General features: G+C 48.3%; 2 protein-coding genes across 5 annotated transcripts; one reads left to right on the plus strand and one right to left on the minus strand.

Moving 5' to 3' along the window:
• Positions 1 to 15,623: 15,623 nt before the first annotated feature.
• On the plus strand, positions 15,624 to 194,898 carry CHRNA2 (cholinergic receptor nicotinic alpha 2 subunit). Of its 2 annotated transcripts, XM_063915030.1 has the most exons (7): positions 15,624 to 16,017; positions 17,756 to 18,307; positions 103,063 to 103,214; positions 129,506 to 129,550; positions 132,599 to 132,708; positions 154,090 to 155,128; positions 194,557 to 194,898. In XM_063915030.1, the coding sequence occupies exons 2-7, from the start codon at positions 18,238 to 18,240 to the stop codon at positions 194,680 to 194,682; spliced, it is 1,542 nt and encodes a 513-aa protein (XP_063771100.1). In that variant the 5' UTR covers positions 15,624 to 16,017; positions 17,756 to 18,237; the 3' UTR covers positions 194,683 to 194,898. The 2 variants fall into 2 exon arrangements, with proteins under 2 accessions (XP_063771100.1, XP_063771103.1); XM_063915033.1 differs by lacking the exons at positions 15,624 to 16,017; positions 17,756 to 18,307; positions 103,063 to 103,214 and adding an exon at positions 127,001 to 127,227.
• A 2,876-nt stretch (positions 194,899 to 197,774) lies between these two features.
• On the minus strand, positions 197,775 to 450,161 carry PTK2B (protein tyrosine kinase 2 beta). 3 transcript variants are annotated; one of them, XM_063915027.1, is made up of 31 exons: positions 449,897 to 450,160; positions 352,739 to 352,978; positions 331,237 to 331,415; positions 329,121 to 329,208; positions 326,661 to 326,740; positions 280,664 to 280,726; positions 277,241 to 277,295; positions 276,927 to 277,067; positions 276,055 to 276,129; positions 275,632 to 275,733; positions 274,665 to 274,782; positions 268,039 to 268,078; positions 252,751 to 252,797; positions 252,618 to 252,668; positions 243,875 to 243,972; positions 241,123 to 241,207; positions 240,774 to 240,874; positions 239,621 to 239,736; positions 236,890 to 236,990; positions 233,094 to 233,183; positions 230,412 to 230,616; positions 225,918 to 226,017; positions 223,428 to 223,490; positions 212,788 to 212,913; positions 212,501 to 212,662; positions 208,296 to 208,334; positions 207,265 to 207,292; positions 205,778 to 205,824; positions 205,159 to 205,302; positions 204,237 to 204,317; positions 197,775 to 203,045 (listed from the first exon to the last, which is right to left on the minus strand). In XM_063915027.1, exons 2-31 carry the CDS (start codon positions 352,928 to 352,930, stop codon positions 202,830 to 202,832), a joined length of 3,033 nt encoding a protein of 1,010 aa, XP_063771097.1. In that variant the 5' UTR covers positions 352,931 to 352,978; positions 449,897 to 450,160; the 3' UTR covers positions 197,775 to 202,829. The 3 variants fall into 3 exon arrangements, with proteins under 3 accessions (XP_063771097.1, XP_063771098.1, XP_063771099.1); XM_063915028.1 differs by lacking the exon at positions 212,788 to 212,913 and having other exon boundaries at positions 449,897 to 450,161; XM_063915029.1 differs by lacking the exon at positions 352,739 to 352,978.
• Positions 450,162 to 506,731: the final 56,570 nt, after the last annotated feature.

Below are 506,731 nucleotides of genomic sequence, written 5' to 3' on the forward strand. Positions count from 1 at the left end.
ACTTTTCAATTATACACTGTGGTACAGTGACCATATTCATATCAGCTTTCTTTCATAAACTGCTATTAATATCCGTTATAAATCAACAACAGGACTGTCTAATTTATTCTTCATATACGCACTCCATTAATTTGGAACGCACGGACATAAGCATTGCCTAATATTGTTACAAAGACACACGATTACCATCTGCCTGAGCATAATAGTAACAAAATATCTGAGGATAAGAAGAGGATCCTCGGGCTAATATATTATGTGCATTGTTATAAACTTAGATATAGTATAAATTAGAGTCATCATACTCACAATATGCAGATGAAAAGTTATGTCTAGAATATTATTAATTTTATTGTAATATTTTATTATTTTTCTTGTGTATTGCCGGCCGGCACTGAATACATTTAATGTGCTTTTAGTAAAAATTGAAATGAATGAAAAATAAAATCCACATCAGATGTGATTAGCGCTTTCTCATTTTTTGATCTTCTTGTTCTACTTCAGGGGTGAAATACCAATTACCCCTGAGAGAGCTGCTTACACACCTGTATAATCATAGCGCCAGGATTTTTTCTTTTGCTTTTCTTTTTATTGGTTATCCCGGCAGCTTTGATTTATTGTGGTTTTTTTATTTTTCATTTTATATATATATATACATTTTTATATATATTTTTTATATATATATATATATACAAAAAATCTTTGATTAATACAATAAAGGGTTTTGAATTTTAAATTATTGTATAGAAAAAAGACACATTTGTGTATAAATTTGTTTAGCCAATATGACGCAATTAATGTGTATTACTAATAGACTTGAGAGGAGAGATTTATATTTAAAGGGTAATAATATTGTTAATACGGAAAAAAGCACCGGGGCGGTGGCTGAGATGCATGGTTGGTTCAATAAATTGGAGAACCTATGCATCTCTGAAACCAAGCACTGGTGGGACCAAGTATCGTTACAAAAATATTTAGATGGGGGGCTCATCCCTAGGGGTCTCAGAATCCTGAAGGAATCCACCTTCAAGGAGGATAAGACCTTTACTGATGAGTGGAACACCTCATTGGACAATTGTTCCAGGCATCTTATGCAGCTACTTATTAGATATAGAGAACAAAAAGTTAAAGAACTCCAAATAGAAATAGAAAAGGTACATTCGTCCCTAAAAGATTATGAAAAATTAGAAGAATTTAAAGAGAGAGATTTTAAAGTAAATAAAAAACTCTTAGAATTTGAACAATCATTAGTGGACAGAAAGGATCATAAAATGGAAAGGGATGTCATAGATTATGAGAAAGGTATATCCCGTGATTACAGAAAGGCATATTCATCTAATTATAATTCCTATCAAGCCACACCCAATACAGGGTATAAGAAAAGACAACCTTATAGAGGACAAAATACACCACGACAATGGGTTAATCAACATGAGACTAGGGGGAGGAACCCACGCATGCAAATGCAAAATCGGAGAGTAGATTTCACACACAGAAATAGATACCAGGTGTTGGATGAGGATAGAAATTATAGATCAGAAAATAGAACCATAAGACCCTCTGAAACTGAGGATGAACAGGAATCCACACCGGTCAATCATAATAATTTTTTAGACAAGCGCAGGGGATTCAACACGTGGCACACAAACAAATATCACATGAAGAGAGGAAGAAACAAAGAAGTAGAGGATGCAGAGGAGGAGGGAGACGGAAACAGATTAAAAACGCCCCGCAGAAAATAAAGCACAAAGAAACAGGGAAAGGTATATTTAATCTTTCCAAGAGAGTTTTAACAGAGGAAGAGAAGAATTTACTTGAAAAGGGATTAAATTATGCTCCTGTGGCCAAACCTAACCTGTTCCAGCTTTTTGTTGATCTAAATCGGTACATCCGTACATTAAGTAGGAAAAGGTATTTTGCCCTCAAAGCTTTAAAAAATAGCAAAAATGATGAAATGCCCATAATATTGGATGAGGATGATTCTAATGCGTTGGAGATCCTCGAATATCTGGAGCAGGAAGGAGCCACAGAGAGACCCATAATAGAAAGTAAGATTCCTATCTATGATGTAAAGAATCATTTATTTAAAAAGAAAACAGATTTTTACCCTTTAGCTTACAAGGGGCCATATGTGGATAGCTTTTATAAAGCCACACTGGCCAACTTTAGGGACATCTGTGAAAAATCGGAGGAGTGCAAATATTGGGATAACTTGACCCCTGGGGAACGAAAAGCCCTAAAAACATTACAAGGGGACACATCAATTATAATAAAATCTGCAGATAAGGGCGGTGGGGTTGTAATCATAAACACGGAGGATTACACCTCAGAGTGTTATAGACAGCTACGAGATGGGCATTTCTATCAGAGCATAGATTCAAACCCCACCGTCCTATTCCAAAAACAACTTAATGAATTATTAGACTTTGCATATGAGGAGGGCTCTATATCAAGAGAAACTCAAAACTTTTTATTTTGTGCACACCCCATCACACCCACTTTTTATGTGTTACCTAAAATTCATAAGTCACTTATTAATCCACCGGGTCGACCTATAATTTCGGGGGTGGGATCACTCACTAATAATTTGTCCTTTTTTGTTGATCACTATTTGCAGGGACACGTGGAGGGTCTTAGATCACACATAAAAGACACACAACATTTTTTGAATGTTATTAACACGATTGTGTGGAAAAACAATTATTATTTACTAACTTGTGATGTCGAGGCATTATACTCGAACATACCACACGACAAAGGAATATCTGCGGTTGAGTATTATTTAAAACAAAGTGATCTTGTGGACTCTCTACGTGTCTTTATTTTAAAAGCAATTAAATTTATTTTATCACATAATTATTTTATGTTTGACACTCATTATTATTTGCAGACACGGGGTGCGGCCATGGGGGCCAGATTCGCTCCGAGTCTCGCAAACCTATACATGGGTAAGTTTGAGGAGGAACATGTGTGGGGTAGTGGACTCGGGGCGGATCTGATCTACTATGGCCGGTATATAGATGATTTGTTTATTGTTTGGGGTGGCACATTAGATTCACTACAATTGTTCACAAATAGTTTAAATAACAATGAGTATGGATTAAAATTCACGTTTAATTTTAGTAAAAGCAACATTAGTTTTCTTGATATAGAGCTGACAATTGAGCAGGAAAAACTGGTTACAAAAACATTTAATAAAGAAGTAGATCATAATAAATATCTTAATTACCAAAGTTCCCATAAACAGTGTTGGAAGGACAATATCCCCAGGGGTCAATTTGTACGTCTAAGACGCAATTGCACCTCCATTACTACCTATAGAATGCAAGCTACTACACTTATGGAATCATTTTCTAAACAAGGTTACCCTCAAGATTTATTAGAAAAAGCATTTTTAGAAGCCGAAAAAATGCAAAGAGAACAATTACTTGTACTTAAGAACAAGAAAGAAAAAGGTCATGCAATAGGTAATAAGAATGATAGAAGCATGGCATTCATTACACAATATAACAGTTGTGCACACAAAATCAGTCAAGTAATAAGGAAAAATACTTCGTTGTTACTCTTGGATGATGTATTGAAGCCACTTATAAATCCGAAAGGATCTATGATCTTTAGGAAGGCTGACAATTTGCGTAAAAAATTAGTACCCAGCCATTTTGTTAAGGAAAGGACATCTACTTCCAAAATACAGAATACATGGCTCCCCGTACGACCAATAGGATATCATAAGTGCGGCAAAGCTAACTGTCAGTCCTGTGTTAATATACCTAAAAAAAGTGTTAATTATAAATCCCATACAACAGGGGAAATATATCCCATTAAAGATTTCATTAATTGTACCTCTACATTTGTTATATATTTAATTTCCTGTCAATGTGGAAAACAATATGTGGGGCGGACTACAAGAACCCTGCATATAAGATTTATGGAGCATAGGAGGAATATCATCAGAGGAGCCAAACATCCCCTGTCAGATCATGTGATACAGTGTCAAAAGGCAAGATGGGAGAACATGACCATGATAGGTATTGAACACATTAAAACTACAAGTAGAGGAGGTGATCGTTTTAACAGGCTCCGTAGGCGTGAGGCCTACTGGATTTTTCTTTTGGACACCATGGTTCCCCTAGGCCTGAATGACACGGCTGAACTAAATGGAGTATAGAGAGGACAAGGAATCTGTCCACTAATAAATGCACACACATGTGTTTATATGTTCACTTATGCACATGTGTGTGTATATATACAAACTAAGGAATATGTACATGTGGGACTCCTAGGATACATTAGAACTAGAAGACCTAGTATAATATTTATTGAATAAGTATAGACCTAAATAAATAAATAAACAATGGTGGAGAGATATATATTGTTTATGAGATTTTGATAATTGATAGGAATTCTTTATAAATACTAACAAAATCAGTGGAGTTTTTTAAATGAAGAAACAAATGCATTATTATTTTTTCATGCTAACTAAATAATAATAATTAAAATCATTTATTTATATAAATACAAAAGGAAAGAAATGAAAAAATATAAATGCAAAAGAATGTAATTATTATAGCTGTGTAGCAATACATGTGATATTGGCAATACAAAATAGTGTATTCTAAAAAATCGTTTTTATATGTGTCTTTTTAAATATTTGAATTGCATATTATGCTTTTATATATGTATATATAAAGTGCTTCCCAGGTAATATGGAAAGGAATATTTAATGAAATTAAGATAGGACATGTGTCTGGGGAGAAAAGGAATAATCAACTAATTGAATGCACATGGACATACCAATGTAATGGGTATTTAATGAGGAGAAGTTAGTGGAGAAAGTTTATGACACTGAGGAAGCCGCCGATATTCACTAATAGGCGGAGAAACGCGTCTGTCAGCATCTCCGGTCACAGCACACTGCAGACCGAGTTCATCAGCCGGCCAGCTGAACACAGTCCCTGTGGAGGTGAGAAAAATCCCTCCATCAACCGCACACGGACTCCGGATAAGGCCGAGGGTGGTGCACACCGGCCGGGAGGAAAAAGCAAACACACCGTGGATACGAGCGGACACCTGTTCAACTCCAATTAAAGGCATACATTCAGCCAGGAGAAGCATCTCTACCATTGCGTCTGAACAGAGGTTTCAATACGGTACTTTTCAATTATACACTGTGGTACAGTGACCATATTCATATCAGCTTTCTTTCATAAACTGCTATTAATATCCGTTATAAATCAACAACAGGACTGTCTAATTTATTCTTCATATACGCACTCCATTAATTTGGAACGCACGGACATAAGCATTGCCTAATATTGTTACAAAGACACACGATTACCATCTGCCTGAGCATAATAGTAACAAAATATCTGAGGATAAGAAGAGGATCCTCGGGCTAATATATTATGTGCATTGTTATAAACTTAGATATAGTATAAATTAGAGTCATCATACTCACAATATGCAGATGAAAAGTTATGTCTAGAATATTATTAATTTTATTGTAATATTTTATTATTTTTCTTGTGTATTGCCGGCCGGCACTGAATACATTTAATGTGCTTTTAGTAAAAATTGAAATGAATGAAAAATAAAATCCACATCAGATGTGATTAGCGCTTTCTCATTTTTTGATCTTCTAACTGCAGCCTAAGCCTAACCACAGGCTAATCCTAACCACAGCCTAAACCTAACCACAGCCTAATCCTAACCACAGCCTAAGCGCAGCCTAAACCTAACCACAGGCTAATCCTAACCACAGGCTAATCCTAGCCACAGCCTAACCGCAGCCTAATCCTAACCCCAGCCTAATCCTAACCACAGCCTAATCCTAACCACAGCCTAACCGCAGCCTAATCCTAACCACAGCCTAAACTTAACCACAGCCTAACTGCAGTCTAATCCTAACCTCAGCCTAATACTAACTGCAGCCTAAACCTAACCACAGGCTAATCCTAACCAGAGCCTAAACCTAACCACAGCCTACTCCTAACCACAGCCTAACTCTAACCACAGCCTAATCCTAACCACAGCCTAATCCTAATCACATCCTAATCCTAACCACAGCCTAAACCTAACCACAGCCTATTCCTAACCACAGCCTAACTGCAGCCTAATCCTAACCCCAGCCTAATCCTAACTGCAGCCTAATCCTAGCCACAGTCTAACCACAGCCTAATCCTAACCACAGCCTAAACCTAACCGCAGTTTAAACCTAACCACCGCCTAGTCCTAACCACAGCCTAAACCTAACCACAGCCTATTCCTAACCACAGCCTAATCCTAACTGCAGCCTAATCCTAGCCACAGTCTAACTGCAGCCTAATCCTAACCACAGCCTAAACCTAACCGCAGTTTATACCTAACCACATCTTAATCTTAACCACAGCCTAACTGCAGCCTAATCCTAATCACAGTCTAACCACAGGCTATTCCTAACCACAGCCTAACTTCAGCCTAATCCTAACCCCAGCCTAATCCTAACTGCAGCCTAATCCTAGCCACAGTCTAACCGCAGCCTAATCCTAACCACAGCCTAAACCTAACCGCAGTTTAAACCTAACCACAGCCTAATCCTAACCACAGTCTAAACCTAACCACAGCCTAATCCTAACCACAGTTTAATCTTAACCACAGCCTAACTGCAGCCTAATCCTAACCACAGTCTAACCGCAGCCTAGTCCTAACCCCAGCCTAATACTAACCGCAGCCTAAACCTAACCACAGCCTAATCCTAACCACAGTTTAATCTTAACCACAGCCTAATCCTAACCACAGTCTAACCGCAGCCTAATCCTAACCCCAGTGTAATCCTAACCACAGCCTACTGTAACTGCAACCTAATCCTTACTGAGTCCTAACCCTAACCCTAACCACAGTGTAACCCTAACCACAGCCTAACCCTAAGCACAGCATACATACAGATTAAGCATAATGTCAATGTCAACATTATGAACATGTCAACAATGCTGCTGATATACAGAATGTCCACAATATGGGATGCAGTTAGTATAGCGCCGGGTGGCATCCCAGCGGTCAAAATACAGACTCCGGAATCCCGAACAATGCAATAAACCCGGCATCTAAATCCCGACGGAGCTTGGATGCCGGTTTCAAAATACCGACGACTGGAATCCCGATCGTTCTTCCAGCGGGATGCGCTCACGTCCAGCCCATGGGATGGGGGAGGTTAGGTTTAGGCACTAAAAGGGGGGTTAGGGTTAGGGAACAGGGACAGGAAGGTTATATTAGCTACCAGGGAGGGAAGGGGGGGTTAGGCACTTAGAAGGGAGGTTAGGGTTAGGCACCAAGCAGGGAGTGTTAGGTTTAGGGAGCAGGAAAGGGAGGGTTAGGGTTAGGCACCACCGGGGAGGGTTAGGGTTAGGCACCACTGGGGAGGGTTAGGGTTAGGCACCACTGGAGAGGGTTAGGGTTAGGCACCACTGGGGAGGGTTAGGGAGCAGGGACGGGAAGGTTATGTTAGTTACCAGGGGGGGGGGGGGGGGTTAGGCACTTAGAAGGGGAGGTTAGGGTTAGGCACCAAACGGGGAGGGTTAGGGTTAGGCACCACTGGGGAGGGCTAGGGTTAGGGAGCAGGGACAGGAAGGTTATGTTAGTTACCAGGGAGGGGGGGTTAGGCACTTAGATGGGGAGGTTTGGGTTAGGCACCAAGCAGGGAGGGTTAGGTTTAGGCAGCGGGAAAGGGAGGGTTAGGGTTATGCATCACCGGGGAGGGTTAGGGTTAGGGAGCAGGGACGGAAAGGTTATGTTAGGTACCAGAGAGGGAAGGTTAGGGTTTGGAACTTAGAAGGGGAGGTTAGGGTTAGGCACCACTGGGGAGGGTTAGGATTAGGCACCACTGGGGAGGGTTAGGGTTAGGCACCACTGGGGAGGGTTAGGATTAGGCACCACTGAGGAGGGTTAGGGAGAGGCACCACTGGGGATGGTTAGAGTTAGGCACCACTGAGGAGGGTTAGGGTTAGGCACTATGGGGAGGGTTAGGGTTAGGCACCACTGGGGAGGGTTACGATTAGGCACCACTGGGGAGGGTTAGGCACCACTGGGGATGGTTAGGGTTAGGCACCACTGGGGAGGGTTAGGGTTATGCACCACTGGGGTGGGTTAGGGTTAGGCACCACTGGGGTGGGTTAGAGTTAGGCACCACTGGGGAGGGTTAGGGTTAGGCACCACTGGGGAAGGTTAGGGTTAGGCACCACTGGGGAAGATTAGTTTAGGGGACAGGTGAAGACTACGGTACTTACTAGGGGGCTGTCGGGATTCTGATGGTAGGGATGCCGCTGTTGGTATTCTGACCTCCGGCATCCCGTCCATCGGGATATCATACTTAATCCCACAATATGACTACCTACAGTACATTCTAGCATTGTCCATTTTCTCCTTTATCCCAAATCCCCAGACTGTATAAAGTGTGTTATGTAAGGGCTTTTACCAAAGTAAAATAGGTTAGAAAAACAAAACTACTTTAAGTAATGCCAGGCGCTGATATTACTTAGCAACCTTAAACATGAGCAAAAGCTAAGCAGATCTCTGATGTTGATTTAATAACCATCTCTGCTGCACATACTTTTTACAGTAAGTAGTGTCAGTGCATTTCTTGATGAATCAGTTCCCTTCCCTGCTTCCTGAGTTTGCACTGACTCTTTATCTGCTGTCAAATTCTACGTTTCTAAGGTCAAGGGATGCAAATTTGGCACCCCATATTACCTTGTGACTAGCATTCTGGAGTGCTAAATGCCATAACTGTACTTCTCTGAGCCACTATGTTGCCAGTCCCATTCAGTTGCCAGAGCTCTGCAATTACGGTGGACAGAGGTGTGATTATCAGCCACCAAACAGTTACTTCCGTGCAGCTATTGGTCAACTATTGTTGGAGTGAGGAGAAACAGCAGAAGGTGGATTCATGAGAAGGTGGAATCAATACCACCTACAGGTCATGTTTTGTGGATTTCTTTAATCATGCACAGGTGAGTTAATCTATTTTGCTGGGTCTGTAATCATCCCACATGATTCTACAGACAAAAATCCCCAAAACACGACCTGTTAAGAAAACTTGGTGGTTGAGGGTTTAGAGCAGTGATTCCAAAACTCAGTCCTCAAGAACCCCCAACTGTTCATGTTTTCCAGGTCACCTGTGGATTTTTAAAATGTGACAGTTGGTCATACACAGTGCAGCTGCCGGTTGACCTGGAAAACATGAACTGTTGAGTGTCTTTGAGGACTGAGTTTGGGAACCTCTGGTTTAGAGGGATGTCAGAACCTTCTTAGGGTTGTCCAGCGATTGGTTAACCATTATTACTTCCTTTTGATGGTTGGAATCAATTGACGGAAAACCATTGATGGTTCAAAGGAGAAGGAGGGTGTGGCTTTGTAATGAGTAATGGATGTGTTGCTAAGTGCTGTGTGACTTACAGAATTGCAGAGTCATTATAGGATCTCTACCGTCAATGGTGGAGATACAGGGCCTAATTTGATCGTTCGCTAGGGTGTTTTAGCACTGCTGCGAACAGATAGTCGCTGCCCATAGGGGAGAGTATTTTCACTTTGCAAGTGTGCGAACACATGTGTAGCCGAGCGCTACAAGAAAACTTTGTGCAGTTTCTGAGTTGCCCAGAACTTACTCAGCCGCTGCGATCACTTCAGCCTGTCTGGGACCAGAATTGACATCAGGAACCCTCCATGCAAACACATGGACACGCCTGCGTTTTTCCAAACACTCCCAGAAAATGGTCAGTTGACACCCACAAACGCCTTCTTCCTGTCAATCTCCTTGCGATCGGCTGTGCGAATGGATTCTTTCGTAAAAGCCATTGCACAGCAATGATCCACTTTGTACCCGTGCGACGTGCCTGCGCATTGCTGTGCGTAAGCATGCGCAGTTCTGACCTGATCGCAACGCTGCAAAAAATGCTAGCGAGCGATCAAGTCTGAATTACCTCCACAGTACAGTACATCAGACCTCCTCCATCATTGGTAAGACTATTGATGTTTGCCAACCATCAATGGTCGATGAACAACCATAAATCTTCTTATAATTGTCCATTACACGTACAGTAAGACTTATTGTTCAGATGTGTGAGAATAAGCAAATCTGGAAATACACACTTCTTGGACTAAGCATCTATTTGGGCATAAAATACTAACACATTTATAAGAAAACTCTTGTGCTTCCATACATATAAAGATTCAGTCGCACAATACAATTACTGTATGACTCCTTGCACTTAGTGAGGCAGAATAATGGAGGCATAGGCTCTCATTCCGAGTTGATCGCTCGCTAGCTGTTTTTAGCAGCCGTGCAAACGCATAGTCACCGCCGTGTATTTTCGCTTTGCAGGAGTGCGAACGCCTGTGCAGCCGAGCGCCTGCAAACACATTTTGCGCAGAACTAGACCTGCCCTGCAGTTACTTATTCTGTGCGATGATTGCTACGATGAGTGACACGGTAATGACGTCAGACACCCGCCCAGCAAATGCCCGGACACGCCTGCGTTTTTCCAAACACTCCCAGAAAACGGTCAGTTGCCACCCAGAAACTCCCACTTCCTGTCAATCTCCTTGCATCTGCCAGTGCGACTGAAAGCGTCGCTAGAACCTGTGCAAAACCACGATGCTCTTTGTAACCGTACGCCGCGCGTGCTCATTACCGTGCATACGCATGCGCAGTTTTGCTGTTTTTTTAGATGATCGCTACGCAGCGAACAACGGCAGCTAGCGATCAACTTGAAATGAGGGCCATAGTACAGTAAGCATCCCTCCCAGTATTTAGACATATCTAATGGGAGTAAAATAGGCACTGATCCACCAAACCCACTCCAACCTACACAAAGCAAGGCCCAATCCATCCAAACTCCACCACTATCCATACAGAAAATGTCCCTTCTTGGTCCTTGATTTGGTAAAACTGGTACAATTGCTACAGTAGGTATCCACAGCAGAGACGCATACTGTATGTGCCTGTCAGGAGATATCCTGTAGGTCTTATGAGTGCTCCACCCCTGCTGCAGAATGCACACTGATATGTGATAATGATGATTGGCAGACGCTTCTGATTGGTTGAGCGTAGTGATCTATTCACATTATTTAAGTGACATTTGCAATCAGTCCAGGGCATGAAAGCAGATACTCAATTGTTTGTTTTTTTAAAGGGAAAGACACCAGATGTTTATGTTTAATTAAACGAAATCTGTAGTTTTATTTTGCATTTGTGTCTGAATATAAAGATATATGATATGGTAAATGTGACTTCAGTATTTATTAATAACACTGTCCAGGAACAGGCAGACAATTATCTTATATGTACAGTATAATGCTTCCTATATACCAGTGGTTCTCAAACTCGGTCCTCAGAACCCCACACGGTGCATGTTTTGCAGGTAACCCAGCAGGTGCACAGGTGTATTAATTACTCACTGACACATTGTAAAAGGTTCACAGGCGGAGTTAATTATTTCACTTGTGATTCTGTGAGGAGACCTGCAAAACAAGCGCTGTGTGGGGTCCTGAGGACCGAGTATGAGAACCTGTGCTCTTTACTATGTAAAGTTTGGCTACTGAAACTTAACACTATCATGCCCCATCTCCAGGCACATATAGAACTGGTTTATCCTGGCATCTACCGGGCACATACAGTATTCTAATATTTTCTCCTGGTGTCTACCTGGCACATATAGGGGCTGTCCCAGAGATGGACGCAGCCGCGTGTCCATACGCAGTGGCCGCCTCCATCTGTTCTGCGCACATGAAGCAGTGCACGTGCGCGACCCTTCTCCTTGCGGCCGCATCCTGGAAGATGAATGACAGAGGCGAGCTTTCAGGAGGTGCGGACACAGTGTTTTGCGGACATGGTGGGCCGAACAGGGGTGGGCCAGGAGCATTTTCAAGGTGGCTGTGTGAAATCACACGAAGCCGCTCCAATTAAAAAAAATGGCAGCGAACCGCCTGACAGCACATCCAGGAGTCAACCTTTATTCTATGCATCCGCAGCCCCTAGCATGTGAGGAGATGGACACAGATCTTGCTGCATAATGCAGCGATCTACTGTACGTCAATCTCTGAATCAGATCCATAGTACTTTTTATCCTGGCATCTATCTGTCGTATATGCTATTCTTGCAGAGTCTGATGTATCTTGATGTTTGGCCATCTACACAAGCTGCACTATGGGGGTAATTCAGAGTTGATCGCAGAAGCAAATTTGTTAGCAGTTGGAAAAAACCATGGGGGTCATTCCGAGTTGTTCGCTCGCAAGCGGATTTTAGCAGATTTGCTCATGCTAAGCCGCCGCCTACAGGGAGTGAATCTTAGCATCTTAAAATAGCGAACGATGTATTCGCAATATTGCGATTACACACCTCGTAGCAGTTTCTGAGTAGCTCCAGACTTACTCGGCATCTGCGATCAGTTCAGTGCTTGTCGTTCCTGGTTTGACGTCACAAACACACCCAGCGTTCGCCCAGACACTCCCCCGTTTCTCCGGACACTCCTGCGTTTTATCCGGAAACGGTAGCGTTTTTTCCCACACGCCCATAAAACGGCCTGTTTCCGCCCAGTAACACCCATTTCCTGTCAATCACATTACGATCGCCAGAACGATGAAAAAGCCGTGAGTAAAATTCCTAAGTGCATAGCAAATTTACTTGGCGCAGTCGCAGTGCAGACATTGCGCATGCGCATTAAGCGGAAAATCGCTTCAATGCGAAGCTTTATACCGAGCGAACAACTCGGAATGACCCCCCATGTGCACTGCAGGTGGGGCAGAAGTAACATGTGCAGAGAGTTAGATTTGGGTGGGTTATTTTGTTTCTGTGCAGGGTAAATACTGGCTGCTTTATTTTTACACTGCAATTTAGATTTCAGTTTGAACACACCCCACCCAAATCTAACTCTCTCTGCACATGTTATATCTGCCCCACCTGCAGTGCATCATAGTTTTGCCCAACTGCTAAAAAATTTGCTGCTGCGATCAACTCTGAATTACCTCCTAAATGTGTCCAGAAGACTGCATAACGAGGATTTCTAGGAGAGGGTGAGTAAGGATTGTTGTAGGGAAAGCCTCCAATCGGGCCTAGTGTAGGGCACAAAGTCATGGCTTGGGATGAGAAGAAATATAGGCCCTCATTCCGAGTTGTTCGCTCGGTATTTTTCATCGCATCGCAGTGAAAATCCGCTTAGTACGCATGCGCAATGTTCGCACTGCGACTGCGCCAAGTAACTTTACTATGAAGAAAGTATTTTTACTCACGGCTTTTTCTTCGCTCCGGCGAACGTAATGTGATTGACAGGAAATGGGTGTTACTGGGCGGAAACACGGCGTTTCAGGGGCGTGTGGCTGAAAACGCTACCGTTTCCGGAAAAAACGCAGGAGTGGCCGGAGAAACGGTGGGAGTGCCTGGGCGAACGCTGGGTGTGTTTGTGACATCAACCAGGAACGACAAGCACTGAAATGATCGCACAGGCAGAGTAAGTCTGGAGCTACTCTGAAACTGCTAAGTAGTTAGTAATCGCATTATTGCGAATACATCGGTCGCAATTTTAAGAAGCTAAGATTCACTCCCAGTAGGCGGCGGCTTAGCGTGTGTAACTCTGCTAAATTCGCCTTGCGACCGATCAACTCGGAATGAGGGCCATAGATCAGGACATTTCTGTCTGTGTTTATAACTACTCTGAGAGATTACTGCAGCATTTCAGATATTCATTACTCTTATATTGTTATAATGTAATAATCCACATTATACATATAAGGGGCAACAGTATCAGTGTAAGAAATGTTCAGAAAATATAATTATTTTTTTGTAGTAGATTTACTAGAAAATGTACAATGTAAGCAAATATCTGACCACGATATGTAGTAGCTGTAAAATCTCTTCGAGCGAGGATATTTCTGCTCTTCCAGCCAACAAGGACACCGCAAACCACATCATTCTCCAGCCATCACCAGGGTTCAGCGTCTCAGCAGAAATATCTTCCCAGGCTTAGACAGTTTCCTGGCAGTTTCATCTGAGCAACATTTTACGCTGCACAATGTGTCTCGTCCATGGAAAATTTTATGTGTTTGAGCATTAACAGCTACAGTACCATGAGGTAGCTGTAACTATTCTCTGAGAAGAGCCAAGTGTGTCTTTAAGTAGCATTGGTAATTTTATTTATTTATTATCAGTTTTTTATATAGCACTGAAAATTCCATTGCGCTTTACAAATGGAAAAATGCTACGAGTTAGGATGATATGTGAATATATATTATGAGGTTCTACTAAGCATAGATATATAAATATATATATATATATATATATATAAATGTAATAAATATTGATATAGATATATTAAAACATACCTATAATATATTAAATTGTATAAATGTGATGGGAACATAGGATCTACAGTAATTCAGACCTGATCGCTGGGCTGTGATTTTTGCTGTCCTGTAATCAGATAGTCGCTGCCTACAGTGGGAGGGTTTTTGTACTGTGCAAGTGTGTGAACGCATGTGTAGCAGAGCTGCACAAACAGATGTTGTGCAGTCTCTGCGCAGCCCAGGACTTACTCAGCCGCTGCGATCACATCAGCCTGTCCGGGATCAGAATTGACGTCAGACACCCGCCCTGCAAACGCTTGGACACGCCTGTGTTTTTCCAGACACTCCCAGAAAACGGTCAGTTGTCACCCACAAACACCCTCTTCCTGTCAATCTCCTTGCGAACGCCCAGGCGATGGCTTTTTTTGCACTATCCCGGTGCAGTCGTCCGACGCGCCCGCGCGTTGCGGTGCATACGCATACGCAGTTCGGACCTGATCGCAGGCTGTGAGAAAATGCACCCTAGCGATCAAGTCCGAATTACTCCCATAGATAGTGGTTTGTACTTCACTAAGCATGGAGTTAAATATTTGAAAAGTGGAAGATTTCATTAAATGAAGGCTCTAAAAAGAATAAGATGAAAATCAGTAAGTACCGTAGAAGAAAAAACTGAAAATATTCTTTCAACAAAGACTTCATTTCCATATACTGTATGACCCAGCTCATTATAAAGAGATCAAAAGGGTCACCATAGTATATATACAAGCGATTCTCTCTGCAGAAACAAATTTATTTAATTGCCTAGCCTGGAAAAAAAATACTTCAGCTGTAAATCATTCCCATAGACTTCTGATAAACTGATTGATTGCATTTTACACATCGCTGTGTCAAGATCGTAAATTGCAACAAAAGCTTTTACAACTTCAAGGATTGAACGGTAGATCACACAGATATGCAGACGTGTCCAAGGCTTGTCTCTGGCGCCCTCTAGTGACCACAGGGAGATCATGTTAGTACAAAGCTGAGAATTAGGCATCGCTTGTCCTGTGGAAGCTCCGGATGATCGTGTCACCTGTGATCTTGTCACTTGCATTAGGAAACACTGCGGATACCTGGAGCATCTGCTCTTTCAGCCATTAATAGTCAGGCTGTCTTGCACTAATTTGGGGGGAAGCTGCTGCTATTCATAATTATACAGCATCAGCTGCAATGTAGACAGACTTTGATGTGACAGATCTGCAGCTGACAGTCCCCAGGAGGAGGGTGTAAATGGACCTGGCACGTGACCAAGAGGGGGTCTTCTCCCAGTCCACAGCCCCCTCCTTATAGTGCAGCTTCTGACAGGTTGGCTCACCCCTGGGCTTGCTCCTCCTCCACATCCAACCATGGACAGGTCTAAGAGCTGCTTCTTCCAAGATCAGCCAACAACTCTCTTCAGTTGCCTGGAAGACTAGAGCCAAGCAGAGTCCCATAGAGGACACAGATGCACCAGGTGCCAAGTTTGCTTTAAAGCCTCTCTCCCAGTAACTTTTAAGCTTTCAGAGATGGGAACTGGGACCTACATGCAGCTGCCCTAACGCACACTCACCGGGGACCTCTATCTTCAGCAGTTTTCGGATCATCTCGGTGTCAGCTGGACCCCTTCATTAACCAAAATGGACTTGGCTCCTGAGCAAAACTGGATTGTATTGCTTGTAAGCAACCATTAAGGTGAGAATTGCAACTAGTACACAGGTCTCAGTAGTGTCATCATAGCTATCATCCTCTTCTCTTCTCCCGGTCATTGCGTACATTCCTAGCAGATGGCTTTCGTTGGGGTTTCTTTTCATTTGGTATGTACAGCAACTTCTAGGACTGCTCATTATTTTATTCGTGGGGAACCAAAAAAGTCAGTGTATCATTATCCACAAAAAGGGTTGAGATTACATAAAGGATAAAAAAAAAAGGGGGCAGACTAGATGGGCCAAGTGGTTCTTATCTGCCGTCACATTCTATGTTTCTATGTCACCTATGGAAGCGATTGGAGAAGCAGTGGCTGGATGTGAATTTCGATAAATGTTTTTTTTCATATAGTTTAAGTCTTTATGATATAGATTTATACATAAATTGAAGGATGGAATACAAGTGTGTGGCGTTGGAGAAAACGCTGGGTAGTAGTGTTTGTGGTACATTGTTGCTGCAGATTATGACTCTTCATTATCTTGTACCCAATTTACTGTAGGGAATCTTCCAATGCCATCCTGTTCTCCTGCAGAGAGTTGCCTCTGGCTAAACTCTGCGACAGATGTGACCCGTTTCTCTTATACTGTAGGCTGAATATAGTACATTTTTGGGAGTTCCTGTGAGTACAAGTAGTTTTAGTAATCTCTGCAGCTTTCCAGGAACGCTGCAATTTGAGATCCACCCTCCTGTGTACTTGCAATTGTTTCATAAGTCTCCCTCCCCCTACCTCCCCCCCCCCCACTGCCCACTCCCCCCCCCCTACATTGTCTTGAAAGGAAGTGTTCCCACTGTGAGTGTGGCATGCAGATTAAACACTTGTTAAACCGGGCATACACTATACAATTATCTGTCAGATAATCTGCCAGATCTGGCTGGTTGGAATGGAAATCTGGTAATGGATGAGAGCAAATGACAATCGACCATTTGCTGCCAAACACTGAAAAATGGTAAAAACCTGTCTGTGCTGTAACCAATTTGTATGAAGGACAGTTTTTGTCCGATTTCCGGTGTTTGGGAGCAAATAGTTGATTGTCATTTGCTCTCATCCATGACCAGATTTTCATTTCAACCAACCAGATCTGGCAGATGATCTGCCAGATAATTGTATAGTGTATGCCCAGCTTTACATTTGACTGGAACAAGCATTGCACTGTCTAATCACATTACTTGCCACAAGTGAAAACATATTGGATGGCAAAAATATGGTCATACAGTATCTCATCATCACCAAGATATAGCACTAGAAACATATGACGTCTGCCAATCTCGAATTATGGATGGATGAATGAATGATCGGATGGATGGATAGATGAATGATCCGATGGATTGAGTGATGTTACACATAACAGTATCAGTCCAGAAAGTGAGAATAGACTGTGCGATGACAGGGAAACGTGTCATGTGTTATTGCTGGAGTAACTACACCCGAAAAAGTATGGTAGTAGACATTTTTTTGGGGCTAGAATCAACATTGACACTATTCTATCACCGTGCTTCAGTTTACTCACCAGCAATATTGTAGCCAATCCCTACATTTAACTGCCATACTTTTATTTATGTTACTTTTACCCTATTTAGTCTACTTTTGTTTTAGTTTATTTGTGGCAGATGAAGCGTTTACTGACCTCTCTGGCCCTTCTCCATAGCTGCATGTAACACTTCGCACCTTTGCAGTGGGTTCATCTGCCATCACCTATTGAAATGTGAACAATGTTATTCCTTCCAGTGCACCCTCCGTGGCATGAGCAGAACGTGAAGGGCTACCTGAGGACATCAGCCAGCGCCTATGACAGCGCATTGACTACAGCAGCGAGTTCAGCACCTAGGACAGCGCATCGGCTACAGCAGCGAGTTCAGCACCTAGGACAGCGCATTGACTACAGCAGCGAGTTCAGCACCGCGGACAGCGCACTGGCTACGAATTGAGGAGAACTGGGAGTTCAGCACCGCGGACAGCGCTCAGGCTGCGTATTGAATTCAGCCGGGAGTTCAGCACTGCGGACAGCGCACTGTCTGCTTATTAGCAGCTTTTTGCACTAACACCTACCTGCAACCCAGCAGCCCTATAATAATATAATGCGGGCAGGTACGCCCCTGGATGTTTGCTCAGGTTAAAATCCCGGGAGGTTGCTAGATTTATCTGTCTATAAGGAACAATCTTGGAACAGAAGCTCTTGGAAGCTCAACCTCTCAGCACCCAACAACATCATGTGTTATTGTGTGGGGGAGATGCTGCGCGTCACATGTCTTATCTGTTATATAATGGCTTGCACAACAGGTAAGGAAATGAGGGCTTCTGTGTTTTCATCTTGTGCATAACACTGGAGCGGGCATTATAGATGCTGTGAATGAGTGTGTGAAGGGTGGGGGTGGGGCAGTGAATAAATGTACCTTACTGTTTAGTATACACCAGGGGTGGGGAACCTTTGGACCTCCAGCTGTTGTTGAACTATACATACCAGCATGCCCTGCGACAGTTTTGCTATTTGGCAATGCTAAAATGGTTGCAGGGCATGCTGGGATGTGTAGTTCAGCAACAGCTGGAGGGCCGCAGGTTCCCCACCCCTGGTATACACTATAGTGACTGTATCTTTCCTTAAAAGAGAACTCAACAAATTGTGTTTTTATTTAATATTCCCTCTACTTCCCAACTAGCAAAAGTGGAGTCGCTCAGGGGAAGTCACACTACCAGCTGTGTAACGCTCCTTGTCCTAGCCCTGGCAACTTGGGGACATTTTATATCTAAGATGTTCTGTTTCTGTCTGATTTGTGGTAGATGAGAAAGAAAACAGAACAAAAATGCTTGCATTCGAAACTACTTCCTTCTCTCCTCCAGATGCTGTAGTTGACAGTGGGGTGGAACCCCCACAATTCTGTTAGTGGAGTGGGGTATTACTGTAGTTTAAGGCATGTCTTTGGGTGAAATTAGCCTTTAGGTACAAATAAACACTTGTTGACCTCATGTGGTTTTGAATATTTTATTAATAAGATAATAGGCTGCATATGACAATAAATAATAATAATAATAATAATAATAACAATAATAATATACACATATCTAAACACAAACATATCTAAACCCTATCAGCAAAACTGTATCTGTGTTTGTTACATGGCGTACTGCATGCTAGTGTACTCTGTTATTAGTCATTCCAGCCTTGGGTGGGATTCAATTGAATGCTCACATATGTTAGGGCCAGCATCGCAAGTTGCCAGCGGGGGAGAGATGTGCAGCTCCATGACAGTATATTGGGGTCTATTTACTAAGCCTTGGATTGAGATAAAGTAGATGGAGATAAAGTACCAGACAATCAGCACCCAACTGTCATGTCAAAGGCTGGGTTTGAAAAGTGATAGTTAGGAGCTGGTCCACTTTATCTCCATCCAAGGCTTAGTAAAGAGACTACATTGGGGGATATTCAATTATTTGAAAAGTCAGTTGGGTGTCTGTTTTTTCCTATCTAATAGACAGGATAAACAGACACCCAACCGACTTTTCAAACATTTGAATTCCCCCATTGTGTCCAATACTCTTAATTGAATTCCACCTTAGGAATGGCTCTCTTTACTGTGATTCTATAGGCTTAAGGGGCTCATACATCAGGCATCTATTGGGGCAATACCCTGTTCTGTCAATGCCTGTGTAGGTTGCTCGGCAAAATCCAACATGCTGGACAGTCTTGATTCACTGATTGTGACCCAAAGATTATTGTATTTTTAACATGCTGGATTTTTCTGATCATTGGAGTCTTACGATCATTGGATTGGTTAGGTATCAGGGCATCTCCCCTTGGATGTATGGCCAGCATTACATAGAAGAAGTAAGATTTCACCCCTCTCTTAAATATTGATATTCTGGATATGTTCCTCTATCATGTAATGCTGAGGTTCCCAATCGCGGTCCTCAAGGCTCCCTAATTTTCTAGGTTTTAAGAATATCTATGCTTGAGATCAGATGACTTTAGTTTAATTAGTACCTCAGTCAATTTGAGGGTCATCCATGGATAGCCTTAAAACTTGGACTGTCAGGGTGTCGCGTGGGTCGAGTTTGGGAAACATTTATTCCATGTACTTGTGAAATACTGTAAGTACTACATCAGGGGTGGGGAACCTCCGGCCCGCGGGCCGTATACGGCCCGCGAAGCCGTTTGGTCCGCCCACCAGCTTGTGTCAGTGAGACACGCTGCCGCTCAGTCTGGCGGCAGCGTGTCTCAGCTGTCAGAACAGGGAGACGGAGGAGAGCGCGGCTGTCGGGTGGCAGCGGCGGCGTGTAGTACTTCAAACCAGCCGCCGACCGTGAGCCAATCAGAGCTCGCGGACCGGCAGCCAATCAGGAGCCGCGGCTGCCGGTCCGCGAGCTCTGATTGGCTCTCGAACCGGCGGCTGATTTGAAGTACTACACGCCGCCGCTTTCACCCGACAGCCGCGCTCTCCTCCGTCCACGGTAAGCAGCACGGAGGGGAGAGGGGAGAGGGGAGGGGGGAGGGCATTTGTATACCTGTCACTGTGGGGGAATCTGTATACCTGTCACTGTGGGGGCATTTGTATACCTGGCACTGTGGGGGCATTTGTATACCTGGCACTGTGGGGACATCTGTATACCTGGCACTGTGGGGGCATCTGTATACCTGGCACTGTGGGGACATATGTATACCTGGCACTGTGGGGACATCTGTATACCTGGCACTGTGGGGGCATCTGTATACCTGGCACTGTGGGGGCATCTGTATACCTGTCACTGTGAGGGGCATTTGTATACCTGGCACTGTGGGCGCATCTGTATACCTGGCACTGTGGGGACATCTGTATACCTGGCACTGTGGGGGGCATTTGTATACCTGGCACTGTGGGGGCATTTGTATACCTGGCACTGTGGGGGCAATTGTGGATCTGGCACCGCACTATTGGGGGCATATGTGTATCACGTCCCATTTTAACTGGCCACACCCATTTTTCTGGTGCGTGCGCGCCTCCGGCGCGCACACAAAGTACCTCTAAGGGGCAGACCTACTGGGGGGCAGGGTAATTTTTTAAGTTGAAAATTTTTGTGTGGCCCCCGAAGGATTTTATAAATATCCAAATGGCCCTCGGTAGAAAAAAGGTTCCCCACCCCTGTACTACATTATGAAATACTGTATACTGTAGCAGCTTGCACTTTGGGTTCACTAGTCAGAAGCAGTCGATGGTTACAATATTTTATGCTGATGTAACCAGGAATTAGTAACAGTCTTTGCAAACAGTGTTTTGTGAAGCATTGCATATGCTCGCTGGATGGGAAACATCTGGTACATTGGGGATTGCTGCACCTGGGTTAAATGTCTTGAAAAATAAGTGGCTGTGTTATTGCAGCTATGTTTAAGATGGATTTTAGTACTTCCAGGAATTCATGTTTGACTAATAAGAAAATCTATGGCTGATTGTTTCCTAGCAAGTATTAGAAATTTTAAGTTGCTACAGCTGCTTTGCATAAGTTGAGCCATTTAGAAACGACGGTGTTAAAAATTAAACTCATTCTGAAAAAAAGCCACAATGCAGGGTTGCACCAAACAGCAGGTTCTTAATGAAATGTTTTAAGGTTGAATTCTAATTAAATAAAGCTTTTCACTGCAATATTGCAATACCATAAATCTTTCAGATATACAAGTATTTTTAAATATAGATACATGTATAAAATTTATTAGTTCTGTATAATATAATAATTTGACTGCTAATTTACAGTATATATAACCTAATAGTACCAATACCTACATCTACTCTTCCATTAAGAGTTTATTATGTTGTTGTTATCTAAATTGTAAACCTGTTATGCACACCAGTGCTAACAGGAGTATACCGGTGTATGAACAGAGAGGGATGCGAAGAAAACGAACTCACAGACAGTATAACACAACATACACAGGAGGTGATGGAATAACTAATAAACACAAAGTGAACAGAGAAGCCCAAAGGCTCAGGAACTGGGTGTCTCCCTAGTGTCAGGAATGCTCAGATGGAATAGAGCGGACAATGAAGCGAGATGTAGTGATTTAACATGTGGAGCACCCAAAATGATGTTGCTAAGAGCAACAGGAAAAAAAACCCAAAGGGTTACCAACGGGTATGGGAATAAACTCCTTGGTCAGAGATAGTAATATAGACACAAGGAGAGTATCCACAATCCTAACCTCCACTTGCAGGGCACAGGTTCAGCTTACTGCCACTAAACTGACACCTGGACGCCCTGCACAGTGAGAGAGGATTAAGCAAGCAGGTCTGAGAGTACAGCCGCAAACCTGCTGGGTTCACAGAATAGCAAAAGAACCCCAGCAGGTTAAACAACTGACTCCAGTCTTACTGCTAGGTCCGGATTGGCAGAATGAAGTACCAAATCCCAAGGCCTATTTGCAGTAAGCAACAAGTAAATACAAAGTCACACAGTACTAGCTAACTCTCTGGAACTGACTAACAAACAAAGATTCAGCAGCATTTGCCTAGCCTGAGAGGATGGTTTATATAGCAGGTGCTGTCCACGCCCCACTCAGACCTCACAGACTGTGAGCACAAAACCAGCGCCGGATTCCCTGCCGTGCACAGAGCCTGTAACCACTGCACAGTAAAAACCCGGACCGGAGTATAAGCTGCGCTCAGGTTACTTCGCTAACACTTGCCTCCCGGTTGCCATGGCGACGTGGCAGCACAGAGCAGGAGATCCTAACAGTACCTCCCCTCTGACGAGGGGTCAAAGAACCCCTACCACCGGGTTTATCGGGGAACTGCGAGAAGAAAGAGCGTATCAGTCTGGGGGCATGAAGATCACAACTGCGCACCCACGACCGCTCCTCCGGGCCATACCCCTTCCAGTGCACCAAAAATGACAGCCGACCCCGAACCATCTTGGAGTCAAGAACCCTTTCAACCACAAACTCCCTCTGACCCCGTATCAGAAAAGGAGAAGGTCTTCCACTGGAAGAAGGATTACTAACCGCCAGTTTTAAAAGGGAACAATTAAATGTTTTATTGATACCCAATGAACGGGGCAGATCTAACTGAAATGCCACCGGATTGATAACCCTGGTGATCTTATAAGGGCCGATGAACCGGGGGCCTAACTTATGAGATGGCTGTCTCAACTTCAAATTCTTGGTAGACAACCAGACAAAGTCTCCTAATTTGAAGCTGCAGGGTCTTCTCCGCTTATCAAAAACCCTTTTGGTCACTAATGACACAGACACAAGGGCTTTCTTCACTTTCCTCCAAATACCCCTAAGGGCCGAAACCACAGAGGAACCACCAGGCGTGGAATCCAGTGGGTCAAAAGAATTGGCCTTAGGATGATGCCCATACACAACATGCTGCATAAATAACTCAGACAGGCGTCTGGCCGATGGCAACCCAACCAGTGGAACGAAATGCGCCATCTTCGAAAACCTGTCAACGACAACCCAAATGGCTGTCATCCCCAAGGATTTGGGCAAATCCACCACAAAATCCATGGAAATGTGGGTCCATGGCTTAGATGTAATAGAGAGTGGATTTAATGGGCCGACAGGAACCCCTCTAGGAGTTTTATTTCGGGCACAAACGTCACATGCCCGAACCCACTGATCCACATCCCTAGCCACCGAGGGCCACCACACCGCCCTAGACAGCAACTCCCGAGTTCTGGCAATACCCGGATGCCCTGCCGACCTCTTGGCATGGAATTCCAGGAACACTCGCTGTCTTAACCTAGGAGGCACAAACAAGAGACCTACCGGAAGGTCTGGAGGAGCCTGCTCCTGTGCTCTAAGGACTAATGACAAGAGGTCCTGGGTAATACCCACTTTAATACATGATGGGGACACAATGGGCAATGGCTCCTCGGTGGTCTCTTGGACTGGAGAAAAACTCTGCGAGAGCGCATCAGCCTTGATGTTTTTTGACCCAGGGCGATGTGTTATCAAAAAATTAAAGCGAGCAAAAAACAAAGCCCATCGTGCCTGCCTGGCATTGAGCCGCTTCGCTGACTCTAAATATGCCAGATTCTTATGGTCGGTGAGAATTGAGACCGCAAACTTAGCCCCCTCAAGCCAGTGTCTCCACTCCCCGAGTGCATCTTTTATAGCCAACAATTCCCGGTTACCCACATCATAATTCATCTCGGCAGACGAAAATTTACGGGAAAAGTAAGCACAGGGATGAAGGCGATTATCAGACACCCCCATCTGAGAGAGCACTGCCCCAATACCTATCTCAGAGGCATCCACTTCTACCACAAAAGGACGCTCTGGATCTGGGTGTCGCAGCACCTTGGCCGAGACAAATGCCCTTTTGAGACGGGCAAAGGCCGCTTTGGCCTCACAAGACCAGTGAGCAACATCCACCCCTTTCTTAGTGAGTGCCACCAAAGGGGCCACTATAGACGAAAATCCAGCGATAAATCGTCTATAAAAATTCGCAAAGCCCAGAAAACGCTGAAGCGCCTTCAAACTAGTGGGCTGCACCCAATCCAGGACTGCCTGTACCTTAGAACCCTCCATTTGGAAACCTTCTGAGGAGATAATATACCCTAGAAATGCGATTTGCTGGACTTCAAATTCGCACTTCTCCAGCTTCGCCCCAAGCTGGTGGTCTCTGAGTTTCTGGAGGACTAAGCGTACATGCTTCCAATGTTCCTCCAGGGAATGGGAGAAGATTAGGATGTCATCTAGATAAACAACTAAGAATCTATCCAAATATTCCCTGAGCACATCGTTCATGAATTCCTGGAAGACTGCCGGGGCATTAGAGAGCCCAAAAGGCATCACCAAATATTCATAATGCCCTGAGTGGGTATTAAAAGCAGTCTTCCATTCATCCCCCTCTCTTATTCGGATTAGATTGTAAGCACCGCGTAGGTCAATCTTAGAAAAAATGGTGGCAGTACGAAGCTGGTCAAACAAAACCGAAATGAGAGGCAGTGGGTAAGAGTTTTTAATCGTGATACGGTTCAATTCCCTGAAGTCGATGCAGGGTCGCAACGAACCGTCCTTTTTACCCACGAAGAAGAACCCCGACCCAACTGGGGACTGTGAGGGTCTGATAAATCCCTTAGCCAAGTTCTCCTGAATGTACTCTACCATAGCCTGAGTCTCAGGACGTGACAGGGAGTACAACCTGCTCTTGGGAAGTTTAGCATCCGGCAACAAATCAATGGCACAGTCATAGGGGCGATGGGGAGGTAGTACCTCCGCAACTTTTTTGGAGAACACATCCGCAAAATCTGCATAACATCCTGGCAATCCTGGCAAACTTAGCTGCGAGAGCCTGACTGGAAGGCTCAAGCAACTCCTGAAACAATCACTACCCCAACTAAGAATCTCCCCAGAGACCCAGTCAAGTTGAGGGTTATGGGCCCTTAATCAGGGTAACCCCAAAACCAATGGGGCAAAAGAACAGACAGTCACATAGAAAGACAATTTTTCAGAGTGTGTGGCTCCAATAAACAAAGGAATTTGGCTGGTGCAGGAGGTAATTTTACCCTGGGACAATGGTTCCCCGTTTAACCCACAGATCTCAATCTCTGATGCCAAAGGTACTGAGGGAACAGAGTGTTCCAGGGCGAATTGACGGTCCATGAAAACCCCATCGGCCCCACTGTCAACAAAGGCCTCAATCTTGACAGTTTGGCCGAGGATCTCCAAAGTCACCGGAATGAGAAAAGTATTTTTGGGAAATTCTGACTTCTGGCCTAACAAGATATTTCCCATCACCCTCAGGCCCTGAAGTTTTCCGGCTTTTCTGGGCATGATACTACAACATGACCTTTATTCCCACAGTACAAACACAAACCCTGCTGTCTCCTCCGTGTCTTCTCACGCGAGGAGAGGCGGGTAGCCCCAATCTGCATAGGCTCCTCGGAATATTCCTCAGAGTCTGAGGTTCCCTTGGGAAAAAAGGAAACTGCGGTCTCCCTTTCAAGCCAATGCTCTCTCAGCCATCTATCCACCCGGATGGATAACTGCATGAGCTGATCTAAGCTATCAGGCGAGGGATATTGTACCAGTTGGTCCTTTATCTGGTCAGAAAGGCCCCTTCGGTACTGGTTTCTCAGGGCCTGGTCATTCCACTGGGTATCATGAGCCAACCTCCGAAACTCCATACTATAAACCTCAGCTGGCCGTCGCCCTTGCTTAAGGACCATAATCTGAGCCTCGGCTGAAGCCATCTTGTCAGGGTCATTATACAAAATGCCCAGTGCCGTAAAAAAAGCATCAACACTTTTAAGCGACGGACAGTCAGGCTGCAACCCATATGCCCAGACCTGTGGGTCTCCTTGTAGCAAGGAAATCACCATGCCCACCCGCTGAATCTCCGACCCAGAAGACTGGGGCCTAAGCCTGAAATATAGCTTACAGCTCTCCTTGAAACAAAAGAACTGCGAGCGATCTCCAGAAAAACGATCCGGGAGATTTACTTTCGGCTCCTTAACCCCTGAACTTGCCGCTGCTGCTGCGGGAGCTCCGCTAGCGGCCTGCGGGGTGTTCATTTTAATGGACATCTCATTAAATTGTCGAGTCAGGACTTGCACCTGATCGACCACCTGTTGCAAAGTATTTTGAGGGGTATGCTCCATATTCCCACAAAATTTCAACAGGAGGAGGGCTGCTGAATATGTTATGCACACCAGTGCTAACAGGAGTATACCGTTGTATGAACAGAGAGGGATGCGAAGAAAACGAACTCACAGACAGTATAACATAACATACACAGGAGGTGATGGAATAACTAATAAACACAAAGTGAACGGAGAAGCCCAAAGGCTCAGGAACTGGGTGTCTCCCTAGTGTCAGGAATGCTCAGATGGAATAGAGCGGACAATGAAGCGAGATGTAGTGATTTAACATGTGGAGCACCCGAAATGATGTTGCTAAGAGTAACAGGAAAAAACCCCAAAGGGTTACCAACGGGTATGGGAATAAACTCCTTGGTCAGAGATAGTAATATAGACACAAGGAGAGTATCCACAATCCTAACCTCCACTTGCAGGGCACAGGTTCAGCTTACTGCCACTAAACTGACACCTGGACGCCCTGCACAGTGAGAGAGGATTAAGCAAGCAGGTCTGAGAGTACAGCCGCAAACCTGCTGGGTTCACAGAATAGCAAAAGAACCCCAGCAGGTTAAACAACTGACTCCAGTCTTACTGCTAGGTCCGGATTGGCAGAATGAAGTACCAAATCCCAAGGCCTATTTGCAGTAAGCAACAAGTAAATACAAAGTCACACAGTACTAGCTAACTCTCTGGAACTGACTAACAAACAAAGATTCAGCAGCATTTGCCTAGCCTGAGAGGATGGTTTATATAGCAGGTGCTGTCCACGCCCCACTCAGACCTCACAGACTGTGAGCACAAAACCAGCGCCGCATTCCCTGCCGTGCACAGAGCCTGTAACCACTGCACAGTAAAAACCCGGACCGGAGTATAAGCTGCGCTCAGGTTACTTCGCTAACACTTGCCTCCCGGTTGCCATGGCGACGTGGCAGCACAGAGCAGGAGATCCTAACAAAACCACCTGTACGGCTGCTGCCTGCGCTCTCACTGCATCCCGCCGCCTTCTCCAGACACTACAGCGCTGCCCTGCACACACGGGGGTTTTCTGATCTTTCTTTTATGTAAAGAAGCTGGAGCCGCTGTTTAAGCCCCGCCCCTTCAGAAATTGGCTCTGCCCCTTCTAAGACCCGTGAATCACGGGTTGTGCACTTGTGCTGTGTGCTGGTAGCTGCTGTAACCTCCGACTGTCACAGTCTCTCCACTGGCTGCTGCATCCTAGTAATACAGCCCATTGCCTGGTCCTCTACCTGGAGGCACTTGTAAGTGATATTATTCCAAAAATACTTATATCTGCCATAATGTGTAAATATGGGACTCTGCTGCCATAATGTGTAAAAAGGGGGATTATGCTGCCGTAATATGTAAAAGGGGGACTCTACTGCCGTAATGAGTAAAAAGGGGGCTCTACCTGCCTAATGTGTAAAAATGGGGACTCTGCTGCCATAAGGTGTAAAAAGGGGACTCTACTGCTGTAATGTGCAAAAAGGGGGACTCTGCTGCCGTAATGTGTAAAAAGGGTGACTCTGCTGATGTAATGTGTAAAAAGGGGATTCTGCCGGCATAATGTGTGAAAAGGGGACTCTGCTGCTGTAATTTATAAAAAGGGGGACTCTGCTGCCGTAATGTGTAAAAGAGAGACTCTGCCTGCCGTAATGTGTAAAAAGGGGGCTCTACCTGCCTAATGTGTAAAAGGGGGACTCTGCTTCTGTAATGTGTAAAAAGTGTAAAAAGGGGGAGTCTGCTGCCGTAATGTGTAAAAAGGGGGACTTTACCTACTGTAATGTGTAAAAGGGAGCTCTGCCTGCCGTAATGTGTAAAAGGGGGACTCTGCATGCCGTAATGTGTAAAATAGGGCTCTACCTGGCGTAATGTGTGATGGGCTCTACCTGGTGGCGCTACTGTGCGGTGTAATTTGAATAATGGAAACTACTGTGCAGCGTAAAATGAATTGGTATTATTTTGTGCCCATGCCCCTTCCCCATGAAGCCACGCCCTATCTTTTTGACGCGGAGGCAGGGGAGCTGATGCTGTTTCTTGCACACAGCGCTAAAATGTCTGGTTATGGCACTACTTGCAAGGGTGCCCTGGATGGTGGTCCAGGACTAAATCAAATTATTTACGGTGAATATAATAGGCAAAACCAGTGCTGGTGGCTGTCAATCATAAAATATGTGGACAAATAGAAGCAAATCCTGTCCCTCACCACATAACTGAACCTAAGTATGACATAGAAACACAATTTACTTAATTTCATATTTTTTTCTGAATTTCTTAATAAGAAACTTTTGGCCTAGGGGTGCCAGGAAAAGAATACTGATACTCTAGGGCGCCATGACACCAAAAAGTTTGGGAACCACTGTGCTAGAGACTTTGGGGGTAATTCAGAGTTGATCGCAGCAGCAAATTTGTTAGCAGTTGGGCGAAACCATTTGCACTGCAGGGGGGGCATATGTAACATGTGCAGAGAGAGTTAGATTTGGGTGGGTTATTTTGTTTCTGTGCAGAGTAAATACTGGCTGCTTTATTTTTACACTGCAATTTAGATTTCAGTTTGAACACACCCCACCCAAATCTAACTCTCTCTGCACATGTTACATCTGCCCCCCCTGCAGTGCACATGGTTTTGCCCAACTGCTAACAAATTTGCTGCTGCGATCAACTCTGAATTAGGCCCTTTGAACACTAAAAAAAAGTTTCATGTCACACCACTAAAAATAAATGAAATTCTGGCAGCTCATTAATAATCTGAAATATTTTCGTAACTTTTTAGAAGAAACCATTTGTCTTACTTAAAAGAGCATCTCTCATTTATACACAGCGTCAGCAGCTAATTTTGTGAGGTACAATAGAGCATATGTCAAAGTACCCCTAGTGAGGTCAGTGTTTCTTACTGATCTGATAGGCTGCCTCCTCTGTGATGTCACTGGTTCCGTGTGAATGGATGGGCTGCATTGCCATGAATGTTTGATCAGCCTATAAAATGGCTGCGACCATTGTGTGTGTGCTCTCTGAACCAACTTCTGAATTTACATGGTAGATACCTTACACATTGGTCATAATAAAAACAAATACAACAAATAACATTATTTTACCCCTATCAACACTGGCTTCTTAGCTGTAACCCTTCCCTAAGCTGCGCGCTGTATCCAGGATTGTCATTATCCAGTCTGATCTCCGTAAAACTCCTTTGATGTTTGTTAAGTTAGAAGTCGCTTTGTGTTTCTTTAGCGAGAAAAGAGCATTGTGCTTCTCTGCAAAAGAATCCAGTCACCCGGTGCCCTACATTGATTGGTATATCTGGGATACATGACACATGTTTATTCACTTTCCACTGTGCCCGGGGGAACCCATCCATTACTGTATGCCGCTGCAGTCTTTAATCTGCCGATTCAGAAGCATGACTCACCTTACGGTATAACTTTGAGATGAACTCTTAGACGGTCTTAAGCTGTAATTGTAAGCGATTGTCTCCTCTTTCTGGAGGTGTCACAGTAGCACTTTGGTGGCATGAAATGCCCCATAAGTCAAGATTTCAATTTACCTGAGATAAAGCCAGAACAATTGAGGGATTATTGAAAGGTGCTACAAGAGGAGACATTTAATGTGTCTTAATGCTTCTCAAAAGCGGAGTAAGAAAAATTATTTTTAAAAAGTAAAAAAAATACAAGGAAACATCAGAGTTCCCCCCAAAAATCTGACTTTACCTTTTCATAGTTAATTGTACAATAAATCCCCCGGAGGCTGTAAACGTTTACAGTATATTAGTTTACAAATACAATGTGCAACATTAATACTGTCAATGGGGCCTAGAAACTGGGTTGTATAAAGAGAATCTCCCCTCATTTATAATTGATATTCCCAACTGATAATAGTATAAACTACACAGAAGTAGCGCATCTCGCATGCATGAAGTGAAAGGTTATTTTTCCGATCTCTCCTATCCCACTCCCTTCCGTATGTACAGCAGATCTTCATCTCCGGGCTCACATACTGGTGCTCATAGGCGAATGCAGGTGGGGTTTCCGGTTACCCAGAAACCCCCCTCCACTTGGTAAGTGGCTCAAATCATGACAACAATAGCAATGTGAGAGCCGCTGCCACAACATGCAGTGTAAGAGACAGAGCAGAGCTGATGCACATGCCCAGTGGTAACAGCTTCTTCTACCAAGTTTGCTGTGTGTGTGGATCCTCAGTCATTGCACTTGACCAGAGAGTAGCTTCCAGGAAGAAGCGACAGGAGCCTTATCATGAGGTGGGAGAATGTGTGCTTAAAAAGTGCAGTACTGGTTCTATTATATTTGCGTATTTATTTATTATGGTATGTTTAACCTTTTCCTGACCACTTATTTATATTATTTCAATATGTCTGATACACCCTACACTATAGACCATCTATAGTGCTATATATTAATATTGTATTCCATATAGTATCCAGTGTATAAAAAGACCAATGTGTACATTAATGTCCAGGGTCGTTACTAGGTTCTTCTGCCGCTTCCCCAGACTCCTGCACTGGCGCTAATGTTCCACAGAGTGGGAGATTGTGGACGGCATTTGGAAACCCCCCCTCTAGAAGTCCTGCATTTGCGGCTGCTGCTGATCCTGAGTTGGCCCTATATGACAATGTGGGTGCTTTGAGCGGACTTCAGCTTACCGAGTGCGCGCCAAATCAGACTGAAGCACGCGGACGGAGTTCGCTTGTGTATACGGATTGATCCATCTGTTGCGATCCACACTGTGCGTGGAATGGATTTCTGGGCAGTAACTGGGCAGCAACCAACCATTCGCATAGAATCAATCCATGCCATGGGTGTGTCGCCAAACGCCAGTGCTCATTCACAGTGTGCAGAAAGATCTTTTGTACCCGGCTGGTGAAAGTCCAGATGCTGCTGACAGCTGCGCACATAAGAGCAGCGGGCGGGACGGGCTTCCACATGTAGACGCACAGATGTTTTGTATAAACAGACAGGCCGCCGTGGACAGAAGGATACGCTGCCATGCATGAGTCTGATGCTGAATCAGCCCCATTATATCAATGACTTTGACAAACAGATACCTCTCAGTGCTGCAGTAAGGCATTGTTCTCACAACAAGACAGAACAATACATTCTTTTAGTGTAGACATCTGATTATTATTTTTTGCGATGGTCTGCTTCAGAGCTGGACGCAAGCCTGTTTTCACACTGCCCATGCTCCGTACCCATCTCAACCGCACCTCCTCTTATGGATGAATGGGTGCAACAGGGTGGCAGCTGGGATGCATTTAGGAATAGGACTGGCACAGAGAGTGGACAGAGAGTGGGGTAGTAAATCCCCAGGCATGCTCCTCTGTATGGATCCAGAGGCGCAGGGGTGGCAGAGCCAAGCCCCGCAGTGATGCTGCAACCATTGTTGACAATGTGTCAGTGTGCACAGTGTGGCCCCGGTCCCTATACATGTGACATTATGGCGTCACACCTAGTAATCACGCCTCTGGTAAGTAGAGCAGTGCCCAGTGCATCCTGAGGACAGCTCCCCAGTCTGCAAGGTCCCTGCACAGAATGTTCCTTGGATTCTCCGGGCAGTGTTGCAGTAGCGCTACTGGCTGCGGGGGCAATTCTAGGCATCCTGCAAGCCACATGGGCGATGGGCACAGCGATGGGCACAGCTCGTATACCCATTAGAATGTGCACCAGGATGGTGCATAGCAGCACGGCCTCCAGTGGACACGTTCCCCAGTACCCATGACCGTCTACTGTTGGCAGCCTGTATATGGGCGGTGCAGCTACATGGACACTGCCAACTCTGATTACAAGTGTAGCTTCACATTAATTTCCAAGCATGCACTGCAGCTCCTGGGTATGCAACTCTGAATTAGCCCATGTGACATTATCTATTCTGTAATCAACACTGTGAACCAAATGTCACATGTCTGATGTTAGCGGAGTGCAATAAAATCAATTGAAGCTCGTTCATAACATACATAGGAATATAGTGGCTAGGACACGGCAGGCTGATGCCAAGCTGCGGTGCAAAACCTTGACACATGTAATTGTGTTCTATGCATTCACCTTTAAACTGTTTTATAAACTTACATAAGAAAATCGTCATGGAGACTTGACGGGTGTGAATTAGAGTTGGGGACAAGTCTATTTGTGTCATGTAAATATATGCAGCTCTGGTTATAATGGAGCGTATCTGAGTCTTGCAGCCCCTTGGACAGGCTTCGTTAGCCGATGTCCATTTGCAATCTGAGTACAGCGCCGGCACGCAGATGTAAGTCAGTCGCACCCCTCAGATCTGAGGCCCTCATTCCGAGTTGATCGCTCGCTAGCTACTTTTAGCAGCCGTGCAAACGCATAGTCGCCGCCCACATGGGAGTGTATTTTCGCTTTGCAAGTGTGCGAACGCCTGTGCAGCCGAGCGCCTGCAAAATCATTTTGTGCAGTTTCTGAGTAGCTCTGGACTTACTCAGCCGCTGCCATCACTTCAGTCTTTTTGGTCCCGGAATTGACGTCAGACACCCGCCCTGCAAACGCTTGGACACGCCTGCGTTTTTCCAAAAACTCCCAGAAAACGGTCAGTTGACACCCACAAACGCCCTCTTCCTGTCAATCTCCTTGCGATCGGCTGTGCGAATGGATTCTTCGTTAAATCCATCGCTGAGCAACGATCCGCTTTGTACCCGTACGACGCGCATGCGCATTGCGGTGCATACGCATGCGCAGTAGACACCTGATCGCTGCGCTACGAAAAACGGCAGCGTGCGATCAACTCGGAATGACCCCCTGAGTCCGAGTTATAGGGTGTGTTTAACAGCAATGTCAATGTGATTTCTTTATCAACGTTAAATTACAAATTGCATATCCTAAGGTACGTGCAACGCAGCAACTCAGTATACAAACATACAACCAGAATTCTTCAGCTGTATTTTGTGTGAGCCCTTGATTTGCATTTTTACAAATAACTCTAAACTTGGTCTTATTTATCTTATAATTAGAGTAAACCTATGATCTATGGGGGGTGATTCCGAGTTGTTCGCTCGCTAGCTGCTTTTAGCAGCATTGCACACGCTAAGCCGCCGCCTACTGGGAGTGTATCGTAGCTTAGCAGAATTGCGAACGAAAGATTAGCAGAATTGCGAATAGAAATTTCTTGGCAGTTTCTGAGTAGCTCGAGACTTACTCTGCCATTGCGACCAGCTCAGTGCTTTTCGTTCCTGGTTTGACGTCACAAACACACCCAGCGTTCGCCCAGCCACTCCCCCATTTCTCCAGACACTCCCGCGTTTTTCCCTGAAACGCCTGCGTTTTTCTGCACACTCCCAGAAAACGGTCAGTTTCCGCCCAGAAACACCCACTTCCTGTCAATCACACTACGATCAGCAGAACGATGAAAAAACTTTGTTACGCCGTGAGTAACATACCAAACTTTTTAGCTAATTTACTTGGCTCAGGCGCACTGCGAACATTGCGCATGTGCAGTTTGCGACTAATCGCTCCGTAGCGGAAAAATATAACGAGCGAACAACTCGGAATGACCCCCATAATTCAGATTAGAAGATGTACAAACTCTACCCCAACAAACAAAACAAAACTAGAAACCAGTCTGTGTATATTCCTATTATTATAGCAGGGCCTGCTAACGGGAGCACAAGGCAACTGGCGACCGCAGTAAGTACTGTGGGTTCTATATTTAGAGATTACTAATAAATTGATAGATATGATGGCTTGCTGGCAGTGGGGCAAAGGGCTCCATGTACTGTAGATGATTACGCTCAGTTTCCCACCTCCTGTTCCATAGGAAAACCTACAAAAGGGTCATTTATTAGAACTGGGCTGCTCAAAGGGCTGAAGAAAGAAAAGCACCTGATGACAATGGTGCAAACCATTTAGCATTGAATCTAGGGGTTGGGTATGACATCCCGGCAGTCTGGATGCCGACAGTTAGAATGCCGACTGTGGCATCTCAATGGTCTGAATCCCGATGGATCAGGGTAAGTATTTTAACCCTACCCCTAATGCTAACCGTAACCCACACCTCCCGCAGTCTAACCCTAACCACATTGAGCAGACGGGGCCTCATCCATATGCGGTTGCTACTGAGCGATTATCAGTAGACCGCGCATGCATCGTGGCCGCAGTTCACACTCGCCAAGGTACCTTTGCGATGCTGCTCGCAGTGTGGATCAGTCGCAGAATGCCTCCTGCCGGCGCAACTTAGCTGCGCCCACAGGTGGACCGCCGCAATCGCGGCAGCTGCGTATGACCTAACGCAGCTGCCGTGATCACGCCCCCGCCACACCCCTGTTTGCATTTGCCCGCTTCCGCCCCCCACAACGCTCTGTCTCCACCCTGGAAACGCAGCGTTGACACCCTTGCCCCGCAGCTGCCGCTGCCTGATTGACAGAGGCGATCGCATTTTCTGCGCCCCCCCCTGCATAAAATGCAGGCGCATGCGTAGGACGGGTGCTGCGTACGCGCGCGCGTCTTTTTCTCAGTTTTTGCGGTTGGATCACACCCTGCGATCCAACCTGATTCAGCCCCGTGGAACATATTCGGAGCTTGACTGCAGTGTAAATACTAACACCACCTTCCCACTGAGCCTCGCTCCTTCCTATAAGTTGGAGAACAGATTCTGTAGATGGATTCTTGTGGATCAATCTGTCTGTACGTGCCCTAAAATCATGCACAAAATCATTGCCGGGAGAAACCTAGCAGAATAAACTTTGGGCCCGATTTAGACGTGGTCGCTGCTGTGTGTTTTCGCATAGCGGGCGATTATCGAACTACTGCACATGCGTATGCACCGCAATGCGCACGCACATCACCAAACAGCAACAGGATGGTGCGAAAATTTAGATTGCACGGCTGCGCACAAGGTGATTGACAGGAAGAGGACGTTTGTGGGTGGTAACTGGACATTTTCTGTGAGTGTCTGGAAAATGCAGGCGTGCCCAAGCGTTTTCAGGGCGGGTGTGTGACGTCAGCTCTGGCCCCGATCAGCCTGATTCCTTCGCACTGAAGTAGTAAGTCCTGGGCTACGCACAGACTGCACGGAATGGGAAAACATTCAATGGTGAGTGTGATGCGAGCGGTTTTGCAGCTGTCCGCTGAGGGGACATTTCGCACAGCGTACACATGCGATCACACACTTGCCCAGGGCAAATTTTCACTCCCCCTGGGCGGCGACTATCTGATCGCAGGACAGCGTAATTTGCAGCACAGCGATCAGGTCTGAATTAGGGGTGTGGTATGAGTTGCCGGTGGCCGGGTTCCCGGTGCCCAGCATACCGGCGCCAGGATCCCGACCGCTGGAATGCCGGCAGAGTTGCAAGCGCAAATGAGCCCCTTGCGGACTCGCTATGCTCGCCACGCTCATTATTCTCCCTCCAGGGGGGTCGTGGACCCCCAAGAGTGAGAATAGGTGTCGGTATCCCAGGTGTCGGGATTCCGGCGCCGGTATACTGTGCGCCAGGATCCCAACAGCCGGCATACTGAATACCACACATGAATTAGGCCCTTTAAGTAGCGCCTTCTTATGCATTAATGAACAGGCCCCTAAATCTGTTATTATAACATGGCCTCTCCAGAAATAGTCTCCTTGCCCAAATTGCTGCTATTTGCCGCAAAAATGTCGATTTTATGCTAAAAATACTTCTATAGGTCAAACTTTTGAGGCAGAAACATTTTCCTTACCGGTTACAGGTTACATAATAAATGTAAATTTCTGCTCTTTTCATAACACAAGACTCTGATTCCTGAGCCATGAAGCTTCCATGTAACACGATGAGGAACGGGGCAAGTCACTGCTGTGCTGTGCTGGAGTACGTCTGTCTCTTCATACACAACGAAAGGTCATGAAATAATAAGATTTTACTTACCGGTAAATCTATTTCTCGTAGTCCGTAGAGGATGCTGGGACTCCGAAAGGACCATGGGGAATAGACGGGCTCAGCAGGAGATAGGGCACTTTAAGAAAGCTTTGGATTCTGGGTGTGCACTGGCTCCTCCCTCTATGACCCTCCTCCAGACCTCAGTTAGGGAAACTGTGCCCAGAGAAGATGGACAGTACGAGGAAGGATTTTTGTAAATCTAAGGGCGAGATCCATACCAGCCACACCAAGCACACCGTATAACTTAAGATAAACTTACCCAGTTAACAGTATGAACAACAACATAGCCTCGGGTCAACCGATAAACTATAACATAACCCTTATGTAAGCAACAACTATATACAAGTCATGCAGAAGAAGTCCGCACTTGGGACGGGCGCCCAGCATCCTCTACGGACTACGAGAAATAGAATTACCGGTGAGTAAATTCTTATTTTCTCTAACGTCCTAGAGGATGCTGGGGACTCCGTAAGGACCATGGTGATTATACCAAAGCTCCCAAACGGGCGGGAGAGTGCGGATGACTCTGCAGCACCGAATTGAGCAAACAGGAGGTCCTCCTCAGCCAGGGTATCAAACTAACAGAACTTTGCAAAGGTATTTGACCCCGACCAAGTAGCAGCTCGGCACAGCTGTAGTGCCGAAACCCCTCGGGCAGCCGCCCAAAAAGAGCCCACCTTCCTAGTGGAAAGGGCCTAAACCGATTTAGGTAACGGCAATCCTGCCGTAGAATGCGCCAGCTGAATCGTGTTACAGATCCAGCGAGCAATAGTCTGCTTTGAAGCAGGGCCGCCAATCTTGTTGGCTGTATACAGGACAAACAGTGCTTCTGTTTTGCAGATCCTAGCCGTTCTGGCCACGTAAATTTTCAAAGCCCTGACCACATCAAGGGACTCGGAATCCTCCAAGTCACGCGTAGCCACAGGCACGACAATACGACAATAGGTTGGTTCATATGAAAGGATGAGACCACCTTTGGCAGGAATTGAGGACGGGTCCGCAATTTTGCTCTATCCATATGGACAATCAGATAGGGGCTTTTAGTGAGAAAAGCCTCCAATTCCGAAACTCGCCTAGCCGAAGCCAAGGCTAACAACATGACCACCTTCCAGGTGAAATATTTCAACACCACTGACTTAAGTGGTTCAAACCAATGTGACTTAAGGAACCGTAACACCACGTTAAGGTCCCAAGGCGCCAGCGGCGGTACAAAAGGAGGCTAAAAATGCAGTACTCCCTACACAAACGTTTGTACTTCAGGATGAGAAGCCAATTCTTTTTGGAAGAAAATGGGTAAGGCCGAAATTTTAACCTTAATCGATCCTAATTTCAGGCCCAAGTTCGCTCCAGTTTGAAGGAAGTGAAGCAGACGGCCCAAAAGGAATGCCTCCGTAGGAGCATTCCTGGCCTCACATCAGGAAACATATTTTCGCCATATTCAGTGATAATGTTTCAATGTCACTTCCTTCCTAGCCTTAATTAGGGTAGGAATGACCTCCTCCGGAATACCCATTACCACTAGGATCCTGCGTTGAACCGCCATGCCGTCAAACGCAGCCGCGGTAAGTCTGGGAACAGACAGGGCCCCTGCTGCAGCAGGTCCTGTCTTAGAGGAAGAGGCCACGGATTCTCTGTGAGCATTTCCTGCAGATCTGGATACCAGGTCCTCCGTGTCCAATCTGGAACAATGAGAATTGGTCTCACTACTCTTTTTCTTATTATCCTCAACACCATGGGTATGAGAGGAAGAGGAGTAAACACAGAGACCGACCGGAACACCCACGGTGTCACTAGGGCGTCCACAGCTTACTGCCTGAGGGTCTCCTGACCTGGCGCAATAACTCTGCGGCTTTGTGTTGAGGCGGGACGCCATCATGTCTATCAGTGGCAGTCTCCACCAAATTTCAATCTGTGATAAGACTTCCTGATGAAGTCCCCACTCTCCAGGACGTAGGTCGTGTCCGCTGAGGAAGTCTGCTTCCCAGTCGTCCACTCCCGGAATGAACACTGCTGACAGTGCGCTTACATGATTCTCCGCCCAGCGAAGAATTCTGGTGTCTTCCGCCATCGCCACTCTGCTCCTTGTGCCGCCTTGGCGGTTTACATAAGCTACTGCGGGGACGTTGTCTGACTGGATCAGAACCGGTTGGTCGCGAAGTAGGGTCTCCGCCTGACGTAGGGCGTTGTATATGGCCCTTAGTTCCAAGAAGTCTCTTGACTTGACCAAAGACCTTGGACATTTTATTTTTCCCTGTGTGACTGCTCCCCAACCTCGGAGGCTCGCGTCCGTGGTCACCAGGATCCAGTCCTGAATGCCGAACCTGCGGCCCTATAGAAGGTGAGCACCCTGCAGCCACCACAGGAGAGATACCCTGGCCCTGGGGGAGAGGGTGATCAACTGATGAATCTGTAGATGTGACCCGGACCACTTGTCCAGTAGGTCTCATTTGAAAGACCTCGCATGGAACCTGCCGAAGGGAATGATTTTCCCCGGACTCGGGTGCAGCGATGCCGACACCTGTCTTGGTTTCAATAAGTACTGACCAGAGTCATGAGTTCCTGGGCCTTCTCTATCTGAAGGTAAACCCCTTTCTGGTCCGTATCCAGAATCATTCCCAAGAAGGGCAGACTAGTCATAGGAACCAACTGTGACTTTGGGATATTGAGAAACTAGCCGTGTTGCTGTGACACCTTCAGCGAAAGTGACACGCTGTTCAACAACTGCTCTTTTGATCTCGCCTTATAGGAGATCGTCCAAGTATGGGATAACTGTGACTCCTAGCTTGCGTAGGAGCACCATCATTTCCGCCCATTACCCTGAAATTGGTAATGACAATACTGTACCGCAATTCTCAGGTACGCCTGATGGGGTGGATAAATGGGAACATGAAGGTATGCAGCCTTTATGTTTAGATACACCATCAAATCCCCCCTTTCCAGGCTGGCCATGATCGCTCTGAGCGATTCCACCTTAAATTTGAACCTTTTCCAGTATAGGTTCAGAGGTTTTAATTTTAAATAGGTCTGACCGAACCGTACGTATTCGGGACTACAGCCAAGGTTGAGTAATAGCCCCTTCCTTGTTGCAGGAGGAGAACCTTGAGCACCACCTGTTGGAGATACAATGTGTGAATTGTATTTAATATAACTCCCCTGCTGGGGGAGAAGCCGGTAGGTCCGATAAGGAAAACCGGCGAGGAGGCACCTTTCGAATTCCTTTGTAACCCTGAGAACAATTTTTATTGCCCCGGGATCCACCTGTGAGTGAACTCAGATGTGGCTGAAGAGTCGAAGACGTGCTCCCCCTGGGACGGACTCCCTTAGCGGAGCTCCCGCATCCTGCGGTGGATGTAGTAGAGGCCGGGGAGGACTTCTGTTCCTGGGAACTAGCTGTGCCCCGTGCCCTTACCTCTGGTAAGAAAGGACGCTCCTCATACTTTCTTGATATTCTGCGACCGAAAGGACTGCATTTGATAATGTCGTGCCTTCTTAGTCTGTGAGGGAATATAAGGAAAAAGATCAGAATTACCAGCTATAGCTGTGGAGACCAGGTCCGGGAGCCCTTCTCCATATGCCTCTTTTAGTCGGCATCACCTGTCCATTGCATGTTCCACAGGACAAGTCTAGCAGAAATCGACATAGCGTTGACTCTAGAACCCAGTAGACTAACGTCTCTTTGGGCATGTCTTATATATATATATATATATATATAAGACAACATCTTTTACATATAAATAAATATATATATATATATATATATCTATATACTAGGGACAATAACATGGCATCCTTATCTAGGGGTTAAACCACCGCTGATAAGGTATCTGACTACGCTGCTACAGCGCTATAAACCCATGCCGACATAATCGCCGGTCTGAGTAGTGTACCAGAATGTGTGTAAATGGACTTCAAAGTACTTTTACTGCATGCTATTTGTAGGATCCCTGAGGATAGCTGTTAAGTCAGCGCTACCTTTTTGGGTAAACGTGTCAATGCCTTGTACACCCTAGGGGAAGATTCCCATCTTATCCTGGCCCCATTAGGGAAAGGATATTCCCTGAGAATTCTTGTTGGGAAGCTGCAGCTTCTTGTCTGGAGATTCCCGCTCTTTTCCTTCATGAGAGGAGGGAAATTTACCTTAGCTTTCTTCCCCTTAAACATGTGCACCCTCGTGTCAGGGACAGATGAGGCATCAGTGCTATGCAAAACAACTTTTATTACAATAATCATATATTGAATACTTTTCTGCCAGTCTTGGCTGTACTTTGCATTATCGTAGTCGACACTGGAGTCAGACTCCGTGTCGATATCAGTGTCTATTATTTTGGATAGTGAGCGTTGTGAGACTCTGAAGGTCTCTGTGACATAAGGACAGACATGGGTAGATTCCCTGTCTGTTCTCTAATCTTTTGTGTAATGAATTCATCTTAGCACTTAATTTCACATATCCAATCAGGTGTCGGCGTTGTCGACGGAGACACCACACACACACACACACACACACACACACACACACAGATTTGCTCCATCTCTTCCTTCGGGGAGCCTTTTACCGCAGACATGTCGACACACACGTACCGACACACTCCACACACACAGGGAATCTCTTATCTGAAGACAGGTTCCCCCCTAGGCCCTTTGGAGAGACAGAGAGAGAGTATGCCAGCACACACCCTAGCGCTATATGACCCAGGAAAAACACAGTAACTTAATGTTTACCCAGTAGCGCTGCTGTAATGTATAATCGCCAAATATGTGCCCCCCTCTACTTTAAAACCCTCTTCACCGTGTGTCAAGCAGGGGAGAGTCCGGGGAGCTTCCTCTCAGCGGTGCTGTGGAGAGAAAATGGCGCTGGTGAGTGCTGAGGAAGAAGCCCCGCCCCCTCGGTGGCGGGCTTCTGTCCTGCTCAAACTTACTAAAATATGGCGGGGGCTCTTTTATATACATGTACAGTGCCCACCTGTACATGTATATATACTGTTTGCCATAAGAGAGGTGTTATATTGCTGCCCAGGGTGCCCCCCCTGCGCCCTGCACCCTTACAGTTACCGGAGTATGTGAGGTGTATGGGAGCAATGACGCACAGCTGCCGTGCTGTGCGATACCTCCGTGAAGCTGAAGGCTTCTGCCGCCTGACGTCTTCTGACTTCGGTTCTTCTGGCTCTGTGAGGAGAACGGCGGCGCGGCTCTGGGGGTGGACGCCCAGTAAGAACCTGTGTTCACCCCCTCTGGAGCTAATGGTGTCCAGTAGCCGAGGAAGCAGAGCCTATCTTAGACAAGAAGGTCTGCTCCTCTCTCCTCAGTCCCTCGATGCAGGGAGCCTGTTGCCAGCAGTGCTCCCTGTGAAAAAGTAGAAAAAATCCAAACAAAAATGCTTCTAGGCAGAGAACTCAGGAGAGCTCCCTGCAGTGCACCCATCTCGCTCTGGGCACAGTGTAAAACTGAGGTCTGGAGGAGGGGCATAGAGGGAGGAGCCAGTGCACACCCAGAATCCAAAGCTTTCTTAAAGTGCCCTATCTCCTGCGGAGCCCGTCTATTCCCCATGGTCCTTACAGAGTCCCAGCATCCTCAAGGACGTTAGAGAAAAAGAGATATCTGCTACAATGGTCCCGGGGTGCTGGCTGGGAGCGGCAGAGAGGCAGACTGTCACTAGGGTTATCATGATCCCGGTACAAGGGTCTGAGCTTCGAGTGGCAGAACAGCAGGGGAGGCAGAGTACCCATTGTGCCCTCATGTTCCTACTACAAGGGCCTGGGCCTCAGGAGCTAAAACAGCAGGAGAGGCAGATTGCCACTAATATCAGCGTTCTCCTCATGCCCTTTATCATGGACACTCCAACAAGCATTTTTATTATACCGCCCAGGTTTGTGGTTCTTTCCCTCTGTCTCCTGCGTGTCTCTCCCTTTGTCGCCTATCACTGAGTCCCTGTCACTGAGTCTCCTGCGTGTCTCTCCCTCTGTCACCTGTCACTGAGTCTCCTGCGTGTCTCTCCCTCTGTCGCCTGTCACTGAGTCTCCTGCGTGTCTCTCCCACTGCCTCCTGTCACTGAGTCTCCTGCGTGTCTCTCCCACTGCCGCCTGTCACTGAGTCTCCTGCGTGTCTCTCCCTCTGTCGCCTATCACTGAGTCTCCTGCGAGTCTCTCCCTCTGTCGCCTGTCACTGAGTCTCCTGGAATGTCTCTCCCACTGCCTCCTGCCACTGAGTCTCCTGCGTGTCTCTCCCTCTGTCGCCTATCACTGAGTCTCCTGCGAGTCTCTCCCTCTGTCGCCTGTCACTGAGTCTCCTGCGTGTCTCTCCCACTGCCTCCAGTCACTGAGTCTCCTGCGTGTCTCTCCCACTGCCGCCTGTCACTGAGTCTCCTGCGTGTCTCTCCCTCTGTCGCCTATCACTGAGTCTCCTGCGAGTCTCTCCCTCTGTCACCTGTCACTGAGTCTCCTGCGTGTCTCTCCCTCTGTCGCCTGTCACTGAGTCTCCTGCATGTCTCCCCCATTGTCCCTGTCACTGAGTCTCCTGCGTGTCTCTCCCTCTGTCACCTGTCACTGAGTCTCCTGCATGTCTCTCCCTCTGTCGCCTATCACTGAGTCTCCTGTGTGTCTCTCCCTCTGTCACCTGTCACTGAGTCTCCTGCGTGTCTCTCCCTCTGTCGCCTATCACTGAGTCTCCTGCATGTCTCTCCCTCTGTCACCTCTCACTGAGTCTCCTGTGTGTCTCTCCCTCTGTCGCCTATCACTGAGTCTCCTGTGTGTCTCTCCCTCTGTCACCTGTCACTGAGTCTCCTGCGTGTCTCTCCCTCTGTCGCCTATCACTGAGTCTCCTGTGTGTCTCTCCCTCTGTCGCCTGTCACTGAGTCTCCTGCGTGTCTCTCCCTCTGTCGCCTGTCACTGAGTCTCCTGCATGTCTCTCCCTCTGTCACCTGTCACTGAGTCTCCTGCATGTCTCCCCCATTGTCCCTGTCACTGAGTCTCCTGCATGTCTCCCCCATTGTCCCTGTCACTGAGTCTCCTGCGTGTCTCTCCCTCTGTCACCTGTCACTGAGTCTCCTGCGTGTCTCTCCCTCTGTCACCTATCACTGAGTCTCCTGTGTGTCTCTCCCTCTGTCGCCTCTCACTGAGTCTCCTGCATGTCTCTCCCTCTGTCGCCTGTCACTGAGTCTCCTGCGTGTCTCTCCCTCTGTCACCTGTCACTGAGTCTCCTGCGTGTCTCTCCCTCTGTCACCTATCACTGAGTCTCCTGTGTGTCTCTCCCTCTGTCGCCTGTCACTGAGTCTCCTGCATGTCTCTCCCTCTGTCGCCTGTCACTGAGTCTCCTGCGTGTCTCTCCCACTGCCTCCTGTCACTGAGTCTCCTGCATGTCTCTCCCACTGCCGCCTGTCACTGAGTCTCCTGCATGTCTCTCCCACTGCCTCCTGTCACTCAGTCTCCTGCGTGTCTCTCCCTCTGTCGCCTATCACTGAGTCTCCTGCGTGTCTCCCCCACTGCCTCCTGTCACTGAGTCTCCTGCGTGTCTCTCCCACTGCCTCCTGTCACTGAGTCTCCTGCGTGTCTCTCCCACTGCCTCCTGTCACTCAGTCTCCTGCGTGTCTCTCCCACTGCCTCCTGTCACTCAGTCTCCTGCGTGTCTCTCCCACTGCCTCCTGTCACTCAGTCTCCTGCATGTCTCTCCCACTGCCTCCTGTCACTCAGTCTCCTGCGTGTCTCTCCCTCTGTCGCCTGCCACTGAGTCTCCTGCGTGTCTCTCCCACTGCCTCCTGTCACTCAGTCTCCTGCGTGTCTCTCCCACTGCCTCCTGTCACTCAGTCTCCTGCGTGTCTCTCCCACTGCCTCCTGTCACTCAGTCTCCTGCATGTCTCTCCCACTGCCTCCTGTCACTCAGTCTCCTGCGAGTCTCTCCCACTGCCTCCTGTCACTCAGTCTCCTGCGTGTCTCCCCCACTGCCTCCTGTCACTGAGTCTCCTGCGTGTCTCTCCCACTGCCTCCTGTCACTCAGTCTCCTGCATGTCTCTCCCACTGCCTCCTGTCACTGAGTCTCCTGCGTGTCTCTCCCACTGCCTCCTGTCACTGAGTCTCCTGCGTGTCTCTCCCACTGCCTCCTGTCACTGAGTCTCCTGCGTGTCTCTCCCACTGCCTCCTGTCACTGAGTCTCCTGCGTGTCTCTCCCACTGCCTCCTGTCACTGAGTCTCCTGCATGTCTCTCCCACTGCCTCCTGTCACTGAGTCTCCTGCGTGTCTCTCCCACTGCCTCCTGTCACTGAGTCTCCTGCATGTCTCACCCACTGCCTCCTGTCACTGAGTCTCCTGCGTGTCTCTCCCTCTGCCTCCTGTCACTGCGTCTCCTGCGTGTCTCTATCTCTGCCTCCTGTCACTGAGTCTCCTGCGTGTCTCTCCCACTGCCTCCTGTCACTGAGTCTCCTGCGTGTCTCTCCCTCTGTCGCCTGTCACTGAGTCTCCTGCGTGTCTCTCCCTCTGTCGCCTGTCACTGAGTCTCCTGCGTGTCTCTCCCTCTGTCGCCTGTCACTGAGTCTCCTGCGTGTCTCTCCCTCTGTCGCCTGTCACTGAGTCTCCTGCGTGTCTCTCCCTCTGTCGCCTGTCACTGAGTCTCCTGCGTGTCTCTCCCTTTGTCGCCTGTCACTGAGACTCCTGCGTGTCTCTCCCTCTGTCGCCTGTCACTGAGTCTCCTGCATGTCTCCCCCATTGTCGCCTGTCACTGAGTCTCCTGCGTGTCTCTCCCTTTGTCGCCTGTCACTGAGTCTCCTGCATGTCTCTCCCTCTGTCGCCTGTCACTGAGTCTCCTGCGTGTCTCTCCCACTGCCTCCTGTCACTGAGTCTCCTGCGTGTCTCTCCCTCTGTCGCCTGTCACTGAGTCTCCTGCGTGTCTCTCCCTCTGTCGCCTGTCACTGAGTCTCCTGCGTGTCTCTCCCTCTGTCGCCTGTCACTGAGTCTCCTGCGTGTCTCTCCCACTGCCTCCTGTCACTGAGTCTCCTGCGTGTCTCTCCCACTGCCTCCTGTCACTGAGTCTCCTGCGTGTCTCTCCCACTGCCTCCTGTCACTGAGTCTCCTGCATGTCTCTCCCACTGCCTCCTGTCACTCAGTCTCCTGCATGTCTCTCCCTCTGTCGCCTGTCACTGAGTCTCCTGCGTGTCTCTCCCTGTGTCGCCTGTCACTGAGTCTCCTGCGTGTCTCTCCCTTTGTCGCCTGTCACTGAGTCTCCTGCGTGTCTCTCCCTCTGCCTCCTGTCACTGAGTCTCCTGCATGTCTCCCCCATTGTCGCCTGTAATTGAGTCTCCTGCGTGTCTCTCCCTCTGTCGCCTGTCACTGAGTCTCCTGCATGTCTCCCCCATTGTCGCCTGTAATTGAGTCTCCTGCATGTCTCTCCCTCTGTCGCCTGTCACTGAGTCTCCTGCGTGTCTCTCCCTCTGTCGCCTGTCACTGAGTCTCCTGCGTGTCTCTCCCTCTGTCGCCTGTCACTGAGTCTCCTGCGTGTCTCTCCCTCTGTCGCCTGTCACTGAGTCTCCTGCGTGTCTCTCCCTTTGTCGCCTGTCACTGAGTCTCCTGCGTGTCTCTCCCTCTGTCGCCTGTCACTGAGTCTCCTGCATGTCTCTCCCTCTGTCGCCTGTCACTGAGTCTCCTGCGTGTCTCTCCCTTTGTCGCCTGTCACTGAGACTCCTGCATGTCTCTCCCTCTGTCGCCTATCACTGAGTCTCCTGCATGTCTCTCCCTCTGTCGCCTGTCACTGAGTCTCCTGCGTGTCTCTCCCTTTGTCGCCTGTCACTGAGTCTCCTGCATGTCTCTCCCTTTGTCGCCTGTCACTGAGACTCCTGCATGTCTCTCCCTCTGTCGCCTATCGCTGAGTCTCCTGCATGTCTCTCCTTCTGTCGCCTGTCACTGAGTCTCCTGCGTGTCTCTCCCTTTGTCGCCTGTCACTGAGTCTCCTGCGTGTCTCTCCCTTTGTCGCCTATCACTGAGTCTCCTGCGTGTCTCCCCCATTGTCGCCTGTCACTGAGTCTCCTGCGTGTCTCTCCCTTTGTCGCCTGTCACTGAGTCTCCTGCATGTCTCTCCCTTTGTCGCCTGTCACTGAGACTCCTGCATGTCTCTCCCTCTGTCGCCTATCACTGAGTCTCCTGCGTGTCTCTCCCTCTGTCGCCTGTCACTGAGTCTCCTGCGTGTCTCTCCCTCTGTCGCCTGTCACTGAGTCTCCTGCGTGTCTCTCCCTTTGTCGCCTGTCACTGAGACTCCTGCATGTCTCTCCCACTGCCTCCTGTCACTGAGTCTCCTGCATGTCTCTCCCTCTGTCGCCTATCACTGAGTCTCCTGCATGTCTCCCCCATTGTCGCCTGTCACTGAGTCTCCTGCGTGTCTCTACTACTGCCTCCTGTCACTGAGTCTCCTGCATGTCTCCCCCATTGTCGCCTGTCACTGAGTCTCCTGCATGTCTCTCCCTCTGCCTCCTGTCACTGAGTCTCCTGCGTGTCTCTCCCTTTGCCGCCTGTCACTGAGTCTCCTGCATGTTTCTCCCTCTGTCGCCTATCACTGAGTCTCCTGCATGTCTCTCCCTCTGTTGCCTGTCACTGAGTCTCCTGCATGTCTCTCCCTCTGTCGCCTGTCACTGAGTCTCCTGGAATGTCTCTCCCTCTGTCGCCTATCACTGAGTCTCCTGTGTGTCTCTCCCTCTGTCGCCTGTCACTGAGTCTCCTGCGTGTCTCTCCCTCTGTCGCCTGTCACTGAGTCTCCTGGAATGTCTCTCCCTCTGTCTCCTATCACTGAGTCTCCTGCGTGTCTCTCCCACTGCCACCTGTCACTGAGTCTCCTGCGTGTCTCTCCTATGGTCCCTGTCACTGAGTCTCCTGCGTGTCTCCCCCATTGTCGCCTGTCACTGAGTCTCCTGCGTGTCTCTCCCTCTGTCGCCTGTCACTGAGTCTCCTGCATGTCTCCCCCATTGTCGCCTGTCACTAAGTCTCCTGCATGTCTCTCCCTCTGTCGCCTGTCACTGAGTCTCCTGCGTGTCTCTCCCTCTGTCGCCTGTCACTGAGTCTCCTGCGTGTCTCTCCCTCTGTCGCCTGTCACTGAGTCTCCTGCGTGTCTCTCCCTCTGTCGCCTGTCACTGAGTCTCCTGCATGTCTCTCCCTCTGTCGCCTGTCACTGAGTCTCCTGCGTGTCTCTCCCTCTGTCGCCTGTCACTGAGTCTCCTGCGTGTCTCTCCCTTTGTCGCCTGTCACTGAGTCTCCTGCATGTCTCTCCCTCTGTCGCCTGTCACTGAGTCTCCTGCGTGTCTCTCCCACTGCCTCCTGTCACTGAGTCTCCTGCATGTCTCTCCCACTGCCTCCTGTCACTCAGTCTCCTGCGTGTCTCTCCCTCTGTCGCCTGTCACTGAGTCTCCTGCGTGTCTCTCCCTCTGTCGCCTGTCACTGAGTCTCCTGCATGTCTCTCCCTCTGTCGCCTGTCACTGAGTCTCCTGCGTGTCTCTCCCTCTGTCGCCTGTCACTGAGTCTCCTGCGTGTCTCTCCCTTTGTCGCCTGTCACTGAGTCTCCTGCATGTCTCTCCCTCTGTCGCCTGTCACTGAGTCTCCTGCGTGTCTCTCCCTCTGTCGCCTGTCACTGAGTCTCCTGCGTGTCTCTCCCTTTGTCGCCTGTCACTGAGTCTCCTGCATGTCTCTCCCTTTGTCGCCTGTCACTGAGACTCCTGCATGTCTTTCCCTCTGTCGCCTATCACTGAGTCTCCTGCATGTCTCCCCCATTGTCGCCTGTCACTGAGTCTCCTGTGTGTCTCTCCCTCTGTCGCCTGTCACTGAGTCTCCTGCGTGTCTCCCCCATTGTCGCCTGTCACTGAGTCTCCTGCATGTCTCTCCCTCTGTCGCCTGTCACTGAGTCTCCTGTGTGTCTCTCCCTCTGCCGCCTGTCACTGAGTCTCCTGCGTGTCTCTCCTATGGTCCCTGTCACTGAGTCTCCAGCATGTCTCTCCTATTGTCCCTGTCCCTGAGTCTCCTGCGTGTCTCTCCCTCTGTCGCCTGTCACTGAGTCTCCTGCATGTCTCTCCCTCTGTCGCCTGTCACTGAGTCTCCTGCATGTCTCTCCCTCTGTCGCCTGTCACTGAGTCTCCTGGAATGTCTCTCCCTCTGTCGCCTGTCACTGAGTCTACTGCATGTCTCTCCTATTGTCCCTGTCACTGAGTCTCCTGCGTGTCTCTCCCTCTGTCGCCTGTCACTGAGTCTCCTGCGTGTCTCTCCCTCTGTCGCCTGTCACTGAGTCTCCTGCGTGTCTCTCCCACTGCCTCCTGTCACTGAGTCTCCTGCGTGTCTCTCCCACTGCCTCCTGTCACTGAGTCTCCTGCATGTCTCTCCCACTGCCGCCTGTCACTGAGTCTCCTGCGTGTCTCTCCCACTGCCTCCTGTCACTGAGTCTCCTGCATGTCTCTCCCACTGCCGCCTGTCACTGAGTCTCCTGCGTGTCTCTCCCACTGCCTCCTGTCACTGAGTCTCCTGCATGTCTCTCCCACTGCCGCCTGTCACTGAGTCTCCTGCATGTCTCTCCCACTGCCTCCTGTCACTGAGTCTCCTGCATGCCTCTCCCACTGCCGCCTGTCACTGAGTCTCCTGCATGTCTCTCCCAATGTCGCCTGTCACTGAGTCTCCTGTGTGTCTCTCCCTCTGTCGCCTGTCACTGAGTCTCCTGCGTGTCTCTCCCTCTGTCGCCTGTCACTAAATCTCCTGCGTGTCTCTCTGGGATCAGTACGAAATCCCGCTGGACGGGATCCCGGTGGTCGAAATACCGACACCGGAATCCCGACCAGCAGAATCCCGACAGGGGTGGCGAGCGGAACGCAGCCCCTTGCGGGCTCGCTACGCTCGCCACGCAGCGGGCACGGTGCCTCGCTACGCTCGGCACACTATTTTATTCTCCCTCTATGGGTGTCGTGGACACCCACGGAGGGAGAATATGTCAGGATTGTGCCGGTCGGGATTCCGGTGTCAGTATTTCAACCGCCGGGATTCCGTCCGGCGGGATCTTGACCACATCCCGTCTCTCTCTGCTGTCTGTTACTGAGTCTCCTGCGTGTCTCTCTCACTGCCTCCTGTCACTGAGTCTCCTGCGTGTCTCTCACACTGCCTCCTGTCACTGAGTCTCCTGCATGTCTCTCCCACTGCCTCCTGTCACTGAGTCTCCTGCATGTCTCTCCTGTCACAACTGAGGGCCTGAGCTGACGGGAGGCAGCCTCAGTTGTAGGGGCTGAGATGTAACGGAACCTGGGAGGTTCTATCAGACCCCTAGACATGTAAGTAACATGTAGAAGAAATGCCCGAAGGCGTGAACACGACAACCAGGGTAAAAGTCAATGATGTTTATTTATGACAAACTCCGTAACACAGCAGCAGTAAAAGAAAACATAAAAATCAGCAGAGGATAAATACAGTTCCTGGGTTCTACAGGGTGGCAAGGGCCACAGGGCTCTGGTAGTGTGAGATAGTTCTTATAATCTTCTAGTTGGAAAGTCCTTACCAGGCCCGACTGTAGCAATGGAGATAGCCCAGGATCGTACCAGCTGGTGTTCCAGGAAAAGCTGGGCTGCTGTGGATAAAACGGCTGCTGTGGGTACTGGCTGGAACCAGACTGATGTTGGCACGGAGTGGATACTGGCTGGAACCAGTTAAATGATAAATGTAGCTTGAGAGCGATGAAATATGAAGTGATGTTTGGAGCTTGAGAGCGGTGAAATAATAATGCCGGTGATAAATGATAATCTGTAGAAAAGGGTACCGGCACTTTAAGAAGAGCTGATCTCTGCTGGAAGCTGATTGCTGTAAGCAGGTGGATCCGTAGCTGGAAGCAGATGAATCCAAATGGATAGGAGAGTCAGGCTACACCGCAGGTGGAATGCTGGTGCGGGTCTCTTTAGTGGAGGTTTGGAGATAGGAACTGGAACCTGGAAAACAACCACAGGAGAGAGACAAACTGGAACAAGGTTTGACAACCAAAGCACTGACGCCTTCCTTGCTCAGGCACAGAATACTTATACCTGCAGCAAGGAAGGGATTGGCTAGGCAATTATGCAGATTAACATTGCAAACAGTAGATTGGTGGAAATGAACAGATGACAGAATCCAAGATGGCTGCGCCCATGCAGACACTTGGAGGGAAGTTTGGTTTGTAATCCATGTGGGAATTAAAACAGTAATGGCGGCGCCGGCCACAGGAGACGCCAGACTGATAAGTGCACATTTAACCACGCGGGCACAGCGGAGGCCGCGGCTGACGTAATCACCACTCTGACACTCTGCATGCAGAAACTCAGGAACAGCGGCGGAGGCCGCGGGAGACGCCATTCCGGATGTTACAGGCATTGCGGTGACCGCGTCTCAGAGTGACAGGAGAGGAGGCAGGAATGTGGACATCAGTATGACAGATGGGATCTGGTCCTGGAACGCTGAGCCAGCCTTAGAAGGCATCTGAAGGGTAAGTAATGGCGTCCAGATACCCGGATCGTGACAGCACCCCCCCCTTTAGGAGTGTCCCCAGGACACTTCTTTGGCTTTTGAGGAAACTTGGAATGGAATCTCCGGACCAAGGCAGGAGCATGGACATCAGAAGCATTGGTCCATGAGCGTTCCTCAGGGCCGTAACCCTTCCAGTCAATAAGATACTGTAGTTGACCGTAACGGTGACGTGAGTCCAGGATCTTGGCCACTTCATACTCAACGCCTCGTTGAGTTTGGACTTTCGGAGTTGGAGGAAGTGAGGAATGAAACCGATTCAGGATCAGCGGTTTCAACAGGGAAACATGGAATGTCCTGGGTATTTTTAAGAAGGGAGGTAACTGAAGTCTGTAAGCAACAGGATTGATGACTTGCTCAATTTTGAAAGGACCAATGTAGCGAGGTGCAAACTTCATACTGGGAACTCTTAACCTCAAATTCTTCGTGGATAACCATACCCGATCACCCACCTTGAGAGCAGGAACCGCTCTACGCTTCTTGTCCGCAAACTTCTTATACCTGAACGATGCCTTGAGCAGAGCTGCTCGTACACTCTTCCAGTTGTTTGCAAACTGATGCAAGGTGATATCCACTGCTGGAACAGAAGTTGCTGGGAGCGGTTGGAATTCAGGGACTTTAGGGTGGAATCCAAAGTTGGTGAAGAATGGTGTTGAAGAAGATGAGGAATGATACTGATTGTTATGACAGAACTCGGCCCAGGGAAGTAATTGAACCCAGTCATCTTGAGAGGAAGACACATAGATGCGGAGGAAGGCCTCCAAGTCCTGATTCACCCTCTCAGTTTGACCATTGGTCTGAGGATGGTAAGCCGTGGAAAACTTTAGTTTGACTTGGAGGACTTGACATAAACTTCGCCAGAATTTGGCTGTGAATTGAACTCCTCGATCTGAGATAATTTCTTCAGGCAGACCGTGGAGTCGGAAGATCTCTTGTATGAACACTTGAGCCAACTTGGAAGCTGACGGAAGACCGGTGAGAGGAATGAAGTGTGCCATCTTGGTGAACCGGTCAACTACCACCCAGATGGTATTGAACTTGTTGCACATGGGTAAGTCTGTAATGAAATCCATCGACAAATGGGTCCATGGTCGACGGGGAACGGATAGTGGAACCAGTTGCCCCGCAGGCGACTGGCGGGATACTTTATGTTGGGCACACTTTGGGAAAGATGCAATAAACTCCATGACGTCCTTTCTCAGAGTTGGCCACCAATAGGACCTAGAGATAAACTCCAGGGTTTTTTGGATACCTGTATGTCCGGCAAAACGGGAAGCATGGGCCCAATGCATGAGCTTCTTCCTCAGTACCGGCTTCACAAAACTTTTCCCTAGTGGGGGCGTAGAGTCCATCCCTACCGTGGAGAATGCCAACGGATTGATAATAGGATGCTTGTCTGAAGACTCTGACTCATTTTCTTGCTCCCATGAGCGGGAAAGGGCATCGGCCTTGCGATTCTGAGATCCCGGACAGAACTGGAGTTTAAAGTCGAACCTGGAAAAGAAAAGTGCCCATCTGGCCTGACGAGGGTTGAGACATTGTGCGCCTTTCAGATATAAAAGGTTCTTGTGGTCTGTAAGTATGGTGATTGAATGAGAAGCTCCCTCCAACAGATATCTCCACTCCTCTAGAGCGAGCTTGATGGCTAGCAACTCCTGGTCGCCAATGGCATAGTTGCGCTCCGCTGGGGAGAACTTCCGGGAGAAGAAACTGCAAGGATGTAAATGGCCATCTTTAGCCCTCTGAGATAACACCGCTCCTACTCCAACGGAGGAGGCATCCACCTCTAAGATGAAAGGAGAGTCGATGTCGGGCTGTTTCAGAACTGGTGCAGAGATGAACCGTTGTTTTAAGAGATGAAAAGCTTGCGTAGCTTCTTCAGACCACTTGGACGGGTTAGCACCCTTCTTAGTTAAAGCAGTAATAGGCGCCACAATGGTGGAAAAGTCTCGTATAAACTTTCTGTAATAATTGGCGAACCCTAAGAACCTCTGGACCCCTTTGAGGGTTAAGGATATCGGCCAATTCTGGATTGCTTGTAGTTTCTCAGGATCCATCTCTAGTCCGGAACCGGACACAATGTAACCTAGAAACGGAATGGACTTGACTTCAAAGACGCATTTCTCTAATTTGCAATAGAGATGATTGACACGGAGACGGGACAGAACCTCTTTTACCCAAAAACGATGTTCCTCTAAATTGTTGGCAAAAATGAGGATATCATCTAGATAGACCACGACATGACGGTATAAAATGTCTCTGAAGATCTCATTGACAAAATGCTGGAAGACAGCTGGAGCATTGCTCAATCCGAAGGGCATGACGAGGTACTCATAATGTCCGTCACGGGTGTTAAAGGCGGTCTTCCACTCGTCACCCTCACGGATCCGGATGAGTTTGTATGCACCTCTCAAGTCCAGCTTTGTGAAGATGGTAGCTCCGCTAACTCTATCAAAGAGCTCAGTAATCAGGGGTAGTGGATAGCGGTTCTTGATGGTAATGTCGTTCAGACCTCTGTAGTCAATGCACGGCCGCAGACCACCATCTTTTTTCTTTACGAAAAAGAAGCCTGCGCCGGCTGGAGAAGAGGAAGGTCGAATGAACCCTTTTGCTAGGTTCTCTTTAATGTATTCCTCCATAGAATGCGTCTCAGGCAGAGACAACGGGTAAGTTCGGCCTCGAGGTGGAACCTTCCCTGGAACGAGATCAATCGGGCAGTCCCATTCTCTATGAGGAGGAAGGATATCAGCAGAAGCCTTACTGAACACATCCGTGAAATCTTGACATGGAGGAGGTGGAACATCAGACGACCTGGAGGAGGAAGAACAGACAGGCAATACTTTAAACAAACATGTCTCAGCACAGGAGGGACCCCATGTCAGAATCTGCGTAGTCGTCCAATCAATAGATGGATTGTGAAGACGGAGCCATGGAAGACCCAGGACCACAGGATGTGTGGCCCTTGGAATCACTAAAAAAGAAATAAATTCGGAATGAAGAACTCCCACTCTCAGACGAACTGGTAGAGTCCTTAGGGAAATAACTGCATCAAAAATCTTGCTGCCATCCACGGCAGTTAAGGAGATGGATGAAGGAAGTCTCTCGGTGGGTAGGGACCACCGTTTAACATAGGCTTCGGTAATAAAGTTCCCAGCTGCTCCGGAATCAAGGAGGGCAATGACGTTCCGATAACGTTGAGCAATTTGGAGCGACACTGGGAGATTACAATCATGAGGAGATGGAGAGGAGATCATTACTCCTAGCCGGCCCTCTCCTGGGCGAGCTAGGGTTTGGAGTTTTCCCGGACGTTCGGGACAGGCATTGATGGTGTGAGACGGAGCTGCACAATAAAGACAAAGAGACTCAGAGAGACGTCTTCGGCGCTCAGCAGGAGTTAAACGGGAACGGCCAATTTGCATGGGCTCGTCTTTAGATGGTGACAGTTGGCGAGGAGGAGGAGCAGAAGATTTTGGAGCAGATGATCTTCCACGCTCAGTTGCTCTCTCTCTGAAACGTAAATCAACTTTCGTGCATAGTGAGATTAGCTCATCTAACTTGGAAGGTAAGTCTCTGGTAGCTAACTCATCTTTAATACGCTCAGATAAGCCATGCCAGAATGCAGCATACAGGGCCTCGTCGTTCCATGCCAGTTCGGATGCCAGGATCTGGAACTGTATAAGATATTGTCCTACAGTACGTGATCCCTGGCGTAAACGGAGAATCTCAGATGAAGCTGAAGTTACCCGGCCTGGCTCGTCGAAGATACGCCTGAATGTTGACACGAATGCAGTGTAGGAGGATAGCAGGGTGTCGGACCTCTCCCATAACGGTGATGCCCAATCAAGGGCTGAGCCACTGAGAAGAGAGATAATGTAGGCAATTTTTGTACGGTCACTGGGAAAATTGCCAGGTTGTAGCTCAAACTGAATCTCACACTGGTTGAGAAATCCCCTGCAGAATCTTGGAGATCCGTCAAATTTTGCTGGCGTTGGAAGATGAAGATGTGGAGCAGAAATGGGTAAGGTGGGTGGGGTTATAGCTGGAGTCACTGTGGTTGACGCACCGGACGCGTCTGATCCACGGAGGGTTGTCTGAATCCCATCCAGCATAGTAGAGAGATCCTGGAGACAGCGGATGATGTGGCCCTGTGCAGCCTCCTGATGTTCAAGTCGGGCTGCCAGTTCTTGCATCGGCCTGGCCGCTTGATCCTGGTCTCCGGCTGGATTCATATGGTCAGTGCTTACTGTCACAACTGAGGGCCTGAGCTGACGGGAGGCAGCCTCAGTTGTAGGGGCTGAGATGTAACGGAACCTGGGAGGTTGTATCAGACCCCTAGACATGTAAGTAACATGTAGAAGAAATGCCCGAAGGCGTGAACACGACAACCAGGGTAAAAGTCAATGATGTTTATTTATGACAAACTCCGTAACACAGCAGCAGTAAAAGAAAACATAAAAATCAGCAGAGGATAAATACAGTTCCTGGGTTCTACAGGGTGGCAAGGGCCACAGGGCTCTGGTAGTGTGAGATAGTTCTTATAATCTTCTAGTTGGAAAGTCCTTACCAGGCCCGACTGTAGCAATGGAGATAGCCCAGGATCGTACCAGCTGGTGTTCCAGGAAAAGCTGGGCTGCTGTGGATAAAACGGCTGCTGTGGGTACTGGCTGGAACCAGACTGATGTTGGCACGGAGTGGATACTGGCTGGAACCAGTTAAATGATAAATGTAGCTTGAGAGCGATGAAATATGAAGTGATGTTTGGAGCTTGAGAGCGGTGAAATAATAATGCCGGTGATAAATGATAATCTGTAGAAAAGGGTACCGGCACTTTAAGAAGAGCTGATCTCTGCTGGAAGCTGATTGCTGTAAGCAGGTGGATCCGTAGCTGGAAGCAGATGAATCCAAATGGATAGGAGAGTCAGGCTACACCGCAGGTGGAATGCTGGTGCGGGTCTCTTTAGTGGAGGTTTGGAGATAGGAACTGGAACCTGGAAAACAACCACAGGAGAGAGACAAACTGGAACAAGGTTTGACAACCAAAGCACTGACGCCTTCCTTGCTCAGGCACAGAATACTTATACCTGCAGCAAGGAAGGGATTGGCTAGGCAATTATGCAGATTAACATTGCAAACAGTAGATTGGTGGAAATGAACAGATGACAGAATCCAAGATGGCTGCGCCCATGCAGACACTTGGAGGGAAGTTTGGTTTGTAATCCATGTGGGAATTAAAACAGTAATGGCGGCGCCGGCCACAGGAGACAGGAGACGCCAGACTGATAAGTGCACATTTAACCACGCGGGCACAGCGGAGGCCGCGGCTGACGTAATCACCACTCTGACACTCTGCATGCAGAAACTCAGGAACAGCGGCGGAGGCCGCGGGAGACGCCATTCCGGATGTTACAGGCGTTGCGGTGACCGCGTCTCAGAGTGACAGGAGAGGAGGCAAGAATGTGGACATCAGTATAACAGATGGGATCCGGTCCTGGAACGCTGAGCCAGCCTTAGGAGGCATCTGAAGGGTAAGTAATGGCGTCCAGATACCCGGATCGTGACATCTCCCATTGTCCCTGCCACTGAGTCTCCTGTGTGTCTCTCACACTGTCACCTGTCACTGAGTTTCCTGCATGTCTCTCCCTCTGTCGCCTGTCACTGAGTCTCCCGCGTGTCTCTCTCACTGCCTCCTGTCACTGAGTCTCCTGCGTGTCTCTCTCACTGCCTCCTGCCACTGAGTCTCCTGCTTGTCTCTCCCACTGCCTCCTGTCACTGAGACTCCTGCATGTCTCTCCCTCTGCTGTCTGTCACTGAGTCTCCTGCGTGTCTCTCTCACTGCCTCCTGTCACTGAGTCTCCTGCGTGTCTCTCTCACTGCCTCCTGCCACTGAGTCTCCTGCATGTCTCTCCCTCTGCCTCCTGTCACTGAGTCTCCTGCATGTCTCTCCCTCTGCTGTCTGTCACTGAGTCTCCTGCGTGTCTCCCCCATTGTCCTTGTCACTCATACCCCTTTCACACCGCACAAATAACCCGGTATCGACCCGGCATATTGCCGGGTCGACACGGGTCGGCGTGCGGTGTGAAAGGGGCCTTGCCGAAATCGCGGGTCACTTGACCCAGCAATTCAACCCGGGTATAAAGTAGTGATGTCTCTCCCACTGCCTCCTGTCACTGAGTCTCCTGCGTGTCTCTCCCACTGCCTCCTGTCACTGAGTCTCCTGCGTGTCTCTCCCTCTGTCGCCTGTCACTGAGTCTCCTGCATGTCTCTCCCACTGCCTCCTGTCACTCAGTCTCCTGCGTGTCTCTCCCACTGCCTCCTGTCACTGAGTCTCCTGCGTGTCTCTCCCACTGCCTCCTGTCACTGAGTCTCCTGCGTGTCTCTCCCACTGCCTCTTGTCACTGAGTCTCCTGCGTGTCTCTCCCATTGTCCCTGTCACTGAGTCTCCTGCGTGTCTCTCCCATTGTCCCTGTCACTCAGTCTCCTGCGTGTCTCTCCCACTGCCTCCTGTCACTGAGTCTCCTGCGTGTCTCTCCCTCTGTCGCCTGTCACTGAGTCTCCTGCATGTCTCTCCCAATGTCGCCTGTCACTGAGTCTCCTGCGTGTCTCTCCCTCTGTCACCTCTCACTGAGTCTCCTGCGTGTCTCTCCCAATGTCGCCTGTCACTGAGTCTCCTGGAATGTCTCTCCCTCTGTCACCTCTCACTGAGTCTCCTGCGTGTCTCTCCCTCTGTCGCCTGTCACTAAATCTCCTGCATGTCTCTCCCTCTGTCGCCTGTCACTAAATCTCCTGCGTGTCTCTCTGGGATCAGTACAAAATCCCGCTGGACGGGATCCCGGTGGTCGAAATACCGACACCGGAATCCCGACCAGCAGAATCCCGACAGGGGTGGCGAGCGGAACGCAGCCCCTTGCGGGCTCGCTACGCTCGCCACGCAGCGGGCACGGTGCCTCGCTACGCTCGGCACACTATTTTATTCTCCCTCTATGGGTGTCGTGGACACCCACGGAGGGAGAATATGTCAGGATTGTGCCGGTCGGGATTCCGGTGTCAGTATTTCAACTGCCGGGATTCCGTCCGGCGGGATCTTGACCGCATCCCGTCTCTCTCTGCTGTCTGTTACTGAGTCTCCTGCGTGTCTCTCTCACTGCCTCCTGTCACTGAGTCTCCTGCGTGTCTCTCTCACTGCCTCCTGTCACTGAGTCTCCTGCATGTCTCTCCCACTGCCTCCTGTCACTGAGTCTCCTGCATGTCTCTCCCATTGTCCCTGCCACTGAGTCTCCTGTGTGTCTCTCACACTGTCACCTGTCACTGAGTCTCCTGCATGTCTCTCCCTCTGCCTCCTGTCACTGAGTCTCCTGCGTGTCTCTCCCACTGCCTCCTGTCACTGAGTCTCCTGCGTGTCTCTCTCACTGCCTCCTGTCACTGAGTCTCCTGCATGTCTCTCCCACTGCCTCCTGTCACTGAGTCTCCTGCATGTCTCTCCCATTGTCCCTGTCACTGAGTCTCCTGCGTGTCTCTCCCACTGCCTCCTGTCACTGAGTCTTCTGCGTGTCTCTCTCACTGCCTCCTGTCACTGAGTCTCCTGCATGTCTCTCCCACTGCCTCCTGTCACTGAGTCTCCTGCATGTCTCTCCCATTGTCCCTGCCACTGAGTCTCCTGTGTGTCTCTCACACTGTCACCTGTCACTGAGTCTCCTGCATGTCTCTCCCTCTGTCGCCTGTCACTGAGTCTCCTGCGTGTCTCTCCCTCTGCTGTCTGTCACTGAGTCTCCTGCGTGTCTCTCTCACTGCCTCCTGTCACTGAGTCTCCTGCGTGTCTCTCCCACTGCCTCCTGTCACTGAGTCTCCTGCTTGTCTCTCCCTCTGCCTCCTGTCACTGAGTCTCCTGCATGTCTCTCCCTCTGCTGTCTGTCACTGAGTCTCCTGCGTGTCTCTCTCACTGCCTCCTGTCACTGAGTCTCCTGCGTGTCTCTCCCACTGCCTCCTGTCACTGAGTCTCCTGCTTGTCTCTCCCTCTGCCTCCTGTCACTGAGTCTCCTGCATGTCTCTCCCTCTGCTGTCTGTCACTGAGTCTCCTGCTTGTCTCTCCCTCTGCCTCCTGTCACTGAGTCTCCTGCATGTCTCTCCCTCTGCTGTCTGTCACTGAGTCTCCTGCGTGTCTCCCCCATTGTCCTCGTCACTCATACCCCTTTCACACCGCACAAATAACCCGGTATCGACCCGGCATATTGCCGGGTCGACACGGGTCGGCGTGCGGTGTGAAAGGGGCCTTGCCGAAATCGCGGGTCACTTGACCCAGCAATTCAACCCGGGTATAAAGTAGTGATGAGCGGGTTCGGTTCCTCGGAAACCGAACCCCCCCGAACTTCACCCATTTTACACGGGTCCGAGGCATACTCGGATTCTCCCATATGGCTCGGTTAACCCGAGCGCGCCCGAACATCATCATCCCGCGGTCGGAGTCTCGCGAGATTCGTATTCTATATAAGGAGCCGCGCGTCGCCGCCATTTTCACTCGTGCATTGGAAATGTTAGGGAGAGGACGTGGCTGGCGTCCTCTCCGTTTATTAATGTTGCTGCAAATATTTGTGCTTATTGCTTAATTGTGGGGACTGGGGAGCAGCTGTATTATATAGGAGGAGTACAGTGCAGAGTTTTGCTGATCAGTGACCACCAGTTTTATCCGTTCTCTGCCTGAAAAACGCTCCATATCTGTGCTCAGTGTGCTGCATATATCTGTGCTCACACTGCTTTATTGTGGGGACTGGGGACCAGCAGTATTATATAGGAGGAGTACAGTGCAAAGTTTTGCTGACAGTGACCACCAGTATACGTTGTCTGCCTGAAAAACGCTCCATATCTGTGCTCAGTGTGCTGCATATATCTGTGCTCACACTGCTTTATTGTGGGGACTGGGGACCAGCAGTATTATATAGGAGGAGTACAGTGCAGAGTTTTGCTGACAGTGACCACCAGTATATATAGCAGTACGGTACGGAAGGCCACTGCTCTACCTACCTCTGTGTCGTCAAGTATACTATCCATCTAGATTCTATACCTGTGGTGCATTTTAGTTTTGCAGTTTGCTGACAGTGACCACCAGTATATATAGCAATACGGTACGGAAGGCCACTGCTCTACCTACCTCTGTGTCGTCAAGTATACTATCCATCCATACCTGTGGTGCATTTCAGTTGTGCGCAGTATATATAGTAGTAGGCCATTGCTATTGATACTGGCATATAATTCCACACATTAAAAAATGGAGAACAAAAATGTGGAGGTTAAAATAGGGAAATATCAAGATCCACTTCCACCTCGTGCTGAAGCTGCTGCCACTAGTCATGGCCGAGACAATGAAATGCCATCAACGTCGTCTGCCAAGGCCGATGCCCAATGTCATAGTAGAGAGCATGTAAAATCCAAAAAACAAAAGTTCAGTAAAATGACCCAAAAATCAAAATTGAAAGCATCTGATGAGAAGCGTAAATATGCCATTTACAACACGGAGTGGCAAGGAACGGCTGAGGCCCTGGCCTATGTTCATGGCTAGTGGTTCAGATTCACATGAGGATGGAAGCACTCATCCTCTCGCTAGAAAAATGAAAAGACTTAAGCTGGCAAAAGCACAGCAAAGAACTGTGCGTTCTTCTAAATCACAAATCCCCAAGGAGAGTCCAATTGTGTCGGTTGCGATGCCTGACATTCCCAACACTGGATGGGAAGAGCTTGCGCCTTCCACCATTTGCACGCCCCCTGCAAGTGCTGGAAGGAGCACCCGAAGTCCAGTTCCTGATAGTCAAATTGAAGATGTCACTGTTGAAGTACACCAGGATGAGGATATGGGTGTTGCTGGCGCTGGGGAGGAAATTGACAAGGAGGATTCTGATGGTGAGGTGGTTTGTTTAAGTCAGGCACCCGGGGAGACACCTGTTGTCCGTGGGACGAATATGGCCATTGACATGCCTGGTCAAAATACAAAAAAAATCACCTCTTCGGTGTGGAATTATTTCAACACAAATGCGGACAACAGGTGTCAAGCCGTGTGTTGCCTTTGTCAAGCTGTAATAAGTAGGGGTAAGGACGTTAACCACCTAGGAACATCCTCCCTTATACATCACCTGGACCGCATTCATCAGAAGTCAGTGACAAGTTCAAAAACTTTGGATGACAGCGGAAGCAGTCCACTGACCACTAAATCCCTTCCTCTTGTAACCAAGCTCCTGCAATCCACACCACCAACTCCCTCAGTGTCAATTTCCACCTTACACAGGAAAGCCAGTAGTCCTGCAGGCCATGTCACTGGCAAGTCTGACGAGTCCTCTCCTGCCTGGGATTCCTCCGATGCATCCTTGAGTGTAACGCCTACTGCTGCTGGCGCTGCTGTTGTTGCTGCTGGGAGTCGATCGTCATCCCAGAGGGGAAGTCAGAAGACCACTTGTACTACTTCCAGTAAGCAATTGACTGTCCAACAGTCCTTTGCGAGGAAGATGAAATATCACAGCAGTCATCCTGCTGCAAAGCGGATAACTCAGGTCTTGTCAGCCTGGTGGTGAGAAACGTGTGTCCGGTATCCACCGTTAATTCACAGGCAACTAGAGACTTGCTTGAGGTACTGTGTCCCCGGTACCAAATACCATCTAGGTTCCATTTCTCTAGGCAGGCGATACCGAAAATGTACACAGACGTCAGAAAAAGAGTCACCAGTGTCCTAAAAAATGTAGTTGTACCCAATGTCCACTTAACCACGGACATGTGGACAAGTGGAGCAGGGCAGACTCAGGACTATATGACTGTGACAGCCCACTGGGTAGATGTATTGCCTCCCGCAGCAAGAACAGCAGCGGCGGCACCAGTAGCAGCATCTCGCAAACGCCAACTCATTCCTAGGCAGGCTACGCTTTGTATCAACGCTTTCCATAAGAGACACACAGCTGACAAGCTCTTACGGAAACTGAGGAACATCATCGCAGAATGGCTTACCCCAATTGGACTCTCCTGGGGATTTGTGACATCGGACAACGCCACCAATATTGTGCGTGCATTACATGTGGGCAAATTCCAGCACGTCCCATGTTTTGCACATACATTGAATTTGGTGGTGCAGAATTATTTAAAAAACGACAGGGGCGTGCAAGAGATGCTGTCGGTGGCCCGAAGAATTGCGGGCCACTTTCGGCATTCAGCCGCCGCGTGCCGAAGACTGGAGCACCAGCAAACAGTCCTGAACCTGCCCTACCATCATCTGAAGCAAGAGGTGGTAACGAGGTGGAATTCAACCCTCTATATGCTTCAGAGGATGGAGGAGCAGCAAAAGGCCATTCAAGCCTATACATCTGCCCACGATAAAGGCAAAGGAGGGGGAATGCACCTGACTCAAGCTCAGTGGAGAATAATTTCAACGTTGTGCAAGGTTCTGCAACCCTTTGAACTTGCCACACGTGAAGTCAGTTCAGACACTGCCAGCCTGTGTCAGGTCATTCCCCTCATCAGGCTTTTGCAGAAGAAGCTGGAGACATTGAAGGAGGAGCTAAAACAGAGCGATTCCGCTAGGCATGTGGGACTTGTGGATGGAGCCCTTAATTCGCTTAACCAGGATTCACGGGTGGTCAATCTGTTGAAATCAGAACACTACATTTTGGCCACCGTGCTCGATCCTAGATTTAAAACCTATGTTGTATCTCTCTTTCCAGCAGACACAAGTCTGCAGAGGTTCAAAGACCTGCTGGTGAGAAAATTGTCAAGTCAAGCGGAACGTGACCCGTCAACAGCTCCTCCTTCACATTCTCCCGCAACTGGGGGTGCGAGGAAAAGGCTAAGAATTCCTAGCCCACCCACTGGCGGTGATGCAGAGCAGTCTGGAGCGAGTGCTGACATCTGGTCCGGACTAAAGGACCTGCCAACGATTACTGACATGTCGTCTACTGTCACTGCATATGATTCTCTCACCATTGAAAGAATGGTGGAGGATTATATGAGTGACCGCATCCAAGTAGGCACGTCAGACAGTCCGTACGTATACTGGCAGGAAAAAGAGGCAATTTGGAGGCCCTTGCACAAACTGGTTTTATTCTACCTAAGTTGCCCTCCCTCCAGTGTGTACTCCGAAAGAGTGTTTAGTGCAGCCGCTCACCTTGTCAGCAATCGGCGTACGAGGTTACTTCCAGAAAATGTGGAGAAGATGATGTTCATCAAAATGAATTATAATCAATTCCTCCGTGGAGACATTCACCAGCAATTGCCTCCAGAAAGTACACAGGGATCTGAGATGGTGGATTCCAGTGGGGACGAATTAATAATCTGTGAGGAGGGGGATGTACACAGTGAAAGGGGTGAGGAATCGGAGGCTGATGATGAGGTGGACATCTTGCCTCTGTAGAGCCAGTTTGTGCAAGGAGAGATCGATTGCTTCTTTTTTGGTGGGGGCCCAAACCAACCAGTCATTTCAGTCACAGTCGTGTGGCAGACCCTGTCGCTGAAATGATGGGTTCGTTAAAGTGTGCATGTCCTTTTTATACAACATAAGGGTGGGTGGGAGGGCCCAAGGACAATTCCATCTTGCACCTCTTTTTTCTTTCATTTTTCTTTGCATCATGTGCTGTTTGGGGACTATTTTTTTAAGTGCCATCCTGTATGACACTGCAGTGCCACTCCTAGATGGGCCAGGTGTTTGTGTCGGCCACGTGTCTCGCTTAGATTAGTCACACAGCGACCTTGGTGCGCCTCTTATTTTCTTTGCATCATGTGCTGTTTGGGGACAATTTTTTTGAAGTGCCATCCTGTCTGACACTGCAGTGCCACTCCTAGATGGGCCAGGTGTTTGTGTCGGCCACTTGTGTCGCTTAGCTTAGTCACACAGCGACCTTGGTGCGCCTCTTTTTTTCTTTGCATCATGTGCTGTTTGGGGACAATTTTTTTGAAGTGCCATCCTGTCTGACACTGCAGTGCCACTCCTAGATGGGCCAGGTGTTTGTGTCGGCCACTTGTGTCGCTTAGCTTAGTCACACAGCGACCTTGGTGCGCCTCTTTTTTTCTTTGCATCATGTGCTGTTTGGGGACAATTTTTTTGAAGTGCCATCCTGTCTGACACTGCAGTGCCACTCCTAGATGGGCCAGGTGTTTGTGTCGGCCACTTGTGTTGCTTAGCTTAGTCACACAGCGACCTTGGTGCGCCTCTTTTTTTCTTTGCATCATGTGCTGTTTGGGGACAATTTTTTTGAAGTGCCATCCTGTCTGACACTGCAGTGCCACTCCTAGATGGGCCAGGTGTTTGTGTCGGCCACTTGTGTCGCTTAGATTAGTCACACAGCGACCTTGGTGCGCCTCTTTTTTTCTTTGCATCATGTGCTGTTTGGGGACAATTTTTTTGAAGTGCCATCCTGTCTGACACTGCAGTGCCACTCCTAGATGGGCCAGGTGTTTGTGTCGGCCACTTGTGTCGCTTAGCTTAGTCACACAGCGACCTTGGTGCGCCTCTTTTTTTCTTTGCATCATGTGCTGTTTGGGGACAATTTTTTTGAAGTGCCATCCTGTCTGACACTGCAGTGCCACTCCTAGATGGGCCAGGTGTTTGTGTCGGCCACTTGTGTCGCTTAGCTTAGTCACACAGCGACCTTGGTGTGCCTCTTTTTTTCTTTGCATCATGTGCTGTTTGGGGACAATTTTTTTGAAGTGCCATCCTGTCTGACACTGCAGTGCCACTCCTAGATGGGCCAGGTGTTTGTGTCGGCCACTTGTGTTGCTTAGCTTAGCCATCCAGCGACCTCGGTGCAAATTTTAGGACTAAAAATAATATTGTGAGGCGTGAGGTGTTCAGAATAGACTGAAAATGAGTGTAAATTATGGTTATTGAGGTTAATAATACTATGGGATCAAAATGACCCCCAAATTCTATGATTTAAGCTGTTTTTGAGGGTTTTTTGTAAAAAAACACCCGAATCCAAAACACACCCGAATCCGCCAAAAAAATTTCAGGGAGGTTTTGGCAAAACGCGGCCGAATCCAAAACACGGCCGCGGAACCGAATCCAAAACCAAAACACAAAACCCGAAAAATTTCCGGTGCACATCTCTATTATAAAGCAGTGTTATACCCGGGTTGAATACCGGGTCATTGGCTGCATAAACGGGCCTGACCCGGGACCCGTTTACTAGATAGGGAGAGGCGGCGCGGAGATGAGCTCATCTCCCAGCGCCACCTCCGCCCCCGCCGCCGGCTCCGCCCCGCGCTGCTATGGCAACCCGCCCGGCTTATTGCCGGGTCGGGAAAGCCTGCAGCAGCTGCCAATGCCTATCCCACCCGGGAAGGACCCGCTTCCAATTCCCGGGTGGGATCCGGCATTGGCAGTGTGAAAGGGGTATCAGTCTCCTGCGTGTCTCCCCATTGTCCCTGTCACTGAGTCTCCAACATGTCTCTCCCTCTGTCGCCTGTCACTGAGTCTCCTGCGTGTCTCTCCCACTGCCTCCTGTCACTGAGTCTCCTGCGTGTCTCTCCCACTGCCTCCTGTCACTGAGTCTCCTGCGTGTCTCTTCCACTGCCTCCTGTCACTGAGTCTCCTGCGTGTCTCTCCCACTGCCTCCTGTCACTGAGTCTCCTGCGTGTCTCTCCCACTGCCTCCTGTCACTGAGTCTCCTGCGTGTCTCTCCCACTGCCTCCTGTCACTGAGTCTCCTGCGTGTCTCTCCCACTGCCTCCTGTCACTGAGTCTCCTGCGTGTCTCTCCCACTGCCTCCTACCACTGAGTCTCCTGCATGTCTCTCCCACTGCCTCCTGTCACCGAGTCTCCTGCGTGTCTCTCCCACTGCCTCCTGTCACTGAGTCTCCTGCGTGTCTCTCCCTCTGCCTCCTGTCACTGAGTCTCCTGCGTGTCTCTCCCACTGCCTCCTGTCACTCAATCTCCTGCGTGTCTCTCCCACTGCCTCCTGTCACTCAATCTCCTGCATGTCTCTCCCACTGCCTCCTGTCACTGAGTCTCCTGCGTGTCTCTCCCACTGCCTCCTGTCACTCAGTCTCCTGCGTGTCTCTCCCACTGCCTCCTGTCACTGAGTCTCCTGCGTGTTTCTCCCACTGCCTCCTGTCACTGAGTCTCCTGCGTGTCTCTCCCACTGCCTCCTGTCACTCAGTCTCCTGCGTGTCTCTCCCACTGCCTCCTGTCACTCAGTCTCCTGCGTGTCTCTCCCACTGCCTCCTGTCACTGAATCCCCTGCGTGTCTCTCCCATTGTCCCTGTCACTGAGTCTCCTGCGTGTCTTTCCCTCTGCTGCCTGTCGCTGAGTCTCCTGCATGTCTCTCCCTCTGCCTCCTGTCACTGAGTCTCCTGCGTGTCTCTCCCACTGCCTCCTGTCACTCAATCTCCTGCGTGTCTCTCCCACTGCCTCCTGTCACTCAATCTCCTGCATGTCTCTCCCACTGCCTCCTGTCACTGAGTCTCCTGCGTGTCTCTCCCACTGCCTCCTGTCACTCAGTCTCCTGCGTGTCTCTCCCTCTGCCTCCTGTCACTGAGTCTCCTGCGTGTCTCTCCCACTGCCTCCTGTCACTGAGTCTCCTGCGTGTCTCTCCCACTGCCTCCTGTCACTCAATCTCCTGAGTGTCTCTCCCACTGCCTCCTGTCACTCAATCTCCTGCATGTCTCTCCCACTGCCTCCTGTCACTGAGTCTCCTGCGTGTCTCTCCCACTGCCTCCTGTCACTCAGTCTCCTGCGTGTCTCTCCCACTGCCTCCTGTCACTCAGTCTCCTGCGTGTCTCTCCCTCTGCCTCCTGTCACTGAGTCTCCTGCGTGTCTCTCCCACTGCCTCCTGTCACTGAGTCTCCTGCGTGTCTCTCCCACTGCCTCCTGTCACTCAGTCTCCTGCGTGTCTCTCCCACTGCCTCCTGTCACTGAGTCTCCTGCGTGTTTCTCCCACTGCCTCCTGTCACTGAGTCTCCTGCGTGTCTCTCCCACTGCCTCCTGTCACTCAGTCTCCTGCGTGTCTCTCCCACTGCCTCCTGTCACTGAGTCTCCTGCGTGTCTCTCCCTCTGCCTCCTGTCACTCAGTCTCCTGCGTGTCTCTCCCACTGCCTCCTGTCACTCAGTCTCCTGCGTGTCTCTCCCACTGCCTCCTGTCACTCAGTCTCCTGCGTGTCTCTCCCACTGCCTCCTGTCGCTGAGTCTCCTGCGTGTCTCTCCCACTGCCTCCTGTCACTGAGTCTCCTGCGTGTCTCTCCCACTGCCTCCTGTCACTCAGTCTCCTGCGTGTCTCTCCCACTGCCTCCTGTCACTCAGTCTCCTGCGTGTCTCTCCCACTGCCTCCTGTCACTGAGTCTCCTGCGTGTCTCTCCCACTGCCTCCTGTCACTGAGTCTCCTGCGTGTCTCTCCCACTGCCTCCTGTCACTGAGTCTCCTGCGTGTCTCTCCCACTGCCTCCTGTCACTGAGTCTCCTGCGTGTCTCTCCCACTGCCTCCTGTCACTGAATCCCCTGCGTGTCTCTCCCATTGTCCCTGTCACTGAGTCTCCTGCGTGTCTTTCCCTCTGCCTCCTGTCACTGAGTCTCCTGCGTGTCTCTCCCACTGCCTCCTGTCACTCAGTCTCCTGCGTGTCTCCCCCACTGCCTCCTGTCACTGAGTCTCCTGCGTGTCTCTCCAACTGCCTCCTGTCACTCAGTCTCCTGCGTGTCTCTCCCACTGCCTCCTGTCACTGAGTCTCCTGTGTGTCTCTCCCTCTGCCTCCTGTCACTCAGTCTCCTGCGTGTCTCTCCCTCTGCCTCCTGTCACTGAGTCTCCTGCGTGTCTCTCCCACTGCCTCCTGTCACTCAGTCTCCTGCGTGTCTCTCCCACTGCCGCCTGTCACTGAGTCTCCTGCGTGACTCTCCCACTGCCTCCTGTCACTCAGTCTCCTGCGTGTCTCTCCCACTGCCTCCTGTCACTCAATCTCCTGCGTGTCTCTCCCACTGCCTCCTGTCACTCAGTCTCCTGCGTGTCTCTCCCACTGCCTCCTGTCACTGAGTCTCCTGCGTGTCTCTCCCACTGCCTCCTGTCACTGAGTCTCCTGCGTGTCTCTCCCGCTGCCTCCTGTCACTCAGTCTCCTGCGTGTCTCTCCCACTGCCTCCTGTCACTGAGTCTCCTGCGTGTCTCTCCCACTGCCTCCTGTCACTGAGTCTCCTGCGTGTCTCTCCCACTGCCTCCTGTCACTGAGTCTCCTGCGTGTCTCTCCCACTGCCTCCTGTCACTCAGTCTCCTGCGTGTCTCTCCCACTGCCTCCTGTCACTCAATCTCCTGCGTGTCTCTCCCACTGCCTCCTGTCACTCAATCTCCTGCGTGTCTCTCCCACTGCCTCCTGTCACTGAGTCTCCTGCGTGTCTCTCCCTCTGCCTCCTGTCACTGAGTCTCCTGCGTGTCTCTCCCACTGCCTCCTGTCACTCAATCTCCTGCGTGTCTCTTCCACTGCCTCCTGTCACTCAATCTCCTGCATGTCTCTCCCACTGCCTCCTGTCACTGAGTCTCCTGCGTGTCTCTCCCACTGCCTCCTGTCACTCAGTCTCCTGCGTGTCTCTCCCACTGCCTCCTGTCACTCAGTCTCCTGCGTGTTTCTCCCACTGCCTCCTGTCACTGAGTCTCCTGCGTGTCTCTCCCACTGCCTCCTGTCACTCAGTCTCCTGCGTGTCTCTCCCACTGCCTCCTGTCACTCAGTCTCCTGCGTGTCTCTCCCACTGCCTCCTGTCACTCAGTCTCCTGCGTGTCTCTCCCACTGCCTCCTGTCACTGAGTCTCCTGCGTGTTTCTCCCACTGCCTCCTGTCACTCAGTCTCCTGCATGTCTCTCCCACTGCCTCCTGTCACTGAGTCTCCTGCGTGTCTCTCCCACTGCCTCCTGTCACTGAGTCTCCTGCGTGTTTCTCCCACTGCCTCCTGTCACTGAATCCCCTGCGTGTCTCTCCCATTGTCCCTGTCACTGAGTCTCCTGCGTGTCTTTCCCTCTGCTGCCTGTCGCTGAGTCTCCTGCATGTCTCTCCCTCTGCCTCCTGTCACTGAGTCTCCTGCGTGTCTCTCCCACTGCCTCCTGTCACTCAATCTCCTGCGTGTCTCTCCCACTGCCTCCTGTCACTCAATCTCCTGCATGTCTCTCCCACTGCCTCCTGTCACTGAGTCTCCTGCGTGTCTCTCCCACTGCCTCCTGTCACTCAGTCTCCTGCGTGTCTCTCCCTCTGCCTCCTGTCACTGAGTCTCCTGCGTGTCTCTCCCACTGCCTCCTGTCACTGAGTCTCCTGCGTGTCTCTCCCACTGCCTCCTGTCACTCAATCTCCTGCGTGTCTCTCCCACTGCCTCCTGTCACTCAATCTCCTGCATGTCTCTCCCACTGCCTCCTGTCACTGAGTCTCCTGCGTGTCTCTCCCACTGCCTCCTGTCACTCAGTCTCCTGCGTGTCTCTCCCACTGCCTCCTGTCACTCAGTCTCCTGCGTGTCTCTCCCTCTGCCTCCTGTCACTGAGTCTCCTGCGTGTCTCTCCCACTGCCTCCTGTCACTGAGTCTCCTGCGTGTCTCTCCCACTGCCTCCTGTCACTCAGTCTCCTGCGTGTCTCTCCCACTGCCTCCTGTCACTGAGTCTCCTGCGTGTTTCTCCCACTGCCTCCTGTCACTGAGTCTCCTGCGTGTCTCTCCCACTGCCTCCTGTCACTGAGTCTCCTGCGTGTCTCTCCCTCTGCCTCCTGTCACTCAGTCTCCTGCATGTCTCTCCCTCTGCCTCCTGTCACTGAGTCTCCTGCGTGTCTCTCCCACTGCCTCCTGTCACTGAGTCTCCTGCGTGTCTCTCCCACTGCCTCCTGTCACTGAGTCTCCTGCGTGTTTCTCCCACTGCCTCCTGTCACTGAGTCTCCTGCGTGTCTCTCCCACTGCCTCCTGTCACTGAGTCTCCTGCGTGTCTCTCCCTCTGCCTCCTGTCACTCAGTCTCCTGCATGTCTCTCCCTCTGCCTCCTGTCACTGAGTCTCCTGCGTGTCTCTCCCACTGCCTCCTGTCACTCAGTCTCCTGCGTGTCTCTCCCACTGCCTCCTGTCACTGAGTCTCCTGCGTGTCTCTCCCACTGCCTCCTGTCACTGAGTCTCCTGCGTGTCTCTCCCTCTGCCTCCTGTCACTGAGTCTCCTGCGTGTCTCTCCCACTGCCTCCTGTCACTCAATCTCCTGCGTGTCTCTCCCACTGCCTCCTGTCACTCAATCTCCTGCATGTCTCTCCCACTGCCTCCTGTCACTGAGTCTCCTGCGTGTCTCTCCCACTGCCTCCTGTCACTCAGTCTCCTGCGTGTCTCTCCCACTGCCTCCTGTCACTGAGTCTCCTGCGTGTTTCTCCCACTGCCTCCTGTCACTGAGTCTCCTGCGTGTCTCTCCCACTGCCTCCTGTCACTCAGTCTCCTGCGTGTCTCTCCCACTGCCTCCTGTCACTCAGTCTCCTGCGTGTCTCTCCCACTGCCTCCTGTCACTGAATCCCCTGCGTGTCTCTCCCATTGTCCCTGTCACTGAGTCTCCTGCGTGTCTTTCCCTCTGCTGCCTGTCGCTGAGTCTCCTGCATGTCTCTCCCTCTGCCTCCTGTCACTGAGTCTCCTGCGTGTCTCTCCCACTGCCTCCTGTCACTCAATCTCCTGCGTGTCTCTCCCACTGCCTCCTGTCACTCAATCTCCTGCATGTCTCTCCCACTGCCTCCTGTCACTGAGTCTCCTGCGTGTCTCTCCCACTGCCTCCTGTCACTCAGTCTCCTGCGTGTCTCTCCCTCTGCCTCCTGTCACTGAGTCTCCTGCGTGTCTCTCCCACTGCCTCCTGTCACTGAGTCTCCTGCGTGTCTCTCCCACTGCCTCCTGTCACTCAATCTCCTGAGTGTCTCTCCCACTGCCTCCTGTCACTCAATCTCCTGCATGTCTCTCCCACTGCCTCCTGTCACTGAGTCTCCTGCGTGTCTCTCCCACTGCCTCCTGTCACTCAGTCTCCTGCGTGTCTCTCCCACTGCCTCCTGTCACTCAGTCTCCTGCGTGTCTCTCCCTCTGCCTCCTGTCACTGAGTCTCCTGCGTGTCTCTCCCACTGCCTCCTGTCACTGAGTCTCCTGCGTGTCTCTCCCACTGCCTCCTGTCACTCAGTCTCCTGCGTGTCTCTCCCACTGCCTCCTGTCACTGAGTCTCCTGCGTGTTTCTCCCACTGCCTCCTGTCACTGAGTCTCCTGCGTGTCTCTCCCACTGCCTCCTGTCACTCAGTCTCCTGCGTGTCTCTCCCACTGCCTCCTGTCACTGAGTCTCCTGCGTGTCTCTCCCTCTGCCTCCTGTCACTCAGTCTCCTGCGTGTCTCTCCCACTGCCTCCTGTCACTCAGTCTCCTGCGTGTCTCTCCCACTGCCTCCTGTCACTCAGTCTCCTGCGTGTCTCTCCCACTGCCTCCTGTCGCTGAGTCTCCTGCGTGTCTCTCCCACTGCCTCCTGTCACTGAGTCTCCTGCGTGTCTCTCCCACTGCCTCCTGTCACTCAGTCTCCTGCGTGTCTCTCCCACTGCCTCCTGTCACTCAGTCTCCTGCGTGTCTCTCCCACTGCCTCCTGTCACTGAGTCTCCTGCGTGTCTCTCCCACTGCCTCCTGTCACTGAGTCTCCTGCGTGTCTCTCCCACTGCCTCCTGTCACTGAGTCTCCTGCGTGTCTCTCCCACTGCCTCCTGTCACTGAGTCTCCTGCGTGTCTCTCCCACTGCCTCCTGTCACTGAATCCCCTGCGTGTCTCTCCCATTGTCCCTGTCACTGAGTCTCCTGCGTGTCTTTCCCTCTGCCTCCTGTCACTGAGTCTCCTGCGTGTCTCTCCCACTGCCTCCTGTCACTCAGTCTCCTGCGTGTCTCCCCCACTGCCTCCTGTCACTGAGTCTCCTGCGTGTCTCTCCAACTGCCTCCTGTCACTCAGTCTCCTGCGTGTCTCTCCCACTGCCTCCTGTCACTGAGTCTCCTGTGTGTCTCTCCCTCTGCCTCCTGTCACTCAGTCTCCTGCGTGTCTCTCCCTCTGCCTCCTGTCACTGAGTCTCCTGCGTGTCTCTCCCACTGCCTCCTGTCACTCAGTCTCCTGCGTGTCTCTCCCACTGCCGCCTGTCACTGAGTCTCCTGCGTGACTCTCCCACTGCCTCCTGTCACTCAGTCTCCTGCGTGTCTCTCCCACTGCCTCCTGTCACTCAATCTCCTGCGTGTCTCTCCCACTGCCTCCTGTCACTCAGTCTCCTGCGTGTCTCTCCCACTGCCTCCTGTCACTGAGTCTCCTGCGTGTCTCTCCCACTGCCTCCTGTCACTGAGTCTCCTGCGTGTCTCTCCCGCTGCCTCCTGTCACTCAGTCTCCTGCGTGTCTCTCCCACTGCCTCCTGTCACTGAGTCTCCTGCGTGTCTCTCCCACTGCCTCCTGTCACTGAGTCTCCTGCGTGTCTCTCCCACTGCCTCCTGTCACTGAGTCTCCTGCGTGTCTCTCCCACTGCCTCCTGTCACTCAGTCTCCTGCGTGTCTCTCCCACTGCCTCCTGTCACTCAATCTCCTGCGTGTCTCTCCCACTGCCTCCTGTCACTCAATCTCCTGCGTGTCTCTCCCACTGCCTCCTGTCACTGAGTCTCCTGCGTGTCTCTCCCTCTGCCTCCTGTCACTGAGTCTCCTGCGTGTCTCTCCCACTGCCTCCTGTCACTCAATCTCCTGCGTGTCTCTTCCACTGCCTCCTGTCACTCAATCTCCTGCATGTCTCTCCCACTGCCTCCTGTCACTGAGTCTCCTGCGTGTCTCTCCCACTGCCTCCTGTCACTCAGTCTCCTGCGTGTCTCTCCCACTGCCTCCTGTCACTCAGTCTCCTGCGTGTTTCTCCCACTGCCTCCTGTCACTGAGTCTCCTGCGTGTCTCTCCCACTGCCTCCTGTCACTCAGTCTCCTGCGTGTCTCTCCCACTGCCTCCTGTCACTCAGTCTCCTGCGTGTCTCTCCCACTGCCTCCTGTCACTCAGTCTCCTGCGTGTCTCTCCCACTGCCTCCTGTCACTGAGTCTCCTGCGTGTTTCTCCCACTGCCTCCTGTCACTCAGTCTCCTGCATGTCTCTCCCACTGCCTCCTGTCACTGAGTCTCCTGCGTGTCTCTCCCACTGCCTCCTGTCACTGAGTCTCCTGCGTGTTTCTCCCACTGCCTCCTGTCACTGAATCCCCTGCGTGTCTCTCCCATTGTCCCTGTCACTGAGTCTCCTGCGTGTCTTTCCCTCTGCTGCCTGTCGCTGAGTCTCCTGCATGTCTCTCCCTCTGCCTCCTGTCACTGAGTCTCCTGCGTGTCTCTCCCACTGCCTCCTGTCACTCAATCTCCTGCGTGTCTCTCCCACTGCCTCCTGTCACTCAATCTCCTGCATGTCTCTCCCACTGCCTCCTGTCACTGAGTCTCCTGCGTGTCTCTCCCACTGCCTCCTGTCACTCAGTCTCCTGCGTGTCTCTCCCTCTGCCTCCTGTCACTGAGTCTCCTGCGTGTCTCTCCCACTGCCTCCTGTCACTGAGTCTCCTGCGTGTCTCTCCCACTGCCTCCTGTCACTCAATCTCCTGCGTGTCTCTCCCACTGCCTCCTGTCACTCAATCTCCTGCATGTCTCTCCCACTGCCTCCTGTCACTGAGTCTCCTGCGTGTCTCTCCCACTGCCTCCTGTCACTCAGTCTCCTGCGTGTCTCTCCCACTGCCTCCTGTCACTCAGTCTCCTGCGTGTCTCTCCCTCTGCCTCCTGTCACTGAGTCTCCTGCGTGTCTCTCCCACTGCCTCCTGTCACTGAGTCTCCTGCGTGTCTCTCCCACTGCCTCCTGTCACTCAGTCTCCTGCGTGTCTCTCCCACTGCCTCCTGTCACTGAGTCTCCTGCGTGTTTCTCCCACTGCCTCCTGTCACTGAGTCTCCTGCGTGTCTCTCCCACTGCCTCCTGTCACTGAGTCTCCTGCGTGTCTCTCCCTCTGCCTCCTGTCACTCAGTCTCCTGCATGTCTCTCCCTCTGCCTCCTGTCACTGAGTCTCCTGCGTGTCTCTCCCACTGCCTCCTGTCACTGAGTCTCCTGCGTGTCTCTCCCACTGCCTCCTGTCACTGAGTCTCCTGCGTGTTTCTCCCACTGCCTCCTGTCACTGAGTCTCCTGCGTGTCTCTCCCACTGCCTCCTGTCACTGAGTCTCCTGCGTGTCTCTCCCTCTGCCTCCTGTCACTCAGTCTCCTGCATGTCTCTCCCTCTGCCTCCTGTCACTGAGTCTCCTGCGTGTCTCTCCCACTGCCTCCTGTCACTCAGTCTCCTGCGTGTCTCTCCCACTGCCTCCTGTCACTCAGTCTCCTGCGTGTCTCTCCCACTGCCTCCTGTCACTGAGTCTCCTGCGTGTCTCTCCCACTGCCTCCTGTCACTGAGTCTCCTGCGTGTCTCTCCCACTGCCTCCTGTCACTGAGTCTCCTGCGTGTCTCTCCCACTGCCTCCTGTCACTGAATCCCCTGCGTGTCTCTCCCATTGTCCCTGTCACTGAGTCTCCTGCGTGTCTTTCCCTCTGCCTCCTGTCACTGAGTCTCCTGCGTGTCTCTCCCACTGCCTCCTGTCACTCAGTCTCCTGCGTGTCTCCCCCACTGCCTCCTGTCACTGAGTCTCCTGCGTGTCTCTCCCACTGCCTCCTGTCACTCAGTCTCCTGCGTGTCTCTCCCACTGCCTCCTGTCACTGAGTCTCCTGTGTGTCTCTCCCTCTGCCTCCTGTCACCCAGTCTCCTGCGTGTCTCTCCCTCTGCCTCCTGTCACTGAGTCTCCTGCGTGTCTCTCCCACTGCCTCCTGTCACTCAGTCTCCTGCGTGTCTCTCCCACTGCCTCCTGTCACTCAGTCTCCTGCATGTCTCTCCCACTGCCTCCTGTCACTGAGTCTCCTGCGTGTCTCTCCCACTGCCTCCTGTCACTCAGTCTCCTGCGTGTCTCTCCCACTGCCTCCTGTCACTCAGTCTCCTGCATGTCTCTCCCACTGCCTCCTGTCACTGAGTCTCCTGCGTGTCTCTCCCTCTGCCTCCTGTCACTCAGTCTCCTGCGTGTCTCTCCCTCTGCCTCCTGTCACTGAGTCTCCTGCGTGTCTCTCCCACTGCCTCCTGTCACTCAGTCTCCTGCGTGTCTCTCCCACTGCCTCCTGTCACTCAGTCTCCTGCATGTCTCTCCCACTGCCGCCTGTCACTGAGTCTCCTGCGTGTCTCTCCCACTGCCTCCTGTCACTCAGTCTCCTGCGTGTCTCTCCCACTGCCTCCTGTCACTCAATCTCCTGCGTGTCTCTCCCACTGCCTCCTGTCACTGAGTCTCCTGCGTGTCTCTCCCACTGCCTCCTGTCACTGAGTCTCCTGCGTGTCTCTCCCACTGCCTCCTGTCACTGAGTCTCCTGCGTGTCTCTCCCGCTGCCTCCTGTCACTCAGTCTCCTGCGTGTCTCTCCCACTGCCTCCTGTCACTCAGTCTCCTGCGTGTCTCTCCCACTGCCTCCTGTCACTGAGTCTCCTGCGTGTCTCTCCCACTGCCTCCTGTCACTGAGTCTCCTGCGTGTCTCTCCCACTGCCTCCTGTCACTCAGTCTCCTGCGTGTCTCTCCCACTGCCTCCTGTCACTGAGTCTCCTGCGTGTCTCTCCTACTGCCTCCTGTCACTCAGTCTCCTGCGTGTCTCTCCCACTGCCTCCTGTCACTCAGTCTCCTGCGTGTCTCTCCCACTGCCTCCTGTCACTCAGTCTCCTGCGTGTCTCTCCCACTGCCTCCTGTCACTCAGTCTCCTGCGTTTCTCCCCCATTGTCCCTGGGGAAGACTGTCATTTGTCTACTCACCTCACCAGTAGAAGGACCTGGGCCTAGGGTGATAGGACAGTACTGCGCACAAACTGACGCTTGTATATAGAAGCTCTACCTGATCATTTGCAATTGAATATATTGCTACAAAAGTACCGTACCCTGTACCTGAAGACAAAATTGTGCGTGGGGGGGAGGGGGCTTTGTTACCATTACTCCATATACCCCCTAACTTACTCTGTGCGTTAATTATCAGAAATCATTTCTTGGACTAAAATTCTTACCCAAGCCCCCAGTACCCCGTTATCTACCCCAGTGACTACAGATAAGGCAGGTCTGACTGTGTTGCCCTTGTTACAATACTGAGCACTCGGCCACTTGTGTTTCCTAGTGTTCCTTTCAGCAGAGAATGGAAATGTTCTCCTGGAATACAGGATGTTGGGGAGCGTGGGCCGTATTACACCTGCGGCGGGGCTATGTGGAGTGTGAATATGGAGATAAAGATGAAAAGGACTCTGATTCCTGAGTGACTGACACCGTGAGACTCGTATAACGTGCCAGCACTTCTCAAAGTGTTATCAATGTTTCATTGGGGCGCTGGGATGCTGAAACACAATGAAGGGAGACTGGTGTGGAGGGAAGAAGATGAGATATAAATGATAATAGACTTAGAAAAGACTGAGGCGTGAAGAGGAAGAGGTGCATGCCGCTGTTGGAGAGATATTGAGGTTGCTGCACCAAGTGAATTGGTTCCTAAGAAACAGACCTTGCAGATTTATATGAGCTGCGCGGCGTGACCCTGGTAAGTAGCGATATCGCATATATTCATGGTGCCTGCATTTTATGTAGTGATTAAATGTCAGCAATTCATAAGTAAATGTAAAGGAGGACACGAGTCCTTCCTGCTTTATTATATCTTCATTCAGCAGTGACGTTTGGATGCGGAACGCTATAGGGGATGTATAGATTTACATTCTATCTCCAGCTGGCTGTGAGCACTCACATTACATATAATGATCTGCTTTATCTGCTCCGCCAGGACAGGGGACCCAGATAGCAGAGGTCCCAAGAGCTCACAGGTGTTCCAGAAAGATGACAGAGTCCTTTTTTTTTATAGAGGAACAATTTCTCTTTCAGATAAATTCAAAATATCAGCTTAATAACATACATAAATCACATACAAGAAATACTAGTCTCAGCCTTTTATTCTAAATTAAAATCTTTATATTGCACTAACAAGTAATACATCTGAATCTAATAATGTATTAATCCTGACTGTGTGACTGCACTCACCCTGTGACATCACCACCCAGTCACACACTAACCTGCTACATTCACTGTGTGACTGCACTGCACTCACTCTGTGACATCACCACCCAGTCACACACTAACCTGCTACATACACTGTGTGTCTGCACTGCGCTCACTCTGTGACATCATCATCCAATCACACAATAACCTGCTACATACACTGTGTGTCTGCGCTGCCCTCACTCTGTGACATCACCACCCAGTCACACACTACCCTGCTACATACACTGTGTGTCTGCACTGCGCTCACTCTGTGACATCACCACCCAGTCACACACTAACCTGCTACATACACTGTGTGACTGCACTGTACTCACTCTGTGACATCACCACCCAGTCACACACTAACCTGCTACATACACTGTGTGTCTACACTGCCCTCACTCTGTGACATCACCACCCAGTCACACACTAACCTGCTACATAAACTGTGTGTCTGCACTGCGCTCACTCTGTGACATCATCATCCAATCACACAATAACCTGCTACATACACTGTGTGTCTGCACTGCGCTCACTCTGTGACATCATCATCCAATCACACAATAACCTGCTACATACACTGTGTGTCTGCACTGCCCTCACTCTGTGACATCACCACCCAGTCACACACTAACCTGCTACATACACTGTGTGTGTCTGCACTGCCCTCACTCTGTGACATCACCACCCAGTCACACACTAACCTGCTACCTACACTGTGTGTCTGCACTGCACTCACTCTGTGACATCACCACCCAGTCACACACTAACCTGCTACATACACTGTGTGTCTGCACTGCACTGCACTCACTCTGTGACATCATCATCCAATCACACAATAACCTGCTACATACACTGTGTGTCTGCACTGCCCTCACTCTGTGACATCACCACCCACTCACACACTAACCTGCTACATACACTGTGTGTCTGCACTGCCCTCACTCTGTGACATCAGGTTGCGGTCGTTAGGTCGACATGCACTAGGTCGACAAGCATTGGGTCGACCACTAAAGGTTGACATGCACTAGGTCGACAGGGTGTCTATGTCGACAGGGAGGATACAAGCAGTAGTGTGTGTGTGGTGGGGATGGAGTGTCCAGACAGTAGTGTCTGGGGGAGGGAGGATACAGGCAGTAGAGTGTGTGTGTGTGTGTGTGTGTGTGTGTGTGTGTGTGTGTGTGTGTGTGTGTGTGTGTGTGTGTGTGTGGGGGGGGAAGGGGTACAGGCAGTAGTGTGTGGGGGAGGGAGGATACAGGCAGTAGTGTGTGTGTGTGTGTGTGTGTGTGTGTGTGTGTGTGTGTGGGGGGGGGGGGGGGGTACAGGCAGTAGAGTGTGGGGGAGGGAGGATACAGGCAGTAGTGTGTGTGTGGGGGGGTGGAGTGTACAGGCAGTAGTGTGTGGGGGAGGGAGGATACAAGCAGTAGTGTGTGTGGGGGGGATTGAGTATACAGGCAGTAGTGTGTGGGGGAGGGAGGATACAGGCAGTAGTGTGTGTGGGGGGGATGGAGTGTACAGGCGGTAGGGTGTGGGGGAGGGAGGGTACAGACAGTAGTGTGTGTGTGGGGGAGGGGGGTACAGGCAGTAGTGTGGGGGGGAGGTAGGGTACAGACAGTAGTGTGTGTGGGGGGATGGAGGGTACAGGCAGCAGTGTGTGTGGGGGGGGGTACAGGCAGTAGGGGGTAGGGAGTAGTGTGTGAGGGGGAGGGAGGATACAGGCAGTAGTGTGTGGGGGGGATGGAGTGTACAGGCGGTAGGGTGTGGGGGAGGGAGGGTACAGACAGTAGTGTGTGTGTGTGGGGGAGGGGGGTACAGGCAGTAGTGTGGGGGGGAGGTAGGGTACAGACAGTAGTGTGTGTGGGGGGATGGAGGGTACAGGCAGCAGTGTGTGTGTGTGGGGGAGGGAGGGTACAGGCAGTAGTGTGTAGGGGGGGATGGAGGGTACAGGCAGTAGTGTGTGTGGAGGGAGGGTGGAGGCAGTAGTGTGTAGGGGGGATGGAGGGTACAGGCAGTATTGTGTAGGGGGGATGGAGGGTACAGGCAGCAGTGTGTGTGGAGGGAGGGTACAGGCAGTAGTGTGTGTGGAGTGAGGATGCAGGCAGTAGTGTGTAGGGGGAGATAGAGGGTAGAGGCAGTAGTGTGTGTGGAAGGATGGTACAGGCAGTAGTGTGTGTGGGGGGAGGGATGGTACAGACAGTACTGTGTGCATCGGGTGGATGGTACAGGAAGTAGTGTGAGTGGGGGGGGGAGTACAGGCAGTAGTGTGAGGGGGGGGAGTGTACAGGCAGTAGTGTGAGGGGGAAGGGAGGGTACAGGCAGTAGTGTGAAGGGGGGATGGAGGGTACAGACAGTAGTGTTAGGGGGGGAGGGAGAATACAGGCAGTAGTGTGAGGGGGGGATGGAGAGTACAGGCAGTAGTGTGAGGGGGGAGGGAGAGTACAGGCAGTAGTGTGAGGGGGGGATGGACGGTACAGGCAGTAGTGTGAGGAGGGGGGATGGAGGGTACAGGCAGTAGTGTTAGGGGGGGAGGGAGAATACAGGCAGTAGTGTGAGGGGGGGATGGAGAGTACAGGCAGTAGTGTGAGGGGGAAGGGAGGGTACAGGCAGTAGTGTGAGGGGGGAGGGAGAGTACAGGCAGTAGTGTGAGGGGGGGGTGGGTGGAGGGTACAGGCAGTAGTGTGAGGAGGGGGGATGGAGGGTACAGGCAGTAGTGTGTGGGGGGAGGGAGGGTACAGGCAGTAGTGTGAGGTTGGGATGGAGAGTACAGGCAGTAGTGTGAGGGGGGGGGGTACAGGCAGTAGTGTGAGGGGGGATGGAGGGTACAGGCAGTAGTGTGAGAGGGGGGATGGAGAATACAGGCAGTAGTGTATGGGGGGAGGGAGGTTACAGGCAGTAGTGTGTGGGGGGAGGGAGAGTACACGCAGTAGTGTGAGGGGGGGGTGGAGGGTACAGGCAGTAGTGTGTGCATGGGGGGAGGGAGAATACAGGCAGTACTGTGAGGGGGAATGAAGGGTACAGGCAGTAGTGTGTGCATGGGGGAGGGAGAGTACAGACAGTAGTGTGTGCATGGGGGGAGGGAGAGTACAGGCAGTAGTGTGAGGAGGGAGGGTGGAGGGTACAGGCAGTAGTGTGTGCATGGGGGGAGGGAGTGTACAGGCAGTAGTGTGAACGGGGGATGGAGGGTACAGACAGTAGTGTGAGGGGGGATGGAGGGTACAGGCAGTAGTGTGTGCATGGGGGGAGGGAGAGTACAGGCAGTAGTGTGTGCATGGGGGGAGGGAGAGTACAGGCAGTAGTGTGAGGAGGGGGGGATGGAGGGTACAGGCAGTAATGTGTGCATGGGGGGAGGGAGGGTACAGGCAGTAGTGTGAAGGGGGGATGGAGGGTACAGGCAGTAGTGTGAGGGGGGGAGGGGAGAGTACAGGCAGTAGTGTAAGGGGGGGATGGAGGGTACAGGCAGTAGTGTGAGGGGGGTGTGTGTGAGGGGGGATGGAGGGTACAGGCAGTAGTGTGAGGGGGGATGGAGGGTACAGGCAGTAGTGTGAGGGGGGGATGGAGGGTACAGGTAGTAGTGTGGGGGGGAGGGAGAGTACAGGCAGTAGTGTGAGGAGGGGGGTGGAGGGTACAGGCAGTAGTGTGAGGGAGGGATGGAGGGTACAGGTAGCAGTGTGAGGGTGGGATGAAGGGTACAGGCAGTAGTGTGTGCATGGGGGGGAGGGAGAGTACAGGCAGTAGTGTGTGCATGGGGGGAGAGAGAGTACAGGCAGTAGTGTGAGGAGGGGGGATGGAGGGTACAGGCAGTAGTATGTGCATGGGAGGAGGGAGGGTGAAGGCAGTAGTGTGAAGGGGGGATGGAGGGTACAGGCAGTAGTGTGAGGGGGGGATGGAGGGTACAGGCAGTAGTGTGAGGAGGGAGATTATGGAGAGCACAGGCAGTAGTGTGTGCATGGGGGGAGGGAGAGTACAGGCAGTAGTGTGAGGGGCGGGAGAGTACAGGCAGTAGTGTGAGGGGGGGATGGAGGGTACAGGCAGTAGTGTGAGGGGGGATGGAGAGTACAGGCAGTAGTGTGGGGGGGAAGGAGAGTACAGACAGTAGTGTGATGGGGAGATGGAGGGTACAGGCAGTAGTGTGGGGGGGGGGGGTGGAGGGTACAGGCAGCAGTGTGGGGGGGGGGGTGGAGGGGGGAGGAAGAGTACAGGCAGTAGTGTGAGGTGGGGAGGGAGGGAGGGGTGGATGGTACAGGCAGTAGTGTGAGAGGGGAGGGAGGGTACAGGCAGTAGTGTGGGGGGGATGGAGGGTACAGGAAGTAGTGTGAGGGGGGGATGGAGGATACAGGCAGTAGTGTGAGGAGGTGGGGGATGGAGAGTACAGGCAGTAGTGTGAGGGGGGGGGGAGTGTACAGGCAGTAGTGTGAGGTGGGGAGGGAGGGAGGGGTGGAGGGTACAGGCGGTAGTGTGAGGGGGATGGAGGGTACAGGCAGAAGTGTGAGGGGGGAGGGAGGGAGGGAGGGGTGGAGGGTACAGGCAGTAGTGTGAGGGGGGAGGGAGGGTACAGGCAGTAGTGTGGGGGGGATGGAGGGTACAGGAAGTAGTGTGAGGGGGGGATGGAGGGTACAGGCAGTAGTGTGAGGAGGTGGGAGATGGAGAGTACAGGCAGTAGTGTGAGGGGGGGGGAGTGTACAGGCAGTAGTGTGAGGTGGGGAGGGAGGGAGGGGTGGAGGGTACAGGCGGTAGTGTGAGGGGGGGGAGGGTACAGGCAGTAGAGTGGGGGGATGGAGGGTACAGGCAGTAGTGTGAGGGGGGAGGGAGAGTACAGGCAGTAGTGTGAGGTGGGGAGGGAGGGAGGGGTGGAGAGTACAGGCAGTAGTGTGAGGGGGGGATGGAGGGTACAGGCAGCAGTGTGAGGGGGGTACAGGTAGTAGTGTGAGGGGGGGGTGGAGAGTACAGGCAGTAGTGTGTGGGGGGAGGGAGAGTACAGGCAGTAGTGTGAAGGGGTGAGAGAGAGTACATGCAGTAGTGTGAGGGGGGGAGGGAGAGTACAGGCAGTAGTGTGGGGGGGATGGAGGGTACAGGCAGTAGTGTGTGCATGGGGGGAGGGAGAGTACAGGCAGTAGTGTGAGGGAGGGAGGGGGGGTACAGGTAGTAGTGTGAGGGGGAGATGGAGGGTACAGGCAGTAGTGTGAGGACGGGGGGTGGAGGGTACAGGCAGTAGTGTGAGGGGGGATGGAGGGTACAGGCAGTAGTGTGAGGGGGGGATGGAGGGTACAGGTAGTAGTGTGGGGGGGAGGGAGAGTACAGGCAGTAGTGTGAGGAGGGGGGTGGAGGGTACAGGTAGCAGTGTGAGGGTGGGATGGAGGGTACAGGTAGTAGTGTGAGGGGGGAGGGAGAGTGCAGGCAGTAGTGTGAGGGGGTGAGAGAGAGTACATGCAGTAGTGTGAGGGGGGAGGGAGAGTGCAGGCAGTAGTGTGAGGGGGTGAGAGAGAGTACATGCAGTAGTGTGAGGGGGGGAGAGTGCAGGCAGAAGTGTGAGGGGGGAGGGGGGGTACAGGCAGTAGTGTGAGGAGGTGGGGGATGGAGAGTACAGGCAGTGGTGTGAGGGGGGAGGGAGAGTGCAGGCAGTAGTGTGAGGGGGGGAGGGAGAGTGCAGGCAGTAATGTGAGGGGGTGAGAGAGAGTACATGCAGTAGTGTGAGGGGGTGAGAGAGAGTACATGCAGTAGTGTGAGGGGGCGAGAGAGAGTACATGCAGTAGTGTGAGGGGGGGAGGGAGAGTGCAGGCAGTAGTGTGAGGGGGTGAGAGAGAGTACATGCAGTAGTGTGAGGGGGGGGGGAGTGCAGGCAGTAGAGTGAGGGGGTGAGAGAGAGTACATGCAGTAGTGTGAGGGGGGGGGAGAGTACAGGCAGTAGTGTGAGGGGGTGAGAGAGAGTACATGCAGTAGTGTGAGGGGGGGGGGAGAGTGCAGGCAGTAATGTGAGGGGGTGAGAGAGAGAGTACATGCAGTAGTATGAGGGGGGGGGGAGAGTGCAGGCAGTAGAGTGAGGGGGTGAGAGAGAGTACATGCAGTAGTGTGAGGGGGGGGGGGAGAGTACAGGCAGTAGTGTGAGGGGGTGAGAGAGAGTACATGCAGTAGTGTGAGGGGGGGGGAGAGTGCAGGCAGTAATGTGAGGGGGTGAGAGAGAGAGAGTACATGCAGTAGTATGAGGGGGGGAGAGTGCAGGCAATAGTGTGAGGGGGTGAGAGAGAGAGTACAGGCAGTAGTATGAGGGGGGGAGAGTGCAGGCAGTAGTGTGAGGGGGTGAGAGAGAGTACATGCAGTAGTGTGAGGGGGGGGGAGAGTGCAGGCAGTAGAGTGAGGGGGTGAGAGAGAGTACATGCAGTAGTGTGAGGGGGGGGAGAGTACAGGCAGTAGTGTGAGGGGGTGAGAGAGAGTACATGCAGTAGTGTGAGGGGGAGGGGAGAGTGCAGGCAGTAATGTGAGGGGGTGAGAGAGAGAGTACATGCAGTAGTATGAGGGGGGGGAGAGTGCAGGCAGTAGTGTGAGGGGGTGAGAGAGAGAGTACAGGCAGTAGTATGAGGGGGGGAGAGTGCAGGCAGTAGTGTGAGGGGGTGAGAGAGAGAGTACAGGCAGTAGTCTGAGGGGGGGGGGAGGGTACAGGCAGTAGTGTGAGGGGGGGATGGAGGGTACAGGTAGCAGTGTGAGGGGGGATGGAGGGTACAGATAGTAGTGTGAGGGGGGAGGGAGAGTGCAGGCAGTAGTATGAGGGGGGGAGAGTGCAGGCAGTAGTGTGAGGGGGTGAGAGAGAGAGTTCAGGCAGTAGTCTGAGGGGGGGGAGGGTACAGGCAGTAGTGTGAGGGGGGGATGGAGGGTACAGGTAGCAGTGTGAGGGGGGGGGGAGTGCAGGCAGTAGTGTGAGGGGGTGAGAGAGAGTACATGCAGTAGTGTGAGGGGGGGGAGAGTGCAGGCAGTAGTGTGAGGGGGTGAGAGAGAGAGTACAGGCAGTAGTCTGAGGGGGGGGAGGGTACAGGCAGTAGTGTGAGGGGGGGATGGAGGGTACAGGTAGCAGTGTGAGGGGGGGGATGGAGGGTACAGGTAGTAGTGTGAGGGGGGGAGGGAGAGTGCAGGCAGTAGTGTGAGGGGGGGGGGGGGGAGAGGACAGGCAGTAGCACCAGTCACATGAGGTTACAGACTAGTGAGGAGCAGTGCCGTAACTAGCCATTTTAGCGCTGTGTGCAAGAAACGACAGTGGCGCCCCCCCCCCATGTAAGACAGGGGCAGTATTTATAGGGGCGTGGCTTCACGGCGAAGGGGCGTGGCCACAAAATAATAGCAATTCATACTACGGTGCACAGTAGTCTACATTATTCAAATTACGCTGCACAGTAGCGCCACACCAGGTAGAGCCCCTTTTTACACATTACGGCAGCCAGGGCGTCCCCCTTTTTTACACATTACGGCAGCCAGGGCGTCCCCCTTTTTTCCACATTACGGCAGCCAGGGCGTCCCCCTTTTTTACACATTGTGGCAGCCAGGGCGTCCCCCTATTTTACACATTGCGGCAGCCAGGGCGTCCCCCTTTTTTACACATTGTGGCAGCCAGGGCGTCCCCCTATTTTACACATTGCGGCAGCCAGGGCGTCCCCCTATTTTACACATTGCGGCAGCCAGGGCGTCCCCCTATTTTACACATTGCGGCAGCCAGGTCGTCCCCCTATTTTACACATTGCGGCAGCCAGGGCGTCCCCCTATTTTACACATTGCGGCAGCCAGGGCGTCCCCCTATCTTACACATTGCGGCAGCCAGGGCGTCCCCCTATTTTACACATTGCGGCAGCCAGGACCCCCCTATTTTAGAGAGAGAGAGAGAGAGAGAGATACTTACCTTCTCCCGCTGACAGGCTCCTCGTGCTGGCAGGCATCTCCCTCTCTGTGCAGTGTGGCGTGTGCAGGCAGTTGAGAAGAAGGAGGAGGGAGGGGGATTGGAGCCGCAGCAGCGCTATTTGATTGGTAGTAAGCGCCGCTGCAGCATCCCCCTCTCCTTCTGTATTGGCTGCCCGGCGCTGCTTTGGATGCTGGGATGGAGGAACCGCATCCCAGCATCCATAGCAGCGCCGGGCAGCCAATACAGAAGGAGAGGGGGATGCTGCAGCGGCGCTTACTACCAATCAAATAGCGCTGCTGCGGCTCCAATCCCCCTCCCTCCTCCTCCTTCTCTCCGCTGCTCGGCGCTGGTCTCTTCTACACAGCGCGGCGCACACAGAGGCGGCATGTAATGAGTCAATTTGACTCATTACATGCCGCTGGCCGTTGCGCCCCCAGGGCAACTGCGCTGTGTGCCAAGCCCCCTTGGCACACACGTAGTTACGGCCCTGGTGAGGAGTATGGGATTCTTGGGAGTGGGCACACGTTCAGAAACAAGATGCCTGCCCAAATGGATTCCAACATATTATCCAGCTTATATTAATCTTCATCAGGGGCAATTAAATCCTGATCAGTTCTGCGTTTCCACAGCTTGTTAGAGGCCTCCAAATATAATATTTCAGTACAAAGCCTTTCCTGCTCGTAGCCAATATAATATCCACTGTCAAAACCAATGTGCATTCCGTCACGGTAACAGGACATCACAATCGTCTGCTATTATACTGCAGAAATATGAGACAGAACTTACTATAACTAAGAAGGTTTTATACATAGAGAGGAATAGAGGATGAAACAGAATAATCTCAGCAATAGATAGAACATTGGGCCTAATACAGACCTGATCGCTCCTCTGAGAATTTGCGTAGGTTTGCGATCGGATATTTTCCGCCCAAACAGAGTGAAAATCCGCCCCGTGCAAGTCTGCGTACACCGTGCAAAAAGCTTTGCAAACGCCGGTCAGCTGCAAATCCGTTCCCAACTCACTCACCATCTAATGATGTCTCCATACTGTGCAGTGTGTGCGTAACCCAGGACCTACTCCTACAGTGCGATACAAACAGGCTGATCAGGCCGGAGGGAACGTCACACACCCGCCCTGAAAACGCTTGGGAACGCCTGCGTTTTTCCTGGCACTCCCAGAGAACAGGCAGCTTCCTGTCAATCACATTGCGTTCGTCTAACGATCAAAGAAGACGATGGATTCTTCTGCAGTCTGGCCTCGCGCATGTACACTACGATCCGTACACATGTGCAGTCGTTCAATAATCGGCCGCCTTGCGATATCACACAACAGCGATCCGGTCTGAATTAGGCCCATAGAGTAGTAGATAATGGGGGGTCATTCCGAGTTGTTCGCTCGCTAGCAGTTTTTAGCAGCCGTGCAAACGCGATGCCGCCTCCCACTGGGAGTGTATTTTAGCTTAGCAGAAGTGCGAACGTTTTTATCGCAGAGCGCCTGCAAAAAATGTTTGTGTCGTTTCAAAGTAGCTCAAAACCTACTCAGCGCTTGCGATCACTTCAGACTATTCAGTTCCGGATTTGACGTCACACACCCGCCCAGCGTTCGCCCAGCCACGCCTGCGTTTTCGCAGGCACGCCTGCATTTTTCCGAACACTCCCTGAAAACGGTCAGTTGCCACCCAGAAACGCCCTCTTCATGTCAATCACTCTACGGCCGCCAGTGCGACTGAAATGCTTCGCTAGAACCTGTGCAAAGCTGCATCGTTCGTTGTGCCCGTACGTCACGCGTGCGCATTGCGCCACATACGACTGCACAGAACTGCCGTTTTTTAGCCTGATCGCTGCGCTTCGAACAAATGCAGCTAGCGATCAACTCGGAATGACCCCCAATATACAAAACATGAAAGAGCGGCAAATCATGTTTGATCGTTGTCCGGTAAATATCAGAGATCACCATTGAATGAGGGCGGGGAATACTGATCAATAAAGTACAAACAATGACAATAACATGCAATATAGAAGGTAGACTAGAAGAGAATGGAGACAAAAAGGACAAAAAAAAATTAAGAAATAGCTCCAATAAGTGGCAGTATCTTGGCAGCAATCAACACACAATTCACTAAAATCAATATATTAGCTTTGAAAATCGCAATACAATACCCTCTAAAATCAAATTACTAACAAAGTAGTGGTAATCCTACTGGCAAATGACAGAAACTCTACACCTTCCACTTAACCTCTACACCTTCCACTCTGAGCTCTAGTAGCCTCTCTGCTTAAAAATACCCACAGCCACTCACCACTGCCACAATCAATATTGCAGCATGGAAATAAACATTACAGGAGAGTTTCCCAAACTCCAACATTACAGTCCAGATTTTAAGGATATCCATGCTTCTGCTCAGATGTTATAATCAAGCGACTGATGTACCTATTAAGTCACCTGTCCTTAAGCATGGATATCCTTAAGACCTGGACTGTGATGGCAGAGTTTCAGAAACTCTTCATTACAGTTTAATGTTGTTGCATGCCCAGGGGTATATTTACTGAAATTCGTATTTGTGCCGATTTGGAGGGAGATTAAACACGAATGACATCGAATGTGTACATTTGCAACTTTTTGAATTTTGTACGACAGATTTACTATGCTGTCGTATTCTGCATTTTCGTTTTTTCCGATGTCGATGTCATTCGTAATTTCGGCCAGTGTTTTACGGGAGTGAATAGTAAAACACTGCCGACATTAACACAATGAATCTCAGCCGGATCTGTGAGATCCGTGCAGGGCTTCATTGTGCACCTTTAAAAAAAAAAAAAAGTGTTAAAAATAACAAATAAAATGCGTGGGGTCCCCCCTCCTAAGCAAAACCATCCACAGGCACTTTGAGCCGGTCCTGTTTGAAAAAATATGGGGGGGGAAATGACAGGGGTTCCCCCATATTTGATCAACCAGCACCGGGCTCTGCGCCTGGTCCTGGTGCAAAAAATACAGGGGACAAAAAGCGTAGGGGTCCCCCGTATTTTTTGTACCAGCACTGGGCTCCACTAGTCAGAGAGATAATGCCACAGCCAGGGGACACTTTTATATAGGTCCCTGCGGCCCTGGCAATAAATCACTAACTAGTCACCCCTGGCCGGGGTACCCTGGAGGAGTGGGGACCCCTTAAATCAAGGGTTCCCCCCCTCCAGCCACCCAAGGGCCAGGAGTGAAGCCAAGGCTGTCCCCCCCATCCAAGGGCGGCGGATGGGGGGCTGATAGCCTTGTGAAAAAATAAGAATATTGTTTTTGAAGCAGTACTAAAAGTCCCAGCAAGCCTCCCCGCAAGCTGGTACTTGGAGAACCACAAGTACCAGCATGCGGTGGACAAACGGGCCCGCTGGTACCTGTAGTACTACTACAAAAAAAATACCCCCCAAAAAACAAGACACACACCGTGACAGTAAAACTTTATAACATATATGCACACCTCCATACACACATACTTACCTATGTTCACACGAGGCTCGGCCACTTCTCCATGTAGATTTAATGCCAGGGCCGCAGGGACCTATATAAAAGTGTCCCCGGCGGGACTCTACGCATTTTTTTTTTTTTAAATTTAACACTTTCCCACCCCTTCCCACTGATAAACATGCACGGATATCACGGATCCGTGCATACCTATCAGAACACGGTAAAAAAAAGCAGGTCTATTTCAAAACTGCTTTTTTTTTACGATTTGTATTTTTTCACGGCAGTGTTTGGCTATTGCCGGCAGTGTTTGTGAAATAGAATTTTTAGTAAATTAACGAGTTGTATCAAATAACAGCCGTATTTGACCGATGGTGTATTCATTCGTATTTTTTTTCTTTGACTTTAAAAAAAATACGAATGCCCTCATCACTGCCGAGATTTGAGTTTAGTAAATTCCCGAGATGACACTTTGATGAAAAAACACCAAATCGGTCAAAATCGACAGAAATCGGGAGCTTGGTAAATATACCCCCCCCAGTCTCTTGCTGGCAGCTACACACCCAGGCACGTCTGACCTTAGCTCTGCTGTCAGACTCCTGGTTCAGCTGCCCAGATCCGGAACTAGACCTCATGAGGCCCTAGGCAAGATACCGGTTTGGGGCCCCCCTATATTTTAATTCCTGGTTGCGAGCAGCACTATCAATAATCGCTCTGTTGCATTCTCACCAGCATTGCGTACAAATCTGAATCACGCTCTAGGTTTTTTGGAAGTAGATTTGAAACCTGTGTCACATTTAAAGTAAACCCACCGCCCACATACAGTGGATGAGATCATTTCTCATCTTATCAAAGAACATCGCTTAACAACATTGGGCCGAGTTCAGATCTGATCGCTAGGCAGCGATTTTTGCAGCCCTGAGATCAGGTAGTCGCCGCCTACAGGGGAAGTGTATTTTCGCTGTGCAAGTGTGCGATCGCTGCACAAACTGATCTCTGCGCAGCCCAGGACTCACTCAGCCGCTGCGATCACATCAGCCTGTCTGGGACCGGATTTGACGTCAGACATCCGCCCTGCAAACGCATGGACACGCCTGCGTTTTTCCAACCACTCCCTGAAAACGGTCAGTTGCCACCCACAAACGCCCTCTTCCTGTCAATCTCCTTGCGAACGCCCGTGCAAATGGATCCTTCGCACAATCGTGTCACTGACCGGTGATCTCCTTTGCAGTCGTGCAGTGCGTCAGTGCAGTGCAGTGCATACACATGCGCAGTTCAGATCTGAATGACCCCCCTTTGTCACTAGTCGTTATAAGCCGCTATGCTGCATTCTCAGGATTATTGGTGCAGGAGTGGACCTTGTATTTCTTGGACTGGACAGGATCTAGGTGTATGGGTGAGTATGTAAGGAGACTGCAATCCCACCTTACACAGCAGCTAAACACTGTATATTCTGGTATACTCTGCGCAAAGATATTTAGATGTGTAAATCCAGTACTCATAGCAGCCCTTCCCTAATCCTGACACTAACTCATCCTTAACCCCAAACCTCACCCTAACCATTACCCCAACACCCTAACCCCAAACTCAGTCCACTAAACCCTACACAACCCTAATACCCTATGCCTAACCCAGTCCCCTAAACTAGCTCTAGTCCAAACTGTTACACCTACCCTAATACCCTATCCATAATACCCAAACCCAAACCGTGTAAATTAACCCTAATACCCTAACCCTAAATTTTTCTCTCGCTCATATGGGGTAATTCAGACCTGATGGCTAGGCGGCGTTTTCTCACAGCCTGCGATCAGATCTGAACTGCGCATGCGTATGCACCGCAATGCGCAGGCGCGACGGACCACAGCAACGGGGATCACCGGTCAGCAACGGGATGGTGCAAAATTTCCAAACGCGCGGGCGATCGCAAGGAGATTGACAGGAAGAGGGCGTCTGGGGGTGGCAACTGACCATTTTCAAGGAGTGCCCGGGAAAACGCAGGAGGGACCAGGCGTTTGGAGGAAGGGTTTTTTGACGTCAGCTCCAGCCCCGATCTTCGCAGCGGCTGAGTAAGTCCTGGGCTGAGCAGGGTAATTTCACACTACAAACACTGGGTGATATCATGGGCGAGTCCGCATGATATCATGACTTCACGCGGTAGTTGCACAGTGCTACTTTTGGAACGTTTTGGACAGGCTGGATTTCTTCGTGGGGCCTGTACAAAGGCCCCTTGGGACCCACAAAGCCCTAGGCAGGTGCCTAGGTTGCCTTGTAGGAAATCCGGGCCTGCAGGTTCCTCTGCTGTCTGTCACCCATTTGGCGCTATACTGGGCCTTTTTATATCCTGAGAGGCACACTCTACCCCCAAGTGCCCGCTGCTTGGCTGGGTTATTCCCCGTTGGAGCAATAGGCTCTGTAGTGTCTGGCCAATGTCCATCTTGGCGAAGCCCATATAAAGTGCTGCCATTTTAAGTAGGTTTTTTAATATATAATGCCTGCAGTCCCCTGGTCAAGGATACCAGGGGGCTACACATGGAACTGTATGATGGATGTGCCTCTATTACCTTTGACGACAAGCCTACGTTTCGCATGCCTCAATCCTGTGCTCTGCAAGGTCCCACCTGGCAGATGGACACCTATTGACGTGCAGAGAGCGTCCACTTGTTGTCGATGTCATTGCGCAAATGTGGGCGGATAGAGTGCTAGGGGATCAGTTCACGAGTGGATCCATGAATGGATGGATCAATCCGTTCGCAATTTCAATCTGCGCCACTTGTAAAGTCTCCGATTGCTTTCTACGCTGCATACGCAGTTTGCTGATGTCTGTCCGTGGCCGATGTTGCATCTGGACTTGCCCCCTTATGTGACCAGGTAAAATAAGTAATATAATGACACCAGGAATATTATTATGGCATCAATATTGTAATATGAGGCCATGATTATGGATATACTATATAATATCGAAAGAATTGTAGAAGAGAGATCGCTTATAAAACCCAGAGTTATATTGTATAATAGGTATACTGTATGGGGAGCGTTACAAAGATTATATTGGAACAGATATTATAAACGAAGAGCAATGTTTGTCGTTACTGAATACCCGGACTTGTTTTATGTCTATACTGCGGGGTAAAGTGCTGTGTCATGTGCTGGCACGATGCAATAATCTTTAATAATAATAAAAATATAATAATAATAATAAATATTGTATAGACCAGTGGTTCCCAACAGTCCAAGTTTTAATGATATCCGTGGTGGAACACAGTGTAATCAAAATAAAGGTGGATTTCCTTAAAACCTGGACTGTTAGGGTAACTTGAGGATTAAGTTTGGGAAGCGCTGGTCCAGACCTACAGTGAGCTCTGTAAAACTTTGGCCCCATTCCGAGTTGTTCGCTCGTTATTTTTCTTTCGCAACGGAGCGATTAGTCGCTAATGCGCATGCGCAATGTCCGCAGTGCGACTGCGCCAAGTAAATTTGCTATGCAGTTAGGTATTTTACTCACGGCATTACGAGGTTTTTTCTTCGTTCTGGTGATCGTAATGTGATTGACAGGAAGTGGGTGTTTCTGGGCGGAAACTGGACGTTTTATGGGTGTGTGCGAAAAAACGCTGCCGTTTCTGGGAAAAACGCGGCAGTGGCTGGAGAAACGGAGGAGTGTCTGGGCGAACGCTGGGTGTGTTTGTGACGTCAAACCAGGAACGAAACTGACTGAACTGATCGCAGAGGCCGAGTAAGTCTGGAGCTACTCAGAAACTGCTAAGAAGTGTCTATTCGAAATTTTGAGAATCTTTCGTTCGCAATTCTGCTAAGCTAAGATTCACTCCCAGTAGGCGGCGGCTTAGCGTGTGCAATGTTGCTAAAAGCAGCTTGCGAGCGAACAACTCGGAATGAGGGCCTTTGTTCCTGAGAACTTCCCCCATTACGTGGCTGCATGTAGCTCCGTTATCTAGAACAGCCCCGAGCAGTCACCTTGGGTGCATTGTGCTTGATAAACAGTATTGTTAATTCAGTTCCCATGTAACACTTGTTCAGCCGCAGAATCCATCACACTGGCATCAATGAGCGGAAATAGTCACACTTCACTACCAATTATAATTAATTACATCTTTAAACTCATTTTGCGGCCTCATCTCCAGTGCCGGAATGAGATGATAGACTGTGCTGTTTACTAAATAGCAATAAATGAATTGTGAGATGTGTACAGATCACGGTGCACCGAGAGCTGCCTCTCACTCCGCCAGATATCTTTCTGTCTGCGGGTTATTTACCAACATTGGTGGTCATTCCGAGTTGTTCGCTCTGTAATTTTCTTCGCATCGCAGCGATTTTGCGCTAATTGCACATGCGCAATGTTCGCATTGCGACTGCGCCAAGTAAATTTGCTATGCAGTTAGGTATTTTACTCACGGCATTACGAGTTTTTTTCTTCGTTCTGGTGATCGTAATGTGATTGACAGGAAGTGGGTGTTTCTGGGCGGAAACTGGCCGTTTTATGGGTGTGTGCGAAAAAACGCTACCGTTTCTGGGAAAAACGCGGGAGTGGCTGGAGAAACGGAGGAGTGTCTGGGCGAACGCTGGGTGTGTTTGTGACGTCAAACTAGGAACGGCAAGCACTGAACTGATCGCAGATGCCGAGTAAGTCTGGAGCTACTCAGAAACTGCTAAGAAGTGTCTAATCGCAAATCTGCTAATCTTTCGTTCGCAATTTTGATAAGCTAAGATACACTCCCAGAGGGCGGCGGCTTAGCGTGTGCAAAGCTGCTAAAAGCAGCTTGCGAGCGAACAACTCGGAATGAGGGCCATTGCTCAAAGGTGCAAACCTGCAGTGAATGGAAGGGGAAGAACAAGATTTCCTTTTGCAATAATTGAGTTGGTGAATGACGGTGGTTCAGGACCGAAGATAAAGTGACCTTTCCTAAGAACGTAGGGCGACCTAGGGCCTAATTCAGATCTGTTCGCTCGCTAGCGTTTTTCGCTGGGCAGCGATCAGGTCACCACTGCGCGTGCATATGCACCGCAATGCGCAGGCGCGTCGTACGGGTACAAAGCGAATCGTTACTGAGCGATGGATTTAACAAAGAATCCATTCGCACAGTCGATCGCAAGGAGATTGATAGGAAGAAGGCGTTTGTGGGTGACAACTGACCGTTTTCTGGGAGTGGTTGGAAAAATGCAGACGTGTCCAAGTGTTTGCAGGGCGGGTGTCTGACGTCAATTCCGGCCCCGGACAAGCTGAAGTGATCGCAGCGGCTGAGTAAGTTCTGGACTACTCAGAAACTGCACAAAATGTTTTTGGACCGCTCAGCTGCACAAGCGATCGCACACTTGCAAAGATAAAATACACTCCCCTATAGGCGGCGACTATCTGATCGCAGCGCTGCAAAAAATAGCTAGCGAGCGATCAGGTCTGAATTAGGCCCCTTGTCTCCTTGGCAATGTGTACAAGGGTTCCCTGAGAGTATATAGTCACACACACACAACGACAAAAGTTTTCCCCTGGTTCTATATGAGAAATCACTTTTACATACATAAGAGCTATGCTTTTTGGTTTGCGGTTTGACGGCAAACTGGCGTTTTAACTCCTTCCCTGCTGAGTGTTATCTTACCCCCATGCTCAGCCCACATTGTTACGTTTGCATTGTCAGAAAATACTTTTATTCTATTTGCACCTTCTATAGCAAAACTGTGGCAGGGCTTGCTGGGAGGTGTAGTTCCTCAGCACTTCTGATTATTTATTTTTTAGGGCAAGTTTAAAATCTGTTACCCTACAGACCCATCATTTTATTTATTTTTTATTTTTCTTATGCACACGGAGCGTTTTGTTGTATAATAGCTACTACACAATTTACAAAAAGGGTGTTTACGTTTCTTTCCCAACCCATGGGGTAAATTTACCAAAGTGGGAGTAGTTTAGAACTGCTGATATTGCTCATAGAAACCAATCGGATTCTACTTAACATTTATCTAGCTGCTTCTAGAAGATATATAATGGAATTTGATTGGTTGCTATGGGCAACATCACCAGTTCTAAGAAAACTCCCACCTTAGTAAATGTACCCCATGATTGGGATTTGGCTGGGTTGTTCTGTTTACCTTGGCCGTGAATCGATTTTTATAACGGTTGATACATTGGAGAGTTTTAGGTACAATACGTAATGGCCTTGGCTGTGGCTATTATCTGGAATTCTCACGCTAATCAGGATTTGGTCCAGGCTATGTTGGCTTGGGAACAATAGAAGATATTCTATTAAATTCCCCTGCATGGCCCATACACAATTAGCCCTGTCTGATACGTCTGGACAAGACCTCCCTTATGAAACTCTTCTTAGCGCTGATTCCTCTATAATCATCCACTATCAGAAAATTAACTTGGGATTAAGCCAGTGACCTCTGACTTTCCATCTCACTAAAGAGGCAATCAAGATGAATCCCTTCAGCATATAACTTAATTAAATAGTTATGAATACAGCTACAAGCACTTATGGCCTGGTTCCCTTATAGACTGTGAATGGGGCTGAAGAACACAGAAGAACTGACTAAAATGGGTGGCTTGCTAGGGTGTAAGTGCATAGGCAAACACAGGAGTGGGGGTTCCGGTTGCCTGGAAACCCCCCTCCTCTTGGCTCAAATTATGACAACAATAGCAATGGTGTATAATATGATTACTAGAACTGCCACCACAACATGCAGTGTAAGGGACAGAGCGGAGCTGCTGCACATGCCCAGTGGAAGCAGCTTCTTCTACCAAGTTTGCTGTGTGTGTGGATCTGAGTCCTCAATCAGTGCACTGGACAAGAGAGTAGCTACCAGGAAGAAGAGACAGGAACCTTACAATAAGGTGGGAGAATGTGTGCTTAGAAAGTGCAGTACTAGTTCTATTACGTTTGTGTATTTATTTATTTATTTATTTATTTATTTATTATGGTATGTTTAGCCTTTTCCTGACCACATATTTATATTATTTCAGTATATTTGATACAGCCTATAATATAGAAAATATATTGTGTTAAATATTAATACTGTATTCCATACAGTATCTCTAGTGTATAAAAAGACCATTGTTTACATTAATGTCCAGGGTCGTTACTGGGTTCTACTATCTCTCTCCCAGACTCCTTCACTTGCTCCAATGTTCCACAGAGTGGGAGATTGTGGATTGCATTTGGAAAACCCCTTTAGAAATCCTGCATTTGCCCCTGGAGTGGATAGCAAATAATTAACCGTCAAAAAATAAAAGTAAAATTCAAGTGATGAGGCCTGCTCCGATTTATTTCTACAGGGGAGATGTATCAAGATTGGGATGTACAGGGGAGATGTATCAAGACTGAGATGTATAGGGGAGACGTATCATGTTCTTTAAGCAGCAATCAGACTGGGAGGCCAACGCTCCCTACAGACCAGGAGAGAACGCTGAGCAGGTTAATGCTTCCAGTACACAAGCCATATGTGTCATATAACACACCATGTGCAGGCAATGAAAAATTCAATTAACCGTGAAAAATTCATCCAGCGAATCCCCCGTGGGCTCTCTCTAACTGGCTGATGTGACAGCTGCCGGATTGGTGGCACAAATACTAAATCTAAACTGTTCATTAAACTTTAACACTCAAATGAGCCTCGTCTGGGCTTGCGAGTAGGGGCACCGGCTTCCGGCAGCTATTCCTTCTGATTACCACTTCTGACTTTCACACTGGTTTTTTTTAAGACTTGATTAATGCCTTTGGGAATTAATTGGTCATAATTCCAAGTGATGGTCATCATAGCGTGAAGGTGTAAGACGCAGGATGTACCCCTTATGTATGCTGTAGACCAAGAATAAAATAAATTAATAAACCTGGATTTAAATTGACCCCAACTTTTTAAACATTATTAATGGAAGTCCCTCGCTATGTTCCCAATATGATGTCCCAATTATAATGCACCCATTGCCCAAAGGTATGGGATCCGGTCAGGATCCCGACAGTCGGAACAGCTGCAGCAACATTGTGTTGGGGCTATAGGCCTGAGTTTTGAAAAATAAAAATAAAGTATAGTAACTTTGCACCTGGATGAACCATGTTGCAATGCAAGGGGTGCAAATACATTTGTTTTGTTTTTTTTTTGTGTGCAGGGTAAATACTGTCTGCTTTTGCATGTAGCCCACAAATGCTGAGCGGCTTTATTTTTACACTGCAGTTTAGATTTGAATTTGGACACATCCCGCCCCAAATCTAAAGGCTAGATTTACTGGTCTCTACAGCATAGGTGAGGCAACCAACGCTCCATCTTTTGCCCTCAGATGCCTCCCTACGGTATAATTAGTGTCCATCCCTGTATCACCCCCATAGACAAGTATAGGAGCCGCAAATTTACTAAACAGACCATAAAACGATGGCAAACCCGCCCACACAATAGACCTGAGTATAGGTGAAGCCATGCAAAGGTCACGATGATCTTCCATGAACTTTCTATTTGCAGAACCCCGGCGCTAGTGACACGTTTTCCCGCCCACTCTCCATAGAACTGAATGGGGATGCACGGATTGGTCAGATCACGGCAGCTCTCACGCTCTGACCAATCAACGAGTCCCCGTTCATTTCTATGTAGAGTGATTAGGTGACCGGCCACTCACGCCGGGGCTCTGTAAAGGGCTAGCTCATTGTTTGGGCATGCTGGCACTTATGGTTCAACAAGTGCCATCAGGCAGGGGCAGGCTTGCTGGGACCTGTACGCCACCTGTAAAAAAACATTATTATTTAGCTTACATTACCAAAGCATGGGGGGGAAGGGGGTGCGGAGAGGAGCCCCCGGCTGCAAACAAAAATCTGCCAGTCCGGAGGAACAGTAACTGCAGCATATTGCCGGTCTAACTGGCGGCCGTGAGTAATTTGCATAGAATGGAATACACCCCCCTAATTGTTGGAGATAAATTTATTTACAGGACAGTCTGTTTCCATTGGGCGAATGAGGGCTCACCTCCTCTCTGTCTGTGTCATCGCAGCGTCCAAAGCCTGTGATAAATAATCTCCCCTGACCGTGACTACCAGTGGGAGCAGAGTCCATTTATCACACACTCCATCTATGGGTGTCAGGCAGTGCAGATGGAAAACTATTCCGTTCTCTATTATCTCCGGCAAATCCAAGCTATTTATCAATTTGCTTTTCCAGGAAAGAAAATACTGTGAGTTATTAGTGTTACCGGTCTCTCCAGCGCCGCCTTAAAGGGCCAGAATCCTGCAGAGATGTTACTAGTGACATGTTTGGTTTCTTAGCTGACACACTTACATACATAACGCCATCAAATTAGACAGAGCACAGCAAGCTATTCCTGACTCATACTGTACCTCCCGACTGTCCTGTACCCCCCCCTTCCCCACAGCCTAAACCTAACCTCCCAGGGCCGCAGCCTAACCCTAACCCTCCCCACACAGCCTGCATCTAATCTTCCCACCTCCTGCTGCTTACCTCTCTCCAGCGGGCCAGCAGATGTTTGTTCAGGATCCCAGCGGTTGGGATTCCATCGCCGAGCTATACGGGATAACAGTGTCGGCATTCCGAATAGTATCAGGATTCCGGCGTCGGTATTCTAACTGACCGGATCCCAGCAGAGCTAATGGACTGTTCCAACATCCTAACAGCGAGGACATTTGTATGTTTTGCTCACCGCCACTCACACCCACGGCAGTGCAGCGGTGAATGCGTGCGTAACAATGCAAGCTAGTATTTAAGGTTGGTGGACTGGCCGCAGGCGTGTCAGAGGGGCATAGTCATTTGATGATTCCCAAACATGAAATACCGGAACTCTAAAGACCTGTGTCCCAGCATCAGGGCTGGAAGAGGGTGGTACCGTGCTATAGGTAGGCGTGGCCATGCTCTTAGTAGATGTGGCCATGCTCTGAGTAGGTGTGGCCACAGTCCGCCTGGGCTGAGATTATTAGTTTGTTTCTCCAGAAAAATACCATTATTTGTGCTGCATGTCTTGGAAATGTCAAAACTGGGGAATTTTCTATACCAGGACTAAAGCTTATGGTAGGAGCTGGACTGGAGGCTACGTATAGAAAGCTGGGAGTCTTTGTCAGGTTTCTCTGCATGGAATTAGTATTGAGGAGTGTATTAGGTACAGGATAGGAAGGTGTGAGAAGAAGTGTCTTCAAAGGACGGTTGGGTTGGATCTATTATTAGGAGTGGCTGAACGGAGAGAGTCCAAATAGTAGCTGAAAAGTGGGAGTAGGTAGATCCGGAGATAACTGTAACTGGCAAGAACTGGTAAAATAAGTAGCAGGAACTGGGCTGAGACTGGTAGTACATATTAGAGTAACCAGACTGGGACCCGTAATATGTATTAGAATAACCAGGCTGGGACGGTAATATGTATTAGAATAACCGGGCTGGGACGGTAATATGTATTAGAATAACCGGGCTGGTACCGGTAACGCTTAGCATAGACACTGCGCTAATAAACAGGATTCTGCTGGACCAGGAAGGCATCTGTACAAACCATGTTGTACTGGTAATTGGCCAGTTGTCCAGGAAGGGTTTAAATAGGGACTACTGAGCTTTGATTGGCTGCCAGATAAGGCTGGGTGCAAAGAGCATTCCTATTGGTGGAAATTAGATCAGCTGACCATTTCCAAAATGCCACCCACGCACCAGACCTAGTGGGAATTCACTGAAGTAGAGTGTTGGCGGGGAATGCAGAAAGAGGCAGTGGGACCGGTGGACTCCAGAAAACCTCAGAGCAAGCTGGAAGAGATAGCAGTGAGGTAACAGGATGCAGAGCTCTGAAGCGTGACAGGAGTTACCTGCCTCCACACTGCAACATAGGCAAACATAATCGGGACTGTCCCACTAAAAGGCTAAAAAGTCCTGCACTTGGGAATTGGGGTAGGGATATAAGTGCTGGAAGTCTCCTTGGCATAGTCATTTCTGAATGTTTTTATTAATTAGCAGTAAATGTGCTATAAGTAGATTAAAAAAAAAAAAAAAAGAAATAACACAAGAATAGTATGAATTGTACATATTCAATATATATATATATATATATATATATAGTATTATACACATATTACAATGTATGGCAAAATTCCATTGATAATAAAAGTGCAGTCGTCATCTGCGATCTTTTACAAGGAAACAGTGATAGACTTTTACATTTCATTATCAGGGTCCTAATGTGATCTATTACAATGTTCTATACAATACAGATTTGAGTGGCAATTGCTGATTGTGTACCGCACTTTGCGAGAGATGTTATAATGCATAAAAATAGCAAACGTCACCAGATAAGAGAGTCAGAGGGAAGTAAATGAAGGAAAAGGCAGAGGAGCTGCGATTACCCAGGTAACAGCACCTGGGTTGTCCTCCCACTGTGTACCGGGAACAATGCATGACACAAGTTCTGCATCCACACAGCTCAGCGCACAGAGCCATCTACACAACACAGGAGACAGTTCCAGCAGGTACACTGAGGGCGTATTGTGGAAGGAAAGGCTACGTGAAGGAGACAACCACCCCCAAATAAAAATATTCCCCAGTTTGTGATAACAAGATGGGTTATTCATTATACTACTACCTTATGGCTACAACTTTACATCTATATCATTATCTACAGTGTTACAAACTCAGCTAATAAGGGCCCTCATTCCGAGTTGTTCGCTCGCAAGCTGCTTTTGGCAGCTTTGCACACGCTAAGCCACCGCCTACTGGGAGTGAATCTTAGCTTATCAAAATTGCGAACGAAAGATTAGCAGAATTGCGAATAGACACTTCTTAGCAGTTTCTGAGTAGCTCCACACTTACTCGGCATCTGCGATCAGTTCAGTCAGTTTCGTTCCTGGTTTGACGTCACAAACACACCCAGCTTTCGCCCAGACACTCCCCCGTTTCTCCAGCCACTCCCGCATTTTTCCCAGAAACACCCACTTCCTGTCAATCACATTACGATCACCAGAACGAAGAAAAAACCTCGTAATGCCGTGAGTAAAAAACCTAACTGCATAGCAAATTTACTTGGCGCAGTCGCACTGCGGACATTGCGCATGCGCATTAGCGACTAATCGCTCCGTTGCGGAAAAAAAAATAACGAGCAAACAACTCGGAATGACCCCCAAAGTACATTGCCTCAGAACTTTGCTAGATGTAAGGTTGGGGTCATAGCTATGAATGCTGCTTCAGCTTCTGCCTGGAGAGCTCTGTATTTGGACAGATAGGATAAGTAGCTTTGGTTAGAAATCACATTTATTGTCTACATCTGTGAGAATGATGCAGGCAGGGTTATTACAGCTGAACGCCCTCGTGTGGCAGGGCTCAGCATTGCATAATGGTCTGTAAGTCGCATACTGGTCATTGGGCTCAGCACTGTATATGATACTGGTCATCAGAACAGGCTCAGAATTGTATGCTGGTCATCAGAACGGGCTCAGCATTGTATGCTGGTCATCAGAACGGGCTCAGCATTGTATGCTGGTCATCAGAACGGGCTCAGCATTGTATGCTGGTCATCAGAACGCACTCAGCATTGTATGCTGGTCATCAGAACAGGCTCAGAATTGTATAATGGTCATCAGAACGGGCTCAGCATTGTATGCTGGTCATCAGAACAGGCTCAGCATTGTATGCTGGTCATCAGAACGGGCTCAGCATTGTATGCTGGTCATCAGAACAGGCTCAGCATTGTATCCTGGTCATCAGAATGGGCTCAGCATTGTATGCTGGTCATCAGAACAGGCTCAGCATTGTATGCTGGTCATCAGAACGGACTCAGCATTGTATGCTGGTCATCAGAACGGGCTCAGCATTGTATGCTGGTCATCAGAACGGGCTCAGCATTTTATGCTGGTCATCAGAACGGGCTCAGAATTGTATGCTGGTCATCAGAACGGGCTCCGCATTTTATGCTGGTCATCAGAACAGGCTCAGCATTGTATGCTGGTCATCAGAACAGGCTCAGCATTGTATGCTGGTCATCAGAACAGGCTCAGCATTGTATGCTGGTCATCAGAATGAGCTCAGCATTGTATGTTGGCCCGCAGAATGACCTCAGCATTGTAAACTGGTTATAAGAAGGGGCCTAGCATTGTTTACTGGTCATTAGAAAAGGCTCAGTATTGCATACTAACGTTATTATGTTCTTACTGGGACTACTAGCCTGAAGTAGGAGGTGCAGTCTAACGTTACTATGTCCTTACTGGCACTGCTAGCCTGAGGGAGGAGGTGCAGCCTAACGTTACTATGTCCTTATTGGGACTACTAGCCTGAAGTAGGAGATGCAGCCTAACGTTACTATGTCCTTACTGGGTCTGCTAGCCTGAGGGAGGAGGTGCAGCCTAACGTTACTATGGGGGTCATTCCGAGTTGTTCGCTCGGTAATTTTTTTCGCATCGCAGCGATTTTCTGCTTAGTGCGCATGCGCAATGTTCGCACTGCGCCTGCGCCAAGTAAATTTGCAATACAGTTAGGTATTTTACTCACGGCTTTTTCTTCGTTCAGGCGATCGGAGTGTGATTGACAGGAAGTTGGTGTTTCTGGGCGGAAACAGGCCGTTTTATGGGCGTGTGGGAAAAAACGCTACAGTTTCTGGGAAAAACGCGGGAGTGGCTGGAGAAACGGAGGAGTGTCTGGGCGAACGCTGGGTGTGTTTATGACGTCAAACCAGGAACGACAAGCACTGAACTGATCGCAGATGCCGAGTAAGGTTGAAGTTACTCAGAAACTGCTAAGAGGTGTGTAATCGCAATTTTGAGAATCTTTCGTTCGCAATTTTACTATGCTAAGATTCACTCCCAGTAGGCGGCGGCTTAGCGTGTGTAAAGCTGCTAAAAGCAGCTTGTGAGCGAACAACTCGGAATGAGGGCCAATGTCCTTACTGGGTCTGCTAGCCTGAGGGAGGAGGTGCAGCCTAACGTTACTATGGGGGAGATGTACTAAGCCTGAGAAGTGATAAATATCACTGTGATAAAGCACCAGCCAATCGGCTCCTAACTGCCATGTCACAGGCTGTGTTTGAAAAATGACAGTTAGGAGCCGATTGGCTGGTGCTTTATCACAGTGATATTTAGCACTTTTCAAGCTTAGTACATCTGGCCCTGTGTCCTTATTGAGACTACTACCCTGAAGTAGGAGGTGCAGCCTAACGTTACTATGTCCTTACTGGGTCTGCTAGCCTGAGGGAGAAGGTACAGCCTAACGTTACTATGTCCTTACTGGGACTGATAGCCTGAAGAAGGAGGTGCAGCCTAACATTACTGTGTACCTACTGGTACTACTAGCCTGAAGGAGGAGGTGCAGCCCAACGTTACTGTGTCCTTACTGGTACTACTAGTCTGAGGGAGGAGGTGCAGCCTAATGTTACTATGTCCTTCCTGTGACTGCTAGCCTGAGTGAGGAGGTGCAGCCTAACGTTACTATGTCCTTACTGGGACTGATAGCCTGAAGAAGGAGGTGCAGCCTAACGTTACTATACCCTTCCTGTGACTGCTAGCCTGACGGAGGAGGTACCACTACCAACCAATCAGCTCCTATCTGTCAGTTTACAGGCTGTGCTTGAAAAATTACAGAAACTGATTTGTTGGTACTAACTCTCACTTTATCTCTCTCCAAGGTGTGGTACATATCCTTTTTTTGTTTGGGCAGAGCCATGAATACCTTCTGTTTCCTGCCACTGTGTGTATAATATGTTTGTATCATGAATGTACCGTGCTACATCTTATGTTGGCTTTATAATGATAATCGTCCAGTTTTATTATCTGTTCTGGACATAACCCTGCGCTCTGTCTCCTCCCAGTGTCGCATTCCCAGAGGACGCGCTCTCACGCCGAGGAACGCCTATTCAAGAGCCTGTTCAGTGGATACAACCGATGGTCCAGGCCAGTACCAAATACCTCAGATGTCGTCATTGTCAAATTTGGCCTCTCCATAGCCCAGCTCATAGACGTGGTGAGAGCTGCGTATATCTACTATGTGCAGCATGTTACATATGTTACTGTATGTATTACACAGACCAGACAGACAGAGTCAGAAATAACCTTTATCACCCCATCTTTATAACACCAGATACAGGCCTGACTCAGCGGCGTCTGCATAAGCACTTGCGTTTGTCTGCAAAGACGTCCAGCAATACAGTAATTGGCAAATGCCGGTGTCAGCCTTCTCCCGGTGTGCTGGTATGTGCAAACCTTAAGATGCCCACTGTCTGTGGCCCTGTGTGCAGTAGCACCTTCAGTGGTTCCAGACAGCCCAACATCAGCGCATCATCACGGCCACCATCAACAGTTACCTATGGCGGGTGCAGTGTCCCCATCTGAAGGTGGCCTCTGCGGAGGTGGCTCTGCGTATGTGAACTCATGCCGCTTGCAATGACATGTGCGCAACAGATCCATTACACGCCCACAACACGGACTTTTTTGCACTCCCTTCAATATGGCCGTAGACAGCGTGCGTGGGCCCTGGTAATGGGGGGCGTGGCTTAATGTAAGGTGGCATGGCCATGCCTTCTTGCAAAAAATCCTATCAAAAATAGCCGTTGTGCCCCCGATCCAGGAGTCTATCTATGGGGGTGCAATCAGTGCGATCACTACCCCCCCCCCCCCCCCCCCCTTCACTGCACAGACAGATGAAACAGCAGCAGCCTCCCTGTACTCACCACAGCCCAGGCTGGAGACACATAGGCAGAGGGCCCGGACAGGTATGGAAAGGGGGGTGGTGGGCAAGTGAAGGATCCAGGCCCCCACTGAGCCTCTCCATCAGGCCCAGATAATTTGTACCTCACTCCCTCTTGACACCACTGCTCTTCAAACCACCTCCCAGATGCTGCCCAGAAGTGCCCATTGATGCCACCTATGATGCCAGCGGCCTCCATGCACATCAGTGGCCTTGTGCGTACAGTCAGGGGATTATGTTGCCATAGGCTTCCCATACATGAAATCCCCGCTGCTATACATTAATTAAGACACAACTTTTTGTGCCTGTTCTGCAAATCTCCAAGTGCTGAATCCATGAATTTCCTGCGATTAACATCAAATGAATCAGCCATCGCTCAATACACATGCAATCTATCAATTACTGGGCTGTGCCGCTTTACTCAACGCTGTCATGTTCACTTAAAAAATGAAGAAGATGGATAAGATGAGAATTCAGAGCAGTATAGTAACAAAGAAATGACCTTGATGCTGTTTCAGCGCAGAAGCGATGAGCGGGATTTATGCTATTTATCAATAGTGTTTACATGGGCAAATAACTAGTACCTCTGCCCGTAAATGACGCTTCTGCAAATGGCTGTATGCCATGACAGATTAATTAATTACATGTATTTAAAATGCTTTTATTTTTATTTAAGTGAAAATACTGACAAAGAGGGCATTTGCCATGGACTCCAACTTCAAGGACCACTCTGGGGCAGATGTATTAACCTGGAGAAGGCACAAGGAAGTGATAAACCAGTGATATGTGCAAGGTGATAAACGCACCAGCCAATCAGCTCCTAGCTGTTAATATACATATTGGAGCTGATTGGCTGGTGCATTTATCACCTTGCACATATCACTGGTTTATCACTTCATTATGCCTTCTCCAGGTTAATACATCTGCCCCTCTGTCTCATTAACCTCATTTGCTCCAAGGGCAGCGAGGTTTTCTTGCTGGAAAAATAGGGCTTCAATAGGAGTTTCAGGTCTGATGCCCACAGATTACAGGAAACCTATTTTCTCTGACGTCCTAAGTGGATGCTGGTACTCCGTAAGGACCATGGGGAATAGCGGCTCCGCAGGAGACTGGGCACAACTAAAGAAAGCTTTAGGACTACCTGGTGTGCACTAGAGATGAGCGGGTTCGGTTCCTCTGAATCCGAACCCGCCCGAACTTCAGGTTTTTTACACGGGTCCGAGCAGGCTCGGATCTTCCCGCCTTGCTCGGCTAACCCGAGCGCGCCCGAACGTCATCATCACGCTGTCGGATTCTCGCGAGGCTCGGATTCTATCGCGAGACTCGGATTCTATATAAGGAGCCGCGCGTCGCCGCCATTTTCACACGTGCATTGAGAGTCATAGGGAGAGGACGTGGCTGGCGTCCTCTCCGTTTAGAGAAGAGAGAGACACAGTATTTTGGGGAGCATTATTAGGAGGAGTACTACTATACTGTATACTACTATACTACTTGCTGAAGTGATATTTTATACTAGATTAGATACAGGTTGAGTCTCCCTTATCCAAAATGCTTGGGACCAGAAGTATTTTGGATATCGGATTTTTCCGTATTTTGGAATAATTGCATACCATAATGAGATATCATAGTGATGGGACCTAAGTCTAAGCACAGAATGCATTTATGTTTCATATACACCTTATACACACAGCCTGAAGGTAATTTTAGCCATTATTTTTAATAACTTTGTGCATTAAACAAAGTGTGTCTACATTCACACAATTCATTTATGTTTCATATACACCTTATACACATAGCCTGAAGGTCATTTAATACAATATTTTTAATAACTCTGTGTATTAAACAAAGTTTGTGTACATTGAGCCGTCAGAAAACAAAGTTTCACTATCTCACTCTCACTCAAAAAATTCCGTATTTCGGAATATTCCGTATTTCGGAATATATGGATATGGGATACTCAACCTGTAATAGATAGTGTGACTGTAAGTGTATTATCTGACTTGTGGGGGAGACACTGACAGTGGGGAGCAGTTAGAGTCTGAGAGCAGGACTCAGGAGTACATATAACGTACAGTGCACACTTTTGCTGCCAGAGTCAGTGCCACACTGCCATTGTTGTGACCACACTGACCACCAGTATAATAATATATTTTGTGATTGTCTGCTTAGGCCTCGGAGTACTAGTTGCAAGTTGCAACGTGACCTGAAGTGACCACCAGTTTAATAATCAATCACCACCAGTTTAATATATATATATATATATATATATATATAATTGTATATAATATATATATATATATATAATATTGTATACCACCTACCCGTGGTTTTTTTTTTTTCATTCTTCTTTATACATACTACTATAGTGGCTTACTGTAGCAGTCTGCGGTGCTGTGCTGACCTGACAGTGTCCAGCAGGTCCGTCATCAGTCATTACATAATAAATATATATAGTACCTGTCCGGCTGCAGTACTAGTGATATTATATTGATTTCATCTCATTATCAATAATTTATCATCCAGTCTAGACTCTATATTAGCAGCAGACACAGTACGTTAGTCCACGGCTGTAGCTACCTCTGTGTCGGCACTCGGCAGTCCATCCATAATTGTATACCACCTACCCGTGTTTTTTTTTTTTTTCTTTCTTCTTTGTACATACTACTATAGTATAGTAGCTTACTGTAGCAGTCTGCGGTGCTGCTGAGCTGACAGTGTCCAGCAGGTCCGTCATCAGTCATCATTACCTAATAAATATATATCTACCTGTCCGGCTGCAGTACTAGTGATATTATATATACATACATATATATATATTGATTTCATCTCATTATCAATCATCCAGTCTATATTAGCAGCAGACACAGTACGTTAGTCCATGGCTGTAGCTACCTCTGTGTCGGCACTCGGCAGTCCATCCATAATTGTATACCACCTACCCGTGGTTTTTTTTTTTCTTTCTTCTTTGTACATACTACTATAGTATAGTAGCTTACTGTCTGTAGCAGTCTGCGGTGCTGCTGAGCTGACAGTGTCCAGCAGGTCCGTCATCAGTCATCATTACCTAATAAATATATTATCTACCTGTCCGGCTGCAGTACTAGTGATATTATATATACATACATATATATATATATTGATTTCATCTCATTATCAATCATCCAGTCTATATTAGCAGCAGACACAGTACGTTAGTCCACGGCTGTAGCTACCTCTGTGTCGGCACTCGGCAGTCCATCCATAATTGTATACCACCTACCCGTGGTTTTTTTTTTCTTTCTTCTTTGTACATACTACTATAGTATAGTAGCTTACTGTAGCAGTCTGCGGTGCTGCTGAGCTGACAGTGTCCAGCAGGTCCGTCATCAGTCATCATTACCTAGGAAATATATTATCTACCTGTCCGGCTGCAGTACTAGTGATATTATATATACATACATATATATATATTGATTTCATCTCATTATCAATCATCCAGTCTATATTAGCAGCAGACACAGTACGTTAGTCCACGGCTGTAGCTACCTCTGTGTCGGCACTCGGCAGTCCATCCATAATTGTATACCACCTACCCGTGGTTTTTTTTTTTTCTTTCTTCTTTGTACATACTACTATAGTATAGTAGCTTACTGTCTGTAGCAGTCTGCGGTGCTGCTGAGCTGACAGTGTCCAGCAGGTCCGTCATCAGTCATCATTACCTAATAAATATATTATCTACCTGTCCGGCTGCAGTACTAGTGATATTATATATACATATATATATATTGATTTCATCTCATTATCAATCATCCAGTCTATTTTAGCAGCAGACACAGTACGTTAGTCCACGGCTGTAGCTACCTCTGTGTCGGCACTCGGCAGTCCATCCATAATTGTATACCACCTACCCGTGTTTTTTTTTTTTTTCTTTCTTCTTTGTACATACTACTATAGTATAGTAGCTTACTGTAGCAGTCTGCGGTGCTGCTGAGCTGACAGTGTCCAGCAGGTCCGTCATCAGTCATCATTACCTAATAAATATATTATCTACCTGTCCGGCTGCAGTACTAGTGATATTATATATACATACATATATATATATTGATTTCATCTCATTATCAATCATCCAGTCTATATTAGCAGCAGACACAGTACGTTAGTCCACGGCTGTAGCTACCTCTGTGTCGGCACTCGGCAGTCCATCCATAATTGTATACCACCTACCCGTGGTTTTTTTTTTCTTTCTTCTTTGTACATACTACTATAGTATAGTAGCTTACTGTAGCAGTCTGCGGTGCTGCTGAGCTGACAGTGTCCAGCAGGTCCGTCATCAGTCATCATTACCTAATAAATATATTATCTACCTGTCCGGCTGCAGTACTAGTGATATTATATATACATACATATATATATATATTGATTTCATCTCATTATCAATCATCCAGTCTATATTAGCAGCAGACACAGTACGTTAGTCCACGGCTGTAGCTACCTCTGTGTCGGCACTCGGCAGTCCATCCATAATTGTATACCACCTACCCGTGGTTTTTTTTTTTCTTTCTTCTTTGTACATACTACTATAGTATAGTAGCTTACTGTAGCAGTCTGCGGTGCTGCTGAGCTGACAGTGTCCAGCAGGTCCGTCATCAGTCATAATTACCTAATAAATATATTATCTACCTGTCCGGCTGCAGTACTAGTGATATTATATATACATACATATATATATATTGATTTCATCTCATTATCAATCATCCAGTCTATATTAGCAGCAGACACAGTACGTTAGTCCACGGCTGTAGCTACCTCTGTGTCGGCACTCGGCAGTCCATCCATAATTGTATACCACCTACCCGTGGTTTTTTTTTTTTTCTTTCTTCTTTGTACATACTACTATAGTATAGTAGCTTACTGTAGCAGTCTGCGGTGCTGCTGAGCTGACAGTGTCCAGCAGGTCCGTCATCAGTCATCATTACCTAATAAATATATTATCTACCTGTCCGGCTGCAGTACTAGTGATATTATATATACATACATATATATATATTGATTTCATCTCATTATCAATCATCCAGTCTATATTAGCAGCAGACACAGTACGTTAGTCCACGGCTGTAGCTACCTCTGTGTCGGCACTCGGCAGTCCATCCATAATTGTATACCACCTACCCGTGGTTTTTTTTTTCTTTCTTCTTTGTACATACTACTATAGTATAGTAGCTTACTGTAGCAGTCTGCGGTGCTGCTGAGCTGACAGTGTCCAGCAGGTCCGTCATCAGTCATCATTACCTAATAAATATATTATCTACCTGTCCGGCTGCAGTACTAGTGATATTATATATACATACATATATATATATATTGATTTCATCTCATTATCAATCATCCAGTCTATATTAGCAGCAGACACAGTACGTTAGTCCACGGCTGTAGCTACCTCTGTGTCGGCACTCGGCAGTCCATCCATAATTGTATACCACCTACCCGTGGTTTTTTTTTTTCTTTCTTCTTTGTACATACTACTATAGTATAGTAGCTTACTGTAGCAGTCTGCGGTGCTGCTGAGCTGACAGTGTCCAGCAGGTCCGTCATCAGTCATCATTACCTAATAAATATATTATCTACCTGTCCGGCTGCAGTACTAGTGATATTATATATACATACATATATATATATATTGATTTCATCTCATTATCATCCAGTCTATATTAGCAGCAGACACAGTACGGTAGTCCACGGCTGTAGCTACCTCTGTGTCGGCACTCGGCAGTCCATCCATAAGTATACTAGTATCCATCCATCTCCATTGTTTACCTGAGGTGCCTTTTAGTTGTGCCTATTAAAATATGGAGAACAAAAATGTTGAGGTTCCAAAATTAGGGAAAGATCAAGATCCACTTCCACCTCGTGCTGAAGCTGCTGCCACTAGTCATGGCCGAGACGATGAAATGCCAGCAACGTCGTCTGCCAAGGCCGATGCCCAATGTCATAGTACAGAGCATGTCAAATCCAAAACACCAAATATCAGTAAAAAAAGGACTCCAAAACCTAAAATAAAATTGTCGGAGGAGAAGCGTAAACTTGCCAATATGCCATTTACCACACGGAGTGGCAAGGAACGGCTGAGGCCCTGGCCTATGTTCATGGCTAGTGGTTCAGCTTCACATGAGGATGGAAGCACTCAGCCTCTCGCTAGAAAACTGAAAAGACTCAAGCTGGCAAAAGCACCGCAAAGAACTGTGCGTTCTTCGAAATCCCAAATCCACAAGGAGAGTCCAATTGTGTCGGTTGCGATGCCTGACCTTCCCAACACTGGACGTGAAGAGCATGCGCCTTCCACCATTTGCACGCCCCCTGCAAGTGCTGGAAGGAGCACCCGCAGTCCAGTTCCTGATAGTCAGATTGAAGATGTCAGTGTTGAAGTACACCAGGATGAGGAGGATATGGGTGTTGCTGCGCTGGGGAGGAAATTGACCAGGAGGATTCTGATGGTGAGGTGGTTTGTTTAAGTCAGGCACCCGGGGAGACACCTGTTGTCCGTGGGAGGAATATGGCCGTTGACACGCCTGGTGAAAATACCAAAAAAATCAGCTCTTCAGTGTGGAGGTATTTCAACAGAAAAGCGGACAACAAGTGTCAAGCCGTGTGTTGCCTTTGTCAAGCTGTAATAAGTAGGGGTAAGGACGTTAACCACCTCGGAACATCCTCCCTTATACGTCACCTGCAGCGCATTCATAATAAGTCAGTGACAAGTTCAAAAACTTTGGGCGACAGCGGAAGCAGTCCACTGACCAGTAAATCCCTTCCTCTTGTAACCAAGCTCACGCAAACCACCCCACCAACTCCCTCAGTGTCAATTTCCTCCTTCCCCAGGAATGCCAATAGTCCTGCAGGCCATGTCACTGGCAATTCTGACGAGTCCTCTCCTGCCTGGGATTCCTCCGATGCATCCTTGCGTGTAACGCCTCCTGCTGCTGGTGCTGCTGTTGTTGCTGCTGGGAGTCGATGGTCATCCCAGAGGGGAAGTCGTAAGCCCACTTGTACTACTTCCAGTAAGCAATTGACTGTCCAACAGTCCTTTGCGAGGAAGATGAAATATCACAGCAGTCATCCTGCTGCAAAGCGGATAACTGAGGCCTTGACAACTATGTTGGTGTTAGACGTGCGTCCGGTATCCGCCGTTAGTTCACAGGGAACTAGACAATTTATTGAGGCAGTGTGCCCCCGTTACCAAATACCATCTAGGTTCCACTTCTCTAGGCAGGCGATACCGAGAATGTACACGGACGTCAGAAAAAGACTCACCAGTGTCCTAAAAAATGCAGTTGTACCCAATGTCCACTTAACCACGGACATGTGGACAAGTGGAGCAGGGCAGGGTCAGGACTATATGACTGTGACAGCCCACTGGGTAGATGTATGGACTCCCGCCGCAAGAACAGCAGCGGCGGCACCAGTAGCAGCATCTCGCAAACGCCAACTCTTTCCTAGGCAGGCTATGCTTTGTATCACCGCTTTCCAGAATACGCACACAGCTGAAAACCTCTTACGGCAACTGAGGAAGATCATCGCGGAATGGCTTACCCCAATTGGACTCTCCTGTGGATTTGTGGCATCGGACAACGCCAGCAATATTGTGTGTGCATTAAATATGGGCAAATTCCAGCACGTCCCATGTTTTGCACATACCTTGAATTTGGTGGTGCAGAATTTTTTAAAAAACCACAGGGGCGTGCAAGAGATGCTGTCGGTGGCCAGAAGAATTGCGGGACACTTTCGGCGTACAGGCACCACGTACAGAAGACTGGAGCACCACCAAAAACTACTGAACCTGCCCTGCCATCATCTGAAGCAAGAAGTGGTAACGAGGTGGAATTCAACCCTCTATATGCTTCAGAGGTTGGAGGAGCAGCAAAAGGCCATTCAAGCCTATACAATTGAGCACGATATAGGAGGTGGAATGCACCTGTCTCAAGCACAGTGGAGAATGATTTCAACATTGTGCAAGGTTCTGATGCCCTTTGAACTTGCCACACGTGAAGTCAGTTCAGACACTGCCAGCCTGAGTCAGGTCATTCCCCTCATCAGGCTTTTGCAGAAGAAGCTGGAGACATTGAAGGATGAGCTAACACGGAGCGATTCCGCTAGGCATGTGGGACTTGTGGATGGAGCCCTTAATTCGCTTAACAAGGATTCACGGGTGGTCAATCTGTTGAAATCAGAGCACTACATTTTGGCCACCGTGCTCGATCCTAGATTTAAAGCCTACCTTGGATCTCTCTTTCCGGCAGACACAAGTCTGCTGGGGTTGAAAGACCTGCTGGTGAGAAAATTGTCAAGTCAAGCGGAACGCGACCTGTCAACATCTCCTTCACATTCTCCCGCAACTGGGGGTGCGAGGAAAAGGCTCAGAATTCCGAGCCCACCCGCTGGCGGTGATGCAGGGCAGTCTGGAGCGACTGCTGATGCTGACATCTGGTCCGGACTGAAGGACCTGACAACGATTACGGACATGTCGTCTACTGTCACTGCATATGATTCTCTCACCATTGAAAGAATGGTGGAGAATTATATGAGTGACCGCATCCAAGTAGGCACGTCACACAGTCCGTACTTATACTGGCAGGAAAAAGAGGCAATTTGGAGGCCCTTGCACAAACTGGTTTTATTCTACCTAAGTTGCCCTCCCACAAGTGTGTACTCCGAAAGAGTGTTTAGTGCCGCCGCTCACTTTGTCAGCAATCGGCGTACGAGGTTACATCCAGAAAATGTGGAGAAGATGATGTTCATTAAAATGAATTATAATCAATTCCTCCGTGGAGACATTGACCAGCAGCAATTGCCTCCACAAAGTACACAGGGAGCTGAGATGGTGGATTCCAGTGGGGACGAATTGATAATCTGTGAGGAGGGGGATGTACACGGTGATATATCGGAGGATGATGATGAGGTGGACATCTTGCCTCTGTAGAGCCAGTTTGTGCAAGGAGAGATTAATTGCTTCTTTTTTGGTGGGGGTCCAAACCAACCCGTCATTTCAGTCACAGTCGTGTGGCAGACCCTGTCACTGAAATGATGGGTTGGTTAAAGTGTGCATGTCCTGTTTATACAACATAAGGGTGGGTGGGAGGGCCCAAGGACAATTCCATCTTGCACCTCTTTTTTCTTTAATTTTTCTTTGCGTCATGTGCTGTTTGTGGAATGTTTTTTGGAAGGGCCATCCTGCGTGACACTGCAGTGCCACTCCTAGATGGGCACGGTGTTTGTGTCGGCCACTAGGGTCGCTTATCTTACTCACACAGCTACCTCATTGCGCCTCTTTTTTTCTTTGCGTCATGTGCTGTTTGGGGAGGGTTTTTTGGAAGGGCCATCCTGCGTGACACTGCAGTGCCACTCCTAGATGGGCCCGGTGTTTGTGTCGGCCACTAGGGTCGCTTATCTTACTCACACAGCTACCTCATTGCGCCTCTTTTTTTCTTTGCGTCATGTGCTGTTTGGGGAGGGTTTTTTGGAAGGGCCATCCTGCGTGACACTGCAGTGCCACTCCTAGATGGGCCCGGTGTTTGTGTCGGCCACTAGGGTCGCTTATCTTACTCACACAGCTACCTCATTGCGCCTCTTTTTTTCTTTGCGTCATGTGCTGTTTGGGGAGGGTTTTTTGGAAGGGCCATCCTGCGTGTCACTGCAGTGCCACTCCTAGATGGGCCCGGTGTTTGTGTCGGCCACTAGAGTCGCTTATCTTACTCACACAGCTACCTCATTGCGCCTCTTTTTTTCTTTGCATCATGTGCTGTTTGGGGAGGGTTTTTTGGAAGGGCCATCCTGCGTGACACTGCAGTGCCACTCCTAGATGGGCACGGTGTTTGTGTCGGCCACTAGGGTCGCTTATCTTACTCACACAGCTACCTCATTGCGCCTCTTTTTTTCTTTGCGTCATGTGCTGTTTGGGGAGGGTTTTTTGGAAGGGCCATCCTGCGTGACACTGCAGTGCCACTCCTAGATGGGCCCGGTGTTTGTGTCGGCCACTAGGGTCGCTTATCTTACTCACACAGCTACCTCATTGCGCCTCTTTTTTTCTTTGCGTCATGTGCTGTTTGGGGAGGGTTTTTTGGAAGGGCCATCCTGCGTGACACTGCAGTGCCACTCCTAGATGGGCACGGTGTTTGTGTCGGCCACTAGGGTCGCTTATCTTGCTCACACAGCTACCTCATTGCGCCTCTTTTTTTCTTTGCGTCATGTGCTGTTTGGGGAGGGTTTTTTGGAAGGGCCATCCTGCGTGACACTGCAGTGCCACTCCTAGATGGGCACGGTGTTTGTGTCGGCCACTAGGGTCGCTTATCTTACTCACACAGCTACCTCATTGCGCCTCTTTTTTTCTTTGCGTCATGTGCTGTTTGGGGAGGGTTTTTTGGAAGGGCCATCCTGCGTGACACTGCAGTGCCACTCCTAGATGGGCACGGTGTTTGTGTCGGCCACTAGGGTCGCTTAGCTTAGTCATCCAGCGACCTAGGTGCAAATTTTAGGACTAAAAATAATATTGTGAGGTGTGAGGTATTCAGAATAGACTGAAAATGAGTGGAAATTATGGTGTTTGAGGTTAATAATACTTTGGGATCAAAATGACCCCCAAATTCTATGATTTAAGCTGTTTTTTAGTGTTTTTAAAAAAAAACACCCGAATCCAAAACACACCCGAATCCGACAAAAAAAATTCGGTGAGGTTTTGCCAAAACGCGGTCGAACCCAAAACACGGCCGCGGAACCGAACCCAAAACCAAAACACAAAACCCGAAAAATTTCAAGTGCACATCTCTAGTGTGCACTGGCTCCTCCCACTATGACCCTCCTCCAGACCTCTGATTCTTGTGCCCGGCTGAGCTGGATGCACACTAGGGGCTCTCCTGAGCTCCTAGAAAGAAAGTATATTTTATTTTTTTTATTTTACAGTGAGATCTGCTGGCAACAGACTCACTGCAGCGAGGGACTAAGGGGAGAAGAAGCGAACCTACCTAACTGGTGGTAGCTTGGGCTTCTTAGGCTACTGGACACCATTAGCTCCAGAGGGATCGACCGCTTGGAACCGGCCATTGATGTTCGGTCCCGGAGCCGCGCCGCCGGCCCCCTTACAGAGCCAGAAGCAAGAAGAGTCCGGAAAATCGGCGGCAGAAGACATCAGTCTTCACCAAGGTAGCGCACAGCACTGCAGCTGTGCGCCATTTGCTCCTCATACACACTTCACACTCCGGTCACTGAGGGTGCAGGGTGCTGGGGGGGGCGCCCTGAGCAGCAATAAAAACACCTTGGCTGGCAAATATATCACAATATATAGCCCCAGAGGCTATATATGTGATAAATACCCCTGCCAGAATTCATTAAAAAGCGGGGGGAAAGTCAGCGAAAAAGGGGCGGAGCTATCTCCCTCAGCACACTGGCGCCATTTTCTCTTCACAGTGCAGCTGGAAGACAGCTCCCCAGGCTCTCCCCTGTAGTTTTCAGGCTCAAAGGGTTAAAAAGAGAGGGGGGGCACTAAATTTAGGCGCAATATTGTTTATACAAGCAGCTATTGGGGGAAAAATCACTCAGTTATAGTGTTAATCCCTGCATTATATAGCGCTCTGGTGTGTGCTGGCATACTCTCTCTCTGTCTCCCCAAAGGACTTTGTGGGGTCCTGTCCTCAGTCAGAGCATTCCCTGTGTGTGTGCTGTGTGTCGGTACGGCTGTGTCGACATGTGGGATGAGGAAGGTTACGTGGAGGTGGAGCAGAGGCCGATAAATGGGATGTCGCCCCCTGTGGGGCCGACACCAGAGTGGATGGATAGGTGGAAGGTATTAACCGACAATGTCAACTCCTTACATAGAAGGCTGGATGACGTAAAACAGCTGTGGGACAGCCGGCTTCTCAGCCCGCGCCTGCCCAGGCGTCTCAAAGGCCATCAGGGGCTCAAAAGAGCGCCCATTACCTCAGATGGCAGACACAGATGTCTGACTCCAGTGTCGACGAGGTTGAGACATATACACAATCCACTAGGAACATCCGTTACATGATCTCGGCAATGAAAAATGTGTTACGCATTTCTGACATGAACCCAAATACCACATAAAAGGGGTTTTATTTTTGGGGAGAAAAAGCAGCCAGTGTTTTGTTCCCCCATCAGATGAATGAATGAAGTGTGTAAAGTAGCGTGGGTTCCCCCCGATAAGAAACTGGTAATTTCTAAAAAGTTACTGATGGCGTACCCTTTCCTGCCAGAGGATAGGTCACGTTGGGAGATATCCCTTAGGGTGTATAAGGCGCTCACACGTTTGTCAAAAAAGGTGGCACTGCCGTCTTAGGATACGGCCACCTTGAAGGAGCCTGCTGATAAAAAGCAGGAGGCTATCCTGAAGTCTGTATATACACACTCAGGTTATATACTGAGACCTGCAATTGCCTCAGCATAAATAGTGCTGCTGCAGCGTGGTCTGATACTCAGTCAAATAATATTAATACTCTAAGACATAATAGTTTGCTAACATAGAGCTTATAAAAGACGTCGTCTTAGATATAAAGGATGCACAGAGGGATATTTGCCGGCTGGCATCCAGAATTAATGCAATGTCCATTCTGCCAGGAAGGTATTAGAAATCCGGCAGTGGACAGGTGATGCTGCCTATAAAAGGCACATGGTGATTCTGCCTTATAAGGGTGAGGAATTGTTTGGGGATGGTCTCTGGGACCTCGTATCCACAGCAACAGCTGGGAAGAAATTTTTTTACCTCAGGTTTCCTCACAGCCTAAGAAAGCACTGTATTTTCAGATACAGTCCTTTCGGCTTCAGAAAAGCAAGCGGGTCAAAGGCGCTTCCTTTCTGCACAGAGGCAAGGGAAGAAGGAAAAAGCTGCACCAGCAGCCAGTTCCCAGGATCAAAAATCTTCCCCCGCTTCCTCTGAGTCCACCGCATGACGTTGGGGCTCCACAGGTGGAGACAGGTGCGGTAGGGGCGCGTCTCGGGAACTTCAGGGACCAGTGGGCTTGCCCACAGGTGGATCCCTAGGTTCTGCAAATAGTATCACAGGGATACAGGCTGGAGTTCGAGGCGACTCCCCCTCGCTGTTACCTCACATCAGCCTTGCCTGCTGCCCTCGGAGAAAGGTAGTACTGGCGGCAATTCACAAGCTGTACTTCCAGCAGGTGAAATCAAGGTACCTCTCTTTCAACAAGGCCGGGGTTACTATTCCAAAATGTTGTGGTACCGAAACCAGACGGTTCGGTGAGACCCATTCTAAAATTGAAAGCCTTGAACACTTATATACGAAGGTTCAAGTTCAAAATGGAATCGCTCAGGGCGATTATTGCAAGCCTGGAGAATTTCATGGTATCACTGGACATCAAGGATGCTTACCTGCATATCCCTATTTACCCTCTTCACCAGGAGTACCTCAAAATTGTGGTACATGATTGTCATTACCAATTCCAGACGTTGCCGTTGGTCTGTCCCCGGCACCGAGGTATTTACCAAGGTAGTGGCCGAAATAATTATCCCGTACTTGGACGATCTCCTTATAAAGGCGAGGTCCAGGGAGCAGTTGTTCGGCGGAGTAGCACTATCTCGGGAAGTGCTACAACAGCACGGCTGGATTCTGAATATTCCAAAGTCGCAGCTGGTTCCTACGACGCGTCTACTGTTCCTGGGTATGGTTCTGGACACAGAACAGGATAAAAAGGGTTTCTCCCGGAGGAGAAGTCCAAGGAGTTGTCGTCTCTAGACAGAGACCTCCTAATACGTATATAGGTGTCGGTGCATCAATGCACGCGAGCCCTGGGAAGGAAGGTAGCTTCTTACGAAGAAATTCCATTCGCCAGGTCCCATGCAAGGATTTTCCAGTGGGATCTGTTGGACAAGTGGTCCGGGTCGCATCTTCAGATGCATCGGCGGATAACCCTGTCTCCAAGGGCCAGGGTGTCGCGGTTGTGGTGGCTGCAGAGTGCTCATCTTCTAGGGGGCTGCAGATTCGGCATACAGGACTGGGTCCTGGTGACCACGGATGCCAGCCTTCGAGGCTGGGGGGCAGTCACACAGGGAAGAAACTTCCAAGGCTATGGAAAAGTCAGGAGACTTCCCTACACATAAATATTCTGGAACTAAGGGCCATTTACAATGCCCTAAGTCAGGCTAGACCCCTGCTTCAACACCGGCCGGTGCTGATCCAGTCAGACAACATCACGGCGGTCGCTCATGTAAACCGACAGGGCGGCACAAGAAGCAGGATGGCGATGGCAGAAGCCACAAGGATTCTCCGATGGGCGGAAAATCATGTGTTAGCACTGTCAGCAGTGTTCATTCCCGGAGTGGACAACTGAGAAGCAGACTTTCTCAGAAGACACGACCTCCACCCGGGAGAGTGGGGACTTCATCCAGAAGTTTTCCAAATGATTGTACACCGTTGGGAAAGGCCACAGGTGGACATGATGGCGTCCCGCCTCAACAAAAAGCTACAAAGATATTGCGCCAGGTCAAGGGACCCTCAGGCGATAGCTGTGGACGCTCTGGTAACACCGTGGGTGTACCAGTCGGTGTATGTGTTCCCTTCTCTGCCTCTCTTACCCAGGGTAATGAGAATAATAAGAAGGAGAGGAGTAAGAACTATACTCATTGTTCCGGGTTGGCCAAGAAGAGCTTGGTAACCAGAACTCCAAGAAATGATCTCAGAGGACCCATGGCCTCTGCCGCTCAGACAGGACCTGCTGCAGCAGGGGGCCTGTCTGTTCCAAGACGTACCGCGGCTGCGTTTGACGGCATGGCGGTTGAACGCCGGATCCTGAAGGAAAAGGGCATTCCGGAGGAAGTTATCCCTACGCTATTTAAAGCTAGGAAAGAAGTGAACGCAAACCATTATCACCGCATATGGTGGAAATATGTTGCGTGCTGTGAGGCCAGGAAGGCCCCAAAGGAGAAATTTCAGCTAGGTCGATTTCTGCACTTCCTACAGTCAGAGGTGACTATGGGCCTAAAATTGGGTCCCATGAAGGTCCAGATTTCGGCTCTATCGATTTTCTTCCAAAATAGAACTGGCTTCACTGCCTGAAGTTCGGATGTTTGTTAAGGGAGTGCTGCATAGTCAGCCCCGTTTGTGCCTCCAGTGGCACCGTGGGATCTCAACGTGGTGTTGGATTTCCTGAAGTCGCATTGGGTTGAGCCACTTAAATCCGTGGAGCTACAATACCTCACGTGGAAAGTGGTCATGCTGTGGGCCGTGACATCGGCCAGGCGTGTATCAGAATTGGCGGCTTTGTCATACAAAAGCCCTTATCTGTATTTTATATGGATAAGGCGGAATTGAGGACTCGTTCCCAATTCCTTCCTAAGGTGGTATCAGTTTTTCATGTGAACCAACCTATTGTGGTGCCTGCGGCTACTTGGGACTTGGAGGATTCCAAGTTACTGGACGTAGTCAGGGCCCTGAAAAGTATATGTTTCCAGGACGGCTGGAGTCAGGAAAACTGACTCGCTATTTATCCTGTATGCACCCAACAAGCTGGGTGCTCCTGCTTCTAAGCAGACTATTGCTCGCTGGATCTGTAGCACGATTCAACTTGCACATGCTGCGGCTGGACTGCCGCACCCTAAATCTGTAAAAGCCCATTCCACGAGGAAAGTGGGCTCTTCTTGGGCGGCTGCCCGAGGGGTCTCGGCTTTACAACTTTGCCGAGCTGTTACTTGGTCGGGTTCAAACATTTTTGCAACAGTCTACAAGTTTGATACCCTGGCTGAGGAGGACCTAGAGTTTGCTCATTCGGTGCTGCAGAGTCATCCGCACTCTCCCGCCCGTTTGGGAGCTTTGGTATAATCCCCATGGTCCTTACGGAGTCCCAGCATCCACTTAGGACGTCAGAGAAAATAAGATTTTACTCACCGGTAAATCTATTTCTCGTAGTCCGTAGTGGATGCTGGGCGCCCATCCCAAGTGCGGATTATCTGCAATACTTGTTTATAGTTATTGTTACCTAAAGGGTTATTGTGGAGCCATCTGTTGAGAGGCTCTGTTATGTTCATACTGTTAACTGGGTATAATATCACGAGTTATACGGTGTGATTGGTGTGGCTGGTATGAGTCTTTACGGGATTCAAAATCCTTCCTTATTGTGTCAGCTCTTCCGGGCACAGTATCCTAACTGAGGTCTGGAGGAGGGTCATAGTGGGAGGAGCCATTGCACACCAGGTAGTCCTAAAGCTTTCTTTAGTTGTGCCCAGTCTCCTGCGGAGCCGCTATTCCCCATGGTCCTTACGGAGTCCCAGCATCCACTACGGACTACGAGAAATAGATTTACCGGTGAGTAAAATCTTATTAAAACTTTGGTCAAAAATAACCTGTGGTTAATAATACATAGCTTTCTTTTCATGTATACCCCTTACACTGTTTGTGATGACCGCACCCTGGTATGTTCAGCAGGAAATTCTTTACATTGATATCTGTAGCAACAGTGACACTAGCATGCCGTTAGGAAGTACTACACTTGTCCATATAAAATGTTTTCTGGTTTGAGGATGAGTTTTAATTTTACACCCGTCACTCCCACACACAGCAGAGACAGACATTCCTCTTATATTTTCTCACCGATGTCACTGGTTCTGCGTAAATTGATAGAATGCATTATCAGGATGAATAATTCACATGTGTTTCCTCCTTCAATGATTACATTGGGAAAATAATCACCGGCAACCGTGGATAGTGGAGAAATAGGGGCTATACGCAAAATAGCATCCTTGAGGTTTGGTGCAATTTTATTGGTTTAAATAGTAATACTCAGTACCTGTAACTAAGGGTTTAGGACCAATCGTTCTGCTGGTTCATCCCATGATGGCACTTATAGTGGCAACAGTTGAGGGGGGGTGGGGGGCAGTGTCGGATTGGGGCAAGTAGGGCCCACTGGGAAAATGCAGTGGTAGGGACCCATGTTAGGGGTGTGGCCAGTCTGCAGAGGGGGTGTGGCCTGTCACCTCATTGGTTTGACTAACCATTAGAGAGTGCAACTTTTGGGCCCCTTCATAAATATACACAGTAAAGTCAGCTGCTGCATGCATGACAATGTACCAGATTAATAATAGGATTTTAATTACCTACCGGTAACTCTTTTTCTCGTAGTCCGTAGAGGATGCTGGGGTCCATATTAGTACCGTGGGGTATAGACGGGTCCACCAGGACCCATTAGCACTTTAAGAGTTTAACAGTGTGGGCTGGCTCCTCCCTCTATGCCCCTCCTACCAGACTCAGTCTAGAAACTGTGCCCGAGGAGACGACATACTTCGAGAGAAGGAATTACACAGATAGTGGCGAGATTCACACCAGCTCACACAACAAGGCAAATCCAGCCAACGTGCCGGAAAAGTCAGCAACAGCTGAAACAGTACTGAAACAGTAAAGAACGCAGAACTTACCTAGGAACCAGGCAGTACTGAACCACATAACCACTGCAGGATAAAGAAGCGCTGGGCGGGCGCCCAGCATCCTCTACGGACTACGAGAAAAGGATTTACCGGTAGGTAATTAAAATCCTATTTTCTCTTACGTCCTAGAGGATGCTGGGGTCCATATTAGTACCATGGGGATGTACCAAAGCTCCCAGAATGGGAGGGAGAGCACGCAGGCTCCTGCAGAACAGCTTGACCAAACTTGAGGTCACCAGAGGCCAAAGTACTAAACTTGTAAAACTTAGCAAACGTGTTCGATCCAGACCAAGTAGCCGCTCGGCAAAGCTGTAAAGCCGAGACACCCCGGGCAGCCGCCCAGGAAGAACCCACCTTACAAGTAGAGTGGGCCTTAACAAATTTTGGATACGGCAATACTGCCGTAGAATATGCATGCTGGATGGTGAACCTGATCCAGCGAGAAATCGACTGCTTAGAAGCAGGACACTCAATTTTCTTGGGATCATAGAGGACAAACAGAGAGTCCGATTTTCTGTGAGGAGAAGTCCTCCTCACATAAATCTTCAAAAGCCTCACAACATCCAAGGCCTTTGAAGCAATTGAGGAGTCAGTAGCCACTGGCACCACAATAGGTTGGTTGATATGAAAAGCCGACACAACCTTAGGAAGGAACTGTGGACGAGTCCTGAGTTCCGCCCTATCTTCATGGTAGACCAGATAGGGACTTTTACAGGACAAAGCCTCCAGTTCCGACACACGTCGAGCAGAAGCCAAGGCCAACAAAGTGACCACCTTCCACGTGAGAAACTTGATTTCAGCCTCCTGCAGAGGCTCAAACCAATCTGATTGCAGGAACTGCAACACCACATCAAGATCCCACGGGGCCGTTGGCGCCACAAAAGGAGGCTGGATGTGCAGAACCCCTTTCAAAAAGGTCTTAACCTCAGGTAGGAAAGCCAATTGTTTCTGGAAGAAAATGGATAAGGCCGAAATCTGGACTTTGATGGAGCCCAATCACAGGCCCATATCCACACCTGCTTGCAGGAAAAGGAGAAACCGTCCAAGTTGAAACTCCACCGCAGGAAACTTCTTGAATTCACATAAAACACATACTTTTTCCAAATACGATGGTAATGTTTAGACGTTACCCCCTTCCTAGCCTGTATCAGGGTAGGAATAACCTCGCTCGGAATACCCTTCCGAGCTAAGATTTGGCACTCAACCGCCATGCCGTCAAACATAGCCGTGGTAAGTCTTGATAAGCGAACGGCCCCTGTAGTAGAAGATCCTCCCGAAGAGGCAGAGGCCTTGGATCTTCCAGCAGTAGATCCAGCAGATCCGCGTACCAAGCCCTCCCTGGCCAGTCCAGAGCAATGAGGATTGCCAGAACCTTTGTTCTTCTTACAAGTTGTAGAACTCTTGGGATAAGAGGAAGTGGAGGGAACACATACACTGACGTGAACACCCACGGTGTTACTAGTGCGTCCACCGCCACTGCCTGTGGGTCTCTCGACCTGGAACAGTACCTCCTTAGCTTCTTGTTGAGGCGGGAGGCCATCATGTCTATGTGAGGAACCCCCCACCAACCGGTTACCTTTTCGAACACCTCCGGGTGGAGGCCCCACTCTCCTGGATTGAGATCGTGTCTGCTGAGGAAGTCCGCTTCCCAGTTGTCTACTCCCGGAATGAAGATTGCTGACATCACTACAGCGTGCCTTTCTGCCCAGAGGAGGATTCTTGTCACCTCTGACATTGCAGCTCTGCTCTTCGTTCCGCCTTGTCGGTTTATGTAGGCCACTGTGGTCACGTTGTCCGACTGAACCTGAACAGCCTGATCCTGTAGAAGGTGTGCAGCTTGAAGAAGGCCGTTGTACATGGCTCTTAGCTCTAGGATGTTTATCGGAAGAAGGGATACCTGACTTGACCACCTTCCTTGGAAGGTTTCCCCTTGAGTGACTGCTCCCCAACCTCTTAGACTTGCATCTGTGGTTAGAAGGATCCAGTCCTGAATTCCGAACCTTTGGCCCTCCAGAAGGTGAGGTAGTTGCAGCCACCAGAGGAACGAAATCCTTGCTTTCGGCGACAGCCGTATCCTCTGGTGCATATGTAGGTGAGATCCCGACCACTGGTCCAAGAGATCCAGTTGAAAGGACCGAGCATGAAACCTTCCGTACTGCAGAGCCTCGTAGGAGGCAACCATCTTCCCCAGAAGGCGGATGCACTGATGAACCGATACCCGGGCCGGCTTCAAGACATCCCAGACCATTGTTTGAATCACCAACGCTTTCTCCACCGGTAGAAACACCCTCTGCACCTCTCCGTGTCGAGGATCATCCCCAGAAAAGACAGCCTTCTTGTCGGCTCCAGATGAGACTTTGGAAGGTTCAGGATCCAACCGTGCTCCCTGAGCAGATGCGTCGTGAGAGCAATGGATCTCAACAACTTCTCCCTGGACGATGCCTTGATCAGCAGGTCGTCCAGATATGGAATTATGTTCACCCACTGCTTGCGGAGGAGAACCATCATCTCTGCCATCACCTTGGTGAAGATCCTTGGTGCTGTGGAGAGACCGAATGGCAGTGCCTGAAACTGATAGTGATCGTCTAACAGTGCAGACCTGAGATGAGCCTGATGCAGCGACCAAATTGGAATGTGGAGGTACGCATCCTTAATGTCCAAGGACACCAGGAACTCCCCCTCCATCAGTCCTGAAATAACCGCTCTCAGAGACTCCATTTTGAATTTTAAGTCCCTGAGATAAGGGTTCAATGATTTCAAGTTCAGAATTGGCTTGACCGAACCATCCGGCTTCGTTACCACAAAAAGGTTCGAATAGTAACCTTTGTTCAACTGATGAGGTGGAACTGGAACAATGACCTCCGACAAAATCAATTTTCGGATAGCGTCCAGTAAAATAGCTGTCTGCCGGCAAGCCTGACTTGAAGAATCGGTGAGGTGGGAGAGTTTGAAACTCCAGCCTGTACCCCCGGGACACAATATCCTGTATCCAGGGATCCAGGCCGTACGACACCCAAACGTGGCTGAAATGCCGGAGTCTCGCTCCCACCTGACCTACTTCCAGGCTGTGCGGTCCACCGTCATGCGGAGGACTTTGAGGCACCAGAAGCAGGCTTGTTCTTTCTAGTCCTAGTGGGCCGAAAGGACTGTGACGTGTTGGGAGAAAACGGCTTCTTCGTAGCCGGTGCAGCTGAGGGGAGAAAAGGAGACTTACCCGCTGTAGCTGTGGCAATCCACGCATCCAGCGCCTCCCCAAACAGAGCCTGACCTGTATAGGGTAGGCTCTCCACACTTTTTCCTGGATTCCGCATCCGCAGACCATTGGCGCAGCCAGAGACCCCTGCGAGCCGAGACGGACATGGAGGAGATTCCCGCCGCCATGGAACCCAGATCCTTCATGGATTCCACCAGAAACCCTGCAGAATCCTGTATGTTACGTAAAAACAAATCAACGTCACCTTTATCCATCGTAGTCAAGTCCTCCTGCAGAGTGATTGACCACTTTGCTATAGCTTTTGAAATCCATGCACAGGCAATAGTAGGCCGCAGTATCGCCCCTGAAGCCGTGTAAATGGATTTGAGCGTAGCATCCACCTTGCGATCCACCGGGTCTTGCAACGCGGTAGATCCCGGGACAGGCAAAACCACTTGTTTTGACAGCCTGGAAACAGAGGCGTCAACTATAGGCGGGGACTCCCATTTTTTTCTATCGGCCTCCGGGAAGAGAAAAGCAATCAGAAGACTTTTAGGGATCTGGAATTTTTTCTCCGGGTTTTCCCAGGCCTTTTCAAAAATGGCATTTAGTTCCTTAGAAGCAGGGTAGGTGAGAGGGGCTTTCTTACAGTCTGTGAAAAAAGCCTCCTCAACCTGCTCAGGAGGTGTGTCAGAAATATTGAACACATCCCGCATGGCCTCAGTCATCAACTGCACCCCCCTAGCAAGTGATGCCGTCCCCCTTGACACATCCCCATCACCATCTGCTGCATCAGAATCGGTATCCGTGTCATCCTGCGTAATTTGGGCAAGAGCACGTTTGTGAGAATGTACCACAGGGGGCCCCCGGGGGAGCAGTATCTGACCATAATGCCATAGAGGACTGTAATACCTGAGTAGCATGCTCAGTTCTTGCAACCCTTTCAGAAATCTGAGAAATAGCCCCCCTAAGAGAGGCTAACCATTCCGGTTCCCTAGCCGGGATCTGTGCTACAACAGTGCAATCCTGATTACATGGGATGGGATCTTCCTGAGAAGATATATCCTCTGCAGCATATGAGACAGAGTCTCTAGACATGTTTGCTTGTACACCCCACACTCCCCACATACACACAGGGTACAGGGCAGACAGAGTTCCCCCCCCCCCCCAAGAATGGCAGAGAGACACAGAGATTGGAGCCAACCCACACACAGCGCTATATAGGTATAGGGAGACCCTCAACCAGCGCTGACTGTGTCCCTTAATAGGTGACACAGTCTCTACACAGCCTCCCCTCCCTTCTACAACCCCCTGGTACCGTACAGATAGCTGTAGTTGCCCTGGAGGAACTGCTCTTCACAGGCAGCGTGTCTGCAGGCAGGAAAATGGCGCTGAACGCTGCTGGGTCCGCTCTGAGAAGCTCCGCCCCGTTAATGGCGCTGTCTACTCGCTCTTCCAAGATTATACTGGCCTGAGGATTTAGTGCTGGCTGAGATCCGAGGACCCCGACAGGCTTTCTGGTCAGTGTAGGGTTAAGGCGCTGGCTCAGGGCGCCCCTCACAGCGCCGCACCATGTACCGCTGGGCCCCCGGAGCGCAGTCAGTACTGCGCTCCTACCCTGTAGCCTCCATCTTCACATCGGCTCCCTGCTTGTTAGGGAGCTGATGACTCACTCGCCACACTTCAGCTCTGCAAGGGGGTGGCGGCATGCTGTGGGGGTGAGCGTTCCCCTGCGGTGGGGAGCGATCTATCCCCTCTGGAGCTCAGTGTCCAGTCAGCGGAGACAGTGGCTCAGACCACGCAGGGCGGACACTGCTCCCCCCCTCAGTCCCTTGATGCAGGCAGGCTGTTGCCAGCAGCCTCCCTGTAAAATAACAAACTCTAAAATAAACTTTACTAAAGAAGCTCTGTAGAGCTCCCCTAGCTGTGACCGGCTCCTCCGGGCACATTTTCTAAACTGAGTCTGGTAGGAGGGGCATAGAGGGAGGAGCCAGCCCACACTGTTAAACTCTTAAAGTGCCAATGGCTCCTGGTGGACCTGTCTATACCCCATAGTACTAATATGGACCCCAGCATCCTCTACGGACGTAAGAGATAACAGATTAATAACAGCAATGTACTGTAGAAAATACACCATAGTCCAGTATAAGGTAACATATGTATAATGTATAATTCAAGTCAGAGCTGAAACTAGGGGGGGGCTAGGGGGGCATGTGACCTGGGCGCCAGACTCGAGAGGGCGCCGAGACTGTCACTAATCCCCCCTAACGCCCCCTCCCTATGCGGCAGCGATAGCATGCAGCCGGGGAGCTCGAGCTCCAGACTCTGCAAGTTCCCGCCTAGCCAGCAGGCACTCTCACCGCATCGTAGAGATGACACTGAAAATAAACTACATCTCCCAGCAGCCCTTGCTGCCGGGAGCTGTACTTTACTTTCAGTTTCAACTCTGCAGCGTGCAGTGATCGGTACAGCAGAGAAGCATTAAGATGGGGCACAGGGGACAAATGACTAACCCCCCTCCCCCTTCCCCTGCTCACCCCACTGCCAGTTACTTTAATAATTGCAGCCACTGCTGCAGTGAACAGAATTTCTGAAAAGGGGGCGGGGCTAAACGGCACTGTACACACAGTGCCATGCCAGCCAGCAACAGCATGGGAGAGAGGAGGGGAGAAGAGCAGCACAGCCTAAACAGTGAGTATAACTCAGGGAAGGAGCACTGTATGTGTGTATGAATGTGTGCATGTGTGTGATTGTATGTGAATAGGTCTGTGACTACATATCTGTATGGGTGTGGTATGCGTGACCGGGCATACTGACGCTGGTATCCCGGGAGCGGAATGCCGTCGAGGGGAAGGGGGGGTGGCGAGCGCAGCAAGCCTCTTTGCGGGCTCGCTGCGCTTGCCACGCTGGGGTGGGAGTGGTCCCTGTTGGTCGGCATGCCGACCGTTGGGATTGTGAGGGGGCGGGATATAGGGGGAGGTACTGTGACCGGCGGTCACATAACTACATCCCATCTGTATGTGTCACTATACATATGTGTCAGTATACATGTGTTTGTACAGGTGTGTGATTATATGTATGTATGTATGTATGTATGTGAGTGAATGTATGTGTGCGTGACAGTATGTATTTTGTATTGGTGTGTGATTTTATGTATGTATTAATATATGGGTTATTATTTTTTTTCTCCTTCATCCGTAGCCCAAATAAATAAAAAATTAAAATAAAAATTATGAAAATGCCTAGCGATCCCCTTTGCCCTTATGAAGTTTAGAGAGAGAGATATATACATTGTGTAACCAAAGGTCCGGCACTCCCAGTGTAGTATGAATTACTTCGCTGGTGCCCTCACAGGTGTAAGCAGATACAGAAGCAAAAGGTGCGGCATTAAAGCTGATTCTCTGTAATTAAGAGACACACACGGTCCTGTGTTTCAAATGCAGGACCGTGTGTGTCTCTTAATTACAGAGAATCAGCTTCAGTGCCGCACCTTTTGCTACTATATATATATATATATATATATATATATATATACACACATACACACACATACGCTCGCGCGAGGGGTGGGGGTGCGCTAAGTTAATGGCTCGCCCCGGGTGCCAAAACTCCTAGTTTCGGCCCTGTTCAAGTGCACAGTGTCTGGAACCTGATCCTTCGAGCAAGAGGTGGGGCCCCAGGCAGTAGGGCCTACTGGTGGTTTCCCCTGTACCCCTGTGGGCCAGTCCAAGCCTGGTGGGGTTTGCTGCCAAGCTCTCAGCCACCCACAAAGTTTAAGATCTGGGGGCGTGCCAACCCAATGCCAGGGCAGGTTTTCTGCTAATTACCCCGAGTCTTTGGCTTTGGGTCCAAACTCCTTCCTCTGGGCTCCATCACTGATGTTGTGGCCCCTGAAGTATATTGTGCATGACGTTGCTACGCAGCTGAATAGACGTTTTAGTTAGTCGTGTCCATCTCTTATCCAAGGGTGCCTGGAACCCTTAGACACGGTACTGTCAGAGGAAAAAAACTTGTCTCCCTACCTACTGTAGCTGATCACACCTCAAGCCTCTCGCTGTTTCAAATCCTGTCCATTGCAAACAGTAGAATCGTCATCGAACGGTCAACTGTCCAATAATGTAACACTGTTTCTTATTTCTTATCTTTCCTTTTGATCAAATCAATTCATCTATCTCTGTCTCTCCCTTGCCTACTGTACACGCCCTCACAATCCTGCCAATTACAGTAATTACAATACGAGCTAATTAAAAAGTAAGAAAGGAATCTAGATTAGGATTCATCTAGCGACATGTTGCTAGGCTACTGTCCATACCATGACTAAAATCTCTGGAACAACGTGGGACGGGAAGGTGCCTCGCAGCCAATGATACGTGGACATTTAGAAAATAATACATAATCAGGTGATATTAATATTGCTCTGGCAGCTCACGCCACGCTTGGCTGGGCCCAGGGCCCAAATGCACAGGAATAGCTATCGTAGCCACAGCCCCAATTCCCTTTCATTTAACAGACAGAAATATTAATAGGTTTCTCTGCTGCTACCTTTAGGATTAGGTCAGTTGTTTATGGCGCTGGGCACACCCACCTATGTAATGAGATAGTGGCTGGAGGCCTCTAATCACAGATAAGTCATTTTCCAGCATTTGACCCTTCCGGTTTGCTGTAACCGATAATCTTTTAATTCTGCTGAGAACAGCAAATTTCTTTCAACGCTTACTCCAAACGCTGTTCTATAGGGGCCTGAAACTTAAATCAGAATAGGGTTCCGTCAATTACTCCTTGTCCTTCCCAGGCAGCCACAGGGCCGGCTGACAGGGGCAGATAACGCAGCGGTGGGTTACTCTGACATCTGCAGTATTTAGGGGCTTGCTGTGTCCCAGCTGGGGGCAACTTGGTTGCAACTGATTTCAATTTTGATAAATGACACGTATGCATTTCCTGATTTGCTGTTTCTCTGTTTCATTTGCAGGATGAGAAGAACCAAATGATGACAACGAACGTCTGGCTGAAGCAGGTAGGCTTACATCTGCCAGATTGCACTGGTATTCTGATATTTAGTATTTGATATTAAGTTGTTTCGCTGTAAAATCCGCAATAGTGACAGCTGCCAGACAATGATAAATGTCCCCATTGATTTAATAGGCTGCGCTAATATTACACAGACCTCGCTCTGAGTGCCGAGGATTGTGTGAGTGACAGGTCTGCGGGATAATGGCATATGACAGTGTTTGTGGATGTATCTCTCCAATAATAGAGGTGACAGCACAATATCACAATGTTCCCGCCGTCTAATGACTGCGCTGCTTATTCAGCTACAGAAACAATACTCTCCGCGATTTTAAATGAACTCGGCAGCTGTGTGTTTAGCCCGTAATACCTTCCTAAACCATCGACCAATATGAATAAGAAAATGACAGTAATGAGTTTTATAGGAGAGAAGAACAGAGATCAAATCATTAACGATGTGAAATTATTCTCTCAAAAGGTTCAGTTACTGGGCTTAGTACTTTGCTATTTGCCAGTTATTGGAAATTAAGGGTAAGTGCGCTTGGTGAAATACGAGGTACAGCGAGGTCGTAAGAATATAGGCAGTCTTCTATACGTGCCAATATCAAGCCACGGAGGTCACTGAGGTGGCTATGACGACATGAATTATTGTTATATATTATTATTAATATTACCGCGGCGCTGTGAAAGTGTTGACCATATGCATGTCAACCATTTGGTGTCAATCTACTGTATGTCGACCTTTTAACTGTCGATCTGTCACCCGGATACCCTTGCTGGGTCCTTCTCCTCCTCTCCCCACAGGCAATGTGCCACTGCCCTGTGCGACCCGTCTTCTCTCGTCCTGAGTAGTTGGTTTCCCAAGAGCTACATCAGGCTTAGTTTATACTAGTCTGGATGGTCACAGCAGTAACTAGATTTAAGAAGTTGCTGTTTGCTGCACAGCACATGAGAGACCCAAGATTGCGCTTTGCAGGGGCTTATCTACTGCATTCACTAGAATGGGAGCGTCTCTGTGCACTCCCGGCGGGGCTAGGCGGACGGATCGCCTAGTCACGCCGGTAGCGCACGTATGGTAATGGCTCCATCTAACGGCCATCTTCCTTGTATTACTGTTACTAATAGGTATAATACTGGCTATTACTGCGTCTTCTGTGCACCCTGTATGGTATTACTTTTATTAATGTACTCTTAATGCTATTAACGAGCGTTACGGCCACAGATGTGTCTCTTCCGTATCTGCTAATGATCACCTGGCATTACTGTTTATAATATGCATCTTAATGGGCCTTATTGAAAGTACCGGGCACCTCCTGAAAATGATAACCACTAAGGGGAATTTGAATGGGTAATACTGCAACTAATGGGCATCTTTCTAGGCACTCATTAAATCAGTTGCCATTTTATGTATTATTGCTACGTACGCATAAGAACGTTACTGTACATTGCAGTAGATTTGGTGTAATGGTTATCATTACTGCCTCACAGCACCGAGGTCATGGTTTCGATTCCCTCCATGGCCCTAAGTGTGTGGAGTTTGTATGTCCCCTCCGTGCTTTCATGAGTTTCCTCCAGGTACTCCGGTTTCTCCCACAATTCAAAAATATACTGGCCGGATAACTGTCTACAGACAAAAAACTTACCCCCAGTGTGTGGTGTGTGTAGATGTGTTTAGGGCAGACTAGATGGGCCAAGTGGTTCTTATCTGCCGTCACATTCCATGTTCCTATTGCTGCAACTAATGAGCGTCTGACTGGGTTTTATCCTGGGCATTCAATTCAGTTACCCTGTATACGAAAAATGTACATTTAGAAATATTTGTATCAAGAGCGAGTAAGAGAATAATTATCGTTTTGCTGTCTGAATTCTGTTGTGAGATTTGTTTCCTACAGTTGTTTCTGTGATTGATGGCGACTGTAAGAGGCCCTGTCCCTCCTTGTCGGACAATAAAACATACCTCCCAATAATATTCCTTATTACAAATATGCAAAGGAAAAAGGGTTGTGCTTTCTCTACAATGGCGCTGGTCTCTCTTATGGTCACCTATGTATGTAGATAATACCCAGGTGCGAAAGTGTATGTTGAAACACACTGGTATGGTATAAATAAAATGGAATTTAATACAATACTAACATGCGATGTCTAAAAACAAGCAATACATGAAAACAAGTGGACTGGGAACAGGCCATGGGGGGAATGTGATCCTACCGATGCAGGTGGAGGAGCCGCAGGTGTCAAATAAAGGTAGGGTACCCCGGGAAATACCCTGCTGGTGGCTCCTCTGATCGAATTCCCTTCCAGGCAATCAGGAAAACAGTCCGCCAAACGTCCAGGGGGTGGGCAGCGCCACAAGGTATCGCCAACGCGTTTCGGGACAGCCTGGTCCCTTCTTCAAGGCAAGATACCTTTGTGGCTTGATGGGGATCCTTTTAAATGTCTCTTAGCCAGTGAAAAACGGCCGTAAATGGCGGGAAAAGGTCACTTCCGGTCTGGACCGGAAGTGACGGTTACGGTCCATTCAACGGATGTTTTGACCGGAAATGATGTCAGAAATGCATTCCACAGTGTCCATTGCTCTCTCCTGAGAAGATATCAGCTTCTATGGGTGGGAAAAGTGGTGAACAATCGTTCTTGATGGTCATTAGACAGCATTTTGATTGTTTCCAATACAAATAAACAGAAATTATAACCGGAAGTAATATTCAAATATGTCCCATGATGTCCTTTATTGGCTTGAAGGAGAGGTAAACTTAAATAGATGTCCGGTGAAAGGGATGGGTCACAGTTCTTTCGTAGTGGTCGTTGAATGGCATTCTCATGTAGAAACAATGTAGTTCCCCATTAACATGAAAAAAAGGAAATACAACAATAAATCAATAATAGGAAATAAGTGATTATAAGTAGGTATACACCTGAAAAAGGAGGGCCATTAAGCATAACTAAGTGGTGATGGATAGATGATGTGGCTGGTATGATCTTATTACAGATATGTCCATGACGCTGACCTTCCCAGGCTACTTAAAAAAGTCAGTAAATTGTTTGTGTTGTTTCTCAGGAATGGAATGACTATAAACTGCGGTGGAATCCGGCAGACTATGACAATGTCACCTCCATCCGGGTCCCCTCAGAGATGATCTGGATTCCAGATATTGTACTGTACAACAAGTAAGTACCTCTAAAGGCCGGTATGTAACTATCATGGGGGTGATGAGGCAAAACTTTACTTAGGAGACCTGTACTGCCAAACGATTCCTTCTCATTCCACTAAATTATTTCAGTGTTTCCCGAACCAGTTTGCCTGTTCGATTAATTCTCAAACTCTTCAAAGGCAAAACAAACGTGGCTACATCCCAGCAAGTCGGAGGTTTATCCGTGTATAAGGGTACATGGCTGCAATGTGTCTGAAATGTCTTTCACCACAACATCAATGTGGTTACTGTAATGTTCATAGCTCCAATTCATAAGGCAATGAGATGTTAGGAAATGCAGCCATTCAGTCTGGAACAGCCACGAAGACCAATATCTTACAGTTTGTTTTTAACATCTTTTAACGGAACCGAGAAAACAAATTACCACTATAACTTTGAACTTTCAAATCCGGAGCTCGCGGCTCAGCAGACATAAAGTGCGCTCCTCAGTGGGCGCAGCAAAAGAGAATTTCAATTTGTTCAACCAAAAGTTCAAGGACTTTAAACCAGGACAGTTCAATCATGATTACTGCCCGGCTGTGCGTCGGGATGCCATGATTACTGACATCGGAATGCCAACTACATCCTGCCAGAAGAGTTCCAGCATCCCTACTTTCCACCAAGTTCTCCGACTCTAGCAATTCTCTAAGCTCGCTTCAACCAAACATCTTCCAGCTTCCACCAGAAGCGCACAAGACCTACAGTACACAGTATGCAGGCCAGTGACCACAGCAATAAATCTGCATCTCCAAGGAATTGCGTTATGTGAGTGTGCATGTGTGCTGCGTGTCTACGTGTGCATGTGTACTGCGAGTCTGTGTGTGCTGCAAGTCTGTGTGTGCTGCTTGTCTGTGTGTTGTGTGTTTGTGTGTGCTGCATGTCTGTGCGTGTGTATGTGTGCTGTGTGTGCAAGTGTGTTGCATGTCTCTGTGTGTTGCATGTCTGTGTTTGTGCTGTGAGTTTGTGTGTGCATGTGTGTTGTGTGTATGTGTGTGCATGAGAGTTGCGTTCCTGTGTGCTGCATGTCTGCGTGTGCATGTGTGTTACGTGTCTGTCTGTGTGTGCATGCATGTGTGTTTCGTGTCTGTGTTTGTGCTGTGAGTTTGTGTGTGCATGTGTGCTGCTTGTCTGTGTGTGCGTGAATGTTACGTGTCTGTGTGTGCATGTGTGCTGCGTGTCTGTGTGTTGCATGTCTGTGTGTGTTTTGAAGCTGTTACAATGTATAAAGCCAATGCATATTGCTAGAACGTTGCGTCTCACTGCTAGGAGGAATGAATTGCTTTCATCTATCTAATATCAAATTAATTTAGTGGTTTAATGAGTTGCGCTTAAAGGGAGCAGCGGTGACGCCTGTCACTTCCATTCAGGGTTGGCGTTTTGCATAACAAAGCAATTATCCTGCTACTCTGGCCTGCTGCACAGTTATATATTTAACAGACGTAATAATTCATGGTGGCATATTTATCGTGTCAGGAGTGATTGTGGCTGTACAGCTATGAAAAGTCTAGATCATTGTGTTCCTGCGGTCCAGTCCCTCCACACCTCTCATTCCTTCCTGTGGGCAGTGCCAGATTAAGGTACACATGGGCCTGGAGCTGAAATTCACGAAGGGCCTAATGTGTGTCACTATAGGGGGTGTGGTCAATGCTGCAGGTTATTTTTTTTTGTGGGGGCATGTCCAATGGTGTGTGGGCCCCACCATGGGGAGTTGAAAAAAAGCGTGGTGGTGGTGGGGACTGAACAGGTAAAGAAGAGAGGATGAGCATCAGTCACAGTGGCAGGCAGGGCAAACTGGAATGTCCTGGCATGTGGTTCCTTTGCCAGTGTAGTTTAAGCACTGTCCACTGGTTCCTTGGCAGAGCTCTTGCCAGCTGCTCTGCTTTGCCTGCTGAAACGTCTCCTGGCTGCTAAATACCGGGGCTACCTTCTCTGAGCTCACAGGATTAGTGTGCGGGGACAGGTCTGGTGGGTGACAGGGTGAGAGTGCAGTGACAGGTCTGGTAGGGGACAGGGTGAGGGTGCTGGGACATGTCTGGTAGGGGACAAGGTTAGGGGACAGGGAGAGAGTGCGGGGACTGGTCTGGTAGTGGACAAGGGGAGGGTGCGGGGACAGGTTTGGGAGGGGACAGGTCTGGTAGGGGACAGGGTGAGGGGACAGTCCTGGTAGGGGACAGGGTGAGGGTGCTGGGACATGTCTGGTAGGGGACAGGGTGAGGGGACAGGGAGAGAGTGCAGGGACTGGTCTGGTAGTGGACAAGGGGAGGGTGCGGGGACAGGTTTGGGAGGGGACAGGTCTGGTAGGGGACAGGGTGAGGGGACAGTCCTGGTAGGGGACAGGGTGAGGGTGCTGGGACATGTCTGGTAGGGGACAGGGTGAGGGTGCGGGGACAGGACAGGGTGAGGGGACAGGACTGGTAGGGGTCAGGGAGAGGGTGCAGGGATAGGTCTGGTAGGGGACAGGGTGAGGTGACAGGTCTGGTAGGGGACAGGGTGAGGGTGCTGGGACATGTCTGGTAGGGGACAAGGTGAGGGGACAGGTCTGTTAGGGGACATGTCTGGTAGGGGACAGGGAAAGAGTGCGGGGACATGTCTGGTATGGGACAAGATGAGGGTGCGGGGACAGGGTGCAGGGACAGGTCTGGTATGGGACAGGGTGAGGGTGCGGGGACAGGTCTGGTAGGAGACAGGGTGAGGGGACAGGTCTGGTAGGAGACAGGATGAGGGTGCTGGGACAGGTCTGATAGGGGACAAGGTGAGAGTGCGTGGACAGGGTGAGGGGACAGGTCTGATAGGGGACAAGGTGAGGTGCGGGGACAGGTCTGGTAGGGACAGGGTGAGGGGACAAGTCTGTTAGGGGACATGTATGGTAGGGGACAAGGTGAGGGGACAGGTCTGGTAAGGGACAGGGAGAGGGTGCGGGGACAGGTCTGGTAGGGGACAGGGTGAGGGGACAGGTCTGTTAGGGGCAGGATGAGGGTGCTGGGACAGGTCTGATAGGGGACAAGGTGAGGGGACAGGTCTTATAGGGGACAGGGTGAAGGTGCGGGGACAGGTTTGGTAGAGGACAGGGTGAGGGGACAGGTCTGTTAGGGGCAGGATGAGGGTGCTGGAACAGGTCTGATAGGGGACAAGGTGAGGGTGCGTGGACAGGGTGAGGGGACAGGTCTGATAGGGGACAGGGTGAAGGTGCGGGGACAGGTTTGGTAGGGGACAGGGTGAGGGGACAGGTCTGGTAGGGGACAGGATGAGGGTGCTGGAACAGGTCTGATAGGGGACAAGGTGAGGGTGCGGGGACAGGTCTGGTAGGGGACAGGGTGAGGGGACAGGTCTGATAGGGGACAGGATGAGGGTGCTGGAACAGGTCTGATAGGGGACAAGGTGAGTGTGCGGGGACAGGTCTGGTAGGGACAGGGTGAGGGTGCAGTGAAAGGTCTGGTAGGGGACCAGGTTAGGGGACAGGTCTGTTAGGGGACAGGGTGAGGGTGCGGGGACAGGGTAAGTGTGCTAGGTCAGGTCTGGTAGGAGACAGGGTGCAGGGACAGAGTGAGAGACTGTGCAGGCAGGTACAGGCACAGCCAACACCCCCCTTCCCCCCCATTTTGTCCTCTCACAGCAACCCCCACCCCCTAATATTCACCCCAAATCGGTAACCTCCCTTCAATATTTTCTACTAGTTATGCACAGTGTCCTCCCCACAGGCAACACCAGCAAACAGTAAAAGTACCTTGTAATAAACGCTCCTGTGCCTGCAGTAGCTTCCCCGGCAGCCTTGCCAGATGTGACACCGAGAAAACTGGAAGAGGGGAGATATGGAAGGCGGAGCTGCTCGGACACAACACAAAACGGCCGGTTACGAGTGCCTCCCATCTGCGGCCAGCCAAGCGCATGTGGCTTCGGATGGCCATAAATCTGACATATTACCCCGAGCAGGTGTGGGGGGTTGTCAGATGTCTCCCCGACGTGCCCCCGGCCCATCTAGCACCTGTGATGTCTAGCCCGGAGCTGAAATCTGGAGGCGGAGCTTGACTACACTGCACGTGGGAGGAGCCTCATCAAGGTGCGGGCCCGTGCATCTGCCTGCAACAAAAAAATCTTTTAAATGACACGGAGGGGACACGTGGCTGGATGCACCCCGACCCCCCCCCACACACACCCTGAGTCCGCCACAGGGACAGAGGTTAGTATGACAGATGCTGGCAGCTTGTGAGAGGAAAAAGTTTTTTCCTGTCACCACTGTCAGTCTCCTTGGGCCTATTTTCATGGGGAGGCCTGGAGCTACAGCTCCATCCGCCCCATTGTTAATCCGGCCCTGCCTGTGGGCCAGTCCCTCCACACCGCTCATTCCTTCCTGTGGGCCAGTCCCTCTACACCGCTCATTCCTTCCTGTGGGCCAGTCCCTCCACACCGCTCATTCCTTCCTGTGGGCCAGTCCCTCCACACAGCTCATTCCTTCCTGTGGGCCAGTCCCTCCACACCGCTCATTCCTTCCTGTGGGACAGTCCCTCCACACCGCTCATTCCTTCCTGTGGGACAGTCCCTCCACACCGCTCAATCCTTCCTGTGGGACAGTCCCTCCACACCGCTCATTCCTTCCTGTGGGACAGTCCCTCCACACCACTCATTCCTCCCTGTGGGCCAGTCCCTCCACACCACTCATTCCTCCCTGTGGGCCAGTCCTTCCACACCGCTCATTCCTTCCTGTGGACCAGTCCTTCCACACCGCTCATTCCTTCCTGTGGGCCAGTCCCTCCACACCGTTCATTCCTTCCTGTGGACCAGTCCCTCCACACCGCTCATTCCTTCCTGTGGGCCAGTCCTTCCACACCGCTCATTCCTTCCTGTGGGCCAGTCCTTCCACAACGCTCATTCCTTCCTGTGGGCCAGTCCCTCCACACTGCTCATTCCTTCCTGTGAACCAGTCCCTCCACACCGCTCATTCCTTCCTGTGGGCCAGTCCCTTCACACCGCTCATTCCCTCCTGTGGGCCAGTCCCTCCACACCGCTCATTCCTTCCTGTGGGCCAGTCCCTCCACACCGCTCATTCCTTCCTGTGGGCCAGTCCCTTCACACTGCTCATTCCTTCCTGTGGGGTAGTCCTTCCACACCGCTCATTCCTTCCTGTGGACCAGTCCTTCCACACCGCTCATTCCTTCCTGTGGGCCAGTCCCTTCACACCGCTCATTCCCTCCTGTGGGCCAGTCTTTCCACACCGCTCATTCCTTCCTGTGGGCCAGTCCCTTCACACCGCTCATTCCCTCCTGTGGGCCAGTCCCTTCACACCGCTCATTCCTTCCTGTGGGACAGTCGTTTCACACCGCTCATGCCTTCCTGTGGGCCAGTCCTTCCACACCGCTCATTCCTTCCTGTGGGCCAGTCCCTCCACACCGCTCATTCCTTCCTGTGGGCCAGTCCCTTCACACACTCATTCCCTCCTGTGGGCCAGTCCCTCCACACCGCTCATTCCTTCCTGTGGGACAGTCCCTCCACACCGCTCATTCCTTCCTGTGGGACAGTCCCTCCACAACGCTCATTCCTTCCTGTGGGCCATTCCCTCCACACCGCTCATTCCTTCCCGTGGGCCAGTCCCTCCACACCGCTCATTCCTTCCTGTGGGCCAGTTCCTTCACACCGCTCATTCCTTCATGTGGGCCAGTCCCTCCACACCGTTCATTACTTCCTGTGGAACAGTCCCTCCACACCGCTCATTCCTTCCTGTGGGCCAGTCCTTCCACACTGCTCTTTCCTTCCTGTGGGTCAGTCCTTCCACAACGCCCATTCCTTCCTGTGGGCCAGTCCCTCCACACTGCTCATTCCTTCCTGTGGGCCAGTCCCTCCACACCGCTCATTCCTTCCTTCCTGTGGGCCAGTCCCTTCACACCGCTCATTCCCTCCTGTGGGCCAGTCCCTCCACACCGCTCATTCCTTCCTGTGGGCCAGTCCCTCCACACCGCTCATTCCTTCCTGTGGGCCAGTCCCTTCACACTGCTCATTCCTTCCTGTGGGCCAGTCCTTCCACACCGCTCATTCCTTCCTGTGGGCCAGTCCCTTCACACCATTCATTCCCTCCTGTGGGCCAGTCTCTCCACACCGCTCATTCCTTCCTGTGGGCCAGTCCCTTCACACCGCTCATTCCCTCTTGTGGGCCAGTCCCTTCACACCGCTCATTCCTTCCTGTGGGACAGTCGTTCCACACCGCTCATGCCTTCCTGTGGGCCAGTCCTTCTACACCGCTCATTCCTTCCTGTGGGCCAGTCCCTCCACACCGCTCATTCCTTCCTGTGGGCCAGTCCCTTCACACCACTCATTCCCTCCTGTGGGCCAGTCCCTCCACACTGCTCATTCCTTCCTGTGGGACAGTCCCTCCACACCGCTCATTCCTTCCTGTGGGACAGTCCCTCCACAATGCTCATTCCTTCCTGTGGGCCAGTCCCTCCACATCGCTCATTCCTTCCTGTGGACCAGTCCTTCCACAACGCTCATTCCTTCCTGTGGGCCAGTCACTCCACACCGCTCATTCCTTCCTGTGGGCCAGTCCCTCCACACCGTTCATTCCTTCCTGTGGGCCAGTCCCTTCACACCGCTCATTCCCTCCTGTGGGCCAGTCCCTCCACATCGCTCATTCCTTCCTGTGGGCCAGTCCCTCCACACCGCTCATTCCTTCCTGTGGGCCAGTCCTTTCACACCGCTCATTCCTTCCTGTGGGCCAGTCCTTCCACACCGTTCATTCCTTCATGTGGGCCAGTCCTTCCACACTGCTCATTCCTTCCTGTGGGCCAGCCCCTTCACACCGCTCATTCCCTCCTGTGGGCCAGTCTCTCCACACCGCTCATTCCTTCCTGTGGGCCAGTCCCTCCACACTGCTCAGTCCTACCGGTGGGCCAGTCCCTTCACACCGCTCATTCCTTCCTGTGGGCCAGTCATTCCACACCGCTCATTCCTTCCTGTGGGCCAGTCCTTTCACACCGCTCATTCCTTCCTGTGGGCCAGTCCCTCCACACCGCTCATTCCTCCCTGTGGGCCAGTCCCTCCACACCGCTCATTCCTTCCTGTGGGCCAGTCCCTCCACACCGCTCATTCCTTCCTGTGGACCAGTCCCTCCACACCGCTCATTCCTTCCTGTGGGCCAGTCGTTCCACAATGCTCATTCCTTCCTGTGGGCCAGTCACTCCACACCGCTCATTCCTTCCTGTGGGCCAGGCCTTCCACAACGCTCATTCCTTCCTGTGGGCCAGTCCCTCCACACCGCTCATTCCTTCCGGTGGGCCAGTCACTCCACATCGCTCATTCCTTCCTGTGGGCCAGTCCCTTCACACCGCTCATTCCTTTCTGTGGGCCAGTCCCTATACACCGCTCATTCCCTCCTGTGGGCCAGTCCCTCCATACCGCTCATTCCTTCCTGTGGGCCAGTTCCTCCACACCGCTTATTCCTTCCTGTGGGCCAGTCCTTTCACACCGCTCATTCCTTCCTGTGGGCCAGTCCTTCCACACCTCTCATTCCTTCCTGTGGGCCAGTCCTTCCAAACCGCTTATTCCTTCCTGTGGGCCAGTCCCTCCGCACCGCTCATTCCTTCCTGTGGGCCAGTCCTTCCTCACCACTCATTCCTTCCTGTGGGACAGTCCTTCCACACCGCTCATTCCTTCCTGTGGGCCAGTCCCTCAGCACCGCTCGTTCCTTCCTGTGGGCCAGTCCTTCCACACCGCTCATTCCTTCCTGTGGGCCAGTCCCTCCACACCGCTCATTCCTTCCTGTGGACCAATCCCTCCACACCGCTCATTCCTTCCTGTGGGCCAGTCCTTCCACACCGCTCATTCCTTCCTGTGGGCCAGTCCCTCCACACCGCACATTCCTTCCTGTGGGCCAGTCCCTCCACACCGCTCATTCCTTCCTGTGGGCCAGTACCTCCACACCGCTCATTCCTTCCTGTGGGCCAATCCCTCCACACCGCGCATTCCTCCATCGTCTGTAAGGGCGGATTCCTCTGTGTTCCTTTCCTCACCTGTCCCTTATACCCCCAAGGACTTCTGTACCTCCAGCAGCCAATTGCAGTGCCGCACTCTTCTACTGTATGTCATGTATTGTCTCCTCTATCATTTATATACTGTAATACGCAATGGCCTGTTCCTCCATCTCATTATGATCTGTAGTATTATGACGGGGAAACTGTAAGAGTATAAAGAAGCTAGGAACATACACATGGGTACACACACAAACTTACTTTTTCTTAACTGCAATTGATACACAGTGTAAATATAATACACTAAAGTATAGAAAAAATAAATCTTGCCTTGATATAAACTACAAACTAAAAAAAATTGTCCAGGCTGTGCACCCCAGGGTCACAGAAAGCGGGTGTCTGATTTGTTTTTAAAGTCCAGTCACTGGATTTATTTGGGAACCACTTATTCCAGTGGTTCCCAAACTTTTTGGAATTACGGCGCACTAGAGTATCAGATTTTTTTCACGACACCCCATAGGCCAAAAGCTTCTTATTGAGACATTTAGAAAAAAATATAAAATTAAGTAAATTGTGTTTATTGTATATGACATTCCTAGGTTCAGTTATGTGGTGAGAGACAGAATTCACTTCTGTTTGTCCATATATTTTATTCTTGGAAGCCACAAGCACTGGTTTTGTATTACATTGACCATATATACAGTAATTTGAATTGTTCCTGGACCACCAACCTAGGACACCCCTGCAAGTACCCACGAGGCACCCCAGGGTGCCTAGGCACTCAGTTTGAGAACCTCTGCCTTATACTGTATGTATGGTTACATGTCACCTGTCTGAGATACTAAAAGGCAGAATACTGTATACCCTGAGCTATCTGTGTCATAATCTTATGTGAAGAACTGTACAAATTTTATTTTCTAAAGAGGTGTGTTTGATTGTAGCTTGACATCACTACTTTATGCTGCTGGTGGACCCTGCTCCTCCCACTACAGTGCATCTGGAAAGTATTCACAGCGCTTCACTTTTTCCACATTTTGTTATGTTACAGCCATATTCCAAAATAGAATAAATTCATTTTTCCCCCTCAAAATTCTACACACATTATCCCATAATGACAACGTGAAAAAAAGTTATTTTGAGATTTTAATAAAAAAAGTAAGAAATCACATGTACATAAGTATTCACAGCCTTTGCTCAATACTTTGTTGATGCACCTTTGGCAACAATTACAGCATCAAGTCTTTTAGAATATGATGCCACAAGCTTGGCACACCTATCTTTGGGCAGTTTCGCCCATTCCTCTTTGCAGCACCTCTAAGGTCCATCAGGTTGGATGGGAAGCGTCGGTGCACAGCCATTTTCAGATCTCTCCAGAGATGTTCAATCGGATTCAAGTCTGGGCTCTGGCTGGGCCACTCAAGGACATTCACAGAGTTGCCCCGAAGCCACTCCTTTGATATCTTGGCTGTGTGCTTAGGGTCATTGTCCTGCTGAAAGATGAACCGTTGCCCAAGTCTGAGGTAAAGGACACTCTGGAGCAGGTTTTCATCCAGGATGTCTCTGTACATTGCTGCATTCATCTTTCCCTCTATCCTGACTAGTCTACCAGTTCCTGCTGCTGAAAAACATCCCAACAGCATGATGCTGCCACCACCATGCTTTACTGTAGGGATGGTATTGGCCTGTTGATGAGTGGTGCCTGGTTTCCTCCAAACATGATGCCGGGCATTTACGCCAAAGAGTTCAATCTTTGTCTCATCAGACCAGAGAATTTTATTTCTCATGGTCTGAGAGTCCTTCAGGTGCATTTTGGCAAACTCCAGATGGGCTGCCATGTGCTTTTAACTAAGGAGTGGCTTCCGTCTGGCCACTCTACCATACAGGCCTGATTGGTGGATTTCTGCAGAGATGGTTGTCCTTCTGGAAGGTTCTCCTCTCTCCACAGAGGAATGCTGTAGCTCTGACAGAGTGACCATCTGTTTCTTGGTCTCCTCCCTGACTAGGGCCCTTCTCCCCCGATTGCTCAGTTTAGCCGGCCGGCCAGCTCTAGGAAGGATCCTGGTGGTTCCAAGCTTCCATTTACGGATGATGGAGGCCACTGTGCTCATTGGGAAAGCAGCAGATATTTTTCTGAACCCTTCCCCAGATTTGTGCCTCGAGACAATCCTGTCTCGGAAGTCTACAGACAATTCATAGAAACATAGAAACATAGAATTTGTCGGCAGATAAGAACCACTTGGCCCATCTAGTCTGCCCCTTTTTTTTTTTATATATTATTATTTTTTTTATCACTAACCTTATTTGTTCCTTATTTCTTTGTAAGGATATCCTTATGTCTATCCCATGCATGTTTAAATTGCTCTACTGTCTTAGCCTCTACCACCTCTGATGGGAGGCTATTCCTTTGACTTCATGCTTGGTTTGTGCTCAGACATGCACTGTCAAGTATGGGACCTTATATAGACAGGTGTGTGCCTTTCCAAATCATGTCCAATCAACTGAATTTACCAGAGGTGGACTCCAATTAAGCTGTAGGAACATCTCAAGGATGATCAGTGGAAATAGGATGCACCTGAGCTCAAGTTTGAGCTTCATGGCAAAGGCTGTGAATACTTATGTACATGTGATTTCTTAGTTTTTTATTTTTAATAAATGTGAAAAAAATAAAAATCTTTTTTCACCTTTTTATTATGGGGTATTGTGTTTAGAATGTTGAGGGGAAAAATTAATTTATTCCATTTTGGAATAAGGCTGTAACATAACAAAATGTGGAAAAAGTGAAGCGCTGTGAATACTTTCCGAATGCACCCTGCTGCCTCCATTCCCTTCCTCGCATCATGTCACTGCCCCTGTCACATGCAGCCCTGTCCTCACTGACACATCCCTCATCTCCTGATATACTCTGTGCTGCTGGGGTACCCTGCTCCTCCCACTATATAACTCTCAGTCTGTGTCTTTCTGTTGCCTCCATTCCCCTCCTCACATCATGTCACTGCTCCTGTCACATGCAGCCCTGTCCTCACTGACACATCACTCATCTCCTGATATACTCTGTGCTGCTGGGTACCCTGCTCCTCCCAATATATAACTCTCAGTCTGTGGCTTCCTGCTGCCTCCATTCCCCTCCTCACATCATGTCACTGCCCCTGTCACATGCAGCCCTGTCCTCACTGACACATCCCTCATCTCCTGATATACTCTGTGCTGCTGGGGATCCTGCTCCTCCCACTATCACTGCCATATCACTGCCCCTGTCACATGACGTTCTGTCCACACTAACACATGAACGGACAAGTCACTGTGTTTGGGGCTTATTCATCACATCCCGCATTTGTTACGCGGTTTTGATGTGATATTAATGAATACATTCACAAAGCTTAGTAAATGTAACAGTTTAGCAGACCACATTGAAACATACTGACATCAGTATTTGGAGATGCTGCATCTTCTGCAGCACCCATTTCATACACCCTGGGGTGGCTTCATTATTGCAGCAATCCCCCAAAAATGGATGGGGGTTTTCCAGTGAAATTATTTTAATAAATATGCCCCTTTGTATCCCTAGGCACTGCAGAGCTGGGATGTGGATGAGCAGCTGATGAAAACGCATAACTGATTGTGCCCTATCCCTATCACACCTTGTGCCCTGACCCCTACTGTAACGCAACTTGTGCCCTGACCCCTAGTGTAACGCTCCTTGTGCCCTGACCCCTAATGTAACGCTCCTTGTGCCCTGACCCCTAGTGTAACGCATCTTAGTGTAACGCACCTTTTGCCCTGACCCTTAGTGTAACGCCCTGACCCTTAGTGTAACGCACCTTATGCCCTGACCCCTAGTGTAACGCTCCTTGTGCCCTGACCCCTAGTGTAACGCTCCTTATGCCATGACCCCTAGTGTAATGCACCTTGTGCCCTGACCCCTAGTGTAACACTCCTTGTGCCCTGACCCCTAGTGTAATGCTCCTTGTGCCCTAACCCTTAGTGTAACGCTCCTTATGCCATGACCCTTAGTGTAACGCTCCTTGTGCCCTGAGCCCTAGTGTAATGCACCTTGTGCCCTGAACCCTAGTGTAATGCTCCTTGTGCCCTAACCCTTAGTGTAACGCTCCTTGTACCCTGACCCCTAGTGTAATGCACCTTGTGCCCTGACCCCTAGTGTAATGCACCTTGTGCCCTGAACCCTAGTGTAACGCACCTTATGCCCTGACCCCTAGTGTAACGCTCCCTGTGCCCTAACCCCTAGTGTAACGCTCCTTGTGCCCTGACCCCTGATGTAACGCTGATTGTGCCCTGACCCCTAGTGTAACGCACCTTGTGCCATGACCCCTAGTGTAATGCTCCTTGTGCCCTGACCCCTAGTGTAATGCTCCTTGTGCCCTAACCCTTAGTGTAACGCTCCTTGTGCCATGACCCCTAATATAACGCTCCTTGTGCCCTAACCCTTAGTGTAACGTTCCTTGTGCCCTGACCCCTAGTGTAATGCACCTTGTGCCCTGACCCCTAGTGTAATGCACCTTGTGCCCTGAACCCTAGTGTAATGCACCTTGTACCATGACCCCTAGCGTAACGCTCCTTGTGCCCTGACCCCTAGTGTAATGCACCTTGTGCCCTGACCCCTAGTGTAACGCACCTTATTTCCTGACCCCTAGTGTAACGCACCTTATGCCCTGACCCCTAGTGTAACGCACCTTATGCCCTGACCCCTAGTGTAACGCACCTTGTGCCCTGACCCCTAGTGTAACGCACCTTGTGCCCTGACCCCTAGTGTAATGCACCTTATTTCCTGACCCCTAGTGTAACGCACCTTGGCCCTCATTCCGAGTTGTTCGCTCGTACTTTTTCTTCGCATCGGTGCGATAAGTCGCAAACTGCGCATGCGCAATGTTCGCAGTGCGTCTGCGCCAAGTAAATTAGCACAAAAGTTTGGTATTTTACTCACGGCTTAACGAAGATTTTTCATCGTTCTGGTGATCGGAGTGTGATTGACAGGAAGTGGGTGTTTCTGGGCGGAAACTGACCGTTTTATGGGTGTGTGTGAAAAAACGCAGGCGTTTTAGGAAAAAACGCGGGAGTGTCTGGTGAAATGGGGGAGTGGCTGGGCGTGTGTGTGACGTCAAACCAGGAACGAAACTGACTGAACTGATCGCAGTTGCAGAGTAAGTATCGAGCTACTCAGAAACTGCAAAGAAATATCTAATCGCTATTCTATTCGCAATTCTGCAAACCTTTCGTTCGTAATTCTGCACAGCTAATATTCACTCCCAGTAGGCGGCGGCTTAGCGTGTGCAAAGCTGCTAAAAGCAGCTAGCGAGCGAACAACTCGGAATGAGGGCCTTTATGCCCTGACCCCTAATGTAACGTTGATTGTGCCCTGACCCCTAGTGTAATGCTCCTTGTACCCTGACCCCTAGTGTAATGCTCCTTGTGCCCTGACCCCTAGTGTAATGCACCTTGTGCCCTGACCCCTAGTGTAACGCACCTTATTTCCTGACCCCTAGTGTAACGCACCTTATGCCCTGACCCCTAGTGTAACGCACCTTATGCCCTGACCCCTAGTGTAACGCTCCCTGTGCCCTGACCCCTAGTGTAACGCTCCCTGTGCCCTGACCTAGTGTAACGCTCCTTGTGCCCTGACCCCTAGTGTAATGCTCCTTGTGCCCTGACCCCTAGTGTAATGCTCCTTGTGCCTTGACCCCTAGTGTAACATTCCTTGTGCCCTGACCCCTAGTGTAATGCTCCTTGTGCCCTAACCCTTAGTGTAACGCTCCTTATGCCATGACCCCTAGTGTAATGCTCCTTGTGCCCTGACCCCTAGTGTAACGCTCCTTGTGCCCTGACCCCTAGTGTAATGCACCTTGTGCCCTGAACCCTAGTGTAATGCACCTTGTGCCCTGAACCCTAGTGTAATGCACCTTATTTCCTGACCCCTAGTGTAACGTTCCCTGTGCCCTGACCTAGTGTAACGCACCTTGTGCCCTGACCCCTAGTGTAATGCACCTTATTTCCTGACCCCTAGTGTAACGCACCTTATGCCCTGACCCCTAATGTAACGCTGATTGTGCCCTGACCCCTAGTGTAACGCACCTTGTGCTATGACCCCTAGTGTAACGCTCCTTGTGCCCTGACCCCTAGTGTAACGCTCCTTATGCCATGACCCCTAGTGTAACGCACCTTGTGCCCTAACCCCTAGTGTAACACTCCTTGTGCCCTGACCCCTAGTGTAATGCACCTTGTGCCCTGACCCCTAGTGTAACACTCCTTGTGTGCCCTGACCCCTAGTGTAATGCTCCTTGTGCCCTGACCCCCTAGTGTAACGCTCCTTGTGGCATGATCCCTAATATAACGCTCCTTGTGCCCTAACCCTTAGTGTAACGCTCCTTGTGCCCTGACCCCTAGTGTAATGCACCTTGTGCCCTGACCCCTAGTGTAACGCTCCTTGTGCCATGACCCCTAATATAACGCTACTTGTGCCCTAACCCTTAGTGTAACGCTCCTTGTGCCCTGACCTCTAGTGTAATGCACCTTGTGCCCTGAACCCTAGTGTAATGCACCTTGTGCCCTGAACCCTAGTGTAATGCACCTTGTGCCATGACCCCTAGCATAACACTCCTTGTGCCCTGACCCCTAGTGTAATGCTCCTTGTGCCCTAACCCTTAGTGTAACGCTCCTTATGCCATGACCCCTAGTGTAATGCTCCTTGTGCCCTGACCCCTAGTGTAACGCTCCTTGTGGCATGACCCCTAATATAACGCTCCTTGTGCCCTAACCCTTAGTGTAACGCTCCTTGTGCCCTGACCCCTAGTGTAATGCACCTTGTGCCCTGACCCCTAGTGTAACGCTCCTTGTGCCCTGACCCCTAGTGTAACGCTCCTTGTGCCCTGAACCCAAGCAAAGAATAGCCAGCAGGAAAGAAATGTAGCAGCCCATCAATAAGACAGCAACACAAAACATGCCGGCTGAATGAGCGTCGGCAGATCATAGTGGGATGTGACGTGGAGATGCTGAGCAGGCACCTGGGGATGTGACACGTGCGGGCAATAGCTGTATATGTTTACATCTACTAGGATTCTTCCTCACCGGTTCTGTAAAGTTTCAGCAATGGAATGTTTCTGAGACTTCAGCAGGTGATTTCAGGCAAATGTCTTATTCCAAGTAATAGAACATATTCCGGCACAATATAGTACCCAGAGTATTTAGTCCTTTTTAAGAGGACTCTTATATTGTATACAATTAGTTACCATCCAATATAATGGGCGTTATAAGATGTAAGCCAATATGGACAATTTCATCCATATTAGCATGCAGTGCTATGGGGCTGGGTGACTGGGGGAGTGACAAAACCTCACTCCCCCCGTCACCCCCCTTCCCCCGCCGCCAGGTCACCCTTCGCCCGTATCGGCCGTCGGGCACCTCAGCCCCACATCATGCTGTGTGTAGGGCCCATTAGTCTAAAGCAAAATTTCAAAAGCAACAGTGATCCATAAAGCAGCACAGTGGTGCTCAGCAGAACCCCAGGACCAGTGTGTCTGGGACCCCATGGTCAGGGTGTCATCGTTCTGGGATCCCAGGGTCAGGGTGTCATCATTCTGGGATTCCAGGGTCAGTGGGCCATTTCTGGGACCCCGGTGTCAGTGTGCCATTTCTGGGACCCTAGTGTCAGTGTGCCATCGTTCTGGGACCCCAGTGTCAGTGTGCCATTGTTCTGGGACCCCAGGGTCAGTATGCCATTTCTGGGACCCTGGTGTCAGTGTGCCATCATTCTGGGATCCTAGGGTCAGTGTGCCATTGTTCTGGGACCCCAGGGTCAGTGTGCCATTTCTGGGACCCCGGTGTCAGTGTGCCATTTCTGGGACCCCGGCGTCAGTGTGCCATTGTTCTGGGACCCCGGTGTCAGTGTGCCATTTCTGGGACCCCGGTGTCAGTGTGCCATTTCTGGGACCCTAGTGTCAGTGTGCCATCATTCTGGAATCCCAGGGTCAGTGTGCCATCATTCTGGAATCCCAGGGTCAGTGTGCCATTGTTCTGGGACCCCGGTGTCAGTGTACCATCATTCTGGAACCCCAGGGTCAGTGTTCCATTGTTTTGGGACCCCGTTGTCAGTGTGCCATCCTTCTGGGACCCCAGGGGTCAGTGTGCCATCATTCTGGGACCCCAGGGTCAGTGTGCCATCTTTCTGGAACCCTAGGGTCAGTGTGCCATCATTCTGGAACCCCAGGGTCAGTGTTCCATTGTTTTGGGACCCCGTTGTCAGTGTGCCATCCTTCTGGGACCCCAGGGGTCAGTGTGCCATCATTCTGGGACCCCAGGGTCAGTGTGCCATCTTTCTGGAACCCTAGGGTCAGTGTGCCATCATTCTGGAACCCCAGGGTCAGTGTTCCATTGTTCTGGAACCCCAGGGTCAGTGTTCCATTGTTTTGGGACCCCGTTGTCAGTGTGCCATCCTTCTGGGACCCCAGGGGTCAGTGTGCCATCATTCTGGGACCCCAGGGTCAGTGTGCCATCTTTCTGGAAGCCTAGGGTCAGTGTGCCATCATTCTGGAACCCCAGGGTCAGTGTTCCATTGTTTTGGGACCCCGTTGTCAGTGTGCCATCCTTCTGGGACCCCAGGGGTCAGTGTGCCATCATTCTGGGACCCCAGGGTCAGTGTGCCATCTTTCTGGAACCCTAGGGTCAGTGTGCCATCATTCTGGAACCCCAGGGTCAGTGTTCCATTGTTCTGGAACCCCAGGGTCAGTGTTCCATTGTTCTGAGACCCCGTTGTCAGTGTGCCATCCTTCTGGGACCCCAGGGGTCAGTGTGCCATCATTCTGGGACCCCAGGGTCAGTGTGCCATCTTTCTGGAACCCTAGGGTCAGTGTGCCATCATTCTGGAACCCCAGGGTCAGTGTTCCATTGTTCTGGAACCCCAGGGTCAGTGTTCCATTGTTCTGAGACCCCGTTGTCAGTGTGCCATCCTTCTGGGACACCAGGGTCAGTGTGCCATCCTTCTAGGACACCAGGGTCAGTGTGCCATCATTCTGGAACCCCAGGGTCAGTCTGCCATTGTTCTGGGACCCCGGCGTCAATGTGCCATTGTTCTGGGACCTTGGCGTCAGTGTGCCATTGTTCTGGGACCCTGGCGTCAGTGTGCCATTGTTCTGGGACCCCAGGGTCAGTGTTCCATTGTTCTGAGACCCCTTTGTCAGTGTGCCATCCTTCTGGGACCCCAGGATCAGTGTGCCATCATTCTGGAACCCCAGGGTCAGTGTTCCATTGTTCTGGGACCCCGGTGTCAGTGTGCCATTGTTCTGGGACCCTGCCCTCAGTGTGCCATTGTTCTGGGACCCCGGTGTCAGTGTGCCATTGTTCTGGGACCCCGGTGTCAGTGTGCCATTGTGCTGGGACCCCGGCGTCAGTGTGCCATTGTTCTGGGACCCTGTCCTCAGTGTGCCATTGTTCTGGGACCCCGGTGTCAGTGTGCCATTGTTCTGGGACCCCGGTGTCAGTGTGCCATTGTGCTGGGACCCCGGCGTCAGTGTGCCATTGTTCTGGGACCCCAGTGTCAGTGTTCCATTGTTCTGGGACCCTGGTGTCAGTGTGCCATTGTTCTGGGACCCTGGTGTCAGTGTGCCATTGTTCTGGGACCCCGGCTTCAGTTTTCCATTGTTCTGGAATCCCAAGGTCAGTGTGCCATCATTCTGGAACCCGAGGGTCAGTTTTCCATTGTTCTGGGACCTCTGTGTCAGTGTGCGATTGTTCTGGGACCCTGCCGTCAGTGTGCCATTGTTCTGGGACCCTGGTGTTAGTGTGCCATTGTTCTGGGACCCCGGCGTCAGTGTGCCATTGTTCTGGGACCCCAGGGTCAGTTTTCCATTGTTCTGGGACCCTGGTGTCAGTGTGCCATTGTTCTGGGACCCCAGGGTCAGTGTGCCATTGTTCTGGGACCCCAGGGTCAGTTTTCCATTGTTCTGGGACCCTGGTGTCAATGTGCCATTGTTCTGGGACCCCAGGGTCAGTTTTCCATTGTTCTGGGACCCTGGTGTCAGTGTGCCATTGTTCTGGGACCCCAGGGTCAGTGTTCCATTGTTCTGGGACCCTGGTGTCAGTGTGCCATTGTTCTGGGACCCCAGGGTCAGTGTTCCATTGTTCTGGGACCCTGGCGTCAGTGTGCCATCATTCTGGGTTGCCAAGTTTATCAACCACATGTGTTTTGACAATGGTTCCCAAACAGGGTCCTCGAGGCACCCCAACAGTCCAGGTTTTAGGGATATCCCTGCTTGTGCGCAGATGATATATGATCAAACTGACTGAGGTACTAATAAAGCCGAGGTCTGTGTGCTAAGCCTTAGAGAGAGATAAAGTACCAACCAACCAGCTCCTAGCTGTCATTATTCAAACACAGCCTGTAACATGGCAGCTAGGAACCTATTGGCTGGTACTTTATCTCTGTCCACTTTATCTCTCTCCAAGGCTTAGTACATGGACCCCTAAGTCACCTGTGCCTAAGCATCAGTATCCTTATAACCTGGACTGTTGGGGTACCTTGGGGACCACGTTTGGGAACATATTACCTGACACATCTAGTAAAACAGATGGATGATCCTGTCACTTCAGAATCATCTACTCGGGTCCTGTATTCAAAAAGTTTCCAGGCAGCGGCTCTGAGCTTTCTCCCGTTTTATGTCTTTTTATTCTGGCGGTTTTTGGTGAAATGTAAAAATGGATATTTGAAATTCAGCATAAGCCACCAATGCGTACCTACCCATATAGCAATAAAAAAAAGCAAATTTGACTAAAAAACTGCTGTATATCACAAAAAACAAAAGTTCTGTTTTCTCAGCAAATGGTTAAGAAGTTCACCACTGCCCATTGCCACATTTCTGTGAAAGACTGTCCCACATATCGAGTAGATGACTTTATTCAATACATATGCTGCCTTTTTAACAGTATAATTGTCTCCTACTTACGCTATTGCCCGTTATCATCTCCTAAATATTTATTGCCTATTATATAGAATTTCTTTACCGCCCGTATTGCGCTCTAGGAGACAGGACGCAATGGAGACTGTAGGAAGTCGGCCTCATAATAATGGTTGCAGAATTTTAAAATACATTTTAGTTTTTCTGTGTTATACTTTAATTTTCACTCCCCGCAGCAAGGCTCCCACTGCAGGTATATACATATAGCGGAACAATGTATAGCCTGAGCCTTTGTGCTTTCCCCTCTGTAGATACTAACAATCGCCATTGTAATATCCTCGCCCAGGGGCGTCTTCTGCATGGATTGGAAACAGCACAAGCCGCAGCGCTCCTGACCATTCTGCCTGCGAGAAACTATTTCCTAATTGATTTTTTCATTTTATTTCGGCCTAGGAAACATTTCTCCATCTTTGTCTCTCGCAGCAAATTATTTCGTTCTCGGAAAACTACACTTCCATTCCTTCCACCTCCATTGTGATCTCTACGTCAGCGGATCACATTCTGCTTGCAGCTAGCAGCTAGGGAGGGCTCCAAGAATAGACCACTGTGGAGAACCAATCATACCCTGGCTGTGATTCGCCAGTCTTATAATCATTGTATGTCAGAAAAATGGTCCTATACCATCTACTGTATATCGGCATTTATAAACCATATGAACACCATTCTACTTATAAGTTAGTTATGGCACTATGGTATAATTGCAGGCAAATTCTACAGTCCTGTCATCCTGGTTCCCAAACTAGCTCCTCAAGGCACAGTCCATGTTTTAAGGATAGCCATGGTTGAGCACAGATTATTATTATTTTTAATTAAAATGAATGAGATACTATACCAATTGCTTTTCACCTGTGTTCAAGCATGGATAGCTTTTAAACCCGGACTGTTAGGGGCCCTGATGACCAAATGTAGGAGTTAACTACTGATAAAAAGTAAAAAACTGAACAATAAATAATAATCCAAAAATTAACAAATTGTGAACACAAACTTGTTTTTGGTGTAATCTTTGGGACTGTGACCCTGGCACAAAAGATGAGAGAAAGTGTACGTATAATGCAGTTTACAAACGTGCCAGGGATGTGGTCGCTCTACGTTTTAAATTCCATGCCTTTTGCGGCGCTGTTGAAAGGGGTGTGGCCTCACAATGCCAGGGGTGTGGCTGCATCGCTTTGACAGCCCCAGGCCCCTGCGCTTTGTACCGCACCCCCCCTGAGTGCTGCTAATCTCATGTAATCACTTAGAGACAATAAACTGAAAGCGGCATCTTGTAACCATCTCCGGATGTGTCTCGAGAGTACCGTGAGCATGCTCCAGCTGGTTATACTCTCATTATTACTTTGGAACAGATGTTTCTGCTAGTTTGTGATTGGTGAAGGACCTTTAATGTCCTCTGAGGTCTTTGCAAACTTTTGCCCTGAAATTTCAAAAAAGCCCCAAAGTCACAAGGGCCGGAGGGCCGGAGCAGAACACCGCATTGCCAGAATCTATTGCAAATCTGAATGGGGGCCCAGCATTGCAGTCCTCCCACAGTTCCGATACTGCTAAACATGCATGCAAGCCCGGGTTTTGTCTTGCCGCTCTTACTATATCATAGTGGGCGAGGGCATTTGTGGAATAACCACCATTGGGCCACCTGGGTGTAGTTAATGTTGGGTATATGTGTGTACAGGCATGAGGATGTAGCTGTACACACCAGTGGATGCCTTACAACTACATACAACCCAGTTATTTAACCAATGGAGTGGTTTTATTGAGGATAAAGCAGGGACAGCTGTACTCACTGTTACACACACTGTAGATGGAGCAGAGCGGTGTGTCATACAGTTCACCAGCCGGTAAGTGTATGTAGGTACCGGGTAGCGATGCAGGATGTTGGAACAGTGGTTATATCACAACCATGGGTCTTACTGGAGCAAAGTGGAAAACTACTGTCTCCTACTGTGGCACTTATACACATTCTCAAGATGGCTCCACACATGCTCAGACGTACTGTAGCCTCGGTGGCCATCTTGGCACAGGGAATGAAACTTCCCTGGAGGAGTAGCTATATGGAGTCTGCACAGTAGCGCACTCCACTTTCAGCAGTTATACCCCCTGCACAGGGGCACATGGCAGCAGCAAAGTGAAGGCTCTTGGGACTTTACTTGACATACACCTACCTTATATCTAACAAGAGGCATTGTTTCCACTGCTAAAATATATTCAAGAATAAAATCCTGCACGTCGCAGAGATAACATAATAAAACACTGAAGCTGAGTTTAGTGCGCAGTTTGTATCACCTTTAGGCTGAAATCATTATTTTTTAGGCTGTAACTGGCTACTGTAGCAAACGTTCCGGAATCCAGAACTTCCATGCATTTGTTTCCCTCTTGAGCTACTGTAGGTCTCTGAGTTGCGTTAGACTTTACGTGAGTAACTAAATGAGTTTCTCTTTATTTCTCCGGCAGTGCGGATGGGGAGTTCGCGATCACACACATGACGAAAGCCCATCTGTTTCACAACGGGAAGGTAAAGTGGACCCCCCCGGCTATCTACAAGAGCTCCTGCAGCATTGACGTCACCTTCTTCCCCTTTGACCAGCAGAACTGCAAGATGAAATTTGGTTCTTGGACTTACGACAAGGCCAACATTGACCTTGAGAGCATGGAGCGCAACGTGGACCTGAAGGACTACTGGGAGAGCGGGGAGTGGGCCATAGTCAACGCTGTTGGGACGTACAACTCTAAAAAGTATGACTGCTGCACGGAAATATACCCCGACATCACATACTTCTTTATCATTAGGAGACTGCCCCTGTTCTACACCATCAATTTAATTATTCCATGTCTTCTGATCTCCTGCCTTACCGTCCTGGTGTTCTATCTTCCATCCGACTGCGGGGAGAAGATCACTCTCTGCATCTCCGTACTTTTGTCCCTCACTGTCTTTCTTCTGCTGATCACAGAGATCATCCCCTCCACATCACTGGTGATCCCACTGATTGGGGAGTACCTCCTCTTCACCATGATCTTCGTCACGCTCTCCATTGTCATCACCGTTTTCGTGCTGAACGTGCACCACCGCTCACCTAGTACTCATAAGATGCCTCTCTGGGTGCGCTCAGTCTTTCTGGACCACATACCCAGGTGGCTTTTTATGAAGCGGCCACCGGCTCCGGTGGAAGACATTATTGGTCAGTATGACACGCCGGAGCTTAAACTTAGTACTTCCAAATACTGGATGGAGACGGATGTGGACGATAAATGGGGGGAACAGGAGGTTGAGATGCAGCCTTGCCACGTACATCACATGTCCACCCACACCCACAGCGTTCAGTACCGTTATGACTATAACCATCCCGTGCCAGGGGGGCAGTGCCAGACCCCTCGACAAAACAAGGCGGAGAGCGCTGAACCTAATTTCTTGCTCTCCCCGAGCATTTTAAAAGCTTTAGAAGGCGTTCACTACATAGCGGATCACCTGAGGACTGAGGACGCTGATTTTTCTGTAAGTATCAGACTTATTCTCGGCATGTAAACTTTGAGGAATCAAAATATAAACACCCCAGTTCATTAACTGATGGCACTACTAGGTGTATTTGAAGCTCTAAGTTGGATACCTGTCGTACAACTATTCCAACCAACCAGTAAATATCTTTCATCTGTCTAGAACAGTTTAGATAATGAATGCACATTTTGTATTGGTTGGCGTAGTTTCAGTGCACCTACATGCAATGCCAGTCCCTCACCGTCACCCAGTTTGCTCTTTGTAGCCATGACAATGACTGTTTTGTGAAAATACTGGTAGGGGCAGACAATTTGGGAGCTGAAACGATATTCATGGAAATCCAGACTCTCCCCCTTCAAATATACGGGGGTCAATGTAACAGCCTGCGACTTGCAGGCATCTTTGAGATCCCGGCTAGTCTGCCCGATGTTCCAAAGGGGCATATTACCAGCAAAAACAGCTGTGGGGGCCTATAATTGTATTAACCTATCTATGAAAATGTAACTGCTGCAGCAGTGTCGGACTGGGGCATGAAGGGCCCACCGGGGGAATGCAGTGATAGGGGGCCCATACTTAGGGGTGTGGACAGCCTACAAAGGGGGTGTGGCCAGCCTTTACAGAGGCTTGAAATACACAATTGTCTTGTGCAGTGTAATGCAACTTATCTACCATGTATAATACAAGTGCACAGTCTGGAACCTCCTTAGAGCAGAAGGTGGGCCCCCAGGCAGTGGGGCCCATCGGTGGTTTCGCCTGTACCCCTGTGGGCCAGTCCGACCCTGCGCTGCGGTATTAAGGGAAACTGGCAGTCGAGGGTGACATCTCTAGTGTTATGGAATGGTGAGCAGTATTTATAAAGTATTGTAGCAATACTTATACCTGGTTTGGTGACATAATTTCATGTTGGAGTAATCAAAACAGAATTGTGGGGGGTTTTAGGCGTTATTCTTGGAACGCAGCTCTTGTTTTTACTTTTTCATTTGGGTAGACACAAGATACGTAGCATTTGTATACAATATGAAAACAGTGTTTACAAGGCCCAAGTTTTCAGTGGTAAAATGGAAAGAACAAATACACAGACACAGCTATGTAGCATGGACCACCGCCTGTGTACGCCAAACCTTCTACACCGTACAGCAAACACAACCAAGATAAATATAAAATAGAATCCATTCTGTGCATGATGCACTGGGTCTGATTCATAGTTGTGCGCTATTCTAATGTTCACGCAGTGGAGTGAATATCTGTGTCCTGCGCATGCGTCCCGGCCGCAATATGTATGCGTGGAAATTGATTTGCAATTATGGATGCAATGAGAATTCATTCGAAAGTGATTAACAGGATGCGACCGTTTTGTGGGAGATAACGGAGAGTGACAGCAAAAACGCGGGCGTGTTCAGGCTATTTTGGCGCGTCTTAGGCAGCGTCTGTGATTCCTTTATCAGTCTCAGTTACGGCGCCAGCACTGCGCGACCATACTCACTCAAAGAGGCGATGTTTTCGTGATCTGCGACGGTGGGTGTCTCGGTACAATGGCCCTCATTCCGAGTTGTTCGCTCGCAAGCTGCTTTTAGCAGCTTTGCACACGCTAAGCCGCCGCCTACTGGGAGTGAATCTTATCTTATCTATATTGCGAACGAAAGATTAGCAGAATTGCGAATAGACACTTCTTAGCAGTTTCTGAGTAGCTCCAGACTTACTTGGCAACTGCGATCAGTTCAGTCAGTTTCGTTCCTGGTTTGACGTCACAAACACTCCCAGCGTTCGCCCAGACACTCCCCCGTTTCTCCAGCCACTCCCGCGTTTTTCCCAGAAACGGTAGCGTTTTTTTGCACACACCCATAAAACGGCCTGTTTCCGCCCAGAAACACCCACTTCCTGTCAATCACATTACGATCACCAGAACGAAGAAAAAACCTCGTAATGCCGTGAGTAAAATACCTAACTGCATAGCAAATTTACTTGGCGCAGTCGCACTGCGGACATTGCGCATGCGCATTAGCGACTAATCGCTCCGTTGCGACAAAAAAATAACGAGCGAACAACTCGGAATGACCCCCAATATGTGGCGGCTGATATATTTGCACCTATGAAAATCGCATTTGCAGCAGCAATAGCGTGCAAGTGTGAATCAGTCCCTCCGTCCGGAAACAAAGCTCTTATGAAAAGTTCCTGCCCAGGGAACCAGTGAAGAAAGGTTCCTTCTAAGCAATTAAGCCTGTTATTGGACCTCCAATCTCCTTATACAGATACAGGACTGAGTTATGTAACTCACTGCATGTGAGGCTTGCAGGGCCGGTGTCTGTGTTGCAATTGTCTACAAGTTTATACTTTGCAGACGTATAATTAGTGTTGACCCCGCCCACACGGTAGTCAGTGGGACCAATCGCAGATCACCCCGGCCTCCTGACTGACCAGTGCGACGCTGGCAGGTGCAGATTCTCCAGCTGACCACGGCCTCCTATACCTGTGGCTGTGCATCTTTGAGCGCACCCCCGCAATTCTGATGGTTTGTGGCCTATGCATGTGCGATACCGCTCGCAACCCCCTCCCCCCCTTATCCGTAGCATAATTGACATACAGTATCCTGCACTGTCTTTCAAACTGGGCCACGCCGTCCCTGTTTTGTAGGTGTGCCAGGACCGGGGTCTGCATTGCTGGATGCAGAGTTCCGGGACACGGCTGTCTGGGTCTGACGGCCAGTCTGAATAAGCTGTGGCTTACCCAGACTGAACGCGGTCTGCTACCATAGTGAGGCTTCAGGCACCGCACACGGATCGCAGACTCATGTAGGGAGCCTCTATCTCCTACAGACGCCTCTTGCTGCGTTCGTTTTTTATTTGTGCGGAATTGCACAGCCGCTTCCCTGCAATTCGGATAGTTTGTAAATATATGAATAAATTAATATATTTTCGGGCGCTTTGACAGAGCTGATTTCCTAAGCGGCTGTTAAAATAAGGTGATAGTCAGTCACCTTGTGTGGCAAAGCAAACAAAAAGGTAAAAACAGCGCTAACCAGGTGCTAATGTTAATTGTTGTGTACAAATTTAATAAACAATGTTAAAATGACATAAAATACATACATTTAAATCTAAAATGAAAAAGCCTCAATGCCGGCGTTATGACCAAAATGAATTCTCCAAGGACATCTGTATAGGCCAAGTGATGAATGAGAATGTTCCAATATTATGTCAAGCAATGACCAAGCACGGATAACCAGTTTATAATTACCAGATATCAAGTGGTAAAGATGCCGGTATTCCACCTAGCGAGGTGACGGTACTTCTGTCCTGCGCCAATATGAATGGTGGTTCTCCCCTTTTAATTAAACATCCACAATGACAGATTCTGGATAGGTGTCCGGATGGATAAATATTGGATGGGTCAGAGCTCTATAGACCACTGTGGGTAGTCCCAAACATAGATGTCCAAATTTATGGATGACAGTTTGTTGTCAATTCTGTGGACCGCTGCAGATGGTCTCGATCACTGGCCTGGCAATGTCCTGGTCATGGGCTGGCAACTAACGCGTTTCACTGTCTATTTGGCAGCTTTATCAATGTTTAATGGATGTTTAATTAAAAGGGGAGAACCACCATTCATATTGGCGCAGGACAGAAGTACCGTCACACCGCTAGGTGGAATACCCGGCATCTTTACCACTTGATACCTGGTAATTATAAACTGGTTATCCGTGCTTGGTCATTGCATGACATAATATTGGAACATTCTCATTCATCACTTGGCCTATACAGATGTCCTTGGAGAATTCATTTTGGTCATAACACTGACATTGAGGCTTTTTCATATTAGATTTTATATGTATGTATTTTATGTCATTTTAACATTGTTTATTAAATTTGTACACAACGATTAACATTAGCACCTGGTTAGCGCTGTTTTTTACCTTTTTGTTTGCTTCCCTGCAATTACTCACAAACAGGATCTCTGTCAGAGGATGGAGATTTCCTGGCCGACCCCAAGAGCCAGCCGATGGTGTCGCGGATGATCGGAATTAGGCCGTATATGAATATCGGTATTGCGTGCAGCTGTGAATTCTCAGGGTCTATGTACTAAGCCTTGAAGAGAGATATAGTACCAGCCAATCAGCTCCTAACTGCCAAGTCACAGGCTGCCAAGTTGAAAAATGACAGTTAGGAGCTGATTGGCTGGTACTCTATCTCCGTCCACACAGTGACATCACAGCTTGAAAAAAAGGTCATAAAGAAATATACACATTTCCCTGCTCTTTCCTAATGTCTTTCTTCTTTACCAAATGTGCCATTGATTTATCATGATTAGGGAACAATTGAATTAAAGCGCACACACTGCGCCCGGACTTGCTGGGACAAAATCCAGAGTAATGTTGTTAAACTATCTCATTTACAGTAACAAATGTTCATACTGAGCTAATTAGGTTGGTTAACGGCTTGTGCTATAATATCACGGTGCAGAGGCATCACATACAGCGGGTGTAGCGTACCCATGCAGTTATAATACCACGGTGCAGAAGCGTCACATACATCGGGCATAGCGTACCCACGCAGCAATAGGAAATAAATAACATATAACTGACGATCTGACATAAAAATCCAGCGCAGTCCAGCGCTTCTTACTAACTGCTCAGAGACAGATAATACCTGGAGAAACAAGTGTCATTGATTTATTGTACTTTCAGTAATTTGTTACTCCAGTGCTCAGTTGTAATTAGCATGCAGTATCCTATAGATAGAGGTATAGTAGTAACACATTCTGCACAAACAAATAGCAGCATTCATTCTTTATCCGCAAGTGACACATTGGAACTAATTCCTGCTGTGCTGCACTCACTGTACTAACAATATCATCTGCCTCATATTCCTGTATCATCTGCCTCATATTCCTGTATCATCTGCCTCATATTCCTGTATCATCTGCCTCATATTCCTGTATCATCTGCCTCATATTCCTGTATCATCTGCCTCATATTCCTGTATCATCTCCCTCATATTCCTGTATCATCTCCCTCATATTCCTGTATCATCTGCCTCATATTCCTGTATCATCTGCCTCATATTCCTGTATAATCTCCCTCATATTCCTGTATCATCTGCCTCATATTCCTGTATCATCTGCCTCATATTCCTGTATCATCTCCCTCATATTCCTGTATCATCTGCCTCATATTCCTGTATCATCTGCCTCATATTCCTGTATCATCTCCCTCATATTCCTGTATCATCTCCCTCATATTCCTGTATCATCTGCCTCATATTCCTGTATCATCTGCCTCATATTCCTGTATCATCTGCCTCATATTCCTGTATCATCTCCCTCATATTCCTGTATCATCTGCCTCATATTCCTGTATCATCTGCCTCATATTCCTGTATCATCTGCCTCATATTCCTGTATCATCTGCTCCATATTCCTGTATCATCTGCCTCATATTCCTGTATCATCTCCCTCATATTCCTGTATCATCTCCCTCATATTCCTGTATCATCTGCCTCATATTCCTGTATCATCTGCCTCATATTCCTGTATCATCTGCCTCATATTCCTGTATCATCTGCCTCATATTCCTGTGTCATCTGCCTCATATTCCTGTATCATCTCCCTCATATTCCTGTATCATCTGCCTCATATTCCTGTATCATCTCCCTCATATTCCTGTATCATCTCCCTCATATTCCTGTATCATCTGCCTCATATTCCTGTATCATCTGCCTCATATTCCTGTATCATCTGCCTCATATTCCTGTATCATCTGCTCCATATTCCTGTATCATCTCCCTCATATTCCTGTATCATCTCCCTCCTATTCCTGTATCATCTCCCTCATATTCCTGTATCATCTCCCTCATATTCCTGTATCATCTCCCTCATATTCCTGTATCATCTCCCTCATATTCCTGTATCATCTGCCTCATATTCCTGTATCATCTGCCTCATATTCCTGTATCATCTGCTCCATATTCCTGTATCATCTGCCTCATATTCCTGTATCATCTGCCTCATATTCCTGTATCATCTCCCTCATATTCCTGTATCATCTCCCTCCTATTCCTGTATCATCTCCCTCATATTCCTGTATCATCTCCCTCATATTCCTGTATCATCTCCCTCCTATTCCTGTATCATCTCCCTCATATTCCTGTATCATCTCCCTCATATTCCTGTATCATCTGCCTCATATTCCTGTATCATCTGCTCCATATTCCTGTATCATCTGCTCCATATACCTGTATCATCTACCTCATATTCCTGTATCATCTCCCTCATATTCCTGTATCATCTCCCTCATATTCCTGTATCATCTGCCTCATATTCCTGTATCATCTGCTCCATATTCCTGTATCATCTGCTCCATATACCTGTATCATCTCCCTCATATTCCTGTATCATCTGCCTCATATTCCTGTATCATCTGCTCCATATTCCTGTATCATCTCCCTCATATTTCTGTATCATCTCCCTCATATTCCTGTATCATCTGCCTCATATTCCTGTATCATCTCCCTCATATTCCTGTATCATCTGCTCCATATTCCTGTATCATCTGCCTCATATTCCTGTATCATCTCCCTCATATTCCTGTATCATCTGCCTCATATTCCTGTATCATCTCCCTCATATTCCTGTATCATCTCCCTCATATTCCTGTATCATCTGCCTCATATTCCTGTATCATCTGCCTCATATTCCTGTATCATCTGCTCCATATTCCTGTATCATCTGCCTCATATTCCTGTATCATCTGCCTCATATTCCTGTATCATCTCCCTCATATTCCTGTATCATCTCCCTCCTATTCCTGTATCATCTCCCTCATATTCCTGTATCATCTCCCTCATATTCCTGTATCATCTCCCTCCTATTCCTGTATCATCTCCCTCATATTCCTGTATCATCTCCCTCATATTCCTGTATCATCTGCCTCATATTCCTGTATCATCTGCTCCATATTCCTGTATCATCTGCTCCATATACCTGTATCATCTACCTCATATTCCTGTATCATCTCCCTCATATTCCTGTATCATCTCCCTCATATTCCTGTATCATCTGCCTCATATTCCTGTATCATCTGCTCCATATTCCTGTATCATCTGCTCCATATACCTGTATCATCTCCCTCATATTCCTGTATCATCTGCCTCATATTCCTGTATCATCTGCTCCATATTCCTGTATCATCTCCCTCATATTTCTGTATCATCTCCCTCATATTCCTGTATCATCTGCCTCATATTCCTGTATCATCTCCCTCATATTCCTGTATCATCTGCTCCATATTCCTGTATCATCTGCCTCATATTCCTGTATCATCTCCCTCATATTCCTGTATCATCTGCCTCATATTCCTGTATCATCTGCCTCATATTCCTGTATCATCTGCCTCATATTCCTGTATCATCTCCCTCATATTCCTGTATCATCTGCCTCATATTCCTGTATCATCTGCTCCATATTCCTGTATCATCTCCCTCATATTCCTGTATCATCTGCCTCATATTCCTGTATCATCTGCCTCATATTCCTGTATCATCTGCCTCATATTCCTGTATCATTTACCTCATATTCCTGTATCATCTGCCTCATATTCCTGTATCATCTGCCTCATATTCCTGTATCATTTACCTCATATTCCTGTATCATCTCCCTCATATTCCTGTATCATCTCCCTCATATTCCTGTATCATCTCCCTCATATTCCTGTATCATCTGCCTCATATTCCTGTATCATCTGCCTCATATTCCTGTATCATCTGCCTCATATTCCTGTATCATCTGCCTCATATTCCTGTATCATCTGCCTCATATTCCTGTATCATCTGCCTCATATTCCTGTATCATCTCCCTCATATTCCTGTATCATCTGCCTCATATTCCTGTATCATCTGCCTCATATTCCTGTATCATCTGCTCCATATTCCTGTATCATCTCCCTCATATTCCTGTATCATCTGCCTCATATTCCTGTATCATCTGCCTCATATTCCTGTATCATCTGCCTCATATTCCTGTATCATCTGCCTCATATTCCTGTATCATCTGCCTCATATTCCTGTATCATCTCCCTCATATTCCTGTATCATCTGCCTCATATTCCTGTATCATCTGCCTCATATTCCTGTATCATCTGCTCCATATTCCTGTATCATCTCCCTCATATTCCTGTATCATCTGCCTCATATTCCTGTATCATCTGCCTCATATTCCTGTATCATCTGCCTCATATTCCTGTATCATCTCCCTCATATTCCTGTATCATCTGCCTCATATTCCTGTATCATCTCTCTCATATTCCTGTATCATCTCCCTCATATTCCTGTATCATCTCTCTCATATTCCTGTATCATCTGCCTTATATTCCTGTATCATCTGCCTCATATTCCTGTATCATCTGCCTCATATTCCTGTATCATCTCCCTCATATTCCTGTATCATCTCCCTCATATTCCTGTATCATCTCCCTCATATTCCTGTATCATTTACCTCATATTCCTGTATCATCTCCCTCATATTCCTGTATCATTTACCTCATATTCCTGTATCATCTCCCTCATATTCCTGTATCATCTGCCTCCTATTCCTGTATCATCTCCCTCATATTCCTGTATCATCTGCCTCATATTCCTGTATCATCTGCCTCATATTCCTGTATCATCTCCCTCATATTCCTGTATCATCTGCCTCATATTCCTGTATCATCTGCCTCATATTCCTGTATCATCTCCCTCATATTCCTGTATCATCTGCCTCATATTCCTGTATCATCTGCCTCATATTCCTGTATCATCTGCCTCATATTCCTGTATCATTTACCTCATATTCCTGTATCATCTGCCTCATATTCCTGTATCATCTCCCTCATATTCCTGTATCATTTACCTCATATTCCTGTATCATCTGCCTCATATTCCTGTATCATCTGCCTCATATTCCTATATCATCTCCCTCATATTCCTGTATCATGTGCCTCATATTCCTGTATCATCTCCCTCATATTCGTGTATCATCTCCCTCATATTCGTGTATCATCTCCCTCATATTCCTGTATCATGTGCCTCATATTCCTGTATCATCTCCCTCATATTCCTGTATCATCTCCCTCATATTCGTGTATCATCTCCCTCATATTCCTGTATCATCTCCCTCATATTCCTGTATCATCTCCCTCATATTCGTGTATCATCTCCCTCATATTCCTGTATCATCTCCCTCGTATTCCTGTATCATCTCCCTCATATTCCTGTATCATCTGCCTCATATTCCTGTATCATCTCCCTCATATTCCTGTATCATCTCCCTCATATTCCTGTATCATCTGCCTCATATTCCTGTATCATTTACCTCATATTCCTGTATCATCTGCCTCATATTCCTGTATCATCTGCCTCATATTTCTGTATCATCTGCCTCATATTCCTGTATCATTTACCTCATATTCCTGTATCATCTGCCTCATATTCCTGTATCATCTGCCTCATATTCCTGTGACATCTGCCTCATATTCCTGTATCATCTCCCTCATATTCCTGTATCATCTGCCTCATATTCCTGTATCATCTGCCTCATATTCCTGTATCATCTGCCTCATATTCCTGTATCATCTCCCTCATATTCGTGTATCATCTGCCTCATATTCCTGTATCATCTGCTCGCAGGGCCGGTGCAAGGTTTCTTGGCACCCTAGGCAAAATTTCTGCCTACTGCCCCCCAAAACCATCAATTACTCACTTTCCCAGTCACTAAGGTGAAAGTACATAGGTGGCGTCTATGTTTCCCAGCCGTCTGACTGCATTGAGTATAAGGATGTAGCTCTCAAAGACATCCTTAATTATTTGATGGGTACACCTAGTGGCACACCCTTCCCAGATCCTGGCACCCTACCCAGCTGTCTATCTCTTTCTATTTCATTCATCTCTCATACATACATACATACATACATACATACATACATACATACATACACATCCATACACTGCCTCTCTCATATACAGTATACATTCATACTCTGTCTCCCTCATTCCTTCACATCTCTCTACTTTTTCTCTGTCATTGTCATTCTTGCTCTCTTTTACACATATACTATCTCCCTTTATTTCTGCCACACACATCTCTCTTTCATTCTGTCTCTCATATATACATACATACATACATACATACATACATTCTATATGTGTATGTATATATATATATATATATATATATATATATACATACATACACATACATACACACACACACACACACACACACACACACACACACACACACACACACATCCATACATACACTCTCACATACATGCAAACATACATACATGCATCCATTCACTGCCTCTATCATACATACACTGCCTCTCTCATACATACATACATACATACATACATACATACATACATACACACATACATACATTTACGGACTCTCCTACATACATACATACATACATACATACATACATACACTGCCTCTCTCATATTTACATACATACATACATACACTGCCTCTCTCATACATACATACATACATACATACATACATACATACATAGCCTCTCTCATACATACATCCATATACTGCCTCCATGCATACATACACACATCCATCCATACACTGCCTCTCATACATACATACATACATAGCCTCCAACATACATACATAGCCTCTCGCAAACATACATCCATACATACATACATAGCCTCTCTCATACATACATCCATACACTGCCTCCATGCATACACACATATATCCATCCATACACTGCCTCTCTCATACATACATACATACATACATACATACATAGCCTCTCTCATACATACATACATACATACATATCCTCTCTCAAACATACAGCCATACACTGCCTCCATGCATACACATATATCCATCCATACACTGCCTCTCTCATACATACATACATACATACACACATAGCCTCTCATACATACATACATACATACATGCATGCATACATAGCCTCTCTCAAACATACATCCATACACTGCCTCCATGCATACACACATATATACATCCATACATTCTCTCATACATACATACATACACTGCCTCTCTCATACATACATACATACATACATACATACATACATACATAGCCTCTCTCATACATACATACATACATACATACATACATACATATACTGCCTCTCTCATACATACATACATACATACATACATACACTGCCTCCATGCATACATACACACATCCATCCATCCATACACTACCTTTCTCATACATACATACATACATACATACATACATACATACATACCCTCTCTTAAACATACATCCATACACTGCCTTCATGCAAACACACATATATCCATCCATACACGGCCTCTCTCATACATACATACATACATACATACATACATACATACATACATAGCCTCTCTCAAACATACATCCATACACTGGCTCTATACATACACACATATATACATCCATACACTGGCTCTATACATACACACATATATACATCCATACACTGCCTCCGTACGTACACACATATATACATCCATATACTGCCTCTATACATACACACATATATACATCCATACACTGCCTCTATACATACACACATATATACATCCATACACTGCCTCTATACATACATCAATATATACACACTGTCTCCATATATACACACATATATACATCCATACACTGCCTCCGTACATACACATATATATACATCCATACACTACCTCTGTACATACACACATATATACATCCATACACTACCTCCATACATACACACATATATACATCCATACACTACCTCCATACATACACACATATATACATCCATACACTACGTCCGTACATACACACATATATACATCCATACACTACCTCCATACATACACACACACACACATATACATCCATACACTACGTCCGTACATACACACATATATACATCCATACACTACCTCCATACATACACACACATATATATCCATACACTACGTCCGTACATACACACATATATACATCCATACACTACCTCCGTACATACACACATCCATACACTACCTCCGTACATAACACACATATATACATCCATATACTGTCTCTCTACATACACACATACATCCATACACTACCTCCGTACATAACACACATATATACATCCATATACTGTCTCTATGCATACACACATATATACATCCATACACTGCCTCTATACATACACACATAATATCTCCATACATACACACATATATACATCCATATACTGTCTCTATGCATACATACACACATACATACATCCATACACTGCCTCTATACATACACACATATATACATACTATTCCATACATACACACATATATACATCCATGCTGAACATACATCCATATATACATACTGTCTCCATACATACACACATAAATCCAATCCCTCTCCTCCCCCAGCCAGTGCACACTCCCCCCAGGTTGTGACTTTAGGCAGCCACTAGTCCGGGTTGGTTATGGTTAGAATCAATCAAGTTGGGTTCCTCACCATAACACAGGGGCGGCATCTTACCGCTGGTCAGGATGCTGTGTAGGGTTACTGCTCCCTGCTGCTGCCACCCTCTTCTAGCTCATGGTGTCGCCTGGGCTAGCGCTGCTGCTGGCGGGGAGTCACTGCTGCCGCCGCCTCCATAGTGCGCTGCAGCTGCTGATGGGCGGGCCGCGGGAGACTGCTGCTAACGAGGGGCAGGGGCGGCTTCATAAATGCTGTCACTTGTCCTCAATGCCCTCCTCCGGAAACCACAGATCTATATGAAATAAAAACGATGCTGTGGGTATGCTGCTAAGTACCGCCCTCCAGCGGCTGTCGCTCTAGGCAGCTGCCTAAAGCTGCCTAATGGTAGCGCCGGCCCTGTCTGCTCCATATTCCTGTATCATCTCCCTCCTATTCCTGTATCATCTCCCTCCTATTCCTGTATCATCTCCCTCCTATTCCTGTATCATCTCGCTCATATTCCTGTATCATCTCCCTCATATTCCTGTATCACCTCTCTCATATTCCTGTATCATCTCCCTCATATTCCTGTATCATCTCCCTCATATTCCTGTATCATCTGCCTCATATTCCTGTATCATCTCCCTCATATTCCTGTATCATCTGCCTCATATTCCTGTATCATCTGCCTCATATTCCTGTATCATCTCCCTCATATTCCTGTATCATCTGCCTCATATTCCTGTATCATCTCCCTCATATTCCTGTATCATCTCCCTCATATTCCTGTATCATCTCCCTCATATTCCTGTATCATCTGCCTCATATTCCTGTATCATCTCCCTCATATTCCTGTATCATCTGCCTCATATTCCTGTATCATCTGCCTCATATTCCTGTATCATCTCCCTCATATTCCTGTATCATCTGCCTCATATTCCTGTATCATCTGCCTCATATTCCTGTATCATCTCCCTCATATTCCTGTATCATCTGCCTCATATTCCTGTATCATCTCCCTCATATTCCTGTATCATCTCCCTCATATTCCTGTATCATCTCCCTCATATTCCTGTATCATCTCCCTCATATTCCTGTATCATCTGCCTAATATTCCTGTATCATCTGCCTCATATTCCTGTATCATCTGCCTCATATTCCTGTATCATCTGCTCCATATTCCTGTATCATCTCCCTCATATTCCTGTATCATCTCCCTCCTATTCCTGTATCATCTGCCTCATATTCCTGTATCATCTGCCTCATATTCCTGTATCATCTCCCTCATATTCCTGTATCATCTCCCTCATATTCCTGTATCATCTCCCTCATATTCCTGTATCATCTCCCTCATATTCCTGTATCATCTGCTCCATATTCCTGTATCATCTCCCTCATATTCCTGTATCATCTCCCTCATATTCCTGTATCATCTGCCTCATATTCCTGTATCATCTCCCTCATATTCCTGTATCATCTCCCTCATATTCCTGTATCATCTCCCTCATATTCCTGTATCATCTGCCTCATATTCCTGTATCATCTCCCTCATATTCCTGTATCATCTCCCTCATATTCCTGTATCATCTCCCTCATATTCCTGTATCATCTGCCTCATATTCCTGTATCATCTGCCTCATATTCCTGTATCATCTCCCTCATATTCCTGTATCATCTCCCTCATATTCCTGTATCATCTGCCTCATATTCCTGTATCATCTCCCTCCTATTCCTGTATCATCTCCCTCCTATTCCTGTATCATCTCCCTCATATTCCTGTATCATCTCCCTCATATTCCTGTATCATCTGCCTCATATTCCTGTATCATCTCCCTCATATTCCTGTATCATCTGCCTCATATTCCTGTATCATCTGCCTCATATTCCTGTATCATCTCCCTCATATTCCTGTATCATCTCCCTCCTATTCCTGTATCATCTCCCTCATATTCCTGTATCATCTGCTCCATATTCCTGTATCATCTCCCTCATATTCCTGTATCATCTCCCTCCTATTCCTGTATCATCTGCCTCATATTCCTGTATCATCTCCCTCCTATTCCTGTATCATCTCCCTCATATTCCTGTATCATCTGCTCCATATTCCTGTATCATCTCCCTCATATTCCTGTATCATCTGCCTCATATTCCTGTATCATCTGCTCCATATTCCTGTATCATCTCCCTCATATTCCTGTATCATCTCCCTCCTATTCCTGTATCATCTGCCTCATATTCCTGTATCATCTGCCTCATATTCCTGTATCATCTGCCTCATATTCCTGTATCATCTCCCTCATATTCCTGTATCATCTGCCTCATATTCCTGTATCATCTCCCTCATATTCCTGTATCATATGCCTCATATTCCTGTATCATCTGCCTCATATTCCTGTATCATCTGCCTCATATTCCTGTATCATCTGCTCCATATTCCTGTATCATCTGCCTCATATTCCTGTATCATTTACCTCATATTCCTGTATCATCTCCCTCATATTCGTGTATCATCTGCCTCATATTCCTGTATCATTTACCTCATATTCCTGTATCATCTCCCTCATATTCGTGTATCATCTGCCTCATATTCCTGTATCATCTGCCTCATATTCCTGTATCATCTCCCTCATATTCCTGTATCATCTCCCTCATATTCCTGTATCATCTGCCTCATATTCCTGTATCATTTACCTCATATTCCTGTATCATCTCCCTCATATTCGTGTATCATCTGCCTCATATTCCTGTATCATTTACCTCATATTCCTGTATCATCTCCCTCATATTCCTGTATCATCTGCCTCATATTCCTGTATCATCTGCCTCATATTCCTGTATCATCTCCCTCATATTCCTGTATCATCTCCCTCATATTCCTGTATCATCTGCCTCATATTCCTGTATCATCTGCCTCATATTCCTGTATCATCTCCCTCATATTCCTGTATCATCTGCCTCATATTCCTGTATCATCTGCCTCATATTCCTGTATCATCTCCCTCATATTCCTGTATCATCTGCCTCATATTCCTGTATCATCTGCCTCATATTCCTGTATCACCTGCCTCATATTCCTGTATCATCTCCCTCATATTCCTGTATCATCTGCCTCATATTCCTGTATCATCTCCCTCATATTCCTGTATCACCTGCCTCATATTCCTGTATCATCTCCCTCATATTCCTGTATCATCTGCCTCATATTCCTGTATCATTTGCCTCATATTCCTGTATCATCTCCCTCATATTCCTGTATCATCTCCCTCGTATTCCTGTATCATCTCCCTCGTATTCCTGTATCATCTGCCTCATATTCCTGTATCATCTCCCTCATATTCCTGTATCATCTGCCTCATATTCCTGTATCATCTGCCTCATATTCCTGTATCATCTGCCTCATATTCCTGTATCATCTCCCTCATATTCCTGTATCATCTCCCTCATATTCCTGTATCATCTGCCTCATTCCTGTATCATCTGCCTCATATTCCTGTATCATCTCCCTCATATTCCTGTATCATCTGCCTCATATTCCTGTATCATCTGCCTCATATTCCTGTATCATCTCCCTCATATTCCTGTATCATCTGCCTCATATTCCTGTATCATTTGCCTCATATTCCTGTATCATCTGCCTCATTCCTGTATCATCTCCCTCATATTCCTGTATCATCTCCCTCATATTCCTGTATCATCTGCCTCATATTCCTGTATCATCTCCCTCATATTCCTGTATCATCTCCCTCCTATTCCTGTATCATCTCCCTCATATTCCTGTATCATCTCCCTCATATTCCTGTATCATCTCCCTCATATTCCTGTATCATCTCCCTCATATTCCTGTATCATCTCCCTCATATTCCTGTATCATCTCCCTCATATTCCTGTATCATCTCCCTCATATTCCTGTATCATCTCCCTCATATTCCTGTATCATCTCCCTCATATTCCTGTATCATCTCCCTCATACTCCTGTATCATCTCCCTCATATTCCTGTATCATCTCCCTCCTATTCCTGTATCATCTCCCTCATATTCCTGTATCATCTCCCTCATATTCCTGTATCATCTCCCTCATATTCCTGTATCATCTGCTCCATATTCCTGTATCATCTGCCTCATATTCCTGTATCATCTGCTCCATATTCCTGTATCATCTCCCTCATATTCCTGTATCATCTGCCTCATATTCTTGTATCATCTCCCTCATATTCGTGTATCATCTGCCTCATATTCCTGTATCATCTGCTCGCAGGGCCGGTGCAAGGTTTCTTGGCACCCTAGGCAAAATTTCTGCCTACTGCCCCCCAAAACCATCAATTACTCACTTTCCCAGTCACTAAGGTGAAAGTACATAGGTGGCGTCTATGTTTCCCAGCCGTCTGACTGCATTGAGTATAAGGATGTAGCTCTCAAAGACATCCTTAATTATTTGATGGGTACACCTAGTGGCACACCCTTCCCAGATCCTGGCACCCTACCCAGCTGTCTATCTCTTTCTATTTCATTCATCTCTCATACATACATACATACATACATACATACATACATACATACACATCCATACACTGCCTCTCTCATATACAGTATACATTCATACTCTGTCTCCCTCATTCCTTCACATCTCTCTACTTTTTCTCTGTCATTGTCATTCTTGCTCTCTTTTACACATATACTATCTCCCTTTATTTCTGCCACACACATCTCTCTTTCATTCTGTCTCTCATACATACATACATACATACATACATACATACATTCTATATGTGTATGTATATATATATATATATATATATATATACATACATACACACACACACACACACACACATCCATACATACACTCTCACATACATGCAAACATACATACATGCATCCATTCACTGCCTCTATCATACATACACTGCCTCTCTCATACATACATACATACATACACACATACATACATTTACGGACTCTCCTACATACATACATACATACATACATACATACATACATACACTGCCTCTCTCATATTTACATACATACATACATACACTGCCTCTCTCATACATACATACATACATACATACATACATAGCCTCTCTCATACATACATCCATATACTGCCTCCATGCATACATACACACATCCATCCATACACTGCCTCTCATACATACATACATACATAGCCTCCAACATACATACATAGCCTCTCGCAAACATACATACATACATACATACATAGCCTCTCTCATACATACATCCATACACTGCCTCCATGCATACACACATATATCCATCCATACACTGCCTCTCTCATACATACATACATACATACATAGCCTCTCTCATACATACATACATACATACATACATATCCTCTCTCAAACATACAGCCATACACTGCCTCCATGCATACACATATATCCATCCATACACTGCCTCTCTCATACATACATACACACATAGCCTCTCATACATACATACATACATACATACATACATGCATGCATACATAGCCTCTCTCAAACATACATCCATACACTGCCTCCATGCATACACACATATATACATCCATACATTCTCTCATACATACATACATACATACACTGCCTCTCTCATACATACATACATACATACATACATACATAGCCTCTCTCATACATACATACATACATACATACATATACTGCCTCTCTCATACATACATACATACATACATACATACACTGCCTCCATGCATACATACACACATCCATCCATCCATACACTACCTTTCTCATACATACATACATACATACATACATACATACATACATACCCTCTCTTAAACATACATCCATACACTGCCTTCATGCAAACACACATATATCCATCCATACACGGCCTCTCTCATACATACATACATACATACATACATACATACATAGCCTCTCTCAAACATACATCCATACACTGGCTCTATACATACACACATATATACATCCATACACTGGCTCTATACATACACACATATATACATCCATACACTGCCTCCGTACGTACACACATATATACATCCATATACTGCCTCTATACATACACACATATATACATCCATACACTGCCTCTATACATACACACATATATACATCCATACACTGCCTCTATACATACATCAATATATACACACTGTCTCCATATATACACACATATATACATCCATACACTGCCTCCGTACATACACATATATATACATCCATACACTACCTCTGTACATACACACATATATACATCCATACACTACCTCCATACATACACACATATATACATCCATACACTACCTCCATACATACACACATATATACATCCATACACTACGTCCGTACATACACACATATATACATCCATACACTACCTCCATACATACACACACACACACACACACACATATACATCCATACACTACGTCCGTACATACACACATATATACATCCATACACTACCTCCATACATACACACACATATATATCCATACACTACGTCCGTACATACACACATATATACATCCATACACTACCTCCGTACATACACACATCCATACACTACCTCCGTACATAACACACATATATACATCCATATACTGTCTCTCTACATACACACATACATCCATACACTACCTCCGTACATAACACACATATATACATCCATATACTGTCTCTATGCATACACACATATATACATCCATACACTGCCTCTATACATACACACATAATATCTCCATACATACACACATATATACATCCATATACTGTCTCTATGCATACATACACACATACATACATCCATACACTGCCTCTATACATACACACATATATACATACTATTCCATACATACACACATATATACATCCATGCTGAACATACATCCATATATACATACTGTCTCCATACATACACACATAAATCCAATCCCTCTCCTCCCCCAGCCAGTGCACACTCCCCCCAGGTTGTGACTTTAGGCAGCCACTAGTCCGGGTTGGTTATGGTTAGAATCAATCAAGTTGGGTTCCTCACCATAACACAGGGGCGGCATCTTACCGCTGGTCAGGATGCTGTGTAGGGTTACTGCTCCCTGCTGCTGCCACCCTCTTCTAGCTCATGGTGTCGCCTGGGCTAGCGCTGCTGCTGGCGGGGAGTCACTGCTGCCGCCGCCGCCGCCTCCATAGTGCGCTGCAGCTGCTGATGGGCGGGCCGCGGGAGACTGCTGCTAACGAGGGGCAGGGGCGGCTTCATAAATGCTGTCACTTGTCCTCAATGCCCTCCTCCGGAAACCACAGATCTATATGAAATAAAAACGATGCTGTGGGTATGCTGCTAAGTACCGCCCTCCAGCGGCTGTCGCTCTAGGCAGCTGCCTAAAGCTGCCTAATGGTAGCGCCGGCCCTGTCTGCTCCATATTCCTGTATCATCTCCCTCCTATTCCTGTATCATCTCCCTCCTATTCCTGTATCATCTCCCTCCTATTCCTGTATCATCTCGCTCATATTCCTGTATCATCTCCCTCATATTCCTGTATCATCTCTCTCATATTCCTGTATCATCTCCCTCATATTCCTGTATCATCTCCCTCATATTCCTGTATCATCTGCCTCATATTCCTGTATCATCTCCCTCATATTCCTGTATCATCTGCCTCATATTCCTGTATCATCTGCCTCATATTCCTGTATCATCTCCCTCATATTCCTGTATCATCTGCCTCATATTCCTGTATCATCTCCCTCATATTCCTGTATCATCTCCCTCATATTCCTGTATCATCTCCCTCATATTCCTGTATCATCTGCCTCATATTCCTGTATCATCTCCCTCATATTCCTGTATCATCTGCCTCATATTCCTGTATCATCTGCCTCATATTCCTGTATCATCTCCCTCATATTCCTGTATCATCTGCCTCATATTCCTGTATCATCTGCCTCATATTCCTGTATCATCTCCCTCATATTCCTGTATCATCTGCCTCATATTCCTGTATCATCTCCCTCATATTCCTGTATCATCTCCCTCATATTCCTGTATCATCTCCCTCATATTCCTGTATCATCTCCCTCATATTCCTGTATCATCTCCCTCATATTCCTGTATCATCTGCCTAATATTCCTGTATCATCTGCCTCATATTCCTGTATCATCTGCCTCATATTCCTGTATCATCTGCTCCATATTCCTGTATCATCTCCCTCATATTCCTGTATCATCTCCCTCCTATTCCTGTATCATCTGCCTCATATTCCTGTATCATCTGCCTCATATTCCTGTATCATCTCCCTCATATTCCTGTATCATCTCCCTCATATTCCTGTATCATCTCCCTCATATTCCTGTATCATCTCCCTCATATTCCTGTATCATCTGCTCCATATTCCTGTATCATCTCCCTCATATTCCTGTATCATCTCCCTCATATTCCTGTATCATCTGCCTCATATTCCTGTATCATCTCCCTCATATTCCTGTATCATCTCCCTCATATTCCTGTATCATCTCCCTCATATTCCTGTATCATCTGCCTCATATTCCTGTATCATCTCCCTCATATTCCTGTATCATCTCCCTCATATTCCTGTATCATCTCCCTCATATTCCTGTATCATCTGCCTCATATTCCTGTATCATCTGCCTCATATTCCTGTATCATCTCCCTCATATTCCTGTATCATCTCCCTCATATTCCTGTATCATCTGCCTCATATTCCTGTATCATCTCCCTCCTATTCCTGTATCATCTCCCTCCTATTCCTGTATCATCTCCCTCATATTCCTGTATCATCTCCCTCATATTCCTGTATCATCTGCCTCATATTCCTGTATCATCTCCCTCATATTCCTGTATCATCTGCCTCATATTCCTGTATCATCTGCCTCATATTCCTGTATCATCTCCCTCATATTCCTGTATCATCTCCCTCCTATTCCTGTATCATCTCCCTCATATTCCTGTATCATCTGCTCCATATTCCTGTATCATCTCCCTCATATTCCTGTATCATCTCCCTCCTATTCCTGTATCATCTCCCTCCTATTCCTGTATCATCTCCCTCCTATTCCTGTATCATCTCCCTCATATTCCTGTATCATCTGCTCCATATTCCTGTATCATCTCCCTCATATTCCTGTATCATCTGCCTCATATTCCTGTATCATCTGCTCCATATTCCTGTATCATCTCCCTCATATTCCTGTATCATCTCCCTCCTATTCCTGTATCATCTGCCTCATATTCCTGTATCATCTGCCTCATATTCCTGTATCATCTGCCTCATATTCCTGTATCATCTGCCTCATATTCCTGTATCATCTCCCTCATATTCCTGTATCATCTGCCTCATATTCCTGTATCATCTCCCTCATATTCCTGTATCATATGCCTCATATTCCTGTATCATCTGCCTCATATTCCTGTATCATCTGCCTCATATTCCTGTATCATCTGCTCCATATTCCTGTATCATCTGCCTCATATTCCTGTATCATTTACCTCATATTCCTGTATCATCTCCCTCATATTCGTGTATCATCTGCCTCATATTCCTGTATCATTTACCTCATATTCCTGTATCATCTCCCTCATATTCGTGTATCATCTGCCTCATATTCCTGTATCATCTGCCTCATATTCCTGTATCATCTCCCTCATATTCCTGTATCATCTCCCTCATATTCCTGTATCATCTGCCTCATATTCCTGTATCATTTACCTCATATTCCTGTATCATCTCCCTCATATTCGTGTATCATCTGCCTCATATTCCTGTATCATTTACCTCATATTCCTGTATCATCTCCCTCATATTCCTGTATCATCTGCCTCATATTCCTGTATCATCTGCCTCATATTCCTGTATCATCTCCCTCATATTCCTGTATCATCTCCCTCATATTCCTGTATCATCTGCCTCATATTCCTGTATCATCTGCCTCATATTCCTGTATCATCTCCCTCATATTCCTGTATCATCTGCCTCATATTCCTGTATCATCTGCCTCATATTCCTGTATCATCTCCCTCATATTCCTGTATCATCTGCCTCATATTCCTGTATCATCTGCCTCATATTCCTGTATCACCTGCCTCATATTCCTGTATCATCTCCCTCATATTCCTGTATCATCTGCCTCATATTCCTGTATCATCTCCCTCATATTCCTGTATCACCTGCCTCATATTCCTGTATCATCTCCCTCATATTCCTGTATCATCTGCCTCATATTCCTGTATCATTTGCCTCATATTCCTGTATCATCTCCCTCATATTCCTGTATCATCTCCCTCGTATTCCTGTATCATCTCCCTCGTATTCCTGTATCATCTGCCTCATATTCCTGTATCATCTCCCTCATATTCCTGTATCATCTGCCTCATATTCCTGTATCATCTGCCTCATATTCCTGTATCATCTCCCTCATATTCCTGTATCATCTCCCTCATATTCCTGTATCATCTGCCTCATTCCTGTATCATCTGCCTCATATTCCTGTATCATCTCCCTCATATTCCTGTATCATCTGCCTCATATTCCTGTATCATCTGCCTCATATTCCTGTATCATCTCCCTCATATTCCTGTATCATCTGCCTCATATTCCTGTATCATTTGCCTCATATTCCTGTATCATCTGCCTCATTCCTGTATCATCTGCCTCATATTCCTGTATCATCTCCCTCATATTCCTGTATCATCTGCCTCATATTCCTGTATCATCTCCCTCATATTCCTGTATCATCTCCCTCCTATTCCTGTATCATCTCCCTCATATTCCTGTATCATCTCCCTCATATTCCTGTATCATCTCCCTCATATTCCTGTATCATCTCCCTCATATTCCTGTATCATCTCCCTCATATTCCTGTATCATCTCCCTCATATTCCTGTATCATCTCCCTCATATTCCTGTATCATCTCCCTCATATTCCTGTATCATCTCCCTCATATTCCTGTATCATCTCCCTCATATTCCTGTATCATCTGCCTCATATTCCTGTATCATCTGCCTCATATTCCTGTATCATCTCCCTCATATTCCTGTATCATCTGCCTCATATTCCTGTATCATTTGCCTCATATTCCTGTATCATCTGCCTCATTCCTGTATCATCTCCCTCATATTCCTGTATCATCTGCCTCATATTCCTGTATCATCTGCCTCATATTCCTGTATCATCTCCCTCATATTCCTGTATCATCTCCCTCATATTCCTGTATCATCTGCCTCATTCCTGTATCATCTGCCTCATATTCCTGTATCATCTCCCTCATATTCCTGTATCATCTGCCTCATATTCCTGTATCATCTGCCTCATATTCCTGTATCATCTCCCTCATATTCCTGTATCATCTGCCTCATATTCCTGTATCATTTGCCTCATATTCCTGTATCATCTGCCTCATTCCTGTATCATCTGCCTCATATTCCTGTATCATCTCCCTCATATTCCTGTATCATCTGCCTCATATTCCTGTATCATCTCCCTCATATTCCTGTATCATCTCCCTCCTATTCCTGTATCATCTCCCTCATATTCCTGTATCATCTCCCTCATATTCCTGTATCATCTCCCTCATATTCCTGTATCATCTCCCTCATATTCCTGTATCATCTCCCTCATATTCCTGTATCATCTCCCTCATATTCCTGTATCATCTCCCTCATATTCCTGTATCATCTCCCTCATATTCCTGTATCATCTCCCTCATATTCCTGTATCATCTCCCTCATATTCCTGTATCATCTCCCTCATATTCCTGTATCATCTGCCTCATATTCCTGTATCATCTGCCTCATATTCCTGTATCATCTCCCTCATATTCCTGTATCATCTGCCTCATATTCCTGTATCATTTGCCTCATATTCCTGTATCATCTGCCTCATTCCTGTATCATCTCCCTCATATTCCTGTATCATCTGCCTCATATTCCTGTATCATCTGCCTCATATTCCTGTATCATCTCCCTCATATTCCTGTATCATCTGCCTCATATTCCTGTATCATCTGCCTCATATTCCTGTATCATCTCCCTCATATTCCTGTATCATCTGCCTCATATTCCTGTATCATCTCCCTCATATTCCTGTATCATCTCCCTCATATTCCTGTATCATCTCCCTCATATTCCTGTATCATCTCCCTCATATTCCTGTATCATCTCCCTCATATTCCTGTATCATCTGCCTAATATTCCTGTATCATCTGCCTCATATTCCTGTATCATCTGCCTCATATTCCTGTATCATCTGCTCCATATTCCTGTATCATCTCCCTCATATTCCTGTATCATCTCCCTCCTATTCCTGTATCATCTGCCTCATATTCCTGTATCATCTGCCTCATATTCCTGTATCATCTCCCTCATATTCCTGTATCATCTCCCTCATATTCCTGTATCATCTCCCTCATATTCCTGTATCATCTCCCTCATATTCCTGTATCATCTGCTCCATATTCCTGTATCATCTCCCTCATATTCCTGTATCATCTCCCTCATATTCCTGTATCATCTGCCTCATATTCCTGTATCATCTCCCTCATATTCCTGTATCATCTCCCTCATATTCCTGTATCATCTCCCTCATATTCCTGTATCATCTGCCTCATATTCCTGTATCATCTCCCTCATATTCCTGTATCATCTCCCTCATATTCCTGTATCATCTCCCTCATATTCCTGTATCATCTGCCTCATATTCCTGTATCATCTGCCTCATATTCCTGTATCATCTCCCTCATATTCCTGTATCATCTCCCTCATATTCCTGTATCATCTGCCTCATATTCCTGTATCATCTCCCTCCTATTCCTGTATCATCTCCCTCCTATTCCTGTATCATCTCCCTCATATTCCTGTATCATCTCCCTCATATTCCTGTATCATCTGCCTCATATTCCTGTATCATCTCCCTCATATTCCTGTATCATCTGCCTCATATTCCTGTATCATCTGCCTCATATTCCTGTATCATCTCCCTCATATTCCTGTATCATCTCCCTCCTATTCCTGTATCATCTCCCTCATATTCCTGTATCATCTGCTCCATATTCCTGTATCATCTCCCTCATATTCCTGTATCATCTCCCTCCTATTCCTGTATCATCTCCCTCCTATTCCTGTATCATCTCCCTCCTATTCCTGTATCATCTCCCTCATATTCCTGTATCATCTGCTCCATATTCCTGTATCATCTCCCTCATATTCCTGTATCATCTGCCTCATATTCCTGTATCATCTGCTCCATATTCCTGTATCATCTCCCTCATATTCCTGTATCATCTCCCTCCTATTCCTGTATCATCTGCCTCATATTCCTGTATCATCTGCCTCATATTCCTGTATCATCTGCCTCATATTCCTGTATCATCTGCCTCATATTCCTGTATCATCTCCCTCATATTCCTGTATCATCTGCCTCATATTCCTGTATCATCTCCCTCATATTCCTGTATCATATGCCTCATATTCCTGTATCATCTGCCTCATATTCCTGTATCATCTGCCTCATATTCCTGTATCATCTGCTCCATATTCCTGTATCATCTGCCTCATATTCCTGTATCATTTACCTCATATTCCTGTATCATCTCCCTCATATTCGTGTATCATCTGCCTCATATTCCTGTATCATTTACCTCATATTCCTGTATCATCTCCCTCATATTCGTGTATCATCTGCCTCATATTCCTGTATCATCTGCCTCATATTCCTGTATCATCTCCCTCATATTCCTGTATCATCTCCCTCATATTCCTGTATCATCTGCCTCATATTCCTGTATCATTTACCTCATATTCCTGTATCATCTCCCTCATATTCGTGTATCATCTGCCTCATATTCCTGTATCATTTACCTCATATTCCTGTATCATCTCCCTCATATTCCTGTATCATCTGCCTCATATTCCTGTATCATCTGCCTCATATTCCTGTATCATCTCCCTCATATTCCTGTATCATCTCCCTCATATTCCTGTATCATCTGCCTCATATTCCTGTATCATCTGCCTCATATTCCTGTATCATCTCCCTCATATTCCTGTATCATCTGCCTCATATTCCTGTATCATCTGCCTCATATTCCTGTATCATCTCCCTCATATTCCTGTATCATCTGCCTCATATTCCTGTATCATCTGCCTCATATTCCTGTATCACCTGCCTCATATTCCTGTATCATCTCCCTCATATTCCTGTATCATCTGCCTCATATTCCTGTATCATCTCCCTCATATTCCTGTATCACCTGCCTCATATTCCTGTATCATCTCCCTCATATTCCTGTATCATCTGCCTCATATTCCTGTATCATTTGCCTCATATTCCTGTATCATCTCCCTCATATTCCTGTATCATCTCCCTCGTATTCCTGTATCATCTCCCTCGTATTCCTGTATCATCTGCCTCATATTCCTGTATCATCTCCCTCATATTCCTGTATCATCTGCCTCATATTCCTGTATCATCTGCCTCATATTCCTGTATCATCTCCCTCATATTCCTGTATCATCTCCCTCATATTCCTGTATCATCTGCCTCATTCCTGTATCATCTGCCTCATATTCCTGTATCATCTCCCTCATATTCCTGTATCATCTGCCTCATATTCCTGTATCATCTGCCTCATATTCCTGTATCATCTCCCTCATATTCCTGTATCATCTGCCTCATATTCCTGTATCATTTGCCTCATATTCCTGTATCATCTGCCTCATTCCTGTATCATCTGCCTCATATTCCTGTATCATCTCCCTCATATTCCTGTATCATCTGCCTCATATTCCTGTATCATCTCCCTCATATTCCTGTATCATCTCCCTCCTATTCCTGTATCATCTCCCTCATATTCCTGTATCATCTCCCTCATATTCCTGTATCATCTCCCTCATATTCCTGTATCATCTCCCTCATATTCCTGTATCATCTCCCTCATATTCCTGTATCATCTCCCTCATATTCCTGTATCATCTCCCTCATATTCCTGTATCATCTCCCTCATATTCCTGTATCATCTCCCTCATACTCCTGTATCATCTCCCTCATATTCCTGTATCATCTCCCTCCTATTCCTGTATCATCTCCCTCATATTCCTGTATCATCTCCCTCATATTCCTGTATCATCTCCCTCATATTCCTGTATCATCTGCTCCATATTCCTGTATCATCTGCCTCATATTCCTGTATCATCTGCTCCATATTCCTGTATCATCTCCCTCATATTCCTGTATCATCTCCCTCCTATTCCTGTATCATCTCCCTCATATTCCTGTATCATCTGCCTCATATTACTGTATCATCTGCCTCCTATTCCTGTATCATCTCCCTCATATTCCTGTATCATCTGCCTCATATTCCTGTATCATCTCCCTCATATTCCTGTATCATCTCCCTCATATTCCTGTATCATCTGCCTCATATTCCTGTATCATCTGCCTCATATTCCTGTATCATCTCCCTCATATTCCTGTATCATCTGCCTCCTATTCCTGTATCATCTCCCTCATATTCCTGTATCATCTCCCTCATATTCCTGTATCATCTGCCTCATATTCCTGTATCATCTCCCTCATATTCCTGTATCATCTGCCTCATATTCCTGTATCATCTGCCTCATATTCCTGTATCATCTGCCTCATATTCCTGTATCATCTGCCTCATATTCCTGTATCATCTGCCTCATATTCCTGTATCATCTCCCTCATATTCCTGTATCATCTCCCTCATATTCCTGTATCATCTCCCTCATATTCCTGTATCATTTACCTCATATTCCTGTATCATCTGCCTCATATTCCTGTATCATCTGCCTCATATTCCTGTATCATTTACCTCATATTCCTGTATCATCTGCCTCATATTCCTGTATCATCTCCCTCATATTCCTGTATCATCTGCCTCATATTCCTGTATCATCTCCCTCGTATTCCTGTATCATCTGCCTCATATTCCTGTATCATCTCCCTCATATTCCTGTATCATCTCCCTCATATTCCTGTATCATCTCCCTCATATTCCTGTATCATCTGCCTCATATTCCTGTATCATCTCCCTCATATTCCTGTATCATCTCCCTCATATTCCTGTATCATCTCCCTCATATTCCTGTATCATCTCCCTCATATTCCTGTATCATCTCCCTCATATTCCTGTATCATCTGCCTCATATTCCTGTATCATTTACCTCCTATTCCTGTATCATCTCCCTCGTATTCCTGTATCATCTGCCTCATATTCCTGTATCATCTCCCTCATATTCCTGTATCATCTCCCTCATATTCCTGTATCATCTGCCTCATATTCCTGTATCATCTGCCTCATATTCCTGTATCATCTCCCTCGTATTCCTGTATCATCTGCCTCATATTCCTGTATCATCTCCCTCATATTCCTGTATCATCTCCTTCATATTCCTGTATCATCTGCCTCATATTCCTGTATCATTTACCTCCTATTCCTGTATCATCTCCCTCATATTCCTGTATCATCTGCCTCATATTCCTGTATCATCTGCCTCATATTCCTGTATCATCTGCCTCATATTCCTGTATCATCTGCTCCATATTCCTGTATCATCTGCCTCATATTCCTGTATCATCTCCCTCATATTCCTGTATCATCTCCCTCATATTCCTGTATCATCTGCCTCATTGTGAGGATATTGGGTTCAAAATCACTCAGTCACGGTGGTAGATGAAAAACCAACAGTGGTTTATTAACAGAATAGGTTATAACAAAGTTCAGCACACTTCTGTGATCCAATTCTACACGACAATTCCCTCCTGGAGCTCCTGACAGAACATTACTTCTTAGTCAGTCTCCTGCCACTCTCTCACCTTCTGTCTCAGATCTCCCTCACCGCCCCTGTTTGCTATTATCAAAACCCTTTGTCTTTTCTACAATAAGGCGACACCCACAGAACTACTTTCACATGTCCAGACATGTTCCCTAGGCCACAATAGATGTTAACTAAAGTAACCTTACTTAATCTGATTGTGTGGCCTGGAATCCATTGTGTGGGGAAGAATGAGGGGGGTGAATGGCCTGACATCTGAGACTAGCTGTATCTTCCCAGACAGAGCAAATACACAGGTTATCTGATCGTCACATGGGGAAACATTATTTTACAAACTATAGCAGAATAACCAATACATTCATATATATACATTGAAAACATAACTGTACCCTTGTAACAATAATATCATACAATATAATACAATATTGCCTAACATATAACTAATAACATATTGGCAATTGGTGAAGTCCATGTGTAGGACCAGGGCTAGGGAAGTAGCTGCGTGTCTTTAACCACTGTGCGACACGACGCGCCGGCTGTGTTGTCACATTTCCTCCCTCTACTTCCAAGCCCGGTGTCCTGGGTGGCTTAAGCTTGCTGAGAGTAATGGTATTCTCCTGTACCCTGGGTATTTGTAGCGAGGGATTTCCTGGGCTTGCTCGGCGCTTGGTCTGGTTCCTGTTGACGGGACAGGCCATCTGCGTTCCCGTGATCTCTGCCCTTTTTGTGAGAGATAGTGAAATTGTATAGTTGTAGGGCTAAGCTCCATCTCAGCAGTCGTCCATTGTCTCCGGCAGTGCGCTGTAACCAACTAAGGGGACTGTGGTCTGTTACCACTGAGAACTCGCGCCCGTACACATATGCCTGCAATTTCTTGAGTGCCCAGACTATGGCCAGGCATTCTTTTTCAATAGTGGCATAGGCTATCTCACGGTCCAGAAGTTTTCGGGAGAGAAAGGCAACTGGGTGTTCACAACCATCCTCCCCTACTTGGCTCAAGACAGCTCCTATTCCACAACCTGAGGCATCTGTTTGCACAATGAACCGCCGGCGGAAGTCGGGGGCTGCTAACACTGGGGATTGGGACAAAATGTCCTTCAGCTGGGAAAAAGCCTGCTCACACTCTGGGCTCCAGTCAATTTGTCGGGTGTACTTTTTTTGTCGTTAGGTCAGTCAGGGGTTTGGCAATGGTGCTGTACTGGGGCACAAATTTACGGTAGTACCCTGCTGCTCCAAGGAAGGCACGTACCTGTTTTTGGTTAGTGGGCCGAGGCCATTTCAGGATGGCCTCAATTTTAGCTGGCTCTGGACGAATATGGCCTCCGCCAACCCTATGCCCGAGGTACAATACCTCTGCCATCCCCATCTGACATTTGTCAGGTTTGATTGTTAACCCTGCCTTGCTGATCCGTGCCAACACCTGGGCCACATGCTGCAGATGCTCCTCCCATGTCTGACTAAAAATGGCTATGTCATCAAGGTATGCCTGGGCAAAGTCCTGACACCCTGTCAGTAGGTGATCTATGGTACGCTGAAAGGTGGCTGGGGCATTCTTCATCCCAAAGGGCATGGCAGTAAATTCAAAGAGCCCAAATGGGGTGCTGAATGCAGACCTCTCCTGTGCCTCCCTGGTAAGGGGTATCTGCCAGTATCCTTTGCTAAGATCCAGAGTGGATACATAGCGTGCCATTCCCAACCTGTCTAACAACTCATCTACCCGGGGCATGGGGTATGCGTCTGTCACTGTCACCTCGTTCAGCCTCCTATAGTCCACGCAGAAGCGGGTACTGCCATCTTTCTTGGGCACTAGGACTACGCTGGCGGCCCAGGGACTATGGGACGGTACAATCACCCCAAGCGCCAGCATTTCATCGACCTCCCTTTTGATCATATCAATCACCCTGGGGTTCACCCGATAAGCGGGTTGCCTAGTGGGCCGAGCCTCCCCGGTATTGACATGATGGGCCACTACATGAGTGCGCCCTGGCCTGCTTGTGAATTGTGGCCTCTCTACCTCCAATACCTCCCTCATCTGTAGGGCCTGGGTTTCGGTTAATTGCGAGCCTATGGGCACTGCCTCCACTCCTAGGTCCCTCTTGGTGGCTGCTAGAATGTCAGGGATGGGGTCGGTCTCTGGGTCATCCATAGGTGGGCAACATATTGCCACCGCCCCTATCTCCCTGGTGACATATTTCTTTAACCTATTTATGTGGTAGGTACCCACCCGCTTCCCTGTTTGGTCTAGGGCAATAATGTAATCTACCCGTCCCTGCCGATCCACTACAGTATAAGGCCCTGCCCAGGTCGCCTGTAACTTATGCTTTCGGGCAGGTACTAGCACCATCACTTTCTGTCCAACCTCTAGTTCCCTGTCCTGCGCTCGTTGGTTATAGTACCGGCACTGTCTTTCCTGCGCGCCCAGGGTGTGGTCATGCGCAAGCTGCATCAGCCTGTGCAGTTTCTCCTTCATTTGGACTACATATTCCAAGATGGGAACCTCAGGTTCCTGAAATGACCCTTCCCAGCTTTCCCTGACTAGGTCAAGTGGTCCCCTTACCCTTCGGGCATATAGTAACTCAAAAGGAGAAAATCCGGTTGAATCCTGCGGCACTTCGCGGTACGCAAATAATAGCTGTTGCAAGGACTTCTCCCAGTCTCCCCCCTCCGATTCAGCAAATGCCCGCAGCAACTGCTTTAGGGTCGAATTGAATCTCTCACAGAGACCATTAGTCTGGGGGTGATAAGGGGTGGTGCGTAAGGGATGGACCCCAAAGTTGTCCCATACTGTCTGCAGCAATTCCCCTTGAAATTGCGTACCCTGATCAGTAACTACTTCTTGGGGAAATCCTACGCGACTAAAAATATCCATAAGAGCCTGGGCGATATGTTCAGCATCTATGGATGCCAGTGCCACTGCCTCAGGGTATCTAGTCGCGTAATCAACTACAGTCAGTATGTATCTCTTTCCTGTTCGGCTCGGTTTCTTAAAAGGCCCCACAATGTCCATGGCCACTCTCTTAAATGGCTCACTTATGACAGGCATGGGTTGTAGGGGAACCCGGCGTGGAGGTCCCCCGAGGCGTTGGCAGACCTCACATGACTCTCTATACTGTTTTACCTCCTGGTTAACCCCAGACCAGAAGAAATGTCGCAGCAGCCGGGCACGGGTTTTCCGAACCCCTAAGTGGCCTGCTAAGGGAATGTCATGGGCAAGGGCCAGCAACCGGGCACGGTACTGCTGTGGAACAATCAACTGTTTTCTTAGGACCCCGGGCTCTAATGGGTCTGCTTTTGCTGGCACCCGGTACAGTCTCCCCTCCTCCCACATAATGCGATCCTCCTGAGGCCCCCAATCTGTTCGTCCCGCTGCCCTGCGGAGGCTAGCTAGGGAGGGGTCGGTCCGTTGGGCTTCCCTAAAGGCTACCCTATCTACTTCCCCCAGATTCTCATCACAGTCAGGCAAGTCTGGTACAGGGTTACTCACCGCCAACGGTTCAGGGTTTGTGGCTGTCACTTCCACAGAGACTCCTGGTGCTGGCATGAGAGGGTCCTCATGCACTGTATCCAATGCCTGTGCTTGGCTTCGGGTGATAGCTCCCACAAAGTAACTAGCCAATCCAGCACTCAGATCGTTGCCCAGAATGACGTGAGTGGGTAATCCATCCAAAAGTCCCACATTTACCTCTCCAGAGTCCAGGCCCCAGTCCAGGTGTACCCTTGCCATAGGTATTACAGTGATCTGCCCTCCTGCCATGGAAATTTTAACTTTCCTTTTCTTCAGTATCTGGCAGGGGGGAATTAATTCTGGCCGTATAAGGGTGATAGAAGCTCCAGAGTCTCTCAACCCTTGCAGCTCCTTCCCATTAACTTTTACAGGTTGTAGGTGGGTCTTCATATTATCCGGGGTGGATTTCCCAATAGCTGCTACCACCTCTACTTGGTATGCTACTTCCTCCGCCTCTGGCGCATCAGGGAAGTAGTCCACCTCGCCCGTTCCAAATGATTCGTGGCACACAGCCACCCGCGACATGGCAGATTGGGTACCTGGGAATGGCCGTCTTACCCGTGTACAGTCACGAAGTAAATGCCCCACCTGGTCACAGTTGTAGCAGCGTCGGCTTGCAGGTGACGCTGGTCCCCGAGACCTTGAATTTCTGGCTAGGGAAGCTGGGGTATGTATTGGGGCCGGCCGGTGGGGGAGCAATGGTAGATCACGATCCTGCTGGGGCCGTCGGAGGGTTGTCCTCTCCTCTGTATTGGCACCTCTCCACCGAGGCCTGTTAGCTGTGAACTCATCTGCTAGGTGTGCTGCTTTTCCCGGAGTGGTAGGGTTCCGGTCTGCCACCCACTCCCTGATCTCTGGAGGCATCTTGTTTAGCAGCTGCTCCAAAATAAAAGCATTTTTAATGTCTGCTACAGTAAGGGCCTTCTTCACAGCCAGCCACTTATCACAGTTCCTCCGCAGCAAGTTATTGAACTCTATAAATGAGACATCTCCTTTCCGCGCCATAGACCGGAACTTTATGCGATACGATTCAGCGGTCACCGCATATCTGGCAAGCAGCACACTCCGTACCTCCTCATATACCAGGATCTGCTCTGGACTCAGGGCATGGAATGCCTCCAGTGCCCGCCCTCTCAGACTGGGTACCAAATATCGAGGCCACTCTGTTGCCTCAATTCCATGCATTATCATAACAGATTCAAACATCTGCAAATGAGTATCAATATCCGAACTGACCTCATCAAAAGGTGGGACCTCATTATACCTCAGCCGGGAGGTCTGCCTTACCGCCACTGCCGGGGCGGTTATACCGGTCTGCGCCCCCAATGCGGCTCCCAGTACTGATGCTCCTTGCCCTAGTGCTGCCAGCAACTCCCGCAACTGATCTGTACTTCCAACGACCAGTGCAGGGCCTGTTGTAGCGGTTCCAGTGGTTCCTTGACCCTCGGCCTGCTCTGGGATGCAGTCCTCATCATCCTCCTGCCCAGGGTGTTCTTGGTCCCATTCAGCTAGCTTTGCCATTAAGACTGCTCTGGTGTCCGATGCATTAAACTCAATCCGTCTTGTTCGACAGAGGTCCTGTAGTTGATCCTTCTTGCTGTATCGGTAGCATAGCGGGGCAGAATCCATTGCCTGCTGTGGTTTATACCTTTCTGCTGGTGTCTTGAGTGATCCCACTGCTGCCGCCAAATGTGAGGATATTGGGTTCAAAATCACTCAGTCACGGTGGTAGATGAAAAACCAACAGTGGTTTATTAACAGAATAGGTTATAACAAAGTTCAGCACACTTCTGTGATCCAATTCTACACGACAATTCCCTCCTGGAGCTCCTGACAGAACATTACTTCTTAGTCAGTCTCCTGCCACTCTCTCACCTTCTGTCTCAGATCTCCCTCACCGCCCCTGTTTGCTATTATCAAAACCCTTTGTCTTTTCTACAATAAGGCGACACCCACAGAACTACTTTCACATGTCCAGACATGTTCCCTAGGCCACAATAGATGTTAACTAAAGTAACCTTACTTAATCTGATTGTGTGGCCTGGAATCCATTGTGTGGGGAAGAATGAGGGGGGTGAATGGCCTGACATCTGAGACTAGCTGTATCTTCCCAGACAGAGCAAATACACAGGTTATCTGATCGTCACATGGGGAAACATTATTTTACAAACTATAGCAGAATAACCAATACATTCATATATATACATTGAAAACATAACTGTACCCTTGTAACAATAATATCATACAATATAATACAATATTGCCTAACATATAACTAATAACATATTGGCAATTGGTGAAGTCCATGTGTAGGACCAGGGCTAGGGAAGTAGCTGCGTGTCTTTAACCACTGTGCGACACGACGCGCCGGCTGTGTTGTCACACTCATATTCCTGTATCATCTGCCTCATATTCCTGTGTCATCTGCCTCATATTCCTGTATCATCTGCCTCATATTCCTGTATCATCTCCCTCATATTCCTGTATCATCTGCCTCATATTCCTGTATCATCTGCCTCATATTCCTGTATCATCTGCCTCATATTCCTGTATCATCTGCCTCATATTCCTGTATCATCTCCCTCATATTCCTGTATCATCTGCCTTATTCCTGTATCATCTCCCTCATATTCCTGTATCATCTGCCTCATATTCCTGTATCATTTGCCTCATATTCCTGTATCATCTCCCTCATATTCCTGTATCATCTGCTCCATATTCCTGTATCATCTGCCTCATATTCCTGTATCATCTGCCTCATATTCCTGTATCAACTGCCTCATATTCCTGTATCATCTCCCTCGTATTCCTGTATCATCTCCCTCGTATTCCTGTATCATCTGCCTCATATTCCTGTATCATCTGCCTCATATTCGTGTATCATCTCCCTCGTATTCCTGTATCATCTGCCTCATATTCCTGTATCATCTCCCTCATATTCCTGTATCATCTGCCTCATATTCCTGTATCATCTCCCTCATATTCCTGTATCATCTGCCTCATATTCCTGTATCATCTCCCTCATATTCCTGTATCATCTGCCTCATATTCCTGTATCATCTGCCTCATATTCCTGTATCATTTACCTCATATTCCTGTATCATCTCCCTCGTATTCGTGTATCATCTCCCTCGTATTCCTGTATCATCTGCCTCATATTCCTGTATCATCTCCCTCATATTCCTGTATCATCTGCCTCATATTCCTGTATCATCTCCCTCATATTCCTGTATCATCTGCCTCATATTCCTGTATCATCTGCCTCATATTCCTGTATCATCTGCCTCATATTCCTGTATCATCTGCCTCATATTCCTGTATCATCTCCCTCATATTCCTGTATCATCTCCCTCATATTCCTGTATCATCTCCCTCATATTCCTGTATCATCTGCCTCATATTCCTGTATCATCTGCTCCATATTCCTGTATCATCTCCCTCATATTCCTGTATCATCTCCCTCATATTCCTGTATCATCTCCCTCATATTCCTGTATCATCTGCCTCATATTCCTGTATCATCTGCCTCATATTCCTGTATCATCTCCCTCATATTCCTGTATCATCTCCCTCATATTCCTGTATCATCTGCCTCATATTCCTGTATCATCTGCCTCATATTCCTGTATCATCTGCCTCATATTCCTGTATCATCTCCCTCATATTCCTGTATCATCAGCCTCATATTCCTGTATCATCTGCCTCATATTCCTGTATCATCTGCCTCATATTCCTGTATCATCTGCCTCATATTCCTGTATCATCTGCCTCATATTCCTGTATTATCTCACCACCTTTACAGCATTCTCTGCATCACCACGAACACCATTAGGTGCCTGTGATTGTGAAATTATTAGTTTGATCATCGGAACATCCGCTGTTGCCATCAGTACTGCCACAGTCTGCATGGCTCTCTAGCTCCTCAGCCTGTGTTTTTGATGCGTTTGCAACTCCTACAATATGTCTCACAGATACAGTATTGCAATTGCAACGCCCACGACACACCCACTACTTGCCCCGCATTGCAGAAATTGCGTACCCAGCCCACTGACACGCCTCCGCCACTCCTCTTTATCATTGCAAAATGCGATCACTACTGTGTTAGCAGATACCTACTGTAGGTACGATCGCGGAAACCAGACTTGGCGCATACGCACTGTCTTGTGTATGGTTGTGTACGCATGTGCGGAGTGCCGATAATTATTCATTGCGCAATTATTCACATTTTCAAATGATCCAGAATGGCTGGTGCTTTATACGGCAATAAAATGTATTGGTAGTGTGATATAATGTACTGGTAGTGTGATATAATGTACTGGTAGTGTGATATAATGTACTGGTAGTGTGATTTAATGTACTGGTAGTGTGATATAATGTACTGGTATGTACTGGTAGTGTGATATAATGTACTGGTACTGTGACATAATGTACTGGTAGTGTGATATAATGTACTGGTAGTGTGATATAATATACTGGTACTGTGATATAATGTACTGGTAGTGTGATATAATGTACTGGTAGTGTGATATAATGTACTGGTAGTGTGATATAATGTACGTGATATAATGTACTGGTAGTGTGATATAATGTACTGGTACTGTGATATAATGTACTGGTAGTGTGATATAATGTACTGGTAGTGTGATATAATGTACTGGTACTGTGATATAATGTACTGGTAGTGTGATATAATGTACTGGTACTGTGATATAATGTACTGGTAGTGTGATTTAATCTACTGGTAGTGTGATCTAATGTACTGGTACTGTGATCTAATGTACTGGTAGTGTGATATAATGTACTGGTAGTGTGACATAATATACTGGTACTGTGATATAATGTACTGGTAGTGTGATATAATGTACTGGTACTGTGATATAATGTACTGGTAGTGTGATATAATGTATTGGTACTGTGATCTAATGTACTGGTAGTGTGATATAATGTACTGGTAGTGTGATCTAATGTACTGGTACTGTGATCTAATGTACTGGTAGTGTGATATAATGTACTGGTAGTGTGACATAATATACTGGTACTGTGATATAATGTACTGGTAGTGTGATATAATGTACTGGTACTGTGATATAATGTACTGGTACTGTGATATAATGTACTGGTAGTGTGATATAATGTATTGGTACTGTGATCTAATGTACTGGTAGTGTGATATAATGTACTGGTAGTGTGATATAATGTACTGGTAGTCTGATATAATGTACTGGTAGTGTGATATAATGTACTGGTACTGTGATATAATGTACTGGTACTGTGATATAATGTACTGGTACTGTGATATAATGTACTGGTACTGTGATATAATGTACTGGTAGTGTGATATAATGTACTGGTAGTGTGATATAATGTAATGTACTGATGTACTGGTAGTGTGATATAATGTACTGTACTGTGATATAATGTACTGGTACTGTGATATAATGTACTGGTAGTGTGAATGTACTGGTAGTGTGATATAATGTACTGGTACTGTGATATAATGTACTGGTACTGTGATATAATGTACTGGTAGTGTGATATAATGTACTGTACTGTGATATAATGTACTGGTAGTGTGATATAATGTACTGGTAGTGTGATATAATGTACTGGTACTGTGATATAATGTACTGGTAGTGTGATATAATGTACTGGTACTGTGACATAATGTACTGGTAGTGTGATATAATGTACTGGTAGTGTGAATGTACTGGTAGTGTGATATAATGTACTGGTACTGTGATATAATGTACTGGTAGTGTGATATAATGTACTGGTACTGTGATATAATGTATTGGTAGTGTGATATAATGTACTGGTACTGTGATATAATGTACTGGTACTGTGATATAATGTACTGGTAGTGTGATATAATGTACTGGTAGTGTGATATAATGTACTGGTAGTGTGATACAATGTACTGGTAGTGTGATACAATGTACTGGTACTGTGATATAATGTACTGGTACTGTGATATAATGTACTGGTACTGTGATATAATGTACTGGTACTGTGATATAATGTATTGGTAGTGTGATATAATGTACTGGTAGTGTGATATAATGTACTGGTACTGTGATATAATGTACTGGTAGTGTGATATAATGTACTGGTAGTGTGATACAATGTACTGGTACTGTGATATAATGTACTGGTACTGTGATATAATGTACTGGTAGTGTGATATAATGTACTGGTACTGTGATATAATGTACTGGTAGTGTGATATAATGTACTGGTAGTGTGATACAATGTATTGGTAGTGTGATATAATGTACTGGTACTGTGATATAATGTACTGGTACTGTGATATAATGTACTGGTAGTGTGATATAATGTACTGGTACTGTGATATAATGTACTGGTAGTGTGATATAATGTACTGGTACTGTGATATAATGTACTGGTACTGTGATATAATGTACTGGTACTGTGATATAATGTACTGGTACTGTGATATAATGTACTGGTACTGTGATATAATGTACTGGTAGTGTGATATAATGTACTGGTACTGTGATATAATGTAATTATGCATGTACATTTTATACAGATCCTCACTAGAGCCATTGGGCTGAGCATGCTATAATCCTGTTATTGCCGCCGGCTATGATATGTGACCGTTCCATCATCCTCTCGTTGTCCTCAGGTAAAGGAAGACTGGAAGTACGTAGCGATGGTGATAGACAGGATATTCCTCTGGATGTTCATCATCGTCTGTTTGCTAGGGACCATTGGACTGTTTCTCCCCCCATTCCTGGCCGGAATGATATAGGACTTTCTCACAAGCGCTAGGCCAGTCCTCCGGGGGGTAGAGTGCCCCTTTCCTGCCAATAGGAGGAGAGGATCCTGCGGGCCCACATCTCAGGCTTCTGGACTCGGCGGTCGCTGGACACACGGACACACTGGTGCTGGGCCCCTTCCGGACGACAGATGGGACGTTCGCTGACTAAGGGAACTTGCTCCTGAATAAAATAAATGATTGAGATGAGTGATGGGTGTAATTCTCTGCTAATGTCTTCTGAAGGTTTTATATCTCAGGTGTATGGGAACATCACCTTCAGAGGAAATCCTCTATCCGTCCGATACTTCTGCGGTCATCGCCCTGAGATATTAACACACTAGTAAGGTTACAACACGTCATGTACCCCAACATTCATCATGATTAAAAAAAAAGTTTTAATGAGGAAATATAGAGGGTGACATATTAAACCTGCTGAACTGGACAAGTAAAGGTGTTACCCATAGCAACTGATTAGATTCTACCAATCATTTTATAGAATGCACTTGCTGAATGTAGTGTTCAATCCAGCAATTTACTAACGGGTGTAAGTGCGGCCAGAGCCGTCTCATTGGGCACAATGTATAGCCACCGCCGATAACCATCCCCACCTTCCCTGGACATCACAGCCGCCGGCAACGATAGCACCCTCTCCCTCAGGATATTACAGCCGTTGCAGCCTATAGCACCCCCCCCCCCCCCCCCCCCCAGGTCTTCACAACCATTGCTGATAGCACTCCCCCACCTTGAACATGCGCAGCCCTTGAAATGTATCTAACCTACTAAAAAGGACTGCTGAAGACGTTGCCGGCAGAAACCAATTAGACTCTAGCTATCATTTTATATAGATGATTAAAGTCAGCTAGAATGTAATTGGTTGCTATGGACAACTTCCCACCTGTCCTCTTTAGAAAGTTTGGTTCTTGTCTGGAAGGAAGAAGCTATCCCCCACCCCATACAACGCACATGGGGAGCAAAATAACATCTGAAATATATTCTCAGTGAAGAGTGGGATTATTGATATGAGGTAAAGGACCTTTATAGGGTGTAGGGATGGCCATCGAACATCGATGATTCCTATAGATGGTTTATGGCCAATGTCGAATGCTTTTGCCATCTATGGGACAGAACCAGATGGTTTGCCTCCATCGATGGCACAACATAAACGAATATGTATTTATTTTTTGCAAGGTGCATAGCCCCGCCCCCGTTGTTTTATTGGCCCGCAACCCAGCCAGCGCCTTTCAGCGGTGGCCATCGAGTGGTGCAAACCATCGACGGTTCGCCATAGATGGTTTATGTGCCATTGATGGTTATAGCCAATGGTGTCGTCGATGGTAACCATCGATGGTCATTCCTAGTAGGGTGTTTCTTGCTCTGCATGTTAAAGTGCACTGGCCGGACAATTTAGATTACACATTGGGGGTCATTCCGAGTTGTTCGCTAGCAGATTTTGGTCGCAGCGCAGTGATCAGGCAAAAAAACTGCACTTCTGCGCATGCGGCGCAATGCGCACGCGTGTCGTACTATTACAACGAAGTAGTCTAGCGATGCTTTTCAGTCGCACAGGCAGCCACAGAGTGATTGACAGGAAGAGGGTGTTTCTGGGTGTCAACTGACCATTTTCAGGGAGTGAATGGAAAAACGCAGGCGTGGCTGGGGAAACGTAGGTGTGGCTGGCCGAACGCAGGGCGTGTTCGTGATGTCAAAACAGGAACTGAATAGTCTGAAGTGATCGCAAGCGCTGAGTAGGTCTGGAGCTACTCTGAAACTGCACAAAATTATTTTGTAGCCGCTCTGCGATCCTTTCGGTCGCACTTCTGCTAAGCTAAAATACACTCCCAGAGGGTGGCGGCTTAGCGTTTGCACGGCTGCTAAAAGCAGCTAGCAAGCGAACAACTCGGAATGACCACCCTTGTCCGCAGTTCATAAATAACATCCATTTTGCTTTAGCTGGCATCATGGTTTGGTTGAGCTTCTACATCCAACAAGGAGGTGTGAGGCACGGAGTGTCTCCTGCTGCGGACATCAGTCAGAAGAGGGAGAGAACCTCAGTTTACCCTTGATTGCATCTGTTTACATTGCTTTTCAGGTTGAGGGCCCCAGTTCATGTGTAGCGTGTCAGGTAAATTTCTGCTGGGGAATATATTATTTGTATTTGCTGTGGGTCATGTCTCGGTGTCAGTAAGACCAGAGCGTGTGCTGTGTCCAAGTGGTGGCCTTTAGTACCGGGTTACGCCAAGTGGTGGCCTTTAGTACTGAGTCAAGCCAAGTGGTGGCCTTTAGTCACGTCAAGTAGTGGCCTTTAGTATCTAGTCACGCCAGACCACATCCATGATCCTTTCACCGCTTTCACCCTAGTTTATCTCACCAGGTTTTTTTTATACCAATTGTGCATTATTGGGCAAAGCAGGAAGGGTTACCCCAGGACAGGTTCAAACACCCACCTGTCTCTGCATGTGGCTTTTGAAAGACCTGACCCACTGAAGCTTAACCAAGCCATCTGTCTCCACTATCCCTTTTCCAAACCACATGAATGGCGGTGTGCCGATTTCCAGACTAGACTGTTGTGTCGCCCTAGGTCCCTTTCGCCGCCTCTGCCGGCTTCGGGGAGGTAAATAGATGCATTTGGCCCTAAAGGTATTTTTCCACTTAGTAAAAGACGGCGGTTTTATTTTATTGGCTGTGTTGCCAGTAGCAACACAAAGTCACAAACTACCATAAAACATCTAACTCAAAATGAATGTTCTGCCGATGCTCTCCACTGAGCACAGAGAACTAGCGGGAGGTTTCACGGGCTACAAAACAGAATATATTATCCTCCTGTACCGGCTGTAAAGTCCCGTTATGGAGGACACACCGCACAACTGGCATGTTCGCTGTTTTAAATTAATAAAGCACGAAGAATAACACATTCAGGTGAATTAAATTCATTTAAAATAAGCTTCTGAGCCTGTGTGTTCATTATCCTTCCTGCAGAACAGCGCCGCTTCCCGTTACTGCGATTCGCCCTCAGGTATCATAACCGGAGACATTACATTCCGGCGCCGCGGCCTCGGCCCATTGTGCGCAGCAGTGATAAACTCTTACGGCAAACTTCATTTATTGAAAGTACAAGTCACAAGGAATCGTATTTACATTATATTACAGCTTGAAGGCTTAGTAAAACAAGGTGAGGAAAGCAGAATATATTCCGGCATCTGTGCATGGAATACAGTGATATTTGTAGCCTACAGTATATACCCCTAATAATGCTGATCTGCAATCACTCATTTCTGGATGGAGTTAAAAAAACAAAAACAAAACCAGATTATGGCATAACTGCAAAAGTGCATCATTTCTGGTAGATCCTGGCAACCTCTTCGCCATATATGAATGGGTATGACCAACGTTGACGCAGGGCGTGAATTGCAGTTGACGCAGTGTTTAAACGCAGGGAACTTCAACCTGATTCGCACCCCTGACCTGGCCTGATTCGCATGCCGTTCGCTCAAAAGCGCTCCCTACCCTATGGCAGGGCCAGATTAACAGTGGGGTGGTAGATGGAGCTCCAGCTCCAGGCCCTCACATAAAAATAGGCCCATCATCAGAACTAGCCACCAGCTGGCCACATGGTCGGCCATAAATCATAACTATTATGTTTGCATTTCTATTTTCCTCACACAATTATGCAATTTTATATATTTATACATATTTAGGAAGACATTGGAATTGATAGTGTAGGGGATGTACACGCCCACATGGATTTGGCCACACCCACACAGCACTGATCACACCTCCCCCCATTTCTCACAATAGGCCCATGAATATTTTCAGCTCCAGGCCCATGTGACCCTTAATCTGGCCCTGCCCTATGGGGTAAGTGTACACTTTTGAGCGAGATCACGCCGGCATAAAGTGTGGTGGGTGTTGCAGGAATTCGGGTGGGCGGACAAGTCGCCGACATTTGAATCCCCTTCCCAATTATGTCATGTGGACTCCCCCTAAATGACATGGTTACCCATTTGTGGGGGTTCCTTGGAAGAAGCAGTGATAGCGCCGTATGGTGGTGCAGCAGGAGCATCGGATCACTGAGACGCCACCGGGCGGCTTGAAGCACCCATGGTGCTGTGCAAGTCGCATGTTGCAGAGGCCAGGAAATCTCTGTGCAACCATGGAGATTACTGGCCTCTTCCCACCGCCCCCCACCCCTCTAAACGGTAGCCACATGCCATTGTTTGGAGAAACGAAAACTGTTACCCCCTCCCCACCCCTAAAGGGAATCAGACTGTCAATCGCTGTCATGACTTATGGCCAATGTGCTGCCAATGATGAAATATGTAGACAAACAGATGCGCAGCGGCATAACAGACCCCAAGGATGCCAGGTAAGCACAATTTACCTCATTTAATAATATTTACTCATTATCTCAAAAAGATACCTTTGGCCTAGGGGTGCCGTTAAAAACAAAAAATACTGAAACTCTAGGGCGCCGTGGTGTCCAACAGTTTGGGAACCGCTGGTCTAGACTGTAATGTGTATTGTACAGTATTCACAGGTGCTGCCCCTGGTACTAAGGAAACTCTTTCACAGCTCACGTTTCTGTGACAGGAACAGTCTTAGGGGGAGATGAACTGAGGGGTCTATTCATGAAGCAGTGAAAAGAGTGGAGGAGTGAGCCAGTGGAGAAGTTGTCCATGGCAACCAATCAGCACTGAAGTAACAGTTATAATTTGCAAACTATACAATGGTACGGAGCAGCTGATTGGTTGCCATGGGCAACTTCCCCACAGGCTCACTTCTCCACACTTTTCACTGCTTCGTGAATAGACCACTAAGTCTTGAAAAGTGATAAAGTGGAGAGAGATAAAGTACCAGCCAATCAGCTCCTACCTGCCATGTTACAGGCTGTGTTTGAAAAATGACAGTCAGGAGCTGGTTGGTTGGTACTTTATCTCCGTCCACTTAATCTCTCTCCAAGGCTTAGTACATAGAACCCCTTGGGTCTTACTTACGCTTCCCGGTGCGTATAAGCCTGAAATATAAAAGGGCGACGCTCTTATTAGTAAAGAAAATGACTGGGAACTCCTTGCTGTAAATGAACAGACATGGCTTTATGCAGGTGTAACACATGTATGTATGCCCTATCATTCAGTCCGTGACCTAAGAACAGTTATATAGTACAGTGAGCTTACAATAAAACACACTGACGAGGCCAGCTCTGGTGTAGAAACCTCCGTCCAGCAGCTTTCACTTGTCCCTAGTGCGTCTGTCATTGCGCGTGCTGGAGACGTGACTACACCAGCGCTCGCCTCCGCCATGAGGGTGTCGCTCTGCTGATTCCCTTGGCTGAAGCTGATTACTGAGCAGTGTCGGACTGGGGAATGAAGGACCCACCAGGGGGATGCAGTAATAGGGGCCCATACTTAGGGGTGTGGCCAGCCTACAAAGGGGGTGTGGCCAGCCTCCACAGGGGCTTGAAATACACAATAGTTTAGTGCAGTGTAATGCAACATATCTACCATGTATAATACAAGTGCACAGTCTGGAACCTGATCCCCAGAGGAAGGAGTGGGCCCTCAGGCAGTGGGGCCTACTGGTGGTTTCCCTGTGGGGTCATTCCGAGTTGATCGCTAGCTGCCGTTGTTTGCAGCGCAGCGATCAGGCTAAAATGCATATGCACCACAATGCGCAGACACGTCGTACGGGTACATTGAGCATCGTGGGTTTGCACAGAGTCTAACGAACATTCCTGTCGCACGGCTGAACGCAGGAAGATTGACATGAAGTGGGCGTTTCTGGGTGTCAACTGACTGTTTTCAGGAAGTGCTTAGAAAAATGCAGGCGTGGTAGAAAAAACGCAGGAGTGGCTGGGCGTTCGCTGGGCGGGTGTGTGACGTCAAAAGCCGTCCCTCCGTCGTTAGAATCAACACAAACGAAGAGTAACTACAGGGCTGGTCTTGTTTTGCACAAAAAGATTTTGCAGGCACACTGCTGCACAAGCGTTCACACTTCTGCAAAGAGAAAATACACTCCCCAGTGGGCGGCGACAATGCGTTTGCACGGCTGCTAAAAACTGCTAGCGAGCGATCAACTTGGAATGACCCCCTCTGAGATAACATGGATTTACGGTATTGGTCCATTAATGCATCCCTCTCTTTTTATCGTCTTGTAATAATGGTTTTGCTCTATGGATTCAATCAGGCAGGCTCAGAGACCTATCAGTTAATAATGACAACAAATAAACACCCCTTATCGGTCGTTTAAATGTAAATATAAATTAACAAGGGATATTAATACCAGCAGGGAAGACTGAATCACTCAGGCTCTGAATGCATAACTACCACAGTAACCTGACAGGGCCAACGAGGGAAGGGAGGGTGTACAAAGTACTGTTGCCTAGGTCAGCCACGCCCCTAAAATGGAGTGACCCCTTTATATTAGCTAAGATAGAGAATATAACTGAAAAGTGTATGAGGGCACATCTGTATAACAGCAGCTTTCAATGTGGCTTACATATGTCGTTATAACAAGGGTGATTATAACGGAATGAATACATTTTAGTGCAGGTTCATGTGCTGGTAAACAAGGAGGCATTATTAAGGAAGGGGTATAAAGAAGGAGTGCTGTCATCAGTCATAGGGTACTATGGGGGGTATGCAATTAGCTCAGATCGTGCCGGAGCTAATGAATTTACCCCCCCTTAAGTATTCAATTAAGGGCCGTTGTCATCCGTTTTGAAGGCATTTTCGCCAATGCCTTTTCACCTTTTTATTTTGTAAGTGAAAAGGCATTGGCGAAAAATGCCACAAAATCTGCGAAAATGGCCCGCGTTTCGACGGAAAACACATGGATTTGTCGCCGATCCACATGTTCTCCGCCCCTGCCGCATTTTTCGCCTAGGCAAAAAAAACGGCCCTGCTATTGCATAGGGCAAATCCCCATTTGCCCTAAAAATAGCAAAAAGCTAATTGCATACCCCCCTATGTCTCTTACTGTTACAGAACCACATGGATTCATGTAAATCTCATAAAAATAACCTACACTATTTACAGATTGACATTATGTCTTCCCGTGTGGGACGAAAAAATACAGGTCAAGGTGTGAGCCTTGTAATTACAGACCAGTACATCACATCTCTTCATAATCAGTGACAGCAACACTAGATGTAAAGAATTATGCTTCAAAGGCAATTTGATGGAAGGCTTGCCAGACCAGCAAAACAAAAAACAAAATCTGCACATTTTCCTATCATGAAAAACAACAGCCCGCCTCGTGAAATAATAACGCAGTAACGTCAAATACATTTTCAAATAGAATCCCCCAAAAAAGAACTCAACAATCTGGTGTATACATTTATCTTACACCTCAAATACCTGAGTTACGAGTCAGCTTCCGGACTATGAAATACATGAAAGTTCATCTGCAGGCATGTGAAACGCGTCGCCTGACTTTCCAGTTAAATTGCAAAACAATATCAAACGTAAAACGCACAACAACAGCCTCTGGGATAAATTGTAAAACAAAGAAATAAAAAAAAAGGTTTTTGCTGCAAGTAAACTCTGTACGTTACATTCACCATACTGTGAGGCCGAAAGTGCGGCGTCCCCATATATATATAAATTACTGCGTTTTGCAACAAAAAAATTAGATGTTAAATGTGAACGATTCATCTCTCCATCAATCTCCGAGGATATATACAGTTCTGGCTGATGTAAGCTTGTCGTGCCTTTCAGCAATACGTCTCAACGTCTGGCTGTCAGCAGGAAATGTTATCTATCATACAGGCAAACGGTTTATATTCCATTGGCTGTAAAGCTCTGAAACAAATCGTCCAGGTATTGGAATGGATAAAGTCCACGTTTTCTCTTGAGAACCTCATAAATTTTACGAAAATTGTCCACAGTTCAGGAAAAGATACTTTAAGACTTGTCTAAAAAATAAATACTTCTCTGCAAACTCTAAATCGTCGCCCATTAAAAAGTAACATTGTTTTTCCTTTTACATGTTCTCCGGGTTAATGTTCAATGAAGGCTGGAATCTTGGTCCCGTCCATTAGTTCAGTTTGTGTTCACATCTAGCAGCAGCGCCAGTCCGCCGTAGTACCTCGTACTGAGACACTTGGGAAATACTCCTGACCTAGCACAAGCCGGGCGCTTACGTCACTCGGAGGCCACCTTTGCGATATTGCCCCTCACTCGCGCTTGGTCCACGGAGTCCAGTAGGTTTTTGGCATCCACCGCCAAAGTGTGCGAGGCGGTCAGCATCTGCTTCTTACACTCCTCACTGAGTGATGTCACAGCGTTCTGTTGTGCCATTCGCATCTTACTGATCAGCTCCGCCAGGTCTTTGCTCAGTAGCTTCTGTGTTCCTTCAATCTGCTCAGAGACAAATAAGTGACCGGAGTTAGATGGGAACATGCTGCACACAGTGAAAGGATATTTAAAAAATGAACTGGCAAAGGTGCAGAACCTATTATGACCTGTAGGGGGGGGGGTTATAACTTTTGTGTAGACTTTAAAAGTCATTAGAAAAGTCAGTTTTTAGATGCTTATGTTTCAGATTGTTTTATCTTTTCACAATGGCTTGTGCACCTGCTTTTTCAAAGACTATTAGTTTGTCTATCCCACAGGTTCTCAAACTCAGTCCTCAGGACCCCACACAGCGCTTGTTTTGCAGGTCTCCTCACAGAATCACAAGTGAAATAATTAGCTCCACCTGTGGACCTTTTAAAATGTGCCAGTGAGTAATTAATACACCTGTGCACCTGCTGGGTTACCTGCAAAACATGCACTGTGTGGGGTTCTGAGGACCGAGTTTGAGAACCTATGGTCAATACGTTTCAGACAGTATGGTAAGTTTAAACGCAGAGTTAGGTTTCGATTTAGCAGTTTGTTACAAAGAATCAATCATCAAAAACAAATCAAACGTCATCATGAATAAGTAGTTTTATAAAATGGTCTCATAAAACAATAATGAATCTATTCTCAAAAATTGCAAAAAAAAATTTGCATTATATTTGGAAACACTTATTTACCAAATACATGATTTTTGCAGAAAGAAGGGGTTCTCTAATACAGTGAAACCCGAGTCCTGATCTGTTCCTTTGACTTACAGTACCACCAATCTCTTTTTCTAACAATTAAAAAAAAAGAAGGTAAAATGACAATATTGTTTGCTTCTAAAAAGAAAAAGAAAACAGATTAAAAAAAGGAACTAACCTGACTAACTTCTTATTATCAGGACATATAATCAGAGAATAGGAACTCCCTGGCTTACCAAATAGTTCCACTTTTGATTAGAAAACAGGGCCTGACCTGAAACTTCTAAGTAGTCCTATAATTGTTGCGCTGCATGGGCACAGGAAGGCAGACGCTGGAGCCACTGTTACGATGTGCAGGATCGCAGACGCAGGCTGAAACATGCCTCGCGCCCGCCTATGTGTCACTGCTGCAGCAATCATCCTCTGTGCCAAAGAGCTAGTGATCTAATCCCTTATGTGACATCATCCTACCAATAAATATACTGTTTCGCCAATTGCAGGCGCAATTTTGTAAATAGAACATTACCTCTGTACGGGAAGATGGTGGTAGAGAGGGCAGAATGTCGTCCACACTCCCGATGAGCTTCCGGAGCATCAGCCCAACATTCTGGAAGGAGAGAGACACAACAGAGGTAAAGTACACTGGGTACACATAAAACACATTATTATCCTTTATTTATATAGCGCCACAAGGGTTCCGCAGCGCCTAACAAAGTACATAAACAGATGAGCAAAACAAGAAAGCAGCGACGTACAGTACAAGACAATGTTGGACTAGTACATGGTAAATAGACATTCCTGCATCAGTAGACATGTCATTGAGATAAGCAGGGTGCCAGAAACAGGGGGTTAGGTGGCGCTGTATGGAGCATGGAGTAGATGATGGTATGAGTAAGAGAAGGAAAAACACATGAGGGAAGAGGGCCCTGCTCGTGAGAGCTTACATTCTAAAGGGAGGAGCAGACAGACAGGGGTGACACAGATGGGGTAGGTAGACAGAGAGCATGGAACAGAGGGTTAGGATGAGATTTGGCTGGGTTTGGTGAAGAAGTGGGTCTTGAGAGTCCGTTTGAAGTTTTGTAGAGAGGTGGAGAGTCTGAGGGGGAGAGGGAGGGAATTCCAGAGAAAAGGAGCAGCATGTGAGAAATCTTGTAGGTAGGAGTGGGAGGAGGTAATCAGTAGGAGAGTCGGCGTGCATTAGCAGAGCGAAGAGAACGGGTGGGAGTGTAGAGGGAGATAAGGTCAGAGATGTAAATGGGAGAGGAGTGGGTGAGGGCTTTGTAAGTGAGTGTGGCAATGCCATAACGTGGTGGGATGGTATCACGGGCAGACGATGGTGCACCAGACAGAGGTCGGGGCAATGGTTTGCGGAATAATGAGCTAGTATGCGGACAGACACAGAACCAGAGAGACAGTAATAGGTAACAGCGAGCGGATAACATTATCACCTTCACCACATTGACATATCCCTCCGGCGGCAGCTGGTAGATGTCGTTCTTTAGTTGCAGCACAGATTTCACCAGCTCCATCACCCCCTGATAGACGTTGTCATCCGTGCGATCGATGTTGGCCGTCGGAGCTGTCTGGATGGACTGTGGGAAACACCGATATCGTTACAGGCAACATACGAACTTATATAAAGCAGTGACCCGCATCCACTAGGTGTGGACCCATTTGCCTCTCAGTACCAGTCTGGATGTATAACAAGAATATAGGATCGTTATACAAATGCTGTGGGTGGGGAGAGATGTGCGGTATGTTAATTAGGAATCCTCGTCGCAGTGGGAGGGGCATTACAAATGAGGACACCTCCCCCGTGGCCGCATTTGGTAGACATTTGATGATTCTTGAATATTTCAGCAGATTCCAAACTTTATTCACATCTACACAAATACATTTTGGAACAAGAGCCCACCAATCCCCTAATGCACCAGGATAACACCAAAGGGCCCCTCAAGCAGGGACACATGGAAAACATAGTACATGTGTTTAATAAATAAATCAGACTAATTAGCATGGTCTATTATTATTGTGTCAGACGTGCCCTCGTTACAGGACATTTCTCACCTGTGCTCCGAGCCTGGGAGGTTTCTGGGGGGGCACGGTGAATTCAGCTGCAAGAAACCCACAAGAAAGTTTCATTATAAACCACAAAACCGCACACTTTTTTCATAACACCCACACTAGTTCTGTATGTGCCGCTGCCCTTCAAACTCTTTATAAAGTATTCTCCCATTGGTATAAAATAAATATCCTGCTCTATTACATGACATGTACCCGGGAGTCTCTAACGAACGCTGGCGATGTAAAACGGCTCCGGGAAGCCTCCTGTGCATTTGGTGGGATTGCCCAGTCCTTATCACCATTTTGGTCTGTGGTCTTTAAATGTTCTACAGCTATTGTAGGAGGGGATGTTCCTGAATATCACCTCGGCTGAAACCGGTACTTATAAAAAATCCCTCTTAAGACATCTTAATAATGCAGTGAAGGCTGTGATTCCGATCCTATCAGCCTCTCTCTTTCATATTAGCGGGAGCCTTTATGCTTTTTAACCTCTATTTCTTCCTTCCTCCTCCCCTCTGCCGCTCGTGTGCGTTTTATTTTTTTGTCTTCTATTCAAGTTGTATGACTTTGTATTAACTATTGCATCTAGATACAACGCAACATTATTAGGTGATACATTCTTTATTATTAATACATTCGCAGATATTTTGTACTCTTATCACTCCTAAAACTACTAAAACACGCAATGTATGATAAATCTCACCACAAACTGCTCACATACATGTGTCAGGGGTCATATGGCTCGGCTGTCCATGGGATTAGCTGTGTGTGGTCTGCTTTATGAAATTTAGAATTTGCCTCGTTGATTTTAAAACTAAATTTGCCTTAACATGTAACCTTAATAAGACAACATCTGGGGCTGTATTACTGGGAAATGAATGTCAGTATACTGTATGTCAAGTTGTGCCAATATTTTGCCTAAGGATCTCATAGGGGGATGCAGTTAAATTGCCGGCAGTCGGGATTCCAGCGATCAGGATACCAACGCTGGAATCCCAACTGCTGATGATTCCGGCATTCTGACCATCAGTAATTCATACTGGTCCCATCATAGGGCCTAGAATTCCCCCATGCTAGATTTACTACACAATGGCCCTGTTTCATAGTTGTACAGTAATGCCGCCACATTGTAGCTGTTAAGTGTGAAAATCCAAAATCATCGCAACATCAGATGCAGACGCAGCTAAGACGCCTGCGCCATGTTATCCGTGTATATGATCGCCGTCACAGCCTGAGATACGCCCCGAAACTGGTCGCAATGCGCCCCCTGTGTTTTTGCAGACACTCCCCGTAACCGCCTACAAACAGTCCCTGACTGTCAATCACTGTGCAAAGAAATCCTCACTGCCAGCGACTTCGCTAATGTACCGTGGCGCATTTGCAGTTCCACCGTGGAGCCTGCGCAGTCGGCCGGTAATTGGTAAATATGAGCATAGCGTACAACTGTGAATCAGGCCCAATGTTACATAATCAAAATGTAAATTACTCACTATATGCAATTTCTTTTTCTGGAACTACCTAAAAGAAGGAAAAGGTAAAATTATTTCTAATAGTTTTTTTTATCAGAGTGGATACATTTTCTATATCCAGTTCATTTCAATCTGTCATTATCTATAAAGTCATAAAGGAAGGGAGACTTTGAACAACACACAACCCTGGTCGGACCCTTATGAAACCACTATGTTGTAGTGTGAAACGCGTCTCGGCAGGAGTAGTGAAAGCAATTCTCAGGGCAACCTTCAGGTGATCACGCACAAGTGAAAAGCACATTATGCTGCAGTGCTGAAGGCAATCATGTGATATAAGGAAGTGAGATAAAACCTTACCACAGATGTATATAACTATATGTCAAACACGCATGCAGGTGCAGCCTGAAGATTCTGCTCTTTGCAGTCTCAATAACACTGTGTACTGTAAGTGTGTTCCAGGCGTGCAGCCATTTTGGCTCTTGTGGTAAGCTGAAAACCCTCTTCTCTCTCAGTGCTCACATAGCCGGCAGGGCAGGAAAATGTGAGGATGCTGTGATATACTCAGCCCAGGTCTCTGGTTGTAATGTGGGAAGTTGCAACTGTCCTACAGTATACGCAGTGCTGAGTTATCTGTACTACCCTCTGTGCATCTAGATTTCCCCATAGAGGTTTATAGAGCAAAACAGTGGCATTTGTGACGGGACAAAAGTGTGCACAGACTGAGGGAAGGAATATAGGGGAATGAGCGATCGCCTGGCAAAGTGGGGGCACATTAAAGCGCTCCATGAATACGCCTCATTATGTTTCTGTTACATGCATTATGGGAAAGCTGGAAAAATCAGGATGAAGTGAGGAATGCTGGGATATGTGGTAACCATATAGATTTAGCACTACCTGTACACTCCACTGACCCATTATACTGTATGTATATCTGATACTACTATATATATATATATATTTATATGTATATATATATATATATATATATATATATATATATATAAAAACACACATCTATGGAGAACATATATATATTCCAGCTGCATACTTACCAATTCTATGGGATTGTCATCTACTTGGTGCTTTGAATCCTGCAGGAAAAATAAAATTCTTATGTTACATACTGTACAAATGTTTCTGCTGCCAGGGCAGGTTGTGCACGACAGTCTGTGTATAAGAGAAGCGTGGTGTGATGCTCTGCAGGTAATCCCACAGCAGATCATACTCAGCTACTGCTGGACATGACGACTCAGGGCTCCCGTAAAGACATAATTAAAAACCAAGCTTCTCATGTGACCTGAATTTTGCTCAGATCGAGTTCATATTATGGGCGTGTGTGTTGCAGAAGTATTTGTGTACAGAGACGCTCAATCACTCACATCGGGTCTGATTCATGTTTGTACTGTAAGTAAAGCGTAGAAGCAAGCAACTGGTCAAAACCATGTTGCACTGCAAGTGGGGCAAATGTAACATGTGCAGAGAGAGTTAGATTTGGGTGGGATGTGTTCAAACTGAAATCTAAATAGCAGTGTAACAAAAAAAGCTGCCTAACATGTGTGTGCTACATGCAAAAGCAGCCAGTATTTACCCTGCTTAGAAAACATATAAATGTATTCGATCCCCTTGCACGGCAACATGGTTTGTCCCAGACACAAAGGCCCTCATTCCGAGTTGTTCGCTCGTTATTTTTTTCGCTACGGAGCGATTAGTCACAAACTGCACATGCGCAATGTTTGCAGTGCGCCTGCGCCAAGTAAATTTGCACAAAAGTTTGGTATTTTACTCACGGCGTAACGAGGTTTTTTCATCGTTCTGGTGATCGTAATGTGATTGACAGGAAGTGGGTGTTTCTGGGCGGAAACTGGCCGTTTTATGGGAGCGTGTGGAAAAACGCTGCCGTTTCAGGGAAAAACGCAGGAGTGGCTGGAGAAACGGGGGAGTGTCTGGGTGAACGCTGGGTGTGTTTGTGACGTCAAACCAGGAACGAAAAGGACTGAACTGATCGCAGTGTAGGAGTAAGTCTCGAGCTACTCAGAAACTGCTAAGAAATTTCTATTCGCAATTCTGCTAATCTTTCGTTCGCAATTCTGCAAAGCTAAGATTCACTCCCAGTAGGCGGCGGCTTAGCGTGTGCAATGCTGCTAAAAGCAGCTAACGAGCGAACAACTCGGAATGAGGGCCCAAGTTTCTTGCTTCTTGTGCTTTACTTACAAACATGAATCAGATCCATTGCACGCCAAACTCATCTGGAAAATGTGCACCTCCCACCGCTAAACCGTCTATTAATGCAACATGGGGGAAAATTAGAAGTATAGCATTTAAGGCTCAGTGAGGACTAGGTGATTGTGAATTATGTCTTGTAATGTAAGAACCCAGATTACAAAGAAGGAGTGGCTTCGTTTGCCCATTGTAAATCGGAAGTATATGTATGATAGGAAGAACCATTCAGTCCAGTCCCAGCTTTGCCCCATATAAGCTCCCATCTCTCGTTACCAATATCTCTCCCATCTGGTGACAGGTGCGGGATCCCCACAGGTCAGTCCCTAATGTGTGTAATAGAGGATGGAGGTGCAGAGCCAGAGACGTCCTCCTCATTCAGAGTTCTGCCTCGTCTCGTATGCAGTTGATATTCTGCGCACAAGCAGCTTCTATATAATGGCTTGTTCTCCACTGAACCTTAATCATGCATAATACAGCCCCGTTCCTGGGCACCGCTGACCTCTATATATGAAATATTTCACCTCTGAAATCAGCCGGGTCTACGGGGATCAGAGATTTTGAAAGCTATTCCCTCGGTTTACAGAGCTCCTCTTATTGCGCTACATTAGAGCATGGTAATTCAATATTCCACGGTCTGCAAAGACCCAATTATCCGTCACTCGGCCTACGTCCGTATCTCAGTGCTTAGCCTAACATAGAGAGGAACAATCCAGATCACTGGGGACCAGGAATATTTAAGGAATGGCTCAAGCCCAGCCGCCTAATTAATCAGCCGCACACCCTACTTGTTATACTTCTCAAGGCCTGGCAATGTGACGGGGTCAGTATGCAGAATGCTGCGGCCGTAGCCAATGCTATCTTTGCTCAACACAGACATCTTCTCAGCCCATCATCTCATCCATCTGGGGTAACGTGTGGCCACCATGGCTGCTGCAGGCTAATTTGGGGAAACGTCAGTTTAGCTTTTCAGTGATATATTGATTATACTGCCCTTGAACCTTAGCATAGTGGTATGGTCCATGAGGTCAGGCTACGTGAAGTCCAATGACCAACTTTGTGCCCCAACTTTGGGGGTAATTCCAAGTTGATCGCAGCAGGAAATTTTTTAGCAGTTGGGCAAAACCATGTGCACTGCAGGTAGGGCAGATATAACATGTGCAGAGAGAGTTAGATTTGGGTGGGTTATTTTATTTCTGTGCAGGGTAAATACTGGCTGCTTTATTTTTACACTGCAAATTAGATTGCAGATTGAACACACCACACCCAAATCTAACTCTCTCTGCACATGTTATATCTGCCTCCCCTGCAGTGCACATGGGCCCTCATTCCGAGTTGTTCGCTCTGTAAAAATCTTCGCATCGCAGCGATTTTCCGCTTAATGCGCATGCGCAATGTCCGCACTGCGACTGCGCCAAGTAAATTTGCTATGCACTTAGTAATTTTACTCACGGCTTTTTCATCGGTCTGGCGATCGTAATGTGATTGACAGGAAATGGGTGTTACTGGGCGGAAACTGGCCGTTTTATGGGCGTGTGGGAAAAAACGCTACCGTTTCCGGAAAAAACGCAGGAGTGGCCGGAGAAACGGAGGAGTGTCTGGGCGAACGCTGGGTGTGTTTGTGACGTCAAACCAGGAACGACAAGCACTGAACTGATCGCAGATGCCGAGTAAGTCTGAAGCTACTCAGAAACTGCTTCGAGGTGTGTAATCGCAATATTGCGAATACTTTGTTCGCAATTTTAAGATGCTAAGATTCACTCCCAGTAGGCGGCGGCTTAGCGTGAGCAACTCTGCTAAAATCGCCTTGCGAGCGAACAACTCGGAATGACCTCCATGGTTTTGCCCAATTGCTAACAGAATTCCTGCTGCGATCAACTTGGAATTACCCCCTTTGCACAACGAAAAACACAATGACATACTTAATTCTTGCATCATCTGACACGCAGCGAAAGCATGACATGACCATAGTCCGGCCCTGTGTGTGGTGGCGACATGTTATATGTACAGTCCAATGGTCCAGATCATATTAATCCACCACCAGGTTTCTCCCCGACCCTTCGTAGCGCAGAGCGCACCCGCCAACCGCAGAGCAAGACAAACAGAAACAAAAAAAAGCCACGACTCTCGGCGGTGGATCACTCGGCTTGCGCGTCGATGAAGAACGCAGCTAACCCATAAAGCACTTTTTCTGCCTTTGCAATCTGTACCTGTAACATTCTCATGCATTAATCTCCTGAAGACTGTAAGTCTATGAGAGCAGGACCCTCTTACCCCTTTGTCTGTCTGTTAGTATTTATAAAGCAGAATATGCTGGCGCCGTATAAAAAAAAAAAAAAAATGTTTATTAGTGAGGTAATGCATTATTAGCTGAGGCAGTAAAATAACAGTTACAGTGCATTACGTTTAGCACTATCATGTAATAAGGATAAGTGGGACTAGTTACTGTACCTCCATCACTGCTCTTCTCTTGCACACAGTCTAGTAGTACATGAGATTGACATGAGGAGTTGTCTGTAAACCGTTGTGTCCTGAGCAATTATAAGATGGAATGGAAGCGCGGGGATACAATGGCCTCGCCGTTACATTTTGGGCCATCATCTGTGGGGAGTTAATTGCCCCTGAGTCTCTCTGCTCTTGGAAGTACTGAGCTCAACCCTATGCACAGCCGTAAGGCCTGACTCAGGATTACACAGTCAGATCTCTGTGTGCCCCTGCACAACGGTGTCACAGACAAATGTGGTGAAGACGTCAGTGGCTGGAGGGGCAATGGGGCACATACATAGGGCTGGCAGCAGAGGGTGAATACTAGGGGATTTTGGCTCAGTCCCTAATGACTGTGAGGTAAAAGTTTTCTGGGGAGGGTAGAGGACACAGATCAGGCTGTGTCATCAGGCCTCCATTTAGTATGCATGGACCTTGTCCGGCTGGGTAATGTCTGTGATGCTGTATGAGTAAGCTGCCTGACTGCAATGTAAGAGGTGATGGGTACGAATCCCTGATATGACAGTATGTATGCAATGCTGCTATTCCTCCTCACCTTGAGTGTATTGACGAGGGACCTCTCCTCCTGCTTCAGCCACTTGTTGTCCTCCAACATCTGCTGCTGCTGGTGGTTCATGACCTGTAACATCTTGGCCCGCTCCTTCTCCCACAGTTTCCGAGCTTCCTCCTTGCTGTTGGGCTTCACAAAATCTTCTTCCTTTCCGAAAAATAAATACGGTGATAGAGGTAAATATACAGTAGCGCCCTGACCAACAACCCAACCAACCACACATGTAATTACGTACTGGCAATACGTAGTAACGCAAAGCATGCAAGCCTTACCCGCATACTGCGACGCTTGAAGACATTGTGACGCAGGAGCGGAGGGCTGTGCGTGGAGTCGATCGGAGATTGGTACTCTGTTGGGCTACAGAGTGTGGGCGAGCTGGCGCACAGACTTTGGGGCACCTGTGCGGGAAGGGTGCAAGGCACAGACACAAACACACGTAATTAGCAGCGTTGGTAGTAGCGGACAACAATAGCGCAGTGAGGAAGCGAGTGCGGCCGGCAAGTCTGCCGTGATACTTAGCAAAAGCAACTCGGCATGGAAGCATCAGTGGTTTCCTTCACGCTTAGACAGTGACACACAATGGACAGATCGCAGAACCGGCAGAAAGTTTCCTGGCAATGGGGGGGGGGGGGAATTCAATTAGTAAAATAACGTTGGTGACATGTTACTGGAGATATGCGCAGTAGACTGTAAATTGCCCATGGGACCTGACAAAGATGCCCCTAATGAAGACTTTAGTTGAGGAGCGCCTTTGCCTGACTGTTCCAGCGGCATTCTGCACATGGCTCCCAATGCAATAACCTCAATGTACACGGGCGAGTCACATTATTCTGACCACCTCCTAGATGTCATGTTGGCAGCGCGTAGCCCATGAAGTATATCACGCGTCGTGCGCTGGCTTGGTGGGTATATAAGGTGTGCGATAGGCCGTCTGCACACATATCACTCGTTGCTGTCATGGGTAAAAGGGGCGAGTTATCCCATTTGCAGTAAGGAGTGATTATCGGCTTTCGGGCCAAGGGTGGCGGTATTTCTGACACAGCGCAGTCTGTGACCTGTCCGCGTGCTGCTGCGGTGAAGGTGTATCGTGACTGGACAAATGGCACCACTGCCAATAACGGATGTGGAACTTGCGGAGCATCACGTGCCATAGATGTGAGAGGTGAACGTCGGCTACAGAGGTGCGTGAGGGCCGACCGACGCACTACAATGGAGCAGCTCACCGTCACACTGTACCTGGGGGCTGCCAGACGAGTGTCTAACATGACAGCTCAACAAACCCTGCTGCGTATGGCGCTCCGGGGCGGTTACTCTGGATATTAGCTGGTGGTCATAATAATGTAACTCGACACTGTATATATATATATATATATATATATATGTATATATATATATATATATATATGTATATATATATATATATATATATATATATAGCCACAGAAAGGAGGCGGCACCCAGAGACTCGATAAATAGGTGAAAAAAACAACCCGTGTGTTTATTCAACGTTTCGGTGGTCGTGCCCCCGTCTTCAGGAAACACAATTTCCTGAAGACGGGGGCACGACCCCCGAAACGTTGAATAAACACACGGGTCGTTTTTTTCACCTATTTATCGAGTCTCTGGGTGCCGCCTCCTTTCTGTGGCTATAGAAGGAATTACACTCCTTGAGGAAGGCACCCGAGCCAGTACCCAGGTGGAGTGAGTGTGCCGGACCGCTGCAAGGAGTATATATATATATATATATATATATATATATATATACACTGCTCAAAAAAATAAAGGGAACACTAAAATAATACATCCTAGATCTGAATGAATGAAATATTCTTATTAAATACTTTGTTCTTTACATAGTTGAATGTGCTGACAACAAAATCACACAAAAATTACCAATGGAAATCAAATTTATTACCCCATGGAGGTCTGGATTTGGAGTCACCCTCAATATTAAAGTGGAAAAACACACTACAGGCTGATCCAACTTTGATGTAATGTCCTTAAAACAAGTCAAAATGAGGCTCAGTAGTGTGTGTGGCCTCCACGTGCCTGTTTGACCTCCCTACAATGCCTGGGCATGCTCCTGATGAGGTGGCGGATGGTCTCCTGAGGGATCTCCTCCCAGACCTGGACTAAAGCATCCGCCAACTCCTGGACAGTCTGTGGTGCAACGTGGCGTTGGTGGATGGAGCGAGACATGATGTCCCAGATGTGCTCAATTGGATTCAGGTCTGGGGAACGGGCGGGCCAGTCCATAGCGTCAATGCCTTCGTCTTGCAGGAACTGCTGGCACACTCCAGCCACATGAGGTCTAGCATTGTCTTGTATTAGGAGGAACCCAGGGCCAACCGCACCAGCATATGGTCTCACAAGGGGTCTGAGGATCTCATCTCGGTACCTAATGGCAGTCAGGCTACCTCTGGCGAGCACATGGAGGGCTGTGCGGCCCCTCAAAGAAATGCCACCCCACACCATTACTGACCCACTGCCAAACCGGTCATGCTGGGGGATGTTGCAGGCAGCAGAACGTTCTCCTTGGCGTCTCCAGACTCTGTCATGTCTGTCACGTGCTCAGTGAGAACCTGCTTTCATCTGTGAAGAGCACAGGGCGCCAGTGGCGAATTTGCCAATCTTGATGTTCTCTGGCAAATGGCAAACGTCCTGCACGGTGTTGGGCTGTAAGCACAACCCACACCTGTGGACATCGGGTCCTCATACCACCCTCATGGAGTCTGTTTCTGATCGTTTGAGTAGACACATGCACATTTGTGGCTTGCTGGAGGTCATTTTGCAGGGCTCTGGCAGTGCTCCTCCTGTTCCTCCTTGCACAAAGGCAGAGGTAGTGGTCCTGCTGCTGGGTTGTTGCCCTCCTACGGCCTCCTCCACGTCTCCTGATGTACTGGCCTGTCTCCTGGTAGCGCCTCCATGCTCTGGACACTACGCTGACAGACACACCAAACCTTTTTGCCACAGCTCGCATTGATGTGCCATCCTGGATGAGCTGCACTACCTGAGCCACTTGTGTGGGTTGTAGGGAGGTCATACAGGCACGTGGAGGCCACACACACTACTGAGCCTCATTTTGACTTGTTTTAAGGACATTACATCAAAGTTGGGTCAGCCTGTAGTGTGTTTTTCCACTTTAATATTGAGGGTGACTCCAAATCCTGACCTCCATGGGTTAATAAATTTGATTTCCATTGATAATTTTTGTGTGATTTTGTTGTCAGCACATTGAACTAGGGCCCTCATTCCGAGTTGTTCGCTCGGTAAAAATCTTCGCATCGCAGCGATTTTCCGCTTAATGTGCATGCGCAATGTCCGCACTGCGACTGCGCCAAGTAAATTTGCTATGCACTTAGGAATTTTACTCACGGCTTTTTCATCGGTCTGGCGATCGTAATGTGATTGACAGGAAATGGGTGTTACTGGGCGGAAACAGGCCGTTTTATGGGCGTGTGGGAAAAAACGCTACCGTTTCCGGAAAAAACGCAGGAGTGGCCGGAGAAACGGAGGAGTGTCTGGGCGAACGCTGGGAGTGTTTGTGACGTCAAACCAGGAACGACAAGCACTGAACTGATCGCAGATGCCGAGTAAGTCTGAAGCTACTCAGAAACTGCTACGAGGTGTGTAATCGCAATATTGCGAATACTTCGTTCGCAATTTTAAGATGCTAAGATTCACTCCCAGTATGCGGCGGCTTAGCGTGAGCAACTCTGCTAAAATCGCCTTGCGAGCGAACAACTCGGAATGACCTCCTATGTAAAGAACAAAGTATTTAATAAGAATATTTCATTCATTCAGATCTAGGATGTGTTATTTTAGTGTTCCCTTTATTTTTTTGAGCAGTGTATATGTGTGTGTGTGTGTGTGTGTGTGTGTGTGTGTGTGTGTGTGTGTGTGTGTGTGTGTGCTGTGTATATTCTGCGTAATATTATGGTTTATATCCTATCGCTGACACTCCGCCCTACCTCCTCTTTCACACAGGGATCCAGCGCTTCCCCCTTAATATTAATATATAATAAATGACATTAAGTGACCCCGTGAACTGCAGGGTGCTGTAGCGATTCAGGCTGGAGGGAGCTCATTAGAAATCCCCTTTATGATCCGGACCCCATATCTCAGCCGTGAGCGATCCTGACGCAGGCAGATAATATTCTCCCTTTCCTCCGGGAATGTCTCCAGCCCCGGCCGGCTTATCACTAGCTGCCATGCTCACGGTCACATTGTCAGAGCACATTTCTGACTGTGAATTACATACTTTCTGCTGAACAGCAGGATAGGAGACACAAAGCAGCGTCCGTCCTGGTATCTGTGAGGTTCTCAGCGTGGCTGGGGCAGTATTTTGCCAGGCCTGTGTGCCCCATGCGGGGGGAGTACAGAAAATAGTTCAGAATTTACTTTACTTTCCAGCTGACGTTTATTCTTTTTATTTTCATATATATATATATATATATATATTCGGTCAACACAGCAAGGCTTCCCTAACAGCCGGTTCTACAAATAAGCAGCCGTCATGCATCATCCATCCACAGGGAAAGGATTTATATTAGAAGAATAAGGAAAATATATATAATAGTAGAATATAAAAACAAAACATTAATATGAAGTAAAAATAAATAAAAAAAAGTTTGGTTGCGTCTCAGAACAGTGATGCCATAGAACGGACTCTTGTTATGCCACCGGGTGCCTATCACTCCTCTAGGTGCCTTACCCGCTGGCATTGACCACACAGCATTTTCCAACCACGTTTGCCTATGGGAGACCTCAGTTTAGAAGTTCAAGGGACAGGTGCAGCAAGGGGATGAGGGTCCTGGTAGCAGGAATCAGAAGTCAGGGTGGAATACCTAAAATCCAGGAACCTCTGGACATTCTGGGACAGCGGGCAATGGTAATGGGGATGGCATCTGCAGATGATGCCATACCAACTTACGTCTGCATTTGGAGCAGAGAAGAGAAATATAACCTTCTGGAGGCTGCCTGCTATAGTTACGCCAATTCACTGCAAGTGAGCAAACGGGGGTCAATGTCGTACGCTCTACCGAATTCAAGTGCAAACCCTTGTTACCACAATTGTGTTTGCCAGGTGGAGTCGTTGCGATATTCTAACGGCAGTAGGTAGCCAGGTATATGCAGCGGAGACTATGAAACAGAGGATGTTAGGCAAAGCATTGTTGAGCCACAGTTGTAGAACAAACTGGAAAAAATACAGTGAGGAAGCAAAGGTCTGTAGATAGAGGAGCACTCTGTGCTGCCTTATGGATGAAATTCAGGAGGGAGCAAAGGTCTGTAGATAGAGGAGCACTCTGTGCTGCATTATGGATGAAATACAGGAGGAAGCAAAGGTCTGTAGATAGAGGAGCACTCTGTGCTGCCTTATGGATGAAATACAGGAGGGAGCAAAGGTCTGTAGATAGAGGAGCACTCTGTGCTGCCTTATGGATGAAATACAGGAGGGAGCAGAGGTCTGTAAATAGAGGAGCACTCTGTGCTGCCTTATGGATGAAATACAGGAGGTAGCAAAGGTCTGTAGATAGAGGAGCAGTTTGTGCTGCCTTATGGATGAAATACAGGAGGTAGCAAAGGTCTGTAGATAGAGGAGCAGTTTGTGCTGCCTTATGGATGAAATACAGGAGGTAGCAAAGGTCTGTAGATAGAGGAGCAGTTTGTGCTACCTTATGGATGAAATACAGGAGGAAGCAAAGCTCTGTAGATAGAGGAGCACTCTGTGCTGCCTTATGGATGAAATACAGGAGGGAGCAAAGGTCTGTAAATAGAGGAGCACTCTGTGCTGCCTTATGGATGAAATACAGGAGGGAGCAAAGGTCTGTAGATAGAGGAGCACTCTGTGCTGCCTTATGGATGAAATACAGGAGGAAGCAAAGGTCTGTAGATAGAGGCGCACTCTGTGCTGCCTTATGGATGAAATACAGGAGGAAGCAAAGCTCTGTAGATAGAGGAGCACTCTGCGCTGCCTTATGGATGAAATACAGGAGGAAGCAAAGCTCTGTAGATAGAGGAGCACTCTGTGCTGCCTTATGGATGAAATACAGGAGGAAGCAAAGGTCTGTAGATAGAGGAGCACTCTGTGCTGCCTTATGGATGAAATACAGGAGGAAGCAAAGGTCTGTAGATAGAGGAGCACTCTGTGCTGCCTTATGGATGAAATACAGGAGGAAGCAAAGGTCTGTAGATAGAGGAGCACTCTGTGCTGCGTTATGGATGAAATACAGGAGGAAGCAAAGGTCTGTAGATAGAGGAGCACTCTGCGCTGCCTTATGGATGAAATACAGGAGGAAGCAAAGCTCTGTAGATAGAGGAGCACTCTGCGCTGCCTTATGGATGAAATACAGGAGGAAGCAAAGGTCTGTAGATAGAGGAGCACTCTGTGCTGCCTTATGGATGAAATACAGGAGGAAGCAAAGGTCTGTAGATAGAGGAGCACTCTGTGCTGCCTTATGGATGAAATACAGGAGGCAGCAAAGGTCTGTAGAAAGAGGAGCACTCTGTGCTGCCTTATGGATGAAATACAGGAGGGAGCAAAGGTCTGTGGATAGAGGAGCACTCTGTGCTGCATTATGGATGAAATACAGGAGGAAGCAAAGGTCTGTAGATAGAGGAGCACTCTGTGCTGCCTTATGGATGAAATACAGGAGGAAGCAAAGGTCTGTAGATAGCGGAGCACTCTGCGCTGCCTTATGGATTAAATACAGGAGGAAGCAAAGCTCTGTAGATAGAGGAGCACTCTGTGTTGCCTTATGGATGAAATACAGGAGGAAGCAAAGCTCTGTAGATAGAGGAGCACTCTGTGCTGCCTTATGGATGAAATACAGGAGGAAGCAAAGGTCTGTAGATAGAGGAGCACTCTGTGCTGCCTTATGGATGAAATACAGGAGGGAGCAAATGTCTGTAGATAGAGGAGCACTCTGTGCTGCCTTATGGATGAAATACAGGAGGAAGCAAAGGTCTGTAGATAGAGGAGCACTCTGTGCTGCCTTATGGATGAATTACAGGAGGGAGCAAAGGTCTGTAGATAGAGGAGCACTCTGTGCTGCCTTATGGATGAAATACAGGAGGGAGCAAAGGTCTGTAGATAGAGGAGCACTTTGTGCTGCCTTATGGATGAAATACAGGAGGGAGCAAAGGTCTGTAGATAGAGGAGCACTTTGTGCTGCCTTATGGGTGAAATACAGGAGGGAGCAAAGGTCTGTAGATAGAGGAGCACTCTGTGCTGCCTTATGGATGAAATACAGGAGGGAGCAAAGGTCTGTAGATGGAGGAGCACTCTGTGCTGCCTTATGGATGAAATACAGGAGGGAGCAAAGGTCTGTAGATGGAGGAGCACTCTGTGCTGCCTTATGGGTGAAATACAGGAGGAAGCAAAGCTCTGTAGATAGAGGAGCACTTTGTGCTGCCTTATGGATGAAATACAGGAGGGAGCAAAGGTCTGTAGATAGAGGAGCACTTTGTGCTGCCTTATGGGTGAAATACAGGAGGGAGCAAAGGTCTGTAGATAGAGGAGCACTCTGCGCTGCCTTATGGATGAAATACAGGAGGAAGCAAAGCTCTGTAGATAGAGGAGCACTTTGTGCTGCCTTATGGATGAAATACAGGAGGGAGCAAAGGTCTGTAGATAGAGGAGCACTTTGTGCTGCCTTATGGGTGAAATACAGGAGGGAGCAAAGGTCTGTAGATAGAGGAGCACTCTGTGCTGCCTTATGGATGAAATACAGGAGGGAGCAAAGGTCTGTAGATAGAGGAGCACTCTGCGCTGCCTTATGGATGAAATACAGGAGGAAGCAAAGCTCTGTAGATAGAGGAGCACTCTGCGCTGCCTTATGGATGAAATACAGGAGGAAGCAAAGGTCTGTAGATAGAGGAGCACTCTGTGCTGCCTTATGGATGAAATACAGGAGGAAGCAAAGGTCTGTAGATAGAGGAGCACTCTGTGCTGCCTTATGGATGAAATACAGGAGGAAGCAAAGGTCTGTAGATAGAGGAGCACTCTGTGCTGCCTTATGGATGAAATACAGGAGGGAGCAAAGGTCTGTAGATAGAGGAGCACTCTGTGCTGCATTATGGATGAAATACAGGAGGAAGCAAAGGTCTGTAGATAGAGGAGCACTCTGTTCTGCCTTATGGATGAAATACAGGAGGAAGCAAAGGTCTGTAGATAGAGGAGCACTCTGCGCTGCCTTATGGATTAAATACAGGAGGAAGCAAAGCTCTGTAGATAGAGGAGCACTCTGTGCTGCCTTATGGATGAAATACAGGAGGAAGCAAAGCTCTGTAGATAGAGGAGCACTCTGTGCTGCCTTATGGATGAAATACAGGAGGAAGCAAAGGTCTGTAGATAGAGGAGCACTCTGTGCTGCCTTATGGATGAAATACAGGAGGGAGCAAAGGTCTGTAGATAGAGGAGCACTCTGTGCTGCCTTATGGATGAAATACAGGAGGAAGCAAAGGTCTGTAGATAGAGGAGCACTCTGTGCTGCCTTATGGATGAATTACAGGAGGGAGGGAGCAAAGGTCTGTAGATAGAGGAGCACTCTGTGCTGCCTTATGGATGAAATACAGGAGGGAGCAAAGGTCTGTAGATAGAGGAGCACTCTGTGCTGCCTTATGGATGAAATACAGGAGGAAGCAAAGCTCTGTAGATAGAGGAGCACTTTGTGCTGCCTTATGGATGAAATACAGGAGGGAGCAAAGGTCTGTAGATAGAGGAGCACTTTGTGCTGCCTTATGGGTGAAATACAGGAGGGAGCAAAGGTCTGTAGATAGAGGAGCACTCTGTGCTGCCTTATGGATGAAATACAGGAGGGAGCAAAGGTCTGTAGATGGAGGAGCACTCTGTGCTGCCTTATGGATGAAATGCAGGAGGAAGCAAAGCTATGTAGATAGAGGAGCACTTTGTGCTGCCTGGTTCCGGTATGAATGGTCGACCATGTTATGGTCGACAGTCATTAGGTCGACCACTATTGGACAACACTGACATGGTCGCATGGACACATGGTCGACACATGCAAATGGTCGACACATGAAAAGGTCGACATGCGTTTTTTAACTTTTTTTGGTGTCGTTTTTTGCGTCATGTGACTGGGAACCCCAATTAGTGCACCGCGTCCCCTCGCATGGCTCCCTTCGCTCGCCATGCTTTGGGCATGGTGCCTTCTCTCCGCTACCGCTTCGCTCGGCACAGATTACCGTTCCAGTCGTAGTCCACGTGGATCGTAAAGTATGGAAAAGTTCCCCAAAAGGAAAAAAAGTTAAAAAACTCATGTCGACCTTTTCATGTGTCGATCATTTTCATGTGTCGACCATGTGTCCATGTCGACCATGTCAATGTCGACCAATAGTGGTTGACCTAATGACGGTCGACCATAACATGGTCGACCATCTGAACGGATACCGTGCTGCCTTATGGATGAAATACAGGAGGGAGCAAAGGTCTGTAGATGGAGGATCACTCTGTGCTGCCTTATGGATGAAATACAGGAGGAAGCAAAGCTCTGTAGATAGAGGAGCACTCTGTGCTGCCTTATGGATGAAATATAGGAGGAAGCAAAAGGTCTGTGGATAGAGGAGCACTCTGTGCTGCCTTATGGGTGAAATACAGGAGGTAGCAAAGGTCTGTAGATAGAGGAGCAGTTTGTGCTGCCTTATGGATGAAATACAGGAGGGAGCAAAGGTCTGTAGATAGAGGAGCACTCTGTGCTGCCTTATGGATGAAATACATGAGGAAGCAAAGGTCTGTAGATAGAGGAGCACTCTGTGCTGCCTTATGGATGAAATACAGGAGGAAGCAAAGGTCTGTAAACAGAGGAGCACTCTGTGCTGCCTTATGGATGAAATACAGGAGGGAGCAAAGGTCTGTAGATAGAGGAGCACTCTGTGCTGCCTTATGGATGAAATACAGGAGGAAGCAAAGGTCTGTAGATAGAGGAGCACTCTGTGCTGCCTTATTTATGAAATACAGGAGGAAGCAAAGGTCTGTAGATAGAGGAGCACTCTGTCCTGCCTTATGGATGAAATACAGGAGGGAGCAAAGGTCTGTAGATAGAGGAGCACTCTGTGCTGCCTTATGGATGAAATACAGGAGGGAGCAAAGGTCTGTAGATAGAGGAGCACTCTGTGCTGCCTTATGGATGAAATACAGGAGGAAGCAAAGGTCTGTAGATAGAGGAGCAGTCTGCGCTGCCTTATGGATGAAATACAGGAGGGAGCAAAGGTCTGTAGATAGAGGAGCACTCTGTGCTGCCTTATGGATGAAATACAGGAGGGAGCAAAGGTCTGTAGATAGAGGAGCACTCTGTGCTGCCTTATGGATGAAATACAGGGGGAAGCAAAGGTCTGTAGATAGAGGAGCACTCTGTGCTGCCTTATGGATGAAATACAGGAGGAAGCAAAGGTCTGTAGATGGAGGAGCACTCTGTGCTGCCTTATGGATGAAATATAGGAAGTGTTACTGCAACAGACCTTGACAGACGTGCAATGTTTACATTAAAACACAACTCACTGCAGATCCCCATTAGGGCTTATTCTCCAATGTGCATGGGACTGGTAAATCCACAAATGTCACTTAGAGCATTTATATTAAATAACTTGCCAAGGTTTTCACTAATGACGTAAGGACTACAAATGAGCCAGGAACACTGCAACTGCACCAAAGGAATAGTAATACAATGCTGCAAATATTTAAGTTTTTTAAAACTTTAAATGTAAACCAAGATAATCCCTTTAATCATATTTCCACGGTATAATACATAGTATTAATTTAAAAGAAATAATATTTTGCGTCAAGCACTGTGCTAATAAGACAATACGTTATATGAATACATGTTAATGAATAAATAAGATTCATTAGGTGGTGAGTCCTCTGCCATAGATACCACCCACAGCCCGGTGCACTTACCTGGAACTGTAGAGGCGCCAGAAGGTTTCCCGGAGCATAGGCCTTGTACTTCGGACGACTCGGCTTAAATGAAAAGTAAAAAGTCACAAATTATTGCGTTTGTAACATGACATGAAAATCTTATTGTGCGCCTGTCGGTATGTACTAATGTCTCATGGAATATATCATATTCTTATTATTATGCATGCTTTTCTAACGCTGTCTTTTTCTTATGCACCTTTTGTCCCTGATAGGACTCAAACCCCTTTCCTCATTTGCAAAAGGTGAGGCGGCCATCTTGGGCGCGCTGAGTTGCTGTATTAAGTAATCATTTGCATATCTTCTCTGCTGGCTGCCAGTGGCTCCCATATCTAAATGAGAGGGAGGAGACAGATGGAGCAGTATTCTAGTGGTATAATGTAGACACAGGATGAGGTTAGCATCCCGGCAGTTGGGATGCTGATGGTCATGTGACTGACGTTGGAATTCCGACCCCGTACAGAAGGTAAGTATCAGGGTGACCGTTATGGTCAGGGCCCAGGGGTTTGGTTAGGGTTAGGCACTAGGGGGGGGGAGTATCCCTATCTGACACCCCCCCGAGTCTTAGCCGTAGCTGCCACCCCCCGATCCAAGCGGATTAGGGGAAGGGTAAAATAATTACCCCATCCCCTGTCTGCATTATCACACCCTGTAGACACGACTGTCTCTACTGTATTAGGGGAAAGAATAGAAAAGAAAAAAATATGTCACTAACTCATCTTAACAATTATAATTATTATTATCCTTTATTGAAATAGGGAGATAGAGCGAGGGGGTGGGGGGACTGTCCCATAATCCTCTCCCTGACACCATTCTTCTTTCTCATTAATGATAATTTGCTCAATACCGATTCACGTTTCCTCTGATGTTTATGACGATTGTACGTTGGTATTTATTGCTATATATTTCTAGTAACTACAGTAAATCACGTCCAGTGGTCATTTCGTATTTGGGGTGTACACCTGTATCATACGCCGCAAAGGGGTTCCTCAGTAGAGTGCCTAAGTCTTGAAGGTATACCGGTCCAGGGGGGTCATTCCGAGTTGTTCGCTCGCTAGCTAGTTTTAGCAACCGTGCAAACGCTATGCCGCCGCCCACTGGGAAGTGTACTTTAGCTTAGCAGAAGTGCGAACGCCTGTGCAGCCGAGCTCTGCAAAAAAGTTTGCAGTTTCAGAGTAGCTCTGAACCTACTCAATGCTTGCAATCACTTCAGCCTATTCCTGTCCGGATTTGACGTCAGACACCCGCCCAGCGAACGCCCAGCCACGCCTGCGTTTTTTCAGACACGCCTGCGTTTTTGCAAACCCTCCCTGAAAACGGTCAGTTGACACCCAGAAACGCCCCCTTCCTGTCAATCTTCTTGCGGCCGCCAGTGCGACTGAAAACTTCGCTAGAACCTGAGCACAACCACAACGTACAACGCGCGTGCGCATTGCAGGTGCATACGCATGCGCAGAAATGCAGATTTTTAGCCTGATCGCTGCGCTGCAAACAACGGCAGCTAGCGATCAACTCGGAATGACCCCCCCATGCAGAATGTAACACTGCAGGCAGTAAGAGGGCTGCAGTACATTGCGCCAAAGTGTTTCCAAGCTGTTACTATGTATCTAACCTTTAGAATTGTAGCAACAGGATTAATGTAAGAGACATTATCTGTCCACATGGATAATGCACGCATGAGGTTATGTACACGTGTGTATGTAAGGACACGAGAGGCACATGTTTGTGTGGGAATGATATAATACATGTATGACTATAAAGCGTCTCTGTACCGTGCAGTGTTGGCGACAGGAAAATGGCGATTGCCGGGGAAGTCTGCGATTATAATCTGACTTTCTCATCTCTCCCACAGTAATAATGATTGCAGCTGTTTATTCAGGAGAAACCTCAATATTTTATAACCACGGGACACGAACAGAATACAGCTCTAGGCGTTCCCAGTGTCTTCCCGTTGCTGTGGCCTAGACGTGTAGCGGTGAGCAGGGTTGTGGACTGGCCTGTGTGCTTAGGGATATTCACCGAGGTTCCTGTCATTTATGTACGTAACAGTTTATATAGAAAAGTATATAAGGGGTCTCCATTCATGAAGAGGCTGGAACACGTCCCTTGTGATATGGGTTGTCAAACACCTGATCTTTCAGCAACAAGTTTCCTCCACAGAAACGTTCTCCCACACGATGAACAGAAATAAAATCTGTAAGATATATTATTTAGCTGTACTATAGGATCATTACCATATGTCCGTATCATGATGTTGCATGTCCTGTTCACACACCTATAAATGTATAGGAATCTTTAACATCCGCGCATTTGCTATGAGTTATAGAATCCCATTCACCTCCGCTAGTACAAGGAGCCACTTATATTAGCTTATCCATGGCCCCCGGCTGCGTTGCTTTACAGGAAGCAGGAATCTCAGAAAGAAAAGTTCAGGTACGTGCGGCTTAAATGACGGGCCTGAGTGTTAGTTACCTTGGGTGGGGGCTCTAGTGGCTCAATGATTTTTGGGGGGCGTTGCCGATTATTCTTCTCTTTATCCTTTACTATCTCTTTCTCCGTCTGATAGATGTCACTGTGGATGCAATGGGGAAGAGAAGGGAAAGCATGACACAAGAGAAGGACAAATCCATCTGTAAGTGCAGATGAGTGACCGGGGAACATCTAGTTTTGTGAGACAACAGCTTAAATATCAATATCGTAGAATTAGTGGTTGAAACAAAAGTCAGTTTTATTGGTAATTTATTTGTTGTCACCATAGACGCACTATTGGCTGTGAGTAGTGACTTATCGATGACCGTGCATGTATGAGACGTATTTATTATAAAATAAGAGGCAGGTGAAAACAAGTTGCTTCTAGTTATCATTTATCTAGTAAATTCTATAAAGTGGTAGCTAGAATCTGATTGGATGCTTGGAGAAGCCCCTCCACTTGTGATGCTTTTTCCTTTACGGTTGAGAGGTGACGGGTCTGTTTATGTGTTGGTTGCTAGGAACCGGTCACATGACTGAGGCACTGTGCAGGCGGCCATGTTGTGACTGGCATTTAGGAGAATGTAGCCTGCCCATTCATTCAGCGGCATCACTGAGGCGGTTCCGGTATGAATGGTCGACCATGTTATGGTCGACAGTCATTAGGTCGACCACTATTGGTCGACATTGACATGGTCGACATGGACACATGGTCGACACATGAAAATGGTCGACACATGAAAGGTCGACATATGAAAAGGTCGACATGATTTTTTTAACTTTTTTTGGTGTCATTTTTTGCGTAAAGTGACTGGGAACCCCAATTAGTGCACCGCGTTCGCTCGCCATGCTTCGGGCATGGTGCCTTCGCTCCGCTACCGCTTCGCTCGGCACACTTTACCGTTCCAATCGTAGTCCATGTGGATCGTAAAGTATGGAAAAGTTCCCCAAAACAAAAAAAAGTTAAAAAATGCATGTCGACCTTTTCATGTGTCGACCTTTCATCTGTCGACCATTTTCATGTGTCGCCCATGTGTCCATGTCGACCATGTCAATGTCGACCAATAGTGGTCGACCTAATGACTGTCGACCATAACATGGTCGACCATGTGAACGGATACCCACTGAGGCACGGTGTGCATTGATAGGGTGATTGGACTGTATGCAGTGCAAGAAAGCAGTTATACAATGCTTGGCACCCGGGTTATTCATGGTGTAATCACATTATGAAGGTGTACATTTTTTTAGGCAGCTCTGTTTTCTGCTCAGACTGTCAATCATCCTGCGACTGAGCAATTTAATCGCGCCCGGCGCACGGAGCCCGGATCCACTGAGAGCCGGCATGAAGCAATGTGCACTCATGAACCATAAACAGTAAAATATGCCACGGGAAATGGAATTCTTTGTACTTTTAAAGATATATTAGATTATTAACTCCAATACTCTGGTTGGCCGCAGATTTTACCAGGGTTTTAATCAGCTCTGTGACTGGCGCTTTGAGGATTTATGGCGTCACGTCCATGCAGAACTGAATGTAAATCTGGGCCATGGCTTAATCAGCATTTGCAGCCAGGACGCTGATAAATAAGTGTAGTTACTGTACTTTTCTATAAGCAATTCAGTTTATATAATCAGGAGCAAAGGATGAAACACACGCCAAGCTTTCCATTTGCATTCGTAGCGTTACCAGGTATTTCATCGTGTATGGGGGCTGTACAGTAGGGGCCATTAAAGATATTTATATGGCCCGTAGTCTATTAGAAAGCACCACAGTGAAGAATTTGTAAGGTTTAATGAACTAGTGAGTATCTGGGTGGTGTCGGACGAGCAGTTTGAATGGAAGTGTTTTCCCAGCTACAGTAAAGTGTTTGTAGCATGCAATAGCTCCATTGGTGACCGTCGCATGCAGAGCCGGCACTAGCCGCTCAGCGGCTCCTGCAAAACAGGGGGGCGCAGGGATGAAGAGGCACTCTCGCCGCTTTGCCGCTGCTGGCTGCCGCTGCGTCTGTCACAGTCACACTGTGGCAGACGCTGGCAGCGTGAAGCGCATCTCCGGCTCCCTCCTCCTTCTCCTCCCCAGAGCCGGCCAGACCTATATGCCGGGTACGTAGCTGAGTTATAGGCCCTACACACTGGCCGATTTTTTGAAAGATATGAACGATCTCGTTCATAAATGAACGAGAACTCGTTCATATCATTCAGTGTGGAGGCTCCAGCGATGAACGATGTGCGGTCCCGCGCTCGTTCATCGCTGGTCCCCCGTCGGCTGTGCATGCAGGCCAATATGGACGATCTCGTCCATATTTGCCTGCAGTTCTATGGAGCCGCGTGACGGGGGGAGTGAAGAAACTTCACTCCCCCCGTCACTGCCCCCCCGCCGCCGGTTCGCTCGTCGGCCGTATCCGCCGTCGGGCAGCTCGGCGGCGGGTCGGCCAGTGAGTAGGGCCCTTTAGGCGCAACAGTGAGAGGAGGGCGCCGCGCAGCCATGGAGATAAACCAATTGCGGACCATCAGCCAATCAGGCGGGTGGCGCCACATTTGAAATAGCCGCTGACTGTACCAGTACTGAAGATCTCCGTGACGCACTGCAACATCTGATTATACTGCAGCAGTGGCAGCGGACGCTTGCTGCAGTTACAGTATAAGTCAGTGGTTACCAGCGGGAGCTAAACCAGGAGCTGAGGCTCATAGAGCACTACTGATGGCTATCTCACCGCACTGCTACATAGTGGCAGTGCGCCCGCTCCTACTGCGCTGTAACTGGCCACATACGGGGAAACTGGCCGGCCATCACCTGTGTGTGGAGCGGGGATCGCTCCCGCTGGTGACTGCAGTGAGCATTTGAGCACCCGCCGCTGCTGCAGTATATAGTCAGCTGAGTTCAGGAAGCCCTCCTAAACCCTAGCCACGCGTCACACAGTTCAGCTGCGGCTCCGGGCACTGGTAAAGGGCAGGGAGTGCAGATGGAAGCGCAGCAGTGCGGTTCTTATGGTTTTCCATGTATAATTGATAAGCTTATGGCCGGATGACCATTTAACAACAATATCTAAAGACCCCCCTACACTCACAAGAGGAGTCACATGACATCACATGGTAAGTGCCGGGACTTTACTTTCACGCTGTACTTTCAGCTATTTTTGCCACCTGTATCCTGGATTCACACCTCTCTCCCCTATTGTGTGTTTTCCCATTGTCTTCTGTGTCATCTGGGTACACACAGTTATTACATGTCTACTCCTGCCATCTGGTAGGAATACATACGATATCCCGGAGCCTGGGATGCCGGCTGTCAGAATACCAACAACGGCATCCTGGAGGTTAAATCCTGACAGGGCCCTAAACCCCAAGCTAACCTTCATCTGTAACCCCCTAACACACCCTCCCCGCAGCCTAATCCTAACCCCCCCTGCAGCCTAACCCTAACCGCTCCCAGTGGTGCCTAATCCTAAACGCCCCCCGCAGCCTAACCCTAACCCTCCCCCCCCGCAGCCTAACCCTCCCCCCCTCCCCATAGCCTAACCCCTCCCCCCCACAGCCTAACCCTAACCCTCCCCCCAGCAGCCTAACCCTATCCTTCCCTCCGCAGCCTAACCCTAACCCTCCGCCCCACAGCCTAACCCTAACCCCCTCCCCATAGCCTAACCCCTCCCCCCAGCTGTCTAATCCTCCCCCCAGCAGCCTAACCCTCCCCCCCTGCAGCCTAACCCTAACCCCCCTCCCCATAGCCTAACCCCTCCCCCCTCGCAGCCTAACCCCTCCCCCCCGCAGCCTAACCCTCCCCCCAGCAGTCTAACCCTCCTCCCCCCCTGCAGCCTAACCCTAACCCCCCTCCCCATAGCCTAACCCCTCCCCCCCCCCGCAGCCTAACCCTAACCCTCCCCCCCTGCAGCCTAACCCTAACCCCCCCTCCCCCCGCAGCCTAACCTTTCTGTGTGGCACGACTACTGTGGGCATTCTATGTGGCACTACTACTGCGGGTTTTATGTGTATATTAGAGACACTAATGTGGGTATTGTGTATAAGGAGCACTACTGTGTATCATAATGTGAATTAGGTACACTACTATTTGGTGTAATATGAATCAGGGGCACTACGTGTGGTATAATGTGAATAAGATGCGAGACCACACCCCATTGGCGCGCACCGCCCCTTTATTACGCATGGGAGGGCGCAAATGTATTGTTTGCAGGAGGGCGCCGAACACCCTAGCACCGGCCCTGGTTGCATGTAATGTTTATTATCCTTTATAGAACAGGGGAGAAGTGAAGACCCTTCTATGCCATCAGAGCCTGATTAGGAACCTGTGGGGCCCTAGGTAAGATACTGGTTTGGGCCCCTTGTTCACCTCTGGGGGGGGGGTTTAAAAAAAGCTAGCAGTTCCACGTGCGGCTCCTTCAGTGCAAAAACTTGTAGAACTTTCCCTTCTGAGTATATACTATATACGGTATAGCGCTGTGAGGGCCCCGGTGGTGCACTACCGTCCTGTGGTTACTTTACCTCAAGCTGCAGACAAGCTCGGTAAATTTGGGTCTCTCCGAGGGGTCATAGGTCCAGCATCTGGTCATTAGTGTGTAGAGAGTCGGCGGGCAGGTCTCCGGCTTCGGAAGACGATCTCCTTTCTCAATGACGCTGATCACGTCTTTGTTTTCCAGCCAGAAGAACGGCTGTTTGCCAAATGAGAGTATTTCCCACATACAGACCCCTAAAAAAAAATACATTTAACAGAATTAAAAAATAAAAAAGTCTTTAAAACTATCAAGTTCTTGCCAAGAAAAATACATGTACTGGCTGGCCATCTCCCGTATAATTCACCTGAGCCCACTGCACACACTGGGGTGGTAGGTAATGGTTCGTGCTCCTTCCTTATGCAGATCTCATTCCCAGCCGTCATTCTACCGCGCAGTAGACCATGCAACGTCCATATTTTAAACATGCTTCTTTACAATAAAGTACATTCATTATGTGCCGGATTTGCCTTTTTTTTGCGATTTTTTTAAAATATCAATTTAACTTAATGAACTGTTTATGTCATTATTCCTTTGTCTGTTGTCTTTCACCCCTTTTTTTTGTTTTTTTTGCAATATGAATTACCAAACGTTTTTGTATTTCTTTTATTCGCCGTAATAATCACCGCTGAGATAATTGGCGGGATGTAATGAAATCCGAGTTCGGAGGCCGTGCGGGATGTCGGTCGAACTTGGGTGTTTTTTAAAAGAGGCAATCATGTACATGGTAGGGTTTATCCTTCTACATGACTGCCCCTTGAAAAAAAACGTCCAAGTTCGCCCGGTATTCCGCGCGGCCGCCAAACTCGGATTTCATTACATCCCGCCACTCTATTGACTTCTGCTTGTTTAATCTTAACATGTCTAAGACTGAGCTGATCATCTTCCCTCCCTCCCGCATAACCTCACCTCCCACACTCTCACTATCTATAGATGGCACTACTATCTCCTCTAGCCCCCAAGTGATCTGTCCTTGAGTAATCCTTGACTCCTCCCTCTCCTTCACACCACTGTTTCCATCTCAAAAATATTTCCAGGATCAGACCCTTCCTCACCACGAACACTACGAAGATCCTTCTCCACTCTCTGGTCATCTCCAGATTGGACTACTGTAACCTCCTCCTATCTGGCATCCCTGACTACTGCCTCTCTCCACTCCAATCTATCCTCAATGCTGCTGCCCGGCTCATCTTCCTCACCAAACATACTACGACTGCCTTACTTCTTTTGCTAGCCCTTCACTGGCTTCCCTTCCCTTTCAGAATACAATTCAAGTGTCTCACACTCACTTACAAAACCCTCACCCACTCCTCTCCCACTTACATCTCTGACGTCATCTCCCTTTACACTCCCACTCACCCTCTTCGCTCCACAAACACATGCCTCCTCTCCTGCCTACTGATTAGCTCCTCCCACTTCTACCTCCAAGATGTTGCAAGTGCTGCTGCCTATCTCTGGAATTCTCTACCTCTCCCCCTCAGACTCTCCACCTCTCTACAAAACTTCAAACGGGTTTTCAAGACCCACTTCCTCACCAAACCCAGCCAACTCTCATCCTAACCTTCTGTCCCACGCTCACTTTCTACCCCATCTGTGTCACTGCTATCTGTCTGCCCCGCCCCTTCAGAATGTAAGCTCTCCCGAGCAGGGCCCTCTTCCCTCATGTCCTTCTCTTATAGTCTGTTTTCTTGTTTTGCTCGTTTGTTTTATGTACTTTGTCAGGCACCGCAGAACCCTTGCGGCACCATGTAAATAAACTATAATAATAATAAAGGTGGGACAGAACAGAGATTTGCAAACAATAAAAGGCTTAACTTAATTAATTTTTCCCCCCCATCTAATTGCCTATCAATACTGGGGCAAGTTTATCCACGGCAGGGCTCCCAAGGTATTTTGTAGGCCCCGGTACTAATGAGGGAATATGGCCAAGCATGAGCATGAGGATGTGGCAAAATATTCACTAACATTGGGTGAACCTCCAGAGTCCATGGCTCGCTTGCTTCCGTCCCCACTGGGCCCACCGGACAGATCTGGCCCAGGGTAATTAGTATACTCCCCTTTTCAGAATTTTAGGGTCATGGCTAGGGTTAGGTGTAGGGTTAGGATAGGCTGTCGTAAGTGTTACCGTAAGGCTGTGGTTAGGGCTAGTTCACATGTCTATGGCAAACTGCATGGTTGACTTGCCATCTGTCAACATTTTGCCAATGTTGGCACTGAGAATGATGACATTTGTTGTCACTTTCTGTTTGTGTCAACATTCTGAACGTCAACTTTTTATACCACACCTAATAATTTCATTATCATTTCTTGGAGTAAATAAACATTTCTATTTTATTGCCAGTTATATTGATAGAGGAGATGGGGATAGGACGCCGATTTATGAACTTATTGATGGTAAACTGCAGAATAAGGTAAAGGTGGCATCAGGGAAACCAGACGCGATAAGACCAAGCGCAGCAGTAACCGTACATCCCAATCTGCTGCCGCCTCTGCTCCTTTATACCTCATACTTTCTTTCTGCTTTGACACAATGGTTTCGCTGTTTCTGCAGTCCTTATTTCTCGTTATATAATTTCTCTACAAGTGCCATCACTTATTATAACTAAAGAAATGTGCAGAGCAGACACCAGCCGTACAGCCAAAAGATGGATCAGCCGGCACAGAAATCTCTCACCGAACATCCAGACATCGCTGGCCGATGTAAAGCGACGGAAGTTGATAGATTCTGGTGCCATCCACTTGATTGGGAGACGAGTTACAGAGGCTGTGGAGAGAGAGAGGTGGAAGAAAGGATGAAAGAGGAAAAGAGGGAGAAAGCGGGGAGAGTGAGAGGGTGGGGGAGGAAGAGGGAGAAAGACAGAAGGAGAGAGAAGAAGAGATAGAAAGAGACAGATAGAGAGAGGGAGAGAGAGGTGAGAGGATGAAAGAAGAAACGATGGAGAAAAGGGGGAGAGTCAGAAGATGGGAGAGGAAGAGGGAGAGAGGAGAAGAAGAGAGGGAGAGAAACAAAGCGAGAGAGGCGGAAAAGAGAGGGAGAGAGAGAGAGAGGTGGGGAGAAGGATAAAAGAGGAAAAGAGGCAGAAAGGGGGGAGAGTGAGAGGGTGGGGGAGGAAGAGGGAGAGAGATACAGAAGGAGAGAGAAGAGAGGTAGAGACACAAAGTGAGAGATAGGGAGGGAGAGAGAGAGAGACAGAAGGATAGAGAGATGTGGGGGAGGGAGAGGATGATCGACGAAAAGAGGGAGAAAGGGGGAAGAGTGAAAAGGTTGGGGAGGAAGAGTAAGATAGACAGATGGAGAGAGAAGAAGAGAGGAAAAGACACAGAGAACAAGAGAGAGAGACAGGGCAGAGAGAGGGAGAGAAAGGTGGGTGGGAAGGAGAGGAAGAAAGAAGAAAAGAGGGAGAAAGGGGGAAGAGTGAGAGCGTGGGGGAGGAAGAGGAAGATATAGACAGATGGAGAGAGAAGAAGAGAGGAAAAGACACAGAGAATGAGAGAGAGAGAGACAGGGCAGAGAGGGGGTGAGAGAGGTGGGTGGAAAGGAGAGGAAGAAAGAAGAAAAGAGGGAGAAAGGGGGAAGAGTGAGAGGGTGGGGGAGGAAGATAGATAGATGGAGAGAGAAGAAGAGAGGAAAAGACACAGAGAACGAGAGAGAGACAGGGCAGAGAGAGGGAGAGAGGTGGGTGGGAAGGAGAGGAAGAAAGAAGGAAAGAGGGAGAAATGGGGGGAGAGGGAGAGGGTGGGGGAGGAATAGAAAGATATAGACAGATGGAGAGAGAAGAAGAAAGGAAAATACACAGAGAACGAGAGAGAGACAGGGCAGAGAGAGGGAGAGAGGTGGGTGGGAAGGAGAGGAAGAAAGAGGGAGAAAGGGGGGATAGTGAGAGGGCGGAGGAGGAAGAGGGAGAGAGAGAGAGAGAATGAGCCATTAGTTGAGTAAAACGTGCATACATACTGTATTAAAAAAGTTAAAAAAAAAAACCATTCTCATATGTATAAAATAATCCAATAATCTCAGATTGACAGCTATCTACCCCTATTTCAGCACTAAAAGCATAAAAGATGCAAATCTAATTAATAATCCAGAGAATACACTCCTACATAAAAATAGTAGGACAATTTGTGCAAAGGAGGATAAAGAGGTGGGGTGGGAGAGTGCAGCAGACAGGGAGAGGGAAGGGGGGGAGAGTGCAGCAGACAGGGAGGGGGAAGGGGGATGGGTGGGACAATGCTGCGGACAGGGAGGGGCAAGGGGGATGGGGTGGGACAGTGCTGCGGACAGGGAGGGGCAAGGGGGATGGGCTGGGACAGAGCCGGGGACAGGGAGGGGGAAGGGGAAGGGAGAGTGCAGCAAACCGGGTGGGGGAAGGGGGATGAGGTGGGAGAGTGCAGCAGACAGGGAGGGGGAAGAGGTATGGGGTGGGACAGTGCTGCGGACAGGGAGGGGCAAGGGGGATGGGGTGGGACAGTGCAGCAGACAGGGAGGGGGATGGGGTGGGACAGTGCAGGGGACAGGAAGGGGGATGAGGTGGGAGAGTGCAGCAGACAGGCAGGGGGAAGAGGTATGGGGTGGGACAGTGCTGCGGACAGGGAGGGGCAAGGGGGATGGGGTGGGACAGTGCAGCAGACAGGGAGGGGGATGGGGTGGGACAGTGCAGGGGACAGGAAGGGGGGATGGGGGACAGTGCAGTGGACAGGGTGGGGGATGGGGTGGGACAGTGCAGCAGACAGGGAGGGGGATGGGGTGGGACAGTGCAGGGGACAGGAAGGGGGATGGGGGGACAGTGCAGCGGACATGGAGGGGGAAGAGGGATGGGGGTGGGACAGTGCAGCGGACAGGGAGGAGGATGGGGTGGGACAGTGCAGGGGACAGGGAGGAGGATGGGGTGGGACAGTGCAGGGGACAGGGAGGAGGATGGGGTGGGACAGTGCAGGGGACAGGGAGGAGGATGGGGTGGGACAGTGCAGGGGACATGAGGTGGATGAGGTGGGAGAGTGCAGCAGACAGGCAGGGGGAAGAGGTATGGGGTGGGACAGTGCTGCGGACAGGGAGGGGCAAGGGGGATGGGGTGGGACAGTGCAGCAGACAAGGAGGGGGATGGGGTGGGACAGTGCAGGGGACAGGAAGGGGGGATGGGGGACAGTGCAGGGGACAGGGAGGAGGATGGGGTGGGACAGTGCAGGAGACAGGGAGGAGGATGGGGTGGGACAGTGCAGGGGACAGGGAGGAGGATGGGGGGGACAGTGCAGGGGACAGGGAGGAGGATGGGGTGGGACAGTGCAGGGGACAGGGAGGAGGATGGGGTGGGACAGTGCAGGGGACAGGGAGGAGGATGGGGGGGACAGTGCAGGGGACAGGGAGGAGGATGGGGTGGGACAGTGAAGGAGACAGGGAGGAGGATGGGGTGCAGAGGACAGGGAGGAGGATGGGGTGGGACAGTGCAGGAGACAGGGAGGAGGATGGGGTGGGACAGTGCAGGAGACAGGGAGGAGGATGGGGTGCAGAGGACAGGGAGGAGGATGGGGTGGGACAGTGCAGGAGACAGGGAGGAGGATGGGGTGGGACAGTGCAGGGGACAGGGAGGAGGATGGGGTGGGACAGTGCAGGGGACAGGGAGGAGGATGGGGTGGGACAGTGCAGGGGACAGGGAGGAGGATGGGGTGGGACAACAAGGAGGAGGGGGGGAACTGTACAGGATTTGGATTTATTTAAAAGAATATTATTTTCACGTAATATAATCAATGAAACCAGTTGGCTGTAACTACTGTACAAACTGGCCGTGCACTTTCACCAGTCTGCAGATGCCATGGGCATACACTATTCACCTTACTGAGCCGGCAAATGCCATTGTTAATTAATGGGGGTGGGGGAAACTGTGTGTGGGTGCTTTTTACCCAATCTACCCACAGGGTACTAAACAACCTGAAGCAGCTCCGGAACAGCCCTAGAGAAGGTGCATTGAGAGTCCAAAACCAAGTCACGCTCTATGCCATAAAGGTCAAAGATCACAACTAATACGAGGATCCCGGCTCACTTACTATCAACAGCCCTATTGGGAAGCTACTCCTCAAGTGGTGAGTCCTCCTGCACAGCATCTTTATTTAAGGGTGATCACCCCTGAAGACTCAAACAGCACCATATGTGCTACAGAGGACTGAGTCTTCTTGACACCGGCAGCACGAAAGGAACAGGTTGTCAGATCTACTGAGCTGTGTGTTATATATTAAACCCTAGTGGGTGGAATTTTGATATTTTAGGAATATTATTATTTGCAATTGCAAATATATTTTAAATGAAGTACCTATGTGTTTTTATAACAAAATATTAAATGTATCATTGAATGAATAAAAACAATTGAGTGTACACATATTCATCTGAGCGCTGCTCTTCTTTTGTTCTATTGGTTTGCACGTGTGTGCGTGTGCGTGTATCCTGCTGAAACAGAGTCTGGTGACCCAATGAGAGTACCTACCTTTGTAGTATTCCTCCTCTTCTAAGTACCTTGAGAGGCCAAAGTCTCCTAATTTTACGCACTCGTGAGAGGCCACCAGGATATTCCTGGCGGCGATGTCCCTGTAATAGAAGACCCGGGATTACTGGATGAACGTTACATTGGCAATATGGAATACCCATAGCCTGCTGCAAGCCATTACCTGCAAAAGTTATACACACAGATATTACAGAGCAACACTACATGCATGCAACGGGCACCTGCACGGAACCTCTATATAAGACCACAGTATCCCCGTGTCTGTGACCTGCTTTGCCCGATGTTTAGTGCTAGTAAAACCCAGGCAATCATTGAGGGTAATTCAGACCTGATCGCTGGGCAGCGATTTTTGCAGCCCTGCGATCAGATAGTCGCCGCCTACAGGGGGACGGTATTTTCACTGTGCGATCGCATGTGTAGCAGAGCTGGGCAAACAGATTTTGTGCAGTCTCTGCGCAGCCCAGGACTTACTCATCCGCTGCAATCACTTCGGCCTGTCCGGGACCGGAATTGACGTCAGACACCCGCCCTGCAAACGCTTGGACACGCCTGCGTTTTTCCAACCACTCCCTGAAAATGGTCAGTTGCCACCCACAAACGCCTTCTTCCTGTCAATCTCCTTGTGATCGTCCGTTTGAATGGATTCTTCACACAAACCCATCGCTGGCTGGAGATCCCTGTTGCTGCGGTCCGTTGCGCCAGCGCATTGCGGTGCGTTTTGTCTGTATTACCCCCATTGTCATTTTACTCTTCTCTTAAATTAAAGTGACCACTGGGGGCAGCGTTCCACTGAAAACTGTGACTGGACCTGTAATACAGTTTCCTGTAGAGCAGTGGAAATGGGGTATTTTACCCCATGAAATTCCTGGGGGTAATGGACGGTCACACTGCCGAGACACAGCCCCGTCCAGCACCGGCCGGCTTGCGATGTGACGTGCTGACGTCACACCGCGCTTCCTCCTGCCCACCCTTCCTGTGTTGTCCTGTCCTCCCACCCGCGGGCCGCCAACCCACACACAGAACAGTGGGAAATTCCCACTGACATTACTGAGGTGAGGATGTGACCATCTGTCTCCTAAAAGTCGTGCCATCCCCCCACCCCCCTCTACCCCCTACCCCCCTCATCCATCTTTCTTCCATTCAGTCTGGTATTTTGGGAGAAAGTGTTAATTAACCCATTCATTGCCAAAAAATAAGTAACGAAAATTATAAAAAAAAAATGAAATGCCATATAAACAGTGATAACCAGTATATATGCACAATAATATACGATTTCCTTCCTTTCAAATCAAGGGGGGTAAAAGGTAAAAAATTTCCCTGACCCCTGACCCATGCTGTAGAGGATGACTGAAGCACTTATTGAATATTTCCATAGAATAATAGGTTACCCTTCCTGATAGAGGAGGCTACAGATAAATCAGACTCTGGCCGTCAGTCTGTGCAGACACTCGTATGCCTCACAACTGGCAGATTACTGTACCTATGAGGTGTAACCACGTCACTGCGATGACATTTGCGTTACAGCCCTATACAGTAGCGCTGGCGTCTCCCGGGGAGCAGAGGTGGGAGAATCTAGCAGTCATACAGTACCAGTGATATAAGCACAGGCATCTCTGCTGGGAGAGGGTTTATTATATGGTTTATGTTTATTTTTAGCCTAATGCAGAAAGTTGGGGCAGAGTCACCGTTCCGGGACCCTCGTCCTTCTTTATATATAGACCCCAGTAATTGGACGTTTATAGATTAAAGAAAAGGACATGTACAGTATTACACCTTCTAAGGAGTGGAGAAGCAGACAAGTGGAGGTGTTGCCCATAGCAACCAAATAGATTCTAGGTAGCTTTTATCAAGCACATTCTATAACATGATAGATAGAAGCTGATTGGTTGAAATGGGCAGCTTCTCCACTTGTCCACTCTTTGCAAGGTTTGAACCATCTCCCCCAAAGTCTGTTACACTAGACAGATTGACTTGGTTGGATATGTGCCATGGGCCACTAAGGGAAGGTACTGGATATGTGCCACGAGCCACTTGGTTGAAGTACTGGACACGTGCCACAGTACACTAGGGGGAGGTACTAGACATGTGCCAGGGACCACTAGGGGGAGATACTGGACAGTGCCATGAGCCACTAGGGGGAGGTACTGGACATGTACCACAGGCCACTAGGGGGATACTGGACAGTGCCATGAGCCACTGGGGGGGTGGTAGTGGACATGTCCACGGGCCCCTAGGGGAGATTAATAGGGGGAGGTACTGGACAGTGCCATGGGCAACTATGGGTGGTAGTGGACATGTGCCACGAGCCAATAGGGGGAGGTACTGGACATGTGCCATGGGCCTAGGGGAGGTACTGGACATGTGCCAGGGGCCACTAGTGGGAGATACTGGACAGTGCCATGAGCCACTAGGGGGGGTGGTAGTGGACATGTCCACGGGCCACTAGGGGGAGATACTGGACAGTGCCATGGGCAACTAGGGGTGGTAGTGGATATGTGCCATGGGCCACTAGGGGGAGGTACTGGACATGTGCCATGAGCCACTAGGGGGGGTGGTAGTGGATATGGGCCACTAGGGGGAGGTACTGGACATGTGCCATGAGCCACTAGGGGGGGTGGTAGTGGACATGTCCACAGGTCACTAGGGGGAGGTACTGGGCTGACAGGGTGGATTAGTAAGAGATCTCTCAGAGATCACTGAAGAGATGGGTTACCTGTGGACGCAGCTTATTCCTTCCAGGTAGGCGAGCGCCTTGCAGATCTGTAGTGAGTAGAGAATCATGGTGAGGACCTGCAGGGTGCTCTTGTGCTTCTCCAGGTAGTTGCCGAGCTGCAGAGAGATCACACGCATGGTGTTACTACAGTATGAGTATGCAGCAGCATCTGCCATACAAGTGTCTGTGATGGGACCATGGAAATCATAAACCACATATATAAGTCACATTATTCCTGAGACTCAGGTGTGTTACCTGCAGCACGCTCTTCTCCGCGGCCTATCATCGCAGTGACGCTGCACTGATGTCATGCCACAGACATAGGGGAGGGTTAGGATTAGGCACCAGGGGGAGGGTTAGAATTAGGTTTAGGATTAGAGTTAAAATAACAGAAAACTCCATGTCAACCTTTCTGTGTCGACTATTTGCACGTCAAACTTTTGGCCCTGTTGACCTAAGTCCATGTCGACAAAATCAACTATCCACCCCTTGACCCTGTTGATCTATTGCTTGTCGACCATCTGGTGTCAACATATTGACTACACACTGTCGACGTTTCAGTCCACACCTCTTGGAAACCGCTGGGTGACTGCTAATACCCTTTGGGGGTCATTCTGACCCGATCGCACGCTGCAGTGTATCGCAGCGGAGCGATCGGGTCAGAACTGCACATGCGCCGGCGCATGCCAGACGGCCGAAGGCTGTCGGGCCGCTACGATCGCCCCTGCCTGATTGACAGGCAGAGGTGGTCAATGGGTGGGGGGGCGGCCAACGCAGGCGTGGGCGGACCAAACGGGGGGGGGGGGGGGCGGGCACCGCCGTGGCTGCGTGACGTCACACGCAACTGCTACGGGCCGGGGAGCGATGAGTAGCTCCCGGCCAGCACGCTAAAGCTGCGCTGGCTGGGAGCTACTGCTACCGCTGTGCGATGCCTTTGCACTTCTGCGGGGGGGAAACGGCACTGACATGCGGGGCGGGATAGCCCTGTGCTGGGCGTCTCCCCACATGTCAGTGTGAATGATCGTAGTGACCCCCTTTGTTACTAGTCAGCTTGTCCTTCTGCCACACACGTAGTAATTCCTTACACAGGCCATAATCAATATAACGACCATACCCAACACACTGCAGAATGATCCCCACGTTATGTCATTACCTCCCCATATGGGTACAGCTCCATCACTATCCAGATGGGGTCGTCCTCTATAATTCCGATCAGCTTCACAATGTGCGGGTGGTCCAGATTCCTCATCAGATCTACAAATGTAAGGACAGGAGGAGTTACACCCCGCCAAGGCTTCCGCGCTACGGCTGCCCCTTGTCTTGTCGTCTTATGGGAAGTAGACGAGATCCACTACAGATACAGTGACTGCGGCTTCTGCGGAGCTGCCGGTCGCCTCTTATGGATCCTATCAATAGGTCTTTGCATAGAACAGTGACTGTCTAGAAAAGGAAAATGAACAATTGATTCCTCAGTAGGTTAATTGCGGCCTATTAACACTCACAGGCTTCACTCATGAACTTTTCCTTGACATCCAGAGCGCAGTCCTTCTTACACGTCTTCACGGCGACGTTCACCCGCTCGCCTTTCTGCAGAATAACCGAGATCTCGTCACAGGTTACACTTATACCGCCCTGGTTACAGCCAACCCACGGATCTAGAATCTAGGGCTCTGATTCCGAGTTGATCGCTCGCTAGCTACTTTTAGCAGCCGTGCAAACGCATAGTCGCCGCCCACGGGGGAGTGTATTTTCGCTTTGCAGGAGTGCGAACGCCTGTGCAGCCGAGCGGCAGCAAACACATTTTGTGCAGAACAAGACCAGCCCTGTAGTTACTTAGGGGGTAATTCTGAGTTGATCGCAGCAGCAGATTTGTTAGCAGTTGGGCAAAACCATGGGGGTCATTCCGAGTTGTTCGCTTGCAAGCTGTTTTTAGCAGCTTTACACACGCTAAGCCGCCGCCTACTGGGAGTGAATCTTAGCATCTTAAAATTGCGAACGAAAGATTCTCAAAATTGCGATTACACACCTCTTAGCAGTTTCTGAGTAGCTTCAAACTTACTCGGCATCTGCGATCAGTTCAGTGCTTGTCGTTCCTGGTTTGACGTCACAAACACACCCAGCGTTCGCCCAGACACTCCTCCGTTTCTCCAGCCACTCCCGCGTTTTTCCCAGAAACGGTAGCGTTTTTTCACACACACCCATAAAGCGGCCTGTTTCCGCCCAGAAACACCCACTTCCTGTCAATCACATTACGATCACCAGAACGATGAAAAAGCCGTGAGTAAAATTCCTAACTGCATAGCAAATTTACTTGGCGCAGTCGCAGTGCGAACATTGCGCATGCGCACTAAGCGGAAAATCGCTGCGATGCGAAGAAATTTACCGAGCGAACAACTCGGAATGACCACCCATGTGCACTGCAGGGGGGGAGGGGCAGATATAATATGTGCAGAGAGAGTTAGATTTGGGTGGGTTATTTTGTTTCTGTGCAGGGTAAATACTGGCTGCTTTATTTTTACACTGCAATTTAGATTTCAGTTTGAACGCATCCCACCCAAATCTAACTCTCTCTGCACATGTTACATCTGCCCCACCTGCAGTGCCCATGGCCCTCATTCCGAGTTGTTCGCTCGTTAGCTGCTTTTAGCAGCATTGCACACGCTAGGCCGCCGCCCTCTGGGAGTGTATCTTAGTTTAGCAGAATAGTGAACGAAAGATTCGCAAAATAGCGAAAAGAAATTTCTTAGCAGTTTCTGAGTAGCTCCAGACCTACTCACAAATAGCGATCAGCTCAGGCCGTTTCGTTCCTGGTTTGACGTCACACACACGCCCAGCGTCCGGCCAGCCACTCCCCCGTTTCTCCAGACACTCCCGTGTTTTTGCCTGACACACCTGCGTTTTTCCGCACACTCCCAGAAAACGGCCAGTTTCCGCCCAGACACACCCACTTCCTGTCAATCACACTACGATCACTTCAACGATGAAAAATCTTCGTTCTGCCATGAGTAAATCTACTAAGTTCTTAGTAAAATTACTAAGCGCATGCACACTGCGTACCATGCACATACGCATTTTTGCCTTAATCGCTCCGTAGCGAAAATCGGCAACGAGCGAACAACTCGGAATGACCACCATGGTTTTGCCCAACTGCTAACAAATTTGCTGCTGCGATCAACTCAGAATTAGGCCCTTAGTCTGTGCGATGATTGCTGCGACGAAGGTCCCGGTATTGACGTCAGATACCCGCCCAGCAAACGCCCGGCCATGCCTGCATTTTTCCAAACACTCCCAGAAAACGGTCAGTTGGCACCCAGAAACTCCCACTTCCTGTCAATCTCCTTGCGTCCGCCAGTGCGACTGGAAGCGTCGCTAGAACCTGTGCAAAACCACAAAGCTCTTTGTACTTGTACGACGCGCCTGCGCATTGCGGTGCATACGCATGCGCAGATTAGCCCCGTTCTGCTATAATCGCTGCGCTGCGAAAATCTGTAGCGAGCGATCAACTCAGAATGACCCCCTAGGCCCGTGCAGAGCTGCAACTACACCGGATGATGGACTTCTTCCTGATTGACTGTTTTTTAATTGATTCCCTCCCCCTTCAAGAAAAATAATCCCCGCTTGCCAATTTGAATAAAAAAAATAATAAACCCTTTCCAAGCCTCATTGGGTTTTTTCTACAAGCCATCAAAAAAGCTTGTAGAATGTAGAGAGATAAAGTGGAGAGAGATAAAGTACCAACCAATCAGCTCCTAATGGTCATGTTTCAAACACAGCTTGTAGAAGATGATTGGCTGGTATTTTATCTCTCTTCATTTTATAAATCTCCAAGGTTTGATACATCTGCCCCAAAGTCCCATAAACACAATATACTGTAGCAGGCATTCCCAACCTCATTCCTCAGGGCACACTTACAGTGCAGGTTTTAGGGATATCCAGCCTTCAGCACAGATGGTTACATCAAATTAACTGAGGTACTAATTAAGTCACCTGTTCTCAAGCAGGGATATCACTGAAACCTGGACTGAGGTTAGGAATGCCTTCAATATAGTGACAGATTCAGACACAGATGTGTCCGCATACACCTAATGTACAGTGAAATCCCGCAAATAGTGCTATTCGTGGAGCGTCTATGTTGCGCCGTGCGTTTTGCACCACACGTGGGTAAAGGGATAAGTGTATGAGGCCACATCTGTACCTCCAACATTCAGAACAGGTCCATGGTGTAGCCACCACTTCCAGACTCAGAGCACTTACCTGCGTTTTATACACCCCGTCATACACTTCTCCAAAGAATCCTTCACCCAGGATCCTGCCCAGGATAACGTCATCTCGGCTCATGGTATAGCGCAGTCCTGCGAGTACAATACATCTCCTCATAATAGCTGTACCCTGTACTCCTGACAGCGGCTGTACCCTGTACTCCTGACAGCGGCTGTACCCTGTGCTCCTGACACCGGCTGTACCCTGTGCTCCTGACAGCAGCTGTACCCTGTACTCCTCATAATAGCTGTACCCTGTACTCCTGACAGCGGCTGTACCCTGTACTCCTGACAGCGGCTGTACCCTGTGCTCCTGACAGCGGCTGTACCCTGAGCTCCTGACAGCGGGAGCACCCTGTACTCCTGACAGCAGCTGTACCCTGTACTCCTCACAATAGCTGTACCCTGTACTCCTCACCACAGCTGTACCCTGTGCTACTCACAATGGCTGTACCCTGTAATCCTCACCACAGCTGTACCATGTACTCCTCACAATAGCTGTACCCTGTACTCCTCACCACAGCTGTACCCTGTACTCCTCACAATAGCTGTACCCTGTAATCCTCACCACAGCTGTACCATGTACTCCTCACAATAGCTGTACCCTGTACAGTTACTAAAATTATATATAGACACACAGACGCGAAAGAATTTTTATCGCTCCTGTGTGTCTATATTAATTCGGGCGCGAAGTACTTTTCAAATATATAAACTAGTCAAAAAACATTAGATTATATAAAACTACAAGCTGCTCCCACTTGGTACTCTGAAATATTACCAAAGATAAAATAAAACTAATATATATATATAAAGGGAGAGAGCGCATAAAGTTTTATAAGGTTTTATTACAATTTAAAAACATAAAAAGGTTCTTTCCTTGTTTGCAATATTAATACATGCATATATTACTAAATGCTGATTAAACCACTTAATATATATAATTTGTACTACTAACATATGTATCATTAATCAACCGTCTGTATTGATTCCACTTAGTCCATAAATTGTGATTTTGATGACAGCTGCTACAGAATATCAAACGCAGGTTCCAAAATCCCTTTCTGTGTTTACTCAGATAGATATTTTGTAATTATGTCCCACACCTGAGAGAAGCACTCATAGGATTGAACTGTGGTATTTAAAATGGATACAGGCTTCAGTATTGATTAGATTTGCTCTGAATGGCCATTCATCTGTAAATTTCTCATATGCTGATTATTTGTGATGTACATAAATTCGCTTAGCCAGGTATTGCATCGAATTCAGCAGAATTATTTTGTATAGTTTGTCACAAGCACTGTTTCTCACCTCTCTGCGGACCGGGCACAGACTTTCCCCGTTGCTTTGTGAGCTACTCAGAGCCGTAGCATACCGCCGCTGACAGCTTAGTTCTCCTGTGTAGCTCCGTCCGCGGAGGTCAGATGAAACAGACCGCGATGAGAGCTCCCAGCCACGGTCACGTACTGTTCGCACTCCCCGTTTTCTCCCAGGTATACGTCCAACGGGAGGGGGAGGGTTTAGATAGACGTGCCGCCGGACTTCAAACCAGCTGGGACCGCAATGCTTCTCACCTCCGGAATGCAGGTATACAGATAGATGTCTGCCGAACTTCACAAGTAACCAGCTCCTGCGATAGTGTGGTTCAGATCAGAGTCCCAAGTGGATTTAAAAGCACAAGAGTATGGCACTCTTAACGCGTTTCTCCGTTGTGTTATTCTAACGGTTTCCTCAGAAGATAACCACCTGTATAAGGCACCCTTATTTAAACAGAGTCTCCTCCAATCGCATGTTTCCATTCATTATAAGGAACAGGTGTACTCCAGGTATATATGCATAATCATTTCTTGATGACTAGTTAAATATATTATATTCAACAAATAAAAAGAACATTCTGTCTTATATTCATATCTAACAATTAATATACTTTATATATAATCAATTACATATAGCTTTCTTTAAAACATCAATTGATAATTAAAAAATGACAACACGTGAGAATTTGCATACTTGATCTTATTAGGTAAATATAGAGGATAAGTGAATCCACAGTTCACCTTTCATTATCAACCCGGGGCCTAGCCTGGTGGAGAGAGCCCCCGACCCACAACCAGCCGGCCCGGGTTCAAATCCCGCTCCATCCAACATAGCACACATTTTTCAAAAATCTATATTTTGTACTAAATTCTCCACTTATTTTGTCTGTCCTAAAAAAAGGATTTTTTATCTGCCCCATAGCACCTATTTCACTATAAAGATGTTTCTACTCCAATGATTTACTACATCAATATAATGAAACTATATCCAAGGCCAGTTGGAGGGCATGAAAAGAAAGAGAAAGAGATGCCAAAAAAGAGAGAGAAGAAAAAATTTTTCTCCTATAATACTTAAGATATAAGAAGAGGGAGAATCCATATGTAAATAAACCAATTACTTTCCACCTAATTTATATATTATTCATTTCTATATTATCATTAAGCCCCAAAGGGAATAATGAACCCAATGAAAATGTCCAAAAAGCCTCTCTCTTGCAGAGGCGATTAAATCTATCTCCACCTCTGACTGTAATAGGTATATGTTCAATGCCCTGTAGCTTCAAACCATCTATTTTGCCCATATGTCTCTGTTGAACATGCCTAGATAAACTATGAATTTTCACTCCTTTCACTATATTTCGTCTGTGTTCTAAAAATCTTGTATTGAGCTTTCGAATGGTTCTTCCTACATATTGCACACCACATATGCAGGTTATCAAGTAAACTACATATGTGGTATTGCAATCAATATGACTTTTGATCTCAAAATCAGTGTTATAGGTAGTCGAGTGAAAATAGGTACTCCTGTGCTCCAGATGCTTACAGGTCATACAACCTGCCCGTCCACATCTAAAGCAACCTTTTTTAGCTGGAACTGAATTGAGCCACATTTGTCCTAATTTTTCTGTTGGACCGGAACCTACATAGTGACTTGGTGTCAAGAAGCTCTGCAGATTCCGTGCCTTTTTAAACACTATCTGAGGTTCTACTTCCAACGTTGGTGCTAATATTTTGTCCGCTTTCAACATGGACATATTCCTCTTTAGCAGCTGTTTAATTTCTCTTGAGCTTGAATTAAATTTAGTAATAAACCTAAGTTCAGTGTTTTCTTTAGAATTAATACTTTTTTTAGGGGAAAGAAGAATATTTCTATCTGTACTTCTGGCCTGTTCTCTTGCTTTATCTAGAATGTCCACAGGGTACCTCTGTTCAAGGAGTGCAGTAGTGAGGTCATAAGCTTGCTGATCATAATCCGCAATATCTGTACAGTTACGTCTGTGCCTCATATATTGGCTTTTTGGAATATTTCTTAGCCATGGTTGATGATGACAACTAGAATAATTTAAGAATTTATTACTATCGACCTCTTTCTTAAAGGTCGAAGTTGTTATGATGCCATCCTTAATTTCTAAGGCAATATCCAGAAAGGAAATCTTTGTGTCGTGTATCGTGCTCGTGAGCCTTAAACCAAAATTATTTGTATTTAAGCTTTCCACAAAAGAAGAAGCCGAACTTAAATCCCCCTCCCAAATAAAAAACATATCATCAATGTACCTACCATATAGCACCAAGCTCGCCCCATGTAAGCCAGACCAGATGAGATCTTCCTCGAATCGGCCCATATATAGATTGGCAAAGCTTGGGGCGAACTTGGTGCCCATGGCGGTACCCAATATTTGTAAATAATATTGTGTATTAAAGGTGAAATAATTATGAGTGAGCGTGAAAGTGATAGCATCCAAAACAAACTCCAATCTGGCTTCACTCAGATCGTCATCCTGGAGTAAAAAGCTTTTGATAGCCTGTACTCCCCCTACATGTGGAATATTTGTATATAGTGATTCTATATCACAAGTGATAAAAATATAATCATTACGCCATCTTACAGCAGACAATAAGTTCAGAAAATGCATTGAATCTCTGATGTACGACCTGAGTGCAGTCACATGTGGCTGTAAAAAAGAATCAATAAATGAAGATAAATTGGTGGTGAGGGACCCAATACCAGAAATAATCGGACGCCCGGGAGGTGTAGTGAGGGATTTGTGTATTTTGGGCAAATGATAATACGTGGGTGTAACAGGATAAGGATTAAATAAAAAATTATATTCCTGTTTGGATATTGCACCAACTGCACAAGCCCCGTCCAGGAGCCCCCTGAGTTCACTCACAAAGCCTGATGTTGGATTATAGGTCAATTTAGAATAAAAATTTTTATTGTTTAGTTGTCTATATGCTTCCTCCTCATATGTACTTTTATCTTGTACCACTGTACCTCCACCCTTATCTGCATTCTTAATAATGATGGTTTTATCTTCCATTAATTTTTTGAGGGCTGTACTCCTCACCACAGCTGTACCCTGTACTCCTCACAATGGCTGTACCCTTTTCACGCACGTCTGAAAAAAGGGACGGAGTCACATCAAAAGGGGGGGGGGCTTGAGGCAGTTCCCGATGTCATCACTGTGGGGGCAAGCCCAGCACTCTCCAAGATGCTGGGCTTACCCCAGGCTCTCTTTGCACTCTGACCATGCTCCCCACCAACTCACTGTATGATCACATTCAACATCAGTTTCAAGAAACATCACTACAAGGGATCAACCAAAACATTAAACTTCAGAAAAGCTAACTTCAATATGCTGAGACGGGCACTAAACGCCATTGACTGGGAAGTTTTGTTTCATGGCAAAGACACATCGGAAATGTGGGATGCTTTAAAAGGGTTGCTTGATAGCAATGTTCACAAATGCATACCCATGGTCAGTAAACGCAGGAGTACTAAACACAAACCAATGTGGCTAAACAAGGAGGTCAAAGAAGCAATGGCTAAAAACAAGCGCGCTTTTAAAGCATTTAAATCTAATGGAGGGGAGGAGGCATTCCAGTATTACATGGAATGCAATAAAAGATGCAAATAAGTAATAAGAGCAGCTAAAATTGTTAACGAAAAGCAAATCGCTATAGAGAGTAAAACCAATCCCAAGAAGTTTTATAAATACATAAACAGTAAAAGGTTAAAAAAGGAGAACGTAGGCCCATTAAAAGACGACCTGGGAGCCTTGATAAACGATGACAAAATAAAAGCGGAAATACTGAACAGTGTTCACCAGGAAGGATCAGACGGCGATAGTAGTGAATAACAACAGAGAAGGAAATGACTCTTGGTTAGAGACTTGTTTAAGTGATGAATTAGTCCCGGAGAGACTGAGCAAGATAAAGGTTAACAAATCACCTGGCCCAGATGGTTTTCACCCGAGGGTTATCATAGAGCTTAGGGCACAGCTAGCAAGACCCCTATACTTGATTTTCTATAATTCAATTAGATCAGGAATGGTACCAAAGGATTGGCGTGTAGCTGAGGTAGTGCCGTTGTTTAAAAAAGGAACTAAAAATCATCCTGGTAACTATAGACCGATTAGTTTAACCTCTATAGTGTGTAAAATATTGGCCCTCATTCCGAGTTGTTCGCTCGCTAGCTGCTTTTAGCAGCATTGCACACGCTAAGTCGCCGCCCTCTGGGAGTGAATCTTAGCTTTGCAGAATTGCGAACGAAAGATTAGCAGAATTGCGAATTGAAATTTCTTAGCAGTTTCTGAGTAGCTCCAGACTTACTCCTACACTGCGATCAGTTCAGTCCTTTTCGTTCCTGGTTTGACGTCACAAACACACCCAGCGTTCACCCAGACACTCCCGCGTTTTTCCCTGACACGCCTGCGTTTTTCCGCACACTCCCAGAAAACGGTCAGTTTCCGCCGAGAAACACCCACTTCCTGTCAATCACACTATGATCAGCAGAACGATGAAAAAACCTTGTTATGCCGTGAGTAAAATACCAAACTTTTGTGCAAATTTACTTGGCGCAGGTGCACTGCGAACATTGCGCATGCGCAGTTTGCGACTAATCGCTCCGTAGCGAAAAAAAATAACGAGCGAACAACTCGGAATGAGGGCCCTTGGAAGGAATTTTGAGGGATAGCATAGACGATTATCTGCAGGCTAATAAGATTATTAGCAAGAGTCAGCATGGGTTTGTTGGGGACAGATCATGTCAAACTAACTTAATTAGCTTCTACGAGGAAGTGAGCGTTAATCTTGACCAGGGAAAAGCAGTGGATGTGGTCTATTTAGATTTCGCAAAAGCCTTTGATACAGTGCCTCACAGGAGACTGATCATCAAGGTAAGGGAGCTTGGACTAGGAAATACTATTTGGACATGGATAACTAACTGGCTGGATAACAAAGTACAGCGAGTAGTGGTCAATGGGATGTGCTCCAGCTGGGCACCAGTAGTCAGCGGATTACCACAAGGGTCCGTACTTGGCCCGCTACTGCTCAATATATTTATTAACAATCTAGGAATAGGCCTGGAAAGCACAGTGTCAATCTTTGCAGATGATACCAAACTGTGTAAGGTAATTAATTCGGAAATAGATGTGGAGTCTCTACAGAATGACTTATCGAAACTTGAAACCTGGGCGTCTAAATGGGGAATGAGGTTCAATATAGAAAAATGCTAAATTATGCATTTTGGGATAAAAACAAACTTGCTTCCTACACATTAAATGGGGAAAATCTAGGGGTAACAGTATTGGAAAAAGATTTGGGGGTGATCATAGATAATAGACTTAATAACAATACACAATGCCAAAATGCAGCAAAGAAGGAAAATAAGGTGCTAGCGTGCATAAAACGAGGTACTGAGACAAGGGACGAGGATGTAATTCTGCCGCTGTACAAATCATTGGTATGTCCGCACCTGGAATATTGTGTTCAATTTTGAGCACCACATTATAAAAAGATATTGGGGAACTCGAAAGAGTTCAAAGGCGAGCTACTAAATTGATTAAAGGGCTAGAGGGACTGGAGTACGAGGAAAGGATCACTAGGTTAAAGATGTATACACTAGAAAAGAGGAGACTAAGAGGAGACATTATTAATATCTTCAAATATGTAAAGGGTCATTACAAGGAATTAGCAGAGGATTTGTTTATCAAAAGAACTCTGTATAGGACACGTGGGCACTCACTGAGGCTGGAGGAGAGAAAATTCCATACACAACGTAGGAAAGGGTTCTTCACAGTAAGGGCAATAAAGATTTGGAACTCCCTGCTGGAGAGGGTAATAATGACGAATTCTGTAAACGCATTTAAAAACGGACTGGACAAGTTTCTAACGGAAAAAAGTATCCAAGTCTATAGCATTTAAGATATAGACAATAACTATCTGTGAGTGGTAAGAGTCAGATGTTAATTGGTGCTAAACCATTACTATAGCAGGCACATAATAAGGTGCAGAATTTAACTCAGAATACAGGTTGAACCCGACGGGCATTTTGCCTCTATTCAACCTCATTAACTATGTTACTATGTTACATAGGAGAATGCCAATCTGACATTAGCCATTAATAACTCGCTATCACCTAGATTACAGTGGTACATACATGTCAGCTAGATTACAGTGGTACATACATGTCAGCTAGATTACAGTGGTACATACATGTCAGCTAGATTACAGTGGTACATACATGTCAGCTCGATTACAGTGGTACGTACATGTCAGCTAGATTACAGTGGTACATACATGTCAGCTAGATTACAGTGGTACATACATGTCAGCTAGATTACAGTGGTACATACATGTCAGCTAGATTACAGTGGTACATACATGTCAGCTAGATTACAGTGGTACATACATGTCAGCTAGATTACAGTGGTACATACATGTCAGCTAGATTACAGTGGTACATACATGTCAGATAGATTACAGTGGTACATACATGTCAGCTAGATTACAGTGGTACATACATGTCAGATAGATTACAGTGGTACATACATGTCAGCTAGATTACAGTGGTACATACATGTCAGCTAGATTACAGTGGTACGTACATGTCAGCTAGATTACAGTGGTACGTACATGTCAGCTAGATTACAGTGGTACATACATGTCAGCTAGATTACAGTGGTACATACATGTCACCTAGATTACAGTGGTACATACATGTCAGCTAGATTACAGTGGTACATACATGTCAGCTAGATTACAGTCGTACATACATGTCAGCTAGATTACAGTGGTACATACATGTCAGCTAGATTACAGTGGTACATACATGTCAGCTAGATTACAGTGGTACATACATGTCAGCTAGATTACAGTGGTACATACATGTCAGCTAGATTACAGTGGTACATACATGTCAGCTAGATTACAGTGGTACATACATGTCAGATAGATTACAGTGGTACATACATGTCAGCTAGATTACAGTGGTACATACATGTCAGCTAGATTACAGTGGTACATACATACATGTCAGCTAGTTGGGACAGAGTGTGATGACTGTTACAGAGTGAGTCTCCCACATCCAGAATGTTTGGGACCAGACGTCTTTTGGATATCAGATTTTTCTGTATTTTGGAATATTTGCATAGCACAATGAGGTATATTGGTGACGGGGCCTCGGAATGGATTTATATACACCTTATGCACACAGCCTGAAGGTCATTTTATACAATACTTGTAAATATTTTCTGCATGAAACACAGTTTGTATCCACTGAGCCATCAGAAAGCAGAGGTGACGCTATCTCCGTTGCGCTCAAAAAACTCTGTATTTCGGAATATTCCATATTTTGGAATGTGGGATACGTAAGATCCGGTACACATATATTATTAATGCACAGATTATATGTGTCAGACGTACCTGCAGACTTCTGTTCTGAATCGTCAGGTATCTCGGCGTATATGTCAGACTCTAGAGCGGGGGGATAGTATGTGTCACTCACCAGAACGCTGCATTCCATTTATACACATATTCATTACAGAGGAGAACTCACCAAAACTGCCCCCCTCTTCCAGCCGGGATCTCCTCTCTGGAACATCCCTACAGAGCATAATAAAATAAGAATTTACTTACCGATAATTCTATTTCTCGTAGTCCGTAGTGGATGCTGGGGACTCCGTCAGGACCATGGGGAATAGCGGGCTCCGCAGGAGACAGGGCACATCTAAAAAGCTTTTTAGGTCACATGGTGTGTACTGGCTCCTCCCCCTATGACCCTCCTCCAAGCCTCAGTTAGGTACTGTGCCCGGACGAGCGTACACAATAAGGAAGGATCTTGAATCCCGGGTAAGACTCATACCAGCCACACCAATCACACCGTACAACTTGTGATCTGAACCCAGTTAACAGTATGATAACAAAACGAAGTAGCCTCTGAAAAAATGGCTCACAACAATAGTAATAACCCGATTTTTGTAACAATAACTATGTACAAGCATTGCAGACAATCCGCACTTGGGATGGGCGCCCAGCATCCACTACGGACTACGAGAAATAGAATTATCGGTAAGTAAATTCTTATTTTCTCTAACGTCCTAGTGGATGCTGGGGACTCCGTCAGGACCATGGGGATTATACCAAAGCTCCCAAACGGGCGGGAGAGTGCGGATGACTCTGCAGCACCGAATGAGAGAACTCCAGGTCCTCTTTAGCCAGAGTATCAAATTTGTAAAATTTTACAAACGTGTTCTCCCCTGACCACGTAGCTGCTCGGCAAAGTTATAATGCCGAGACTCCTCGGGCAGCCGCCCAGGATGAGGCCACCTTCCTTGTGGAATGGGCATCTACATATTTCGGCTGTGGCAGGCCTGCCACAGAATGTGCAAGCTGAATTGTACTACAAATCTAGCGTGCAATAGACTGCTTAGAAGCAGGAGCACCCAGCTTGTTGGGTGCATACAATATAAACAGCAAGTCAGACTTTCTGACTCCAGCCGTCCTAACTATATATATATATATATATATATATTTTTAGGGCCCTGACAACGTCTAGTAACTTGGAGTCCTCCAAGTCCCCAGTAGCCGCAGGCACCACAATAGGTTGTTTCAGGTGACAACGCTGACACCCCTTTAGGAAGAAACTGGAGACGAGTCCCAGTTCTGCCCTGTTCAAATGGAAAATTCTAATATGGGCTTTTGTAAAACAAAACCGCCCATTCTTTTTGACAATCGCCTGGCCGAGGCCAGGACTAACAACATGGTCACTTTCCATGTGAGATATTGGTCAACAGCATGGTCACTTTCCATGTGAGATATTTCAAATCCACAGATTTGAGCGGTTCAAACCAATATGATTTTAAGGAATCCCAACACTATGTTGAGATCTCACGGTGCCCCTAGAGGCACAAAAGAACTGTATATGGAATACACCCTTTACAATCTGGACTTCAGGAACTGAAGTCAATTTTTTCTGGAAGAAAATCTACAGGGCCGAAATTTAAATCTTAATGAACCCCAATTTGAGACTCAAAACACTCCTGTTTTCAGGAAGTGCAGAATCGACCTAGTTGAATTTCCTTCGTGGAGCCTTCCTGGCCTTACCCACGCAACATATTTTCACCACATGTGGTGATGACGTTGTGCGGTCACCTCCTTCCTGGCTTTGACCAAGGTAGGTATGACCTCTTATGGAATGCCTTTTTCCCTTCAGAATCCGGTATTCAACCGCCATGCCGTCAAACGCAGCCGCGGTAATTCTTGGAAAAGACATGGTACTTGCTGAAGCAAGTCCCTTCTTAGCTCCCCAGGCCCTTAGTCCTCTGTGAGCATCTCTTGAAGCTCCGGGTACCAAGTCCCTCTTGGCCCATCCGGAGCCACTAGTATAGTTCATACTCCTCTATGTCTTATAATTCTCAATACCTTGGTTATGAGAAACAGAGGAGGGAACCCATACACTGACTGGTACACCCACGGTGTTACCAGAACATCCACAGCTATCGCCTGAAGGTCTCATGACCTGGCGGAATACCTGTCCCGTTTTTCGGGCGGGACGCTATCATGTCCACCTTTGGTCTTTGCCAACGGTCCACAATCATGCTGAAAAACTTCCCCTATGAAGTTTCCACTCTCCCGGGTGGAGGTCATGCCTGCTGAGGAAGTCTGCTTCCCAGTCGTCCACTCCCGGAAAGAACACTGCTGACAGTGCTATCACATGATTTTCCGCCTAGCGGAAAATCCTTGCAGTTTTGTCACTGCCCTCCTGCTTCTTGTGCCGCCCTTTCTGTTTACGTGGGCGACTGCCGTGATGTTATCCCACTGGATCAATACCGGCTGACCTTGAAGCAGAGGTCTTGCTAAGTTTAGAGCCTTATAAATTTGCTCTAAGCTTATTTATGCAGAGAGAATTCTCCAGACTTAATCACACTTCCCTGGAAATTTTTTCCCTGTGTGACTGTTCTCCAGCCTCTCAGGCTGGCCTCCGTGGTCACCGGCATCCAATCCTGAATGCCAAATCTGCGGCCCTCTAGAAGATGAGCACTCTGTAATCACCACAGGAGAGACACCCTTGTCCTTGGATATAGGGTTATCCGCTGATGCATCTGAGGATGCGATCCGGACCATTTGTCCAGCAGATCCCACCGAAGAGTTCTTGCGGGAAATCTGCCGAATGGAATTGCTTCGTAATAAGCCACCATTTTTACCAGGACTCTTGTGCAATGATGCACTGACACTTTTCCTGGTTTTAGGAGGATCCCGATTAGCTCGGAGAACTCCCTGGCTTTCTCCACTGGGAGAAACACGTTTTTCTGGACTGTGTCCAGAATCATCCCTATGAACAGTAGACGTGTCATCGGAAAAAGCTGCGATTTTGGAATATTTAGAATCCACTCGTGCTGACGTAGAACTACTTAAGATAGTGCTACTCCGACCTCCAACTGTTCTCTGGACCTTGCCCTTATCAGGAAAGCGTCCATGTTTCCTTTTAAGAAAAATCATCATTCCGGCCATTACCTTGGTAAAGACCCGGGGCGCCGTGGACAACCCAAACGGCAGCGTCTGAACTGATAGTGACAGTTCTGTACCAGGAACCTGAAGTACCCTTGGTGAGAAGGGCAAATTTGGACCTGTAGGTAAGCGTCCCTGATATCCAGTGACACCATATCGTCCCCTTCTTCCTGGTTCGCTATCACTGCTCTGAGTGACTCCATCTTGATTTGAACGCTTGTATGTAAGTGTTCAAATATTTCAGATCTCACCGAGCCGGTTGGCTTCAGTACCACAATATAGTGTGGGATACTACCCCCTTCCATGTTGTAAGAGGGGTACTTTGATTATCACCTGCTGGGAATACAGCCTGTGAATTGTGTGAGGGGGAGATGTCTCGAATTTCCAATGTACACCTGGGATACTACATGTAGGATCCCGGAGTTCCCTTGCGAGTGAGCCCCCTGCGTACTGAAACTCTTGAGATGACCCCCTACCGCACCTGAGTCCGCTTGTACGGCCCCAGCGTTATGCTGCGGACTTGGCAGAAGCTGTGAGGGGCTTCTGTTCCTGGGAATGGGCTGCTTGCTGCAGTCTTCTTCCCTTTCCTCTACCCCTGGGCAGATATGACTGGCCTTTGCCCGCCTGCCCCTATGGGGACGAAAGGACTGAGACTGAAAAGACTGTGTCCTTTTTTGCCGATATGTGATTCGGGGTAACAAAAAGTGGATTTTTCAGCTGTTGCCATGGCCACCAGGTCCGATGGACCGCCCCTTTATACGGCAATACTTCCACATGCCGTCTGGAATCTGCCTCACCTGACCACTGTCGTGTCTTCGTCTGGCAGATATGTAAATCACATTTACTCTTGATGCCAGAATGCAAATATCCCTCTGCGCATCACGCATATATAGAAATGCATCCTTAAAATGCTCTATAGTCAATAAAATCTTGTCCCTGTCAAGGGTATCAAAATTTTCAGTCAGGAAATCCGACCAAGCCCCCTCAGCGCTGCACATCCAGGCTGAGGCGATTGCTGGTCGTAGTATAACACCAGTATGTGTGTATATACTGTCATGATATTTTTCAGCTTCCTATCAGCTGGCTTCTTGAGGGCGGCCGTATCTAGAGACGGTAACGCCATGTTTTTATAAGCGTGTGAGCGCCTTATCCACCCTAAGGTGTGTTTCCCAACTCGCCCTTACTTCTGGCGGGAAAGGGTATACCGCCCATAACTTTCTATCGGAGGAACCCCACGTATCATCACACACTTCATTTAATTTATCTGATTCAGGCAAAACTACAAGTAGTTTATTCACACCCTACAAAATACCCTTATTTGTGGTACTTGTAGTATCAGAAATATGTAACAGCTCCTTCATTGCCCTTAACATGTAACTCGTGGCCCTAAAGGAAAATTACGTATGTTTCTTCACCGTCGACACTGGGGTCAGTGTCCATGTCTGTGTCTGTCGACCGACTGAGGTAAATGGGCGTTTTTACAAGCCCCTGACGGTGTCTGAGACGCCTGGACCGGTACTAATTTGTCCGCCGGCCATCTCATGTCGTCAACCGTCTTGCAGCGTGTTGACATTATCACGTAATTCCATAAGTAGACCATCCATTCCGGTGTCGACTCCCTAGAGAGTGACATCAACATTACAGGCAATTTGCTCCGCCTCCTCACCAACATTTTCCTCATACATGTCGACACACACGTACCGACATACAGCACACACACAGGGAATGCTCTGATAGAGGACAGGACCCACTAGCCCTTTGGGGAGACAGAGGGAGAGTTTGCCAGCACACACCAAAAGCGCTATAATGTATATAACAACCCTAGAAGGTGTTGTTTCTATATATGCGCTCTTAATATATCATTATATCGCCAATTTATGCCCCCCTTCTCTTTTAACCCTGTTTCTGTAGTGCAGTGCAGGGGAGAGTGGGAGCCTTCCTCACCAGCGGAGCTGATCAGGAAAATGGCGCTGAGTGCTGAGGAGAATAAGCTCCGCCCCCTTTTCGGCGGGCTTTTCCTCCCGGTTTTTTAATAACTGGCCTGGGTTAAAATACATACATATAGCCTTAATGGCTATATGTGATGTATTTATTTGCCAAATAGGTATTTATATTGCTGCCCAGGGCGCCCCCAGCAGCGCCCTGCACCCTCCGTGACCGTGTCAGTGAGCCGTGTGACAACAATGGCGCACAGCTGCAGTGCTGTGCGCTACCTCTCTGAAGACTGTGAAGTCTTCTGCCGCCTGTTTCCGGACCTCCGTTCCGCCGTCTTTCTTCAGCGTCTGTAAGGGGGATCGGCGGCGCGGCTCCGGGACGAACCCCAGGCTGACCTGTGTTCCGACTCCCTCTGGAGCTCAGTGTCCAGTAGCCTAAGACTTCAATCCTCCTGCACGCAGGTGAGTTGCCAGTCTCTCCCCTAAGTCCCTCGTTGCAGTGATCCTGTCGCCAGCAGGAATCACTGATTAGAAACCTAAAAAAAAACTTTACTAAATAGCTCCTTAAGAGAGCCATCCAGTTTGCACCCTTCTCGGACGGGCACAAAAACCTAACTGAGGCTTGGAGGAGGGTCATAGGGGGAGGAGCCAGTACACACCATGTGACCTAAAAAGCTTTTTAGATGTGCCCTGTCTCCTGCGGAGCCCGCTATTCCCCATGGTCCTGACGGAGTCCCCAGCATCCACTAGGACGTTAGAGAAATACACGTTACTGGGAGCCGCTACCATGATTTCCAGGGGGCAACTATCAATAGGGCACTATGGCATATGTATCACAGCAATGTACTTATCTATATGTTATATATATATATATTATGCAAGGAAACGTATCACCTCTGTCAGCATTATATTTCAGGAAAAGCCATCTCATTGCCAGTAATACAGCCGTACACGTACTGCGTGACTGTTACCGTGACAGACATAACAGTGACTGCTACGTCTAATTCACAGAAATAAACGGCTTGCTCTGCATGTTATGGTGTACTGTATCCATAAAGTCATTGACTTTGCTGGCAGTAAAGATCCTGTAGGTATAGTTTGCCCTTTGTTCTGCTCGACTCATAGGCAAGCGCAGGAGGGGGGGGGGGGGGGGGGGTTCTGGTTGCCTGGAAAAAAACCCTCTCTAGCCCACAGCTCAGGCAGGATGTCCCTACTGCCACATCTAATGGCTTACGGCGATCGCTGGCCCTGTATATGTGGTAATGATGACATACAGTATATTGCACTTTGTATGATGCATGTCATAGTGGCTTCACGCTAATTATGCCCTCTTCATGGACTGGCCACATGCACTGTGGCATCAAGCAGTTGGAAACCCCCATCTAGAAATCCTGCATCTGCCACCGTGCCTGATGTACTATGGCCCTCATTCCGAGTTGTTAGCTCGCTAGCTGCTTTTAGCAGCCGTGCAAATGCTAGGCCGCCGCCCTCTGGGAGTGTATATTAGCTTAGCAGAAGTGCGAACGAAAGGATCACAGAGCGGGTACAAAATAATTTTGTGCAGCTTCAGAGTAGCTCCAGACCTACTCCTAGCTTGCGATCACTGCAGACTATTTAGTTCCTGTTTTGACATCACGAACACGCCCTGCGTTCGGCCAGCCACGCCTACGTTTCACCAGCCACGCCTGCGTTTTTATCTGGCACGCCTGCGTTTTTTCACTCACTCCCTGAAAAGTGTCAGTTGACACCTAGAAACGCCCACTTCCTGTCAATCACTCTGCGGTCAGCAGACCGACTGAAAAGCTTTGCTAGACCTTGTGTGAAACTACATCGTTCGGGGGCGTGGCTTGGCGAGCTGAGGAGAGGACGTGCTCGGGCAGTGCTCCTCCGTAAAACAGCGGCTTTCCCCCCTAATTTGTGGCACCGACAGCTCCTTCCCCACTCCGGTGGGCACTACTGAGGGTCCCCCAGCCCAGGGTGTGCACCTTATACGGCCGCTGAGCCGGCGGAAGCGGCCGCTCCGTCCCGCAATCCGCGGCCTAGACGACCTCCGGAAGCCGGGACCTAGAGTTTCGGGCGCGGCCGGACGGCGAGCTCCGTGGCGCCTACATCGCGGCAGACGCTCCCAAATGACCCCTACCACTCGGGTGGACATCGCAGACCCCGCAGAAGTCGGCGCGGCCGGAGAGCACCTTGTGGACCACCTGAAAACACAGGGACATACAGGTACTCACCCTCCTGGCGCCCCAACTCCTCACTGCGGCGGCCATCTTGCCTGACTCCCTCTACACTGCGACTTACATGCTGGCAGAGACACTAAGGGGTGACTCCTAGGAGCGGTGTTGTCACCAATTACACCCTGCATAGTCACTTCTGTCTGCTATTGTGGGTCGCACTCCTGCTATCACATAACTTCCACTACATAGGACAGACCCAAGTACAAACCCTGTGCTGCAGCTTTTACAGAATACTCCCTCCGGTGGCTACCTTAGGGGATTCTTCATCTGTGATGTACTTTCCTGTTCATATGTAGGAATCTGACTTTCAGCCAAGTCAGACAGCCGGAGCTAAGCCATTGTTCCCTGATGCATGCTTTTCTGGCCCGCTGAGACGTCCTGACGGTTATGTGCTATGGATGAGTGCCGTGCTGGTCTGCCTCCGCCATTGATACCGTAATGTTCTGTTGAAGCCATCCCACAGGGAGCCACCCCGCTGAAGGCATTCTTATGTGAGTTATGCAAATTTTGTCCACCTCGTTCTCCTAACCTTAGTGAATCTAAGCTCCTCGTTGATGACTGAGTGATGCCCAGGAACAAGAAATCTTCCCAAAAGACCGGCACACCACCGCCACGGGGGACCATGTCGCAGTCCGCTATGAGACCATTCAAACAATCCACCTCACCTGCATGTACAGAGAGCCCCTCTGCCTCAAACCCCCCTCTCTCCCCGCTTGCCTCTCATGCACCCCTTTCCGGTGCAGATACACCTCATATCTGCCCTCCAGGAGGCAGGGATTTACAAGATATCCTGGCCTATATGAAAAACCTTCCCACTAAACATGATCTACAAGATACCGTGAGACGGGAACTGGCTACCTTGAGACAGGACATTTCCCACCTCTCCGATCGGATGTCGAATCTTGAGGACTTCCACGCTTCCTCCGACACATTCCTGAAGTCACTGACGAGTGTCATTGAGGCCCAGAGATCCGCTCTCTCCAAACACGGTTAACAGATTTGGATAACAGAGGGAGGAGAAACAACATCCGTGTACGGGGCCTGCCGGAAGATGTCCCTCAAACAGGCTTGATTGATGCCCTCACAAAAAATTTTAACGAGATATTGGGTAATGACCCCAATGATATTATCACCTTTGACAGGGCCCACCGAGCCCTGAAACCAAGAGGTCTCTCCGCAGATAGACCACGTGACGTCATCTGCAGACTGCATTATTTTACTCAAAAAGACGACATCATGCGCAAAGTACGCCTACTTGATGGAGTCGATTTTAACGGTTCAATAATCCATGTCTACCAAGACCTGTCCTGGCACACCCTTCAGCAGCGGAAGGCCCTCAAGCCCCTAACGGACGAGCTCCGTAAACGCCAACTGAAATACCGTTGGGGCTTCCCCTTCAATCTCCAAGTCTCCCTTGTGGGGAAAACCCACACTCTTAACTCCCACTCCGAACTCCCTATGTTTTGTAACGGTCTTGGACTACCGAAACTCGACTTACGCGACTGGGACTTCCCAACTCCAGTCTTACCATCTTTCCGGCCCCCGAGTACTGGAATCCCCTGGCAGGAGGTACGGAATGCCGGAAGGAAAATAATCGAAGACTCCCCCCCCTGACAATGACTCAAATGCTACCTGATCGATAACCTGTGATCTTTTGTTTGTTCATGTTCTTCTTAAATTACATCTCTAGGTCACAGTATGATACGATTTCCAATTGCTGACGAGTCTTAACCTAACATCTTACTGTTGATGGGACTCGGTCCCTACTATTATATCACCGGCAGTTTAACGATAGCTCTTGTTTCCTGACTATAAGATTTCTTTCATCCTTCCATTTGAAGTTTTCTTCATGTTAACGAGGTTTACAGTTAGTTGAAAATATGTAAGCGAATTGTTTATTGCATTATTCGCTCCTATTTTCCAATATGCCTTTGGCGGAGGCTCCCTCCTTCGCCCCTTACCCGCTCCTGGCTGTTATGCCTCTTGGGTTTCTGATCCTTAGATGGATCAGCTACCCCATCACGGGTTTTTGATTGTTATAGTTGTCTTTTCTACTTGTTCTGTCTCTTTCCCTTTCTTCCCTGTTCTTTTCTCTTTCCTCTCTCTGGCCAACCCAGGTCCATCGCTTCCTACTAAGACTTTTGCCTCCCATGACGTCCTCTAGTAGACTCAAAATAACATCGATCAACGCGAAGGGCCTTAATGTACCGGAGAAAAGGGCCTCCCTTTTACGGTCTCTATGGGCCGATAGAGTAGATGTTGCACTGATCCAAGAGACGCATTTTAGAATCACGGCCCGCAGCCCTTCCCTGACTAACCATCGTTATCCCCAGGCCTTTTATAATAACAACCCAGACTCTAAATTAAAAGGTGTAGCGATACTACTCTCTAGGACCCTCCAGCTGTCTGATATATCAGTCCACAAGCCGATCCCGGGTCGGCTCCTGGTAGTGCGTTGTAAAATATGTATGTGCCCTTACACATTCGTTACACTTTATGCCCCAAATAGGGATCGGGTTTCATTTTTTCGCTCCGCCCTATCCCAAATAGAACCTCTTCTTTCAGGTGTTGTTGTTTTGAACTGGATAATGGATCCTTCCTTAGACTCTTCCTCTAACGCTCCCCGGACTTCCCAACGTCAGTACCGACAAGTTAGAAGTCTGTTCCACGATCTCCAGCTGGCCGACTCCTGGAGGGTCCTTCACCCCTCCGATAGAGACTACTCCTTCTACTCACCCCCACATAAAGCATACTCACGTCTTGACTACCTATTCCTCAGTCACAGACATCTCCCCCTATTGATAGATTCTTCCATTGGCTCGATAACCTGGTCTGACCACGCTCCGGTGTATATGACTCTTTCAACCCCCCAAGTTACCCCAGGTCAATGGACCTGGCGTCTCAACGAATCCTTACTACAGGACCAGTACTGCAGAGGAGAAATAGATAAGGCCCTGAATGAATTTTTCACTATAAACGATACAGATGATGTCTCTAAGATTACCCTGTGGGAAGCGCACAAATGCACCACACGGGGCAAAACTTATTCAGCTGGGTACATTTATGAAAAAGCAGAAGTCAGCACTACTCACCAAACTATTGCAACGACTCCGCATTCTAGAATCCTCGCATAAAACGTCCCTGTCGGAGCCCGACTACTTAGAATTACTTGATATAAGGGCTCAACTAAAGAAGACCCTCACCGATAGTATCCAACTCTCTGTCCGTAAATGCAACTCTAAGTACTACCAGTGGGGTAATAAACCTGGACGCCTCCTAGCCCAGGCACTTAAGGCCCAACGCTCTTCATTGTTTATTAATAGCATGAAGGACCCCGGTGGTACTCACCGTTTCAAAACCCCTGAAATAGCAGCTTGCTTCAAGCAGTATTATTCCCTTTTATATAATCTAGAGACCCGACCCGATGGAGCAGCCCCTCTTTTTGACATTCTAAAGGCAAAGGAGTATTAGAAAAGGTGTCTTACCCCGTCCTACCTTCCTCAGACAGGGAAGCTTTAGAATTACCTTTTACCCTGCAAGAGCTGGAAAACGCCATGTCCTCGACACCCTCTGGCAAGAGTCCAGGGCCGGACGGCTATACACTCACTTATTATAAACAATTTAAAGGTTTACTTTCCCCGTATCTTCTCCAGGCCTTTAATTCCATCTCCGCAGATACCCATTTCTCAGGCCAGTCTTTAGAAGCCCACATCTCTGTTCTCCCAAAGCCCGGTAAAGACCCCTCGGTGTGCCCTAGTTACAGGCCCATATCTCTTCTGAATGTTGATATCAAACTTTTCGCAAAACTGATGGCAAACAGACTGAATGTATACCTTCCATCTCTAATCCATAATGACCAGGTGGGCTTTGTCCCAGGCCATGAGGCTAAGGATAATACCACCAAGGTCTTGAACCTAATCCACATGGCGTCCCAGGGTAGCTCCCCCACTGTGCTGCTATCCACGGATGCCGAAAAGGCCTTTGATAGAGTTAGTTGGGGTTTTATGCGGTCTGTACTGGGGCACATCGGACTGGGCCCCCTAGCACTTGGAAGGATTTGGGGACTTTATAGATTGCCCACAGCTCGCGTTCGAGTTAATGGTTCCTTATCAGACCCCTTTTCCGTAAGTAATGGGACACGGCAGGGCTGCCCATTGTCCCCCTTACTCTTTGTTCTTTGTATCGAGGCCCTCGCTAGGGCCATTAGAGCCAACGATAGTATTACTGGTCTGAGAGTTGGTGATACAGAGCACAAACTTTCCTTGTTCGCAGACGATCTATTAGCTACAATAACGCACCCGGCTTCCTCCCTCCCCATCTTATGAAAGAGCTGTCCGACTTTGGTTCACTTTCCAATTTTAAGATCAACATGTCCAAATCATGCGCCTTGAACATCTCCACCCCCCCCCCCCTGATATAGTGGCTAAGCTTAAACAATCCTTTCTTTTTACTTGGAATACCTCCCACTTGTCCTACTTGGGAATACAACTTCCGAGTGATCTCTCCCGTCTAGTCTCATTGAATTTTATGCCCCTTCTTCGTACTCTCAGGGCCGATTACAGTAGATGGTACCTCAAACCTCTTTCCTGGCTGGGGAGGGTGAATGTTGTGAAGATGAATACTCTGCCTAAAATACTCTATAAACTTCAGGCCCTTCCCATACAGATCCCGGACTCCTGGTTCAAGTCCATTCAACTCTTGATACAACAATTTGTATGGTCCCGGAGACGGCCTAGAATCAGCAGGTCCACTATGATTCGCTCCACCAGAAGCGGCGGCTTCCAGCTGCCCGATATCAGAGGCTATTATTGGGCAATTCTGCTCAATAGGGTCTTGGATTGGACGAGGAGTCAGGATACAAAGCAATGGGTAGTTCTGGGGGGGCTTTATATGCAACAATACCCCGAGATCTTCCCCTGGCTTCCCTCTCTCCCTAAGCCCCCTTCCCCTCACCCAACTGTTACCACGACCCTTTCCTTTTGGAAAAAAGCGCGCCGCTGGCCCTTCCTCTCTTCAGAGTTCGGTCCGTTGACCTCTTTTCTAGCCAACCCTGACTTTTTACCTGGCTCAACACTCTCTCACTTTCGCGACTGGGCTCTCGGAGGGCTCTTCAGAGTAGGCCAGCTGGCGACATCCTCGGGAGTTAGGCAGTTTTCGGAAGTACGCTCTAAATGGGGGGTCCCACAACACGATTTTTGGAAATACCTGCAGCTTAGACATTTTTTGTATTCCAAACATAGATATCTTCTAGCCTCTCGGGAAATGACACCGTTTTAGAGATTGTGTGTCTCTACGTGTGACCCCCAGCATACCGTCTCCACACTTTATACACTACTGCAGAGTCCTGGCACTCAGGTGCCTCCACCTTTCCAGTCTGCCTGGGAGAGAGACCTCGGGTTTAAATTATAAGACAGAGAATGGCAGCTGATATTTCTCAAATCCCACAATAGTTCAGTCTGTATCCAAGTGAGAGAAACCCAATACAAACTTTTAATGAGATGGTATAGACACCCCTCCCTCCTCCATTTCATGTACCCCGGAGTGACGGATAGGCGCTGGAGATGCCTCAATACCACCGGTACCCTACTGCACATCTGGTGGAGTTGCTCCTTACTTTGGCCATACTGGGATGATGTAATTTCTATTTCCCAAGACATACTCCGTACTCCCGTACCCTCTGACCCGGCCTTCTGGCTGCTATCCCACTCTTCTATGCCATTGGCTCAGTATAAAACATCACTTCTCCGCCATCTGTCTAATGCAGCACGGGAAGTCATTCCTACTCTATGAAGGTCATCCTCCCCGCCCACAAGGAAAACCTGGTTCACTAGAATCAATTATTACATGAATATGGAGAACATCCTCCTTGTCTCTAGAGACAAACTTACAGAATTCATGGCCACCTGGTTACCTTGGATAGACTATACATCCTCCAAAGAGTACAAAGACTACATCTGGGCCATTAAATGACTTGAGCTTCGTAGTTGATCGACTAAAGAGCCTGCAACTCCTGTCCCCCCTGTCTGAAGGCGCCCTAGGTTTGGTCACACTATGTTTCTCTTCTTCTCTTTCCTTCTTTTCATGTCCTGCCCTTTCCTATAGTTCTTCTATTTTGTTACTAATGTTACTATGATTACATTCATTTTGCAGACACAAAGCGATTAGGTACTGCGATGATTCCACAGTACACCCTTCCACGGCCTACGTCTGGACTGACTTCTACTGTTTAGGGTGGCAAGTTACCCAGCCCCATATGGCTACAATGCAAGTGATGTTAATTGTGTCTTGAAACTTTTCTGTCTAATGGAATGTAATCTTTATATTTTCCTAAATAAAGACAGATTATACAAAAAAAAAGAAACTACATCGTTCGTTGTAAGAGTACGACACGCATGCGCATTGCGCCGCATACGCATGCGCAGAAGTGCCTTTTTTTGCCTAATCGCTGCGCAGCGACCGAAATCTGCTAGCGATCAACTCGGAATAACCCCCTATATTCATGAATTTGTTTTTTTTTACTGTGGATCCTCATCGCAAGTGCTGGGTTATTACCCCATAGACCTATCACCTGTTCTATACAGACATTGGGGGTCATTCCGAGTTGATCGCTCACTGCCGATTTTCGCAGTGCAGCGATCAGGTGAAAAGATGGCATTTATGCGCATGCGTATGCCCCGCAATGCGCACGCGCGACGTACGGGTACAAAGCTCTTTGTGGTTGTGCTCAGGTTCTAGCGAAGTTTTCCTTCGCACTGGCGGTCGCAAGAAGATTGACAGGAAGGGGGCGTTTCTGGGTGTCAACTGACCGTTTTCAGGGAGCGTTTGCAAAAACGCATGCGTGGCTGGGCGTTCGCTGGGCGGGTGTATGACATATACTCTGAGACTGGACAAACTGTTTTTTGCAGAGCTTGGCTGCACATGCGTTCACACTTCTGCTAAGCTAAAATACACTCCCCAGTGGGCGGCGGCATAGCGCTTGCACAGCTGCTAGAACTAGCTAGTGAGCGATCAACTCGGAATTCTCCCTTGTGCTGCCGTTCTGTCCTCCTCAATTTAAAGTGCGGTCGCCTGTTCTAAAACTAGGAACCTCTGCTTACAGTGTTATCTAGTATGGTCTAGGCATAAACCCAGGGGCCAAATGTAATAGAGTGAGTGTTTCAGAAAGTGAGAGATTTGGTAAGGTTTTTCAGGTTTTTTTAAAGTGGCAATCATTTACACTGCAAAACCAGGTTGATCTTGCTGTGTAAATGATTGCCACTTTACAAAAAAACTGCAAAACCTTACCAAATCTCACACTTTTTGAAAAACTCACTGTATTACATTTGGCCCCTGGTGCCCCTTTTCCCGTGCCGCACAACCGTTAACAAATCCTAAAAGTAATATTGTAAAAAAACAAGGGCTCTTAATCTATGGGCCACAAAGCCATTCGTGCAGATATTCTCTTTCCAATGACTGATAAAGTAATTATTTATCAAATTTAATATTATAACATTGTACAAGACCCAAATTCCTGTCCGTTGCGTTTTCTATAAATAATACTTAATTTAGAGAACAGAAAAGTAATTAAATTAAAGAACATTATGAAATAAAATTGGAACAATAGGTCAGAATACTAATTCACAGATTATATAGGTTCGAAAAGAAAGATTAAGCACCCCACATTAAACAATACTTTGCGCCGATTGAGAAAGTAACTGAGACGTGGAACTCACAGTAAAAAAAATAATGTAAAATATAATTTGATGATTTTGATTAAAAAAAAATGAGGAACAAATCTTTACATGAAACAGTTAACAAAACATATCGCTGTACCACACTGCCATCTACAGGTTGTCTTGCAAATTACACATTCGGCAAGAACTACTGTAAATTCGGTGCTAATTGTGGAACCTCACCACTGATACATTATTGTCACGTCACAGCATTACAGCAATCTAGAGCTTATTAATCATTATCTGAGATGACGGACACCATAAACAGAGCGTGGACTCAAGCTCACTGTGGAAATGGCGCTGTATCCATTAGAAAAGAAGTGGGTATTTTGTACGTCAGGCAATGTTCTGGCATAGGGCTCTGGAAGAGGGTGATGTATACAGAGGGGTGTAGTATGGTATGCCGGCGGTCAGGCTCCCGGTGACCAGCATGGGTACTGGAAGATGTACTTACTGAGTAGGGATTCTTGGCAGGCTGATCCGCTTCTCGCTTTCTGGGAGACACAAATTACAGATAAATATAACTGACAATCATATTATGCACCAGATTATATTGTGTAGATTATATCTGTTCAATAGAGAGTGTCATCATTTCACTGTTTATTAGTTACTGCTGGTTATCGTCATATTTGAAGTCACATCAGGGTTTCGTGTCTGTACGGAACCTCTCAGCCCGGGGTCTTGGACCTTTAGAAGGTTATAGGACTGGCGGGTGACTTGTCATTTTTATATCATTTCCACTAGCTGTAACATATCCACACAATGTTAATAATATGTAATATACCTCTCTATCACATCAACAATGAATGAAACAGTTGGTTTCTTTATAGTACTCGCCATGGTATTTTAATGTTGGTAAGAGAAGGCACCTCTGCTAACCAACTATAGGGTACACCAAAGTGGAAAGAGAGGTGAGAAGGTGGGTGATGGTGAACTGGTTGCGATGGAGAAGAAGAACTATCAAGATTATTTGCAACCAGATCCTTCCTCTAATCACCAATACTGTAATATAGCTCCTGATATAGCTACTGAGGTCTGAGCAAGGTCGTTAGTAGAGCAAACCCTACACTACAAACCCAAACCTACTCAACACAACAAATCTGATCCTACTCAGCCCTACGTACCCAATCCTACTCAATGCTTCAGATCCAATCCAAGGATACAAATCCAATCCCAATCAAACACGACAAATCTTATTCTACACAATGCCACACATTCAATCCTATTCAACAGTACAAACCCAATCCTACTCAACACAACAAATCTGATCCTACTCAGCCCTACGTACCCAATCCTACTCAATGCTTCAGATCCAATCCAAGGATACAAATACAATCCCAATCAAACACGACAAATCTTATTCTACACAATGCCACACATTCAATCCTATTCAACAGTACAAACCCAATCCTACTCAAGACTACAGTAAAAAGCTGATCCTACTTAATGCAACAAACCTGATCTTACTCAACATTATGTGCCCAATCATACTCAATGCTACAAATATTATCCTGCTCAACAAATTCGATCCTAATCAATGCTTCAAATTCAATCCAAGTCAACACAACAAATCGGATCCTACTCAATGCCACACATTCAATTCAACTCAACACAACAAACACAATCCTACTCAACACAACAACCCTGATCCTACTGAATACTACAAATACAATCTTACTCAACACAACAACCCTGATTCTACTGAATACTACAAATACAATCTTACTCAACACAACAAACTCTGATCTCACTCAATGCTACAAATCCGATGATACTTAACACTACAAATGTGATACTACTCAACACATTCTACTTAGCAGTTACAGGTACCCTCTTATCCCATTATTATTATTATTACTACAAGAGAAAGATGTCATTACACTCTGGTCTCAACATCAGGGCCAAAAGTTCAGCAATCTGGGGAAGTCTGCATGGGACGTGTAGAGATATATGTGGGGTGTCTGTAGGTCGGCATGGGACATTGGGAGATCTGCGTAGGATGCAGGCAGCACTGTATGTGATGTTGGGAGATGTGCATGTGATGTGGGGAGATCTGCGTGGGAAGAGTGGAAGTCTGTGTGGGATGTGGGGAGGTGTGCATAGGATGCAGCGGGGAGAACTGCTTAGGGTGTCTGGAGGACAGCACGGGACATGGGTTGGTTGGTTGGCATGTGATGTGGGGAGGTTTGCATGGGATGTAGGGAGATCAACATGTGATGTGGGGAGGTCTGCATGTGATGTGGGGAGGTCTGCATGGGATGTAGGGAGATCAACATGTGATGTGGGGAGGTCTGCATGTGATGTGGGGAGGTCTGCATGAGATGTAGGGAGATCAGCATGTGATGTGGGGAGGTCTGCATGGGATGTAGGGAGATCAGCATGTGATGTGGGAGGTCTGCATGGGATGTAGGGAGATCAGCATGTGATGTGGGGAGGTCTGCATGGGATGTAGGGAGATCAGCATGTGATGTGGGAGGTCTGCATGGGATGTAGGGAGATCAGCATGTGATGTGGGGAGGTCTGCATGAGATGTAGGGAGATCAGCATGTGATGTGGGGAGGTCTGCATGGGATGTAGGGAGATCTGCATGTGATGTGGGGAGGTCTGCATGGGATGTAGGGAGATCAACATGTGATGTGGGGAGGTCTGCATGGGATGTAGGGAGATCAGCATGTGATGTGGGGAGGTCTGCATGGGATGTAGGGAGATCAGCATGTGATGTGGGGAGGTCTGCATGGGATGTAGGGAGATCAGCATGTGATGTGGGGAGGTCTGCATGTGATGTAGGGAGATCAGCATGTGATGTGGGGAGGTCTGCATGGGATGTAGGGAGATCAGCATGTGATGTGGGGAGGTCTGCATGGGATGTAGGGAGATCAGCATGTGATGTGGGGAGGTCTGCATGGGATGTAGGGAGATCAACATGTGATGTGGGGAGGTCTGCATGGGATGTAGGGAGATCAGCATGTGATGTGGGGAGGTCTGCATGGGATGTAGGGAGATCAGCATGTGATGTGGGGAGGTCTGCATGGGATGTAGGGAGATCAACATGTGATGTGGGGAGGTCTGCATGAGATGTTGGGAGATCTGCATGGGATGTAGGGAGATCAACATGTGATGTGGGGAGGTCTGCATGGGATGTAGGGAGATCGGCATGTGATGTGGGGAGGTCTGCATGGGATGTAGGGAGATCAGCATGTGATGTGGGGAGGTCTGCATGGGATGTAGGGAGATCAGCATGTGATGTGGGGAGGTCTGCATGGGATGTAGGGAGATCAGCATGTGATGTGGGGAGGTTTGCATGGGATGTAGGGAGATCAGCATGTGATGTGGGGAGATCAGCATGGGATGTAGGGAGATCAGCATGTGATGTGGGGAGGTCTGCATGGGATGTAGGGAGATCAGCATGTGATGTGGGGTGGTCTGCATGAGATGTAGGGAGATCAGCATGTGATGTGGGGAGGTCTGCATGGGATGTAGGGAGATCAGCATGTGATGTGGGGAGGTCTGCATGGGATGTAGGGAGATCAGCATGTGATGTGGGGAGGTCTGCATGAGATGTAGGGAGATCAGCATGTGATGTGGGGAGGTTTGCATGGGATGTAGGGAGATCAGCATGTGATGTGGGGAGGTCTGCATGGGATGTAGGGAGATCAGCATGTGATGTGGGGAGGTCTGCATGAGATGTAGGGAGATCAGCATGTGATGTGGGGAGGTCTGCATGGGATGTAGGGAGATCAACATGTGATGTGGGGAGGTCTGCATGTGATGTGGGGAGGTCTGCATGTGATGTGGGGAGGTCTGCATGGGATGTAGGGAGATCAACATGTGATGTGGGGAGGTCTGCATGTGATGTGGGGAGGTCTGCATGAGATGTAGGGAGATCAGCATGTGATGTGGGGAGGTCTGCATGGGATGTAGGGAGATCGGCATGTGATGTGGGGAGGTCTGCATGGGATGTAGGGAGATCAGCATGTGATGTGGGGAGGTCTGCATGAGATGTAGGGAGATCAGCATGTGATGTGGGGAGGTCTGCATGGGATGTAGGTAGATCAACATGTGATGTGGGGAGGTCTGCATGGGATGTAGGGAGATCAGCATGTGATGTGGGGAGGTCTGCATGGGATGTAGGGAGATCAACATGTGATGTGGGGAGGTCTGCATGGGATGTAGGGAGATCAGCGTGTGATGTGGGGAGGTCTGCATGGGATGTAGGGAGATCAACATGTGATGTGGGGAGGTCTGCATGTGATGTGGGGAGGTCTGCATGAGATGTAGGGAGATCAGCATGTGATGTGGGGAGGTCTGCATGGGATGTAGGGAGATCAACATGTGATGTGGGGAGGTCTGCATGTGATGTGGGGAGGTCTGCATGAGATGTAGGGAGATCAGCATGTGATGTGGGGAGGTCTGCATGAGATGTAGGGAGATCAGCATGTGATGTGGGGAGGTCTGCATGGGATGTAGGGAGATCAGCATGTGATGTGGGGAGGTCTGCATGGGATGTAGGGAGATCAGCATGTGATGTGGGGAGGTCTGCATGGGATGTAGGGAGATCAACATGTGATGTGGGGAGGTCTGCATGGGATGTAGGGAGATCAGCATGTGATGTGGGGAGGTCTGCATGGGATGTGGGGAGATCTGTGTGGGATGTAGGGAGATCTGTGTGGAATGTGGAGAGATCCATGTGTGATGTTAAGGAGATCTGCGTGGGATATGGGAAGATCTGCGTGGGATGTGGGGAGATCTATGTGGGATGTAAGGAGATCTGCGTGGGATGTCGGGAGATCTGCGTGGGATGTCGGGAGATCTGCGTGGGATGTAGGGAGATCTGCGTGAGATGTCGGGAGATCTGCGTGGGATGTCGGGAGATCTGCGTGAGATGTCGGGAAATCTGTGTGGGATGTCGGGAGATCTGTGTGGGATGTAGGGAGATCTGTGTGGAATGTAGGGAGATCTGTGTGGGATGTAGGGAGATCTGTGTGGAATGTAGGGAGAGCTGTGTGGAATGTGGAGAGATCTATGTGTGATGTAAGGAGATCTGCGTGGGATGTGGGGAGATCTGCATGGGATGTCGGGAGATCTGCGTGGGATGTGGGGAGATCTGCGTGGGATGTGGGGAGATCTGTGTGGAATGTAGGGAGAGCTGTGTGGGATGTAGGGAGATCTGCGTGGGATGTCCGGAGATCTGCGTGGGATGTAGGGAGATCTGCGTGGGATGTAGGGAGATCTGCGTGGGATGTAGGGAGATCTGTGTGGAATGTAGGGAGAGCTGTGTGGAATGTGGAGAGATCTATGTGTGATGTAAGGAGATCTGCGTGGGATGTGGGGAGATCTGCGTGGGATGTCGGGAGATCTGCATGGGAGGTCGGGGGATCTGCGTGGGATGTCGGAAGATCTGCGTGGGATGTCGGGAGATCTGCGTGGGATGTCGGGAGATCTGCGTGGGATGTGGGGAGATCTGCGTGGGATGTGGGGAGATCTGCGTGGGGATGTGGGGAGATCTGCGTGGGATGTAGGGAGATCTGCGTGGGATGTAGGGAGATCTGCGTGGGATGTGGGGAGATCTGTGTGGGATGTCGGGAGATCTGTGTGGGATGTCGGGAGATCTGCGTGGGATGTAGGGAGAGCTGCGTGGGATGTAGGGAGAGCTGCGTGGGATGTAGGGAGAGCTGCGTGGGATGTCGGGAGATCTGCGTGGGATGTAGGGAGATCTGCGTGGGATGTCGGGAGATCTGCGTGGGATGTCGGGAGATCTGCGTGGGATGTAGGGAGATCTGCGTGAGATGTCGGGAGATCTGCGTGGGATGTCGGGAGATCTGCGTGAGATGTCGGGAAATCTGTGTGGGATGTCGGGAGATCTGTGTGGGATGTAGGGAGATCTGTGTGGAATGTAGGGAGATCTGTGTGGGATGTAGGGAGATCTGTGTGGAATGTAGGGAGAGCTGTGTGGAATGTGGAGAGATCTATGTGTGATGTAAGGAGATCTGCGTGGGATGTGGGGAGATCTGCATGGGATGTCGGGAGATCTGCGTGGGATGTGGGGAGATCTGCGTGGGATGTGGGGAGATCTGTGTGGAATGTAGGGAGAGCTGTGTGGGATGTAGGGAGATCTGCGTGGGATGTCCGGAGATCTGCGTGGGATGTAGGGAGATCTGCGTGGGATGTAGGGAGATCTGCGTGGGATGTAGGGAGATCTGTGTGGAATGTAGGGAGAGCTGTGTGGAATGTGGAGAGATCTATGTGTGATGTAAGGAGATCTGCGTGGGATGTGGGGAGATCTGCGTGGGATGTCGGGAGATCTGCATGGGAGGTCGGGGGATCTGCGTGGGATGTCGGAAGATCTGCGTGGGATGTCGGGAGATCTGCGTGGGATGTCGGGAGATCTGCGTGGGATGTGGGGAGATCTGCGTGGGGATGTGGGGAGATCTGCGTGGGATGTAGGGAGATCTGCGTGGGATGTAGGGAGATCTGCGTGGGATGTGGGGAGATCTGTGTGGGATGTCGGGAGATCTGTGTGGGATGTCGGGAGATCTGCGTGGGATGTAGGGAGAGCTGCGTGGGATGTAGGGAGAGCTGCGTGGGATGTAGGGAGAGCTGCGTGGGATGTCGGGAGATCTGCGTGGGATGTAGGGAGATCTGCGTGGGATGTAGGGAGAGCTGTGTGGAATGTGGAGAGATCTATATGTGATGTAAGGAGATCTGCGTGGGATGTAGGGAGATCTGCGTGGGATGTAGGGAGAGCTGTGTGGAATGTGGAGAGATCTATGTGTGATGTAAGGAGATCTATGTGTGATGTAAGGAGATCTGCGTGGGATGTGTGGAGATCTGTATGGGATGTAGGGAGATCTGTGTGGAATGTGAGGAGCTCTCAGTGACATGTGCAGAGGTCTGTGTGGCACGTGGGGGAATTTTATGGTGGGTAGGTGTGCTCACGGGGGGCATACTGCGGCATGTCGTGGAATGCTGGAGCAAGTGAGGAGCATGTGGAGGAGTTTTGCGATGACTGATTATGAAATAAAGGCTGCCCCTCACTGCATTACTCGGAAGATGAAGGACGTCTTCCTGTGATTTCCTCACCTTTCCCGGGATAGACAATCACAGACTCTTTGAATTCATTATGTAACCGGCAGTATCCGTCAATGAGGTCAGCCATGTTTTCAGCCACCGCCAGTGAAGAGGTTTTGATAGCTAATGGCTTAAGAAATACAAATAGATCATATTAGTCAGTGGTTTATCGTAGAACCATCAATACTTACAGCTAATGCAATCAGTAATGTAGATGGGAACTATGGCCCTCATTCCGAGTTGTTCGCTCGTTATTTTTCTTTGCATCGGTGCGATAAGTCGCAAACTGCGCATGCGCAATGTTCGCAGTGCGTCTGCGCCAAGTAAATTAGCACAAAAGTTTGGTATTTTACTCACGGCTTAACGAAGATTTTTCTTCGTTCTGGTGATCGTAGTGTGATTGACAGGAAGTGGGTGTTTCTGGGCGGAAACTGACCGTTTTATGGGAGTGTGTGAAAAAACGCAGGCGTTTCAGGGAAAAACGCGGGAGTGTCTGGAGAAACGGGGGAGTGGTTGGGCGAACGCTGGGTGTGTTTGTGACGTCAAACCAGGAACGAAACTGACTGAACTGATCGCAGTGGCAGAGTAAGTCTGGAGCTACTCAGAAACTGCACAGAAATTTCTATTCGCTATTCTATTCGCAATTCTGCAAACCTTTCGTTCGCAATTCTGCACAGCTAAGATTCACTCCCAGTAGGCGGCGGCTTAGCGTGTGCAAAGCTGCTAAAAGCAGCTAGCGAACGAACAACTCGGAATGAGGGCCTATGGCTGAAGAGAGAAAGGAGGCCAAATTGTTACAACACTTTTTATTTCTTGGCAAAGCAAAAGCATTCATGAACTTTTTCTTTGTGTCCTAACTAAAAAGGATTAGATTGTAAGCTTAATAGACAAGGAAACATTCTCCGTACAGCGCTGTGTGTAACTGTATGCAATGCTCAATTACAAGCCCTACCCGCTATATAATGAGCTGTGAGCTTACCTGGGGGGCTCCGGATACACCCAGCAGCAGCAGTGCCCGCCCGTCATCCAGTAGCGAGCACTTGATGGATTTAATCTGTTTAAATTCTGCAAAACACGTGGGCTGTAGGGAGAGAGAGCGCAGAGGTTACTGACTGCAATGCTGATCGCACAGTAGTGTCGGCAATGTAGAGTCGGCACAGTAGCCCGATCCGCCAGTGGGTGCCGGGCAATGACCAGAAGTGGGCACGCAGCTGGCACATGGCTACGGTTTCAGTGATCTGCTGGAACACAGGCTAAGTATAAACAGAAGCAGATTACGTGTGGACCATTCCAGGTTTTCCCAGACTAGTGTCAGTGCACAACAGGGATTTTATAAACCAATAAACTTAATTCCACACGCTCACATTTGGCTGCTAGGTGAAATGCTCTGAATTCTGCTCACCTTGGAGTCTTTTGCTGTCAGCTGTCGGATTCCTTTGGGGCTAATGACCACGTCCACCGTGATGCTCCAACCTTGCTGAAGAGAAAACGCTGTTTAACTTAATCTTTCAGATATAAGTAGACGCCTCCTGCTTGCATTGGTGATCCAAGCCGCAGATACAACAAAGGGTCCAGGAAGTCTCCACCTTCCAATAGAGAAGTCAGGGGAGTTCTTTAAAGGTCCATATCTGGATCCATAACTGCAGGTGGAGATATACAGCGGCAGTTTCTCATTCTTAACGCGTTTCCCTAGGCGCGGTCACCTAGCTTCATCAGAAGTGACCACTAGGTGACCTAGGGAACTGGCGCTGTATATCTCCACCTGCATTTATGGATCCAGATATGGACTTTTATAGATCTCCCCTGACTTCTAAATTTCCAATTGGGACCACACTGCTGACAGCACTATTTGGAAAGCCCAGTGGACGACACACAGATAGCTTGCTTGCTGAGGATTCAAAGTGTACTTGGACAATCATCACCACGGGTAATACCAGCCGAATTATTTGGTGCCCTATTGGGACTATATGCCATTTGTCTGGGATCCAACTGTGGAACTATTATTTGGGCAGTTATATACAAACTTTTGCTTCTCAGTACAATATCTATGGTTTTAAAACAGTGACCTAGTAGGGTCATTTTGTTTATAATCAGTTTATATTGTTGTATGCTGAATAAATTGTTATTTTTTATTTCTCCATCCATTCTTGATGATTGGAGACACAACACAACGCCGGTTCCTTTTTACTTACATATTCTTTTATTCAGTGGGACAGTGCATCTGGTCTTCCTAACTAATTTTTTTGACCCGTCAGTGTGTTACGGTGCACTCACCGCCAGCTCACATCTGTAGGTCTCCTGGTCGATGGAGGTGAAGCTGGACAAGGTGCCCAGGAACCGCATGATACACTCTTCCTCCTTCAGGGACCCGTACTGCTGAAACGTCTGCTGGATCATCTTCCGGAACTGCTTGGGCTGCGCACAGAACAGACACATCTTATTATTGCTGTGCTCTGATTGGTCCCCTCTGTAGGGCAGGAGCATCGCACATGTCATACTCATCATATATATTTGTGTATTTCTTATATGCTGTAAGATACGTATAGCGCATGTGATTATACTGTATATCCTGGCGATTCGCCTGTTACCTTCAGACTCTCCTGCATCTGTTTAGGGAAGAACAGGTCCAGACCCACTTCTTTCCTGGAAGTAATAAGCACACAGTATTCTGTATTACAGGCACAACACACTGGGGAGATGTACCAAAGCTTGGAGAGAGATAAAATAACCACCAATCAGACCATAATTGTCATTTTTTTAAGCACAACCTGTAAAATGAGAGTCAGAAGCTAATTGGACGGTACTTTATCTCCCCCCCATGTTTGATACATCTCTCCCACAGTATGGGGGTAATTCTGAGTTGATCGCAGCAGGAAATTTGTTAGCAGTTGGGCAAAACCATGGCCCTCATTCCGAGTTGTTCGCTCGTTCTTTTTCATCGCATCGCAGTGAAAATCCGCTTAGTACGCATGCGCAAAGTTCGCACTGCGACTGCGCCAAGTAACTTTACTATGAAGAAAGTATTTTTACTCACGGCTTTTTCTTCGCTCCGGCGATCGTAATGTGATTGACAGGAAATGGGTGTTACTGGGCGGAAACACGGCGTTTCAGGGGCGTGTGGCTGAAAACGCTACCGTTTCCGGAAAAAACGCAGGAGTGGCCGGATAAACGGTGGGAGTGCCTGGGCGAACGCTGGGTGTGTTTGTGACGTCAACCAGGAACGACAAGCACTGAACTGATCGCACAGGCAGAGTAAGTCTGGAGCTACTCTGAAACTGCTAAGTAGTTAGTAATCGCAATATTGCGAATACATCGGTCGCAATTTTAAGAAGCTAAGATTCACTCCCAGTAGGCGGCGGCTTAGCGTGTGTAACTCTGCTAAAATCGCCTTGCGACCGATCAACTCGGAATGAGGGCCCATGTGCAGTGCAGGTGGGGCAGATGTAACATGTGCAGAGAGAGTTAGATTTGGGTGTGGTGTGTTCAATCTGCAATCTAAATTGCAGTGTAAAAATAAAGCAGCCAGTATTTACCCTGCACAGAAACAAAATAACCCACCCAAATCTAACTCTCTCTGCACATGTTATATCTGCCCCCCTGCAGTGCACATGGTTTTGCCCAACTGCTAAAAAAAATTCTGCTGCGATCAACTTGGAATTACCCCCAATGTTCTATATTATGTCTGTGTTATATGCTAAACACATAGTATTCTGTATTATAGGATCAACACAAATTATTCTGTATTTTTATTATTATCCTATATTTATATGGCGCCACAAGGGGTCCACAGAGCCTTACGAAGTACAGAAACAGCATGAGCCCAACAAGTGACTTAGGGGCAAATGTACTAAGCCTGGGAGAGAGATAAAGTGGACGGAGATAAAGTATCAGCCAATCAGCTCCCAACTGTCATGTTACAGGCTGTATTTTAAAAATGACAGTAAGGAGCTGATTGGCTGGTACCTTATCTCCGTCCACTTTATCTCTCTACCAAGCTTAGTACATAGATCCCTCACAGTCCAAAACATTGGAGGAATACAGCTGTAACGGCAGGAAGAGGAAAGCACCAAACTAGGGGAAAAGAAGCTGAAAAAGCAGAAAAGAAAACAAGACACAACTGCGCATCTGTGCTGCAGACTTGACCGTGATCATCTTATTAACTTGGCGTGAAACTGGTCATGTACTTTATCTCCGTCTACTTTATCTCTTTCCAAGGCTTAGTAAATTAGTCACAGCGCCATTTTCTGTGACAATCATTTTCAGTGATTTAGATGATCCAAAAGAAGCAATAAGCAGGAAAACCAGTAGCAGCAAATTGGACAACAGACTTTGGGGGTCATTCCGAGTTGATCGCTAGCTGCCGTTGTTCGCTGTGCAGCGTTCACTTAAAAAAATGGGAAAACTGCGCATGCGTATGCACCGCAATGCGCACGCGCGTCATACGGGCACAAAGAGCATCGTTGCTGTGCAAGGATTCTAGCAAAGAATCCATTCGCACAGGCGTTCGCAAAGGGGATTGACAGGAAGAGGGCGTTTATGGGTGTCAACTGACCATTTCCTGGGAGTGTTTCGACAAATGCAGGCGTGTCCAGGCGTTTGCATGGCAGGTGTCTGACGTCAATTCCGGGACCTTCGTCGCAGCAATCATCGCACAGAATAAGTAACTGCAGGGCTGGTCTTGTTTTGCACAAAATGCTTTTGCAGAGCTCGGCTGCACAGGCGTTCGCACACTTGCAAAGCGAAAATACACTCCCCCGTGGGTGGCGACTATGCGTTTGCGCGGCTGCTAAAAGTAGCTAGCGAGCGATCACCTCAGAATGAGGGCCTTTGTCCTTATTTTCTTCCATCTTTCCTGCTGTTTTGTTTTTTTTGCCATCTCTGAGCATGTCCTAGCCTTGTTCCTCTTATTCTGCTATGCAACTTCTTTTCCATCAAATTCAAACCACTAGGTTTAGTACATATAAAGGGGAAACAGTGCGTCCTGAATGCCCAGCTTACACGGAGTTACTGCAGTGACCTTGCACGTTAAAGTAAGATGCACAGGACAGGTGTTGTAGTGTGTCACAGCGTATATATGCAGGCGTCACATGATAACAACGTGACAGTAACTGGCTGTGCAGGCCACACAGCTTCTATCAGCAGCACGTATCTGACAGTATCTGCATTGTCTATACTTACTCTCTATCAGCAGCACGTATCTGGCAGTATCTGCATTGTCTATACTTACTCTCTATCAGCAGCACGTATCTGACAGTATCTGCATTGTCTATACTTACTCTCTATCAGCAGCACGTATCTGACAGTATCTGCATTGTCTATACTTACTCTCTATCAGCAGCACGTATCTGGCAGTATCTGCATTGTCTATACTTACTCTCTATCAGCAGCACGCATCTGACAGTATCTGCATTGTCTATACTTACTCTCTATCAGCAGCACGTATCTGACAGTATCCTCATTGTCTATACTTACTCTCTATCAGCAGCACGCATCTGACAGTATCTGCATTGTCTATACTTACTCTCTATCAGCAGCACGTATCTGACAGTATCTGCATTGTCTATACTTACTCTCTATCAGCAGCACGTATCTGACAGTATCTGCATTGTCTATACTTACTCTCTATCAGCAGCACGTATCTGACAGTATCTGCATTGTCTATACTTACTCTCTATCAGCAGCACGTATCTGACAGTATCTGCATTGTCTATACTTACTCTCTATCAGCAGCACGTATCTGACAGTATCTGCATTGTCTATACTTACTCTCTATCAGCAGCACGTATCTGACAGTATCTGCATTGTCTATACTTACTCTCTATCAGCAGCACGTATCTGACAGTATCTGCATTGTCTATACTTACTCTCTATCAGCAGCACGTATCTGACAGTATCTGCATTGTCTATACTTACTCTCTATCAGCAGCACGTATCTGACAGTATCTGCATTGTCTATACTTACTCTCTATCAGCAGCACGTATCTGACAGTATCTGCATTGTCTATACTTACTCTAAGAAATCAAAGTTGGATCTTTTCTCCAAGGCGTTCTGGGGCATGTCTTTGTAGAACCGCCTGAAAAACATACAGAGGAATTACTTACTGCCGCAAGGCAACGCTCAAAGCGCACATCCCGCTATATACTACAGGAGATAATTATATCTGATAAAATGTTTACCCCACTTTAGTTAGTAATGGGCTAGTTGCTTATTCAGCCTAGTACCACCTCTGCGCTGATACTAAGATCTACCTCCCTTCTGTACTGTGTAACCGCCTCTATTCCACTTCATCACAGATGCTCCAATGCTACCTAAAGCTCAACATCTCTAACACTGAGTTTATAATCTAACCCCTCCCCCACCCAAGGGTCCCCCCTTTCTCCCCTCATATCTCCATCATCTCCTGGCTTCCTTTGTGTCACACTTTACTCCATCATCTGCCTTTATTCCTAACGTCCGACCCAGGGGGAGATTTCTCAAAGGTTGGAGATAAAGTGGAGACAGATAAAGTACCAACCAATCAGCTCAACTGACATTTTTCAAACACCGACAGGAGCTGATTGGTTGTTACTTTATCTCTCTGCACTTTATGTCTCTCCAAGCTTTGATAAATGCCTCCCCTAGTCTGTCCCCTAGCCCTATCAGCTCCACCTTACAAGATTTTACCAATACTCTTATCTACTCTCTGTATTTCCCACTTTGCTACTGCAACCTCCTGCTACAGTGCCTGACATTCTCATCAGCCATCTTTCCTTACTTCAATCCATCTTGAATGCCGCAAGAAAGCATATCTTCCTCTCTCACTGCTCCACATCTGCTGTGCCACTCTGCGGACCCCTATACTGGCACCCCATGCCCTCTACACTAGCACCCCATGCCCTCTACACTGGCACGCCATGCCCTCTACACTGGCACCCCATGCCCTCTACACTAGCACCCCATGCCCTCTACACTGGCACCCCATGCCCTCTACACTAGCACCCCATGCCCTCTACACTGGCACCCCATGCCCTCTACACTGGCACCCCATACCCCCTACACAGGCACCCCATGCCCTCTACACTGGCACTCCATGCCCTCTACACTAGCACCCCATGCCCTCTACACTGGCACCCCATGCCCTCTACACTGGCACCCCATGCCCTCTACATTAGCACCCCATGCCCTCTACACTGGCACCCCATGCCCTCTACACTGGCACCCCATGCCCTCTACACTGGCACCCCATACCCCCTACACAGGCACCCTATGCCCTCTACACTGGCACCCCATGCCCCCTACACTAGCACCCCATGCCCTCTACACTGGCACCCCACACTGGAAATCCATGCCCCATGCCCCTACACTGGCACCCCATGCCCCCTACACTGGCACCCCATGCCCTCTACACTAGCACCCCATACCCCCTACACTGGAAATCCATGCCCTCTACACTGGCACCCCATACCCCCTACACTGGCACACCATGCCCTCTACACTGGCACCCCATGCCCTCTACACTGGCACCCCATGCCCCCTACCCTGGCACCCCATGCCCTCTACACTGGCACCCCATACCCCCTACACTGGCAATCCATGCCCTCTACACTGGCACCCCATACCCCCTACACTGGCACCCCATGCCCTCTACACTGGCACCCCATACCACCTACACTGGCACTCCATGCCCTCTACACTGGCAGCCCATGTCCTCTATACTGGCACCCCATGCCCTCCACACTGGCACCCCATGCCCTCTACACTGGCACCCCATACCCCCTACACTGGCACTTCATGCACTCTACACTGGCAGTGTATACTGGCACCCCATGCCCTCTACACTGGCACCCCATGCCCCCTACCTGGGCACCCCATGCCCCCTACCCTGGCACCCCATACCCCCTACACTGGCAATCCATGCCCTCTACACTGGCACCCCATACCCCCTACACTGGCACCCCATGCCCTCTACACTGGCACCCCATACCACCTACACTGGCACTCCATGCCCTCTACACTGGCAGCCCATGTCCTCTATACTGGCACCCCATGCCCTCCACACTGGCACCCCATGCCCTCTACACTGGCACCCCATGCCCCCTACACTGGCACTTCATGCCCTCTACACTGGCAGCCCAAGTCCTCTATACTGGCACCCCATGCCCTCTACACTAGCACCCCATGCCCTCTACACTGGCACCCCATGCCCTCTACACTAGCACCCCCATGCTTTCTACACTGGCACCCCATGCCCTCTACACTGGCAATCCATGCCCTCTACGCTGGCACCCCATGCCCTCTACACTGGCACCCCATGCCCTCTACACTGGCACCCCATACCACCTACACTGGCACTCCATGCCCTCTACACTGGCAGCCCATGTCCTCTATACTGGCACCCCATGCCCTCCACACTGGCACCCCATGCCCTCTACACTGGCACCCCATACCTCCTACACTGGCACTTCATGCCCTCTACACTGGCAGCCCAAGTCCTCTATACTGGCACCCCATGCCCTCTACACTGGCACCCCATGCCCCCTACACTGGCACCCCATGCCCCCTACACTGGCACCCCATGCCCTCTATACTGGCATTCCATGCCCTCTATACTGACACTACATGCTCTCAATACTGGCACCCCATGCCACCTACACTGGCACCCCATACCCCCTACACTGGCACTCCATGCCCTCTACACTGGCAGCCCAAGTTCTGTATACTGGCACCCCATGCCCTCTATACTGGCACCCGATGTCCTCTATACTGGCACACCATGCCCCCTACACTGGCACCCCATACCCCCTACACTAGCACTCCATGCCCTCTACACTGGCAGCCCAAGTTCTGTATACTGGCACCCCATGTCCTCTATACTGGTACCCCATGTCCGCTATGCTGGTACCCCATGCCCTCTACACTGGCACTCCATGCCCTCTACAATCCAGTAGAAACTAGCCTCATGTACAATACACTTCAAATATTATAACAAAATACACTCTACTGTAATATCGCCGCTTTACCTCTTCTCTGCGACTAAACTTTCTCCCACTCCCACTCCCACACACCAGATTTCTCCTGTGCAGTTACCCACTCACAGAATTATCTACAGTACCACATCCCACATCCTACATGTCTCTCTAATAGAGCATCTCTGTATTACAGCTTACCCTGCTGCCACCTATCCCACTTATCAATGACTGAGCATCTCTGTATTACAGCTTACCCTGCTTCCACCTATCCCCCCTTATCAATGACTGAGCATCTCTGTATTACAGCTTACCCTGCTGCCACCTATCCCCCTTATCAATGACTGAGCATCTCTGTATTACACCTTACCCTGCTGCCACCTATACCCGCTTATCAATGACTGAGCATCTCTGTATTACAGCTTACCCTGCTTACTCCTATACCCCCTTATTAATGACTGAGCATCTCTGTATTACAGCTTCCCTTGCTTCCTCCTATACCCCCTTATTAATGACTGAGCATCGCTGTATTACAGCTTAACCTGCTTCCTTCTATACCCCCTTATTAATGACTGAGCATCTCCGTATTACAGCGTACCCTGCTGCCACCTATACCCGCTTATCAGTGACTGAGCATCTCTGTATTACAGCTTCCCCTACTGCCACCTATACCCGCTTATCAATCACTGAGCATCTCTGTATTACAGCTTACCCTGCTGCCACCTATCCCCCCTTATCAATGACTGAGCATCTCTATATTACAGCTTCCCCTGCTGCCACCTATCCCCCCTTATCAATGACTGAGCATCTCTGTATTACAGCTTCCCCTGCTGCCGCCTATTCCCCCTTATCAATGACTGAGCATCTCTGTATTACAGCTTACCCTGCTGCCGCCTATCCCCCCTTATTAATGACTGAGCATCTATGTATTACAGCGTACCCTGCTGCCGCCTATCCCCCCTTATCAATGACTGAGCATCTCTGTATTACAGCTTACCCTGCTGCCGCCTATCCCCCTTATCAATGCTGAGCATCTCTGTATTACAGCTTATCCTGCTGCTGCCTATCCCCCATTATTAATGACTGAGCATCTCTGTATTACAGCTTACCCTGCTGCTGCCTATCCCCCCATATCAATGACTGAGCATCTCTGTATTACAGCTTCCCCTGCTGCCACCTATCACCCCTTATCAATGACTGAGCATCTCTGTATTACAGCTTCCCCTGCTGCCGCCTATTCCCCCTTATCAATGACTGAGCATCTCTGTATTACAGCTTACCCTGCTGCCGCCTATCCCCCCTTATTAATGACTGAGCATCTATGTACTACAGCGTACCCTGCTGCCGCCTATCCCCCCTTATCAATGACTGAGCATCTCTGTATTACAGCTTACCCTGCTTCCACCTATCCCCCCTTATCAATGACTGAGCATCTCTGTATTACAGCTTACCCTGCTGCCACCTATCCCCCTTATCAATGACTGAGCATCTCTGTATTACACCTTACCCTGCTGCCACCTATACCCGCTTATCAATGACTGAGCATCTCTGTATTACAGCTTACCCTGCTTACTCCTATACCCCCTTATTAATGACTGAGCATCTCTGTATTACAGCTTCCCTTGCTTCCTCCTATACCCCCTTATTAATGACTGAGCATCGCTGTATTACAGCTTAACCTGCTTCCTCCTATACCCCCTTATTAATGACTGAGCATCTCCGTATTGCAGCGTACCCTGCTGCCACCTATACCCGCTTATCAGTGACTGAGCATCTCTGTATTACAGCTTCCCCTACTGCCGCCTATACCCGCTTATCAATCACTGAGCATCTCTGTATTACAGCTTACCCTGCTGCCACCTATCCCCCCTTATCAATGACTGAGCATCTCTATATTACATCTTCCCCTGCTGCCACCTATCCCCCCTTATCAATGACTGAGCATCTCTGTATTACAGCTTCCCCTGCTGCCGCCTATTCCCCCTTATCAATGACTGAGCATCTCTGTATTACAGCTTACCCTGCTGCCACCTATCCCCCCTTATTAATGACTGAGCATCTATGTATTACAGCGTACCCTGCTGCCGCCTATCCCCCCTTATCAATGACTGAGCATCTCTGTATTACAGCTTACCCTGCTGCCGCCTATCCCCCTTATCAATGACTGAGCATCTCTGTATTACAGCTTATCCTGCTGCCGCCTATCCCCCATTATTAATGACTGAGCATCTCTGTATTACAGCTTACCCTGCTGCTGCCTATCCCCCCTTATCAATGACTGAGCATCTCTGTATTACAGCTTACCCTGCTGCCGCCTATCCCCCCTTATTAATGACTGAGCATCTCTGTATTACAGCTTCCCCTGCTTCCACCTATCCCCCTTATCAATGACTGAGCATCTCTGTATTACAGCTTACCCTGCTGCCGCCTATCCCCCCTTATTAATGACTGAGCATCTATGTATTACAGCTTCCCCTGCTGCCACCTATCCCCCCTTATTAATGACTGAGCATCTCTGTATTACAGCTTCCCTTGCTTCCTCCTATCCCCCCTTATCAATGACTGAGCATCTCTGTATTACAGCTTCCCCTGCTGCCGCCTATTCCAATCAATCAAAGAATAAATGATACTGGATGTGTACACAACCGCCCACACACCAACCTTGTGTGGACAGGAGTATACACTCTCTAGCGCCAGTACCCACTGGATCAAGGAGATTTTAGATAATGGCGATGACTGCTGCTCCTGATATAGGGATAATTGCAATCCCTATATTAACCAAAAAACCACAAACTACCCACACAGGTGTGACCCTCTGTAGGAAATCAGTAGCGCTGTCCTCACTATTTATCGGAGATAATCAAAAAGTGACTAAAAAATGGCAAATTGCTATTTAATATTAAAAAACATATAAATCATACTTTATTAGCATATATTGCTGCAGCAAAAATGACATACATAAAAATGCATATTGTGTATAGTGGATGCTTTTAATATAAATGCTCCACATACACAAATATATATACCTAAATACGTTTAATATCTGAGGCTTGGATTTTAATGAGCTGATTTCACAATGTCCACATGATTGGATAATAGACCAATGAGTTCGGCATTTACGGACACTGCTTGCATGAATGTGTCCTCAATTAATTAATGTCCCGAAAAGATGTGTGCACACATATATTACTTTGAATGGATAATTACCATGGGCGATAAGCTTTTCATTCACCTCTTTAAAACAGTCTGTTTAGGACCATCCCAATTGGAAAGACTCCCTCTGCTGGTGCTTGTCCCTTTACTGCAGAATATCTGGAGACAATATCCACGGGAATCCGTCCACAGTGCTCCGGCTCCCTCTGCTGGTGGCTAACCGCAATTGCAGGTGGACTGGCTGTTATATCGTAGCCAGAAGCCGGTGATCGTGTAAAACAAACAGGAGGTGATAGTCACTGCCAGTAGGTCCTTCGAAAACGCGTTTCTCCGCCTTCCCAATGCGTTCAGCGGCTTCCTCAGTTCGACAGAGGGAGTCTTTCCAATTGGGATGGTCCTAAACAGACTGTTTTAAAGAGGTGAATGAAAAGCTTATCGCCCATGGTAATTATCCATTCAAAGTAATATATGTGTGCACACATCTTTTCGGGACATTAATTAATTGAGGACACATTCATGCAAGCAGTGATTGCCGCCTATTCCCCCTTATCAATGACTGAGCATCTATGTATTACAGCTTACCCTGCTGCCGCCTATCCCCCCTTATTAATGACTGAGCATCTCTGTATTACAGCTTACCCTGCTGCCGCCTATCCCCCCTTATTAATGACTGAGCATCTCTGTATTACAGCTTCCCCTGCTGCCACCTATCCCCCCTTATCAATGACTGAGTGTGACAGGACGATACCGTACGGAAGCACTCGCAGCTTCCGCGTCCCGTGGACTGCGCACAGAATGGAAGATCAAGCCGCACGAGGCCTGACCACATAGGGGATTCCCGCTTACCGTCAGTAACCGCCTGTTACTGACTCCACCCACTGCGCTGTGGGCGGGTTCTCGCTGCCACCACCAAACTCCTAACCTGCCGTGGCGTTTGGAACCACGGTTCTGCTCTGTATGTGCCGACGCACTGCTTTACCACACCTGTGTGGTGTCGACGAATCCCCACTAGCCACTTGCTAGGCCTCTACCGGTAGCTGGCGGAAGGCGGAGCTTGGAGACGTCAGGTGCTTCCCTGGACAGCCGGAGGACGGGGCTAGGTTTGGCCTAACCCTGTTGGTCACAAGATGAAGCAGTCTTCTTGAGGCAAAGGTGTTTATTGCTCAAATAACCTTTAAAAAGGCTCCTCCCTATTGCTAGGGGCAACAGCATACAATTAAGATGTTTCAGCAGAAGAAGATGTTACAATACACAATCCTATGGGCCAACTGCCCTTCTTTTATCCCTCTCCAAGACCCCTTACCACAGGGGGTAAGCCCGCCCTGTGGTGCACAACCAATCAATGTTTACCCATGAGCTGTGCATGCTCTGGTCTCATGCACACCTAACATTGTCCCCAATGGACAGTGGGGAGTGGTCGGTCTCCTTTGTCTCTCCCATCTGGGAGAGCAGGATACTCCCACGGTGCCGTTCAGTCTGGCTGGGGGGAAGTTTTCCCTCCTAAATCTGACTTCCAGAAACCTGCCCGGGACCCCTCTCACTGCCTGCAGCCTGGATTTGGGCTCCAGAGCTGGGCAGCCGGGCTCCCCGGTCCAGGTTTCCTGGCCACTACGGCTGATCTCCATGGAGCTCCAAGAAACCACTCAGCTTGTTTTATAGCTAAGCTGCTTCTCTTTCTCCCTGTGCCCATTGGAACTGTGAGGCTGGATGGGAAAGCATTCCGTTTTTAGGGAAGAGGTCTGGGAGAATCCATCAGCCTGCACAGCCATGGATTCCCCCCTCCTGGGACACACAATCAAGTAAGTGCAATTTCTCTTTAAATACATTACATTTTAAACCACACTGTACATTTCCCTGTAACTATACACTGAGCCTGTGCCCTGCACAGACTCTACATACTCAGGCACTGCAGTGCCTTACAACACACTGTATGTCATTATTTTACACAATGTTTTATTTAACTGCTGTGCTTCCCTAGCCCTGCAGCCTGGCTGCTAGGGCTCTCTCTCTCTGTGCTGGAGGCATGGGGCTGGCTTCCCCCATCCTCCAGCCTGCCTTCCTGCCTCTAGGGTTCCAGGGAGCTGGCTCTCCCTGTCCCCCCAGGGTGGCACTACTTTGGTGGCCCCGCCGCACGCAGCGGCGCACCCCCCTGTACCGGAGTCCGGCGGACCGGGACACTGGTCCCGGCCGCCGTGACTCAGGCTTGTTTCAGCGCTGAGGCGCCGGGAGCGTAGCTCCCGGACCCCAGTGCTCACAATCCTGCTGGGCAACCTAATTGCCCCCACACCGCTAGGGAGCCGGCTAGCCCGGTCCCCCATGAGCGGCGCCTGTCTGGTGGCCTCACTGCAGCGTCCGGCGGGGAGCCGGGCTGCAGCGCACCCCCCTCGCCGGCTAGCAGCCCGGGACGTCCGTCCCGGCTGCTGCGGCTGGCCACCCGTGCTGGGCTGAGGCGCTGGGAGCAGAGCTCCCGGCCCCCAGCGGCGGCTCTCACATAGAGCACTGCCGCGGGAGCCGAGCTCCCAGCCGCAGCGCTCACCCTTCTCCCCGGCGCGCACACTCCAGTGCGCCCGGGGCTACACTGACCGCTGCCGGGAGCGGAGCTCCCGGACTCCGGCGGTCAGCGGCTGCCTCCTCTCCCCCGGCGCGCACACTCTGCTGAGCGCGCCGGGGGCTGTCCTCCCTGCCGTGGTCTCCGGAGGGGTCCGGGACCACGGCACAGTTAAAAATACAGTTTTATACATTTAATACAGCCCGGCGCCTAGCGCCCATTACTTTTTAAATATGGCGCCAAGCGCCCATTGTCCTGTAGAATGGCGCCGGGCACTAGGGGTTAACCCCTTCAGTGCCGCCGGCGGCCATTCTCCTCGTGGCTGGGGCTCTCCGGCCACACTGAGCATCTCTGTATTACAGCTTCCCCTGCTGCCGCCTATTCCCCCTTATCAATGACTGAGCATCTCTGTATTACAGCTTACCCTGCTGCCGCCTATCCCCCCTTATTAATGACTGAGCATCTATGTACTACAGCGTACCCTGCTTCCGCCTATCCCCCCTTATCAATGACTGAGCATCTCTGTATTACAGCTTACCCTGCTGCCGCCTATCCCCCTTATCAATGACTGAGCATCTCTGTATTACAGCTTATCCTGCTGCCGCCTATCCCCCATTATTAATACAATTCATACATACATGCTTTTTACTATCTCACTAGGTCATACATTTCCCACCTTCTCCTCTTACTCCCTACTCCCAATCATAATAAGGTATTTCATGGTAATATATATTTTTCTGCTTAATTGTTTAGATAGTGGCAGTTATTGTTGACTGCCAAAGGGTGGACTGTCAAAGTCGAAAAATATCATGAATCACTTGCCTTGTACTAACCCCTCATGCACATTCCCGCTGCACGTGCACACGCTCTGCCGTGCGTGCACATATCCGCAATTTGCGTAAGATCGCTCCGGCGATCACGCGCGGTGTATGCGCATTTACGGTAGAGTTTGTAAGCGTCTAGCGTGCGACTCGATCATAACATATTTAACCCATATAGTGTGTTTTATAGATAATATTCCCCTTAACAATGTCAGAAAGTATGTTTAGTTTAAACGGCTCTTGGACAGAGAAATTCCTCTTTGCATGATAGGAAGGGTCAGATAAAGGTTGAACGGTGGTGTCTAGTATCCAGCTGTAGAGTATTTTAATAGTAACATTTCGGTGTTGGTTAGGAAGAGAATGCTCGCTCCTGCGCATAGTTATGTACAAAAGTAGTTTATAGATATTAACTGTATTTGCTGTTCATTACCCATGCGGCGGGAATCCTGAGGATACCTCCCACCTGAGCAGTTGGAGAAAGGCACAGCCCACCTGTTCGAACCCACCTATGACCTTTTGTTATAATGCAGAGACACATTCCTGTGTCCAATGAACCATGAGATTATAGGGACCATTGTATTGTTACTGTATGTTGTGTATATAAAGACCACCATTGCCTGTCCAGTCACTCACTCTCTCTGCAAGGTTTTCACATTGAAGGCTGAGGGCTGGATTCAGGACGCGCTTGCGAATCATCCCCACGTGTGTAAGTTCTCTGTAGCCATTTTGTTATCCTCTGTGTTTGCTATTAGTTCTCATTGTGTACTCATTCTGTTTGCTTGTGTTTGCGATCGTTCGCTATTGTTCATATTATTCCTTGTTATTCTGTTTAGATTTTGATGTTAGTTTTGTAGTGTATAAGCTGTACTGGTTTTCCCCTTTTTACTCTAAAAGAATTATCCACGAGGGTGTTAGAGCCTAAGTGGTTTTTAAATCAAAACCAGGTCTTGTGTTTTCACTAGTTACTGTTAAGGGTTTTCTGAGCATCTCAATCGCTCAAACAGCTTTTCATATTATCAAGGTTAATAAGCATTACATCGTTATAGTATTTCATTGCCAAGGTTTAAAGTGTAAGCGTACCCTTACGGTGTGTCGTTACTAAGGGTTACTGTGTAACATTCCGTGAGCGTACGAGTCGCTCGTGCGTCGCGCCCACGGCCTAGCGTCTGCTACGCTAAGTGCGTACCCTTACGGTACTCAGTGCGCCAATAGCGTACTTAGTCCAAAATAGAATATAGCTTAATGTTTATAGGTAATAACTGACTTTATCACCCCATTATCAATGACTGAGCATCTCTGTATTACAGCTTACCCTGCTGCTGCCTATCCCCCTGTCAAAGTCGAAAAATATCATGAATCACTTGCCTTGTACTAACCCCTCATGCACATTCCCACTGCACGTGCACACGCTCTGCCGTGCGTGCACATATCCGCAATTTGCGTAAGATCGCTCCGGCGATCACGCGTGGTGTATGCGCATTTACGGTAGAGTTTGTAAGCGTCTAGCGTGCGACTCGATCATAACATATTTAACCCATATAGTGTGTTTTATAGATAATATTCCCCTTAACAATGTCAGAAAGTATGTTTAGTTTAAACGGCTCTTGGACAGAGAAATTCCTCTTTGCATGATAGGAAGGGTCAGATAAAGGTTGAACGGTGGTGTCTAGTATCCAGCTGTAGAGTATTTTAATAGTAACATTTCGGTGTTGGTTAGGAAGAGAATGCTCGCTCCTGCGCATAGTTATGTACAAAAGTAGTTTATAGATATTAACTGTATTTGCTATTCATTACCCATGCGGCGGGAATCCTGAGGATACCTCCCACCTGAGCAGTTGGAGAAAGGCACAGCCCACCTGTTCGAACCCACCTATGACCTTTTGTTATAATGCAGAGACACATTCCTGTGTCCAATGAACCATGAGATTATAGGGACCATTGTATTGTTACTGTATGTTGTGTATATAAAGACCACCATTGCCTGTCCAGTCACTCACTCTCTCTGCAAGGTTTTCACATTGAAGGCTGAGGGCTGGATTCAGGACGCGCTTGCGAATCATCCCCACGTGTGTAAGTTCTCTGTAGCCATTTTGTTATCCTCTGTGTTTGCCATTAGTTCTCATTGTGTACTCATTCTGTTTGCTTGTGTTTGCGATCGTTCGCTATTGTTCATATTATTGCTTGTTATTCTGTTTAGATTTTGATGTTAGTTTTGTAGTGTATAAGCTGTACTGTTTTTCCCCTTTTTACTCTAAAAGAATTATCCACGAGGGTGTTAGAGCCTAAGTGGTTTTTAAATCCAAACCAGGTCTTGTGTTTTCACTAGTTACTGTAAAGGGTTTTCTGAGCGTCTCAATCGCTCAAACAGCTTTTCATATTATCAAGGTTAATAAGCATTACATCGTTATAGTATTTCATTGCCAAGGTTTAAAGTGTAAGCATACCCTTACGGTGTGTCGTTACTAAGGGTTACTGTGTAACATTCCGTGAGCATACGAGTCGCTCGTGCGTCGTGCCCACGGCCTAGCGTCTGCTACGCTAAGTGCGTACCCTTACGGTACTCAGTGCGCCAATAGCGTACTTAGTCCAAAATAGAATATAGCTTAATGTTTATAGGTAATAACTGACTTTATCAATTGGGGGCATCGTCCGGACCTCCTCATATCCGCAGCCAAGCGGAACCAGGCAGACTTTATCCATCAGCAAAGGGCGGGAAGGTAGTATCCCCTGTTAGCCGTTTGGTGGTTGGGGATACGGTAAGTGCTGATTAGATAAGCGTCTGCTCCGTTTGGTTTGTAGGGATGCTGGTGGGATCCGGAACCGAAAGGTAAGAACGTTAAGCTATTGTCTTTTAAATCTGTTTAAATTTCCGTATTGGTGAAAATTGCGCACGCAACACACGCACACACCTGTATTTCCATTTGCGTATTTTCACATATCTACCTTTCTGTTTGCCATTAGCATTGATCATGTGCTGAGAAAATTTGTTGCTATTTAGTTAAAAGTAAAAGTAATACTTAAGGGAGTAATTGTAAAACACGCACGCAGCCTGACCCAGTTATAAAGGTTATACAGGAGATACTGTGTGGTGCTTGGTAAACGATTATAGTTAAATATCGTTTGCATTTATAGAAGCGTGTTATTTGTGTTACTGCGGACGTATCCGGCCTGTGTACACGTGTCTCTGACCAAGTGCGAGACAGCGTACGCAACGCAAAGGCCTACACACGTGGCGTATATCACGCAACGTGCGTACGGATACGCCCACTAAATACAAATCACACGATAGCATTGTTTTAGTAGGCGATACGGAAGCCACGCGATAATAGCACAAATTTGTTCAGTTTCCAAAATTTAGTTTAAAAAAGATCCTCCTCTCGTTGCATTACCTCTGGGATTAGCCTGTTACCTGAATGAAAGAAATTTTCTGTACAGAAAAATCAAAGCATATATAAAGTGAAAGAGCGTGTGTATGCAAGTAAAGTTTTCTTTGGTGTGAACCCTGGAATTCGAGATCTCGTAGAAGGATACCCGTGAAGTGAACACGTGGTGGCATGGGAGAAGGCCATCTCACGTTAAAAGTGAATAAGGTAAAAGGAGCAATTAGTGTTACAGCAGACCAGAAGGTCCGCGAAAGTCAGAAAGCCGTTAAAAGTACCTATACGAAGTTTCTGAAGACCCTGACTTAAGAAAGCTCAGAGGTAGTGAGCGCAACCCTGGGGGTTGGCGCAGTACCCATATAGGCCCGTTTTGAGAATGCGCTCCGGCTGAAGGTTTCGCAGCCTAAACAACCGATTCCGCTGGTCGTCCTGCGGATAAGTAATAGTTACTTATACGCAATGCGACTGTACCACATGTAATTGTGTGCATTAGTTGGTTACCTTGATACCCATTACGCAATTTGCGTACGCTTTGCAGGATCATAAACACTATTTGTACACTTTAACGTGATTTGTGTAGGTTTTTATTATTTTAAGGGAGGTTCGCTGATCACTCAGGAATTCTCCAGCAACTGATACTTACTGGGGAGGGTAGCATACTCCCACACGCCCCAGTATATAGAGGTTACATTGGGGCCCTGGGTTGAGTACGCCAGCGCTGAAGCAGTGTGTGGGCATATTGGTCGACGTGGGCGAGAGTGGGTGAAGGCACTCGTTGGACTTTCACCGTCGCCTTACCTCTGGGAACGTGTTTTTTGTAGGAATTCGCTGAGAAGGCAATACCTGCAAAGAATGGGGCCAGTTGCTCAAGTAAGGGACAATCAACCAAGGTTCAGGTTGATATTATTCCGCGGCCAGCAGGGTCGGCGAGGTACATAATGTGTGAAAAATATGGATCACACGCAGAGGTTTTATGCAATGAGTGGGAACGTATGACTGTGAACGATGGGGAGAAGTTTCCCAGGGTAGGCAGTTTTAATCCTGAGGTTTCGCAAAATCTAAGGAGAAGGATATGTCTGATAAAAGCCGGGAAGCAACGAATTAGACATTATGATTATTTACAGTTATGGCAACAGGAAGGGGAGGTACAAAGGGAATTAGCTCAAGCAGCTGGTTCCCATCTTAGCAGGAAACTGATGGCAACTGCAGAAACAATGGCTACAGAGAATGGCATACTGGGATATGATGATAATAGTGCACTTAATAAATGTATTAATGATGATAATAGTAAGCGTAATAAATGTAATAATGATAGAAGTAAAACTGATAAATGTACAAATTCTAACCCGTGCAAGTTGCACCCCATGTTAAACTTCCCTCAGGATTACAAGCAAGAAAGTAAGCCCAGCACGGTGTCGGCACTTTTTCCAGCAGCCATCATACGAGACACCCAGGTGGGCACGGCCCAATCGGTAAAGGCAGTATTCAAGCCCCCTTACGGAGGGTCAGGTGAGGTCGTGTCCACAGGTAAGTACGGTATTGTATGTTATGCACAGACAATTGCACCTCACATTGTAGAGTATAGAGAGGTAGCGGTTTCTGTATTAATGGATGGTTTAAAGGAAGTGTTGAGAACAAGGGTACAGACCACTCAACCTAATTGGAAAGGTATGTCGGTGGCTGCTTTGAGAGAGACCGCTATTGAACATGATCGGAACATCATAAGACACAGGGAGTCACAGGGCGGTAAGCAAATGACAATAAGTAGACAGGCCCTGACAACGAAGCCACATCAGCTTAAGCCCCAGACCCCTGTGGGTAAGTTGAATGTGATAAAATGTTATAACTGCCAGAGGGAAGGGCATTCTGCACGGAATTGTATGTTTAGAAACCCACATAAGGTATATAAACCCCCTAGACAACGACATAACGCACGTAATTGTAATCAGGGATCATATAGGAAACATTTTGGGCCGCACCTGTAATTTGCAGCCAGTGAAGTTGATTATTAGCCTTGATAGTAAGCCTGAGGTTACAGTCGATGTAATTGGTAGGTCATTCCTTGTAGACACAAGGGCGGCCAGGTAAACTCTGTGATTTATCTTTAAATATTTCCTTTTCATCTCTGACATTCACCAGACAGCTCAAACGTCACATGTCTACTTGGTCTTTTCAGAGGTCTACCCAACCCCAGTATATCTTACCAGCATCGTTGTGTCTGGCCAAACACAAAGGGTGGAGAGTGGAAATACTGGTGGGGGAGACTGTGCAGAGATACCGATGGACATGTTGGTGTGACAGCCTGATGGTGAACGGAAATCTGACAATGTTTCTTTTCTATTGTTCTCTCTCTTTGTTCTTTCATGTTTTACGGATGGTATGTCACACAACAGTTAGACAAATGGTAATGCAAGATTTATGCTCCTTACAGAAAGATCGCTGAGTCAGAAAGAATATCGTATCACTGGATGTTCGTTTTGGGAAGATTGAGAGACAGCACTGTTGAGACGACATCTGAGCAAGAAGAACAACAGGACTATAGGACAATTATCGTAACATTTTTCTTTCCCTTCAATTATTTTCGGTACCCCCATTACAACTTTCTCTTTCTCCTCCTGTAAGATGGACTCGCCCCAAGAGACTGCAGTCCGTGTTTTCCTGTTGACCCTGTTGTTGACCAGAGCAGTCTGTTTCGGTGAGAGTACCAGTGAGGTCGAGAAAGGATCTGGAATGGGTTCTGATGACCAGGATGGATTCATAGAATTCCGAGAGCAACACAATCACCGAGCAAAGGCGAGTATCAGAAAACGATCTGGTAGCCATGACACTAACAGACATTGTGAAGGATTGTTAGCTGAAGAGAATTGTATATGTAGGAATTGTGACAACATAGTTGAGGACGGGTGCATCCAGAGATGTCAGTCCAGCATTAATATCAATATGGACCGTCATCCATTGAGTGACTATCACTCATTAGTGGGTAAGGTTTTAAACCAAACGGAATGCTGGGTGTGCTCACAAGTACCTCAAGGTCATAGAAAGTCAGGACTAGTGCCATACTCTTTAACGATAGATGAGGTACTTGAATTAAGGGGTGGGAGACCGGTGGACAAGAAATGTAATATTTCTAGGCCTCCTAGTTTGAAGCTCCACCAATATCATGTGGATAGGTCCTTAATATGTTTTAACATTTCCAATCCCCGAAAGCCGGGAAATTGGGAAGTGACATGGAACAACCGAACCATGACATTCTCACACAGAGCCGATAGAATACCCATAGACTCAGAGCTTATACGCCAAATAGCCAACAGTGGAAGACATTTCCAATATAGGTACACTCTAGGAAGTAGGCCCATGCGAGTTGGAGAAGTATCACCAGGATACTGTGCGCATATCGTACAACCTGATACGTGTACTAGTCAGATAAGAGAATTAGGGATAGGATTTTTCACCTGGACGGTTTGTAATATGGTGATGTCATATTCTGTCCCATATGTCCTCCCCGATGATGCATATTTCATATGTGGGAGGAAGGCGTATAAGTGGCTTGCCCCAAACTCAGAGGGATTGTGTTACATTGGAAGAGTGTTACCGGAAGTAATGACCATTACCCATGATAGAATGAAAGACGTTCATCGCAATGCTCAAGCTCCTTACACTCACACCCATTACGAACACATTGTAAAGAGACACCTTATAGATAGGACAGAGCATGCAGCCTCTGATTTGATCCACGAATCCACCGGGATTCAACTCCTGCTCACGCTAGATATCACCCGTACCGCCAGAGGAGTTATAAATTTTAGGTATATTACCGCTGTCAAAGTCAGAAAAATATCTCTATGCACACTACCATATTTGCACCTCACACAGGTCCGTGCTGCGCATGCGTACGCTCTCCCGTACGTGCGCATACTCACAGTCGCGGGCACCCGCAGGCGCATGGTATGCGTATTTACGGTAGAGTTTATGTGGTTGTAGCGTGCGACTCAATCGTAACATATTTTCAGTAATAATGTATTTTGTAGATCATGGTCCCTTTGATAGATTCTGAAAGTTTGGTTAATATAGAATGTTTATGAACAGAGGAATCCCTCTTTGTTTGATACGAAGGGTCAGACAGGAGTAATACAGTGGTGTTTAGTATCCATCGGAAGAATATTTAATTAGAAATATTCCGGTGTTGGTTTGAAGCAGATCAATCGCTCGTGCGAATAGTTATGGACATAAGAAGTTTATGAACATTTACTTTATTTGCACTTTATTACCCATGCGGCGGGAAACCCAGTTTCCCTCCCACCTGAGCAGTTGGAAATAGTCACAGCCCACCTGTATGAATCAACCTATGACCTTTTGTTATAATACGAAGCCGAATTCCTATGTCCAATGAACAATGAGATTGTAGGGACCATTGAATTGTATTGTGTGTGGGGCATAAATAGGCAGGCCGACCGTATCCAGTTCTCTCTCTTCAACGGTTCTCATTGCTGATAATCGGGAGCTGGATATCGAGGCGCATGCGATCGTTCCCCTTGTGCGTAAGTTTTCTCCGTAATCATATTGTCTTACTGTGAGCCATCTCTCTCTCTCTCTCTCTCTACTCTTTCTCTCGTATTTTCCTTTAATTGTATTGTATTGTATTTCCTGTGTAGTTTATCTGGTTAGTTGGTTTATGTTATATTGTAGTGTATGCTTTGTACTGTGATTCTTTTTGCAAGTATAATAGTTATAATACATATAATAGGTTTCGGACCCTAAGCCCAGGTATCTGTGTATTCTTTATAAGGGTTAAGTATTCTCTGAGCGTCGGTGACGCTCAAGCAGCTTTGTAGATAATCAGGTTACACCAGGTTGCACTTACACTCTGTCTCTACACTAAGGTTTACTGTGTATCTCATCGTTAAAGGTATAGATATAAAGGTTTAACGTTGTAAGCGTCTGCACCGCTGGTGATCTCCTCGTGGTCCCGAGCGTACGCTACGCTATAGTGAATCATCACGTTAGTCGGCAGCCAATAGCGTCCCTGCCTGTGATCACTGGGCCGTAAGCGAACGTGACGCTTGGGCGTCTCGACTACGGTTGAGCGATCGCTACACAACTTGCGTACCCTTACGGTACTTCTTACGTAGATAGCGTATAGTGTTCTTAGACCTCTTAAAGTGTTTTATATACGATAAATATTCAGCTTTATCAATTGGCGGCTCGCCCGTCCTTCACATATCTGCACTAGGTAGATCAGCAGACATTATCCCTCAGCAAAGGGCGGGAGGTTGTATCCCTCGTAGTGCTGACAGGATAAGCGTCTGCTTCGCTTAGGTAAAGAGTGCTGAAGGAATCCGGGAACCGGAGGTAAGAACAAAACGCTAGTGTCTTTTAAAACTGTTTATTTTTCTGTCTTGCGTACACACGCACGCACACATATATATATCTGCATTTCTTTTTCTTTTTCATTTTCGTATATCACTCTCCTGTCTGCCAGTTTTTATAGTTGATAGAAGTGCTAAAAGAGAGTTGCCGTTATTTCATAGTTTAAGAGTAAAGGTAATATAGTTAAAAGATAGACAAACACACAGTTTCGCCTGGGAGATAAGGCGAAGTCAGTGTGGTTGTGTGGTAGATGATCAAGGATCATCTACATTGATAAAAGTATAAATTTGTGTTACGGTGGATCTTTGCTTTGCGTATACGTGTCTCTAACAAAGACTTGCGTACGCAATCCAAAGGCCAACGCACGCAGCGTACGTTACGCAACGGAGCGTCCGGTTACGCCCACGTAGCTCAAGTCACAAGTTGATTTTTAACGCAAAGCGATAAATAACGCGAGGCGAGAAATAACGCAAGTCTATTTTTGGGTGTCCGAAATTTAATTAACAGATCCTGCTCCTAATTGGTAACACACCTGATCTGAAGAAAAATTTCTGCGCAGAAATAGAAATAGAAACAAAAGTGTACATGTGATGAGTGAGTGTTTTTACAATTTTTAAAGGTTGAACCACAAGAAAAGTCGAGTACTCGTGAGGTACATGCGTGTAAGTGACGTGCACGGTGGCTAGGGAGGCATCTCTGGTTAAATATACAATTTTGAGCATTAGAGTATAGCAGACCAGGAGGTCATACTGTAACAAGACCAGGAGGTCATACTGTAACAAGACCAGGAGGTCGTACTGTAACAAGACCAGGAGGTCATAACAGACCAGGAGGTCCAGGTACAGCCGACAAGGAAGTCCGCTATACAGTTCACAGGCACAACACCGAAAAGGGTTGGTGCAACACCCATATAGGCCATATAAGCTCTGGCTGAAGGAATTCGCAGTCGTAAGTTTCGATTCCATTGGTCTTTCCGTACATAAGCTTAGTTGTTTGTGTACTGAACGACTGGACCGCACGTAAGTGTGTGCAGTAGTTAGTAATCTGACCTAATACCATTAGAGTAAAGGGGTCACAAACGCTATCTGTACACTCTAACGTGATTTGTGTAATTTTTTATTTTAAGGGAAGTTCGCTGCTCACTCAGGAACTATCCAACAACCAATAGTTACTGGAAAGAGTAAGTGTTCTTCGGATAACCCTCGCAGGTTCCAGTAAATAGAGGTTCAGGTCGCAGGGGCCCTAGGTCGAGTACGCCAGCACCATATCGGTGTGATCAGGTCGTATTGGTCGGCGTGGGCGAGTGAGTGGGGTACTCGGTAAACCGCCACCGTCAGCCTATTGTTGGCATTTGGTTTTGCGTAAAGGGTTGGCTAAATAAAGCAACACTTTCGAACTATGGGGGCCACTTGTTCAGGTAGGGGGCGATCAACCTCGGTTCGGGTTGATTCAGTGGTCCGACCAATTGGGTCGGCCAGGTATATAATGTGTGAGAAATATGGAAGTCACACAGAAACTTTATGTGATGAATGGGAGAGAATGACTGTACATGACGGGGAGAAATTCCCAAGAATAGGGAGCTTCAGCTCAGAAGTGTTACAAAATTTAAGGAGGAGGATATGTCTCATAAAATCAACAAAGAGACGAATCCAGCATTATGATTATTTACAGTTGTGGCAACAGGAAGGTGAGATACAGAGAGGTTTGGCTCAGGCGGCGGGATCTGGCTCTAACAGAAAACTGATTGCCACGGCCCCGCCGCCACCATACATATCAGGAGAGAAGTTGATTGCGGAGAAAGACGCACTAAGGTGTAACACAAAATCACTTAGTAACTGTGTAAATGTTAATGATAATGTTAACCCATTAACCCATGCAAGTATTAACCCGTGCAAGTTGTACCCTGTTTTGAACTTTCCTCAGGAGTGTGATCAAGAGGACGAATCGGCAACGATTTCAGCGCTCTCTCTAGCAGCCACCATAGCAGAGACCACAGTAGGCACAGCTCCACCCACGAGATTAGTAAAGGCCCCTAGCGGAGGGATAGGTGAGGTCGTATCAACTGGTAAGTACGGCACCATGCATTATGCTGAAACTATTTCACCACAGCCTGTAGAATCTACACAGAATGAGGTTGTTAGAATTACACCTGTTAGAGTAATAGCAGTGCCAAATGGGAAAACAGACGCATCAGGAGCCACTCCCATTAGGAACATTGCCATGTACACTCCATTTTCCCGAATGGAATTAAGGACCATAGTGTCTGAATTTCCTGACCCTAGAAAAGACTTAGTTGCCAGTCAAAAATACATCAGAGACTTAGGTAACACTGTAGAGCCCAACAATAAAGACTGGCAGATATTGCTGAGAGCATGTTTACCCTCAAATGTCGACGCAACTCAATTTTTAGCTGATTGCGGACTAGATCATGATGTACCTCTTACAGATGTGTACAACCAAGATAATGTTAAAAGAATAAACTTGCAGCTAAAAGAGTATTTCCCAGCGGTAGCTAAATGGAATAAGATATTCTCCATTAAACAGAAGGAGTCAGAGACAGCTGCAGAGTATTTTCACAGAGCATTATTAGAAATGGCAAAATACACAGGCATAGAGGACATTAAAACAGACACAAACCATCGGGAAGTAGCAGTATCGGTACTGATGGATGGTTTAAAAGAGTCACTGAAGACTAGGGTACAGACCACGCAACCATGTTGGCGAGGTCTGTCTGTGGCTACTTTGAGAGAGGCTGCTATTGATCACGACAGAAACATCACCAGACACAGGGAACAACAAGGTGACAAATTAATGTCAGTAAGTATACAGGCTCTGACCACAAGGCAGCCTTTGTTTGTATCACCAAATCCTGTGGGTAAGTCAAGTATGGTTACTTGTTATTCTTGTCACAAACAGGGACACATGGCACGAGATTGTAGAGTAAAGAATCCACGAAACTCATACCAACCCCCTAGACAACGACACGACACACGACATTGGGAGCAAGGTCCGCAGAAACGGAGTTATGAGCCACATACAGGGGAAACAAAAAGATATCCCCCAAACAGAGACTGGCATGCCTCTGGTAGTTCCCAACTATCTCCCTCACAAGTAGTTGCTGCCAGCGGGATTCAGGGAGGTCACCATACCCAATAGGGGTGTGGCCATACCTGTAATCTGCAGCCAGTAAAATTAATTGCCAATCTTGGAAGTGAACCCGAGATCACAATTAATGTAGCTGGTAAAACTTTAAACTTTCTTGTAGACACAGGGGCGGCCAAGTCAGTGATAAATTCGACAGTGGGCATGAGAACCACTGGTAGGACAATTCCAGCCATGGGAGTAACAGGAGTAGTCCAGCACTACCCTGTTAGCAAACCAGCCGAGATTACAATAGGGCCTTTGCATACCAAGCATTCCTTTTTGCTGGCTGCATCGGCACCAACCAATCTCCTGGGAAGAGACTTACTGTGTAAAATGGGGTGCGTCATTTATTGTACTCCTGAAGGTGTATTCTTGGACATACCTGAGAAACACGCTCAGGAAGTGCGAGACATGTTAGACTCCCCATCAAAATAAATGTCACATACCATTATGACAAATAGGAATCCATCCCAAATAGAAGAGATGACATCTCAGATACCAGAGTCACTTTGGACAAAAGACGGACAAGACACTGGATTAATGGCAAACGTAGCTCCAGTAGTTGTACAAGTAAAAGATGGTAGGATAGCTCCAAAAATCCCACAGTACCCTCTGAAGCCAGAGGTGGAGTTAGGAGTTTACCCAGTAATAGAGCGCTTGCTACAACAGGGCATTCTGGTAAGAACGTCCAGCACTGCTAATAGTCCCATCTTCCCTGTTAAAAAGAGTGGGGGGAGGGGTTACAGACTAGTGCAGGATCTAAGGGGGATTAACAAAATAGTTGAGAGTCAGTTCCCCGTAGTGCCAAATCCAGCTGTCATCCTAATGCAAATCCCTCCCACTGCCAAATTTTTCACTGTTATTGACCTCTGCTCCGCTTTCTTTTCGGTACCTCTGCACCCTGACAGCCAATATTTGTTTGCATTCACATACAGAGGAGTCCAATACACGTGGACTCGATTACCCCAAGGTTTCATAGATAGTCCAAGTATATTTTCTCAGGCTTTGCATGATTGTTTACAGTCTTTCCAACCAGACAGTGGATCAGTATTGATACAGTATGTGGACGATTTATTACTGTGTTCAGATTCACTGGAAGCATCTCTGAAGGATACGAAACAGCTCCTGTTTCATCTTTCAGACACAGGACACAAGGTGTCCAAAGACAAGTTACAATTATGCCAAACTAAGGTAAAATATTTGGGACACTGTCTAACACAAGGACTGAGACACCTGACCGCTGATAGAATCCAAGCAATTAGAGACATGACTCTGCCACAAACCCAGCAACAGATCAGAACGTTTTTAGGAATGTGTGGGTATTGCCGTAATTGGATCCCAGGGTTTTCCATTTTGGCGTTACCTTTGCAGGAAATGGTCTCCTCAAACAAACCTGATAGGATTTCGCATACAGACGAGTCCGAAACAGCATTTGAGAGACTCAAACAGTGCCTAACGCAGGCACCAGCACTAGGTATGCCAGACTATGGGAAACCCTTTGAACTATACGGAACAGAAAGTGCTGGTTGCGCGGCAGGTGTACTAACCCAAAAACACGGTGATGCCAGTAGGCCAGTTGCATACTACAGCGCTCAGCTAGACACGGTAGCGCGATCCCTCCCCACATGCTTGCGAAGCGTTGCTGCGATAGCATTGCTAGTGACAAAAAGCGAAGATGTCGTGCTAGGCCACAACCTCACAATCCATACGCCACATGCAGTATCAGCCTTATTGAATTCTGCCCAAACCAGACACGTCTCATCAGCGAGATTTACAAGATGGGAATTGGCACTAATGGCCCCCGTAAACATCACCATAAGGAGATGCAGTGCATTAAATCCTGCAACGTATCTCCCAGGTGTGCCTGGTCAGGCACAAAGGGTGGAAGGTGAGAGTGATGGGGAAGGAGGATTTAATACAAAGGAAGATACACATGATTGTATGGAATATTTGACCCAAAATTTTACCGCAAGGCCTGACATCAGTGACAACCCACTGAAAGATGCAGAACTCACGTTCTACACGGACGGTAGTTGCCATAGACAGTCAGACTCGGGAGACTTGTGTACTGGATACGCAGTCGTAGATGACCAAGACACCATAGAAGCGGAACCGCTAGGCCCACCTCACTCAGCCCAGGTTGCTGAACTGGTCGCCCTAACCAGAGCATGTGAATTGGCTAAGGGTAAGTCAGCCAATATCTACACCGATTCTAGATACGCATTCGGGGTAGTCCATGATTTCGGAGCCCTATGGCGTCTCAGAAATTTCATGACGGCCGCTGGTACACCGGTAGCGCATGCAGCTCACATAAAAAGGCTTCTAACAGCGATACAGGAACCCGACAGAGTGGCTGTTATCAAATGTAAAGCACACACATATAGCCAAGACCCGGTATCACTTGGTAACAGCCGAGCAGACGAAGCTGCTAAGTTAGCAGCTGCTACCCCCATACAGACAGACACCACACAATTAATGGTATTTAATACCATTAACACACAGAAGTTGTGTGAAATGCAAAATTTGTGTTCCACACAGGAAAAGGCAGTCTGGAAGGCAAAGGGATGTGGCCAGGAGTCCTCAGGACTCTGGACGGATGGACATGGTAAACCAGTGGCCCCCAGAGCATATCTTCCATGTCTGGCTGAAGCAGCTCACGGGCTGACTCATCTAGGCAAGGAAGGGATGTGCAAATTGGTAAGAGCCTATTGGTGCGCCCCAGGATTCTCCTCTCATGCGAGTAAAAGAGCAATGTCATGCCTTACCTGTTTGAGAAAGAATATTGGAAAGGCAATACCTACAGAACCATCCCATATCCCACCTGCCGGCGGCCCTTTCCAGGTAATACAAATTGACTTTATACAATTACCCCCTTGTCGAAATTTGAAATATGTACTTGTTTGTATAGATGTTTTCTCAAATTGGGTCGAAGCATTTCCTGCAGCTACAAATACCGCTATGTTTACTGCTAAGAAAATTGTGCAGGAATTTGTATGTAGATATGGTATCCCTAGAATAATCGAAAGTGATAGGGGTACCCATTTTACAGGTGATGTCTTTCAAGGAATGTGTAAGTTGATGGGAATTGATAGCAAGCTGCACACTCCGTACCGTCCACAGGCGAGTGCGAAGGTCGAAAGAGTGAACAGCACTATTAAAAATAAATTAAGTAAAGTGATGGCAGAGACAGGATTGACATGGCCAGAAGCTTTACCCATTGTATTGTACAGTATCAGAACCACTCCCAGGTCCCCTCTTAATCTGTCCCCTTTTGAAATCTTGTTTGGTCGACAACCGCATGTCATGATTAACCCTCAGGATGATTTGAAATGTAACAATGAAGTAACTGTAAAGTACTTGATTAACATGAGTAAACAGTTAAGGAATCAAAATGATAGTCTGAAGTTGGTGATTCCTGATCTACCTGATAGTAATTGTCATGACATTGAACCTGGGGATTATGTAATGATACGGAATTTTCTACGCTCAGGTTGCCTTATTGACAGATGGGAAGGACCATACCAGGTCTTATTGACTAGCACTACGGCATTGAAGGTTGCTGAGAGAGAGACTTGGGTCCATTCATCCCACTGCAAGAAGGTTGCTGATCCAGAGAAGTCCCGTGATAAGGAACAGACGGTAGAGGTTGTATCACTGGAGTGTCTGTTCCAGGAGGACTGAGGCGGCACCTGAGCCTTGAAGACCGAGAGCTGTTGTCGACTCCCCACTCCCTTTTATTGTTTTTCTCCACTTCCCATCCCCTCTCCCTCAAATTTATTTTTCCTCCTTCTCATTCTTCTCCGTTTCCTCCTATAAGATGGACTTGCCCCAAGAGACTGTGATCCGGATTTTCCTGTTGACCATGATGTTGACCAGAGCAGTCTGTTCCGGCGAGAGTACCATGGAGGTCGATAGAGGTTCTGGAATGGGTTCTGATGATAAAGATGGAGGCGTAGTTTTCCAAGATCAACCTAACCAACAAGCAAAGGCGAGTATCAGAAAACGATCCGATAGCATTGACCATAGAAGAAATTGTGACGGATTGTTAGCTGAAGAAAACTGTATCTGTAGGCTCTGTAACAATGTCGTTGAAGATGGGTGCATTAAGAAATGCCAATCCAGTTTTAATATCCATATGGACCGGCATCCATTGAGTGACTATCACTCCTTAGTGGGTAATGTGTTAAACAAAACAGATTGTTGGGTATGCTCTCAAGTACCTCAAGGTCATAGCAAATCAGGGCTAGTGCCATTTCCTTTAACGATAGGGGAGGTACTTGAGTTAAATGGTGGGAGACCGGTGGACAGGAGGTTTAATATCTCCAGCCCTCCTAGTTTGAAGCTCCACCAATACCATGTGGATAGGTCCCTATTATGTTTCAACATCTCCAATCCCAGAAAGTCGGGAAATTGGGAAGTGTCATGGAGTAACCACACCATGACCTTTTCGCATAGAGCAGATAGAATGCCTACAGATACAGAGCTTGTACGCCACATAGCCAGTAGAGGAAAATCTTTCCGGTATAGGTACACCTTAGGAAATAGGATTACGAGAGTTGGAGAAGTATCACCAGGATACTGTGCACATATCGTACAACCTGATACGTGTATTAAGCAGATGGAAGAATTAGGGTTAGGAGATTTCACCTGGAAGGTGTGTAATATGGTTATGTCCTTCTCCGTCCCATATGTTCTCCCCGATGATGCATATTTCATATGCGGGAGAAAGGCGTACAAGTGGCTTGCCCCAAACTCTGAAGGATTGTGTTATATTGGAAAAGTATTGCCTGAAGTAATGACTGTAACACATGACAAAATGAAGGACATACATCGTGGTGCCCAAGCTCCTTATACTCACACCCATTACGAGCACGTCGTTAAAAGGCACCTGATAGAGAAGACAGAGCATCCGGCCTCTGATCTGATAAGTGAATCCACCGGGATTCAATTCTTAATCGCGTTAGATTTCACCCGCACCGCTAGAGGAGTGCTAAATTATAAATACATATCGGCGCTCGCAAATTTGTTAGATAATATCACTGAAATGTATGATGACACGTTTAGATATACTGGAAGGGAACTTCAAGCTTATAAAACAGAACTGGTGCAGCATAGAATGGTTCTTAATTACCTCACAGCAGTGACAGGCGGATATTGTGTTACATTAGCAACACAGTACGGCGTGAAGTGTTGCACGTATATCACGAATAGCACCGAGGATCCGGTCGAGGTCATAGACCAAAAGATGGACGATATTCTCCAATTGAAGTGGGAATTTCGCAGAAAACACAATCTCACTCTTGCTGCTGTAGGTAATGAGCTGACTGGTTGGGTGTCATGGTTGAACCCGCGAAATTGGTTCTCCGGTTTGGGAGACTGGGCTCAAGGAGTCATAATGGATGTTGGGAAGTTTCTCCTATGTATCTTAGGTGTTATCATAACGATCGGTTTGATATTTAGATGCGGTCAGGCTTTAATGAGGTGCAATCGTCGTACTAAGGTAATGAGTTTGAGGAGTGAGGAAACTGTAATTAACCTGGATTTGATTTATGACCCAATGATAGAAACAATGATGTGATGAAAATGCGATTTCTACGGTCCGTTTCTTTCACCTGTTTTTCTGCTTTTCTCCAAGATAAAAAGACCCCCTTGGACGAGGAAGTTGACGAGACGCTATACAGACAACGGATAGACCAAAGAAGAAGTTTTGACCACTTGAGATATGGACATTTGATGAACTTTGCCATGGATTCCCAGTTTCCCTAGAATTCTTAAACTTACGCTAGCCCAACATTTTTTTGTAAATCTAATGGCATTGACAAAGCTTTTTGCTCACACCTAATGGGCAACACAGCGCAAAGAAGACGACTTTCAACTGATACCGAACAAAACTTCAACCGACAGATGTACATTAACCTGACATAGAATACCACCGCATTTACCGTAATTATGTCTTTTCTTCATTTCTACAACCCTCAGGTAATGACACACATAGTATAGGGAATACAGGCACAGATATCAGCAATCACATATCCCCCCATTCATGTATCATCAACTAAAATGTGCTCCCCATTTTGTTCAAAACCCGAAAAGAGCTCGGTAAAGTTTGACAGCCCATCCACAGACCCGTACCACGGGATAAGAAGGAATTCAAATGTATACTTCGCAATACCTCGAAGCTTGATTTACAACACGTACGGCACGATGATACATGACCCCCCAAACACGGATTCATACACACATGCTTCTGCTATCTCACTAGGTCATACCCTCTTCACACCTACTCCTCTCTCCTCCCTTACCCAACCATGGAAATGAATTAACCCCTAACATATATTTTTCTCCTTTTGAAATGTTTTTAGGAAGTGGCAGTTATTATTGACTGCCAAAGGGTGGACTGTCAAAGTCAGAAAAATATCTCTATGCACACTACCATATTTGCACCTCACACAGGTCCGTGCTGCGCATGCGTACGCTCTCCCGTACGTGCGCATACTCACAGTCGCGGGCACCCGCAGGCGCATGGTATGCGTATTTACGGTAGAGTTTATGTGGTTGTAGCGTGCGACTCAATCGTAACATATTTTCAGTAATAATGTATTTTGTAGATCATGGTCCCTTTGATAGATTCTGAAAGTTTGGTTAATATAGAATGTTTATGAACAGAGGAATCCCTCTTTGTTTGATACGAAGGGTCAGACAGGAGTAATACAGTGGTGTTTAGTATCCATCGGAAGAATATTTAATTAGAAATATTCCGGTGTTGGTTTGAAGCAGATCAATCGCTCGTGCGAATAGTTATGGACATAAGAAGTTTATGAACATTTACTTTATTTGCACTTTATTACCCATGCGGCGGGAAACCCAGTTTCCCTCCCACCTGAGCAGTTGGAAATAGTCACAGCCCACCTGTATGAATCAACCTATGACCTTTTGTTATAATACGAAGCCGAATTCCTATGTCCAATGAACAATGAGATTGTAGGGACCATTGAATTGTATTGTGTGTGGGGCATAAATAGGCAGGCCGACCGTATCCAGTTCTCTCTCTTCAACGGTTCTCATTGCTGATAATCAGGAGCTGGATATCGAGGCGCATGCGATCGTTCCCCTTGTGCGTAAGTTTTCTCCGTAATCATATTGTCTTACTGTGAGCCATCTCTCTCTCTCTCTCTCTCTACTCTTTCTCTCGTATTTTCCTTTAATTGTATTGTATTGTATTTCCTGTGTAGTTTATCTGGTTAGTTGGTTTATGTTATATTGTAGTGTATGCTTTGTACTGTGATTCTTTTTGCAAGTATAATAGTTATAATACATATAATAGGTTTCGGACCCTAAGCCCAGGTATCTGTGTATTCTTTATAAGGGTTAAGTATTCTCTGAGCGTCGGTGACGCTCAAGCAGCTTTGTAGATAATCAGGTTACACCAGGTTGCACTTACACTCTGTCTCTACACTAAGGTTTACTGTGTATCTCATCGTTAAAGGTATAGATATAAAGGTTTAACGTTGTAAGCGTCTGCACCGCTGGTGATCTCCTCGTGGTCCCGAGCGTACGCTACGCTATAGTGAATCATCACGTTAGTCGGCAGCCAATAGCGTCCCTGCCTGTGATCACTGGGCCGTAAGCGAACGTGACGCTTGGGCGTCTCGACTACGGTTGAGCGATCGCTACACAACTTGCGTACCCTTACGGTACTTCTTACGTAGATAGCGTATAGTGTTCTTAGACCTCTTAAAGTGTTTTATATACGATAAATATTCAGCTTTATCACCGCGCTAGCGAACCTGATAGACAATATCACCGAGATGTATGATGACACCTTTAGGTATACTGGGAGAGAATTGCAAGCTTACAAAACGGAACTGATCCAGCACAGGATGGTTCTCAATTACATCACAGCAGTGACAGGAGGGTATTGTGTCACCCTAGCAACTCAGTATGGTGTGAAGTGTTGTACGTATATCACAAACAGCACTGAGGACCCAACCGAGGTCATAGATCAAAAGATGGATGATATCTTGCAATTGAAGTGGGAGTTCCGAAGGAGACACAACCTTACCCTTGCTTCTGTGGGTAATGAACTGACCGGCTGGGTATCATGGTTGAACCCACGCAATTGGTTCTCAGGTTTAGGAGAATGGGCTCAAAATGTCATCGTTGCTGTAGGGAAATTCCTCTTATGTATCCTAGGAGTTGTCATAATGATTGGTTTGATATTCAGATGTGTTCGAATTTTAATGAATTGCAAGCGAAGTACCAAATTTATGAGTTTGAGGAGCGAGGGCATTGTAACAACAACTAGTTTAATTTATGACCCATCAATCGAGACAATGTTGTGATAAGACGTGTTTCCACGGTCCGTTTCTTTCACCCGTTTCTCCTTTGTTTTTCTCCAAGGTAAAAAGACACCCACTCGGAAGAAGAATTTGATGACCCATTATACAGACCATTGATGAACTGTTTCACCGAAAATTGATGAACCCTTAGAGACTTTAATTTTTATGGACACTTGAAGAGCTTTGCTTGCCACACAGCAAAGATACAGCAATCCGGACAAGACTTCAACAAGACATCAACAAGACTCCAACAGACGCCCAAGGACGACCACATATATATAATCATATGAATGCATTTATAACGCATGTTTCTTATCTTCATCTCTTCTATCTTCAGGTAGTGGCACACATAGTCGACAGGTGATATAGACACATATATTAGCACTCACATATTTTCCCCCTTCATGTATCATCAACTAATGTGCACCCCATTTGTTGGAACTAAAAGCCGAAAAGAGCTCGGTAGAGTTTGTTAGCCCACTTACAGACCCTTAATACGGGATAAGAAGGATTCAATGTATACTTCGCAATACCTCGAAGCTTATTTTTAGAACATGTACGGCACGATGATACATGACCCCTCAGACATGGATTTCATACATACATGCTTTTTACTATCTCACTAGGTCATACATTTCCCACCTTCTCCTCTTACTCCCTACTCCCAATCATAATAAGGTATTTCATGGTAATATATATTTTTCTGCTTAATTGTTTAGATAGTGGCAGTTATTGTTGACTGCCAAAGGGTGGACTGTCAAAGTCGAAAAATATCATGAATCACTTGCCTTGTACTAACCCCTCATGCACATTCCCGCTGCACGTGCACACGCTCTGCCGTGCGTGCACATATCCGCAATTTGCGTAAGATCGCTCCGGCGATCACGCGCGGTGTATGCGCATTTACGGTAGAGTTTGTAAGCGTCTAGCTTGCGACTCGATCATAACATATTTAACCCATATAGTGTGTTTTATAGATAATATTCCCCTTAACAATGTCAGAAAGTATGTTTAGTTTAAACGGCTCTTGGACAGAGAAATTCCTCTTTGCATGATAGGAAGGGTCAGATAAAGGTTGAACGGTGGTGTCTAGTATCCAGCTGTAGAGTATTTTAATAGTAACATTTCGGTGTTGGTTAGGAAGAGAATGCTCGCTCCTGCGCATAGTTATGTACAAAAGTAGTTTATAGATATTAACTGTATTTGCTGTTCATTACCCATGCGGCAGGAATCCTGAGGATACCTCCCACACTTGAGCAATTGGAGAAAGGCACAGCCCACCTGTTCGAACCCACCTATGACCTTTTGTTATAATGCAGAGACACATTCCTGTGTCCAATGAACCATGAGATTATAGGGACCATTGTATTGTTACTGTATGTTGTGTATATAAAGACCACCATTGCCTGTCCAGTCACTCACTCTCTCTGCAAGGTTTTCACATTGAAGGCTGAGGGCTGGATTCAGGACGCGCTTGCGAATCATCCCCACGTGTGTAAGTTCTCTGTAGCCATTTTGTTATCCTCTGTGTTTGCTATTAGTTCTCATTGTGTACTCATTCTGTTTGCTTGTGTTTGCGATCGTTCGCTATTGTTCATATTATTCCTTGTTATTCTGTTTAGATTTTGATGTTAGTTTTGTAGTGTATAAGCTGTACTGTTTTTCCCCTTTTTACTCTAAAAGAATTATCCACGAGGGTGTTAGAGCCTAAGTGGTTTTTAAATCAAAACCAGGTCTTGTGTTTTCACTAGTTACTGTAAAGGGTTTTCTGAGCATCTCAATCGCTCAAACAGCTTTTCATATTATCAAGGTTAATAAGCATTACATCGTTAAAGTATTTCATTGCCAAGGTTTAAAGTGTAAGCATACCCTTACGGTGTGTCGTTACTAAGGGTTACTGTGTAACATTCCGTGAGCGTACGAGTCGCTCGTGCGTCGCGCCCACGGCCTAGCGTCTGCTACGCTAAGTGCGTAACCTTACGGTACTCAGTGCGTCAATAGCGTACTTAGTCCAAAATAGAATATAGCTTAATGTTTATAGGTAATAACTGACTTTATCACCCCCTTATTAATGACTGTGCATCTCTGTATTACAGCTTACCCTGCTACCACCTATCCCCCCTTATTAATGACTGAGCATCTCTGTATTAAAGCTTACCTTGCTGCCGCCTATCCCCCTTATTAATGACTGAGCATCTCTGTATTACAGCTTACCCTGCTTCCACCTATCCCCCCTTATCAATGACTGAGCATCTCTGTATTACAGCTTACCCTGTTTCCACCTATCCCCCCCTTATCAATGACTGAGCATCTCTGTATTACAGCTTCCCCTGCTTCCACCTATCCCCCTTATCAATGACTGAGCATCTCTGTATTACAGCTTCCCCTGCTGCCACCTATCCCCCCTTATTAATGACTGAGCATCTCTGTATTACAGCGTACCCTGCTGCCACCTATGCCCCCTTATCAATGACTGAGCATCTCTGCATTACAGCTTACCCTGCTGCCTCCTCTCCCCCCTTATCAATGACTGAGCATCTCTGTATTACAGCTTCCCCTGCTGCTGCCTATCCCCCCTTATTAATGACTGAGCATCTCTGTATTACAGCTTACCCTGCTGCCGCCTATCCCCCCTTATCAATGACTGAGCATCTCTGTATTACAGCTTACCCTGCTGCCGCCTATCCTCCCTTATTAATGACTGAGCATCTCTGTATTACAGCTTACTCTGCTGCCACCTATGCGCCCTTATCAATGACTGAGCATCTCTGCATTACAGCTTACCCTGCTGCCTCCTCTCCGCCCTTATCAATGACTGAGCATCTCTGTATTACAGCTTCCCCTGCTGCCACCTATCCTCCTTATTAATGACTGAGCATCTCTGTATTACAGCTTACCCTGCTGCTGCCTATCCCCCTTATCAATGACTGAGCATCTCTGTATTACAGCTTACCCTGCTGCCGCCTATCCCCCCTTATTAATGACTAAACATCTCTGCATTACAGCTTACCCTGCTGCCTCCTCGCCCCCCTTATCAATGACTAAGCATCTCTGTATTACAGCTTCCCCTGCTGCCACCTATCCCCCCTTATTAATGACTGAGCATCTCTGTATTACAGCTTACCCTGTTTCCACCTATCCCCCCTTATCAATGACTGAGCATCTCTGTATTACAGCTTCCCCTGCTTCCACCTATCCCCCCTTATTAATGACTGAGCATTTCTGTATTACAGCTTTCCCTGCTGCCGCCTATCCCCCTTTATCAATGACTGAGCATCTCTGTATTACAGCTTACCCTGCTGCCGCCTATCCCCCCCTTATCAATAACTGAACATCTCTGTATTACAGCTTACCCTGCTGCCGCCTATCCCCCCTTATCAATGACTGAGCATCTCTTTATTACAGCGTACCCTGCTGCCACCTATCCCCCCTTATCAATGACTGAGCATCTCTGTATTACAGCTTACCCTGCTGTTACCTATCCCCCCTTATTAATGACTGAGCATCTCTGTATTACAGCTTACCCTGCTGCCGTCTATTCCCCCTTATCAATGACTGAGCATCTCTGTATTACAGCTTACCCTGCTGCCACCTATCCCCCCTTATCAATGACTGAGCATCTCTGTATTACAGCTTCCCCTGCTGCCACCTATTCCCCCTTATCAATGACTGAGCATCTCTGTATTACAGCTTCCCCTGCTGCCGCCTATCCCCCCTTATTAATGACTGAGCATCTCTGTATTACAGCTTACCCTGCTGCCGCCTATCCCCCCTTATCAATGACTGAGCATCTCTGTATTACAGCTTACCCTACTGCCGCCTATCCTCCCTTATTAATGACTGTGCATCTCTGTATTACAGCTTACCCTGCTACCACCTATCCCCCCTTATTAATGACTGAGCATCTCTGTATTAAAGCTTACCTTGCTGCCGCCTATCCCCCCTTATTAATGACTGAGCATCTCTGTATTACAGCTTACCCTGCTTCCACCTATCCCCCCTTATCAATGACTGAGCATCTCTGTATTACAGCTTACCCTGTTTCCACCTATCCCCCCTTATCAATGACTGAGCATCTCTGTATTACAGCTTCCCCTGCTTCCACCTATCCCCCTTATCAATGACTGAGCATCTCTGTATTACAGCTTCCCCTGCTGCCGCCTATCCCCCCTTATTAATGACTGAGCATCTCTGTGTTACAGCTTACCCTGCTGCCACCTATGCCCCCTTATCAATGACTGAGCATCTCTGCATTACAGCTTACCCTGCTGCCTCCTCTCCCCCCTTATCAATGACTGAGCATCTCTGTATTACAGCTTACCCTGCTGCCGCCTATCCCCCCTTATCAATGACTGAGCATCTCTGTATTACAGCTTACCCTGTTTCCACCTATCCCCCCTTATCAATGACTGAGCATCTCTGTATTACAGCTTCTCCTGCTTCCACCTATCCCCCTTATCAATGACCGAGCATCTCTGTATTACAGCTTCCCCTGCTTCCGCCTATCCCCCCTTATTAATGACTGAGCATCTCTGTATTAAAGCTTACCTTGCTGCCGCCTATCCCCCCTTATTAATGACTGAGCATCTCTGTATTACAGCTTACCCTGCTTCCACCTATCCCCCCTTATCAATGACTGAGCATCTCTGTATTACAGCTTACCCTGTTTCCACCTATCCCCCCTTATCAATGACTGAGCATCTCTGTATTACAGCTTCCCCTGCTTCCACCTATCCCCCTTATCAATGACTGAGCATCTCTGTATTACAGCTTCCCCTGCTGCCACCTATCCCCCCTTATTAATGACTGAGCATCTCTGTATTACAGCTTACCCTGCTGCCACCTATGCCCCCTTATCAATGACTGAGCATCTCTGCATTACAGCTTACCCTGCTGCCTCCTCTCCCCCCTTATCAATGACTGAGCATCTCTGTATTACAGCTTACCCTGCTGCCGCCTATCCCCCCTTATCAATGACTGAGCATCTCTGTATTACAGCTTACCCTGCTTCCACCTATCCCCCCTTATCAATGACTGAGCATCTCTGTATTACAGCTTCCCCTGCTTCCACCTATCCCCCTTATCAATGACTGAGCATCTCTGTATTACAGCTTCCCCTGCTGCCGCCTATCCCCCCTTATTAATGACTGAGCATCTCTGTATTACAGCTTACCCTGCTGCCACCTATGCCCCCTTATCAATGACTGAGCATCTCTGTATTACAGCTTCCCCTGCTTCCACCTATCCCCCCTTATTAATGACTTAGCATCTCTGTATTACAGCTTCCCCTGCTTCCGCCTATCCCCCCATATCAATTATTATTATTATTATTATTATTATCCTTTATTTATATGGCGCCACAAGGGTTCCGCAGCGCCCAATTACAGAGTACATAAACAAATTATCAAACAAGAAAACAGCAACTTACAGTTGACGACAATATAGGACAAGTACAGGGTAAATAAACATAGCTACATCAGCAGATGACACTGGAATAAGTATCAGGTGGCAGAAGATTGCTGGATTTGGTGCAGTTGAAGATTATTAAAGTAAGAAAAGGGTAAGCACATGAGGGAAGAGGGCCCTGCTCGTGAGAGCTTACATTCTAATGGGGAGGGGTAGACAGACAGGGGTGAGACAGATGGGGTACATAGAGAGCGTGGAACAGAGGTTAGGATGAGATTTGGCTGGGTTTGGTGAAGAAGTGGGTCTTGAGAGCCCGTTTGAAGTTTTGTAGAGAGGTGGAGAGTCTGAGGGGGAGAGGTAGGGAATTCCAGAGAAGTGGTGCAGCGCGTGAAAAATCTTGGAGGTAGGAGTGGGAGGAAGTAATTCGTAGGCAGGAGAATCGGCGAGCATTAGCAGAGCGAAGAGGACGGGTGGGAGTGTAAAGCGAGATAAGATCAGAGATGTAGATGGGAGAGGAGTGGGTGAGGGCTTTGTAAGCAAGTGTGAGAAGCTTGAAATGGATTCTGAAAGGGAAGGGGAGCCAGTGAAGGTCTAGTAAGAGAGGAGAGGTGGACGTAGTGCATTTGGTGAGGAAAATGAGCCGGGTAGCAGCATTGAGGATAGATTGGAGTGGAGAGAGGTATTTGTCAGGAATGCCAGTCAGGAGGAGATTACAGTAGTCCAGTCTGGAGATGACCAGTGAGTGGATAAGAGTCTTAGTAGCATCCTGGGTCAGAAAGGGTCTGATCCTGTAAATATTTTTTAGATGAAAACGGCAGGTTTGTGAGAGGTGCTGAATGTGTGGTTTGAAGGAGAGGGAGAAGTCAAGGATTACTCCAAGACAGCGCACTTGGGGGGTAGAGGAGATAGTAGTGCCATCAATAGATAATGAGATTGTAGGAGGTGAGGTTATGCGGGAGGGAGGGAAGATGATCAGCTCGGTCTTAGACATGTTAAGTTTAAGAAAGCGCTGGGACATCCAGGAAGAGATAGCAGAGAGACAGTTGGAGATACGAGTGAGGAGAGTAGGGGAGAGGTCTGGAGAGGAAAGATAGATTTGAGTGTCATCAGCATAGAGATGATATTGGAAACCAAAAGAACTAATGAGCTTACCTAGTGAGGACGTATAGAGAGAGAAGAAAAGAGGACCAAGGACAGAACCTTGGGGTACCCCTACAGTTAGTGGAAGTCAGGGGGAGGTGGAGTCATGAGAGGAGACAGAGAATGAACGGTCAGAAAGGTAGGACGACAACCAAGAGAGGGCAGTGTCACGCAGACCAATGGAGTGAAGGATTTGCAGTAGGAGAGGATGGTCCACAGTGTCAAAAGCAGCAGAGAGATCAAGTAGAATAAGTAGAGAGTAGTGTCCCTTAGATTTAGCAGCATGGAGGTCATTGCATACTTTTGTAAGGGCAGTTTCAGTGGAGTGGAGAGGACGGAAGCCAGATTGGAATGGGTCAAGCAGTGAGTGTGAGGAAAGAAAGTAAGTAAGGCGGTTATAGACAATACGCTCAAGGAGTTTGGAGGCAAAAGGGAGGAGAGAGATGGGTCGGTAGTTGGAGAGAGTGTTTGGATCAAGGGTAGGTTTTTTAAGAATAGGAGAGATGAGTGCATGCTTGAAGGCAGAGGGGACAGTGCCTGATGATAGGGAGAGATTGAGAAGGTGGGAAAGATGGGAACAAGCAGAAGAAGAGAGGTAGCGGAGGAGGCGCGAGGGGATAGGGTCAAGTGGGGAGGTGGTGAGGGGACAAGAACGAATGAGGGCCATGACTTCCTCTCCAGATGCATGGGAGAAAGATGTCAGAGTAGGTGCGAGGGATGGGGAGGGTTGGTAAGGGATGGGAGAAGGCTGGTTACTGATGGTCTGGTGTGATGTGATGTCCTGACGTATGGAGTCAATTTTGGATGTGAAGTAAGTGGCAAAGTCAAGAGCAGAGAGTGAGGAAGGGAGACGAGGTGGAGGTGGTCAGAGTAGTGAGTTGAGAGTGGCAAAGAGGCGCCGGGGGTTGGAAGACTGGGAGGAGATGAGGTTCTTGAAGTATGACTGTTTAGCAAGAGAAAGGGCAGCACTGAAGGATGAAAGCATAAGTTTGAAATGGAGGAAGTCTGCCTTAGAGCGTGATTTCCTCCAGTGTCGCTCAGCAGTACGTAAGCATTTTTGCAGATATCTGGTGCATTTGGTGTGCCAGGGTTGAGGTGTTAATTTGCGAGGGTGAATAGTGGTTGGTGGAGCAACAGAGTCAAGAGCAGAAGTAAGGGAAGCATTGTATGTGGAAGTGGCTTGTTCAGGGCATGAGAGAGAGAGAATAGGAGAGAGAAGTGAGTCAAACAGGGAGGAAAGGAATGTGGTGTCAATAGCTTCAATGTTACGCTTAGTGATGGTAGCCTTAGGAGGTAGAGATGGGCAAGTCGAGAGAGATAGGTTAAAGGAGAGCAGGTGGTGGTCAGAGAGGGGAAATGGGGAGTTGGAAAAATCAGAAATATCACAGCGGTGAGTGAAGACCAGATCCAGTGAGCTCCCATTCACATGGAAGGGTGAGGAGGTCCACTGGGAGAGGCCAAGTGAAGAGGTGAGGTTAAGGAGTTTAGAGGCAGGGGATTGTGTGGGGATGTCAATAGGGATGTTGAAATCGCCTAGAATAATGGTGGGAATGTCAGAAGAGAGGAAGTGGGGAAGCCAGGAAGCAAAGTTGTCGATGAATTTGGAAGCAGTGCCGGGGGGGGGGGGGGGGGGGCGGTAAATGACAGCTACTCTAAGATGGACTGGTTGGAAGAGGCGTATGGCGTGGACCTCAAATGTAGAGAATATAAGGGATGGTTCTGGTGGTATGAGTTGGTAGGAGTAACTAGAAGGTAAAAGGACCCCAACACCACCTCCATGGCGACCCCCAGGTCGAGGGGGGTGTGTGAATGTGAGGCCCCCAGCAGAGAGAGCAGCAGGAGAAGTAGTGTCAGAGGGCGTAATCCAAGTTTCAGTAATGGCTAGTAGGTGTAGGGAGTTGGAAATGAAAAGGTCATGAGTGGGGACCAGTTTGTTACAAACAGATCTGGCATTCCAGAGGGCACAGGATAGGGGGTAGGAGTCTGTGGGAGAGATGGGAATGAGATTATCAGGGTTGCTGTAGCGATGAGGTGGGATTAACTCTGAGGGCAGGGATGATGAGAGAGTAGTGATAGTACGGGTGCCTGAGCTAGGAGGGGAAACTGCAGGAGGTGGGCAGGGAGGGAGGTCAGTGTGATGGGTATGGGGAGGTGACAGGGAATGGAGAAAGGGAGCAGGGCTGAGTTGTGGGGTAGCAGGACCATGGGGCAGAGGTGAATGAAAGTGGGGTAACAGGAAAGGTGGGGGTAGGAAACAGAGGGATGGAGGGGAGACAGAGGAGGGGAGAGAGGAGGAGGTGTAGGAGACTAGGGGGGAAGGATAAAGATACATTATTAGGTAGACACTGAGTGATGTGGGGAGTATAGGAAAGCCTTGACATAGTGTTAAGTAGGTAAATAGGTTGAGGGAAAGTGGAAGTAGGAGAGGAGACTGCAAGAGAATCCGAGCAGAAGATTTGCTGAAATGCAGGTGAGAAAAGCAGTGTAGGCTCAAGGGGTGTAGATTTAGTATGAAATGAGTCAAAAGCGTAGATAAAGTGGTTGCAGAAATGTATTTGGAGTGTAAGAAAATAAGAATTTACTTACCGATAATTCTATTTCTCGTAGTCCGTAGTGGATGCTGGGAACTCTGTAAGGACCATGGGGAAATAGCGGCTCCGCAGGAGACTGTGCACAAAAGTAAAGCTTTAGGACTACCTGGTGTGCACTGGCTCCTCCCCCTATGACCCTCCTCCAAGCCTCAGTTAGGATACTGTGCCCGGACGAGCGTACACAATAAGGAAGGATTTTGAATCCCGGGTAAGACTCATACCAGCCACACCAATCACACCGTACAACTTGTGATCTGAACCCAGTTAACAGCATGATAACAGAGGAGCCTCTGGAAAGATGGCTCACAACAACAATAACCCGATTTAGTTAACAATAACTATGTACAAGTATTGCAGACAATCCGCACTTGGGATGGGCGCCCAGCATCCACTACGGACTACGAGAAATAGAATTATCGGTAAGTAAATTCTTATTTTCTCTGACGTCCTAGTGGATGCTGGGAACTCCGTAAGGACCATGGGGATTATACCAAAGCTCCCAAACGGGCGGGAGAGTGCGGATGACTCTGCAGCACCGAATGAGAGAACTCCAGGTCCTCCTCAGCCAGAGTATCAAATTTGTAGAATTTAGCAAACGTGTTTGCCCCTGACCAAGTAGCTGCTCGGCAAAGTTGTAAAGCCGAGACCTTGGGCAGCCGCCCAAGATGAGCCCCCTTCCTTGTGGAATGGGCTTTTACAGATTTTGGCTGTGGCAGGCCTGCCACAGAATGTGCAAGCTGAATTGTACTACAAATCCAACGAGCAATAGTCTACTTAGAAGCAGGAGCACCCAGCTTGTTGGGTGCATACAGGATAAACAGGGAGTCAGATTTTCTGACTCCAGCCGTCCTGGAAACATATATTTTCAGGGCCCTGACAACGTCCAGCAACTTGGAGTCCTCCAAGTCCCTAGTAGCCGCAGGTACCACAATAGGCTGGTTCAGGTGAAACGCTGAAACCATCTTAGGGAGAAATTGTGGACGAGTCCTCAATTCTGCCCTGTCCGTATGAAAAATCAGGTAAGGGCTTTTATAAGATAAAGCCGCCAATTCTGAGGGTCCCTTGACCTGGCGCAATACCTGTCCAATTTTTTGTTGAGGCGGGACGCCATCATGTCCACCTTTGGTTTTTTCCAACGGTTTACAATCATGTGGAAGACTTCTGGGTGAAGTCCCCACTCTCCCGGGTGGAGGTCGTGCCTGCTGAGGAAGTCTGCTTCCCAGTTGTCCACTCCCGGAATGAACACTGCTGACAGTGCTATCACATGATTTTCCGCCCAGCGAAGAATCCTTGCAGCTTCTGCCATTGCCCTCCTGCTTCTTGTGCCGCCCTGTCTGTTCACGTGGGCGACTGCCGTGATGTTGTCCGACTGGATCAGCACCGGCTGACCTTGAAGCAGGGGTCTTGCTTGGCTTAGGGCATTGTAAATGGCCCTCAGCTCCAGGATATTTATGTGAAGTGATGTCTCCAGGCTTGACCACAAGCCCTGGAAATTTCTTCCCTGTGTGACTGCTCCCCAGCCTCGCAGGCTGGCATCCGTGGTCACCAGGACCCAGTCCTGAATGCCGAATCTGCGGCCCTCTAGAAGATGAGCACTCTGCAACCACCACAGGAGAGACACCCTTGTCTTTGGTGACAGGGTTATCCGCTGATGCATCTGAAGATGCGATCCGGACCATTTGTCCAGCAGGTCCCACTGGAAAGTTCTTGCGTGGAATCTGCCGAAAGGGATTGCTTCGTAGGAAGCCACCATTTTTCCCAGGACCCTTGTGCATTGATGCACTGACACTTGGCCTGGTTTTAGGAGGTTTCTGACTAGTTCGGATAACTCCCTGGCTTTCTCCTCCGGGAGAAACACCTTTTTCTGGACTGTGTCCAGGATCATCCCTAGGAATAGAAGACGTGTCGCCGGGATCAGCTGCGATTTTGGAATATTGAGAATCCAACCGTGCTGCCGCAACACTACTTGAGATAGTGCTACCCCGACTACCAATTGTTCCCTGGATCTTGCCCTTATCAGGAGATCGTCCAAGTACGGGATAACTAAAACTCCCTTCCTTCGAAGGAGTATCATCATTTCGGCCATTACCTTGGTAAAGACCTGGGGTGCCGTGGACAAACCAAACGGCAGCGTCTGAAACTGATAGTGACAGTTCTGTACCACAAACCTGAGGTATCCTTGGTGAGAAGGGTAAATTGGGACATGGAGGTAAGCCTCCTTGATGTCCAAAGACACCATATAATCCCCTTCTTCCAAGTTCGCAATCACCGCTCTGAGTGACTTCATCTTGAATTTGAACCTGTGTATGTAAGTGTTCAAGGATTTCAGATTTAAAATAGGTCTCACCGAGCCGTCCGGCTTCGGTACCACAAACAGCGTGGAATAATACCCCTGTCCCTGTTGCAGGAGGGGTATCTTGATTATCACCTGCTGGGAATACAGCTTGTGAATGGCTTCCAATACCGCCTCCCTGTCGGAGGGAGACGTCGGTAAAGCAGACTTTAGGGGAGTGCCTGAGTCCGCTTGTAAAGCCCCAGCGTCATGCTGAGGACTTGGCAGAAACGGGAGAGGGCTTCTGTTCCTGGGAACTGGCTGTTTGCTGCAGCCTTTTTCCTCTCCCTCTGCCACGGGGCAGAAATGAGGAGCCTTTTGCCCGCTTGCCCTTATGGGGCCGAAAGGACTGCGCCTGATAATACGGCGTCTTCTTATGTTGAGAGGCTACCTGGGGTAAAAATGTGGATTTCCCAGCAGTTGCCGTGGCCACCAGGTCTGATAGACCTACCCCAAATAACGCCTCCCCTTTGTAAGGCAATACTTCCATATGCCTTTTGGAATCAGCATCACCTGACCACTGCCTCGTCCATAACCCTCTTCTGGCAGAAATGGACAGCGCACTTACTCTTGATGCCAGTCGGCAAATATCCCTCTGTGCATCCCGCATATATAGAAATGCATCTTTCAAATGCTCTATAGTCAGTAATATACTGTCCCTATCCAGGGTATCAATATTGTCAGTCAGGGAATCCGACCAAGCCACCCCAGCACTGCACATCCAGGCTGAGGCGATTGCTGGTCGCAGTATAACACCCGTGTGAGTGTATATACATTTTAGGATATTCTCCTGCTTTCTGTCAGCAGGTTCCTTAAGGGCGGCCCTATCAGGAGACGGTAGTGCCACCTGTTTTGACAAACATGTGAGCGCTTTATCCACCTTATGGGGTGTTTCCCAACGTGCCCTATCCTCTGGCGGGAAGGGGTATGATGCTAATAACCTTTTAGGAATTATCAGTTTTTTATCGGGGGAAACCCACGCTTCATCACACACTTCATTTAATTCCTCAGATGCAGGAAAAACTACAGGCAGTTTTTTTCTCACCAAACATAATACCCTTTTTAGTGGTACTTGTATTATCAGAAATATGTAAAACATTTTTCATAGCATCAATCATGTAACGTGTGGCCCTACTGGAAGTCACATTCGTCTCTTCATCGTCGACACTGGAGTCAGTATCCGTGTCGGCGTCTGTATCTGCCATCTGAGGTAACAGGCGTTTTAGAGCCCCTGATGGCTTTTGAGACGCCTAGACAGGCACGAGCTGAGTAGCCGGCTGTCTCATGTCATCAACCGTCTTTTGTAAAGAGCTGACACTGTCACGTAATTCCTTCCATAAGCTCAGCCACTCAGGTGTCGACTCCCTAGGGGGTGACATCTCCATTACAGGCAATTGCTCCGCCTCCACACCATTTTCCTCCTCATACATGTCGACACAATCGTACCGACACACAGCATACACACAGGGAATGCTCTGATAGAGGACAGGACCCCACTAGCCCTTTGGGGAGACAGAGGGAGAGTATGCCAGCACACACCAGAGCGCTATATATATACAGGGATAACCTTATAGAAGTGTTTTTCCCCTTATAGCTGCTGTTTTATTTATACTGCGCCTAATTAGTGCCCCCCTCTCTTGTTTTACCCTTTTCTGTAGTGCAGGACTGCAGGGGAGAGTCAGGGAGACGTCCTTCCAGCGAAGCTGTGAGGGAAAATGGCGCCCGTGTGCTGAGGAGATAGGCTCCGCCCCCTTCTCGGCTGACTTTTCTCCCGCTTTTTGCTGTATTCTGGCAGGGGTTAAAATACATCCATATAGCCCTGGGGGTTATATGTGATGTATTTTCGCCAGCCAAGGTGTTTCTATTGCTGCTCAGGGCGCCCCCCCCCCCAGCGCCCTGCACCCTCAGTGACCGGAGTGTGAAGTGTGCATGAGGAGCAATGGCGCACAGCTGCAGTGCTGTGCGCTACCTTGGTGAAGACTGATGTCTTCTGCCGCCGATTTTCCGGACCTCTTCTTGCTTCTGGCTCTGTAAGGGGGCCGGCGGCGCGGCTCTGGGACCGGACTCCGAGGCTGGGTCTGTGTTCGGTCCCTCTGGAGCTAATGGTGTCCAGTAGCCTAAGAAGCCCAAGCTGGCTGCAAGCAGGCAGGTTCGCTTCTTCTCCCCTTAGTCCCTCGATGCAGTGAGCCTGTTGCCAGCAGGTCTCACTGAAAATAAAAAACCTAAAACTAAACTTTTACTAAGAAACTCAGGAGAGCCTCCTAGAATGCACCCTTCTCGGCCGGGCACAAAAATCTAACAAGGCTTGGAGGAGGGTCATAGGGGGAGGAGCCAGTGCACACCAGGTAGTCCTAAAGCTTTACTTTTGTGCCCAGTCTCCTGCGGAGCCGCTATTTCCCCATGGTCCTTACGGAGTTCCCAGCATCCACTAGGACGTCAGAGAAATGAAAGGATTGTGAGAGGTTTAAGAAGCAATGGTAATTATGCTAGATTTTTTTTTAGTGTTTGCAGGTTAAATTGCATTGGTGCAGCTGTGCTTAAAAAACAAAATTACAATACAGATACAAGCATTTTTAGGTGAAATGGACGGTTTTTGAAATCTCCAAGTAAGGTATTTCCGTGCTATTTAATCAGATGCAACAATCAGGAGGTAAGTGATCTGAGGAGTAAGTGACTCACATTTGTTATCAATGACTGAGCATCTCTGTATTACAGCTTACCCTGCTGCCACCTATTCCCCCTTATCAATGACTGAGCATCTCTGTATTACAGCTTCCCCTGCTGCCGCCTATCCCCCCTTATCAATGACTGAGCATCTCTGTATTACAGCTTCCCCTGCTGCCGCCTATCCCCCTTATTAATGACTGAGCATCTCTGTATTACAGCTTACCCTGCTGCCGCCTATCCCCCCTTATCAATGACTGAGCATCTCTGTATTACAGCTTCCCCTGCTGCCGCCTATCCCCCTTATTAATGACTGAGCATCTCTGTATTACAGCTTACCCTGCTGCTGCCTATCCCCCTTATCAATGACTGAGCATCTCTGTATTACAGCTTACCCTGCTGCCGCCTATCCCCCCTTATCAATGACTGAGCATCTCTGTATTACAGCTTACCCTGCTGCCACCTATCCCCCCTTATCAATGACTGAGCATCTCTGTATTACAGCTTACCCTGCTGCCACCTATCCCCCCTTATCAATGACTGAGCATCTCTGTATTACAGCTTACCCTGCTGCCTCCTCGCCCCCCTTATCAATGACTGAGCATCTCTGTATTACAGCTTCCCCTGCTTCCACCTATCCCCCCTTATCAATGACTGAGCATCTCTGTATTACAGCTTCCCCTGCTTCCACCTATCCTCCTTATTAATGACTGAGCATCTCTGTATTACAGCTTACGCTGCTACCACCTATCCCCCCTTATTAATGACTGAGCATCTCTGTATTACAGCTTACCCTGCTGCCGCCTATCCCCCCTTATCAATGACTGAGCATCTATATATTACAGCTTACCCTGCTGCCACCTATCTCCCCTTATTAATGACTGAGCATCTCTGTATTACAGCTTACCCTGCTGCCGACTATTCCCCCTTATCAATGACTGAGCATCTCTGTATTACAGATTACCCTGCTGCCACCTATCCCCCCTTATCAATGACTGAGCATCTCTGTATTACAGCTTCCCCTGCTGCCACCTATTCCCCCTTATCAATGACTGAGCATCTCTGTATTACAGCTTCCCCTGATGCCGCCTATCCCCCCTTATTAATGACTGAGCATCTCTGTATTACAGCTTACCCTGCTGCCACCTATTCCCCCTTATCAATGACTGAGCATCTCTGTATTACAGCTTCCCCTGCTGCCGCCTATCCCCCCTTATCAATGACTGAGCATCTCTGTATTACAGCTTACCCTGCTGCCACCTATCCCCCCTTATCAATGACTGAGCATCTCTGTATTACAGCTTCCCCTGCTGCCACCTATCCCCCCTTATCAATGACTGAGCATCTCTGTATTACAGCTTCCCCTGCTGCCGCCTATCCCCCCTTATCAATGACTGAGCATCTCTGTATTACAGCTTACCCTGCTGCCACCTATCCCCCCTTATCAATGACTGAGCATCTCTGTATTACAGCTTCCCCTGCTGCCACCTATCCCCCCTTATTAATGACTGAGCATCTCTGTATTACAGCTTCCCCTGCTGCCACCTATCCCCCCTTATCAATGACTGAGCATCTCTGCATTACAGCTTACCCTGCTGCCTCCTCTCCCCCCTTATTAATGACTGAGCATCTCTGTATTACAGCTTACCCTGCTGCTGCCTATCCACCCTTATCAATGACTGAGCATCTCTGTATTACAGCTTACCCTGCTGCCACCTATCCCCCCTTATTAATGACTGAGCATCTCTGCATTACAGCTTACCCTGCTTCCACCTATCCTCCTTATTAATGACTGAGCATCTCTGTATTACAGCTTACCCTGCTGCCTCCTCGCCCCCCTTATCAATGACTGAGCATCTCTGTATTACAGCTTCCCCTGCTGCCGCCTATCCCCCTTATCAATGACTGAGCATCTCTGTATTACAGCTTCCCCTGCTGCCGCCTATCCCCCTTATCAATGACTGAGCATCTCTGTATTACAGCTTACCCTGCTGCCGCCTATCCCCCCTTATTAATGACTGAGCATCTCTGTATTACAGCTTACCCTGCTGCCGCCTATCCCCCCTTATTAATGACTGTGATCACATCAGCGAGAAGCAGCTGAACCTAAGCCAATATACAGCAGACAGAAAGCCTTGTGCTAGTTGTCCTCCTCCGCTGGCGGACGGGTTCCTTACCTGAGCTCCAGGCAGCCGAGCTGTAGAGCCATGCCCTCGCTGACCTTGGTGGCATATTGCTGCATGTAATCATTCCTCAGCTGGGGAAACACAGACAGTGACACGAGCTGGTCAGATGCCATGATTATTCATCCGTCTATACAGTCATGCAGCTAAGCAGCCAACTCTAACTACTTTCAGCCTGTTTGCTGCGTGTGTTGGGCACAGTTTGGGGTCACTTTTTAAATATAATAGACTCACAGGGTCTACTTTCCCAAGTATAACTCATTCGCCCCGATGTATAGATTTGTGTTTTTGTATCTACAGTATACAGGAAAACCAACGGGGATATAGTGTCATCTTAGATACTTGGAGCATTACTGGCGTTTTCATGTGAGTTTATAATGTTTTGTGATACTATAGCTGTAAATACTGTAATAAGTTGTATATAATGTTAGTATGTGAAAGAAAGTCTATCACGCTACATATGTGGGACTCTAAATGAAATCTAGGTTACATCACTTTATACCTCCCTGATTTCCGCCTCTAGATATTTTATAACATTGGGAGTATTAGGTATGATAGAGCAAATGAGAACACATGGAAGCTTTGTGAATTTACACTTAGATCCAGCAGAGGGCAGCAGTGCATTCTTATTCTTGTTCCAATACCAGCATAATACTGTATTAAGGAGCCTCACCTATCGCCTAATGAACTAGTTATAAGAGGAGTAAGTGGGGAATGGTGTCTGGGGCAACTTCTGCTATTACAGACCAGGGGCAGCAGTTAGAGACAGGTGGAGCTGTCATTGGTGCAGCAGCCTTTACAGTAAATGACTCACTACTGGGTGCTAATGGCTAATGATACCAGCAGAGTGTAATAAAGTTTCATGCAGACAGGGAGCTCAGTATAAGGTCTAACCCCTCCTGTCCTGCTTACAGCCATTGCATTAGTAGAGGGATGACTGGAAAGGGGCTTGCATGGGGAGCAGACTGGGGGAATGCAGAGCCGGCCATAGGCATAGGCAAACTAGGCAATTGCCTAGGTCATTTGATATGCCTAGGGGCATTAGCAGCTTCTGCTGATTAAAATGATATGCGGCATGCCTATATTCTGTGTGTAGCATTTCATATGCAGATACAGCCACAGTCTCACACATAATATAGGCATGCTGCATATCATTTTCATCAGCCGAAGCTGCTTGTGCGTCCTAGCCACATAGCAATGCAAATAAGATTCATTTTCATTTAAAAAAAGGTGCCCGGCGTTAGCATTGATGCAAGATTTATGAGGACACATCTGTATCCAAGCAGAGGCAGAGGTCACAGTGTTAGTGGCAGTGTGAGTGCTGTGTGCATGTGAGTGGGTTGGTTGTGCAGTAGTGTTCGGAATATGTGTAAAGAGAATTATGTGTGTCATGTAAAAATGCATTAATATAATGTGCAATATATCTGTAAGCGGCACTATGTGTGTCATTATGTGTATAAGGGCATTAATAATGTGTGGCATATGTGTAACAGGGTACTACTGTATGTGTGTCATTATGTGTATAGGGGCACTAATAATGTGCAGCAAATGTGTAGGGGGCACTATGTGTGTCATTATGTGTATAAGGGCATTAATAATGTGCAGCATATATGTAAGGGACATTATATGTAAAAGGGCATTAATAAAAGTTGTCATAATGTGTAAGGCGCAATATGTTTATAAGGACATTAATAATGTGTAAGGGGCATTACTGTGTGGAATTATGTGTATAAATGCATTACTAATGTGTGGCATTATGTGTAACTATAAGGTGCTCTACTATGTGGCGTTGCATATAGAAAGGGCACTACTGTGTCATCTAATATGAATAAAGAGCAATAGGGTGTGGTGTAATGTGAATAAGGAGGTGTAATTGGAATTGGGGTTACTATTGTGTGGCCATGCCCCTTGCCTGCAAAAACACACCCCATTTTGGGCTGTGCGCCAAATGTGCGAACTGTTCCTATTTAAAATATAGGGGGTACAAACACCAAAATAAGGACTGCTATAGGTGAGGGGTGATGGTGCTGGGAAAGAGGTGCAAGGTCAGAGGGGGAACCAGCGGTTGTGCTAGGGGGCACCTGCCAAAATCTTGCCTAGGGCATCATATTGGTTAGGGCCGGCTCTGGGGGAATGCAGGCGAGGTAATCCCTGTGAGATATACCCCTGTCAATAGGACAAAATGGCTGCACCATGGCCTGCTACCTGCAAATCACTGCCTGTAATAGCCTGCTATTGATCACATATTCTGCGCCTTGAGGGGAGATGTATCTTGAGAGAGATAAAGTAGAGTAGTTACTCAAAGCAACCAATTTGATTGGTTGCTTGGGGCAACTGCTAGACTTTCTCTCTCACCCAGGCTTGACACATGTCCCCCTGGGTCCTAATGCTGCTAGCTCACTGGCCACAAACAATCAGGCTCCCGTGTTATAAAGAAGACAGACCGCAGCTTACCTGTTGGTAAAAGTAAAGTAACGTTGTTTTATCCTTCTTGAAGCTTTCCATGTAGTTATCTGGCAGGTAGCGGATCCGAAGGTCGTATCTGGAGAATGCGAGTAAAGATGCAGACATTTATACATGATAACTCAGAGCCTAGTAACACATATGGGGATCCTATAGTGATGTGGCAAATCCACAGAAAACGACAATTTACTGAGGTTTTACCACAATATTTGGTACATCTCACCCAAAGACTTCTGCTGACAGAGAACGTCTATGCGCAGACTGTCTGTTTCCACCTTGTTAAGACTCCTCAGTGAAAGATAAGAACTTCTGTCAACTGTGTGACGTGTTATAGACCTAAGAGGACTGTCCGTGTCAGCACTGACTGAATAAAATCCCGATGGCTAAAGCACCAAGATCGCCCTATTTATCCTGGGGCTTGGTTCTCTATGGGGAAAGGGGGCATCCACATCAAAGCACAGGAAGACCATACTGTAGGTGAGGGTGAGAAATTCTGGGAACGCAACAAACCAGTGAAAGGATTGGCTGAGTGGAGCGAGGCACATGTGGAGTGGAGAGAGGCTCTTAGGACAGACTGGAGTGGCAATAGATGTTTGAGGGAACGTCAGGTTGCAGTAGTCTAAGCGGGAGATGATGAGAGAATCGATAAGAGTTATATTTACATCTTGGCTGAGAGAAAAGCGTATTCTGGCAATATTTTGGTGATATGACTGGGAGAGAGACTGGGTGTAAGGCATAAAGCAGAGGACAGAGGGCCAGTGTGACACCAAGGCAGTGGGCTTGTGAGAAGGAGTGATTTGTGGTGCTGTAGATGGTGAGGGAGATGTGAGGGGAGGTGGTGACTCTGAGAGGAGGAAGATGATGAGCCCTGCTTTGGACACGTTGAGCTTTTCGGTGACGTTGAGATATCCATGTGGAGGTAACGGAGAGATACACTGTAGTTGGTTACACAAGATAGCACAGATGGAGAGAGGTCAGGAGAGAAGAGGTAGATTTTCAGTAGCATGATAGAGATGGTACTGGATGGCTGAATGAGCAAACTAGTTCAGCATGGAAAGGGGTGTACAGTTCTGAGGTGAGATGAGTGCAGAGGCTACACCCGGTGACTGGAGGAAAATAACTGAGGGTGGATTGGGGAGTGCAGAAGGTGGGTGGGGGTGTTGGATTTGGCATGAGGAGATATCTCGTCAAATGGTGTCAGTTTTGTACTGATATAGATGGGGAAATCATGATCTGTAAGAGATATGTATTGGGTGCAGAATATTTAGGGTGCAGTGGGGAACATGAGTCAAGGTGAAAGAGAGGGGGGCAGAGACTGGGAAGTCCAAGCTGGAGATGCTAGAGATAGAGCATAATCAATAGAAGATAAGCTCAAGGGAGGCTCCGTCACAGCAGATAGGAGCAGACGTCCCCTGTGAGAGACCAAAGGAGGAAGTAAGACGTTTTGTGGCAGCTGGGACAGTGGGGTGTCAGTAGGAATGGTGAAACCACCTAGTGTGAGTGTAGGCAGGGGAAAGGATAGGTGCTAAGTGACAGAGCCAGCTAAGGAACTGAGAAACTGGACCTGGTGACATGAGAAGTAGAGTGGATTCCAGATGTATGATTCAGAAGGTTCCGTAAGGAGAACGTAGGATGTCCACTCAGCACCTTATCAGTTTCCAGGTATGGGAAAGCTATCAGGTATACTAACTGCCGCCCACCACTATACACCACCATACTTCATGGAGACACTTCTCTTTCTTCAATGTACAATGGAAGAGGATGGAACCATGGTCGCATCCCAGTGTTTATTGCCCTTGACCACAGACTTGGTAGCAGAGGGACCTGTATGGCTGAAGAGGGACAGGGAAGACGTGTAGAATATGTGCTGATCACATACTGTACCGCTTGCATCCAATCCTGGTACCAAGTGCAGAGTCCCCTGACCAACCACAATAACTACTGCAGTGCTTCCATAACCTTTGACTATACAGTGTTACTATTAACATAGCACGTAACAAGAGCCTGAGTACACTCATGTGCCTGGGCTCTGATATCACCAACTGCACAAACAAATTATAAAGGCAGTAGTATAATTCCATACAATAATAATAATATGAAGTATTACCGCCACTCTGCCTCTAGGTGGAGACACTCGTACTTCTCCTGCACCTCCCCCACAGACATTTCTGGATGCAGCCAGTGGATCTCATCGGACTTCAGGTGCTTCAGGCGCAGGCCATAACTCTCCACGTGCTGGATGTCCGGGCCGATGCGGCCACTCATGAGAATTGAGGTGATAATTTCCTGCACACAGATCAGTATCAGGAGGTATAACATCATATTATATCAGACAGCTATTACATGGGGTGAATACACCTGTTCAATTCGCTAGTAACAGCTCAGGCCATGGCGATGTCCCGAATTGCTAATCAACTGCTGAGCTTCATCATGAATATTATTAAACCATATCTGCAAATATTAAGTACCTCCCACACCCCCACCAAATGTACCATGGAGGGACGGCAGTAGATATGAATCTATTTCCGACACCAGCTGCAGCCCCCGTAGATTTTTATAGGGTCTGTGAAGCTGTCAGATTTACTGGCATTAATAGGTAACGCCATTTCCAGATGGTGCTATTATATAGTAGCCCAGAAATCACTTGGAGAGGGTTCCCCCAGAACCCTCCCTGGTAATGGCTGCCACACGTGTGGTCAGCAGAACACACATACGCAGAACGACCCTGGCTCCCGATATAGATGGGAAATTATTTATTTATTTACACATCGCAGGGGTCGGCAAAGTTTAGGGCCTGGAGGAGAATTTAGCAAAATCTCCCCCAAAAGCCCATTGGTACATTGACTTTAACTGATACTAAAATAATGTGGGAAGGGTGTGATCACATCAATTTTCCCATTCTTTTAGTATATAAAAATATTGATAAACAAGCCCCTAAGGGGGAGACATATCAAACCTTATAAAGAGGGCAAGTGGAAATGTCGCCCATAGCAACCAATCAGCCTCTTGCTAAGATTTCTCGACTGTATTCTAGAAAATAGGCGTAGTTTGATTGGTTACTATGGGAAACACCTCCAGTTGTCTGTGTTAGAAGCTGTAATAAATCTACCCCTAGGAACCTGAAAACAGAGAGAAATCCCATCCAATAATGTCAGCGGGTGATTTCATATTTTCGCCAGAAGGGCGTATCTATAATGGATGAAGGGGGGGGTGAGCCTGGGCAAATGCCAGAAGGGCCAATGACTTGATGGGACAGGCTGGTCACACAGAGATCTGGGCTGGCCGTGGAGCAGCGCTTCCTCCCGGCTTCCTGCTCAGCTTCCCACCCCCCCTCCATCCTGGCTCAGTGTCCACCCTCAATGATTCTAGATCGCAAGGAATCCATGACACAACGTCCTTCTGATGAAGATAGGAGACTGAGGGGGACATTTATTAAGCAGTGATAAGAGCGGAGAAGTGAGCTAGTGGAGAAGTTTCCCCATCAACCAATCAGCAGCTCTGAATAATTTTATGCAAATTATAGATGTTACTGTAAGGATGTGCCCTGTGGGCACATCCATGCTTGGTGCGTGGCGGCGGGTGTCCGGTGCAGGGATTACCTTTTTCCCTGCACCGGACCAGAGACTGCGGAGAGCGGCGCGGCGGCGCTTTGAACTTGGCGCCGCTCGGGCCGCCAATCAGAAGCGCCGCCCGCGGCATTTGAATCTTGGCGCCCTCCGGGAGCCAATCGCGGCTCCCGGAGCGGCAGCCAATCGTGGAGAGACGCGGCGAGCCAATCGGCGCTCGCCGCGTCATAGGCCCCGCCTCCGGCGTCTGACGTCAGACGCCGGGCGGGACGCAGAGCAGGAGGCCGCGCCGAAGAGCGGCGAGGAGAGAAGTCACGGCGGGAAGCAGCGGAGGAGGTCGTCGGCGTGCCGGAGCGCAGAAGAGGATCCGGCGCCGAGGAGAAGACGACGACCGCGGGGGGAGGCGGTCCTGAGGCCGCGGAAGAGGCCAGAAGACGTCGGCCTGCAGAAAGAAGATGTCCAGCGGCGGCTGGACGCAGGGAAAAGACGGAGGCGCCGCTGGCCAGGACGGGTCAGCGGCAGAAGACGGTGGAGGCCCCCGGGTTAGGTAAGGCCTCAGTGAGGCATCCTTCCCCCCCCTCCCCTTTTCCTCCCTCGACCACCAGGGACGGGCATTAGGCCCGAGGACACAATTCAGGCGCTAGGCCTGGGCACAGTTAGGAGTTTGGGCCCCCAATATTGATGAGGTGGTTTGGGCATTAGGCCCAAGCCACCCCACCCATGCGGCACCAGTTAGGCGGGCACTAGGCCCGGGGGACAATCTAGGCACTAGGCCTGTGGCTAATAGAGGGCGTTAGGCCCTAGGGTATTTGTGGCCAAATTAGGGATACATTAAGGTGACCCTGGGCACAAGGCCCAGGTCACCCAACGGACAGCAAGGTAGGCGGGCGCTAGGCCCGTGGGCAAAGTCAGGCCTCCGGCCTGTGGGCAGTTAGGGGGCGCTAGGCCCAGCGAAGCAGTGTTTCCCCGAGGTGAGTAAAGGTGGCGCTGGGCGCTAGGCTCAGGCCACCCTGAGAGTACGGTAGGTGGGTGAGCTGTGCGGTCCCCACTACTGGGTGTTCTGGGTCGGGTAGATAAAGGGACAGCACCGTTTTATGTTGTAACTCCGATAGTGTGATATATGTTACCGTGCAGGGCAAAGTGTATGTGTTTAAGTTGTGCCTAGTTGTGTTGCACCACACCCACAGAGCTAGTTTGAGGGCTCGGCTGTTGTATTTAGTGTAGGGTGTGACACTAGGGTAGAGTTAGGCCCTGCACGGCTGTTTCTCTTTGCCTCCTTACAGGGACCTGTAAGTGGAGAAGATCGGAGTGCAAGACTTGTGACGGTGAGTAGCATCCGTGTACGTCTGTCCCTTGTTTGTCCCCGAGCGCCGGAGTTAGGATTGCTCACGGACGTGAGAATCCCTTTCATCACACTACGTGCGAAAGCGCGAGTGTGTGAAAGCTGGGTAGCTGAGGCTTTGTGCCGGTGATGACCATTCACCCAGCCGGTGAAGGTCGCAGCCACCCCTGGGGTATCCCCTGTTCCACCGGAAGCAGGGTCGATACCCCCTTTAATGTAAACCCTTCTCTCCTCAGCTAGGTCGTCGGTCAGCTCCGAGGGGGAATCGCCGTGTCCGGATCCGACTGAAGAATTCCAGGTCCGTTGAAGGTTCCGGTACCTGAAGGTGAGAGAGAGCGGCGCCTGGTGAGTACAGAGTCTACACCTGCACGACAGCAGGCACCACCACCCGCACCGCACCTCTCACACTTGGCGTAGTCGGCAGGATCAAAGAGACCGGATCACGGACACGATGTGGAACGCCACCAAGAAGACCTCCCTGCGGACGGCTCCGAAGAAGACTCACCCCCGGACGTGTGCGGACCAGAGCGACTGGGTGACGGTGTCTGGGGCAGACATCCTGAAGATGGTGCAGCGGTCGGTCCAGCGTGAAAAAGAAGAGCGCCGGGAGAAGGGGCGCAAGAAAGCCGCTGTGACGCCCTGCAAGAAATGTCGGCAAACAGGTCACTTTGCCGACGAGTGTACTTGGCGAGAGACGTCCCCAAAGAAGGTGGTCCAGGAAGCGGACCGAAGACGTCAGAAGGGCCAAGCGAAGAAGGAGTCCTGGTGTTTGCTCTGCGGAAACTACGGGCATGAGCACAACAGTTGTCCTTGGGACGAAGAGTTGAGCGAAGACGAGGTTGATTCCCGGTGTGAAAGCTGTGGAGATCCCCGACATCGGCTCCTGGAATGTCCATGGACGGAAGACAGGACGGACTACGAGGCCACGGTGAAGCAGATGACGGAGTCTCGTCAGCAGCTTTGGGACCGGGTGGCTGCAGAGCCTGTGTGTGCGCTCTGCGAGGCGAAAGGACATGCGCTTCCCAATTGTCCGTGGAACGAAGACCGGATGATTGCGGATGGTCGCGCCCAGAGATGGGAGGAGGAAACCAGGGAAATGGAGCGGAAGGCCTTGCTTGAAGTTAGTTCGCAGGTGCCCAATTCCTCTGAGCCGGAACCAACGGGTGAAGATTCCCCAGTGAAGGAGGTGGATCAGGAACCCGTCTTGGAGAAGGTGGCAGTGGCCCTCCCTTGTTGGAAGTGTCGGCGACCAGGACATGCGGCCAGTGAGTGCCCTTGGGAAGATGCCGCGGACCTACTCTGTCCCAAGAAAGTGACCCCAGTAAGGCAGAATCCTTTCCCGCATGAGGCGGAGGTGGACGACTGGGAGGTGAAGAGACCACGCTGCGAAGAAAAGCGTGAAGACCCAGTGACTGAGACGTCCGGAATCTCCCCGCGATGGAACCGTCCACGACCAGGACGTGCGGAACAGGAGTGTCCTGGGTACCAAGAGATGCCAGCGGAAGCGAAGGAGTACGCTGAGGAAGTAACGATGCCAGCGGAAGCGCAAGAGTACGCTGAGGAAGCAGAGGTGCCAGCGGAAGCGAAGAAGTACGCTGAGGAGGAAAGTAATGCCCCAGTCCGGATATCGGAGGAGGACTCGGACTACGGTGAGCTGTCCGCCGACGAATCCCTCCCAGAACAGATGGAGGACGACTCTGGCATCGGAAGCGCCGACGAGAGTGACTGGCAGGATCGGGTGGAGTCATGCTCCCAGTTGAATGCCCTCCGTGAAGAGGAGGAGATAGTCCTGGAGCAAGAATACCTGCCAGGAGTGCCGAAAGGGACCGACGTACGGGGACAGGACTGCGATGCCGTGGGAGGACCCGTTCCAGAGGAAGAGATAGGACCTTTGGAGATGCCCCACGAGGAAATGCGACATGTGGTGGCTGTTGCCCGGGAGGAAACGGATGCCCCGGAGGATTCCGCTGTTGGGTGGTGGTCGATACCACACCCGGACGACAGGGACGAAGCCACAGACGGTATCGGAGGCCAAGAGTGGGTGACTGTTGTCCCCGTGGAGGAAGATTCCCCTTGGTGGCCAACGTCGAGTGGCCGTGAAGAGATGGCACTCCCCCAGAGGATCCGCCGATGGAGGTCAGGACGCAAGAGGAACCCGGAGCTGGAGGAGGAAGGATGTGGGGTCACAGCTGGTCCAGGCTGGGCCCCCGAATGCACCCTCGCCGGAAGGACCTTGGAATTCCCTGACCCGCGGACGATGGACGTCGTGAGGAACTTTGTAGGGACTACAAAGGAAAAAGGGGGGGGAAATGTAAGGATGTGCCCTGTGGGCACATCCATGCTTGGTGCGTGGCGGCGGGTGTCCGGTGCAGGGATTACCTTTTTCCCTGCACCGGACCAGAGACTGCGGAGAGCGGCGCGGCGGCGCTTTGAACTTGGCGCCGCTCGGGCCGCCAATCAGAAGCGCCGCCCGCGGCATTTGAATCTTGGCGCCCTCCAGGAGCCAATCGCGGCTCCCGGAGCGGCAGCCAATCGTGGAGAGACGCGGCGAGCCAATCGGCGCTCGCCGCGTCATAGGCCCCGCCTCCGGCGTCTGACGTCAGACGCCGGGCGGGACGCAGAGCAGGAGGCCGCGCCGAAGAGCGGCGAGGAGAGAAGTCACGGCGGGAAGCAGCGGAGGAGGTCGTCGGCGCGCCGGAGCGCAGAAGAGGATCCGGCGCCGAGGAGAAGACGACGACCGCGGGGAGAGGCGGTCCTGAGGCCGCGGAAGAGGCCAGAAGACGTCGGCCTGCAGAAAGAAGATGTCCAGCGGCGGCTGGACGCAGGGAAAAGACGGAGGCGCCGCTGGCCAGGACGGGTCAGCGGCAGAAGACGGTGGAGGCCCCCGGGTTAGGTAAGGCCTCAGTGAGGCATCCTTCCCCCCCCTCCCCTTTTCCTCCCTCGACCACCAGGGACGGGCATTAGGCCCGAGGACACAATTCAGGCGCTAGGCCTGGGCACAGTTAGGAGTTTGGGCCCCCAATATTGATGAGGTGGTTTGGGCATTAGGCCCAAGCCACCCCACCCATGCGGCACCAGTTAGGCGGGCACTAGGCCCGGGGGACAATCTAGGCACTAGGCCTGTGGCTAATAGAGGGCGTTAGGCCCTAGGGTATTTGTGGCCAAATTAGGGATACATTAAGGTGACCCTGGGCACAAGGCCCAGGTCACCCAACGGACAGCAAGGTAGGCGGGCGCTAGGCCCGTGGGCAAAGTCAGGCCTCCGGCCTGTGGGCAGTTAGGGGGCGCTAGGCCCAGCGAAGCAGTGTTTCCCCGAGGTGAGTAAAGGTGGCGCTGGGCGCTAGGCTCAGGCCACCCTGAGAGTACGGTAGGTGGGTGAGCTGTGCGGTCCCCACTACTGGGTGTTCTGGGTCGGGTAGATAAAGGGACAGCACCGTTTTATGTTGTAACTCCGATAGTGTGATATATGTTACCGTGCAGGGCAAAGTGTATGTGTTTAAGTTGTGCCTAGTTGTGTTGCACCACACCCACAGAGCTAGTTTGAGGGCTCGGCTGTTGTATTTAGTGTAGGGTGTGACACTAGGGTAGAGTTAGGCCCTGCACGGCTGTTTCTCTTTGCCTCCTTACAGGGACCTGTAAGTGGAGAAGATCGGAGTGCAAGACTTGTGACGGTGAGTAGCATCCGTGTACGTCTGTCCCTTGTTTGTCCCCGAGCGCCGGAGTTAGGATTGCTCACGGACGTGAGAATCCCTTTCATCACACTACGTGCGAAAGCGCGAGTGTGTGAAAGCTGGGTAGCTGAGGCTTTGTGCCGGTGATGACCATTCACCCAGCCGGTGAAGGTCGCAGCCACCCCTGGGGTATCCCCTGTTCCACCGGAAGCAGGGTCGATACCCCCTTTAATGTAAACCCTTCTCTCCTCAGCTAGGTCGTCGGTCAGCTCCGAGGGGGAATCGCCGTGTCCGGATCCGACTGAAGAATTCCAGGTCCGTTGAAGGTTCCGGTACCTGAAGGTGAGAGAGAGCGGCGCCTGGTGAGTACAGAGTCTACACCTGCACGACAGCAGGCACCACCACCCGCACCTCTCACATTACTTCAGTGCTGATTGGTTGCCATGGGCAACTTTTCCACTGGCTCACTTCTCCGCTCTTATCACTTCTTAGTAAATGTCCCCCTAATCAGCTTTTTAATGTAACCAATACAGTAGCAGACAGTAGAGCACGGCGACTGTAAACTAAACATCTTGAGACGTCGTCTACAGTAAATACACTGTGCTCAGGCATGGCACTGACTGACAAACCAGTCATTACTGATAGCCCTGCGTGTGGCTCATTCAATGTCGTGCTCAAGGGCACCAGAGAACTGTGTGGAGAGAAGCAGACATTAGTACACGAGTGTGTCTGTCGTATCGCTGACATTATTCTGTATTACGCTCCCTCTTTCAGGGGTCTATTCGTGAAGCAGTGAAAAGAGTGGAAAAATTAGTCAGTGTAAAAGTTGCCCATGGCAACCAATCAGCTGCTCCGTATCATTTTATAGCATGCAAATTATAAATGTTACTTCAATGCTGATTGGTTGCCATGGGCAACTTCTCCACTGGCTCACTTCTCCACTCTTTTCTCTGCTTCATGAATAGACCCCTAAGTCTTAACTACAGTATGTGCAATGTGACAGAACACAGCACCACCCAAACAATACTGTGTATATATATCTCCTATATAATAGCCCTATTCTGTGACCTTGTGATTCATTTGCTAACGCTGGGCGGAGTTACAACAGTGGGCGGAGTTAGTCAAATGAGTCACAGAGATCTGGCCAAATCTACAGGAGACTAGGAGCAGAAGCAGATAGCATGGGCATTGGGCATGGCACAGGCAGGGGTGCAGACCTCCCAGCTTTCTGCAGGAGCTTTATCCAGGCAGAAGGAGGGAAACACACTCGGCGAAAAGGGGGCGTGGCTTCACGGGAGGGCCCCGTTTTCGTCAGTGAGGGAGCATGCCCAGCGCTCTGTGAGCTGCTGGCATGCTCCCAGGGGCTGATTATGAGTCCGGGGGGCCCAGGGCACTTGTGACAGGGGAGCCCTATCTCATGGCTGTGCCTGCTGTGGGTTAGGGGCGTGGCCTAATAGCGGCCCGCGTGGCCACGCCCCTTATGCAAATTTCGATTTTTATTTTTTTGATGGGATTTTGGCCCCTCAGCTAGGGCTAAATCCAGAGGAGGTGGTCGCTCCCCCCTACACACCCGCACAGGGAGAAGAAAGCAGGGAGACTGCTGCCTCCCTGCAACACCACAGACCTGCCAATATGCAGCAGCGTGTGCTGACTGTAGCACAAATGCTGCCGCTGTTGCTGGCAGGACGGGGGGGGGGGGAGCTTCTGAGCTGGAACAGAGCTACTCCAGCCGGGGGGCCCCCTAAAACTGTGGGGCCAACGGTACGTATCCCCTGACCCCCCCCCCACCTTAATCCGGCTCTGCTGCTGGAACCCCCCCCATTAGTCCGTACCCCCTGATGCCCCCTCTCCCTCTGTCTCCACTATTCACCGCTGCTCTGCTAAGCAGAACAGCGAGTACAGGAGCTTTCCAACTGCCCCCCCCCCCCACCGCCGGACACTGCGACCCGCGGGTGGGACAGCGGGACAGACCCCAAAAAATGGGACTGTCCCGCGAAAATCGGGACATTTGGGAGGTATGGGGGTGTGTGAGGGGTATGTCATACAGACAGACGGGCACCGGCTCACTGTGTGCTTGACCCCCCACATCGGCATACTCAGCAGGGTCTCTCTGGTGCGGAGGAGCGTCACTTTCTAGCACACTCCACACTTCTTAGCTGCAATTTAGTGGGGCACCTGCCGCTGTGCAGGTTCCGTACTGCCTCTGTTATCTCCAGCCCCGGCAACCCCACCGCTAGCTGCAGCACTGCCACCCGCAGTGAGGTGCGCCCAGCTCCTTCACACACTTTAGCTGGCGGGTAGCGCTACAGAAATCCGAGCTGCTTGCAGGCTCTGACCCACTCCTCCCTCCAGCCGCAGCGTCTCCTGGGAGCTAACCAGTCACTCCCAGTCTCCCCTTACCACAGTGCCCGGAAGCCGTGAGGTCCGCGCCACGTGCATGCTATGACCCCCTCCTCCCTCCAGCCGCAGTGTCTCCTGGGGGCTAACCAGTCATTTCCAGTCTCACCTTACCACAGTGCCCGGCAGCTGCGCGAGGTCTGCGGTGTGTGACTGAGGAGGGGGGGAGGGATGCGGACGGGCAGAGGAAGCAGGAATCCAGCCTGAGAGAGTCAGCCATGCCAAGTCTCCAGCAGCAGCAGATCCCAACAGGTTGGAGTGGAACAGCAGCAGCCAGCAGCAGTGACTCCGGTAAGACACATCTGTCTGTCACCACTGTTTTGTCCCTAATACCAATCTCTCCCGTGCCCTGTGTTCTGTCATGTCCCTGTCACCCCTGGCCTTGCCCTGCCACCCTTATCCTGGCCCTTTCACCCTTATCCTGGCCCTGTCACCCTTATCCTGTCCCTATAATTTCTGTCCTGGCCCCGTCACCCCTGTCCTGGCCCCGTCACCCCTGTCCTGGCACCGTCACCCCTGTCCTGGCCCCGTCAACCCTGTACTGACCCTGCCACCCCTGTCCTGGCCCTGTTACTGCATACCCTCCAACTACCTTTTATGGCATATACAGTACCCGCAGCGCCTCCAGACCTCTCCCCAATGCACCACACCTCCGCACCTTCCCCTCCACCACATGCGGCACTCCACCCCTCCCCCACATGCTGTGCCTCCAGACCCCCTACACCACCCGTGGCTCCCACCCCTCCACCCCTTCACCACCCACAGCACCTCCAGGCCCCTTCCACCATTCACCCCCCTTATATGTCTCCCCCCACACCTGCCCCCTCCACCCGCAGCATCTGCAGACACCCTCCTCCATCAGCGGTCCCCCCCTCCCCCACCCCTCCCCCACCAATGGCACCCCCGCACCTGCCCCTCCACCACCTGCAGCACCTCCGGACCTCCTTTCCCATCCGCCGCAACACCCGTACCTGCCCCTACCCTACCCATGGTGCCTGCGGTCCCCTACCCCACCCCCGGCACTCCCGTCCCTTCCCATCCCACAGCACCTCCGGAACCCTTCATCCATCCACAACATCCCCACACCTGCCCCTCTCCCACCCGTGGCACCCCTGCCCCTCCCCCACCTTCAGTGCCTCCGGACCCCTCCCCCATCTGCATCCCCCACTCCTCTGCCCCTCCCCCACGCGCAGCACCTCCCGAACCTTCCCCATCCGGGCCCCACCCCCACTTCTGCCTCCCCTCCACCCGCAGCATCTACAGACACCATCCGCAGTCCCCCCCGCACCCGCTACATTCTGTACATTGTGCCCTGCAGGTGCTGTTCACGCCGTCGCAAGGGGCTGCGCCTCCTTCACCATCGCACGCCCTTTCATTGTGCAATATTTAACCACTAACAAAGGAATGCAGGTAATAATCCATATAATACAAATATTAAACCCCAGAAAGGCATGCAAGGGTTAAGGGGGCGTAGCCCCTTGCGACGGTGTGAAGAGCGCCCGTAGGGCGCGATGAAGCACCTAGTATATATATATATATACACACACACACACATGAAAAAAGTCACTATAGTTTATACTTTGAAACTGTCGGCTGCTACAGTAATTTGGACACTCCCGGGAAAATGTAGTAGGGCCTGAGTTTGCGGAGGTTCAGGATTTCTGGGCAAAACCAGCTTGATTGCCAATACAAGCAACTGCTCTACCTGCATCTCCTTTGTTACATCCGCCCCATAGCTGACCAGTGACCGGGGGTCATTCTGTGTGTTCACTGCTTCACTGGCATGAGCTGCTAAGCTGTGTGATTTACCAAGGTCTGGAATGCGGAGCATTCTGAAGCCTGACACCATCCACTAAACGCCATCTGAGGATGGCGTTACCCTATAATATGATAAATGAGCCCCTCCATGTAGCCAATCCTAAATAAGACAAATCCCTGTTTGGAGATAAGTTCAGTGAGAAGAAGGGAATAAAGTTTGGGGTAACAAGGAGCCCACGCTCCCTCCGTCACACAGCTCAGCTAATGCGTTCCAGCCCACGGTGCTGAGACATACTGGCTGTGGTGAGTAATTCCAGGGATTCCTTTCTTTTCTGACTTTTCGCTCACATTTCTATACCTGCAGATAAGTGATGAGCAGGGAAGAGATATAATAATAGGCTGCTAGAACTCCTATGAGCAGCTGATAGACGCTGTCCCAGCCGTAACGCACGTCAAGTAAGATATATATACATATTCTTTTTACTAAGAAATGTCTCACAACGGCGAATGACAGTACAAACAGATCAGCTTATCAAATAAAGTCTCACTCGCTGAATGGGTGGAAAATTGCTGTGTTGGATGATGAGCGTTTAGTGTGGGCGTGGTGTGTGACGGGATGTACAGCAAGAGGTCGGTATATCTCGCCCCAAGTCACCTGCTAGGTGTGGTACCTGATTGCGAGTGGCCCCTAGGAATCAAACCCACTATTGTGGTGATATATACTTTTATATATATGCTAAGTGTGAGTGCAATGGAGAAGTACATTTTAACCCTTTTTTTGCAGTATTGCACTATTTTTCCTATATTTCTGTTTGCTTTTAAGAGTTGTCGAAGTCAGAAAAATGTCTCAATGCACACTGCCATATTTGCACCGCACACTGGTCCGTGCTGCGCATGCGTATGCTCTCCCGTGGAAGCGCATACCCGCAATAGCGTGCACTCGCACGCGCAGTATGCGCATTTACGGTAGAGTTTATGTGATCGTAGCGTGCGACTCATTCGTTACAAAAGTTCACAATTAATGTCGTTTATAGATCATGTTCCCCTCAATAGTTTCTGTAAGTTTGGTTTAGATAGAATGTCCCTGAGCGGAGGAGTCCCTCTTTGTATTGCACGAAGGGTCTAACAGGAGTCATACAGCAGTATTTGGTACCCATCGGAAGAGTATTTAATTAGCAATATTCCGGTGTTGGTTTGGAGCGTATTAATCGCTCGTGCGAATAGTTATGAACATAAGAAGTTTATGTCCATTTCTATTATTTACCCATACTCAGGTATGCGGCGGGAAACCCAGTTTCCCACCCACCTGAGCCGTTTAAACTCAGCACAGCCCACCTGTATGAATCAACCTATGACCTTTGGTTACAGTACAGGGCCGAATTCCTGTGTCCAATAAACTGAAGGATTGTAGGACCAGGAGATTGCATTGTGTGTGGGGCATAAATAGGCAGGCCGACCACATCCAGCTCTCACTCTCTCATCAACGGTTATCTGCTGATAATCGGGAGCTGGATATCGAGGCGCAGGCGATCATACCCTTTGTGCGTAAGTTCTCTCCGTAATCATTGTCTTTCTGTGAGCCAATTCCTCTCTCTCCCTCTGTGTCTATTTCTCTCTCTCTATTTTCTCTTTTCTCTCGTAACTCCCCTAGACTAAACTTTATAGTATTGTATTGTATTGTGTTAGGCCAGGATAGTATTGTAGTTTATCCCTTAGTTAGGTGTTTGGTTAGGAAGTCTTTGTTATATTGTAGTGTATCATTTGTACTGTGTTACTCTTTTACAAGTATACTAGATATAATACAGATAATAGGCTTTGGAACCCTAAAACAGTATCTGTGTATTTACTATAGTGTTAAGTGTTCACTTGAGCGTCGGTGACGCTCAAACAGCTTTGTAGGTAGTCAGGCTACACAAAGTTGCATTTACACCCTGTACTCACATTAAAGGTATTCTGTGTGTTTCGTCGGTATAAGGTTTAATATCAAGGTATAGTGTTGTGAGCGTCTGCATCGCTGGTGACCTCCTCGTGGTCTCGAGTGTATGCTACGCCATAGCGAATCATTCCCCTAGACATAACCAATAACGTGTCCTGTGATCGCTGGGCCGTGAGCGAACGTGACGCTTGAGCGTCTCGCCTACGGCTGAGCGATCGTTACGCAAATAGCGTACCATTACGGTATTTCTTAAGTAAACAGCGTACAGTGTTCTTAGCTTCATAAGGGTTGTTTATACGACATAGGAATTTAGCATTGTCAATTGGGGACTCGTCCGATCCTTTTCACATCTGCACTAGGTAGATCAGCAGACATTATCCCCCAGCAAAAGGGTGGGAGGTTGTCTCGCAGTTGCTGACGGGATAAGCGTCTGCTTCACTTAGGTAAAGAGTGCTGAAGGAATCCGGTAACCGGAAGTAAGAACAAAACGCTTGTCTTTTAAAAACTGTTTATTTGTCTTTTGTCTTGCGTACGCACGCATATATCTGCATTTCTGTTCCATTTTTCGTATATCACTATTCCTGTTTGCCAAATTTTATAGTTGATAGAAAGGGCTAAAAGGAGATTTGCTGTTATTTAATAAGTAGAGGTAATAGTTAAAGTATAGAACAACACACGGCTTGTCCGAGAGACGAGGCAGCCAGTGTGCAGTGTGGATTGCGGTAGATGATCAGGGATCGTCTACATTGATAAAATATATATTGTGTTACGGTGGATCCTTTGCATTGCGTACACGTGTCGCTAACAAAGACTAGCGTACGCAATCCGAAAGGCAGACGCACGCAGCGTACACTACGCAACGTAGCGTCTGGTTACGCCCACGTAGCTCAAGTCACGAAAAGTTGAATTAGCGCAAAGCGATAATTAGCGCAAAGGCGATAAGTAACGCACAGCGGTAAATAACGCAAGGCGATAAATAACACAAATTGATTTCAGCTTTCCAAAACTTAGTTTAAATACCTTGTTTTACTGTAGTACCTCTGGGGAGAGCTATCAGACTACGGGAAATGATTTTTCTGATCAGAAAACTATAAGAATGATATTGGGTTGAAAACGGTATGAGTGTATTGAATCCCGCTTTGTGGACTTTGTGATCTAGGTGATAATCCCGCTTTGTGGACTTTGTGATCTATGTGATAATTTGTGATCTATGTGGAATGTGATGAGCACGATCTGAGTGAAAACGTGCAACAGAGTGTGATAAAGTTTTCGTTGTATTACGCTCTGGCTGTTTTGGAGCACAGTAGGGAGACTCCAATGATCCTACCATTTATGGGCAACAAGTGTCTATAAGTGGTACGATTGGACCGCACGGTTGTATGTGTGACCAAAAACAACGGGTTATGAGGTCGTATATCCATGCGTAAATCTTGCCCTCATACGTGTTGTAGGGAGCACATGCAAGCGTGATTTGTGTAAAGAAAAAGGAAGGGAATTTTCTCAGGAAAATCTCTAGAGATAGGGCCTGCAACGGCTACACGTGTCTGCTAGAAGGCGGAACGGAGATACCCGGAGCAGAAGAAGTTTTAAGGAAGTTCTGTGTTTGGTGCATTTTAGGAAGTTTTTTCTGTGTTAAAAAGGTCCACAATGGCAGCCAAGTGCACAATACAGAGACGGTCGGAGGTCGGGATTCAGACTCCAGAGGCTTGCAGACCCCGAGGGTCTGCTCGGTTAGTAATGTGGGGGAAATATGGTCCCCACTCTGAGACCTTTTGTGATGAATGGACACGAATGACTGCGGGGGATAAGGCACCATTTCCCGGGATAGGTAGTTTTGACTCAGAGGTGTTGCATAATTTAAGGCAAAGGATATGTCTCATCAAATCAGCAAAGAGACGAATCAAGCATTATGATTGTTTACAAATATGGCAACAGGAGAGTGAAATGCAAAGAAATATAACTTACTTACCTAACTTTCATCTTGAGAGAGGAGAAGTGGCAATGGAGGGGATTGTGGTTGCGGAGAGAAGCACAAGGGTGAACAATAAAAATGCTCTTAGCAACAGTAGTACAGATAATAAGAATAAGTGTAATAAATGTAACAAAGATAATTGTAATACTGTTGAATGTACAACTATTAACCCATGCAAGTCGCACCCCATGTTAAACTTTCCTCAGGAACACCAACCAGAAAGTGAACCAAGAACGATGTCGGCACCTCTTTCAGAAGCCATCACACAAGACGTCCAGGTGGACACGACCCAGTCGGTAAAAACTGTAATCAAACCCCCTAATGGAGGGTCAGGTGAGGTCGTGTTCACAGGTATGTATGGTAATATACATCACGCACAAACAAATGTACCTTATATCCTAGAACCAATTCAGAATGACATTACTGGACTTAATCCTGTTAGGGTAATTGCAGTACCAAATGGGGAAACTGACTCTTCAGGAATCACTCCTGTCAGGAACATCGCCATGTACTGCCCTTTTTCCCGAACAGAATTAAGAGCAATTCTGTCTGAATTTCCTGATCCCAGGAAAGATTTAGTTGCTTGTCAAAGATACATTAGAGTGCTAGGACATACTGCAGAGCCAAGTAACAAAGATTGGAGGACAGTGCTGAGGGCATGTTTACCCCCCGATGTTGATTCATTGAAATTTATCACTGATTGTAAGCTAGATGAGGAAGTGCCACTAACAAACAAGTATAACCAAGATAATATAAAAAGAATCAATCTACAGTTGAAAGAATATTTTCCTACAGTAGCAAAGTGGAATAAAATCTATACAATAAGACAAAAAGAAGGTGAATCCGCAGAAGAGTATTTTCACCGGGCTCTGCAGGATATGGCTAGGTACACTGGTATAGATGACATTGAAACTAATGTACACCACAGAGAGGTAGCTGTGTCCGTATTAGCGAGCAACTTGAAAGACACACTAAAAATTAGGGTACAAACTTCAATACCTCATTGGAGAGGTATCTCGGTGGCGGCATTAAGAGAGTCCGCTATCGAGCATGACCGAAATATCCAAAGAACCAGGGAAGCGCAGGGAGAGCGGTTGATGACACTGAACATCCAAGCACTAGAGGATGCATCAAGTCGACCGGAACCCCAGGCCCCTAGCACATGGAGAAGGCCAAGGATTTGTTACCATTGTAGAAGAGAAGGGCATTATGCCAACAACTGTAATAACCCACATAAAGTTAGACCCCCTAGACCAAGAAATGAGCAAAGTTACAACATACACCATTATAATCAGGGATCATATAGGAAGAATTTTGGGCCACACCCATAAAATATAGTCAAGAAAGGTGATCATTAGGACTGATGGTAAGCCTGAGGTAACGATTAATAAAGTGGGAGGTCATTCACTAAAGACACAGGGATGACCAGGTGAAACGTTGTAAATGTATTTGTGAAAAATGTTTTTCTCTCCCTCTCTCTATCCCCATCTCTGACTAGTAGTGGTAAGAATTCACACATTGCATATCCACTTGGTCCTTGCAGAAGTCTACCAAACCCCAGCATGACCTCCGCCACAATGTATTCTGGCCAGATACAGACAGTGGAATAATGCAAGTGCTGGTGGGGAGGGACTGCTCAAGGAGACCATTAGACACGTAGATACGACAGCCTGATAGTCTGACAATGTTTTTCTAATGCTAACAATGTTTTCTTACAATGTTTAAAAATGCTTTGTTTCTCTTCTCTTATTGGTGGTTATTGTCGGGTTATGTAATGTATATATGCACATGAATTGTTCTCTATCTCTTTTGTTTTTTTTATTTTCTCTCTCTTCTCACTCATGTTTCCATGGTTTAAAGATGTTATGTCACCCCTCAGTTGGACCAATGGTAATGCCAGATTTTTGCTCCTTACAGAAAGATCGTCGGTTAGGAAGGAATATTGCATCACCAGAATGATCGTTTTTGAAGACTGAGAGACAACACCTTTGAGAGGACAGCAGAACAAGAAGAACAACAAGACGAGAGAACTTATTATCGTAACAAGTTCTCTCCCCCTCAAACTGATTTTCTTATACCCCATTTACAAATTTCTTCTTTTCTCCTCCTGTAAGATGGACTTGCCCCAAGAGACTGTGATATGGATTTTTTCCCGTTAACCATGATGTTGACCAGAGCAGTCTGTTTCGGTGAGAGTACCAGTGAGGTCGAGAAAGGATCCAGAAAGGTCCTGAGGACTGAGACGGAGGTGTAAATTTCCAATAGCAACCCAATCACCAAGCAAAGGCGAGTACCGGGCACGATCTAACCACCCTGTTATCTGTAAACATTTTCTTTGAAGGATTGTTAGTTTAAGAAGAAAGACCGTATCTGTAGGCTCTGTAACAAGAATGCCAATCCAGTCTTAATAACCATATGGACCGGCATCCATTGAGTGACTATCACTCTCTAGTGGGTAGCGTATTAAACCAAACAGATTGTTGGGTATGCTCTCAAGTACCTCAGGGTCACAGCAAATCAGGGCTAGTACCATTTCCTTTAACGTTAGGGGAGGTACTTGAGCTAAGTGGTGGGAGACCGGTGGACCGGAGGTTTAACATCTCCAGCCCTCCCAGTTTGAAGCTCCACCAATACCATGTGGATAGGTCCCTCTTATGTTTTAACATCTCCAATCCTAGAAAACCGGGAAATTGGGAAGTGTCATGGAGCAACCTTACCATGACCTTTTCACACAGAGCAGATAGAATGCCTACAGATACAGAGCTTGTACGCCACATAGCCAGTAGAGGAAAATCTTTCCGGTATAGGTATACCTTAGGAAATAGAATTACTAAAGTGGGAGAGGTATCACCAGGATACTGTGCACATATCATACAGACTGATACATGTATTAGACAGATGGAAGAATTAGGGTCAGGAGATTTCACCTGGAAGGTTTGTAACATGGTCATGTCCTTCTCCGTCCCTTATGTTCTCCCCGATGATGCATATTTCATATGCGGGAGAAAGGCGTACAAGTGGCTTGCCCCAAACTCTGAAGGATTGTGTTATATTGGAAAAGTATTGCCTGAAGTGATGACTGTAACACATGACAAAATGAAAGACATACACCGTGGTGCCCAAGCTCCTTATACTCACACTCACTACGAACACCGAGTTAAAAGACACCTGTCAGAAAGGTTAGAGCATCCGGCCTCTGATCTTATCCATGAATCCACCGGGATTCAGGTTCTGGTAGCGTTAGATTTCACTCGTACCGCTCGAGGAGTGATGAATTATAAATACATTTCCGCACTCGCCAATTTGTTAGATAATATCACTGAAATGTATGATGACACGTTTAGATACACCGGAAGAGAACTCCAAGCTTACAAAACGGAACTAGTTCAGCATAGGATGGTTCTTAATTACCTTACAGCAGTAACAGGCGGATATTGTGTTACATTGGCAACACAGTACGGTATAAAGTGTTGCACGTATATCACAAATAACACCGAGGATCCGGTAGAGGTCATAGACCAAAAGATGGACGATATTCTGCAATTAAAGTGGGAATTTCGTCGGAAACACAATCTCACCCTTGCTGCTGTAGGTAATGAGCTGACTGGTTGGGTGTCATGGTTGAACCCGCGAAATTGGTTCTCCGGTTTAGGAGACTGGGCTCAAGGAGTCATAATGGATGTTGGAAAGTTTCTACTGTGTATCTTGGGTGTCGTTATATCGATTGGATTGATATTTAGATGCGGGCAGGCTTTGATGAGGTGTAAACAAAGTACGAAAGTGATGAGCTTGAGGAGTGAGGAAACTGTAATTAACCTGGATTTGATTTATGACCCAATGCTAGAAACCATGACGTAATGATGTAATGAGTATACGGTCCGTCTTTCACCCATTTCTATGTTTTCCTCCGAGGTACAAAGACCCACGTAGACGAAGGACCTGATGAGCCAAGGGGCCGACAACGGAAAGATGGAAAGAAGAAGAGCAGACGACCTGATATACAAGATTTTATGGACAATGCCATGGGTACCCCAGTTTCCCTAGGAACTTTAAAATCACGCTAGCCCAACATTTTTTGTAAATCCATGGACGTTGTTTGCTTTACTCACGATTTATGAGCAAAAGCACAAAGAAGAAGACTGCAATCAAACGACACCAATCAAGACCTCAATCGACGAACGTACATTAACCTGACATAGAATATCATTGCATTTTTCGTAAGTGTTCTTTATCTTCATCTCTGCAACCCTCAGGTAATAACACACATAGTCGATAGGGAATACAGGCACAGATAGCAGCAACCACATACCCCCCCAATTCATGTATCATCAACTAAAATGTGCATCCCCATTGTGTTACAACCACAGCCGAAATGAGCTCGGTAGAGTTTGACAGCCCATCCACAGACCTGTACCACAGGATAAGAAGGAATTCAAATGTATACTTCGCAATACCTCGAAGCTTGATTTACCACACGTACGGCACGATGATACATGACCCCCCCAAACATGGACTCATACACACATGCTCCTGCTTTCTCACTAGGTCATACTCTCTTCACACCTACTCCATTCTTCCTCCTTTCCCCACCATGGAAATCAATTAACCCCTGACTTACATTTTTCTCCTTAAATATTTTGTGGCAGTTATTATTGACTGCCAAAGGGTGGACTGTCGAAGTCAGAAAAATGTCTCAATGCACACTGCCATATTTGCACCGCACACTGGTCCGTGCTGCGCATGCGTATGCTCTCCCGTGGAAGCGCATACCCGCAATAGCGTGCACTCGCACGCGCAGTATGCGCATTTACGGTAGAGTTTATGTGATCGTAGCGTGCGACTCATTCGTTACAAAAGTTCACAATTAATGTCGTTTATAGATCATGTTCCCCTCAATAGTTTCTGTAAGTTTGGTTTAGATAGAATGTCCCTGAGCGGAGGAGTCCCTCTTTGTATTGCACGAAGGGTCTAACAGGAGTCATACAGCAGTATTTGGTACCCATCGGAAGAGTATTTAATTAGCAATATTCCGGTGTTGGTTTGGAGCGTATTAATCGCTCGTGCGAATAGTTATGAACATAAGAAGTTTATGTCCATTTCTATTATTTACCCATACTCAGGTATGCGGCGGGAAACCCAGTTTCCCACCCACCTGAGCCGTTTAAACTCAGCACAGCCCACCTGTATGAATCAACCTATGACCTTTGGTTACAGTACAGGGCCGAATTCCTGTGTCCAATAAACTGAAGGATTGTAGGACCAGGAGATTGCATTGTGTGTGGGGCATAAATAGGCAGGCCGACCACATCCAGCTCTCACTCTCTCATCAACGGTTATCTGCTGATAATCGGGAGCTGGATATCGAGGCGCAGGCGATCATACCCTTTGTGCGTAAGTTCTCTCCGTAATCATTGTCTTTCTGTGAGCCAATTCCTCTCTCTCCCTCTGTGTCTATTTCTCTCTCTCTATTTTCTCTTTTCTCTCGTAACTCCCCTAGACTAAACTTTATAGTATTGTATTGTATTGTGTTAGGCCAGGATAGTATTGTAGTTTATCCCTTAGTTAGGTGTTTGGTTAGGAAGTCTTTGTTATATTGTAGTGTATCATTTGTACTGTGTTACTCTTTTACAAGTATACTAGATATAATACAGATAATAGGCTTTGGAACCCTAAAACAGTATCTGTGTATTTACTATAGTGTTAAGTGTTCACTTGAGCGTCGGTGACGCTCAAACAGCTTTGTAGGTAGTCAGGCTACACAAAGTTGCATTTACACCCTGTACTCACATTAAAGGTATTCTGTGTGTTTCGTCGGTATAAGGTTTAATATCAAGGTATAGTGTTGTGAGCGTCTGCATCGCTGGTGACCTCCTCGTGGTCTCGAGTGTATGCTACGCCATAGCGAATCATTCCCCTAGACATAACCAATAACGTGTCCTGTGATCGCTGGGCCGTGAGCGAACGTGACGCTTGAGCGTCTCGCCTACGGCTGAGCGATCGTTACGCAAATAGCGTACCATTACGGTATTTCTTAAGTAAACAGCGTACAGTGTTCTTAGCTTCATAAGGGTTGTTTATACGACATAGGAATTTAGCATTGTCAGAGTGAAATGACACCATAAGGGGAGTGTGCAATGACAATATTTTTCCATATAAAAGGGATTGCCTTCAACCAAATGAAGAGTGGAAAAAGGAAATAAAGGGCCTAATTCAGACCTGATCACTCCTCTGCGAATTTGCAGAGGTCTGTAATCAGATAGTCACCGCCCAGACAGAGTGAAAATCTGCCCCGTGCAAGTCTGCGTACGCCGTGCGAAAATCCTTGCAAACGCTGCAAATCCGTTTACAACTCGCTCACCATCAAATGCACAGTCTGTGCATAGCCCAGGACTTACTCCTACAGTGTGATGAGAACAGGCTGATCGAGGCCGAAGCTGACGTCACACACCCGCCCTGAAAACGCTTGGACACGCCTGCGTTTTTCCTGACACTCCCAGAAAAAGGCCAGTTTCGCAGGCTGCAGTTACAGGCGTTTGCGCAGATTTTAAATGATCTTTGTTTTATAGACGCATTTTTTGTCAGGCTGAGTCCAGAGACGGGCGTCACACGATAGGTAGCTCTCCCGGGAAGGATGGGTGACTATGTGCAGCAATTACTGCGATTTCCAAGTGTAATGGAGAAGTAATAGGGATCCGCTGCACTTTCCGTCAGGTCTAGGATCACCTACTGTTCCACTGCACCCAGCAAGCCATCCTGTACGTATATGTGTGCGCTCCGTGACAAACAAACATAATTATTAGTTGCCCGTAGCAACCACTCAGATTCTAGCAATCACTTTACAGAAAGTACTAGATAAAGGACAGCTATTATCTGATTAGTTGCTAAGGGCAACACCTTCACTTAATGCCTTATTTGGTTGCTATGGGCAACACCTTCACTTAATGCCTAACTCTTCTGCAGAACTCACCCGTATCTCGGTGAATATGCTGCACTTCACCAGCTTAAAGTTCTTCATCAGGTTGGAACTGTTGCTATGGAAACACACTTTGAGTATCCGCATCTCTTCCTTACTGATCTCCATATCAGGTGGCGACTCGGCGCGTCCATCTGACCTCATAAACGTGCCTCCCCTGGAGCGGCTGAGAGCGTCCAGCGACATCCTGGCACGGAAAGGAGCGCCGGCTAAGAACTGGACATCACTTATTATCTGTGGGGAGAAAAAAATGGGATCTTGTCAGACATCACAGACAACACCGAGGAAAGGGCTTATCTCAACTTCATACCAGGGCCGGATCTAGGGGGGGCGAAGGGGGCGACCGCCCCCCCCCTAACACAGTCATAGCCACGCCCACTTTTGAGCAAAAGAGAGCTCTCCTGGGAGAGCCTGAGGCAGAACGATGTGCTGCAGCTTATACCACAGCAGCACAGAGGAGCCAGGAGAGCAAAGGTTACAGAGCATTTGCCCCTCACTTGCTGGTGTGTGGGTACTAGGGCTAATAAATACAATTACCCCATAGCACAGTCACATGTACATAGAACAATCACAAAGCTACTATCTCACTCAAAAAGTTCAGTCAGAATTGAGAGAGGAGGAGTTAGGATTGCAGATGGGAGGAGTTGGGACTGTAGAGGGAGGAGTCAAGATTAAACAGTAAACCGCCCCCCCTAAAGAAAAGTCTAGATCCGTCCCTGCTTCATACATAAGGGTCTATTCATGAAGCAGTGAAAAGTGTGGAGAAGTGAGCCAGTGGAGAAGAACCAATCAGCATTGAAGTAACATTTATAATTTGCATACTATAAAATCATACAGAGCAACTGATTGGTTGCCATGGACAACTTCTCCACTCTTTTTACTGCTTCATGAATAGACCCCCTTGTTCCTCAAACATGGGGCATCATAACCCTCGGAGCTATTCTGGTGCAAGATGTATACCTCCTAGCAAGCAGCGATTTATTTGAGCAGAGTGGCTCCCATCATATAGGACCCGGCACGTAAATGCACCACGCTCTGTAACCACTCCAGGGAACATTGAAGCCGAGCAAACTGCGCCAAGGTTGTTAAATGTATGATTGTATGGTGGTAACTGTGTTGTATTTCCCAGGCAACGTGCGGCACACCAACTGCTGTGGAACTACACATCCCTGCATGCCCTGCCAGAGTTTAGCATGCCCTAACAGCAAAGCTGTGACAGGGCATGCTGGGATGTGTAGTTCCACAGCAGCTGGAGTGTTACACATTGCCTACTCCTGCTGTACTGTATGTACGTTGTATGTTTTCTGTTTCCTCATAAAATTGTGCAATTTTTCTATTTTTATGTATTTAGGGAGATATTGTGGCTGATAGTGTAGGGGAGTACATGCCCACATGGCTTTGGCCACGCCCGCACCGCACTGACCACACCCATATAGTACTGGTCACACCCATACAGCACTGGCCACACCTTCTTTGCTTCTTAGTATAGGCCAGTGATGGCTAACCTTGACACTCCAGCTGTTGTTGAACTACACATCCCAGCATGCCCTGCATCAGTTTTAGCATGGCCAAATAACAAAACGGATGCAGGGCATGCTGGGATGTGTAGTTCAACAACAGCTGGAGTGTCAAGGTTAGCCATCACTGGTATAGGCCCTTGTTCATTTTCAACTCCAGGCCCATGCGGCCCTTATTCCGGCCCAGGTTATGCCCCGCTTCAGCAATTTGAACCGTTTTGGAAATGACGGTCTAACACTGGAAATAACCAGTGTTATCTGGCGCTCCCCACGCAGCTGAAAATAAGAATTTACTTACCGATAATTCTATTTCTCGTAGTCCGTAGTGGATGCTGGGGACTCCGTAAGGACCATGGGGAATAGCGGCTCCGCAGGAGACTGGGCACAAAAGTAAAGCTTTAGAACTACCTGGTGTGCACTGGCTCCTCCCCCTATGACCCTCCTCCAAGCCTCAGTTAGGATACTGTGCCCGGACGAGCGTACACAATAAGGAAGGATTTTGAATCCCGGGTAAGACTCATACCAGCCACACCAATCACACCGTACAACTCGTGATCTAAACCCAGTTAACAGCATGATAACAGAGGAGCCTCTAGAAAAGATGGCTCACTACAGCAATAACCCGATTTTTTGGTAACAATAACCATGTACCAGTATTGCAGACAATCCGCACTTGGGATGGGCGCCCAGCATCCACTACGGACTACGAGAAATAGAATTATCGGTAAGTAAATTCTTATTTTCTCTAACGTCCTAAGTGGATGCTGGGGACTCCGTAAGGACCATGGGGATTATACCAAAGCTCCCAAACGGGCGGGAGAGTGCGGATGACTCTGCAGCACCAATGAGAGAACTCCAGGTCCTCCTCAGCCAGGGTATCAATTTTGTAGAATTTTACAAACGTATTTGCTCCTGACCAAGTAGCTGCTCGGCAAAGTTGTAAAGCCGAGACCCCTCGGGCAGCCGCCCAAGATGAGCCCATCTTCCTTGTGGAGTGGGCATTTACAGATTTTTGGCTGTGGCAGGCCTGCCACAGAATGTGCAAGCTGAATTGTACTACAAATCCAACGAGCAATAGTCTGCTTAGAAGCAGGAGCACCCAGCTTGTTGGGTGCATACAGGATAAACAGCGAGTCAGATTTTCTGACTCCAGCCGTCCTGGAAACATATATTTTCAGGGCCCTGATAACGTCTAGCAACTTGGAGTCCTCCAAGTCCCTAGTAGCCGCAGGCACCACAATAGGTTGGTTCAGGTGAAACGCTGAAACCACCTTAGGGAGAAACTGAGGACGAGTCCTCAATTCCGCCCTGTCCGAATGGAAAATCAGATAAGGGCTTTTACAGGATAGAGCCGCCAATTCTGACACGCGCCTGGCCCAGGCCAGGGCCAACAGCATGACCACTTTCCATGTGAGATATTTTAACTCCACAGATTTAAGTGGTTCAAACCAATGTGACTTTTGGAACCCAAAAACTACATTGAGATCTCAAGGTGCCACTGGAGGCACAAAAGGAGGCTGTATATGCAGTACCCCTTTTACAACGTCTGAACTTCAGGGACTGAAGCTAGTTCTTTTTGGAAGAAAATTGACAGGGCCGAAATTTGAACCTTAATGGACCCCAATTTCAGGCCCATAGACACTCCTGTTTGCAGGAAATGTAGGAATCGACCCAGTTGAATTTCCTCCGTCGGGCCTTACTGGCCTCGCACCACGCAACATATTTTCGCCAAATGCGGTGATAATGTTTTGCGGTTACATCCTTCCTGGCTTTGATCAGGATAGGGATGACTTCATCCGGAATGCCTTTTTTTTTCTTCAGGATCCGGCGTTCAACCGCCATGCCGTCAAACGCAGCCGCGGTAAGTCTTGGAACAGACAGGGTCCTTGCTGGAGCAGGTCCCTTCTTAGAGGTAGAGGCCACGGATCCTCCGTGAGCATCTCTTGAAGTTCCGGTTACCAAGTCCTTCTTGGCCAATCCGGAGCCACGAATATAGTGCTTACTCCTCTCCATCTTATCAATCTCAGTACCTTGGGTATGAGAGGCAGATGAGGGAACACATACACTGACTGGTACACCCACGGTGTTACCAGAGCGTCTACAGCTATTGCCTGAGGGTCCCTTGACCTGGCGCAATACCTGTCGAGTTTTTCCCAACGGTTTATAATCATGTGGAAGACTTCTGGGTGAAGTCCCCACTCTCCCGGGTGGAGGTCGTGTCTGCTGAGGAAGTCTGCTTCCCAGTTGTCCACTCCCGGAATTGCTGACAGTGCTATCACATGATTTTCCGCCCAGCGAAGAATCCTTGCAGCTTCTGCCATTGCCCTCCTGCTTCTTGTGCCACCCTGTCTGTTTACGTGGGTGACTGCCGTGATGTTGTCCGACTGGATCAACACCGGCTGACCTTGAAGCAGAGGTCTTGCTAAGCTTAGAGCATTGTAAATGGCCCTTAGCTTCAGGATATTTATGTGAAGTGATGTCTCCAGGCTTGACCATAAGCCCTGGAAATTCCTTCCCTGTGTGACTGCTCCCCAGCCTCGCAGGCTGGCATCCGTGGTCACCAGGACCCAGTCCTGAATGCCGAATCTGCGGCCCTCTAGAAGATGAGCACTCTGCAACCAACACAGGAGGGACACCCTTGTTCTTGGTGACAGGGTTATCCGCTGATGCATCTGAAGATGCGACCCGGACCATTTGTCCAGCAGGTCCCACTGGAAAGTTCTTGCGTGGAATCTGCCGAATGGGATTGCTTCGTAGGAAGCCACCATTTTACCCAGAACCCTTGTGCATTGATGCACTGAGACTTGGCTCGGTTTTAGGAGGTTCCTGACTAGCTCGGATAACTCCCTGGCTTTCTCCTCCGGGAGAAACACCTTTTTCTGGACTGTGTCCAGGATCATCCCTAGGAACAGAAGACGAGTCGTCGGAACCAGCTGCGATTTTGGAATATTGAGAATCCAATCGTGCTGCCGCAACACTACCTGAGATAGTGCTACACCGACCTCCAACTGTTCCCTGGATCTTACCCTTATCAGCGAATCGTCCAAGTAAGGGATAACTAAAATTCCCTTCCTTCGAAGGAATATCATAATTTCGGCCATTACCTTGGTAAAGACCCGGGGTGCCGTGGACCATCCATACGGCAGCGTCTGAACTGATAGTGACAGTTCTGTACCATTAACCTGAGGTACCCTTGGTGAGAAGGGTAAATTTGGACATGAAGGTAAGCATCCTCGATGTCCCGAGACATCATGTAGTCCCCTTCTTCCAGGTTCGCAATCACTGCTCTGAGTGACTCAATCTTGAATTTGAACCTCCGTATGTAAGTGTTCAAAGATTTTAGATTTAGAATCGGTCTCACCGAGCCGTCCGGCTTCGGTACCACAACAGTGTGGAATAATACCCCGTTCCCTGTTGCAGGAGGGGTACCTTGATTATCACCTGCTGGGAATACAGCTTGTGAATGGCTTCCAAAACTGTCTCCCTGTCAGAAGGAGACATCGGTAAAGCCGACTTTAGGAAACGGCGAGGGGGAGACGTCTCGAATTCCAATTTGTACCCCTGAGATATCACCTGAAGGATCCAGGGGTCTACTTGCGAGTGAGCCCACTGCGCGCTGAAATTCATTGAGACGGGCCCCCCACCGTGCCTGATTCTGCTTGTAAAGCCCCAGCGTCATACTGAGGGCTTGGCAGAGGCGGGAGAGGGTTTCTGTTCCTGGGAACTGGCTGATTTCTGCAGCCTTTTTCCTCTCCCTCTGTCACGGGGCAGAAATGAGGAACCTTTTGCCCGCTTGTCCACGAAAAGACTGCGCCTGATAATACGGCGTCTTCTCATGTCCAAATGCCGTTTGAAAAACGCATCACCTGACCACTGTCGTGTCCATAACCCTCTACTGGTAGAAATGGACAACGCACTTAGACTTGATGCCAGTCGGCAAATATTCCGCTGTGCATCACGCATATATAGAAATGCATCTTTTAAATGCTCTATAGGCAAAAATATACTGTCCCTATCTAGGGTATCAATATTTTCAGTCAGGGAATCCGACCACGCCAACCCAGCACTGCACATCCAGGCTGAGGCGATTGCTGGTTGCAGTATAACACCAGTATGTGTGTAAATACATTTTAGGATACCCTCCTGCTTTCTATCAGCAGGATCCTTAAGGGCGGCCATCTCAGGAGAGGGTAGAGCCCTTACAAGCGTGTGAGCGCTTTATCCACCCTAGGGGGTGTTTCCCAACGCACCCTAACCTCTGGCGGGAAAGGATATAATGCCAATAACATTTTAGAAATTATCAGTTGTTATCGGGGGAAACCCACGCATCATCACACACCTCATTTAATTTCTCAGATTCAGGAAAACTACAGGTAGTTTTTCCTCACCGAACATAATACCCCTTTTTGGTGGTACTCGTATTATCAGAAATGTGTAAAACATTTTTCATTGCCTCCATCATGTAACGTGTGGCCCTACTGGAAGTCACATTTGTCTCTTCACCGTCGACACTGGAGTCAGTATCCGTGTCGACGTCTATATCTGCCATCTGAGGTAACGGGCGCTTTAGAGCCCCTGACGGCCTATGAGACGTCTGGACAGGCACAAGCTGAGTAGCCGGCTGTCTCATGTCAACCACTGTCTTTTATACAGAGCTGACACTGTCACGTAATTCCTTCCAACAGTTCATCCACTCAGGTGTCGACCCCCTAGGGGGTGACATCACTATTACAGGCAATCTGCTCCGTCTCCACATCATTTTTCTCCTCATACATGTCGACACAAACGTACCGACATACAGCACACACACAGGGAATGCTCTGATAGAGGACAGGACCCCACTAGCCCTTTGGGGAGACAGAGGGAGAGTTTGCCAGCACACACCAGAGCGCTATATATATACAGGGATAACCTTATATAAGTGTTTTTCCCCTTATAGCTGCTGTATCTTTAATACTGCGCGTAATTAGTGCCCCCCCCCCCCTCTCTTTTTTAACCCTTTCTGTAGTGTAGTGACTGCAGGGGAGAGCCAGGGAGCTTCCCTCCAACGGAGCTGTGAGGGAAAATGGCGCCAGTGTGCTGAGGAGATAGGCTCCGCCCCCTTATCGGCAGCCTTATCTCCCGTTTTTCTATGTATTCTGGCAGGGGTTAAATGCATCCATATAGCCCAGGAGCTATATGTGATGCATTTTTTTGCCATCCAAGGTGTTTTTATTGCGTCTCAGGGCGCCCCCCCCTCAGCGCCCTGCACCCTCAGCGACCGGAGTGTGAAGTGTGCTGAGAGCAATGGCGCACAGCTGCAGTGCTGTGCGCTACCTTGTTGAAGACAGGACGTCTTCTGCCGCCGATTTTCCGGACCTCTTCTGTCTTCTGGCTCTGTAAGGGGGCCGGCGGTGCGGCTCTGGGACCCATCCATGGCTGGGCCTGTGATCGTCCCTCTGGAGCTAATGTCCAGTAGCCTAAGAAGCCCAATCCACTCTGCACGCAGGTGAGTTCGCTTCTTCTCCCCTTAGTCCCTCGATGCAGTGAGCCTGTTGCCAGCAGGCCTCACTGAAAATAAAAAACCTAAAACTAAACTTTTCACTAAGCAGCTCAGGAGAGCCACCTAGTGTGCACCCTTCTCGTTCGGGCACAAAATCTTAACTGAGGCTTGGAGGAGGGTCATAGGGGGAGGAGCCAGTGCACACCAGGTAGTTCTAAAGCTTTACTTTTGTGCCCAGTCTCCTGCGGAGCCGCTATTCCCCATGGTCCTTACGGAGTCCCCAGCATCCACTTAGGACGTTAGAGAAATGTGTTACCGTTTCCTTGGCACCCCTGTTTGGTTATCACCGCTGCAAAGTGTTTGCCGACACGTGACACTGTTGCCAAGGAAACACAATCTCCATCACAGATGTCATTACAGATAACGAAGGAGTCGTCATATAGAACGACTGATCCATGGCTGTTGTATTTCACAGTTTCTAATTACGTGTAACTCCATAAAGTCATTAGAGGGTTAGCTTTATCCGCACTAACCAGCGAGTATATAGTGTATTATCGTCACATGAGGAAACAAAGACATTGCAGTGTTTTTATTATCATCACTGCACCGGTACGTGGGGAGAGATCTCCTCACTGAATGACTCACGTGTACTCCGACACCGTATAATGCCGTTCACGCATTTCCAAGCGATTAGCTCCTCGCAGCAGCCCACCGCCTCCAATGTATTTACGTCTGTGCCACACGTATTCCTGGACACAAGTCACCGAGGTCGGAGCAGAACGGAAGCTTCAGATGGGTGGGTGGAATGCTCCGTAGAGCTCTTAATTATTTGTGTCTGTCCTATTAGAACAGCCATTGACATACTAGATTGCGTTCCTAAGACTTGCATGAGAGGGAACATTTAGGGGCCTATCCTATATAATAAAAGGATAATGCAGCTCCTCACCTCTGTAAGGGGAATTCAAGTGTTTTGCGCGCCAACTATTGTCTCATAAACCAATGGTCATCCTTGTTCTTTCACCGACTGGCCCCGTTAACCCATCAGAACCTTGGGACAGGGCTCACGGGTGTCGGGGAGGGGGGGGGGCTATACTCAGTGTCTCGGCACCTTGTAAACAATATAATAATAATAATAATAATAAAAAGCATTGGGTTCTTCTGTGCCATCAATGGAGGAAAACCATCTGGTTCTCCCCACATCGATGGCAAAAATCTTCAACATCGGCCATAAACCATCAATGTTTATGAATCATCGTTGGGCGATGGCCATCCCTACTCCGAAGTGTATGGGGACACGAGGCTCACCGAGACTGTGCACAAGAGATCTCTGGGACATCTCCCGCGTTATAGCAATGGCGAAGGGGCTCAATACATAAAACATTAGTGATAGTACTGGGGCGTTGCACTTTCTGGGAACACTTAGGCCCTGATTCTGTTCTGCGAGCAACGCGTTCAGGTAGATTAGCAATTTTTTGCAACTGCGCACGCGCAAAAATTTCCCCTACGTACTTATAAAATTGTGACAGTAATTAGCCCTTTTAAACAGAGGAAACGACTCCTTCGGTTTGATGAGCCTTTCATCATTACTGCTGTAAAAGAGATCACAGCGATGAGACATGACAGCTGGCAGAGTGATTGAATGATCTGCGCTTCCTATTCAGCACAGCCGATGCCAACCTTCCGTCCAGCACTTGCCGCCATCTGCGCGGCCGAGATACTCCAGCATACAGCAATCTGCTCTGACCCGAAAGCCAGCAGATGATTATCGTTATATTAATTTTCCATTAACATTTCCTGATAGATGGGAAGAACGGGACTAATTTAGCAACGTGGCAGCTGTTTGTATTCGGTGGAGGTCATTTACACAGCGCGGAGCTTATGGCCCCATTAAGAATTAGGGGCCTATTTATCAAAGTCTGCTCCGCCCGATAATCATTCATAAACTGCGGTTTCCACATGACTTTCTCTGATCTATGCTGCCTGACTGTTTAACAGGGAGCCAACTGTAGGATCGTCGCACATTGCAGAGAAATTTTCACGTGGCGTTAGCGCGTTCTTTCCTAGTGAAAGACCGCTCTTGGTGTAACACACCCATGACAAACTCCGGCAGCGGAAACATTCCCTGCGGTGTAAGTGTAGCTCTTCAGATTTGCAGGGGCTGCTGTGCCGACATCAGGGCAAATGTTTACAAGCTCCGAAACTCTCTCCCGAATTGCTGTGAATAGCGACGGAAATGAATGTGGATTTTTCAGGAACTTATCTACATTTTATTTGATAGGCCCTTTAGTGAGAATGGTGGCAGCGTTTATAGCTATAAGAAGAACTAAGAAGGTTTCTAGCAGCAGCAGTGAAAGAGAAGGACGGTATACCTCCCAACAGTAAGATTTCCCAGGACAGGGCAGCGTACATACACTGCTGTGAAGGGGTGTGGCCCCACTACTCAGGGGCATGGCTCTGCACTCCTGGGAGTGTCTACTGGGCTGCTCCTCCCCTTTTCTCCTCCCCTGAAAACACCTTTTCATGCAGCACACAACTGCCACTTATTTGTGCAGCACATCTCATCCTGACAGCGAGACAAAAATCCTGATCTGCAGGATGGCGGGCCAGTCCTCTCAATATGTGACGTCCCAGCAGGGGTGGAACAAGAGGCAGCGCTGGGCTAACGGGAGATAGCGCTGTGGGAGCTGCCTGGCTTGAGAACTCCCAATATTTGTGTTGCCCGCTGTCATGTTTATGTATAGCATTTTTTTATTATATGCTGGATGGCGTCTAAGTACCACTTGAATAAGACTGGGGGCGGCAAATTATTTGCTTTGCTAAATCACAATGTGAGTGGCATGAAAGCAACATGCGAGATCATACTGGATATAAATCCTTACATTCCAGCAATAGGACGTGCACCCCGTGGACGGAACACAACATACGCCGCAAGATCTGCGTCCATCGACTCACATGCAGGGGGCCGCCCAGCATGTGTGGCGCTGCCTCCCGATGTGTCCGCAATTACATTGTGGACACATCGAATTAAGGTTGACCTCTAACAGTGAAGCCTGGCTGCGCTGTCAGGCAGTCCACCGCCATTTTTTAAATTGGAGCGGCTGCATGTGATGTCACGCAGCTGCCCCTGAAAAACACTCCCGGAATGCCCCCATTCATCCCGTCCACAAAATGCAGTGTCGCCACTGTGGCTGCAAGGTGCAGGGTCTCGAACGCTGCGTACAGACACGCAGGGCTGTCTTAACAGCAGTGTAGGCCCCTGGGCACAGCAATGCACTGGGCTCCCTACCTATCCTCCAGCGGTAGCGGTGGGGGGTGCTATCAGTGGCAGCTTTGATGTCCCGCGGGCGGTAGGGGGTGTACTATCTTTCGCTCAGTATGTTGGACCTGTAGCAGTAATTTCTGATAATTACTCCTTTACTGCACAGATGAGACTAAACTGTTGAAGGGGGCATTGGGCTGAATGAAGGGGCCCTGTTACATGACTTCCAGAGTGTTAGGGGGTGTTTAATACGTAGGGGAGGGGGTGGATAGTGGAGTGGGCTTAATATTTATAATTTTTCCGGTGGGAGGGAAGCTTGCTTGACTGCAGATATGTCAAGTTCCTGAAAATATATTTCTTAGCTTTGAATGGGATAAAAAACTAGAGTGTCCCACCTTTCAGGAGGTACTGGGGACTTGGGGATCAGAGCTCAGGAGCCAGAGCAATCCACCAACGAAAATCTAAAACTGCATATTAGGCGTGTGGAGCTGGAGCAGGGACCAGCTGCTGGAAGGCTGATATCTCTGGTTCTGGGCATAGGAGAGACAAGCTGCCAGTGTCCACCAAAAGGGAAGAGTCACAGCTTTTTGGTTATATCATCAGAGAAACTCTAAGTCAAACAGAACCCGCGATATCTGGCTGGGAAGAGCAATTAACAGGCTTGGATGGGGACCCCTGCTTTCAAGTCGGATATTTCCAGTTCCCCAGGGCCGATTTTCAAAAACCTGGTACCCCTGGAAAGAGGGGACCCTCAGCTATCAGCCTAGGGCCCTTACACTCCTGGGGCCCTTGGGCAAGAGCCCATTGATCCCATACGAAAAGACGGCCCTGAAGACACGTATTCATTAACAGTTTCCTATATAGCGCGGCATATTCCATTGCGATTTACAGTTGGAAACAACAGTGATAAAACAAAACTGGGTAATAACAGATAGAGAGGTAGGAGGGCCCTGCACGCAAGCTTACACTCTATAGGATAATACAATTTTTATTTTAAAACACTGTAATCCTTTTAAAGTTCTCAAATCATTATTATTATAACCACAACGAAGTATATTGTTATCCCACCTGTAGACCGTGCACATTACGCAACCTGACTCTTACTTCACCTTTAAGACCACAACAACCTTCGGTTCCTGTTTTGTTATCACTGAAACAAAGCCTGTGGCTTTGGAGAACATTTTTAGTCTGCCTGGAAAGTGTAATTGCTCCAGGACAAATGCTGATTCCCACACAGGGCCTTTATACATAAACAGCGGTGTTGTGTTGCAGCACAGCAGGGGAACCTCTTGCCGGCTCGTGTGGGCGGAATACACGTGTCATTCGCTGCTCTAATTGGGGGAGATCACAGAGCGCGCGGGCTACAAATAGAAAGTATTGTCCCTCGCAACATCTGTCCGACCTGCTAATTAATGAGAGGCAACGACAAGGACTCGAGAGGATTGCTAAATAAAAATCACATGCGTGTGATGGCTTCCATTCTCTGTAGGAAGCAATCTGCTAATCCCAGATGTGTCGCAATACGCACAATCCGATGTGCACTTGTTCAGCCCTCCGGGGCCTTATTCCCAGGGGCCACATTCGTCGCCCATTCTTACAGCCTTACTGATGCTGCGTTATCAGCAGTAGACAAGCAGAATGCAGCGCCATCTAGCGTCAAAATTACTGTGGAAAATGATATGCCATCAACAGCAGCGTTTATTTGCAAGGCGCCACAGGACCGGGAAGCGCCGGTCAGGGTTACAAATGGTGCAAAGCAGAATCACAAAGAGCAAGCGCAGGCGAGGTAGATGAATGAGTCTGTATGTTCTCTCTCTGCTCGTTGCATTTCCTGCCGCAGCCAGAAGATTAGGAGGCCGCCACCCCTATATGGCGCTGTTGCAGACTCCCCTCGCCCAGCTATCTGACCCTCGGTCTGCGGCTTCTTGCTTACCTCTGTGGTGTATGTGAAGGCAGCTCACCCTCGCGATGCTGATGTACCGCAGCGATAACTGCTTCGCAGGCGTAACCCTTTGTTGTATGGGGTGTAGTGAGGATAAGACCTGTTTCAGCTGGATGAGTGTAAGAGACTCAAGGGGAGATACATCAAACCTTTGAGAGAGATAAAGTGCAGAACTTTTGTGTGCCACGGACTTCGCGACTTTCGTAAAATATAGGTCTTAGTCGCATCAGCGACAATACTAAATCACAAGGGTCCACCGACTACTAGAGCTGGCATTACTTGTGCTTCTGTATGCAGCTGATCTGCAAATCATGGTAACAAGGGCAGAACATAGAGTTCCGGCTGCACCGTACCTCCCGCCACATAACGTTAGGCGTAATCTGCGACTTTACACATTCTGTATTTTACATCAATTTCTTTGCAATAAAAGAACTAATGTAGTGGCACACTGTGTGCTGCTCTGTATGTAGCTATGGTCTGAATGAGGGGTCTATAAAGAGAGATAAAGTAGACGAAGATAAAGTACCAGACAACCAGTTCCTAACTGTCACGTTACAGGTTGTGTTTAAAAAATATGGGGGGAATTCAATTGTTTGAAAAGTCGGTTGGGTGTCTGTTTTTTCCCCTATTAGATAGGAAAAAACAGACACCCAACTGACTTTTCAAACAATTGAATAAACCCCCCAATGTGTTTAAAAAATGACAGTTAGGAGCTGGTCTGCTGGTACTTTATCTCCATCCACCTTATATCTCTCCAAGGCTTAGTACATAGGGCCTAATTCAGATCTGTTCGCTCGCTCAGTGTTTTTCGCTGTGCAGCGATCAGGTCACAACTGCGCATGTGTATGCCACGCAATGCGCAGGTGCGTCGTACGGGTACCAAGCGGATCGTTGCTGAGTGATGGATTTAACAAAGAATCCATTCGCACAGCCGATCGCAAGGAGATTGACAGGAAGAAGGCGTTTGTGGGTGGCAACTGACCGTTTTCTGGGAGTGTTTGGAAATACGCAGGCGTGTCCAAGCGTTTGCAGGGCGGGTGTCTGACGTCAATTCCGGGACCAAAAAGACTGAAGTGATCGCATCGGCTGAGTAAGTCCAGAGCTACTCAGAGACTACACTAAACTGTTTTTGTAGCGCTCGGCTGTACATGCGATCGCACACTTGCAAATCTAAAATACACTCCCCTATGGGCGGCGACTATCTGCAAAAAAAAACTAGCGAGTGATCAGGTCTGAATTAGGCCCTTAGTACGTAGACCCCTGAGTCACAGAATTTAGGAAAATGTAGGAATCGCTAGCCAGGAAAAGCTAACCGTTTCATACTATATGGCGCAAAAACATATCTGTATACACGCATGGAGGGTACGGATTTGGAAACAATGGGAGTTATAGACAAGGACACAGACCCACTGGAGCAGTGGAAAGGTATACAGATAATACCGTGGACCCCATTCAGCAAAGATTGCAGTTTCTGCTAAAAAGCAGTTCCTGCGATCAAATAGATCAAATAGAGAAAAAACGCCCATTGCAGATATTGCAAATGTATCATAATGTGTGTTCTGAACGCAAAACCATGCGCAATTCCCGGAAACATCAGAGATTTTTCCTATCTGCGCCAGGCAAGGTCATCCACAATTTTGGCAACGCAAGAGGCTGGAAGTGGTCATCGCTGACGTCAGAGACAGGGACGGATCTAGACTTTTCTTTGGGGGGGGGGAGGGGGCGGTCTACTGTTTAATCTTGACTCCTCCCTCTACAGTCCCAACTCCACCCATCTGCGATCCTAACGCCTCCTCTCTCAATTCTGACTGAACTTTTTGAGTGAGACTGAGATAGAGCTTTGTGATTGTTCTGTGTACATGTGACTGTGCTATGGGGTAATTGTATTTGTTAGCCCTAGTACCCACACACCAGCAAGTGAGGGGCAAATGCTCTGTAACCCTTGCTCTCCTTGCTCCTCTGTGCTGCTGTGGTATAAGCTGCAGAACATCGTTCTGCCTCAGGCTCTCCCCGGAGAGCTCTCTTCTGCTCAAAAGTGGGCATGGCTATGACTGTGTTAGGGGGGGGGGGGGGGGGGGCGGTCGCCCCCCTTGCCCCCCCCTAGATCCGGCCCTGGTCAGAGACCCTCCTTAAATTACCTGGGCATGTCTGCGTTTTTTTCAGACGCACCCAGAAAAAGGCGGGTTTCCGTCCAGGAATGCCAGCTTCCTGTCAGTCAGAGAGCGTCTACATTGTGACCACAATCTGTACGCAATTTCTGTCGCTATTTCCCCTCACGAGTGCGCAATGCTCACGCTGCGCACGCGCAGTCGTCCGATAATCGGCCGGATTGTGATTCTCAAATTAGAGGAACCTTATTTAGGTTATAATGAGTGTGCGACAGACAATACTATCATAGGGTGGTATCTCCTGTACTACAACCTGGCAGCATTCTTCTTTCTACTGTCCAGCCGGTACGCTGTCACCTCACGCTGGATGACGACGAGCAGTAAGTGACTGGCACGTATACACCCACACTCACACAGGAAATATTCTACATACAGGTACATAAGATGAGGGCAGGAATACACTGAGTGGTATATGGGGGGTAGTTACCATTGGGGACTGACTAGTGGGTGTCTGTAAATATCATTCTGCATCACAGCATACTGCAGCGATACCCTGTGTCAACACGGTGTTGGAGGGTGGGACTTTCCGAATGGGTGCGGGCTGGGACCGGTTTTGGGGCGGCTGCGTGATGTCACATGCAGTCGCTCCGGGGGGAAAAAACGCCTAACTGCTTTGGGTCATCCTTAGTTCTGAAGCGGCCCGATGCTGGGTGGCCTTGCTCTGTTCTGGGCAGCCTCTAGCATGTGAGGAGATTAATGCAGATCTGGTTGCGTACACAGGGGGTCATTCTGACCTGATCGCACGCTGCCGTTCATCACAGCGCAGCGATCAGGTCAGAAGTGCGCATGCACCGGTGCCGCAGTGCGCCAGCGCATGGCTGTCGTAGCCTAGTGATCGCCTCTGCCTGATTGACAGGCAAAGGCGTTCGCTGGGCTGGATGGGGTGGGACGGCGGCGTTAAGCCGCCGCTTAGGGGGGCGCAGTCCGGCCAATGCAGGTGGCAAGTAGCTCCCGGCCAGCGTGCAGGAGCTGCGCTGGCCGGGAGCTACTCCTGAAGTACAAAAGAATCGCCGCTGTGCAATGCTTTTGTACTTCTGTGGGGGGGGTCGGCCCTGACACGCAGGGCAGACTAGCCCTGTGCTGGGCGTCCCCCCGCATGTCTGTGTGCCTGATCGTAGCCCTGCAAAATTTTGGGCTATGATCAGGTCTGAATTAGGCCTACAGCGACATGCGTTCATCTCGGAATAAGGGCCTATGGGCCTAATTCAGATCTGATCGCTCGCTAGCTATTTTTTGCAGTGCTGCGATCAGATAGTCGCCGCCTGTAGGGGAGTGTATTTTAGCCGTGCAAGTGTGCGATCGCTTGAGCAGCCGAGCGGTACAAAAATGTTTTGTGCAGTTTCTGAGTTGCCCAGAACTTACTCAGCCGCTGCGATCATTTCCGACTATTCGGGCCGGAATTGACGTCAGACACCCGCCCTGCAAACGCTTGGACACACCTGCGTTTTTCCAACCACTCCCAGAAAACGGTCAGTTGACACCCACAAACGCCCTCTTCCTGTCAATCACCTTGCGATCGGCTGTGCGAATGGATTCTTCGTTAAATCCATCACTCAGCAACGATCCGCTTTGTACCCGTACGACGTGCCTGCGCAGTTCTGAGCTGATCGCAGTGCAGCGAAAAAAACTAGCGTGCGATCAGGTCTGAATGACCCCCTATCTGTGCAGTATAAATATAAATAAATATGCATGCAGTCAGCGGCCACTTTATTAGGTACAGATTTCATCATCACATTAGATTTTTTTTTTTATTATAATCTTTCTTTTTTTAAGTAATCCGCACTCTGCACTTGGGAGCCCAAGACCTGGCTTCCAGTGCACTGTGTACCTGGTACCTAGAGTAGCCGGAGACACAGTAACTTCCCACATACAGAGGCCGACCACTATCGCCGGGGAGCTGAGCCAGCAATGTCCGTCTGCAATGTTTCCTACTGTAGCTGCAATAGAGAACTGGACTCTTTGGGACTATTTGATAAATAGGCCCCGCCTAGACCAACTATGCAGCAATTGCAGCAATATCGACAACATTAGTGATTCCGTTTGCTTGCGGTGACCGGGGATTGGTATACAGGAGGGGTGTGGATCATTGGGCTTACCATTATTAGGTCGACAAGAGGTCAACATCCAAACGGTCAACGGGGTCAATGGGTCGAGCAGCGAGATCCATTGCAGGATGCAGCAGTTTGAGAGAACAGTGAATTATGGATAAACGAGTGGATATATTTGAGACATAGTAAACTCCACCCAGTACTGACTTGTATATAGGTGGTCATTCCGAGTTGATCGCTCACTAGCAAATTTTAGCAGCCGTGCAAATGCATAGTCGCCGCCCACGGGGGAGTGTATTTTCACTTTGCAAGTGTGCGATCGCCTGTGCAGCCGAGCTCTACAAAAACATTTTGTGCAGTTTCTAAGTAGCTCAGAACTTACTCAGCCGCTGCGATCACTTCAGCCTGTCCGGGACCGGAATTGATGTCAGACACCCGCCCTGCAAACGCTTGGACACGCCTGTGTTTTTCCAAACACTCCCAGAAAACGGTCAGTTGCCACCCACAAACGCCTTCTTCCTGTCAATCTCCTTGCGATCGGCTGTGCGAATGGATTCTTCGTTAAATCCATCGCTCAGCAACGAACCGTTTTGTACCCGTACGACGCGCCTGCGCATTGCGGTGCATACGCATGCGCAGTTTTGCCTATTTTTTACCTGATCGCACTGCAGCGAAAAAAACTGGCGTGCGATCAACTCGCATTGACCCCCATAGTTCTTCTGTAAGACAGGCCTGAAGGAGGAAGCTTTGTGCTATGTCAATAGTTATATTTGCTCCCAGTGCAGAGACTCTGTGCTAGGGTCAGCCCTCCCCATTTATTTACACAGATATGTAATCTCTCAGGTAGATCTAGTGGTGGAAACATCACAGCGCATTACAGGACATTAACACTGCACATGACCAGAATATACTACAGTACAAAGGGAGACTGTCTGAGAACAATACAATGCAGGGAATGTGCGTGTAATAGTACAGTGGATCCACCATACCGCTCCGAGCTGGCCGAGCACAGCCAGATGGATTAGATAGATATTTCCTTATATTTCTGTGTGAATTCATGCTGCCTGTATAAAAGCCTGGTCCTTGCTCCTTCCCATGGAAGCACAATGCTGTAGATACACTGGGCAGTACTAACCAATGGCAGTAATTCCCAACACACATTGCATTCATGCTAGTTGTATATTTACTAACGTATGCAAATAGTGTCACAAAGGATAAAAGACGGTCACTCCACTTTAGGGTTTCGGCCCGGGAGTCCCTCTACGCATGCGTAGAGGGACACATGCGTAGGTGACCTCGGGGTGCTGGCACGGATCCGATCAGAGCACATTAGGCAAAGAAGTCCATAAGCTATTGTTGGCATTACTTTCCACAACAAAGACGGGCTTAGTACATATGGTAAATGCGGCCAAAGCCCAAAAATCTGCTTTTGGACGTACTTTCCTTTGAGTACATCCCGCCCAGTAAGTGATACTTCTTAGGAACCAGTGACAACACTGAGAATGCAGCTTATCCCGTCACTAGGAACCAGTGACATCACTGAGAATTACAACCTATCCAGTCACTAGGAACCAGTGACATCACTGAGAATTACAGCCTATCCAGTCACTAGGAACCAGTAACATCACTGAGAATTACAGCCTATCCAGTCACTAGGAACCAGTGACATCACTGAGAGTGCAGCCTATCCAGTCACTAGGAACCAGTGACATCACTGAGAATTACAGCCTATCCAGTCACTAGAAACCAGTAACATCACTGAGAATTACAACCTATCCAGTCACTAGGAACCAGTGACATCACTGAGAATTACAGCCTATCCACAGTCACTAGGAACCAGTAACATCACTGAGAATTACAGCCTATCCAGTCACTAGGAACCAGTGACATCACTGAGAGTGCAGCCTATCCAGTCACTAGGAACCAGTGACATCACTGAGAATTACAGCCTATCCAGTCACTAGAAACCAGTAACATCACTGAGAATTACAACCTATCCAGTCACTAGGAACCAGTGACATCACTGAGAATTAGTGTTCACTCTAGGATTTTTTTAGGGCAGGGTGCTGATCACGGGGAGGGCACATTTTTCATTCGGGAGGGCACATTTTTCATTTGGGAGGGCAAAATTAGGTACATACTATAATGCTTGGTGCTCCCACAAGTCAAAGCATGGACAGTGCGCACCGAAGGCGCGCAGCAAAAATTTATGGGCGTTTCATGGGGAAGGGGCGTAGCCACATAATCGTTGCAATTCACATTACACCACACAGTAGTGCACCTAATACACATTGCACCAGGTAGAACCTCCTATACACACTGCGACTGCTAGAGCACGTTATACATATTGCGCCAGATAGAGCACATTATACACATTGCACCAGGCAGAGCACCGAGACGCAATGCACCAGGTAGAGAGCACCGAGACACAATGCACCAGGTAGAGAGCATTGAGACACACTGCACCAGGTAGAGAGCACTGAGACACATTGCACCAGGTAGAGAGCACTGAGGCACACTGCACCAGGTATAGAGCACTGAGGCACATTGCACCAGGTATAGAGCACTGAGGCACACTGCACCAGGTATAGAGCACTGAGGCACACTGCACCAGGTAGAGAGCACTGAGGCACATTGCACCAGGTAGAGAGCACTGAGGCACATTGCACCAGGTAGAGAGCACTGAGACACATTGCACCAGGTAGAGAGCACTGAGGCACATTGCACCAGGCAGAGAGCACTGAGGCACACTGCACCAGGTATAGAGCACTGAGGCACACTGCACCAGGTAGAGAGCACTGAGGCACATTGCACCAGGTAGAGAGCACTGAGGCACATTGCACCAGGTAGAGAGCACTGAGACACATTGCACCAGGTAGAGAGCACTGAGGCACATTGCACCAGGTAGAGAGCACTGAGACACATTGCACCAGGTAGAGAGCACTGAGGCACATTGCACTAGGTAGAGAGCACTGAGACACATTGCACCAGGTAGAGAGCACTGAGGCACATTGCACCAGGTAGAGAGCACTGAGGCACATTGCACCAGGCAGAGAGCACTGAGGCACACTGCACCAGGTAGAGAGCACTGAGACACATTGCACCAGGTAGAGAGCACTGAGACACATTGCACCAGGCAGAGAGCACTGAGGCACACTGCACCAGGTAGAGAGCACTGAGGCACATTGCACCAGGTAGAGAGCACTGAGGCACATTGCACCAGGTAGAGAGCACTGAGATTGAAGTTTACAGCTGCAGTACTTACAAGGTAAATTTAGCTCCCCTTACACTGATATACACACAGCACTGTATAACTGAGACCCCCATACACTGATTATATACATAGCACTGTATCACTGATCCCCCTGTACACTGATAGACACACAGCACTGTATCACTGAGACCCCCATACACTGATTATATACACAGCACTGTATCACTGATCCCCCTGTACGCTGATAGACACACAGCACTGTATCACTGAGACCCCCATACACTGATTATACACACAGCACTGTATCACTGAGCCCCCTGTACACTGATAGACACACAGCACTGTATCACTGAGACTCCCATACACTGATTATATACACAGCACTGTATCACTGAGCCCCCTGTACATTGACACACACAGCACTGTATCACTGAGACCCCCATACACTGATTATATACACAGCACTGTATCACTGAGCCCCCTGTACACTGACACACACAGCACTGTATCACTGAGACCCCATACACTGATTATATACACAGCACTGTATCACTGATCCCCCTGTACGCTGATAGACACACAGCACTGTATCACTGAGACCCCCATACACTGATTATATACACAGCACTGTGTCACTGATCCCCCTGTACACTGATTATATACACAGCACTGTATCACTGATCCCCCTGTACACTGATAGACACACAGCACTGTATAACTGAGACCCCCATACACTGATTATATACACAGCACTGTATCACTGATCCCCCTGTACACTGATTATATACACAGCACTGTATCACTGATCCCCCTGTACACTGATAGACACACAGCACTGTATCACTGAGACCCCTGTACGCTGATAGACACACAGCACTGTATCACTGATCCCCCTGTACACTGATTATATACACAGCACTGTATCACTGATCCCCCTGTACACTGATAGACACACAGCACTGTATCACTGAGACCCCCATACACTGATTATATACACAGCACTGTATCACTGATCCCCCTGTACGCTGATAGACACACAGCACTGTATCACTGATCCCCCTGTACACTGATTATATACACAGCACTGTATCACTGATCCCCCTGTACACTGATAGACACACAGCACTGTATCACTGAGACCCCCATACACTGATTATATACACAGCACTGTATCACTGATCCCCCTGTACACTGATAGACACACAGCACTGTATCACTGAGACCCCCATACACTGATTATATACACAGCACTGTATCACTGATCCCCCTGTACACTGATTATATACACAGCACTGTATCACTGAGACCCCCATACACTGATTATATACACAGCACTGTATCACTGATCCCCCTGTACGCTGATAGACACACAGCACTGTATCACTGAGACCCCCATACACTGATTATATACACAGCACTGTATCACTGAGACCCCCATACACTGATTATATACACAGCACTGTATCACTGATCCCCCTGTACACTGATTATATACACAGCACTGTATCACTGATCCCCCTGTACACTGATTATATACACAGCACTGTATCACTGATCCCCCTGTACACTGATAGACACACAGCACTGTATCACTGAGACCCCCATACACTGATTATATACACAGCACTGTATCACTGATCCCCCTGTACGCTGATAGACACACAGCACTGTATCACTGATCCCCCTGTACACTGATTATATACACAGCACTGTATCACTGATCCCCCTGTACACTGATAGACACACAGCACTGTATCACTGAGACCCCCATACACTGATTATATACACAGCACTGTATCACTGATCCCCCTGCACACTGATAGACACACAGCACTGTATCACTGAGACCCCCATACACTGATTATATACACAGCACTGTATCACTGATCCCCCTGTACACTGATAGACACACAGCACTGTATCACTGAGACCCCCATACACTGATTATATACACAGCACTGTATCACTGATCCCCCTGTACACTGATTATATACACAGCACTGTATCACTGAGACCCCCATACACTGATTATATACACAGCACTGTATCACTGATCCCTCTGTACACTGACACACACAGCACTGTATCACTGAGACCCCCATACACTGATTATATACACAGCACTGTATCACTGATCCCCCTGTACGCTGATAGACACACAGCACTGTATCACTGAAACCCCCATACACTGATTATATACACAGCACTGTATCACTGATCCCCCTGTACACTGATAGACACACAGCACTGTATCACTGAGACCCCCATACACTGATTATATACACAGCACTGTATCACTGATCCCCCTGTACGCTGATAGACACACAGCACTGTATCACTGAGCCCCCATACACTGACATACACACATAGGAAATAGATATAGGTGACGGCCTCTGGCAGGCGGCTCTCACCTCTCTTCCCGGAGACTCCTATACCGTGCGCGAAATCCCAGCTGACCGGGACATCAGCGCGGCCGTTTGCTCCGGTGGTGTTGGGATCTTTCTGGGAGTCTGGGCGGTGTAGGGATCTCTGAGGGTGACCCGCGGGTGAATGGATGTATCTGGGAGGCCGGGCGGTGTAGGGATCTCTGAGGCTGGGTCCGGCGGCGCACGACTGGGTCCGGCGGGCAGCAAACGGCGGGGCGGCAGGGCGCGCAAAAACGGGTAGGGCGGGATTTAGTCGTCTAAAAAAGGGGCAGGGCGCAGCGCCCTGTGAAAGAAACCTAGAGTGAACACTAGAGAATTACAACCTATCCAGTCACTAGGAACCAGTGACATCACTTAGAATGCAGCTTATCCCGTCACTAGGAACCAGTGACATCACTGAGAATGCAGCCTATCCAGCCACTAGGAACCAGTGACATCACTGAGAGTGCAGCCTATCCAGTCACTAGGAATCAGTGACATCACTGAGAATGCAGCCTATCCAGTCACTAGGAACCAGTGACATCACTGAGAGTGCAGCCTATCCAGTCACTAGGAACCAGTGACATCACTGAGAGTGCAGCCTATCCAGTCACTAGGAACCAGTGACTTCACTGTCAGTGCAGCCTATCCAGTCGCTAGGAACCAGTGACATCACTGAGAGTGCAGCCTATCCAGTCACTAGGAACCAGTGACATCACTAAGAGTGCAGCCTATCCATTCACTAGGAACCAATGACATCACTGAGAGTGCAGCCTATCCAGTCACTAGGAACCAGTGACATCACTAAGAGTGCAGCCTATCCATTCACTAGGAACCAATGACATCACTGAGAGTGCAGCCTATCCAGTCACTATGAGCCAGGGATATCACTGAGAATGCAGCCTATAGATTCACTAGGAGCCAGGGACATCACTGAGAGTGCAGTCTATCCGGTCACTAGGATCAGCGACATCACTGAGAGTGCAGCCTATCCATTCACTAAGAACCAATGAAGCCTATCTGGTCACTAGGAACCAGCGACATCACTGAGAGTGCAGCCTACCCATTCACTAGGAACCAGTGACATCACTGAGAGTGCAGCGTATCCGGTCACTAGGAACCAGCGACACACATCGCATTCATGCTAATCGTATATTTACTAATATATGCAATTAGTATCACAAAGGATAAAAGACGGCCATTCCACCTCAGCGTTTCGGCCCGGGAGCCCCTCTATGCATGCGTAGAGGGACACACGCGTAGGTGGCCTCGGGGTGCTGGCAGGGATCCGATCAGAGCACATTAAGCAAAGAAGTCCATAAGCTATTGCTGGCCTTACTTTCCACAACAAAGACCGGGCTTAGTACATATGGTAAATGCGGCCAAAGCCCGAAATTTGCTTTTGGACACATTTTCGTTTGAGTACATCCCGCCCAGTAAGTGATACTTCTTAGGAACCAGTGACATCACTGAGAATTACAGCCTATCCAGTCACTAGGAACCAGTGACATCACTGAGAATGCAGCTTATCCCGTCACTAGGAACCAGTGACATCACTGAGAATGCAGCTTATCCCATCACTAGGAGCCAGTGACATCACTGAGAGCGCATCCTATCAAGTCACTAGGAGCCAGTGACATCACTGAGAGTGCAGCCTATCCAGTCACTAGGAGCCAGTGACATCACTGAGAGTGCAGCCTATCCATTCACTAGGAAACAGTGACATCACTGAGAGTGCAGCCTAACCAGTCACTAGGAACCAGTGACATCACTGAGAGTGCAGCCTATCCATTAACTAGAAACCAATTACATCACTGAGAGTGCAGCCTATCCATCACTAGGAACCAATGACATCACTAAGAGTGCAGCCTATCCAGTCACTAGAACCCAGTGACATCACTGAAAGTGCAGCCTATCCAGTCACTAGAACCCAGTGACATCACTGAGAGTGCAGCTTATCCCGTCACTAGGAACCAGTGACATAACTAAGAGTGCAGCCTATCCAGTCACTAGAACCCAGTGACATCACTGAGAGTGCAGCCTATCCAGTCACTAGAACCCAGTGACATCGCTGAGAGTGCAGCCTATCCAGTCACTAGGAGCCAGTGACATCACTGAGAGTGCAGCCTATCCAGTCACTAGGAACCAGTGACATCACTGAGAATGCAGCTTATCCCGTCACTAGGAACCAATGACATCACTGAGAGTGCAGCCTATCCAGTCACTAGGAACCAGTGACATCACTAAGAGTGCAGCCTATCCAGTCACTAGGAGCCAGTAACATCACTGAGAGTGCAGCCTATCCAGTCACAAGGAACCAGTGACATCACTAAGAGTGCAGCCTATCCAGTCACTAGGAGCCAGTAACATCACTGAGAGTGCAGCCTATCCAGTCACTAGGAGCCAGTAACATCACTGAGAGTACAGCCTATCCAGTCACTAGGAACCAGTGACATCACTAAGAGTGCAGCCTATCCAGTCACTTGGAGCCAGTGACATCACTAAGAGTGCAGCCTATCCAGTCAATAGGAGCCAGTAACATCACTGAGAGTGCAGCCTATCCAGTCACTAGGAGCCAGTAACATCACTGAGAGTGCAGCCTATCCAGTCACTAGGAACCAGTGACATCACTGAGAATGCAGCCTGTCCAGTCACTAGGAACCAGTGACATCACTGAGAGTGCAGCCTATAGATTCACTAGGAGCCAGGGACATCACTGAGAGTGCAGCCTATAGATTCACTAGGAACCAGTGACATCACTGAGTATGCGGCCTATCCAGTGGTGCAAGTAGAAAAAATGTCTTACGGGTACTGTGTGCGCGCGCCGAAGGCGCGCGCGCAAAAAAATGGGTGTGGCCAAATGCCACATGGGGCGTGGCCAATGAAAATGGGGGCGTGATACACATATGGGGGAGGGGCAGATACACGTATGACCCCAATAGTGTCAGATACACGTTGCACCACAGTGCTAGATATACATTGCCCCACAGTGCCAGATACATATAACCCCACAGTGCCAGATACACATTGCCCCACAGTGCCAGATACACAAATGTCCCCAGAGTGCCAGATACACAAATGTCCCCAGAGTGTCAGATACACATTGCCTCACAGTGCCAGATACACATTGCCCCACAGTGCCAGATGCACATTGCCCCACAGTGCCAGATACACAAATGTCCCCAGAGTGCCAGATACACATTGCCCCACAGTGCCAGATACACATTGCCCCACAGTGCCAGATACACAAATGTCCCCAGAGTGCCAGATACACATTGCCCCACAGTGCCAGATGCACATTGCCCCACAGTGCCAGATGCACATTGCCCCACAGTGCCAGATACACATTGCCCCACAGTGCCAGATACAGAAATGCCCCCAGAGTGCCATACATTGCCTCACAGTGTCAGATACACATTGCCCCACAGTGCTAGATACACAAATGCCCCCACTGTGTCAGATATACATTGCCCCCCGTGCCAGATACAGAAATGCCCCTACAGTGCCAGATATGCCCCCAGTGCCAGATATCCTCCAGTGCCAGGTATACATGCCCCCCTGTGCCAGATATCCCCCAGTGCCAGGTATATATGCCCCCCTGTGCTAGATATGCCCCCAGTGCCAGATATCCCCCAGTGCCAGGTATACATGCCCCCCCAGTGCCAGATATCCCCCAGTGCCAGGTATACATGCCCCCCCAGTGCCAGATATCCCCCAGTGCCAGGTATACATGCCCCCCCAGTGCCAGATATCCCCCAGTGCCAGGTATAACATGCCCCCCCAGTGCCAGATATCCCCCAGTGCCAGGTATAACATGCCCCCCCAGTGCCAGATATCCCCCAGTGCCAGGTATACATGCCCCCCTGTGCCAGATATCCCCCAGTGCCAGGTATATATGCCTCCCTGTGCCAGATATGCCCCCAGTGCCAGGTATACATGCCCCCCTGTGCCAGATATCCCCCAGTGCCAGGTATATATGCCCCCCTGTGCCAGATATGCTCCCAGTGCCAGGTATATATGCCCCCCTGTGCCAGATATGCCCCCAGTGCCAGGTATACATGCCCCCCTGTGCCAGATATCCCCCAGTGCCAGGTATATATGCCCCCCTGTGCCAGATATGCCCCCAGTGCCAGGTATATATGCCCCCCTGTGCCAGATATGCCCCCAGTGCCAGGTATACATGCCCCCCCAGTGCCAGGTATAACATGCCCCCCTCCCCTACTCACCGCTGCCGTCGCTGTCCTCCTGTCTGTCATGTGAGGGAAGGAGAGTGCAGCCTGCGCCTCTCGTTCCCCTCAGTCTTCGGCGGGTGTCTCAGTTTAATTCAGCGCCGATCCGTGAGCCAATCAGAGCTCGCGGGTGCGAGCTCTGATTGGCTCACGGATCGGCGCTGAAGTAAACTGAAACACCCACCGGAGACTGAGGGGAACGAGAGGCGCAGGCTGCACTCTCCTGCCCTCACAGGCTCACATCAGAGGCGTGTGCGGCGGTGCGGCGGTGCGGCGTGGGGGAGGGAGGGAAGGAAGAGGAGCGGCGGCCCGTCGGTGTGGGTACGGCGTACCCACATCTAAATTCTTACGGGTACGCCGTACCCACCCGTACCCGCCCACTTGCACCACTGGGCCTATCCAGTCACTAGGAGCCAGTGACATCACTGAGAGTGCAGCCTATCTATTCACTAGGAAACAGTGACATCACTGAAAGTGCAGCCTATCCATTCTCTAGGAACCAGTGACATCACTGAAAGTGCAGCCTATCCAGTCACTAGGAGCCAGTAACATCACTGAGAGTGCAGCCTATCCAGTCACTACGAACCAGTGACATCACTGAGAATGCAGCCTGTCCAGTCACTAGGAACCAGTGACATCACTGAGAGTGCAGCCTATAGATTCACTAGGAGCCAGGGACATCACTGAGAGTGCAGCCTATAGATTCATTAGGAACCAGTGACATCACTGAGAGTGCGGCCTATCCAGTCACTAGGAGCCAGTGACATCACTGAGAGTGCAGCCTATCTATTCACTAGGAAACAGTGACATCACTGAAAGTGCAGCCTATCCATTCTCTAGGAACCAGTGACATCACTGAAAGTGCTGTCTATCCAATCACGAAGGGGGCACGGCCACACTATATAGGTGGATTGGTTCTGCCACTTTGACAGACACAGTTATTTTGTACCTGATCCCCCTCCCTCCCGTATCTTCCCCCCTGAAAATATATCCCATCATCAAAAGAGCTAGTACAGTTTCTCCATTCTGGGTTTAGAGTCTATGGAAGGTCTTTTTTCTCTAACGTCCTAAGTGGATGCTGGGGACTCCGTCAGGACCATGGGGTTTAGCGGCTCCGCAGGAGACAGGGCACAATAATAAAAGCTTTAGGAATCAGGTGGTGTGCACTGGCTCCTCCCCCTATGACCCTCCTCCAAGCCTCAGTTAGATTCTTGTGCCCGGCCGAGAAGGGTGCAATCTAGGTGGCTCTCCTGAGCTGCTTAGAATAAAAGTTTAAGTTAGGTTTTTTATTTTCAGTGAGTCCTGCTGGCAACAGGCTCACTGCTACGAGGGACTTAGGGGAGAGAAGTAAACTCACCTGCGTGCAGGATGGATTTGCTTCTTAGGCTACTGGACACCATTAGCTCCAGAGGGAGTCGGAACACAGGTCTCACCCTGGGGTTCGTCCCGGAGCCGTGCCGCCGACCCCCCTTGCAGATGCCGAAGTTGAAGAGGTCCAGAGGTCCAGAAACAGGCGGCAGAAGACTTTCAGTCTTCATAAGGTAGCGCACAGCACTGCAGCTGTGCGCCATTGTTGTCAGCACACTTCATACCGGCGGTCACTGAGGGTGCAGGGCGCTGGGGGGGGCGCCCTGGGCAGCAATGTATTATACCTTTTTATGGCTAAAATACATCACATATAGCCCTTGAGGCTATATGGATGTATTTAACCCCTGCCAGATCTCACAAACTCCGGGAGAAGAGCCCGCCGTTTTAGGGGGCGGGGCCTATTATCCTCAGCACACGGCGCCATTTTCCTGCTCAGCTCTGCTGTGAGGAAGGCTCCCAGGCTCTCCCCTGCACTGCACTACAGAAACAGGGTTAAAACAGAGAGGGGGGGCACTTATTTGGCGATATGATTACATATGTGAAAATGCTATAAGGGAAAACACTTGTATAAGGGGTTGTCCCTGTATAATTATAGCGTTTTTGGTGTGTGCTGGCAAACTCTCCCTCTGTCTCCCCAAAGGGCTAGTGGGGTCCTGTCCTCTATCAGAGCATTCCCTGTGTGTGTGCTGTGTGTCGGTACGTGTGTGTCGACATGTAGGAGGACGATGTTGGTGAGGAGGCGGAGCAAATTGCCTGTATTGGTGATGTCACTCTCTAGGGAGTCGAAACCGGAATGGATGGCTTATTTAGGAATTACGTGATAATGTCAACACGATGCAAGGTCGGTTGACGACATGAGACGGCCGGCAAACAAATTAGTACCTGTCCAGGCGTCTCAGACACCGTCAGGGGCTTGTAAAAACGCCCATTTACCTCAGATGGTCGACACAGACACGGACACTGACTTCAGTGTCGATGGTGAAGAAACAAACGTATTTTCCTTTAGGGCCACACGTTACATGTTAAGGGCAATATTTCTGATACTACAAGTACCACAAATAAGGGTATTATGTAGGGTGGGAATAATCTACTTGTAGTTTTTCCTGAATCAGATAAATTAGAGTGTGTGATGATACGTGGGTTTCCTCCGATAGAAAATTATTGGCGTTATACCCTTTCCCGCCAGAAGTGAGGGCGAGTTGGGAAACACACCTTAGGGTGGATAAGGCGCTCACACGCTTATAAAAACAAGTGGCGTTACCGTCCCCAGATACGGCCGCCCTCAAGGAGCCAGCTGATAGGAAGCTGAAAAATATCCTAAAAAGTATATACACACATACTGGTGTTATTCTACGACCAGCAATCGCCTCAGCCTAGATGTGCAGCGCTGGGGGGGCTTGGTCGGATTTCCTGACTGAAAATATTGATACCCTTGACAGGAACAATATTTTATTGACTATAGAGCATTTTAAGGATGCATTTCTATATATGCGAGATGCGCAGAGGGATATTTGCATTCTGGCATCAAGAGTAGATGTGATGTCCATATCTGCCAGACGATGTTTATAGACACGACAGTGGTCAGGTGATGCAGATTCCAGACGGCACATGGAAGTATTGCCGTATAAAGGGGCGGTCCATCGGACCTGGTGGCCATGGCAACAGCTGGAAAATCCACTTTTGTTACCCCAAGTCACATCTCAGCAGAAAAGGACACAGTCTTTTCAGTCTCAGTCCTTTCGTACCCATAAAGGCAGGCGGGCAAAAGGCCAGTCATATCTGCCCAGGGTTAGAGGAAAGGGAAGAAGACTGCAGCAGGCAGCCCATTCCCAGGAACAGAAGTCCTCCACAGCTTCTGCCAAGTCCGCAGCATGACGCTGGGGCCATACAAGCGGACTCAGGTGCGGTGGGGGGTCATCTCAAGAGTTTCAGCACGCAGTGGGCTCACTCGCAAGTGGACTCCTGGATCCTACACGTAGTATCCCAGGTGTACATTGGAAATTCGAGACGTCTTCCCCTCACAAGTTCCTGAGGTCTGCTTTACCAACGTCTTCCTCCGACAGGGAGGCAGTATTGGGAAAAAATTCACAGGCTGTATTCCCAGCAGGTGATAATCAAAGTACCCCTCCTACAACAAGGGAAGGGGTATTATTCCACACTATATTGTGGTACTGAAGCCAAACGGCTCGGTGAGATCTAAAAGATTTGAACAATTACATACAAGGGTTCAAATCAAGATGGAGTCACTCAGAGCAGTGATAGCGAACCAGGACGATATGGTGTCACTGGATATCAGGGACGCTTACCTACATGTCCAAATTTTGCCCTTCTCACCAAGGGTATCTCAGGTTCGTGGTACAGAACTGTCACTATCAGTTCAGACGCTGCCGTTTGGATTGTCCACGGCACCCCGGGTCTTTACCATGGTAATGGCCGAAATGATGATTCTTCCTAAAAGAAATATGGATGCTTTCCTGATAAGGGCAAGGTCCAGAGAACAGTTGGCGGTCGGAGTAGCACTATCTCAAGTAGTTCTACGACAGCACGAGTGGATTCTAAATATTCCAAAATCGCAGCTTTTTCCGACGACACGTCTAATGTTCCTAGGAATGATTCTGGACACAGTCCAGAAAAGGATGTTTTCTCCCGGAGAAGAAGGCCAGGGAGTTATCCGAGCTAGTCAGGAACCTCCTAAAACCAGGAAAAGTATCAGTGCATCATTGCACAAGGGTACTGTGAAAAATGGTGGTTTCTTACAAAGCGATCCCATTCGGTAGATTTCACGCAAGAACCTTTCAGTGGAATCTGCTGGGAAAATGGTCCGGATCGCATCTTCAGATGCATCAGCGGATAACCCTGTCTCCAAGGACAAGGGTGTTTTCTTCTGCGGTGGCTGCAGAGTGCTCATCTATGAAAGGGCCGCAGATTCGACATTCAGGACTGGGTCCTGGTGACCACGGATGCCAGCCTGAGTGGCTGGGGAGCAGTCACACAAGGAAAAAATTTCCAGGGAGTGTGATCAAGTCTGGAGACTTCTCTCCACATAAATATACTGGAGCTAAGGGCAATTTACAAGGCTCTAAGCTTAGCAAGACCTCTGCTTCAAGGTCAGCCGGTATTGATCCAGTGGGACAACATCACGGCAGTCGCCCACGTAAACAGACAGGGCGGCACATGAAGCAGGAGGGAAATGGCAGAAACTGCAAGGATTCTTCGCTGGGCGAAAAATCATGTGATAACACTCTCAGCAGTGTTAATTCCGGGAGTGGAAAACTGGGAAGCAGACTTCCTCAGCAGGCATAACCTCCACCCGGGAGAGTGGGGACTTCAGCGGGAAGTCTTCCACATGATTGTAAACCGTTGGGAAAAACCAAAGGTGGACATGATGGCGTCCCGCCTGAAAAAAAAAAAAAAAAAAACTAGACAGATATTGCGTCAGGTCAAGGGACCCTCAGGCAATAGCGGTGGACGCTCTGGTAACACTGTGGGTGTACCAGTCAGGGTATGTGTTCCCTCCTATGCATCTCATACCAAAAGTACTGAGAATCATAAGAAGGAGATGAGTAAGAACGATACTCGTGGTTCCGGATGGGTCAAGAAGGACTTGGTACCCGGAACTTCAAGAGATGCTCACGGAAGAACCGTGGCCTCTACCTTTAAGAGAGGACCTGCTCCAGCAGGGGCCTTGTCTGTTCCAAGACTTACCGCGGCTGCGTTTGACGGCATGGCAGTTGAACGCCGGATCCTGAAAGGGCATTCCAGATGAAGTCATCCCTACCCTGGTCGAAGCCAGGAAGGATGTAATCGCAAAACATTTTCACCGCATTGGGCGAAAATATGTTGCGTGGTGTGAGGCCAAGAAGGTCCCTACAGAGGAATTCCAACTGGGTCGTTTCCTACATTTCCTGAAAACAGGACTGTCTATGGGCCTAAAATTAGGGTCCATTAAGGTTCAAATTTCGACCCTGTCGAATTTCTTCCAGAAAGAACTGGCTTCAGTGCCTGAAGTTCAGACGTTTGTAAAAGGGGTACTGCATATACAGCCTCCTTTTGTGCCCCCAGTGGCACCTTGGGATCTCAATGTTGTTTTGAGTTTCCTAAAGTCACATTGGTTTGATCCACTCACCACTGTGGAATTAAAATATTTCACATGGAAGGTGAAGATTCTATTAGCCCTGGCTTCAGCCAGGCGTGTGTCAGAATGGGCGGCTTTATCATATAAAAGCCCTTACTTAATTTTTTTTTCTGACAGGGCAGAATTGAGGACTCGTCCTCAATTTCTCCTTAAGGTGTTTTCTGTTTTTCACATGAACCAACCTATTGTGGTACCTGCGGCTACTAGGGACTTGGAGGACTCCAAGTTACTTAACGTTGTCAGGGCCCTGAAAATATATGTTTCCAGGACGACTGGAGTCAGAAAATCTGACTCGCTGTTTAGCCTGTATGCACCCAACAAGATGGGTGTTCCTGCTTCTAAGCAGACGATTGCTCGCTGGATTTGTAGTACAATTCAGCTTGCACATTCTGTGGCAGCCTTGCCACAGCCAAAATCAGTAAAAGCCCATTCCACAAGGAAGTGGGCTCATCTTGGGCGGCTGCCCGAGGGGTCTCGGCTTTACAACTTTGCCGAGCTGCTACTTGGTCAGGGGCACACCCTGACTGAGGAGGACCTGGAGTTCTCACATTCGGTGCTGCAGAGTCATCCGCACTCTCCCGCCCGTTTGGGAGCTTTGGTATAATCCCCATGGTCCTGACGGAGTCCCCAGCATCCACTTAGGACGTTAGAGAAAATAAGAATTTACTTACCGATAATTCTATTTCTCGTAGTCCGTAGTGGATGCTGGGCGCCCATCCCAAGTGCGGATTGTCTGCAATACTTGTACATAGTTATTGTTACAAAAATCGGGTTATTCTTGTTGTGAGCCATCTTTTCAGAGGCTCCTTCGTTGTTATCATACTGTTAACTGGGTTCAGATCACAGGTTGTACGGTGTGATTGGTGTGGCTGGTATGAGTCTTACCCGGGATTCAATATCCTTCCTTATTATGCACGCTCGTCCGGGCACAGTATCCTAACTGAGGCTTGGAGGAGGGTCATAGGGGGAGGAGCCAGTGCACACCACCTGATTCCTAAAGCATTTATTATTGTGCCCTGTCTCCTGCGGAGCCGCTAAACCCCATGGTCCTGACGGAGTCCCCAGCATCCACTACGGACTACGAGAAATAGAATTATCGGTAAGTAAATTCTTTTTTTTTTTCTTTCCCTTTTGTGCAGTCCTACCACCTTATGTTTATGTTACCGTGAAGCTGGATTTCTACAAACTAACATTTGTTATCTCTGCGACAAACAGAATAGAGAAGGAAGCGTGCTCCCCTAGGTATTGTACTAGCAGCGGCAGCGTTAATATCCCCACCATTTGTTATCATCTTCACAGCTGTCTTATTGGCAGAGGAAAAGGAACCCACACTCATGGAACTAATTGTACCCGAGCAATGTGTCACATTCTTCTGATAATTGGCAGTCAAATACCTTCAGTCATTCGGCAGAGCGAGCGCAGCCACGTGAGCCGCACAGGCAGGTACAGCTGACACCATCACATACAATGAAACACAACATCCAGCGGTAACTGGCACATCTCTACAAAAGCAGGAACGCTGTGCTGTACGGCGGTGTTTCGCGCCTCTAGATGCACATTTTTAGCCCGTGTCTCTGGGGAACCAAGTGATCTAAACACAGACAAGGAATAAACACTACAACAGTCAACACCACAGCGCCATAGCTGTTTACACACGCCAGCCTTACACTGGTTATGCCTAGGGCACCTTTACGCCTAACCTGGCTGCGGGCACCGCACATCTAACACTCTCCTATACAGGCCTCTCCTGCATATAACGTGTCCATGTTTGTGTGGGATCCGGTCTGAAGATCGACAGAGTCTAGGTCGACAATGTTTAGGTCGACCAATATAGGTCGACAGTCACTAGGTCGACATGGATGGAAGGTCGACAGGGTTTCTAGGTCGACATGTGCTAGGTCGACAGGTCTAAAGGTCGACATGAGTTTTTCACACAAAAAAATCTTTTTTTGATTTTTTTCATACTTAACGATCCACGTGGACTACGATTGGAACGGTAATCTGTGCCGAGCGAAGCGGTAGCGGAGCGAAGGCACCATGCCCAAAGCATGGCGAGCGAAGCGAGCCATGCGAGGGGACGCGGTGCACTAATTTGGGATCCCGGTCACTCTACGAAGAAAACGACACCAAAAAAAAAAAAAAAATCCTCATGTCGACCTTTAGACCTGTCGACCTAGCACATGTCGACCTAGAAACCCTGTCGACCTTCCATCCATGTCGACCTAGTGACTGTCGACCTATAGTGGTCGACCTAAACATTGTCGACCTAGACACTGTCGATTTGATGAACCACACCCGTTTGTGTTTCATCAGCCAATAAACTAAAAAATGTGCCCTTTCTGTGGCAAGAAAATAGCAGATACTGAACCAGAAGATGCTGGACTGTAACACGCAGTGTTCAGGTGTATCTGCCGGAGGTCTGGACAACAGGATCCACTATCAGCTAGACCTGGACAGGTGGCAGTAGGACCACATCTCCAGGAGACCCCACAGTGAGGTCCGCACACACAGGGCGGTCACCTGCCAGCGTGATTTTTGGATGCATCAAAAATGGTATAATCCATAGGGATGTGATTATTTTTGGGCATTTCGATACATATACAGCAATGTTACTGTACGTTTCTCAGCAGCATCGTAGCAGTTTTACAATCTCGGTCTTTTTTTGCTGGTGGCCTGTGGCATAATGATTGTTGTTAAATTTATTCACATGGGGGGTCATTCCGAGTTGTTCGCTCGCAAGCTGCTTTTAGCAGCTTTGCACACGCTAAGCCGCCGCCTACTGGGAGTGAATCTTAGCTTATCAAAATTGCGAACGAAAGATTCGCAATATTGCAAAAAGACTTCTCTGTGCAGTTTCTGAGTAGCTCGAGACTTACTCTTCCAGTGCGATCAGTTCAGTGCTTGTCGTTCCTGGTTTGACGTCACAAACACACCCAGCGTTCGCCCAGACACTCCCCCGTTTCTCCAGCCACTCCCGCGTTTTTCCCAGAAACGGTAGCGTTTTTTCACACACACCCATAAAACGGCCAGTTTCCGCCCAGAAACACCCACTTCCTGTCAATCACACTCCGATCTCCAGAACGAAGAAAAAACCTCGTAATGCCGTGAGTAAAATACCTAACTGCATTGCAAATTTACTTGGCGCAGTCGCACTGCGGACATTGCGCATGCGCATTAGTGACTAATCGCTCCGTTGCGAGGAAAAAATAACGAGCGAACAACTCGGAATGACCCCCATTTATATAATGCATGTCCAGTAAATCTATACGTGCCAAAAAAAAACACACTTTTGCAATAGAGAATCCTATATAAATGCTGTATATAGAGCTTGTATTCATTATCCTTGGTCCAAAGACACCCTGGCACCCCCCCCCCACATACACACACACTTTTGTGCCTACAGTGTATGGTGACGTGCGTGGCACAACAGAATACGCAGGTGAGCGCAGGCTGAATGATTACACACAACGCTATGTAGCGTGCAGATAGAGATCAGCAAAGCCTTCGCCGGCTATTTACAAACACTGAATCATCTTATGGGAGACAATGATTCAGCCAAGTGCAGAAGACATAGAGGGAGATGTACTAAGCCTTGGAGTGTCATAAAGTGGAGAGAGATAAAGGGGGTCATTCCGACCCGTTCGCACGCTGCTGTTTTTCGCAGCAGTGCGAACGGGTCGGTTCTGCGCATGCGCGGCGGCCGCAATGTGCAGGCGCGTTGTTGAGCAGCGACGGCCGTCGCTGGGCAACGACAAGAAGAACGAAGCAAGCCATCGCTGCCGTGATCGCAAGAAGATTGGCAGCAGGAAGGCGTTCTGGGGCGGCAACTCACCGTTTTCTGGGAGTGGCGAGTCCAACGCAGGCGTGTCCAGGCGTTTGCAGGGCGGGTGTCTGGCGTCAATTCCGGGACCGGACAGGCTGAAGACATCGCAGCGGGTGAGTACGTTGACAGCTACTCAGAAACTGCACAAAATGTTTTTGCATAGCACGGCTACACAAGCGTTCGCAGCCTTGCTATGCAAAAAAGCCCTCCCCCATAGGTGGCGTCTAGTTGATCGCACGAGCAGCAAAAAGTTGCTACGTGCGATCAACTCGGAATGACCCCCAAAGTACCAGCCAATCAACTCTTAGCTGCCATGCTGTGCTTGAAAAAAATGACTGGCGCTGATTGGTTTGTACTTTATCTGTCTCCATTTTATCGCTCTCCAAGATTCGATCAATCTCCCCCACAATGTCTCTGGGGTATTGAGATTCTCGTCACCTTTCCACTGTCCCCCCGGACATGTGGATTTCCCAGCTATTTTCTTCCTCAGCAAGATACTGATATTGGTCTCACGTGGCTTTCAGCAATATTCACGACCAATACTTGGCAGACACATTTGCCTTTCCCACTTAGGGGTAAATTTACTAAGATGCCCATAGCAACCAATCAGATTCTACTTCTCATTGATCTAGCACCTTTTAGAAGATAATAAATGGAATCTGATTGGTTGCTAAGGGTAACATCCCATCCTAAATAGAACTCCCATCTATGTAAATTTACCCCTTAGTATCTAGCTGTGATTGGCTACAGACGGGAACGTGCGAGGCCAACAGATCTCCTTTACTAACGCATCCTAGGGCCAAGTAATCTGAGAATGCACTAACGGAGGGGGCAAAGCTTTTGGCCCCCGTGTTCTGTGTTTCTATGAATCAGCACAACTTATATGTCCAGCATACACGTTCCACGTTTCTTGATGGCCACATGCTGGGCGCCACGGCTCATATAATTCGCTTACACCGCCCAACTTTGGTTCAAGTATAGCCTAGCTGGCCTACGACCAGATTTATCAAACCTTGGAGAGTGATAAATTGCACGGTGATAAAGTAGCAACCAATCAGCTCCTGTCATTTTTTAAACATAGCCTGTAACATGGCAGATAAATCTGGTCCTTAATTCTTTAATGCACGGCGGTATAGGCGGAGGTGGCACCCTGAAGTCACATGGTGCCCATGCATTACGTGTACAATCTCTGAGAACCCGTCCTCACCATTGCTCTGTGCAGCTTTCAGCATATACACCAGACACACATAAGACTTTAGCAGTTTCCTACTTCCTGACACTGCGGTTCAGTTGCACAAGATTAGACTGTCTTAGGAAAGTGAAACCGATTGTAATCTGGTATGAGTAAGCCATACGTAGGCAACCCGCATCTCCTTAGCTGGCGAGGAACTGCAAGTCTCAGCATGCCCTTTCCGTTCTCGCACACAATTGTCATGTGACCCTGTCACACTTCTCTCACAGCATATACTGCACATATAAGAACAGAGGGGACCCTATAGATAGATGTGGCTAGTGGGGGAGTGTATTTTCACTTTGCAAGTGTGCGATCGCATGTGTAGCAGAGCTGTACCAACAGATCTTGTGCAGCCTGTCCGGGCACGGAATTGACGTCAGACACCCGCCCTGCAAACGCATGGACACGCCTGCGTTTTACCAACCACTCCCAGAAAACGGTCAGTTGCCACCCACAAACGCCCTCTCTTCCTGTCAATCTCCTTGCGAACGCCCATGCAAATGGATTCTTCGCACAAACCCATCGCTGAGCGGCGATCCGCTTTGTACCTGTGCGACGCGCCTGCGCATTGCGGTACATACGCATGCGCAGTTCTGACCTGATCGCACACTCCCTGATTGGGAGGTGTACGCTGCGCCAATGTTTGGACGTAGTGTGATTGACAGTCAGTCTGCGTTTATGGGGGGGGTCATGGGGGAGGCTAGTCCAACGCAGTCGTGTTGCGGCTGTTTTGTGGAAATGTCGCAGCAAGCTCCACAGTGTGTTGTACATTGATGACAACTGTTCTGTTATTCGTGGTAGTGAAACATATTCTAAGTTGTTTTTATAGGACAGGTTAGAAAACATAAAATACCTAATTAGGTCTAAGGGTGAGAGGCAGGGACGGATCTAGACTTTTCTTTAGGGGGGGCGGTTTACTGTTTAATCTTGACTCCTCCCTCTACAGTCCCAACTCCTCCCATCTGCAATCCTAACTCCTCCTCTCTCAATTCTGACTGAACTTTTTGAGTGAGACTGAGATAGAGCTTTGTGATTGATCTATGTACATGTGACTGTGCTATGGGGTAATTGTATTTATTAGCCCTAGTACCCACACACCAGCAAGTGAGGGGCAAATGCTCTGTAACCCTTGCTCTCCTGGCTCCTCTGTGCTGCTGTGGTATAAGCTGCAGCACATCGTTCTGCCTCATGCTCTCCCCGGAGAGCTCTCTTCTGCTCAAAAGTGGGCGTGGCTATGACTGTGTTTGGGTGGGCGGTCGCCCCCTTCGCCCCCCCTAGATCCGGCCCTGGTGAGAGGTGCTCGAATTTGTGTCCAAGTGGTTCTCAGGCTGGTAGGTCAAAGTCGGCTCTAAGGTTCAAAAATCCACAATACCTTCTTGAGCTTTATATAGACTACAAAAGAGCGAGCTATTTGTCAGTGAGGAGAGCTGGGTTAAACATGTCCCAGCGTGAAGGTCTATTTTGCATGGTATTTATTAACGGTTTGCATGCGACTGGTGGAATCAAACAGTAATGTTATGTTTTCAAATAAAACAAACAATACAAGTACTATAAAACATTGCCATGTAAGGTTAAGAAGACTCCATTTTCTCGTATAGCTCTGTTTAAATTAAAACAACCACCCTCACTTGGAGGAGTTAATCTCCCCTGCCCAGAAGATTACTCCTTAGCAGCTAATTATAGATGTGCCCTAGATTGGATAGGTAATGGAGACAATTTTGTTAACAAGGCTCTGGAACAGGGTTTGTATCCCAGTTATGATTTGTTACAGATATTACATTTTCCGAATTCCTCTATATTACAGGATATAAAATCAATTCCATGATTATATGCTCCTTACAGGGTGTGGCATCAAATTAGAAAACGTTCTAAACTCACTCTGGCTCATTCCTTGGGGTATATTTACTAAGGTCCCGATTTTGACCGAGATTATGTTTTTTCTTCAAAGTGTCATCTCGGGAATTTACTAAACTCAAATCACGGCAGTGATGAGGGCATTCGTATTATTTTGGAAGTCCTAGGAAAAAATTACGAATCAATACACCATCGGTCAAATACGCCAGGAATTTGGTAGAAATCGGTCATTTACTAAAAAGTGCAAATCACAAACACTGCCGACAATAGCCAAACACTGCCGTGCTACAATACAAATCGTGAAAAAGTGCTAAAAAAACCAGACCTGCTTTTTTTTACCGTGTTTGGATAGGCATGCACGGATCCATGAGATCCGTGCATGTTTTTCAGTGGGAAGGGGTGGGAAAGTGTTATTTTGTTTTTAAAAAATTGCGTGGGGTCCCCCCTCCTAAGCCAAACCAGCCTCGGGCTCTTTGAGCTGGCCCTGGTTGAAAAAATATGGGGGGGGAAATGACAGGGGTTCCCCCATATTTAAACAACCAGCACCGGGCTCTGCGCCTGGTCCTGGTTCCAAAAATACGGGGGACAAAAAGCGTAGGGGTCCCCCGTATTTCTGAAACCAGCACCGGGCTCCACTAGCCAGATACATAATGCCACAGCCGGGGGACACTTTTATATAGGTCCCTGCGGCCCTGGCATTACATACCCAACTAGTCACCCCTGGCCGGGGTACCCTGGAGGAGTGGGGACCCCTTCAATCAAGGGGTCCCCCCCCCTCCAGCCACCCAAGGGCCAGTGGTGAAGCCCGAGGCTGTCCCCCCATCCAAGGGCTGCGGATGGGGGGCTGATAGCCTTTTTGTCAAAAAATTAATATTGTTTTTAGTAGCAGTACTACAAGTCCCAGCAAGCCTCCCCCGCAAGCTGGTACTTGGAGAACAACAAGTACCAGCATGCGGTGGAAAACCGGGCCCGCTGGTACCTGTAGTACTACTACTAAAAAAATACCCCAATAAAAACAGAAGACACACACCTTGAAAGTAAAAGTTTAATACATACATCCACACCTCCATACACACATACTTACCTATGTTCACACGAGGGTCGGTCCTCTTCTCCATGTAGAATCCATGGGGTACCTGTTGGAAAAATTATACTCACATAATCCAGTGTAGATGGCTCCTCTTCTTTTCTATTTGTAATCCTGGTACTTTGCAAAATAACAAAACGGACACCCGACCTCGCACTGAAAGGGGCCCCATGTTTTCACATGGGACCCCTTTCCCCGAATGCCAGGAACTAGAGATGAGCGCCTGAAATTTTTCGGGTTTTGTGTTTTGGTTTTGGGTTCGGTTCCGCGGCCGTGTTTTGGGTTCGAACGCGTTTTGGCAAAACCTCACCGAATTATTTTTGTCGGATTCGGGTGTGTTTTGGATTCGGGTGTTTTTTTCCAAAAACACTAAAAAACAGCTTAAATCATAGAATTTGGGGGTCATTTTGATCCCAAAGTATTATTAACCTCAAAAACCATAATTTACACTCATTTTCAGTCTATTCTGAATACCTCACACCTCACAATATTATTTTTAGTCCTAAAATTTGCACCAAGGTCGCTGTGTGAGTAAGATAAGCGACCCTAGTGGCCGACACAAACACCGGGCCCATCTAGGAGTGGCACTGCAGTGTCACGCAGGATGTCCCTTCCAAAAAACCCTCCCCAAACAGCACATGACGCAAAGAAAAAAAGAGGCGCAATGAGGTAGCTGTGTGAGTAAGATTAGCGACCCTAGTGGCCGACACAAACACCGGGCCCATCTAGGAGTGGCACTGCAGTGTCACGCAGGATGGCCCTTCCAAAAAACCCTCCCCAAACAGCACATGACGCAAAGAAAAAAAGAGGCGCAATGAGGTAGCTGACTGTGTGAGTAAGATTAGCGACCCTAGTGGCCGACACAAACACCGGGCACATCTAGGAGTGGCACTGCAGTGTCACGCAGGATGTCCCTTCCAAAAAACCCTCCCCAAACAGCACATGACGCAAAGAAAAAAAGAGGCGCAATGAGGTAGCTGTGTGAGTAAGATTAGCGACCCTAGTGGCCGACACAAACACCGGGCACATCTAGGAGTGGCACTGCAGTGTCACGCAGGATGTCCCTTCCAAAAAACCCTCCCCAAACAGTACATGACGCAAAGAAAAAAAGAGGCGCAATGAGGTAGCTGTGTGAGTAAGATTAGCGACCCTAGTGGCCGACACAAACACCGGGCCCATCTAGGAGTGGCACTGCAGTGTCACGCAGGATGTCCCTTCCAAAAAACCCTCCCCAATCAGCACATGATGCAAAGAAAAAGAAAAGAAAAAAGAGGTGCAAGATGGAATTATCCTTGGGCCCTCCCACCCACCCTTATGTTGTATAAACAAAACAGGACATGCACACTTTAACCAACCCATCATTTCAGTGACAGGGTCTGCCACACGACTGTGACTGATATGACGGGTTGGTTTGGACCCCCCCCAAAAAAGAAGCAATTAATCTCTCCTTGCACAAACTGGCTCTACAGAGGCAAGATGTCCACCTCATCTTCACCCTCCGATATATCACCGTGTACATCCCCCTCCTCACAGATTATCAATTCGTCCCCACTGGAATCCACCATCTCAGCTCCCTGTGTACTTTGTGGAGGCAATTGCTGCTGGTCAATGTCTCCGCGGAGGAATTGATTATAATTCATTTTAATGAACATCATCTTCTCCACATTTTCTGGATGTAACCTCGTACGCCGATTGCTGACAAGGTGAGCGGCGGCACTAAACACTCTTTCGGAGTACACACTTGTGGGAGGGCAACTTAGGTAGAATAAAGCCAGTTTGTGCAAGGGCCTCCAAATTGCCTCTTTTTCCTGCCAGTATAAGTACGGACTGTGTGACGTGCCTACTTGGATGCGGTCACTCATATAATCCTCCACCATTCTATCAATGTTGAGAGAATCATATGCAGTGACAGTAGACGACATGTCCGTAATCGTTGTCAGGTCCTTCAGTCCGGACCAGATGTCAGCATCAGCAGTCGCTCCAGACTGCCCTGCATCACCGCCAGCGGGTGGGCTCGGAATTCTGAGCCTTTTCCTCGCACCCCCAGTTGCGGGAGAATGTGAAGGAGGAGATGTTGACAGGTCGCGTTCCGCTTGACTTGACAATTTTGTCACCAGCAGGTCTTTCAACCCCAGCAGACCTGTGTCTGCCGGAAAGAGAGATCCAAGGTAGGCTTTAAATCTAGGATCGAGCACGGTGGCCAAAATGTAGTGCTCTGATTTCAACAGATTGACCACCCGTGAATCCTTGTTAAGCGAATTAAGGGCTGCATCCACAAGTCCCACATGCCTAGCGGAATCGCTCCGTGTTAGCTCCTTCTTCAATGCCTCCAGCTTCTTCTGCAAAAGCCTGATGAGGGGAATGACCTGACTCAGGCTGGCAGTGTCTGAACTGACTTCACGTGTGGCAAGTTCAAAGGGCATCAGAACCTTGCACAACGTTGAAATCATTCTCCACTGCACTTGAGACAGGTGCATTCCATCTCCTATATCGTGCTCAATTGTATAGGCTTGAATGGCCTTTTGCTGCTCCTCCAACCTCTGAAGCATATAGAGGGTTGAATTCCACCTCGTTACCACTTCTTGCTTCAGATGATGGCAGGGCAGGTTCAGTAGTTTTTGGTGGTGCTCCAGTCTTCTGTACGTGGTGCCTGTACGCCGAAAGTGTCCCGCAATTTTTCTGGCCACCGACAGCATCTCTTGCACGCCCCTGTCGTTTTTTAAAAAATTCTGCACCACCAAATTCAAGGTATGTGCAAAACATGGGACGTGCTGGAATTTGCCCATATTTAATGCACACACAATATTGCTGGCGTTGTCCGATGCCACAAATCCACAGGAGAGTCCAATTGGGGTAAGCCATTCCGCGATGATCTTCCTCAGTTGCCGTAAGAGGTTTTCAGCTGTGTGCGTATTCTGGAAAGCGGTGATACAAAGCGTAGCCTGCCTAGGAAAGAGTTGGCGTTTGCGAGATGCTGCTACTGGTGCCGCCGCTGCTGTTCTTGCGGCGGGAGTCCATACATCTACCCAGTGGGCTGTCACAGTCATATAGTCCTGACCCTGCCCTGCTCCACTTGTCCACATGTCCGTGGTTAAGTGGACATTGGGTACAACTGCATTTTTTAGGACACTGGTGAGTCTTTTTCTGACGTCCGTGTACATTCTCGGTATCGCCTGCCTAGAGAAGTGGAACCTAGATGGTATTTGGTAACGGGGGCACACTGCCTCAATAAATTGTCTAGTTCCCTGTGAACTAACGGCGGATACCGGACGCACGTCTAACACCAACATAGTTGTCAAGGACTCAGTTATCCGCTTTGCAGTAGGATGACTGCTGTGATATTTCATCTTCCTCGCAAAGGACTGTTGAACAGTCAATTGCTTACTGGAAGTAGTACAAGTGGGCTTACGACTTCCCCTCTGGGATGACCATCGACTCCCAGCGGCAACAACAGCAGCGCCAGCAGCAGTAGGCGTTACACGCAAGGATGCATCGGAGGAATCCCAGGCAGGAGAGGACTCGTCAGACTTGCCAGTGACATGGCCTGCAGGACTATTGGCATTCCTGGGGAAGGAGGAAATTGACACTGAGGGAGTTGGTGGGGTGGTTTGCGTGAGCTTGGTTACAAGAGGAAGGGATTTACTGGTCAGTGGACTGCTTCCGCTGTCACCCAAAGTTTTTGAACTTGTCACTGACTTATTATGAATGCGCTGCAGGTGACGTATAAGGGAGGATGTTCCGAGGTGGTTAACGTCCTTACCCCTACTTATTACAGCTTGACAAAGGGAACACACGGCTTGACACCTGTTGTCCGCATTTCTGGTGAAATACCTCCACACCGAAGAGCTGATTTTTTTGGTATTTTCACCTGGCATGTCAACGGCCATATTCCTCCCACGGACAACAGGTGTCTCCCCGGGTGCCTGACTTAAACAAACCACCTCACCATCAGAATCCTCCTGGTCAATTTCCTCCCCAGCGCCAGCAACACCCATATCCTCCTCATCCTGGTGTACTTCAACACTGACATCTTCAATCTGACTATCAGGAACTGGACTGCGGGTGCTCCTTCCAGCACTTGCAGGGGGCGTGCAAATGGTGGAAGGCGCATGCTCTTCACGTCCAGTGTTGGGAAGGTCAGGCATCGCAACCGACACAATTGGACTCTCCTTGTGGATTTGGGATTTCAAAGAACGCACAGTTCTTTGCGGTGCTTTTGCCAGCTTGAGTCTTTTCAGTTTTCTAGCGAGAGGCTGAGTGCTTCCATCCTCATGTGAAGCTGAACCACTAGCCATGAACATAGGCCAGGGCCTCAGCCGTTCCTTGCCACTCCGTGTGGTAAATGGCATATTGGCAAGTTTACGCTTCTCCTCCGACAATTTTATTTTAGGTTTTGGAGTCCTTTTTTTTCTGATATTTGGTGTTTTGGATTTGACATGCTCTGTACTATGACATTGGGCATCGGCCTTGGCAGACGACGTTGCTGGCATTTCATCGTCTCGGCCATGACTAGTGGCAGCAGCTTCAGCACGAGGTGGAAGTGGATCTTGATCTTTCCCTAATTTTGGAACCTCAACTTTTTTGTTCTCCATATTTTATAGGCAGAACTAAAAGGCACCTCAGGTAAACAATGGAGATGGATGGATTGGATACTAGTATACAATTATGGACGGACTGCCACGGTTAGGTGGTATAAAAAAACCACGGTTAGGTGGTATATAATACAATTATGGATGGACGGACTGCCTGCCGAGTGCCGACACAGAGGTAGCCACAGCCGTGAACTACCGCACTGTACACTGGTTGATAAAGAGATAGTAGTATACTCGTAACAACTAGTATGACGACGGTATAAAGAATGAAAAAAAAACCACGGTTAGGTGGTATATATTATAATACAATTATGGTTGGACGGACTGCCTGCCGAGTGCCGACACAGAGGTAGCCACAGCCGTGAACTACCGCACTGTACACTGGTTGATAAAGAGATAGTAGTATACTCGTAACAACTAGTATGACGACGGTATAAAGAATGAAAAAAAAACCACGGTTAGGTGGTATATAATACAATTATGGTTGGACGGACTGCCTGCCGAGTGCCGACACAGAGGTAGCCACAGCCGTGAACTACCGCACTGTACACTGGTTGATAAAGAGATAGTAGTATACTCGTAACAACTAGTATGACGACGGTATAAAGAATGAAAAAAAAACCACGGTTAGGTGGTATATATTATGATACAATTATGGTTGGACGGACTGCCTGCCGAGTGCCGACACAGAGGTAGCCACAGCCGTGAACTACCGCACTGTACACTGGTTGATAAAGAGATAGTAGTATACTCGTAACAACTAGTATGACGACGGTATAAAGAATGAAAAAAAAACCACGGTTAGGTGGTATATATTATAATACAATTATGGATGGACGGACTGCCTGCCGAGTGCCGACACAGAGGTAGCCACAGCCGTGAACTACCGCACTGTACACTGGTTGATAAAGAGATAGTAGTATACTCGTAACAACTAGTATGACGACGGTATAAAGAATGAAAAAAAAACCACGGTTAGGTGGTATATATTATAATACAATTATGGTTGGACGGACTGCCTGCCGAGTGCCGACACAGAGGTAGCCACAGCCGTGAACTACCGCACTGTACACTGGTTGATAAAGAGATAGTAGTATACTCGTAACAACTAGTATGACGACGGTATAAAGAATGAAAAAAAAACCACGGTTAGGTGGTATATATTATAATACAATTATGGTTGGACGGACTGCCTGCCGAGTGCCGACACAGAGGTAGCCACAGCCGTGAACTACCGCACTGTACACTGGTTGATAAAGAGATAGTAGTATACTCGTAACAACTAGTATGACGACGGTATAAAGAATGAAAAAAAAAACACGGTTAGGTGGTATATATTATAATACAATTATGGATGGACGGACTGCCTGCCGAGTGCCGACACAGAGGTAGCCACAGCCGTGAACTACCGCACTGTACACTGGTTGATAAAGAGATAGTAGTATACTCGTAACAACTAGTATGACGACGGTATAAAGAATGAAAAAAAAACCACGGTTAGGTGGTATATAATACAATTATGGTTGGACGGACTGCCTGCCGAGTGCCGACACAGAGGTAGCCACAGCCGTGAACTACCGCACTGTACACTGGTTGATAAAGAGATAGTAGTATACTCGTAACAACTAGTATGACGACGGTATAAAGAATGGAAAAAAAACCACGGTTAGGTGGTATATATTATAATACAATTATGGATGGACGGACTGCCTGCCGAGTGCCGACACAGAGGTAGCCACAGCCGTGAACTACCGCACTGTACACTGGTTGATAAAGAGATAGTAGTATACTCGTAACAACTAGTATGACGACGGTATAAAGAATGAAAAAAAAACCACGGTTAGGTGGTATATAATACAATTATGGTTGGACGGACTGCCTGCCGAGTGCCGACACAGAGGTAGCCACAGCCGTGAACTACCGCACTGTACACTGGTTGATAAAGAGATAGTAGTATACTCGTAACAACTAGTATGACGACGGTATAAAGAATGAAAAAAAAACCACGGTTAGGTGGTATATATTATAATACAATTATGGATGGACGGACTGCCTGCCGAGTGCCGACACAGAGGTAGCCACAGCCGTGAACTACCGCACTGTACTGTGTCTGCTGCTAATATAGACTGGTTGATAAAGAGATAGTATACAATACTACTAATATACTGGTGGTCAGGCACTGGTCACCACTAGTCACACTGGCAGTGGCACTCCTGCAGCAAAAGTGTGCACTGTTTAATTTTAATATAATATTATTTATCATGTACTCCTGGCTCCTGCTATAACAACCTGCAGTGCTCCCCAGTCTCCCCCACAATTATAAGCTTTATATACAATACATTGATGTGCAGCACACTGGGCTGAGCAGTGCACACAGACTGAGTCACTGTGTGACTGTGTATCGTTTTTTTCAGGCAGAGAACGGATATATTAAATAAAACAAACAACTGCACTGTCTCTGGTGGTCACTGGTCACTGTGGTCGTCAGTCACTAAACTCTGTCTGCACTCTCTTCTAATCTACAGTATCACAGCAATCTCTCTCTCTCTCTCTCTTCTAAATCTAATCTAAATGGAGAGGACGCCAGCCACGTCCTCTCCCTATCAATCTCAATGCACGTGTGAAAATGGCGGCGACGCGCGGCTCCTTATATAGAATCCGAGTCTCGCGAGAATCCGACAGCGTCATGATGACGTTCGGGCGCGCTCGGGTTAACCGAGCAAGGCGGGAAGATCCGAGTCGCTCGGACCCGTGAAAAAAAAAGTGAAGTTCGTGCGGGTTCGGATTCAAAGAAACCGAACCCGCTCATCTCTACCAGGAACCCCCCCTGACTTCTGTCTAAGAGGGTTCCATCAGCCAATCAGGGAGCGCCACGTTGTGGCACCCTCCTGATTGGCTGTGTGCTCCTGTAGTGTATGTCAGGTAGCACACGGCAGTGTTACAATGTAGCTCCTATGCGCTCCATTGTAACCAATGGTGGGAACTTTGTGGTCAGCGGTGAGGTTACTTTCGTTCCTGGTTTGACGTCACAAACACACCCAGCGTTCGCCCAGACACTCCCCCGTTTCTCCAGACACTCCCACGTTTTTCCCAGAAACGGCAGCGTTTTTTCACACACTCCCATAAAACGTCCAGTTTCCGCCCAGAAACACCCACTTCCTGTCAATCACACTACGATCACCAGAACGAAGAAAAAACCTCGTAATGCCGTGAGTAAAATACCAAACTTCTTAGCAAATTTACTTGGCGCAGCCGCGGTGCAAACATTGCGCATGCGCAGTTTGCGGAAAATCGCTGCGATGCGATGAAAAAGAACGAGCGAACAACTCGGAATGAGGGCCCTTATACACTGTTTATGGTATTGCCCAATTATACAATCATTCTGGGAACTAATACAGGTGTACATCAAGATTAACTTGGGTATACCATTTACAATGACAATGGCATGGGCCTTTTGGAATTATGTAGAACCTCAAACTCCCGCTTTATCCAAGGGTACAAGACTGCTTCTGGCTCGCATTACAGCAGCAGCAAAGAAAACAATACTATCTCAGTGGATACAAAAAGATCATATTTCTGTGTCTCCTATGCAGTGGCGGTTCTTGCCACGGGCAAGCAGTACTTTTGCCCGGGGCGCCGCCTTCCGGAGGGCGCCGGCGCCATCCGGAGGGCGCCGCACCAGGGCAAGATCCGCCACTGTGCCCCCCGCAGTGCCCAGCTGTGCCCCCCACTTTGAAGGGAACCAGACGCGTAGCGTCTAGTTTACCTTCATTGAGAGGACCTTAGTTGTGCGGTGCGCGATGACGTCATCGCGCACTGCACAGCAAAGGTCCTCTCCATGAAGGGAAACTAGACGCTACGGTCTAGTTTCCCTTCATGGAGAGGACCTTTGCTGTGCGGTGCGCAATGACGTCATCGCTCACCGCACAGCATAGTGGCACAGACACTAGGGGTCATAATTGACCTCTAGTGTCTATGCTGTTCTATGGGAGAGACGTAATAATGTCTCTCCCATAGATCGAGGAAAGGAGAGAAGAAGAGCGGCGCCGGCGGAGGAGGTCTGCAGCGGTCTGGATCAGGAACGGGGATGGTAAGTATACTTTTTTTTATTTTATTTTTTTTCAGCGTCGCTACAGGGGCATAAATGGGGGCGTAACTGACCACGCCCCCATTTGAAGCCACGCCCCTATACTTTGCCCGGGGCGCCACAATCCCAAGAACCGGCCCTGCTCTTATGTTACCCCGGTTAATATTTCTATTCCAAATGGATTGGACAGAATGTTCTTTAGATGTTGAATCTCGTGCTCCTAAGTTTTTTGCAATATGGCTGCCTTTTTTGATCACATTACCTGTGAACACCAAATAAAGTATTCGTAAAGTGGTAAGATTAACGACGTGGTATAATATGGCAACTCTCACCGATGGGTCGCCACCGTTTTGAGCTTCTTCAGATAGGTCTTTTGCCATTGGATATTTACCACCTCACTTATAAATATAGTCATACATATGTATAATTGACTCATTTTGAAGTACTGTATTTCATGATCATTAGGGTATATACTATTTTGTTTCGCAATTTCCCACATTTAACATATCACAATAATATACGGACAGTGGATTTGTATGTTCGCCTTTATTGATATGTATTAATACTGTTACATGACTCCATTTTATACTGCGCTCTTACGCTTTACCTGCGAGCTGAAATTTGGGCCACAAATCCAGGTGTGGCAGACAAACGCAAATTGAATTTTGATTTGAATTTGCAACTAGTTTGATTGAATAATTTGAGCAACTCTACTAAAGGTGACGGGGGTAATTCAGAGTTGATCGCAGCAGCAAATTTGTTAGCAGTTGGGCAAAACCATGTGCACTGCAGGTGGGGCAGATGTAACATGTGCAGAGAGAGTTAGATTCGGGTGGGTTATATTGTTTCTGTGCAGGGTAAATACTGGCTGCTTTATTTTTACACTACAAATTAGATTTCAGTTTGAACACACCCCACCCAAATCTAACTCTCTCTGCACATGTTACATCTGCCCCACCTGCAGTGCACATGGTTTTGCCCAACTGCTAACAAATTTGCTGCTGCAATCAACTCTGAATTAGGCCCGTTGTCTGCTGTTTGCTGCGCACGAGCTCTCACTGCAGACGCTGGATATTTTCATACAAATTCCCAAAAAAACTTCAGAGCAAAGTTTTATTATCGTGTTATCGTTTTTCATGCCCAGCTAAACCCTGGCGCGGTAGGGTTACTCTGCAATCCCATTTCATCCATTTGTGTTTATACAAAATATTTGCATTCACCATTCGGCGCGGGTAGCCCCATCTTTCTGCAGGACTGTATGTACTAACATCAGTGGAAGCTGCCACGCACTAGTGCCAACAGAATGGATCATTCTCAGGAGTGGAGGGAGTGAGGTGGTTTGAATGCACCAGCCAATCAGCTCCTAACTGCCGTGTTATAGTCTGTGTTTGAAAAATGACGGGAGCTGATTGGCTGGTGCAATTTATCACTCACAGTGAAATTTATCACTCATTGATAAATGAGCCCATAAATTTGAGTTCCAATGTCTTAAAACATTATATGGTGGCATAGATGCAAAATGTAAAGAAAAAGTACATTACGCTACACCTCTGGGACGTCTCGCACCTTGTGGCATTATAGTGTATGAGGGCACATCTGTATACCCCCCCTTCCTATGTAACTACCTCGGTAACACGCACTCAGTTCTGCGGCTGCCGCTGTTGGAGCAGAAATAAGTGCGGCAGAGGCAGCGAAGGGGTTACGCAGCGTTCTGCCTATTTTAAGTACAGCACCTACACAGAGAGGAGGCTCAAAACTCAGCACTAGTAGGAAAATATTGAACAGAAATAGCTTGGAAAATGTTCAAGAACTTAAGCTGTCAAATGCTAATGAGGCAGTGGGAGGAGGTGGCGCTGTGCCTCATGAGCCGCCACATTCCGCAGACGGTGAGAATACTTTGTTACAATGCATGCTACTAAATAAAAAGTGTTCCTTTTCTGTCCATAGTATAGACCACGTCCCATTCCCCGACGCAAGTAGGACCCCAAAGGAGGACTGGCCTGAGATTAACGAATGCCACGGCTGACAAACGCGCTGTCGTCAGTCACGAGTTATACAGATTTATCCCGGAAAATGTCCCTTATTTTTTTCTCAGCATAATACTACTGTAGTCCCTCTTTTTCTGCACAGCAGATGCCATTCTCACCACCTGCTCCCATTATCTAGTCCTTGTGATTTCATATTTCTTATAGAAGTCCAAGAACATCTCATTCTAATCAAGCTCTACGGGCGTGAATGATGGGAGTTGTACTTCTCATCACAACGTAATGTGTCTATGGAGCTCAATTATAAGTCTTGTTTGCAGTGAGAACCTGGGTGGGAATAACAGAACATTGGTGACATCACAGGCGGATGACCACATCGGACAGAACCGGACAGTTTACATGTCTTTGGATGCAGCTGCTAATGATGTAGGAGGCTTCTCTGATCTGCCGCAGCATTGCATCATCTGCGTGACCACCGTCCGAGTAACTACCGACACAGGACAGCCGGGATATTCATGCTTCCGGGGCCAGTGAAGCTGCATCAGAAGACGCTGACCTCAGCACAACTGAAAAATGGGGCCGCTGTCTTGGAGAACACTCTCCACCATCACCCCCGCCCCAGCCAATCAATCAGGCTGAGGCTTAGAGTCTGACAACGCAGGACTCAATCTATACAGGTCCTGCGCATGGACAGTTAAGCAAACATTTGATATGTAACTACAGCATTGGTTTGGGTACTTCTCTGAATTAGCCCATGAGTCACTGTCAGGGGTGGATGCAGTACCTATATATGTCCACTAACTGTGTGGAGTTTGTATATTCTCCCAGTGCTTGCGTGGGTTTTCTCTGGTTGCTCCGGTTTCCTCCCACACTCCAAAAATATACTGGTAGGTTAATTGGCTGCAAAGGAAGGGGGGCCCTAGTTTGCACACCATAATTAGGTAATGAGGTGCTACTCTGCTTGAGACATAGGGGGTCATTCCGAGTTGATCGCTCACTAGCTATTTTTTTCCAGCGCAGCACTCAGATAGTCGCCGCCTATGGGGGAGTGTATTTTAGCTTTGCAAGTGTGCGATCGCATGTGCAGTCGAGCGGTACAAAAACAGTTTGTGCAGCCGCTGTGATCACTTCAGCCTGCCCGGGGCCGGAATTGACGTCAGACACCCGCCCTGCAAACGCATGGACACGCCTGCATTTTTCCAAACCCTCCCAGAAAACGGTCAGTTGCCACCCACAAACGCTCTCTTCCGGTCAATCTTCTTGCGGTCGTCTGTGCGAATGGATTCTTCGTTAAATCCATCGCTCAGCAACGATCCGCTTTGTACCCGTACGACGCGCCTGCGCATTGCGGTGCATACGCATGCGCAGTTTTGCCGAGTTTTGACCTGATTGCAGCGCTGCAAAAAAAAGTAGCGTGCAATCAGGTCGGAATGACCCCCTTAATACACTGTACAGAGGGAAAAAGATGCAGGTGCACTATCTCACACTAGCTCAACCTGTAATAACCAGAGGCATTTAGCATAATCCTGGCCAGGGCTATGATCTTACCCACCGCACCAAGGTAGCCTCTCATTGGGTAAGACCCTAACACTAACTGCAGTTCAGGTCCGGGGGGCAGGACACCCCAAAACCACCCAAGCACTCTGGCTTGCAGATGTGGAATGAGCACACTGAGGTAAGACTCCTACATTTGTTTCTTCTGGTGGTCAATATTGGGTGGATTCTCTGGGGCGCGGAGCTTCTTGGACCAGCCGTGGCTGGGCACCCCCGGGGCATCGCAAACTAACATTTATTTTAATACACTATGGCACTTATAACATAGTAACATAGTATTTGAGGTTGAATAGAGGCAAATTGCCCGTCGTGTTCAACCTGTTTTAAGTTGTGATGATTCTACATACTTGCTAAATAATGTTTTATGACTAGTTGGCTACTATAACTCATGTTACCCCCGGATTAACCACGTTGATATTTTAAGTATTATAACCTTGGATAGCTTTTTCATTCAGAAATTTATCCAATCCTTTTTTAAATCCAATTACAGAGTCCGCCATTACCACCTTCCCTGGCAGGGAATTCCACATCCTGATTGCCCTAACAGTGAAGAACCCTTTCCTCCGTTGCGTTCGGAACTTTCTCTCCTCCAGTCGCAGCGAGTGCCCACGTGTCCTAAACTGTGTTCTTTTAATAAATAATTCCTCTGATAACTCTTTGTTTTATATATGTGTAACTCAGGCATGTCCAAACTGCGGCCCTCCAGCTGTTGAGAAACTACACATCCCAGCATGCCCTGACACAGCTTTAGCATTCTCTGACAACAAAACTCTTTCACACCATTCTTTTTCACTCCTCACATCACTCACACATGCAGCAGCAGCTGCTCCTACCTCTTGAACTCTTTATTTGTATCACTCTTGCGGTGCCCTGGGGTTGTCTGGCTGGGTGGCTCTGGGGTGTCCTGCCCCCCGGACCTGAACCCCTGCAGTTAGTGTTAGTGACTTACCCAATGAGAGGCTACCTTGGTGCGGTGGGTAAGCTCATAGCCCTGGCCAGGATTATGCTAAATGCCTCTGGTTATTATTACAGGTTGAGCTAGTGTGAGATAGAGCACCGGCAACTTTTTCCCTCTGTACATCAGGTTAATTGACTGCCAACAAAATGTAACTCATTTCTACTGACACTGTTTAAAAAGAGTAGCAGGTGGTTATCATGACTTCACTAGCGAACCTGTGAGGAGACATGGAAAACATGCAGCGTTGTTATGCTGGATTCACGCTGGCCAATATATTGGGTCGTTAAATTGGACGCATATCATGGGTGTGTCGGCGGGTGTGTACCAGCAATATGTCTGTGACCATTCACGATGCAAACGAATCGCATCTCAGATGAAAAAGGACACAACTCTATCGGCAGATATATCGGCGCATCGTGCTATGTGTACAGTGGCATACTTCCCAACTGTCCCAATTTTCGCGGGACTGTCCCGCTGTCCCACCCACGGGCCGCAGTGTCCCGCGGTGGGGTGGGGGGGCAGTTGGGAGGCTCTGTCTCTCGCTGCCCTGCTTAGCAGAGCAGCGGTGAATAGACGCTGTGCGCATGCGCACAGCGTCTATTTACTGGAGTCAGAGGGAGAGTGGGCATGCCGGCGGCTCACAGAGCGCTGGGCATGCCCCCATAGTGCCGAAAACGGGGGCGTGGCTCGTGATCGTGGGTCTTCCCGTGAAGCCATGACCCCTTTTCATAGGCCACGCCGCATTTTCGGAAGCGCGCACGGCTTCGTCGCGCGTGTGTCCCTCTTCCAGGCAGGACAAAGTTGGGAGGTATGCGGGTGGTCATTCGACCGCCTGTACACTTGGCCATCGGTGACTGACCAACCAAAGGCGCCTGCAGAGGCGGGGCTACAGCGCAGTCCAAAATTCAAATAGGAGAGTTACACCAACTGCCAGTGAGTCAGTTTGGGATGGCAGTTGGTGACAGTTGGTGTGTCTCCCCTATTTGAATTTTGGACTGCACTGCAGCCCCTCCCCTGGAGCCGCCACTGCGACCAACTATAGCCAGGGGCACTGAGAGGGGTAATGAGTTACTTAGCACACAGCCACTGCGGGGAGACCTGCTTAGCACACAGTCACTGCGGGGAGACCTACTTAGCACACAGTCACTGCGGGGAGACCTGCTTAGCACACAGTCACTGCAGGGAGACCTGCTTAGCACACACTCACTGCGGGGAGACCTGCTTAGCACACACTCACTGCGGGGAGACCTGCTTAGCACACACTCACTGCGGAGAGACCTGCTTAGCACACAGTCACTGCAGGGAGACCTGCTTAGCACACACTCACTGCAGGGAGACCTGCTTAGCACACACTCACTGCGGGTAGACCTGCTTAGCACACACTCACTGCGGGGAGACCTGCTGAGCACACACTGACTGCGGGAGACCTACTGAGCACACACTCACTGTGGGGAGACCTGCTTAGCACACACTTACTGCGGGGAGACCTGCTGAGCACACACTCACTGCGGAGAGACCTGCTGAGCACACACTCACTGTGGAGAGACCTGCTTAGCACACATTGGATAAACTCAGATCTACTGATAGTTCTTGGTAGGTGAATACGCAGGCAGTGGCTGTACTGCAGGTTCCTATTGCTCATATACAGCTTCTACAGATTGCTGGAGGAGATGTGACGTGTATTGTGTTATGTCAGCAGGAAACTAATCTGCAGCATCAGCAGGTAGAGGAAGTTCTGTACCCGAGATTTCAGCCATTCCGTGCACCAGTCGGGGACAGGGATTTGTCGCAACTCCTAGACCAAACCAGATGGCAAAGGCAGAAAAACTGGACCATCGTCTTCCAGCTAAGGCAGTGATAGGCAACAATACGTACCCTACGGGGTGATTGTGCAGCCTTCAAAAGGGCCAAACATTTTGCCTAATTACAAGAATAAAAGACCAGCTCTAAAATTACTCTGGCACCCTCATGACACTCACCAAATGCCCCCACATGCCCCTTGTTTGCCCCAAAATTCACATGGCACTAACACCCCCCCTTCCGCCCCATTCCAAAATAACTCCACATGCTCTCTGTGACCGGACGGTCCCGTACGAGAGCCCTCACCGCTTTCGCTGCCTTACCACACCTGTGTGGTCGTGTTGACGAATCCCCACTAGTCGCTTGACTAGGCCTCTACCGGTAGCTGGCGGAAGGCGGAACTTGGAGACGTTGGGTGCTCCCTGGACAGCCGGAGAACGAAGCTATGGTTGGCATAGCCCTGCAGGTCACAAGATGAAGTGGTCGTCTTTAGGCAGAAGATCTTTATTTGCCCAAATACAGCCTTCAAAAAGGCTCAGAAGTACAGCAAGATGTTACAGCAGAATCAAAATGGTATAATACACTTGGAGCTCACAGGCTACCTCTTTTTATACAATAAAATCACACAGTACCACAAGGGGTCATGTCCCCCCTGAGTCCTTTCCATCCAATCAGGATATCTTACAAAATACAAATAAATAAATTCAATTTCAAAAGGAGATAAGTGCATATAACAATTTCCTCCTTCCTGTCACACAGACAACGTTTGGTATCAGTTTAACATTCACTATTGATAAATTTATCACATAGCTTCAAAATACAAATGTTTCTGTCTCATTCACATCTCCATGCAAACCCAGTGTTTGGGATTACAACAGGAAAGGCTGCAACACAAACAAACAGTCTTCATCCACCTTCGTTTGTATTTCAAAGATGTTTGGCCACCAAAAGGCTGGCTAATTAACACTTATTTGTACATAGCAAGTCTGGAGCTAGGACAATTACCATACGACTTCCTATGGAAAAGTGTCTCAATAACTATTTTCAAGGACTTTTTAGAAACAAAATACGTTGTACTTTTCTCATAAGTGCCCTGTCTATGCAGTTCATCATTCTCCAACTGCGCACTGCGTAGATATATAACATATGACACATTATTAAACATATTTTAAATACCCGGTGCCTAGCACCCACAATACATTTAAAGATGGTGCCTAGCGCCAGTGCACAGTTCAAAAAAGTGGCGTCAAGCGCCCATTGTCCTCCTAATGGTGCCGGGCACTAGGGGTTAACCCCTTCAGCGCCACGGCCGCCATTGTCCATGTGGCCACCAGGGCTGTCCAACCACACGCTCTAACCCAGCTGCTGCAAAATGCCCCAATTGCCATAAAATGCCAGAGAATACCATAACATACCCCATACCCTCATATCTATAAGCTTTCACATTTACCCGCATGCCTCTCTCACCTCCCACAAGCTACTCCCACCACCACCACCACATGCCACTCACACACCCCCAGCATGCCACTTTCACCTCCCACAAGCTACTCCCACCACCACCACATGCCACTCACACACCCCCAGCACACCACTCTCACCTCCCACAAGCTATTCCCACCACCACCACATGCCACTCACACACCCCCAGCACACCACTCTCACCTCCCACAAGCTATTCCCACCACCACCACCTGCCACTCACACACCCCCAGCACACCACTCTCACCTCCCACAAGCTATTCCCACCACCACCACCTGCCACTCACACACCCCCAGCACACCACTCTCACCTCCCACAATCTACTTCTACCCGCACCACCACATGCCACTCACACCCCCAGCATGCCATTCACACCTCACACAAGCTACTCCCACCACCACCACCTGCCACTCACACACCCCCAGCATGCCATTCACACCTCACACAAGAAACTCCCACCGCCACCACATGCCACTCACACACCCCCAGCACACCACTCTCACCTCCCACAATCTACTTCTACCCGCACCACCACATGCCACTCACACCCCCAGCATGCCATTCACACCTCACACAAGCAACTCCCACCACCACCACCACCACATGCCCCTCACACACCCCCAGCACAGGACTCTCACCTCCCACAAGCTACTCCCACCCCCACCACCACATGCCACTCACACACCCCCAGCATGCCATTCACACCTCACACAAGCTACTCCTACCACCACATGCCACTCACACACCCCCAGCATGCCACTCTCACCTCCCACAAGCTACTACCACCACCACCACCACCACCACCACATGCCACTCACACACCCCCCGCATGCCATTCACACCTCACACAAGCTACTCCCACCACCACCACCTGCCACTCACACACCCCCAGCATGCCATTCACACCTCACACAAGCTACTCCTACCACCACCACATGCCACTCACATACCCCCAGCATGCCATTCACACCTCACACAAGCTACTCCCACCACCACCACCTGCCACTCACACACCCCCAGCATGCCATTCACACCTCACACAAGCTACTCCTACCACCACCACATGCCACTCACACCTTCTACCATGGCACTCACACCTCGAACAAGCTACACCCTCCATCCCACATGCCACTCACACCTCCTTCATGCCACTCAAACTTCCCCAGCATGTCACTCACACCTCTCACTGCTTCCGCCACCTCCACATGCCACTCACATCTACCACATGCCACTCAAACCTCCCCCACATGCCACTCACACCTCCCCACACCACTCATACCTCCCCCACACCACTCACCCCCCCCCATACCTCTCACAACTCCCCTATGCTGATTGACCTCACTGAGTTGTACATAGAAAGTCATGTGACCAGAAAGTCAACTGCCCCCATTGCTTTATTCTTGAGTCGTTCTTTGCCTTGTTATTTTAATATATGAGGGCCTATAACATTTGAAGTGTATGGTAACACGCATCTCCCAATATGGCAGTATTTGTTACTGTGTCTGGGAGTGTAGGCACCTGATGGAGGTGTATGGACGAGTTACGATTCGCGCGTGGACACCTCCGTCAGAGGCTTGCTTAGCACCTGTGTAGGGCCAGTCCGCAGCACGCTATGGAGATATTTTTTAACCAGTTTCAGAATCCATTAAAATTAAATAGTAAAGTGAATAAAGTTTGGGTGGTGCTGCAGTATCTTGGGCACGCAGATGGAGCAGATGGCGAGATCCATCGCTTGTCAACACATGGTAGTGACTGTGACGTCCACACGGAGCTGCGCGGCACGGACATACATTCGTTTGTTACTGGGTGGAGCGAGCGCTGGGACCATCTGTGATACATAAATGCACAGGGAAAGCAGATCCCTAGCTGAGGCCATGATAGATGTATCATCTGTAACTAGTGAATTCTGAGTATGCGAAGTGTGATGGATTATCGGGCCTATTCACAAATCTGGGCCTGGCTGCGCACTCTTATACACAGAGAGAGCGGAAACACACCCCGCAGAGTGTAACAGGGACAGCACAAACCCATGTAGGCGCTAGAACAGTCGGCGCATCACTACCACTGAGGTTCATCAGCTCCCCTGACGCTGTATGCGAAGGGGGGAAAATCCGCTCAAATCCGCATTAACTCCTTCCACCCTGTCACGCACTTAGTCAGAGGTCACGTGAGGTCACTGTAGCCTTCCCTAATGCCTGTATCCACAATGACATGTATGGCGGGATGTAATGAATTCCGAATTCGGCTCCGGTCGAGCTCGGACGTATTTTTATACAGGCAGTCGTGTACAAGTCGTGATTTAGCCTTCTACATAGTTGCCCCTTTAAAAACAGTCCGAGTTAAGCCGGCATCCTGCAAGGATTTCATTACACCCCACGGTTCCAAAGCAGGTCAGATCGGTACAGACCCCTTTCCACCATTCCCGGATTGGCACCATTATCATCTCCTCACACCGGGAAAGCGTCTCTCCCCACGCTGTGAACGGGTCCTGGGTTGGAAGTCCCGGGTTACCCGTTTCCACTGCAGTTCACCCTTCCCGTCTAAAACCCTGCTAGGTACCCGGAAAGGATTCCTGGGTGGGTAGACCCATTTCCAATGACAAAAAAAATCCCAGGTTATGGTGTTTTTTGCACTCATGTGCAATAACCTGGGATTTTCAATCAAGTGGAAAAGGGGTATTAGATATGAACTTTGGACAAGCACAGCAGACCCACATAAGGTGTAAACCCTAATAGGTGACATTAGAAACAGTGGATTCCATTTACAACCTTTTCCCACGCATCGCAGTTGCTATAGGGGGTCATTCCGAGTTGATCGCTAGCTGCATTCAGTCGCTGTGCAGCGATGAGGGGAAAAAACGGCACTTCTGTGCATGTGTATGCGGCGCAATGCGCACGTGCGACGTACTATTACAACGAACGATGCAGTTTTGCACAGGGTCTAGCGATGCTTTTCAGTCGCACTGCTGGCCGCAGAGTGATTGACACGAAGTGGGCGTTTCTGGGTGTCAACTGACCGTTTTCAGGGAGTGTTCGAAAAAACGCAGGCGTGGCTGGGCGAACGCAGGGCGTGTTTGTGATGTCAAAACAGGAACTGAACAGTCTGAAGTGATCGCAAGCGCTGAGTAGGTTTTGAGCTATTTAAAAACTGCACACAAAAAAAATTGCCGCCGCTCGGCGATCCTTTCGTTCACACTTCTCCTAAGCTAAAATACACTCCCAGTGGGAGGCGGCATAGCGTTTGCACGGCTGCTAAAAACTGCTAGCGAGCGAACAACTCGGAATGACCACCATAGAGAACTAGGAATCCGAAGGAGGATGATGTCAGTACTGTAGGTACGAGGGCTTAGGGGTAATTGTTTTTCAGACTGCAGCGACACTGCCTCCCGGACGAGGTCTGTTTTAATAAATAGGGGTGTAGGGTAGGCTGAATTGAGCGGGCATGTTATACGGTGTATGTATTATCAGAGTATATACGCACAAAGACGATGATGCTCATCAAAGATCCAGTTAGTGAATGGATATATATTTACACTGAAGTACACAGCAATAGCAGTGAGATCCTCATGCAACTTTTTTTCCAACAACCAACGACTTTCATATAACCTTGGAACTCGTGGCGGCTCCCGCCCGTTACACACCATCCGCAATGTTACACAGCAACACGATTTTATTATTAAACCTCATTTTGCAGTCACACATTCAGATAATTGCAGCGACATGCAAATGCTCAGATGTGTTAATTGGATGAGAAAACTCATTTACCATAAGACCTGGACATAACATGGAGCGATATTTAGAATACAGCGCGGCCAGCGGCCACATTATGTTGTGTAATCTATTGCTGTGGCTTCCGGAGTACAGAGACGGCCGTGCAAATTAATAAATGTCCTTATTGGGGTCCTCTTCAGACTCCGGCGAACAACCTAAAATAGGGACAATGTTGTACGTTGGTCAGTCGGGGGCTGACATTCCACTGCAAATCTACTACATAGGAAATTGCTGCCTAATATGGGCCCTCATTCCGAGTTGTTCGCTCGCAAGCTGCTTTTAGCAGCTTTGCACACGCTAAGCCGCCGCCTACTGGGAGTGAATCTTAGCTTATCAAATTTGCGAACGAAAGATTCGCTATATTGCGAAAAGACTTCTCTGTGCAGTTTCTGAGTAGCTCGAGACTTACTCTGCCAGTGCGATCAGTTCAGTGCTTGTTGTTCCTGGTTTGACGTCACAAACACACCCAGCGTTCGCCCAGACACTCCTCCGTTTCTCCAGCCACTCCCGCGTTTTTCCCAGAAACAGTAGCGTTTTTTTCGCACACACCCATAAAACGGCCAGTTTCCGCCCAGAAACACCCACTTCCTGTCAATCACATTATGATCACCAGAACGAAGAAAAAACCTCGTAATGCCGTGAGTAATATTCCTAACTGCATTGCAAATTTACTTAGCGCAGTCGCAGTGCGAACATTGCGCATGCGCAATAAGTGGAAAATCGCTGCGATGCGAAGAAAATTACCGAGCGAACAACTCGGAATGAGGGCCATGGTCTTCACCTTTTATTGGAAACTGCTAAAGCCATTTGTAAGACAGTGGCCATGTGGCAAAAAGCTGAAACGGTCAAGCAAAACACATTGGCATCTTACTTTCAAATTCCCCGTGATTGAAGTATTGGCCACTCTCTGCATGGTAACAGTTACTGTATGAGGCTATGTATGTGTCTATTTGGGGTAATGTCTATCATGTATATGAGGCACAATATAAAGAGCGGCTGACTTTGTAAGGTGCAGTTCAGCAGCATAAGGGTTAACACGTCATTACTGTCAGCAGAAGCACTCTGTCATTTTTTTCCCATCTTTAACAATGCGTTGAACGACACCAGAACAAAGTGATCGCTTTCTGCTAGGGTGGGCGTACGCCGTGGTGTGACTCACTCTTGGAACTCATCGGTGTAACACTCTATCTTTGCTACATTATGTTGCTCCAGGGTTTTGGCATGTGGTCTGTATTCGAGGCCGGTGCACCCCCCTCTACGCATCCGCACGAATCGCCCGTTAGCAGGGGGACTGTTCTGGATCCCTATAATCACAGGGAACTGGCGCCGGGTGACGGAAAGTGAAACGCGAATTCTTGGCAGCGCCGTTTATGCAGAAGGCACACGGAATCTACTAATTGTCTAATTAGGCTGAGGAAGAGAACTCGTAAAGGGTGAAGCAAAAAAATCACCCAGATTTTAAAGGTTAGCAAAACAATGGCATGGTAAAAGCTATTCAGAATGTTAGTACATCATGTAAAAGTGCCTTGAATACCGTTGATTTCCAATTGGTCTTGAATATGATATTGTCATTTCTTGGCGTACAGCAGCCTTCAGCTCATTAATGGTTTTTGGTGGATGTGTGTAGACCTTAGCTGTCAGGTGGTCCCGCTGGCTGTGTAGGGGCCTTTCATGAAGCTGATGAGGTTTGTTTTCTGCTCATTAACGTAGCCAGATAAATGACAGTGAGCTTCATCAGGAAGTTGCAGTGATAACGCCGGAAATGAGCCGCCGAGTGATGCGATACTTTAGAAATTGTATCACGAATGTAGGCCGCCGTCTGGACGATATTATATTTAAGACCAATTGAAAATAAACTTTATTCCATGCACTTTTACATTATGTACTAACATTTTGAATAGCACTTACCATGCCTTTTTTGTTAACCTTTAAAATCTGGGAGTTTTTTCTGCCTCACTTTGGGTGGGATGTACTAAGCCTTGCTTCCGCCATTGGTACATCCTGCCACTTATCGCAACTATACGGATCACATATGTACTAAAATATGCCATTAGTAACACAAAGGACAAATCTCCTGAGAAGAGCTGTCCATTGTGGCGTCAGGACTTCCAGGTTTTGGCCCCATGCATGTGCAATGAGATGCAGCGGCCACTGGGGGTGCTGGGGGGGATCTAACTGGATCCCTATCAGGGCAGAATGCAGAATGCTTCAATAGTGTGACGGCAGCAAAAGCGGGCGTTACTCTCTGCGACCCAAAACATGGCAGCCCGGCGACTGCCTTTGCAGCTAGGCTGCGGAGGCAGGGGGCTACCTAAAACATGTGATTGCTGTGCTGTTTAGCCAGGTGCTCAGATTTTAGCGGGGGCGGGGGGGGGGGGGGGTGGCCCCCTGCATGCTACTAGAAAGATAAGCCTCTTTCTGCTGGCCACTTACAGCGTAATATTACGGGGGAAATATCGGGGCAACTGGGGCTCATGAAGAGTCTAGCGCAATTCCCAGCCTGAATTGTACGTGTGAATTTAGCCTACAGATATTGCACATTCAGGGCGGCTAGGGTAAGTTGCATGTATCTTACGGTAAGTGCCACTCAGCATGGTGTGTTAGACGGCGGCCTCTCAGCATGGGGTGTGCTACATTTACAGGTGCATGCCATGTGTGTGCACCAGACCCACCTGCAATTCCCCAGGTGTAGGGGACGAGGTGCAGCTTACATTATAGTCTGCGCTTGACGCACAGGAAAAAGTATACCTGAGCTTCAATGTGTGTGATCTCAGGTGACACCTCGCAGGCGCATTAAAAGTAGAACCTGCGCAAAAACACTCCGTATTGTGATAGCGCTGGGGTGTGGGGTCAATGCAGCCAAAAAAGGGAAGAGCCCTGATTCTCCTTATCCCCTGTAGCCGTAAGACCCTTGGGTTTGTTTGTTTGTTTTTTGTTCAGGCTGCCCTTTACCATGCAATGGGGTGCCCTTGACACCCTCTTGTTGGGCAAACGTCTACAGGCCTGCTGCCTCTACTAAATGAATAGTCCCAAATGCCCCAGGCTGACAGCTGGTGGTTTATACATTTGTCTTGTCCAACCACAAGGCTAGCGCAGAGACTAGGCGTTGTGCTACTGTGGCTTTCTCTGCGCTCCGTGTGAAGGCTTCCGGTCCCTGCACATCCCCGCACATCTAGGCACCCTCAGGACCCGTCTCCCATCAACTCAGGTGGCCTGAGACCAGGCCCTGCTGATAAGAACATATCTTAGCCAATAGGCCGAGACGGTGGCCTTAGTTTGCACAGCTCGGACAAGAAGAGCAATATCGCTGTGCTGCACATTCTCCATTTGCTTATAGGTAAAATGCGGCTTGCAGCTACGTAAAAGCACAAGTTTCCAGGTTGTGTTCCAGGGCAGAGAGATCTGAGCCTCACACGCCTATCGCCTCCAGGACTATGGCTGTGCTAATGTTTGTATTGTGTCAGCACACAGGAGGAGGGAGGAGGGCAGGACAGAACCCGTCAGGCTGGAATTTGCCCCTGGGCTGTGACAATACACTAGGATAGACAGAGCTACTGCGAAACTACTGCAACTGGCCGCACGGTTACACAGCGGTTTCATCTGCAGCTCTGTAAGCCGCTGACACCCGGGGTCCTGTACATATATTTATCCTGAGGTTACACAAAACTAATTGCACCGCATCATTTGCATGTAATTAGCCGACAGTGATGATGTTTTGCATTTCGTGCAACTATAGGATGACATAGCTCCTCACATGTATGAAATTCCAGATCATACAACACTGGGTGTGCAGGTTCTGGACAGCGAGAGGCCATTTTTATACCATACGCTGGTTGTATATTGGGGATCATACCTCTTACTGTAGTCTAAAGGTATTTGCCACATTCAGACATTTTACGTAATACATTCTGCAGCTATTTCTAACCTGTGCTTCTCACCAATCCCTTATATCATCCGGACAGACCTGTTTATGTCAGATGCCACTGGACCCAGCACACAACTGATCTGTGGATACAACTGCAATCAGTGCAGAGCCAGGCTGCGTTGTATCCAAAGGCAACACAAATAAAGATCTCTACCCGATTAATATAAATGCTTTAATGAAAAACACAGAAGGAAGACAGAAACCTAAACCAGTGAATTTATGACAATTTATAACAGGTTGCGGTGGATAAAATAATGGCACATTCACTGTGTCATATCTAGGAGCCAGATTTAGAAACTGTTTAGAAACTTCCGTTCCTCGCTAGTTTGCGCAGTCCCACGCGTGATAGTGTCATTATCTTTATACCGATATTGTTCCTAACCATGACCCTATTTTCCTGACTGACTGGCAGTACAGTCTACATGTCATCTGGCCTGTCACCCAGAATAGATACCAAGAACTGTACAAGGAATATGAAGCAAGAGAAGTGGCACTGTGCAATTATCTTACTTACAGAACCCAGACAGATCTAGAGAATTGTATCCACTATCCAGTATACATAACTAAAGAAGCGGTACTGTGTCATTCTCCTACTTAGAGGACAAGAACAGATAATGAGAATTGCATCCAGCATGCAGGGCAAGAGAAGTGGTACTGTGTAATTCTCCTACTTACAGGACAAGAACAGATAATGAGAATTGCATCCAGCGTGCAGGGCAAGAGAAGTGGCACTGTGTCATTCTCCTAATTACAAGACAAGGATAATGAGAATTGCATCCAGTGTGGAGGGCAAGAGAAGTGGTACTGTGTCATTCTCCTACTTACAAGACAAGAATAGATAATGAGAATTGTATCCAGCGTGCAGGGCAAGAGAAGTGGTACTGTGTAATTCTCCTACTTACAGGACAAGAACAGATAATGAGAATTGCATCCAGCGTGCAGGGCAAGAGAAGGGGCACTGTGTAATTCTCCTACTTACAGGACAAGAATAGAAAATGAGAATTGCATCCAGCGTGCAGGGCAAGAGAAATGGTACTGTGTCATTCTCCTACTTACAAGACAAGAATAGATAATGAGAATTGTATCCAGCGTGCAGGGCAAGAGAAGTGGTACTGTGTAATTCTCCTACTTACAGGACAAGAACAGATAATGAGAATTGCATCCAGCGTGCAGGGCAAGAGAAGTGGTACTGTGTAATTCTCCTACTTACAGGACAAGAACAGATAATGAGAATTACATCCAGCGTGCAGGGCAAGAGAAGTGGTACCGTGTCATTCTCCTACTTACAGGACAAGAACAGATAATGAGAATTGCATCCAGCGTGCAGGGCAAGAGAAGTGGTACTGTGTCATTCTCCTACTTACAGGACAAGAACAGATAATGAGAATTGCATCCAGCGTGCAGGGCAAGAGAAGTGGTACTGTGTAATTCTCCTACTTACAGGACAAGAACAGATAATGAGAATTGCATCCAGCGTGCAGGGCAAGAGAAGTGGTACTGTGTCATTCTCCTACGTACAAGACAAGAATACATAATGAGAATTGTATCCAGCGTGCAGGGCAAGAGAAGTGGTACTGTGTAATTATCCTACTTACAGGACAAGAACAGATAATGAGAATTGCATCCAGCGTGCAGGGCAAGAGAAGTGGCACTGTGTCATTCTCCTACTTACAAGACAAGAATAGATAATGAGAATTGTATCCAGCATGCAGGGCAAGAGAAGTGGCACTGTGTAATTCTCCTACTTACAGGACAAGAACAGATAATGAGAATTGCATCCAGCGTGCAGGGCAAAAGAAGTAGCACTGTGTAATTCTCCTACTTACAGGACAAGAATAGATAATGAGAATTACATTCAGTGTGCAGGGCAAGCGAAGTGGTACTGTGTAATTCTCCTACTTACAGGGCAAGCACAGATAATGAGAACTGCATCCAGCGTGCAGGGCAAGAGAAGTGGCACTGTGTAATTCTCCTACTTACAGGACAAGAATAGATAATGAGAATTGCATCCAGCGTGCAGGGCAAGAGAAGTGGTACTGTGTCATTCTCCTACTTACAAGACAAGAATAGATAATGAGAATTGCATCCAGCGTGCAGGGCAAGAGAAGTGGTATTGTACTGTGTAATTCTCAAACTGACAGGACTAGAACAAATAATGAGAATTGCATCCAGCGTGCAGGGCGAGAGAAGTCATACTGTGTCATTCTCCTGCTTACAGGGCAAGAACAGATAATGAGAATTACATCCAGCGTGCAGGGCAAGAGAAGTCGTACTGTGTAATTCTCCTACTTACAGGACAAGAACAAATACAGAGAGCTACAGCCAGCATACAGAACAAAAAACAAACAGAATAAGAACAGATACTGAGAACTGAATGCAGCATACAGAACAAGTACAATGTCCACATATATACAATACACATACTAAGTAGTATATATATTATATATATATATCCATGCACCTAATAAATGTAAGATTATACTGTGAATGATCTTTACATACATAGTAAAACAGACACTGAGAATTACATCCAGACCACACACAATGTGAGAAGTTGCACTGTGCAGCACTTATACAAATGTAATATACATTACAATATTAATGACAGAGCTGGTCAGAATCAATCATTTTTCATCAGCAGATTGGTGAAAACGGAACTGATATTCTGCATATATGGAAATCGTGTGCATTCGCTCTGGACGGAATTTGCATACATCCTATTATTAGGTGGAGGGAACGCTGGTGCTTCCTGTGCACAGGGGTAATTCAGCCGTTACATGGGTCACATAACAGTGTCTCTGTACCAACCAGCGGGCAGCTGACACTGCACATTCCCCAGGGTATGACCATGCAGGACTGGTCACTCACCAGAGACAGACAGAAATGTGTCACGTGCACTGGTGATAAACACAGAACTGCACATTATATAGGGGGGGGGGGGGGGGAGAGATCATCACACAAGTAATCTCTATGGGGATGAGACAAATGAATTAGCAGAGGGCACAGCAGCCAACTGTCCACAATGGTAGCTCAAGACACCCTCGCCCATATATCAGCAAAGTGGCACGCATGGACACGGTTAGTGGCTTCAGGGCCGTCGGGAGCACTGGCAGGGTTCGGTACTAGGAGGCGTGTGTGGTTACAAGGCCATGACCCATTGCAAACACCAGGTCTCATTTTCATGCCACATAGGGCATGGTGCGACCCACTGCAAATTCCGGGATCATCAGTGGGTGGACCGCCCCCCCCCCCCCCCCCCCCATGTCTGTGCGGGCCCCCTGGCTACTCCGGTGCCCCTTACCCCCTAAACGGCAGCCCTGGCTGCAGCAATGCATATATCGGGGATGCTCTACCACCCACAGAGCTGGATCTTATGCTGGAGGGGGTTGTATTGCGAGGGTGCTGTTATACAGAGGGTGGCAAGTCACGGGGGTAAATTTACTAAGATGGGAGTTCTATTTAAGATGGGATGTTGCTCAGTGGCAAACGCAGGATTTCTAGAGGGGGGTTTCCAAATGCAATCCACAATCTCCCACTTGGCAGAGCATGGAATACAGTATTAATATTTAACACAATATATGGTCTATAGCAGGCATTCCCAACCACGGTCCTCGAGGCACACCAACAGTGCAGGTTTCAGTGATATCCAAGCTGCAGCACAGGTGGTTACATTAAAATAACCGAGCTACTAATGAAGTCACCTGTGTTGCAGCCTGGATATCACTAAAACCTGCACTGTTGGTGTGCCTCGAGGACCGTGGTTGGGAATGCCTGGTCTATAGTGTATGCTGCATCAAACATATTTAAATAATATAAATAAGATAAGTAATCAGGAAGAGGTTAAACATACTATAATAAATAAATAAATACACAAATATAATGGAACTGCACTTTCTAAGCACACATTCTCCCACCTCATGGTAAGGCTCCTGTCTCTTCTCCCTGGTAGCTACTCTCTGATCCAGTGCACTGATTGAGGACTCAGAACCACACACACAGCAACTTGGTAGAAGAAGCTTCTACCACTGGGCATGTGCAGCAGCTCTGCTCTGTCCCTTACACGGCATGATGTGGCAGTAGCTCTAGTAACCGTATTATATGCCATTGCTATTGTTGTTATAATTTGAGGCACTTGCCAAGAGGAGGGGGTTTCTGGGCAACCAGAAACTCCCCCCTGTGTTTGCCTATGCTGCCCATAGCAACCAATCAGATTCTACTTCTCATTTATCTAGCACCTTCCAGAAGATAATACCTGGAATCTGATTGGTTGCTATGGGCAACATCCCATCTTAAATAGAACTCCCATCTTAGTAAATTTACACCAAGGGATCAATTCATTGTAACCTACATCTCAGCAGAGGATGTACCTGGGGGTACAGTAAGTGAGGGTGGATTTATAACATGGGGCTTTTACAAAGAGAGAGCGCTGGAGTTACATAGTGCGGCCTCAATTGCGTCACTTCTCGCAGCTCGCAACATAACAGCAGAGCAGAGGAATACAGGAATGGCGCTGTTCTTATCTGTACACAGGGGGAGATGTATCAAGCAGTGACTAGAGTGGGAAGTGGGCCAGTGCAGAAGTTGCCCATAGCAACCAATAGGGAGCTATCTATCATTTAATAGAATGTACTTGATAAATACTGCGTCAATGCTGATTGATTGGTTGCTAGGGGCAATTTCTCTACTGGTCCCCTCTGTTTACTGCTTGATACATCATACCCTCTGTGTCTGTAAGCAAAAGGATAAAAAATATATAGGGGTAAACGTAACAGGCTGCAAGAAGTCAGAGTTGCGGGAGTTTATGCGAGACTGACCGTATTTTTAAAGCGGCAATCGTTTAACAAGGCACAACCAGGTTGGTTTTGCCTTGTAAACAATTGCCGTTTTAAAAATACAGCATCCTCACACCCTATTGCATTTACCCCATCGTCTGCACTGATGTAACACGCATTGACCTAACAAGTGGAACTGCAGACAAAGGGACAAGAGACACGAAGCCGCCCACACACAAATCAGGGGTCACCATCTGCCTTGGGGCGATGCCCTCTGGCAATCTGAGATCGCAATCGGGGACACTTGCTGAGCACATGACTCAACAGCCGAACAAGATTGGGACGTCCGGGCAGATGATAAATCACAAAGGTTCCGGGCTAGTGCCGCACAGGAGCTCACACTGGCTCTGCACTGGACGTATCCTGTGATTCATACTAGCAGACTGCATATGGCAGACTACGCGGGCGCTGCGCCATGCATGTGCACCTTGACGGAGGATACAAGAGCAATGACCAATGGCGGCTGCTGTAGAGGTGGGGATCGTCGATCCCTATGAAATCTTTAAACTAGAAATTTAGGGTCTCATTTATCAACGAGCGATGAAACTCCTTAGAGTGATAACACTCGCTGCGTATGATAAATGGTGCTTCAGCCAATCATCTCCTACTTTCACGTGTTTGAAAAATGACAGTTGGTGGCTGATTGGCTGGAGCTCCATTTATCACACGCAACAGGTTTTATCATTCACAACGAGTTTTATCACTCATTGATAAATGGGCCCCATAATTGTGATACTTCTGATTTATGAGCGACCCTGCGGCCAGCCGGCTGTGGATCATCAAATCGACAGTGCCTAGGTCGACAATGTTTAGGTCAACCACTATAGGTCGACAGCCACTAGGTCGACAGGGTTTCTAGGTCGACATGTCAAAAGGTCGACATGAGTTTTTTTGGGGGGTTATTTTTGGTGTCATTCTCTGTGTAAAGTGACCGGGAACCCCAATTAGTGCACCGTGTCCCCTGGCATGGCTCGCGTTCCAGCAAGGTGCCGCACTTCCCTCGGCACAGATTACCGGATCCAATCGTAGTCCACGTGGATTGTTAAGTACGAAAAAGTTAAAAAAAAAGAAAAAAATTGAAAAACTCATGTCGACTTTTGACCTGTCGACCAAGAAACCCTGTCGACCCTATAAACCCTAGTGACTGTCGACCTATAGTGGTCGACCTAAACATTGTTGACCTAGACAATGTCGATCTTCAGACCGGATCCCGGCCAGCCGGTGGCGTGTCATCATTACGCTATATTTATGTGGTGGCCCGAGCTGTAGTCCCATCCACCACATTGTTAATCTGGGGATCCGGTCTCTAGGTCAACAGTAACTAGGTCGACACTATCTAGGTCGACCACTATTAGTACTACAGTAACTATGTCAACACTATCTAGGTCGACCACTATTAGTCGACAGTAACTATGTCAACACTATCCAGGTTGACCACTATTAGTCGACATTAACTAGGTCGACAGGGTTTCTAGGTTGACATTCTCTAGGTCGACGTGTTCTAGGTCGACAGGTCAAAAGGTCAACATGATGTTTTCACGTATTTTTTTTCTTTTTTCGAACCTTTTCATACTTAACGATCCACATGGACTACGATTGGAACGGTAATCTGTGCCGAGCGCGGGCGAGAGAAGCGAGCCATGCGAGGTGACACGGTGCACTAATTGGGGTTGCCGGTCACTCTACGAAGAAAACGACACCTCCAAAAAATAAAAAAACTCATGTCGACCTTTTGACCTGTCAACCTAGACCATGTCGACATAAAAACCCAGTCGACCTAGAGACCCTGTCGACCAATAGTGGTCCACCTAGACACTGTCGACCTAGTTACTATCTACCTTCCATACCACACCCGTTAATCTGGATCTGGCAAATAAATGCGCTAGTTTAATCTCAGCTGCCTGTGATTGGTCAGCTGGAAGGTTCCGGCTCAGTGTTACAGGACAGAGCGGTTTATTCAGAACTGATTTCAAAAGTAAGAAGAAACACATACCCTTCAACATGTTATACATAAAGGTGGTCATTCCGAGTTGCTCGCTCGTTGCAGTTTTTCGCAACGCAGCGATTAGGTGGAAAATGCGCATGCGCATGGTACGCAGCGCACATGCGCTAAGTATTTTAACATCAAACAAAGCAATTTTACACAGGTCTGAGCGACGCTTTTCAGTCGCTGTGCTGATCGGTGAGTGATTCACAGGAAAGGGGTGTTTCTGGGGGGTAACTGAGCGTTTTCAGGGAGTGTGCTAAAAGAGCGCAGGGGTGCCAGGTAAAAACGCAGGAGTGGCTGGAGAAACGGGGGAGTGGCTGGACGAACGCAGGGCGTGTTTGTGATGTCAAACCAGGAACTAAACGGACTGAGCTGATCGCAATCTAGATCTAGGAGTAGGTCTGGAGCTAGTCAGTAACTGCAGGGAATTAGTTAGTAGCGATTCTGCTAATCTTTCGTTCGCTATTCTGCTAAACTAAGATACACTCCCAGAGGGCGGCGGCCTAGCGTGTGCAATGCTGCTAAAAACAGCTAGCGAGCGAACAGCTCGGAATGACCACCAAAAACCGGTACAAATTAGGAAAGGGGCATGGTCACGGGTAAAGGGGCGTGGTCACATCCCTTTTCCTATACTTTCAATGGAAGTTTGGAGAGCCAAAAATCGGTACAGACCATAAAAAAAAGGTCCTGTACCTGCCAAAAAGGTCCAGCTGGAGGGTATGGAAACAATACTAGTGACTGATCACCGGCTGGATACAAGTTTGCAGCTGAAATGCTACTTTCTGAGCGATTTGCTCTTATGTTATTTGCCTTTATAAACAGATCAGTACAGAAACAGCAGCAGCATTAGTCATATGTGATTGCACCATGGGAGCCTTTTGTAGCAGGAGAACTGACATTACGGTGCACAACATGACACTGTGTATTGTTTAGCTCCCCTGGTGCAATCTACTTAACCAAACGAGAACACGTTACTCGCATTACAAAACTGCTACCTGTTACATTGATCTGACATTTATTTTACCTACAGCAATTATGATACTGTCAAAACAGTAAAATAATAGCCGTATCAACATAGTTCAGCCGCAGCATTTACACAAACATGCCCCCGTTCCGGGCAGGCGTAATGCAATGGCTTGTCTGGCAGCTCCAATACAAACAGTCTGATGTAATCCCTGTGCGGTAATTTTGAAGTGAACCGACCTCATCTGAGTCTGTTGTGTGATGTTATACAATTCATTTTGTACATTTTGCATTTGGGACTCTGCCCAATACGTGACCTTTCCCACAAGGATGAAGCATTTTGGAAACGGACAAAACCTTACTCCGGGTTGGAAGTGACTTAGGGGGTCATTTCGAGTTGATCGTAGCTGTGATAAATTTAGCACAGCTACGATCGTTCACACTGACATGTGGCGGGACGCCCAGCACAGGGCTAGCCCGCCCCGCATGTCAGTTTGTCAGTTACGCCCCCCCCCCCCCGCAGAAGTGCAAAGGCATTGCACAGCGGCGATGCCTTTGCACTTCAAGAGTAGCTCCCGACCAGCGCAGCTTTGGCGCGCTGGCCGGGAGCTACTCATCGCTCCCTGGCCCGCAGCGGCTGCCTGTGACGTCACGCAGCCGCTGCAGCCCGCCCCCCTTTCGGTACGGCCACGCCTGCGTTGGCCGAACCAAACCCACGAAACGGCGGCCAAACACCCCCGTTCCGCCCCCTCCCGACCAGCGATCGCCTCTGCCCGATCGCATTTCTGCTACGTCCTTCGGCCGTCTGGCATGCGCCGGCGCACTGAGGCGCCGGCGTATGCGCAGCAGAGACCCGTTCGCTCTGCTGCGTTAAAACGCAGCGAGCGAACGGGTCATAATTACCCCCTTAGAGCGACATTTACTAAGCAGTGATTAGAGTGGAGAAGTGAGCCAGTGGAGAAGTTGCCCCATCAACCAATCAGCAGCTCTGTATCATTTTATAGAATGCAAATTATAGATATTACTTCAGTGCTGATTGGTTGTCATGGGCAACTTCTCCACTGGCTTACTTCCCCGCTCTTATCACTGCTTAGTAAATGTCCCCCTAATACCCCTTTCACACAGCACAAATAACCCGGGAAGCCAGTTTTCGGGATGCAATGCTGGGTTGCATCTGGGAAGGACCCGTTTCCAATTCCCAGATGGAACCCGGCATTTGCGATCTTAAAGCGGTATGAGGTGTTCCCCAATTATAACATTCCATTGACAACTGTGACCCCATCTAAGGTCCAGGGTTACAACCAACAAACACATTTCTCCATAAGCAAGATATTTAGATGACCTGCAGGAGGTGTATACGGGTAATATCTGAAGGCGTTCCCTATTTTCAAAGTGAAAAATAAGAATTTACTTACCGATAATTCTATTTCTCGTAGTCCGTAGTGGATGCTGGGAACTCCGTAAGGACCATGGGGAATAGCGGCTCCGCAGGAGACTGGGCACATCTAAAGAAAGCTTTAGGACTATCTGGTGTGCACTGGCTCCTCCCCCTATGACCCTCCTCCAAGCCTCAGTTAGGATACTGTGCCCGGACGAGCGTACACAATAAGGAAGGATTTATGAATCCCGGGTAAGACTCATACCAGCCACACCAATCACACCGTACAACCTGTGATCTGAACCCAGTTAACAGCATGATAACAGAGGAGCCTCTGAAAAGATGGCTCACTACAACAATAACCCGATTTAGTTAACAATAACTATGTACAAGTACTGCAGACAATCCGCACTTGGGATGGGCGCCCAGCATCCACTACGGACTACGAGAAATAGAATTATCGGTAAGTAAATTCTTATTTTCTCTGACGTCCTAGTGGATGCTGGGAACTCCGTAAGGACCATGGGGATTATACCAAAGCTCCCAAACGGGCGGGAGAGTGCGGATGACTCTGCAGCACCGAATGAGAGAACTCCAGGTCCTCCTCAGCAAGGGTATTAAATTTGTAGAAATTAGCAAACGTGTTTGCCCCTGACCAAGTAGCTGCTCGGCAAAGTTGTAAAGCCGAGACCCCTCGGGCAGCCGCCCAAGATGAGCCCACCTTCCTTGTGGAATGGGCTTTTACAGATTTTGGTTGTGGCAGGCCTGCCACAGAATGTGCAAGCTGAATTGTACTACAAATCCAACGAGCAATAGTCTGCTTAAAAGCAGGAGCACCCAGCTTGTTTGGTGCATACAGGATAAATAGCGAGTCAGATTTTCTGACTCCAGCCGTCCTGGAAACATATATTTTCAGGGCCCTGACTACGTCCAGCAACTTGGAGTCCTCCAAGTCCCTAGTAGCCGCAGGTACCACAATAGGTTGGTTCACATGAAAAACTGCTACCACCTTAGGAAGAAATTGGGAACGAGTCCTCAATTCCGCCTTATCCATATAAAATACAGATAAGAGCTTTTGACAAAGCCGCCAATTCTGATACACGCCTGGCCGACGCCAAGGCCCACAGCATGAACACTTTCCACGTGAGGTATTATAGCTCCACGGATTTAAGTGGCTCAACTCAATGCGACTTCAGGAAATCCAACACTACGTTGAGATCCCATGGTGCCACTGGAGGCACAAACGGGGGCTGACTATGCAGCACTCCCTTAACAAAAATCTGAACTTCAGGCAGTGAAGCCAGTTCTATTTTGGAAGAAAATCGATAGAGCCGAAATCAGGACCTTAATGGAACCCAATTTTAGGCCCATAGTCACCTCTGACTTGTAGGAAGTGCAGAAATTGACCTAGCTGAAATTCCTCCTTTGGGCCGTACTGGCCTCACAGCACGCAACATATTTTCGCCATATGCGGTGATAATGGTTTGCGTTCACTTCTTTCCCAGCTTTAATAGCGTAGGGATAACTTCCTCCGGAATGCCTTTTTCCTTCAGGATCCGGCGTTCCAACCGCCATGCCGTCAAATGCAGCCGCGGTAAGTCTTGGAACAGACAGGACCCCTGCTTCAGCAGGTCCTGTCTGAGCTGCAGAGGCCATGGGTCCTCTGAGATCATTTCTTGGAGTTCTGGGTACCAAGCTCTTCTTGGCCCCCCGGAACAATGAGTATAGTTCTTACTCCTCTCCTTCTTATTATTCTCATTACCCTGGGTATGAGAGGCAGAGAAGGGAACACATACACCGACTGGTACACCCACGGTGTTACCAGAGCGTCCACAGCTATCGCCTGAGGGTCCCTTGACCTGGCGCAATATCTTTGTAGCTTTTTGTTGAGGCGGGACGCCCTCCTGTCCACCTGTGGCCTTTCCCCACGGTGTACAATCATTTGGAAAACTTCTGGATGAAGTCCCCACTCTCCCGGGTGGAGGTTATATCTGCTGAGAAAGTCTGCTTCTCAGTTGTCCACTCCAGGAATGAACACTGCTGACAGTGCTAACACATGATTTTCCGCCCATCGGCGAATCCTTGTGGCTTCTGTCATCGCCATCCTGCTTCTTGTGCCGCCCTGTCGGTTTACATGAGCGACCGCCGTGATGTTGTCTGACTGGATCAGCACCGGCCGGTGTTGAAGCAGGGGTCTAGCCTGACTTAGGGCATTGTAAATGGCCCATAGTTCCAGAACATTTATGTGTAGGGAAGTCTCCTGACTTTTCCATAGGCCTTGGAAGTTTCTTCCCTGTGTGACTGCCCCCCAGCCTATGAGCACTCTGCAGTCACCACCACAGCGACACCCTGGCCCTTGGAGACAGGATTATCGGCCGATGCATCTGAGGATGCGACCCGGACCACTTGTCCAACAGATCCCTTGCATGGGAATTGACGAATGGAAATTCTTCGTAAAAAGCTACCATCTTTTCCAAGGCTCGCGTGCATAGATGCACCGATACCTGTATTTGTATTAGGAGGTCTCCCTCCAGAGACGCCAACTCCTTGGACTTCTCCTCCGGGAGAAACCCTTTTTATCCTGTTCTGTGTCCAGAACCATACCCAGGAACAGTAGACGCGTCGTAGGAACCAGCTGTGACTTTGGAATATTCAGAATCCAGCCGTGCTGTTGTAGCACTTCCCGAGATAGTGCTACTCCGACGAACAACTGCTCCCTGGACCTCGCCTTTATAAGGAGATCGTCCAAGTACGGGATAAGTACTTCGGCCATTACCTTGGTAAATACCCTCAGTGCCGGGGACAGACCAACGGCAACGTCTGGAATTGGTAATGACAATCCTGTACCACAATTTTGAGGTACACCTGGTGAAGAGGGTAAATAGGGACATGCAGGTAAGTATCCTTGATGTCCAGTGATACCCTGAAATTTTCCAGGCTTGCAATAATCGCCCTGAGCGATTCCATTTTGAACTTGAACCTTCGTATATAAGTGTTCAAGGATTTCAATTTTAGAATGGGTCTCACCGAACCGTCTGGTTTCGGTACCACAACATTTTGGAATAGTAACCCCGGCCTTGTTTAAGGAGGGGTACCCTGATTTCACCTGCTGGAAGTACAGCTTGTGAATTTCCGCCAGTACTACCTTTCCGAGGGCAGCAGGCAAGGCTGATGTGAAGGCAACGGCGAGGGGGAGTCGTCTCGAACTCCAGCCTGTATCCCTGTGATACTACTTGCAGAACCCAGGGATCCACCTGTGGGCAAGCCCACTGGTCCCTGCAGTTCCCGAGACGCGCCCCCACCGCACCTGTCTCCACCTGTGGAGCCCCAGCGTCATGCGGTGGACTCAGAGGAAGCGAGGGAAGAGATTTGATCCTGGGAACTGGCTGACTGGTGCAGCTTTTTCCTTCTTCCCTTGTCTCTGTGTAGAAAGGAAGCGCCTTTGACCCGCTTGCTTTTCTGAAGCCGAAAGGACTGTACCTGAAAATACGGTGCTTTCTTAGGCTTTTGTGAGGAAACCTGAGGTAAAAAATTTTCTTCCCAGCTGTTGCTGTGGATACGAGGTCCCAGAGACCATCCCCAAACAATTCCTCACCCTTATAAGGCAGAATCTCCATGTGCCTTTTAAATGCAGCATCACCTGTCCACTGCCAGGTTTCTAATACCCTCCTGGCAGAATGGACATTGCATTAATTCTGGATGCCAGCCGGCAAATATCCCTCTGTGCATCCTTTATATATATGACAACGTCTTAAATATGCTCAATGTTAGCAAACATTATCCCTGTCTTAGCTATTATCTGACAGGGTATCAGACCACGCTGCAGCAGCACTATTTTTGCTGAGGTAATAGCAGGCTTCAGTGTATAACCTGAGTGTGTAATTACAGACTTTAGGATCGCCTCCTGCTTTTTATCAGCAGGTTCCTTCAAGGTGACCGTATCCGAAGACGGCAGTGCCACCTTTTGACAAACGTGTGAGCGCCTTATCCACCCCAAGGGATATCTCCCAACGTGACCTATCCTCTGGCGGGAAAGGGTACGCCATCAGTAACTTTTTAGAAATTACCAGTTTCTTATTGGAGGAAACCACGCTACTTTACACACTTCATTCACTCATCTGATGGGGGAACAAAACACTGGCTGCTTTTTCTCCCCAAAAATAAAACCCTTTTTATGTGGTACTTGGGTTCATGTCAGAAAATGCGTAACACATTTTTCATTGCCGAGATCATGTAACGGATGTTCCTAGTGGATTGTGTATATGTCTCAACCTCGTCGACACTGGAGTCAGACTCCGTGTCGACATCTGTGTCTGCCATCTGAGGTAACGGGCGTTGTTTGAGCCCCTGATGGCCTTTGAGACGCCTGGGCAGGCGCGGACTGAGCAGCCGGCTGTCCCACAGCTGTTACGTCATCCAGCCTTTTATGTAAGGAGTTGACACTGTCGGTTAATATCTTCCACCTATCCATCCACTCTGGTGTCGGCCCCACAGGGGGCGACATCCCATTTATCGGCCTCCGCTCCGCCTCCACGTATCCAACATGTCGACACAAACGTACCGACACACAGCACACACACAGGGAATGCTCTGATAGAGGACAGGACCCCACTAGCCCTTTGGGGAGACAGAGGGAGAGTATGCCAGCACACACCAGAGCGCTATATATATATATACAGGGATAACCTTATATAAGTGTTTTTCCCTTTATAGCTGCTGTATTTTTATACTGCGCCTAATTAGTGCCCCCCTCTCTTTTTTAACCCCTTTCTGTAGTGTAGTAACTGCAGGGGAGAGCCAGGGAGCTTCCCTCCAACGGAGCTGTGAGAGAAAATGGCGCCAGTGTGCTGAGGAGATAGGCTCCGCCCCCTTCTCGGCGGCCTTTCTCCCGCTTTTTGTGAAAATCTGGCAGGGGTTAAAATTCATCCATATAGCCCAGGAGCTATATGTGATGTATTTTTAGCCAGCCAAGGTGTTTCTATTGCTGCTCAGGGCGCCCCCCCCTAGCGCCCTGCACCCTCAGTGACCGGAGTGTGAAGTGTGCTGAGAAGCAATGGCGCACAGCTGCAGTGCTGTGCGCTACCTTGTGGAAGACAGGATGTCTTCTGCCGCCGATTTGCCGGACTCTTCTTGCTTCTGGCTCTGTAAGGGGGCCGGCGGCGCGGCTCTGGGACCGAGCTCCAAGGCTGGGCCTGTGAGCGGTCCCTCTGGAGCTAATGGTGTCCAGTAGCCAAGAAGCCCAATCCACTCTGCACGCAGGTGAGTTTGCTTCTTCTCCCCTTAGTCCCTCGATGCAGTGAGCCTGTTGCCAGCAGGTCTCACTGAAAATAAAAAACCTAAACTAAAACTTTCACTAAGAAGCTCAGGAGAGCCCCTAGTGTGCACCCTTCTCGTTCGGGCACAAAAATCTAACTGAGGCTTGGAGGAGGGTCATAGGGGGAGGAGCCAGTGCACACCAGATAGTCCTAAAGCTTTCTTTAGATGTGCCCAGTCTCCTGCGGAGCCGCTATTCCCCATGGTCCTTACGGAGTTCCCAGCATCCACTAGGACGTCAGAGAAAAAGGATTTACATCATGTTAGAGGACGTGGGGCCTGATTCAGAAATGGATGTAGAATACGTCGCTGCTACGTCTCTGGACACAGCAGCAATGTGTCTGTAGGGAACCTGCCAGTATCAGTGATCTGTGTGTTAGCATTGAATCACCATCGAGACCATAAGTTGCGATGTTGCCAGCATCGGTCATCTGAGTGACCGATGCTTAGTCAGAATGACCACCAGAAATGCCGGGCCAGGAAATCTGCGTCGGAAGGTGCAGACCCCGGCTCCAGAAATCGACATGCCCTGGAATGCTCTACGGGGCAGCCCACAAACGCCAGCAGCCTGTCAAGCAGTCTGCGACTTAGGAGTGACTGCGTATGAGGACGCAGGACCCATTCTGCCCCTGCGCAGTCCTCCCACCATCTGAGATGTACGCAAACCATCGGGTTTGGGTGCATCGCTGAATCATTCTATAGTATTGCTTATCCCCCCTATTGTAACCTATGAAGTGCGCCCAAGATGGCTGTCCTGCAGATACTTTCTTGGGTGGGATGAACAATCAGTGGAACTGATTACTCTGTGGGTATCTTATTTGTTTGCAGGTTTATTTTGTACCTTTGTATCTTGCCAAAGTAAGATCATGTCTCCGGCTATAGCTAATCCTACCCAGTGTAACCTATGTAGTGCGCCTAGAGCCGAACAGGGCGCAATGCACCCAGTACTGCCTCCCTCCCAAGTCATGATGTCATTCAGAGGGGGGAGGGGCCAACAGCAGCGGTAAGTGCATCGCTGGCCGGGTCATACTGAGGACGCTGAGAACTGATTATTGTTTGGGTATGTTTTTTGTCTTGTATTTGAATGTTATGTATTATATTCTGCCACTGGAACTATTATAGTGCGCCAAAGACGGCTGCCTCCTCTGCAGTACCTTTATGCTGTATGCCTAAAGCCCTCTGACTACTTTCGGAGACAACCGCTATATAAATAATATTATTATTATTGAGAGCCGCATCGCACAAGCGCACATTAAATAACATAGGCCCTCATTCCGAGTTGTTCGCTCGCAAGCTGCTTTTAGCAGCTTTGCACACGCTAAGCCGCCGCCTACTGGGAGTGAATCTTAGCTTATCAAAATTGCGAACGAAAGATTAGTAAAATTGCGAATAGACACTTCTTAGCAGTTTCTGAGTAGCTCCAGACTTACTCGCCAACTGTGATCAGTTCAGTGCTTGTCGTTCCTGGTTTGACGTCACAAACACACCCAGCGTTCGCCCAGACACTCCTCCGTTTCTCCAGCCACTCCCACGTTTTTCCCAGAAACGGTAGCGTTTTTTCGCACACACCCATAAAACGGCCAGTTTCCGCCCAGAAACACCCACTTCCTGTCAATCACATTACGATCTCCAGAACGAAGAAAAAACCTTGTAATGCCGTGAGTAAAATACCTAACTGCATAGCAAATTTACTTGGCGCAGTCGCACTGCGGACATTGCGCATGCGCATTAGCGACTAATCGCTCCATTGCGACAAAAAAATAACGAGCGACCAACTCGGAATGACCCCCATAATCAGGAACACTATCACGGACAAACATTTGTCGGGGTAAATCCCGGAGTCCTGGCTCTGCTGGCAGACATTAATGCTGAGAAGTAGGGTTCTTTTCCTAATATAATGAACCAATTGTATGGTTCCTATAATGTGGTGCATGATCATCCCTCTAGTACACCGCATCTGCATCATATCCTACCCTCTTTCTGCGCCCTAGATACCCACTGACTGATAAATAATGAGATACTCAGCTGAACATCTCACAATTAACTATAGGGAACTGCGACCTCTTAAACTTGGGCTTGGGAACGATAGCAATGAACTGGCCTCTTAGTAAATGTATAGACTCAGTAGGTGTTTTGTGACACTTGTTTTTATCCCTGAGCTACACTGTGACGCATACAGCACCTCTCCCACACACTGGGTTATCCTGCTACTACTGGCCGTGTTGTAGTTTATGGGAAATCTGTCAAATGTCAGCATCATACCAGCTAAATGTAAGAGTTTAGTGAGCAGATGAAACATCGTTGGAGCTTCCGGCCCAGAACCAGCCCCAGGTGCTAACGATTGTACTATGGAATTTGCTTCCCCGTGGAAATGTCCCTATTTGTCATCGTTGGCCAAGTGCACCAACAATTCCCGCTTTCCTGCACGTCAAATGCCATGCTTATCTACAGTATGTGTGTTTAGAAAAACTTTTCGGACTTAACGGTGTAAAATGTGAGTATTGTAATACTTGACAATCAAGACAACAAGGGGGTTAGGGTGTTCCGACGTCTGTTGATGCCTCGAGATGTGCCCAGCAGCTCAAGGATACGCCGGATGCACAGCTTCCAGCTTCTGGCCTCCTCTTGTTTGCAGCGCACTTGACGTCATGCCATCGTGCGCGCAGGTGAGCGATGTGGGCCTGTGCAGGACACTGCAACAGCGGCAAACCATACAGTACCCATCATAGGGGGTAATTCCAAGTTCATCGCAGCAGGAAATTTTTTAGCAGTTGGGCAAAACCATGGCCCTCATTCCGAGTTGATCGGTCGCAAGGCGAATTTAGCAGAGTTACACACGCTAAGCCGCCGCCTACTGGGAGTGAATCTTAGCTTCTTAAAATTGCGACCGATGTATTCGCAATATTGCGATTACTAACTACTTAGCAGTTTTGGAGTAGCTTCAGACTTACTCTGCCTGTGCGATCAGTTCAGTGCTTGTCGTTCCTGGTTGACGTCACAAACACACCCAGCGTTCGCCCAGGCACTCCCACCGTTTCTCCGGCCACTCCTGCGTTTTTTCCGGAAACGGTAGCGTTTTCAGCAACACGCCCCTGAAACGCTGTGTTTCCGCCCAGTAACACCCATTTCCTGTCAATGACATTACGATCGCCGGAGCGATGAAAAAGCCGTGAGTAAAATTACTTTCTACATAGCAAAGTTACTTGGCGCAGTCGCAGTGCGAACATTGCGCATGCGTACTAAGCGGATTTTCATTGCGATGCGATGAAAAATACCGAGCGAACAACTCGGAATGAGGGCCCATGTGCACTGCAGGGGGGGCAGATATAACATGTGCAGAGAGAGATAGATTTGGGTGGGGTGAGTTCAATCTGCAATCTAAATTACAGTGTAAAAATAAAGCAGCCAGTATTTACCCTGCACAGAAACAAAATAACCCACCCAAATCTAACTCTCTCTGCAAATGTTATATCTGCCCCCCCTGCAGTGCAAATGGTTTTGCCCAACTGCTAAAAAATATCCTGCTGCGATCAACTTGGAATTACCCCCATTATGCAGTATTTTATTTACCAGTGATTTTATGCAGCTTTCCCCAAACCGACCTGAGAAATGCCAGTGTGGCAGCAGGCAGGATTCCCCAAACTGACCCGAGAAATGCCAGTGTGGCAGCAGGCAGGAGTCCCCAAACCGACCTGAGAAATGCCAGTGTGGCAGCAGGCAGGATTCCCCAAACTGACCCGAGAAATGCCAGTGTGGCAGCAGGCAGGAGTCCCCAAACTGACCTGAGAAATGCCAGTGTGGCAGCAGGCAGGATTCCCCAAACTGACCCGAGAAATGCCAGTGTGGCAGCAGGCAGGATTCCCCAAACCGACCTGAGAAATGCCAGTGTGGCAGCAGGCAGGAGTCCCCAAACCGACCTGAGAAATGCCAGTGTGGCAGCAGGCAGGATTCCCCAAACCGACCTGAGAAATGCCAGTGTGGCAGCAGGCAGGAGTCCCCAAACCGACCTGAGAAATGCCAGTGTGGCAGCAGGCAGGATTCCCCAAACTGACCCGAGAAATGCCAGTGTGGCAGCAGGCAGGAGTCCCCAAACCGACCCGAGAAATGCCAGTGTGGCAGCAGGCAGGATTCCCCAAACCGACCTGAGAAATGCCAGTGTGGCAGCAGGCAGGAATCCCCAAACCGACCCGAGAAATGCCAGTGTGGCAGCAGGCAGGATTCCCCAAACCGACCTGAGAAATGCCAGTGTGGCAGCAGGCAGGAGTCCCCAAACCGACCTGAGAAATGCCAGTGTGGCAGCAGGCAGGAGTCCCCAAACCGAACCGAGAAATGCCAGTGTGGCAGCAGGCAGGATTCCCCAAACTGACCCGAGAAATGCCAGTGTGGCAGCAGGCAGGAGACCCCAAACCGACCCGAGAAATGCCAGTGTGGCAGCAGGCAGGAGTCCCCAAACCGACCTGAGAAATGCCAGTGTGGCAGCAGGCAGGAGTCCCCAAACCGACCCGAGAAATGCCAGTGTGGCAGCAGGCAGGAGTCCCCAAACCGACCCGAGAAATGCCAGTGTGGCAGCAGGCAGGATTCCCCAAACTGACTCGAGAAATGCCAGTGTGGCAGCAGGCAGGATTCCCCAAACCGACCCGAGAAATGCCAGTGTGGCAGCAGGCAGGAGTCCCCAAGCCGACTCGAGAAATGCCAGTGTGGCAGCAGGCAGGAGTCCCCAAACCGACCTGAGAAATGCCAGTGTGGCAGCAGGCAGGAGTCCCCAAACCGACCTGAGAAATGCCAGTGTGGCAGCAGGCAGGAGTCCCCAAACTGACCCGAGAAATGCCAGTGTGGCAGCAGGCAGGAGTCCCCAAACCGACCTGAGAAATGCCAGTGTGGCAGCAGGCAGGAGTCCCCAAACCGACCCGAGAAATGCCAGTGTGGCAGCAGGCAGGATTCCCCAAACTGACCCGAGAAATGCCAGTGTGGCAGCAGGCAGGAGTCCCCAAACCGACCCGAGAAATGCCAGTGTGGCAGCAGGCAGGAGTCCCCAAACCGACCCGAGAAATGCCAGTGTGGCAGCAGGCAGGAGTCCCCAAACCGACCCGAGAAATGCCAGTGTGGCAGCAGGCAGGAGTCCCCAAACCGACCCGAGAAATGCCAGTGTGGCAGCAGGCAGGAGTCCCCAAACCGACCCGAGAAATGCCAGTGTGACAGCAGGCAGGATTCCCCAAACTGACTCGAGAAATGCCAGTGTGGCAGCAGGCAGGATTCCCCAAACCGACCCGAGAAATGCCAGTGTGGCAGCAGGCAGGAGTCCCCAAGCCGACTCGAGAAATGCCAGTGTGGCAGCAGGCAGGAGTCCCCAAACCGACCTGAGAAATGCCAGTGTGGCAGCAGGCAGGAGTCCCCAAACCGACCTGAGAAATGCCAGTGTGGCAGCAGGCAGGAGTCCCCAAACTGACCCGAGAAATGCCAGTGTGGCAGCAGGCAGGAGTCCCCAAACCGACCTGAGAAATGCCAGTGTGGCAGCAGGCAGGAGTCCCCAAACCGACCTGAGAAATGCCAGTGTGGCAGCAGGCAGGATTCCCCAAACTGACCTGAGAAATGCCAGTGTGGCAGCAGGCAGGATTCCCCAAACCGACCCGAGAAATGCCAGTGTGGCAGCAGGCAGGATTCCCCAAACCGACCTGAGAAATGCCAGTGTGGCAGCAGGCAGGAGTCCCCAAACCGACCTGAGAAATGCCAGTGTGGCAGCAGGCAGGAGTCCCCAAACCGACCCGAGAAATGCCAGTGTGGCAGCAGGCAGGATTCCCCAAACTGACCCGAGAAATGCCAGTGTGGCAGCAGGCAGGAGTCCCCAAACCGACCCGAGAAATGCCAGTGTGGCAGCAGGCAGAAGTCCCCAAACCGACCCGAGAAATGCCAGTGTGGCAGCAGGCAGGAGTCCCCAAACCGACCCGAGAAATGCCAGTGTGGCAGCAGGCAGGAGTCCCCAAACCGACCCGAGAAATGCCAGTGTGGCAGCAAGCAGGAGTCCCCAAACCGACCTGAGAAATGGCAGTGTGGCAGCAGGCAGGATTCCCCAAACTGACCCGAGAAATGCCAGTGTGGCAGCAGGCAGGATTCCCCAAACCGACCCGAGAAATGCCAGTGTGGCAGCAGGCAGGAGTCCCCAAGCCGACTCGAGAAATGCCAGTGTGGCAGCAGGCAGGAGTCCCCAAACCGACCTGAGAAATGCCAGTGTGGCAGCAGGCAGGAGTCCCCAAACCGACCTGAGAAATGCCAGTGTGGCAGCAGGCAGGAGTCCCCAAACTGACCCGAGAAATGCCAGTGTGGCAGCAGGCAGGAGTCCCCAAACCGACCTGAGAAATGCCAGTGTGGCAGCAGGCAGGAGTCCCCAAACTGACCCGAGAAATACCAGTGTGGCAGCAGGCAGGAGTCCCCAAACCGACCTGAGAAATGCCAGTGTGGCAGCAGGCAGGAGTCCCCAAACTGACCTGAGAAATGCCAGTGTGGCAGCAGGCAGGATTCCCCAAACCGACCCGAGAAATGCCAGTGTGGCAGCAGGCAGGAATCCCCAAACCGACCTGAGAAATGCCAGTGTGGCAGCAGGCAGGAGTCCCCAAACCGACCTGAGAAATGCCAGTGTGGCAGCAGGCAGGATTCCCCAAACTGACCTGAGAAATGCCAGTGTGGCAGCAGGCAGGATTCCCCAAACCGACCTGAGAAATGCCAATGTGGCAGTAGGCAGGAGTCCCCAAACCGACCCGAGAAATGCCAGTGTGGCAGCAGGCAGGAGTCCCCAAACCGACCCGAGAAATGCCAGTGTGGCAGCAGGCAGGAGTCCCCAAACCGACCGAGAAATGCCAGTGTGGCAGCAGGCAGGAGTCCCCATACTGACCTGAGAAATGCCAGTGTGGCAGCAGGCAGGAGTCCCCAAACTGACCTGAGAAATGCCAGTGTGGCAGCAGGCAGGAGTCCCCAAACCGACCCGAGAAATGCCAGTGTGGCAGCAGGCAGGAGTCCCCAAACTGACCCGAGAAATGCCAGTGTGGCAGCAGGCAGGAGTCCCCAAACTGACCTGAGAAATGCCAGTGTGGCAGCAGGCAGGAATCCCCAAACTGACCCGAGAAATGCCAGTGTGGCAGCAGGCAGGAGTCCCCAAACTGACCCGAGAAATGCCAGTGTGGCAGCAGGCAGGAGTCCCCAAACCGACCCGAGAAATGCCAGTGTGGCAGCAGGCAGGAATCCCCAAACTGACCCGAGAAATGCCAGTGTGGCAGCAGGCAGGAGTCCCCAAACTGACCCGAGAAATGCCAGTGTGGCAGCAGGCAGGAGTCCCCAAACTGACCCGAGAAATGCCAGTGTGGCAGCAGGCAGGAGTCCCCAAACCGACCCGAGAAATGCCAGTGTGGCAGCAAGCAGGAGTCCCCAAACCGACCTGAGAAATGGCAGTGTGGCAGCAGGCAGGAGTCCCCAAACCGACCCGAGAAATGCCAGTGTGGCAGCAGGCAGGAGTCCCCAAGCCGACTCGAGAAATGCCAGTGTGGCAGCAGGCAGGAGTCCCCAAACCGACCTGAGAAATGCCAGTGTGGCAGCAGGCAGGAGTCCCCAAACCGACCTGAGAAATGCCAGTGTGGCAGCAGGCAGGAGTCCCCAAACTGACCCGAGAAATGCCAGTGTGGCAGCAGGCAGGAGTCCCCAAACCGACCTGAGAAATGCCAGTGTGGCAGCAGGCAGGAGTCCCCAAACTGACCCGAGAAATACCAGTGTGGCAGCAGGCAGGAGTCCCCAAACTGACCTGAGAAATGCCAGTGTGGCAGCAGGCAGGATTCCCCAAACCGACCCGAGAAATGCCAGTGTGGCAGCAGGCAGGAATCCCCAAACCGACCTGAGAAATGCCAGTGTGGCAGCAGGCAGGAGTCCCCAAACCGACCTGAGAAATGCCAGTGTGGCAGCAGGCAGGATTCCCCAAACTGACCTGAGAAATGCCAGTGTGGCAGCAGGCAGGATTCCCCAAACCGACCTGAGAAATGCCAATGTGGCAGTAGGCAGGAGTCCCCAAACCGACCCGAGAAATGCCAGTGTGGCAGCAGGCAGGAGTCCCCAAACCGACCCGAGAAATGCCAGTGTGGCAGCAGGCAGGAGTCCCCAAACCGACCGAGAAATGCCAGTGTGGCAGCAGGCAGGAGTCCCCATACTGACCTGAGAAATGCCAGTGTGGCAGCAGGCAGGAGTCCCCAAACTGACCTGAGAAATGCCAGTGTGGCAGCAGGCAGGAGTCCCCAAACCGACCCGAGAAATGCCAGTGTGGCAGCAGGCAGGAGTCCCCAAACTGACCCGAGAAATGCCAGTGTGGCAGCAGGCAGGAGTCCCCAAACTGACCTGAGAAATGCCAGTGTGGCAGCAGGCAGGAATCCCCAAACTGACCCGAGAAATGCCAGTGTGGCAGCAGGCAGGAGTCCCCAAACTGACCCGAGAAATGCCAGTGTGGCAGCAGGCAGGAGTCCCCAAACCGACCCGAGAAATGCCAGTGTGGCAGCAGGCAGGAATCCCCAAACTGACCCGAGAAATGCCAGTGTGGCAGCAGGCAGGAGTCCCCAAACTGACCCGAGAAATGCCAGTGTGGCAGCAGGCAGGAGTCCCCAAACTGACCCGAGAAATGCCAGTGTGGCAGCAGGCAGGAGTCCCCAAACCGACCTGAGAAATGCCAGTGTGGCAGCAGGCAGGAGTCCCCAAACCGACCTGAGAAATGCCAGTGTGGCAGCAGGCAGGAGTCCCCAAACTGACCTGAGAAATGCCAGTGTGGCAGCAGGCAGGAATCCCCAAACTGACCCGAGAAATGCCAGTGTGGCAGCAGGCAGGAGTCCCCATACTGACCCGAGAAATGCCATCAGGCAGGAGTCCCCAAACTGACCCGAGAAATGCCAGCGTGGCAGCAGGCAGGATTCCCCAAACCGACCCGAGAAATGCCATTGTGGCAGCAGGCAGGAGTCCCCACAGTCACAGCATAGTGTGGCAATGTCTGACTTGCACAGAATGCAGAAGCGCGGCCTGTGAGATACAGTGTGAGGTGACTGTGTGCAGCATCCGAGCAGTATACTCTCAGCTCCAGCCCACATGCTCCGGGTCTTCCCAACCTTCAATAACAAGGGTAGATTCCAGAGCAGCTTTCTGCCGGCTGCCAGAATTAGTCACCATGATAAGAGATGAATGAGGGGGAAACATGTCAGTGCACGCTTCCATGTAACTGAGCATCGCATAAACCTGACCTGCAGGCGGGAGGGTCTTCAAATCCGGGTCTTTACCTCGTGGGAATGGGTGGTCTCATATCTGCCTCTGACTGAGCCGTCTCTTTATGGCTACTGCACGTCCTAGAGGTGAAGTGTCCTCTACTTACCACACTTGTGTGCCAGTGACAATGTTCCTTTCCACCACAGTTGTGTTTTCCTAATGCCGAGAGGCCTATTTCCTTAGCTGCTCCCTCCTGCAGAAACAGACGCTTTCACATGTTTTAAGTGGCATCCGGACTTTAGGTCAACACTCATTAGGTTGACAAGCATGGCGAGCGAAGCGACCCATACGAGGGGATACGGTGCACTAATTGGGGTTCCCGGTCGCTTTACGAAGAATATGACACCCAAAACATATATAAAAAACTCATGTCGACCTTTTTACACGTCGACCTCTTCCATTTCGACCTAATGACCGTGTCCACCTATTACAGGAGTTGACCTAATCACTGTTGACCAATAGTGGTTGACCTAGTGACTGTCGACCCGATGAGCCACACCCGTTTTAAGTACTAGTTAAGAAAATTCTACCACAGAACATGGGGGAAATGCATAAAACCTTAGGGGTACATTTACTAAGCAGTGATAAGAGCGGAGAAGTGAGCCAGTGGAGAAGTTGCCCCATCAACCAATCAGCAGCTCTGTATCATTTTATAGTATGCAAATTATAGATGTTACTTCAGTGCTGATTGGTTGCCATGGGCAACTTCTCCACTGGCTCACTTCTCCGCTCTTATCACTGCTTAGTAAATGTGCCCCTTAGAGAGAGATAATGTGGAGAGAGATTGAGGGGTCTATGGATTAAGCCTTGGAGAGTGATAAAAGTGGAGAGAGTACCAGCCAATCAGCTGCCATGTTACAGGCTGTGGTACCACAGAAGCCAATGCTCAATACTAGGGCCTATACAACATGACAAGAGCACCCCGCAGCTATACATTCCTTACAGATAGACGGCTATAACGGCCAGGAAGCTGCACACCCCCCCCAGATGACATTCCTGCAGCCCCATCACACACTGCAGCTGCGGCTCCAAACCTACAACACACGTGAGAATGTCACATCTCGCTGTAACCCGGAACGTCTCCACGTAAACTCCCCAGTAACACAAAGCACATTGTAGCGCGTGGAATGTTTGCACTGCATAACTATACTCGTGGTACGGTATACGGAGATTTTTTAATTGTATTTTCTGTTTCCAATAGAAACAAAAAGTTCTGTTGCGGCGTAAAGACTATCTAGGATGCACGTTTACACCCGTCTGTGCGATCGGGTCACTATTGTTGGCACAAAGTGAGGGATTTACAGGCGTATTTGTCGATGGTTGATGAACAGTCAAAAACTTTTACAGCCTTATTTTTTTTTTATGACATCATTTTTAAAGCGACATCATATTTCGCCTCACTGTACAGAAAGCATTCAGGGGCATATTTATGAAAGCAATTGTGCGGGAAAGCTGGAAAGGGGCGAAAGTTAAGCATCCCCAGGATGTAACGAGCAGGTACCGCAGCGGCTACCTCTGATACTATATCTGCTGCAATCTCTCCATTTCCAGTTGCAAAAGCAGTCCCCATGGGGGATGTCATTTTTTGGGGGCCATATTTTCCTATTACCAGCTGGAACGTAATTATCACATCAAATGTGCATTAAAAATGCGCACTGTGATAAATACGCTCCTTAGTCACTGACAGCAATCCTTGCCCAGTGGAACTTACACTCTGCATCCGTACCACATGGTCACACACAAGGGTTCATTTAATCAGAAGTTATTAATGTGCTTTTTTCAGTATGTCTTTGAAGTGTGGGAGAAAACTATTACCTGGACGATACCTACATAAAAACGGAGAGAACGTACAAACCTTACACAGATATGGTCCTGGTCCGAATAGGGCCCATGACACTGGGAGGCAGCAACACCACACAATGTCCGGCATAACTGTTCAGCTAGGGCGTTAGGCTGTTGGCTCTTTGTCAGATTGACTTTCCCTTACAGGGGAACTGGCGTGAAGCACGTGGGGCCTGACAGATTAGGGGCAGTGATGGTCCGCCTCAGTGGTCAGGCCCTGCAACAGCCACTGCTCCTGCAAGATGCAATCTGACATAGGCCCTCATTCCGAGTTGTTCGCTCGCAAGCTGCTTTTAGCAGCATTGCACACGCTAAGCCGCCGCCTACTGGGAGTGAATCTTAGCTTATCAAAATTGCGAACGAAAGATTAGCAAAATTGCGAATAGACTCTTCTTAGCAGTTTCTGAGTAGCTCCACACTTACTCGGCAACTGCGATCAGTTCAGTCAGTTTCGTTCCTGGTTTGACGTCACAAACACTCCCAGCGTTCGGCCAGACACTCCTCCATTTCTCCAGCCACTCCCGCGTTTTTCCCAGAAACGGTAGCGTTTTTTCGCACACACCCATAAAACGGCCTGTTTCCGCCCAGAAACACCCACTTCCTGTCAATCACATTATGATCACCAGAACGAAGAAAAAACCTCGTAATGCCGTGAGTAAAATACCTAACTGCATAGCAAATTTACTTGGCGCAGTCGCACTGCGGACATTGCGCATGCGCATTAGCGACTAATCGCTCCGTTGCGAGAAAAATATAACGAGCTAACAACTCGGAATGACCCCCATAGGCCCTCATTCCGAGTTGTTCGCTCGCTAGCTACTTTTAGCAGAAATGCAAACACAAAGCCGCCGCCCTCTGGGAGTGTATTTTAGCATAACAGAATTGCTAACGAAAGATTAGCAATTGCTAACGAAAGTTTAGCAATTCTGCTAATATTAGCAGAATTGCTAACGAAACAATTTCCTTGCAGTTTCTGAGTAGCTCCAGACCTACTCCTAGATTGCGATCACCTCAGTCCGTTTAGCTCCTGGTTTGACGTCACAAACACGCCCTGCGTTCGGCCAGCCACTCCCCCGTTTCTCCAGCCACTCCTGCGTTTTTACCTGGCACGCCTGCGTTTTATAGCACACTCCCTGAAAACGGCAAGTTTCCGCCCAGAAACTCCCACTTTCTGTCAATCAGCAGAGCGATTGAAAAGCTTCGTTCGCCTGTGAGTAAAATAGCATAGTTTTGTGTAAATTTGCTTAGCGCGTGCGCCCTGAGATGCATACGCATGTGCAGAACTGACGGATTTTAGCCTATTAGCAATTCTGCTAAAATTAGCAGCGAGCGAACAACTCGGAATGAGGGCCATAGTTGGGCGCGTAATCTCAGTTTCAAGTAAGTGGTGGATTTAGGGGTCTATTCATGAAGCAGTGAAAAGTGTGGAGAAGTGAGCCAGTGGAGAAGTTGCCCATGGCAACCAATCGGTCATTTATAAAATGCATTCTATGAAAAATGATACGTAGCAGCGGATTGGTTGCCATGGGCAACTTCTCCACTGGCTCACTTCTCCACTCTTTTCACTGCTTCATGAATAGACCCCTAAAACCTCCAGGACCTGCAATAATCCACACTTGCCCCCTCCGGAGAAATGTCCAGGAGACTCCCGATTGATTAGACCAGTCTCGCTGATCTCAAATGCGATTTCAGGCACTGGGAAGCAGGGTGCCGACAGGTATTCACACTGACCCCTCACTGACTTTTATAGGTGTCATTCTCCTCCAATATGTTACCCCACTATTAGACCTGCAGAGGTCGGAACCCGGAGCTCGGGCAGTTGTAGAGGTAACAGATGAGTTTCCAGGCCTGGAGAGCTATAACAGCCCATAGGCCCACACTGTCCTTCATTGTCAGGGACACTTCAGTTTACTATATGGCAATGTCACTGCTTTTCAGTGCTGACCAGGGGGGTAATTCTGAGTTGATTACAGCAGGAATTTTGTTAGCAGTTGGGCAAAACCATGTGCACTGCAGGTGGGGCAGATGTAACATGTGCAGAGAGAGTTAGATTTGGGTGGGGTGTGTTCAATCTGCAATCTAAATTGCAGTGTAAAAATAAAGCAGCCAGTATTTATCCTGCACAGAAACAATATAACCCATCCAAATCTAACTCTCTCTGCACATGTTATATCTGCCCCACCTGCAGTGCACATGGTTTTGCCCAACTGCTAACAAAATTCCTGCTGCAATCAACTCAGAATTAACCCCCAGGTGCACAAATATATCCCTCTTTATTGCTGCATGTAAATGCGACTTTACCCGTCTATCTCGGTCTCTGGGCAATAGAAGATCTGAAGTTTGGAAAAGGCTCATTCAAAATGCTTAACAGTGCATTGTACCACATGCAAGGGGAGATGTATGGTGGTTTGCTTTGCACAACTTCCCCGCTTTATCTCTCTCCAAGGGGAGAATCCAATTGGCCATGGGGTTTGCAGCATGGGGAAAATCTCCGGGATTCACTCCTGGAGCTATTCAATAAAACGTCCTTTTCCCCCACGTGGTAACCCATGAGCTAATGCGCACTAACTCAGTGATCTCTCTCCAAGACTAAGGTGGTCATTCCGAGTTGAACGCTAGCTGCTTTCGGTCGCTGTGCAGCGATGAGTCAAAAAAACGGCACTTCTGCCCTTGCGTATGTAGCGCAATGCGCACATGCGACGTACTATTACAACGGCCGATGTAGTTTCACACAAGGTCTAGCGAAGCTTTTCAGTCGCACTGCTGGCCGCAGAGTGATTGACAGGAAGAGGGCGTTTGCGGGTGTCAACTGACCGTTTTCAGAGAGTGTTCGGAAAAACGCAGGCGTGCCAGGAAAAACGCAGGCGTGGCTGGGCGAACGCAGGGCGTGTTTGTGACGTCAAAACAGGAACTGAACAGTCTGAAGTGATCGCAAGCGCTGAGTAGGTTTTGAGCTACTCTGAAACTACACAAAAAAACTTTGTAGCCGCTCTGCGATCCTTTCGTTCGCACTTCTAAGCTAAAATACACTCCCAGAGGGCGGCGGCTTAGCGTTTGCACGGCTGCTAAAACTGCTAGCGAGTGATCAACTCGGAATGACCACCTTAGTACATAGACCCCTTAGCTGCCAACTGCAGAGCCATCATGCAATAATCATTACTATCATTTATAAATACGGCACAACCCGCTGCGCAGCGCCAAACAGAGAATATCTGCTATACACACCAGTCCCTGTCCCCATCGGAGGTTACAGTATACAGTACGTTGCTCGTGATCCCTATACTATGAGCCAGCAATGCTAACCACTGTCCAATCATGGTGTCCAATGGGCTTCAAAATGTGCAATGCCTTGACTTAAAGCTACACTTACACCTACCCCATAAAATGTTACTATCCTCAAACTAGTTCCGCTCTCCACTCTAAAACGGCCGCACAAGGGATGTGTGAGCGGAAGGGCCCATTGGAAGCCATTAGGGCCGTGTTCCGGCCCTGCTCCTGCACATGTGGCATCAAAACGGGGGGAATTAAGCTCCTGGATCTCCCTAAGGATGCGCCAAACATGACTTTCTAGGCACCCTGCAGCGATGGTGCGCCCCCAGGCCCTGCACTGTGGCATTGCTCACCCAGCCCTAGTTACAGCACTGCAATCACCATGAACCGAGAAGATATACAGGGCTCCAGGGGGAATGGCTGCATGGAGCAGCTCGGGGCGTCCTGCATCAGATCAGGAGGCTGGTAACACTTAGGGGTAAGTAGCAGTGCAGCCTAAAGGGCTAATTTCACCTAAAACTAGAAATGCGTGCTAAGGTACATTTAAATCAAAATGTGCCACTATAGTAATATATAGAGATCCGTCTTTCTACATCATTGTGTTATTTACTTCTGCCGTTATTTATTTCTAAAGTCATAAAAGTACCTGAGCATTCGGGAACAGGGATGTAAGACACTATTAACGACTATTTTAGCACATTCGCGCCATGTGGCTGTTTCCCCCACAACACTGAATTATTTAGGTTTGCGTGTATTTAGCCTTAAACTCCCTACCGTCTCCAGTGGCGGATGTAGGGGTCGGGCCGCTTGTAGGCACAATATTATTTGGCACCTGTTCCCCCCCTCACACCCCCCTGCGATTCTATACCTTTGTTTTGTACCTTTTGCAGGCTGAGGTCCTCATGGAGAGGATGTAGTCTTTGGGGGTCATTCCGAGTTGTTCGCAGCGCAGCGATCAGGCTAAAAAGTGGCATTTCTGCGCATGCGTATGGGACGCAATGCGCACGCGCGACGTACTTTCACAACAAAAGATGCAGTTTCACACAAGGTCTAGCGACGCTTTTCAGTCGCACTGCTGACCGCAGAGTGATTGACAGGAAGTGGGTGTTTCTGGGATGTAACTGACCGTTTTCGGGGAGAGTGTGTAAAAACGCAGGCGTGTCAGATACAAACGCAGGCGTGCCTGGGGAATCGTGGGCGTGGCTGGCCGAACGCAGGGCGTGTTTGTGACGTCAAAACAGGAACAAAATAGTCTGAAGTGATCACAAGCTAGGAGTAGGTCTGGAGCTACTCAGAAACTGCTCGAAAATATTTTGGTGCCGCTCTGCGATCCTTTCGTTCGCACTTCTGCTAAGCTAAGATACACTCCCAGAGGGCGGCGGCTTAGCGTTTTCACGGCTGCTAAAAGCAGCTAGCGAGCGAACAACTCGGAATGAGGGCCATTGTTCTGTGTCTAAATAGCAGCGGCTGAATTGGGGCACTGGAAAGCTCTGATGTAGACAGAGAGACTGCTGTGCTGCCCCCAGCTTGCGGTGCCCCTAGACAGGTGCCTCACATGCCTAGTAGGTAATCCAGCAATGACCATCTCCTTGGCATAGGTACTTGTTACAGCATTGGTGGGGATGAGTATCTCTCTCTCTCTCTCTATATATATATATATATACACACACACACACACACACACACACACACACACACACACAGTATAATTTGCATTGGGGGTTATTCAGAGATTAACGCAGATCTGCCTCCATCTACTCACATACTGAGGGCTGCCCAGCACAGAGCAAGGCTGCCAGCGTGTGTGTGGCGCAATTTAATCGCAAACGCATCGATTTGAGGTTGACCCCTGCCAGGCGGTCCTGTGGCTTTTTTTCCCTCAGAGTGGTGCGTGTGACGTCACTCCCCTGTTATGCCTGCCATGCCTGTGAAATGCTGTGTCGACACCCACCCCCGACGGCCACCGCTCAATAAGGCCCATAATCTACTCATCTATATTATAGCGGGTATAAATGCGAATGTCTCCTACATCTGCCCTGCATGTGTATATTCATGTGTGCTCGCCTGTATGATAAGTGCTAACCACTGCACCTATATCACACTTCCCCGTGATAGCACGCCATGTGGTAATTAGAATATATCACTGCGAGGAGCCCGGCTGGCTGTTGGGGGTAACACTCATGCACCGGGCTGACATAACCAGAAGATATATTTATCTCACGTTCCGATGAGACATTTTAGTCAGTCAGGAAATGTTCTTTTAAAAAAAACAACATAAGTCCAACCTACAGCAGATACGATGACTGGACTCAAGCCGCCGCAGACACCGCTGTTTTACCCTTTTCTGTCAGCGGGCCTGCAACACGTTACACAACACTAACCTGGGGGGGGGGGGAGAAGCCACGCAGGATGCAGTCAGCAGCTGAGAGCACAATACAGCAGTTACTGTAAGATAATATACATGTGTGCGGATTGCCTTGCAATGTTAGGGGATAATTGGCTGGGGTGACTTGTTGCGTAGCCCTGGCACGGTGTCATGTTCTGCCCTGTGCCCACTCTGTGCACTGCCACCCTCAGCATTGCTGTTTGCTAACCCTAACTGTAATGCAGTTTAATTTTGTTTCGCATTTTCAGCGCTGATTTGCAATAAATATGAATATATGAAGCCAAGAGACTACAGGAATGGGAAATGTCAGTCTACAATTCTACAGGGCACTCGGAAAAACATCGACTGTCCCATGGGCTATATTCCCCAGGGACAAAGCCCTATAACCCAAAGACAGCTGTGGCAGCTAGTTACAGCATATACAGAAGTGGGACAAATATTTCAGTACAATTAGGGGGGGATTCAATTGTTTCAAAAGTCAGTTGGGTGTCTGTTTTTTCCTCTATAATAGGGGGGGAAAAAGACACCCAACCGACTTTTCAAACAATTGAATATCCCCCTTTATTGGGATACTACTATAAGCCAAGTGTGGCTGTGGGAAACCTCTGCAGGCAGTAAGACCATGACACTGACACCATAAGTCCCCCAGTCTGTGCTGGCATGTACCATCTTACCCAACCTGGGCTGTAAGCTCACCTGGAAAGGAGAGTACCTGTAAATGTACTATGGCTAATGTGTTGTACTGGTGTAACCCCATGCACTGCAGCCAGGAAGGGGTTAACGACTTTGCAGACACCTTGCATGTCACTAGTACTGGTGTAACCCCATGCACTGCAGCCAGGAAGGAGTTAATGACTTTGCGGCCACCTTGCCTATCACTAGCACTGGTGTAACCCCATGCACTGCAGCCAGGAAGGAGTTAATGACTTTGCGGCCACCTTGCCTATCACTAGCACTGGTGTAACCCCATGCACTGCAGCCAGGAAGGAGTTAATGACTTTGCGGCCACCTTGCCTATCACTAGCACTGGTGTAACCCCATGCACTGCAGCCAGGAAGGAGTTAATGACTTTGCGGCCACCTTGCCTATCACTAGCACTGGTGTAACCCCATGCACTGCAGCCAGGAAGGAGTTAATGACTTTGCAGCCACCTTGCCTATCACTAGCACTGGTGTAACCCCATGCACTGCAGCCAGGAAGGAGTTAATGACTTTGCGGCCACCTTGCCTATCACTAGCACTGGTGTAACCCCATGCACTGCAGCCAGGAAGGAGTTAACGACTTTGCAGACACCTTGCCTATCACTAGCACTGGTGTAACCCCATGCACTGCAGCCAGGAAGGGGTTAACAAGAATCCTCTGTGCGTCCTTCCGCATTACTGGCACAGTTCTTGCACTTGTACTTCCCCTACTAGAGTGTGGGTGACACCATTAACTGTATGTACACAGATCACTCACTATGTATGCGGGGGCACATGGCGTGTAAGCTGCCTGCGGCCCCTGCTCAGCCTGAGAACTTTGCCCCCCCCCCCCCCCCCCCTTACTCTCTCAGGTACATTCTTTCCTGGGGTACTAGTCCCTCACCTCTCCCAGTATCACAGGGGTAGTAGAGTCTGATATCTATGACTGTACTGTATGTAGGGGACTCACGGGGATCTGGGGGGGAGGGGGCAGTAGTACATCTGAACCCCTCCAGCACTTACATGGACAATACAAAGGACAGGATCTCCAGGCAGCACACAGATACACCGACGCTCCTGGTCCCTATTAACCATACAAGACCCATACAACAGGGTGCAAATCACCTCACTCATGTTACAGTGTAATAGCCATCACCCTGATACACAATAACACTTCCTCATATTGTCCTACCTGTCTATCAAAGTAATGGCAGGTACATCATGGAACTGTACTCACAGCTTGTACCCAGGGGAGATCAGAGAGAGAGAGGGTGCAGGGTATCACAACACTCAGGAGGGCTCCTACCTGTGTCTCTGGCTGGGGGGGATGTCCTGCGCTCAGTGCTGTGTTCTCTGTGCCGCTGTGGCGGTGCTGGAATGTGGTAGCAGCAGGCAGGTGAGCAGCAGCTCCAGCTCCTCCTCTGCAATGTGCTGCTGAATGGCTGCCTGTCAGGTCTCCTCTCCCCCCCCCTCACTGCCTGCACACACCCCTGATGGTTACTCAACACTTCCTTATCTGTGCCCTGAGAAGAGGAATGTGTGAGAGCTGCAGTACCATGTAACCAGCCTGGGGATTGCTCTGGCAACAGGAGTCTTACATTGCTTTCCTTCTCTTCTTCCCCAGCCCCAGTCTCTGCTGTTGTTACCACCTACAGGGAGGCACAGCGCAGCAATCGGAGCCCAGGGGTGGACAACAAGTTATCCAAAATATGTAAAAGGGTCTACCCAAAACGTAGCAAAGAAATACCGTAAACTGATTAAACTTACTATATCCTTCCTATAAAGAAACACTTTCTATAAATGATCATTTATTATAAGCAATACAAACTGCACAACAGTGACATGCTAAAGCTTAGCCAGGGCTCCAACATAGGGGGTCATTCCGAGTTGATCGCTCGCTAGCAACTTTTTGCAGCGCTGCGATCAGGTTAAAACTCTGCGAAACTGCACATGCGCCACAATGTGCACGCGCGTCGTACGGGTACAAAGCGGATCGTTGCTGGGCGATGGATTTAACGAAGAATCCATTCACACAGCCGATCGCAAGGTGATTGACAGGAAGAGGGCGTTTATGGGTGGCAACTGACCGTTTTCTGGGAGTGTTCGGAAAAACGCAGGCGTGTCCAAGCGTTTGCAGGGCGGGTGTCTGACGTCAATTCCGGGACCAAAAAGACTGAAGCGATCGCAGCGGCTGAGTAAGTCCAGAGCTACTCAGAAACTGCAACAAACTTTTTTGTGCCATCGGCTGCAAAAGCATTCGCACACTCCCAAAGCGAAAATACACTCCCCCAAGGCGGCGACTATCTGATCGCAGCGCTGCAAAAAGTTGCTAGCGAGCGATCAACTCGGAATGACCTCCATAGTCTACAGCACAGTACAAAGCCCCAGGCGCAGGCAGGGCCAATCAGATACAGGAAATAACAGAACACACCTACAGTATAGGGGGGTCTGTTTAGTACTAACGCTTACTGCAGCGATGCAGAATTTATTTGCGCTGTAATTTACCAGTCTAGGCCATACTTACCGTCATCTGAAATCTCCTCTCCGGGAGATGCCCAGAGAGGAGAAGCAGGTGGGCGACGACGAGGGCGGAGCTGAGATAATTACATCATTAAGCCCCGCCTACTCGCCAGGAAAAGCCCACAGTAGGTTAATATTTGCATAGGGGGCAGAGCTAAATGATGCGATTAGCATATAATCACGTCATTAGGCACCGCCCCCTCCACCAGTCCGCGATTTTGCTCTGTCTTTCTCCACATTCTGCCCACTTCACTAGGAAGTGGGCACAATGCGGGAGGTGTGCCCACTCTTCCGGGGCTGCGGGGGACTACTAAAAAAAACGGTTGTCTCCCGCAGAATCCGGGAGAGTAGGCAAGTATGGTCTAGGCACGCTGTGCTTTATCAGCCTAATGGGCTCATTTATCAATGAGTGATAAATTTCACTGTGAGTGATAACTTGCACCGGCCAATCAGCTCCTAAGTTCCATGTCACAGGCTGTGTTTTAATAATGACAGTTAGGAGCTGATTGGCTGGTGCACTTTATCACTCACAGTTACATTTATCACTCATTGATAAATGAGCCTATAAGGCCGCCATCGAAGGATACAGCGAAATGTGCTTTTGTGGCCGACGATTTTGTATTTAATATTATCGCTGTTTTAAATCCCAATAGCACAACTGACAACAAGTTGGCGACTTTGGAAAGCTGCCAGCTTAGTAAATAGAGTCCAGACACTAATGAATCATATGAGGTCAATGATATTAATAATTTTGCATTATTAAGCACAGCACCACTTTGTTTGCTTAGTAAATATACGCCCCATGGGCACATATCGGTCATACGGGGACTGTGATGTTATCCCGTTGTGGAGTGGACACATTTGCTACAGGGAGGACTGCTGGGTCTATGTACTAAGCCTTGCAGAGAGATAAAGTGGATGGAGATAAAGTACCAGCCAATCAGCTCCTAACTGCCTTGTTACTAACGTTTGAAAAATGACAACTAGGAGCTGATTGGTTGGTTGCAGCTGGAACTTGGCATATAGGCAATAATAAGCATTTCTGAGGTGTAACTTCCCCCCATAAGTGTACTCTGGTGACTGTCGGTGATGTCACAGCTGGTCTGTACACACCATCGTGGCTTACTGTATCTCAGTATAGAACACTGGTGGCAATCTCACACATTCTCCCACAGGAAGTAAAACCCTCAGCAGCTTCTTGATATGACACGCCATATCATGTATTGTCATGCCCACAGCGTTAGTGCTAAGATCCTGGAGGCAGGACCCTCCGTACCTCTGTATTGGACCTTGGACGCAAGATCAGTGCTCCTGCACAGGCCAGGAACATCCAAGGTGGCGCCTGGTGATAATAATCTGGGGTGACTCCAGTCTCTCTGCTGTCTGAGGCAGAGGATGATATAATAACACCCCCCAAGCATTTATAACGGGTGGCACTTGATATACCGGCTGCCGGGATCCCAGCGCTCACCATACCGACGCCGGAATCCCGACCGCCGGTATACCGACAAGTATTCTCCCTCTTGGGGTGTCCATGACACCCCTGGAGGGAGAATAAATAGCGTGGCGCGTGTAAGGGGCTCTTTTGCGCTCACCCCGCTGCCAGCATTCTGGCGGTCGGGATCCTGCCGCCGGTATGCTGGGTGCCGGTATCTCAAGCGCCGGGGAAACATACCACACCCATTTATAACTACTAACAACATCCACATGATTAGAAACGCTCCACATTACATGTCTCTGTATTATATCTCCGTGTCTCTATATTACATGTCTCTGTATTATATCTCCGTGTCTCTGTATTACGTCTCTGTATTATATCTCCGTGTCTCTGTATTACATGTCTCTGTATTATATCTCCGTGTCTCTATATTACATGTCTCTGTATTATATCTCCGTGTCTCTGTATTACATGTCTCTGTATTATATCTCTGTGTCCCTATATTACATGTCTCTGTATTATATCTCCGTGTCTCTATATTACATGTCTCCGTATTATATCTCTGTGTCTCTGTATTAAATGTCTGTATTATATCTCCGTGTGTCTATATTACATGTCTCTCTGTATTATATCTCCGTGTCTCTGTATTACATGTCTCTGTATTATATCTCTGTGTCTCTGTATTATATCTCCGTGTCTCTGTATTACATGTCTCTGTATTATATCTCCGTGTCTCTATATTACATGTCTCTGTATTATATCTCCGTGTCTCCATATTACATGTCTCTGTATTATATCTCCATGTCTCTATATTACACGTCTCTGTATTATATCTCCGTGTCTCTATATTACATGTCTCTCTGTATTTTATCTCCGTGTCTCCATATTACTTGTCTCTATATTACATGTCTCTGTATTATATCTCCGTGTCTCTATATTACATGTCTCTGTATTATATCTCCGTGTCTCTGTATTACATGTCTCTGTATTATATCTCCGTGTCTCTATATTACATGTCTCTGTATTATATCTCCGTGTCTCTGTATTACATGTCTCTGTATTATATCTCCGTGTCTCCATATTACATGTCTCTGTATTATATCTCCGTGTCTCTATAATACATGTCTCTGTATTATATCTCCGTGTCTCTGTATTACATGTCTCTGTATTATATCTCCGTGTCTCTATATTACATGTCTCTGTATTATATCTCCGTGTCTCTATATTACATGTCTCTGTATTATATCTCCGTGTCTCTATATTACATGTCTCTGTATTATATCTCAGTGTCTCTATGTTACATGTCTCTGTATTATATCTCCGTGTCTCTGTATTACATGTCTCTGTATTATATCTCCGTGTCTCTATATTACATGTCTCTGTATTATATCTCCGTGTCTCCATATTACGTCTCTGTATTATATCTCCGTGTCTCTGTATCACATGTCTCTGTATTATATCTCTGTATCTCTGTATTATATCTCCGTGTCTCTATATTACATGTATCTCTGTATTATATCTCCGTGTCTCCATATTACATGTCTCTGTATTATATCTCCGTGTCTCTATATTACATGTCTCTGTATTATATTTCCGTGTCTCCATATTACATGTCTCTGTATTATATCTCCGTGTCTCTATATTACATGTCTCTGTATTATATCTCCGTGTCTACGTATTACATGTCTCTGTATTATATCTCCGTGTCTCCATATTACATGTCTCTGTATTATATCTCCGTGTCTCTGTATTACATGTCTCTGTATTATACCTCCGTGCCTCTATATTACATGTCTCTGTATTATATCTCCGTGTCTCTGTATTACATGTCTCTATTATATCTCCGCGTCTCTATATTACATGTCTCTGTATTATATCTCCGTGTCTCTATATTACATGTCTCTGTATTATATCTCCGTGTCTCCATATTACATGTCTCTGTATTATATCTCCATGTCTCTATATTACATGTCTCTGTATTATATCTCCGTGTCTCTATATTACATGTCTCTGTATTATATCTCCGTGTCTCTATATTACATGTCTCTGTATTATATCTCCGTGTCTCTATATTACATGTCTCTGTATTATATCTCTGTGTCTCTATATTACATGTCTCTGTATTATATCTCCATGTCTCTGTATTACATGTCTCTGTATTATATCTCCGTGTCTCTATATTACATGTCTCTGTTTTATATCTCCGTGTCTCTATATTACATGTCTCTGTATTATATCTCCGTGTCTCTATATTACATGTCTCTGTATTATATCTCCGTGTCTCTATATTACATGTCTCTGTTTTATATCTCCGTGTCTCTATATTACATGTCTCTGTATTATATCTCCGTGTCTCTATATTACATGTCTCTGTATTATATCTCCGTGTCTCTATATTACATGTATCTCTGTATTATATCTCCGTGTCTCTATATTACATGTCTCTGTATTATATCTCCGTGTCTCCATATTACATGTCTCTGTATTATATCTCCGTGTCTCTGTATTACATGTCTCTGTATTATACCTCCGTGCCTCTATATTACATGTCTCTGTATTATATCTCCGTGTCTCTGTATTACATGTCTCTTTTATATCTCCGCGTCTCTATATTACATGTCTCTGTATTATATCTCTGTGTCTCTGTATTACATGTCTCTGTATTATATCTCCGTGTCTCTATATTACATGTCTCTGTATTATATCTCCGTGTCTCTGTATTACATGTCTCTGTATTATATCTCCGTGTCTCTGTATTACATGTCTCTGTATTATATCTCTGTGTCTCTATATTACATGTCTCTGTATTATATCTCCGTGTCTCTATATTACATGTCTCTGTATTATATCTCCGTGTCTCTATATTACATGTCTCTGTATTATATCTCCGTGTCTCTATATTTCATGTCTCTGTATTATATCTCCGTGTCTCTATATTTCATGTCTCTGTATTATATCTCCGTGTCTCCATATTACATGTCTCTGTATTATATCTCCATGTCTCTATATTACATGTCTCTGTATTATATCTCCGTGTCTCTATATTACATGTCTCTGTATTATATCTCCGTGTCTCTATATTACATGTCTCTGTATTATATCTCCGTGTCTCTATATTACATGTCTCTGTATTATATCTCCATGTCTCTATATTACATGTCTCTGTATTATATCTCCATGTCTCTGTATTACATGTCTCTGTATTATATCTCCGTGTCTCTATATTACATGTCTCTGTTTTATATCTCTGTGTCTCTATATTACATGTCTCTGTATTATATCTCCGTGTCTCTATATTACATGTCTCTGTATTATATCTCCGTGTCTCTATATTACATGTATCTCTGTATTATATCTCTGTGTCTCTATATTACATGTCTCTGTATTATATCTCCGTGTCTCTATATTACATGTCTCTGTATTATATCTCCGTGTCTCTGTATTACATGTCTCTGTATTATATCTCCGTGTCTCTATATTACATGGCTCTGTATTATATCTCCGTGTCTCTATATTACATGTCTCTGTATTATATCTCCGTGTCTCTATATTACATGTCTCTGTATTATATCTCTGTGTCTCTATATTACATGTCTCTGTATTATATCTCTGTGTCTCTATATTACATGTCTCTGTATTATATCTCCGTGTCTCTATATTACATGTCTCTGTATTATATCTCCGTGTCTCTATATTACATGTCTCTGTATTATATCTCCGTGTCTCTATATTACATGTCTCTGTATTATATCTCCGTGTCTCTGTATTACATGTCTCTGTATTATATCTCCGTGTCTCTATATTACATGTCTCTGTATTATATCTCCGTGTCTCTGTATTACATGTCTCTGTATTAAATCTCCGTGTCTCTGTATTACATGTCTCTGTATTATATCTCTGTGTCTCTATATTACATGTCTCTGTATTATATCTCCGTGTCTCTGTATTACATGTCTCTGTATTATATCTCCGTGTCTCTGTATTACATGTCTCTGTATTATATCTCCGTGTCTCTATATTACATGTCTCTGTATTATATCTCTGTGTCTCTATATTACATGTATCTCTGTATTATATCTCCGTGTCTCTATATTACATGTCTCTGTATTATATCTCTGTGTCTCTATATTACGTCTCTGTATTATATCTCCGTGTCTCTATATTACATGTATCTCTGTATTATATCTCTGTGTCTCTATATTACATGTCTCTGTATTATATATCCATGTCTCTATATTTCATGTCTCTGTATTATATCTCTGTGTCTCTATATTACATATATCTCTGTATTATATCTCCGTGTCTCTGTATTACATGTCTCTGTATTATATCTCCATGTCTCTATATTACATGTCTCTGTATTATATCTCTGTGTCTCTATATTACATGTATCTCTGTATTATATTTCCGTGTCTCTATATTACATGTCTCTGTATTATATCTCCGTGTATCTATATTACATGTCTCTGTATTATATCTCCGTGTCTCTATATTACATGTCTCTGTATTATATCTCTGTGTCTCTATATTACATGTATCTCTGTATTATATCTCCGTGTCTCTGTATTACATGTCTCTGTATTATATCTCCGTGTCTCTATATTACATGTATCTCTGTATTATATCTCCGTGTCTCTATATTACATGTCTCTGTATTATATCTCCGTGTCTCTGTATTACATGTCTCTGTATTATATCTCTGTGTCTCTATATTATATGTCTCTGTATTATATCTCCGTGTCTCTGTATTACATGTCTCTGTATTATATCTCCGTGTCTCTGTATTACATGTCTCTGTATTATATCTCCGTGTCTCTGTATTACATGTCTCTGTATTATATCTCCGTGTCTCTATATTACATGTATCTCTGTATTATATCTCTGTGTCTCTACATTACATGTCTCTGTATTATATCTCCGTGTCTCTATATTACATGTCTCTGTATTATATCTCTGTGTCTCTGTATTACATGTCTCTGTATTATATCTCTGTGTCTCTATATTACATGTCTCTGTATTATATCTCCGTGTCTCTATATTACATGTCTCTGTATTATATCTCCGTGTCTCTATATTACATGTCTCTGTATTATATCTCCGTGTCTCTGTATTACATGTCTCTGTATTATATCTCCGTGTCTCTGTATTACATGTCTCTGTATTATATCTCCGTGTCTCTATATTACATGTCTCTGTATTATACCTCCGTGTCTCTATATTACATGTCTCTGTATTATATCTCCGTGTCTCTGTATTACATGTCTCTGTATTATATCTCCGTGTCTCTATATTACATGTCTCTGTATTATATCTCCGTGTCTCTGTATTACATGTCTCTGTATTATATCTCCGTGTCTCTATATTACATGTCTCTGTATTATATCTCCGTGTCTCTATATTACATGTCTCTGTATTATATCTCTGTGTCTCTATATTACATGTCTCTGTATTATATCTCCGTGTCTCTATATTACATGTCTCTGTATTATATCTCCGTGTCTCTATATTACATGTAGGGAGCTACTTGTCAAGTACAAAAGCATCGCCGCCGTGTGACGCTCCTGTACTTGTGCGGGGGGGGAGGGGTGGGTGTTAGGGCTTGACATGTGGGGCGGAGTAGCCCTGTGCTGAGCGTCCCCCCGCATGTTAGAGTACATGATCGTATCACCCCCATGGTTTTACCCAACTGCTAATAAATTTGCTGCTACGATCAGGTCTGAATTACCCCCTGTGTCGCTATATTACATGTTTCTGTATTATGTCTCCATAGTGTTCATGTTTCTATTTGGGATGCAGTTAATATACCGTCTATCGGGATCCCAGCGACCGACTGCCAGTGACATGCCGCCATCCGGAATCCCGACAAACATTGGGTATTCCCACTTGGTTGGTAGGTCCACGCCACCAACCGAGTGGGAATGTAACCTGTGGCAAGTGAAGTGAGCAACCGGGCCCGGAGTGTGGCGAGCAGACTCACTGCCGGGAATCCTGCAGACGGGATGACGCCATCGGTATTATATGTCCTCCTAACACCCAGAACGAAATAGTTCAGGTGTTTGAACATACTGAATGGTATCTGCATAAAAACATATGGAGTCTTCCTCATGAATCAGTTAGCAGGGTGCTCTTCCCTCATGTGCTGATCCATTTCTTACTTTAATCATCTGTGACGTCACCAAATCCTGCGGTTTTCTGCTGCCCTGATTCTTATTCCAGTGTCATCTGCTGATGTAGTTATATTTATGTACCCTGTACTTATCCTATATTGTCGTCAACTGTAAGTCGCTGTTTTCCTGTTCTCGTTATTCGTTTATGTACTCTGTAATTGGGCGCTGCGGAACCCTTGTGGCGCCATATAAATAAAGGATACTATTATTGTGTCATACCGTGTCTATTGCTTGAATTGTCATTATGTCCTTAGTTCTAGAATCTCCATTTGCATCCTACCTGATCTCATTTTATACTAGACTCCATTTATCAGACACAGAAAAATGTCACCGGCTTTTATTTTATTATGTTTGCCATTTGCATCTGACTATACAATAATACTATAATATAAACCAGTGCTCGCCCATCACAGCGCAACCAAAATATCCCCCCCCCCATTCCCTTCCTTCTTCCCAGTTCCTCCTTTAGTTTTCCTACACTTTATTGATCACAATATTATATACTGTTGACATATTATTGGTCTTCTAGTGGATCCAACGTGCCTTTTTCATTTAAGTATATTGATACACAATGGGGTAAATTTACTAAAATGGCAGTTCTATTTAAAATGGGATGTTGCCCATAGCAACCAATCAGATTCCAGGTCTTATCTTCTAGAAGGTGCTAAATAAATGAGAAGTAGAATATGATTGGTTGCTATGGGCAACATCCCATCTTAAATAGAACTCCTGTCTTAGTAAATTTACCCCAATGTTCCACAGTACATGCCTTTAGAATATTTTTTTGAAGACTGTCATCGGTTGAACTTATGTTCTTTTTATCGCTCTGTGAAAAACAAATAAAGATATTGAAAAAAAAAAAGCAGGACGGTGACTCAATACTGTGGTTCCCCACTAACAGCTGCAACCTACTACTCTGCTTATGACGCCTTCATGATATATCATCCTCGTTTTCCCACCGCAAGCCAGGTTACCCGTCATGTGCGTGCCTCTATTCCTAGCATTGCACCTGGTCTACCAGTATGTTCTGCTATATTATATTATTCTCATTTACAATGATAAGTTAATAAACATTGTCATTCCACAGCTGTAACTAACGTTACGTACATTAATATGGCCCTATAGAAGGATCGGTCCAGGGATCCTTACTCCAGATAATTAGGTGTTACTCTATTCAAGAATCTGCCCTCTAGTAATGCGGGGGTGAGATAGGAAAACGTTTCCTCTCAGGGCGACACAGCAGCAGGCCTCAGCTTGCCCCAGTGATCAGGGTGTGTTGAGACATAGCTGCCCTCGTCCTGCTGTGACACCACACACACCACTAATCCCTCTCTGTGTAAGGCATCTCGTATTTACTTTGGTCCTCTGTGTAGGGTATAACATAAGAGAACGACAATAAGTGATCAGCACAGGTCCAAAGGGGCGTGGTACAAAATGTTGACGATCAGAATGTCGGCACCAGGATTTTAACATGGCCTGAATGTCGACATTGATTTTATATCGACACATGACATGTTGACGTACATACTGTAGTGTCAACATAAGCATACTGTCAACTTAATCATAATGTTGACGTCAACTTAATCGTATCAGTCGGCATGTTGACATAACGTGTTTTTTTTTTTTTAACCGTGATAGCTCTATCTCTACCGTAACCTTAATCCTAACCCAGAACCATCTTAACAGCATAGTAGGCCCTGGGCAATGCACTGTGGCCCCTACACACCCATTCACAGGAAGCAATAAAAAAAAAAGCATAGCTTACGCCTCCTGCGGTTCCGTGCTGTCTCTCTACATGCTTCCATACAGTGACTGGCTGTCAGCACTCTGATTGGTGGATAGCACCAGTCATTCACCAATAGTATGCCTTCAGCCATTCACTGCTTGGCTGCAGGCTGGGAGACAGGTAGGTAGAGAAACAGTCTTGCCTCCTTTTCGGTGGCCCCTAGAATTGAGGGGCCCTGGGTACCTGCCCAGTGTGCCTATTTGTTTAAATGGCCTTGTCTAACCCTAGCTCTCATGCAGCCTAACTCTAGCCCCTACTGATTTTACCTGTTTTTGGAACAAGGGTTGAGGTTAGTCCCCGCAGATGTCCTTAAGCAGGTTTATTGGTAACAGTGGTAACAGCGCTGGTCTCTGGTGATGGCTATACCAGTGGTAATGGCAGAAAACACAAGTCTCCCCTTACGAACTAAGTACAGTGGTGTACACGGAGGCTGGCAGTGACGTCATCCCGCCTGGTAGAGGAGGCAGCGCAGGAACGCACTCCCGTCACCCACCTCCCCTCGCTCAGGACTGTCTCCGGTCACATAAAACATTTCACTTTACTTAAGTACCTTAGCAAAGTCCACCTGTCCCCATAGACACGGGGTTATGCAAAAAAGAATTAACAGTGAGGAATATTAACACATCAAATCTATTCCAGCCCACATCTTCTCAGGAACACATTGCGCAGCTGTGACCCTTAATTAACCTGTCAGCGGCTTTATCTTCACTTGCTACAAAGGTCAGACTTTTTTCCACTAACTCAGGGATGAAGTGGTGTCTACTAGCAACGTGCTTGGACCGTTATTGGTGCTGCAGGACATTTCCTCCTCTGATGTCACCGGAAATTAGAGATTTACTAAAAGTCATTTTGAAAAACGTCCAAAAAAATCGACACATTATCGACCAAACAATAGACTAATAAGTGACGGGCGTTTTTCACTACTATTACATTCTATCAGCTAAACCTTCATTATGAAGCCCATGAAAACTAGAGACTCGGGGATTGTTGTTTTGGGGGGGTGGAATTTAAGACACCTGAACATTGGGTTCCAGGTCATACCCAATCCCGGCTCAGGTCATCCCACCAAGTTTGGATATAAAAACGGAATCCATAGGCAAACGCAGGGGTTGCCCAGAAACCCCCCTCCTCTTGGCCAGTGGCTCAAATTATGACAAAAGCAATAGTATATTATACAATTACTAGAGCTGCTGCCACATCATGCAGTTTAAGGGATAGAGCAGAGCTGCTGCACATGCCCAGTGTAGCAGCTTTTCTCTAACGTCCTAGTGGATGCTGGGAACTCCATAAGGACCATGGGGAATAGCGGGCTCCGAAGGAGGCTGGGCACTCTAGAAAGATCTTCGACTACCTGGTGTGCACTGGCTCCTCCCACTATGACCCTCCTCCAAGCCTCAGTTAGATTTCGTGCCCGGCCGAGGTTGGATGCACACTAGGGGCTCTCCTGAGCTCTTAGAAAGTTATAGTCTTAGAATTTGTTATTTTCAGTGAGACCTGCTGGCAACAGGCTCACTGCAGCGAGGGACTAAGGGGAGAAGAAGCGAACTCGCCTGCTTGCAGCCGGATTGGGCTTCTTAGGCTACTGGACACCATTAGCTCCAGAGGGATCGACCGCAGGCCCAGCCTTGATGTTCGGTCCCGGAGCCGCGCCGCCGTCCCCCTTACAGAGCCAGAAGCAAGAAGATGGTCCGGAAAATCGGCGGCATGAAGACTCTGTCTTCACCAAGGTAGCGCACAGCACTGCAGCTGTGCGCCATTGCTCCTCTCACACACTTCACACTCCGGTCACTGAGGGTGCAGGGCGCTGGGGGGGGCGCCCTGAGGCAGCAATAAAAACACCTTGGCTGGCTAAAATACCTCAATATATGGCCCCAGGGGCTATATATGAGGTAAATACCCCTGCCAGAATTCCATAAAAAACGAGAGAATAGGCCGCGAAAAAGGGGCGGAGCCTATCTCCTCAGCACACTGGCGCCATTTTTCCCTCACAGCTCGGCTGGAAGGAAGCTCCCTGGCTCTTCCCTGCAATTCTACAGTACAGTAAGAGGGAAAAGAGAGGGGGGGCATTAAAATTGGCACTGTATACAGTATATTATATAAAAAGCAGCTATTAGGGACATAACTCAGTTAGTCCCTGTATATATATAGCGCTCTGGTGTGTGCTGGCATACTCTTACTCTGTCCCCCCAAAGGGCTTTTGTGGGTCCTGTCCTCGTTTAGAGCATTCCCTGTGTGTCTGCGGTGTGTCGGTACGGCTGTGTCGACATGTTGAATGAGGAGGCTTATATGGTGACAGAACAGAGGCCGATATATGTGATGTCGGCCCCACAGAGTGGATGGATAGGTGAAAGGTATTAACCGACAGTGTCAACTCCTTACATAAAAGGGTGGATGACGAAACAGCTGTGGGACAGCTGGCTTCGCAGCCCGCGCCTGCCCAGGCGTCTCAAAGGCCATCAGGGGCTCAAAAACGCCCGCTCTCTCAGATGGCAGACACAGATGTCGACACGGAGTCTGACTCCAGTGTCGACAAGGTGGAGACATATACACAATCCACTAGGAACATCCGTGACGTGATCCCGGCAATAAAAATGTGTTATACATTTCTGACTTTAACCCAAGCACCTCTAAAAATGGGTTTTAGGTTTGGGGAGAAAAAAACAGGCAGTGTTTTGTTCCCCCATCAGATGAATAAATGAAGCGTGTGAAAGCGTGGGTTCCCCCGTTAAAAAAGTTACTGATGGCGTACCCTTTCCCGCCAGGTGGATAAGTTACGCTGGGAGATATCCCCTAGGGTGGATAAGGCGCTCACACGTTTGTCAAAAAAAAAAAGGTGGCACTGCCGTCTTAGGATACGGCCACTTTAATAGGTACCTGTTGATAAAAAACAGGAGGCTATCCTGAAGTCTGTATTTACACACTCAGGTACTAGACTGAGACCTGCAGATAGTGCTGCTGCAGCGTGGTCGGTGACCCTGTCAAACAGGGATACTAGTTGGCAAACATAAAAACATATTAAAGATGTCGTCTTATATATGGGGGATGCACAGAGGGATATTTGGCCGACTTAAAAAGCGCATAGAGAGCCTTATAAGGGTGAGGAATTATTTGGGGATGGTCTCTGGGACCTCGTATCCACAGCAACTGCTGGGAAGAAATAATTTTACCTCAGGTTTCCTCACAGACAAAGGTACAGTCCTTTCGGCTTCAGAAAAGCAAGCGGGTCAAATGGCGCTTCCTTTCTGTACAGAGACAAGGGTAGAGGGAAAAAAGCTGCACCAGTCAGCCTGTTCCCAGAATCAAGATTCTTCCCCCGCCTCCTGTGAGGCCACACCATGACGCGGGTGCTCCACAGGTGTAGCCAGGTACGGTGGGGGGCCGTCTCAAAAATTTCAGCAATTAGTGGGCTCGCTCACAGGTGGATCCCTGTTTCTTTTAAGTAGTATTTCAGGGGTACAAGCTGGAATTCGAGATGTCTCCCCCCAGCCGTTTCCTAAAATATGCCTTGCTGACAACTCCCTCAGGCAGGGAGGCTGTGCTAGAGGCAATTAATAAGCGGTATTCCCAGCAGGTAATACTCAAGGTGCCCCTACTTCAACAAGGACGGGGTTACTATTCCACACGGGTTGGGGTACCGAAACCGCATGGTTCGGTGTGACCCATTTTATATTTAAAATCCTTGAACACAAAAATTCAAGTTCAAGATGGAATCGCTCAGGGCGGTTATTCCAAGCCTGGATGAGGGGGATTACATGGTATCCTGGGACATCAAGGATGCTTACCTGCATGTCCCCATTTACCATCCTCGCCAGGAGTACCTCAGATTTGTGGTACAGGATTACCATTACCAAGTCCAGACACTGCCGTTTGGACTGTACATGGCACCGAGGGTGTTTTATCAAGGTAATGGCCGAAATGTTGATACTCCTTTAAAAAAAAAGGGAGTTGTAATTATCCCGTACTTGGACAATCTCGTTATAAGGGCGAGGTCCAAGGAGCAGTTGGTAGTCGGGGTAGCACTATTTTGGAAAGTGCTACAACAGCATGGTTGGATTCTAAACAGTCCAAAGTCACAGCTGGTTCCTATGACACGTCTACTGTTCCTGGGGATGGTTCTGGACATAAACCAGAAATAGTGTTTCTCCCGGAGGAGAAAGCCAAGGAGTTGTCATCTCTAGTCAGAGACCTCCTGAAGCCAAAATAGGTAGCGGTGCATCATTGCACGCGAGTCCTGGGAAAAATGGTAGCTTCCTACGAAGCAATCCCATTAGGCAGGTTCCATACAAGAACTTTTCAGAGGGACCTGTTGGACAAGTGGTTCGGATCGCATCTTCCGATGCATAGGCTGATAACCCTGTCTCCAAGGACCAGGGTATCTCTACTGTGGTGGCTGCAGAGTGCCCATCTTCAAGAGGGCCGCAGGTTCGGCATACAGGACTAGGTCCTAGTGACCATGGATTCCAGCCTTTGAGGCTGGGAGGCAGTCACACAGGGAAGAAATTTCCAGGGACTTTGGTCAAGTCAGGTTATTTCCCTACACATAAATATTCTGGACCTGAGGGCCATTTACAATGCCCTGAGGCCGGCAAGGCCTCTGCTTCAAAACCAGCCGGTACTGATCCAATCAGATCACGGCAGTCGCCCATGTAAACCAACAGGGCGGCACAAGAAGCAGGATGGCGATGGCAGAAGCCACAAGGATTCTCCGATAGGCGGAAAATCTTGTGTTAGCACTGTCAGCAGTGTTCATTCCCGGAGTGGACAACTGGGAAGCAGATCTTCTCAACAGACACGACCTCCACCCGGGAGAATGGGGACTTCCTCCAGAAGTCTTCCAATAGGATTGTACACCATTGGGAAAGGCCACAGGTAGACATGATGGCGTCCCGCCTCAACAAAAAGCTATAAACTATATTGCACCGGGTCAAGGGACCCTCAGGCGATAGCTATGGACGCTCTGGTAACACCGTGGGTGTACCAGTCGGTTTATGTGTTCTCCCCTCTGCCTCTCATACCAAAGGTACTGAGAATAATAAGAAGGCGAGGAGTAAGAACGATACTCGTGGATGGCCAAGAAGAGCTTGGTACCCAGAACTTCAAGAATTTATATCAGAGGACCCATGGCCTCTGCCACTCAGACAGGACCTGCGGCAGCAGGGGCCCTGTCTGTTCCAAGACTCACCGCGGCTGCGTTTGTCGGCATGGCGGTTGAACGCCGGATCCTGAAGGATCCTCCTGTGGCACCTTGGGATCTCAACGTGGTGTTGAGTTTCTTAAAATCACATTGGTTTGAACCACTAAAAACCGTGGATCTGAAATATCTCACGTGGAAGGTGGTTATGTTATTGGCCTTGGCTTCTGCCAGGCGAGTATCAAAGTTGGCGGCTTTGTCTTGTAAAAGCCCTTATTTGATTTTCCATATGGATAGGGCAGAATTGAGGACTCGTCCCCAGTTTCTCCCAAAGGTGGTGTCAGCGTTTCACCTGAACCAGCCTATTGTGGTGCCTAGGCTACTAGGGACTTGGAGGACTCCAAGTTGCTAGACGTTGTCAGGGCACTGAAAATATATGTTTCCAGAACGGCTAGAGTCAGAAAATCTGACTCGCTGTTTATCCTATATGCACCTAACAAGCTGGGTGCTCCTGCTTCTAAGCAGACTATTGCTCGTTGGATTTGTAGTACAATTCAGCTTGCACATACTGTGGCAGGCCTGCCACAGCCAAAATCTGTCAATGCCCATTCCACAAGGAAGGTGGGCTCATCTTGGGCGGCTGCCCGAGGGGTCTCGGCTTTACAACTTTGCCGAGCAGCTACTTGGTCAGGGGCAAACACGTTTGCAAAATTCTACAAATTTGATACCCTGGCTGAGGAGGACCTGGAGTTCTCTCATTCAGTGCTGCAGAGTCATCCGCACTCTCCCGCCCGTTTGGGAGCTTTGGTATAATCCCCATGGTCCTTACGGAGTTCCCAGCATCCACTAGGACGTTAGAGAAAATAAGAATTTACTCACCGGTAATTATATTTCTCGTAGTCCGTAGTGGATGCTGGGCGCCCATCCCAAGTGCGGTTTATCTGCAATACTTGTACATAGTTATTGTTAACTAAATCGGGTTATTGTTGAGCCATCTGTTGAGAGGCTCTATTGTTTCATACTGTTAACTGTGTTTCATATCACGAGTTGTACGGTGTGATTGGTGTGGCTGGTATGAGTCTTACCCGGGATTCAAAATCCTTCCTTATTGTGTACGCTCGTCCGGGCACAGTACCTAACTGAGGCTTGGAGGAGGGTCATAGTGGGAGGAGCCAGTGCACACCAGGTAGTCTAAGATCTTTCTAGAGTGCCCAGCCTCCTTCGGAGCCCGCTATTTCCCATGGTCCTTACGGAGTTCCCAGCATCCACTACGGACTACGAGAAATAGAATTACCGGTGAGTAAATTCTTATTATTATACCTAGTTTGCAGAGTGTGGATCTGAGTCCTCAGTCAGTGCACTTGGCTAGAGAGTAGCTACCAGGAAGAAGAGACAGGAGCCTTACCATGAGGTGGGAGAATGTGTGCTTAGAAAGTGCAGTACTGGTTCTATTATGTTTGTGTATTTACAGTATGTATTATTTAAATATGTTTGCTACAACCTATACTATTGTGTTAGATATTAATGCTGTATTCCATACAGTATCCAGTGTATAAAAAGACCAATGTTGATAGTAATATCCACAGTTGTTACTAGGTTCTTCTACCACTCTCTCAGGGGTAAATTTACTAAGGTCCCGATTTTGACCGAAATGCCGTTTTTTCATCAAAGTGTCATCTCGGTAATTTACTAAACTCAAATCACGGCAGTGATGAGGGCATTCGTAATATTTGGAAGTCCTAGGAAAAAATCACGAATGAATACACCATCGGTCAAAACGCGGCTGTTTAAGTATGAATCTCGGTCATTTACTAAGAAGTGCAAAGCAAAAAAAACCAAAACACTGCCGTGAAAAATTACAACTCGTAAAAAGTGCTTAAAAAAAACAGACCTGCTTTTTTTTCCCGTGATTGGATAGGCATGCACGGATCCATGAGATCCGTGCATGTATATCAGTGGGAAGGGGTGGGAAAGTGATTATTTTCTAAAAAAAAATTGCGTGGGGTCCCCCCTCCTAAGCATAACCAGCCTCGGGCTCTTTGAGCCGATCCTGGTTGCAGAAATATGGGGAAAAAATTGACAGGGGTTCCCCCATATTTAAGCAACCAGCATCGGGCTCTGCGCCTGGTCCTGGTTCCAAAAATACGGGGGACAAAAAGAGTAGGGGTCCCCCGTATTTTTAAAACCAGCACCGGGCTCCACTAGCTGGATAGATAATGCCACAGCCGGGGGTCACTTTTATATAGTGCCCTGCGGCCGTGGCATCAAAAATCCAACTAGTCACCCCTGGCCGGGGTACCCTGGGGGAGTGGGGACCCCTTCAATCAAGGGGTCCCCCCCCCCAGCCACCCAAGGGCCAGGGGTGAAGCCCGAGGCTGTCCCCCCCCCCATCCAATGGGCTGCGTGAGGATCCACCCTGGATCTGGTGAGTAGAATTTATTCAACAGGTACCCCTTGGATTCTACTGGAGAAGAGGACCGACCTGCGTGTGAACATAAGGTAAGTATGTATGTATGTTTGTGTGCATGTATGTAATAAATCTTTACTTTCACGGTGTGTGTGTCTTGTCTTTTTTTGGGTATTTTTTTAGTAGTAGTACTACAGGTACCAGCGGGCCCGTTTTTCCGCCGCATGCTGGTACTTGTGGTTCTCCAAGTACCAGCATGCGGGGGAGGCTTGCTGGGCCTTGTAGTACTGCTACTAAAAACAATATCTTTTCATTTTCACAAAAGGCTATCAGCCCCCCATCCGCAGCCAATTGGATGGGGGGGACAGCCTCGGGCTTCACCCCTGGCCCTTGGGTGGCTGGGGGGGGACCCCTTGATTGAAGGGGTCCCCACTCCCCCAGGGTACCCCGGCCAGGGGTGACTAGTTGGATTTTTGATGCCACGGCCGCAGGGCACTATATAAAAGTGACCCCCGGCTGTGGCATTATCTGTCCAGCTAGTGGAGCCCGGTGCTGGTTTTAAAAATACGGGGGACCCCTACTCTTTTTGTCCCCCGTATTTTTGGAACCAGGACCAGGCGCAGAGCCCGATGCTGGTTGCTTAAATATGGGGGAACCCATGTCATTTTTTCCCCCATATTTCTGCAACCAGGATCGGCTCAAAGAGCCCGAGGCTGGTTATGCATAGGAGGGGGGACCCCACGCAATTTTTTTTAAAGTTTTACAGTGTTTATTTAAAAAAAAAAAAAAAATGAACCCCAGCACGGATCACACAGATCCGGCCGAGATTCATTGTGATAAAGTCGGCAGTGTTTTGCTAACCACTGCCGTAAAAAACGGGAAAAAAACCCGAATGACATCGACATCGGAACAAATGAAAAATCCGAATACGACAGCTTAGTAAATGAGGCATAATAAATTCAAAAAGTTGCAGTTTTACACTTTCGATGTCATTCGTGATTGAACTTTGACCTTTTTCCGAAAATTACGAATGTTAGTAAATTTACCCCTCAGACTCCTGCACTTGCTCCAATGTTCCGCAGAGTGGAAGATTTTGGATTGCATTTGGAAACCCCCCTCTAGAAATCCTGCGTTTGCCACTTTAATCTTGCGTGTTTTGGATGGCATGTACAGTAATCCGGGTGCAATGTCGCACTGGAAGTGACTGGAATTTAAAATTATTAATGTGAATAATCTTATAGTGCATGTAATACATCAGACATATACAGGGCCAGCCATCACTGTAATCTGCAGTGTATGTAATACAGATGTAGTCACACGTGCACACTTGCCGCTGGTGCGACATACTTAGTACACCAAGCTACAGCTAGTCGCACCAGAGATTGGCTCTGTAAGAAGCCTATGGTTGCGGGTGCAGATTAGACGCACGTGCACTGTCCCCGAGTTCTGTAACCAGTAGGAGAGAGAACTACGTTTTCTTTCTTTTTTTATTCAATATTTTTTATTGAGTTTTATATAATTTTACAATAAATGAACAATTACAAAACAAAAGTAAAAATAAACAACCTACCGCATCCATGAATGAATATGTATCCAATTATTTGTGTGTAGACTCCGATATCTGCACAAACGCGATGTAAGTATCACATTGTCTGCATTCCAATGATCTTAGCATAACTATATCAAACTTGTGAGCAATAAAGTAAATTGTAATCTAATGCAGGAATACTGATACTCTAGAGTGGACATGTATTCATTTATATTATACATACGTCAATTATATAAGTCTTAGTAGAAGAATACAATATATGATGCATTTTATCATATGATAAGCTATAATAATATATAACATATGATATGTCTGGCCACGAGCTATCCGTCATACGGATTACACATATTCACCTCAAACAATTTGATTCCAATCTACACAAGTGATCACCTGTGTCGGCATGTTGAGTTCAACTATTTTCCCCAGACAATAATATAATTTTTTTTCCACTTTCCAGGCATGACAGGGAATTCCCGTTCTAACCACAGCATTTATAACCCCTTTCCAAAATACCGCGACCATCCGAGGGGATCCCAAAGCACTTCCCCATAAGTCATCTGTTATTGGGCCCAAATCTGATTCCCACTTGCTCTTAATGGATGTTAGTGGGTCCAGGTGATTTGCCTGAAGTATATAACTGTATATATGTTAGAGACTAAGGGCTGTATTCAATAACTGTCGGAAGCTGCCGTCTTGTCGGAAAGACGAAAGCTTCCGACAGAAATAGGTCGGAAGGGGTTCCCACCTATTCAATAGGGGCTGTTTTTTTCCGACAAGTCGGGAATTCCCGACTTGTCGGAAAACACGTCGATCGGCGAAATAGAGGCCGATCCATGTGCTTCTGTCGGAAATGGGGCCAAATCCGACAGGTTTTGGCCCCCTTTCCGACAAACTCAATCTGACTTGAAAAAAAGTCGGATTGAGGTGAGGAGACAAGCGGTGCCGCGGGCCGCGGGGGGAGCAGAGATGGGCGACCGGCGGGGGGAGCTGGCTGCGGGTTGACATGTCTGCGGCAATGGCGGGGGGAGGCGCAGGGAGTGACTGCAGCGCCTCCCCCCGCCGCTGCAGACATGTCACCCCCCAGCCAGTTACCCCCGCCGGCCGCCGATCTCTGCTCCCCCCGCTGCCCAGCTTACCCTCACCGCCGTCCCGCTCACGGCCACCGCCATCTACACTCCTGGCCGCTGCTGTCAGCGCATCTGCAGTCGCTGACAGCAGCGGCCATCCATTGAATAAGGGTTGTCGGATCCATTCCGACAACTGCATGTCAGAATGGATCCGACTTTTATTGAATATACCCCTAAGTGTCTATTTCCTTGATTTTGTAACATTCATTTAACCGGAGAATCAGCAATGGTTGGAGAGTCATTAGGGAACTGTGCGTTGATGGCGTGTCTCAATTGAAGGAAGCAATAAAAAAGTAATGATGGGACATTATAGTCCTGCTGGAGTTGTTGAAAGGATTTAAATACCTCGCCGTTACATAAGTGTCCCAGAGAAAATATACCCCACTTCCCCCACACATCTTTTACTTGAAGCTGAGACTATTCTGGTAGACCGTACCGATTGTCCAGTGGGGTATCTGGATCTATGCCTTGGCCTTGCAATATCGAATGTACTAACTTCCAAATAGTGATAGCCTGCTTTGTAAGTGGCACTTTGGACATTTTAGTACTCCCGCAAAGAAGCAGTTGTAATGATGTACCACCTGGATACTCTTGTGATATCAGTTGTGAGTGTAGGGACTAAGTTATCAGAATCGTTAACCCATTCCCAAAAGTGCGCTAATTGTGCTGCATAATAATAAAATGTAAAATTAGAGAGCGCTAATCCTCCCGGTACTTCTGTCCTGGTCAGAGTGTCAAGTTCTAAACGCGCTCTTTTTCTGGCCCATATTAAGGAAGAAAGCAAGCCGTCAATTTGTTGAAAGGTTTTCTGAGAGATATATATGGGGGACTGTTCAAGGGCAGTTTCTCCCATGTCCGTACCCTGTTACGAAGATATACTATCTGTGGCGTGATATTAAGGGAATTCAGTTTATGAGGGGTCATTGGACACCCAAATCCCCAAGTATTTGAAAGAATCCACCCACTTTAGTGGGAGAGAAACCAAAGGAGAAGTAGGGGTCTCACCCTTAAGCGGAATGATAGAGGATTTCTCTCAGTTGATTAGAAGCAAAATGTGTTGATGATATCTAATATTTTAGGCATAGATTCAGCCAGGGGCGGATCCAGAAGAAAATGATAGGGGGGGCACCATGGAAGGGGCAAGTACATTTGCGTGCGGCTTCGGTGCATGTGAGGTGGCGCTTCTTATACAATGCCCACAGTTGTAGCGCTCATTATGCAATGTCCACTGTACTGGTAGTGCCCCTTATATAGACCCCCAAGTAGTGGTGCCCCTTTTGCAATGCCCGTATTGCCCCCAGTAGTAATGTTGCCTGTAGTAATGCCCCCAGTCATTATACCCCCAGTGGTAATTCCCCTGCAGTCATGACCCCAGTAGTTTACCCCCCCCCCCCCCTTTAGTTTAGCCTCCCAGTGGTAATGCCCCCAGTAGTTTAGCCACCAGTAGTAATGCCCCCCTGTAGTTTGCCCCATTGTAGTTTAGTCCCTGTAGTTATGCCCCCTTGTAGCTTAGCCTTCAGTAGTAATGCCCCCAGTAGCTTGGCCCCTGTAGTTATCCCCCAGTAGTTTGGCCCCTGTAGTTAAGCCCCCAGTAGTTTGGCCCCCCTGTAGTTTAGCCCCCAAGTAGTAATGCCCCTGTAGTTAAGCCGACAGTAGTAATGCCCCTGTAGTTACGCCGCCAGTAGTTGGCACCTTTGTAGTTGTCCCCCAGTAGTTTGCCCCCAGTAGATGCCCCCCAGTAATAATGTCCTCCAGTAGTTTGCCCCCAGTAGTAATGCCCCTTATGAGTTTGCCCCCAATAGATGACCTCCCAGTAGTAATGCCCCCAGTAGATGCCCCCCAGTAATAATGTCCCCAGTAGTTTGCCCCCAGTAGTAATGCCCCTTATGAGTTTGCCCCCAATAGATGACCCCCCAGTAGTAGTGCCCCCAGTAGATGCCCCCCAGTAGTAATGTCCCCAGTAGTTTGCCCCCAGTAGTAATGCCCCTTATGAGTTTGCCCCCAATAGATGACCCCCCAGTAGTAATGCCCCCAGTAGATGCCCCCCAGTAAAAATGTCCCCCAGTAGCTGCCCCCAATATATGACCCCCCCAGTAGTAATGCCCCCAGTAGATGCCCCCCAGTAATAATGCCCCAGTATCTGCCCCCAATAGATGACCCCCCAGTAATAATGCCCCCTACGAGTTTGCCCCAATAGATGACCCCCCTGTAGTAATGCCCCCAGTAGATGGCCCCAGTAAAAATGTCCCCCAGTAGCTGCCCCCCATAGATGACCCCTCAGTAGTGATGCCCCCAGTAGATGCCCCCCAGTTATAATGCCCCCAGTAGTTTGCCCCCCCAGTAGTAATGCCCCTTGTTGATGCCCCCCAGTAGTAATGTCCCCCGTAGTTTGCCCCCAGGAGATGCCCCCGCTGCATTAAGGAAGAAAAAAACCTCATACTTACCGAGCCCCGTTCCCGCGCCGCAGCAGTCCTCCTCCTCCCTGGGCGTCCGCTCCTCAGTCACTCAGCACTATGAGAGAGACGTCATGACTGACGTCTCTCCCATAGCGCACAGTGACAGCGCCGGAAGCCGGAGCTCAGTACTGAGCTCCTGCCTCCGGCTGCCGCTGTGCAGGGAGACGAGCGCCCGCTGGTAACACAATCTCAGCGGGCGCCCGTCATCTCCCTGTGCGGCGCAGGGGGAGAACGGGGACGGAGGCCAGAAATGACAGGGGGGGCACGGGCCCGAGTGCCCCCCCCCTGGATCCGCCACTGGATTCAGCATAGTTATCCACAAATAATAGAATGTCGTCTGTGTATAGAGCTATTCTGTCTTCTCTGGTGCCTACCTTAATACCTAAAACCTCGTTATTTGCCCGTATAAGGCATGCAAGTGGTTCTATAGCAATAGCAAATAGGGTAGGGGACAATGGGCATCCCTGTCTCGTGCCTCTGAATAATAGAAGGATTGTGATACAAAGCCATTCACCGCTACTCTGGCCAGGGGGGAGGAATACATCAATCTAACATATTTAATCAAATTTATACCGAACCTGCTCATTGTCTCCCATATTGCCGGGTCGGACAGCCAGCGAAAGGGGTAGGGAGAGTCTCCAATGCCGGATCCCACCCGGCAAGGACCCGTTTCCAATTCCCGGGTGGGATCAGGCGTTGGAGATGTGAAAGGGGTATTAGATTAATGGAGGTAGATTTGCTGGGCATAAACCCTGTTTGATCAGGGTGTATGATTTGTGTTATGACCTGGTTTAGTCTACCCTCTAAGACTTTGGCTAAAATTTTAATATCAGTGGGCAAAAGGGAAATAGGACGATAAGATTCAACCTTCCCATGATCTTTATCAGGTCTAGGGATAACTATAATTAAAGCCTCAGGGATGGATGGAGGAAGTGTATTCTGTTCAAAGAACTAAGCTTTCTACGCGCACATTCTCCCACCTCATGTTGAGACACCTGTCTCTTCGTGCTGACAGCTGCTCTCTGGTACGTTGTGCTGATTGGGCACTCCTGATCCACACACATAACAGACTTGGTAGGAGAAATTGCTGCCACTGGGCATATGCAGCAGCTCTGTTCCATGCCTTATACTGCAGTATAACTAGGCTAACTATACTATACCTTTAAAGTAACTGGGACACTCATGAACTACACAGGTTCTGTGGCTGGCTGACTACAAGCCTGCATGTCCCCTGGTTCTAATCTGCTACAGAACCTGTGTAATCCCGGTTTAAAGGGAAAGTATTATAAGCCTAAGTATAACCCTACTGTTGTTGCCGTAGTTTTATTAAAATCTAATTATATATACTAATGCTATAGTGATCAGGAATCGATTAAACTTGCGTTTCAGGCCTGGGGTGGGGGAGGGGGTGTTCCCTACAACTGGAAACACCCCCTGCATTTGCATATGCTGTGGGTTTTAAAATTTGCCTGTAACACAGCAACTGTCACGGGCTGCCCCCTCCCACAGTGCAGTGTAAGAACCCAGTGGATGTGCGGGCACGGGATACAGTGGTTAGGTCGACACAGTTTAGGTTGACAGTCATTAGGACGACATGTGCTAGGTCGACAGGTCAAAAGGTCAACATGAGTTTTTTTAACTTTTTTTTTTCTTTTCAATTTTTTGGATTTTTCCATACTTGACGATCCACGTGGACTACGATTGGAACGGTAACCTTGCCCAAAGCTCGTGAGCCATGCTAGGGGACACGGTGCACTAATCGGGGTTCCCCGTCACTTTACGAAGAAAACGACACCAAAAACAGTCCAAAAACTCATGTCGACCTTTTCACCTGTCGACCTAGTGCATGTCGACCTTCAGTGGTCGACCTAATGACTGTCGACCTAAGTTGAGTCGACCCAACGACCCGTACCCTGCAGGCACCATGGGGGTGATTCCGAGTTGTTCGCTCGTTAGTTTTTTTCGCTACGGAGCGATTAGTCGCAAACTGCGCATGCGCAATGTTCGCAGTGCGCCTGCGCCAAGTAAATCAGCACAAAAGTTTGTTTTTTTACTCACGGCGTAACAAAGTTTTTTCATCGTTCTGGTGATCGTAGTGTGATTGACAGGAAGTGGGTGTTTCTGGGCGGAAACTGGCCGTTTTATGGGAGTGTGCGGAAAAACGCTGGCGTTTCTGGGAAAAACGTGGGAGTGTCTGGAGAAACGGGGGAGTGTCTGGGCGAACGCTGGGTGTGCTTGTGACGTCAAACCAGTAACGAAACTGACTGAACTGATCGCAGTGTAGGAGTAAATCTCGAGCTACTCAGAAACTGCTAAGAAATTTCTATTCGCAATTCTGCTAATCTTTCGTTCGCAATTCTGCTAAACTAAGATACACTCCCAGAGGGCGGCGGCTTAGCGTGTGCAATGCTGCTAAAAGCAGCTAGCGAGCGAACAACTCGGAATGAGGGCCCATGTGCCTTACTAATGCCACACAGAATGCCTCTTTCATATCACCTATAGCCGTGCCTTGCGGTTGCGTTTGATCTTCTACACTCTGGGGGTCATTCCGAGTTGATCGCTTACTGGCAACTTTTTGCAGCGCTGCGATCAGATAGTCGCCGCCTATGGGGGAGTGTATTTTCGCTTTGCAAGTGTGCGAACGCTTTTGCAGCCGACGGCACCAAAAAGTTTTTGGCTGTTTCTGAGTAGCTCTGGACTTACTCAGCCGCTGCGATCACTTCAGCCTGTTCTGGCCCGGAATTGACGTCAGACACCTGCCCTGCAAACGCCTGGACACGCCTGCGTTTTTCCAACCACTTCCAGAAAACAGTCAGTTGACACCCACTAACGCCCTCTTCCTGTCAGTCACCTTGCGATCGGCTGTGCGAATGGATTCTTTGTTAAATCCATCGCCCAGCACGATCCTCTTTGTACCCGTACGACGCACCTGTGCATTGCGGTGCATACGCATGTGCAGTTTTGCCGAGATTTAACCTGATCGCAGCGTTGCAAACAGTTGCTAGCGAGCGATCAACTCGGAATGACCCCCTCTAAATTCTGTATTTAATCTGCATCACAAACTGACATACATGTGTGTACCCAAACTCCTTTATAGCAATGAAAGAGGCACGCGGCACAGCGCGGTCAGGAACCAGGCACGCACCTTGTGGTTTTCACAAGCAATTGTTTTTGGAAAATAATACAGCAAAGAAAACAGTACAGCGTTGTAACACTCGCTTACTTGCAGCCCTGGGCTTGCTCTGCCCCCTAGTGGCAGAGCGCAGCCTGTGTTATGTGGTGTCACAGAAGGGAGTACAACTTCCGTCATCTTCTGGGGCCTGTGGTCCTGCAAGGAAACAGATGAGCCCTTTGCGTGCCTGCAGAATGAACACATAGGTGCTAGATCACATCTGACGCCTGCCTGTTTCTTCAGGAGCGCAGGGGGAAGGGCTGTGCAATCGCAGGCAGAGTACAGTAGGGGTAGATGCAGACCTGCAGGGACACTCTGTCAGTAGGGGTTACTGTTTCGGGGTGGCTGAGGGCTAAGTTCCACGCTGATCCTTTACAGTGGTTACAAACAAATAAATGTCAAATAAAATGGCTCAGCCACACATGAGGCAACACGCTTTCCAATACAAGAGAGCATAATGCAAAGTGTCACATGCCCCCAGTAGATGGCCCCAGTAAAAATGTCCCCCAGTAGCTGCCCCCCATAGATGACCCCTCAGTAGTGATGCCCCCAGTAGATGCCCCCCAGTTATAATGCCCCCAGTAGTTTGCCCCCCCAGTAGTAATGCCCCTTGTTGATGCCCCCCAGTAGTAATGTCCCCCGTAGTTTGCCCCCAGGAGATGCCCCCGCTGCATTAAGGAAGAAAAAAACCTCATACTTACCGAGCCCCGTTCCCGCGCCGCTGCAGTCCTCCTCCTCCCTGGGCGTCCGCTCCTCAGTCACTCAGCACTATGAGAGAGACGTCATGACTGACGTCTCTCCCATAGCGCACAGTGACAGCGCCGGAAGCCGGAGCTCAGTACTGAGCTCCTGCCTCCGGCTGCCGCTGTGCAGGGAGACGAGCGCCCGCTGGTAACACAATCTCAGCGGGCGCCCGTCATCTCCCTGTGCGGCGCAGGGGGACAACGGGGACGGAGGCCAGAAATGACAGGGAGGGCACGGGCCCGAGTGCCCCCCCCCCTGGATCCGCCACTGGATTCAGCATAGTTATCCACAAATAATAGAATGTCGTCTGTGTATAGAGCTATTCTGTCTTCTCTGGTGCCTACCTTAATACCTAAAACCTCGTTATTTGCCCGTATAAGGCATGCAAGTGGTTCTATAGCAATAGCAAATAGGGTAGGGGACAATGGGCATCCCTGTCTCGTGCCTCTGAATCTCCTTTATAATAGCCCTATTCTGTGACCTTGTGATTCATTTGCTAACGCTGGGCGGAGTTACAACAGTGGGCGGAGTTAGTCAAATGAGTCACAGAGATCTGGCCAAATCTACAGGAGACTAGGAGCAGAAGCAGATAGCATGGGCATTGGGCATGGCACAGGCAGGGGTGCAGACCTCCCAGCTTTCTGCAGGAGCTTTCTCCAGGCAGAAGGAAGGAAACACACTCGGCGAAAAGGGGGCGTGGCTTCACGGGAGGGCCCCGTTTTCGTCAGTGAGGGAGCATGCCCAGCGCTCTGTGAGCTGCTGGCATGCTCCCAGGGGCTGATTATGAGTCCGGGGGGCCCAGGGCACTTGTGACAGGGGAGCCCTATCTCATTGCTGTGCCTGCTGTGGGTTAGGGGCGTGGCCTAATCGCGGCCTGCGTGGCCACGCACCCTTATGCAAATTTCGATTTTTATTTTTTTGATGGGATTTTGGCCCCTCAGCTAGGGCTAAATCCAGAGGAGGTGGTCGCTCCCCCCTACACACCCGCACAGGGAGAAGAAAGCAGGGAGACTGCTGCCTCCCTGCAACACCACAGACCTGCCAATATGCAGCAGCGTGTGCTGACTGTAGCACAAATGCTGCCGCTGTTGCTGGCAGGACGGGGGGGGGGAGCTTCTGAGCTGGAACAGAGCTACTCCAGCCGGGGGGCCCCCTAAAACTGTGGGGCCAACGGTACGTATCCCCTGCCCCCCCCCCCACCTTAATCCGGCTCTGCTGCTGGAACCCCCCCATTAATCCGTACCCCCTGATGCCCCCTCTCCCTCTGTCTCCACTATTCACCGCTGCTCTGCTAAGCAGAACAGCGAGTACAGGAGCTTTCCAACTGCCCCCCCCCCCCCCCCCACCGCCGGACACTGCGACCCGCGGGTGGGACAGCGGGACAGACCCCAAAAAATGGGACTGTCCCGCGAAAATCTGGACATTTGGGAGGTATGGGGGTGTGTGAGGGGTATGTCATACAGTCAGACGGGCACAGGCTCACTGTGTGCTTGACCCCCCACATCGGCATACTCAGCAGGGTCTCTCTGGTGCGGAGGAGCGTCACTTTCTAGCACACTCCACACTTCTTAGTTGCAGTTTAGTGGGGCACCTGCCGCTGTGCAGGTTCCGTACTGCCTCTGTTATCTCCAGCTCCGGCAACCCCACCGCTAGCTGCAGCACTGCCACCCCCAGTGAGGTGCGCCCAGCTCCTTCACACACTTTAGCTGGCGGGTAGCGCTACAGAAATCCGAGCTGCTTGCAGGCTCTGACCCACTCCTCCCTCCAGCCGCAGCGTATCCTGGGAGCTAACCAGTCACTCCCAGTCTCCCCTTACCACAGTGCCCGGAAGCCGTGAGGTCCGCGCCACGTGCATGCTATGACCCCCTCCTCCCTCCAGCCGCAGCGTCTCCTGGGCTAACCAGTCATTTCCAGTCTCACCTTACTACAGTGCCCGGCAGCTGCGCGAGGTCTGCGGTGTGTGACTGAGGAGGGGGGGAGGGATGCGGACGGGCAGAGGAAGCAGGAATCCAGCCTGAGAGAGTCAGCCATGCCAAGTCTCCAGCAGCAGCAGATCCCAACAGGTTGGAGTGGAACAGCAGCAGCCAGCAGCAGTGACTCCGGTAAGACACATCTGTCTGTCACCACTGTTTTGTCCCTAATACCAATCTCTCCCGTGCCCTGTGTTCTGTCATGTCCCTGTCACCCCTGGCCTTGCCCTGCCACCCTTATCCTGGCCCTTTCACCCTTATCCTGGCCCTGTCACCCTTATCCTGTCCCTATCATTTCTGTCCTGGCCCCGTCACCCCTGTCCTGGCCCCGTCACCCCTGTCCTGGCACCGTCACCCCTGTTCTGACCCTGTCACCCCTGTCCTGGCCCCGTCAACCCTGTACTGACCCTGTCACCCCTGTCCTGGCCCTGTTACTGCATACCCTCCAACTACCTTTTATGGCATATACAGTACCCGCAGCGCCTCCAGACCTCTCCCCAATGCACCACACCTCCGCACCTTCCCCTCCACCACATGCGGCACTCCACCCCTCCCCCACATGCTGTGCCTCCAGACCCCCTCCACCACCCGTGTCTCCCACTCCTCCACCCCTTCACCACCCACAGCACCTCCAGGCCCCTTCCACCATTCACCCCCCTTATATGTCTCCCCCCACACCTGCCCCCCTCCACCCGCAGCATCTGCAGACACCCTCCTCCATCAGCGGTCCCCCCCTCACCCACCCCTCCCCCACCAATGGCACCCCCGCACCTGCCCCTCCACCACCTGCAGCACCTCCGGACCTCCTTTCCCATCCGCCGCAACACCCGTACCTGCCCCTACCCTACCCATGGTGCCTGCGGTCCCCTACCCCACCCCCGGCACTCCCGTCCCTTCCCATCCCACAGCACCTCCGGAACCCTTCATCCATCCACAACATCCCCACACCTGCCCCTCTCCCACCCGTGGCACCCCTGCCCCTCCCCCACCTTCAGTGCCTCCGGACCCCTCCCCCATCTGCATCCCCCACTCCTCTGCCCCTCCCCCACGCGCAGCACCTCCCGAACCTTCCCCATCCGGGCCCCACCCCCACTTCTGCCTCCCCTCCACCCGCAGCATCTACAGACACCATCCGCAGTCCCCCCCGCACCCGCTACATTCTGTACATCATGCCCTGCAGGTGCTGTTCAAGCCGTCGCAAGGGGCTGCGCCTCCTTCACCATCGCACGCCCTTTCATTGTGCAATATTTAACCACTAACAAAGGAATGCAGGTAATACTCCATATAATACAAATATTAAACCCCAGAAAGGCATGCAAGGGTTAAGGGGGCGTAGCCCCTTGCGACGGTGTGAAGAGCGCCCGTAGGGCGCGATGAAGCACCTAGTAATAGAAGGATTGTGATACAAAGCCATTCACCGCTACTCTGGCCAGGGGGGAGGAATACATCAATCTAACATATTTAATCAAATTTATACCGAACTTGCTCATTGTCTCCCATATTGCCGGGTCGGACAGCCAGCGAAAGGGGTAGGGAGAGTCTCCAATGCCGGATCCCACCCGGCAAGGACCCGTTTCCAATTCCCGGGTGGGATCAGGCGTTGGAGATGTGAAAGGGGTATTAGATTAATGGAGGTAGATTTGCTGGGCATAAACCCTGTTTGATCAGGGTGTATGATTTGTGTTATGACCTGGTTTAGTCTACCCGCTAAGACTTTGGCTAAAATTTTAATATCAGTGGGCAAAAGGGAAATAGGACGATAAGATTCAACCTTCCCATGATCTTTATCAGGTCTAGGGATAACTATAATTAAAGCCTCCGGGATGGATGGAGGAAGTGTATTCTGTTCAAAGAACTAAGCTTTCTACGCGCACATTCTCCCACCTCATGGTGAGACACCTGTCTCTTCGTGCTGACAGCTGCTCTCTGCTACGTTGTGCTGATTGGGCACTCCTGATCCACACACACAACAGACTTGGTAGGAGAAATTGCTGCCACTGGTCATACGCAGGAGTTCTGTTCCATGCCTTATACTGCAGTATAACTAGGCTAACCATACTATACCTTTAAAGTAACTGGGACGCTCATGAACTACACAGGTTCTGTGGCTGGCTGACTACAAGCCTGCATGTCCCCTGGTTCTAATCTGCTACAGAACCTGTGTAATCCCGGTTTAAAGGGAAAGTATTATAAGCCTAAGTATAACCCTACTGTTGTTGCCGTAGTTTTATTAAAATCTAATTATATATACTACTGCTATAGTGATCAGGAATCGATTAAACTTGCGTTTCAGGCCTGGGGTGGGGGAGGGGGTGTTCCCTACAACTGTAAACACCCCCTGCATTTGCATATGCTGTGGGTTTTAAAATTTGCCTGTAACACAGCAACTGTCACGGGCTGCCCCCTCCCACAGTGCAGTGTAAGAACCCAGTGGATGTGCGGGCACGGGATACAGTGGTTAGGTCGACACAGTTTAGGTTGACAGTCATTAGGACGACATGTGCTAGGTCGACAGGTCAAAAGGTCGACATGAGTTTTTTTAACTTTTTTTTTCTTTTCAATTTTTTGGATTTTTCCATACTTGACGATCCACGTGGACTACGATTGGAACGGTAACCTTGCCCAAAGCTCGTGAGCCATGCTAGGGGACACGGTGCACTAATCGGGGTTCCCCGTCACTTTACGAAGAAAACGACACCAAAAACAGTCCAAAAACTCATGTCGACCTTTTCACCTGTCGACCTAGTGCATGTCGACCTTCAGTGGTCGACCTAATGACTGTCGACCTAAGTTGAGTCGACCCAACGACCCGTACCCTGCAGGCACCATGGGGGTGATTCCGAGTTGTTCGCTCGTTAGTTTTTTTCGCTACGGAGCGATTAGTCGCAAACTGCGCATGCGCAATGTTCGCAGTGCGCCTGCGCCAAGTAAATCAGCACAAAAGTTTGTTTTTTTACTCACGGCGTAACAAAGTTTTTTCATCGTTCTGGTGATCGTAGTGTGATTGACAGGAAGTGGGTGTTTCTGGGCGGAAACTGGCCGTTTTATGGGAGTGTGCGGAAAAACGCTGGCGTTTCTGGGAAAAACGTGGGAGTGTCTGGAGAAACGGGGGAGTGTCTGGGCGAACGCTGGGTGTGCTTGTGACGTCAAACCAGTAACGAAACTGACTGAACTGATCGCACTGTAGGAGTAAATCTCGAGCTACTCAGAAACTGCTAAGAAATTTCTATTCGCAATTCTGCTAATCTTTCGTTCGCAATTCTGCTAAACTAAGATACACTCCCAGAGGGCGGCGGCTTAGCGTGTGCAATGCTGCTAAAAGCAGCTAGCGAGCGAACAACTCGGAATGAGGGCCCATGTGCCTTACTAATGCCACACAGAATGCCTCTTTCATATCACCTATAGCCGTGCCTTGCGGTTGCGTTTGATCTTCTACACTCTGGGGGTCATTCCGAGTTGATCGCTTGCTGGCAACTTTTTGCAGCGCTGCGATCAGATGGTCGCCGCCTATGGGGGAGTGTATTTTCGCTTTGCAAGTGTGCGAACGCTTTTGCAGCCGACGGCACCAAAAAGTTTTCGGCTGTTTCTGAGTAGCTCTGGACTTACTCAGCCGCTGCGATCACTTCAGCCTGTTCTGGCCCGGAATTGACGTCAGACACCTGCCCTGCAAACGCCTGGACACGCCTGCGTTTTTCCAACCACTTCCAGAAAACAGTCAGTTGACACCCACTAACGCCCTCTTCCTGTCAGTCACCTTGCGATCGGCTGTGCGAATGGATTCTTTGTTAAATCCATCGCCCAGCACGATCCTCTTTGTACCCGTACGACGCACCTGTGCATTGCGGTGCATACGCATGTGCAGTTTTGCCGAGATTTAACCTGATCGCAGCGTTGCAAACAGTTGCTAGCGAGCGATCAACTCGGAATGACCCCCTCTAAATTCTGTATTTAATCTGCATCACAAACTGACATACATGTGTGTACCCAAACTCCTTTATAGCAATGAAAGAGGCACGCGGCACAGCGCGGTCAGGAACCAGGCACGCACCTTGTGGTTTTCACAAGCAATTGTTTTTGGAAAATAATACAGCAAAGAAAACAGTACAGCGTTGTAACACTCGCTTACTTGCAGCCCTGGGCTTGCTCTGCCCCCTAGTGGCAGAGCGCAGCCTGTGTTATGTGGTGTCACAGAAGGGAGTACAACTTCCGTCATCTTCTGGGGCCTGTGGTCCTGCAAGGAAACAGATGAGCCCTTTGCGTGCCTGCAGAATGAACACATAGGTGCTAGATCACATCTGACGCCTGCCTGTTTCTTCAGGAGCGCAGGGGGAAGGGCTGTGCAATCGCAGGCAGAGTACAGTAGGGGTAGATGCAGACCTGCAGGGACACTCTGTCAGTAGGGGTTACTGTTTCGGGGTGGCTGAGGGCTAAGTTCCACGCTGATCCTTTACAGTGGTTACAAACAAATAAATGTCAAATAAAATGGCTCAGCCACACATGAGGCAACACGCTTTCCAATACAAGAGAGCATAATGCAAAGTGTCACATGCCCCCAGTAGATGGCCCCAGTAAAAATGTCCCCCAGTAGCTGCCCCCCATAGATGACCCCTCAGTAGTGATGCCCCCAGTAGATGCCCCCCAGTTATAATGCCCCCAGTAGTTTGCCCCCCCAGTAGTAATGCCCCTTGTTGATGCCCCCCAGTAGTAATGTCCCCCGTAGTTTGCCCCCAGGAGATGCCCCCGCTGCATTAAGGAAGAAAAAAAACTCATACTTACCGAGCCCCGTTCCCGCGCCGCTGCAGTCCTCCTCCTCCCTGGGCGTCCGCTCCTCAGTCACTCAGCACTATGAGAGAGACGTCATGACTGACGTCTCTCCCATAGCGCACAGTGACAGCGCCGGAAGCCGGAGCTCAGTACTGAGCTCCTGCCTCCGGCTGCCGCTGTGCAGGGAGACGAGCGCCCGCTGGTAACACAATCTCAGCGGGCGCCCGTCATCTCCCTGTGCGGCGCAGGGGGACAACGGGGACGGAGGCCAGAAATGACAGGGAGGGCACGGGCCCGAGTGCCCCCCCCCCTGGATCCGCCACTGGATTCAGCATAGTTATCCACAAATAATAGAATGTCGTCTGTGTATAGAGCTATTCTGTCTTCTCTGGTGCCTACCTTAATACCTAAAACCTCGTTATTTGCCCGTATAAGGCATGCAAGTGGTTCTATAGCAATAGCAAATAGGGTAGGGGACAATGGGCATCCCTGTCTCGTGCCTCTGAATCTCCCTATTCTGTGACCTTGTGATTCATTTGCTAACGCTGGGCGGAGTTACAACAGTGGGCGGAGTTAGTCAAATGAGTCACAGAGATCTGGCCAAATCTACAGGAGACTAGGAGCAGAAGCAGATAGCATGGGCATTGGGCATGGCACAGGCAGGGGTGCAGACCTCCCAGCTTTCTGCAGGAGCTTTCTCCAGGCAGAAGGAAGGAAACACACTCGGCGAAAAGGGGGCGTGGCTTCACGGGAGGGCCCCGTTTTCGTCAGTGAGGGAGCATGCCCAGCGCTCTGTGAGCTGCTGGCATGCTCCCAGGGGCTGATTATGAGTCCGGGGGGCCCAGGGCACTTGTGACAGGGGAGCCCTATCTCATTGCTGTGCCTGCTGTGGGTTAGGGGCGTGGCCTAATCGCGGCCTGCGTGGCCACGCACCCTTATGCAAATTTCGATTTTTATTTTTTTGATGGGATTTTGGCCCCTCAGCTAGGGCTAAATCCAGAGGAGGTGGTCGCTCCCCCCTACACACCCGCACAGGGAGAAGAAAGCAGGGAGACTGCTGCCTCCCTGCAACACCACAGACCTGCCAATATGCAGCAGCGTGTGCTGACTGTAGCACAAATGCTGCCGCTGTTGCTGGCAGGACGGGGGGGGGAGCTTCTGAGCTGGAACAGAGCTACTCCAGCCGGGGGGCCCCCTAAAACTGTGGGGCCAACGGTACGTATCCCCTGCCCCCCCCACCACCTTAATCCGGCTCTGCTGCTGGAACCCCCCCATTAATCCGTACCCCCTGATGCCCCCTCTCCCTCTGTCTCCACTATTCACCGCTGCTCTGCTAAGCAGAACAGCGAGTACAGGAGCTTTCCAACTGCCCCCCCCCCCCCCCCCCACCGCCGGACACTGCGACCCGCGGGTGGGACAGCGGGACAGACCCCAAAAAATGGGACTGTCCCGCGAAAATCTGGACATTTGGGAGGTATGGGGGTGTGTGATGGGTATGTCATACAGTCAGACGGGCACAGGCTCACTGTGTGCTTGACCCCCCACATCGGCATACTCAGCAGGGTCTCTCTGGTGCGGAGGAGCGTCACTTTCTAGCACACTCCACACTTCTTAGTTGCAGTTTAGTGGGGCACCTGCCGCTGTGCAGGTTCCGTACTGCCTCTGTTATCTCCAGCTCCGGCAACCCCACCGCTAGCTGCAGCACTGCCACCCCCAGTGAGGTGCGCCCAGCTCCTTCACACACTTTAGCTGGCGGGTAGCGCTACAGAAATCCGAGCTGCTTGCAGGCTCTGACCCACTCCTCCCTCCAGCCGCAGCGTATCCTGGGAGCTAACCAGTCACTCCCAGTCTCCCCTTACCACAGTGCCCGGAAGCCGTGAGGTCCGCGCCACGTGCATGCTATGACCCCCTCCTCCCTCCAGCCGCAGCGTCTCCTGGGGGCTAACCAGTCATTTCCAGTCTCACCTTACTACAGTGCCCGGCAGCTGCGCGAGGTCTGCGGTGTGTGACTGAGGAGGGGGGGAGGGATGCGGACGGGCAGAGGAAGCAGGAATCCAGCCTGAGAGAGTCAGCCATGCCAAGTCTCCAGCAGCAGCAGATCCCAACAGGTTGGAGTGGAACAGCAGCAGCCAGCAGCAGTGACTCCGGTAAGACACATCTGTCTGTCACCACTGTTTTGTCCCTAATACCAATCTCTCCCGTGCCCTGTGTTCTGTCATGTCCCTGTCACCCCTGGCCTTGCCCTGCCACCCTTATCCTGGCCCTTTCACCCTTATCCTGGCCCTGTCACCCTTATCCTGTCCCTATCATTTCTGTCCTGGCCCCGTCACCCCTGTCCTGGCCCCGTCACCCCTGTCCTGGCACCGTCACCCCTGTTCTGACCCTGTCACCCCTGTCCTGGCCCCGTCAACCCTGTACTGACCCTGTCACCCCTGTCCTGGCCCTGTTACTGCATACCCTCCAACTACCTTTTATGGCATATACAGTACCCGCAGCGCCTCCAGACCTCTCCCCAATGCACCACACCTCCGCACCTTCCCCTCCACCACATGCGGCACTCCACCCCTCCCCCACATGCTGTGCCTCCAGACCCCCTCCACCACCCGTGTCTCCCACTCCTCCACCCCTTCACCACCCACAGCACCTCCAGGCCCCTTCCACCATTCACCCCCCTTATATGTCTCCCCCCACACCTGCCCCCCTCCACCCGCAGCATCTGCAGACACCCTCCTCCATCAGCGGTCCCCCCCTCACCCACCCCTCCCCCACCAATGGCACCCCCGCACCTGCCCCTCCACCACCTGCAGCACCTCCGGACCTCCTTTCCCATCCGCCGCAACACCCGTACCTGCCCCTACCCTACCCATGGTGCCTGCGGTCCCCTACCCCACCCCCGGCACTCCCGTCCCTTCCCATCCCACAGCACCTCCGGAACCCTTCATCCATCCACAACATCCCCACACCTGCCCCTCTCCCACCCGTGGCACCCCTGCCCCTCCCCCACCTTCAGTGCCTCCGGACCCCTCCCCCATCTGCATCCCCCACTCCTCTGCCCCTCCCCCACGCGCAGCACCTCCCGAACCTTCCCCATCCGGGCCCCACCCCCACTTCTGCCTCCCCTCCACCCGCAGCATCTACAGACACCATCCGCAGTCCCCCCCGCACCCGCTACATTCTGTACATCATGCCCTGCAGGTGCTGTTCAAGCCGTCGCAAGGGGCTGCGCCTCCTTCACCATCGCACGCCCTTTCATTGTGCAATATTTAACCACTAACAAAGGAATGCAGGTAATACTCCATATAATACAAATATTAAACCCCAGAAAGGCATGCAAGGGTTAAGGGGGCGTAGCCCCTTGCGACGGTGTGAAGAGCGCCCGTAGGGCGCGATGAAGCACCTAGTAATAGAAGGATTGTGATACAAAGCCATTCACCGCTACTCTGGCCAGGGGGGAGGAATACATCAATCTAACATATTTAATCAAATTTATACCGAACTTGCTCATTGTCTCCCATATTGCCGGGTCGGACAGCCAGCGAAAGGGGTAGGGAGAGTCTCCAATGCCGGATCCCACCCGGCAAGGACCCGTTTCCAATTCCCGGGTGGGATCAGGCGTTGGAGATGTGAAAGGGGTATTAGATTAATGGAGGTAGATTTGCTGGGCATAAACCCTGTTTGATCAGGGTGTATGATTTGTGTTATGACCTGGTTTAGTCTACCCGCTAAGACTTTGGCTAAAATTTTAATATCAGTGGGCAAAAGGGAAATAGGACGATAAGATTCAACCTTCCCATGATCTTTATCAGGTCTAGGGATAATAATTAAAGCCTCCGGGATGGATGGAGGAAGTGTATTCTGTTCAAAGAACTAAGCTTTCTACGCGCACATTCTCCCACCTCATGGTGAGACACCTGTCTCTTCGTGCTGACAGCTGCTCTCTGCTACGTTGTGCTGATTGGGCACTCCTGATCCACACACACAACAGACTTGGTAGGAGAAATTGCTGCCACTGGTCATACGCAGGAGTTCTGTTCCATGCCTTATACTGCAGTATAACTAGGCTAACCATACTATACCTTTAAAGTAACTGGGACGCTCATGAACTACACAGGTTCTGTGGCTGGCTGACTACAAGCCTGCATGTCCCCTGGTTCTAATCTGCTACAGAACCTGTGTAATCCCAGTTTAAAGGGAAAGTATTGTAAGCCTAAGTATAACCCTACTGTTGTTGCCGTAGTTTTATTAAAATCTAATTATATATACTAATGCTATAGTGATCAGGAATCGATTAAACTTGCGTTTCAGGCCTGGGGTGGGGGAGGGGGTGTTCCCTACAACTGGAAACACCCCCTGCATTTGCATATGCTGTGGGTTTTAAAATTTGCCTGTAACACAGCAACTGTCACGGGCTGCCCCCTCCCACAGTGCAGTGTAAGAACCCAGTGGATGTGCGGGCACGGGATACAGTGGTTAGGTCGACACAGTTTAGGTTGACAGTCATTAGGACGACATGTGCTAGGTCGACAGGTCAAAAGGTCGACATGAGTTTTTTTAACTTTTTTTTTTCTTTTCAATTTTTTGGATTTTTCCATACTTGACGATCCACGTGGACTACGATTGGAACGGTAACCTTGCCCAAAGCTCGTGAGCCATGCTAGGGGACACGGTGCACTAATCGGGGTTCCCCGTCACTTTACGAAGAAAACGACACCAAAAACAGTCCAAAAACTCATGTCGACCTTTTCACCTGTCGACCTAGTGCATATCGACCTTCAGTGGTCGACCTAATGACTGTCGACCTAAGTTGAGTCGACCCAACGACCCGTACCCTGCAGGCACCATGGGGGTGATTCCGAGTTGTTCGCTCGTTAGTTTTTTTCGCTACGGAGCGATTAGTCGCAAACTGCGCATGCGCAATGTTCGCAGTGCGCCTGCGCCAAGTAAATCAGCACAAAAGTTTGTTTTTTTACTCACGGCGTAACAAAGTTTTTTCATCGTTCTGGTGATCGTAGTGTGATTGACAGGAAGTGGGTGTTTCTGGGCGGAAACTGGCCGTTTTATGGGAGTGTGCGGAAAAACGCTGGCGTTTCTGGGAAAAACGCGGGAGTGTCTGAAGAAACGGGGGAGTGTCTGGGCGAACGCTGGGTGTGCTTGTGACGTCAAACCAGGAACGAAACTGACTGAACTGATCGCAGTGGCAGAGTAAGTCTGGAGCTACTCAGAAACTGCTAAGAAATTTCTATTCGCAATTCTGCTAATCTTTCATTCGCAATTCTGCTATGCTAAGATACACTCCCAGTGGGCGGCGGCGACACCCGCCCTGCAAACGCTTGGACACGCCTGCGTTTTTCCAACCACTTCCAGAAAACAGTCAGTTGACACCCACTAACGCCCTCTTCCTGTCAGTCACCTTGCGATCGGCTGTGCGAATGGATTCTTTGTTAAATCCATCGCCCAGCACGATCCTCTTTGTAACCGTACGACGCGCCTGCGCATTGCGGTGCATACGCATGCGCAGTTTTGCCGAGATTTAACCTGATCGCAGCGCTGCAAACAGTTGCTAGCGAGCTATCAACTCGGAATGACCCCCTCTAAATTCTGTATTTAATCTGCATCACAAACTGACATACATGTGTGTACCCAAACTCCTTTATAGCAATGAAAGAGGCTCACAGCACAGCGCGGTCAGGAACCAGGCTCGCACCTTATGGTTTTCACAAGCAATTGTTTGTTGGAAAATAATACAGCAAAGAAAACAGTACAGCGTTGTAACACTGACTCACTTGCAGCCCCAGGCTTGCTCTGCCCCCTAGTGGCAGAGCGCAGCCTGTGTTATGTGGTGTCACAGAAGGGAGTACAACTTCCGTCATCTTCTGGGGCCTGTGGTCCTGCAAGGAAACAGATGCGCCCTTTGCGTGCCTACAGAATGCACACATAGGTGCTAGATCACATCTGACGCCTGCCTGCTTCTTCAGGAGCGCAGGGGGAAGGGCTGTGCAATCGCAGGCAGAGTACAGTAGGGGTAGATGCAGACCTGCAGGGACACTCTGTCAGTAGGGGTTACTTATTCGGGGTGGCTGAGGGCTAAGTTCCACGCTGATCCTTTACAGTGGTTACACCTGCTTACCCTGCTTACCCGCGCCATTCTGCACCGCCGGACGCTCAGCCGCGCTTCCGCGTCGCTCCCCAGTGCCACAGATATTATATATTTTATTGATTCTATTATGTATAGCGATATTGCACAGCAGTTTAAACCATAGTTAGTAGCGGAGTTACTAGATTATTGTCTGGTGGGGGTGGGGATTACATTGGTTAATATCTGTGGCACTGTATGTCCTCACTTGTATCTCATTTGTTTTTGTTTTGTTTCGTTGCTTAGATACCTCCTGCACCTGACGCAGTCTGATGCTGTCACGGGCCAGCAGCGTACAGCCTGCACACGTATCCCGAGTGTACTGAGAGCGGGCTTGGTGGTCTCCATGGGAACCGGGTCCAGGCGCGACTCAATGACGTCACCGGGGAGCGACGCGGAAGCGCGGCTGAGCGTCCGGCGGTGCAGAATGGCGCGGGTAAGCAGGTGAGTAAGATTAGTTCTTTGATGTTAATTGTTATGTGTATATATGTATGTCTTTGGTCTTATTTTGGGCTATGATGACCCTGAGGACGGGGTGATTACCCCGAAACATGTCGGAATAAATTGACCTTTTTATATTGCAATACAAGCCTGTTTGAGTGCCGCCTCCCTCCCTTATCCGTGCATTAGAGGTCTTCGCCTCCAGGAGGGCACCGCAGCATACACCATCTTTTCAGAGTGAGTGCCGAGCATACAGCATTTTAAAGGTATTTTGGACAGACGGTCAGTCGGTGGCTCCCAGTCAGTGCCACTGTACCACACGGTCTCTCCACGCTAAGGCACCAGCTGTTGGATATATCATCTAGGACTCATCTTTTTGGGCTGCAGTTGCACTTGCTGCAAGCCTTAAGTGTGTGGTGTTTTGAGCACGCTCCACCCTCACATCTTTGACTGTTAATTTGGTAACTTTGCCGCAAATATATGATTTTCAGCCATGGAGGTGACTAACGCCAGTGAGGCTACTCTGGACTTGATCCAGCGTGACGCTAGTGAACGTCTCAGTTTTTCAGACCTCGAAGCTAATGCCATCCTTGTGGGACAACGGCTGGATGATGATCCTATAATAAACACCAATGAGGAACTTTACAGAAAGTGGTTGAAAATGAAACAAAGGGAAGTAGATTTTCTCTACCATGGCATCTCCCTATCCGATTACTACCGGTCTAACCTAATCCCTAGGGGATTTAGGATTCGGAATTCGCCCACCATAGGCCGCTTTAACACCACCTTCTGTCGACGTTGGGTAGCTATTCTCAACAAATGCTCCATGGACCTATTACTGCTGGTAGTGGAGGAGTCGACACGGGAGCTTAATTTGGTGCGGGAGCAAATCCAACAGTTTGAGGCCTTACATAAACCCACATTACAGCTGGATACTCAGAATGAATGGGATACCAAGCTCACGACCCAAATTGAGCATTACCGTCAAGAATTGGTACGGTTCAAGAAAGAGAAGTTGGCCACAGTCCAAAGAGACTATCAACAACGTGAGGTGTACCCCTGGTTAGGTGGCACCAGGACATCTAGGGACCACCAGCAATCCAGCTGGCGGCCTAACCCTCGGAGAAGACGAGAACAACAGCTAGGGGCTAGTACCTCAGCAAGCGACTCTGAAGGAGCATCTGGATCCGTATCACAATCTGACGGTAATTTCCCTTTAGGCCAAGGCCCATTGGGCGTACGGACTCGGTCCAACCGCACCTCCCATGCAAGAAGAGGGAGAGGACGAGGAGGTCGCGCCAAAATCAAAGAATTGCCCGCACCAAAACCGCCCAGAACTTGAGAGAGTTGGTGTTTAATCTGTCTTCAACCCCCCTCACGGATCAAGAATATCGATTACTGGCGAAGGGCCTTTCGTTTGTCCCCACAGTCCCGGCAGACCCGTTGGAGTGGAAAGTCGAGGTTCACCGCTTAGGACGCTCATTGAGACGTCAGGAACACTTCAATAATTCCACGCCACAAGGTCCGACCACGGAGGTCCCCATACAGTTGCGGCGTATAGCCCCTCGGTCACAGTTTGACCCCCCAAGCCAGAATCCATCCATACGGACTTTTCTACGGATGTTGGAGACAGTTGACCATACCGCCAGACCGGACAGTATACATCCTAATTTATCTAAAGCTGAACTGGCTACTTTAAAATCATTATCGGCCCGCACTGATATTGTAGTGCGTAAAGCTGATAAGGGTGGGGCCATTGTGGTTTTAAATCTAACCGATTATGTTAGAGAATGTGATAGACAGTTAAATGACACTCAGGTTTATAAAAAACTCACTAGGGACCCCACCAATGAGTATAAGACTGAGCTTGATTTAATGCTAAAAGAAGCCAATACAGTAGGTTTGTTATCTAGTGAAGTGGTTCGAGCACTTACTATTGAACACCCTAGGGCCCCACTATTTTACACAGTTCCCAAGGTCCACAAGACACTGGTGGACCCCCCTGGCAGGCCCATTGTGTCTGCCAGGGGGTCACTCTATCATCCAGTGTCTGTGTACCTTGACGCCTATCTGAACCCTGTCATTCAGTCCCTTCCCTCTTACCTCAAGGACACTACCTCCTTGTTACAACAGCTCCAACACCTAGGCAATATACCTGCGGATACGTTATTGTGTAGTGCTGACGTCACCAGTTTGTACACGTGTATCCCCCATGTGGCAGGTATTGAAGCAGTAAGGTACTTACTTGAGGGTAATGAGTTCTATCAAGGGCCTGAGATTTCAATCTTTTTGAGATTGTTGGAAAAAGTGCTTACTCGTAACTATTTTATTTTCAATGGTCGCTTCATGCTCCAACTAGCGGGGTGTGCGATGGGGTCCGCTGTGGCCCAGTCGTACGCCAACGCTTTTATGCATCAGTTAGAGAAGCACATGTTTTATCTCGACCCAGTCATTAAGCCACGGTTACTCTACTATAGAAGGTATATAGATGACCTACTAGTCTTGTGGACGGGGTCTCGAGATGAACTTATAGCTCTGTGGGAGGACCATAATGTTACCCAACACCCAGTGCAGTTTACCTATACTGTGGATAGTTCTTCCATTAATTATCTGGATGTTAAAATTTCGGTTCTGGGAGGAAAAGTGTCCACTTCTCTATATACAAAAAACACTGATAGGAATATGTTGCTTGATCACTCCAGCTTCCATCCGGCCCCACTACGGTGGGGTTTACCTTTTTCCCAGTTCATGCGTGTTAGACGCATAACGTCAGACCCTAAGGAAACAGAGGTGACATTGGATGTCATGCAGGCAAAATTTGCCGAACGGGGCTATCCATTAGATCTATTGCATCAGGCCAGGGCTAAGGCCCTCAGTATTTCAAGAGCTGATGCACTTAGCCCTACTAATCGTAGACATTCCACCAGTGGCCCTAAACTCCCCTGGGTCAATAGATATAATGTAGCCAGCAATAGGAGGGTACGCCGGGCCAAGGCATTATGGCCCATCATACAGACCGAGCGGGCACTCTCATTTTTGGCCAAGACGTCCCTTCTCCCCAGTCACACCAGGGGAAGTAATCTAGGAGACCACCTTGTTAAATTGGATGTTTCCAGGTTGACAGCTGCACAGGAAACCCACTTTTTACGTACTAAACTGGGGTGTTATAGATGCCTGGGGTGTGCTACCTGCAACACCCTTATGACAGGTAGCAGCTTCAACCACCCCCATACAGGCAGGAAGTTGCCCATACGGCACCGATTAACTTGTACATCAACCCATGTAGTGTACTTATTGACCTGCCCTTGTGGCTTAGCCTATGTGGGCAAAACAGTCCGCCAGTTTAGAGAGCGCATGGCCCTACATAGAAGTGCCATAAAGAAAGCTCTCGAAAAAGGTAGCAGTGATCAACCGTTTGCACGACATTGTCTGTTGTTGAAACATGGAGTACCTAGCATTAGGGCCATATTGATTGATCATGTCCCTAAAAGCCTGAGAGGGGGTGACCGTGACAGAGCTCTTTTGCAGAAAGAATCCAGATGGATCTTTAAGCTTGGAACCCTGTCACCACGGGGTCTTAATGAAAATCTGGGGCTACAGTGCTTTATGTAAATTAGCATGTAAATTAGCTTTAAAAAAACTTTTTATTTACAGCTATCACTAGATGCTCAGATTGTTACCCCATTGTATATTTTATTGATTCTATTATGTATAGCGATATTGCACAGCAGTTTAAACCATAGTTAGTAGCGGAGTTACTAGATTATTGTCTGGTGGGGGTGGGGATTACATTGGTTAATATCTGTGGCACTGTATGTCCTCACTTGTATCTCATTTGTTTTTGTTTTGTTTCGTTGCTTAGATACCTCCTGCACCTGACGCAGTCTGATGCTGTCACGGGCCAGCAGCGTACAGCCTGCACACGTATCCCGAGTGTACTGAGAGCGGGCTTGGTGGTCTCCATGGGAACCGGGTCCAGGCGCGACTCAATGACGTCACCGGGGAGCGACGCGGAAGCGCGGCTGAGCGTCCGGCGGTGCAGAATGGCGCGGGTAAGCAGGTGAGTAAGATTAGTTCTTTGATGTTAATTGTTATGTGTATATATGTATGTCTTTGGTCTTATTTTGGGCTATGATGACCCTGAGGACGGGGTGATTACCCCGAAACATGTCGGAATAAATTGACCTTTTTATATTGCAATACAAGCCTGTTTGAGTGCCGCCTCCCTCCCTTATCCGTGCATTAGAGGTCTTCGCCTCCAGGAGGGCACCGCAGCATACACCATCTTTTCAGAGTGAGTGCCGAGCATACAGCATTTTAAATATATGTATATATATATATATATAGATGAAAGGTATATGCGCTGATCCAACAAATCCAAGTCTGTATCAGAGTTAATTGGATGCTCCTGAAGAAATCGCCTTTGGACACAGCAAATCCTCTGCAGCCTCCTCAAGATGTGAGCCGTACCACAGGCTCAATGGTTTACATGCAGAAAAGACAAATGAGGGGCGCGGAGTATAAGTGTAATGCTTCAACAATTACTTTAATTGTAGTACATAGATACATACATATCAGTTTAGATGAAGCGGCTCAGTCAGTCCCCCTCGGTGTCTCCGGATCACATCCGATAAGGAGACCTCCCGCCGGCACTTCACCGCTCACCGCTCTCCGGTTATTGCGTTTAAAATCAGGACAGCATGCAGAACGTCAGCACGTCCATTCAGTCGTTGTCACGCCAACGCGTTTCAACCATCAAGGTCTTCGTCAGATGGTTGATGGTTGAAACGCGTTGGCGTGACAACGACTGAATGGACGTGCTGACGTTCTGCATGCTGTCCTGATTTTAAACGCAATAACCGGAGAGCGGTGAGCGGTGAAGTGCCGGCGGGAGGTCTCCTTATCGGATGTGATCCGGAGACACCGAGGGGGACTGACTGAGCCGTTTCATCTAAACTGATATGTATGTATCTATGTACTACAATTAAAGTAATTGTTGAAGCATTACACTTATACTCCGCGCCCCTCATTTGTCTTTTCTATATATATATATATATATATATATATATATATATCTCTCTTGTTGGTCTGGCTCTCCAAATACATAAATTACCAGCCCGGGTGCCCCCACACTTTTCACAATAGCGCTGTTTCCACGTGCGGCACTCCTAGGCATGCATCAATCCAATCTACTGGGCAGACAGGGTATATATATATTCTCTCTCTCTCTCTCTCTCTATATATATATATATATATATATATATATGTATACACACAAATATATATATATATGTATAAACACAAATATATATATATATATATATATATATATATTAGAGATGTGCACCAGAAATTTTTCGGGTTTTGTGTTTTGGTTTTGGATTCGGTTCCGCGGCCGTGTTTTGGATTCGGACGCGTTTTAGCAAAACCTCCCTTAAAAAATGTTGTCGGATTCGGGTGTGTTTTGGATTTGGGTGTTTTTTCAAAAAAACCTCAAAAACAGCTTAAATCATAGAATTTGGGGGTCATTTTGATCCCATAGTATTATTAACCTCAATAACCATAATTTCCACTCATTTCCAGTCTATTCTGAACACCTCACACTATTATTTTTAGTCCTAAAATTTGCACCGAGGTTGCTGGATGACTAAGCTAAGCAACCCAAGTGGGCGGCACAAACACCTGTGGCAGGCAGGATGGCACTTAAAAAAATTGGCCCCAAACATCACATGATGCAAAGATAAATAAATAAAAAAAAAAGAGGTGCAAGATGGAATTGTCCTTGGGCCCTCCCACCCACCCTTATGTTGTATAAACAGGACATGCACACTTTAACAAACCCATCATTTCAGCGACAGGGTCTGCCACACGACTGTGGCTGAAATGACTGGTTGGTTTGGGCCCCCACCAAAAAAATAAGCAATCAATCTCTCCTTGCACAAACTGGCTCTGCAGAGGCAAGATGTCCACCTCCTCCTCATCGTCCGATTCCTCACCCCTTTCACTGTGTACATCCCCCTCCTCACAGAGTATTAATTCGTCCCCACTGGAATCCACCATCACAGGTCCCTGTGTACTTTCTGGAGGCAATTGCTGGTAAAGGTCTCCACGGAGGAATTGATTCTAATTCATTTTGATGAACATCATCTTCTCCACATTTTGTGGAAGTAACCTCGTACGCCGATCGCTGACAAGGTGACCGGCTGCACTAAACACTCTTTCGGAGTACACACTGGAGGCGGGGGGCAACTTAGGTAAAATAAAGCCAGTTTGTGCAAGGGCCTACAAATTGCCTCTTTTTCCTGCCAGTATACGTACGGACTGTCTGACGTGCCTACTTGGATACTGTCACTCATATAGTCCTCCACAATTCTTTCAATGGTGACAGAATCATATGCATTGACAGTAGACGACATGTCAGTAATAGTTGGCAGGTCCTTCAGTCCGGACCAGATGTCAGTTTTCGCTCCTGACTGCCCTGCATCACCGCCAGCGGGTGGTTTTTGAAATTGATCCTTTTCCTGGCAGCTCCAGTGGCGGGAGAAAATGAAGGAGGAGCTGTTGGTGGTTCACGTTCCGCTTGACTTGACAAGTGTCTCACCAGCAGGTCTTTGAACATGTACAGACTTGTGTCTGCCGGAAAGAGAGATACAACGTAGGCTTTAAACCTAGGATCGAGCACGGTGGCCAAAATGTAGTGCTCTGATTTCAACAGATTGACCACCCGTGAATCCTGGTTAAGCGAATGAAGGGCTCCATCCACAAGTCCCACGCTCTGTTTTAGCTCCTCCTTCAATATCTCCAGCTGCTTCTGCAAAAGCCTGATGAGGGGAATGACCTGACTCAGGCTGGCAGTGTCTGAACTGACTTCACGTGTGGCAACTTCAAAGGGTTGCAGAACCTTGCACAACGTTGAAATCATTCTCCACTGCGCTTGAGTCAGGTGCATTCCCCCTCCTTTGCCTATATCGTAGGCAGATGTATAAGCTTGAATGGCCTTTTGCTGCTCCTCCATCCTCTGAAACATATAGAGGGTTGAATTCCACCTCGTTACCACCTCTTGTTTCAGCTGATGGCGGGGCAGGTTCAGGAGTGTTTGCTGTTGCTTCAGTCTTCGGCACGCGGTGGCTGAATGCCGAAAGTGGCCCGCAATTCTTCGGGCCACCGACAGCATCTCTTGCACGCCCCTGCCGTTTTTTAAAAAATGTTGCACCACCAAATTCATTGTATGTGCAAAACATGGGACGTGCTGGAATTTGACCACATGTAATTCACGCACAATATTGGTGGCGTTGTCCGATGTCACAAATCCCCAGGAGAGTCCAATTGGGGTAAGCCAATCTGCGATGATGTTCCTCAGTTTCCGTAAGAGGTTGTCAGCTGTGTGCCTCTTATGGAAAGCGGTGATACAAAGCGTAGCCTGCCTAGGAACGAGTTAGCGTTTGCGAGATGCTGCTACTGGGGCCGCTGCTGCTGTTGTTGCTGCGGGAGGCAATACATCTACCCAGTGGGCTGTCACAGTCATATAGTCCTGAGTCTGCCCTTCTCCACTTGTCCACATGTCCGTGGTTAAGTGGACATTGGGTACAACTGCATTTTTTAGGACACTGGTGACTCTTTTTCTGACGTCTGTGTACACCTGCCTAGAGAAGTGGAACCTAGATGGCATTTGGTACCGGGGACACACTACCTCAAGAAATTCTCTAAGTCCCTGTGAACTAACGGTGGATACCGGACGCACGTCTAACACCAACACAGCTGCCAAGGCCTGAGTTATCCGCTTTGCAACAGGATTACTGCTGTGATATTTCATCTTCCTCGCAAAGGACTGTTGGACAGTCAATTGCTTACTGGAAGTAGTACAAGTGGTCTTCCGACTTCCCCTCTGGGATGATGATTGACTCCCAGCAGCAACAACAGCAGCGCCAGCAGCAGTAGGCGTTACACTCAAGGATCCATCGGAGGAATCCCAGTCAGGAGAGGACTCGTCAGACTTGCCAGTGACATGGCCTGCAGGACTATTGGCGTTCCTGTCTAAGGAGGATATTGACACTGAGGGAGTTGGTGGTGTGGTTTGCACTGGGAGCTTGGGTACAAGAGGAAGAAGGGATTTCGTTGTCAGTGGACTGCTTTCGCTGTCACCCAAAGTTTTTGAACTTGTCAATGACTTCTGATGAATGCGCTCCAGGTGACGTATAAGGGAGGATGTTCCTAGGTGGTTAACGTCCTTACCCCTACTTATTACAGCTTGACAAAGGCAACACATGGCTTGACACCAGTTGTCCGCATTTCTGTTTAAATAATTCCACACCGAAGAGGTGATTTTTTTGGTATTTTGACCAGGCATGTCAATGGCATTCATCCCACGGACAACAGGTGTCTCCCCGGGTGCCTGACTTAAACAAACCACCTCACCATCAGAATCCTCCTTGTTAATTTCCTCCTCAGCGCCAGCAACACCCATATCCTCATCCTGGTGTACTTCAACAGTGACAACTTCAATTTGACTATCAGGAACTGGACTGCGGGTGCTCCTTCCAGCACTTGCAGGGGGCGTGCAAACGGTGGAAGGCGCCACCTCTTCCCGTCCAGTGTTGGGAAGGTCAGGCATCGCAACCGACACAATTGGACTCTCCTTGGGGATTTGTGATTTAGAAGAACGCACAGTTCTTTGCTGTGCTTTTGCCAGCTTAACTCTTTGAATTTTTCTAGCGGGAGGATGAGTGCTTCCATCCTCATGTGAAGCTGAACCACTAGCCATGAACATAGGCCATTCCTTGCCACTCCGTGTTGTAAATGGCATATTGGCAAGTTTACGCTTCTCCTCAGACGCTTTTAATTTAGATTTTTGGGTCATTTTACTGAACTTTTGTTTTTTGGATTTTACATGCTCTCTACTATGACTTTGGGCATCGGCCTTGGCAGACGACGTTGATGGCATTGAATCGTCTCGGCCATGACTAGTGGCAGCAGCTTCAGCACTAGGTGGAAGTGGATCTTGATCTTTCCCTATTTTACCCTCCACATTTTTGTTCTCCATTTTTTAATGTGTGGAATTATATGCCAGTAATATTATTATATCAATAGCAATGGCCTACTGTACTGTACTACTATATACTGCTCACAACAATGAAGCACAGATATGGATACTAGAAGTGACACAGAGCTGCAAGATACAGCAATGGCCTACTGTACTGTACTACTATATATACTGGTGGTCACCAAAATGATGCACTGTACTACTATGTACTGCTCACAACAATGCAGCACAGATATGGATACTTGAAGTGACACGGAGCTGCAAGATACAGCAATGGCCTACTGTACTGTACTACTATATACTGGTGGTCACCAAAATGCTGCACTGTACTACTATATACTGCTCACAACAATGCAGCACAGATATGGATACTTGAAGTGACACGGAGCTGCAAGATACAGCAATGGCCTACTGTACTGTACTACTATATATACTGGTGGTCACCAAAATGCTGCACTGTACTACTATATACTGCTCACAACAATGCAGCACAGATATGGATACTTGAAGTGACACGGAGCTGCAAGATACAGCAATGGCCTGCTGTACTGTGCTACTATATACTGGTGGTCACAAAATGCTGCACTGTACTACTATATACTGCTCACAACAATGCAGCACAGATATGGATACTTGAAGTGACAGGGAGCTGCAAGATACAGCAATGGCCTACTGTACTGTACTACTATATATACTGGTGGTCACCAAAATGCTGCACTGTACTACTATGTACTGCTCACAACAATGCAGCACAGATATGGATACTTGAAGTGACACGGAGCTGCAAGATACAGCAATGGCCTACTGTACTGTACTACTATATATACTGGTGGTCACCAAAATGCTGCACTGTACTACTATGTACTGCTCACAACAATGCAGCACAGATATGGATACTTGAAGTGCCACGGAGCTGCAAGATACAGCAATGGCCTACTATACTGTACTACTATATATACTGGTGGTCACCAAAATGCTGCACTGTACTACTATATACTGCTCACAACAATGCAGCACAGATATGGATACTTGAAGTGACACGGAGCTGCAAGATACAGCAATGGCCTACTGTACTGTACTACTATATACTGGTGGTCACCAAAATGCTGCACTGTACTACTATGTACTGCTCACAACAATGCAGCACAGATATGGATACTTGAAGTGACACGGAGCTGCAAGATACAGCAATGGCCTACTGTACTGTACTACTATATATACTGGTGGTCACCAAAATCCTGCACTGTACTACTATATACTGCTCACAACAATACAGCACAGATATGGATACTTCAAGTGACACGGAGCTGCAAGATACAGCAATGGCCTACTATACTGTACTACTATATATACTGGTGGTCACCAAAATGCTGCACTGTACTACTATATACTGCTCACAACAATGCAGCACAGATATGGATACTTGAAGTGACACGGAGCTGCAAGATACAGCAATGGCCTACTGTACTGTACTACTATATATACTGTTGGTCACCAAAATGCTGCACTGTATTACTATATACTGCTCACAACAATGCAGCACAGATATGGATACTTGAAATGACACGGAGCTGCAAGATACAGCAATGGCCTTCTGTACTGTACTACTATATACTGGTGGTCACCAAAATGTTGCACTGTACTACTATACACTGCTCATAACAATGCAGCACAGATATGGATACTTGAAGAGACACGGAGCTGCAAGATACAGCAATGGCCTACTGTATTGTACTACTATATACTGGTGGTCACCAAAATGCTGCACTGTACTACTATATACTGCTCACAACAATGCAGCACAGATATGGACACTAGAAGTGACACAGAGCTGCAAGATACAGCAATGGCCTACTGTACTGTACCGTACTACTATATACTGGTGGTCACCAAAATGCTGCACTGTACAACTATATAGTATATACTGTTCACACAACAATGCAGCAGATATTGAGCACTGATCAGGATACTTTCTAGAACTGAGTCTGAAACGGAGCTGCAAGATACAGCAATGGCCTACTGTACTGTACTACTATAATTATATACTGGTGGTCCCAACAATGCAGCACACTGAGCACAGATATTTGCAGCACACTGAGCACAGATATGGAGCGTTTTCAGGCAGAGAACGTAGATATTTGCAGCACACTGAGCACAGATATTTGCAGCACACTGAGCACAGATATTTGCAGCACACTGAGCACAGATATTGAGCTTTTCCGTTCAATCTCCAATGCACGAGTGAAAATGGTGGCGACGCGCGGCTCTTTATATGGAATGCGAATCTCGCGAGAATCCGACAGCCGGATTATGACGTTCGGCCTCGTTCGGGTTAACCGAGCAAGGCGGGAAGATCCGAGGCTGCTTCGGACCCGTGTAAAACACGTGAAGTTCGGGGGGTTCGGATCTCGATGAACCGAACCCGCTCATCTCTAATATATATATATATACAGATGTAGCCACGCTCATCATGGCTATATCCGTGGCGGACGGGTACTTTCAGCACGGCTAGATGTTCCCACGCTAAGTCGCGCCGAGCAGTATATTTACCCGCCCCATTCATTGCAAATGGGATGTGTGACTTCGCCGAGATGTAGCCACGATGAGCGTGGCTACATCTCTACATGCATATTCATACGTATGTACAGTGCCGTAAGTACGTGTGTGCCGAGTGGGCGCCGCCCACAGCGCATGGGCACTGCAGGCGCAACCGGCACACTCGCTCTCCGCTCTCCCCACTTCTCCGCCGCCACCTCCCGCAGTAAGTAGTTTGCGGCCGCCGAACACCCGCACTCTCACCCGCAGGTGATGTGCAGAGCTCCGATCTCCGGAGCTCTGCCTTGAACTCGGCGGCGGGAGCCGGAAGAAGCATAGGAGCGGACCGAACCAGAGGCAGTGTGTGGGTGTGAGTAACAGAGACGGAGGCGGAGGCGGAGGGGGGAGGTTACAAGTGGCAGCCGCAGCATTAACGCACACTTAGCTCGGCACTGGCAGCTCCACTGCCACGCACTGTTCCCTACACCCCAGTCTCTCTGCTCCCCTCAGTGTCACCCACTTGCTCTGTTCCCCTTACTCACTGCTCCCTACACCCACTCTCTGCTCCCTACACACACTTGCTCTGCTCCCCTCACTCACTGCTCCCTACACTCACCCTCACTGCTCCCTACACCCACACTCTGCTCCCTACACCCACTCTCTGCTCCCTACACCCACACTCTGCTCCCTACACCCACTCTCTGCTCCCTACACCCACTATCTGCTCCCTACACCCACTCTCTGCTCCCTACACCCACTTGCTCTGCTCCTCACACTCACTGATCCCTACACTCACCCTCACTGCTCCCTACACCCACTCTCTGCTCCCTACACCCACTCTCTGCTCCCTATACCCGCTCTCTGCTCCTCACACTCACTGCTTCCTACACGCACTCTCTGCTCCCCTCATTCTCTGCTCCCTACACCCACCCTCTCTGCTCCCTACACCCACCCTCTCTGCTCCCTACACCCACCCTCTCTGCTCCTCACACTCCCTGCTTCCTACACCCACTCTCCCTGCTCCCTACACCCACCCTCTCTGCTCCCTACACCCACCCTCTCTGCTCCCTACTGTGAGAGGTGCGGCTGCGGTGCGTGTGGTGCCTGCTGCCGTGCAGGTGTAGACTCGGTACTCACCAGGCGCCGCTCTCTCTCACCTTCAGGTACCGGAACCCTCAACTGACCTGGAAATCTTCAATCGGATCCGGACACGGCGATTCCCTCTCGGAGCTGACCGACGACCGAGCTGAGGAGAGAATAGGTTACCTTAAAGGGGGTATCGACCCTTCTTCCACTGGAACAGGGGATACCCCCGGGGTGACCGCGACCTTCACCGGTTGGGTGAAAGGTCATCACCGGCACAAAGCCTCAGCCACCCAGATTTCACACACTCGCGCTCTCGCACGTAGTGTGATGAAAAGGATTCTCACGTCCGTGAGCAATCCCGATTCCGCCGCTCGGGGACAGACAAGGGACAAACGCACACAGATGTTACTCACCGTCAGTTTCGCACTGCGAACGTCTTCTTCTCTTACAGGTCCCTGTAAGGAGGTAAACAAACAAGCAAACAGCCGTGCAGGGCCTAACTCTAACCTAGTGTCACACCCTATACTAACTACAACGGCAGAGCCCTCGAACTAGCTCTGTGGGTGTGGTGCAACAAAACTAAACACACTTAACGAGCTCACACTTTGCCCCGCACGGTAACATACATCACGATACACAATGCAAGCGACGGTACGGTCCCTTTAGTTACCAGACTCAGAACACCCAGTAGTGGGGGCCGCACAGCTCACCCACCTACCGTACTCTCTTCTTAGGGGCTCAGGCCGAGCGGGCCTGCCTACCTAACACCTCAGGGTGGCCTGGGCCTAGCGCCCAGTGCCACCTTTATTCACCTCGGGGGCACTTACCCACTGGGCCTAGCGCCCCCCCTGACTACACACAGGCCGGAGGCCTGACTTCACCCACGGGCCTAGTGCCCGCCTAACTTGTCACCCGTTGGGTGACCTGGGCCTAGTGCCCAGGGTCACCTTATGTTACCCTATTTGGCCAGAATACACTAGGGCCTAATGCCCTCTAATGCCCCACAGGCCTATTGCCTGATATGCCCCTCGGGCCTAATGCCCGCCTAACCGTCCCACAGGCCGGTGGCCTGACTATCCTTATGGGCCTAGTGCCCAACCTGTGCCCCCAGGCCTAGTGCCTGCCTATCTTGGCCACGGGCCTGGAGGGCCCGACTACATGCCCCACGGGCCAGGAGGCCCGACTAAATGCCCACGGGCCGGGAGGGCCCGACTACATGCCCACAGGCCGGGAGGGCCTGACTGTGCCCACGGGCCTATTGCCCGAACACCCGGTGGTCTAGGGAGGAGCGGGTACAGGGGCACCTGAAAAGGGCCTACCTGACCCGCTGGGAGAGGCACCAGGGGGGATCTTCGTCAGCTCTTTTCTTCCCACCCCTGGTGACCTCTCCGCCGCTCTTCTTCAATCTTCGGCCGCTGGCCCGTCCTGGCCAGCGGCGCCGCCGTCGCCTCGCCGCGTCCAGCCGCCGCTGGACATCTTCCTGCCGCCGGCCACCCGAACTCCGACCACGATCTCTTCTTCCTCGCGCTCTTCCGCGCGCGCGGTGTTCTCGGCTCCCGCCCGGCGTCTTTCCTCTTCGCGCTCCTGCGCGCCGTCCTTTCTTCAGGCTCCCGCCTGGCGTCTGACGTCAGACGCCGGGGGCGAGGCCTATGACGCGGCGAGCGCCGATTGGCTCGCCGCGCCCCTCTCCGATTGGCTGCCGCTCCGGGAGCCGCGATTGGCTCCCGGAGGGCGCCAAGATTCAAATGCCCCTGCAGTCTCTGGTCCGGTGCAGGGAAAAAGGTAATCCCTGCACCGGACACCCGCCGCCGCCACACACTGACAGGCGCTGGGGACAGCCAAGCTGTCCCCGCGCTGTCAGAGATATTGTCCCGCAGGGGACACAGGCGCCCTGGCTGCTGCAGCTGGAATGTGTCCTGTAAAACAGGACACATTCCCACACTACACCCACCCTCTCTGCTCCTTACACCCACCCTCTCTGCTCCTCACACTCCCTGCTTCCTACACCCACTCTCTCTGCTCCCTACACCAACTCTCTGCTCCCCTCATTCACTGATCCCTACACCCACTCTCTCTGCTACCCTTTCTGCTCCCTAACTGCATCACGCCGGGGGGGGGGCGGCCGCGGGGGAGAGAGGATGGAGGAGCAGCAGCCGGATCGCCACCCCCTGCAACTCGGGAGAGACTGCACTGCGAGGAGTTGAGAGCTGGAGGAGGAGGAGGAGTCCAGGAAGGAGAAGAAGAGAGGCCTGCCACTCTGCCAGCTGCAGACCCTCCAACATGGCCCGCCCCACTAGGTACAAAATGCTCTGTTTCTGGACTTCCCTCTTAATTTATGATTTCCATCACCTGTGTTGAACTAGTTAAATGATAAGAAAGCTGTTTCTTCACAGGTGATGGCAATAATAAATTAAGAGGGAAGTCCAGAAACAGAGCATTTTGTACCTAGTGGGGCGGGTCATGTTGGAGGGTCTGCAGCTGGTCACAGTTAAGTATAATACTTACACACACAAACACTGTGACACACACACACACACAGGCCCGGCGCTAGCCGCTCAGCAAGGGATGCAGTGCAGGTAGGCGCCGGGCAGGAGACGCGCCTTCACTGCTCTGCATCCCAGCTGAAGCACCGTCCTGTCCCCCCTGCTGCTGCTGCGCCTGCCCTGTCACACTGACAGGCAGCCGCAGCAGCGCCGGCAGCATGACTCCTTCTCCTCTGTCCCCTGTGACAGGGAGAGGAGTGTTTTCTGTCTGACGAAAGGGGGCGGAGCTACACGGACCAAGAGGTGGAGCTACACGGACAAAGGGGGCGGAGCTACACGGACCAGGCTAGCAGACTGTGGAAGATCTGGCCAGCAAGATTGTGGTAAGGGTATGTAAAGAGTGTGAGAGAGAAAGTGTGTGTGTGTGTGTGTGTGTGTGTGTGTGTGTGTGTGTGTGTGTGTGTGTGTATTTAAAAAGTGGACGCTGTCTGCCGTAATTTGTAGAAAGGGGGGCGCTGTCCGCCGTAATGTGTATAAAGGGGAGCGCTGTCCGCCGTAATGTGTAAAAAGGGGACTCTGTCCGCCGTAATGTGTAAAAAGGGGTGCGCTGTACGCCGTAATGTGTAAAAAGGGGACGCTGTCTGCCGTAATGTGTAAAAGGGGGACGCTGTCTGCCGTAATGTGTAAAAAGGGGGACGCTGCCTGCCGTAATGTGTAAAAAGGGGGACGCTGTCTGCCGTAATGTGTAAAAAGCGGAATCTGTCGGCCGTAATGTGTAAAAGGGGCTCTACCTGGTGTTGTGGCGCTACTGTGCGGCATAGTTTGAATAATGGAGACTACTATAATATGTAATATGAATTGGTATTATTTTGTGGCCACACCCCTTCCCCGCGAAGCCACGCCCCTATATTTTTGGTGCGCGCCTGCGGCGCGCACTGCCCCTATTTTACATGCAGGTGTGTGTGTGGGGGGGTGCCGATTCCCTCTCTTGCACACAGCGGTAAAATGTCTAGTTACGGCACTGTCTGTGTGCAGGGCCGTAACTAGCGCTGCACAGAGTGAGTGTGGGCAGAGAGTTCACATCCATAGGCTTACACGGATCTCCTGCAGCTCAGGGGCCCAAGAGGCCATGGTAACCCCCCCGGCCCTACATGTAAAGTATGGGAGGGCGCAAATTTATATTTTGCAGGAG

Source organism: Pseudophryne corroboree, chromosome 4 (genome assembly GCF_028390025.1).
Source record: "Pseudophryne corroboree isolate aPseCor3 chromosome 4, aPseCor3.hap2, whole genome shotgun sequence".
NCBI classification, from domain to species: Eukaryota; Metazoa; Chordata; class Amphibia; order Anura; family Myobatrachidae; genus Pseudophryne; species Pseudophryne corroboree.

What these genes read in the sequence shown, in the direction of transcription:
- CHRNA2 (XM_063915030.1), top strand. Translation starts at nt 18,238, where the DNA reads ATGTGTTATTGTGTGGGGGAGATGCTGCGCGTCACATGTCTTATCTGT. An exon ending in TAGCCCAGCTCATAGACGTG is followed by an intron (nt 103,215 to 129,505) that starts GTGAGAGCTGCG and finishes TTTCATTTGCAG; the next exon opens with GATGAGAAGAACCAAATGAT. An exon ending in GATATTGTACTGTACAACAA is followed by an intron (nt 132,709 to 154,089) that starts GTAAGTACCTCT and finishes TTTCTCCGGCAG; the next exon opens with TGCGGATGGGGAGTTCGCGA.
- PTK2B (XM_063915027.1), bottom strand. Translation starts at nt 352,930, where the DNA reads ATGTCGCTGGACGCTCTCAGCCGCTCCAGGGGAGGCACGTTTATGAGG. An exon ending in TACTTTACTTTTACCAACAG is followed by an intron (nt 326,741 to 329,120) that starts GTAAGCTGCGGT and finishes GTGTTTCCCCAG; the next exon opens with CTGAGGAATGATTACATGCA. An exon ending in CTCGGCTGCCTGGAGCTCAG is followed by an intron (nt 280,727 to 326,660) that starts GTAAGGAACCCG and finishes TATGTTTTTCAG; the next exon opens with GCGGTTCTACAAAGACATGC.